This window comes from Bos taurus, chromosome 7 (assembly GCF_002263795.3).
Source record: "Bos taurus isolate L1 Dominette 01449 registration number 42190680 breed Hereford chromosome 7, ARS-UCD2.0, whole genome shotgun sequence".
NCBI classification, from domain to species: Eukaryota; Metazoa; Chordata; class Mammalia; order Artiodactyla; family Bovidae; genus Bos; species Bos taurus.
The window spans coordinates 12,398,028-12,950,181 of record NC_037334.1 but is presented as its reverse complement, the minus strand read 5'-3'; the positions used below and the strand labels follow the sequence as shown (position 1 = coordinate 12,950,181).

At 52.0% G+C, this 552,154-nt stretch overlaps 34 protein-coding genes and 6 non-coding genes across 102 annotated transcripts in view; 18 read left to right on the top strand and 22 right to left on the bottom strand.

Moving 5' to 3' along the window:
- The window catches only part of LOC784148 (zinc finger protein 709), a 67,167-nt gene extending 15,106 nt beyond the window's left edge, over positions 1-52,061 (top strand). The window contains exons 2-5 of the mRNA XM_024994882.2: positions 4,305-4,431; positions 4,634-4,694; positions 5,072-16,058; positions 51,814-52,061. Coding sequence (XP_024850650.1) covers positions 4,305-4,431; positions 4,634-4,694; positions 5,072-6,482 — 1,599 coding nt within the window. The 3' untranslated portion in view covers positions 6,483-16,058; positions 51,814-52,061. The remainder of the gene's footprint in view (positions 1-4,304; positions 4,432-4,633; positions 4,695-5,071; positions 16,059-51,813) is intronic.
- Positions 1-54,859, top strand: part of LOC783540 (zinc finger protein 791) — a 69,965-nt gene extending 15,106 nt beyond the window's left edge. Inside the window, exons 1-5 of one of the 5 annotated variants that reach the window (XM_015471970.3) lie at positions 15,973-16,058; positions 19,318-19,362; positions 51,814-51,940; positions 52,115-52,175; positions 52,558-54,859. In XM_015471970.3, the coding sequence (XP_015327456.1) occupies positions 19,345-19,362; positions 51,814-51,940; positions 52,115-52,175; positions 52,558-54,208 (1,857 nt within the window). In that variant the 5' untranslated portion in view covers positions 15,973-16,058; positions 19,318-19,344 and the 3' untranslated portion in view covers positions 54,209-54,859. Of the gene's footprint in view, positions 1-15,972; positions 16,059-19,317; positions 19,363-34,231; positions 34,413-51,813; positions 51,941-52,114; positions 52,176-52,557 lie in introns of those variants that run through there. The other 4 variants (XM_015471969.2, XM_002688775.7, XM_015471973.2 and 1 more) reach the window with 4 other exon arrangements.
- Positions 54,860-96,417: 41,558 nt separating this feature from the next.
- MAN2B1 (mannosidase alpha class 2B member 1) lies at positions 96,418-111,756 on the bottom strand. The gene is given in 24 exon segments (NM_174561.2): positions 96,418-96,646; positions 97,043-97,145; positions 97,237-97,392; positions 97,833-98,060; positions 98,483-98,563; positions 98,739-98,826; positions 98,999-99,100; positions 99,181-99,299; positions 100,874-100,991; positions 101,077-101,174; positions 102,248-102,394; positions 103,208-103,324; positions 103,617-103,724; positions 103,998-104,107; positions 104,282-104,360; positions 104,440-104,560; positions 104,644-104,729; positions 107,822-107,938; positions 108,729-108,874; positions 109,095-109,227; positions 109,876-110,069; positions 110,454-110,627; positions 110,805-110,907; positions 111,581-111,756. Coding segments are annotated over 24 exon segments (3,000 nt in total). The 5' UTR covers positions 111,743-111,756; the 3' UTR covers positions 96,418-96,536.
- Positions 111,757-112,640: 884 nt separating this feature from the next.
- Positions 112,641-125,749, bottom strand: WDR83OS (WD repeat domain 83 opposite strand). Its single transcript, NM_001046010.1, has 4 exons — positions 125,692-125,749; positions 113,598-113,703; positions 113,127-113,224; positions 112,641-113,032 (listed from the first exon to the last, which is right to left on the bottom strand). Exons 1-4 carry the CDS (start codon positions 125,739-125,741, stop codon positions 112,966-112,968), a joined length of 321 nt encoding a protein of 106 aa, NP_001039475.1. The 5' UTR covers positions 125,742-125,749; the 3' UTR covers positions 112,641-112,965.
- A 337-nt stretch (positions 125,750-126,086) lies between these two features.
- WDR83 (WD repeat domain 83) lies at positions 126,087-130,248 on the top strand. Its single transcript, NM_001079650.2, has 9 exons — positions 126,087-126,244; positions 126,324-126,444; positions 126,529-126,634; positions 126,898-126,946; positions 127,029-127,155; positions 128,493-128,560; positions 128,655-128,763; positions 128,848-128,962; positions 129,946-130,248. Exons 1-9 carry the CDS (start codon positions 126,142-126,144, stop codon positions 130,093-130,095), a joined length of 948 nt encoding a protein of 315 aa, NP_001073118.1. The 5' UTR covers positions 126,087-126,141; the 3' UTR covers positions 130,096-130,248.
- DHPS (deoxyhypusine synthase) lies at positions 130,159-134,069 on the bottom strand. The gene is given in 9 exon segments (NM_001003657.1): positions 130,159-130,355; positions 130,440-130,565; positions 131,403-131,506; positions 131,587-131,692; positions 132,122-132,208; positions 132,288-132,384; positions 132,472-132,593; positions 132,785-132,949; positions 133,525-134,069. Coding segments are annotated over 9 exon segments (1,110 nt in total). The 5' UTR covers positions 133,732-134,069; the 3' UTR covers positions 130,159-130,259.
- Positions 134,070-137,117: 3,048 nt separating this feature from the next.
- On the top strand, positions 137,118-137,424 carry GNG14 (G protein subunit gamma 14). Its single transcript, NM_001195624.1, has 2 exons — positions 137,118-137,210; positions 137,299-137,424. The coding sequence occupies exons 1-2, from the start codon at positions 137,118-137,120 to the stop codon at positions 137,422-137,424; spliced, it is 219 nt and encodes a 72-aa protein (NP_001182553.1).
- An 874-nt stretch (positions 137,425-138,298) lies between these two features.
- On the bottom strand, positions 138,299-144,202 carry FBXW9 (F-box and WD repeat domain containing 9). Of its 2 annotated transcripts, NM_001038151.2 has the most exon segments (10): positions 138,299-138,671; positions 138,745-138,810; positions 138,898-138,987; positions 139,118-139,231; positions 139,321-139,469; positions 139,802-139,893; positions 139,979-140,091; positions 141,274-141,402; positions 141,481-141,620; positions 142,741-143,215. In NM_001038151.2, coding segments are annotated over 10 exon segments (1,377 nt in total). In that variant the 5' UTR covers positions 143,150-143,215; the 3' UTR covers positions 138,299-138,596.
- Positions 144,203-144,303: 101 nt separating this feature from the next.
- Positions 144,304-162,596, bottom strand: TNPO2 (transportin 2). Of its 13 annotated transcripts, none has more exons than XM_005208656.5 (26): positions 162,456-162,596; positions 161,147-161,190; positions 159,742-159,853; positions 158,770-158,845; positions 158,538-158,687; positions 155,627-155,733; positions 155,405-155,538; positions 155,239-155,320; positions 155,044-155,166; positions 154,819-154,937; positions 153,434-153,494; positions 153,173-153,338; positions 152,811-152,963; positions 150,563-150,788; positions 150,192-150,363; positions 149,654-149,740; positions 149,468-149,575; positions 149,211-149,369; positions 148,654-148,741; positions 148,367-148,465; positions 147,501-147,596; positions 147,087-147,192; positions 146,733-146,832; positions 146,579-146,653; positions 146,332-146,459; positions 144,304-146,248 (listed from the first exon to the last, which is right to left on the bottom strand). In XM_005208656.5, the coding sequence occupies exons 3-25, from the start codon at positions 159,838-159,840 to the stop codon at positions 146,352-146,354; spliced, it is 2,694 nt and encodes an 897-aa protein (XP_005208713.1). In that variant the 5' UTR covers positions 159,841-159,853; positions 161,147-161,190; positions 162,456-162,596; the 3' UTR covers positions 144,304-146,248; positions 146,332-146,351. The 13 variants fall into 13 exon arrangements, 12 of the variants coding, with proteins under 12 accessions (XP_005208713.1, XP_024849680.1, XP_005208714.1 ...); XM_024993912.2 differs by having other exon boundaries at positions 147,087-147,162; XM_005208657.5 differs by lacking the exon at positions 161,147-161,190.
- Positions 148,537-148,612, bottom strand: LOC132345852 (small nucleolar RNA ZL2). Its single transcript, XR_009495429.1, has one exon. It is a non-coding gene; the product is annotated as a small nucleolar RNA ZL2 (small nucleolar RNA).
- Positions 150,434-150,504, bottom strand: LOC112447621 (small nucleolar RNA SNORD41). The gene has a single exon (XR_003035814.1). It is a non-coding gene; the product is annotated as a small nucleolar RNA SNORD41 (small nucleolar RNA).
- Positions 162,597-166,012: 3,416 nt separating the features above from the next.
- TRIR (telomerase RNA component interacting RNase) lies at positions 166,013-169,076 on the bottom strand. 2 transcript variants are annotated; one of them, NM_001083371.2, is given in 3 exon segments: positions 166,013-166,432; positions 166,719-166,796; positions 168,690-169,070. In NM_001083371.2, coding segments are annotated over 3 exon segments (543 nt in total). In that variant the 5' UTR covers positions 169,047-169,070; the 3' UTR covers positions 166,013-166,324.
- Positions 169,077-170,980: 1,904 nt separating this feature from the next.
- Positions 170,981-179,062, top strand: GET3 (guided entry of tail-anchored proteins factor 3, ATPase; the record flags this gene model as incomplete). Its single annotated transcript, NM_001098864.1, is given in 7 exon segments — positions 170,981-171,147; positions 172,007-172,154; positions 175,790-175,938; positions 176,026-176,176; positions 177,925-178,032; positions 178,127-178,324; positions 178,723-179,062. Coding segments are annotated over 7 exon segments (1,047 nt in total). The 3' UTR covers positions 178,855-179,062.
- A 126-nt stretch (positions 179,063-179,188) lies between these two features.
- On the top strand, positions 179,189-188,434 carry BEST2 (bestrophin 2). Its single transcript, XM_002688761.6, has 10 exons — positions 179,189-182,549; positions 183,227-183,479; positions 183,644-183,738; positions 185,179-185,412; positions 185,495-185,649; positions 185,937-186,014; positions 186,183-186,335; positions 186,423-186,503; positions 186,701-186,855; positions 187,459-188,434. Exons 2-10 carry the CDS (start codon positions 183,328-183,330, stop codon positions 187,892-187,894), a joined length of 1,539 nt encoding a protein of 512 aa, XP_002688807.1. The 5' UTR covers positions 179,189-182,549; positions 183,227-183,327; the 3' UTR covers positions 187,895-188,434.
- TRNAC-ACA (transfer RNA cysteine (anticodon ACA)) lies at positions 184,840-184,911 on the bottom strand. The gene has a single exon. It is a non-coding gene; the product is annotated as a tRNA-Cys (tRNA).
- Positions 188,435-190,612: 2,178 nt separating the features above from the next.
- HOOK2 (hook microtubule tethering protein 2) lies at positions 190,613-202,534 on the bottom strand. Of its 9 annotated transcripts, none has more exons than XM_059888214.1 (22): positions 202,419-202,534; positions 200,400-200,485; positions 200,258-200,330; positions 199,271-199,321; positions 199,040-199,172; positions 198,875-198,942; positions 198,328-198,390; positions 197,939-198,019; positions 197,677-197,837; positions 197,450-197,590; positions 196,197-196,398; positions 195,784-195,894; positions 195,587-195,674; positions 195,129-195,198; positions 193,851-193,988; positions 193,672-193,759; positions 193,431-193,465; positions 191,764-191,846; positions 191,577-191,680; positions 191,299-191,409; positions 191,159-191,233; positions 190,613-191,056 (listed from the first exon to the last, which is right to left on the bottom strand). In XM_059888214.1, exons 1-22 carry the CDS (start codon positions 202,422-202,424, stop codon positions 190,907-190,909), a joined length of 2,118 nt encoding a protein of 705 aa, XP_059744197.1. In that variant the 5' UTR covers positions 202,425-202,534; the 3' UTR covers positions 190,613-190,906. The 9 variants fall into 9 exon arrangements, 6 of the variants coding, with proteins under 6 accessions (XP_059744197.1, XP_015327446.1, NP_001421909.1 ...); XM_015471960.3 differs by lacking the exon at positions 202,419-202,534 and adding an exon at positions 200,989-201,149; NM_001434980.1 differs by lacking the exon at positions 202,419-202,534 and adding an exon at positions 200,989-201,149 and having other exon boundaries at positions 191,159-191,230.
- Positions 202,535-212,288: 9,754 nt separating this feature from the next.
- On the top strand, positions 212,289-214,108 carry JUNB (JunB proto-oncogene, AP-1 transcription factor subunit). The gene has a single exon (NM_001075656.1). The coding sequence runs from the start codon at positions 212,570-212,572 to the stop codon at positions 213,611-213,613; it is 1,044 nt and encodes a 347-aa protein (NP_001069124.1). The 5' UTR covers positions 212,289-212,569; the 3' UTR covers positions 213,614-214,108.
- Positions 214,109-216,739: 2,631 nt separating this feature from the next.
- PRDX2 (peroxiredoxin 2) lies at positions 216,740-219,778 on the bottom strand. Of its 2 annotated transcripts, XM_005208653.3 has the most exons (6): positions 219,718-219,778; positions 219,104-219,218; positions 218,856-219,009; positions 218,154-218,276; positions 217,882-218,012; positions 216,740-217,070 (listed from the first exon to the last, which is right to left on the bottom strand). In XM_005208653.3, the coding sequence occupies exons 2-6, from the start codon at positions 219,207-219,209 to the stop codon at positions 216,985-216,987; spliced, it is 600 nt and encodes a 199-aa protein (XP_005208710.1). In that variant the 5' UTR covers positions 219,210-219,218; positions 219,718-219,778; the 3' UTR covers positions 216,740-216,984.
- Positions 219,779-220,026: 248 nt separating this feature from the next.
- RNASEH2A (ribonuclease H2 subunit A) lies at positions 220,027-226,955 on the top strand. The gene is made up of 10 exons (NM_001038534.2): positions 220,027-220,187; positions 221,371-221,576; positions 222,631-223,055; positions 223,261-223,332; positions 223,458-223,584; positions 223,696-223,783; positions 225,275-225,412; positions 225,524-225,611; positions 226,527-226,650; positions 226,746-226,955. The coding sequence occupies exons 3-10, from the start codon at positions 222,929-222,931 to the stop codon at positions 226,879-226,881; spliced, it is 900 nt and encodes a 299-aa protein (NP_001033623.1). The 5' UTR covers positions 220,027-220,187; positions 221,371-221,576; positions 222,631-222,928; the 3' UTR covers positions 226,882-226,955.
- Positions 226,956-235,186: 8,231 nt separating this feature from the next.
- On the bottom strand, positions 235,187-238,894 carry RTBDN (retbindin). 2 transcript variants are annotated; one of them, XM_002688760.4, is made up of 6 exons: positions 238,825-238,894; positions 238,011-238,258; positions 237,420-237,486; positions 237,196-237,306; positions 236,577-236,673; positions 235,187-235,851 (listed from the first exon to the last, which is right to left on the bottom strand). In XM_002688760.4, exons 2-6 carry the CDS (start codon positions 238,177-238,179, stop codon positions 235,624-235,626), a joined length of 672 nt encoding a protein of 223 aa, XP_002688806.1. In that variant the 5' UTR covers positions 238,180-238,258; positions 238,825-238,894; the 3' UTR covers positions 235,187-235,623. The 2 variants fall into 2 exon arrangements, with proteins under 2 accessions (XP_002688806.1, XP_059744540.1); XM_059888557.1 differs by lacking the exon at positions 238,825-238,894 and having other exon boundaries at positions 238,011-238,767.
- A 2,939-nt stretch (positions 238,895-241,833) lies between these two features.
- Positions 241,834-270,783, top strand: MAST1 (microtubule associated serine/threonine kinase 1). 2 transcript variants are annotated; one of them, XM_024994513.2, is made up of 27 exons: positions 241,834-241,914; positions 245,905-245,936; positions 247,939-248,027; positions 248,501-248,576; positions 250,733-250,811; positions 252,880-253,040; positions 253,160-253,235; positions 253,409-253,618; positions 255,635-255,736; positions 255,836-255,968; positions 256,048-256,115; positions 259,308-259,387; positions 259,477-259,685; positions 262,671-262,809; positions 262,933-263,065; positions 263,207-263,372; positions 263,475-263,576; positions 263,995-264,117; positions 264,633-264,742; positions 265,852-266,030; positions 266,108-266,355; positions 266,698-266,898; positions 267,086-267,315; positions 267,641-267,763; positions 267,890-268,026; positions 269,136-269,323; positions 269,422-270,778. In XM_024994513.2, exons 1-27 carry the CDS (start codon positions 241,876-241,878, stop codon positions 270,693-270,695), a joined length of 4,707 nt encoding a protein of 1,568 aa, XP_024850281.1. In that variant the 5' UTR covers positions 241,834-241,875; the 3' UTR covers positions 270,696-270,778. The 2 variants fall into 2 exon arrangements, with proteins under 2 accessions (XP_024850281.1, NP_001178457.1); NM_001191528.1 differs by lacking the exons at positions 241,834-241,914; positions 245,905-245,936 and adding an exon at positions 246,081-246,271 and having other exon boundaries at positions 269,422-270,783.
- LOC112447341 (translation machinery-associated protein 7-like) lies at positions 258,134-258,567 on the bottom strand. The gene has a single exon (XM_059888556.1). It carries the CDS (start codon positions 258,548-258,550, stop codon positions 258,365-258,367), a length of 186 nt encoding a protein of 61 aa, XP_059744539.1. The 5' UTR covers positions 258,551-258,567; the 3' UTR covers positions 258,134-258,364.
- A 248-nt stretch (positions 270,784-271,031) lies between the features above and the next one.
- On the bottom strand, positions 271,032-273,475 carry DNASE2 (deoxyribonuclease 2, lysosomal). Of its 4 annotated transcripts, none has more exons than XM_010806718.4 (7): positions 273,423-273,475; positions 273,217-273,330; positions 272,922-273,102; positions 272,752-272,830; positions 272,256-272,438; positions 271,967-272,164; positions 271,032-271,543 (listed from the first exon to the last, which is right to left on the bottom strand). In XM_010806718.4, the coding sequence occupies exons 2-7, from the start codon at positions 273,309-273,311 to the stop codon at positions 271,164-271,166; spliced, it is 1,116 nt and encodes a 371-aa protein (XP_010805020.1). In that variant the 5' UTR covers positions 273,312-273,330; positions 273,423-273,475; the 3' UTR covers positions 271,032-271,163.
- A 1,167-nt stretch (positions 273,476-274,642) lies between these two features.
- Positions 274,643-278,945, bottom strand: KLF1 (KLF transcription factor 1). Its single transcript, NM_001080359.1, has 3 exons — positions 278,823-278,945; positions 277,310-278,165; positions 274,643-275,295 (listed from the first exon to the last, which is right to left on the bottom strand). The coding sequence occupies exons 1-3, from the start codon at positions 278,907-278,909 to the stop codon at positions 275,120-275,122; spliced, it is 1,119 nt and encodes a 372-aa protein (NP_001073828.1). The 5' UTR covers positions 278,910-278,945; the 3' UTR covers positions 274,643-275,119.
- Positions 278,946-286,074: 7,129 nt separating this feature from the next.
- Positions 286,075-292,876, top strand: GCDH (glutaryl-CoA dehydrogenase). 3 transcript variants are annotated; one of them, XM_005208660.5, is made up of 12 exons: positions 286,075-286,134; positions 286,221-286,350; positions 286,441-286,497; positions 286,786-286,929; positions 287,106-287,168; positions 287,489-287,659; positions 288,406-288,535; positions 288,621-288,837; positions 289,638-289,741; positions 290,021-290,146; positions 290,426-290,586; positions 292,333-292,876. In XM_005208660.5, exons 2-12 carry the CDS (start codon positions 286,260-286,262, stop codon positions 292,404-292,406), a joined length of 1,338 nt encoding a protein of 445 aa, XP_005208717.1. In that variant the 5' UTR covers positions 286,075-286,134; positions 286,221-286,259; the 3' UTR covers positions 292,407-292,876. The 3 variants fall into 3 exon arrangements, with proteins under 3 accessions (XP_005208717.1, NP_001039404.1, XP_010805023.1); NM_001045939.2 differs by having other exon boundaries at positions 286,082-286,134; positions 286,441-286,476; XM_010806721.4 differs by lacking the exons at positions 286,075-286,134; positions 286,221-286,350; positions 286,441-286,497 and adding an exon at positions 286,504-286,630.
- Positions 291,795-309,125, bottom strand: SYCE2 (synaptonemal complex central element protein 2). Of its 8 annotated transcripts, none has more exons than XM_059888554.1 (5): positions 308,702-309,125; positions 307,991-308,044; positions 294,853-295,063; positions 293,452-293,640; positions 291,795-292,092 (listed from the first exon to the last, which is right to left on the bottom strand). In XM_059888554.1, exons 1-5 carry the CDS (start codon positions 309,010-309,012, stop codon positions 292,045-292,047), a joined length of 813 nt encoding a protein of 270 aa, XP_059744537.1. In that variant the 5' UTR covers positions 309,013-309,125; the 3' UTR covers positions 291,795-292,044. The 8 variants fall into 8 exon arrangements, with proteins under 8 accessions (XP_059744537.1, XP_024850642.1, XP_059744536.1 ...); XM_024994874.2 differs by having other exon boundaries at positions 307,948-308,063; positions 308,162-308,773; XM_059888553.1 differs by having other exon boundaries at positions 308,162-308,773.
- A 523-nt stretch (positions 309,126-309,648) lies between these two features.
- Positions 309,649-309,719, bottom strand: MIR2881 (microRNA mir-2881). Its single transcript, NR_036346.1, has one exon. It is a non-coding gene; the product is annotated as a microRNA mir-2881 (primary transcript).
- A 2,466-nt stretch (positions 309,720-312,185) lies between these two features.
- Positions 312,186-322,286, bottom strand: FARSA (phenylalanyl-tRNA synthetase subunit alpha). Its single transcript, NM_001101107.2, has 13 exons — positions 322,094-322,286; positions 319,254-319,391; positions 319,060-319,158; positions 318,853-318,971; positions 317,197-317,289; positions 316,974-317,102; positions 316,782-316,897; positions 314,389-314,473; positions 314,205-314,304; positions 313,941-314,109; positions 313,758-313,835; positions 313,488-313,602; positions 312,186-312,579 (listed from the first exon to the last, which is right to left on the bottom strand). Exons 1-13 carry the CDS (start codon positions 322,238-322,240, stop codon positions 312,441-312,443), a joined length of 1,527 nt encoding a protein of 508 aa, NP_001094577.1. The 5' UTR covers positions 322,241-322,286; the 3' UTR covers positions 312,186-312,440.
- A 5,951-nt stretch (positions 322,287-328,237) lies between these two features.
- CALR (calreticulin) lies at positions 328,238-332,068 on the top strand. Its single transcript, NM_174000.2, is given in 9 exon segments — positions 328,238-328,398; positions 328,767-328,868; positions 329,029-329,232; positions 329,664-329,758; positions 329,849-330,058; positions 330,141-330,254; positions 330,335-330,478; positions 331,096-331,188; positions 331,278-332,068. Coding segments are annotated over 9 exon segments (1,254 nt in total). The 5' UTR covers positions 328,238-328,307; the 3' UTR covers positions 331,479-332,068.
- A 1,691-nt stretch (positions 332,069-333,759) lies between these two features.
- On the top strand, positions 333,760-339,835 carry RAD23A (RAD23 homolog A, nucleotide excision repair protein). 2 transcript variants are annotated; one of them, XM_005208675.3, is made up of 9 exons: positions 333,760-333,920; positions 335,384-335,545; positions 335,712-335,893; positions 336,033-336,088; positions 336,210-336,337; positions 336,602-336,680; positions 336,801-336,934; positions 338,790-338,954; positions 339,039-339,835. In XM_005208675.3, the coding sequence occupies exons 1-9, from the start codon at positions 333,849-333,851 to the stop codon at positions 339,150-339,152; spliced, it is 1,092 nt and encodes a 363-aa protein (XP_005208732.1). In that variant the 5' UTR covers positions 333,760-333,848; the 3' UTR covers positions 339,153-339,835. The 2 variants fall into 2 exon arrangements, with proteins under 2 accessions (XP_005208732.1, NP_001076083.1); NM_001082614.1 differs by having other exon boundaries at positions 333,800-333,920; positions 336,804-336,934.
- A 505-nt stretch (positions 339,836-340,340) lies between these two features.
- Positions 340,341-342,812, bottom strand: GADD45GIP1 (GADD45G interacting protein 1). The gene is made up of 2 exons (NM_001080224.2): positions 342,439-342,812; positions 340,341-340,698 (listed from the first exon to the last, which is right to left on the bottom strand). The coding sequence occupies exons 1-2, from the start codon at positions 342,786-342,788 to the stop codon at positions 340,380-340,382; spliced, it is 669 nt and encodes a 222-aa protein (NP_001073693.1). The 5' UTR covers positions 342,789-342,812; the 3' UTR covers positions 340,341-340,379.
- Positions 342,813-356,533: 13,721 nt separating this feature from the next.
- DAND5 (DAN domain BMP antagonist family member 5) lies at positions 356,534-362,468 on the top strand. The gene is given in 6 exon segments (XM_059888863.1): positions 356,534-356,573; positions 356,732-356,874; positions 360,492-360,605; positions 361,179-361,233; positions 361,236-361,304; positions 361,307-362,468. Coding segments are annotated over 6 exon segments (660 nt in total). The 3' UTR covers positions 361,546-362,468.
- Positions 357,539-357,611, top strand: TRNAG-CCC (transfer RNA glycine (anticodon CCC)). Its single transcript has one exon. It is a non-coding gene; the product is annotated as a tRNA-Gly (tRNA).
- An 11,611-nt stretch (positions 362,469-374,079) lies between the features above and the next one.
- NFIX (nuclear factor I X) lies at positions 374,080-471,947 on the top strand. 10 transcript variants are annotated; one of them, XM_024994872.2, is made up of 11 exons: positions 374,080-374,398; positions 402,137-402,668; positions 448,341-448,403; positions 448,757-448,831; positions 449,225-449,345; positions 450,420-450,556; positions 453,478-453,600; positions 455,862-456,037; positions 461,051-461,198; positions 463,261-463,352; positions 467,701-471,947. In XM_024994872.2, the coding sequence occupies exons 1-11, from the start codon at positions 374,372-374,374 to the stop codon at positions 467,713-467,715; spliced, it is 1,509 nt and encodes a 502-aa protein (XP_024850640.1). In that variant the 5' UTR covers positions 374,080-374,371; the 3' UTR covers positions 467,716-471,947. The 10 variants fall into 10 exon arrangements, with proteins under 10 accessions (XP_024850640.1, XP_059744530.1, XP_002688793.3 ...); XM_059888547.1 differs by lacking the exon at positions 374,080-374,398 and adding an exon at positions 400,421-400,481; XM_002688747.7 differs by lacking the exon at positions 374,080-374,398 and adding an exon at positions 400,421-401,124.
- Positions 470,473-477,940, bottom strand: LYL1 (LYL1 basic helix-loop-helix family member). 3 transcript variants are annotated; one of them, XM_010806698.4, is made up of 4 exons: positions 475,929-477,940; positions 474,145-474,500; positions 473,970-474,061; positions 470,473-472,890 (listed from the first exon to the last, which is right to left on the bottom strand). In XM_010806698.4, exons 2-4 carry the CDS (start codon positions 474,477-474,479, stop codon positions 472,472-472,474), a joined length of 846 nt encoding a protein of 281 aa, XP_010805000.2. In that variant the 5' UTR covers positions 474,480-474,500; positions 475,929-477,940; the 3' UTR covers positions 470,473-472,471. The 3 variants fall into 3 exon arrangements, with proteins under 3 accessions (XP_010805000.2, XP_005208681.2, NP_001180003.3); XM_005208624.5 differs by lacking the exon at positions 475,929-477,940 and adding an exon at positions 475,444-475,735; NM_001193074.3 differs by lacking the exon at positions 475,929-477,940 and having other exon boundaries at positions 472,342-472,890; positions 474,145-474,479.
- An 83-nt stretch (positions 477,941-478,023) lies between these two features.
- On the bottom strand, positions 478,024-487,136 carry TRMT1 (tRNA methyltransferase 1). 3 transcript variants are annotated; one of them, XM_015471951.3, is made up of 17 exons: positions 487,050-487,136; positions 486,543-486,746; positions 486,404-486,459; positions 485,791-485,933; positions 485,430-485,617; positions 483,605-483,720; positions 483,404-483,516; positions 481,335-481,483; positions 481,041-481,127; positions 480,884-480,953; positions 480,660-480,794; positions 480,491-480,576; positions 480,038-480,146; positions 479,877-479,953; positions 478,613-478,732; positions 478,393-478,522; positions 478,024-478,197 (listed from the first exon to the last, which is right to left on the bottom strand). In XM_015471951.3, exons 2-17 carry the CDS (start codon positions 486,725-486,727, stop codon positions 478,048-478,050), a joined length of 1,914 nt encoding a protein of 637 aa, XP_015327437.2. In that variant the 5' UTR covers positions 486,728-486,746; positions 487,050-487,136; the 3' UTR covers positions 478,024-478,047. The 3 variants fall into 3 exon arrangements, with proteins under 3 accessions (XP_015327437.2, XP_059744312.1, NP_001193303.1); NM_001206374.1 differs by having other exon boundaries at positions 478,025-478,197; positions 486,543-486,827; positions 487,050-487,111; XM_059888329.1 differs by lacking the exons at positions 480,884-480,953; positions 481,041-481,127; positions 481,335-481,483 and having other exon boundaries at positions 486,543-486,827.
- A 1,181-nt stretch (positions 487,137-488,317) lies between these two features.
- Positions 488,318-505,845, top strand: NACC1 (nucleus accumbens associated 1). Of its 2 annotated transcripts, XM_005208611.5 has the most exons (6): positions 488,318-488,485; positions 500,206-501,174; positions 501,267-501,440; positions 501,905-502,010; positions 502,093-502,190; positions 502,988-505,842. In XM_005208611.5, exons 2-6 carry the CDS (start codon positions 500,217-500,219, stop codon positions 503,248-503,250), a joined length of 1,599 nt encoding a protein of 532 aa, XP_005208668.1. In that variant the 5' UTR covers positions 488,318-488,485; positions 500,206-500,216; the 3' UTR covers positions 503,251-505,842. The 2 variants fall into 2 exon arrangements, with proteins under 2 accessions (XP_005208668.1, NP_001179541.1); NM_001192612.2 differs by lacking the exon at positions 488,318-488,485 and having other exon boundaries at positions 500,217-501,174; positions 502,988-505,845.
- Positions 502,189-511,746, bottom strand: STX10 (syntaxin 10). Of its 7 annotated transcripts, none has more exons than XM_010806691.4 (8): positions 511,620-511,742; positions 511,200-511,369; positions 510,923-511,017; positions 510,788-510,850; positions 509,123-509,230; positions 508,922-509,028; positions 508,730-508,824; positions 502,189-502,671 (listed from the first exon to the last, which is right to left on the bottom strand). In XM_010806691.4, exons 1-8 carry the CDS (start codon positions 511,652-511,654, stop codon positions 502,481-502,483), a joined length of 864 nt encoding a protein of 287 aa, XP_010804993.1. In that variant the 5' UTR covers positions 511,655-511,742; the 3' UTR covers positions 502,189-502,480. The 7 variants fall into 7 exon arrangements, 6 of the variants coding, with proteins under 6 accessions (XP_010804993.1, XP_010804992.1, XP_005208671.1 ...); XR_807615.4 differs by adding an exon at positions 506,686-506,774 and having other exon boundaries at positions 502,599-502,671; positions 511,200-511,742; NM_001193077.1 differs by lacking the exon at positions 502,189-502,671 and adding an exon at positions 508,280-508,655 and having other exon boundaries at positions 511,620-511,746.
- On the top strand, positions 507,293-507,365 carry TRNAG-UCC (transfer RNA glycine (anticodon UCC)). Its single transcript has one exon. It is a non-coding gene; the product is annotated as a tRNA-Gly (tRNA).
- Positions 511,747-514,551: 2,805 nt separating the features above from the next.
- IER2 (immediate early response 2) lies at positions 514,552-516,328 on the top strand. The gene is given in 1 exon segment (NM_001075871.1): positions 514,552-516,328. A coding segment is annotated over 1 exon segment (669 nt). The 5' UTR covers positions 514,552-514,682; the 3' UTR covers positions 515,352-516,328.
- The last annotated feature ends 35,826 nt before the right edge of the window (positions 516,329-552,154 follow it).

Genomic DNA, 552,154 nt, shown 5'->3' with positions numbered 1-552,154 from the left:
TTGGAGAAGACTCTTGAGAGTCCCTTGGACTGCAAGGAAATCCAGCCAGTCCATCCTAAAGGAGATCAGTCCTGGGTGTTCATTGGAAGGACTGATGTTGAAGCTGAAACTCCAATACTTTGGCCACGTGATGCGAAGAGCTGACTCATTGGAAAAAACCCTGATGCTGGGAAAGATTGAGGGCAGGAGGAGAAGGGGATGACAGAGGATGAGATGGTTGGATGGCATCATCGACTTGATGGACATGGGTTTGGGTGGGCTCTGGGAGTTGGTGATGGACAGGGAGGCCTGGCGTGCTGCGATTCATGGGATCGCAAAGAGTCGGACATGACTGAGCGACTGAACTGAACTGAACTGAAAGTAAGTCAGAAAGAAAAAAGACAAATATCGTATGATATCACTTATATGTGGAATCTAAAATATGACACAAATGAACTTATCTATGAAACAGAAACAGACTTATGGATACAGAGAACAGACTTGTGATGGCCACGGGGGAGAGAAAGTGGAGACAGATGAATTGGGAGTTAGGGATTAGCAGATGCAAGCTATTATATATAGAATGGGCAAACAGCAAGATCCTACTCTGTAACACAACGAACTGTATTCAGTATCCTGTAATCAACCATTGTGGCTCATCTGGTAAAGAATCCGCCTGCAATGTGGGAGACCTGGGTTTGGTCCCTGGGTTGGGAAGATCCCCTGGAGAGGGGAAAGGCTACCCACTCTAGTATTCTGGCCTAGAGGATTCCATGGACTCTATAGTCCATGAGGTTGCAAAGAGTTGGACATGACTGAGCAACTTTCACTTTCCAATCAACCAGAATGGAAAGGAATATACAAAGGAATGTATGTGTATAACTGATTCACTTTGCTATACAGCAGAAATTAACACAACATTGTAAATCAACTATACTTAAAGTAAATTTTTAAAAATCTGTGTAAACTAAGGTGTTTCTTCTACATCTTTTCAATATATTCTTTCTTCAGTTTCAATACGAAATACTTGGGTGTGCCTTTTCTTTTTTTATAATTTTATTTTTATTTATTTATTTTTGGCTGTGCTGGGTCTTTGTTGCTGTGCAGGCTTTCTCTAGTTGTGGCAAGCAGGGATTTCTCTTGTCACAGAGCACAGACTCCAGAGTGCCCGGACTTTAGTAGTTGTGGCTTGTAGGCTCAGTAGTTGCAGTTCTTGGGCTCTGGTACACAGGTTCAATAGTTGTGGTGCATGGGCTTAGTTGCTACAAGGCATGTGGGATCTTCCCAGATCAGGGATCAAACTGGTGTCTCCTGTACTGGCAGCCAGACTCTTTATAGAGTGTTTTCTGAACTTCCTGCATTTGTGGTTTGCCATCAATGACTTTTTTAAAATATTTGTTTGGTTTTGGCTCCATTGGGTCTTAGTTGGGATCCATTGCTTCAGCACACAAGTTCTCCAGGTGTGGCACACAGGCTAATTGTGGCCCTCAAGCTACATAGTGGGCAGGCTTCAGTAGCTGTGGCAAGTGGGCCCTCCAGCTGCTGTGCATGGCTTAGCTGCCCTGAAGCATGTAGGATCCCAACCAGGGATCCAGCTCTTGAACCCCTGCATTGCAAAGTGGATTCCCAACCACTGGACCACCAAGGAGGTCCCCAGGCCTTGTATCTTTATTTTCTCTTTCTCAATTTTGGAAACAGTGGTTTTCCTGTGACATCAATGCTCTGATGGATCTAAGAAGAGTTCTTGATTTCAAATGTTTTCAAGTTTTTTCTATGAGGTTGGGAATGGCATCCAAGTGCTTTAAAATATTTATTTATTTATTTAGGTTACCTCAGATCTTAGTCATGGCACACAGAATCTTTGTTGTGTCATGCAGGATCTTTTGTTGCAGTGCTTGGACTCTCTCTGGTTATGGCGCCTGGGCTCAGTAGTTGTGGCACACAGGCTTAGTTGCTCCAAAACATGTGGGATCTTAGACACTGACCAGTGATCCAGTCTGCGTCCCCTGCACTGCAAAGCGAATTCCTAACCACTGGACCACCAGAGTTCCTTAAATACCAGACCCAAAACCAGAGTTCTCTGACTCCCATTTTTGATGGTTGACTGCTTTTAACTTTAAAGCCTCATTCCCTCCACCCATTTCTCTCTTTTTTTCCATAGGTTTAATGGGTTTAATAAGTTTACCCCTTCAGTTCCTATTTGCAGCACCCAGTATTCCTTTGAAACACCAGACAGACCCAGCAGTGGCCAACAGTCAAGCTTAGACCTCCAGAGTTTAAAAGTTCAGGTTCTCTGAGCATTCCGTGTTGCAGTGGCACTTGTCCAAAACTGGTACCTCCCTATTGTTGGGGGAGCTTTAAATGTACCAGTGGAAAAGCTTTTTCCTCTTCATGGGGAAGAAAGAAAATCATTCCTCAAACCCAGCAGATCTAGCTGTGAGGTCTTTCCTCCTGTCCCCTCTCTTGTGTTTTTTTTGTTTTGGTTTTTTTTTTTGTCTTTTGTTTTTGTTTTTTTTGCAGTGGAGCAAGAGACCAAAATCTAACTTGAGTTACAAGAAACAAGACAGTGATCGCTGGCTATAAAGGGAGTGACCAGGAGCAGTGGAGTCTCATATACCTCCCACATCTAATATTTGTGCTTCACAGGAAAACAAAAATAACAGGTCCACAAAATACAACAGCTAGAATTACAAAACTCCGTTCATACAAGGGCAGTGGAAGGCAGGAAGTGGAAGTGGGAGGGGAAATGGCACAGGGAGAAAGAGTATTCAAATCATTTCAGGCACGGGGCTGGCAAATGCTAGAAAAAAAGCTGCAGAAAAACCTGTGGTCCTTTCAGACTCACCAGTGTTTAAAATCCATACTGGTGTCAGGAAGATTCTGCCTTACATGCACCAGAGAAAAACTCCAGATTCCTCAGAGAGAAGGGAATGTATGCAGGGCCCTTCCCCTCATTTCTCTTTGACCCACACCTCTACATAGTGATAAGAGTGCCTTGGTGCTCCTTTCTATTGGCAGTAACAAGATGTTAAGCCCTCATAAAATCCTGTTCTTGTGTGTGAACGCAAATCCACCCCCTAATTTTTTATAAAAGCCCAGGCTCCTTTCTCTCTTAAGGCATTTCCTGACTGCTGGAGAAGCAGGTCTTACTTTCCCCAGAGACCTCAATTATGGGAAGTAAACCCTTTCATATGCTATTGGCACTGTGTGCTGTCATCAACGAAGGGGTTCTTATGTTCAGTGGTCAAGCCATCATACTTCTGTAGACCAGATAGGAGTGTTTGGGAATTAGAGAACTTGGGAGGACAGCCTCTAGAATGGCTGGTTTTGAAACCACTTCTTCCTGAGGTTTGAAAACAGAGATTTTAGGGTTGTTTGGAGGAAAGCACTGCTGAATCCTTCATTAAATTACCATGAATCCATTGTGATTTTCAATGAACACACTTGCAGTCTTCAGCTCTTAACCTGTTACTCAAGGTCAGCAAAGCACAGGGCACAGTGTTCTGGTTCTGCCCTAAAGAGTGCTTCTGGCATATTATCCCACTTTGTGTGACTTTGTGTGCCTTTGAGCGGCCCCAAGGTGCATGAGTATAGGGAATTTGTGGTCTAAGTTGTGACATGTTCTTCCTGGTATCTGAGCTCTAAATACCAAATAACTTTCAAGTCCATAAAATCAGAGAGAGAAAGGGAGAGCTGAGCCTGTGGTAAATATTACTCAAGTTAAAAGGGATACATCCTGGCAGTCAGGATATTTTCATTCCACCAGCTACATCACTGTACTATTTCTAAAAGCCTGGAACTTAAGGACTAAAGAGCCAGTTGGATCTTATTAAAAGCTGGATTTCTACTTGTCCTGGACACTCATGTTTGGTGATAGGGATAGAAGTAAAAGCTTCTAGTTCTTCACTATGTTTTTACTTAGTAAAATATTATGCACATTTCACCCTCTGCCTCATGGAGTGCTGTAAACAGTGGGTGGTAAGGGAGAGGGAAGAGTTTTCCTCACAAGGAATCCATGACCTTAAAATGATAATATTTGTTTCATGTGTATAGCATTTCTGTCATTTCCCAACATGCATGGACCCTGCGATGAGACAGAAATAATATCTGATGAGATCACAATAAACTGTATAAATAATTTGCATGTTTTCATGATGCTGTTAAATTTATAAGGAATTAAGTGCGGACAGAGAGTAAGCTTCTCATAATCAAGTCAGAGAGGTGACAGACTCATACATAAAATGAGTCTTCATATAAATGGTGTATAGATGTCCAGGGCTGTTAGTCTCACACATCCTCCTATACACACATTTGGGATGCTTTAGGACTCAGTGACCTTTGAGGATGTGGCTGTGAACTTCACCCTGGAAGAATGGGCTTTCCTGGATCCTTCACAGAAGAAGCTCTATAGAGATGTGATGCGGGAAACCTTGAGGAACCTGGTCTCAATAGGTGAGGATGACAACTTGCCTTTATTTTGTTAATTAGTAACAACAGGTGTTTCTTGCTTATTGTTCCAAGATATTAAATGTGGAAATGCAGGATGTTGCTAAATAAAACTAGGCCAGGTCACAGCCAACAATGGATATAGAATCTAGTCATTTTTCTATAACTAATAATATTTTGGAATCATTTTCCTTGATCTGCAATTTAGGAGAAAAATGGGAAGATCATGACATTGAAGATCAGTACAAAAATCAGGGGAGAAAATTAAGGTAAGTCATACCCACAATATAATATAGTAGCTCATGTGAGTATTCTGTTATGTTATACAATTTTAAAAGGAGGAAATAACTAGTGCTCCAAATTTAGTTATTCTTGGAAATTTTTCACCAAAATTACTTATGTGACATAGATGTTCAGTGTTTGCAAAATAGTTCAACACTTTAAATAAATTCTCTTTGTGAATTGTCACTGTTTTGATGATTGCAAGAGCATTTTTTATGTTAAACTTGAAACCATTCAGACACATAAAACCTACACTATTGCTGTAAGTGATAAAAATGTACTTCAAATGTCCTACTAAATATAAAATTGTTAATAAAGAACTCATTAATAATGTACTCCTTGTTTGTTTGTTTGTTTTCCACAGAAGTCATGTAGTAGAAAGACTCTGTGAAAATAAAGAGGGTAGTCAGTGTGGAGAAAACTTCAGCATTATTCCAAACCTCAATATGAACAAGAAAACTAATAGAATGAAACGACGTGAATGCAGTGTATGTGGGAAAGTGTTTACACGTCATTCATCCCTTAAGAGACATATGAGTTATCACACTGAACGTAAACCACCTGAGTATCAGAAATATGGAGAGAAGCCATATAGATGTAAGGAATGTGGTAAAGCCTTTGCCTATCTCCAGTTTTTGGAGACCCATGAGAAAAATCACAATCGAGAGAAAAAATATAAATGTGAGGAATGTGGGAAAGCGTTCCATTCCCGTGCATCCTTTCAAGCACATGAAAGAATCCACACAGGAGAAAAACCCTATGAATGTAAGGAATGTGGGGAGGCCTTCATGTGGAGCACAGGGTTTCGAAGACACATGGTAACACACACTGGAAATGCCTCATATACATGTAAGAAATGTGGGAAAGCTTTTAATTGTTCTTCTTCATTGCGAACACATGAAACAACCCACAGTGACAAGAAACCCTATCAGTGTAAGCAATGTGGAAAATTCCTTAGATATTATCATACTTTTAGAACACATCAAAGGACCCACACAGGTGAGAAACCCTATGAATGTAAGCAGTGTGGTAAAGCCTTCAGTTGTCCTAGTTCTTTTCGGAAACATGAAAGAATTCATACTGGGGAAAAGCCTTATGAATGTAAGGAGTGTGGAAGAACCTTCAGAGGTCTCTCAAGCCTTCGAGCACACATGATCACTCACACTGGCGATGGACCTTATAAATGTCAGGAATGTGAGAGAGCCTTCATTTCTCCTAGTTCCTTTCGAATACATCAAAGGATTCACACTGGAGAGAAACCCTATAAATGTGAACAATGTGGTAAAGCTTTCAATTACTACAATTCCTTACAGTCACACAGAAGAACTCATACTGGAGAGAAGCCCTATGAATGCAAGGAATGTGGGAAAACCCTCTCCCATCAGCAAACCTTAAAAATACACATGCGGCTGCACACTGGAGAGAAACCCTATGAGTGTAAACAATGTGGTAAAGCCTTCAGATATTACCCTTCCTTTCACAAACACAAACGAAGTCATACTGGAGGGAAACCCTTCGAATGCAAACAGTGTGGTAAAGCCTTCAGTCATTACAATTCCTTACAGTCACATGGAAGAACTCACACTGGAGAGAAACCCTACAAATGCAAGGAATGTGGGAAAGCCCTCTCCCATCACCAAACCTTGAGAGTACACATGAGACTGCACACTGGAGAGAAACCCTATGAATGTTCACAGTGCAGTAGAGCTTTCAGATATTACACTTCCTTCCAAAAGCACAAACGAATTCACACTGAGAAGAAATTTTATGAATAAGGAATACAGAGAAGCCTTTAGTCAACCAACTTCACTTTGAAAATGTTAAAGAAGCCACACTGGAGAGAAAGCCTATCAGTGTAAACAAGGTGGGAAAACCTTAAGATATTTTCAAAGTTTGCAAACACATGAAAGGATTCCCATAGAAGAGAAACCTTGTAAACAATGTGGGAAGTCCTGCAAAAATTATACCTCCTTAGAAATGCATGAAAGAATTCATACTGAAGAGAAACCTGTGACTGTAAGGGATATGGGAAAGCCTTCAGATGTTACCAGAGGTTTTTATTTATTTTTGATGACTTGAAAAAGATCAGAGTGGAGGGAGTATGGTAAAGCCTTCGTTTGTCACAAACCATTTGAAGAGAGTGCACACTGGAGAGATACTATATAATGTAAAAAAAAAAAAAAAAAGGTCAGAAAACTGTCAGTCATTCCAAGTCCAAAATAATGAAAGGACTCACTGGACAAAAACTCCTGAGTTAAACAGTTTCAGAAAGATTTCAATGAAATCTTTACATGTGAAAATCTTTACAATGTCTTTACATGTGAAAACTCACATTGAAAAGAAATAAATATAAGTAATATGAGAAAGCTTGATGAAAATTAATCTATGTGTAATCTTTCAGAAAACAGGAAACAGTTGTTATTAAAGTTGGAAATACATTGTGTTTATCAATTCTCTTTCTTAAAGTGCACTATTGGACAGTGGATTTCTAGTAATTACTCTCAGAAATGAATATGAGGGGAGACGACTCTGTAAGTCATGTTTCCACAGTGGTACATAAAATTAATTGAGCTTTTTCTTTAAATCAGTTTTATTTTATCTTTTCTTTTTGAAGCCAGTTGGATCATAGGTGAATCAAAGTAAATTTCTAATAATGCAATTAGGTTAAAATTGTTTTATAATGTTTGATTTGCTCTGTGTTAAGGGGCCACTGAGAAATGACAGTTTGGTATTTGGATTTTCATAACAGCTGTGGCAGTTCTCGAATATCTCTAGTCCAGTATATCTATTTATCTTTCTTACCAAGCTCTTTTGTTGGAGTGAAGAGTACAAGAGCCTTTTAACATTTTCTATACTAATAAACTGTTCAGTAAATATTTGTGTATACCTCACTTATAAATGAATATAGTTTCTATGTGAACAATTATTTTCATATTTATATCTTGCTTTGTATCTTTCCTTCTGACTATAATTTGGTGAATAGACTTGGAATTAAGAAGAGTGGCCTAGGAACTTCCCTGGTGGTCCAGTGGTTAAGAATCTTCCTTGCAATGCACGGGACCTGGATTTGATCCCTTCTCAGGGAACTAAGAACCCACATGCCACGGAACAACTGAGCCTGTGTGCCTCAATGAAAGATCCCACATAATGCAGTGAAGATCCCCTATGCTCCAACTAAGACCCAATGCAGCCAAGTAAATAAATAAAAAAGAAGAGAGGCTTATGGTGGGGCAACAAAATCTAAAGCTAGAGCTATCCTCTCTGTAGGTAATGTTAGGGATTAGATTTTCCAGAACTCATCCTCTTTATGGTTCCCTGTTAGAGTCCACCAAGAGTGTGACTTGCCAGAGATTTGGAAGGCAGAAACAAGGAAGGTATTAGTCAGATTTCACAGTCACGATATTTAAAGAGAGCCAAATGCATAGGAGCTTCAGGTATACTATCTTCCAGCCCATTTTCTACATTTTTTCCTTCCAGTCAAGTATCCTCAAAACCACTACTAACTGTTTGACATCCATTTTCTGAGATATGTACATGCTGCAACTAAGACCTGATGCAGCCAAATAAATATTTAAATAAAACTTTTTTTAAAAAAAAGAAAAAAATACTAGAGCTATTTGTGTCCCCTTTCAAAGTGTCGTGTAAATAAGCAAGCAAGTGGATCTGATAAATATGCAGTGCCTGTGGTCTCTGTGGTCAATGGGATATGCCCATGACATGGGTTCTGCTGAATGTTTCTGTCACTCTCTGCCCCTGATGTTACCTCAGGTCAGTTTTTCAGAGTGGAATATGCATTGGTTTCTAAAGATGTTCATAGGCCTGATTTGGGAAACAATGACTTGGAAATGGTTTGTGGATGCCCATGGAGGGAACTGATGGTGATGAACTTGAATGAGGATGTCCCCAGCAAATTCCATTTGAGGTACACCTTTAGGTTTCAGAACCACAGTATGTCCAAAGATCTGTTCGAGGAAGCTGACTTAGACTCAAAGACAGACCTGGGAGCCCTCTCACTTCACTCCTAGTTAGGTGATGAAACAAGGAGAGGTGCAGCCCTAGTGGGTGTTCAGACAGGGTTGCAAAAAAGGCCTGTTGTGGCCTATGTCCTTCTTCCCCAGTCCTTCAGTTCTTCCTAGAAAGAATCTCAGAGTGGTGGGGGACAAAGTTGAACACTTGAAGTTCAGGAGAGTTTAATATTCTCCTAGCATACAAAGTCATTTGTGTTATTTTCTTTCTTCTTATCTATCTATAAATAAATATAAAAGCTTTATATGTATTTACAAAACTTCATAAAAACTCACAGCTATTACTTTTGTCTCCTACTCTTACACAACATATGCTGGAAGTCTAAGCATATGGAAATGAAACCTCGAATAGTAAAACAGGCCAATGAATCACTGATGCATAAGACTTCTAACCACTCCTGCAATAAAAAGACACAAAATTTCTCATTTCTCCTTTTATACTAAATTAGGATATTACCCAAAGTAATACCCTCTCCCTACAGCTCACCTCAATTATTCCTTGTATGATTGCCTCTAAACATCCACTATTTTTTTTTATCATGTTTCCACTGGAAAATCACAACAGACTTGAGTAGTCATCACTCTACTCATAGAATAAACTCAGGATGGGTTTGAACAGTGCAGATGAATGTATGTCCCTAAATAGGAGGAACTCCTAATTGGTGTGTTAAGCAGCAAAATGAAAGCACCAAATACTGTAACAATTTTTAAAAGTTAAAGGTAAATTAAAATCCCCTCAAATGAGGTGGTTAAAAATAAAACCACCACAAACAACACGGCCCAAATCACTAGGAAGTTCCAAGAGCCAATATCCAACAATGCCCAAACTCATGAGCACACATTCTATATACAAAATGTTTAACAATTGCAAAAATGAAGAGGAACCATGTCTGTATCTTTCTCTTTACAGGGAATCTTTACTTTTAATTACAAGAATGCAGAATTTCTATATTGATGCAACCTATTTACTGACACAGCTTCCCAGGTGGCTCAGTGGTAAAGAATCTGCCTGCCAATTAGGAGATGCAGATTCAATCCCTGGGTCAAGAAGTTCCCCTGGGGAAGGAGATGCAATCCACTCCAGTATTCTTGCCTGAAAAATCCCTTGGACAGAGGAGCCTGGTGGCCTACAGTCCATGGAGTTTTTGGTGACTAAACATTTATCTACACAGCCAAGGAGTTCCTGAAAAAGTTTTAAAGATGTATTACGTCATAGAAATTCAGTGATCAATAATGACATCACCATTTCACTGAGGCGCCTACCCTCAGTGAAAAGATATATATACACCCCAGTTTCCCTATTATCTCACATTATTATTTTACATTCCATCAAAGCCTTCATTTCCATCTATAAGCCAAAGCTTTATCATTTCCTAACCATGTGTTTTTTCCCACAAAAATATTATCATCAGGGCTGCAAGAACTTGTTTGTCTTATGCTGCTGTATCCAAGTCCTACAGTTCCTTGATTATTTGTGCTAATGGGGTACCTTGGCTCTAAAGTGCACAACAATGTGTGTGTGTGTGCTTAGTCGCTCAGTCGTGTCCAACTCTTTGCAACCCCATGGACTGTAGCCTACCAGGCTCCTCTGTCCATAGGGATTCTCCAGGCAAGAATACTGGAGTGTGTTGCATGCCCTCCTCCAGGAAATCTTCCCAACCCAGGGATCAAACCCAGGTCTCCCACATTGCAGGCAGATTCTTTACCATCTGAGCCACCAGGGAAGCCAAGGGATGTTGAAACATTAGCATCAAGAGTATGGTCTCTTGACTGGAACAGTGTCTTGTCTTTCTGTCTTGATAGGTCTGTGTTCTCTCATAACTTATTGAAACTTTGCCAAAATAAATGAAGCAAAAGAGAAATGAAGGGAAAAACAAGTAACAGTAATTGGAGATTCCAGTATCTCACTTCAATATTATATACACAAGTAGGCAAAATGTCGACATGAAAATAAAAGACATGTGAAACACTATAATTACACCTCAGGTGACTACAGAACACTGCCCCATGTGTCAAAGAAATCCATAGAGAAGTGCTGCTGCTGCTGCTAAGTCGCTTTGGTCATGTCTGACTCTGTGCAACCCCATAGACGGCAGCCCACGAGGCTCCCCCATTCCTGGGATTCTCCAGGCAAGAACACTGGAGTGGGTTACCATTTCCTTCTCCAATGCATGAAAGTGAAAAGTGAAAGTGAAGTCACTCAGTTGTGTCCGACTCTTAGGGACCCCATGGACTACAGCCCACCAGGCCCTCCGACCATGGGATTTTAAAAGATCTCAAATCAATAATCCTACCTTGTACCTTATCACACTTGAAAGGATGGGCAACCAACACCACCACTCCCAAGGAGATGAAGGAAATAAAAAAGATAGAGCAGAAAAGAGAGGATAGAAATAGCATACAGAAAATCAATAAAATCAGAAGTGGATTGATTGAAAAAAAAAATCAATAAAATTGACAAACCTTTAGCTAGACTGACAGACAGTGAGAAGACTCAATTCCTAAAATCAGACACAGACTATTTCACCAACCTTATAGCAATAAAAAGGATTATAAAGAAATTTAGGGGAATTCCAGTGGTTAGGACTCTGTACTTCCACTACAGGGGTCAGGGGCTTGATCCCTGGTCAGGGAACAAGGATCTCAGATGCCTTGCATTGCAGCCAAAAAAACAAAAACATTATAAAGGAATTCAATGAACAACAGTATCACAACAAATTAGATAACTTAGATGAAATGGACAAATCTCTAAAAAATAATACATTCTACAGAAAATAAGAAAAAAAAAAAGGATTTTCTAATTGTAACAAGTGACGTGATTGAATTACTAACAAAAAAACTACTCAAAAGGAAAACCCAGACCTAAGTGGCTTCACCATCAGATCAGATCAGATCAGTCGCTCAGTCATGTCCAACTCTTTGCGACCCCATGAATCGCAGCACGCCATGCCTCCCTGTCCATCACCAACTCTCGGAGTTCACCCAGACTCATGTCTATCGAGTCAGTGATGCCATCCAGCCATCTCATCCTGTGTCGTCCCCTTCTCCTCTTGCCCCCAATCCCTCCCAGCATCAGAGTCTTTTCCAATGAGTCAACTCTTCACATGAGGTGGCCAAAGTACTGGAGTTTCAGCTTTAGCATCATTCCTTCCAAAGAAATCCCAGGGCTGATCTCCTTCAGAATGGACTGGTTGAATGTCCTTGCAGTCCAAGGGACTCTCAAGAGTCTTCTCCAACACCACAGTTCAAAAGCATCAATTCTTCAGTGCTCAGCCTTCTTCACAGTCCAACTCTCACATCCGTACATGACCACAGGAAAAACCATAGCCTTGACTAGACGAACCTTTGTTGGCAAAGTAATGTCTCTGCTTTTGAATATGCTATCTAGGTTGGTCATAACTTTCCTTCCAAGGAGTAAGCATCTTTTAATTTCATGGCTGCAGTCACCATCTGTAGTGATTTTGGAGCCCCCCAAAATAAAGTCTGACACTGTTTCCACTGTTTCCCCATCTATTTCCCATGAAGTGATGGGACCAGATGCCATGATCTTAGTTTTCTGAATGTTGAGCTTTAAGCCAACTTTTTCACTTTCCACTTCATCAAGAGGCTTTTTAGTTCCTCTTCACTTTCTGCCATAAGGGTGGTGTCATCTACATATCTGAGGTTATTGATATTTCTCCCGTAAATCTTGATTCCAGCTTGTGTTTCTTCCAGTCCAGCGTTTCTTCCCCAAAACATTCAAAGTTTTAATGATTTTTCAGAAACCCTCCCCCCAGGTAGAATCAACACAGCACTTCAGACTCATTCTATAGGACCAGTATTACTCTGATTCTAAAACCAGACAAAGATATTGCCAAAAAAAATCAAGAAAGCAATTTTCCATGTGAAAATGGATACCACCCCAAAATCAACAATACTGAAAAATACAGTCCAGCATCTTTAACCACAACACGATTAAGTTGGATTTACTTCAGGGGTGCTGCTGCCCACCAGGCTCCTCTGTCCACGAAATTCTTCAGGCAAGAATACTGGAGTGGGTTGCCATGTCCTCCTCCAGGGGGCTTTCCCAACCCAGGGATCAAACCTGTGTCTCCTGTATTGGCAGGCAGATTCTCTACCACTGAGCCACCTAAGAAGCCCTTCAGGGATGCTGCCTCGATGCTGCTGCTGCTGCTGCTGCTGCTAAGTCGCTTCAGTCGTGTCTGACTCTGTGCGACCCCATGGACTGCAGCCTACCAGGCTTCTCCGTCCATGGGATTCTCCAGGCAAGAACACTTGAGTGGGTTGCCATTTCCTTCTCCAATGCATGAAAGTGGAAAGTGAAAGTGAAGTCACTCAGTCGTGTCCAACTCTTAGTGACCCCATGGACTGCAGCCTACCAGCCTCCTCCATCCATGGGATTTTTCCGGGCAACAGTACTGGAGTGGGGTGCCATTGCCTTCTCCGAATAAAATGTATTAATACAGTAGAAAGCAAAAATGGCATGATCCTCTCAGTAGACTTATAGAAAGTATAATTCACCCTCAAACAACATGGGTTTGAACTGCACATGTCGACTTGTATGCAGATTTTTTCCAAAGAATATACTGGAAAAAACTTTGGAGATTTACAACAATTTGAAAAAAAAACTTGCAGATAAACCTTGTAGCCCATTAATACTGAAAAAATTTAGGAAAAGCTAGCTATGTTGTGAATGTATTAAAAGTAGATACTAGTCTATTTTGTCATTTGCTTCCATGAAATATACATATATCTGTTATAAAAAGTTAAAATTTATCAAATCTCATATACATGTGGACCATATATGGCACCATTCACAGTTGAGAGAAGTGTAAGCATGTAGTATCAAATCATAACTACATAAAATTAACTATAGTATATACTCTAGTGTTGTAATAAATTTTTTTTGGCTGTGCTGGGTCTTCGTTGGTGCCTGCCAACTTTCTCTAGTTGTGGTGAGCAGAGGCTACTCTCTAGTTGCGGTGCACAGGTTTCTCTTTGTGGTAGCTTCTCTTGTTGCAGAACACAGGCCCTAGAGCACAGGCTTCAGTAGTTGTGGGACCAAGGATCGAATACATGACGCCTGCATTGTCAGGCAGACACTTAACCACTGGACCACCAGGGAAGTCTTACTGTAATAACTTTGTAGCCACTTCCTGTTGTTCTTGTGGTGAGCTCAAGAGGTGCGAGTATCCATAAAATATCATGTGATGCTAATCAGCACTTGAGCAGTTTATGTCTCTCCAGTAAATTTCGTATGGCAGTATAGTGTTCTCTGGTGGTCCTTGAGTCTTTTTCATTGTGCTCAGTGCAATACCCTGTAAACCTTGCTTAATACCACAGGATCCTTAGGAAGTGCCACTAGTGATGCTGGAAGTGCTCCCAAGAAGCGGAGAAAAGTCATTGTTATCAAATGCAAGCTTATACTGTTTGCTGCATGACAGGCCAAGAAATCAAGAGACAAGTTGTTGGAGCAAGGAATAGCAACTTTATTCAGAAAGCCAGATGACTGAGAAGATGGCAGATTAGTGTCCCAAAGAACTATCTTCTCTTACTTAGAATTCAACCTGCTTTTGAATTTTTGAAAGGGTTGGAGTCAAACATTTCCTGGTTCTGATCAGACTCTGAAGGGGATGTGTTAATTTCTTCCTTCCTGCAGCCATTCACAGGTGACCCTGATCAGAATGTTTTCTGTAAACTAAATAGATATTTTAGCTTAACGCTCATTACACAACCCAGGGTTCCCAGAGATGAGCCATTACGTATAATTTAAGCTTTATAGGCAACATCCCTTTAGTGATTAACTTGTTCTGATCAGGATGTTTTCTGTAGCTAAACAAAGGTATTTTAGTTTAATGCTCCTTACAGATGAAGGCAATGGCAAACCACTCCAGTACTCTTGCCTGGAAAATCCCATGGACGGAGGGGCCTGGGGTGCTGCAGTCCATGGGATCGCTAGGAGTCCGACACAACTGAGCGACTTCACTTTCACTTTCACTTCACAGGTGAAGGCAGAGTTCCCAAAGATGGGCCCTTATGTATATATTATATTTGTAGGCAACATCCTTTTAGTGGTTATTGTTATTTAGTCCCTCAGTGGTGTCTGATTCTTTGTGACCCCATGGATTCCAGGATGCATGGCTTCCCTGTCCTTCACTATGTCCCAGAGTTTGCTCAAACTCACATCCTTTGAGTCAGTGATGCCATCCATCTCATCCTCTGTCACCCTCTTATCCTTTTGTTCTCAATCTTTCCCAGCATCGGAGTCTTGCAGGAAATGTGTGTGTATTTTACCTCATAAAACTATTCAGATAAATTCATTAGAAGTTTTGAACCAGTATGTTAAGAATATCAAAAGTTTTCAAGTGTATGGTTCATTTCCAAAACTTTTTATTGTTTCTTGTTATATTGGTGACAATAGTAACAGAAATGCCTTTGGGATATCATAGCCGTTTACATTTCAAAATCTCTAGGCACATACTACGAAACTAAAATTTCCTTCTCACGTAACATGTATACTTGAGAGTATTATTGAACACATCGCACAACTTCTGGTTGATGGGACAAGAGTCCATATTCCCAGGCTAGGGCTGCAGGGTTCAAACTTCCCACCAGACAAGTGCTTGGGAGGCCATGGGATTCTTTAGCTAAAATACCACATGTATGGAGAGGGGGAAAGGGATGTGTGTACGCCTTGACGCTGTCAACAAAGATAAAAATGGAGCCAGAAGGTTTATTACACATGGTGAGGATATTTTTCAGTGTGTTTGAAATCGAGTGTCATAGTTATCATCAGTAGCTCCGCAGTCTGTGCGAACTATTTTCCCGATGGAGGACCCTCAGACCCTGTTTTTCCAGTTGGCCTGCTCTTGCTTTGGACAAGAACGTCGGCTCTTCTGGGATCTGACTCTGGAATTCCTTGTGCACACCTGTGTCCCCACGTTCTGAAGTATCTGAGGAAGTTGCCACTGTCCCTCTAGGACAAGTAACAAGAGTGGTTTAAAAACAAAAGTCCCTGGAGAGGGGTAGGTTTCTACCCACCGGCAGAAGCTGATTCTGCTCAGGCACGTGGCCTCTGGATCCATTATTACTCAGGATAAAGGGGGCGTTGCTTGCGAACTGTCCAATCAGGACCGCAGAAGGGGAAGGTGGGTGGGGCCACGTCCCGCAAACCGTGTGGTCGGCCTCTCCCGGCACGCTCTGCGTGGAGTGTCGCCGTGTTGAAGCAGCTCAGGTTAGTTCGCTGCAGCTTCATTACCGCTATGAGCTGCAGAGGCCGCGTGAGCCTAAGGAATAACGCCGGAGAACCCCGGAAGGCGTGAAGTGGTGAGTGTGCTGGGCCAGGTGTCTCGGTACAGGGAGGCGGGACAGGGATGATGAGAGACAGTCGGCCTCGGCGGGACCGCCTCCCTGTGCGGTCCACTCCAGGGTTTGTTGCCTCGAGTCCACCTGGGGGCGCCTCTCAACCTCCTTCCACTCCGGCTCCCAAAGTGGGGATGGGGCCGGCAGCCGGGACCTCGGGCTTCCCGTCCGGTCCCTGCAGGCGGTAACTTTAAGCCTGGAGCCTTTCTGGGCAGCTTTGCCTGCAAAGCCCCACGTCTCCTCCAGAATGTGTGGTGACCCCGGGGAGGGTCATCAGGGGACCATCGTTATCTGTTCTCCGTGGCTTGTGCGTGGGAGGAGTTTTGGTGTATGGGATTCTCCAGTCCCTTCTTTCTACCCAAGGGGGACCCGTTTTCTCCTGAGTTTTCCAAGTTTGGAGAGCAGGGTTTCAAATCCTGAACTCTATCTCCCCAGATTAACTCTTCCTACGACTGGCAGTAAATCCCTAAATTTCCGAGATCCCTCTCACATTCCTAAAGCCAACTCTCTCTCTTCAGTTCACAGCATCTTTATCAACTATTTGTCCTTCGTGGTGTGTTTCAAACAGACATCATATTTTAATTGTCTATTCTTTCTCTGCAGAGTTGCGGGTGGCTCTCTTTTAAACATTTATATTTGCTGTGTATATTTTCCATGAGAGGAAAGCTGAGGATAACCACCTGGAACCACGTTGTATGAAATCCTTGTGCTTCACTTCCCAGGATCTCTCCTGGGTGCAAACATCCTATGGGAAATCTTTTCGGTGTATTTTCCCCTTTGGAAATGTTCCTGGGTATTCTTACCTGTCAGCACTACCCCTCCCCTGGTCTGTCACCCTGGAAAGATTTATTCATTTATGTGAGCCTCAGTTATTAAAAAAAATTAAAATTTATGTAACCAGTGGAGATTGAAAGATAGTATAAAATATTTCCAGAGAGGCAAGGAATAGGTGAACTTCAGGGGAAAAAAAAAATGTTCTTCTGTTACATTGGTTGTATTAAAAATTCTTGTTTCTCTTTTTCTTCCTCCCGGAACAGGTGTAGTAATTTTCTGAAGTCTGTTTTTGTTTTGGGTTTTTTTTTTTTATCAGTTTTGGGGTTTTTTGAGGGGGTTCCAGTGCAATTCCAGGGCTTAGGCTTGAGGTGTTCAAGTACAATTTTTTATTGAAATGAGTCGAGGGATGAATTGGGAGATTGGGGTTGACATCTTTACACTACTATGTATAAAATAACTGATAAGAGTCTGCTGTATGGCATAGGGAACTCTCCTCAGTACTCTGTGGTACCCTAAATGGGAAGGAAATCTAAAAAAGGATATGTGTATTTGTATAACTGATTCACCTTGCTGTACAGTAGAAACTAACCCAATATTGCAAAGCAGTTATACTCCAATAAAAATTAATAAAAATAAGGTAAAATAAAATGTTCTAGAGAAATTAAACAAATAAGATTATTGAAATATAGTTGATTTACAATGTATTTCAGGTATACAGCAAAGTGATTCTGATATATATATACATGCGTATATGTATATATGCATGTATATATATTATTTTTTAGATCTTTTTCCATTATGGGTAATCAAAATTGAGTATAGTTCCCTATGTTCTACAGTAGGCCCTTGTTGATTATCTGTTTTATATATAGAAGTGTGTATATTTAATCCCAAACTCCTAATTTATCCTTTCCCCAATTACATGTTTATAAAACAATTTCTTGCCGTGGAAATAATAATTCACATTTTCCGAGAGTAGTAGATACTTATGGGTTTCTTGTTGACTTAGAAGAATATAATTTTCTTCCCTCCTTTCTACATAAACACCAGGTTTGTGTGATTTTGCTGGAATCACAGCTCACACCCACAATGGAAGGAGCCCTTAAGCTGAGAGAAACAACAGAGCCCTGGAAAGCTGGGGATACAAGTGCACATGGTGCAAGGGGTTTGTGGGGACAGAGGATGTGGTGACTCCCTTTTGAAGTTGTTAACATGGTCCCCCCAGAGCTGTTTCGAGTCATAGGTTGGAGTTTTGCATTCACAGCGTAGCTGTGCTCAGAGTGTAATTTGTCTACATTGAGAAAGTTTGTGACAGGAGTTCTGAGTCCTGGGTTGGGTTCCTGCATGCATGCTCAGTAACTCAGTCATGTCTGACTCTTTGCAACCCCATGGACTGTAGCCCGCCAGGCTCCTCTGTCCATGGGATTCTCCTGGCAAGAATACTGGAGTGGGTTGCCATTTTGTCCTCCAGGCGATCTTCCCAACCCAGGGATCGAACCCGAGTCTCCCACATCTTCCTGCATTAGCAGGCACCCTGAGCCACCTGGGAAGCCCCATGTCCTGGGTTAGGGGTCACAAATTTGGGAGTTCATTTGAGTCAGCACCTTAAATTGAATTCTGCTGAGTTTTCTCACTGGGGGGAACAGATGCCTGAGAAAGGGAGTGGTCCCTTTATTCCCTAAGGAGAGTAGGGCATGTGGCGCTCCCAGGGTTCATTCCTGTGGCTGCTCCAGTGCCCCCACCCTCCTTCACCAGGGACTGACCCGGTCAAGCAGTTCTGTCTTAATCAGGAGAACCTGCGTGCATGCTTGCTCAGTCGTTTCAATTGTGTCTGACTCTTTGCAACTCTGTGGCCTGTAGCCCGCCACGCTCCTCTGTCCATGCTCTAGGCAAGAATACTGGAGTGGATTGCCATGCCCTCCTTCAGGAGATCTTCCGGACCCAGGGATTGAACCTGAGTCTCTAATGTCGCCTGCACTGGCAGGCAGCTTCTTTACCACCAGTGCCACGTGGGAAGCCCCCCAGGAGAGCCTGCTGCTGCTGCTGCTAAGTCGCCTCAGTCATGTCCGACGCTTAGCGACCCCATGGACTGCAGCCTACCAGGCTCCTCCGTCCATGGAATTTGCCAGGCAAGAGTACTGGAATGGGTTGCCATTGCCTTCTCCGCCAGGAGAGCCTGGCATGTATTAAATTTTCTGAGTGTGGCTCTGTCTGTCCTGTAGGACTCAGGCTGCTTATCTGTGCTGATTCCAAAGTTTGTGGGTTTTTTCCTTTGGATTCTTCTATCCATTAAACAGTGCAGTCCTTTGGCTCTAACTTCCTTTAACACTTTGTAATTAATTCCCTGTGTGGGAAATAACATTTTTAGTTTCTGGGGCTTTAAAAAATCAGAGATGATGTCATAAGGCAAGACAATTGTGGAACTAAATAGAATCTTTGTTCCTTTTAGGGAAGAGAAGCTCAAGATGTGAGATGAATGTGCTTACATTTTCAGGTATGCGTTTTCTTTTATGTCAGTGTGCACATCTTTAGAGTATATTGCAGGATTTCCTGATGGCTCAGTCAGTAAAGAGTCTGCCTGCAATGCAGGAGACCTGGGTTCAATCCCTGGGTTGGGAAGATCCCCTAGAGAAGGAAATGGCAACCCACTCCAGTATTCTTGGCTGGAGAACTCCATGGACAGAGGAGCCTGGCGGGCTACAGTCTATGGGGTCACAAAGAGTTGGACTTGACTGAGTGACTAATACTTAGAATATATTAAAATTTAAAAGGCTATAGCAGGGGATTCCCTGGTAGTCCAGTGGTTAGGAGATTTCACTGCCCAGGCGGGAGTTCAGTCCCTGCTCAGGGAACTAAGATCCTACAAGCCATGCAGTGTAGCCAAAGGAAAAAAAAAAAGCTAAAGCAATGGAATTTCTATCTTCACTGATGTGAGGACAGCTAATCAAAGCTTACGTCAGGGAGAGACGTTAAAGAAGGAGAGGACATTTATATACCTAGGGTTGATTCATGTTGCTGTATGGCAGAAACCAATACAATATAGTAAAGCAATTGTCTTTCACTTAAAAATAAATTTTAAATAAAAGCTTACACCAATCTTTGAAAATTCTACTGTGTTTAAAGAACTAAACCCAAACCCTTGTTGCATTGTAATGTTGTATTTATTCCTGAAAATACTTCTCCCCCTCCTTGATGTGAGATACAGAGAAGGTGCAAACTGGGATGTACCTTAACCTTCTAGTTAGCAAGGATGTGGCAATTTTTATTCTGTATGGTTTATCCTTTTGTAGCCATTAGTGTTTAAAGGAGCGGCTGTGGTTTCCCACGTATTGTTGTTGTTTAGTCCCTAAGTTGTGTCTGACTTTTTCTGACCCCATGTACTGTAGCACACCAGGCTTCCCTCTCCTTCACCATCTCCCGGAGTTTGCTCATGTCTATTGAGTCAGTGAGGCTCTCTCACCATCTCATCCTCTGCTGCCCTCTTCTCCTTTTGCCCTCAGTCTTTCCCAGCATCAGGGTCTTTTCCAGTGAGTCAGCTCTTTGCATCAGGTAGCCAAAGTATCGGAAGTTCAGCTTCAGCAACACTCCTTCCAATGAATATTCAGGGTTGATTTCCTTTAGGATTGACTGGTTTGATACAAAAATTAAAGACAGGTTATGAAATAGTAAAACATGGTATATATCTTTTTCTCTGCTTATTTTCAATAAACCTGCAAGATACAAAGCCTAACTTAAGCAAAGTAACTGCCCACCTGTCCTGGCCCTGTCCATCTCTGTTACTCCAGCCACTGCAGATACACAGTTCTGATCATTTCTTGAGCTTCCTGTTAGTGTTTCCTCACATAAAAACAAGGCATTGTGAATGCATATTTTTCATACCCATTTTGTCCTTGTAAGGAGTGGTCAGACTCCATATTTTTAAATTTTTCTTGAAATATAGTTGATTTACAATGTTGTTAATTTCTGCTGTATAGCAAAGTGACTCAGTTATATGTGTGTATATGTATATATATATATATATATATATATTCATTTTCACTATGGTTTATCCCAGGATATTGAATATATTTCCCTGTGTTAATATAGTAGAACTTTATTGTTTAGCCATTCTATATATCAGGGGTCCCCAACCTCTGGGCCTGATGATCTGAGGTGAAGCTGATGTAGTAATAATAGAAAAGTGTCCAATAAGTGTAATGGGCTTGAGTCATCCCAAAACCATCCCCTGACCACCACCCCAGTGCATGGAAAAATTGTCTCCCACAAAATCAGTCTCGTGCCAAAAAGGTTGGGAACCACTGCTATGTATAATAGTTTGCATCTGCTAATCCCAGACTCCCAATCCCTCTCTCCCCCACAGCCCCTCCCTCTTGGCAAACACAGGTCTGTTCTCTGTGTCTCTTCAGACTCCACATTTCTTTGAGGTTTGCTGACAGCTTACGCCTTACCCCTCTCTCTTCCTGCTGTGTCCACCCCTGGACAAGCTGATGACAAAGTCTGTAGTCCTCTGGCATTAGCTTCATGCTTCAGCCACACAAGCCCCTGTCTGTATGCAAAACCCTTGTCCTGGCCCCACCCCAAGATTCTTTGCTTGACCAAAGAATATTCTGACCCTGAACCTTACCCTGGGCCTATCTGTGTAGTTCCTTGCGAAATCCAGTTTTAGCTAATAAGTAGTTCCTTAGCAAGTCCAGAAACCCCACTAATAAGTCAGTTAACCCAGAGCTCCCCAATTCCTCATATCTGATCATTTTCTGTGTCCAATTGGGTTCCTGTGCCCCACCACCACCCCTCAGGTGATGTGTGCTCACCCTGACCTAACTTCAGTAAGAATCCTGTGAGGTCAGTGTATCCAGACCCACTAAGCCCTGTTTTCCTTCAAGTAAGTTTCTATCCACTGACCCCGAACCTTGCTCTCTGGCCATGATTTCCCACTTCGATATGCTGTGTTCAGAGCTGAGCACAGTCTCATTTCCCATCTGCTGTGAAATCTCAGCCCATCGGTCTCCATACCTGTCCCAACGGTTCTGGATGAAATCCACTTTATCCTGTTTCTGTCATTGAATGATTTTTTCTCTAACACCCCCTAGCCATGATCAAAACCCAGGCCAGGCCCCCTTTCCTTGCTTGCTGAAGCCATTTCAGCGCTACTTGAAAGGCCAGCCCTACCTACCCCCTAAGACCTCAATTATGTGGGTTATAGGCTTTTAAATTTTTATTTATTTTCAGCTACACTGGGTCTTCATTGCTGCATGCAGGCTTTCTCTAGTTGTAGCAAGTGGGGGCTACTCTCTAGTTGCTGTGCACAGGCTTCTCATTGCGGTGGCTTCTCTTGTTGCAGAGCCCAGGCTCTAGGGGTCATGGGCTCAGTAGCTGTGTTCCTGTGGCATATGGAATCTTTCCAAATCAGGGATGGAACCCGTGTCCCCTGCATTGGCAGGAGGATTCTTAACCACTGGACCATCAGGAAAATCCGGCTTTCTTTACATGTGGTGTTTTTTTTTTTTTTGGCCTCACCGTGTGGCATGCAGGATCTTAGTTCCCTGACCACGGATCGAACCTGTGCCCCCTGCATTGGGAGCACAGGGTCTTAACCACTGGACCAGCAGGGAAGTCCCAGTCATAGACTTTTTCCTCCTTGAGTGTGTGTGTTTGCATGACACACCAGCATCAGTCTCAACGTGGGAACCAGACCACTGTAGGTGACGATGACAGTTGGCACCGTGAGCAGCATGGCCAGGCATGATGCACCCCTGGAGGTCTGTCTTCTCTTGCTCTGACTTGCTCACCTGCTCTGCGTTTGTTGGCGGCTGGTGCTGAGGGCTGCTCGGTGCTGGTGAGCTTGTGCTGGCTGCTGTGCTGCCCTGTGTTCCGTTGTTGACCCCACCAGGCCTCAGTCTTAGGTTCAGCAGATGAGAGTGGCAGTTTCAATTCCTTGGCTTTGGGGAGCAGTAGTATCGCATTGGGCTTCCCTGGTGGCTGCCAGAACCCACCTGCCCATGCAGGAGACTTGGGTTTGATCCTGGATTGGGAAGCTCCCCTGAAGAAGGAAATGGCAACCAAGTCCAGTATCCTTGCCTGGGAAATCCCATGGAAATGGCAGTTGCAAAAGAGTCGAACATGACTTAGCGACTAAACAACAAAGTATGGAATTGGGCTCTCATCGAATTAGTCCCGGGTCGATATCTTTGCCGGGATCTATCTGTGTGTTAGAGTGAAGCTGTGACAGAGGCAGGGTTGGCTGGCCCTGATATACCCCAGTGGGGGGGTGGGAGAGAGGGACTCTATGCTGTGCAGGAGGTGGTTTCAAGGAGTGTTGCTCCTGAAAGAACAGTCATTTGAAAAGAGAGAGGGACTTCCCAAGTGGTCCAGTGGTTAAGACTCCCAGCTTCCACTGCATCGGGTGCAGGATCAACCCCTGGTTGGGGAACTAAGATCCCACATGCTGTACATGCTACGTTGCTTCAGTCATGTCCAACTCTTTGGGACACTGTGGATTGTAGCCCACCAGGCTCCCCTGTCCATGGGATTCTCCAGGCAAGAATTCTGGAGTGGGTTGCCATGCCCTCCTCCAGGGGATCTTCCCAATCCAGGAATTGAACCCCATCTCCTGCATTGGCAGGGGGGTTCTTTACCACTAGCACCAGTGTGGCCAAAAATTTGAGAGAGAGAGAGAGAAGAGAGGGGAAAGGCAGCAGACAGTAGTTGGCAGGCTAAAACCGTACTCCCCTAACACAGAGGGCTCACTTGCACCCTAAAGTTCCTCTTAAGTTTCTCTGCCCCCGCCTCTACTGCAGCAAAGCTCCTGATCCTCAGAGGTACAGGGGCAACATGTAGCACAGCCAAGGGGTTAGTTCAGACTGACTTTAAACCTCAAGTTAGTTTAAACTTACTTTAAACCACACAGCAACAGTTGTCATGAATGAGACCCCTATTCCTGCTGGCACATACGTGAGGCCCTCAGTAGGGAAAATCTTATAAATACCACAGTGGAGAGGTCACTATCTCCCCTGGAATATGTTCAGTGACTAAAAAAACAACACAGGGATGGACAGGAGAGAGGAAACAAAGGAAAAATATAGAAACAAGGGTCCACAATTGGACCTAACTGGAAGTCTAAAATACACTAAAAGACTTTAAACAACCCAGATGATAAAGGGGTACTTTTTGGTTTCTGGGCCCCTACAGCAGAGTTTCTGAATTAATTTGGTCATCTGCTGTGTTGCGTTGATTCACAAACCTTCATGCAAATAATCAGTGCTGGGTTTCCAATTATATTAGAATCCCAGTAAACTTAAGCAGGGCTTTCCTTGGTGGCTCAGTGGTAAAGAATCCGCCTGCCAGTGCAGGAGATTGCGGGTTTGGTCCCTGTTGGGAAGATCCCTGGAGAAGGAAATGGCAAGCCACTCTAGTATTCTTGCCTGGAAAATTCCATGGACAGAGGAGCAGGCAGGCTACAGTCCATGGGGTCAAAAAAGAGACACAACTGAGCAACTAAACAACAACAAACTTAAGCAAGGAACTCCCCATAATCTTAGAGGAATTACTGAATAGGCATATCTTTAATGATTGTCAGCCAACTCTTCTCTTGCCCAAATTCTCCCATGGTCAGACAGGAAAGCTCTGGACCAGTGAGTCAAAATTAAAATTAAATACTTTTTGCTAATTGCAAATTGGCTTGACAAAGTAGGACCCCACAGTCTACCCCCCTAGGTAAATTGCATTATTGTGCTCATGCTCAGTTGTATCCGACTCTTTGTGACCCCATGGACTGTAGCCTGCGAGGCTCCTCTGTCCACGGGATTTTTCAGGCAAGAATACTGGAGTGGGTTGCCATTTCTTTTTGCAAGGGGTCTTCCCAGCCCAGGGATCAAACCTGAGTCTCCTTTATTCCTATACTGCAGGGAGAGTCTTTCCCCGCTGAGCCATCGAGGAAGCCTAAATTACATAATATGGGCCAATGAAAATTAAACAGGGCCTTGAAGGATGGAAGACCATTACAAAAAAAAATTTTTTTTGGCCGCACCACATAGCACACAGGATGTTAGTTCCTCGCCCAGGGATTGAACCTGTGCCCCCTGAAGTGGAAACACAGATTCTTAACCACTGGGCCGCCAGGGAAGTCCCCACAAAAATTATTTAGCAAAGAGGTGATTACTCCCTGTACTTCTCCTTTTCACAGCTGAGTTTGGCCTGTTCTTAAATCTAAAAAGACTGAATGACCCCTGACAGTGGATTACCGAACACGTGAGGTTGTGGTCACACCAAATGAACCTCTGTACTCAGTCCCCAACATTGTGGAAATTACCAACTCCATCTCGTCAACAGCTGGCAGGCACCCTGCTCTCACAGATTCGGATAAATTTGTTGTGTTTGGTGCCTATTTCAACAGCTGCTTTGCTGCCCTTGGCCCTCACCTCTGAAGGGACGTGACACACCTTGACCGGGTTAGCTTTGGGAACCTCAGCACCGTTGCCACTGCACACGGGCTCTGCAGGCAGGATGTGAGCTGCATCCTCTTGGCTCCAAGAGCACAGGTATGACATGACATTGATGACATTCTCCTCTGAGGACGTTCATTTGACATTCAGGACATTGCAGATACTGAAAAAAGTTGCTCATGGAAAGTGCATGGGTCATTAGCCCATCCATAAGTAAGGCCCTGACCCCTTGGTTAAATTCCTGAAAATTATGTGGTAAATAAAATAGGGGCTCCTTCCTCCCTGACTATGAAAAAAATAACAATGGTCCCTCTCTGCACCCACAGCAACTCGTAGGTTGTTTTGATGTTTGGAAGGCAACATATTCTTTTTTTTTTCTTAATGAAGTTTGTTTATTTGGGGCTGTGCTGGGTCTTTGTTGCCGGGCAGGCTTTTCTCTAGTTGCAGCGAGCAGGGGCTACTCTCTCTTATGATGCATGGGCTTCTCATTGTGGTGGCTTCTCTTGTTGCAGAGCACAGGCTCTAAAGCGCAGGCTCAGTATTGAGGAGCATGGACTTAGCTGCTCCGTGGCACATGGGATCTTCTAGGACCTGGGATCAAACCCATGTCCCCTGCATTAGCAGGCAGATTCTTCACCACTAAGCCTCCAGGGAAGCCCCTGATAATAAGACCCTCTTGAAATACAATGAAGCCAAACCTGAGCCTCTGGCTCAGCCTTCCTGTAGGAAAGGGCTCCCTCCCCTCCTCCAGTCCCTTTCTAGGTACCATAGTTTTGGAAGAGGTCACTTTTCACCATTCAGTTCAATGTTACTTGTAGGCTTGTCATGTGTGACTTTTATCATGTTGAAGTGTATTCATTCTGTGCCTAATTTGTTGAGTTTTTATCATGAAAGGATGTTAAATTTTGTCAAATTCTATTTCTGCATCTATTGAGGTGATCATATAATGCTTTTCATCTTTTAAAAAAAGATTTGTAATACTTTTTCTTTTGGCTGTGCTAGGTCCCAGTTGTGGTTGATGGGATCTTTAATTAGCATGTAAGCTCTTTAGCTTCAGCATGCAGGATCTAGTTACCTGACCAGCAATCGAACCAGGGCCCTTGTGTGGGGAGGTCAGAGTTCTTAAGTACTGGACCACCAAGGAAGTCCCAATTGTTATTTCTTTAAATAAGCTTTCTACTATTCTCCCTCTCTTCTCCTTATGGGATTTTCATGATGCGCATATTATGTCTTTTCTTGTGACCTCATGGACTGTAGCCTGCCAGGCTCCTCTGTCCATGGGATTCTCCAGGCAAGAATATTTGAGTGCGTTGCCATTTCCTTCTCCAACGGATCTTCCCAACCCAGGAATCGAACTGGGGTCTCCTGAATTGCAGGCAGATTCTTTACCGACTGAGCTACGAGGGAAGCCAGTGTCTTTTGTTGATGTTCCCTGCAGCTGTGAAAGTGCTGCACTCAATATGCCAGCAAATTTGGAAAACTCAGCAGTGGCCACAGGACTGGAAAAGGGTCAGTTTTCATTCCAATCCCAAAGAAAAGCAATGCCAAAGAATGCTCAAATCACCGCACAATTGCACTCATCTCACACGCTAGTAAAGTAATGCTCAAAATTCTCCAAGCCAGGCTTCAGCAATATGTGAACTGTGAACTTCCAGATGTTCAAGCTGGTTTTAGAAAAGGCAGAGGAACCAGAGATCAAATTGCCAACATCTGCTGGATCATCGAAAAAGCAAGAGAGTTCCAGAAAACCATCTATTTCTGCTTTATTGACTATGCCACAGCCTTTGACTGTGTGGATCACAATAAACTGTGGAAAATTGTTCAAGAAATGGGAATACCAGACCACCTGACCTGCCTCCTGAGAAACCTGTATGCAGGTCAAAAAACAACAGATAGAACCAGACATGGAACAATGGACTGGTTCCAAATTGGGAAAGGAGTATGTCAAGACTGTATTCAACTTATATACAGAGTACACCATGCGAAATACTGGACTGGATGAAGCACAAGCTGGAATCAAGATTGCCGGGAGAAATATCAATAACCTCAGATATGCAGATAACACCACCCTTATGGCAGAAAGCAAAGAAGAACTAAAGAGCTTCTGGATGAACGTGAAAGAGGAGGGTGAAAAAATTGGCCTAAAACTCAACATTCAAAAAACTGAGATCATGCATTCAGTCCCAGCACTTCATGGAAAATAGATGGGGACACAATGGAAACAGTGACAGACTTTATGTGGGGCGGGGGGGAGGCTCCAAAATCACTGCAGATGGTAACTGCAGCCATGAAATTAAAAGACACTTGTTTCTTGGAAGAAAAGCTATGACCAACCTAGACAGCATATTAAAAAGCAGAGACATTACTTTACCGACAAAGGTCTGTATAGTCAAAGCTATGGTTTTTCCAGTAGTCATGTATGGATGTGAGTTGGACCATAAAGAAAGCCAACTGCTGCAGAATTGATGCTTTTGAACTGTGGTGTTGGAGAAGACTCTTGAGAGTCCCTTGGACTGCAAGGAGAACCAACCTGTCCATCCTAAAGGAGATCAGTCCTGAGTGTTCATCAGAAGGACTGATGCTGAAGCAGAATCTCCAATACTTTGGCCACCTGATGCGAAGAGCTAACTCATTGGAAAAGACGCTGATGCTGGGAAGGGTTGAGAGCAGAAGGAGAAGGGCATGACAGAGGATGAGATGGTTGGATGGCATCACTGTCTCAATAGACATGAGTGTGAGCAAGCTCTGAGAGATGGTGAAAGACAGAGAACCCTAGCATGCTGCAGTCCATGGGGTTGCAAAGAGTCGGACACGACTGAGCGACTGAACAAGTCTTGCAAAACATCTCCAGGAAGGTCCAGCCTTTGGAAGGGGTGTGTTAATTTTTTCTTTTTGTTGCAGCCATTCACAGGTGGGCAGAGTGAGATTATATACCTGTTAGCTACACATAAGCACTATAGTTTAACAATCGGACTTCCTGGTAGCTCAGTTGGTAGAGAATCCTCCTACAATGTGGGAGACCTGGGTTCAGTCTCTGCGTCTGGAAGATCCCCTGGAGGAGGAAATAGCAGTCAACTCCAATATTCTTGCCTGGAGAATCTCATGGACAGAGGATTCTGGTGGGCTACAGTCCACTGGGTCACAAAGCATCAGCCATGACTGAGTGACTAATCCATGCATACAAAGTGTCAGGGTCCTTTGAAGCAGGCCATTATGTATGATTATAGTAACAACAGCAAGGAAAAGCAAGTCCAAGAAACCATTTCCATCACAGAGTCAGAGTTGGCTTTTCCTTGCAACAGCTGAGGATCAGAGTTGTCCCTTTTCACCACTACATGCTGTCTCATTGATTTGTGTTCTTCCTCTAGACGTAAATCACACAATTTGGCCACACAGTTTGTTTGTGAGGTTCCGGAAAGGGAATCTATGGATGATATATGGTCATCTGTTAACTTCTTATTCTATTTATTCATTTCTACTTTTTAAAAATTTGATTTTTAATTGGAGGATAATTGCTTTACAATGTTGTGTTGGTTTCTGCTAAGCAACATGAATCAGCTATAAGTATACATACATCTCCTCCCTCTTGACCTGCTTCTTTGATTTACAGAAAGAACTGACAAACTAGTCAAGGTTTTGTGTGATTAAATATTGGAAAGATGTGCTTGGGCGGGAGATGAGTAGGGCATGTAGGTGCCTCGTTTAAAAGTTAGTTCCATTATAGCTTTGCTGAAATGACAAGGAAAGGGACATCCTGCTGAGGGCATTTTCCTATAAAGAGACGTCTAAACTATCTCCTGAAGATGTGTTTTTTTAATCTTTTCTTGTGCCTTTGAATTTTTTTGGCCAATACTGGACAGGTTGTACTGTGAAAAGGAACTGAGGTAAATAGGCCTTTAATGTCAGGTTTGATGTTTATTTGCCTAAACTTAAGTTCTGTTGACTATTTGTTGTCACTGTCAGAGGTAAAATATCCTCAGTTGTCCTTGTTTTTGCCTCCCCTATCTACCTTGGGGGTACTGTGTTAGTCACTCAGTTGTGTCTGACTCTTTGCAACCCCATGACTGTAGCCCGCCAGGCTCCTCTGTCCATGGGTTCTCCAGGCAAGAATACTGGAGTGGGTTGCCATGCCCTCCTCCAGGGGATCTTCCCAACCAAGGGATTTAACCCAGGTCTCCTGCATTGCAGCCCTTTGCTATGCTATACTAAGTCACTTCAGTCATGTCCGACTCTGTGTGACCCCATAGATGGCAGCCCACCAGGCTCCCCCGTCCCTGGGATTCTCCAGCCAAGAATACTGGAGTCGGTTGCCATTTCCTTCTCCAAAGCATGAAAGTGAAAAGTGAACATGAAATCACTCAGTTGTGTCCGACTCTTAGCGACCCCATGGATTGCAGCCTACCAGGCTCCTCCGTCCATGGGATTTTCCAAGCAAGAGTACTGGAGTGGGGTGCCACAGCCCTTTAGAGACTTCTAAATAAGTTCTGGAACATACCATTGTTTCTGAGTTCCCTACCGTGATTAAACATATGTCTTCTGATGTAGTGGTTTGTTGTGGCTAAGAGGAAAGTTTTATCATCCCATGATCTGGTCTGAGTATTTTAATGAGCCTGTGTCCATGGGCTCTGCCCTTCTCTGGTGTGATAAGAAAAACGTTTGGTCTTTGTCCACAGTCCTTAGCAAAGATTTCCCAAGGCCCTTGGACTCTGAGTGATACCGGTGATGTTGTTTTTAGTCGCTAAGTCGTTTCTGACTCTTTGTGACCCCATGGACTGTAACACACCAGGCTCCAGTCCTCCGCTACCTATGGGAGTTTGCTCAAATCCATATACATTGAGTCAGTGAGGCTATCTAACCATACCTCCTCTATTGATAATAAGAGCATCTTATGTTGTAATAAGGCAACTGTTTCTAGGCCCCTTGATGGCTTCAGGGTAGGGGTTTGGTCACCAGTGACCAGGAAGAACTTTCAGCCCAGTTCCCAGCCTCAAGAGAGGAAGGAGGTGCTGAAGATTGAGTCCTTCTCCAGCGGTCGACATAAGAAAACTCTATGGAAACCCCTAAAGCTCGGGATTCAGAGAGATCTGACTTGGTGAACCCATCAGTGAGCCAGGAAGCTGTCATGTGTGGAGATAACATGGAAGCTCCCTGCCACCCCCACCCCCACCACTTTGCCCTGGGCACCCTTTCCACGTGGCTGTTCCTGATAAAAGAGTCAGAAATGATGGAGCACACACACACACTCAAACGTAAATACCCCAATAGAGGGGCTTCCCAGGTGGCTCCACTGAGAGCCCGCCTGCCAATGCAGGAGACACAGGTCTGATCCCTAGGTCAGGAAGATCCCCTGGAGAAGGAAATGGCAGCCCACTCCAGTATTCTAGCCTGGCAGGCTGCAGTCCATGGGGTCACAAAAGGGTCAGACACGATTTAGTGACTGAACAATAACCCCAATACAAAATAAAAAGTTTTAAAAAATCAAATAAACTGGTAATAATAAGCAGTGCTTGTCTTCATTCTGATAGCTGCTCTAGACAATTAACAAAGATGAGGTGTTGTCCAGGGAACCTCTAAATTTGTGGTGGGTCAGGCAGAAATGTGTTTAGCCCAGCCCCTGCCCACTTTGCAGCTGGCATCTGACAGTGGGTACTGTCATAGGATTCAGCCCATAAACTGTGGAATCTGATGTTAATTCTGGTTAGTTTGTGTCAGACTTGAATTGCACTGCAGGACACCCAGTTGGTGTTGGAGAATTGGAGTTGTTTTGGAAAACATACCATGTGTTTGGTGTTGGAGAATTGGAGTTGTTTTGGAAAACATACCATGTGTTTGCTGAGAGGTCCGCAGAAAGACTAGTGGGGAGTCCAGTTGACTCTTTGCCTCTCACCATAGCACTGCCCTCTGGCACTGGTAGGATCCCAGTTGGTTAGCCTCTAATGAAATAGATTTTTTTTTGGGGGGGGGGGGATATAACTGATTAACAATGTTGTGATAGTTTTAGGTGAACAGCAAAGGGACTCACCCATACATGTACATGTATCCATTATCACTCAAACTCCCCTCCGATCCAGGCTGCCACATAACACTGAGCAGAGTTCCTTGTGCTATACAGCAGGTCCTTGTTGGTTATCCATTTTAAATATAGAAGTGTGTATATATCCATTCTAAACTCCCTTCTCCCTGTTTTTCCCAAGAACTATAAATTCATTCTCTAAGTTGAAATACATTCTTTTGAGGACAAGACTTATTAAAAAGTGCAGAATATTGTAGGCATATTTCAAAATGGCTATTTTTCAGTCTCTTTCCAATTTTGGAGACAGTACTTCACCCTGTGACCTCAGTCCTTTGATAGATTTAAGAAGAGTCATTGATTTTTAAGTTTCTTTGCTTTTTATAAAAAGTCTGTTTGTTGAGGATGGGACTGTAACCTTTTAAGCTCCTTATCTGCTGATCAGAGGTCTCTAACTCCATTTTTTAATGTTTGACTGCTGATATCTTCTTCCTGAGTGGAGAAAACCCAGTTCTTCCTACCTAGGCATCTCCTTTACTTTTACCCAGAACTCTTCAGTCCTGATACTTCCAATCACCAAATATGTGAAGGTTTTACCCCCACAATAAGTAATTCTCTGTGACACCAGTGGGGTGTCCTACAACTTAACTCAATCCTAACACTATCTGCCCTGGGACAGCATCAGATTCTACAGGTTAAGAGCTAAGTCTCGCAAAACTGTCAGCACTGCCTCCCACACACAATTTCAGATGCCAATCACAAGGAGTAGGTCCCCAGATTACTCACAACTTCTGTCTGACATGGCTACAAATCAGAAGTTCTCACAGGCCCCTCCTTGGGTTCTGTTTGCAAGAGCAGCTCATAGAACTCAGAGACACACTGAAGTTATTAATACATTTACCAGTTTATTAAAGGATATGATAAGTGATACAGGTGAAGTGATACATAGGGTGAAGTCTGAGAGAGTCCCTTGGAGCTGGGGTGCATCACCCTCCCTGTACATGGACCACCAACCTGGAAGCCCTCTGAATCCCCCCTTACCACTGGGATTTTATGGAGGCTTCCTCATGTAGACATGATTAATTGTTAACTTCATTTTCAGCCCCCTCCCCTTTCTGGAGGATGAGAGAGGGTGTTGGGCTGAAAATTCCAAGTTCATGATCATGACTTGGTCTTTCCAGTGACTGGCCCCTCACCCAGCAGCCACCCAGGAGCCCAACCAGAGTCACTTCAATAGAATGAGAGATGGTCCTAGTGCTCTTATCCCTTAGGAATTTAAAAAAATTATTTATTTGGCTGTACTGGGTCTTAGTTGCAGTATTCAGGATCTAGTTCTCTGACCAGGGATCAAATCAGGCCCCCTGCATTGGGAGTGGGGAGTCTTAGCCACTGGACCACCAGGGAAATCCCTCCCTTAGGAATTTACAAGGGTTTTAGGAGCCCTGTGCCAGGAACGAGGGTCAGAGACTAGGATATATTTTTCCTATTATGTGACTGATGACAACTTTAAAGTCTTACCCCTTCTTCCCTTTGTGCCCCAAATCTGTACAAGGTGATAAGAAAGGCTGCATGTGATCTGCCACCATAGCCTATGCCCCTAAGCGCAGCCTTAAAAAAAAAAAAACAGGCCAGACTCCTCTCCACTATTCAACCAACCCTTAGGTGGAGGTCCACGTTCCACCTTTCTCTGCAGGTTATAGAAAGAGTAACTTGGTATTTATATATACTGCAATATTGTTGTTTAGTCCCTAAGTTGTATCTGACTCTTGCAACCCCATGGGCTGTAGCCCACCAGGCTCCTCTGTCATGGAATTCTCCAGGCAAGAATACTGGAGTGGGGTGCCATTTTCTTCTCCAATATATACTTTAATAAACCGTACTTATTTGCTCTATTGATAAATCCTCCAGATCTTTCCATAGCAATACCCTTTGTTTATAAAAACTGCATATGATGATGAACTCAGGGAACCCATCCTTTCTTAGTTGACGCTTGGCTTCTTACTGATTGTTGTTGCCAAAACCATGAGTGAAAACTCAGATTGCCACTTTATAGGACAAAGTAATATACAAATTTTGTTGCCAACCTTAATTACTGCTTAAAATTTCTATCAGCATGTAAAGCAATTATCCTTCAATTAAAAAAAAAATCAGCATATATATTTAGAAAAGAATATACAAAATGTTTCCTGGCTAGATTTAGTGATAATTGAAACATCCTTGGAATCTTCATGAAAATTCATAAATGACCTGTGGGCGTTGGTGAGAGAGTCCCCAACCTTCCCATGCCTCATTCATCACCAACCTGCCCCTTACATGATGGCGGTTGTGATTCTCTGTTTATTCTTCCATACCTTCACCATCTTTTATTTTTCACTCTGCAATTTCCTTTCAGTTTTGCCTCCTTTGACCTTTCAACGAGTAAGTATGAAAGAAATTACATTGAAAAGGTCTTCCGTGGTTTCTCGGTCTGTGTTTCACACATGCCCTGAAGCTTCATGGCTGGTCTAGGATTGTGGGGTTCACCCTCCCACTTGAGCCAAGTGCCCCCGAGGATGGGGTAGGATAAGGGGGCTTTTCAGTCTTCCAAACGAGGGAGAGTAGGTAGGGAAGAATGGGTCTCTCTCACAGCAAATGGTCAAAGATCAAAAGTGGGGCGAGACTCATTATTACACATGGTGAGGCCACATCTCAGTGTCCGTTCTGGGGAAGAAGTGTCACAGTTCCGTGAGGGCCTCGCGGCCATCGGATTCAATGCAGGGACCATGGAGGGGCCTCCCTGCCAGGTCAAGGTCCAAGCAAAGACGTGACCTCCGGCCTGCTGTCACTCAGGCACGGCAGGGCGGGGCCTTGCGAGCTGTCCAATCAGGGGAGTCGCCGGTTACGTACGTGTGAGCGCCTGTAGGCCACGCTCCAGTGTCGGGCGTGGGTGGCGTGGACTGCGTGCTGGTTCCCATTCGCTCCCGCAGCGCGGCAGATCCCCTTCTCTGTGTCCTTAAAAGGCTGCGGTGGCTCCGCGGCATCCTGTCAGTGTGACCTGTGCTTGCCGCGGCAGTCGGGGAGTGGATGACTGGGAAGCCAAGAAACCAAAAAATGGTGAGCTGGGAGAGCCGGGTGTTGGAAGAAGGGGGCTGAGGGACCTGCTGGAACTGGCCGTGGTGGGACCTGGGCCTCCCCGTGGTCAACTTCGGACCCGCGGACCCGAGTCCACCCACCCTGAGCGCGGCACGCAGTGCACGGACTCAGCGGGCAGTTGGGACCCGGGGCGGCCTCTCTGCTCACCGCTGCGGCTGTGTCTGCTCCAGGTTGTGTGGTGTCCACGGAGAGGGTTGTAACGGGACAATCGTGACTCAGTATTCGGGGTCCCTGCATTAGAGGAGCAGCGGTCTGTGGGGTCCCTCCTTTCTCCCCGGGGCGGAGGAACTCTCATTTCCCCTCACTTTTCAAATGTATGAAGAACAGTGTCACAAATCCACGACCCTGTCTCCCTACTCCAGCTCTTCCCAGGGCAGGAAACAAATGGCTAAATTTCCAGATCTTTCCTGATATTCCCAAACGCCATCTTCCCCTTTTCAGTTCATAGCTTCATTATTAACTACTTGCCCTCTGTGGTGCATTTCAAGCTACGCAGTATTTTAAATTGTTTATTATTAATCCACAAGGGCCATGAATGACTCTTTAAAGTTTAGTTTTTTGTCTGTGTATGTTTTCCATGAGAAGAAACCAGAAATTAACCACCGGGAACTACACTGTATTTAAGTCTTGTGCCGTCCCCTCCTTACTCCACCCCACAAGCTTTCCCAGCCACAGACATCCTATTTTGTTTAAGCCCTTTGGGTGGAGGTTCCTCTTGGGAGACTCCTGGGTGGTCGGTCTTTTCATCATAGTTCCAGGTCAGCCTTGTCCCTCCCTGAGTTTGTGACCTTATTCACTTTTAAGCCTTTTTTTAGCTGTATGGGTCCTAGTTGCGGCATGTAGGGTCTAGTTCCACGACCAAGGATTGAACCCTGGTCCCCTGCAGTGAGAGCGCAGTCCTAGCCACTGGACCACCAAGGAAGTCCTAAGTTTCCATCTTTAGTAACTGTAAATGTATTTAATCAATAGATCTTGAAAGAGAATATAAAATACTTCCAAAGGGGAAGAAAGAGGTGAATTTCAGAAAAAATATTCCATTATACCATTCCATTAGTTACATTTTTTCTTTTTTTTGTCACATAACTGACTGTAAGTAACATTCAAGATCTTTTTTTTTCTTTTCTTCAATTATTATTTACAGTTTCTTGCCATGGAAATGATAATTGGCTGACATTTACTTTCTGAAAGGAATAGATATTTGTGTTTTGTTCTTGAAATAGAAAAAAATGCCTTACAGTTTTCCTCCCTTCTTTGTACATAAATACTGGATTGAATGGTTCTGTTGGATTATTCAAACACTGGGTATGTGTCATTTAAAATATCAATGGAGTTCATGATAATGACAGTGGGGAGCCCAGACCTGTGGGCTCTTAGCTCTTAGCTAAGGCTCCCTTGAGCCTACAAAGGGAAGTACTCAGAGGACCAACTGTTCTATCTGGGGAGCCTTCCCCTGCAAGTGTCCTACCTGCTCTCACCAACCATGGAAGGAGCCTTTATAGTGCGAGAAGATACAGCCCTGGAAAGGTGGGGGTGCACTTTCGACGGTGGGGGATACAGAGTGATGCCCTGAGACCCTAACTGTTGATTACCAGGTTGAACTTTGTACTGTAACTGTACATACGAATTACTCATGATTTGAGTATGTTGAGAAAGTCTGTGAAGGTCAGGAATTGTGTCTTCTTGGACAAGAGTTTATGAATTGGCGAGTTCATTTATGTTAGAACTTTACATTGAATCTGGTGAAGAGTTTTCTCACTTGTAAGAATTGAAGTCTGGAAAGGGAGCATTTGTTGGAGCCTCCAGAGTTCATTTCTGTGGCTATTCATGTGGCTGACCCTCACCACTGACACGCTCTCCATTCAGTCGCTCAGTTGTGTCTGACTCTTTGCGACCCCATGAACTGCAGCATGCCAGGTTTCCCTCCTTCACCATCTCCGGGAGTTTGCTCAAACTCATGTCCATCAGATCCGTGATGCCATCTAACCATCTCATCCTCTGTCATCCCTTTCTCCTCCTGCCTTCAATCTTTCCCAGCATCACAGTCTTTCCTAATGAGTCAGCTCTGACACACTCCAGGGGTTGTATTCCCACAGTGGGAGATCTGAACCTCAAGCCTGGAAATCTCAGTTTCTTCTGAATTATAGGGAAATAGGCTGCTAATCTCACTGATTCAAATATTTACATTTCTTTCCTTGTATACATTTATATATTGAATGTTGCAGGTTTTTTTAAAGATTTTTTGATGTGGACCATTCTTAAAGACTTCATTGAATTTGACATTGCTTTTTTTATGTTTTGGGTTTTTGGCCCCAAGGCATGTGGGATCTCAGCTCCCAGACCAGGGATTGAACCTCTACCCCCTGCATTGGAAGGTGAACCCTGAACCATTGGATCACCCGGGAAGGCCCTGTTGCAATTCTTTAGTTTCCCTTCATAGTCTGTGACATTGTTTTAAGTGTTTATGATTCTCAAGCTTTCAGTGTATGTTGACAGAGAGACATTGGGAATAAGACAAAAAACTCTGGAACTAAACAGAATATTCTTTCCTTTTAGGCAAGAGATCCTCAAGATATGAGAGGAGTGTATTTGAGTTCTTAGGTGGCTTTTACATTTGTAGGTCAGTCTTTTGTATGTGCTTGTCCTTAGAGAACTTGGAAATTCTAAGTGTTACAGTACTGCTGAAGCAAATGAATTCATGAGGAAAACTATTTAAAATATACATAAAATCACTGAAAATCCTAGTATATTTAAAGGATTACATGCACATTCCTCATGCATTACGTGTTACTTATTTCTGAAAAAGCCCCCAGAGTGAGCTACAAGGAGCTGTGATGCCCCCTTGTTACTTTTGTTAAAAGGAGACTTGAAACTCCGATTTTTTATGGTTTCAACTTTTATAAGGGTTAGCATTTAAAGCAGTAAATCTTAGAAGGGTTTCCTCTGTAGATAAGTAAAAACTAAACTTAAAAAGTTCAAAGCAAAAATAAGTTAATTAAAGTAAAGGCTATTAAATATAAAGATATAGTATATGCATATTACTCAGTTAATTTTAAATCATCATGGAAGGTTAGCAAAAACCTGTAAGATAAGACTGTCAAAAGTAGACTCATGCCGGGGCGTCCTGGCCTCTCAAGTGGTCTTGCTTCAGCCGCTCCCAAATAACCAGTGTAGATCATTTTAAGGCTTTAGTGAAATTTTTTTTCTTTACAAATTTTTATTTCTGGCCACACTGTGTGGCATGTGGGATCTTAGTTCCCCCACTGATTGAACCCACACCCCTTGCGCTGGAAGGCAGAGTTTTAACCACTGGACCACCAGGGAAGTCCATTTCTTGAGCATCTTGATTTGGTGCTGCTTTATCAAAAAAGAAGCAATTGTAAATGCATATTTTTCTTTCCCACCTTTGTCTTTGTCATGAGTAGTCAGACATTTTTTTTGCTTTTTGTTTCAGTTTAAGCCCCACTGATCTGTTAAATAACAAAAATACAATTGAATAAATTTTAAAGGTTTAATTGGTTTTATTAAGTGATTGAATCAGACAGCATCACATCTAGGGAGTGGAGAGGTGTCCAAATGGAAGGCTTAGATGGGTAGAAGGCCAAAGGGGTATGGAAAGAGTGAATTATCTTGCTTTGAGGGATAATAAAAACCTATATGGCTGATTACCTCAGTGGTGCTGGCCAGCAAATTAAAAGCAAAAATAAGCTCAGACTGGTATAAGATGACATTCCTGGGGGAGATTCTTCAGCGCTCAGCCTTCTTTGTGGCCCAATTCTTACATCCATACTACGGGAAAAGCCATAGCTTTTGACTGTACAGACCTTTTTTGGCAAAGTGATGTCTCTGCTTTTTAATACACTGTCTGGGTTTGTCATAGCTTTCCTTTAGGGGTCTACTGTTTCTTTTTAACACCTTCTTTTTTCCTTTGTGCCCTAACCTGATGAGAAGTCTGGGTCCTCCACTCTAGAGATGACAGGAGGTTCCAGCCACACAAGCTCCTGGCTTTGGGCAAGAATTTTTGCCCCAGTCCCAGCCTCCAACTACAATGAACATCCAGACCAGGCTCCTTTCCGCTTGAGAGGAAGGAAGATCTGACCCAGTGAATCATAAATTAAATTTTAATTTAGTTTCTGCCACTGGAAAATTATATTGCTAAATGGAACTCCACTGACCTTTATTGCTAATTACTTAATATGGCCCAATGTAAATAGGGTTTTGAAGGATGGAAACCCATTATACAAACCTGTTTAGTGAGGAAGTGATTAACCCCTCCTTTTAATTGGAGAAGGAAATGGCAACCCACTCCAGTACTCTTGCTTCGAAAATTCCATGGACAGAGGAGCCTGGTAGGCTACAGTCCATGGGATCACAAAGAGTCGGACAGGACTGAGCAACTTCACTTCACTTCACTAATTGGCGTATTTGGTCTGTTCACAAACCTGGAAAGAATGAATGACATCTCACATTGGATTATGGCAACCTTGAGGCTGTTGTTTCACCAAATAAGCCCCAATTCCCAGCCCCCATCATTTTGGAAATGACTGACTTCATCCACTCAGCATCTGCTAAATATCCTGCCCTCACAGATTGGGCTAAGTCTTTTCTGTTCAGTGTCTCTTTCAGCAGCCTCTCAGCACACTTGGCCTTCACCTTTACCTGGTGGCCTCAGAGAACCTCAGCGCCATCGCCACTGCACACGGTCTCTGCAGGCAGGTCTGACCCGCAGCACCTTGTGCCTTGAGCATGAGTGGCGTGACATTAATGACATCTCTTCTGAGGACATCAGAACATAAAAAATGTTGAAATATATTTGAGCCCATTTAAGCTATTACTTGTAAAATGGCCCACCTGGAATAGTTCGCACAAAAAAACAAAAAGGCTGTGGACTCTGGTGAAAATGCCAGATGACAGGCATTCCCCTCTGCGCCGTCAAACCCTGAGTCACAGCAGAGGCTTCAGGGACCTCTGCTCCTGCCTCTGGAGTTTCCCATCAGGCCTGAAGCTGTCCACAGGCTTCTAACCAAGGTCCTGCCCTGGCCTTGCACTGTAGGCCACTCGAGCTGCAGTTACATCTCCTGACGGAGCTGTGCTGAAAACAGATAACCCTGAAAATGGGACCTCCCATCCAGATTCCCATTAGGATTTGAAACCCTGTAAACAGCACCCCAAGAGCTCAGCACAGCTGTGGGGACCCCCCCTGAGACAAGATAAAGCTGACCCTGGGACCCCCACCATAACCTACCTGCAGGAGGCGTGGAGGCCTTCCCCCTCCTGGGTCCCTTGCCAGATGCTAAAGGTCATCACCCCTTCTCAGACCCCTAGGCTCCCTGTGGGCTCCTTAGGATTCCCTGAGTGACGAGCAAGGGGAGTTCACAGACTTCAGAACGACATCTCCACATTCATACATGATCCAGGTTTTCACCCCTTAGTTGGACATCCTGCTAAAGGAGGGGACTCAATGGTCCACAACACACTCAACATCAGCCTGTCATCTTAGCCCTGACCAGCAGTTGCCTTGGAGAGCATGTGTTTACTGACCCCTGGGCAATCGTCTAAGAGTGTGTGATAAAAGAATTCTGGCAGTCTCTTGCCTAACAGGTATCCCCAATATACATCAAGGTAACACTTGTCTGTATATATACTGAGGCCTCCCTAGGACACTCTTAACCACATCAGAGCATATCCGTTGGAACACGGCATTCAGTGGGGTTTTAATTCTCTGTTTGCAGGATACAGGCCTTTATAAGAGTGCCATAGTGACTGAAGTAACTTCAAATCAACTGAACAAAGATGGCCTTTTTCAGTCATCTGAGATGAATATTAATGCCTTTTTTACTTCATCTTCTTTTTTTTCCCTGATAGATGTTACCTTTCTCTACAGCAGTTTTAGGTTTATAGAAAGCTTGGTTACAAAGTACAGAAAGGTCATACTTAACCCCTCTGCCATCATAGTTTTGCCCTGTTTTTTATATCCTGTATTATTGTGGTACATTTGTTAAATTCGTTGAACCAATGCTGATACGTTACAGTCCACATTTTAGGACAACGTTGACTCTTGTTTAGACAGTCTGTGGGCTTCGGCAACGTAAAATGAGCTTGTTTCTGTCATGTCCATGTCGTGTATTCTACTTTCATGCCCTGAAAGTCCCCTGTGCTCCCCCTATTCATTTATTCATTCCTCCCTCCCACCCCCAAATCCCTGCAGATGCAGATTTTCCATTGTCCCGTGGTTTTTTCCCTTTGCAGAACTGTGGTTGGAATAATACAGTATGTAGCCTTATCATGTTGGCTGCTTTCACTTAACAATGATTTTAAGGTTCTCTCTGTCTTTTTGGTTTGATACCTTGTTTCCTTTTAACAGTGAATAACATTTCATTATATTGATGTTCTAGTGATTATTTTTCCATTCACCTGTTGGAGAATTTCTTGTTTACCTGTAAGTCTTGGCAATCATGAGTAAACCTTTTATAAACAATTCACACACAGGTATTTTTATGAATGAAGATGTTCTGGGTGGGTTTTGTTTTTGGCTGTACTGGGGCTTCCTTGCTGCACCAGCTTTTCTCTAGTTGTGGAGAGCAGAGGCTACCTCTAGTTGCTGTGTGCAGGCTTCTTGTGGTGGTAGCAGCTCCTGTGGCGTAGCCTGGGCTCTAGGACACAGAGGCTGCGTGTGGTTCCCAGGTCCTAGAGCACAGGCTCAGTAGTTGTGGTGCATGGGACAGCTGCTCTGCGACATGTGGGATCCTCCCACACTGGGGATCAAACCTGTGTCTCCTGCATTGGCAGGCAGATTACCCCGGAGCCACCAGGGAAGCCCCTGTGACAGCAAGTTTTCAACTGATTTGGTAAACTACAAAGGAGCCTGGTTGCTGGATTATACGGTTAAGTATTGTAAGAAACTGCCCGTTTTCCCATGAAGGCGTACTGTTTTCCATTCCCACCAGCAGTGAGTGAGGGTTCCTGTCACTCCGCATCTTCTCCATCCTTTAATGCTTATTCTCAGTTGTTGTTTTTTTAATTTTAGGATTTTGTAACAAGTATCTAGAAATGATATTATTATTCTTTTATTTGCAATCCTAATGACATAAGACATGAGCATCTTTTCTTATGCTTGCTTACCATCCATGTGGCTTGGTGAGGGGTGTGTTCTGATATTTTGTCCATTTTTAATTGTGTGGTCTGTCTTATTGTTGAGTTTTAAGAGTTGTTTAGATATTTTGGATGCTGGTCTTTTATCAGATAAGTGGTTTGTAGAGATTTTCTCCCAGTCTGTAGCTTGTTTTCAGTCTCTTAACCCTGTCTTTCATAGAGAAAGCTGTCATTTTAATGACATCAGTTTACTGATTTTTTTTTTTTCCTTTCATCAATCCTGCTTTTGTTGTGTTGAATCAAAAAACTCATCACCAAACTCAAGGTCACCAAAAAACCCTCAAGGTCACCTAGATTTTCTCCTGTGTTTTTTTTTTCCCCCCAGTATTTTTTTTTTTTAATTGAAGTATGGAGTAACGGGCAAATTTGGCCTTGGAATACAGAATGAAGCAGGGCAAAGCCTAATAGAGTTTTGCCAAGAGAATGCACTGGTCATAGCAAACATCCTCTTCCAACAACACAAGAGAAGACTCTACACATGGACATCACCACATGCTCAACACTGAAATCAGATTGATTATATTCCTTGCAGCCAAAGATGGAGAAGCTCTATACGCAAAAACAAGACTGGGAGCTGACTGTGGCTCAGATCATGAACTCCTTATTACCAAATTCAGACTTAAATTGAAGAAAGTAGGGAAAACCACTAGACCGTTCAGGTATGACCTAAATCAAATCCCTTATGATTATACAGTGGAAGTGAGAAATAGATTTAAGGGACTAGATCTGATAGATAGAGTGCCTGATGAACTATGGGTGGAGGTTCATGACATTGTACAGGAGACAGGGATCAAGACCATCCCCATGGAAAAGAAATGCAAAAAACCAAATGGATATCTGGGGAGGCCTTACAAGTAGCTGTGAAAAGAAGAGAAGCGAAAAGCAAAGGAGAAAAGGAAAGATACAAGCATCTGAATGCAGAGTTCCAAAGAATAGTAAGAAGAGATAAGAAAGTCTTGCTCAGCGATCAATGCAAAGAAATAGAGGAAAACAACAGAATGAAAAAGACTAGAGATATGTTCAAGAAAATTAGAGATACCAAGGGAACATTTCATCCAAAGATGGGCTCAACAAAGGACAGAAATGGTATGGACCTAACAGAAGCAGAAGATATTAGGAAGAGGTGGCAAGAATACACAGAAGAACTGTCCAAAAAAGATCTTCACAACCCAGATAATCATGATAGTGTGATCACTCACCTAGAGCCAGACATCCTGGAATGTGAAGTCAAGTGGGCCTTAGAGAGCATCACTATGAACAAAGCTAGTGGAGGTGATGGAATTCCAGTTGAGCTATTTCAAATCCTAAAAGATGATGCTGTGAAAGAGCTGCACTCAATATGCCAGCAAATTTGGAAAACTCAGCAGTGGCCACAGGACTGGAAAAGGGTCAGTTTTCATTCCAATCCCAAAGAAAGGCAGTGCCAAAGAATGCTCAAACTACCGCACAATTGCACTCATCTCACATGCTAGTAAAGTAATGCTCAAAATTCTCCAAGCCAGGCTTCAGCAATACATGAACCGAGAACTTCCAGATGTGCAAGCTGGATTTAGAAAAGGCAGAGGAACCAGAGATCAAATTGCCAACATCCGCTGGATCATGGAAAAAGCAAGAGAGTTGCAGAAAAACATCTCTTTCTGCTTTATTGACTATGCCAAAGCCTTTGACTGTGTGGATCACAATAAACTGCGGAAAATTCTGGAAGAGATGGGAATACCAGACCACCTGACCTGCCTCTTGAGAAACCTACATGGAGGTCAGGAAGCAACAATTAGAACTGGACATGGAACAACAGAATGGTTCCAAATAGGAAAAGGAGTACGTCAAGGCTGTATATTGTCACCCTGCTTATTTAACTTATTTGCAGAGTACATCATGAGAAATGCTAGGGTGGAAGAAGCACAAGCTGGAATCAAGATTGCCGGGAGAAATATCAATAACCTCAGATATGCAGATGACACTACCCTTATGGCAGAAAGTGAAGAGGAACTAAAAAGCCTCTTAATGAAAGTGAAAGAGGAGAGTGAAAAAGTTGGCTTAAAGCTCAACATTCAGAAAATGAACATCATGGCATCTGGTCCCACCACTTCATGGCAAATAGATGGGGAAACAATGGAAACAATGTCAGACTTTATTTTGGAGGGCTCCAAAATCACTGCAGATGGTGATTGCAGCCATGAAATTAAAAGATACTCCTTGGAAGGAAAGTTATGACCAACCTAGATAGCATATTCAAAAGCAGAGACATTACTTTGCCAACAAAGGTCCATCTAGTCAAGGCTATGGTTTTTCCTGTGGTCATGTATGGATGTGAGAGGTGGACTGTGAAGAAGGCTGAGCGCCAAAGAATTGATGCTTTTGAACTGTGCTGTTGGAGAAAACTCTTGAGAGTCCCTTGGACTGCAAGGAGATCCAACCAGTCCATTCTGAAGGAGATCAGTCCTGGGTGTTCTTTGGAAGGAATGATGCTAAAGCTGAAACTCCAGTACTTTGGCCACCTCATGCGAAGAACTGACTCATTGGAAAAGACTCTGATGCTGGGAGGGATTGTGGGCAGGAGGAGAAGGGGATGAGAGGCTGAGATGGCTGGATGGCATCACCGACTCAATGGACATGAGTTTGAGTGAACTCTGAAAGTTGGTGATGGACAGGGAGGCCTGGCGTGCTGCTATTCATGGGGTCGCAAAGAGTCGGATACAACTGAGCTACTGAAATGAACTGAACTGAATTGATAGCTGATTTATAATGTTGTAGTTACTACTGCATAACAAAATGATTCACTTACATATTTTTTAATCTCTTCCATTATGGTTTATCATAGGGATATTGAATATAGTTGCCTGTGCTTTATAGTAGGAGCTGCTTGTTTATCCATTCTGTATATAAAAGCTTACATTCGCTAACCTTAACCTTGTAGCTTATTTATTTTATACATCTGTACCTCTTAACTTCCTACCCTTATCTCCCCTCCCCACTTCCCATCCCCACTGGTAACTGCTGGTTTCTTCTATCTGTGAGGCTGTTTCTGTTTTGTTATTTTCATTTGTTTCCTTTAGATTTCACCTGTAAGTGAAATCATACAGTATCTGTTTTTCTTAGTCTGACTGACTTAGTACCCTCCATCTATCCATATTGTTGTAAATAGCAGAATTTCATTCTTTTTTATTGCCAAGAAGTATTCCAGTGTATATATGTACCACATCTTTATCCATCAATGTGTTGATGGATGACGTTTGGGTTGCCGCCATATCTTGGCTATTTTAAATAATGCTGCTATGAACACTGGGGAGTGTGTATCTTTTTTAAAGTGCTTTCGTTTTCTTCAGACATATACCCAGGCATGGAATTGCTGGATCATATGGTAGTTCTTGGGCTTCCCTGGTGGCTCAGTGGTGAAGAATCCACCTGCCAATGCAGGAGATGCAGGTTCAATCCCTGGGTTGGGAAGATCCCCTGGAGAAGAAAATGGCAACCCATTCCAGTATTCTTGCCTGGGAAATGCCATGGCAGTGGAGCCTGGCAGGCTACAGTCCATGGGGTCGCAAAGAGTCGGACATGACTTAGTGACTAAACAACAACAGTTTTAAGTTTATTGAGAACCCTCAACACTGTTTTCCCTATTAGTTGGCACTAATTTACATTGCTGCCAAGAGTGTACAAGGGTTCCCTTTTCTCCACATCCTCACCAATGCTTGTTATTTTTGGCTTCTTAATGGTATCCATTCGGACAGGTATGATGGGATCGCTAATTGTCTTGATTTGCATTTCTCCAGTGATTAGTGATGTTGAGCATCTTTTCATATGCCAGTTTACTATCTGTGTGCCTTCTTTGGAAAAATATCTACTCGGGTATTTTGCTCATTTTTAAAAAGGTGGTTTTTTTTGGCTGCACCACACAGCAGATAGGATTTTAGTTCCCCAACTAGGGATTGAACCTGTGCCCCTGTGTTGGAAGTGCACAGTCTTAACCACTGGACCACATGGGAAGTCCCCCTTTTGCTAGTTTTTAATCAGTTTGTTTTTTTTTCTGGGAGTTGTATGAGTTGTTTCTGTATTTTGGATATTAACCCCTTATCAGTCATTAACATTTGCAGATATCTTTCTAATTCAATACACTGTCTTTTCATTTTCTCAATGGTTTCTTTGTCAATGGTAAGTTTGATTAGGCCCCATTAGTTAATACTTGCTTTTGTTTCCTTGACCCCACCCCCTCACCCTCTGTTCCACATTTTTCCCTATGCATCTCTTCCAAATTTGGCTGTTCCTGAGTTGTATCCTTTATCATAAACCAACCATAGTAAGTCAAGTGTCCTCCTGAGTTCTCAGAATTATTCCAGTAAATTAGCAAACCTGAGGGAGTGTCAAGGGGATCTATGAATGTACAGGCAGCTGAGTAGAAATGTCAGTAGCCCAGGCACCTTGTTTGTGGCCAGCAGCTTAAATGGGGGCAGTCTTGTGGCAGTGAGTGTTCAATCTGTGAAGTCTAACGCTAACTCCAGGGAGCGTTAGAATTGACCTGAATGGGTGGCCACATATTTTGATGACGTAGAGTTGGAGCAGTAATGTTAAGAGATGCCACACATATTTGATGTACGGAGCGGGGGAGACCTATCACTGTCACGGGCTCTTTTGTCCTCTACTCCGACATTTGGAGAGCAAGAATATCTTGGGCATATTTTTAAATGGCTGTTTTTTTGTCTCGCTGATTTTGGAGACAGCAGTGTCCCCATTACCTAAATTCTCTGATGGTTCTGGGTCAAAGAAGAGTTGTTGGTATTTAGTTAGTTGGTGATTATCTTGTGAGGATGCTAATGCTAGCTTCTAAACTCCATACATGACCGAACAGGAACTGGAAGTCTCTGACCTCAATTTTTTTTTAACTTTTTATTTTATATTGGAGTATAGCTGATTAACAAACACTCTTGTGATAGTTTCAGGTGAACAGCAAAGAGACTCAGCCATACACATATATGTATCTGTTCTCACCCAGACTCCCCTTCCCATCCAGGCTGCCACACACAGAACATCGAGCAGAGTTCCCTGTGCTATACAGTAGGTCCTTGTTGGTTTTCCATTTTAAATATAGCAGAGTGTACATGTCCATCCTCGTCTGCTGACAGCTTTGTACTTTTATTCCTCTTTATTCCACTTTGTGCCCCACATCTGTACAAAATGCTAAGAAAACCTAAGGGTTCCTGCCTTTGGTGCCGGCAAGCAAGTAAGGCCATAGTAGTTTCTTCCCAGGAGTATGCAAACTCTCACCCTAGCCTACCCTCTAATCTCAATTAAAAAAAAAAAAAAATCCAGGCCAGGCACCTTATCTTACTCTCTGAAGGCGTTTCCCATGCTTGAGAAGCCCACCCTCCCCTCCCCAGACGCTTGGATTATGAAAATGAAAAGCGTCACACACTCTTGACATTGAGTGCATGTTGTCATCAGTCTAGACATCTGAGCCAAATCTTAGATGTAGTCCACATGCTTGTGCAGGAGACTGTAAGACTTACAGAAGAGGGAATGTGGCTTTTCTACTGTAACACTACTTAATCATTCTATTGAAAAATCCTTCACATCCTCCTATACCAGTTCATGTCACCTTTTATATATGTTTATTAAATACACAGATAATCTATTTTTGGCTGCGCTGGCTCTTCCTTGCTGCCTGCAGGCGTTCTCTAGTTATGAGAGGGGAACCACTCTTCACTGGCAGCGCACACACCTCTCACTGTAGTGGCTTCTCTTGTGGAGTGTGGGCTCTGGGGCCCGTCGGCTTCAGGAGCTGCAGTGTGTGGGCTCTAGATCGTAGGCCCAGTAGTCGTGGCCCACAGGCTTAGTCGCTGTGCAGATGTGGGATCTCCCAGATCAGGGTCTGTGTCTCCTGCACTAGAGGGCAGACTCTTCACTGAGCCACAGGGAAGCCCCAGCCTTTATTTTTAAAAAATAAGTGCAGGGGTGAGGTTATGTAACCAATTCTTTCAAAATAGACCTCTGTCTTATTAGCAGTTTTTGCTGCCAGAATCTGAGTTAAAACTCAAGATTGCCCCATCACAGGGCAAACACAGTAAAATTATGTTCTTCTCCAAACTTCATTAATTCCTTTTTTTTAAATCATCACATATTTTCCAAAAAAGAATGTACAAAATGCTTTATTGGAGTGTGTAGCAATAATAAGAGTATAAACATCTTTGTAACCGTGAAGATTCATAAGTGGGCCTTCGGGCAGTTTTTAGAGTCTTTTGATGTTCTGCTCCCCAGCTCATCTCCATGCTGCCCATAGAGGATCTCTGTTGATTCTTTAGTCATACCTTTACCATCTGCTCTTTTCACTATTCAGTGTTGTTTTAGTTTTGTCTGCTTTAACCTTTCAATAAGTATTAAATTACATTCAAAATGTTTTTTGGTTGCTTTTAGCAGCAGACGTTTGATACACACCTAGTGTCTGAGACTGGGGGCCAGTCAAGGTTCATCCATTGCAGTGGTTATGGGGTTTGGGCTTTTTCCAGTTTACTTATTTATGTATTCTTTTTGGCCATGCTGAGTGGCTTGTGGGATCTTAGTTCCCAGGGCTCTTGGCAGTGAAAGTGTGGAGTCCTAACCACTAGACTACCAGGGAATTCCCCCTAGTTGAATTTTTAATCTCATTGAAAATATATTTTCTATATTCTTGTATCGGTCTCCAAGTACAAATATATGTAAATTCTCTGGACTCTGGAGGACAACTGATGGCGATCCAGTTCAGATTTACAGGAAATGGCAGTGGGGTGCATCAGTTGATGCTTCCTCTACTCATGCCTAATTTACATATTTGTCGTCTATGGTCATCAACACTTGGGATTATTTAGTTAACTGATTTTTGTCCTTAGAGTGAAATATAATCTGCTTGACATGTTGCCTCATTATTCCCTATTACTAAGCAAATGGACATTTTTTCATGTGTCGTCTCTCATCTTCTGTAAAACAGGTTTGGTTATTTTCCCATTATTTTAAAACTATGGTGTCCATCTTCACATACTAACCTTTTAACATCTGTATTGTCTTCTAATCTTTTGTCTTATAACTCCCTTAGTTTTAATATGTTTGCATTGGTCAGGTTCTTGCTTCAAGGCTGTTTTTTCTTTTTCTTAAATGAGAGAGTTCTCCCTATTTTTGGATCAAGGAAGCATTACCTGGGACTTGTAAAAGTGTCCCAGTTTAACTGTTCACATTTACATCTATAATGAATTGGCTATTGTCCATGCAGTACAAGGGGATGATACAGTGCATTTCCCAGTTAGATAACAGATTGTTTTAGATATATTTCTGTAGTGGGAACATCAAGAACATCTTTCATATTTTCATCTATCTCCTTTAATGTTATCCAACAAAAATAAAATTTTTCCATGAGGATTATTAAATACCTCATTCATTCTTTTTTAATACCTAATTAAATGTGTTCTTAAAGAAGCCAGATGCAAGCTTCTAGATATTCTTTCCTACTGTAATCACATAGGAGGGGCTCAGTCCTACAAGCAGCAGGTTGTGACAATACATGTAAAATACTAGCTCATTAGAAACAATACCCAAGAGTGATTGGAGGGGGTGGTGCGCAGATCATGTAAGTACTCTCTGCTGAGCATAACAAAATTCAGTCACTGAGAATGAAGAGAGTTTGTGATGTACTATAAACAATTGAGATACACCAAACCATTCTTACCAGTTAGGTTGGTGGAAAATGAAGTGAAAGTATTAGTCGCTCAGTTGTGTCTGACTCTTTGAGACCCCCATGGACTGTAGCCCGTCAGGCTCCTCTGTCCATGGAATTCTCCAGGCAAGAATACTGGAGTGGGTCATCTTTCCCTTCTCCAAGGGATCTTCCCGACTCTGGGATCAAACCCAGGTCTCCTGCATTGCAGGCAGATTCTTTACTGCCTGAGCCACCAAGGAAGCCCTAGATTGGTCGGGTCACTTATAAATCCCGGTTCCCAGATAACCAACCAAGGACAAACACTGTGAGCAGGCATTCCTAAGAATCAGCCCTCCCAGGCCTGCTAGTGTGACTCTCTTCTGCACACTTTGTAATAGGACACCATTAGGAGCAAGCACTCGGAGAAGGCAATGGCACCCCACTCCAGTACTCTTGCCTGGAAAATCCCATGGATGGAGGAGCCTGCAAGGCTGCATGCAGTCCATGGGGTTGCTGAGGGTTGGACACGACTGAGCGACTTCACTTTCACTTTTCACTTTCATGCATTGGAGAAAGAAATGGCAACCCACTCCAGTGTTCTTGCCTGGAGAATCCCAGGGACGGGGGATGGGCTGCCATCTATGGGGTCACACAGAGTGCGACATGACTGAAGCAACTTAGCAGCAGCAGCAGCAGGAACAAGCACTGTGGACCCACTATGGAAACAGTAATTAGAGTTGGCCAAAGCAGGAAGTGGTTACTTCCTCACAGGTTTAACTACAACATGAACATGTGAAAATTATTTCTGCATTTCTTCTGTGATCACTAAAAGTCTTACTGTTCTATAATGGTAGGGTCCAGGGCACCTTGAGAGAAATGCTACACAAATGAAAGAAGTGTTTCCATTTAAGACCATCAGTTTCTGTGAGAGAAACAAGAAATGGGGATTTCTGGTTCTGTGCCATAACTGAATGAAGAAATCCTACCATTGTAATGACTGTGAGGGAACCTTCGCTCTGTCCTGTCCATGTGGATATCAGTAGGTTAGTTAGTGATGACCTTTTACAGAGTCCAGTGTTTAGGGAAATTATGTGGCTGAGGGATTCCTCCGCCCAGAGGCTCAGCTGTTACTTTCCTGTGCCCCACAGAAGGTCATGGAAATGAGAGCAGTGGAGAGGCTGCCTCTTGAGTGAGTGGCTGGTTGAGAATCACTGCCTCCTATAACTGGAGAAGGGAAGCTTTATGTTCTTTTAGAGGAAAGAACTACTGAACCCTTGGTATTTTATAATGAAGGGCACATTCATCATCAGGCCATTGTGGTCTTCAGCAGACTCCCTTGCAAATTGCAGTTCTTACTCAGTTCCTCAAGGTCCAGGGTACACTGTTATGATTTTGCCAGAAAAGGCTCTTCTGGCATCTTATCTTTGCAGTGTATTCACATAGATGTGGTAAAGATGGTGTGAAGCTGCTCTGAGGCACATGAATATAGAGATTTTGTCTAAGTTGCCGTGCCTTCGCTCATGCCTGAGCACTAACTTCAGAATAGCTTCCTAGTCCCATGGAATAGGACTGAGAAATAAAAAGGAATAACTGAATCTCTGTCAAGTAAGTAAAAGTTAATACTTTCCCACAAGATTATTTTCATTCATTATCTGATCACTACTTTTTTTTTTTTTTAATTTAGCTGTGCTGGGTCTTTGTTGTAGCACATGGGATCTTTAGTTGTGGCATGTGGGATCTGGTTCCTTGACCAGTGACTGAACCCATCCCCTGCATCAGGAGTGTGAAGTCTTAGCCACTGGACCAACAGGGAAGTCCCCTGCATCTGACTGCTTCTAGTAGCCTGGATTACTTCAGGACAGTATGGTCAGCTGGGCCTAACAATAAGCTGGATTTACATAGGACTCTTGGCCTCTCATGTTTGATGATGGGAGTAGAAGAAAAAACTTCCAGTTCTTCACTGTTTTTTTCCATTAAAACCCCATGCATATGTGACCCTGTGCTTAATGGAGTACTGTGTGATGTGGTGGGTATTAAAGGAGATGAGTTTTTCTCAGGCAGAACTGACAGTCTTAAAATGGAAATATTTCTTTCATTTGGAGTTCATATTGCTCCAGCATGCTCTGGACCCTACCATTAGAGAATAGCAAGACTTAAGTGATCATAGTAAAAATTAGAAATAATTTTCATGATGCTGTTAAGTTTGTGAGGAAGTGGTAGAGAGTAAGAATTTTGATTATCCCCGGGCGGTGGCGGCGGCGCGGGGGAAGGGGCGGGCGGGGGCCGGCCCTCTCCTCCCACCGCGCTCCCGCCGCACCCGCTCCCTTCTCGCCACCGGTGCCGTTCTCGGCCGGGCGAGCGCGCGCCGCGATGGCCCGGGCGGAGCGGGGCTGAGCCCGCCGCAAAAGATTTAAAAAAAAAAGAATTTTGATTATCAGGTCACAGAATAAGTAAGTTTCATAACAGCAGCACATGTAAACTTACGGATGGACTACAGTTCCCAGTACTGTCCATCTCACCCATCTTCCTGTACACATATTTGTGATGTTTTAGGACCCAGTGGCCTTTGAGGATGTGGCTGTGAACTTCACCCTGGAGGAGTGGGCTCTGCTGGGGCCTTCGCAGAAGAAACTCTACAGAGATGTGATGCGGGAAACTTTGAGTAACCTGGCCTTAATAAGTAAGGATGATGACATTCCTTCACTTAGAGAACAAGTGCTTCCTGCCCATCAATGTTGTTCTCAGATTTGGAATGGGGAAAGGGAATTCTTTGGTAAATAAATCATACTTTGAGGTCATCATAGACGTGTGAAGTAATAATTAATTTACTGATCTTTTGGGGTCTGCATTTTAGGGGATAAATGGGAGGACCATAACACTGATGATCAGTACAAGAACCAGGAAAGAAATCTGAGGTGAGTTGTACTTAAAATGTGAAGCTGTGTCCCACATGGGAATCTCATGTCATGAAAATTTAAAAACAAGTGGAAACAAAAGGGCACAGTTTCAAATTTATTTGTCAGAAAATTTTAACCAAAAATGTTTTCTTATGTCATGGATGTTGTTTCCCAAATAGTTTACTTTGAAACATATTCAGAGACTGCATATATAAATATCACTATGATAATAGCAATGGTTGAACTTTCTTACAGAGCATTCAATATATTCACTTTTAAAAACTATATAGTGCATAAAACCCTACACTTTCCTTGTAAATGGTAAAAATGTAATACTACTATTTATTATAAAATCATTAAAAAATCATTAACAGTGTGTTTCTAATTTCTTTTTTAACAGAAGTCATATATTACAGAGACTCTGTGAAAGTAAAGAAGGTAGTCAAGGTGGAGAAAACAGCGGCCTTATTCCAAATCTTAATCTGAACACGAAAAATTCTACTAAACCATGGGAATGCAGTGTGTGTGGAAAGGTCTTCATGAGTCGTTCATCCCTTAATAGGCACCTGAGATCTCACACTGCACCCAAACCATCCAAGTATCATCAGGAATATGGAAGGAAGCCTTATAAATGTAGAGTGTGTGGGAAAGCCTTCAGTTATCTCCAGCCTTTCCAAAAACATGAAAGTAATCATGGTATAGAAAAATCCTATAAATGTAAGGAATGTGGGAAATCCTTTAGATATCGTCAATCTGTTCGAAAACATGAACGAACTCACACTGGAGAGAAACCCTATCAGTGTAAACAGTGTGGAAAAGCCTTTCGATACCATCAAACCTTTCAAACGCATGAAAGAACTCACACAGGAGAGAAACCTTATGAATGTAAGCAATGTGGTAAAGCCCTCAGTTGTCCCAGTTCCTTTCGAAGCCATGAAAGGACTCATACTGGAGAAAAACCCTATGAATGTAAAAAGTGTAGTAAAGCCTTCAGTTGTCCCAGTTCTCTTCGAAAACACGAGAGAACTCATACTGGAGAGAAACCTTATGATTGTAAGGAATGTGGAAAAGCTTTTATTTCTCTTGGAAGTTTTCAAAGACACATGATAACACATACTGGAGTTGGACCTTATAAATGTAAGGACTGTGGGAAAGCATTCAATTGTCCCAGTTCGTACAGAATACACGAAAGATCTCACACTGGAGAAAAACCCTATGAATGTAAACAATGTGGTAGAGCCTTCAGTTGTTCCAGTTCATTTCGAACACATGAAAGAACTCACACTGGAGAGAAACCTTATCAATGTAAGGAATGTGGAAAAGCCTTCCATTGGCTCACCACTTTTCAAGTCCACGTGAGAACTCACACTGGTGAGAAACCATATATATGTAAGCAGTGTGGTAAAGCCCTCAGTTGTCCCACTTCCTTTCGAAGACATGAGCGGACTCACACTGCAGAGAAACCCTATGAATGTAAGCAGTGTGGAAAAACTTTCAGTTCTCCTCTAGGTTTGCAAATACATGAAAGAACTCACACTGGGGAGAAACCCTATAAATGTGAGAAATGTGGGAAAGCATTTGTTTCTCTCACAAGCTTTCGAAGACACATGATGACGCACACTGGAGATGGACCTTATAAATGTACGGAATGTGGGAAAGCATTTAATTGTCCTAGTTCATTTCGAATACATGAAAGAACTCACACAGGAGAGAAACCCTATGATTGTAAAATATGTGGTAAAGCCTTCAGTTGTTCCAGTTATGTTCAAGTACATGAAAGAACTCACACTGGAGAGAAACCCTATGAATGTAAGGAATGTGGGAAGGCATTCATTTACCGCACAACCTTTCGAGGTCACTTGAGAGTGCACACTGGTGAGAAACCATATAAATGTAAAGACTGTGGGAAAGCCTTTAGTCGACCCAGTTCATACAGAAGTCATGAGAGAATTCACACTGGAGAGAAACTTCTTGAATGTAAGCACTGTGGGAAAGCCTTCAATTGGCCCACATCCTTACATAAACATGTCATGAGAATGCACACTAGATGAATTATAACTGATAAATACAGCAGAGTTTTCTAGCTTAACAAACACATTCAAAGTCATGTTAAAACTACTGGAGAGAAATGCTATAAAGTGTAAATAACATGGGAAAGCCTGATGTGGATTAATTAACATATAATAGTACTCCAGAAAATTCACATGAAATAAATGTTTTAAAAGTTAAAAATATATCCTCTTTATTAGTGGCTTATTCTGAAACTCAGCCGTTAGTTATGGATTCTACTTGTTAACTTTGCAAATGAAGACTGAGTTGAAACAATTCTGTAAGAACTCTTCAAGCAATAGTACTTAGCAAGTTTAGTGGGTAGTATTTTTCCTTAAACTAGCTCATAGAATTTTTGTCTTTCCATTTTGAAATTGGCACTGTGGGTGAACTGGAATATAATGTAATGTGCCAACATTATATAGTGTGCCAAAATAAATAATTTTTAAATTGTTCTGTAAGTAAAGGGGTCATGGAATAATGACACTGGTGGTTGTTGGGATTTTCCTATTGGCTTCCTGTGGCAGGTACTGGATATTTCTTACCCACTGTAAATATTCCTCTTTCATTAGAAAAACTTTTGTCAAAAGAGCCTTTTTCCATTTTCCTTGCTAATAAGTAGTTGGCATAAAGTTGTAAGTATGCAAAGTTTATCACAGAGTATAATCTTATTTGACTTAGTTACACCTTTTCTCTCAACTCTGTCATTCCATCTGACTGTGATTTGGGTAATAGGCTTTACATTAAGAAAAGAGACCCATGTTGACATCACCTTCATACTTAAATGAAGCACCTTTACATTGTGAGTTTGGTTATTTTAGATTTAAATTTATAACTACACCTTTGCACTGTAGTGACATTTTTTCCCCCAAGAGCACATTAAAAATCCTCCTACAGTATTCTGATATCACCATTTAGGGTCTCTTTCAGCCATAATGCAGTTAGAATAACTATAAGATATCTCTGAAGTCAACTAGTAGCATTACCATTCCTCCATTCATATTCAGCACCTACTATGTGCCTGTGCTGTGAACAAACAGTGAACATAACTGATGTGGTTCCTCCTGTCACAGGGCTTCAAGTCTGTGAGATTAAAAAGTAGCTAGAAATGTCATGCTATTAACATTTAAACTTTTATTTATTTTTGTAATAACACTAACAGACCAGTAAGTCTTTATATTTATGAAAAGAAGAGAGACCTGTGACAGGACCATAAAATGTAGATTGGAGATGGTCTCTTGGAGTGTGTTCTGTCAACATGAGTAATACACAGTGACCTACATTTTCTAGAACCTGTTCTTTTTAGGGTTCTATGTTAGAATTCACTAGCCTCCCTTGCATGACTTATATTTATGAAAAGAAGAGAGACCTGGGACAGGACCATAAAATGTAGATTGGAGATGGTCTCTTGGAGTGTGTTCTGTCAACATGAGTAATACGCAGTGACCTACATTTTCTAGAACCTGTTCTTTTTAGGGTTCTATGTTAGAATTCACTAGCCTCCCTTGCATGACATCTGGAAGGCAAAGTAAAAAGGCCTTAGTTTTTGAGCCACGTAGTAGTTTCACATATACCTGGTTCCAGCCCGTTTTCCTGATTCTGGCTCAGCCAGTCCAAAGTATCCTGGTTACCCCCACCAAATGACTTCCACTTCCTCAGACCTGTTCCACAACAAAGACCCAGCACAGTTTGGATTCTCCTTTAAGTGCTCATGTGTCCACTGGACAACAAATTTTAAGACTGTTGAGGCTGAAAAAGTTTGGTGACGCACTGACTCCCCTCCTCTATATTGTATTTGTATAAGGTCTAATTTGTGTAGTAAACACTTGGTTCTGTTGATCGTGCTAGTGACCAAGTGCTCCTGATTCCACAGCGATAGCTATGATGGTGCCATCAAAGGAACCGCATGATCTGCTGTGTGTTCCTCTGCTGCGCTGTTCAGTGTATCTGTGACCCAGTCCTTCCATGTGAGAATCGGCACCTTCCTCTTACCAGATAAACTGTGGCTATTTCCAATTACTCAGTTAGTTGAACATAATTCCTCAGTACATTTTCAGTTATGTTTAATTGTATGTGACTGAAAACGATGTTCGTTTTTTTAGGTCTAATGCTTCTGTAGATTTTTAAGAAGTGTTTCATTAATTCTTTCAAAAAACTTCTATAGTAACAAATTAGGATATATTGAAACATCCTATTGTAATTGTGGATTTTTATATCAACTTGGTGTTTTTTTCAGGTTAATCATTAAACATTTTCACTCAGTATTACCATGTATATTTTTCTTTAGGCAGATTTTATTTTTCCATAGTATAATTTTTGTCAAAATGGATTTCTCATTTATTCCTAATTAAAATTTTCAATCTTTTTTTGTTAGTGCCTTCTTGCCAAAAACTGCCAGGTTGGAGGGGATATATGTATACCTATAGCTGATTCATTTCACTGTACTGCAGCAGCTAACACAACACTGTAAAGCAACTATACTCCAATAAGAAAATAAAATTTAATTAAAAAAAAAAAAACTACCAGGTTCACACTTGTATTCAAACAGAAGGGCGGAACAAATCACAATAAGGATGGCCACAAACCATAAATGATAATAGGTTGTATCGGTAAAAGATTGTCCAAAAAGTCATCTTACAGGATTTGGACTTGTGTTAGATATTATCTCCTTTTCAAAATTTCAAATCAACTGAGGCTTTATGAGTTTCGATAAGTTGTCAAAAACACAAACCCAACAAGGGATAAAGACAGTTACTAGTCCAAGCAAGGCTTTCCTGCTCAGAAACCATGCTCTTGGTGCTCATTTTTCACCATCACTCTTCTACTAGGCACTATAGGCTCAAAACATACACAATTTAGCAGAGATAGGGTGCTGTGCACTCCAGACATACGGGCATGAAACATGCTGGTACTCATTTCTGGGGGGAAAGAGATGGTTAATAAACAGCACAGTCTGGGTTTATAAATGAAAATTAGGGCTGTGAAGAAAGTAAACAACTCAGACTTACATGGTGGTATAATGGATAAGAACCTGCCTGCCAATGAAGAGGATGTGGGTTCAGTCCCTGGTCTGGGAAGATCCCACACGTCTCAGAGTAACTAACCTGAAACCGGCACGTCTAGAGCCTGTGGCACCACGACGAATGGTAGTCACCACTCCGTGCAACTAGGGAAAGCCTGTGTGCAGCAACAAAGACCCAGCACAACCAAAAAAAAAATTTTTTTAACAATGCTATAGGATAATAAGGACACTGGGAATGTGTGTCTGTGGAGGGCTGGGGCCTCAAAAGTGAGGATGTCATCACAGATCATTTTTTTTTTCCCACCATCTTGTGTCTTAAACACTCTGAAGAACTGCTTGGTTGCAGATGTAAAAAGTGGGGGCAATATTGACAGTCCTGCATTCCTGGGATTAACAGCAATGGTTTCCCATAAAGATAAGAGACATGGTTCATCTCCATTTTTGCCATAGTTAAAATGTTTTTATTGCATACAGTAGTAACCATGAGTCTTTACTGCATGTGACAGTAATCATACTTAACAGAATGAAGAATTGAAGACCTGGAGAGAAAGGACTTAGCCCCCAACAGGCCTTTCTTGCAACCCCACCTTAATTAGGAAGTACCCTCTAAGGCTGCACCTGCCCTCTGCCTACACACGATTGGAGAGAAGTGAGAGGGCTCTCAGGATCTGTCTTTTAAGTCAAGCATATCTGCACCCTTTATTGCATATCATTAGGCCACTGCCAATGGTCTAGCTGTCTGGTCCCACCACCAAGAACAACTTATCCAAGGTCACCCCTTTAGGAATAAAGAAGTCATAACATCTTGCCTCACAATTACCCAAACATAAGTTCAGGTCACAAACATCCATGCACATAATAAAACCTCAAAGCTTCAGAGGCTTATTTCAGTACACAATAAACTGACTTGAGTTTCTGAGACCTATACCTACATCTCAGACCTGATGCTATATATGACCTTGGCCCAAATATGCCAGCAAATCTGGAAAACTCAGCAGTGGCCACAGGACTGGAAAAGGGCAGTTTTCATTCCAATCCCAAAGAAAGGCAATGCCAAACAATGCTCAAACTACCGCACAATTGCACTCATCTCACATGCTAGTAAAGTAATGCTCAAAATCCTTCAAGCCAGGCTTCAACAGTACATGAACTGTGAACTTCCAGATGTTCAAGCTGGTTTTAGAAAAGGCAGAGGAACTAGAGATCAAATTGCCAACATCCGTTGCACTATCAAAAACACAAAAAGAGTTCCAGAAAAACATCTATTTCTGCTTTATTGACTATGCCAAAGCCTTTGTGTGGATCACCACAAACTGTGGAAAATTCTGAAAGAGATGGGAATACCAGACCACCTGACCTGCCTCCTGAGACATCTGTATGCAAGTCAGGAAGCAACAGTTAGAACAACGTGGAACAACAGACTGGTTCCAAATTGGGAAAGGAGTATGCCAAGGCTGTATATTGTCACCCTGCTTATTTAACTTATAGGCATACATTATGAGAAACACTGGGCTGGATGAAGCACAAGCTGGAATCAAGATTGCCTGGAGAAATATCAATAATCTCAGATATGCAGATGACACCACCCTTACGGCAAACAGCAAAGAAGAACTAAAGAGTCTATTGATGAAAGTGAAAGAGGAGAGTGAAAAAGTTGGCTTAAAGCTCAACATTCAGAAAACGAAGATCATGGCATCCGGTCCCACCACTTCATGGCAAACAGATGTGGAAACAACAGAAACAGTGACAGACTTTATTTTTTGGGCTCCAAAATCACTGCAGATGGTGACTGCAGCCATGAAATTAAAAGATACTTGCTCCTTGGAAGAAAAGTTATGTCCAACCTAGACAGCATATTAAAAAGCAGAGACATTACTTTGCCAACAAGGTCCATGTAGTCAAAGCTATAGTTTTTCCAGTGGTCATGTGTGGATGTGAGAGTTGGACTGCGAAGAAAGCTGAGTGCCGAAGAATTGATGCTTTTGAACTGTGGTGTTGGAGAAGCCTCTCGAGAGTCCCTTGGACTGCAAGGAGATCCAACCAGGCCATCCTAAAGGAAATCAGTCTTGAATATTCATTGGAAGGACTGATGCTGAAGCTGAAACTCCAATACTTTGGCCACCTGATGCAAAGAACTGATTCATCTGAAAAGACCCTGGTGCTGGGAAAGATTGAAAGTGGGAGGAGAAGGGGATGAGATGGTTGGATGGCATCACTGACTCAATGGACTTGGGTTTGAGTAAATTCCGGGAGTTGGTAATGGACAGGGAAGGAGGCCTGGCGTGCTGCAGTCCATGGGGTCGCAAAGAGACACGATTAAGTGACTGAACTGAACTGAACAGGACATTCATAAAACAGAAAAAACATTGAGAGGCCTCTGCCCTAAGGGCCTAGATAGAATGCTGGGACATCCCCCCCCTTCCCCCTCTGTGTTGGAATGCACCTTATTCCACATTTGAAAACTCCACTGGCAATAAAATTGATGGGCTTACTTCCCAAACTAGGGGTGGGGGGTTCCTAGAGCTGATGGCAAATAGACTTTATAGGACCCCCTCAAACCTTTTGCAGGAGCTATTCATTATGCTCTGGTCATGGCAGACACTTGTATAGGCATATTACTCATCTGTGCCACCAGATTTCTGAAGCCAAAAGGCAAGAACTCACCAACATACTCCTACTGCCTTCAGTGTTCCAACATTTTTGTTGTGTTCAATAAATTTCTTAAAATATACAACACTGGGCTCTTCTAAAAAGGCATGGGTGGGGTGGTCTGGAAAAGATTACTACTATCTGCACCATTCTGAAAATTAATGGAAACTGCTGCTTCCCCAGGAGGTACCTGCCTCTTAACCAGTTAACCCCTGGAGCCCCTGGTAAGAGAACCACTCACTCCGCAGGGCTTTCTCCTACTGCTCTCCTCCAGCTTTCAACCATGACCCTGATAATCACCCCTTACCTTTAATTATATGCCAGTATCACTCACTGTAATATAAGTTACATGTACTCATCATTTCACACCCCCTGACGGAAGAAAGTTTCACATAATGAGGTATAGTGAAGTCATTAGGGCATACATGATTTAAGTTGAACTTTATGCTAACTAAAATACTCTGTCTTGGACTTCCCTGGTGGTCCAGTGGTTAAGAATCTTTATGCCAATGCAGGGGACACAGGTTCAATCCCTGATCCAGGAAGATCCCACATGCCACAGGACAACTCAGTGCATACACCTCAACTACTGAGCTGACTAGAGCCCGTGCTCTGCAGCAAGCAAAGCCACTGCCACAGAGCAGCCCCTGCTTGCCACAGCTAGAGAGAGCGCACGTGCAGCAACGAAGACCCAGCACAGCCAAAACTAATTTTAAAAACACTCTGTCTTAGAGCCTGTCAAACATACGTTGTACGTCTGCTTTAGCTATTATAGAAGCACGTCCCTCATCTTCCAGTCATACAGAGGATTAAGTCACAACCCACTGCAGTCACCCACTGAAGGGCACTGGGGATGGGGAAAACAGGGTGAACCATTCTATGCTTTGGATAAGGGGCTCCTAGATAGTTAAGATGCATATTTAAGAAAGAATTTCAAGGATCCCAGATTCCTGCATCTCCCCATAGATGAAAAATCACTAAAAGCATTAACTTGAGATGTCTGTACTTGGTGATTAGCAATAATCTTTTACCAAAACATATGCTTATCTACATGTATTTCCCAGCCAAAAAAAAAAAATGTACTGGTCCTCCACTACCTCTTAGTAGCTCTGAGGGGACTGCTCCAGAGAGTTGTTTCCCAGGCTACAGTCCTCAGTTTGCCTTGAATAAAACTCTTTTCTATCCTTATTATAGATTGTTTATTGATTACTTGCATCAACACCTCCAACAGCATAACCTGACCTGCCCATATGCCTAACACTTCACAACTCCACCAAGATAATGTTAGAGACCTCCACATTTCAGATAAATTTTAGCTAATGCTGTACAGTGGGGGAGGGAGGCTTCCCAGGCAATTCAGCGGTAAGGAATCCACCTGCCAATGCAAGGAGACACACGAGATACAGGTTCAATCCCTGGGTCAGAAAGATCCCCTGGAGAAGGAAATGGCAACCCACTCCAGTATGCTTGCCTTGGAGAATCCCATGGACAGAGGAGACTGGCAGGCTGTGATCCATAGGGTTGCAAAGGGTCGGACACGACTAGGCACACATGCACCATCACCCACCATACGATGGGGACCTCAGTTAAGGGCCGGCCTACAGTGACTCCTCGTACTTCTATTAGGGGAAACACACTGACTGATGCCACCCACCCTGGCCAGGTGCCACAGTAACCATTTTCATGAGTTATTTTATGACAGGAGGTCCTGGCAAGGAACATGGAACTAACAAGCCACCACCAGCCGCAAGAGTTCAGGAGAGGTCAAAATGAGATGCCACGTGTCACCACCTCCCAGAATCCTCCTTGCTGGCATCCATCTTGGCTGAGCAATACATACACCACCTGGAAAGACTCTGAGTCAGAATGATTGGCTGGAGACAACCCGGAAACTAATCCATCACCATAAAACCCGAGACTGTGAGCCATGTGGCAGAGCAGTTCTCCTAGGTTCCCCTTACCCTACTGCTCTCTGCCCAGGCGTCCCTTCCCAGTGAAGTCTCTTACTTTGTCAGCACATGTGTCTCCTTGGATGATTCATTTCCAAGTGTTAGATAAGAGGCGACTCTTAGGCCCTGGAAGGGGCCCCCCATCCTGCAACACTTCTGTTTGTATCTCTCCTTTACACATTGTAAAATACTCTATGCTGTTTAGGGCAACTTATGTCATACTCTCTAATCTCCACCTTTCTATCAACACCTCAAACTTTCTTTAATATGTCAAAACATCAAAGGGCTAATTGTAAGTATTTTTAAATTTTCTGTGTATTATGATATTTTGGTATCTTATAAAACCTTTCTGGCTGGGAAGAAACCATCCCTTCCAGGGCTGGACATTTTTTTTTTTTATTATTTTTAAACTTTACATAATTGTATTAGTTTTGCCAAATATCAAAATGAATCCATCACAGGTATACATGTGCTCCCCATCCTGAACCCTCCTCCCTCCTCCCTCCCCATACCATCCCTCTGGGTCATCCCAGTGCACTAGCCCCAAGCATCCAGTATTGTGCATTGAACCTGGACTGGCATCTCGTTTCATACATGATATTTTACATGTTTCAATGCCATTCTGGACATTTTAAGAGATAGCAAAGAGCCCAGCTAGAAGCATGCCTTTGATGTGCAAACTAACAAATTCAAAGCCAGACCTCCTCCATCTGGCCTGTACTCACCCTCTCCCTCCCTCCCCAGCAATATTTCCCATCTTAATCATCCCAGGGCCAGGGCCACACAGCTAGGGACCACCCCTGTAGTCCAAAGCCCACCAAAATTATTCAAGCTAGCCAATCCTAAACGGCTCGCTCTGCCGTGACTCGCGTCCCAGTAAAGGCTGCCCCCACCCCAGCCCCGAGTCTGTTGCCTCCTGACTGCCCCTGTATCATCCCCACGTGGCCCTGCATGGGATGTTGTGGCGTGTGTGCCTCCTGTCTCTAAGACATGTACAGCGTGAGTGCCCCACTACAAGGTACATTTTTACTGTAACATAAGCATGTGACTTTAAGCTTTTGACAGCCGAGGCACCCATTTCAAAGACATCAATTTTCATTTGAGCTATTTTTACTTTAGACTTGGGGCCTTAAGGGGCCCTGCTGTATTTTCCTAAGCAAGGACCAAGGTGGTGGTGTGGTCAGGGCAGGAGACATAGGTGGCTAGTTCTCATTAGTTTGGCTTCACTTGAAAAACGGTTTCAAGAAACTGCCAGTGAAATGAAAAACTGAATTACCCAACCGTGAAAAAAAGAAACTTGCTCTTTCTGGCCACAAGGTGTCCTCAGGCATCTGAAAACCTAGTGCAAGTGTCTGGAGGACTGACCCAGAGACATGCTACACAGGCTGATCGCCTAGTGCTCTAAGCACTGTGGTGGTTTTAGACTGTTGGAGGGAGAAATCGAGACATGTAAGAGTTGAGCTGAGTCAAGGGTAACTCCTTGGGGAGTGGGACTAAGAAGCTGAATGCATTTGATTCATCATACTGTCCTCAGAGTTGTTCAGGCGCTGCCCTGGTGATCCAGTGGCTAACCCTCTGCTCTCCCAATTCAGGGAGTCTGGGTTCCATGCCTGGTCTGGGAACTAGGTCCCACACACTACAACTAAGAGTCAGCATGCAACTCAAGAAGGAAATGGCCACACACTCCAGTATTCTTGCCTGGGAAATCCCATGAACAGAGGAGCCTGGTGGGCTACAATCCATGGGGTTGCAAGAGTCAGACACGACTTAGCAGCTAAACTACCACCAAAGATCCCATGTGCCTCAACTAAGACTTGGCGTGCTCAAAATAGATAGATAGAAATAAATTTTTTTTTAAGTTGGTTAGATCATATCTAAATTAGGCAGCCAAATCAAGAATGGGAAGTCATGCCTCAAAGGCCCAACAGCTCCTTGACAGATAATCACCTATTGGAACCTTAGCTGTGTTTATATGTAACACTTAAGGATCTGACACTTCCAAGTATTTAAATAAATGGCATGTCTGACTAACGATAACTTCTCCCTGAGATGGCCCAGGTGAAGCACTTTTGACTTACCTAAACTGGTTTATTTGGGCCCTCAATTAGAAAAAGCTAGCTAGGGACTTCCCTGGTGGTCCAGTGGTTAAGAATCTGCCTTGCAGTGCAGGGGACGTGAGTTTGATCCCTGGCTGGGGAACTAAGATCTCACATGCCTCGGAGCAACTAAACTCACTCCAACTACTGAGCCCTCACGCCACAACCAGAGAGTCTGTGCACCACAAGGGAAAATCCCACATTTTGCAATTACAACCTGATGCAGTCAAGTAAATATTTAAGTATTTTTTTAAAAAAGAAAGAAAACAGGTAGGCAAAATCTGTCAGTGCAAACAAAGGTCAAGAGACTATTTTTGATGATTTCAAAAGGTTTGAAAAGACACTGCAAACAACACTCTAGCATGGCTCCAGAGGGTTTTCTGGACCATCAGAAAGACCCAGTGCTGCACTTTTTTTTTTTTTTTCTTTAACACTGTTTCTTTTACAGAAGGATTAGATGAAAAATAGGCATGATTGTTTAAAAGATATGAGCTTGATTAGCCTACTCTGCTTTCTAATGTGTTTGTCACTACTGGCGGCCAACTCTCCAAAACCTTACAGAAAGGAGAAAAAGAAAGCTGCCACATTATAAACAACAGTTCAGTGGCCCATGAAAACCACCCAGCCCAAATTTCAGTCGTTTTGAAAAGAATCACATCTCAAAAACATTGAAATCATTCCAAGCATCTTTTCTGACCACAATGCAGTAAGATTAGATCTTAATTACAGGAGAAAAACTATTAAAATTTCCAACATATGGAGGCTGAACAACACGCTGCTGAATAACCAATAAATCACAGAAGAAACCAAAAAAGAAATCAAAATATGCATAGAAATGAATGAAAATGAAAACACAACAACCCAAAACCTATGGGACACTGTAAAAGCAGTGCTAAGGGGAAGGTTCATAGCAATACAGGCACACCTCAAGAAACAAGAAAAAAGTCAAATAAATAACCTAACTCTATACCTAAAGCAACTAGAAAAGGAAGAAATGAAGAACCCCAGGGTTAGTAGAAGGAAAGAAATCTTAAAAATTAGGGCAGAAATAAATGCAAAAGAAACAAAAGAGACCATAGCAAAAATCAACAAAGCCAAAAGCTGGTTCTTTGAGAAGATAAATAAAATTGACAAACTATTAGCCAGACTCATCAAGAAACAAAGGGAGAAGAATCAAATCAACAAAATTAGAAATGAAAATGGAGAAATCACAACAGACAACACAGAAATACAAAGGATCATGAGAGACTACTATCAGCAACTATATGCAAATAAAATGGACAACGTGGAAGAAATGGACAAATTCTTAGAAAAGTACAACTTTCCAAAACTGGACCAGGAAGAAATAGAAAATCTTAACAGACCCATCACAAGCACAGAAATTGAAACTGTAATCAGAAATCTTCCAGCAAACAAAGCCCAGGTCCAGATGGCTTCACAACTGAATTCTACCAAAAATTTAGAGAAGAGCTAACACCTATCCTGCTCAAACTCTTCCAGAAAATTGCAGAGGAAGGTAAACTTCCAAACTCATTCTATGAGGCCACACTCACCCTAATACCAAAACCAGACAAAGATGCCACACAAAAAAGAAAACTACAGGCCAATATCACTGATGAACATAGATGCAAAAATCCTTAACAAAATTCTAGCAAACAGAATCCAACAACATATTAAAAAGATCATACATCGTGACCAAGTGGGCTCTATCCCGGGGATGCAAAGATTCTTCAATATCCACAAATCAATCAATGTAATACACCACATTAACAAATTAAAAGATAAAAACAATATGATTATCTCAATTGATGCAGAGAAAGCCTTTGACAAAATTTAACATTCATTTATGATTAAAAAAAAAAAAAAAACCCTCCAGAAAGCAGGAATAGAAAGAACATATCTCAACATAATAAAAGCTATGTATCACAAACCCACAGCAAACATTATCCTCAATGGTGAAAAATTGAAAGCATTTCTCCTAAAGTCAGGAACAAGACAAGAGTGCCCACTCTCACCACTACTATTCAACATAGTTTTGGAAGTTTTGGCAACAGCAATCAGAGTAGAAAAAGAAATAAAAGGAATCCAGATTGGAAAAGAAGTAAAACTCTCCCTGTTTGCAGATGATATGATCCTCTACATAGAAAACCCTAAAGACTCCACCAGAAAATTATTAGAGCTAATCAATGAATATAGTAAAGTTGCAGGATAGAAAATTAACACACATAAATCCCTTGCATTCCTATACACTAACAATGAGAAAACAGAAAGAGAAATTAAGGAAACAATCCCATATACCATTGAAATGAAAAGAATAAAATACTTAGGAATATATCTACCTAAAGAAACAAAAGACCTATATATAGAAAACTATAAAATACTGATGAAAGAAATCAAAGAGGACACAAATAGATGGAGAAATATACCATGTTCATGGATTGGAAGAATCAATATAGTGAAAATGAATATACTACCCAAAGCAATCTATAGATTCAATGCAACCCCTATCAAGCTACCAATGGTATTTTTCACAGAACTAGAACAAATAATTTCACAATTTGTATGGAAATACAAAAAACCTCAAATAGCCAAAGCAATCTTGAGAAAGAAGAATGGAACTGGAGGAATCAACCTGCCTGACTTCAGGCTCTACTAAAAAGCCACAGTCATCAAGACAGTATGGTACTGGCACAAACACAGAAATATAGATCAATGGAACAAAATAGAAAGCCCAGAGATAAGTCCATGCACCTATGGACACCTTATCTTTGACAAAGGAGGCAAGAATATACAATGGAGAAAAGACAATCTCTTTAACAAGTGGTGCTGGGAAAACTGGTCAACCACTTGTAAAAGAATAAAACTAGAACACTTTCTAACACCATACACAAAAATAAACTCAAAATGGATTAAAGATCTAAATGTAAGACCAGAAACTATAAAACTCCTAGAGGAGAACATAGGCAAAACACTCTCCGACATAAATCACAGCAGGATCCTCTGTGACCCGCCTCCCAGAGTACTGGAAATAAAAGCAAAAATAAACAAATGGGACCTAATTAAACATAAAAGCTTTTGCACACCAAAGGAAACTATAAGCAAGGTGAAAAGACAGCCTTCAGAATGGGAGAAAATAACAGCAAACAAAGCAACCGACAAAGAATTGATCTCAAAAATATACAAGCAACTCCTGCAGCTCAATTCCAGAATAAACAACCCAATCAAAAAATGGGCCAAAGAACTAAACAGACATTTCTCCAAAGAAGACATACAGATGGCTAACAAACACATGAAAAGATGCTCAACATCATTCATTATCAGAGAAATGCAAATCAAAACCACAATGAAGTACCATTTCACACCAGTCAGAATGGCTGCTATCCAAAAGTCTACAAGCAATAAATGCTGGAGAGGGTGTGGAGAAAAGGGAACCCTCTTACACTGTTGGTGGGAATGCATACTAGTACAGCCACTATGGAGAACAGTATGGAGATTCCTTAAAAAACTGGAAATAGAACTGCCATACGACCCAGCAATCCCACTGCTGGGCATACACACTGAGGAAACCAGAATTGAAAGAGACAAGTGTACCCCAATGTTCATTGCAGCACTGTTTATAATAGCCAGGACATGGAAGCAACCTAGATGTCCATCAGCAGACAAATGGATAAGAAAGCTGTGGTACATATACATAATGGACTATTACTCAGCCATTAAAAAGAATGCATTTGAATCAGCTCTAATGAGGTGGATGAAACTGGAGCCTATTATAGAGTGAAGTAAGCCAGAAAGAAAAACATCAATACAGTATACTAATGCATATATATGGAATTTAGAAAGATGGTAATGATAACCCTATATGCAAGATAGCAAAAGAGACAGATGTATAGAACAGTCTTTTGGACTCTGTGGGAGAGGGCAAGGGTGGGATGATTTGGGAGAATGGCACCGAAACATGTATATTACCATATGTGAAACGGATTGCCAGTCCAGGTTCAACGCATGAGACAGGGTGCTCAGGGCTGGTGCATTGGGATGACCCAGAGGGATGAGATGGGGAGGGAGATGGGAGGGGGGTTCAGGATGGGCAACACACGTACACTCATGGTGGATCCATGTCAATGTATGGCAAAACCACTACAATATTGTAAAGTAATTAGCCCCCAATTAAAATAAATAAATTTATATTAAAAAAAAAAAGAAAACAAAAGAACCACATCTGTTTTTAATGCAAAAAAACCTGGACATTTTAAAAGAGACTGCCATGTGCAACTTCCCTGGCAGTCCAGTGGTTAAGACTCCAAGCTTCCAATGAAGGAGGCTCAGGGTTCAATTCTTGGTCAGGGAACTAAGATCCCACATACTGTGTGGCAAGGCCAAAAATAAAATTTAAAAAGGCTGCCACAGGTTTAAATTAGACTCAGGACATGATGATTTTAATAAGGAACAGGGGTGCTCCCAGGACTATGAGAAGGTATTCCCTCTCCTCACAAACACCTCAGATGAAACCAAAATAACATTCAGAAGGGCAACTTCTAAATTCTAAGGCCCTTGTAGACATGGAGGCAACCTTATCCATTCTCAGCCCTACCCTCATTCACTGCCCTCTCCCCCAGAGTAAACAGAAAATTCAAATTACAGGTGTTTCTAATTTACCTATGTTAGTTTTAAAATCAGAAACAATAATATTCCAGTTAGAACTATCTCAGGAAGACACGTGTTCCTTTTCGTGAAATGCACTCCAATTCATTTGATAGGATGAGCCCTCTTAGAGGCATGTAATGCCCATACTGCCTGAAGGGTGAAGTGATTTTAGAGTTAGAAAACTTCAATTCAGACCAGAACATAATGACCAAGAAACATGGCTGGGAAAACAAAAGCTCAGACAGATAAGGGGAAACGGATGACTCAGTTACAAGTGCCTGAGGAATTATGGTCATTGTCCTCCTCAGAATTTGGAAAAATCGAGTCAGCCACTTCAATTAGAATAACTACTGATGGCGCTTCCCCAGCGGCCCAGTGGTTAGGGCGCCTCACTTTCACTTCAGGGGGCACGAGTTCGATGCCTGGTGGGGCATCTAAGATCTCACATGCTGCTCAGCAGAGCCAAAAATAAATAAAAAGCAACTGAAAAATAACAACAACAATTATTGACAATCCCAAGCCTCTACCCAGTATTTGGCAATAACTATTTCGTTTTTTTCCTAAATATTTATTTACTTGCCTGTACTGGGTCTTCGTTTAGGCATACAGAAATCTAGTTCCCTGACCAGGGATGGAACCTGGGCCCCTTACACTGTGAGTGCAGGCTTAGCCACCAGGGAAGTCCCGACAAAACCTATTTAGACCAGAGGCATTCCTGTTATTCAGAAATTCCTTGAGAACAAACTTACAATTCCTCATACTAGTCCTTGCAGTACCCCCATTTTGCTGGCAAAAAAGTCAAATGCAACAGGACATGAGACCTATAAATAACACTGTGATTCCTCACCACCCTGTGGTTCCTAATCCTCACACCTTACTCTCAGGCATTCCAGCAGACACCTGTTATTTTGCAGTAAGAGACCTATGCAGTGTGTTCTTTAGTATTCTGGTGTAAGAGAAAAGCCAACGTCTTTTTGACTTTACATGGGAAGACCATCTGAACACCTAGATGCCACAAGGATACACTGAAAGCCCTACTTATTTTTCTCAAATACTTAAAGCTGATTGGGCTGATGGACACTTTCCTAATGACTGTTTTAACTGAATATGTAGACGATTTGCTTTTGTGGTGTAGAACTGAACAGAGAAACTGTGCATCTGTTACAAGAGTTAGCCTCTAAGGGACATAAGGTGTCCAAAGAAGAACTGTTAACTGACTCTCAAAAAATTAAGGAAATCTTGGCTTTCTTGCTTCCCAGAACAAAGCAGCAGCTAAGAGGGACTTCCCTGGTTGTTCAGTGGTTCAGAATCTGCCTGCCAGTGTAGGGGACACAGGTTTGATTCTTGGTGCCACAGTAAGAGCAACCATTGCAATGAGAAGCCCTAGCGCCAGTACTAGAGAGTAGCCCCCACTAACTGCAACTCGAGAAAGCCTGCACACAGCAGCAAAGACTCAGCATAGCCAAATATAACTTTTTTTTCAATTTAGGGGAAAAAAAAAGAAAAACAGATGAGGCAATTTCCAGGTCTGACTGCATACTGCAGGAACTGGATATCTAATTTGTCCCTCATGCCCCAATTCCTCTATGTGTTACTAAAGTCTAACGGACCAGTTAGACTTGAACCAACATCTAAAGTCTAACGGCTGCACGGTGCTGGGGCGGCGGTGAGGAGATACCACATGTCCAAGGACAAAGGAGAAGTCCCAGCAAGATGGTAGAAGGGGCGAATTCACGTCTAGAATCACACCCCATTCCCACCAGAGATGCTCAGAGGGCTCAAACAAACCTTGTGCACACCAGGACCCAGGGATCCCACAAAGACTGAGACAGAACTGTGTTTGAGCATCTCCTGTGGAGGTACGGGTCAGCAGTGGACTGCCACAGGGACAGGGGCTTTGGGTGCAGCAGACCTGGGTATGGCATAAGCCTCTTGAAGGAGGTCACCATTAACCCCACCAAAGAGCTGCCAGAGGAGAAGGCAAGGGCAACCCACTCCAGCACTCTTGCCTGGAAACTCCCATGGACAGGGGAGCCTGGTAGGCTGCAGTCCATGCAGTTGCTAAGAGTCGGACACGACTGAGCGACTTCACTTTCACTTTTTACTTTCATGCATTGGAGAAGGAAATGGCAACCCACTCCAGTGTTCTTGCCTGGAGAATCCCAGGGACGGGAGAGCCTGGTGGGCTGCCATCCTTGGGGTCGCACAGAGTCGGACACAACTGAAGCGACGCAGCAGCAGCAGCAGCAGAGCTACCAGAACTTACACAGGACTGGGAAATAGACTCTTGGAGGGCACAAACAGAACATTATGTGCACCAGGACCCAGGAGAAAGGAGCAGTGACCCCACAAGAGACTGACCCAGACCTGCCCGGGAGCATCCACATCTCCAGCGGAGGTGTGGGTCGGTGGTGGCCTGCTGCAGGGTTGGGGGAACTGAGTGTAGCAGTACTTGCATGGGATCTTTTGAAGGAAGTCACCATTATCTTCACTACCTCCACCAGTTTGCTGCTGCTACTGCTGCTAAGTCACTTCAGTCATGTCCGACTCTGCGACCCCATAGACGGCAGCCCACCAGGCTCCCCCGTCCCTGGGATTCTCCAGGCAAGAACACTGGAGTGGGTTGCCATTTCCTTCTTCAATGCATGAAACTGAAAAGTGAAAGTGAAGTCGCTCAGTCATGTCCGACCCTCAGCAACCCCATGGACTTTAGCCTTGCAGGCTCCTCCATCCATGGGATTTTCCAGGCAAGAGTACTGGAGTGGGGTGCCATTACCTTCTCCGTCCACCAGTTTGGCCCCAGGTAAATAGCAGGGAGGGAACACATCTCCACCCATCAACAGAAAATTGGATTAAAGATTTACTGATCACGGCCCCGCCCATCAGGAAGCTTCCATAAGCCTCTTATCCTTCTCCATCAGAGGGCAGACAGACTGAAAACCACAATCACAGAAAACTAACTGATCTGATCATATGGACCACAGCCTTGTCTAACTCAGTGAAACTATAAGCCATGCCATGTAGGGCCACCCAAGACAGACGGGTCATGGTGGAGAGGTCTGACAGAATGTGGTTCACTGGAGAAGGGAATGGCAAACCACCTCAGTATTCTTGCCTCGAGAATCCCATGAACAGTATGAAAAGGCAAAAAGATAGGATACTGAAAGATTAACTCCCCAAGTCGGTAGGTGTGCAATATGCTACTGGAGATCAGTGGAGAAATAACTCCAGAAAGAATGAAGAGAGGGAGCCAAAGCAAAAACAACACCCAAGTGTGGATGTGACTGGTGATGGAAGTAAAGTCTGATGCTGTAAAGAGCAATAACGCATAGGAACCTGGAATGTCAGGTCCATGAATCAAGGCAAACTGGAAGGGGTCAAACAGGAGATGGCAAGAGTGAACATTGACATTTTAGGAATCAGTGAACTAAGATGGACTGGAATGGGTGAATTAAACTCAGATGACCATTATATCTACTATTGTGGGCAAGAATCCCTTACAATAAATGGAGTAGCTAGCCATCATAGTCAACAGAAGAGTCTGAAATGCAGTACTTGGATGCAATCTCAAAAATGACAGAGTGATCTCTGTTCGTTTCCAAGGCAAGCCATTCAATATCACGGTAATTCAAGTCTATGCCCCGACCAGTAATGCTGAAGAAGCTGAAGTTGAACAGTTCTATGACAACCTACAAGACCTTCTAGAACTAACACCCTGAAAAGACATCCTTTTCATTATAGGGAACTGGGATGCAAAAGTAGGAAGTCAAGAAACACCTGGAGTAACAGGCAAATTTGGCCTTGGAATACAGAATGAAGCAGGGCAAAAGCTAATAGAATTTTGCCAAGAGAACACACTGGTCACAGCAAACACACTCTTCCAACAGCACAAGAGAAGACTCTACACATGGACATCACCAGATGGTCAATACTGAAATCAGACTGATTATATTCTTTGCAGCCAACTATGTAGAAGCTCTATACAGTCCACAAAAACAAGACTGGGAGCTGACTGTGGCTCAGATCATGAACTCCTTATTGCCAAATTCAGATTTCAATTGAAGAAAGTAGGGAAAATCACTAGACCATTCAGGTAGAACCTAAATCAAATCCCTTATGATTATACGGAAGTTAGAAATAGACCCAAGGGATTAGATCTGATAGACAGAATGCCTGATGAACTATGGATGGAGGTTTGTGACACTGTACAGGAGACAAGGATCAAGACCATCCCCAAGAAAAAGAAATGCAAAAAAGCAAAATGGCTGTCTGAGGAGACTTTACAAATAGCTGTGAAAAGAAGAGAAGCAGAAAACAAAGGATAAAAGGAAAGATATACCCATTTGAATGCAGAGTTCCAAAGACTAGCAAGGAGAAATAAGAACGCCTTCCTCAGTGATCAGTGCAAAGAAACAGAGGAAAACAATAGAGTGGGAAAGACCAGAGATCTCCTCAAGAAAATTAGAGATACCAAGGGAACATTTCATGCAAAGATGGGCTCAAAAAAGGACAGAAAAGGTATGGACCTAACAGAAGCAGAAATATTAAGAAGAGGTGGCAAGAATACACAGAAGAACTGTACAAAAAAGATCTTTATGACCCAGATGATCACAATTCTATGATCACTCACATAGAGCCAGACATCCTGGAACACGAAGTCAAGTAGGCCTTAGGAAGCATCACTATGAACAAAGCTAGTGGAAGTGATGGCATTCCAATTGAGCTATTTCAAGTCCTAAAAGATGATGCTGTGAAAGTGCTGCACTCAATATGCCAGCAAATTTGGAAAACTCAGCAGTAGCCACAGGACTGGAAAAGGTCAGCTTTCACTCCAATCCCAAAGAAAGGCAATGCCAAAGAATGCTCAAACTACGGCACAATTGCACTCATCTCACACGCTAGTAAAGTAATGCTCAAAATTCTCCAAGCCAGGCTTCAATCGTACCTGAACCCTGAACTTCCAGATGTGCAAGCTGGATTTAGAGAAGGCAGAGGAACCAGAGATCAAATTGCCAACATCCGCTGGATCATGAAAAAAGGAAGAGAATTCCAGAAAAACATCAATTTCTGCTTATTGACTATGCAAAGCCTATGACTGTGTGGATCACAGTAAACTGTGGAAAATTCTGAAGGAGATGGGAATACCAGACCACCTGACCTGCCTCTTGAGAAACCTATACGCAGATCAGGAAGCAACAGTTAGAACTGGACATGGAACTGGTTCCAAATTGGGAAAGGAGTACGTCAAGGCTGTATATTGTCACCCTGCTTATTTAACTTATATGCAGAGTACATCATAAGAAACGCTGGGCTGGGGGAAGCACAAGCTGGAATCAAGACTGCCTGGAGAAATATAAATAACCTGGAGAAATATCAGATATGCAGATGACACCACCTTTATGACAGAAAGTGAAGAAGAACTAAAAAGCCTCTTGATGAAAGTGAAAGAGGAGAGTAAAAAAGTTGGCTTAAAGCTCAACATTCAGAAAATTAAGATCATGGCATCCGGTCCCACCACTTCATGGCAAATAGATGGGGAAACAATGGAAACAGTGACAGACTTTATTTTTTTTGGTCTCCAAAATCACTGTAGATGGCAATGGCAGCCATGAAATTAAAAGACGCTTACTCCTTGGAAGGAAAGTTATGACCAACCTAGACAGCATATTAAGAAGCAGAGACATTACTTTGCCAACAAGGGTCCATCTAGTCAAGGCTACGGGTTTTCCTGTAGTCATGTATGGATGTGAGAGTTGGACTATAAAGAAAGCTGAGGGCCGAAGAATTGATTCTTTTGAACTGTGATGTTGGAGAAGACTCTTGAGAGTCGCTTGGACTGCAAGGAAATCCAACCAGTCCATCCTAAAGGAAATCAGTCCTGAATATTCACTGGAAGGACTGATGTTGAATTTTAATTTAAAATTTTCTAATTTTTGTTTGCTTTTATTTTTTGGCTGCACTGGAACTCCAATACTTTGGCAACCTCATGCGAAGAACTGACTCATTTGAAAAGACCCTGATGCTGGGAAAGATTGAAGGTGGGAGGAGAAGGGGACGACAGAGGATGAGATGGTTGGATGGCATCACTGACTCGATGGACTTGAGTTTGAGTAAATCCAGGAGTTGGTGATGGATAGGGAGGCCTGGCGTGCTGCAGTCCACAGAGTCACAAAGAGTCAGATATGACTGAGCAACTGAACTGAACTCAACAGGCCAGACCTAATTGAATGCACAACAGAAGAAAAGGCTACGTAGTAAAATCTGCATGGGCTCGAGAATAAGGCCATCCTGGAAGGACTGATGCTGAAGCTGAAACTCCAATACTTTGGCCATCTCATGCGAAGAGTTGACTCATTGGAAAAGACTCTGATGCTGGGAGGGATTAGGGGCAGGAGGAGAAGGGGACGACAGAGGATGAGATGGTTGGATGGCATCACCGACTTGATGGACTTGAGTTTGAGTAAATCCAGGAGTTGGTGATGGACAGGGAGGCCTGGCATGCTGTGATTCATGGGGTCACAATGAGTCAGACACGACTGAGCAACTGAACTATAAGTTACCATTTTTATCTTTTCTGGGCATGAAGATAAGAGAAACAGTCTACGGATGTTAACTCTGACCACAGTGACTAGCATCAACCCACAGGATATTATAGTCAGCAGCTAGCTTCAGTAGTAAAAGGCCTCCCACTCTTTAGGGAGGAGTCATTTCAATGACCGCTCTGTTGTGCAAAGCTAGTGAAGAACTTAGGATGGCGTCTCTTTTGACTATCTCCACTCAGTTGAACCTCTTGAATTCTCATCACACTTGGCATTATTCTGTGAGCCAACTCTCCTCTCACGAGGTATGGTTGCTTTCTTTACCTAATATTATTGTGGCTTGATGTAGTAATCTTGACCATGCAACTTTACTTTCAGCAACCCAGGATGATAATGACCATGACTGTACTATGCTAACTCATTACCTTCTTACAAGATGACTTAACAAGAAATTCCTATTGATACTGCTAACTTAATTTTCTTTAACAGATGGATTTCACTTAAAGGATGTACTGGGACATTACCTAGCTGGATATGCAATAATATCCATGGTGGACATAATTGAAAGCTCTTATTCACCAGGCTCAAAGTTGGCACAACAGGCTGCATTAATTGCTCTATACAGAGCTTGCCAGCTAGCTAAGGATTAAGTAGCAAGTATTTACATTGACAGCTACTCTGCTTTAGGAGTAGCTCTTGATTTTGGAATCCTCTGAAAGAGAAGGGTACTTCTTACTTCCTCAGGCCAACCCATAAAGAATAAGAAGCTAGTGTCAGAATTTTATTAGACTCTATACAATTACCTAAACAACTGGACATTATTAAACTACCTGGACATTTCAAATTTGATTCAATAGAGGCTAAAGGGAATTTACTGACACAGCTGCTAAAGGAGGTGCTTTAAGTTCTATTTCTGTCTAGTTGCAAGAATGTCTGCTGCTCAAACCTGACCCCCAGTGTAGCTGTTAGGAAACTTCTACAGGCTCACAACTCAGTACCGGGGACTTCCCTGGTGGCCCAGTGGTAAAGAATCCACCTGCCAATGCTGGGGACATGGGTTTGATCCCTAATCCCGGAAGATCCCACATGATGTGGGGCAACTAAGCCTGTGCACGTAACTCCTGAGCCCTCACACCAAGAGCCCATGCTCCACAGCTAGAGGAGCCACCACAAGGAGAAGCCTGTGCACTGCAATCAGAGAGTAGCCTCTGCCAGAGCAACTAGAGAAACTCCGAAGGCAGCGATGAAGACCCAGTGCAGCCAGAAAATAAAAGCAAACAAAAATTAGAAAATTTTAAATTAAAAAAACTTAGTACCAGAAGATGAAAAATATAGAAAAAGAAAGGTTGATCCTTTGATCCCACCTCACAAGTATGGCTTAGACCAAGTAAGAGACTTGTAGTGCCTATAGGAGCTCAGTTATCCTTACTCCAGCATGTATCTTCCCCGGCCCATTTGGCTCCTGAAAAAATAATTTCATGGGGGAAACAGGTCGGTTCTCCCTTGAGCTGGCCCGCTGTTCTACAGCATTTCCCACTCTAATAAACTTTATTTCCCTCTCAAAAAAAATAATAATAATTTTATGGGGGAAACAGTGTATGTGGAAGCCCATCCCTATGGTAGCCTGCAGGACACATACTCAATGCACTGGTTGCCCTAAGTATAATCTCAGAAAACCACTCCATGTGTCACAAGGTCACCTTCCCCTTCCTAAAGACCTCTTGAGTTACGGCAATTGGAAGGATACAAATATATTTTGGCAATGATTTGTGTCTTCACACTGATTGAAGCTCTTCCTGAACAAGAGCAACAGATTAAACAGACGATGAACTGCTCTCGGGGGCTTCCCTGGTGGCTCAGTGGTAAAGAATCCACCTGCAATGCAGGAGCTGTGAGTTCTATCCCTGGGCAACCCACTCCAGTATTCTTGCCTTGACAATCCCAAGGACAGAGGAGCCTGGCATGCTACAGTCCACAGGGTCACAAAGAGTTGGACACAACTGAGCAACTGAGCACACACAGAAACTGCTATTGGAAAAGGTATTTCCTGTTTGGGGGATCCCTTCTGAGTTGCATAGTGACTTAAGGACTCACTTCACCTAACAAATAATTAAATCCATTTCTAATATTTGGCCAATGATACAGCATGTTCAGTGTACTTATATTCCCCAAACTTCACGACTGGTGGAAAGAATTAACAATACCATCAAAACTCACTTGTCAAAACTCTCACAGACTTGCATGGCCAAAAGCTCTCCCTTTGGTTCCTCTCAAACTTAGATCCACTCTTTTGGGTAAAACATCACTTGTCTCCTTTTGAAATAATCACTGGGCAACCTATGTGCATAGATGAAGGCATGTATGAATTAGTATTACTTAAAGGTGATACATTACTGTCAAAAGGGCTCATTAAAGCACTTAAAAGAAAATGAAAAACTAGTAACTATTTTCACAGCGAGCACCTGGGAGACAAAGACCTTAAGGACCACAGGCTACTACCTGGAGATTCTGTCTACTGGAAAAGACACAAAATAAAGGACTCTTTGTGCTTCCCTGGCAGCCCAGTGGTAAAGAATTTGCCTGCTGATGCGGGAGACAATGGGTTCGATCCCTGGGTTGGGAAGATAGCCTGAAGAAGGCAATGACAACCCACTCCAGTATTCTTGCCTGGAGAATCCCATGGACAGAGAAGCCTGGCGGGCTACAGTCCCTGGGGTCACGAAAGAGTAAGACACAACTTAAGAGACTAAAACAACAACAAAGAACTCTTTACAGCCACACTGAAAGGGGCGATAACTTATGGTGGTCAGTGTCAAGTTCATGACCTCCAAAGGAGATTTCACTCCAGAACCAAAAATGCACTCAGTCACTCACAGCTTTGTGCAGCAGAGATTGTATTAAAGTGAAAGGACAGAGAAAGCTTCTGACATAGACATCAGAAGGGGGTATAAAGAGTACCCACCATGGTTGACTTAAGTAGAGCATTATATACGTCTTCAACGGGTTACTAGTAATAGATCAAAAGAATATCTCAAGGTCATAAAGGTCTCACCAGACCCTCTCCTGCAACACACATCTTGAGATAACATCAGTACAAGATTAGCCAGAAGGAACAGAGTTCATGTTCTCAAGATAGATACATTGCTGTTATTTAGTCATTAACATGGAGCCTACCTAAGACAAAGAATGTACATTACACCTCCTTCTTAAGGGGGCCTTGGACTCCTTATCAACCTGCCTAATGTTAACTGTATCCAGGGCCATATCAGGTATTACTAACAAATTCTGGTGCTCCAGATCTTAAAGGAGTAAGCTCTTGGATTCATATTTATCACCTTAAAAAGACTTCTCCCAGGACTTCCTGGTGGTCCAGTGGCTAAGAATCTGCCTTGCAATTCAGGTGATATGGGTCCAAACCCTGGTCAGGGAACTAAGATCCCACGTTCTGAGAGCAACTGAGCCCACGCTGCAGCTACTGAAGCCTATGTGCTGCAACAAAAGATCCCACAGGATGCAATGATAGACCTCTTGAGCCACAACCAAGACCTGACGCAGCCAAATAAAATGTTTTTAGTTTAAAAAAAATAAAAAGACCTCTCCTGAATGGATACAATTTAAATGTCCCCTCCTGACACCCAGCTTCTACTCACCAGCTCTAGCAGACCAGAATGAGAAGATGACACCTGAAGTAGACAGTTGACCCAAGATGCTAGACAAGGCCTGTATAATGGTCACCTTGATTTCTTACATTTCTGCTTATGAGCCAAATGTATTTTCCTTGGGTTCAATCAGATGTATGCATCAAAATCAATCCAACTGCTGGGTTTTTGGCCAGTTACTTACATCCAGCACTTCTAAATTACCCTGACGGATTTTACCTCTCTGGGGTTCAGACTGGCTAGTCTTCAGTGATTTTATTACCAGAACCTCTAGTACCAGGCAAGCTACAGCTGGTATTGACAGAGTCAATTCCTAGGAAGATTGATAAGAAGTCCAGGGTCCCGAGCAGGAGAAAGTGGTCCAAGGCTCTCAAGGAAGAGAAAAGGACAAACATTCTTTTTCTACATTGCTTTGTCTTAGTCAGTATAACAAGGTATCTTGCTTGAGAACATATTTCTCCTTAACAAGAACCTTCTGACTAATCCTGTTATCTTAACAGGTATGTGTGGGAGTGGGTCTGGTGAGACCTTTCCATTGTTAGTTCTAATCTTGTTAATTTAAGATGCATGCTGTGGGAGTGAGTCTGGTAAAAGTATCAGATCAGATCGGTCGCTCAGTCCTGTCCAACTCTTTGCGACCCCATGAATCGCAGCATGCCAGACCTCCCTGTCCATCACCAACTCCCAGAGTTCACTCAAACTCATGTCCATCGAGTCAGTGATGCCATACAGCCATCTCATCCTCTGTCGTCCCCTTCTCCTCTTGCCCCCAATCCCTCCCAGCATCAGAGTCTTTTCCAGTGAGTCAACTCTTCACATGAGGTGGCCAAAGTACTGGAGTTTCAGCTTTAGCATCATTCCTTCCAAAGAAATCCCAGGGCTGATCTCCTTCAGAATGGACTGGTTAGATCTCCTTGCAGTCCAAGGGACTCTCAAGAGTCTTCTCCAACACCACAGTTCAAAAGCATCAATTCTTCGGCGCTCAGCCTTCTTCACAGTCCAACTCTCACATCCATACATGACTACAGGAAAAACCATAGCCTTGACTAGATGGACCTTTGTTGGCAAAGTAATGTCTCTGCTTTTGAATGTGCTATCTAGGTTGGTCATAACTTTCCTTCCAAGGAGTAAGCGTCTTTTAATTTCATGGCTGCAGTCAGCATCTGTAGTGATTTTGGAGCCCACAAAAATAAAGTCTGACACTGTTTCCACTGTTTCCCCATCTATTTCCCATGAAGTGATGGGATCAGATGCCATGATCTTCGTTTTCTGAATGTTGAGCTTTAAGCCAACTTTTCCACTCTCCTCTTTCACTTTCATCAAGAGGCTTTTTAGTTCCTCTTCACTTTCTGCCATAAGGGTGGTGTCATCTGCATATCTGAGGTTATTGATATTTCTCCCGGCAATCTTGATTCCAGCTTGTGTTTCTTCCAGTCCAGAGTTTCTCATGATGTACTCTGCATAGAAGTTAAATAAGCAGGGTGACAATATACAGCCTTGACGAACTCCTTTTCCTATTTGGAACCAGTCTGTTGCTCCATGTCCAATTCTAACTGTTGCTTCCTGACCTGCATACAAATTTCTCAAGAGGCAGATCAGGTGGTCTGGTATTCCCATCTCTTTCAGAATTTTCCACAGTTTATTCTGATCCACACAGTCAAAGGCTTTGGCATAGTCAATAAAGCAGAAATAGATGTTTTTCTGCAACTCTCTTGCTTTTTCCATGATCCAGCGGATGTTGGCAATTTGATCTCTGGTTCCTCTGCCTTTTCTAAAACCAGCTTGAACACTAGGAAGTTCACGGTTCACATATTGCTGAAGCCTGGCTTGGAGAATTTTGAGCATTACTTTACTAGCGTGTTGAGATGAGTGCAATTGTGCAGTAGCTTGAGCATTCTTTGGCATTGCCTTTCTTTGGGATTGGAATGAAAACTGACCTTTTCCAGTCCTGTGGCCACTGCTGAGTTTTCCAAATTTGCTGGCATAAGGCATTAATAAGACTAGTGTGTGGGAGTGGGCACTCTCCATCCCTCTTCTGATGTCTGTGTCAGAAGCTTTCTCTGGCGCTTTTATACTTTAATAAAACTCTGTTATACAAAAGCTCTCAAGTGTCGAGTGATCAAGCCTGGTCCCTGGTCCCGAAGCTAAATCTTCCTTGGAGATCATGTAAGCTATCAGTATCACTCGGTAGGGCCCTCTTACGTGGCCAACTAGTGACACCTGTTCTGAAAGTGAAAGTGAAGTCACTCAGTCGTGTCCAACTCTTTGCGACCCCATGGACTGCAGCCTACCAGGCTCCTCCATCCAAGGGATTTTCCACGCAAGAATACTGGAGTGAGTTGCCATTTCCTTCTCCAGAGGATCTTCCCAACCCAGGGATCGAACCCAGGTCTCCTGCATCGTAGTCAGAGGCTTTACAGTCTGAGCCACCAGAGAAGTCACACCTGTTTTGAACCTGACCATAAATATTCCTTTTCACTAGATGTTACTCAGCCCCAGTCAGAACAACATGCTAGAGTTAAACCTAAAAATACAACCCATCTTTTTGGTGGTGTTATTCCCCAGTTAGGGGATGAATTTATTTGGAAATCCCAGGATAAGGCCACCTATATATGAAGGCCTCTCTTTGCTGGGAACAAACCAAGTATACCAAAGACAATCAACCCAACAATATGAATAAAACAGGGTGAATACTGCCTGAAAATTGTCAACATATATAACTTTAAGAACCAGTGGTTCTAGACTTCCCTGGTGGTCCAGTGGTTAAGACTCTGAGCTTCCAATGTAGGGATACAAGGTTTGATCCCTGGTCCAGGAACTAGATCCCATATGCCACAACTAAGAGCCCACATGCTGCAACTAAGACCCAGCACAGCCAATTAAATTTAAAAACAAAAAACAGTGATTCAAGACTGCCACAGCAGTTCACTAGTTGGGACTCCGTGCTTCCATCACAATGAAGTAAAAGTCACTCAGTCGTGTCCGACTCTTTGCAACCCCATAGACTATACAGTCTATGGAATTCTCCAGGCCAGAATACTGGAGTGGGTAGCCATTCCCTTCTCCAGAGGATCTTCCCAAACCAGGGATCAAACCCAGGTCTCCCATATGGCAGGTGGATTCTTTACCAGCTAAGCCACCAGGGAAGCCCAAGAATACTGGAGTGGGTAGCCTATCTCTTCTCCAGTGGGGATCTGACCCAGGAATCAAACCAGGGTCTCCTGCATTGCAGGTGGATTCTTTACAAGCTGAACTATCAGGGAAGCCCTATAGGCGGGATCTTACCATACCACAGGGGGCATGGTAAGATCCCACATATCATGTAGTGCAGCCAAAAAATTAAAAAAAAAAAATAGTGACTAGAACTGCCTGGTTGGGAGAGCCAGGAATACACTGGGTGGCTCCTAATAAGACCCAATGTATCAGTGGAACAAATTTAAGATCTTGATTTCCCTCAGGTTGGCTAGGAAAATGCATAGTTGACTTCCCTTGGGCCCAGGATCAACTATGGAAACACCTTGGAAATAACCCCTGCCAATCTACCTTTAATTGGGAGCACATTGGGTTCAATCAGTTTTCCATTAGTGTGATCATCTGGCCGAGATATTTGTTCCTTCACTTGGAGAAGGTGATATTACTCACATAAGTGAAAGTTGAAAGTCAAAGTCGCTCAGTCGTGCAGACTCTTTATGACCCCAAGGACTATACAGTCCATAGAATTCTCCAGGCTAGAATACTAGAGCCTTTCTCTTCTCCAGGGGATCTTCTGAACCCAGGGATCAAACCCAGGTCTCCCACATTGCTGCCAGATTCTTTACCAGCTGAGCCACAAGGGAAGCCTTTACTCACATAAAGGCTTTAACAAAATGTACCCAGAAAGCCTTGATTAACAGTAATCAAGCTATTGGTGTGCTCAACTTGGAAGTTTCCATGATGAAAAAAGCAGTCCTACAGAATCGTTCGTCTCCAGATATTCTAACTGCTTTCCAATGCGGAACTTCAACTATCAAACTATGTTTTGATACCTGATGAGTTTTCTAATATAACCTGTGTCACAACACACATGAAGAATCAGATTTCTGCTCTGAATGATCCTCTTCCCAATTTTAGGGAAACTACTAGGACAGTGGTTTGGTTCAGGAGGATCCTGGTTTAAATCTTTACTGGTGACATTGTTACTCCTACTCATGATTTTGATTATCATTTGTATGTTATAAAGTGGCTGTTTCTTGCCTTCTGTGCTATGTATTTCCTACTCCTACTAAGATAATGACATCTAAACAACGTGAAACTATTGACCGCATGATCGCATCTTTAGTTCTCTATGAAATCATGGACACGCACAATGCACATGAATGGTAAAACTAGCCTAAAAGTCCTGTTGGACAACTTTTCAGGTAACAAAGCCAGGGAGGGGCAGTGCTGACAGGACAGATCAGCCATGAAAGTTTACCAAGACAAACTTCCAACCAAAGGACTTCCCGTAGGAAAGACAACCGGAAAGGCACAAGGATTCCATGTGATGTAGTTCTAGCTGGTTGTTTTCGGCTTTCTCTCATGTAAAAATATCCACAGAGAAGACATAAATCCGTAAAATAAGCATACGTCCTTGGCTCTGTGGGAAAAATGATAATTAAAACCCTGCATCTGGGACTTCCCTGGTGGTCCAATGCTCCCAATGCAGGGGACCGGGGTTCCAGCCCCGGTCAGGGAACTAGATCCCACAAGCCGAAACTAAGAGTTCGCATGAAAAAAAATAATAATAATAAGAGTTCGCATGCTACAACTAAAGATTCCGCTTGCACAACAAAGGTGGAAAATTCCACGTGCTGCAATTAAGACCCAACGCGACCAAACAAATAAACATTAAAATAAAGTACTGCGTCCACTTGAGTGCACCCAGAGAACCACTATTGGATGATAATAACATCACGACCGGAGGACGAACGCTTGCGTTTGAAAAAGTGGGATGGGTTCTGGACATTCAGGCATTTATTGCCAGCCCTGGGAAGAGCTAGACCCAGGGGCCCCAGGGGTAGGTGGGTAGGGGCATGAATTTGAGCCCTGCTTCTCAAACATTTGGAAAACTCAGGAGAAAACGGGACTGTGGACCCCCCCCCCCACACCCGCCCCAGAGACCACAGCGCCTCCCACGCACGAACCCACGGTGACTGAGTCAAGACTGTCCTTTGTTGACCTTCCCCGTGCTCACCGCACGATACGGGGCAGACAACAGGCAGGCTGCGGGAACAGAGAGGCTCCAGTCCTGGAGGCAATGATGCCGGGGGCCGTGACTGGGCCAGACGCTCGGGGTACCAGCTGCCAGCCCAAGAACCACGCTGTGAATCAGACAGGACTGAGGTCCGAGCGGCGCCCCAGACGATTCGGCTCCGCAAACTCGAACTGAGAGCGGGAAGGGCCGGGCCCAGCCATGGCCAGTTACGTCCAGCTCTTGTCCCCCGTATTCACCATTTTGTGGCTTCCGGTGTCCCTCTAGAGTCGTCACTAGGGCCCCCACGTCCGGTCCCACGACTGGTGTAGGTCACAGCGAGACAAACGTAGCGACAGAGCCACTGGGGGCCCTCGCGGTCGAAGGCAACGCCAATCCACCCTGAGAATGGTGTGAGGGACGGCCACGCCGCTGTTTACGTTTACGTTAAGGGAGCGTCTGCCCACCCACCTTCCCCAGAGGCGCCCCTAATTGGACATTTCTTAAGGCTCCGCCCCTTTGCGCCTAAGCATTCAGATCAGATCAGATCAGATCAGTCGCTCAGTCGTGTCCGACTCTTTGAGACCCGATGAATCGCAGCACGCCAGGCCTCCCTGTCCATCACCAACTCCCGGAGTTCACTCAGACTCATGTCCATCGAGTCAGTGATGCCATCCAGCCATCTCATCCTCTGTCGTCCCCTTCTCCTCCTGCCCCCAATCCCTCCCAGCATCAGACTCTTTTCCAATGAGTCAACTCTTCACATGAGGTGGCCAAAGTACTGGAGTTTCAGCTTTAGCATCATTCCTTCCAAAGAAATCCCAGGGCTGATCTCCTTCAGAATGGACTGGTTGGATCTCCTTGCAATCCAAGGGACTCAAGAGTCTTCTCCAACACCACAGTTCAAAAGCATCAATTCTTCGGCGCTCAGCCTTCTTCACAGTCCAACTCTCACATCCATACATGTGGGCCCATATGTTCCCGCCAGTGCTGTTTGTAAATAGGTAACCTCACCGCCTGGTCGGTCACTGCAGCTTCTTCTGAAAGCAAGAAACGGGTGTGCACCAGGGAATTTCAGTGTCAATTTTCAGAAGGAGGAACACCCTTGTTCAGAAGGAGGAACACCCAATCCAAGTCAGGTTAGAACAGGACAGCGTGATGTCCTGCAAGAGTCAGGGTCTTGGGATAATGCTTTGAGACCACACGTGGAACTGTGACCCTTGTGAAGACTTTAAATGCGGCAGCTAAAGATACTGCGTGCCGCAAGGAAGATCGAAGAACCTGTGCAACAACTAAGACCAGGCACAGCCAAATAAAATATTTTTTAAAGGACCAAATGTAATATATTCTGGCTCTATTTGCATCTTTGACTGCTGACAGCGCTGAGGCTTCCACCCATTCCTTCCCCGCTCCCACATATTTGTTACTTTAGATAAAGATATCCATGGCCTTGAATGAAATTGGCTCTGGTGGAAAGTCTGAACACAGGCCTAGCCTGAGCATAGGCACTCTTCTAAGACCAACCACAAACTGAGATTTGTTCAATAAAGCTCTCACATTTTACACTGGAAGGACGTTTACCTCCGTGTTTTAGTGTTTCCCTAGAGAATTTTGAAATGCAAGTACCTATCATATCCCTAAGGCAATTGAATTTCTTATTTTTAATGATATAAAATAAAGGTTATGTAAATGTGGGGTGTATCTGAAAACTCGCAATATGTTTAACAGAGTGGATCAAAGCTAATGCATTTATTTGTTTGTTTAAACAACTTTATTGGGGACTTCCATGGTGGTCCAGTAGCTAAGATTCTGAGCTTCCAATCCAGGGGGCCTGGGTTCTATCTCTGGTCAAAGAACTAGATCCTATATGCCGTAACTAAGACCTGGAGCAGCCAAATAAATATTGTTAATTTTTTTAAAAAAGAACTTTATTGAGATAGTGTATGTATGTATGTGTATATATATATATACATATACACACTACACAATAGGCTCCTTTAAAGTTTACAATTCAGTGGTTTAGTATATTCACAGATATATGCAGTCATCACCACAGTCAATTTTAGAACAGTTTCAACACCTTTAAGAAAATCTTCTCTTTAGCTATCACTTTCCTAACTTTCCACCTTCCTCCTCTAAGTCCCAGCCCTCAGTTCAATTCAGTTCAGTCTCTCAGTCGTGTCTGACTCTCTGCGACCCCATGAACTGCAGCACGCCAGGCCTCTCTATCCATCACCAACTCCCGGAGTTCACTCAGACTCATGTCCATCGAGTTGGTGATGCCATCCAGCCATCTCATCCTCTGTCGTCCCCTTCTCCTCTTGCCCCCAATCCCTCCCAGTATCAGACTCTTTTCCAATGAGTCAACTCTTGGCATGAGTTGGCCAAAGTACTGGAGTTTCAGCTTTAGCATCATTCCTTCCAAAGAAATCCCAGGGCTGATCTCCTTCAGAATGGACTAGTTGGATCTCCTTGCAGTCCAAGGGCCTCTCAAGAGTCTTCTTCAACACCACAGTTCAAAAGCATCAATTCTTCAGCGCTCAGTCTTCTTCACAGTCCAACTCTCACATCCATACATGACCACAGGAAAAACCATAGCCTTGCTAGACGAACCTTTGTTGGCAAAGTAATGTCTCTACTTTTGAATATGCTATCTGGGTTGGTCATAACTCTCCTTCCAAGGAGTAAGCATCTTTTAATTTCATGGCTGCAGTCACCATCTGCAGTGATTTTGGAGCCCAGAAAAATAAAGTCTGACACTGTTTCCACTGTTTCATCTATTTCCCAGGAAGTGATGGAACCAGATGCCATGATCTTCGTTTTCTAAATGTTAAGCTTTAAGCCAACTTTTTCACTCTCCTCTTTCACTTTCATCAAGAGGCTTTTTAGTTCCGCTTCACTTTCTGCCATAAGGGTTGTGTCATCTGCATATCTGAGGTTATTGATATTTCTCCCGGCAATCTTGATTCCAGCTTGTGTTTCTTCCAGTCCAGCGTTTCTCATGATGTACTCTGCGTATAAGTTAAATAAGCAGGGTGACAATATACAGCCTTGACGGACTCCTTTTCCTATTTGGAACCAGTCTGTTGCTCCATGTCCAGTTCTAACTGTTGCTTCCTGACCTGAATACAGATTTCTCAAGAGGAAGGTCAGGTAGTCTGGTATTCCCATCTCTTTCAGAATTTTCCACAGTTTATTGTGATCCACACAGTCAAAGGCTTTGGCATAGTCAATAAAGCAGAAAGAGATGTTTTTCTGCAACTCTCTTGCTTTTTCCATGATCCAGCGGATGTTGGCAATTTGATCTCTGGTTCCTCTGCCCTTTCTAAAAGCAGCTGAACATCTGGAAGTTCACAGTTCATGTATTGCTGAAGCCTGGCTTGGAGAATTTTGAGCATTACTTTACTAGCATGTGAGATGAGTGCAATTGTGTGGTAGTTTGAGCATTCTTTGGCATTGCCTTTCTTTGGGATTGGAATGAAAACTGACCTTTTCCAGTCCTGTGGCCACTGCTGAGTTTTCCAAATTTGCTGGCATACTGAGTGCAGCACTTTCACAGCATCATCTTTCAGGATTTGAAATAGCTCAATTGAAATGCCATCACCTCCACTAGCTTTGTTCGTAGTGATGCTTTCTAAGGCCCACTTGACTTCACATTCCAGGATGTCTGGCTCTAGGTCAGTGATGACACCATCATGATTATCTGGGTCAGGAAGATCTTTTTTGGACAGTTCTTCTGTGTATTCTTGCCACCTCTTTTTAATATCTTCTGCTTCTGTTAGGTCCATACCATTTCTGTCCTTTATTGAGCCCATTTTTGCATGAAATGTTCCTTTGGTATCTCTAATTTTCTTGAAGAGATCTCCAGTCTTTCCCATTCTGTTGTTTTCCTCTATTTCTTTGCATTGATCACTGAGGAAGGCTTTCTTATCTCTTCTTGCTATTCTTTGGAACTCTGCATTCAGATGCTTATATCTTTCCTTTTCTCCTTTGCTTTTCGATTCTCTTCTTTTCACAGCTATTTGTAAGGCCTCCCCAGACAGCCATTTTGCTTTTTTGCATTTCTTTTTCTTGGGGATGGTCTTGATCTCTGTCTCCTGTACAATGTCACAAACCTCACTCAGTCCATAGTTCATCAGGCACTCTATCTATCAGATCTAGTCCCTTAAATCTATTTCTCACTTCCACTGTATAATCATAAGGGATTTGATTTAGGCAATTGCTAATACACTTTCTGTTTCTAAAGACTTCCCTATTCTGGACTTTTATGTGAATGGAATTATATAATGTTGTCTTTGTGATCAACAAGTCACTTAGCATCATATCTTCAGATGCAGTCATGCTGTGGCATGTATCAATAACTGATTCTTTAAAATAATTTTTTTATTGTGGTTAAGTAACATTTCAGTGCTTTTAAGTCTATTTACATTGTTGTAAAACCATCACCACCTATCTATGTACAGAACAGTTCATCTTGCAAAACTGAAATTCTGTATCCATTATAACCAGTAACTGCCCATTTCCCACTTCCTCCGCCTTTGGCAATACCCATTCTACCTTTTATCTGTATGATTCTGACTAGTCTAAGTACCTCATGGAAGTGAAATCATACAGGATTTGTCCTTTTGGTACTGGTTTATTTCACTTAGCATAATATCCTCAAGGTTGATCCACTGTGCAGCATGTATCAGAACCCCTTACTCTTTTACTAAGATGGGCCTTACCGTTGTCATTTTGCTATTTGCCTTCTGTATACCGTATAGGTGTCTTGGCCCACATTTACTGCATTACTGTCTTCCTGTGTGTTTAGTTTTTTGTTGTTGTTTGTAGTGAAATGTTTAAGTCCCTCTCTCATTGCCTTTTGTGTATATTCTGTAGTTATTTTTTGTAGTTACCATGGAGATTACATTTAAATCTTTATGTTATGGGGCTAATTTGAATTTACACCAGTTTAGTAACATGCAAAAACTCTTCCTTATATTTCTATCCCTAATTCTTTCAGTTGTCTGTGTCCCCAAATTACATCTTTATATACTTTGTGTTAAAAATTTAAACTAATAATTTTAAAAACTTATTAGTTTTTTAAATTATATAGAAAATACCACCAGGTGTTACAAGCCAAAGCTGCAATAACATTAGCTTCTACACTAACTTTTATTTTTATTTGTTTTTATTTATTTTTTTAATTGCAGGATAATTTCTTTATAGAATTTTGTTGTTTCCTGTCAAACCTACACTAATTTTTAATGTATTAGTCTCATAAATCATGTAGGAAATAAAAAGTGGACTTACAAAGTGTTGTTATAATAATACCAAGCTGGTTTTTTTTCTTTTTTTTTTTTTTTTTTGCCACACCATAGGACATCTGAGATCTTAGTTCCCCCACCAGGGAAAGAACTCACACTCCCTGGAGGGCAAGTGCAGACTCTTAACCACTGGACTGCCAGAGAAGTCCCGTGGTGACCCCTTCTTGAGGGGAACTTGGAAACATTTTCAAGGGACAAATATGACAACTGAAACTACATGAGCCCATAGCCAGGACAAGAATGGTCTCTCCGGCCTCCAGGGCCAGTCAGAGCTGATCACAGCCTGGGGAGGGGAAATTAGAAATGTTTGGAGGAATGTCCCCTAACTACCAGGCCTGACCTGAGCTGTGGACAAGATCCGGGCACCCTGCTTCAGCAGCTGGAGGACCTCTATGGCTCGAGGACTAGTTACTACAGACAGACTTTGAAAATGTTTCAGGTGGCGGATTCAACCAACAGGAAACACATCACTGTATTTCTGGTGTAGGAAGATGACCCAGCGCCTTCCTGCCCTCAGAAAACATTTTCAAGATGTTTGGGTCTCACTGAGGACAGTTGCCTGCCAGAAACCTGTACCACCACCCCCCCGTCCCCTCCCCACCCCATTCCTCTGTTGCAGCCCCCTAAAGATTCAGCCTTCTGAGGGAGACTTAAAAACATTGGTGGAACTTCTGAAAGAGTCAATTCTTAGGTAGGTTGATAAGAAGTCTGGGGTCCCAAGGAGGAGAAAGGGGTCCAGGGCTCTCAAGGAGGAGAAAAGGACAAACTTTTTTTTTTCTACATTGTTTTGTCTTAGTCAATATAAGATGTATCTTGCTGAAGACATGTATCTCCTTAACAAGACCCTTCTGACTAATCTTGTTATCTTAAGATAATAAGATTATCTTGTTGTGGGAGTGGGTCTGGTAAGACCTCTCTATTGTTAGCTCTAATCTTGTTAATTTAAGATGTTTATTGTGGGAGTAGAGCTTCCCTGGTGGCTCAGATGGTAAAGCGTCCACCCGCAATGTGGGAGACCTGGGTTCGATCCCTGGGTTGGGAAGATCCCCTGGAGAAGGAAATGGCAACCCACTCCAGTATTCTTGCCTGGAGAATCCCATGGACAGAGGACTGTGATAGGCTACAGTCCATGGGGTCGCAAAGAGTCGGACATGACGAGTGTGGTAAGGGTATATAAGGCCTTGATAAGACTAGCTAGCTAGCAGGGGCACTCTCCTTCCCCCTTCTGATGTCTGTATCAGAAGCTTTCCATCTCTGCCCCTTTTTATACTTTAATAAAACTCTGCTACACAAAAGCTCTTGACTGATCAAGCCTGGTCCCTAGTCCCAAAGCTAAATCTTCTTCTTCAGGGACCACGGATCTGACATTGTTCACCATATGCTGTCACTTCCCTGGTGGTTCAGTGGCTAAGATGCTACACTCCCAATGCTGGAGGCTGGGTTCAATCCCTGGTCAGGGAACTAGATTCCATATACCACAACTAAGAGTTTGCATGGCTCAATGAAATATTCTACATGCTACTGCAATAAAAATTAATTTTAAAAACAACATTTTGCATGCCACAACTAAGAAAGATCTGCCTCCCACAACTAAGACCCTGGTGTAGCCAAATAAATTAATTACTTTAAAAAGAACGTTTTTGGAAAGTTTACATGGACATGAAGTCCCCAGGAAAAGTTAATGGCACCTCCTTGACCTGCTGGGGGTCAGGGCTACACCCTCACCCCAGGACAAATTGGAAATTATTTCAACTGCTACTTCAGATGATCAAGCATCTCCTGGTGACCCTGTCCATGATACCTTCCCCTGCACCCTACTTACTGGTTGACCTGGAGTGGTCTCTGCTACTGGAAGGAGGCTTGCAAAGGTTTGGGGGAGTGTCCAAGAATAGGCAACCCACTCCAGTATTCTTGCCTGGAAAATCCCATGGACAGAGGACCCTGGCCGGCTGCAGTCCATGAGGTCGACTCCAGTTGGTCACTGGGTGCCCTATCTCCGCCTCCCAGTTCCCTCTTCAGGAGGGAAAATTTTCTGGACGCACATCCAGCAACAGTGCCCTGCGTGATCCTGGCGCCAAGAGGAGGACCTAGAAAATTCTCAGCAGGCGCTCCCAACAATCCAGCACCAGGTGGGAATGAGGCCAAGCCCAGGGCTCCCAAATCCTGGTCACCTGAAACGCCTCAAGTCGGTCCTCGCTGGTGATGGGGACAACCGTGCGCCAGGCACCCTGCCCATGCAGTTCCCAGGTGCCCCTCTCCTTTATACTGCAGTGACAGACTCAGAGGAGCCCTAGTTCGGAGGCAGAGAGGGCTCGTATACCGCGGGTGGCCTCATGGAACTCGCCCTTGGGCTAGGCAGTCATCCCACTTCAACCAAGCTCCCGGGACGATAAAAAAAAAAGTGGCCACCAGGTGGCGCCCGACAACCAGCGCAACCTGGACAAACCTGCACCCCAGATACCACCTCTCCTGGGTCTTACTGGAACAGTGTACTTTAGCTCAGCAGCCCGAGGGTGACCTGGTGGGACTGGGACACCATCCATGGAACTCCCTAGACGGCCGAGACTGATCACCACCAAAGGGGGGTTTAGTAATTTTTGAGGAGGCATCCCTGTATTAAAAAAACTAAGATCATGGCATGTGGTCTCACCACACGGGCAAATACAAAGGAAAAAAGTGAAAGCAGTGACAGATTTTATTTTCCTGGGCTCCAAAATCACTGCGGACAGTGACTGCAGCCATGAAATTCAAAGACGCTTGCCCCTTGGAAGGAAAGCTATGACAAACCTAGACAGCGTAATAGAAAGCAGAGACATCACTTTGCCAACAAAGGTCCATATAGTCAAAGCTATGGTTTTTCCAGTAGTCATATACGGATGTGAAAAATCTGAACACCGAAGCTCCAGTACTTTGAGCACCTGATGCAAAGAACCAATTCACTGGAAAAGACCCTGATACTGGGAAAGACGGAAGGCAAACCGAGGAGGCAGCAGAGGATGAAATGGTAGATAGCACCACTGACTCAATGGACACGAATCTGAGCAAACTATTGGGGAGATAGTGAAGGACAGGGGAGCCTGGTGTGCTGCAGTCCATGGGATCACAAAAAGGTGGTCACTAAATGACTGAATAACAACCCATGACCTGGGCCCACGTAGGGCTGTGACTCAGCTTTCTCCAGGGCCTCCCAGACCACCTCAGTTCTGTCTCCCCCTTTCAAGAGGGCTTAAAAATATTTAGGGGGGCACCCCTGGTAACCCAACCCCACAGAGGACTTCCCCCAAATCCTGGACACCCACCACGGTGGTCCCTAGCCCTCCTTGTCCCTGCCTATCTCCAGAGGAGGCGTTGGAAACACATGTGATGAACATGGCCCATCAGTGACCTTGGCTAGGCCCAGAATGTCCTCCTGGGGCCTCCCTGGATGGCTAGGATCAGCTGTCTCCTCCAGAGGAAGATTTAGAAAAATGGAGGGGGGCTGTGGAGAGTGCTTCCAGAAACTGAGCCACACAGGTATCTGCAAGTGAAGTGGGAGCCCTCAAAGCCAAAGCCAATGGCCTTCATTCAGGACTTCCCTGGTGGCTCAGACGGTAAAGTGTCTGCCTACAATGCAGGAGACCCGGGTTTAATCCCTGGGTCGGGAAGATCCCCTGGAAAAGGAAATGGCAATCCACTCCAATATTCTTGCCTGGGAAGTCTCATGGACAGAGGAGCCTGGTGGGCTACAGTCCACGGGGTCACAAAAGAGTCAGACACGACTGAGCATGCACACACTCCAGTGACCAGGCCTCAAGTGGGTCCTTAGGTGGACCTGGGGCACCCTCCCTGGTTGGTCCAGGCCCCAGACAGGCCGTGGGCATTCCTATACACCTGGGTTGGCCCCAGTCTAGTGAGGAGGACTTAGAGATCTTTTCAAAAGGCAATCTTACAGGTTGGCACCCACAGAGAACCACCACGGGCTGGTGTGCCCTCACCCAGCCTCTCTGGGTCCGTGCCCTTGCTCAGGATGGAAGGATGCAATGATCAGGGCACAATGGTCCCACTCCACAGAACACACTGGTCATCCAGTCCTGTCTACACCACCAGAGAGGACTAGACACGTTTTGGCTGGGCACCTCTTAAGATCAGGTCCCACACACAACCACTGGCATGCCAAGGCCCTCACCCAGAACTCCCTGACTAGCCTGGAGCCTGTTCACACTAGATCAGGACTTAGAAATGTTGCAGGGGTAGGTTTCTGCCAACAGGGACCCACACTGGACAGCAGCTGGGTTGCTGTGCCCTTGGGCCTCCCTCTCTGGCCCAGGCCAGAGCTCACCTCCACGAAAGGTCACATAAACTTTTCAGGAAGTGGTCTCAATGACCGAGACCAAAGAATGACAGCACCTGAGCCCATGACTATGGGCCAGAATGTTCAGCGCAGGCCACTGCCTCTACTTCTTCTTCTTTTTTTTTTTTTCATTTCTTTGGCTATGCTGGGTCTTCATTGCCTTGCAGGCTTTTCTCTAGTGTGGCAAGCAGGGGCTACTCTCTAGTTGCAGTGCACAGGCTTCTCCCTGCAGTGGCTTCTCTTGCTGCGGAGCACAGGCACTCGGGCTTCAGTAGTTGCAGCACACGGGCTCAGTAGTTGTGACTGCCCCTCGGCATGTGGGATCTTCCTAAATCAGGGATCAAACCCATGTCTCCTGAATTGGCAGGCAGGTTTTTTATCACTGACCCACCAGGGAAGCCCAGGTTGTTGCCTCTTTGAATGGGGACATGGATATGTTTTCAGGAGGCACCACCAGTTGCCATGGGTCCAATACCAGGACCCATGCAGAAGAACCACAGCCTGGCCCAGACGTCCATCCTGAGCCTCTCTGGCTAGCCTGTGCCTGTCCCCACCACCAAGGACACCTTGGAGAGGTTTACAGGAATGCATCAGTGATTGGGCTCCAGGCAGGACTGAGGAAGGACCCAGGGTGACCTCCATGGGTCTCCCTGGATCCAGGTCGCCCTGGATTTGGATACATTTTTAGAAGGCATATGGATAATCAGACACGAAATGCTATTCCTAGGGCAAACATCCTGGCCCAGATGGATCCCTGCCTCCAGCAGAATACTTACCAACAGTTTTGGTGGGCGCTTCCTATGATAGGGCCTGATGCAGGACAGCAGACTGCCCTGGGGCACATGCCCCCAGACTGTGCTGGCCAGCTCTTCCTCTCCCGGAAGGAAACTTTAAAAATTCTGAGGATGGCTATTCCCTGGTGGTCCAGTGATTAGGACTTGGCGCTTTCACTGTCATGGCCCTGGATTCAATCCAGGAGAATTCAAAAGTCTGAGAAACATGAACTTCCCTGGTGACCCAATGGCTAGGATTCTGTGCTCCCAACACAGGAGGCCCAGTTTTGATCCTTGGTCAGGGAACTGGATCCCACATACCTCAACTGGGAGTTCACATGCCACAACTAAAGATCCTACACAGACTTCCCTGGTGGCACAGTGGATAAGAATCCACCTGCCAGTACAGAGAACACGAGTTTGATCCCTAGTTCAGGAAGATATCACATGCCACGGGGCAACTAAACACATGTGCCACAACTACTGAGCCCGCTGCTGCAACTACTGCAGCCCACGCGCCGTAGAGCCCATGCTCCACAGCGTGAGACACCATCAGAGAAGCCCCTACACTGAAACGAACAGCAGTCCTCATGCCTCAGCTAGAGAAAGCCCACACAAAGCAATGAAGACCCAGCAGAGCCAAAAATAAATAATTTTTAAAATAATAATAATAAAGATCCTGCAAGTGGCAATTAAGACCTGGCAAAGCGAAATTAAAAAAAAAAAAAAAAGTCTGGAGAAGGCACATCCATCTGGAGAAGGTACATCCATCTGGAGAAGGTATATCCAGTGATTGGACCGCATGCAGTGTGGCAATTAGACTTGGATGCCCTCCTGGGGCCTCTCTGGTTTCTCTCTCTACAGGGAGACTTAGAAAACTTTTCAAGAAGTGCATCTGGCACCCAGATCCCATCTGTGATCTGCCCAGGGGCTCCAAGCTGGCCCAGGTCCATGCCTGTTACCCACCCAAGGAGGCTGTAGACATAGCTTCTGGAGGCACATCTGACAATCAGGGGCCTAAGCATCCAAACAATGGTCTCTACGTGGGCTGCAGGTGGGCGTGGCAATGCCGTCCCAGCCTCCAGACCGCCTTCAAGGGACCCACACAAAACTGTACTGACTTTCTTTCAATTCTAAGCCTCAGGTCTCCTTCCTCTGAGACAGATTCCAGAATATTCCAGAACACCAGAACCAGGGCATGCCAGGCTCTCTGCCTGTCTCCTGGGAGGCCCACATCTCCAGCCCACCTGTCCAAGGCCTAGCTTTGGAACCTGGTTCTGATTCTTCTTTCATACCCCGCCCCCCCAGGACCGCTGAGATTCCCCACCTTCAGGGCGCCAAGGTAGAGTTTGGGAGGCCTGCAGGGTATGTCTGGCTTTCTGGGCCCAGGACAAGCCAATACAAGTCTGTCCTCAGTGGCTTCTCAGAACAGCTGTGCCAGGGATCTCCTTGGCAGTCCAGTGGTTAGGATTCGGCGCTTTCACTGCCATGGCCCTGGGGTTCAATCCCTGATCTGGGAACTAAGACCCCACAAGGCACAATGGGCAGCAAAAATAAAAAATAAACAAAAACACAGATGTGTCACAGCCCTAGGGGATGGAAGAGTGAAGCAGGAGTGGAGGAGGGAGTGGTGGGTGGGGTGGGATATGAACTGTGTAGACTATGGTCTGAGGATTCAGGCCAGCAAGTGGCCTTCCTGAAAGAACTCGGGTCAAGGGTCAGCTAGGATTTGCTGACCTTGTGTTTTTGTGTTTAGTCACTCAGTCATGTCCAAATCTTCGCGACCCCATGGACTGTACCCAGCCGGGATCCTCTGTCCATGGAATTTTCCAGACAAGACTACTAGAGCAGGTTACCATTTCCTGCTCCAGGGATCTTCCGAACCCAGGATTGAACCCATGTCTCCTGCATTGGCAGACAGATTCTTACCACTGTGCCACCTGGGAAGCCCCTGCTGACCTTTCTAGGTCATAAATTCCACTGCCCTCAAAAAAAAAAAAGGAAACCCACACTCAGTCACACCTTGACCTGAGTCTCGGTAGTGACATTTTAATGGCTTTCATTGGTGGTAGTAAGAGCAACAAGGGGGAGAGTTGGCTCCGCCCCCGGAGAGAGAACTCAGGCTCGGAGCCGGTAGTCTTGTATCCAGTGGGTCTAGCCGTCCTCTTCCCATTGGACCGAAGCCAAGAAGGTACGGATTTCCATGGGCTGCAGCGTGATGGTGGCGGACACCGGACGGGAAGGAGAAGGATGGGGTGTGGGGCCTGGGGAGGTGGAGGGGAGAAGTGAGGGATGCAGACTTCCTCCGCCTTAACATCCTCTGTGCGCCCTCCCCTGAACACAGACATACCGCTTTAAATCTTTCCCCAGGCCCTCACTCCCAGACCCTTCAACTGTTTGCCAGAGCCTAGATACCACCCCCAGATGCTCAAATCTCTCCCCAGTGTCTGGGCACTGTCCTCACACCCACAAGTCCCACCCTCAAGGACTGTCAAGCCACATCACTCCCTTAAACCCCTAACCTAAATCTGAACACCGACTTACTCCGACCCTCCAAGCTCTATACCTGGACCGGGTCAACATTCCCGCACCTCCCACACTGACCCGCCGCCCCCCTCCCCGGACCCCCGGCCGCCACCCCGCTCCGGGCAGGCTCCTACCCGTGTCCGTCGTCCACTGGAGCCTGGAGGCGTAGGCCAGGAGCTGGTTGGCCGCCAGCGTGGTCTCCCGCAGGTTGGTGATGGTGAAGGCGGAAAACAAGTTCTGCGGGCAGTGAAGGGGCCCGGATGCGTTGGGACAAAGCGGGGTTTCCCCTCCCTCCTCTCCCCAGTCTCCTTTCCATCTCTATCCTCACCGTCAAGTCCAGGGTCACCGGGGAGCTCAAGTTCCGGCCCGAGTCCTCCCCTACGGCGAACTGGTGCTCTAAGCGCAGCAGCAGTGTCTCCGGGCCCCAGCGGGCCAATGTGAGCAGACGTACCGAGGGTGGCAGCTCGCGGCGGAGCCCAGAGAACTGAGGGAAAGAGCGGGGCGGGGCTGAGCCGGGAGGGGCGGGGCTGAGCCGGGAGGGGCGGGGCTGAGAGGCTTCAGGAGGCGGAGATTCAGCGCGGAGGGGCGGGCCTTGGCCGTGCTCAGGAGGCGGGGCTCAGCCAGGACTGGGAAGACTGAGCCAATGAGGGGACCCGGCGGTGCCAGGTTAGCGGCAGAACGGTTCTCATCCCCTGACAGAGTTAGGATTGGGATGAAGCCAGGAGAGAGACGCTGTTGGAGAAGTTGAGTGGGCGAGAGGGTTGAACCGAGACTACGCTGAGCTAAGCGAACGGGATTCGCTTACCCCAGGACGAGTAGGAACAGGCGAGGTGGGTCTCAGTTAAACCTAGGAAAACCCGCCCTCAACTCCGCCCCTCCCTCCGCAGGCGTTCTTAGGGTCCTCTTTCTGCCGCGCCTCCTCACCTGCGTGCGTGGGGCTTTCTCGAGGCGATACCGCGCGCCGCCACCTTGAGCCAGCACCACCTGCGGGGCCAGGACCTCCATCTCCGCCTGTAACCGGTGCCTGGCGGCCGCAGTCTCCTTCTTATCCAACAGCACGAGGTGACGTCCTCGCACCCAAAGCCCCGACCCCTCCTTGTTCAGCGGCTCCCCAACTCCGCGTGCATCGTCCTTCAGCAGCCTTCGGTGCACCTGCGGGGAGAGTGGCCAAGAGTGAGGGTTCCTGTAGCCAATTTCTGGGCCGGAAACTGGGTGAAAGTACGTGGGGATTTCAAGGGAAAAAAAAATATTGGGGGAAACGGGTGACGACGAAGGGAACGTAAGGGATCCCCAGTAAACGTGGGGATCCGACCTAACAACGGGCTAGGGCAGACGGCGGTAAGGATCTAATGCGGGCGTGCATAGGGTAAATCAGGGCCTGGAGCGGAAGTTTGGGTAGGGATTGGATAAAAGCACGGAGTGAATGTCTCACAGAGGAATGGAGGGTTCAGCTTAGCGGGGACCACAAACAAAGGGGTGCACCTAGCAAAAGAAACTGGCTTCAAGGTCCTGTAGAGGGCAGGAAGGGAACTGGTGGAAGGACCCTGACTTAGATGGGGGCTCAGACCACTAACCATGAGTTCCAAGGAGCCATCTCTCAGGCTACTGCCCCCCTGGGACCGGTCAGTGAGCACAGTCAGCTGCATGTTCCCATCCTGAGGGGTAAAGGGTGAGTGAGGGGCTGCACTGCTGGCCAGCCCCGGCTCCCAGGCAGGCCCCACAGGGATGGTGGAGACTGCTGAGGACAGTTGGGAGATGTCAAGAACAGGTGAAGTCCACTCTGTAAAGGGGTGTCAGGAAAAGGTGGGGAGCAGGGTGGGGGATGGGTACCGTGATGTAAATGCGGCTGTTGACTGGATAGTAATTTCCAGCCACGGGTTCAGTCTGGTTCAGCTTCCAGGTAGGTCTATAATTCCGCCTGGGGTGGGGTTAGGATTTGATCAGGCTTGGAGTCTGGCTCCCTTCCCCCCACTCACCCACTCCTCCTTCATCCTCTCCCTCCCACAGTCATTAGGATCAGCAGATGCCCCCTCACTGCCCTGGGCCCCAGCACACCACAGACCACCCCTCGGTGCCCCCAGTCTCTCCACCTCCTCTCCAGGATCTCCCGGCCATTGCTGTCAGTGTAGAAGAGTCCGCGTGTCGCCAATGCAGTGTCAAAGCGACTGATGACCTCCTTCCCCCAGCCGTCTCTATACCCAATGGGATGGCAAGGTGGTGAGCTTCACTTTAACCTCACTTTGCCCTTCCCCCAGCCCCCAGCCCCGCTCACCCCACAGGTATTGGCCCCACTGTCCACTCTAGCTCCAGGTGCCGTTGTCTGGGATACAGGCGAACCACCTGGGAACACCAGGCTGAGAAGTTCTGGTGTACTTCCTGCACCAAGGACGCCTGTGGGCACACGGGAGTGGGGGCAGGTGTAAGCGTGCACCTGAGCAAAGGTGAGCCCTGCAAATGTCCACCCCAGCTGTGAAGATCACAAAGGCCTACGTCAGGGTCAACCCCACTAATAGCTTCGGAGCCCAGCCCACCTTCCCTACCTGCCTAGGTTTGATGCCTAGTCATCAAACATCAAATGACTTTATACCTCAGTCATTGCCATGTAAGTTTTTTTGAGTGTGGCATACATTCTTGCTGCCCATGCATGTGTGCTAAGTCGTTTCAGTTGTATATAAACTCTCTGCAACCCTATGGCCTATAGCCCACTAGGCTCCTCTGTCCATGGGATTCTCTAGGCAAGAATACTTGGAGTGGGTAGCCATGCCCTCCTCCGGGGGATCTTCCCAACCCAGGGATCGAACCCACATCTCTTATGTTTCCGGCATTAGCAGGTGGGTTCTTTACCACTAGTGCCACCTGGGAAGCCCACCATTACCTATCTCCCCTCCTTAGAATAGGATTCTAGCTTTGCACATGGCTTCCTGGAATAGACTGTATTTTTCAGTCTTCCCTGAGGCTTGCAGTAGCTGTGTGACCATGTTTGCCTACTGGAAACTGATCAAAGTGTTATGAACAAAGTTCCTTGCCCCTTCCTCTCCTCCACTGGCTCAAATGTAAATGTGATGGTTGGAGCTTGAGCAGCCATCTTGGGCCATGAAGTGGAAGGTGAATGTACAGAAGGCAGAGCAATAAGTTAGAAAGGAGGACTTTGCTGGAAGTTCAGAGGTTAAGACTCTGCACTTCCACTGCAGGGGGCACAGGTTCAATCTCTGGTTGGGGAACTAATATCCCACATGCCATGTGCAACTCAGCCAAAATAATAAAAAATAAGATAGAAGGGACCTAGATGATTATTGGATCATTCCACCTGCCTAAACTTTCTATTAGATGAAAAGAAACTTCCATCTTGTTTTAGGCATGGTTATTTGAGTAACTCTGTTACAACAGGCGAAACTGTATCCTAACACAGTGACCCAGGTATGCAGGTATTCACTCATGTGAGACTTGCCATTACCTGCCCCACTCCCTCCCTAAGAGGAAACATCAGTGAGAGGCCTCAGGAAACCTGCAAGCATGAGCCCCTGATTCCAACCAGATGCACCCTCAGATATCCATTCTAGGTGAGAATCACCCAAACCTTATCCAAGTGTGAACCCTCAAATCACCCTAGATAAAATCCCTTCCTATCGCAGATCCCTAATGAAATTTTCAGGCAGTTACACCTGACTCTGTGCATTCAGGGGCCAAATGGGAACAGCCTACCACCAATTTCAAAGCTAAGTACACTCCTGATCCCCACGACAGATGTGAAATGCCTTTCTATGGGCCTCCATGTGTAACTGTCATACAACCAGCTGTGATTATCAACCCTGTGTGAAAATCCTCAAGTATTCCCCTCTGGTCTTAGCCTTCTTATCTATTGGAGATGTAAATTCTCCCCACCACCCCTCACAAGGCACATCACGCTCCACATGCACCCCAGCCTGCACGCCCTGTCCCCAAGTGCCCACTCTCAGCCCCCTGACCTTCACAAGGTGGGTCTGAGCCCAGTGGCTCACGAACAGTGGTTTGTTCTGGTTGGGTCTGAAGATGTAGGCACCGGAGGCCTGGGAGCTTAGGTTGTTACCTGTACTGGCGTTGTACCTAGGGCCAGGGCAGGTGAGAGTCAGACAAGGGACCTCAGCTCTGTTCACACACCCCACCCCCTGACCTGGTGGTCCTCTCTCACCAGTAGAAGGCTTGGCGAACAGGCAGCAAGAGATTCTGCTCCAGGTTCTCCAACTCCATCAAGAGCCCTGTGTTAGGGTCAAACCTAGCCCGGAGGTACTGGGGAGAAAAGGGTGGACAGACATTAATGACCATCACTTCAACCAATGGCTCTTCCCAGGGCTCAGGAGCAAACACTGGTGTTGGGCAGGAAGGATCGCATGTCTGAAATGCTGAATTAAAGACTGCAAAGTGGGAATTCCCTGGCAGACGGGTGATTTAGACTCACAGCTTGCATGGTAGAAGGAGAGTGTTCAATCCCTGGTGGGGAAAATAAGGTCCACCCACCCTTCCCTCCTCTCTCTCTCTCATTGTGCATCACTGGTAGCAAATCTAACAGCTCCATTTTCTACCTTATCCTCAATCTGACCACTTCTCCCCACTTCCATGGCCTTTCCTTCTCCATCTGCTTGGGACCCAGGCTGCTTGTGCAACTGAAAGAGGAACCACAAGGCCAGGACCCAAGATTTTTAGGGTCCATAGAAATGTATAAATCTCCATTTCTTTTAGGATCAGAAGAAAACTTGAATGAAGTAATAATGAATACATCAGGTCAAAGTCTGCATGGTTACTATTCATATTCATATCCATACTATCATGAAATATAATTTTTAGCATTTTTCTATGGAAGGAGGGACCCACAAAGGCTAATGCTAGGACCCACAACAGCCTTAATGCAACCGTTTCTCCTGTGATTCCTTCATAGTAAAAGAGTCCTCCCCTCTGCTGGCCCTTAAGGCCCACACGATCTGACTTGTCACCTGCCCCCATCCCCAATACCTGGCTTCCGACACAATGAGTGTTCTCTGAACACCCAACACCCTTCCACCTGAGGGTGCTCCCTGCCTGACTGGATCTCTCTTACCCCAAATGACCACACAGCTACCTCCTCCACGTCTCTGACACACCTCACTGAATTTGCAAACCCATACCTCCATCAGCTCTGACATTTCTATCAAGTGTCACCCAAGGGTGACATAAGAGCCCCAAGAGAGGACACTGAGAACATACAGTGGAGGACTGATGACACAAGACCATAAACTTCACGCCCACTCACCCACAGTCCATGTGGCTTACTGCCACATCTCAAAACTATCACCCAGAAATGGAAGGGGGTCTGAGTAGGGTCTCACCTCATTCTGGATGACCAAGTCACGGGACCAGGACTTCTGGGGTCTTTGGTTAGGCATCTGGGAGACTGAGTAGATGCTGAAGCCCACGGCAGGCACTAAGGCTGAGAAAAGCAGCTCCTGACTGTCTGAACTGGGAATGGTCACCACCTCAGGTAAGGGAGGAAGAAACCAAGTCAAGAAGCTGGGAGGACATGCATGAAGCCACACCACACAAACAGGAAGGGGTCAAACTTGAGGAGGGCAAGGAGTCACACCTGCCAGATGGGGAAAAGAAATTTAGGTGTTGGGCAGAGAGGGTGGGAGTGTCAGAAATGCTGAGTTAAAGATGGCAAAGAGGGAATTCCCTGGCAGTCCAGTGGTTAGACTCCACATCCACTGCAGGGGACACAAGTTTGACCCCTGGTGGGGGAACTAAGATCTTGCCAGCTGCATGGCCAAAAAAAGAGAAACAGATTCCAAGATTCAGAAGGTGGGAAATCTACCAGAAGGGTGGACGTACTGTAGGAAGTGGGAGAAGTGAGGGAGTTAAGCGTGGGAAGAGACTCTTGAGACAGGGGAAGGAGGGAAAAACAGATTCTGGGGGGAGGAAGTGGTTAGGAGGGAGAGGTCCTCAGGATGAGGAGAATATTCATAAACAGGAAATTTTTTCACAGGGAGATATTAACAAGGGGGAGATACTCATAGGCGAGGGGCAGGAATGTTCCCAAGGGGGTATGATTTAAAGGAGCAGAGGGGAAAAGTATTTAGAGGAAGAGACAGTAATGGGCAGATAATATTCATGAAGGAGGAGATATCCAAGAAAGGGAGGGGTCCATGGGAGAAGACATCCGTAGAGGAGATAATCTTAGGGGAAATGTCCATGGGGGTAAAGGAGAAATGCCCATGAGGGGAGGTTTCCAAGGGGGTAGGTATTCATCAAGTGTGCTATACAGGGAGGAATATTTGTGGAAATGGGCTCACATCGCTGGGCACAATTTTGCCACCGGGGTCCTTCACGAGGTAAACGTGTTTGCTGACAGGCAGCCGCACCATCCAGTCCACTTTCCGCCCCAGGGGGTTATAAACGATCACCTGGAACTGGGGTGGGATGGTCAGAGCCGACACAGGTCACAACAGGCCTTCTGCAAACCCACCCACGTATGCAGCAACGTCCCTGGGTGAGTCAAGCCTCCAAGTGGTGCATTGGTCCCCGTCCTGCCCCAGCTTCACTGAGCCCTCAAATATCTTGCCCCAGAGTGCTCAGTAACCAGCTGAGCCCATCAGCCCCTCCTCCTTTTCACTGGGCCCAGAGGTTTCTCTGGTTCTCGTTCCACCCACCACCCACGGGACCTGCCCCCAGCCCCGCCTCTCCCGCTCCAGGCCGGCTCACTCTCTCTGCTGTCTGCGTGAGTGGACAAATGCTGATGTTGAGCTTGCGACAAAAGGCGAAGTCCTCCTTTAAGCCGCTGAGATGCGCCAGCGCATTGCTCATGAGAACCTGGGGAGGCGTGTAAAGCAAAAGTTCCACTCTGGACGCCCCTGCCGGTCTCCTCGCGATCCCGCTCTCAGCCCCGCCCCTGCCTCTCTCCGTCCCTCCTTTCACAAGCCCCGCCCCACGAGCCCTTCTGGCGGCCTGTTTTTCGACCACGCCCCTTCCTAAGTCCGACCCCACCCCCGCCGCCCCCACCCCCCGCCCCCCCCCACCTCCCGGCCCCCGTGTCCAGGTCCAGTCCCTTCCTGTCTCCGCCTCCCCCAGGCCCCACCCTCACACCTCGCAAGGCCTCCAGCCTTCTGAAAGTTGGCGGGCATAGTCGTTAGCCACGTGCTGCCGGGAGGTACCACTGACTGCATCATGGTGCTGGAGCACGGCCATCGCCTCATCTGTAGCCAGACGGTGAGCCTAAGTGAGGTCTCCGCAGGACTCTCGGCCCAGACCCCAAGGACATGCGAAAAGTCTGGCAGGCTGGGTTCTTAAAGGCTTTAAGAAAGGGACAGTAGAAGTCTGGAGTCCAGCTTCAGTCCCACCCCGCTGTCCCCTCGCCCGCCGACACCTACTGAGGGGTGCACTGTCCCCGGAGCCATAGGGTCCCACGTTGGCTGCCGGACCCGCCAGCGCCTCCAGCTGGTTGCACACCTGTGGAGCAGGTGGTATGTTGGGGCACCAGTCCTGTCAGGACCCCTGGGCCAGCCCCTGGAGCCTGGCGTCCACCTACCTGCAGGAAATTGTAGCTGAGACGCTCGTAGCGTTTGAGGGCAGGCCGGCTGGAAAAGTAACCGGTCCAGAACATGTAGGGGCCATCAGCATAGGGGAAGAAGTCATCCTTTTTCACTGACCTGCAGCAGCAGAGACATTGGGGGCAGGGCCACGACCCACAGGGCATGCCAACCCCCCGAGGCTCCCCAGTCCCCCCAAATACCAGCTGAGGTTGGCCTTGTTCAGCTCCCAGAGGTAACAGGCCGGAGTAGAGTAGAGAACATTGACGCGGATCCCGTTGGCCCGTTGCTGAGGGGAGGTGTGCCTATGTGAGCCCTCGGGAGCCCTTCCCGGGCGGGCCCACAGGTGTGCACATGCACACAAACACAGGCACACACATTCATGCACCCGGTTGGTTCAAAGTTTCTCTCTTTTTTTAAATACACAGTTTAAGTACAAACCAACGGCTAAGTGTGAAAATGAACATTGGCCCAAGCTAATTACCAGCCTGGCCTGGAGAGAAATTGAGGGATGCAAGAATAAACCTGAGATTTTACTAAACTTTCAATATTCCAATTTTATTACTTAAAACTTGCATGGAGAAATGAAATATGACATTCTAGGGCAGGAATAATAATTTCTCAGCACTGTAAGATTATTGCCAAATGACACAACTGTTACAATGAATGAAGGCTCACTTTCAACTGAGGGAGGCAGAGGAACAAGGTGACCTCCATGAATTAAAGGATGTTTGTTCTGCTCAAGTTGTGTCCCCAGTGCCTTGTACCCAGTAGGTGCTCAGTAAACACTTGAATGACCTGGAGAACATTATACTTAGGTAAGTCAGAGAAAGACAGATACCATATGATATCACTTATATGTGGAATCTAAAAAATAATACAAGGGAATCTATGTAGAAAACAGCCTCACAGGTATAGAAAACAAATTTATGTTTACCTAACAGGAAAGGAAGGGGGGAAGGGATAAACTAGGAGTATGGGATTATCAGATACAAACTATACATACAATAGATAAGCAACAAGGATTTACTGTATTTAGTGTCTTATAATAACCTATAGTAGAAAATAATCTGAAATAATATATAGATATAACTGAATCATTTTGGTGTATACTTGAAGCTAACACAATATTAATATTGTAAATCAGCTACGTGCTTGCTAAGTCACTTCAGTCATGTCCAACTCTTTCTGATCCTATGGACTGTAGCCCACCAGGCTCCTCTGTCCATGGGATTCTCTGAGCAAGAATACTAGAGTGGGTTGCCATGCTCTCCTCCAAGGGATCTTCCTGACCCAGACATAGAACCTGTGTCCCTTATGTCTGCTGCATTGGCAGGTGGATTCTTTACCACTAGCATGCCACCTGGGAAGCCCTGTAAATCAACTACACTTCAATTTTAAAAATAAACATTTGAGTGAATGAGGGAAATGCATAGGACTTCATGACTTTATATGCAAACACATTTCTATTAATACATCGCTGAACAAATACTCACATACACATTTACACCCAATGTTCACTCAACAAACAATTCCTTAATATGCTCAGGATTGTGGACACAATCTATAACCAGCGGCCAGCCCTGCCTTCATGGAATTCATAGCCAAGTGCAGAGGAGAGAGATTGGTCAGTTGACTACATTCAGTCTAGATGTAACATCACAGATATTTGTGGGCACTCCTGTGAGCCCAGAGGAAAAAGCAAGCTTTCCACCTAGGGCCTAGTGAAGGCTTCCTGGAGAAAAAGACATCGCAACTGGTGTCTTAAAGAAGAAACAGAAGTTTTTCAGCCCCAAGTAATAATAATAAACAATACTAACATTTTTTATTTACCTGGAGCTGTTCTACTGGTCTATGCAAGCTCATTAAACTTTCATCAATAGGCTTATCATAACTACTATATGTAAATAGATAACTAATAAGGACCTACTGTATAGCACAGGGAACTCTACTCAATACTCTGTAATGACCTATATGGGAAAAGAATCTAAAACAGAGTGGATATACTGCTACTCCCTCTCTATTATGCCTTTGACTTTAGTTCCTTATTGCTTCTCTCTCTGACTCTATAAAAGAAACTGGCATCCAGCCCTCGACAAGAAGGTTATTTTGAGACATTAGTCTGCCATCTTCTTACTCAGATGGATTTCTGAATAAGGTTGTATTCCTTGCCTCAAAAATAAAAAAATTTTAAAATGTGGATATATGTATATGTAAAACTGATTCACTTTGCTGTACACATGAAATTAACACAACATTATAAATCAACTCTACTGCAATAAAAATTTTTAAAAAGAAAATAGCCCTATCAGGTGGGACCCACCACTGTGCCTATTTCCTAGATAAGAAAATTGAGGCACTGAGTGCTGAAAAACATTCCTCAAGGTCACAGAGTCAGTAAGTGGCAAAGCCAGGCTTTGAACTTCATCTCCAGTAAAATGTAGTGTGTGAACGAGAAAGCAGGAGAAAAACCAAGTGTGACAGTATGAATTCCTAGTAGCCCAGGAACATAGGTATTTGCAGGAGGAAGTGGTCACGGTGTTGAAAGCTCCTCAGAGACCAGGGGCTTGGGGACGACTGGGAAATATCATCTGGAAGGCCTTTGGTGACATAGCTGAGAACTGTTTTTGGTGAAATAGCAGTGCAGCAGGTGGTGAAAAGTGAGGACGTTAAAGATGGTGCCAGTAGACAATTCTGGGGATGGAAGTGATGGGAGAGGGGAGATGAGGTTCTGTGCTAATGGCAGAGGGACTGCCTGCTGACACTGCCACAGGCCATTTACAGGGGCCACGACAACACCTCCTTGGTAGGCAGAATAATGGCCACCCAAAGATGTCCATGTCCCGCTCCCCAGAACCTGTGACTGTTAGGTTACATGGTAAAAGGGAATTAAAACTGCAGAATTAAGGCTGTTAATCAGCTGACTTTAAAACATTATCCTGGATTATCTAGTGGGCCCAATGTAATCACAAAGTTATCTTCAAGTGGAAGAGGGAGGATAAAGAAGTGAGAGTGAGAAAAAAAGAGATATGATAACAGAGGCAGGGTCAGACAGCTGCTACCTTGCTGGCTTTGAAGATGGAGGATGCCATGAACCAAGGAATGTGGACGGCCTCTAGAAGCTGGATGAGGCAAGGAGACTTTCCCCTAGAGCTTCCAGAAGAACACAGCCCTGCTAACATCTTGATTTTAGCCCAGTGAGACCCATGTCAGACTTGTGACCTACAGAACTGTAAGGTAATATCCTTGCTATTGTTTTAAGCCACTAAGTTTGTGGTAGCTTATTAAAGTATAGAAAACTAAGGTAGCACCTATAGATAATGTATGTGACCCAAAGCCCTGGGATACAAATACAAGTGCCCACGGGGCAGGCACACTCACCTGGGCATTGACCAACTGGATGAGCTTGTCAAGATTTTTGAACCACGTGTTGGCATTCTCGTACTGGAAGTCTGAGCCCATGGTCATCACAGTGTGTTTGGTGCGGTAGAGCTTACCCTGCAGGCAAGATGGGGGTATCCTAAGGCTAGGGTGTCCTGGCCCACCCCTGTGGACAGCTGTGTCTTGGTATATATGTGGTCAAGAATGTGAGTGCACAGGGCTTCCCTGGTGGCTCAGTGGTAAAGACTCTGTCTGCCAATGCAGGAGACATGGGTTCGATCCCTGATCTGGGAAGATCCCACATGCCTCAGAGCAACTAAGCCCTGCACCACGCTCTCAAGCCTGTGCTCTACAGCCTGGGAGGTGCAACTACTGAAGCCCAAGAGCCTTAGAGCCCATGCTCCACAACAAAAGAAGCCACCGTAATGAGAAGCCCAAGTATCACAACTAGAGAGTAGCCCCCACTTGCCCAAACTAGAAAAATGTCCGCATAGCAACAAAGACCCAGTACAGCCAAAAACAAATGAATAAAATTATTTTTTTAAATAAAAAGAATGTGAGTGCACAGAGGCATGGGGGGTAGGGGTGGAAGTGTGTCACATGGGAGCAGAGGGACACACAGAAAAAGAGCCACAAGCGGTTGAGGAATTCTCTTGGGCCTACCACCCAGACATGGGTACTGAGGTCCTGTGCCATGCTGTCTAGCAAACACGGTGGGGATGTGCTCTGGCGAAGGGCTCCACCTTTCTAATCAGAAATGCACACAAATCCAGGAGCAGGGTATGGTGATGGTGAATGGAATTTTACCTTCCCCCAGTGAAGGTGAGGAAGTGCTAGGGATTGTCTGGGCCGATGGAAGGGCCCAGTGCGTGTACACTGGAGGCATAGGTTCTGGACACCCGGTTACCTGGTCAGTGGCCAACTTCAGGAAGTAACGGACCAGCTCCTTTGCGTTGTACTCTGGGCTGCGCGTGTCCTCCACAACCGGCTTGTCGGCACACAGCATGTCCCAGCACAGACCTTCCGGCGGGTTGTACATGTTGGGGAGCACACCTGCGGACCACATTAGGTTCAGGGGGTGGTCATGGCCCCTAGACCTGCCAGGCCTCACCGGGGATGGATTTCAGAATTTGCCAGGCCCAGTGCAAACTGCAAATGGTGGGCCCCTGTTCATAAACTACTAGGAATTTCAAGACAATGATAGCAGACCATAAACCAAGCCCAGGGCCCTTCTGAGCACGGGGGCGGCCCTCTTTCCACTCTACCACCTTACTGGTGAAGAGGTCGGCAGTGGGAGGTTTCAGGCTGGTGCTGGCCCGCCACACCTGCTCCATCTGCAGCGTCTTTTTCCGCACCTTCTTGTCTTGATAATCCAGGCGTCCAAAGAAGAAGCCGTCAAAACCCATCTGGAGATGGGGAGGGATGACGAGTGGGATGGGAGAACAAGAGAGGGCAGGATGCATAAGGGACCGGTCCTCTCATCACCAACCACCAAACTCTCACGCACAGGGAGAAAAACCAAGTCAAAGACCAGCGAGGCCCTCCAGTTCATTTCAAAGGCTGAGGAAGGTCAGAAGCCCTGCGGAAGCGCCAGGAGGGAGCAAGTCCAACGCTACAACCCACCTCCACCTTCCCCAGCTCTAGGAGGCCTTCCCCTTTCCGCAGCCTAGCAAGGGAAGGGGGATGGTCATGGCACAGGTAACGAAGCTGGCTGAAAAACCGCAGGCCCTAACCAGCCACCCAGCTTGGCCAAGAGCCAGGATCAGAGCAAACTGGATGGAATCAGGGGAGGGGGAAGACTCAGCTGGACAAGGGAGGCCGGGGTGTATGGGAATAGGTGATGAGGGTCAACCTAGGCTAGGACAGAGCAGAGCCAAGGCCAGAGCAAAAAGAATGGGATTCACAGGTCACCCAAGAGGCAGGGTCTTAAGTGGCGAGAGGGCCAGGGGTAGGGCCTGGTTCGGGTTCGGGTGAACTTGCAGAAAAGGGCGGGGCTTGGATGACAGAGGAGGAGTCAGAAGGAATGAAGGGGCGGGCCCAAGAGATCTGAAAACCTGCGCGAACAGTGAAGCTTGCTCCCGAGAGTGGCCGAATGGGTCGATGTGCCAGGCCACACGGGGGCGCCCGTCGCTGCCGAACGTCTCCTCCAGGAAGCGCAGTCCGAGTGTCATCTGGTCGATGATGGCTCCGTAGTGGGTGGTCGCCTCATCGTTCATCACCCAGCCACCGTTGGCAAACTCTAGGCGTCCTGTGCCGGGAGGGGCAAAGTCCAAGTCAGTTGTCAGGGCCAGGAGTGGCGCCAGGGTTGGTGATGCCAGGGACGAGAAGACCTGCCTAAACGACCAGGCCTGAGAGGAGAAGGGTCAGGGGTCACTCTCAGGCCAGTGTAAGAGAGCTATGGAACACAATCCACTCCAGTGTTCTTGCCTGGAGAATCCCAGGGATGGGGGAGCCTCGTGGGCTGCTGTCTATGGGGTCACACAGAGTCGGACACGATTGAAGCGACTTAGCAGAAGCAGCAACGGCAGCCACATAGAGGCTGCAAATGGCGTGATAAAATCTCAGAAGCCAGGGTGCTAGAGATAGAAGCTGGGCTTGGCTTCCTCTTTTCACTTCCTGAAGGGAGGCTCACCCTGGCGCACCAGTTCCCTCACGATTTTCTGTGTTGCATTTGTCTGCTGGCGCCACCAACGCGAGAAGAAGGCGATTTCCACATAGATGAAGCGGCGGGTGGGATTCGCCAGCAAGGAAGAGATGACGGAGTCTAGGATGTACTGTACACCCGCCGGCTGGATGTTATTGTAGACTGTGGGCACAGGGGTCAGGCAATCAGAAATCAGCAAGCCAAGGGAAACATTCTTAGACACAGGAGCCCAAGCTGGGTGTTGCCCCCACCCTGATTGTCCAGGCCCGAAAAGGAATTTTAAGGGCTCCGCAGGACCATGGGAGTCCCAGGGGTCACTCCCCACCCTCCTCTACTCACTGCCATAGAAGTACTGGTCCACCGTCTTGAGCCAGCCTACATCATCATGTGTGTGAGGCACCAGGTGTACATTCAGCATGTCCGGCTTCACCTTCGGGCATGTCTGCACAGGGACCCCAAACACACACTCACTCTGTCAGTAACTCCAAGGTTAAGAGGCAGGCTGCAGTGGGGGGTTGGGAGGATATAAGGTAAGTCTTGATCTAGAAGCAAGTGACAGGTGGGGATCGGCTCCCCTAAGAAGGACACACATAGTTGTGTCATAGATGTACTCCCCAACTGACAGAACTTCTCAGAGCACCTCTCGTTCATGCCCTCGGAAAACACTAGTAGTAGCTCATGTTTATTAAGCATTTGTTAATACCAAGCAGCCACCCTGGGACCTGAGGGCAACATTATCTCCAGTTTTCAGATGAGAATACAGAGGATCAGAGAAGTGAAGTGACTTGGCCAAGGTCACAAGTGGAGAAGTCAGGTTAAAACTTCAGGCAGCTGACTCCCAACTCTCAACCAGTCCCCACCACACAGCCCGCTCGTGTAAATGCTTGCCAAGTCCAGGTAAGCCAATCCACAGAAGCAAGAGACAGACACAGACAGCCCCATTCTCAGACTAACACAGCCAGTCTTCTCAGTAACACAAAGCATGAACCAGATCACACTGTCATATTAGCAACCATTCACTGGGCACCCACAAAACAGACCCACGCACACACCTCCGACTCTACTGGAGGCTTCACTATGGCTCTTGTACATTTCCGCTAGCGGGCCGCGCTCACCTTGTATCCCGCCGCCCAAGCGCAGGGCGCCGCTAGGAACAACACGAAGAGGGAGGAGAGAGGCGGGAGCGGTGGCCGCAGCGCGCGGGAGCTCGTCCGGGATCCTACCGCGCCCCGGCAGCCGCCAGCGCGAACCCCTGAAGGCCGCGCGTCACCAACCATGGCTCTGCAGCCGCCGCCGCCACCGCCTCCACCTACCGGGGTTCCCCGGCCAGGCTGAGGCCGAGTAAATGCTCCGCCTCCAGAACACGACTTGGCCAATGGGCACAGGCGGGGGCGTGCCCGAGGCGTGACCACGTCCATCACGAGACCAATGCCGTAGCTCTGGGTACAGCTGGGGGCTCTAGGAGTGAAAGAAGGCACTGGGGCGTCACACCCTCAGGGTGCTGCTTTGGCCAGTGGAGCCTTTAGCGTCTTGTGGCCTCTATGTGACCGGAGTGCCCTATAGTGTGCCCCCCCCCACCACCACCACCGGCGCATAAGTCTCAGATTTTCCCGCGGATGCTGTTTGCCTTGGAGGTAGAGTATTGCCTAGGATTCTAGGGTATTCCATCGACCTTCAGGGCTATGGTTTGCAAAGGACCTAGGTTGGCTAGGAGCTGAGGTTAATGGGGGCTCTGTTTTGTCCTATGGATTGAGACGTTAAATAAAGGAATTACCCTTACAGTGCTGGAGACGGGAGACCTCCAGCCTTGTTCAAGAGATATCAGTGTCCTCCTGTGAGCAGTGAGAACCTGACAGGTAGGGGAGAACTTCCTACCTTCCCCAGTCCCTACCAGTCCATCCGATGTGCTGACATTACCCTCACTCTTCTGAGAAAACCAAAGCCCAGATTCCTTAGATCAGCAGAGCTATCTTCTGAGTTGTCAGAGGGCAGAGATCACTGGTTAGCCTCTGGCAGCTGGCTTAAGGCATGAGTCTTGCGAAATAAGCAAATGAACTAACCAAAAGGCTCCAGACTGGGGCCCCACCCCAGACCTGACTGAGTGGGAAGGTGGAGCCCTTCCCTCTATTAGGACAAACAGCCCCCATGCACAGGAGAGAGGGGTCGCAGAGAACAGCCAGAATGCAAAACTTTATTAACGGGTTTCAACAAGAAAATGAGTGGGTACACCTAGAAACATGGATAGCGTCTCTCCTGGGAGCAGGCAGGGCAGGAAAAGGTGGGGGTCGGAGGTTAGGCCCAGGGGATTCCTCTCTCTGCTCCAGCAGCCGTGAGATCCCAGGGTCAGGGCCAGGTTCCCTCTGTCCAGCTGCAGACCCAGAGACTGCCTCGCCGAGGGAAGCCCAGCACCGCAGCTGACGGCAGGAGGCTGAGCAGCCACAGGTGAGGCCTAGGGCAAGGTGGCTAGAGAGGCCCAGGACGTGACCCCTCTAGGCTGACATCACCAGGGGGGCGTCATGGGCTGAGGGTTCTGCAGATATGACATCACCACGGCAGAGATGGACAGCCTGAGATGGGAGAGAGGTGTCAGTCCAGGATGGAGAGGCGGGGGGGCTCCCACCCCTCCCCCAGGAGTCCCTCCCTCCCCAGACCCAGCCTCACATGAAGCTACTCATCATCTGCTTCGTATCCTCAGAGCTCCGGGAGTTGGCAAAGCTGATGAAGGAGCAGTAGACAGCGACCCAAGCACACCACTTCAGCTGGAAGAGGTGGGTGGACAGATGCGTTAGGTCAGTGAGAGGCACCCCAATGAGCCATTCTCCCACCGGTTCCAATCCCAGTTTCACCTGTTGCAGCTCCAGCCTTGATCCCCAGGAGTCCCTCAGTCTCAGCCTCCCAAAGCTAACCTCAGGTACCCAAGTTCTGGTCCTACTCCCTGAACTGCATCTCTGACCCCACCATGTCCCCTCAGGCCTAAGAAGCCTAGCCCTTGACATCCCCCATCACCCTAAGGACCTCACCAAGTTGCCTTAAAGCCTCAGACCAACATCCAATGTGCCCATCCTGACCCGGACCTCTGGCTTCACGACAGCTCTGGCTTTCTCCACTTAGCATCACCCAAGCCCTGCCCACCTTGAGCATGAGGCCGCACATGCTGAAGATCATGCCGAGCAGGTTCATGTAGTCTGGTGTCGGATCATCCAGGGCTGGGTTACACTCGCTCGGTGGGGGCTTGTACCTGCGGCAGGCTCAGGGTCAGGGGCACTCGACTTCTACCCCTAGGGTGGGCAGATGCTTCCCTGGGCCTCCAACCCACAATCTGAGACCCATCCCCATTGTTAAAAATAAAACCACAGGTCCAAAATGGAGTCATTTATGCTAGGCCACGCCACTAAACTGGGGCTTACTACCTAGCCTGAATGGAGCGTCAGCCTCCTCCAGAAATGTAGTCTCTGACATTGTAATCATCCTTTTTTCTGTTTATGACTTCCTTGCCCTACCTTTAAAAACCTTTCCGTTTCTATAGGCCTTTAAGGCTCCCCTCTACTTGTTAGACAAGATGTTGCCAGATTCATGAATCCTTCAATAAAGCCAATTAGACCTTTAGAATTTACTCAGGTGAATTTTGTTTTTCAAGAGATTTGGTAGCAGCAACAGGATCCAAAGTGAACCTCTGACATTCAGGGATAACAAGGAACACAAGGAGGGGTACCATGAATCCCCTTCTGAGTTCACGGTCTTTCTCGCTGGATCTGGAGGCCATGGGTAAGTTCCTCTCAGTTCTGAGCTCTGCTCTCTTTGTGTCATGCTCCCGACCTAACTGGCTTTCCAGCCAGTTCCCCATTTGTCTGGAATCACTAGTTCCATGTTGGGAGCTGCTGGTGGTTCTGACTACAGTTCCTCATTTGGCTGGAAACCCTAGGCCCTTGGTTCTGTTCCCAGATTCCTTGTTGGGACGTGCTGGCGGTTTGGTCTGCAGTTCCCCATTTGTTTGGAATCAGCCCACAGTCCCCATGTAGGATCTACTCCTGGTTCAAGCCTTTCTCCAGCCCCAGGTTCCACGTAGGCAGTCAGTGATGGTGTGCACAGGGCCTTTTTCTTGGCCAGGCCACAGTAACTGGTTATGGCTGCAGTGTTACAGTATTCATGTCTGTCTGTCTTCCTTTGTGTAGATAAAGGCCAGCCAAGAGAGATGGGAGCATCTCTGACCCCACCATGTCCTTTAATGAGTCTACCCATTGGCACACCTGCTTATTTTTATGACCAAGAACTATAATCTCAGAAGCTGTAAATATCTACAAAAATGGCAAAGTATGACTAAAAACAACCTAGAATTACTATGGCTGTCATGGGGAAGGTTTCCCTGACACAAGACTGCCCTTGAAAGTGAGGGTTTCAGGACTTCCCTGGCGGTCCAGTGGTTTAAGTCTCCAAGCTTCCACTGCAGGGGTCTCAGGTTCTATCCCTGGTTGGAGAACTAAGAGCCTGCATTCCATGGGGCATAGCCAAAAAAAAAAAAATCCTCAACCAGACAAAGCTTGCAAAACAGCAACTGTACTTCCCTGATAGGGCAGTGGGTAAGAACCCACCCGTCAATGCAAAGAACACGGGTTCCATCTCTGGTCTGGGAAGATTCCACGTGCTGTGGAGCAACTAACCTGTGCACCACAACCTCTGAGCCCGAACTCTAGAGCCTACGAGCTGCAACTACCAAGCCTGCGTGCTGCGACTGCGGAAGCCCATATGCCTAGAGCCTGTGCTCCGCAACAAGGGAAGCCACTGCAATGAGAAGTCCGCATAGAGCAGCCCCTGCTCGCTGCAACTAGTGAAAGCCTGCACAAAGCAACGAAGACCCAACACAACCATAAATAAATAAAATTTTTTAAAAGCAACAGACCTTTTATAAACCGTTCCTAGAATCTTCCCTACCCCTACTGACTGGTCTGTTATTCAAACATGCAAAACAAAGAAAGGTGAATCCGACCGACTTTAAGACACTTGCTTGGAAGCCCTCCTCCTATGGTGCTTCGGTTCCATGTGATAGTCACCTAACCTGCTCTAGTGGCCCTGTTTGCTCACAGATTATCTCCTGAGATTAGTGGATTGATAAAAATACAGAAGAGAGGATAGGAGACCACCAGGCTGATGGAGCCAATGACCAGAGCTGAGCACTTTGAAATGACCTTAGAGTAAGACTACAAGCAAAAATTCTCCAAGTTGTTGGTCTACAGTTACAACAGCTCCAAGACCAGAGAGCTAAAATAATGCCCTCCTAGGGGTCCGCCAACAAAACGCTGGCCCAAGGACCAATGTCTCAAACGTAATCAACTTGCCCCCGTATCTGTCTCCTCAGGATTCCGAGGGATTCTCTGGTAAGCTGTTATCTGTAATCCCCTTAAACAGCCAAGGCGAAAATAAAATTACATCTAATGGGAAACCTTATCAAATTCTCGATGATACTTATTGTTGTTCAGTTCTGTGACTCTGTCAGACCTTCCCTCTGAATGCACCTGCCTCACACCGCTTGTTCCCTCTTCAGCAGGAATTCTCAAGATTGCAGGCCTTCCTTTGGTCCCTCACAGCCAAGCTATGTGCTGAGACTCTCACGTGTTTTCCTGAGATGTTGTTCAGTCACTAAGTCGTGTCTGACTCCTCGTGATCTCATGGACTACAGCATACCAGGCTCACCTGTCCTTCACTATCACCCAGTTTACTCAAATCCATGTCCATTGAGTTGGTGATGCTATCCAACCATCTCATCCTCTGCCACCCCCTTCTCCTTTTGCCTTCAATCTTTCCCAGCATCAGGGTCTTTTCCAATGAGCTGGCTCTTCGCATCAGGTGGCCAAAGGAATGGAGCTTCAGCAACAGTCCTTCCAATGAATATTCAGGGTTGATTTCCTTTAGGATTGACTGGTTTGATCTCCATGCAGTCTGGAGCTATGTTTTCACCCCATTCCCTTAGGATGACAACTCCCTCAGAGTGAAAAAGAGGTTTCCTAACTGGAAGAATCTAACAAAAGTTCAGAGAGAATTTCTACCTCAACCAGTACAAAGGACTGGCGGACTTCTGACTGAAAAACATTCTTTTTTCACTATGTGACGTAGCCCCAGTCGATCTATTTAGGTAGAGCTCTCCTTTCTAAGTTAAAAGGGCTAAGACATTTTGTTTCCAATGGGGACTTCACCTTAAAATTTCCTGACCAACGTGAACCAGATCTTTTATGTTCTTACAATCTGTCCTTGACGGAGAGGAAGAATTCCAACAAAAGTCCCTGAATTTAATTGAGGTGTCTCAAAATCTCTGGGTACTTTCTTTCTTTCTTTTGGGCTGCACCAAATCTACACTGCTGCGCACGGGCTTTCTCTAGTTGCGGCAAGCTGGGACTACTCTAGTGTCGGTGGCTTCTCTTGTTGCAGAGCGCAGGCTCTAGAGCTCCAGCTCAGTAGTTGCAGCGCACGGGTTTAGTTGCCCTGCGGCATTCGGGATCTTCCTGGACCAGGAATCGAAATCCTGGACCACCAGGGAAATCCTCTGTGCGTTATTTCTAATATTGACATTGCAAGAATAAAAAATACAGAGCTTATAAAGATTCAGAGACACATAACTAAACCTCCCCCTCAATTACATCAATATCCTCTGAAGCCTAAAGCCACACAAAGCCGCACACCCACAAGAGAAGACCTAATGTCCCAGGGCTAATTAGGCACGCCCTATAGAAGCCACCACAACATGCAGATCCTGCCAGTCTGGAAACCTAATGGGTGAGGATGGTGACTTGTCCATAACTTAAGAGCCTCCCCCCACTCCAGCCCCAGGGGAAAGTTTCTTTTGTTTTTTAATTTTTATAGGGAGTAGAGTTGATTTACAATGCTGTGTTATTTCAGGTGTCCAGCAAAGTGAATCAGTTATACATGTTCATAGAGCCACTCTTCTTTTTATTCTTTTCCCATATAGGTCTTTACAGAGCACTGAGTAGAATTTCCTGAGCTACACAGCAGGTCCTTCTTAGTTATCTATTTTATATATACCAGCGTGTATGTGTCAGTCCCAATCTCCTGATTTATCCCTTCCCTCAGGAGCTTCTGGTGGCTCAGCAGTAAAGAATTCACCTGCAAAGCAGGAGACACAGGTTCAATCCCTAGGTCAGGAAAGTCCCCTGGAGAAGGCAATGGCACCCCACTCCAGTACTCCTGCCTGGAAAATCCCATGGACGGAGGAGCCTGGTAGGCTGCAGCCCATGGGGTCGCTAAGAGTCGGACATGACTGAGCAACTTCACTTTCACTTTTCACTTTCAAGCATTGGAGAAGGAAATGGCAACCCACTCCAGTGTTCTTGCCTAGAGAATCCCAGGGACAGTGGAGCCTGGTGGGCCGCCGTCTATGGGGTTGCAGAGAGTCAGACATGATTGAAGCGACTTAGCAGCCAGTATGCTTGCCTGGGAAACCCCATGGACAGAGAAGTCTAGCAAGCTACAGTCCATGGGGTTACAAAGAGTTGGACCAGACTGAGCAACTAAACAACAAGCAGGACTCAAGGGTTATTAGCAAAGTTATTTCCCCCTTCCCAGTTGTCCCAAACCTGGAACACCATTTTGTCATAGATTCCAGCAGGCTCAAAACACTGTTGTGGATCTTTTTCAGCCTTTTGCAGTATCTCTATAGATTCCAACAGCTGATGTCCATCTGCCTTAACTTGGAACAATTAGCAGTAAGCCTGGACACTCGTGCCTCAAGGGTTCACTGAGGCCCCTTCAGATTTCTCCCAAGTGCTCCGTCAAGATGTAAGGACCCACCAGTCCCCAGGAAATGAGCTCTTTCACAACAGGTGGATGACTGCTTACTGTGCTCAGTAACCAAAGACACATCCATAAAAGATTCCATTTATCTGCTAAAAAGTGATGGAAGAACTTTTCATACTGTGGTATGGAGAAGTCATCCTAGCTAAGACATGACTGGGCTTAAACTTTATGCTCATTAGAACAGACAGTCTTGTGGCCTCTCAGACAGACATCTGCTTTAACCATTAGACCAAAAAAAAAAAAAAGTGCAGTTATCAGACTGTGCAGAATGTCCACTTTGAAGAGGGGATAAATGTTCTTTCACCGTATCCCCACAATACCAATGTACCAATTCCTTTGAATGTGAGGTTCCCTTCCCTGACCTAAGGTCATGCTGTCTTGCTGTGTATGTGCTAATCTGTCTCTTGAAACCCTGAAGCAATGTACCCATTGTGTCTGATGTTTGTTCTTTGTTCGGACAAGACAGAACTGTGCTTCAGGCATCCAAATGGAGCCGGGTAGCCATGTTAATGCATCAGTGAGGACTTGAGTTTTCTGAACTGTATCAAATTTAACCACACCACCAGCTATTCTTAAGACGGTATCTGCTAGCAGCTGCTAACTGCAACCTTATGGCCTCAACATCTTCAGACCCCAACGAATCCTTGCTTAACAAGCACCCGTATATCTTGCCGACTCTAATCATATTCCCCTTTTTTTTTTTGACCATACCTGCAGGCATGCAGAACTTCCCTGACCAGGGATAGAACCCATGCCCCTTGCAGTGGAAGCACAGTCTTAACCACTGGACCACCAGGGAAGTTCCAATTATAATTCTTGACAAACAAGTTCTGTAACTGCAGTTTTTGCCTGAATAAGCCTCTGCCATACTGTAGTCCGGCAAAACAATTCAAGTGCTTTTGAATCTATGTTTCCTGGGCCATAGGCCTCCGTTTGGCTCAGATAAAATTCTTATTATAGGTTGGTTATTATTTCAGTTGACAAAAGGAACATAAACTCTTCAAGGGAAAATTAACAATTATCTGTAGATAATGTTCATTACCTAGTGCTGAAGGAACCCAACAAGGATCAGGCTAATCCAAGAATTTCCTAGGCCTACAACTAAGTGACAGCTGTGTGGATTTCTAGACTTGATTGGCTACTGTAGACTACGGGCTCCTAATTTTTCCCTATTCATTTCCCCACCCAATGACCTTACTCAACTTCTAGTCCCTGAGCCCCTTTCTAGGGAAGATATACATAAGTAGGCTTTTCTGAAGAGTAAAAAAAGTGCTTTAAGAACCACCAGCCCTAGACCTACCTAATTATTCAAGACCTTTCACTTTATTTGTGCATGAAAGAAATAACCAAGCCCTGGGAATGCTCACACAAGAGCATAGCAATAAACACAGCCTCTTTCTTCTCACAGCATTTAACTGGATTCAGTTGCCAGTGCCTATACCAACTGTCTTGGGTTACAGCTGCAACTACAAAGTTAGTAGAAGCTTCAGTAGATCTAATCTGAAGTAACAGCATTTATTTATAGACTCCTCACGCTGTCCAAAATCTTCTTAACTCTTGGGACTTCTCTGGTGGTCCAGTACGACTCTGTGGGCCCACTGCAAGCAGCTTGGGTTCAATCCTTGTGGAAGGAACTAGATCCCACATGCCAAAACTAAAAGATCCTGTATGCTGCAACTAAGACTTGGAATAGCCAAATAAGTAAGTAAGTAAGTAAGTAAATAAATAAATAAATAAATATATATATGCAGAGGGGGCATCTCCTGATCTCCCAAATGTATTAAAAAGGCAAACAAACAAAAAACCGGTCTTCTTAACTCTGAATTGACTCAACATGTCTCTGCCAGCATATTAACCTTCTATGAGATCCTTTTGCTTCCTCCACTTACGCAACATCTTAAATGTTGCAACACCTTTAACTTGCTACATCACTACCCCTACTGACAAAGATAAGCCCCTTAACTGTCAGGTAAGAACATCCTGATATAATCTTGTTTGCTGATGGGCCATACTCTAAAATGAAAATGAAGAAGGGACACCTTGTTCCCAAACTGATTATGCTATTACTAACCATTATGAATTACTTGAAAAGGAAACTTCCCATAAATGAAAGTGGCCCAAAAAGCCCTTACCAGAGGGCTTGTTAATATTTTTACCAAGAATCAGTATGCCTTTAGGATTATCCATGATTTGGAGATGTTATGGAAACAAAGGGGTTTTCTGAAGTCCTCTCGGGCCCCCATCAAAAATGGGCAATAGGGACTTCCCTCATGATCCAGTGGTTAAGAATCCACCTGCCAATGCAGGGGACATGGGTTGGACCCCTGGTCCTGGAAGATCCCACATACTGTGGGGCAACTAAGCCCGTGCACCACAACTCTGAGCCCACGCTCTAGAGCCCGTGCTCCGCAACAAGAGAAGCCACCACAGTAAGAACCTGAGCACAGCAACCAGAGAGCAGCCTCTGCTCACCGCAGTAGAGAAAGCCTGCGCGCAGCAAGAAGAGCCAGGGCAGCCAAAAATATAAATTAAAAAAAAAAAATTTTTTTAAAGGCAACAAGTAAACTACTCTTACTTTCTGAAGGTAAGAAATTACCTGTCATTAAAATTGAGACTCACACTAAAAGGACTGAACCAGAGTTCAGGAAATGCCCTAGTTACGTTTCATGCAAAGACAGCAGCAACAGAATCTATAAATATCATGGCATTGAGAATTCCCTGGCGGCCCAGTGGTTAAGACTCGGCACTTTCCCTGTGGTGACCTGGGTTCAATCCCTGGTTGGGGAACTAAGATCTGGTTTACAGACCAGGAAAAATAAATAAATATTATGATACAGATGGATGAAGACCATTCTGCCTCAGCAAAACATGACCTCTCATTGCCAGACCCTGGCCATCTTGATGCCCTTGTAACATCAGTCTGTTCCTGAACAGAGAAATTAAGATGGGCAAACAATGGTTGTAAATTAGATAAACATTCACGGCTATGGGAAACCCAAGATGGCCACGTGGTTCTTCCCAGCTCCCTGACAAATCTCATTTTTCAGTTTTTGCATTCCTTCACCCATCACAGTGCATTTTAAGATGACTCAAATGACGAATAGACATGGGTGGGGAGACAAAATCACAAAAGCAGTTTACCACCAATGTTTGACCTGTCAGGCCTGCAATCCTGGAAGAACCATCTGTGTTCCCAGAGGCCTCAGACCTCCCCACCCGGGACCTTCTGAGCACCTATTGCTGGACTTTATCCAACCACCACCCAGTATGGGTTATCAGTACATTCTTGTTACTCTACACATGCTTTCCTAATGGGCTGAAGTCTTCCGTTGCCACAAGGCTAATGCCCTCACAATGGCAAGGAACCTGTTAGAAGATGTGGTTCCAACTTGGGGTCTACCTTCCATAGTCTTCAGGGACTGAGGCACCCACTTCACTGGGCAAATCGTACAAGCCTTAATGAAAACCTTGCAGACTCCTTGGAATTATCACTCTCCTTTTCACTTATCATCAGGCAAGGTAGAGAGAACTAATGGGATCCTCGAAAACCTCTAGACTGCTTAAACTACTGAACTCCCTTGGCCTAAGATATTGCCTCTGGCCATGCCAACTGTTGCCAGTACCCTCTATGAAAACATACACTCACTCCACATGGAACAGTCACCAGTAGACCAATGTCCATTGCTCTACAACTTTCTGCTGATCCCTTGCTATCTAACGTTAATAGGACCAGCTACTATAAGTCTTTCACGTCTTATGCTATCATTAACAGGTTTAAGAAGCCCTCCCAGATCCCAACTCAAAGGATCCTGTTGGTCACAGACTGGAGCCTGCTGACTGGGTATTCTGAAAACATCATCAGAGGAAAACAGCCCTCAAGCCCCATGGGAAGGGACCTTACCAAGTGCTCCTGACCACTGACAAAGATGCAAAATGAGAAGGCACTGGCCGTGAGTACACATCCCACAGCTAAGGAAAGCTCCGTCAGACATCCAGTCCTAAACAGACGCTGGAGACCTCTGAATCAAACTGATGAGGAAGAGAATAGCTGGCGTCAAGGTGGACTGCTTCTGTCCCAGACACCAGATCAAGACCATATGTTAACTAGACTGAAACCCTTCTTCTTTTTCTTTTTTTTTACTATGGTTTTCACCTGGAAAGATGATGTTCTCACCCTTATCTCCCAGCCATTGCTGAGGAAAGTAAGCTTTCAGACCGCTGGATTTGTCATTAAATATTCCAATCTGGGGGCTTCCCTGGTAGCTCAGTGGTAAAGAATCTACCTGCCAATGCAGGGCACACAGGTCCAATCCCTGATCCAGGAAGATCTCCACATGCCACAGAGCAGCTAAGCCCATGGACCACAATTAATGAGCCTGGGCTCTAGAGTCCAGGAACCCCAACTACTGAAGTCCGCATGCCTAGAGCCTGTGCTCCGCAACAGGAAAAAATCACTGCAATGAAAAGCCCTTGCACTGCAACCAAGAGGAGCCCCAACTTGCGGCAACTAGAGAAAAGCCCACACAGCAACAAAGACCCCCCAGCACAGCCAAAAATAAATAAATAAATAAAAATTCCAATCTGAGACTTCCCTGGCAGTCCAGTGGTTAAGACTCTGTACTACCAATGCAAGGAACAGTGGGTTTGATCCCTGACCAGGGAACTAAGATCTCGCATACCACACTGCACAGTCAAAAACAAAAACAAAAAAATTCCAATCTATTCATGATGCTAGAGACCTCCTGGTCCTCCTTGTGACCAGCTTTTCCTTCTATTCTCAAGGTCACAGGAAACTACAACCAAACCCCCTGAAAGTTTCTTATGCAATTCAACTTTCACAGCCAGAACAACCTATACCTTGTTTTTCCCTTTCTCCCATCATAACCGTACATACTCAATTAGACACAATTAACTGGTAAATCTCACTGCACTTGCACCCCACATTCTCATGATAATCTAGATCAGATCTGCCCCCACTCACTAAGAGACCTCACCAACTGCACCTATCTTGGCAAGGTGTTTGGAGCAACACTTCATATTTCAGGCTGGGAGAATCTATTCCCAAATGTGCTGAAAACCTGACTGACATCTGGCTTGAATGGTAACTGCAGTAATCCCTGTGAATGAATCCATTAACAGTACCCCCCTAATGGAAATGGTCTGTGCCCCGATAGGGTCTGTCTTTGTCCATAATGGTTATCATTCTCCTTTAGCCTCTGAATGCCTAGACAGCCAGTGCACAGAGGGCAATGCCTCTTAGGTTACTAAACTGGGCTCCTAACTTTCCACAAGGGAACTAAGACACCTCATTGGTCAAGTCCCCTGGATTTACATCATGAAGTTAAAAAGAATGATAAGGATTTCATGACTCAGGATTCGTGTCCTTTGGCAAGGCCATCAGCCCAAGAAAGATCCTTAGATTCTCTGGCCAGTTGTTCTTTTATAACAGAACAGCCCTTAATTAGGGGCTTACCTGGTAGCTCAGGCAGTAAAGAATTTGCCTGCAACGCAAGAGACCCAGTTCAATTCCTGGGTCAGGAAGATCCCCTGGAGAAGAGAATGGCAACCCATTCCAGTATTCTTGCCTCGAGAATTCCATGGACAGACCATGAGGTCGCAAAGAGTCAGACACGACTGAGCGACTAACACACAGTCTTTGTTTATCTTTTAGCTGAGCAAGGAGTGTCTATGCTGTGGTCAACACCACCTGCTACACTGGATTACTCCTCCTGGGGAAGCTGAAACTCAACTACATAAAGGTCACTGAGCAAGCCAGCTGGCGTAAGAAGGTAACTCCTTCAAGGGGAATTTTTTTTTCTTTTTTTTCCTAAACCAGGGATTAAACCCTTGCTCACTGCACTGGCAGCACCAAGTCCTAACCAGCGCCCCACCAGGGAAGTTCCAGTGGGAACTCTCTTTCATGTATTTGATTTTGCCTGGTTTTAATCCTGGAGAGCATGGCTCCAAAGTGCACTCCAAACATTGCTAATTATCCTGCTTCTTATAATCATAATAATCTCCTTAATGCACTGAATTAGGCAGCATATTAAAAAGCAGAGACATTACTTTGCCAACAGAGGTCTGGCAAAGTAATGGTTTGCTGCTGCTGCTGCTGCTAAGTCACTTCAGTTGTGTCGGACTCTGTGCGATCCCATAGATGGAAGCCCACCAGGCTCCCCTGTCCCTGGGATTCTCTAGGCAAGAACACTGGACTTCTACTCAAATACATCGTTTTTCCAGTAGTCATGTATGGATGTGAGAGTTGGACCATAAAGAAAGCTGAGGGCCAAAGAACTGATGCTTTTGAACTCCGGTGCTGGAGAAGATTCTTGAGAGCCCCTTGGACTGCAAGGAGATCCAACCAGTCCATCCTAAGGGAAATCAGTCCTGAATATTCATTGGAAGGACTGATGCTAAAGCTGAAACTCCAATATTTTGGCCACCTGATGCAGAGAACTGACTCATTGAACAAGACCCTGATGGTGAGAAAGATTGAAGGCAGGAGGAGAAGGGGACGACAGAGGATGAGATAGTTGGATGGCATCACCAACTGGATGGACATGAGTTTGAGCAAGCTCTGGGAGTTGGTGATGGACAGGGAAGCCTGGTGTGTTGCAATCCATGAGCTCACAAAGAGTTGGACACGACTGAGCAACTAAACTGAATGCACTGTATTCTCTCAAAAGCTTTAAATGCATAATCACAGCCACTAATCATCAAGCAAAAGATCTCCCTATGACTAGAACATCAGAAAAATAACAAGAGAATAACCAACTCAGAGACTGTGAACCTGAAGCCAGCAAGGACCTGTGACTATCACAGGGGTTAACTATGAATAGCCTGCAAAAGAACAAAACTGAGAGAACCTCAGAGTAGCAGCTGAGAGTGGCGCTCATGCCTTAAGTTTTGATCACGTCTCTCAGTTAGACAGACTCTGATTGGGAGCGGGGAGGAGGGAAGAGAGGGAAGATTTGTTAAAAAGAATACCACAGATCCAAAAATTTGTACTTGGCCAAGCTACCAAATCGGGGCTTAATATCTAACCTAATAGAAGCTTCAACTTCCTCCAGAAATGCAGTCTTAATCGGTCAGTCACGAATTTTCTGGTCAGCACCAATGAGGCAGTCTGTCACATGGGCTCTCTCCCCCCTCCATCCTTCAAAAGGAAAATGAGGTAACCCCCACCTAATAAGACCCTTTTCTCCCCAAAAGGAAACTAATATAATCTGAAATCATCCTGTTTATGACTTCCTTGTCCTGCCTTTAAATAACACTTTCCTTTCTATAGCTCTTTAGCGCTCCCCTCTACTTGCTAGATGGGATGTTGTCCAATTTATGATCATTTGGTAAAGCCAATTATATCGTTTAAATTTACAGCTGAACTTTTTTCTTTTTTTAACACCATGACAACTAGGAGCCTCACCTCAGCACTTTGTTGGGCCTCCGTGGGTCCGACATATTGTTCGCGGACATAGCGAGTCAGAAGTCGCGCCTCTTCCGCTGCGGGAATCGCAGCTTCCGGCAGCTTCCGGCAGCTTCCAGCTTGGAAACACAGGATAGTTTTTAGAGTAACACTCTCAGCCCTCGCGCTTCCGTTCCTATCGACGGTTACCGGAACTCCCCCCAGCCAGGGGACAGAGAATTCGGAGAAGCCAAAAATGCTCCTAGAAGATCGGAAGTGGGGAAGGAAACTAGGAAGCTGGAGACAAGTTTCAGTGTTTCCAACACTATTTCCAAAGAGCCTAAATGTAGAACCCGGAAGTGAGAAGTAGGAAGTAGACTATGGAGGACAATAATAAGGTTACACCCTCCCAGGGCAAGGAATGCTTCCGTGCCGGCGCGTGTAAGGTGGCGAGGAAGGGGAAGCCGAGGGATGGCTTTCCCTGAGCCAAAACCGCGGGGCCCCGAGCTGCCGCAGAAACGGTTGAAGACGTTGGACTGCGGGCAGGGGGCGGTTCGAGCTGTGCGATTTAATGGTGAGCGCCTTGATCTTTCCGAGTCCTCCTCCCGCCTCCTAAGGTCGACGGCCCAGTAACCCCCCCTGGTATTCCCCAGTGGATGGCAATTACTGTCTGACTTGCGGCAGCGACAAGACCCTGAAGCTGTGGAACCCGCTGCGGGGGACGTTACTGCGGACGTACAGCGGCCACGGCTACGAGGTGCTGGATGCGGCTGGGTGAGCCGGGGGGCCAAGGCGGGATCGGGGCGCTGAGGCCAGGAACAGAAGTAGATGCTAAATATTCCGTGCTCTGCCTTCTAGCTCCTTTGATAACAGCAGTCTTTGCTCTGGAGGTGGGGACAAGGCGGTGGTGCTGTGGGATGTGGCGTCAGGGCAAGTCGTGCGGAAATTCCGGGGCCACGCGGGGGTGAGTGCAAGCAAGAAGGGGTCTCATTAAAGCAAATCTGATTAGCATGTGGGTGGTAACAGGGATCCGCTCCGCACCCCCCCCACCCACGCAATTACAGCGCAAGGATCCTTCCCCATGGCCCCCACTTCATCAAGCCCCATCCTTGGAGTTCCCCCCAACTCTTTGATCTCCCTTACCCTTAACCTTTTTCCCTTGCTTTAACTTGCACTGGGAACCCTGCTTTTGTCCTCATCCTCTAAGCGGCAGTTCCTGTTTCACAGAAGGTGAACACAGTGCAGTTTAATGAAGAGGCCACAGTTATCCTGTCTGGTGAGTCCAGGGCCTTGGCAGGTGGGCCCAGGAGACTGCCTCCGCCCTCTAAACCTGATCCACCTTCATGCTGGCCTTACAGGCTCTATCGATTCCACCATCCGCTGCTGGGACTGTCGCTCTCGGAAACCTGAGCCAGTACAGACACTGGACGAAGCCAGAGATGGTATATCCAGCGTGAAGGTGTCAGACCATGAGGTCCTCGCAGGGTGAGTGGGACCAGGACCTTGTCGCTCACCAGGTGCCACCGAGGTTCACAGTTGTCTCTGTATTTAGATTAAAAAATCTACTCTCCTCATTGTGCTCATAAGGCCCTGCATGGTCTGGTCTCTGTTGTGCTCTCAGCTTTTATGTGGTTGTTGTTCAGACACTAAGTCGTGTCCAACTCTTTTTGACCCCATGCACTGTAGCACTCCAGGCTTCCCTGTCCTTCACTATCTTCTGGAGTTTGCTCAAACTCTTGTCCGTTGAGTCAGTGATGCCATCCAACTATCTCATTCTCTGTCGCACCCTTCTCTTGCCCTCAATCTTTCCCAGCATCAGTGTCTTTTCCAATGAGTCGGCTCTTGGCATCAGGTGGCCAAAGGATTGCAGCTAATTTCTGTTAAATATACCACACATGCTTCCACTCTGGGACCGACATGCAATTGCCCTTTCTCCACCTGGACTGTTCTATACTACTTGGAGTGTATCTGAGCACCTCCTACAGGTCCCATTTTTAGTCAGCATACAGCAGTGAACAAGATAGAAAAACAAGGAAAACCCCTGCCTACATAGATTTGACAGTCTAGCTGCAGGAGACAATTAAAAAAAAAAAAAATTCCCATGCAGGGCTGCCCAAGTGTTCCCACAACCTGAGGGAGTGCTGATCCCACCACTGGGGGTGTTTGGACTGCTTGGCCTGTCAGCCCACCCAGTTCCCACACATCCCCCCCTTGAACTGAACATGGTTGGCTCCTTTCTCAGCCTCAAGCCTCAATTCCAGTGTCACCTCCTGGGAGCTGATGCCCCTCAGTCCACGAGGTTCCACTTTGGCAGCAAGTGCTCCTGGCTTGGTAGCAGCTGTGTTCCAAGTCTCTGTACAGGGTCTGGCCCAGAGAGGGAGCTCAGTGGAAAGCAGAAACAGATGGAATGGGACTTGATTGGCCCTTGGGTCTGTGTCTTAAAGCCATTGCCTCAGAATTCCACTTTTTTTTTTTATATTTATTTTTAATTTACTTATTTGGCTGCATCGGGTCTTAGTTGCAGCATGTTGGATGTAGTTCTCTGACCAGGGATTGAACCCAGGCCCCCTGCATGGAGAACTCAGAGTCTTAGCCACTGGACCACCTGGGAAGACCCAGAATTCCACTCTTGAGTTCACGTCAGTGTGTTTTCCGTGGCCGATCCTAAGCATGACGTGACAGTGAAGGGTACTGGGAAGGATAGGTGCTAGCCTTGCCCTCGGGCCCCTGGCCAGGTGAAGAGGATACAGGGACACCAAAGCTGGCACCCTGGACCTACAGGCCCCTGCAAGTGCTTCAGCTGCAGCCGCCCTGTCTTGCAGTTCCGTAGATGGCCGGGTGAGGCGCTATGACCTGAGGATGGGGCAGCTCTTCTCAGACTACGTGGGCAGTGAGTGTGGCTGGTGCTGGGAGGCAGGCAGGGAAGGAAGGTGGGGACAGCCCAGGGGACCCAGCCTGACATGCCTGCCCTCCCCTGCCCCCAGGCCCCATCACCTGCATCTGCTTCAGCCGGGATGGCCAGTGCACCCTGGTGTCCAGCCTAGACTCTACCTTGCGGCTTCTGGACAAGGACACAGGGGAGCTGCTGGGCGAGTGAGTCCTCAGGAGCGTGGGGCCCCTCCCCCACCCCCAGTGAAGCCCGCCCCTAACACCCGCTCTGACTCCACTCACCCCCAGGTACACGGGCCATAAGAACAAGGAGTATAAGCTGGACTGCTGCCTGAGCGAGCGCGATACACATGTGGTCAGCTGTTCTGAGGACGGGAAGGTGTTCTTCTGGGACCTGGTGGAAGTGAGCCTCCCCACCCCCACTCCACGCTGGGGTGCCTGCCTTGTCCTTACCTGAGTCACTCTCAGGCCTGAAGGGGGGGTGGTGTTCTGTTAGAACTGGGGGCTAGAAGGAATGAGAGAATGAAGAAAGAAGGGCAGTCCTGGCAAAGAGCACAGCACATGCCAAAGCTTGGAGGTGTGGCGCCCATGTATCGGTCAGGAAATGGAAGTGCTGTGGATGGCAGTGGTGGCAGCAGGATCCAGGTCAGGTGGGGCCACTGGGACTGACCCTCGGGGAGGGAGGGTGGTGATGGCATCTCACCCCAGGTGAGATGGGGCTGTAGTTGTTCAGGAAATCGGAGCCACGTCTGAGCATCCCTGTGATTTCCCCCCGTGAGCCCTGTGAGCTCTGTCCTGATGTGTCTCAGCCTGGTGGGGACGTCAGAATGGGAACTGACCAGCTAGACTTCATGGGGTCAGGGCTGGGGCTTGGCTACAGAAGCCCCTTAGAGGATGAAGGAACTGGAGGGCCCTGGAGAGTTGAGGAGCCAGCTCTCCCTTTGGGAACTCAGAAGGCACCAAGGTTTTGCCTACGTCTCGAGGGTCCAGTAGACTGGCAGTCATCCTGCAAGGGAGGGCACGTGAAAGGACATTTTGCAGGTGGAGAGAAGAACCCAATATGTTGAGACTTGACTGCAGGGTAATAAAAGGAGGGAGCATTGAGGCTCTCAGGTGGGCTGGTGGAGCCCAGATGGCAATCTCTGGGCACAGTCTAAAGGCAGAGCCAAGAGGATTTACTGACAAAAGGACTTGAGATGTATGAGGAAGATCCAAGGTGTCTGACCTGAGCACCTGGAAGGACAACTGACTGATGGGCTCAGTTTGGGACTGATTAAGTTTGCAATGTCTGGGAAGCAATTAGAAGCATTATAATGGAAACCAGGGGAGAGGCGGCCAGGAGGAGGGAGACACACTGATGACCACTGCCCACCCCTCGCTCCACAGGGTGCCCTGGCGCTGGCCCTGCCTGTGGGTCCTGGTGTGGTGCAATCGCTGACCTACCACCCCACAGAGCCCTGCCTGCTGACTGCCATGGGGGGCAGCATCCAGTGCTGGCGGGAGGAGACCTACGAGGCTGAAGGTGCCCCAGGCTGAAGCCAGGGGACCCACTGCCAAGGACAGAGACACAGCCTAAGGAGGACTGCTGAGATCATTTATTCTAGACATGCTGCTGACCAAGAAGTGGGGAGGGGCTGGGTCTGCAAACTAATAAATAGAGGAGGGGGGTGAGGCCTCCCTGGGGCTGCACCGTCCAGTGTTCAGTCCTCATTCTTCTCGGGCATGAAGGCATCTACCTTCTGGGCAAAGGTTTCAGCCACAAGCAGCGGGAAGACCAAGGAGGCATCAGCATAGACCTATGGAGAGAACCCAGGTGAGCCAGAGGATCCACAGCTGCAGCCTAGGAGACCCTGTGCTCCAGCTGGCTGGCCGACCCTCACCTTGACAGGCTGTGCATCCATCCGGATCTTGCCCCATGAGACAGCTTCATCCGGCCGGGCGCCTGAGTCAGAGCCATCAAACTCCTGGGCAGTGTTGATGTAGACGGCATAGTCAGCGCCATTCCGCTGTGGGGAGGGACAGGATGGGCTGGTCAGCCAGACTCCAGGGCAGGACACTAGCTAAAGGCACAGGGATGTGTCCCAGATAAAGGAAGCCCTTGGTGGCCTTCACTCCAAGGGAAGGGCTCCATGTCAATAACTGGGCCAAGTGGGAGTGTCATGGGATGCTGGGCAGTGGGCGGCTTTGCTCCAGACTCACCTAGGTAGCAAGAGCCCACCCACATCTGCCACCAACTCTAGAGAAGACTTCCATACCTCTTCCCTCTCTATGGTCCCCACCCCAGTCCCACTGTTTGTTCCCCACACAGCAGCCAGAAGGTGCCTATGAGCACCTGAGTGGCCCTCAAAGCCTTGCACTTTGTGGCTGTCACCTCTGGCCTCACCTCCTCTCACTCTCCCCTTCACTGGCCTCCAAGATGTGCCTACATCAGGCACCTCAGAACCTTTGCACTGGCCAGTCCTGCCAGAAACTCATCTCACGCCCACTCCCTAAGTTAACCACATGGTTCGTGGGAGCAGCCCCTGAAAAACCTCTGCTCACAGGTCACACGTCCCAGGAAGCGTTCCCTTTTCTGAATAGCATGCCTTTCTCCTGCCCTCTCGTCGTCATCCCTGATTCTTCTTTGTAGCCAATACTGCCACCTGATGTACATGTCACCTTGTCACTGGTTTGCTGTTCATCTCCCCACTAGAACATCAGTTCCAGGAGGGCAGGTATCTTGGCTTGTCTAGTCCACAACTGTTTCCCAGCACATGGCATGGGCCTAGTACACAGACCTGTCTGCACAGCAGGCACGTGTACCACCCCCCACTAGGGGCCACACAGTCTGCATCCCTGCTCACCATGAGGTTGGCATTGGCAATGTGGTGCTTGACCATGCCACCACCCAGGATGATCATCCCCGTACGCTTGGCGAAGATGGCCTGTGTGTTGATGAGCTTGAGGTCTGGGGGAGAGGGCTGAGTCAGGCCACCGCAGGCCCAGGCAGCCCTCCTCCCTTGCTCCTCTGCGGCCCCAACATCTTACCCTCAACAATGTCCAGGACCAGACCTGGGTTCTTATAGGAGTGGAAGAAGATCATGTCACCCAGCGAGCCATCTGTGAGTGCCGGGCTCAACACAGGAATATGGTTCTAGGAAAGAGCAAGACAGGAGGGGGACCAGATCTAAGCCCTGTAGGTGCAGCCTGCAGGTGTTTCCTCTCTGCCTGATTCTGGGCAGAGAGCTTAACTTCACTTGGGCCTGGCACATGAAGAATGGTAGTTCTTGTTTTTCTGATTGCTGGACCCCAGAGCCTCTGAGGAGCATGGGGCCTTCCAAGAGTCCCCATGGGAGCTGCTAAGTATTGCCCAACTGCTTCCCAGCAGTCTAGGAGTAGAGCCAGAATGCCAGATCCACAGTCAATAGCTGTGGGACCTCAGACAAACTGCCTAACTTCTCTGTTTCTGAGGCTCCTTATGTAGGAGCAGGGATGAGGAGACTAGTACCAACTACCCAGGTGGCTGTGAAAATGAAACAACACATGCCAAAGCCTGGCATTTTTGCCCCCGCCGGTCCCTCACCTTCTGGGCCCAGTAATACACGGACTCTGGGTTGTTTATCTCCTTGCCAAGCCGGGCGATCATCTTGGAAGGTGTCCACTTCACACCCTAGGAGGAGACAGTGGCTTCAGGCAGCAGCGCCTCCCCTGACGCACCCTCCCCCAGCCCCAGGTTGCTCCAGCCTCACCTCTGTGTTCTGCTCCAGCACCATCTGGTCCAGAATGGGCATCAACCAGTCCTCAAACTTGCAGTAATTGTCATTGGGCACCAGCAAGTTCCCAATCCTGGGGACAGAAGGTGGATGGGCATCAGGGCCCAGGACCCTCAGCCTGCCTCCCTTACTCAGCACCGCTCAGCCCCCACCCACCCACCTGTTGATCCCGTTCTCACGTAGCTCCTTCCCCCTGAGGCTGAACTCGCCCAGGTATGTGGGCGCCAAGCACTTGATGAAATCCTCCTCCACACCCCCAGCTGTGGTCACCAAGACGTCCACCTGCAGCCACAAGGCAGTGAAGTTATCCCAAGCAGAACTCCTAACTCCCAACTCTTATCCATTGACCCCTGTGGGGAGCTCTGCTGCAAAACAAAACTGACCCATATCTTCCTGTCTCACTTAAATGACCAGTAACCTTATTGCCCATTAAGACCCAGAGAGCCCAAGGCCACACCCCCACCAGGTCCCACCATGTTGTGCTGCACGAGGTAACGGATAGTCTCACGGATGCCTGAACTGATGAGGTTGGATGTGTAGCCCAGAAAAATGGTGCAGCCGGTGAGTGGGCGTCGGCTCTGCGTCAAGTCTGCATGTTGGTCTTCATCCTCGGATAGCGGCTCGAGTTTCTTCTCTATCTAGGTAAGGGCAGAGTTGAATTAACCTCTGGCCCCAAATTCCACCCCAAGGACCCGCGGCGGGTTTTGGTGTCAGACTCCCCGCCCAGGCTCTGACCACTCAGGGACAGAGAAACACTTCTACCTGGTACAGGGGAAGGAACACCCCTGTGTAGGCTCCGCCCTGTTCACAGCCCAAGTCTCAGGTCACATGCTTAGGCTTTGCCCCTTTTCAGGAATCCGAGAGCATCACTTTTTCAGGCCCGACCCCTCTCCCCACCGGGAAAAGCAAACCCAAGCTCAGGTCCGGGCGGGTGTAAGGGTCCACCTCCAATTCCTGGCTCAAATGCACTCTCTAGCCCAGGCTCCGCCCCTTCCATAATACTTTCACCTGTTACCTATAACGCCCGCTCCCCGCCCCCGCCCCGCCCCAGAATCAGTCCCAACCACTCCCCAGCACAAAACTCCCGGGCCCCATACTCTCTCCCACTATTGGACGAAGAACACACCTCCCAGAGAAGTCCCGCCCCCAGCCACCGCAGGGTGCTACTGGAGGCCACGCCCCCTCAACCCAGGAAGCCTCACCCAGGCCTCACCATGGCGTTGACTTGCTGTACCGCGCGCCCGAAGTTGGTGGCTTGGAAACCAGTGGTGCTGAAAGCCTCTAGCAGTGCGCGATAGTCCACGCCACGGTTGAAGTCGTAGCCCCGGACCTGCGCGGTCTCGAACGGCAGTGCCGAACTGTGCTTCAGCACGGCGGCCAGTGCCGCCGCGGGCACCTCCCTCTCCTGGGGACCCTCCATTGTCCTGCAGCTGCACTCTCAAGTCAGAGCCGCCCCAGGCCAGCCCTCTGGCGGCCTCGAACTGCTCTAGGCCCCGGCACGCACTTCAGTAGGAGATTCAAGGCCTGGGGAAAACCTGGGGAGGGCCGGAAGATGTTTAATCACATGACCCGCCACGCCCGGAATCAAGGGTGCGGCCATCTTGTCTTGTACAGTCCGTAATACGGAAGCCGCGGGGAGCCATTATTTATATTCCGTATGTTCCCAGCCGCCGATGAATGATTTTTACTTTTACTGCCGCCTGCTGGAAACCCACCGCGTTGCGTGGAGCTTACCGGTTCGTGTCTACCCTCTCAGAGAGAGAATGGTTTCTCAGACGTTGCCGTTAGACGGAATTCGAATCACCAGGAGGTATCAGACAGTTTCTGCCTCGGAGAGTCTCTCGTCAAATTGGAACAGTGATCGCTGTTCGTGTCTTGCAAGTCTCCTGAGCCTCCATATGCAGCATAACCCCTGGTCTTCTGTCTCTGGCAGCTGAGCTGCCATATCCTCTTTGAAGTCTTCCTTGACTTTCCTCTGGGTCAGGGATCTCCTGTGGGACCCAGGGCTGATATCTCTTTCCCTCTAGCGAGCCTGTGAGATGCTAGAGGGTGGGGGTCTATGATCTTATGGGTCCTCCTAACCATGCATAGGGTTTAGTCCAGTGAGACCCCTGTAATCACTCACTCTACAATTTATGGAGTCTGCACTATATACTGTGTGCTTCCCTGGTGTCTCAGTGGTAAAGAATTCATCTGCCAATGCAGGAGACACGGGTTTGACACCTGGGTCGGAAAGATGCCACATGCCTCCGAGCAACTAAGCCCATGTGCCACAATATTGAGCCTGGGAGCCACAACTACTGAAACCCACGTGCCCTAGAGCCCATGCTTTGCAAGAAGCCACCAAAATGAGAAGCCTCCACACCACAATGAAGAGTACCCAGAGACCGGGTAGCAATGAGGTAGAAATATTCCAGCACTGCCAAAAATAATAAATAATTTTTTAAAGAAAAACCCTCTTATTGTGGCTTCCCAGTAAGAGTAATACTCGGGTTCTAACCTGTGGCCTAAGAAGGCACTGACTTGCCTACCCTCATCCCCTACCACTTGGCCACACTCACTTTTCTCCAGCTCCACTAACCTGACTGTTCTAGAGCCCAGTAAGCTCTTTGCTGACCAAGGGGCAATGCACTTGCTGCTCTCTCTGCCTGGAACACCTGCTTCCCCAGCTCCTCCTCCTCTGGGCCTCAATCCAAATGTCACCTCCTCCAAGAGGCCTGCCCTGACCACCTGCTCTTGCTCTTACCTTGCTTTTGTTTTTCACAGTGCAGGATATATTCTGTTTGCTGCTGTTCATCCCTCCCTGCCATCCAGCTCTGTGAAGGCAGGATCATGTCTGGTTTCACTGCTATTCTTTTCAGTCTGTGCAGTGCTGGGCACACACTGGGATCTCAGCAAAAATGGATGAAACACACACAAAGACGTCAAGGTGATCCATGAAGAATGAAGGAGGGATTGAAAAGGATTCAGAGAGGACAGTAGGTGCCAGACCAGGCAGGGCCCTGTGGGCTGTAGTAAGGAGGGTGGGTTTTATTCTCAGGGGCTGAGAAACCATAGGAGAGTTTTTAAAATGAAAAACTGATTTATTTTCTCCAATTTATAAAACTGTGGTAGAATACACATAACATGAAATTAACATTGTAACTTTTTTTTTTTTTTTTTTTAAGAAAGAAAGCTCTGTAGTCTGTCTCTTCTTTGAAAGATACTTATTTGACTGCACTGGGTCTTGCTTGCAACATGTTGTATCTTTAGTCATGGCAGGAAGGATCTAGTTCCCTGGGATTGAACCCAGGCCCCCTGCATTGGGAATGTGGAGTCTTAGCCACGACCACAGGGAAGTCCCCCACTGTAACCATGTTTAAGTCCACAGTTCAGAAGCATTAAGTACCTTTACATTGTTATACAACCATCACCTCCTTCATCTCAAGAACTCTTTCATCTTCCCAAACTGAAACTTTGTACCCATTAAACACAACTCCCCATCCCCCTTTTTCCTCAGCAACTGGCATTCTGCTTTCTGGGATTTGACTACTCCTACCTCACATAAGGGGAATCATGTATTAGCTGTCATTTTGTGACTGGCTTATCTCACTTAGCAGAATGTCCTCAAGTTTCATCCATGTTGTAATGTGATTTAACAGATCCCACTGACTTACTGGAGTAGAATGGGGTCAGGCTGTGCAGGGCAGGGGAGACCAGGCAACTGCACTGGTCCAGGCAAACTGAGATGGGGGGGCAGGACCCCAATGCTACCAACAGGGTGGGGAGAAGTGACCAGTCTGACAACCTAATTTGAAAGTTCATCTATAAACTGCACGGTGAGCTCTGTTCAATACTCTGTAATGACCTATATGGAAGAGAATATTAAAAAAAAAAAAACTGGATATATGTGTATGTATAACTGATTCACTTTGCTGCGCAGAAACTGACCCAGCATTGTAAATCAACTATTCCAATAAAAAATTATTAATTAAAAACAAAGAAAGTTGTTCTGACGGCTCTTGATGAAGGATTAAATGTAGGAATACTGGAAGAAAGGAATAAAGGAGTTAAAGATTGGAACCAGGGCAGTTGGGTGGATGGTGGTGAATTTGGGGGATGGAGGTTTGGGGTTGGGGGAGAGGATCCAGAGTCCAACTTTGGCCAGGTTAGGTGAGAGACAACTGAGAGGTGGGGGTGATGGACCGAGGAGGGAGGAGGGTCCTCATGCGGGTCAGAGGTCAGGGAAGGGCTTGGGACACAGGGGAAGCCATCAGTATAAGTGAGTGAATTGAGTCATCTGTGGATAAGGGCCCTGGGTCATGAGTATAGACAGACACAGGAGAGGCAGGGCTGCACCTGAACCAGGGTTCACGCTGTGCCTCCTCACGTCAGAGGAGGAGCCAGTTAGCAGGGGATCAAGCAGATCTGTGAGAGCCCGGGGCTCCTACACTCCCCCAGTAAAGGTGACACATGACAGAGCAGCCACTGGGCCTCCTGGGGCAGGGACCCCTTTGGCCTCAGCAGCTGCTGTTGCCACTGGTGACATTTCACTCCGTGAATGTCCTGGCTTCAAAGTCTCTGCAGGCATTGTGGGGGGTTGGGGGGGTGTTGGAGAGGCTGGGCTGGGGGAGGGCTCCAGAGTGGGGCCACAGGAGGAGGACCGAGCAGCCAGGAGTCAGCCGGAGTCTTCAGTTGAGGTACATGGTCCTGATGGGTTGGGGAGCAGCCACCCCCATGCCTCAGGCACCAGGGACATAGGAGGAGGCAGGAGCTTGGGGTTTGGGGTGCAGCCTGCTGCCTGTGGCTCTGCTCACCCTCCCTCAGATGTCCAGCAAAGTGACCATTGGCAGTGACATTGGGCAAGCCCGCCGGGCCGTGGAGCAGCTGCGGATGGAGGCAGGCATTGACCGCGTGAAGGTGAGGACCAGGGTGAGGCGGGCGCATCTGAGAGAGCAGGGCAGGTGGACGGCCCAGCCCAGGTCGGGCTAACCGGGCTGGTCTGCAGGTATCCAAGGCAGCTACCGACCTGCTGCAGTTCTGCACAGAGCAGGCCAAGAGCGACCCCTTTCTCATGGGCATCCCAGCCGCCACCAACCCCTTCAAGGAGAAGAAGCCCTGCGCCATCCTGTGAACCCTGCAGCCCGGACCGCCCAGGGGGCCTCAATAAAGATGAAGTGAGTGCTCCTCAGGGCATGGCTTGGCCAAGCTTCCGTGGTGGACTTTGGGTTTGTAGGGACCAGGTGTGGGGTGTGCCTGGCCCAGCCTCCCTCCTCGCCCACGCCAGGGTCACGGCCACAGAGGCACACCCTGGACCCTGAATAGAGGAGCATGCCCCTCCCTCACCTACCCCTTCCCTGACTGCCCCCCTCCCCACGGCCCAGGGGGTAGCATTAGCAGATGCCCGGTCCCTCTGCCCAAACACCCAGGGTTAGAGTCCCGATCTATGTATCAGTGCGTGTCACACACACACACACACACACACACACACACACAGTTCACACACGCAGGTACCATCATACAGACAAGTGCCACTTCTCAAGTGTCTCCCTCCCCCTCACAGAAAGCACAGGAGACGCAGTCTCGATCCCTGGGTTGGGAAGATCCCCTGAAGAAGGAAATGGCAACCCACTCCAGTATTCTTGCCTGGAAATCCCATAGACAGAGGAGCCTGGAGGGCTACAGTCCATGGGGTCACAAACAGTCGGACACGACTGAGCAACTAAACAACAACAGCAAACCGCATATACAGCCTGACTGGCCTCCCTGGGGACATTCAGGCACACAGGATCCCTGAAATGCACCCGGGCAGGCGCAGGCGCACCCAGAACCTGCCCCCCCCCCGCCCCCCCCACCCCCCCCCCCGCCACAAACGCACACACAGCAGTGGCTGTCGTCCAGGCTTTCAGGCCCCATCTCACAGACACACACCCACCCCTGGTACCCTGGCCCCAAGCAGGGAGGGACAGAGCCCTCAGGTGACACCAGGCTCACACTCCAGGCCGGAGCACCAGTACAGCAGGTTTATTTCTTTGCTCTCAAGGCAGAGCCTGCATCCAAATCATAACAAAAACAGGGCCCGAGGGTGGGGACCAGCCCCCTTGGGTGGGCCGGAACACAAAGCTCACCTCCCCTGGCGTGGGGCCCAGCCCAGGGACCCCACATGGCCATGGCCAGGACCCCTTGTGCCATAGGCTTGTGGGGCAGGGCAGAGGCAGCACCAGCATGGGGGAAGGTCCCCGCCCCCGAGAACAGAGGTCATGGCCCCACCTGCCGGTAGGCAGACCCACATCCACATCCACCTGCTCAGGCCTGCAGCCTCCAGACCTCCAGTGACAGGCCCCCAGAGGCAGCCACCACCAGGTTGCCCTCGGCACAAATCTGTGAGCACAGGGACAGGAGGAGTCAGGGGTGCTCTCGGTGGGCGGGGGCGGCGCGTGGGACAGGGCCTTACCCCATTCAGCACATTGTGATGGCTTCGAGTGCAGATGGTCCTTGGTGGGTCTGTGGGCACGTGTACCTGGTGAGGGGCAGTGGGCAAAGGTCATGGGACGTGTCCCCGACAGTTGAGGGTGGGTAGAGAAGAGGCACTGTCCTGGGCCCTCACCCGGATGGTCTTGTCGGTGGACGTGGTGTACAAGGCCCCCAGGGAGTGCTTGATCCCCGTGATCTGAGACCTGTGGCCCACATCAAAGGACTGGGGGAGGGAGGGACAGGTGACACTCAGGTGTGGCTCTCCCTAGGCCAGTGCCCCACTGCCCCCCAGGGGTTAAGAGGCGGGGAGGCAGCCCAGGGAGAGTCGGGCAGGGGCGAGGGCCTCGGCAGACCCGGACAAGCTGGAAGCAGCCACTGCGGTTGGCAAAGACGTGCAGTAGGCCCTGGTTATCGCCAGCCCAGAGCTGAGGTTCCTGGTAGGACATGCAGAGCAGGTAGGAGTCCAGCTGCAGGAGGGACGGAGATGGAGTGGCTCAGGCCAGTCCAGGCCACTCCACACAGCCCCGGCCCCCTGGGCCCCCGGGGGATGGCCCACCTGCAGCCGCTGCAGGACACTGTTGGCCCGGCGGTCAAACACCACGAGCGTGTGGTCCTCGCTGCCTGAGATGATGTGCCGGTCGTCTGCCAGCAGTGCCAGCACGGCGCTGGAGTGCAGCCGCCGGCTCTTCAGCAGGGCTGGGCCAACTTTGCAGGTGAGGGGCCAGGGAGGAAAGCAACATCAGAGCCCCCTTGGAGGCCCCCCTGGACCCCGGATCTCCATCCTCCGTGGCTTCCTCTGGGGGCCTTCCAGTCCATCACCCCATCCCACGTGGAGACAGGGCTTCCTCTGCCCCTAGTATCCGCACGCAGCAGTCACCCTGTGGCCCCCAGCACAACACAGGCCACTTGGAGTGGCCAGCCTCTGGTTGTGTGATTGTTACCCAAGTCAGACTGTGAGGACCAAGTGTTTCTTTTCCCAAAATGACCCTGGAGACCCCAGGCAGCCCTGCTCTCCCCACCTAGGCCCCAGGGCCCACCTCTGGGATCGTAGACGGTCACCTTCTTGTCATAGGTGCCGGTCACCAGGATATCTGGCCGGTAGGACAGGCACAGAACAGCTGCCTTGCCCCTGGGGACACACAGACCACAGAGCTGGGGAAGGGGCCGGACAGAGCACTGCCCACCCAGGCCCTCCTGCCCAGGTCCCCTCACACTTTATCTCGCCAAACTGCTGCCCGTCAGCCGCCATGTCCCAGAGCTTCACTGTGCTGTCCCAGGAACCGGAGCACACTCGGTGGTCCAGCGCTGCCAGTGACCACACCCAGCCCTGTGGGACCAGACCCATGTCCTGTGATCTTCCCCATTTCACAGAACCCAGAGTGAGTCAGCATGAGGAGAGATTAGAGCTCAGGTCTGCGGGTCTGACTTCAGAACCGAAAGACCTGCACGTTGTTGCTGTGGTTTACTTGCTAAATCATGTCCGACTCTTTGAAATCCCATGGACTGTAGCCTACCGGGCTTCTCTGTCCATGGAATTATCCAGGCAAGAATACTGAATGGATTGCCATTCTTTCTCCAGAGGAACTTCCAGACCCAGGGATCGAACTCATGGCTCCTGCATTGCAGGCAGATTCTTTACTGCTGAGCTACCAGGGAAGCCCAAAACATGTACACCCCCACCTAATAATGTTCCTAAATCAAGTACTGCAGAGCCTTAGCACCAGCACAGGTTGAGGCCACATGACAATGTGATTAAGAATAGGACCTCCACAGAAATTCTGTGGTGGTCCAATGTCTAAGGCTCCAATGCAGGAGGCCTGGGTTTGATCCCTGGTCAGGGAACTAGATTCCACGTATCTGTAAACCCGACATCTGAGCACCTACTCTATATGAGCCTGAGTGAAGCTCTTAATGCATAGTCACCTCATTCAACCTCATCCTAATTGACACTGGACAGAAGCAGTAAGTGAGGCCCAGAGAAGTCATATATGACTTTGACTTTACCCAAAGTCACACAAACAATAGCAGACCAAGATTGAAATCTATGAGGTCTGGAACTTTCCTGGGGGCACAGTGGATAGAAATCCACCTACGAATGCAAGGGACACAGGTTCAGTTCCTGGTCTGGGAAGATTCCACATGTCAAGAAGCAACTAAACCCATGCACCACAACTACTGAAGCCCATGCGCCCTAAAGTCTCACACTGCAACTACTGAGCCCATGTGCTGCAATTACTAAATAAACCTGCTCTCACCTAGAGCCTGTGCCTCGCAACAAGAGAAGCCACCGCAGTGAGAAGCCTGAGCACTTCAACAAAGAGTAGCCCCGGCTCGCCACAACTAGAAGAAGCCAGAGTGCAGCAATGAAGACCCAGCATAACCAAAAAAATTAATAAAAATTAAAAAAAAATAAATCAATGAGCTCTGGTGCCAAAACCCATGCCCTCAGCCACAGTAGCCTGCCCAGGCCTCCTAGCTCCTACCTTTGCCTGATCTCCTATCCCCTCACCTTGTGAGTGCTGTTCTTCTGGGTCCCCAGGGTCTTGACCAGAACCCTGCTGGGCTCCACCCCCAGCTGCTGCAGGTCCCACAGGTTGACATTGCGATCTCGGGAGCCAGACAGGCAGAGTGTCCCACCCTGGGAGAGGAGTGAGGTGGTGTGGTAGGGGTCACCCTGGCCCCCCACTGCCAGGCCCTCCACCAACCCCTGTCTCACCTGAAGCAGCAGCACCGAGTCAATGGAAGCAAAGTGCCCATCGGCTAGGCAGAAGTACTCAGCCCTGCGCCCATCATCTGCCCAACGCGACAGGTGCTGCTCCAACTCAATGCAGGCCGTCGGCCAGTCAAAGTCCTCCTCTGTGGGATGCAATACCAGGGTCCCCAGTGGGCAGGAACCCTGCCACCCACTACAGCTTTCCAAGCTCACCACTGGCTTCTGGGGAGCAGAAGACTTGGAGAGAATCCCACTTGGATCCCTTACCCCACCCAAGGAAGCCCAGGCTCTAGCTTTGGGACCACCAGCCCACCCACCTGCCATGCAGGTCTAAGGCTGCTCCTTACCGTTTCCAGATATTGGGTAACTGAAGCCCCAGGATCACCTTCCCAGGCCTCATTCTCCAACCTCAGGATGTTAAAGTCCTACCTCACCCCTGGCTGTGGTCCAACCTCAGCTTCACCCTCCCTACCCCTTTGGCTGGGCACAAGAGTTAGGACTACATAACTAACCCTTCTTGTTTTGGCCACCTGAACCAGACTCATGGAAGTGTTCCCCAAAATCAGTATCCCAAACCTGGGACCCTTGTCAAGGAGCAGAACCCAAGCCCTTGACCCAAACATCTATATTTTAATCAAGCTGTTCAGTAAAGTCCCATCAATTCAAGACCAGCAGGCTGCATTATCCTCTAGGGACCAAAGACTTTGGTGGCAGAAGGAATGACCACCAGCCCTTGTCTGAGATCACAGGTTAGACCCTGAACTTGAGGATCTGTGACTGCTGGTATCAGAGATCCCAACCTCTAAACCATAGCTTAGGTTCAAGGGTTGTAGGCTCTGGACCTGTGTCCATGTCTCACCCTCACCTAGGCCAAGACTCTAGGGGTAAGGGACTTTTACATTACCAGTTGCTGCCTTAGCATCTACACCCAGAACCTGGGGATTCTTGGTCTTACTTTGAGCACCGAGCAGCCTGACAGCCTGAGACTTTAAGTCGCTGTAGCAACCCCCGGCCTGAGAATCATTGGATCTTGAGTTCAGGGACCCCAGTTATCCAGGTAGATTTCTATAGCCTCAGGATCCCAAGTATCTGCCTCATGGTTCACCCAGAGGTCAGGAGCTTTGGTACTACCAGTAACTACCTCAGCCACCCTGAACCAGGACAGCCAGGGAGTTTTCTCCAGTGGGTGTGCTCATGACACCCTAGACCCCTTCCCCCTCGCCCCAGGCCTGACTTGGGCAGGCGACCCCCGGGCGCGCGCACCTTCCACCACTGGGTAGGGAGCCCGTACGCGGCGCTGCGCGCGTAGCCTCCAGGTGACACGGTCACGCACGAGGTCGCGCAGCGCGTGGCAAACGCGTGGCAGGACATGGAGCACGAGGCGCGCGTCGAGGTAGGCGCAGATCTCGAGCAGCAGCTCCGGGGGTAGGCTCAGCAGGCCCGGAACTGCCACAGTCGGGCCCTTGGACGCGGCCCGCGGTTCCAGAGAGCCAAAGGACACCGTGGGCGCGGGCAAAGGAGGGGCGCGCGGGGGTGCCAGCCCGAGTTTTGGAGGACTGAGCACGCGGGCCACGTAAGCCTCGGCCTGCGCGTCGGGGTCAGGCTCCAGCTCCGGGTCCGAGTCATCGTCCCAGGCGTGGGGATCGTCGCGCGGCCCTGGAGGCAGCTCCATGGCGACCGGGTGGGCGCGGCTGGCCCTGCTCTGTCAGACTCAGAGCCCGCGTCCTGTCTCCTAGGCAGCACGAGGGCACTTCCGGCGCTGCCTGATGACGTTAGGCGCCAGCCGGAACCAAGCAACCCGCGTGGAAACTGGCCGCGTGCTGGATGCGGGCTCCTCGGAAAGGTCTAGTTCTTAAGCTGCGTCGACCTTGGACTGGAAAAATCCCGATTTCTGGTTCCTGCGTTTATTAAACTAGAATGTCTGATGTTGCTGATGCAAAGGGCCATTGGACTCTGGTTTGAAAAACACGGCCCTAAAGCACTTCTCACAGACACGGAACCTAAGAAATAAATTTCTTTTCCTGGTTCGAAGTCTAGGCATGCCAGTGATTCCTGTCTTTTCTTAGCGACCCAGAAACACACTGCAGAGCCCTCGGTGAAAGTTAAACAAATTCTAAGCAGCACTAGCCCGTTCCCTCTTCTGATATCCACGTGGCTCTTTGCTCAATCACCTTAGCAGAGTACCCTAAGTACCCAGAGTACTGTAAGACTGGTCATTTTCCAAAACGTACTTTCTCCCCTCCCTCCACTGTATTTTTCTCTATGGGACATACCACTGTTTCACTGGTTAGCTTTATTTTTTCTCACTAAAATGCACACACTTAAATGAAAACTGGTTGTGTCAGCATTTAAAAATTTCTTCCAGGTTGATGCAGGTGATCGTTGGGTTGTACAGAGGTTGCAAGATTTTATCCTGAGGCCTCTGCATACCCAGATAAGAGATTTTTTATTTGCCTTTAACTGTTGTGCATGTTTTCCTGGGTCCCACGGCCTTGACGTTGGGCTGAGCATTATACAAATCCAGAGTTGTGAAACCAGCCCAAGAGTGCTGCAAGGTCTTGCTCTTTGCCACTCAGTTTAGTCTTTAGCCCATGGTGATTTTGAATCTGTGCTGTAGTGAGCTCCCAGACTGCAATTATGTCCCAGAGACGGTGTTGCATGTGCTATATTACCACATTTAATGTTTACTCTTACTTCCCCACTCCTCCAGTTATTTCCTGACCTGATTCCTGTACATCCCATTTCTAAAACTTTCCAGGCCCCCCTCTACATCTCTTCTCTACTGCCAAAACCCAAGGACACAAGAGGCCAGATGGAGACCAAGGGTTTCACAAGAAACTGATCTTTACTCAACAAAGTTCTACACAAGTGGAATCTCACGCCACCTTGGCGCCAGTCCCCAGCACAGCACAGTAACAAATGGACAGACCCTGGAGCCCGCAGGAAGAAAAGGATGAGGGGAAGGGGGGATGTGGGAACGAGAGGGACTGCAGATCGAGGCCAGTCAGGGTCTGCAGCCCTAGGCAAGGGAAAAAGGTTGAGAAGCTGAAACTTCATTGTGCAAAAATCAACCAAAATAAATTAAAAAATTAAATAGTCTTCTTAAAAAAAAAAAAAAAAAGAGAAGAACTAGAACCAGGCCCCCCATCTTGGATGGAGAAGGGGTTACCAATCCCATCAGGCAGCCAATCCACACACCCGAAGACCCAGCAGAGGATTCTCCAAAGCACTGGAATTACCAGAAAATTAAATGATTATTTTTTTTTTCTTTTCTTTTTCTACAAATGGCTTCCAGAGACCTGCTGGAGTTTCACAGCGGGGAACCAGCTGGGTTTATGGAATGTGCACCAGTGCCCCTCTGGCAGGGCCCCAGAGGGATGGATGGAGCAGGCCCCAGGACGCAGGAATCCAGTCAACCCCCACCCCAGCAAATCGCAAATTGCAAAGAGGCCCCCAAAGAAATAGAAAGCAGGGAAAAGAGAAAAGAAAACCCCAGTAAGGGGGCTGCAAGGCTTGGTTTCAGTTTCTAGGCCAAATGGGAAGTAACCACCCCTCCACCTTAGGGGAGTCTCTCCCACTGTGAAGGAATCCCCAAACAATCCCACAAGTTTCACTGTCCTAGTCTGGTGGGGTCTTAGGACTTGCTGGAACTGTGATCAGGAAGTCCCAGGGCCAGAGGTGGGTAAGGGAGTATACCGCCCTTCCCTTCCTCCAAGTTTTCAGTTTCTTTCTGGCTGGCAAAACCTAAACCTTTGTCTTCTGTCACCATCAATTAAATGCCCTAGCCTGGCCCTTGTGTTAAAAGTCAGGCCTGAAAGAGTGCTCTTGGAAGCAGAGAAATGAACTGCCTTTGAAACGGACTTGCTTATAGCAGCTCTGGCTGCTCCCAGCTCTCTTCAGTGGAAAAGGTTCCATCCAGCCCAGCATCTCCGTAAGTCACTGGGGCTCAGGGGAGGGAGAAAAAATGTGACCTCTGGCCAGCCCTGGCCACTTTGGTGGTCCCAACTTTTCTGGCTGGGATGGGAGAAGGAAGGGGGACACACTGGCTGAGGCTGCCACAGAGCTGGCAAGAAGTGTGCAGAGCAGGTCCAAAGCGTGCGCGTGCTGACTGAGTGGCCCCAAGGTGGCCATCCTCTTCCCCTCACCCCCACCCCAGGGTCCCAGTGGAGGTCCCCAACCCACCCAGCCCTCCCTAATCACTGCCAATTCCGGCAAAACAGCAGAAGCTTCTTAAACTCTAGATGCAGGTTACACGGAAGGCCTTACGAGTTAACTCAGGGGTTCACTAATTCTACTGTCTCCATGCAGTCGGGGAAATGGTGGGGCGGCTGGCCCAGCCTGGCTGGCGACAGCACCCGCACATGCGTGTAGCCATGTGTGTACATGTGAGTGTACGTGTCTCTACAAGGACCCCCCTCCCCGCCTGCTTTTCCCTTGCCTCATCCTCAGCCGGATTTGGTCGGCCGTGTTGATGCCTCCCTCCCACGTGGCTGGCCCAAGTAGGCTGCCTGAGGTGACCCCAATTAGAGCAAGGGGTCCTTGCTGCTAAGAAGTCCCACCCCCCTCCCGTTTCTAGGATGAGCGTGGAGGCCCCACCCACCTGCCCACCCTCTGACCAACCTCCGGCCAGCCATAGCAGGTAGATGGACAGGGAAGGCGTCTGGATTTGGGTCCCGCTAACTCCTCCCTAACCCCCCTCGACCAGGGCACAGCGACTTCTGGACGCAGCACGCTCCCCAGCAACCCCTCTGACAACGACGCAGACAGAAACCTGTGGGGAGAGGAGGGCGTTAGGGCCTGTGCCATCAGGGCTCCTGTGACAGCGCCAGCCCTCTGTGAACACAGGCCCCACACCTGGCAGTCGCGATGCTCGTCTAGACCCCGTAGAAGGCTGCTAGCCTCTCCTTCAGCAGTGGCGGGAACTGCTCCGAGAACTGCTGCCAGTTTTCCTCCCCGACTTGGTCTTTGAAGCCATGGAGGATCTGCAGTGAGGGAGGTGTGGTGAGGGGTGCCCCGGAGCAGGGCAAGAGGAGGGTGATCTCAGTCTCTCCCCACCCGCCACCTCCCAAGACTAGATTAGGGCCCAGCTGGGGGGCCTCACCTTATAAAACATGTCCCGAAGGTCATCCTTCGGGCTCACCCAGGAGGCTACAGCATCGCAGAAGAAAATAAAGTCCTGAAACGTGACGGATCCCGTGTGAGGGTCCGTCCAAGCCCAGTCCCAGCGCCTTCCCTCCGAGCCCAGCTGCCCCAACCTGCACGACGCCCCCAGGATTGACGCCTATCATCATGCAGATCCCACGGAAGGCCGAGTCCTTCTCCTCGTTGTCCCTGATGTTCCTGAGGGACGTGCACCTGGTTTGGTGGAGTGGGGGGGGGGGGAGGGGGGAGGTAAGCGGTGGGGAATCAGCCCCTGGGGCTGGGGCACCGTGGACATCTATGGGGGACACTGGGGAGCGGCGGCAGGTCAGTGGGTGGTGGGGCTGGGCTGGGGGAAACAGGAGGTCAGGGCTCAGTGGGGCTGGATTGTGTATCCATGGGTGGGCAGGGCAGGGCTGGATGGGTACTGGTGAGGGATGGGGTGGGGCCCCACCCGGGTGGGCACACACCAAGGCCGGATGAACTGCTGCAGCATGGGGGCCACCTCCTGCGGGCACACGTAGCCCAGGCGGCCGATGGTGATGGCTGGAATGGCAGAGGGACTCGTCAGGCGACCTGCAACCCCGAGCGGCCCGGGTACGTGGCGGGGCCTCCAGCACGAGGCGCCAGCCCCACCCCACGGGCCCCAAGGGAACAGCTCCTGCCAGCTGTTTGGGTCCCCAAGCTTGGCCCAGTCAGGGTCTCCTCCCCATCCAACTTGGGTCTCTCCCAGGTCTCCCCTTAGGCCAACATCCTTCCCAGGCCTCCACCCACTGCCCTATTCCCATTACCCTCCCTGGGTCTTTCCCAAGATCTCTTTGTCAGCTACTGACTGGGAAGCCCCACCCCCGGGAGGCTGCCAGTGGCTCAGGCCTGCTGCCCACCTGTGTTTTCCAGCAGTGTCTTGGGTGTGTTGGGCCGGTTGATGATCTCCACCAGATTGTTGAGGACCATCTGCACATAGGGCTGCATCTCTGCCCCTAGGGAACAGAAGAATCAGAGCCCTGCGTGGCCCACAGCACCCACACCGACCCTAGTCGCATCCAGACACTGGCTAACCAGTGAGTGAGCAAAAAGCCATCTCTAGATGTCTGCAGTCCAGGATCCGTGGCCAACCAGAGACAGACCTGCACCCACCCAACACCAGAAGCCTCCCTGGAGTCACTGCTGGACACCAGGGTGAGACTACACCACCCCATCTCCCTATGGGGTAGGCAGGGCCAGGGGAACCTTCAGAGAAAGTCTCCCAACGGATCCCAGTGGGGCTTTCAGTCAGTTGCTTGTAGAGGAAGGAGGTGATGATGAGTCCAATAAGAACAGGCCTCCTGTCCCTGTGCCTCTTTGGAGAAGCCAGTTACACATGGTCTTTCAGCCATCTGTCCCCATCTCAGATGAAAATGTTCAGAGGTGTCCCCTCATCCCTGGCCAATCAGCACCTGCCTCAAGGAGCACCAGGGCCCTCAAGAGCAGTGGTCCCCAGCCTTTTTGGAAACCAGGGACTGGTTTCGTGGAAGATAATTCTTCCACAGACTGGGGTGGGATGGTTTCAGGATGATTCAAGCACGTTACATTTACTGTGCACTTTACTTCTGTTATTATTACAGCAGCTCCACCTCGGGTCATCAGGCATTAGATGCCAGAAGCTGGGGACCCCTGCTCTAGAGGGAACCTGTTGATCAGGGTTCCCTGCCACCAGGCTGGGAACAAGCCAACGGGAAGGGAAAGGGCCTGCCCACCTATGGGCACTTACCCATCTGCATGCAGATCTCACCAATGGCCCAGGTGGCATTGTTGCAGACAGAGATGAACTCGGGGTTCAGGTTGGTGCCCAGGATGGGCATGAACTCAGCTGGTGGGGAGAAAGAGGGGTGCTAAGCAGAGGGGCCAGCCAGGGTGAAGCCTCCGGAAACCCGAGGGGCAGGCCCCATCAGACAGTACGAATACATCCCAGTTCGGTCACAGTACTCCCAGGTTGTCATCTCCATCACTTGAGGCCAGGGCTGGGGTCATAGGGTGGGGACGCAATGGGTGTCGTACCGATACAGGGCTTGACATGGATGAAGCAGGCTTTGGTGAGGTCTCCCAGGAGGGCGAAGGAGCTCTGCCGGACCTCAGGCATCGAGTCCTGGGGGTCAGAGGAGGGTCAGTGTGGCAGGGCTCCCCTTCCCCCAACCAGCTAGCGGCACAGTTCTTAGAGCATGAGCTGATCCTGCCTCTTCCTAGCACCAAGGCTGCAGGCCCATCTGAAGATCCAGGACTCAGGGGCACATGAATGAGTGCCCTGCGCAGGATACCACTTAGAACTGCCGCCCATACTGATATGCTGGGGGTGGGGAAGTGATGTTGGAGAAGCTTCTGCTTTCACATTTCCTATTTTCTACTTTTTAATTTCCTATTCTGTTGACTTTTTCAATGAGATTTTACTCATGTCTCATTTGAATCACTTTCTAAAATAATCACCAGCTCTTTTAACAAGTCCCTTCTCTTTAATATCCTCGGGGCATAACTAAGGCCCTAAGTCCACCCCAGGGAGCCCACAAAGGCTGCTGGGGGTCACCACTGTCCACTGAGAGGCCCGCGAGGGGTCCACCCACCTGCATGCACTGAAACAGCAGTGTCATGATGTTGCTACGGGCGACCAGCTGCTCCACGTGTCCACCCAGGCCCTCAGCCAGGCCACTAAGTAGGTCTAGTGCCACAATCATGAAGTCCTTGTCAGGGGCCTCATACTGCTCAGGGTGCTGGGTGTACATCTGGGCACAGAAGGGGGAGGACAGGGAGAGGGGAGTGAGCTCAGGCTGGGGCAGCAGCAGAGGGATGGATGGAGAGGTGATGGCGGTGGGCTGCTCACCATGGCCTGGGCCAGCGTCTTCTGCACCAGGGTGACGCAGCGCTGGTAGACCGGCTCGCAGTAGGGCAGGAAGCCGCTCTGCAGGGCAGTGGCCACTGATGACAGGCACTGGCAGAGAGAAGGGCAGGAGAGGTGAGCTTAGGAGAGTGGAACAGGGCCACGGGAGAGGGCCTGAAGCTGACTCACCTCCAGCAGGGGGAAGAGGTCCTTGTCTTCATCTTTGAGCTCGTTCCACTTCTGAATCAGTGGAGGCATCAGCTTCTGGATGTATTCCTGGAGAGGGAGCAGCAAGTTGGGGATCCCTGGATGCAGGTGGCAGCCTGGGAACCAACATGACTCCCTCTGACTCAAGAGGCGCTCATTGTTTGAACCATGAGGCCTAGGCGCTTTCCTTTGGCTCCTGGGGTCCTTGCCAAGTAGCCAGACCTCCAGGCCCTTCTAGTTCACTCCCTTCTCACCCATCCTGAGCCCCACCCGAGTTGATGCTTCCTGCTTCCCGTGGGCCCCTGAGCTCCCCCCGCCCAGCACTTACCACGCTGTCTCATAACTGTCTGTCTCCCCTACTAGACTGAGAGCAGGGCGAGGGCAGGGGCCGGGTCTGTCTGCCTGCCTGTCGAGGTCATGGCCACGTCCCTGGCGTGCGACAAGGGTCGCCACCAGGTCACTGGATGCCGGGGAGGGGGACAGGGGGGATCAGGAGGAGGGAGCTGCTGTGGGGTCTCACCGGCTGGTTGAGGTGGTGGCCCACAGAGTCAGCCAGGGTGCCGATGGCATCATAGAGGATGAGCAGATTCTTGTGCTGGTACTTGCCGAAGGCGAAGACGAGGGTGTCTAGGATGTAGCTGAGGTAAGGCACCAGCTCCGTGCAGGCCTCCTCCTCCAAGGTGGCAAAGGCACTGGAAGGGGCAGAAGTGTTCAGTGGGCCGCCACCGGTGGGCTCTGGGTGGGGTTCAGGAAGGGGACACTCGGGATCAGCCAGTACGAATACGGTGAGAAATCAGCGCACTGTCAGGAGTCATAAGTATCATCACTTCCCGGAGGGCAGCCAGTGGGGCAGGTGAGGTGAGGTCTGTGGGGCCAGGGGTCGAGGGTCACCTGCAGGCCGCCTCCTGTACCCTCTTGTTGCCATCCAGGATTCGCTTGAGCAGCTCCGTCATCAGAGGCTTCAGGTGCATGTCGGGGGGCTGGCTAACCACCCAGTGGGCATAGCGGCTCAGGGTCCAGCAGGCGATGGAACGGACCAGGGCCTTCTTGTCCGACAGGCACTGGATGAGGTGCGGGATCAGCTCAGGCAGGTAGGGCACCATGCCCTGCATGCAGCCTGAAAGGACCGGGCACAGACGCGAGGCTGAGCCAACTGGGCCAGGCCACATCCACCCTTATGGGCAGAGGAGAAAACTGAGGCATGGAGGTTAATAACTGTCTCAGAGGCACAGAGTCAGTGAAAGGCAAGGTGGGGATGGGAAATGGCATCAGACTTCCCTGGTGGTCCAGTGGATAAGAATCTGCTTGCCAATGCAGAAGATGCAGGTTTGATCCCTGGTCTGACAAGATCCCACATGTCTCGTGGAGCAACTAAGCCCAAGTGCCACAACTACTAAAGCCCACGCACCCTAGAGCCTGTTCAGTTCAGTTCAGTCGTTCAGTCGTGTCCAACTCTGCAACCCCATGAATCACAGCACGCCAGGCCTCCCTGTCCATCACCAACTCCCGGAGTTCACTCAGACTCACGTCCATCGAGTTGGTGATGCCATCCAGCCGTCTCATCCTCTGTCGTCCCCTTCTCCTCCTGCCCCCAATCCCTCCCAGCATCAGAGTCTTTTCCAATGAGTCAACTCTTCACGTGAGGTGGCCAAAGTACTGGAGCCCACAACAAAAGAAGCCACCTCAATGAGAGGCCCCTGCTTCAACGAGTAGACTCTGCTTGCAACAACTACAGAAAGCCTTCGCAGCAACAAAGACCCAGCAGCCAAAATACATAAATAAATACTTTCCTTTCCATCAGCTCTACCCCATCCCAGGGCTTGTGCTGTCATCTGGTTACTCTATGTGCTCAGTCGTGTTCAATTCCTAGCGACCCCATGGATTGTAGCCTACCAGGCTCCTCTGTCCATTGGATTCTCTAGGCAAGAATACTGTACTGGGTAGTCATTTCTTCCTTAAGAGGATCTTCCCAACCCAGGGATCAAACCCACGTCTCTTCCATCTCCTGCACTGGCAGGTGGATTCTCTACCACTGGGACACTTGGGAAGCTACCTGGTCACTAGTTCATAGATGGCTGGGCTGCAGAGTTAACTCAGCCTTTATGGGCAGCAGCAACCCAAGTGGACAGAAAGCACCTTTCTTTTGAAACCTTTCTTAGATGTCTGTGACTTTTTCCCCCTACTTTTCATCTTCCCTTTCTAAAAAAAAACTCTGAATGTGTCTGTCTCTTTTTTCACTGCAGATCACAAGTAACAGCATACCCCTTGATCATCCCAGCCCTGAGATCTATTTTTACCAGTTCAGGGTCAATTCCTTGAGATCTTTCCCATTAAAATGAAGAACACTTCACATGTTACAGCAGACCTGGGTGCTGAGGTAGTCGTGTGTGTCTCCTATCACAGATCTGGAAAGCCCTCTGGCAATTCACCCTGTGCACACCATCAGGACAAAGGGAGCCAGAAAAGTGAAGGAAACACCAACTCTGCACACTTCTGATCCTGGCAGGCCAGCCTCGCAGTCAGAGCAGGTTTGAGGCCTAGCTTCATCCCAGGTGACAAGAGAAGTGGTGTAATTCTCTTTGCAGCTGAGTTTCAAGAAACCTACCTCCTCAGGTGGTGCGAAGCCCACAGGACAGGGCTGCCTGTTATTACCGTTGCTGGAATTATGCTTAAGACCTCATGGAACTGCCTTTCTTTGAGAATTAAGGAGAGGACTTGCATTTGGGGGTCCCTTTCAGGCCTTTTGGCTGAGGTGGTTGTTGTTTAGTCACTAAGTCTTGTCCGACTCTTTGCGACCCCATGGACTATAGCCCGCCAGGCTCCTCTGTCCATAGCATTTCCCAGGCAAGAATACTGGAGTGAGTTGCCATTCCCCCCTCCAAGGGATCTTCCCAACCCATGGATCGTGCCTGCGTATCCAGCATTGACAGGTGGATTATTTACCACTGAGCCACCTAGGAAGCCTATTCTTGGGCTGAGGGAAAGATTCAAATCCCTGAGCTGCTTGGAGTGGGGTGAGCAGGCCGCTGGAGAGAACCTGGGGATAGCCTCGCCCCCACCAGCCCTCCCTGAGCCAGCCCCATCTCACACCAGCATGAGGCTCAGAGGTCACACGCAGTCAGGCTGGAGGGTCACTTACCCTCAGCAATGGCACCCAGCACCAGGATGCCTGACTCCTTGACCACCCACTCGGGGTGGAAGAGGAGGTCCTTGAGCAGGGGGAGCAAGTGGGGCAGCAGTTCCTCCCGGAAGACGTTGGCCAGGACATCCAGTGCAGCCGCCGAGCACTTCCCTGGGGCAGGAGAGGAAATCGGGGAGGGGGGTGGGGCTCAGGGAGGCACATGGGGCAGGCCACCAGCCCTCCTTTCTGTAACCCCTGGGATCCGAGGTCGTGATTTGAATCTTTGTGATTTGCTCTGCATAGGCTCCCTCCCTCTGAGAGGGAGCCCAGGGCCTGCTGTCCCCTACTCCCCACTTCATACCACAGGCCAGGCCACTCACTCAGATTCCAGTCGGACAAAGCGTCGTCGTCATCATCGTCCTCCGCGTCCTCTGAGCCATCAGGCCGCTCAGCCTCATGGGGCAGCGTCACCGTGCGAGACTTGTGGAAACGTGGCTTGATGTCCTGTTCACTGTCAGGGACAGCCTCATCCTCCTCAACATCCCCCTGTGGAATCAGGCAGATGGCTGAGACCCCCAGAGGCCCCCAGAACCCCAGCCTTCCTTCACCCTGCCCGTGACTGGTAGTCAGCCCTAGCTAACCTTCAGCAGGATGATGTCGATTTCTGAGTACTTCATCCCTTTTACCAGAATGGGGATCAGCCTGTTGGGAGAGAGGCTGTTAATCAGGATGCAGGGGCCCTAGAGACAGCTTACAGCCTGGGGAAGAGGAAGTGGAGAGGAGTTGCAAGCAGGAGCATCAAGGCGCCGATGGGTAGACCATACATGCTGATTCCATTTGTCCTGCATCCATTAACTTCCCTTAGTGGGCACTATTCCCAACAGAGTCTCAGCCACTGTGACTGAGTCAGAGCTGACACTACTCCTAGCTCCACAGGAATGTTCTTGATCCAGACCCCTGGCCACTCAGTGAATTCCAGGCCCCCACACATGCTGAGAAGCTTGGAATAGTGTCTGACCCCTTGATGTTTAGTTGCTAAATCCTGTCCAACTCTTTTGCAACCCCACAGATTGTAGCCCACCAGGCTCCTCTGTTCATGGGATTCTCCAGGGAAAAACACTAGACTGGGTTGCCATTTCCTTCTCCAGGGAATCTTCCTGACCCAGGGATCACACCTGTGTCTCCTGCATTGGTAGGCTTGTTCTTTACCACTGAGCCACCAGGGAAGCCTGATTCCTAACATGCCATAAAGCAGTGACACACGGCCCTGCCCTGTCACCAGGGACTTCCTGGCATGGGGCCAGGTTGGGGAGCTAACAGGCAGGGCAGCCTCCCCAACTCCACTGGAACCCATGCACCTCAGGATCAGAGATTTTGACTAGAGTCTTCACTGAGCTGGGGACAGACAAGTGATTCAAGTTGATCAAAGAGGATCAGCCCTAGAACTTTTACAGAGACACTGTAAAAGAGTAATGTAAAGAGAGACTGTCTTTACTCTGAGGTTCCCAAGCTAGAAGGCTGCAGAAAGTACTACCATGAGGGCAGGCTGTGCCTGAGAACAAAGTAGACACAGAGGAAGTAGATCTGAGCCCAGACGGGCTGCCGTTCACATCCTTTGAGCACCTGGATCCAGCTATGCCTGAAGCCTCTGTTGCCTTTTTTCCCCCTTTGGCTGTGCCAGGTTTTAGTTGGGGCACACAGGATCTTCACTGTGACATGAGGGGTTTTTAGCTGAGGCATGTGGGATCTAGTTCCCTGACTAGGGACCTAAACGTGGGCCTCCTGCATTGGGAGCAAGGAATTTTAACCACTGGACCACCAGGGAAGTCCCTCTCTGTTGATTTCATCTTTTCCACCTATAACTTAACATAATTTTTAATCCATTAAAGCTACATACCTACCATTTGCAAAATAAACGCACACAGGAATAAAAGCAAACCAAGACAGTTGATTGGGATGGGCTAGCACAGAAGGGAAGGCAGAGGGGTGGAGTCTGGGGTGGACAGAGGGCAGGAGCAGCACTCACTGGACCAAGTGGGAGGCCAAGACTTCCTTGCAGATGGGCTGCTCGGCCAGCGTCAGCCAGAACTCACAGGCCTCAAGGGCCACGTTCTCATCGTGGTCCTGGGTCCTCTGCAGCATGTACTGGGGTGGGGTAGGAGAAAGACTAAGGCCAGGCCTGGTGAAGGGTGGCTCCCCACGAGCCTCCCACCCCACAGCACTGCCATGGGCTGGCCCTGGCCAGGTGTACCTGGATGATGCTATGCATGTGGGGGATGAGCCTGTCAATCCGCACTTCCAGCAGCATCACTAGTGCACGGCACACATTCTTCCGCACCTCAGGGTCATCGTCCACAGCCAGGGCAAACAAATGCTGCAGGGGAGCCGGGGTCAGCTGCCGCTGGGCCCTCAGCCCTCTCCCTACACTCCCCAGCCCATGGCCTACCTCAATGAAGGTGTCAATGTTGTCCATCAGCGCCTGGGCCCGGTCCATGATGAACTGATTCACACAGGCGATGGCATGGGACCTGGCAGGGAGTGGGTCAGCACATGGGTCACCCCCAATCCCACCCATCCTTCCCCCTCCCAACCCCCTGAAGACCCCCACCCACCGGATCTTGGGGCTACAGTGCTTGAAGAACTGGAGGAACTTGGGGATCATGATGTTGAGGGGCCTGTTGAGGGCATCGCTGTCCAGCAGTTCAGACGAGTCCTCACAGATTTTCTGCAGGGCTCCGAAGGCTCCCTGAGTGGAGAGCAGCAGACACATGGGCAGTAGTCCCAGTCGGACCCCAGCTCCCGCTTAGGCAGGCAGGCCGTGGCTGGTCGCCTACCTCACAAGTATTGTAATCCTCCGAGTTGAGAAGGTTGCACAGCTGGGGCAGCAGCTCGGGCCACATCTGCAGCTCACCCTTGGAAGCGATGGTGGTGATGAGAATGCCTGGGGCAGCCGGGAAAGGAGGCTGCCTCAGGCTAGGTGCAGGCCTGCGTGGCACCCCGGCCCTCCCTGCTGTGCTATCATTCCACCAGCACACACGCTGTAAGCCCTGCTGCTGCTGCTGCTGCTGCTGCTAAGTCCTTCAGTCATGTCCGACTCTGTGGGACCCCATAGATGGCAGCCCACCAGGCTTCCCCGTCCCTGGGATTCTCCAGGCAAGAACACTGGAGTGGGTTGCCATTTCCTTCTCCAATGCATGAAAGTGAAAAGTGAAAGTGAAGTCACTCAGTTGTGTCCAACTCTTAGCGACCCCATGGACTGCAGCCTACCAGGCTCCTCCATCCGTGGGATTTTCCAGGCAAAAGTACTGGAGTGGGGTGCCATTGCCTTCTCCGCTGTAAGCCCTACACACACTTTATTCTTTTTTTCTTTTTTTTGGTCACGTGGCACGTAGGATCCTAGTTCCCAGACCAGGAATCAAACCCCTGCCCCCTGCACTGGAAGCACAGAGTCTTAACCACTGGACTGCCAGGGAAGTCCCCTACACACTTTTGAGATTCTCTTTGTCTTTCTGTATGCCAGGCCTGTCTCAGGCCCTGAGACACAGCACAGAACTAAACACAAAATCCCTGCCTTTAGGAGCGGATCTGTCTAGTGAGGGAGGCTGCCTGGGATAAAGATAAATCAGTAAAAGTCCTGGGAGGCGAGATGCCAAGAGCTGAGGGAGGAAATGGAACTGAGAAAATAGTTAGGAAGGACTCAGGGTGAAGGTAACAGTTTTTAATTTGGAGGCTCAAGAAGGCCTTATTGGGTGACACCTTGCTATCTGAGCAGAGACCTGAGGAGGTGGGGGAGAAACTGTCTAGGTCCCTGGGGAAAGAACATCTCAGGCAGAGGGATCAGCAGGTATAAGAAGTCCAGGGACATGCACAGAATTGGTGTGCTCCAAGACGGATGGTAAGGAGCCAGCGGGGCTGAGCAGAGGACGATAGGGAGAGTGGCAAGAGATGAGGGCTGGGACGGGGAGGAGGCACGTCGTGCAGGGCCACAGTGGCTTCAGGGAGGACCACATCCTGCTTATTAGAGACCCAAGTTGTGAAGTGCACGGACTCTGGAGCAGTCTGGCAGCTGAGCTGAATATGGGTGATGTCAGTGCAGATAGTATATTTAGAGCCAAGAAGTGGCAGTGTTTCCCAAAGGCGGGGGAAGCTACCATCGCCAACACTCCAGATGACCCTGGTTCACATGTCTGCTGGGAAAGGCATTCCCTGCAGTGGGCAGACTGGCAATGCAGTCCCCAGGCCCATCCCTGTCTGTGTGACCTTGGCCACATTACCTAAGGGCTCTATGACTCAATGGGAATAAGGATCCCCACCCGCCTGGGACTTCCCTGGCAGTCCAGTAGTTAGGATGCCACAATTTCACTGCCTGGGGTTCAACTCCTGGTTGGGGAACTAAGATCCTACAAGCTTAGGGTGATTGGGAGGCTTCAGTGATTTAACTCAAGTACTTAAGAGCAGAAACTGGTGCCGAAAATGAGTTTGCTAAGTCCAGTTCCTCTTGGTGGCCTCAGAGAAGGCTAAGGGTCACTTTGAACAAAGACAACAGGCCCCAAGATCAACACTTCCAGCAGGTCCAGTAGCTAGCTCAAATTTTTAATACCATCTTTTTGTCTTTATTGCATTTATGATTAAGGCTACCTTCCCTTTGAAAGTGAAAATGTCCAAGGCTCAGTCATCTCTGACTCTGTGTAGTTCATGACGCTCCTCTGTCCATGTAATTCTCCAGGAAAGAATACTGGAGTGGGTTGCCATTCCCTTCTCCAGGGGATCTTTCCAACCCAGGAATCAAACCTGCATCTCCCAAAACTATCTGAGCCACCAGGGAAGTCTACCCTGCTGTACAGAGCAAGCAAATCTGTCTCCCCTTCCCACATTTCTTTTGCCATGCTGCATGGTTTGCAGGATCGTAAGGCTCCTGACCAGGGATTGAACTCCAGAACCCTGCAGTAACAATCCTAACCACTGTCTTGTTTTAAATAGTTATATACAATTCCCACTTAAAAGTAATATTTAAAGTTGATATAGAATTAAATTTTAAAATTTTAAGTCAGTTATATGTCAGTTATATCTCAGGGGAATTCCCTGGCTATCCAGTGGTGGTTAGAATCACGTTTTCATTGCTAAGGGCATAGGTTCAATCACTGGTAGGGGAACTTATTAATTAATTAAAATTAATGAATTACTAATGAAATAAAAATTACATCTCAGTAAATCTGAGGGGGGGAAGTAAGTTGGGAACAATAGTAGGGCTGGTGTTTATCAGTAGTGAAAAGGCTGAAGGTAAAATTGCTTGAAAGTTCTTAGTCCTCCTCCTATAACTTCCTCAGGCAGTATTTTGGAGACAGGAAGGTTCCAACACAAACCTAACCCACATTTCTCCTAAGTTATCATTGGTCAGTTAGCAGAGAGCCCTCATATTTTAGTCTGCTATATCCTTGGAGCTAACAGAAAATTCTGGATGCTGAGTGACTGCCTAAGAAGTAAGAACAGCTGTTTTGGGAGGGAGTGGTTCAGAGCATGAACCTCATTTGGTCACTTCTGAGCTCTGTTACTGGCCAGACAAAGCCTCTTCACATCTATGTGCCTCAGTTTTCATATCTGTAAAATGGGAGCAGTAACAGTACCACCAACCAATGGTGCTGGAACATTCAGTGAATCAACATAATTAACATATTGAGAAGGTTCTTGGCCAAGAGTGCCAGCTCAGAGCATCATCAGAGGCCAACTGCCACTGCGCTCTCTCACCTATGGTGGCCCGGATGAGCGAGGAGGCGTCGCCAATGTTGTTGAGACATTCCTGTTTGATGAAGTCGGCCACAGGCGGTGGAAAGCTCTGGTAATGTGCCTTCACGTTGTTCTTGAGGATGAGGCCACTGAGAGAGCGAGTTGGCTCATCTGTGGGAAGAGGGCTGGGGCTCAGGAGACCACAGAGGAGAAAGTGGGGTCCGCCTTGGGTAGAGGGGCGCCAAGGGCATACCTTCCGATTTAAGTCTTGTCAGGACGAATATCAGGTAGTTGTTGAAGTCAGGAAACTGGTTCAGTTGTTTGAGTTTCTGCTAGGTTGTTAAGGGTCTTGGCAGACAGGGACCCCCACTCTTACTGCCATATAACCTCTGACTGCTGGGATTGGGCAGCCAGCTCCTGGGACCCCACATGTCAACCCCCATGCCCAGAGTAAGGAAGCATTTCAGACACATGAGATTCATACAGCAGACAGGGGAAGATGCCTCAGCTTCCCACCACTCCTGAAGATCTGGCCAGAGCAGGAGAGGGTGAACAAACTCTGCTGTATCTGAAAATTAGCAGAGGCTACTCAGCTCTGCTGCTGCTAAGTCGCTTCAGTCGTGTCCGACTCTGTGCGACCCCATAGACGGCAGCCCACGAGGCTCCCCCGTCCCAGGGATTCTCCAGGCTAGAACACTGGAGTGGGTTGCCATTTCCTTCTCCAATGCATGAAAAGTGAAAAGTGAAAGTGAAGTCGCTCAGTCCTGTCCGACTCTTAGCAACCCCGTGGACTGCAGCCCACCAGGCTCCTCCGTCCATGGGATTTTCCAGGCAAGAGTGCTGGAGTGGGGTGCCATTGCCTTCTCCGATACTCAGCTCTGCTCACTAGCAATTCAACACAGCATACTTTTTTTTCTTAAAGGGACCTCACACTTTCAAGTGAAATTTGCTTACAGTATATATAAATAGATTAAAAGTTTAACAGTATTTTAAACGACCAACTGAAAAAAGGAAATTTTACTCACGAACCTAAAGCCAAGCACCAGCAAAAAGTGTCTCCCTCTCTGCTGGGAAAGGGACCCAAGAATTCTAATCCTTAATTCTTTGCCGAAGTCCGCTCCTGCCTCAGCAGAAAGAGTCTGGGAACTTGGGATTCGACCCCTTCCTCTCCGGGAGATGCACTTGTCGGCCCGGTCCCCCCAGACCAAGAAGGAAGTAAGGATACATCCTGCACGATGCGCTGCGTGGCTGTGTTAGGCGACTGCGAGTCTTTGAGCAGCTGAAGGACCTGCTGGAGGCCTTGCTCGTCTGGCTGCCAGTCCATGGCGCAAGGCGAACTGCGGGGGTAGGGGCCGGGATCAGCACCGTACCTCGGAGGCTCTGTGGCAGTCCCAGGCTGAGCCCCTGCTGAGGTGATGGCGGCGGCGGCGGTAGCAGGACTGGAGCGTCCTCGGCGGACGGGCGGAGGCCTCCGATCCACGCCCGCCCAAGTGCGGGGTCCCCGCCAGCTGCGCCATCCACGGCCACGCAGTCGCGGGCTCGGGAGCGCGGGCGGGGGTATGTGGAAGCGGGCCATGCGAGGCGGCGGCGGGACCCGGAGAATCCTCATCCCACCCAACGCCGGGCCTTCGTCCCACCTCGGCCCATGCCGCCGCGCTTGGCTGCGGGCCCTAAGGCTTCCACTTCCCTTGAGGCTGCTCGGCGAGGACCCAGCCACCTCCCCATTCAGGGGCCCTGCCCCAGAACACGACAGCGCCCCAGCCCCCCTGGTCTTTCCCGTGCCGGCAGGCAGTCCAGCGATTCCCCTAATCAGACCCAGAGCAGTCGACAGACAGGTCCCCGATGCCTCTCCAAATGAGAGTCAGCAAAGGCCCGTCTATTCGACAACAGAAGCCCCCTGGACGAGTCCCTGTCGCTTCCCCAATCAGGTCTGGCCAAGCCTCCCCCCACACCGTTCCAACAACCCCACGCCCCAGTCAGCACTAACTCCCACTGATGGATCACTACTGCTTCCCCCAATCAAGTTGGACCAAGCCCCCCACCACCTCTAGCCGGCAAACGTCTTCGTCCGAGCCCTGCAGCTCCCCCGTTAGGCCTGGCCAAATACCCCCGAAGCATTTCCCCCAAATGCACCCAGCTACGCCTCGCAGTCAGAGCCAGCAAAGCCCTCTAGGCCGAAGTCTCACGCCCCTCCCTATCAAGGCCCAAAACCGCCGCCCCCAACTTTTCAACGCGGCCTCCCAGTCAGACCCAACCAAGCCCCGCCGAAACAGACCCACACACACACCCGATCCTCGCGACGTCCCCTAATCAGGCCCTAAGCAGTCCCCATACACTTCCCCAATCAGACCTCCTCCAGCCCGACCCCAGCCGCCCCAGTGGCCCAATTTTCGCGGCACCCGGACCTGGCCCGGCTCCGAGGCCCCACCCCCTAAGCCAGGCTCGGTTCCCCCATCCCCCGCCCCGGCCCATTCTCGCTGCCTCTCCAATTGGGCCCAACTAGGTTCTCGGCCTTTCTTGGTCAGGCGCGGCCCCGACGCCCGGGCCGCGCGCAGCGCAGGCCCGGAGCCCGGCGGGGGTCGACGAAAGCCAGGGCCAAGCCGGTCGGGGTCCGGGTGAGACTCACTTACCCGGCCTCGGGCGGCAGCAGCGAGGCCTTAAGCTGCGGCTTCTCCTGAGACTCGCGCGGAAGGAGGGAGCCAAAGAGAGGGAGTAAAAAAAAAAAAAAAAAAGAAAGAAAGAAAAAGAAAACGCGGCTGTAAATGAACCGCGGCGGCTTCCGTACGCCGTTCAAATAGGCCTAAATGACCCAATCGCGGGAAGCAGCGGTCGCACGTGGCCTGGCACCAGGGAGACCTAGGCCCCGCCGAGGTCGGGTCACGTGACCAAAGAGCCGGCGGCCCTCTAGGCCTCTCTGGCCAGCTGGTCCTCCCACCGTCTCGTTTTCTCAGCCTCGCTCGCTGGCTTGACAGGAGCTCTTTGCTGGAAACGAGTTTGGTGGCGCGCGGGACTTTTAGGTATAACTCCCCTCAGCCAGAACCATCTTCACTTTGTCACCAACCCCCCTACCCCTCCCCCAGAATTGAACTGTGCCTTCCTCCCCCATTCTGAGAGTACTTAGCAGGAGTACTGTGCGAGCAAAGAGTTGAGGGGACAGAGCCTAGGGTGGACTTTATACCCCATAGACAAAGGAGGGAGAGCCAGACAAAGGGAGTGCCTGAGACTGGCTGGGTTCCTAAAGAAGCCTCTGCCATATTTTGCGTTACCTATTTACAGTGCTGTTTGACAAATATATAAGGCACCCTACGAGGACATAAAATTTTAAACGAAGTGAAATAATAAACACTAGAGCAAAAGACCTAACTCTTTTCTCTACCTGACTCAGAATGAGGTGAAACAATTCAGGAAATTTAAGGACAGGAAGATGAAAAGAAAAAAGACATTCCGTGATTCTTGCACCTTCTGAGGACAAAGTAGGGCACCTCTTTTCCAGGAGCAGGAGAGTCCCGGTTCCTCCTCTCCCAGCCCACCCCCATCCACGTCTCCACCCTGCTGACAAAAAAGGTGGGCGACGTTCTGCCACTCCAACTTTAGTTTCTCCATTTGTCGAACAGATACAAGACTAGTTTGCTGGGTTAGAGATAATCCAAGTTAAGCATTACAAAACCTGAAGTAAATTGTTCCTCAAAAACGTGGTTTCTACTCCCCGAGGTTCAAGGTGGTCCTTTTACTGCATTTGGACCCTTCCTAAACCAACATTTACTGAATCAACTAGGGCTCTAATCCCAAAGGACATCCCAGTCCTGCCCTGAAGGCCGTTTTGGCCTGCGGGGAGGCACAGGTTAACTCTAGCCCCAGACTGGAAGGAGACAGATTTCTCAGTCCACTTGCCCTTGGCAATGTCAGTCCTGGCTCCGTTCATTCATGAAAAATAGATACCTAAGGCCTCTCTTGACGAAAACCGAGGCCGCCAGGATTTGGGGCGAGTCAGTTGAATCCACACTCCACTCTAAGAGTCAGGATCCCAAAGAAGCAGACGAGTCCCACCTCAGCCGGCTCCGCTGAACAGGAACTGGGTTTGAGAGACACGCGCCGAAAGCCGCCTACGCACGCGCAATGCTCTTCCCTCGTGCGACCTGAGGGCTTAGAACTACGAATCCCATCCTGCCTTGCGCAGGCGTCGCCGAGCTTACGAACTCTGGCTGCGACTCAAACCTGAGGGGTCTAGAGACTTTCTGGAGTTGTGGGTTGAGCAGGACGAACGAGGTTGAGGGGCGGTGACTAGATTTGGAGGTTGAGGGAGAGGGTGCAAATCAGTTTTCTGCTCAGGGTTAGGGGTTGCCTCAGAAAGGGTCGGGTAGGGAGCGAGTTGGAGATGCAGGAGAGAATTTGGTAATGCTCACCGCCCCCCCCCCCCTTTTTCTTTACTTTCTTTCCTTTTTTGCCCGCAGAGTGTGACATCCGGGGAGTCTTAGTTCTCTGACCAGGGATTCATTCTGTGCCCCCTGCAGTGGAAGTGCGGAGTGTTAACCACTGGATCTCCAAGAAAATGCCCCTCCCCCTACTTTTGATATGTCAAGTTTCCAGCGGCTCTGCGCAGGCTTTGTGGGGAGGAGTCGGGGAAGAAGAATGTGAGCGCTGCTGCCAGTATGATCCACAGTATCGGCCCTCATATGATCACGGGTCTTTTTCTCTTCCCCAGATGGTGGGTTTCAGTACTGAATCGAAAAATCGGAAAGAAAGAAAGAAAAAAAAAAAAAAAGCCCGCTGATTTCTTATGCACCTAGTGCCTGTCAGTGTATAAATGGTATTCTCACGACAGCCCTGTACACAGCAAACTTACTTCAACTAGAAGAGCTCAGTGCAAAAAAGAAATTCAAAAAATTGGAGCCAAAACAGGAATCTGAGATAAGAGACAAACACATCTCAGTTTACAACAGCCTCCCTGCCTGAGCACATCACATTGCACCCACATTTCAAGATATTTCTCAAACAAGGTCCCCAGACACAAAGCAACTGCTTCACCTTGAGAAACAACAACAGACCCTTTGAATGTCAGGGTTAATGTTGACTATATGAGCATTGTTCTTACTTTAGAACTTCATTCTAGATGTTTCAGTATTTCATCTATTTTATAGATGAATAACCTGAACCACAGAAAGGCTAAATAACTTACCCAAGATCACACAGCTAAACCGGGACTGTGTGACCCACCAAAACCTGAATTTGATTCTCTGCCCTCTTCTCTTTTCCCAGGTCAGGGCAGGTGAGCTCAGTGAAAAGAAGTGCTGACACTCCAGAATAGAGGCTGAGCTGCTGCAGGGGCGACCTACTTCTCCCACTTGTTTCTTTTTAAAGATCCAGCGGCTGTTGGTGGCTTTGAGGGAAGAGGAGGTAGAGATGGCTCCACTGGCTTCTTATATCCCTTCCCCCATACTACAACTCCAAGGCGAACATCACACCTGGGCCAGCTCAGCATCATCAAAGGAGGGAGACCTTTTGCCTCATGTGGGAAATAAACCAGACAAGCCTTACTGTGTGTTAGCAGGAAGTAAGGAGGAATGTCACCTGTTTCAGTCTATTTGCTCAGTCTTCAAGCTGGGCATGATTCAGCTCAGTCTTTGCACCTGCTGTTGCTCAAGCCTGCAACACTCTTCCAAGGACCATCCTCATTGCCTGTCCCACCTCCTTCAGGACTTGCAACAGATGGTGTGACCATTCTTGACCAGTTTACAGTTCCCCCTCTCATCACAGATCCCCTTTCATACTCCCCTCCCCACCCCCCAATCCCCTATAGAATGTATAATGGTGTTGTGTATTTTGTTTCTTGTTTCCCCCACAACCACAATGTTAGCTCCACTAGGACAGGGAATTTGGACTGTTGATATTTGCAATTCCCCACCCCGCACAGTCTGAATCTTGCAGTGTGAAGCTGTGGCGGGGGGTGGGCGGGGCTCAGTTGTGTCTCTTTGAACCCCATGGACTGTAGCCCACCAGGCTCTTCTATCCATGGGATTTCCCAGGCAAGCATACTGGATCGGGTTGCCATGTTCTCCTCCAAGGAATTTTCCCGACCTAGGGATGGAACCCACGTCTCCTGTGTCTGCCACATTGGCAGGCAGGTTCTTCACCACTGGGCCACCTGTGAGGCCCCATGGACAGGTGCTAACTCAGCCTTCATCGTTCTGCCTCTACAGGTCCCAGGCATGTGGTGACCACCATGGTCTTTGGAATCATGATGCTCCCCTAATAGAAGAGGGACTGGAGCCTGGCCATAGGATGGGCACAAGTGCCAAGAGGCTCAGCATTCATGCCTGGAAAGGCCTGGGAGATGGCCCCACAGCTGGGATGCTTCGATGTTGCTCCATAATAGATTTGAGTTAGGAGGCACAGTCATCTTAACACCTTGGTTGGCTCCACGGAGAGCAGGCAGCCAGGTAGCCTTCAGCTCCAAATAGGATGAGCAGTGGGGCCAGGAAGACACAGAATTACAAGGAACACTAGTAGGGGACGAGGGGCATCAGGCTTCCTTCAGGACATCTTGTCCCCTAGTATAGCAGCTGTCCTGTTCTGCAAGGTGGAAGAAACAAGCCCTTTTGCATTCTTTTTCCTGATCATATAAAAAACCACACCTTCCCTGGAAGGGCTACAAGTCGCTGGCAGGACAGACCAACCCCACTGGAACCCAGATCCTGGTCCTCTTTACTTCCTCCACTGCCAACACCCCATTAGCTCCTCTTGCCTGATCACAGCCTGGTCTCCTCCGTCTCCCAGGTTCTGCCCAGACCCTTTCAGCCAGAGGGATCCTGTTAAGATATAAAACATACCATGCCGCTCCTTACCACAGCCCCCCAAAGGTTTCTTCTTACGAATAAAGTCCCAAATTCTCAGCCTAGCACATGAGACTCTGCATACAACACATCCGGGCTTCTCACTCAGCTAGTTCCACTCACAGTGGCCTCCTCAAAGCTCCCCATGAAGGCCAGGCACCCTCCCTGTCTGTATACTGGCTGTTCACTACCCCACAGACAGGCTTCCTCACCTCCCTCAGGACTCTGATCCGACGTCTCCCTACAGCCTCTCTCCTGTACTTCTTTGCAGTCATCTCCCCAAATGGGTTCCCCTTTTTATCTGTGTCTGTTTCTTTCCACAAAGGCAGGAAGCACACGTGGTCTGTTTTGTTCACTGCAGTGGCCACAGGGCCTAGAAAAACCCAGGCACCCAGTAGGTGCTCCTTGTCTTTGGATCTGAACTGACAGCTTTGGCCCAGCCCAGATGGGACTGTGCAGACACTGAACAAGCACAACAGCAGGGCGTGGGGTGTGTGTCTCAGGCGTGAATCCTGAGGAGAGTTCAACCCCAGGAGGGGCTGCACCCCCGTTATCCCCGACACCCCCACATCACTGGGGCAGACCCAGCCTTTGGTGGGTGTGCAACCAGCCAAGAGGGAAGGGCTTAAGTTGTAGAGAGCAAAGAAGGCAAACCAAGCACACAACTCCGGCACTAAGTCATGTTCTTTACTTCCCAGAAGTGATGGCTAAAGGGTGGGAGGTGGGGGTGAGAAAAGGAAGACAGAAAGAGCCAGTGGGAGGGAGGAGAGGGGACAGTAAAACACTGTTCTATGAAGTCTCAGGAGGCAAGTGCTCAAGGTAAAAAAGAGTCCTGGAGAATCATCCGCAGCTGCGGGAAGCATCTCGGTTTCCTTCTGTGTATAAGTCCTTGGGGGGAAAGGCTGCCGCGCTGCCACTGCATTAAATAGTTATGTACATCGCAGAGAGTCCCAGGCCGTGGGCAGGCAGGGAGGGGGGTCATTTCACCAGGGGCCGCGTTTTATCATCATCACCGCACTGGTGGGCTTTGTACTTTTTCACCTCTGCCATGTACTTGGCCCATGCATCACCTTTACTTGTTAATACCTGTGGGGGGGGGAGGAGGGATACACAGGGGGTTGGGAAGGGGATGCCAGGAACCAGGGTCAGGACTGTCCTGAGACAGCTGACCTACCCACAGCATATTGGGTCTGAGATAAAGATAAGCAGAGGCAAGTTATCTAGGAGCTGGGTTGAAAGCCCTCCTCCCCCACCCAGTACATCCATCCAAGGGCCAGATACTGAAGAGGGAGGGATGGGGCACCTCAGCCAGGCGCTGAGGCTAGAAGGAAAAGGCAACAGAGGCAGTCCCTGCCACAACCGGTCTGCTCACCTCATCCTCCGTCTTCTGCTTCTTGGCTACTATTCCCGTCTTGAGGGCTAGTTTGTTCCCGCCTCTGCGCTTGCCCACCTGGGTGAAGGGACAGAAGACTGCAACGGTTACAGGAGCCGGGGCCCGCCCTTGGCGGCGCTGAGGCCCACTACACCTTCCTAGCCCGGCCCGGTGGCCCGTCCCGACGCCGCGCCCAGCTCCGCCAGCCGGCCGACCTGCGCAGCAATCAGAGAGGAGCACACGCGACTCAGCGCCTGCCCTGGGCCCATGATGCCCAGGCAGTCCTGGGCCCCCCAGCTGTCTTCCCAGGGAGAGAGAAGAATCCCCACAGGAGGGGGATGAGCTCTGTCCTCACTATCCCCTATTACAGACCACACAGGCAGCAACAGCTCCCTTTATTGAGCACTTACTGTATACTAAGCCCTGTGCCAAGTGGCTTTGGATGTATCATCTCCTTCCACTTTCACAGTCACCTTAAGATGAAGGTGACAACCGTCCCCATTGGACAGATGAGGAAACACCTTTGAAAAGGAGAAGGCTGTCCTCTGGATCATGCTGACAGCAGACAGTGGAGCTGGATTCAGGGTCAGGTGTGTTGAGTCCAGGGAGCAGCAGTCTTAGCCACCGCCTAATGCTGTTCCCTGACACCTAACCTGGCCTGGCCTCTTTGAGGGTGCTCCCACAAATGGCCCCTCGATGACCAAATGGAAAAGGCAGTGACAACTACTGCTACTCTCATTCACAGGGGGGCACTCGGCTGCCACCCAGTTCTCACACCAGCCCAGGCCCTGTCACTTCCCATTCTTCAAATCTAAGATTTAGCCTGAACTTTCCTCCCGGTCCTCTATTTTCTCCCACAAACTGAGGGCTTCTTGTGTACCAAGGGCCGTGACAGGCTTTACAGACATCCTGTCCCTAGCCCTCAACCAGGTGTAAAGTGACCTGAGCTGCTGAGACTATTCTCACACTCATTTTTGACAGATGAAGAAACTTGACGCACCCCCACCCAAGTCCATTACTCTTAAGTCAACACTTTTTTTCTCCACACCACAGGAACTTGCTCTCAACACCAGAGACAAAGCCAGCTCAGGGTTGACAATCAATACAGGTGCCCTCTTTTAGCCTAGAGTTTCTCAATCTTAGGCACTAATGACATTTTGAACTGGATCATGTTTGCTGGGGAGGAGGAGGAGAGAGTTGTTCTGTTTCAGGATGTTGAGCAGCAGCCCTGCCCTCTGCTCATGAATGTCCGTTCTGACGACCACGGATGTCCCCAGACTTCGTCAAGTGTGGAGATGGGGTAGGGGGAAATCGTCCCCAGTTGAGAACCACTGGTTTAGTCCTTCCTGTAAGGCTTGCCCAGTGGTAATCACATAAGAAGATGCCCACTTTTTCAAGCAGGGAAAATGAGGTTAGGCCATCTCAGACGCTCCAGGAGAGCAGTGATGCCTGTCATGTTCAGCACAGCATATCCATCACCTAGCACAGTGACCAGCACAAGGTAAGGTGCTCAATAAATGGACACCGGACGAATGAGAATCATGGAACTCAAGCAAATCTCCTAGGTCACACAGTAAGCAGTCTGAGTCTTTCATTCACACAGCTCAGACTCCAGACTTGAATATGACACCCATTCCCATAGTAGAAGATGGTCCCCAAATCCAAAGTTCGGGTGAGTACCACTCAAACAGGAATTCTAGTACCCTGGTCTCCCGATCCTCGGAACGCTGTTTCCAATGGAATCCCCCGCCCCCCCAGCTCCCAGTTCCTGCGGGCAGACTCCTGGGGTCCCCATCTCCGCCCCCAGACCTCTCTTGTCGGGAATCCAGGTTCTGAATCCTCAGCGGGTGACCCGGACGGCCCCCTGATCGGGGTCAGAGGGTGGACCTGGATCCCGATCCCCTTTCTCGGTCCCGATTCCCCAGGCCAAGGAAGACCCTGGCGCCCGCCCCCACCCCCGCGGCTCCTTACGAAGCTGAGCGTGGGGCCCGGACCGCCCTTCCTCTTCGGATCCCCGGGACCCGCGGCAGCAGCGGTGGCTGGCTGATCGGGTCGCTGCGGGCCCGGGGGCGGCTCCTCCTGCCGCTGCCGCTGCTCCTCCTCCATCTTCCGCTTGAACAGCTCCAGGAAGCTGCCGTCGTTGGCGAACAAGTTCACGCCGCCCGACACCGGGCTCGAACCCGCGCCCGACACTTCATCATCCCCGCTCTCGGGCGACGTCCCGGGCCCCGACTCAGCCCATCGGCTTCCGCCGCCGCCGCCGCCGCCACCCGCGGGGCCCGGCGCCTCCCGACCGGGAGGCTCCGCCCGTCTCCCTCGGGCAGCCATTTTGTCACCAGGTGCCGCGCAAAGGACTCCGGGAAGGCCGCTCCCGGCCCCGCGCTTGGCGCCCGACAAGCCTGGTCCCGGGCAATGCATGCCGGGAAGACCCGTCTTGGTGCTTAGGCGACCGCAGTGGGGGCGGGGCATGAGGGGCGGGGCAAATGAGGAATAAGGCCTGACGCGGCGCGCCCTCAAGCAGCTGCCCCGGCCCGCCCCGGCCCGCCCCGCCGGGTCCCGCGGAACATTATAACCCTGCTAGGCTCCTGCTGGCGTTATGCAGAGATGGTCTCTTCCGGAATGAGACTATTGTTTGGTTCTGGGTATTGTAGCTGGCTCTCGGAGTGAGGTTCCCGCTTGGGACTCGGTGGTGTACTGGCTTTTCGGGGCTAGAATCTCCTGACACCCGGGATAATCTCAATGAGGGGAGAGACGTTGCCTGGCTGTGTGCTCAGCTGATACCTCGGAACCTGGGTCCCTAACTAAAACTAGCTAGAGGGCATATCTAGCCTGGTCCCCGAGAACAGAAATGGGGGTATCTCTTGATTAGGTACCTATTTCTGGGATGCAGCTTTCATTTGGAAACAGACGCAGCTCACTCCAAGGAGCTGAGAGGTTCATATCTGCAAATCAGGGTATTACTTTATGTGCTGCTGCTGCTAAGTCGCTTCAGTCGTGTCCGATTCTGTGCGACCCCATAGACGGAAGCCCACCAGGCTCCCCCATCCCTGGGATTCTCCAAGCAAGAACACTGGAGTGGGTTGCCATTTCCTTCTCCAATGCATGAAAGTGAAAAGTGAAAGTGAAGTTCTTTATGTGCTAGAGTACTGAAATGAAGCCGCGGATATTTCTAGGTTGGAGTCTCCAACTAAGGTATTCTAAGTCACTTCAGTCGTGTCCGACTCTGTGCGACCCCATAGACGGCAGCCCACCAGGCTCCCCCATCCCTGGGATTCTCCAGGCAAGAACACTGGAGTGGGTTGCCATTTCCTTCTCCAATGCATGAAAGTGAAAAGTGAAAGTGAAGTCGCTCAGTCGTGTCCGACTCTTAGCGACCCCATGGACTGCAGCCTACCAGGCTCCTCCATCCATGGGATTTTCCAGGCAAGAGTACTGGAGTGGGTCCGCAAAAGGGCCTGGGACCAAGCATATATTCCTGCCCAGGGCAGAGTTTAAAACAGAATTGGCTGAATTGAAGTTTCCCCTCGAACCTGGGGTAAAGTGGAAGCAGGCTTTGGGGAATCGGGTGCCTTCTACGACAAGGATGCAAGCCCGCATAGGAGCTCAGGGCTCACTAGACAAGGATCTGCGGACCTCGCCCACAACTGGAGTAATTCTCTCTCTAACCCACTCGCAGCGCCGAAACTGTCTCCAGCCAAACTAATCGGTTCGTCTGTGATTGGTTTGCATCCGGAGCCCGATGGCTCCCAGCCAATTGAATGACAGAAGAGACGTACCTGAGGGGTGCTGGGACCCAGTTCGGAGAATAGGGGCGGGAAATGATCGACAAGAAGTTGAGCCTATGGAGTCAGGTCAGGGGGGGACCTCGGAACTAACTTCTTGAAAAGGGCATGGAATGGGTGTTTGGTCGGTTGCTAAGGGGAGGTTGGCGCTACCGGGACGTGAGAGTGTTTGGTGAAAGTAAGAAAAGATGTAGCCAATGAAAGGAGTGCTGCTAGACTTAGAGGCCAATCAGTAAAGGGGGTATCCTGGGATGTACCAATGCATTAATTAGACAGGGGGAGTCTTTGAAGAAAATGTAGACAAGAGGCTGACATGGTGAAGCTTGGAAGGGAAGACATTGGACATATAGCTTCTATTAGCTCCTAGAAGTTAAGCTATGAGGAAATTAGTTCACCCTTCTAGCCCTGATGGGGATATGATAGGAAAGTTCCCCTGCAGGTAATTTGCATGGTGCGCTCCGCTTGATCACGTGAGCCGGTTCCAAGATGGCGGCAGGGGTGGCCGGGTGGGGGGTTGAGGCAGAGGAGTTCGAGGATGCCCCTGATGTGGAGCCGCTGGAGCCCACGCTTAGCAACATCATCGAGCAGCGCAGCCTTAAGTGGATCTTCGTTGGGGGCAAAGGTGGAGTTGGCAAAACAACCTGCAGGTAAAAGGGCTGCGGTGGGGGCCGGGAAAACGGGTGGGATGTACCACAGGGTGAAGGGGAGGCGAAAGACCGGGTCTTACAGCACCCCAGCACCAGCCGGGCAAGAGGGCTGGGGCGGGGTCTTCTGGATTGTACTCTTCAGAAGTTATCTGGAGCAAATGGAAGATATCTCCTGAAAGCCGGCCGGGCACCCTCTGAGTTGGACCATCCCTTTTGGGGCACAAGGGCTGAACCACGTTGAATACAGCGCACGGGGTCCGGGAGAGCATTTAGATATCCCACCAGGTAGACTGTACCAGAGTGTGCCCAGAGAAGGGGAGGGGCACCTGAGCGAACTATCCTAATCTGGTGAACCTTGGCATTCTCTGCCCACGTGGGGGTGGAAGGCGGGAGGGAGGGCACATGATCAGGCTATCCCAATCAGCTGGGAGGAGAGGGAGGGATCCCCCGAGCAGATTACCCTGGACAAATGGACCGAACCACCGAGTTTAGCAAGAGGTGCAAAGGACCCCTTAGCTTAGCGTTGAGGGAGCGGACACAGGGTCAGGCTATGCTGGCTGGACAGCCAGATCGTGATGCCACTCTGTGCCAGCGAAGAAGCAGGCATCACACCAGACTGACACACTCAGCCGAATCTTACCAGTCTAGTCAGGTGAAAGGTTCAGTAGGTGAGATCTGAGAGGGTCCCACTGCAGAGATTGAGGCCTGATCCCACAGTCCTCCATACTCTTCTCTCAAGGCCCTTACTGATCCAGGTCCCCTGCTCCTGCGACCCTTCATCTCCCCTTGCAGACCTAGGGAGCAGAGCCTGACTCTTCACCACCACCCCCCCCCACCTTTTGACCTTTCTTTTGCCCAGCTGCAGCCTAGCAGTCCAGCTGTCCAAGGGGCGGGAGAGTGTTCTGATCATCTCCACCGACCCAGCCCACAACATCTCCGATGCATTTGACCAGAAGTTCTCCAAGGTGCCTACCAAGGTCAAAGGCTATGACAACCTCTTTGCCATGGTGAGTGCAATAGGGCTCAGGCCTACGCCACGCCCCACCCCCCAATTCTGTCAAAGGCACCTTCAGGCCTTTCCTGTGAACACCCATCATTAGCTACCATGTCCTGCCGGTTCTCCAGCCTCTTGTCTCTCCACTTTCCCCTCTTCAGCATACCCACAGGGGACTGGGTGAGAGACGTTTGTGGATCAGAAAGGAAACCAGAGTAGCTGGAGATTGTGAGCAAGGGGAGGGGAGGGAGACATCAATAAGAGTCACATGGTATAGGACCTAGCAGGCCACTGGGAGCACTTCAGCTTTGTTTCCAAGTTTATACATATTTTTATATTTATTTTTATTATGTATTTGGTTGCTCTGGACCTTAGTGCCAGGTCTTAGTTGCAGCACACAGAATCTTTAGTTGCAGCATGTGGGATCTAGTTTCCCAACCAGGTGTTGAACCCAGGTCCCCTGCATTGGGAGGGTGGAGTCTTAGGCACTGGACCACTAGGGAAGTCCCTGATTCCAAGTTTAATGGGAAGCTGTTTGTTTTAAGCCGAATAATGTCATGGGCCTTATCGTTTTTCGAAAAGTTCCCTGTAGCTTTCATGAAGAGATTGGACTCTAAAGTCAAGAATGAAAACAAAGAGAACTGGGACAGTGACCAGACTAGAAATGGTGGCAGCCAAAACTTGGTGGGGAGGGAGGTGAGAAGTGGCAAAATTTGGGATTTATTTTCATTTGTTTGGCTGCAGTGGGTCTTCATTGTCATATACAGGGGCTTCTGTTGCAGTATGTGGGTTTAGTTGCCCCATGGCATTGGGATCTTAGTTCCCTGACCGGGTATTGTGTCTGCATCCCCTGCATTGGAAGGCGGATTCTTAACCACTAGACCACCAGGGAAATCCCTGGGATGTATTTTGGAATTAAAGCAGTTTGACTGTTTGGTTATAATGCATGAGGAAAAGAAATGAATTCAGTACATGTCTTAGTTGACTCCCTGGGCAACTGAGATGGAGAAGACTGGGAGAGGAGCAGGTGTAGAAGGCAAAAATGGGGAATTTTATTTGGCTTAGTGAGACCAAGGTGCCCACTGGTCATCCAGATGGAGACATCAGGACAGTGGCTTAGTTATATGAGCCTAGAGGAAGAGGTTGGCATTGAGAGTCATTGTCCCAAGGGTGATATTTATTTAAAGCTGCATGAATAGAGGAAAGAGTGAGAGAATAGAGAGGCCTAGAAACAACTCTGGGGGCATATCAGCATTTAGGGTCCAGCAGAGAAAGAGGAAGAATCAGTGAAAGAGGCCAAGGAGGAGCCCCAGGTGAGGTGGGAGGGAAGCAAGATAGTCCCGGCTCCTAAACTTGAGGAGGACAAAGGGACTTGGGCAGAAAGATTGCTGGCTCTGACAGGCACATCTGTTTTAAGCAGATCACCCTGGGAATGGGCACAACAGCCTGCCTGGAGTGGGTGAACCAAAGTGGAGACAGTGATCACCATGATGGGAGCAGAGAAGTGAGCGTGGCCATCCCTGGAGGGAAATGGGAACGAGCGTTAAGGAAGGCTTTTCTGAGAAAGGAGATGCTAAGAGCACGTGTGTTTGCTGATACAAATGCTTCAGAGAATTCTCTGGCAGTCCAGTGGTTAGAGCTCTGGGCTCTCTCTCTTTACTGAGGACCAGGTTCAACCGCTGGTTCAGGAACTAAGGTCCCAGAAGCTGTTCAGTGTGGCCCAAAAAAAAAAAAAATGCTTCAGGAGGGAATAAGGATGCTAGCCGAGGAGGGGCCTCAAGTGGGCGTCTGCTTGCTCCAGTGCACAGACCCAGGACTTGGGCTCTGCCAGGACCAGGGGCTTGGAAGGAAGGACTGGGGCATTTTCTAGGGTGAAATGAGAGTGTTGGTGGCCAGTGGCTTCACTTTCTCACTGAGGCACAAGCCCCAGCAGAGACTGCGGGCCACTTGTGAAAGAAAGTGTTTGAGGAAGGAGAAGATGTGGCGTTAATACTCCCACCGGTGCATTGTCTGGCTCGTCAAATGCCCATTGGAGATTAGCGATCAGCAGTGGGGAGCAAGGTGAAGCTATTTGTCAGGCGTGTTCCTCGGATGTTTACCTTGGTGCAGCCATGCCAGCGAGCTGCAAATAATGAGAATGGTGCTTTTGCCAACTGCAGAGGGAAAAGAGAGTGTGTGTATGCAGAAGCATCCTTTGGAGACTCGGCTGGATAAGGGTGCTGGCCAAGAGGAACACCGACAGTGAACAAGGGGGCAGAGGGGTGGGGATGAGCTGGCCCAGAGAGATCTAGAAGTTGAGAGAGCTGGGGTCAAAGAGTGGGCCAGTAGCTAGGAATAACCCATCAAGGGTGTGACTTCCCCCACAGGGAAGTGGTCTCTGAGGCCAGGGAGTTGAGGGATTCACCACAGAAACCATGAACTCAGAAAGAAGAGGTACGGGCTTCCCTGGTGGCTCAGTGGTAAAGAATCCACCTACAATGCTGGAGACACGGGTTTGATCCCCGCGATGCAGGAGGATCCCACGTGCCGAAGAGCAACTAAGCCCATGTGCTGCAACCGTTGAACCTGTGCTCTAGAGCCTGGGTGCGGCAACTACTGAAGCCCGAGAGCCCTAGAGCTTGTGCTCCACAAAAAGAGAAGCCGCCGCGATGAGAAGCCTGCACACTACAATTAGAGAAAAGCCCTTGCAGCAAAGAAGAACTCAGCATTGCCAAAAATAAATAAAATAATTATTAAAAAAAAAAGAAGAAAAAGAGGTAACGCAGGCAGAGGATAGAGAGGCGTTGAGTGCAAGACAGGCCAGGGACCCCAGGCTGGTTATCCTTTCATGGATCCTACATCCAAGTTGAGGAGCTACTCTGTGCCACACACTTCCCAGGTATTGGGGACACCACAGTGAACAAGACAATCCAAACCTCTTCCCTCATGGGGCCGGCACTCTGGTGTGGAGATGGTGATAAATGTGATAAGTAGACACCATGTGCGTGTGTGCTTAGTTGCTAAGTTGTGTCTGACTCCATTATGGTCCCATGGACTGTAGCACACCAGGCTCCTCTCTCCATAGGATTTCCCAGGCAAGAATACTGGAGTGGGTTTCCGTTTCCTTCTCCAGGGGATCTTCAAGAGGCCAGATGTTAAGGAGAAAGGAAAAGAGGGCCGCGGGGGCTAGGGCTGCACTGTTAGGTTGGGCATTTAAGGAAGACTCATGTTACAGGACTGATCTGGAAGAGGTCCTGGGCTGGGTCGGGGAACAGCCAGTGAAAAGTCCCTGCAGGGACTTCCCCAGCAGTCCAGTGGTTAAGACCCGGTGCTTCCACTGCAGGCGGCACGGGTTCGATCCCTTTTCAGGGAACTCAGATCCCACACATTGCGTGATGTGGCCAGATAAAAAGAAAAGGCCTTGAAGTGGGCTCTGGGTTCCATCTGGGCACTGAGGACAGTTGACAATCTTCCATCTGCTTGTTTGACAATCTGTGGTCGCTGAATACCTGAAGTGCCTAAGGGAGGGGTCATGGCACCTCGGGGGTCTCCTCAGCTGTGACCAATGGTGGGCTGTGCTCAGGTGCACCCCAGGCTCCCTCAGGCTCTGTGCCTCGGTGCCAAGGCCCCAGCCACAGCAGCCTGAATCTTGACCCCTTCGGCCCGAAGGAGATTGACCCCAGCCTGGGCGTGGCGGAGCTGCCAGACGAGTTCTTTGAAGAGGACAACATGCTGAGCATGGGCAAAAAGATGATGCAAGAAGCTATGAGCGCATTCCCAGGCATCGACGAGGCCATGAGCTACGCAGAGGTGATGAGGTCAGGCGCGGCCAGGGGTACTGGGTGCTGCCTGGGGCTGGGGGCAGAAGAAAGGGCAGAGCGGGCCTGACCCTCTTCTCCCTGCAGGCTGGTGAAGGGCATGAACTTCTCCGTGGTGGTGTTCGACACTGCGCCCACAGGCCACACGCTGAGGCTGCTCAACTTCCCCACCATCGTCGAGCGGGGGCTTGGCCGCCTCATGCAGATCAAGAACCAGATCAGCCCCTTCATCTCACAGGCAGGCAGGGCCCCCGGGCAGCCAGGAATCCCCTGAGTCAGAGCAGGGCTCCCAGTCACACCGTGACAAAGGCCTTTACCACGTGCCCTCTCACTCAGCGCTTCCCAGTGGGTGGGTTGGGTCTTCACTGTGGAGGAACTGTCCGCCCCCCTCCACAGCCCTCGGTGTCCCTGCCTCCACCTCTTGAGTGCCCCAGACAGAGCTTGAAACCACATACAGTAAGTCCAGTACATATGAACGAGTCCCGTTCTGAGATCAAGTTTGTAAGTCCAGTTTGTCCGTAAGTTCAACACAGAAACCAGGTACCCAAAGAACACAGTTGTCTTTGTAGTTCTCTACTGTACTGTTGTTTAATTGCTCAGTCGCTTCTGACTTTGTTGTGACCCCATGAACTGTAGCCCACCAGGCTCCTCTGTCCATGGGATTTCCCAGGCAAGAATTCGGGAGTTGGTTGTCATTTCCTTCACCAGGGGATCTTCCCAACCCAGGGATCAAACCTGAGTCTCCTGCATCAGCAGGCGGGTTCTTTACTGCTGAGCCCCCAGGGAAGCCCATACCATACTGTAATGGGTTTATAATACTTCTTGCACAAATAATACATAAAAAATACAAAAAATAAAACATTTTTAAGTTCACAGGGCAGTACCTTAGAAAGTGCAGTAGTGCAGTACAACAGTTGGCATACAGATCAGGCAAGAAGAGTTACTGACTGGAGAAGGGAGAGGAGGTCGAAGGTGGTAGAGCTGAAGGATCGTCAGCAATAGGAGACAGAGGGCAAGCTGCAGTTTCAGTCGCGCCTGACATTAATAGCACAAGCTCTGGTTTCTGGCTGAAACCAGATGTATGTTTGTATCTTCAAAAGTTCACGACTTGAAGGTTCCTCTTTAGGGGACTTCCGTATCCAGAGCCAGGTGACCCAGGTTCAGATGCACTGCACTCTGGTGTGATACTGCTCTGTGACCTCAAGTCACGTCCCCTCTCTAGGCCATGTCTGTCAAATGGAGAGCATGCGAATCCCCCCACCATGGGTTATTGTTAGCACAAACATGACAACCCTACTGACCCCACGCTTCTGCACACCACTCCCACCTCCCTGGTTATGGGTGGTCCCCTAGTGGGAACTTGAATCTCAGGTAGTAACTTTTTTTTCTATTGGTGGTTGCTCTGGGTCTCCATTTCTGCGAGGGCTTTTCTCTAGTTACAGCAAGCGGAGATTACTCTCTAGTTGCAGTGCCTGGGCTTCTCACTGCAGTGGCTTCTCTTGTTTCAGAGCACAGTCTCTAGGTGCAGGGGCTTCCGTAGTTGGGGCATACAGGCTTAGTTGCTCCTCAGCATGTGGGATCTTCTGGGATCAGGGATCAAACTCATGTCTCCCGCTTTGGCAGGTGGATTCTTAACCACTGAGCCATCAGGGAAGCCCCCCTCAGATAGTAAAATTTGTGGAGCATTTCCTGTGTGCCAGGCACGCTTCTGAGTGTGTGACAGTGTGTTGTATAGGACAGCAGCTCTACACATGGGGAAACCGAGGCACTAACCTGGCCATGGCCCCACAAAAATGGCAGAGCTGGGGCTGGACCCGTATGATCTGCTCAAGGGCCCACATCTTAAACCACTGGGAGGTGTTGGGATTCGTTTCCTCCCATCTCCCCCCATCCGCCCTGCCCTCCCCAACCAAGTTGTCTAGTGAGCTGGACCCAGGGAGTGTAATGGGCACCAGGTAAACCATGAGCCCTCTCCCATCCCCATAGATGTGCAACATGCTGGGCCTCGGCGACATGAACGCAGACCAGCTGGCCTCCAAGCTAGAGGAGACGCTGCCTGTCATCCGCTCGGTCAGCGAGCAGTTCAAGGACCCTGTGAGTTCAGGTCCAGGTGGGCGGTGAGAGGCTCCGGGAACCACGGGGACAGGGCTGAGACCTGCCCTTCCCTGTCCTCTCTTGCCTCCTGCAGGAGCAAACAACCTTCATCTGTGTGTGCATCGCGGAGTTCCTGTCCCTGTATGAAACCGAACGGCTGATCCAGGAGCTGGCCAAGTGCAAGATTGACACGCACAACATCATCGTCAACCAGCTCGTCTTCCCTGATCCCGAGAAGCCCTGCAAGATGTGTGAGGCCCGCCACAAGATCCAAGCCAAGTACCTGGATCAGGTGTGCACACCCACCCTCCCGCCAGTCTCACACTTTGACCCCAGAAGCTGCGGTCTAGCCCAGCCCAGCCGGCCTAGCTGACCTTTTACTGTGTTCTCTGATCTTTTGCTCCATCTCACTCTCTGTTCATCTGCCTAATCCCCTGCCCTTCATCTCCTGCTTCAGACCTAATTCTGGCCTTTGTAGACTAGCTGGCCTGAGTATCTCTGATCCTGGGGAGTGGGAGGTCCAGGCCTGTGATCTCTGACCTCACTGGCGCCACTCCCACCCATGACCCTGTGAAGTCCTTGCTCATATTCTCTCCCTGACCTGAGACCCCCCAGCCTGACCCTTTACACCGATCACATCCTATCCCTGCCCCGGGGCCCCCTGACTGCTGCCTTCTGCCCCCGCCACAGATGGAGGACCTATATGAAGACTTCCACATTGTGAAGCTGCCGCTGCTGCCCCATGAGGTTCGGGGAGCAGACAAGGTCAACACCTTCTCCGCTCTCCTCCTGGAGCCCTACAAGCCCCCCAGCGCGCAGTAGCACCTCCACCAGCCCCAGCTGCCATTTCACACCCACCCGCCACCCACCGGGGCAGAGTTTGCACAAAGTTCCCCCCCTAATACAGGGGAACCACTTGGGGGATGGGAGGCGGGGAGGGGGTCTTTTCCCCCTGGTGGGGCTGGGGGAGCTATAGCTGCCCCCCACCTCTCCCCACTTCTCCTCCCTCAATAAAATGATCTTAAACTTCTGTGGATATTGATATGAGGTGGGAGCTGGGGCTTAATACCTTCATGTACAGTTGCACAGGTTGTACACTGCACAAAGATGTCACATCCAGAGAGGCATTGTCACAACAGAAATCTAATAGAGATGCATGTTTATTGTGGCAATTTTGGAAGGAGGGTTCTTTGGTAAAGGGGTGCTGTTTTCTTGGTCTTTATGGGTCAGGGTGTCCTTCAGGGCTGTAAAGCCTGGAGTAGAAGAAGTTCCATCTGCCCACGTCCTTCAGGGCTTAGAGCGTGGGAACCAAGAGGCCCCTTGGCCAGCCCCAGGCTGGCGGGGAGCGGATTAGGCCGGCAGCGGGCCCAGCACTGCCTGCTGTTTGGTTTGCGAATTAGTGGGCGCCCTGGGCAGAGGCTGGGCTTGCCAGACTGGGGATTAACAGTCTCCACCCACCTCTCCCCCACAACCAATTCCTGTTCTATGGAATGGCGTGGCATCAGCCTGTCCCAGCACAGGACTGCAACAGGGGGGCAGTTTAGGGGACAAGATGACAAAAAAACTCAGAGGCTAGAGGGGCCCTGAAGTCCCATCCTGCCCCCAGAACAGTCTTAGTGGCCTATAGCATGTTTCCTGCAGTTTGAGTACCAGTCCCCTGTTCTTAAAATGGAGACAGAAGTGTGGCCATTCATAGGGCCCTGGCACAAATTCACCTGACCTTGGAAGGGTCAGCACACCAGCCTGAAAGACACCTAACAGTCCACCTTCTCCCCTTCACGCTTCCCTCTGCCACTCCCTGGACAGTCATTGTCACACCCTGCTTGAGAGACCCAGGATTGACATGATCTTGGGCATTTGCAAGTTCCAAGCTGGCGCTAAATGTGGGTGGGGGAAGAAGGGGTGCTTGGGGACACACATGAGTCAGGAAGCAGTGTTGAGATAGCACACATCCAGGATCTAGGTGGGCTAGGGTGTGCATATGTAAGGGGAACCCAGCCACGAGCCTAGACGTGTCCCCCCCAAATCCGTCGGGTTGCATACAAGCCAGTATAGGCAGGTCCATGTCAGGGAAGTGCTTATAACCTAACCAAACTGCTCAGGGTTCAAATCCCAGGTGTGTCATGAAAGGGCTGTGTGTCATCTGGGCCTCAGTTTAGCGGGAATAATAGCGGGAATAACAAAGTCACCAAGTTCACATTACCTGCTTGTAAAGACACAATGAGATGAAATAGGTAACGCCTTTACAACAGCCCCAGGCATGTACCTGCCAAGGAGTGTTTGTTAATATTCACTGTTACAATTAGTAAGCATGTGAACTAGCCTGGGCAACCTGCCTCCGCCCCAGCAGGGGTCCAGCAGTCAAAAGTGTGTGGGGATACTGGGAGCTGGAGGATGGGAGATGAGCACGGGGGTGGGGGAGTGAGGGGAGGGCTGGTAGCTGTGTGTAAGGATACATCCAAAGAAATAGGGGCCTCAGGTCGGGTATGAAATGAAGTGAAAGTTGCTCAGTCATGTCTGACTCTGCGATCCCATGGACTATACAGTCCATGGAATTCTCTAGGCCAGAATCCTGGAGTGGGTAGCCTTTCTCTTCTTCAGGGGATCTTCCCAACCCAGAGATTGAACCCAGGTCTCTGCATTGCAGGTGGATTCTTAACCAGCTGAGCTACAAGGGAAGCCAGGATGAGTATGGAGCCCATCAAGCTGAAGCCTGTCCCCTCCCCAGTTGCCTTAGCTACCAGCATCACTCCTCACCCTCTTTTATGAGCTGTCCAGCAGCTGGACAGCGGAGGCATGGGTCCGAGGACAGACAGTCCCGGCTGGTTCCTAATTACCCCGGGTGGGGCAGACACCTGCTGGGTTAGGAACACAGCGTCCTGGCTGGCCGGACCTCAGGGTGGGGTCGAGTGGAGCCATATGCACTTCTGGAGCTAGGGTGGACTGGAGAGTCTGAGGGACACTCCCGGACGCCCCTCTTGGGGCTAGAGCCCTGAGCCTCTGCCCCTCCCACACTGGACTATGCATTCAAAGTTGAGGATGGAGGGTTGTCTGTGCCAGGCTAGAGTGCCCCCTGTGTAGGTGTGCCTCTGAAAGGAGAACATGTGTCCTGTATCCGTGCCAAGTGTGGGGACAAAGTTTTGTGTCCCTAAGCTTGTGTGTTCATGACAATGACGAAAGTGACTGCAACCCAGGGTGTGTGTACGCACCTGCCCGCCACCACCCAAAGTGAGGGGGTGTTGGGGAGGGTGTGTCTTATGGATTGACGTACAAATAAATGCAGGTGAATTTCATGAGGGATTATGGCCTGACTCCTGGATGTGACCCTCTGGGTCTGTGGGACTGTTGGGAGGGGTCAGTGTTGCACAAATACGTCTTTGCAACATGGGCAAATCTAAGGGGCCACCAGACCTGGATCTGATCCCAGGACTGTGGGCTGCTGGGTTGAGGGGTGGTGCTCCTGCATCTAATGTGTGGTCAATTCAGTTCAGTCCCTCAGTCATGCCCGATTCTTTGTGACCCCATGGACTGCCACACGCCAGACTTCCCTGTCCATCACCAACTCCCAGAGCGTGCTCAAACTCATGTGATCACAGGTGTGTTTTTGTATGGGGGAGATCAGGAATAAATGTAGGCTACTTCCCTCTGTGTGATGGTCGCCTGTGTGATGGTGTTCTGGGGTTGGGCTGTGGTCTGCACTTGGCTGGTTGTGTGACCTTGTGTGTGTCTTTATTACCTAGTACAATTATGAAGGAATTCAGTGCTTGGGTCCCTGCCCTTGTGTTCCTGGATGGCTGTTTGGAGCACTGTGTGGGTGCCTGAGAGCTGAGAACCTGGTGGGTTTGGTTTAGGGTCCATTGGCTTTATATCTGCATGTTAGTGGGGGTGGGGTATGGCTAAGTGTCTCTTGTGTGACTCTGGAAATCTTTGTGACTGTGTAACTTCTTTCTGGGTCACGGTGATTGTGGGAGGCTGTGTTGAGGAAAGTTGAATTTGTGTCTGGATCTATGGTATGTTTCCATGTGCATCTTTATGGTTAATTTACAGGTGAGTTTCGAGTGACCCAGCCTCACTGAGCAGTGTGTGTACAACTGGGTTGGGTAAAGACAGGGTTCCTGCCCCCTCCCTGAGCTCTAGGGCTAAAGTTTCTGGGACCTGCCAGTGACTGACTGACTGGGAGACAGGACAGGGAGGAGCTAGGGAGGTCAGGGTGAATTCTCCACCCTCCGCCCCAGGTAACAAACTGAGGAGACTTCAAACAAAGTTCTTAGGCTGTAACTGTGCAACTGACTGGGGGGAGGGCCAGGGAAGGGCCACCCAAGTCCACTCCCCAGCCCCCTCCCTCACAGAATCTGGCTTAAGCCCCACCCAACACTGAAGCCACCCACCCAGTCCATCCTGTCCTTGTCCCAAGTGTCCCTGAACCAGCCATCAGGTGAGAAGGACCCAGGCCTGGGGGAACCGGGAACCCTGAGGACAAGTCTGTCTGCGAGGGAGAATCCATCTGAATCCTCAGGGTAGGGTGTGGAAGGCGAGCAAGGAACGGACACAGGAAATGTCCAGGTGGATCCAGGGCCAGGGGGAGGGGGCAGAGGCAGGGCGATTAAGTGGGAGGGGGATAGACTGGGGCTGCTGTGCAGCAGAGGGAGCCAGTCTGAGGCCTGGGGAACTATGGGAAGGGACCTGGGGGCCAGGAGGCTTGGAGGCCAGGCTTTGGAGGACTTCAATAGAAAGCGCAGGGCAGATAATGGGCCCAGACTGGGTTAGGGGAGGAGGAGAGGAAAGGTCGAAGTGGAACTTGAGGAAAGAGAACTGGGGACGAAACTCAGTTGGAGGCCTGGGAACTTAGAAACTAAAGAGTTCAGGACTCAGGGAGCAGAGGAAAGTGTAGATGGCGTCCAGGTAAGGGGTATGGGATCTGAGAGGGATAAAACCTAAGGGTCTTGAGGGTGGGAGATAGACGGAGAGGGCCAGGGAAGGTCTGTACAAGACGCTGGGACCGGGAGTCCAAGGAAGGGAGTGACCTGGAAGAGGGGGCCTTGGAGAGGAGGGCTGGGGGCTAGGGTAGGGCAGAGCAGGTGGGAGGAGAGGGGAACCCGAGCAAGAGCCGGAACCCAGGAGCTGGTAAGGTGGTCGGGCTCGGAACAACGCGCAGAGTCGAGCCGGGTCCGCATCTCTCCACCCCCGCCCATAGCCTGCAGCCCGGCTCCGTCCCGGCCCCCTACTCCTCGGCCCCCAAGCCTAAGTCCGATCCAGCGCCCCCTCTCCTTTGGCGCGACCGGCCCGGGCGCCGCGATGACCGTCACGTACACGGCGCGCGTGGCGAAGGCGCGCTTCGGCGGCTTCTCGAAGCTGCTGCTGCTGTGGCGCGGGAGCATCTATAAACTTCTGTGGCGCGAGCTGCTCTGTTTCCTCGGACTCTTCATGGCGCTGAGTGCCGCCTATCGGTGAGGCGGCCCCGGGGGTGGGTAGGGTGGGGAGGGGATGGAGAATGCCGTGCCTGAGGGAGGTCTCAGGAGGGGCTCCGAGGCGGCCCCGGAGTGGGTGCGGGAAGAGACCGGCTGCTGGGGACAGGGGCTCGCCGGTGACCCGGTGCCCCTCTCCCTCGCAGCTTCGTACTGACCGAAGAGCAGAAACGCTACTTCGAGAAGCTCGTCCTTTACTGCGACCGGTACGCCAGTCTCATCCCGGTCTCCTTCGTGCTGGGTGGGTTCGCGCTCCGGAGTTTCCCATTCTTTTCATCCCGAGACACCCATAGCCATTCCTGCTTTCTGAGACCCTTCCTCAAAGCCATCCCCGCACATCCCCATTTCTGCATCCTTTACGCCAGGTATGGCATCCATTCCCAGGACCTTGGAGGTCACCTAGTCAGTGTATCCCCTGAAGTTCCCCCATGAGAGAGCTCCGTGTCATCCACAGGCTTATCCCTGGTCACCTCAGGGACTCCCATCTGTGTCTGCATGGGCTTACCAGTGCCTCCCCTCACATGTTTTGATCCCCAGTGTGTGTTAGTCACTCAGTCATGTCTGACACTTTGAGACCCCGTGAACTATAGCCTGCCAGGCTTCTCTGACCACGGAATTCTCCAGGCAAGAATACTGGAGTGGGTTGCTATTCTCTTCTCTGAGGGATCTTCCAGACCCAGGGATCAAACCCAGGTCTCTTGCACTTCGGGCAGATTCTTTATCATCCGAGCCATCCCAGGGACCCCCTCCAAAGATCCCATAGAACTCCCTCATTTCAAGTCCATCCTGAGGGGCATCTCTCTGACAAGTCCCCCAGCTCCCTGTCCTCAATGATTTCACATAATATCAGCCTTCCTCCCACCATTCTGGGCCCATAGGGATGCGGTGACCAGCTTGCCCTAGGTTTCCTAACTTAGACCGTGTGCCCAACCCCTTCACACACCCCTGGCTCAGGGGCTCCCTATGGCCTTGGTGACAACTTACCTGTGGGCTCCATGTCTTCACCTCGATGTGTGTGCTCAGTCGTGTCTGACTCTTGAGATCCCTCGGACAGTACCCCACCAGGCTCCTCTGTCCATGGGATTTTCCAGGCGAGAATACTGAAATGGATAGCCATTTCCTACTCCAGATCTTCCCCACCCAGGGATCCAATTGGCGGGAGGATTCTTTACCAGTAACGCCACCTGGGAAGCCCTCCTTCACCTCTTTGAGTGAGTGAAATCGCTCAGTCGTGTGTGACTCTTTGCAATCTCATGGACTGTAGCCTACCAGGCTCCTCCGTCCATGAGATTTTCCAGGCAGGAATACTGGAGTGGGTTGCCATTTCTTTCTCCAGGAGATCTTCCCGACCCGGGGATTGAACCCGGGTCTCCTGCATTGTAGGCAGACGCTTTACCTTCTGAGCCACCAGGGAAGTCCTTCACCTCTATATGGAGATCCTAATCTCCCATCTCAGATGACATCCAAGCAGCCAGGGTGATTCAGCCTGCACCAACCTCTGACCTCAGGGCTAGATCCTAAGGTTCCCAGCCCACGTGGTCCCACATGGTCTGGGTGTCCAGTTACCCCGTGCTCCTGATGCAAGACCCAGGTCGGCTCCTCTTCCCTTGATCTGGGCTCCCAACTCCCTGACCCTAGTTTCCCAACTGAGCCCTCTCCCCCATCCCCGGCTCTCCCGCAGGCTTCTACGTGACGCTGGTAGTGCACCGTTGGTGGAACCAGTACCTATCCATGCCCCTGACCGACGCGCTCATGTGTGTCGTGGTCGGCACAGTGCACGGACACGATGAGCGCGGCCGCCTCTACCGACGCACGCTCATGCGCTACGCAGGGCTCTCCGGGGTGCTTATCCTGCGCTCGGTCAGCACCGCGGTCTTCAAGCGCTTCCCCACCATAGATCATGTGGTGGAAGCAGGTGAGGCTCCGGCCAAAACAGGACGCAGGCGGCGGGGGCAAGGTAGGGGCGGGGTAAATAACTCCCGACCTCGCCCGCGCAGGGTTTATGACCCGCGAGGAGCGCAAGAAGTTCGAGAACCTAAACTCATCCTACAACAAGTACTGGGTGCCTTGCGTCTGGTTCTGCAACCTGGCGGCGCAGGCTCGGCGCGAGGGCCGCATCCGCGACAACGGCGCCTTTAAGCTGCTACTAGAGGTGGGTTATCCGGATGGTCATTCTTAAAAAAAAAAATGTACCCCACCCACCCTGAGGTGTGTCATATCCTGACTTGCCGAGGTGTACACGTATCTCTATGGGACGGTTTCTAGGTGAATAATGCCCCTAGGTATACACACTCACCACTGAAGACTCTCTAGTCCCTGGAAGCACATGCCCGCCTCCCACTAGGTGACCACTCACCTCCATCCCAGGTAACCCCCTACTTAATCCCCATGTGTGAGCTCACATTTCAGCCCCCTCATGACCTATATCCGCCCCACCAGGAGCTGAATGTGTTTCGGAGCAAATGTGGGATGCTCTTTCACTATGACTGGATTAGCGTGCCCCTTGTCTACACCCAGGTAACCTGGTTCTGCCTTTTTATATCCTGTGTCAGAGGCTTTGGAGCATTGGTCTCAAGGAAAAACTAAGGACTAGCTGAGACCCTGTCACAGTGACTAGTGGTCCTAGCTCTGGTCTCTCCATGACTTTCAAGACCTGACTGGCACCCCGTCCTGTCCCTCCCCCAGGTGGTGACCATTGCTGTGTACAGCTACTTCCTGGCTTGCCTCATTGGCCGCCAGTTCCTGGACCCAGCACAGGGCTACAAAGACCATGACCTGGACCTGTGCGTGCCAATCTTCACCCTGCTGCAGTTCTTCTTCTATGCTGGTTGGCTCAAGGTGGGTGGGGGTCCCAAGGCCAGGACTACAGGGGCGAAGTGGGCAGGGGTTCTCAGGGCTCTGCTTACCTCCCCTCTCCCCACTCAGGTAGCTGAGCAGCTCATCAACCCCTTTGGAGAGGACGACGATGACTTTGAGACCAACTTTTTGATCGACCGATGCTTCCAGGTGAGATTCTCTCAGTTGAGACCATCCCTAGGCTCCTAAAGGGACCCTGGCCCCAGCCCTGCCAAGACTCTTCCACACATCATTCCTGAACCATCCTCTCTCTTTGATAGCCACCTTCCTACCCATCCTGAGGGGTCCACCCTGTGGTGCCAGCGCTTTTCCATGCCCCACTCTTGCTTGCATATCCTCTCCCGCAGGTGTCAATGCTGGCTGTGGACGAGATGTATGATGACCTGGCCATGCTGGAGAAGGACCTGTACTGGGACGCGGCTGAGGCTCGAGCTCCCTACACCGCAGCCACTGCCTTCCTGATGCAGCAGCCCTCCTTCCAGGGCTCTACCTTCGACATCACGTGAGCCAGTGGGGGTGGACAGGGCCTCTTGGGTGGGGTCTCATGACTGTGTCGTCATTCAGTCTCTCAGTTGTGTCCAACTCTTAGGGACCCCATGAACTGCAGCACAACAGGCTTCCTTGTCCTTCACCATCTCCTGGAGTTTGCTCAAACTCATTGAGTTGGTGATGCCATCCAACCATCTCATCCTCTGGATGCATGACTGCAGGTTGTGTCTAATTGAAGGGGCAGTGGGTGACCAGAACGGGGCTAAAGGCTACACCCTGGAGATTCGGAGCTAAAAGCTACAGTCAATAGAACTAGGATGAGGTGTCAGGGATCCGGGTCAAGGTCTGGGGCCGGGACACGAAAGGCTACAGTCTATGAGGATTGGGCAGAACAGAAGCAACACGAGGCAGAGCCCCAACTAAGCCTTTTAAGGCCTAAGTTTGCTCATAGCCAGAGCCAGAGGATAAGGCCAGGCTCTGGAAGGGGCAAGCCAAGACTTCTGGGAGAAGTGGAACAATGAGATGGGTGGAGGCAGGAAAAGTACCGTGCCTCGGTCTCAGCTCTGTTGATGAAGACGGGAGAGGCGCAAGTGCTGACCCTCTGTCTCTCCTGCAGGCTGGCCAAGGAGGACATGCAGTTCCAGCGTCAGGACGGCTTGGAGGCGCCGCTGAATGAAGCACACGGCGACTTCCTGCAGCGCCTCCTGCCAGTGGGCACGGGCATGGGCACAGGTGGCCTGCTGGGCCGGCGCGTGCCCTTGCTGCGCCGCAAGAACAGCCACGTGTCGGAGGAATCCATGGCTGCTAGCTGCGCGTGCGCAGGCGCTCCCGACGGCGCGGTCCCGGAGTGTGGCTGCGAAGGCCCGCTGGTCGACTTAGGCCAGCCGGAGCCGGAGTCTGAGCCCATCACCGGCCCCGAGTCGCCTGCCCTCGTCCCCGCTCCCAGGGCGCCCTCTGAGCCCTTAACCGTGGTGCCGTTGTCTGGGACCCGGGGGCCGGCTCCGCCCTGGCTGCCCAGCCCCATTGGCGAGGAGGAGGAGAGTCTAGCCTGAGACCTTTGGACCCTGAATTCCCAAGGACAGGGAAACAAGCCTGCCTGCAGCAGTTTGGGTCTGCATAAGCTGCGTGTGGACTCGGCCAGCCCCCTTCTTACCTGCCTGCGCCCCAACTTTACGTTTGGCACAGAGCGTTGGAGCGCCTCCTGTGGGCCGAGGGCTGCACCAAGGGCGGGGTATCCTTCCAGCTAGCTGGGCCTTACCACCAGCTCTACTTCCTGCCACTGCGTGAGAGGCTTTTATCCCTGTGACCTGCCTTTCTTCTTTCTTTAGACTGGACATATAAGTGAGTGCCCATCTCCTGAGCTGTGTGGATGAAATGAAAGTGGCTTTAAAAAATGTTTGATACATAATAGGTGCTCAATAAAATTGTTTTGTTTTTTTTTTCTAAAAACCCAACTCCTGCCAGGCGAGTTATGCTAGGTAAGCTTTAAGGATTATTTGATGATGTCCTGTCCACTTCCAAATTCTACTCTCTGAAATGGCCCCATTCAGTGCCCATGGTTTTACGCATTCATCAATATAGGATTCACAGGTCCCAGGACCATGCTTTCTCCCCCCAACCTTTTGTTTATTTTTGGCCACGCCCTGCAGCTTAGTTGCAGGGATCCTAGTTCCCGATCAAGGATTAAATCTGGACCCGTTGCAATGGAGTGAGAAGTCCTAACCACGGAACCGCCAGGGAATTCTCCTGCCAGCCTTGCTTCTGCAAGTGACCCCTCTGCCTCTACAATGCTCTAGGTCTTACATCAATCGTATGTAGATGACTCCTGAATTTAGAAGTCCAGCCAGGGTCCCTTCCCACACTCTAGATGCAGAGAGCCACCTGTCTACTCAACATCTCTATGTATAGATCTCATGGGCACCTTGAACATAACATGCTCCCCCAAACCAGTTCCCTGTTGACTCCCTACTTGTTTATCTTCCATCAGCTTTGTTCTTCCTGAGGACAAAACCTGGGAGTCACCTTCAACTTCTTTTTTTTTTAAGTTCATTTATTTGTTTAAAAACCATTTTATTTATGTGGCTGCATTGGATCTTAGTTGTAGCACACGAGATCTTTGTTGGGTCATGCAGGATCTTTTGGTTTGGTGCAGGCTTAGTTCCTCTACAGCATGTGACATCTTAGTACCCTGACTAGGGATCCAACCTGTGTTTCATGATTGCAAGGTGGATTCTTACCACTGGACCACTAGAGAAGTCCCTTAAAAAAAAATACATATATATATATATATACACACACATATATATGTGTGTGTATATATATATATATATATATACACACACACACACATATATGTGTATGTTTTGGCCACGCAGAGCTGCAAGTGGTGTCTTGGTTCCCTGACCAGGGATCAAACGCAGGCCCCCAGTAGTGGAAGCACAGTGTTAACCGCTGGACTGGCAGGGGAGTCCCCAGGTTCTCTCTCTCTCTGTCATCGCTTCTCCTTATCAGTTCAGTTCAGTTCAGTCACTCAGTCGTGTCCGACTATTTGCGACCCCATGAATGGGGTCCCTGTCCATGCCAGGCCTCCCTGTCCATCACCAACTCCCGGAGTTCACTCAGACTCATGTCCATCAAGTCAGTGATGCCATCCAGCCATCTCATCCTCTGTCGTCCCCTTCTCTTCCTGCCCCCAATCCCTCCCAGCATCAGTCTTTTCCAATGAGTCAACTCTGCATGAGGTGGCCAAAGTACTGGAGTTTCAGCTTTAGCATTATTCCTTCCAAAGAAATCCCAGGGCTGATCTCCTTCAGAATGGACTGGTTGGATCTCCTTGCAGTCCAAGGGACTCTCAAGAGTCTTCTCCAACACCACAGTTCAAAAGCATCAATTCTTCAGTGCTCAGCTTTCTTCACAGTCCAACTCTCACATCCATACATGACCACTGGAAAAACCATAGCCTTGACTAGACGAACCTTTGTTGGCAAAGTAATGTCTCTGCTTTTCAATATGCTATCTAGGTTGGTCATAACTTTCCTTCCAAGGAGTAAGTGTCTTTTAATTTCATGGGTGCAGTCACCATCTTCAGTGATTTTGGAGCCCAAAAAAATAAAGTCTGACACTGTTTCCACTGTTTCCCCATTTATTTCCCATGAAGTGATGGGACAGCAAATCCCATCAGCTTAATCTTCCAATTGTATCCAGAATCCAACCATTTCCCATTCCTCTAGGATTCCCACTCTGGCCAGAGCCCTCACTATCATCCAACCACCCATGTGGATAGTGACTTGGTCTCTCAGCTCTGACCCTAACATCTCCACAGTCTGTTCCTCCCACAGGACCAAAAGGAGCCTATGAACACTTGAATCAGGTCACATTCCTCCTTTGCTCAGAACCATCTGTGTTTCCCACTTCACTTAGAATAAAAGCTAAGGGGGACTTCCCTGGTGGTCCAGTGGTTAAGAATCTGCCTTGCAATTCAGGAGACTTGGGTTTGATCCCTGGCTGAGGAACTAAGATCTCATACTTCAGAACAACTAAGCCCCTGGGCCACAACTACTGAGCCCACACACTCTAGAGCCCGTGCTCCACAACAAAAATAGCTCCCACTCGCCACAACTAAAGAAATCCTGCGCCAAAATGAAGACCCAGCTCAGCCAAAAAAAAAAAAAAAAAAAAACCAACAAAGAACATAAGCCAGTCTTTTCTTAAAAGCAATGATCCCTTGCCCACCATCTCCCCCTGCCCTCAGTGCCCAGAGTCCAGCCAGGTCAGATTAAAAGTCTTTATTATTTTTCTTCTCAAATATAAAATCACTCTATCCCCTGGCAGCTCACTAACCCCAGGGAGAAAATCAAGAATAAGAATCACATTGCTAAAAAGAGTAGGCCCATTCTTGCCTCCCACCTGCCTCCTACATTCTTGTCCCAGCTGAGAGAGAAAGGGGCAGAGACTGTGACTTCAAGGCTCTCAAGCAACCAGCTGAGGCATAATTCTGGGCCCCCTGTGAGTTGGGGGAATCCAGGGTGGATTAAGCTGGGCAGGTAGCAGGATCCTGCGATCCATCAGTGCTTGTCGGCAGGGCGCATGTTCAGGGTTGCTAGGCGTCCCAGGGGTCCACGGCGAGCGTTGGTGGCCAGCCGCTGCTGTGCCAGGAATGACTGAGCATGGGCAGGGGCCCGCTCCTCCCCAGCTCGCTGCTGTAGAGCCATGCCCTGGAGGGAGGGAGGGAGGGGCACAGCTGGAGTCAGATGAGCCTCCAGGACACCAGCACCCTCCATGCTCCCAGTACTTCAGGCAGGTGATGGTGAACTCACCATATTATACCAGGCACTGATGAGCAGCTTTTCTTCCTGCTCCCGCTGACTTCGACTCTTGTCAAAGTCCATCTGCTAAGGAGGGAACAGTCAAGGGACTGGATATACTGGTGGCAGTGAGAAGGGGTTAGGACACCAACCTCCAGGTGCCGAATTCGGACGTCCCGCTCCCGGAGCTGTGTCCTCAGGGCGTGGAGATCTAGGGGAGCCCCGCCAGGTGGCTGCTGCTTGGGTTCCAGGGTCTGTATGACCTAGGGGTGGGGAAAGACACAGTCAAGGTGACCTTGGCCCCACCGGCCATGATGCAGAAGTCTGTGACATGATGCGGCAGGACAGGCATGGGGCCAGGAGGCAGAGAGTTGCCAGGTGGGCAGCAGTGGTCTGGGCAGGAGGCCACTGGGGCACCCAGCATCCTCACCGCACGCGCCCTGTCCACATAGCGGCGGTACCGCTCCTCCACGGCCCGTAAGTCCTCGTCCTTCTTTTGAAGGCTGTGCTGAAGCTCCTCGATACGCCGGGCTGCTGGGGGTCAAGGTGGCCCCTAAGCTCTGTGCTGAGCTTGGGGGCTCCCCCCACCCATCCAGGCCACTGAGCGCCCCCCTCACTGCTGCTGTCGTTGGGGGGCTCCAGTTCCTCGATGTACTCGCGCTTCCGCTGCAGCTCCAGATCTGCTTCATGCAGCTTCTGCCTGCAGGTGGGGAGCCAGAGGCAGTCTCAGTTCCAGGCCCATTTCTCTGCTTCCCAGAAGTGTTCCTGCAGACCTCTCCACCTGACTCCAAGCCTGGGGGCTATGACCCTCCATGACCCTCACCAGGTGGCCCCTGCACCAGCCCTCCCTCCCCCATCTGTCCACTTCTCTCTATTCCACAGCCCACATGCTGGTCCAGGCACCATCATCCCTTGCCAGCCTTCTATTCTCAGCTCTTTAGTTCCATTCCCCACCCAGCAGCCAGGGATCTCTCTAGAATGCAAATCTCTTCTAAAGAAAGGAAATACAAGCTAATAGTTTGCATTCTGCCACCTGGGGCAAAACCCCAAAGTCCCTATAAGTGAGACTAATATCATGTATTATGGACTTGGAACATGGTATAACATCTAATAGTGAACCTTCGGCTATATCTACTAAAATTACAAACCCATATGCCCTGGGAGCCACCCATTCCTTTGTGTGTGTGTGTGATATATTTGCACACAAACAAAATGATACATATATAAGATTTTACTTTGTTGCACACATTGAAATCGCAAATGCCTAGAAAGAATGAATTAAATCAATTACGATATTACCAAAAAAATGCTATATGCCAGCCCTTCTAGACCAGAATTCTACAGAATTAAGCCCTAATGCCTCCAGGTATTCATCCTCTATAAGGAAATAGCTTTCTGTGCTCTAGGTTGGCATTAGGTACATTCCAGTCTTGGCAGAACTGAGAGAATAGTCATGAAAATCATTTTCTGTAAGGTCCAGTTTCCCCATGGAACCCCAGCTGACAAAAACTGCTATATCAAGAAATTAATAATAAGGTCTCCCTTTATTTATTCATACGAAGAAATTTCCCCAGTTAACTGGTTAAGTAGGGAAAGCAAAGTGTACATATTATACTACCTTTTGTGTAAATTAGGAATGAGAGTAAAAAGCTATATTCACATTCATTTGAATTTGCTTTAAAAATTCTAGAAAATTTTCCATAATGAACTAATAGAAATGGGGCTGGAATGGGGCAGAAACTGAGTTAATGAGGGAAGACTGAGATGTTTACCCTTTATTTCTATATAACTTGGTATACCTTTTGGTTTTTAAATTATAATTGTGATAGCTATCTAAAATAGTTTATTTATTTAAGAAAGTTCTTTTAATAAAGAACTTTATTTTTTGGGAATTCCCTAGCAGTCCAGTGGTTAGGACGTGGAGCTTTCACAGCTGTGGGCCCAGGTTTTATCCCTGGTTGGGGAACTAAGATCCCACAAGCTGAGCTGTGTTTTCAAAAATGAAAAAAAAAAAAAAAAAAAAAGTTGTTTTTTTTTTTGCAATGCAAAAAAGTAATAAAAGCTGACTATCACTTTGTCACACAACCTTGCTGAAATTCCCTGAGTGACTCCCAATTGTTCCCCCAAAATACTCCACACACCTTCCTCTGGTCTATAAGACCCCAGGGGAGCTGACACTTTAGTCTGTGTGTCAGCTGACCCCCTGGCCTCATAAACAACTCCCCATGGACACCAGATCCATCCCCTACATCTTTGCCCCAATCTTTCCCCCCACCCGACTCACAGATGTTCCTCCAACTTCTTCTTCAGCAGGATTGACTGGAGGAGAGAAGAGGCGCTGGGTGAGTGTGGGGATGAGGTGTCCAGAGGTCCCAACCTTCTTGGCGGGTGAGGGTCGGGAGTGGTACTCTGAGCCCAAGGTACTTACTATGGACTTCACGGGGCATCAGGCAGCAGTGGGGAGAGAGAAGAGGGTTAGTGGTGGGCACAGGGGAGGGCCAGGCAGGGAGGAGGTGAGCACTCACGTCCTCAGTCTTGCCCCCCTGCTCCTGTAGGGCCTTCTGAAGGTCCTCCACCTGGGCCCTCAGCTCCGACAGCTGCTGCTGGTTCAGCCTGCGGAGGTGGGGGCCCCGCTCAGTGCCTGCGCCCTCCCTCACTCCGCCTCCAAGCTTAAGGGGGAGGCCCTCCTCTGCAGGGTCCTCACCGGTGCTGCGTCTCCAGGCCGTGGCGCGCACGGTTGGCCTCCTCCAGGTGGCGCTGCAGCTCCTCCTGCCGTTCCCTGTCGGCCGCCTCCTGCTGGCACAGGCGCTTGTTCTCCAATTGAAGTCGCAGGAGTGTTTCCCTGGGGATGGGGAAGGAGTGAGCAGGGCTGGGGATGGGTCACCACTCAGGCCTACAGGGCTCCAGGAGGGAAACTGGGTGGACGGGGCCGGGAGAGGGACAAAGCCCAGGGGAAGGGCCCAGTCAGACCCTAGAGTAGGGTTAGAGTACCTGGGACTGAGCCTAGGAGTGGGTGGGCGGAGCGCTGGTGGGGTGGCACAAAGTGGACGGAGCCATGAGCACTGAGATGGGGCTCCAGGATAGGAAAACACTGCAAAGAGGAAAGCTGGACTGGGAGTTCATGTGGGCAGGATATAGGACACTGATCCCAGTAGGGAATACACTGAGAACAGGGCTGTGTCCTGGGGGCAGAACCTGATGTGGGCGGTGCCCGGCAAAGGATTTTTGCCTGGGCAGTGGAGACAGATAAGTTGGATCTAATTGGTGCACTGAGGGTCGATCCCAAAGAGGTGAGGGGAGCCACCAACAGGGCTAGAGTCCCAGACAGGTAAAAGCAGAATTAGAAGTGGGTGAGCATAAAGGACTCCCCTGGTGGCTCAGATGGTTAAGAATCTGCTTGCAATGTAGGAGACCTGGGTTGGATCCCTGGGTCAGGAAGATTCCCCTGGAGAAGGGAATGGCAACCAATTCCAGTATTCTTGCCTGGAGAATTCCATGGATGGAGAAGCCTGGTGGACTACAGTCCATGCTATGCTATGCTAAGTCACTTCAGTCGTGTCCGACTATGTGTGACCCCATAGACGGCAGCCCACCAGGCTCCCCCGTCCCTGGGATTCTCCAGGCAAGAACACTGGAGTAGGTTGCCATTTCCTTCTCCAATGCATGAAAGTGAAAAGTGAAAGTGAAGTCACTCAGTCGTATCCGACTCCCAGCGACCCCATGGACTGGAGCCTACCAGGCTCCTCCGTCCATGGGATTTTCCAGGCAAGAGTACTGGAGTGGGGTGTCATTGCCTTCTCTGACTACAGTCCATAGGGTGGAGGAAAAAAAGCTCAGCTAGGACTTGGGAACCAAGCTGAGCAGGTCTGGCAAGTGGTAAGTACCTGCTTTGGGGATGGGGTTGAGGGTGGGAACGGGGTTCAGGGTGGGAACTGGTAGGCTCCAGTGGGACCAGAGCTCTGAGTGACTGACCCCTGGATACCTGAGCTCTGCAGGAAGGATCTCAGCTGCTAAGTTTCCCACAGCCGGTGAGGTGGGATCCAGTGAGGGGTCTGGAGAATGTGAGAAAAGTCTTCAGGTGGTGCCACAGTTCTTGTCCCCGTCCCTAGGATCCTTGGATGAAGCATCTTTGGGGACTCAAGTTTGGCCAATGCCTGACTTGACACAAACCCCACACCCAGCTTGAAAGGGAGCCATGATATTTGGCCTGAGTTTGCCTTTGCTCACCCCCTTAGAGCCCCGAAGGACAGCTCTTGCTGCTTTCCATTGGGCCACATCACCTCTTTCCACTTGAGACTCCCTCCAGCATGGCCTCGCTCTGCGACCCCAAACTAGACAAGCCCTGGGCACTGCCTTTTCTGTTTGCCCTAACAGCGCATGTGGCCAGGTAAGGCTCCAGGCCAGCGTTCTCCCAGGCCCTGGGATGAACCTCCAACTCACCGGCCTGGGCCAGCCCCCGAGGCTGCATCTGGGCGCAGCGCAGCTCCTCATTGGCCTCCCGCAGGGAGTCCCGCTCTGCCAACAGCCGCTGGAGGGACAGGGTGCAACAGGCCACTTGAGGCAGGATCGGCCTCCTGGGAAATGGGCTTTGCCTTGATGGGCAGGGTGAGGCTTGGGCAGTAGGACCTCAGTCTCACCTCCTTCTCCTTTGTCACCGACTCATACTTTTCCTCCAGATTGCGGCACTCGAATAGCCATTTCTCAGCCTTCATGGCCTCCTCTTGCCGTTTGCCCTGCAGTTCCTGAACCTGAACAGAGGCGAGGGGAGAAGACTACAGGGTGAGAGGGAGGGACAGGGACTGAGTACAAGGTGAAAGGGCGGGGCCAGAGGGACCAGCAGAAAGAGACTTGGAAGAGGCGGGGCTTAAGTGAAGAGGCGGGGCTTGCAAAGCTAGAGCAGAGCTGTCCAGTCTAGAGGGTGTGGCCTCTACGTAAACGAGGGGGCGGGCTCTGGGTGGACTGGCTCAGCACTCTGCTGAGGGTAGGCCAAAGTCAGTAGCCAGCCGAGAGGAGACCCCACCCCAGTCCGGGTCCAGGCTCCCACCCACACCTGTCGCCGCTGCGCCTCTAGCTGGGCACGCAGGGATCCGGCCCGGCGTAGTTCTTCCTCCAGCTGTCGTGTGCGCTCCGCGTGGCTGGCGTTGCACTCCTCCAGCTGCCGCACCTGCCGCCGAAGCTCCCGCAGCTCGCCCAGGCGGCGCCTGCAGCTGTTCAGCGTGGCTTCCAGCTGCCCGGCACGCTCGGAGGACTGCCTGGGGGGCCGGGGCAAGTGGGAAGAGGAGGTGGGGGTCTGCTTGGGTCTGCTAGGGTTCAGCTTGGATGCGAGGCCCTCAGGGCAGGGGAAGGTGTCAGGTCAGCCTTGGGCATTTGGTTCACGAAGGTCAGGGGTCAGCGGGGCCTGGTGATGTTGGGGGATCATTAGGGAGCATAAAGGAAGACCTAAACATAAATGGTTGTGTTCGTGCTCGGTGGCTCAGTCATGTCTGACTCTTTGGGACCCCACGGCTCCTCTGTCCATGCGATTTTTCTAGGCAAGAATACTGGAGTGGGTTGCCATTTCCTTCTCCAGGGGATCTCCCCGACCTAGGGATGGAACCCACATCTCATGTGTCTCCCACACTGGCAGGCAGATTCTTTACCAGTGAGCCACCTGGGAAGCCCCAAACATCAATGGTTACCCCAAGATTAAAATCAGGGGTTTTCTGGAAGACACAAAACGACTGGGGTTACAAGAGGAATGATGGGGCCCAGAGGATCTGAGGAGCCTCCTTGGACACTCTGGGGTCATGAGATGGCTGTGGGGCCAATAAGGGCATTGTGGGTGCAGGGGCCATGGAGGGGTCATGGGAGATCTCTGAGGCACAGCAATATGGGGTTCTTGAAGATATGGTAGGGGCTCACTAGGAACTTTTAACATTACAGAGGTGTCATAGGGATCACAAGGGAGCTCTTTGAGGCTACAGAAGGCACATTGAGGTTCAGGGGTGGGTACTATGGGGGCCCACAATGCACTTTGCGGTTTCAGGGATGCTGTGGCATCATAAGAAGGGATAGTCATGAGATGGGGGGCCAGAGGTGTCACCAAGGGCAAAGTTATTGCATCGTGGGGTCCTGGGGGGCCACCATGGATCCAGGGACTTTGGTGTTCTCCAGAGGACATGATGGGTTCCAGGATAGTGTTGCAGTGTTCAGGGCAGTACTTTAGAGTCTATGGGGCATTGTGAGGGCTCACTAGGAATTTGGGGGTTACAGAGGTACAGTGACGTCAGAGAGGCAATCTGGCAGTGGGGACCTGCCACTCACCGAAGCTCATCCATCTCATCCTTCAGAGCCTGTGCCTCCTGGGCCAGGCTGGTCAGCGCTTGGTTCCGCTGCTGCAGCTCGGCAACCTCCCGCTCCAGCTCCACACAGCGCATGCGCTCGTCCTCCCTGCCACTCTCCAGCCTGGGGGATGGCGGAAGCGTCACATATAGGGACTGTACCTGCCCCAGGCCCCTGGTCTGCTGGCCCTGTCCCCCGCCTGGCCATACCTGAAGTTCTCTTCCTGCAGCTGCTCCAACTGGGTCTGCAGGAGCAGCAGCTTCTTGGCAGTGAGGCCGCTGGCGCCCTCATCCTCGGGCCTGCCCACCCGCTCCCTTAGAACCGAATTTTCCTGAGCCAGGCTCTGCTTCTCCTCTGACAGGAGAACCAGCTGCGGGCAGGCAGGGCATACAGATAAGCTGGAGCTGGGAGGGGAGGCTGTGCGGGCAACCCTACCCTGGGAGCACCTGAGAACTCCCATCTCGGCCCCACCTGCCGCTCCAGATCCAAACAGCGCTGCCGCAGCTCGTCCCCCTCATCAGCCTCCTCACTCAGGAAGTAGTACCTGCGGGACTGATGAGAGGAGTGGAGGGACGGGGAGAAGAAAAAAATTCAGGGATCCAGGGGAGGAGGATGCAGAAAGGGAGGCTGGGATCTCCAGGGACAGAGCAGAGGGAGCTGACAAACCCTCAGATCTAAGAGAGAGCTTGGACCTGAGGGGACTGGAGGAAAGGCAACTCGGGAGCCCTGGGGACCTGGCAAGAGACTAGGATCCTGGGGGATGGGAGTGGTTTACAGGCTTAAGGTCAAGCCCCTCCTCCTTAGGCAGCCCTGGAAAATCAGTAATAGGGGTGGACTTTAACAAGGTCCCCACCCTTTACCTGGCTATCAAAGTTCCCATATGTTTCTGGTGACAGGGAGTCAGAGGTGTCTTTGGTCATGAGCTGGAGGGAGGGGAGAGGGCAGTGGGAGAACACTGAGATGAGCTGGGGCCTCTGAGGGCAGACTCCAAAGTTCCTACAATCCAGCCTAAGAATCCTTGTCCTTCAAAAACAACCCCAGTCCAGAGGCTGCCCCATATGTCCAACAAACAGGGAGTCCTGGTCCTTCCCCCCAGCTCCCAGCTGCACTGTAAAGTATTTGAGATCCTAGATCCAGAGAAGGAACTGAACCCAGGCCATGGCAGTGGAAGCATTCATTCCTAACCACTGGACCATCTGAGAATTCCTGAGGCCTGGCCCTTTTAGCATGGTAGGTTGTGACTTCGAGCTGGGAGAGGCTGGCAGACACATGAGACAGAGAAATCTGGCCAACTGAGTTCCACACAGAGCCCAGGCCTTACCAGGGCAGAGCCTGTGCCCAGCTGCCTCTGCCCTGGAAATGTCCCCTCCCCTGAAGCTCCTTCCCACAGTGGGCACCCCCACCTACCTCCTGGATGGCTTCCATCACCACATGCTGAACGGATTCCTCTAGTGTCATGATTCTCTGGATGTGTTCTGAGGGTCAAGGTGGGGGAGACTGAGGCGAGGGTCGGAGGGGCAAGGAGGGTTTTCTCGGGTCTTCCCATTAGGGACCACCCCTAACCTCCCATACCCTGCTTTTTCTCGCAACTGATGGCACAACCCAGAACCAGCTGAAGCAGCTTGCCAAGCTCTTCTGGGTCTGAGAACTCGCCAATGAGGCTCACATCTGGAAGGTGCTGCTCCAAAATGGGATGCCCCAGGACCTGAGGATGGGGGGATGAAGGGGTATCAGGGGCTCAAGGATTCCCCCCCGCCCCGCTCCTCCCAACCTAACCCACTAAATCCCTTTACAGTTACTCACATCCTGAGAGTACTCCACTAGGCTCTGTAAGATCGCCTTCAGATTGCTGACCTGGGGAAGGGCAAGGAGTTGTGTCCAGGGTCTGAAAGCCCCCCAGAAGGGGCCAGGCAGACCCCACCCTGAACCTGTCTAGCTCATCCTCTTCTTCTCTGCCTCACCTCCTAATCCCTGGTCGTCTCATCCTGTTTGGTCCCATTCTCTGTCTCAATGTCCGCCCTCCTAGGACTGACCTGTCTGACTGCCGGCTCTTCTTCTCCACCTGCCCATATTATTTACGTGTCCCACAGATCCAGTCACTTCTCACCACCTGCCTCACTACCCTTTGACCCTAACCATCATCTTCTTTCACGTGAATGGTTACAACAGCTTCCAGTCTTGCTGCTTGCCCTCCATTCCTCTACAAACAGCCAGGGGGAGCTTTTCAAAGCCCCAGCCAGGTTTGTGTCTTTCCTCTACTAAAATCCTTTCTTGACTTTACACAGCTTAAAATAGAATCTACCTCCCTGCTCCAGCCTGCCAGGTCCCTGATGACCTCATCTACCATGCCTACACTCCTGCTTTCTGTTCTAACCTCCCTGCCATTCATTTCTCGATCACACCAAGCTTATTCCCAACTGAAGGCCTTTCCAGTTTTTCCTGGAGTCTGGAATCCCATTCCTCCAAATCTCACATTGGAAATCAGCCCATCTAGAGTAACCACCCACCCATTCTCAGTTGGCTGTCTCTCACGACCCAGCTTTTATTTCTTCATAGAGCTAACTGCTATTACAAGTCAATGTTAATGCTTGTGTATGCAGTTTTTTGTCTGTGTTACTCCTTGCTGCACACCCAGGCCTGCTTAATACAAGAATGAATGAACAAATACATAGTTAGCTGGTCCCCATACAACTGTCTCTCTTCCTGTCCATCACCCAGGATATATCTAACTGACCGGTCCCTGATCAACTCTTCACCAGTCTGTCCCCTATTCCTGAGTCCACCTGTCACCTTCAGCCTCCGGTTGGGACCTGGGTCCTCTGAAATGCCCTGGAGCCACGCTTCGTTGAACCAGGAAGGGTCTCTGGGGGTGAGAAGGTGGGATGAGCTGCTGGAGGATTCCTTTGGGACCCTCCCCCTCAGCCCCACTCACATCTGGTTCAGCACAAAGGCTACTGCCAGGCCACTGCTCAGGTCCTGGGGGCTGGTACAGGGGGGCGGGACATTGAACGTCTGCAGCTGAGGGAGGAGAGGAAAGTACAACAACCAGAATCAGGGGCCGGGACCAAGGAACCACGCCCCTTTCGCAGACTTATCCTTTCAGCAGGACCTTCACAAGGTTGGGCGGAAGTTGCTGGCCAGTTGCTCCAGCAAGCCAGCTCCGTGGGGGTGTGGCCTCTGCTCACCTGGACCGACCAGAGGGGGCGTGGCCTTACTCTACCGCTGCCGAACAAACTCCGCGCAACCAAGCGAGGGCAGAATCACAAGTCACCTGGTCCCCATAGGCACCACGTGACCAGGCCACCTCACCTGGGCCCTCCCCTTCTACAAGACCCAGCCACAAAGGGGCGTGGCCTCACCTGTGCTTTCCAGCAAAACTGCCACGTGACGGGGCAGGTGCTCAGGCCAGAGTTCAACTACCTAGCAGGCTGACGACCCCCTCCTCCTCCCAGCCCCAGGACGGAGTGAGTGGACAGAGCCAAGTTGGCGTACACCTGTCCCTGGCCCCGCCCCCGACCTACCCAGGTGAGCAGAGACCCGCATAGTTCTTCCTTGTCCATGCTCATGGCTCCCGATCGGATTCGACCCCGGCCGTGCAGCCCCGCCACCGCAGCGGCTTCCAGATCAGCCAAAAGCGAGCGCCAGCAGCCCCGACCTCCCGCTCGGCCTAGAGCGCCGCCCCGCCCCCTAGGCGCAGGCCCCGCCCTAGACACGTGATCTCCTCCAGGCTCCAGCTCAGGCCTTCAGACCCGCCATGTTGGATCCGGGAAGCCGTTTGAGCGCCTGTAGTGCCGCTAGGGGTCAGTCTGGGCCAACCTTGCGCATCCCAAGGGTGGCCTCGCCTCTTTTCCTCCCCGAGCTCTTTTTGAGGTAGTGAAGACCTCGCCGTCTTTCCTCAACCGAGGTGGAGTTGCCCCACCCTGTTATACAGGCGCATTCACGTCCTTTCCCTTCAGCTGAAAGAAATTCTGCTGTCTAACCACATTATGATCGGAGCCTTTGCGCGGGAGAAGGGCAGGCCATAACATATTCTATGGACTTAGGGAACACTAAAGTTTCTTCCCAGCGGCAAGAATTTGATAGTCTTGCCCAAGGGTAGACAAGGGGATTCGGGTCCTAAGTCAAGGGCAGGATAGTTAGTCCTGGGTAGTGAACAGACATACTTGCCTACCCTGAATCCGTCCTTCACTAAGCTTTCCCAGCCCTTTCCCCTCTCTGAGCCCTGCGCCTCAGAACCCATTACCGGGCCGGCCTGGTCGCCTCGGCCCACCAGGGGGCGCCCGGACCGCAGGAGCGCAGCCTAGAGGGGAAACGACGGGCCTACTCTGAGACCCCTGGGCAGTGAAGAAGGCTTAAAAGGAAAATGCTAACAGTACTACGTAACAATAAACTCGCAGTCACTATTTATAGAGTGCCTACAGAATGCAGCTCTGCGCTAAGCGATTTAACTATATAGTTGGTTGGAATCTCCACGACTGTAGGTAGCAAGGGCTCTCATAATTCCCGGTGCGCAAGAGAGGAAAGAGGTTCTGGGTGGATCCGGCTTGGGGGCCTGGGAGGCGGGTAAAGCCCTGGCCGGCGTCCTCTGACGCCTGAGTTCCCTTGCAGTCCCTCCCCCGCGGGGCGGGCGAGGTAATGAGTAGTAATTAGAGGTTATTAGCTGTACCCAGAGGGAGGGGCGGGCTCTGCTTTGGGGGTGGGTCTAGGTCTGAAAGAAGGAGAGCTGCTCCCTGCAACCTAGAGTCTGGTTCTGGCGACTCCTACCCGCGCCCCCCCTTACCCCAGCAATTTGGGCAGGATGATAATAGCTCCCCTCTTAACACCCCCTCCCTGCATTCCCTCTTCCCGCAGTATCGCGGGAACACAATCACTCTAGCACAGACTCCAGCTTACAGCCCACTCAAACGTGCGACCGCACACACGCAGGGACCTTGGAGGCTCGTCTACACACCCACATCCCCTTCCCGAGTCGTTTTCAGTCTCCATCCTCTGGGAGCAGAGCCGAGGGAAGGAATAGGGAGGAAGGGGACAAGGGCCGGCAGTGCGGGCTTCCGGACTGGGCTTCTTCCGGCGGGCGTGAGAACAACTGCCCTTTATTCGCTACCCGCACCCGTCAAGGGAGAGGGTGCTGCCAATAGGGTGAAACGGGGGGGGGGGGGGGGGGCTGCCACCTGGCAGAAATGGAAGGTGAGCCGAAACTACGGCTGTGGCAAGGCTGGGAGGCTGGGAATATTTGTGAGAGGATGTAGTCACCCAATGTCGGGGGACGTGCTGGGACCGCCAAATATTGGGAGTGGGGTCCCCAATATTTGCAAGACCCGCAGGGATCTTGATGTTTAGGAGGGATCTAAATATCTGGAGCATGGACTTGAATTGTTTTAACGTTGCCGTGATATTATAGGCGTTATAGATATTCAGGGACCCCAAAGTCCCCAGATTTAAAGGAAGGTCTGGGTACCCTCACTTTGAAGGAGTCACAACCCTCCATTTGGGGTGGCAAGGAATCTTATGTTGGAGGGGAAAGGGAGTTCCCTATTGTGGTGAAGAGCAGCAATCCCTAATAATGGGACACAGGGAACCCCGCTGTTGAAGGCATCCGTGCGCCCTCCAAGGAGACCGGTTACAAACCTTCATTCTGAAGCAGGGATCTTTTATTTGGGGAAAAGATTCAAAGCCCCATTTTGATGGAGAGAGCCCCAAAGTTTGGGGAATGATCTGAAGGCCTCCATTAAGGACAGAGATGCTGGTCTGGGCCAGCAGCCCCCAGCTGGTTTGGGGACCCCACCCCCTCCTTTCCCCTCTGTTTCCAGGAACAGCTGGGCCCAGCCTGGGCTGTACTGCTGGGAAGCGGGTGAGTCAACCCCTCCCTGTGGCCACAGCTGGACCCCCGCCCGCCCCCTCTGGCCTTCACATCTGGGCAGAGACCCAGTCATGAGAGCTGGGATGGGGACCCTTAAATTCACACTGTTGGAGATGGTGCCGCTCCCCTCGGAAAGTGATCACAGCCTCGGGGTGGACACCATGCCCCACCCCATATCATGAGGGACTCTGGCAGGTTTTCTACACTCCAGACACTGACATTCTGCCTGGACTCCCATCCTGACCCCCTCCCCTCCTCGTGTCTGTATATGTATCTCTGAGTCCATGTGAAATGTGTTCACGGCTATGTAGATGAGAAATGGTGGGTCTGTGATTGTGTGTGCACAGGCCTGTGTCTGCATCGACCTGTGTCTTGGTGAGTCTTGAGGCCCTGGGAATTTACACAACAGGCTATGCGTGTGTGATTTGGTGGGGTTTTTTTGGAGGAGGGGTGTGCTGTCAGGGACTAGGGCACGTGTTTTTCTTTATGGGACCTTGGTGCTGGTTTAGTCGCTAAGTCGTGTGGGGCTCTTGGGACCCCCATGGACTGTAGCCTGCCAAGCTCCTCTGTCCATAGGATTTTCCAGGCAAAAACACGAGTGGGTTGCCATTTCCTTCGCTAGGGGATCTTCCTGACCCAAGGATCAAACTGGGGTCTCCTGCACTGCAGGCAGATTCTTTACCGACTGAGCCACCAGGGAAAACCTTTGTGTCTATATCCCTGTGTCATTCTTTGTGTAAGTAGTGAATGACTGATAATCAGTACTTCAGTATGCCTTTATTTCTGTGACCGTGTCCTACTTTATGTCATGTGTTTTTCTGCGATAGCATGAGGCTGTCATGGGTGGCCTTGGTTTGCCCATGTCCCCGAGACAATCTGGTGTCCCTGTATGCAGCCTTGTGGGTTTGACTTACTTTCTGTGCCCTGTGATGTACGCGGACAGTATGACCATCGAGTCTGTCCCCACAATGTGTCTGTGACTCTACAGTCTCCATGTGAGGGGAGTGGCTGCATGACAACTGGATTCCTGAGGTCCGAGACTTTATCTGTTTGCATCTTTGTGTTGTTGGTGTGGCTTTATAGGAGTGTATATGTCACCTGTGTATGAAGATGGCCCTGTCTGTGTCCCTACCACAAACGGCGTGTGACAATGTGACCCTGCCCGCAGTCGCTGCGGGACTGGCTGGATTAGTGAAGGTTTGTGCCAACGTGTGGCAGGTTTGTATCCGTGTGACACTGTAGATCGAGAGTTTGTGACCTTGTGGGGGGGTGTCAAAGTCACACAAGACAGCGTACTTAGCGGAGGCAGAGGCAGTGACATGCTCCGGGGGTGTCAAAAACCCCCGAGCTCTGCTGCTCTGGGCCCCGCTCCCTGCGCTGCGGGGGCGCGTGCGTCGTGCGTGACGTGAGGCACGACGGGGGTCGCTGCCTGCGTGGAGCCCGACGCGGTCGTGCCTTCGAGCGCGGGGAGAGAGTGGAAATAGGCTAGCTGCGTGCGTGCGTGCGTGTGTGCGTGCGTGCGTGCGTGGGCAGCCGCGGGGGTTGGGCGCGCGGGGGAGCGCTGGGCGCAGCCCCACCCTGCCGGGACAGTTGGGCGCGGGTGAAACCCTGGCGGGGGGGGGGGGGGGGGGGGCGGGACGCAGCGCCGTTAACCCCTTCCTGCCCGACCTGAAACTTGTGGCCCCTCGACAGAGCGCGCGGGGGCTTCCCCAGTGCTCGGGGACCGTCCCTGACGAGGGAGGAACCCCGCCACCGAGCTGACAGACCCCCCCCCCCCAGTTACCATGGGAACCGGAGCTTCCCGCCCGCCTGGGCGCGTGCTTCCTCCCCCGTCCCGGCTCTTCCTTTAACTCCACAGTCCACCGATAATGGGCTTCCCGTTCCTAATCTCCGGGGAAGGGGCTGGGGTCAGCGAGGCCGGGACGTGTGTGACTCAGGCCAGCCTGAGGGTCCCCTGGCCACAGCAGACCTCGCTCCCCCTTCTCCACCCCGTGACTCACCCCTCGCGGCTTTTCCCCGTGGGTGACTCAAGCCCCTGGGGAGGGGGCTGTGGACTCTGAGACCCCCTTCCAGGCAGTGGGGGCTGAGAACCCAGTACTGGGGACCTGGAGCTTGAAGGGTGGGGCTCTCCCTCCAGCGAGGGTCGGTGTGTAGTGTTTTCCCTTAGCCACCTCTCACCAAGGTCACTAGAGGCGTTTTCCCCCACCCCTGAATTGGCAGTATCTACCCCCCCAAAACCCTCCGGGAACCAAGTCCCCAACCCCTCCCCCTCAAGCCCACAGGAAGTTTTGGCAGAGCCCGTTGGCGATGAAACGGTTAAAGCCGTTTTCTTATTCATTTCATCCAGGGGCCCCTTTTGACTCAGAGCGAGCCAGGCGCCCCCTTGAGCCGGGCCTCGTGGGGGCCTGGGTTCGTACTCCCCACACGTACCATTTTTAGAGAGGGGAGGGAAGGCTGTTGGTGAGCTGACTGGGGGACTCTTGGGTGGCATGTACAGAGTTGGGTTCAAATCCTGCCTCTGCCCTCATTGCTCTCTGGTTCTCAAGGTTCCCCATCTGAAAATGGGGGATAATTTTGAGCAGTTTATTGCGGCATTGTGAGATTAGGTGAATAATAGATGGGAAACTTTGTTTCCAGAGCTGGGCACAGGAGCAGAGAAGGGGGCTTGGTCGGTAAAAGGACCCAGGCTCCTCCTGTCTCCCAGGCCTGGGTGCCGGGTGCCCAGCAGAAGTGAGTCCTTGTGGGGCAGTCCATGCCCCACCCAGGCGCTCTGAGGCCATAGGGTTCATCCCGTCCGTCCACCCCCTGCCCGGGACAGGCACCCAGGAAGTGAGAGGCGGGGCAGGAATGAGGCGGAACCTGTTGGGCCCGTCGCCTCCCCACCCCCCCCACCCTCATTCCGGGGCCCTGACATGCCCCCCCCACATAAGCTGTGGCCCCACCCCCACCGTCCTGGACGCCTGGGTCCTGACCCGAGGGTGGCCCAAGGGAGGGGATGTCGGCGGAGACAGCGTCTCGGGAACATCCTGTGGACTCCTGGCTGGACAGACGGGAGAGTCAGCCCCTCCCCGGGCAGGACAGCAGTCGGCTGGGGGCAGAGTAAACACGGCCCAGAGCAGCCAGACTCGGAGGGGCGGCAAGGAGCATACACATACACAGTCACCCCGAGAGAAAGCCAGTCTACACACACAAAACTCCTGTCACCCTGGCCACAGACAGATTGCCAAATGGGGACACACTGACAGGGTCAGACACAAATCTGGGTAAAGACGGCTGTCAAATGCAGACGCGGTGACAGGGTAGGCCAAAGAGGAAGACCGAAATGCTGCCAAACGAAGATACTGACAGGCCAGAAGCATAAAGGTAACACAGATAAGTGAACTCAGCGTACAGGCAAAATGGACACACTGACAAGCACAAACACAAGGATATTGACATTCAGGTGAGAAGTGCACAGCCTGGCAGACAGTTGCATGTCCTGAGACAAATGTGACAGGCCAGAAACAGGCAGGACAGACACACAGACACAAGTGGGCAATACAGGCATGTGGATAGACTCAGAGATAAGGGACGGTCACTTTCAATGCAAGTGCCCCAAGAGGTGCACAAGAGATGTTCAGACACAGTGTTAGATCCTGACACACCGGAGAAGGCCACAAAGGCATACACACGTGCACACACTAGCAAGATCAATTCAAAAAGACAACTCAGAGGTGAAAGAGACAATCATAAACGTATGGAGAGGACAGGAAGGACACATACAGTCCATGACAGAGAGCCCCAGCCGCCACCCCCCCACAGCACACACACAGTTGCTTGCATCCATACTCAGACAAGCTCTGAGGACACCAGAAATCAGCCTTATAGATACACACTAAGTCCTCACTGATAACACACACGTCAGACCCCCTGACAGACTGGGCATATGAAAGCGGACAGACTGACATATTCACAGACACGGTCTGGCCAGATAGTCACATCCAACCCAGAGAAGCATGGACAGGCCCCAGTCGGATATTCATTAACACGCTGGCACAAGGACACCCTGACAGAACCTGTTGACTAACACATGCACACATACACACCAGCCACAGAGCCCACATGGACACACACACACGGTCACAGACACACACCAGCCACAGACCTCACACACAGACCTCACACAGGCAAGCCATGGACCTCACACACAGACACACATACACGTACAGACCAGACACGAATAGATTAGCAGTAAGAACTCCAGAACACCCTAGACTCCTGTATACAGGCCAGCTACAATACAACATATCATATAGACCATACACACGCACACAGACACACTCACCCGCCTCCCCCCTCTACCCCTGACCCAAAGCAGACAGGCCCTACACACCCCTGCAGGGTTGGGCCAGCACACAGACACATGCCTTGAGAAGACAGGCTTCACACACACTCTCACACGCCCTGACAGGCCAGCCACACACAAACCCATAGCCAGCCAGACACACGCGCGCCCTTGGACCATGATGAGGTACTGTGGGGTTCTGGGCTGGCCAGCCCTTCTCTACCCCCACCCAGAGATCCTGGTGCTTACTCTCTCCAAACACCTCCCCCCACCTCCCTCCCAGACTGCTCTTTGTCACTTCCCCTAGGAGGCCCAGCTCAGCAGCCTAGGTCCCTGGTGGGGTGTGGGCCTGTTTTCTCAGCACATCCGCTATAAATGGGGCACCCGGGATCTCAGCCATGCTCAGGCCCCCCAAGACCTCACCAGCAGTGTGTGTGTGGGGGGGGACCAGAAACAGTCTTGTGGGAAACTCCCCTCATGCCCAGCTTAGTCAGCCTGAGGACAGACTCTCCTTCCTGCTTCCAAGAAAACTGAGCTGCTTCCTCCCCAGGAGAGGGATAGGGACCCCCCAAACCACAGAGGTGAAGGAGGGATACGGCTGACAAGCTAGGGGTTCCTGGGGGAGGGCCTCCGTGATTCTCAGCCTCTTCCTGCCAGCTGCCTGTCCACACCCAGGGGCAGGGACAAGGGAGCCTGGGTGCTATGACTTGCGGGTTCTCGCCCTGGCCTGCCCACTGGCTGACTCACAGGCAGCCCCCAGCCCAGTTTCCTGGTGAGGGCCCTGCTGGCCAGTGGGGCCAGGGTGGAGGGGGGTCACCAGGCTATTTATAAGAAGGAGAAGTCCCTCCTGCCAAGGCCAAAAGCCCCAGAGAGACCCATGGGTGGGGGTGGGTAAACTTCCTCCTTATCCAGTCCCCCAGGTCCTGGGCCCCTGGGCATGAGGAAAGCCTGGGCACAGTCTCCTTAGCCGGATGCTTGTTTGAAACCCATGGCCTGGGCAGTACCCAGCTGCTAGTCCGGGCACTCAGCACAGTCAGAGGAGGGGGCTTTCCTCACACCCTCCTCACGGGGTTGGCCTTGGCGCCAGTGGGGCGGCATGAGGGGGTGGTGCCCAGGCCACAAGGGTGAGACTGGCAGGGGCCTGGAACCGGCTGTACCAGCTCAGCTGGGCCCCTGCCCTCCCTCCTGGCCTAATCCCCACCCCCTGCTCAAACACTCGTGCAGACAGCATGCTGGTCTTGCCCCCAAACACACCAGCACCCCTCTGTCCTGTGCCCAACCCCCATAAAGGAGACCCTTTATGAAAGGACCTGCAGAGCTTAGCATACAGTTGGTACTGCATACATGCCTCTGTGATTGTGATTACACAAAAGTGGCTAACACTCTAGAGCCAGACAGCTCAGGTTTTAGGTCAACCCCAGGACTTTGAGCTATGGGACACGAGGCAAGTTCCTTACCTTGCTGTGCCTAGTCCCTTAAAGAGGGCTAATAGCAAATAGCATATATTTCGCTGGGTTGTTGGAAGCAGGCAATGAGTTATTCTATGTAAACCACTTAGAAGAGTGCCTGGCCTATGGTAAGAGCCATATGTGTGTGTGTGTTAGTCACTCAGTGGTGTCTAATTCTTTGGGCCAGGCTCCTCTGTCCATGGAATTCTCCAGGCAAGAATACTGCAGTGGGTTGCCATTTCCTTCTCCTGGAAAGAGCCATATAAGTGTTAGCTATTAAAATAATTATTTCTCTGTCTGCTTGTCTTAAGTGTCTCTGAGTCGTGCTGTCTGTCTGCATGACTCCAACCCTGCAGCTCTCCCTACCCTAACCCCCACCCCCATACACCCATTTTTCCTTGCTGGGTGCTTGGCCTCCATCTCTACCCTCATTGGGACAGTCTCACCTCTCTCCAGGACTCCTCTGTCATGGCCAGCCTCAGCACTGGTCAGGGCTGACTCACTGTGGCCTCTTGGCCCGTGGGACCTGCAGGTTGGCTTCCTGAGATGCTGCCCTCTGGTCAGACCTGCCCAGCCCCCCAACGCTGCCCGCTGCACCCCCGCAGGGCCCAGCCAGATGTCAGCTGCAGTTATTAGCATGGGCGGGAGACACAGACCTGGCAGCGTGCCTGCCAGACTCAGCGGCCACTGGAATCTCCCTTGAGCCTAGGGCGGGGGAGGGGAGCAGTTCAAGCAAGGGAGGAGGGGAGGGGGTACCCAGGGGTCACAAGGACCCTCCAAAAATGGGGACACCCCCAGCTTCTCATGGGACCTTCCTCCCCAACGCGCCACTGCTCTGCTGGACTTCCCCAGCCCCCGCAAAGCTCAGTTTCTTTTTGCCTTCTTTCATTTTGCTTCTCTCCTCCACACTTCGTGAATTCTGTGCTTGACCTGTTGGCTAGCTTCTCTCCCCCAGCGTCTCTCTGCCCTAAAGACACTTCCATCTTTCTCCCCAAAGATAGAGGCTTCACTTTCTGAGAGACTTTGGTTCTAGTGGCTGGTATCCTATCTGCTTGGAAGTTCCACTTTAAGTCTAAATCGAAGCCTCGCCATCTAAAGCTTCACTTATTCCTGGGGAAGGGGCTCTGGAGGGGTTCTCTCAGATGAGGGAGACACCTAGGGTGAGGGAATGGATCCCCCTTTAGGTATTCTGGATGGTGAGGAGCCCCCATACTAAAACAGGAGTAGGACCTCTCACCCACATGAGTGAAGGAGGGGGCACCGCAGCCCCTACGGACGTATGTGCCAGACCTCCTGGCAGAAAGTAAGGGCACCCAGCTCGAGGTCAGAGGCGGCCGTGTCAGCCCGCCCAGGCGCCTGGGTCGCCTGGAGGCATTGGCCCGCCCCCTCTTCGCCCGTCGGGCTGGGGGCGAAGTCCGACCCAGGCCCGCGGGCAGGCGGGGACCTGCCAGGCTGGGTCGGGCCAGGCAGGGCCTGGCAGGACGCGGCCTCAGAGCGGCTGGGTGGGGCCGGGCCAGGCGGCCGTGGGGGCCCCGGGGGCGGCGGCCGGGGCTGGTCGGGACTAGCCGTCCGGGGGCCCGGGCGTGCCCTGGGACCTGGCAGATACCGGGGCCCTGGGCCCCGGGACAGCGCTAGACCCACCCCTTCCTGTGCCCTTATATGGGCGTCGGGGCGAGACTCCGGGGGCCGCCCCGCCCCCAGTCCGGCCAGCGGACTCCCGCCTGTTGCCATGGCGACCAGGCCCCGCTCCCCGGTGGGTCCCCCTCCCTCGGGCCAATGGAATCGTCCGGGACTGCCAGCCTCCTCCATTGCCTGCGGGCTCCGAGGACTGAACCATTACTAGGGTGGGGATCGGTGACTGGAGACCTCGGCAGCTGGGCTTATTCAGCGCCCCTGGCTTCCTCGGGGGTCGCCTGCTCAGGTTCCTCTTCCGAGGCCCTGAACCCCGCCGGACACAGGGCGGGGCGCCTGGTCCCGTAGGATTCGAGTGACGGAGGCAGGGCCGGGCTCTGTCCCCCGGGGCTGTTGCCACACTTCCTGCCGCGGCGCTCGTTCCCCAGCCTGTTTCTAAGGAAGGAGTGGGGTTGGGCGACCGCGCCCCAGCCGTCGGGCTGGGTCTAGGCACCAGGAGCCGACACGCTGTCGGTCAACCTCAGGGTCATTAGGGGAGGGCTTTGGGGTGGGGAGTATACAGGCACCCACGAGAGGGGAGCCGATCATGGAAGGTCCCCAGGATCCTCAAAGACCCCTCCTTCTCTCAGGTCTCAACCGGGGACCCTCTCAAATGTTATCTCAATTCTGAAAGGGTGCCTCGACCCTTCTAATTCTCTCCTTCACTGGGGCTTCGCAGATGACCCCAGTGACCCCCAACCTCTGACAGTATCCCAATCTTCTACCCCACGTATTTTCCTTGCCTCAGTGTACCCCAGGACCCTCACTCACTTCATGCATTTCTAGTTTCTCTCAATGTCTTCCCCTTCCCGCTTGTGGGGGACTCTGTCTCTCTCCGGTGGGCTCCAGGACCCTGACTCATTTTTTGCATAGTGGACCCTCCAGCCTCTCCCGGGTACACTTTTGATCTCTCCTCCTTATTTTACCTGGGTTCAGCTCCTCCCGGGAAAATTCCAGTTCCTCAACCCTTCTGTACCCAGGACCCCCACTCAGTTTCTGAGTCAGATGTCTCCTCCCCCGCTTCCCCATCTACCTTGCTTAACCCTCCTGTCTCTCCTTTGCAAGGTCCCTCAGTGTATTCTCAGCTCTTCAGCACCTCTGAAAGACTCCAGATCACTCAGGCCTTTCCGTGTGCATCCCGGGACCACCCCCTACCCCCACCACGCACACACTTGCTCAGTACGAATTCCTCGTATCCCTTATCGCGTACTCCAGGGAAATCATCACCCTCCCCGAAACCTCTCCCGGTGTGCCTCGGATCGCCCCAGCACCCCCTTCCTCACGCACCCTAGGGTCCTATGGCCCCTCCCCCTGCAGGCGCTCCGAGCCACCCAGCCCGTGGCCGCTGTTTACAAGGACACGCGCTTCCTGACAATGACGCGAGCCGCCTCCTCCCCTTCCCCACGCTCCAGAAGGGGGGGGGCGGGGGCCTGGCTCCGGCGACAGCCAATCAGAGCACACTTCCGCGGCTGACAACCGCGGTATAAAGGCTTGTGGCTCTGGCGGAGCGGCCGGGACCTTGAGCACGGCCAGGCCAGCACCGGAGCCAGCAGGGAGCGGGGAGCAAGGGGGAAGCGACACCAAGAAAACGAGCGCGCCGGAGAGGGGCAAAGGGGCTCGAGAAGCCGCACAGAGCTTCCTCGCAAAGCCTCCGACCGGCCTCTTCCGACCAGTGCCAGCCCTCAGGAACGTTCGTCCAGACACCCGATACAGGCACAGCCGCGGACTGCGCGCGGCTCGCTGCAGCGAGGCCCGGGGCGGCCCCGCAGGGACCCCCTCAGACCTCCCGGGCCGCCCGGATGTGCACTAAAATGGAACAGCCCTTCTACCACGACGACTCATACGCAGCAGCGGGATACGGCCGGACCCCAGGCGGCCTCTCTCTACACGACTACAAACTCCTGAAACCCAGCCTGGCGCTCAACCTGTCAGACCCCTACCGAAATCTCAAAGCACCCGGTGCGCGGGGTCCCGGCCCAGAGGGCAACGGCGGAGGCAGCTACTTTTCCAGCCAGGGTTCGGACACAGGCGCGTCGCTCAAGCTCGCCTCATCGGAGCTGGAGCGCCTAATCGTCCCCAACAGCAACGGCGTGATCACGACGACGCCCACGCCCCCGGGACAGTACTTTTACCCCCGCGGGGGTGGCAGCGGTGGAGGTGCGGGGGGCGCAGGGGGCGGCGTCACTGAGGAGCAGGAAGGCTTCGCCGACGGCTTTGTAAAAGCGCTGGACGACCTGCACAAGATGAACCACGTGACGCCCCCCAACGTGTCCCTGGGCGCCAGCGGGGGCCCCCCAGCCGGGCCCGGGGGCGTCTACGCCGGCCCGGAGCCGCCTCCAGTCTACACCAACCTCAGCAGCTATTCTCCGGCCTCTGCGCCCTCCGGAGGAGCCGGGGCCGCCGTTGGGACAGGGAGCTCGTACCCGACGGCCACCATCAGCTACCTCCCACACGCGCCGCCCTTCGCCGGCGGCCACCCGGCGCAGCTAGGCCTGGGCCGTGGCGCCTCCGCCTTCAAGGAGGAACCGCAGACCGTGCCTGAGGCGCGCAGCCGCGATGCCACGCCGCCGGTGTCCCCCATCAACATGGAAGACCAGGAGCGCATCAAAGTAGAGCGCAAGCGGCTGCGAAACCGGCTGGCGGCCACCAAGTGCCGGAAGCGGAAGCTGGAGCGCATCGCGCGCCTGGAGGACAAGGTGAAGACACTCAAGGCCGAGAACGCGGGGCTGTCCAGCACTGCCGGCCTCCTCCGGGAGCAGGTGGCCCAGCTCAAACAGAAGGTCATGACCCACGTCAGCAACGGCTGCCAACTGCTGCTTGGGGTCAAGGGACACGCCTTCTGAGCGCCCCCTTATCCCCCGTACGGACATTTCCCCAACCTGGACGGCTGGGCGCACGCCTCCCATGGGGCGAGGGGGCAGGCGGTGGGCACTGGCCCCGGGGCCTGAGGGCGCTACAAACCACACTGGACTCCTGCCCTCCCGCTCTGCGCCCAGTCCTTCCACCTCAACGTTTACAAGCCCCTCTTCCACTATTTTTTTTTTAATTTTTTTTCCTGCAGAACTCAATTCATATTGAATATAATATATTTGTGTATTTAACAGGGAGGGGAGGAGGGGGCGATTGCGGCGGAGCTGGCCCCGCCGACCGGTACTCTAGCCCTCGGGGATACTGGGGAGGGGACCCCCGCCCCCTGCCCTCCCCCCTCTGCACCGTACTGTGGAGAAGAAACACGCAGTCGGTTTCTAAAGGATTTATTTTAATTTGTGTTTATGTGTTAGTTCGTTTATTGTCCTTACTTTTTATTGAATCTATTTAAGTAAAAAAAAAAAAAAGTTCTTTATTAATTTCTGTTGTCTTTTTTTCAAGCCGGGCGGGCGGAGGGAGGGGAGTACTGGGCAGTCCCCACCCCACGGCTGTTTGTGGCTTGCTCCTGTAACTGTGTCAACCTCGCCAGTTCTGTTCAGGCATCTTGCGCCCTCAGCCCGGGTGTCCAACCCTTCTCGCGTCTCCTAATCTCCCGGATTGGAAGGTCCAGGGCGTGTACACAGTCCAGCCACCCCCCCCCTCCCCCGCCCCCAGCGCCAGGGGACAGGATGCCTGGAGCGAAACGCTCAGCGCGCAGGCGCGGCACCGCCCAGCCGCGCGCGCCGGGGCTTTCCCCGCTGACGCTGCGGAAGCGCTGTCCAAACATGGGCTGATTCTGCCCAGTGACGCGACAGCGGTCTCCGGGCAGATTCCGGGAATCCCCTCCCCCGCTCTGCCCGGCAGGGCTGCGGCGCCGGGAAGGGGGCCGGGATTTTCCCAGGCTGGCGGCTACCGAGGCCCGGAAAGCCCCAGGCCTGGGTCCAGAGCGTCCGCTGTGGGCGGGCCGCGCTCCAGAGCCCCAGGAGCCACCCCAGAGTTTCCCCCATCGGGCTGGCCCCTGGGTCCTGCCCAGCCCACGCCCGCTGCGTTTGACCTGACCCGGGCGGGGGGATGCAGTTGCCTGCGCGTCGTTGCCACCGCGATCCCCTCCCCACCCCCGCCAGGAAGGGCGGTGCCCGCCTGCCAGTTTCCCCTCCCTGGTGCCAGGCCGGGAGCGGGGCGACTGCCAGGTCTGGTCCTGCCGGGGCGGCTGCTCCGGCCGCCGGGCGACGCCGCCGCCCTCGCACGGGGCTGCCTCCCCCGCAGCTAGGACGGGTAGGAGGGCGGCTGGCGAGCCCCGATGACGATCTGGCCGGCTTCGGAGCTGGAAGCCCCCAGAACAGCAGAGAAGAACACAGACTGAGAAACCAGGCCACAGGGCCTAGGTGCGGTAGAACAGACGCTTCATTAATTTGTTTATAAAATACTGAACGACCCGGTCCTGGAGTCACTAGCTGGACCAGGGCAGACAGACAATAAACAAGCAAACATGATTTGGAGATGGTTCTTAGTGCCAGGAAGAGAAAAAAAAACTGGTCGTGATGGAGCAGGGGAGGTGAGCTGCTTTGGAGAATGAATTGGGAACACGGAACTTTAATGAGGCGATTTTTCAGCTGACCCCTGAGAAAATCCTGAGTTAACAGAGTTCTGCCAGAAAAAATAGTATATGCATCTGTGGCCAGAACAAGATCAGCCTGTTAAAAGAACACCAAGAAGCCACTGTGCTTCAATGGAGTGAACCCACGGAGGTGGAGATGAGGTCAGGGAAGACCACGTAGGGCCTTGTGGAGGAGTATAAAATTCCAAGGCCGAGGACTTCCCTTGTGGTCCAGTGGCCAAGAATCCGCCTGGTGGTGCAGGGGACTCGAGTTTGATTCCTGGTTTGGGAAGATTCCACATGCTGTGGAGCAACTAAGCCAGTGAGGTATGCCACAACTACTGAAGCCAGTGCTCTAGGGCCTGCTTCAGAAGAGAAGCCCATGCACTGCAGCTAGGGCAGCCCCCACTCACTGTGACTAGAGAAAGCCAATTCTCAGCAATGAAGGCCTAGTGCAGTCAAAATAATTTTAAAAATTTAAAAACAAAAAAACTCCAAGGCTGAGATGAGTGACTTTGGAGGGCATTAGGCTGGAGTACTACTAATGGTGATTTAGTCACTAAGTTGTGTCTGACTCTTAAGTGACCCCATGGACTGTAGCCTGCCAGGCTCCTCCATCCATGGATTTTCCAGGCCAAGAATACTGGAGTGGGGTGCCATTTCCTCCTCCAGGGGATCTTCTTGACTCAGGGATTGAACCTGCGACTCCTGCATTGTAGGGAAATTCTTTACTAAGCCACTAGGGAAGCTTAATTTAATAATGGGCCTATGGATTAAATGAGCATGTCAGTCCTGTGGAAGGAAATGAGGGCTAAGAATGGAAACACCACTTGACTGAAAAAGTACAGCATCAAACTTTGCACCTTAGAACACTGTGTTGCTCCTAACACCTGCCTTCTTGTCTAACCCTCACCCTTCCATTTCAGGGGCAGGACATAGACTTTCCAAGCTCTGGTGGTACAAAACTTGCAGCAGGAACTATGCATGTACCTCAAGCTCCCACTCTTGGTTCTACTTTCAGGATTGGGTCCCCACCCTCTTCCAGTCCCAGGAACCTGGTCCTATTAACCATTAATAGAGTCCTGATCTTCACATACTTACCTCTTTTAACATGCATTGTCTTCATTCCCACTGGTCATCTTTATATTCCCGTTTTGCTATTGAAAAGACCCAGGTTAGACCACAGCTCCTAAGCGGCTTTTTAACTCAGGCTGGCTGCTGTTCAGGTGTGGGCGCTGCCCTGCCTGGCCAGGTTTCAGGTAGTAAGGCAGCCTGGGACTCGCTCCCTGCAAGGGGCAACAGCGCCAACCACCTCCCCATTCAGGCCACGGAGAAGCAGTGAGCATGAGGCAAGGCTGCCACCTTGTGGTGGAGATTGGTAACCAGACTGTCAGTTTCCCAGGCCACAGCCTGGAGAATGCGGCCGCGGGTGGTACACCAGGACAAACCACACAAAACACAAGACTTAGATCTGTCCCTAATACTTTATTAGTCACCTATAGGCCTGTTCCCAGTTATGTGGGCTCCAAGGAGGGGGTCACCATTCACCAGCTCGCAGCTGGGAGCTTGAGAAGGACTTGGCCTAACCCTCTGTGGTCATGGACTGTGGAGTCTGAAGGAGCAGGTCTGGCATTTCCTGGGTCAGTACAGGACACATAGGTAGGGGCACAGAGGTGGGCCAAGAGCCCAAGCTTGCCACCATCTGCCAGCCTAGTTGTGTTTGGAGAAATATTCCTTGCTGTCGTCCACATTGGGCTTGATTGTGTCACTGCCTGGTGTCCAGCCGGCGGGGCAGACTGTGGAAAACAGGGATGCACAGGTGAGGCTAGAGTGCATGTTCAAGGGAGAGTGGTAGTGAAGGGACAAAAAGAGGCGCGAGAGCATGAGTCGCAGAAGAAAAAGCCTAGAGCCAAGTGCTCCAGGCCTAAGACCATGCCACATGATGAAAGAAGCCCTCCACGCTCAGCTGCAGGATTGTCTGACATTTGGGCGGGGGGGGGGGGGGGGGGGGGCTGTGTCTCAAGGTATGTGGGATCTTAGTTTTCCGACCAGGGATTGAATCTGTATCCCTTGTAGTGGAAGTTTCAACCACTGGACTGCCAGGGAAGTCCCTATTTTATTTTTTGGCCATGCCGTGTGGCTTATGGAATCTTAGTTCCCTGATCAGGGACTGAACTTGGGCCCTTAGCAGTAAAAGTTTGGAAACCAGTGGACAGCCAGCGAATTCCCTGGATGACATTTTAATTTCTTTCCGACTCCTTTAATCACATCTTTCTCTCTTAGCCCCCGTCCCAGTGGACTTCAAGAGCCAGTGGCCTTCACAGAAGATAACTCTCATCCAATTAACATTCAAGCCTGCCTTGGTACAGGCCTTCTCAAATATCTTTTATGGAGTTCTATTACCTCCCCAGTTGTCTGCCCTTATATTGGGGTAGTATCTCCCCCACCGGACTAGAAATTTCTTGCAGACCTTGAGCTGAATCTTCTCTGGGGCCTCACATCCACTCCACACAAGCGATAGAGCAGGCCATGAACATACGTGTGCATGACACAGGGGCTGCGTATGTACCCACGTGTGGACACATGTGACTGGGTGTGTGTGCTCACCTTCCCCGTGCTCATCTGTGTACTGGAAAGCCTGGACCAGCCTCAGAGCCTCATCCACAGAGCGTCCCACAGGCAAGTCATTGATGGTGACCTGGCGAAGGACACCCTTGCCGTCGATGACAAAGAGGCCCCTGAGATATTGGAGTTCACAGTGAGGAGCTGGGGCTCCCACTGTCAGGACCCGGGGAGGGAGCACAGACTCCCTGCTAACCGCAGGGTGAGAGTGGTCCCCTCACCCTGAGGATGGTGGCTTCCCGAGGTTCCCACAGTACCTGTAGGCGATCCCCTCATCTTCCTTCAGCACGCCATAATCACTGGACAACTTTCTGGTTACATCAGCCAGCAGGGGAATGTTCAGCGGGCCCAAGCCTCCCTCTTTCCTGGGAGTGTTGATCCTGGGGGTGGGGGAGAGAAGGTTGGGACCTCAGGATGGCTGGTGCAGCAGGGTCCTTACTCTGTGATAAGGGCCTGGGTGTGATAAGGGCTGGAGAAGGGGGTGCTGGAGGTGAGAGATAAGCGGCCTGAAAGCAAGTCCCAGGGAGCCCCGCCCACCCCACCCTGAAGTGGGTGCAGGGACTGCTTCCCACAGCTGGGAAGACTAAGCTAATACTCTAGCAAAGTGACTTCACGTGTGCAGCAGCAACGGGAGGCAGAGAACCTGCCCTGAAGTCCTCATCCTCCTCTTTCGAACTCTTAAACTGCAGTTTCCACCTGGCTCAAATAGTCCTTGGGAGGCAGACTGCATTGCCCTGAGATAAAACATTTATCAACCCCCTATGCCACAGAAACTACTTTTCAAAGGCTAATTACTGTCATCATCGTGAAGGACTTGGGACTCACTCTCTCCATTATTTTCTTGCTGGGAAAGGGATACGCAGAGGTTGCCCATTGACCAGGAGAACACACAGCTGGGGCCTTAGAGAGGTGTAGGTTTAGCTGTACCCTCCCTCCTTGCTGGTGATCTCCATTCCTACCAAGCCAGGTGGGTGAACTGAGAGTCGACCGAGACGCCCAGCACCTCGCAGTTCAGCTTGTGGAACTCCGCAGCACGGTCGCTGAAAGCTACGATCTCCGTGGGGCACACAAAGGTAAAGTCCAGCGGGTAGAAAAAGAGGACCACGTACTTCCCTGGGGAAAGGGGTGGGAAGAGACGAGGAGTTGGGGCTCGGGCCCTCTAAGGCCTGTGCCCCGCCCCCACCGCGGCCCCCATCTAGGCCCTCACCTTTGTAGTCGGAAAGTTTCACCTCCTTGAAGGCACCATCCACCACCGCGGTGGCCTGGAATTCCGGGGCGGGCTTTCCGACGTGCGCCTTGCAGACGCAGGCCATGACTGAAAGCTGAGAGCCCCCACCCCGCCCCACCCACGCCGGGTCAGTGCGCCCAGGACGACCCTTTGTCTTCACTTCCCAAGGTCAAGCTGCATATCCGGCCGAGTTACCGAGTCAGGGCGGCGGAGACACTTGCAGCCCTGCCCCGCACCCTCTCCGGGACCAGGTCGGCGCGGCCGGGAGACTTTTAGGAGATCCACCCACCTGGACAGCCAGGGCGGCCGGGCTGCTGCCGCCGGGTCCCCAGTTAGCGTGTCGGCCGTAGCGCGATCGCGCAAGCCCACCCGCCCAGGAGATGTCAAGAGTTGGGGAGGGGACGCATGGGATGCGGCAGCTACTCCAAGGTTCTGGCCTCGGTTTCCCGCCCCCCCACCCCCACCCCCACAAGGACAAAGGCTGCCGCTACGGCGGGCGGAAAACAAAGGCGGCTGGCCCTGAGGTCTGGATTGGGCCTGAGCTGCTCCAAGGGGACCCACCCCGCAGCCCGATGCACTCCCGGTGTCCATACCTGCGTGGGTAAGGGCGAGACGCAGGGACTCTAGGATGCACGGACTTGATTTCGCAGGGCCAAGAGCCCAGGCCAGCGGCGCCTTTTATAGTCGGCCCGAACCATGACGCCTAGGGCGCGGGGAGGTGGGCGGACTTACGGAGCGGTCGGGTCCACTATAAGAAGCGCAGGGGAGGGGAAGCGGAGCCGGCCGCGACCACGCGCCCGCGAGTGGCGGGGGGAGACGCGCAGTCTCCGGCCCAGACCACTGCACCCGACCGCGGGGGGTGATGCGCGGGGCCTCCTCTTTGGAGCGCGCCGGGGTCGGTTGGAGTCCGGCATGGCCCGGAGCCGGGCGGCACTGCTACTGCCGTCTCTGATGCTCCTGCTGCTGGTGACCCCTGCCCAGGTCTCCCCCGACTACCAGTACTTCGGCCAGCAGGGCGAAGGGGACACCTGGGAGCAGCTGCGGTTGCAGCATCAGGAAAAAGGTAACTGCAGGCCGCGGATATGACAGTGCAGAAAGGGGCCTCATTTGCCCCCACCTCACCATCTGGCTGCAGATAGACCCTCTCCAGGGACTTCAAATTTCTGCCTTGCTGAGCCCTGGGGGTACCTCTTGGGCTGGTTACTTTGGCTTAGTTTTCTCATCTGTAAATTAAGATAATGTCTTTAAGCAGTATACATGGGGAGAGGGGAGTGGACAGGCAATAAATACCAACGCAGACGTGTCCATAAATTCATGGATAAGTGCTGAGAAAGGCGGAGATAGAGAAGGCAGGGCGCATGTAAACTTCTAAAGTCAGAGAAGGCCTCCTGGCTGAAAATAGGTAACCAATGCAGCCGGAATAACAAGCAAAAAGCTCCAAATGCGAAGATTTAAGGGGAGGAGCGCGCCAGCGAGTCGGAACAGCAAGTGCCAAGATGGAAAGACAAATGGAAAGAGGCCAGTGTTGTCTGGCAGAGGCTTGATGAGGGCATGAGGTGTCAGGACTTTCTGAGCCCCAGACTTGAGCTAAGACTTGTCAACTAGGGCCGAAGGGAAGTCTGTAAAAGAACAGTTGTAAAGGGCGCGTCTGATAAATGTAGCTGCTTTAAAAGTGGTCAAGATAATTGTTTTTGTATTCCGTGCATAGCCAGGGGCTTTAAGTACCTTCATTATGCTAATTATGTCCTTTAATTTACCACCTGGTAACACCGCTGGTCAGGTGACACTGGACTTGTTGGACCGGCTTGTGATCACACCCTTGTAGAGAGGAGTCACCTTCAGACGGTGGCCACCAAGTGTGTTGTACCACACCCCCAAATGGACAGGCAGGCACAGATGGGAAGTGTCATTTTGCAGCCCCTCTGGGCCACTCACCAGATGTGTGAGCTTGGAAAGGTGGATTGCTCTTCTTAGGTCTCAGTTTCCCCACCTGGGACTAATGGGAAGATTAGAGATCATCTGTGTCGGGATAGGTGGCAGAGAAACACAGCTGAGCATATATACTGTTGTTCAGTCGCTCCGTCGTGTCCGACTCCTTGCGAACCCATGGGCTGCAGTACGCCAGGCTTCCCTGTTCTTCACCATCTCCCAGAGTCTGGAACTGTTATTTGTTAGTATCTTTCTCCTCCGCCCTCCTTAGAATGGGGGGATATAGGTTCCCCCTCTACCTGGCCCTCCATCCCTAGAATTGGAAGACTCTGTCCTTGGCCCTTGGGGAAAGTGGCGCTGTTTCTGCGACCTGGGCAAGCAGGAGCGCAGCCGCGAGGTTGTGGGCACGTCTCCGGGCCCGGTGTTCATGGACCGCGAGAATCTGGTGCAGGTGCGACCCTGCCGGCAACGAGATTGTTCATCCTGCGAGCCGAACGACTGCGACTGGAGGCTCTGAGGCCGGGTGAGCAGCGGACGTGGAGGAGGCGCCCCCCTCACCCCCGCACCCCACCCCCTGCGGGCTGGCTTGTCCGGGGCCCTGAGTCCCCAGGGTGGGAGGGGAGAGAGGAAGGGCTGGACGTGGGGACGCGGGTACGAGGCGGGCATCGGGAAAAGGAACACTAAATCTGGGGCTTAAGCAGAGCGTGTGAAAGGAGAGCTGAGTTAGGAGATGTGAGCCCCGCTGATAACCGAGGAGAAAGGAAGATAGACGGTGGGGGTGGGGAGGGGGAAACGGAGATGGAGGAACAGAAACCCACAAGCTGAGGGCGTGAGCCCTGATGAAAGCAGAAAATAGAAAGAGATGCGTTCGTTGGAACAAATCTAGGAGGCGTGCTCCTCGCTAAGACGTGAGAAAAAGAGGGGAAAGAGCAGAGGAGGGGGCGGGGGCTTGAACCCTGAGTTTGGCAGGGTGAGGGAGCCTGCGTGATGGACGAAGACTCCAAGGCGGATTCTGGAGAAGTCTGGGATCTCTGTTCAGGGGTAGAGGAGGCTTAGCCCGAAAGAGAGAATACGAACCGGGCGGGGGTAAGGGGGAGGCGCTTCCGGTGAGCTACGAGGGAGTTGGGGGTTCCAAGTCCGAAGCTTTGAGTCCAGTGGGAGCCAGAATACCTAGTATAGGGGGCTTAGACTGTGGGGCGCTCCAGGGACCTCGAACACAGGAGGGCCTGAAACCAGATGGAGGCTGGGAACTCAGTGATGCAGACACCGAATTCTCGGAGTCTAGTGGTATTTGACCTTCTAGGCTTTGACGGGGCTTCCCAGGTGGCTCAGACGGTAAAGAATCCTCCCGCAATGCGGGAGACCTGGGTTCGATCCCTGGGTTGGGAAGATTCCCTGGAGGAGGGCGTGGCAACCCACTCCAGTATTCTTGCCTGGAGAATCCCATGGACAGAAGAGCCTACAGTCCAAGGGGTCGCAAAGAGTCGGATACGACTGAGAGACTAAGTACAGCACAAGCTTTGATGAGGTCGAGTCCTTCAAGGCTCCCCCTCAATTTCCCCTTGTCTGCCCACTAGCCGCGGCGGGAGGAGCTCCAGAGACACGGGGGCGGAGCTTGGAAAGCGACACCGCCCACTCGGTTCCCCAATTGCGGAGCTCGCTTGTCAGCCTCGGAAACTACAATTCCCAGGAAGCCGCACTGCAGCGGCGTCGGCAAAGGCTGCGCAAACGTCAACGGCGGCTGGCGCGTTGGGGGCGTGTCCTGCGTGCCGATAGGTCGAGAGCTGGCACTGTTGCGGAGCCCGCGGAAAACGCGCGGGGAGACCTTTCCTTGCAGACTTCGCTACTACGGCTGGTGGCGGCGGCCGAGGCGGCATGGATCTCAGCGAGCTGGAAAGAGACAATACGGGCCGCTGTCGCCTGAGTTCGCCTGTGCCTCCTGTGTGCCTCAAAGAGCCCTGCGTCCTGGGCGTCGATGAAGCAGGCCGGGGCCCGGTGCTGGGTGCGCCCCCAGGGCCGGGTGGGGGAGGGGCATGATAAGGGCGATGCAAGTTGCAGTGGAACCGGAGCTGGGGTTGCACCAGACTCGAGGAGGGGGGGTGATAGTGGTGATGGGGATGGCATTGGTGATGGCACCGAAAAAAAAAGGGTGATGATGGAATAGAGGTGGTGGCTTTCAAGGGCTCACTGGACTCCCTCTTCCCCAGGCCCCATGGTCTATGCTATCTGCTATTGTCCCCTGTCCCGCCTGGAGGATCTGGAGGCTCTGAAAGTGGCAGGTGAGCACTGGGGTGCGTCTAGGGAGGGGGTTCCTGGGCATGGGCACGGGTGGGTGCAGACTGGAGGGGGAAAGCAGGAACTGGGGGAACCAGCCCCTCCCCTTCTCTCCCAACCCTCCTCCCAGACTCAAAGACCCTGTCGGAGAGCGAGCGGGACAGGCTCTTTGCGAAAATGGAGGAGGACGGGGACTTTGTGGGCTGGGCACTGGACGTGCTGTCTCCAAACCTCATCTCTACCAGCATGCTTGGGCGGTGAGGGGTCCCGGAGGGTGGGGGAGCGGGTCGGGAGGAGGGGCAACCAGAGTGGGTTGGAAGGGATGGGTGGCTGGAACGAAGTTGACTGGGTTCTGTCCACCACCACAGGGTGAAATACAACCTGAACGCCCTCTCTCATGATACAGCCACTGGGCTAGTGCAGTTTGCGTTGGACCAGGGTGTGAACGTGGCCCAGGTGAGCTAACTTGGATTGCCCCCATCTGATCATCTCAGGATAAAATAGGAGTGTCGAAGTGCAGTGGATGACTCTGCATCAGACATACCTAGAATATCTCAGAAACGTGTGTTACTGCTGCTGATGTTCTACTGTTTTTATTTTATTGTATTGTCTTTTTTTTTGGCCACACTGCATGGCATGTAGGATCTTAGTTCCCCCACCAGGGATTGAACCCACACCCACCCCTGCATTGGAAGCATGGAGTCTTAACCACTGGACTACCAGGGAAGTTCCCCCAACTGTTTCTTCTACCCCATATGTGTGCTCCACTGAGGACCATTGTGGAGCCCCCAGCCTCACCCCCATCTAATCTGTGTCTCTATCCTAACAGTTCAGTGTCTAGAACGAAACCCACATGTTTGCCTCCATCCTCCCCCAGCCCCCTCCCCTACTGCGTGCTCCCCACACAGCAGACAGTCATTTATATTTTTGGAATGTAAATCTTGGCATTTAATTTTCTGAGCACCGTTGGAATTAAGAAAACTCACAGGCAAGTGAAGAAATGAGATTAAATCACCAGAGAGAAATAGAAGTTGGCATTGCAGCCAGTGCTCTGAGGCAAAGAACAGACTGTTTTGAGAGAATCAGAAGGGCAAGTACACTTGAGATAGGGAATGTAACAAGAGAGGCCTTGCTGAGGAGGTGGCTCAGGTCCAGGACTCTGTGCAGTGCCTTGGAGACAAACAAGGACCTTTGCCTATGCAAAGAATGTGGAGCTGCCTATGCAGTGCTGAAACAGACAGACAAGGACCCTACCCTCAGGGGTTCATGATCAAGTCAGGGGAGACGGATGGGCAACTGGTAAGCAAATAATAAAGGTGGTTTTGAGAATAATAACAGCCATGGAGATCCCTTGTCCTGTTACTTTTCTGACCCCATTTCTGTTCCAGCCATGTATTCTCTACTGCTGTCCAGAGTTCTTGGCATGGTCCAGCCTCAGGACCTTTGCACTGGCTGTTCCCTCTGCCTAGAACACTCTTTCTCAGATCTCCCCATGGCTCATTCCCTCATTTCCTTCAGACCTTTATTCAGATGTCACCACCTCAGAGTGACTTTTCCTAAAATACCCCCGAACTATTGAAGATTATAACCTCTTCTCAATCTCCCCTATCCTTTATTATTTATCTTCTTTCCTGTCTGTGGTCCTCCAGAGTATCTACTCTGGCATGTTCGCTGCTGTGTCTCCAACACCTAGAGCAGCCCGTGGCATGCAGGAGGTGCTCAGTAAACGTAGAATGGATATAGTGTGATCAGGGAAAGCCTCTTTGGGAGGTGATGTTTGAGCTGAGACCCCTGAGAGAAGGATGCAGCCTGGGCCTGGTCATGAGCTGAGAGAAGAATATTTCAGGCAGTGGGAGCAGCAAATGCCAGGACCATGAAGCTGGGCCATTGGCACAGTTGTTTTTTCTGGGTGTTTGTTGACTGAGTACATTTCTCTCACCACGGCAGGTGTTTGTGGACACCGTGGGGCTCCCAGAGACATACCAGGAACGATTGCAGCAGCGTTTCCCTGGCATTGAGGTGACAGTCAAGGCCAAGGCAGATGCCCTCTACCCTGTGGTCAGTGCTGCCAGTATCTGTGCCAAGGTTAGGCCCCCACTGGCCATGGCCAGCTCTCAGCATCCCCCTGGGCAAGGAGGCAGGCGTGGCTGCTTCACAGTGCCTGTGGGAGATCCCAAGCACCTGTTTTGCCCACAGGTGGCCCGAGACCAGGCTGTGAAGAACTGGAAGTTTGTGGAGAAACTGCAGGACCTGGACACTGATTATGGCTCGGGCTACCCTAATGGTGAGCAGATGGCAGCCACAGTAAACTAACAAGGCGGGCTTGGCGTGCTTCTGAGGTTTTCTAAGTTGTTCCTCTCAGCCTGCTCTGCAGCAGAAGAGGCTGAGGTAGCGCTGTATTCCAGCTGGCAGGCCCCTCTTCCCTTCTCCCTCCCTCCCTCCCTCCCTGCTGTCTCTCTGGAGCGCCAATGAAACACAGAGGCTCGTGGTGGACCTAAGGGGCGGAGTGAGGGGTACCAGCTCCTGTCCAGTGATCCCAGCTTGAATTCATTGTTTCTCTTCATTAGGAGGCTCAGTCTCCCTGTTTGTAAGGTGGAAATGACTGTGCCCTTCCCCAGTAAACTCTGCTGAAGACACATAAGGGCAGAGGCGATGATTCAGTGGCTGGGTACCAGGAACCCTTTGGCAGTTGGGTGGGGCAACCTAGCAAGTCTGGGATTGGACTTAGGTGAGGCCAAAGGGAGGAAAACCAAGTCTAGGCCAAACACAGTTTGGGTGGTGTTCATTGCTTACTGGGCACCTCGTATGTGCCTTGCAGAGCCAAGCCCTGGGGATTTAGCCATGAGCAAGACAAGCAGGGACCTCCCTGTGCCCACTGAGTTGGTGGTTGCATGGGAAATGGGTGTTAACCTAGTGGCCCACAAAGGCTGGTTCAGTGCCTGTTGTCTTTGGGGAGGTAAGCGAGATGGCCCAGAGGCAGTCTCCCTGCACTTCACCTTGAGCACCTCCTCTCAGGCAGAGGGTCAGTGGGAACAGCCTGTGCAAGGGTCCCTAGACAGGAAGATGTCTCAGACAGTGATGGGTTCCTTGGGTACTCAAGAAGAGGCCTGAGATGAGGTGGTGGGCCCTCAGATGCCAAGCTGAGAAGCTGGGACATCACGGCAGGGCTCTCCCACTGTCCACCCTACCCTGCCCCCAGATCCCAAGACGAAAGCCTGGTTGAGGAAGCACGTGGACCCTGTGTTCGGCTTCCCCCAGTTTGTCCGCTTCAGCTGGCGCACAGCCCAGAGCATCCTGGAGAGTGAGGCGGAAGACGTGAAGTGGTAGGTGTCTGGAAGCAAGGGTGAGAGGCCAGGGCGCCGCCCTGCCTGGGAGGACCAATCCCCCAGAAGTTGGAGTCACCACCTCTCTCCCACAGGGAGGACTCAGAGACTGGGGATCCGAAGGGACCTGGGAAGATCAAGTCCTACTTCAGTGAAAGCCCCCAAACCTGCCTCCGCCTCCCCCATCGGTACTTCCAGGAGCGGGGCCTGGAGTCAGCCACTGTCCTCTAGGATCCAGCCTGGACCCTGTTTACCTGCTCCCCAACACCCACCCCCCCCCCAGTTCGTGATTAAAATTCTTGAAGGAAAGCTAAGTGTGGGGATTCTACTTTGGGATAGAACTGTGTTCCATGTGCATCTGGACCCAGTCACTAACTTCTGGAACCTAAACAGGATGGGTATTGGTTGATTTAATTTGATTTTTTAAATGCCTAGTAGATTTGTTTGATGCAGAATTAGGAACCAGTATGCTGAGCAGCTAAGGGCTTCACAGGTGGCACTAGTGGTAAAGAACCCACCGGCCGATGAAGACGACATAAGAGACATGGATTGATTCCTGGGTTGGGAAGATCCCCTGGAAGAGGGTATGGCAACCCATTCCAGGGTTCTTGCCTGGAGAATCCCATAGACAGAGGAGCCTGGTGGGCTACAGTCTATAAGGTCACAAGGAGTTGGACACACCTGAAGTGACCGAGGGTCCCACCACATACCACACTGAGAAGCTCCCCTTCCATACTACCCCCCAGCACCCTAGTCGACTTAATGGGGTGTCTCAGTCCTTTGTGGCCTGTTGTAACAAAATACCACAGGCTGGGCGCTCTATAAACAATAGCTACTTATATTTAACAGTTCTGGAGGCCGGAAGTCCAAGATCAGGGTACCAAGCCAGGTGGCTTTGGGGAAGGCCCTCATCCAGATCACAGACTGCCATCTCCCTGGGTTCTCACGTGAAGGGGTGAGGAATCTCTGCAGGGTCCCTTTTATGAGGGCACTAATCCCACCCATGAGAGAGCTCCACCCATGTGACCTTGTCCCCTCCCAAGGTGTAAGGTGTCCTCCTTACACCTAAGACCATCTTTGGGGGTTAGGATTTAAGCCTGAGTTTTTTGGGGGCTGTACAAACATTCGGACCATAGCAGGTGCCTCTTAGGCCCTTCTGGAGATACCCTGGCATGATACAGGTATATACACAGATACATTGTAACTGAGGTTCTGTTTTTTAAACAAATGAAAACAAAGTATACCTTAGATAGTCTGCATAGCTGTTTTTAAAATAAATTGTCTATTATTTATGTTTTGGCTGCAGCTGGGTCTTCCTTACTATGCTTTTCTCTAGTTGGGGCAATCAGAGGGTGCTCTCTAGTTGCGGCGCTTGGGCTTCTCACTGCAGTGACTTCTTCTGCTGTGGAGCGCGGACTCTAGGACACATAGACTTCAGTAGTTGCAGCTCTCGGGCCCAGTTGCCCTGTGGCATGTGGAATCTTCACACACCAGGGATTGACCCATGTCCCCCACATTGGCAGCTGAATCCTTAACCAGTGGACGACCAGGGAAGTTCAGACATAGCTCTTTTTACCACATATATCTTAGGATAGTTCAAATACGTGTCCAGAAGCCTTCCTTGTTCTGATAACGGCTGCAGATTCCTCTGTGGCGTGACTGTCCTGTTTAACACCTTGACTAGAGCTTGAGCTGTGCCCCAGCTTTCTGTTTAATTGTACAGCAGGGAATGACAGGTTTGCCATCATTTTCTCACACTGTTGTGTCTGTAAAAACAAATTTCTAGGGGTAGGTTTCCTGGGTTAAAGGGACTATTTAATTTGAAGAGATATATCCAGATTCCCTCTATGAAGGCTTGTGCTCAGTGGCACTCCCACAAACAATGTAAGTGAGCATTAGTTTCCTTCACAGCCGAGCCAGCACCAGGACAAGTTTATCTCACTCCATGAGAAATTTGGAAGTCAGGAGCTCAACATTAAATCCTATCTTTGTTTTTTCTGTTTTTTTTTTTTTAAATATCTTGTTGCATCAGGTCCTAGTTGTGACACGTGGGGTCTTTCATTGAGGCCCATAGGCTTCTCCCACTGTGGCACAAGGGCTCAGTAGCTGCAGTGTGCAGGCCTAGAGTGCAGTATGTGGGATCCTAGTTCCTGACCAGGAATCGAACCCATGTGCTTTGCATTTGAAGGCAGGTTTCTGACCAGTGGACCACCAGGGAAGTTGCAAAGATATTGTTCTTTTAGTCCATCTTCTATTTTGCCAATTTAGGCAGGTTTTGCCTCTCATGATCCCAGGATGGCTGCCACAGCTCAAGATACCACATCCCAACCTTCAAAGGCCTCATCTACAAGCAGCCACCTTTTCTCTTCCTGGCTGAAAGTAGGACACGTCTGTGCCTGAAGCAATCTGTTGCAAGGGGAATGGAATATCTGGGGTAAAGGATTAAATACTGATACCTTATCTGCCCCTTCCCCCAACTCTTGATCACCAGACACACACCTTGACTCGAACAGTAGGATTTTATTTCATCCTCTTTTTTCTTTTTTAATTTTGCCTTTTTGGGTTTGTTTGGTTTTTTTTTTTTTAGCTGCATGGCTTGTGGGATCTCAGTCCCCTGACCAGCGATTGAACCCAAGCCACAGCAGTGCAGGCACCGAGTCCCAACCACTAGACCACCAGGGAACTCCTGAACAGTGAGATTTTAGCAGAAAAGGAGAGAATATTTGGCTGTGCCAATTCTGTGTTTCGGCGTGTGGGATCTTTTTTTGGGAGGGCTGTGCTGGATCTGACAGCACATGGACTTCTCTAGTTGTCCATGGGCTTAGTTACCCCATGGCCTGTGGAATCTTAGTTCCCCCTGGTCGGGGAACTGAGACCCCACAAGCCATGACCAGGCATCGAACTCACATTCCCTGCATTGGAAGGTGGATTCTTAACCACTAGACCTCCAGGGAAGTCCCAGCATGTGGGATCTTTAGTCCCAGCATGAGAACTCTTGATTGTGACATGTGGGATCTAGTTCCCTGACCAGGGATCATACCCGGACCTCCTGCATTGGGAGTGTGGAGTCTTAGCCAGTGGACCACCAGCCAAGTCCCAGCTCTTCACTTTTTAGTAAATGCTCTAATGGCAAAAAAAAAAAAAAAAAAATTCAGGGCATTGTGGGAGTATTATTCATGGAGTGTTTATTATTAGTCAGCCAAGGCTGCCATAGGAAAGTATCTTACACTGGGACACTTAACCAACAGAAATTAATTTTCTCACAGTCCTGGAGGCAGAATCCAGGATGAAAGTATCGGCAGGGTTGATTTCTTCTGAGGTCTCTCTCCTTGAGTTGTAGATGGCCATCTTCTTCCCTGTCATCCCCTCCCTCTGTATGTGTCCTAATCTCTACTTATAAGGATTCCAGTCATATGAGATTAGGGCCCACTCATAGGGCTTCAGTTTACCTTAACTGTCTCTTTTTTTAAAAAAATTTATTGGTTTATTTTATTTTTGGCTGCACTGTGTCTGCCGCTGCACAGGAGAGCTAGTGTGCAGATTCTCTTGGTGCAGAGCGCGGGCTCTGGGACATGCGAGCTTCAGCAGTTGTGGCTTGAGGGTGCTGGAGCACTGGCTCAGTAGTTATGTTGCAGGGGCTTAGTTGCCTCATGGTGTGTGGGATCTTCCCAAAGCAGGGATTGAACCTGTGTCCCCTGCATTGGCAGGTGGACTCTTAACCACTGGACCACCTTAACCACTGGACCCTTCCACTGGCAGGGAAGCCCCTTAACTGCCTCTTTTAAGGTTTATCTATAAACATATTTACATTCTGAGGTACCAAGTCTTAGGGCTTCAGCATGACTTTTGGGGGTAGATGGGTGCAATTCAGCTCTTCAGAGAACACCCCTGCACTCTGTGAGTCCTGTGCTGGACATGGGGAAGCCAGGGCTGACCAGTCACGGTCAGAAGCCTCCACTGAGGATCTGAGAGCTCCCGGAGTGCACATGGGGAGGCCAGCTCCTGCCTAGAGCCTGAAGACCCAACTGGCTGAGATCTGAAGTGTGAGAGGGATGAAACAGATAACAGAAGGGTAAAAGTGGTTCTGGGCTTCTCTGGTGGCGCAGGTGGTAAAGAATCCACCCGCAATGCAGGAGACCTGGATTCGATCCCTGGGTCGGGAAGATCCCCTGGAGAAGGGAGTGGCAACCCACTCCAGTATTCTTGCCTGGAGAATCCTATGAACAGAGGAGCCTGGTTGGCTACAGTCACGGGGTCGCAAAGAGTCGGACCCAACTGAATGACTAAGCACACATGCGTGCAAAGGTTGTTCAGGGCGGTGGGAATGGCAAGTGCAGAGACCTGAGATGAGAGAACAAGAAGACCCCAGAGTAGAGGTGATGAGGCCAGACCTTGGGAAGAGCCGTGACCACCCTGTTTTTCTGCCTAAAGACATCTTTCTATTTACTCCTCTGCCTGTGGCTATCACTATTGTTGCAAAATATAAAACCTGATTCCATTTGTGTGTGTGTGTGTGTGTGTTTTAATTCACCTGCAAGGCTTGTGGGATTTTAGTTCCCTGACCAAGGATCAAACCCACACCCTCTGCAGTGGAAGCGCAGGATCTTAACCACTGGACCACCAGGGAAGTCCCAACCTGATTCCATTTGTAATTCTGCCCTTTTCTATGCCATGAATGTTGAGTATCTCAGACTTGCCTCCTTCCCTCTCAGAATTATTAGAAGTACAGTTCATCTTGAAATCATTGGACCTCTGACGGCTTCCCTGATAGCTCAATTGGTAAAGAATCCGCCTGCAATGCAGGAGCCCACGGTTCAATTCCTGGATCGGGAAGATCCCCTGGAGAAGGGATAGGCTACCCACTCCAGTATTCTTGGGCTTCTCTTGTGGCTCAGCTGGTGAAGAATCCACCTGCAATGAGGGAGACCTGGGTTCGATCCCTGGGTTGGGAAGATCCCCTGGAGAAGGGAATGGCTACCCAACTCCAGTATTCTGGCCTGGAGAATTCCATGGACTCGCAAAGACTTCCCTGGTGGCTCAGATGGTAAAGCATCTGTCTACAATGTGGGAGACCCGGGTTCGATCCCTGGGTCGGGAAGATCCACTGGAGAAGGAAATGACAATCCATTCCAATACTATTGCCTGGAAAACCCATGGATGGAGGAGCCTGGTAGGCTAGAGTCCATGGGATCACAAAGAGTCGGACACGACTGAGCGACTTCACTTAAGAAGGAGAAACTGGTACCCTTTTTCCTCCCAGCTGGTGACAAGCAGAAACTAGGGGTTACTGTCAAGCTGTAACTCACAAATATTTCTTCTACAAAAGTCTAGTAGGACTTCCCTGGTGATCCAGGGGATAAGACTCCACGCTACCAATGCAGGGAGCTTGGGTTTGATCCCTGATCACGGGAACTAAGATCCCACATGCTGCAAGTGAGACCCTTGCATCACAACTGAGTCCGTGAGTTCCAGAGCCCATGCACCATAACTTAAGAAGCCTGTGTCCCACGAGGAAGGCCAGCAGCATCAAGTTCACCAGGCAGTTATTAATGTGGAGTCCAGCTGTTTGGAACTGAGGCAACCTTCCTAAGACCGTGATAGAGAACCAGGAGAATCACAAAGAAGATGGAATTGGGTGGAAAATAAAGAATAAATATGTGAGTGAAAAAAAAAAAAAGAAATGTGGAGTTCAGGTTCCCACATCAGACCTGCCTAAGATCCCCAAGGTTTTATTTAAACTGAAGTTGACAACAACATTTGGTTCTTGAAAGTTTCAGATGGTCGCTCCCACACTCCTCAGTACAGCCTTGTGGGTTTTTCCTCTGATTCCCTCTCATTCATCCCCTTCTGCCCATTTTTCAGTTCCTGTCCCAAGGTCCTCCAATCTCACCCTCCCCCTGGCTTGCTTGCTGGTGGCCTGCAAGAGTGTCAGTCAGATGGATCATCCCCCCACACACACACCCCCACTTAAACCTTCTGCGGCTCTCACACCCCTCATTAACTCATCCAAGTGCCTTTGCCTAGCATTTGGGGCCTTCCATGTTCTGACCCCAATGTCCATGCTCTGTTCCAGGCTTTCTGAGCAGCTGGGAGTTCCCAGAACCTGAAACCCTCAGGCCTCCTTGAAATGCTCTTCCCCATGGCCTGGCTGGCATTCCTTCAAAGGTTTACCTCATTCCTCTTCCTTAAATGCCTGTTTCTTTTCTTTGTCACAATAGCATTATATATAAAACATCAGCAACAACAGTGATTATGGATGATGTCTACATTTATTGAGTGTTAATGACATGCCAGGCATTTTCTAAGCATTTTATTTAACATCCCACCATTAGGAGTGTAGAACACCTCCCTTTTAAATAAGAGCTGTCTTTAGTGACTCAGTGAATAGAAAGCAGAGGTGACACTGTGTGACTTTTTTTTTTTTTTGTCACACTGCATGGCTTCTGGGATCTTAGTTCCCTGACCAGGGGTCAAACCCAGGCCCTGGCAGTAAAAGTGCTGAGTCCTAACCACTGGACAGCCAGGGAATTCCAACACTGACTTCTACAACTTGCTAATCAAAAGTGAGACAACTTCCACATTCCACCTGACTCTCTTTCTTGGGACACGTATCTGTAGAACCCAATGGCTTGTTATGAGGAAGCCCAAGCCACTGGGATGGACCGTGTGTAGTTATTCTGGCTAACAGCCCCAGCTGAGGTTCAAGGCAAGGGTCAGTACCAACCACCAGATGTGTGAATGTGATTCCAGTCCCATCCACGATCTGAAGTTGAAAAGAAAGCCACCCAGCTGAGCCCAGGGAAAGTCCAGAACCATGAAAGATAATAATGGTTGTTTTACACCACTAAGTTTGGAATTACTTGTTACACAGTATTGCATACCATAACAACTTGTATTAACTCATTCAGTTCTCCCAGTAACCCTATTAGAGGAACAATTATGATCCCCGTTTTACAGATGAAGAAACTGAAGCTCATAAATAATGCTCAATAGCCCAAAGTTACAGAATGAGTAAATGGTAGAACTGAGGTTTGAACCCAGGTGGATATACTACAGAGTCAAGGTCATAGCCACCATTCTTTGTGGTCAATATACTCCCTGACCAGCACTCCTTCCCCTTCTCCTGGTTCCAGCCCATAAATTTCTTTTGAGGGGAGGCAACCCATCCATCAGTTCATGTGGTTCAGATGGAACTCATCTCACCATGGACTTTAGGTACAAACAAAACCTAGGTCAGGCCAGTGAGAGCACAGCATCTCTCCTGACACAATTATTGACTTTAGTGATGGGCTTATGAGGAGATTGGACCAATGAGAGCCAGCCCTGGAACCTTTGTTGGTTTTACAGAGAAATAGGCCCATTTTTTTTTACTAAAATCACGGAGTTGCTTGTCCGTCTTTGCTAATGTGAGGAGATCCTGTCTCAGAGGACAGCCAAGAGAAAAAAAAAACAACAGATTCCTAACATCATTTAAGAACCCAGATACAGCCATTCCTGAAACTTATCACTGTCTTGGCTAAAGGCTTTGATTTTTGTTTTGTTTTTGGCCGTGCCTCAGGATCTTAGTTCCCCAATCGGATCAAACCTGTGCCTTCAATACAGCAGAGGTGCAGAGTCTTAACCACTGGATGGCTAGGGAAGTCCCTAAAGGCACTTTGAACTGAGTTTGTCTCTGGCATCTGAAAGATGCTAATCTGCTACTCTCTCAGTAGGACACTTTGCTTCTTATGCTATTTCATCTTCCTTGAGGGCGAGGAATGGGCCTGATATATCTTAGCACAGGGCCTGGACACACGAGGCATCCACCAATCTGTGCTATTGAACACAAATAAAAGAGATATCCTAAAGGGATATCAATCCTAAAGGAAATCAACCCTGAATATTCATTGGAAGAACTGAAACTGAAGCTCCAATACTTTGTTCACCTGATGCAAAGACTCAGTGGAGAAGACGCTGATAGTGGGAAAGACAAGACAAAAGGAGAAGGGGGCGGCAGAGGATGAGATGGTTACATAGCATCACTCACTCCATGGACATGAATCTGAGCAAACTCTGGGAGATAGAACCGTGGAGCCTGGCAACCTACAGTCCACAGGGTCGAAAAGTGTCGGATCTGAACAGGATCCTGGTGACTGAACAGCAACAAAAGGGATATTGCCCCTATTTTCCAGGTGAGGAAACTATCTCTCCTGTGGATAACGAGGAGGATTAAAGACTAATGCTTACAACCCAAATCCCGAGTCTTGAGTCCAGTCCTTTGCTTTAGGTCCAGGAATTGCATTTATTTTGGCTGAACCTCGAAGTGTGCAGTTCCCGGACCAGGGGTGGAGCCCTGCAATGGAAACTCAAGAGTCTTAACGACTGGACCACCAGAGAAGTCCCCAGGAAGGGCATTTGGGAGAAATGGAGGAAGGAAAGAAGACACCTCTTGGGCTTCTTAATCAGAGGTGAATGCCATAAAAGGGTGTCTGGAGCTCTGTACAAATCAAGAAGCTTGGTGGAACTGGTGGCGCCCTGTGGGTGAGCACACCTCTTCTTGTCAGTCCTTCTTCTGGACCCCTCCCCATTTCTGGCATCCGAGATATTCCAAGTTGTGCGATGCTCTAGGGTATAGACCAGCCCTCATTTACATGCTCGCACGAATCAGTCGCTCTAGCTTTAGGACCTGCGGATTCAAGAGACGCTTTCTGGCAACTATCCTTTCCACCCATTTCCCCCAAGAAGCAGCCACATCACGTGCTCTAACTGCAAAGTTTATTTAGGGGGTAGTGGGAAAAAATGAGCTATTAATACACGTGGGTTATTTCTCAAATAATCTGGGGAGGGGCGAGTCTTTGGGGACCTAGGGAGGAAGGATGGGACTCTGGAAACTAGAAGGCAGAGAGGGACAAGAATGGGACGCTGGCTGTCTTGAGGGGCGGGGTCGGGGGTGGAGGAGAGGAAGCGTATCTTCCATTTAGGGCCGGGCGCCCCCTAGGGGCCGCTGCCACTTCCACTGCCACTCCCGCTGCTCGCGGAGTCCAGGATCCCGGTGCGAGAGCGGCGGGAGCGCGGGAAAACGGTTCCCCGGGACCTTCGTGCACGTCTGGGACGCGGCAACATCGAGACGGAAATGTTGAGGCAGTGACCAGAGCCGGGATCCGCCACTGGTAGCGCGTCGCCCAGAAGCGAGCGGCAAAGCTCCGCTCCGTCTGCAAAAGTCTGGGGCGAAGGAGTGGACTCAGGACCTGAGTGGGTGGAGTCTAGAGACCCAGGGGGCTGTGGCGAGATCTTAGGGCAGGCTATTCTCACTTCTGGGTCCTCCCGAGAGTCTAGGGGGCAGGACCATAGTGGGGGTGAGGCCATGGGGAGGGCGAGCTCGTAACGGGGGTCTCAGGGGGCTCCGGCGCGGGGAGAACCAGATTAAGACTGAGGCCTTGGGGAAGGAGACTCCGATTTCTGGGCCTTCCCCTGGACTGTGGATGGGCCTAGAGCAGAGACCATCCTTTGTGTGTTTGTGTGTGTGTGCGTTAGTCGCTTAGTCGTGTCCGACTCTTTGTGACCCCTCGGACTGTGATCTGCCAGGCTCCTGTATCTCATGGAATACTCCAGGCAAGAATACTAGAGTGGGTTGCCATTCCCTTCTTCAGGGGATCTTCCCAACCCAGGGATCGAACCCAGGTATCCGATATTGACAGGCAGATTCTTTACCATCTGAGCCACAAGATAAGCAGAGGTTAGGGAGAGGGCAAATCTGTACTCAGTGGACCTTAGGAATGCTATAGATATATCCTGCTATGGAGATTGGGCTGTGGGAGGGGAAAGGGTGGGAGTAGGGGGTTTCGGTGTGCCATGCCAGTCCAGACTCTGGGACCTAGACGTGTTAACCCTGGACACAGTAAAGGTAGGTGTCAGTCTCTTCCCTGGTTCCTCTGCCCCATGCTCACCTGCCTGTAAGTAGTGCAGCCAGGCTCGCAGCCCCTCTTTTCTAGGAGTGGGAGCCAAGTCGGGCTGCAGATGACATCACTTTCGCAAGTGGCAAACCTGGGAATGGTGTGTGTAGAGAAGAAGGTGGAGAAAAGCTAGTAGGATTCCTGCTCTCCAAGGCTTTGCCCCATATGTCTTTTACCAGATCCAGGCCCCGCCTCTTAGAACCACGCTCCTACAAAAACCATTCCCTAGATTTCAACCCGCCCCATATTCTCTGCATTTACCCAGGACTCTGTCACTTGAGAACTCATTCTTGCCGGCCTCAGACTATCTGTTCCAGGCCAGTCACCCTTTTAGCTCCTCTTCTCAATCAAGAGACCCTACCCTTAAAAAAAAAAAAAAAAAAAAGCCAGCTCCACGGAAGGCTACTCCTCCGTACTGCCAATCATAGAAGCCAGGGTTTCCACAAGCTCTGCCGCTTTCTACCTAGCCTCAAACACAATGCCTCGTCCTTTAGATTTAGAGGCTTGGGACTCAGGCCACGCCCCTTCAGGTGCCCGAAGGATCAAGGGGCAGATACCTCGTTTGGCCCCGCCCAAACTATAGGCCACGCCCCTCAGACACCGCCTCTCCTACCAGGCATCGCAGAGCTCAGAGCACAGCGGCTGCGTCTGGCGTACCCCCAAGAGCACCAGGTGGAAACGACTGCGAAGGGCAGCCTGGAGGTGTACCAGGAAGGATTCGCACCTGGACATCGAGAGAGACAGGACGGATAGGTCAGGATGCTCAAGGGCTTTGGCCCCTAGTTGGGGCAACTGGAGCAAAGAACCCAGAGACACGCCCGAGGTGGGTGTACTCACCTGGGGCTCAGCTCCCCACAGCGCACTGGGACGAGCCCAGAGTCCGATGCCTCTGGTGGGTTCATCTCTGAGGGAAAAGAGGGCCACAGAGAAAGGGACTCCAGTGAGTTCCAGTCTTGTGTCCTCAGGTAGAGCTGAGGAACCAAGGCTTGGGGTCCCTCTGAACTGGGAAATCCTAACTATGTAAGTCCTCCCAAACATAAAAATTAAAGACACTTCACTTGGGATGTAAATGTAGCTTCAATTAGTAATAACCACAAATCAAAATCAACTTGTCATTTATTACATTCCTGGCAGCGATGTAAGTTCTCATATGGTTACATATACTCCTTTACAGCAGCCCTATGAGGTAGATCTGTTATTTCTCCTCCTTTCCTAATGGTCCATATGAGGCTCAGAAAGGTTGAGTGACTCGCCCAGGGTCACACAGCTATGAAGAGGCAGTTGGGATTTGAATCTAGGCAATTTGTGCTCTTTAATCACCACTAGACCCAGTCACCCTAAATCCCTCTGGTAAGGAAATTCTGGCATTGTTGTGGTTGAGTTGAGGTTTCTAGATGTTAGAGCTTAGGCATAATCTGGAATGCTTACCTTCCAGGTGCAGTTGGTCTGTGCCCAGATTGGTCGCCAGCCTATAGTGTCTCTGTGATCTAGCTGGGAGTGGGTGGCTCCCTCCACAAGCCCCCAACAGCATCCATGCCAGGGTCAGCTGCAGGGCCCAGGCCAAGGCCCTGGGTCGAGTGCGACCCCTGCAGGCCATGTCCTCCTGAGATGAGAGGTAGCTGGGATGCAGGGTGAGGTTCAGTTGTCCCTTTCTGGTAGCTCAGGGTGGCACTGTCCTGATGCATAGCCAGGAGACAATGCCAGGCAGACAAAAGAATGGGCAGCTGATGAGGAAGCAATAGCCAAACACTCTCAATTCCCCCGGGGCCACCAAGGCCTGCCTCTGACCCAGGAGCCCCCCATGGGGGGCTCATGTCCCGTCCATCCCTTCAGGTGCAAATGACCTCACTCCTGTTTGACCATGGTTCCCCATCTCCCTCCCCTGAGACAATCTCCCACAGGACCCCAGGCAACCTCCTCCATCCTCTAAGGGGACCTCCCGGATTTTCCAGTCCCCTCTTCTGTCCAGTAATTCCATCCTGTCCTCTGCCCAGTCTCCTCCCTCCTTCCCGCTTGATCCCTGCTGGCCCCTTTCATGGTCACCTTCTCTCTCTCGGCCTACAATCGGCTTAGGAACTGACACCCAGGGCTAGACCTTTGGAGCCAACCTTGACTGTGGCAGGACTCGGGTCCTGCCCCTAGGATCCAAAGTCCCCAGGGCAGGGGAAACTGGGGGTCTGTGAAGTCAAGGCAATTCTTTCCCCCTCTCTTCTTCCTCTGGCCACTTCTGGCCACCTCTCACCTGTTAGTTGAACTGCAGTCTAGGCGGCTGCTGAGACACCTCAGGCTCAAATCCAGAAACACCGACAGCTGAAAGGGGCGTGGTTTGATGCAGGGGAGTGGTTTTCCCTAGCCCCTCCCTCTGCTCCAGGTGACCAAAGACCAAAGGATCAGGGGCTGGTGTGTATATATCCTTGTGTTTGTCTTTATGTAGAGCTTGTGACTTAAACTCTGTATGTGTGAAGAGTGTGTGTGTTTTGGATGAGGGTGTGTGTGTGTGTGTATGTACTGAGGGTTTATATGTGTTTGTTGTGTGAGGGTATGTTTATGCAAATCTCTTGGATTTGTGTGCATATGTGTGTGTGTATGTTCAAAATCTGGGTAAGGAGGTCTGTAAATGTTCCAAGCCTAGTGTGTCCAGTTGAGTAAGAGTCAGATAATAAATGCTGGGGAGAGGGATGTAGGATGAGGGTAGGTATCCTGCAGAAATACTGTGAATAGGTTGGTGGATAAAATTGTTGACTATGAATGTTGACAATGAGTGAATATGGAGGTACCATGTGTGGAGACAGTGTTTGTCTTTCTCTAAAATGTGTGTGTGCATGCCCCCTCTGAAGTTTCTGTGAATTTTTGTCCCCTGCAAACATCCCCTCAATTCATTCAACAAACATTTATTGAGCACTTATGGCATACCAGCTTCTGGGGATGCAATGTTTTGACTAAGACATGAAAATCTCAATCCTCGTAGAGCTGACAGTTTACTGGCAGTGTCCAATAAGTAAAACAGCCCTCCAAAATAAACTAAAACTAAAAGAAAGAAAGAAAAACAACCTTCCAGTGAGTGTATGAGTATGTGGATGTGTGTCCATGTTTTGTACTGGGAGGATAATGTGTCTGTATTTTGCATACTGTATTTTGTGTGCAGCTGAGCTTCCCTTGGTTTGGATTATGGTTGTGTGTATGCCTGCATATGCTTGTGTTTGTATGTGTTGTGTGTGCCTGCATTGCTGAGTGTGTGTATGTCTGTGTTTTCTAAGTATGTGTTTGGATGTATGTTTGCAGAATGTCAGTTTGTGTGTATATGTGTTTCTGTGTTTGCTTCGTATGTGTTTGTATGTGTGTGTATTTGCAGAATGTATGTTTTTGTGGAGTGTTTCCAGAATGTGTTAATAGGTGTATGCGAGTCTGTTTGTTGAGCATGTGTTCATATGTTTATGTTCATGTGTAAGTTTGCAGTGTGTGTGTGTGTGTGTGTGTGTGCCTGTGCTCGTAGAGTGTGCATGTGTTTTCGAGACCAATGACCACTACCACAATCTCTTTCCCTCTCGTCTCAGACTAGTGCAGAGTTATTGTCTGTATCTTTTATGGATGTACTCCCAAAATCCAAACCACTTCTTTGCACACAGTAGGTGCTCAATACCTGTTGAATAAATGAATCAAGAGGCACTGTCTCCTGGCCGCTGCATGGGTACACGCTGTTGGCTTCAGCAACCAGTATCCGGTGGACCTAGCCCTCACCCGCTCCATCTTGGGGTAGTCCAGGGTGTTCGTGGGTCATATCTGTCCATTTTCTAGGCTGTGACTCCCGATAACCCTTCCTTTCCCCTGACCTTCGCCCCCAACCCTGCACTCATATTTCAGCACGACGGACAGAAGTGCTTCAGATCAGCACCACGGAGAGTTCCCTAGGCTGCAGGCTGAATCGGGGGCAAGAGAAATGTCCCGACCTAGGACAGAGAAGTGCGAGGAACAGACTCGACGGGATGGCAACACAAACATGCCGACAGAGACAGAGAGAAACAGATCAAGACAACTCAGGCAAAGGCGCAGAGATGAGTAGAAAAGCGCCTGGGGAACACCAAGAAGTAGACTTCGAAATAGCTCACTTTGACTGTCAGAGGTCGCTCCGGCCCAGTGACCGCGCCCTCCAGGGCCTTCGAGAAAGTTATGGGCTGAGACCCTTGGGAAGCCGCCACCCCGCCATGCCCCCCCAATGTCAACGTTGGGGTGGGGGCTTCCACTCCAACTCTGGGAAGCATTGTTGGCTTGGCCTCAGCAGTAGTAACACTGCGGGGGAGTGGTGAAAATCGCTCCCGCTGCCCCCTCTCCCCATCCACCAGCTAATCGTTCCTATAAATACAGCCCAGCCTAGCTTGGCTTCTTAATCCTAACGATGAGGGAGGGGATCGCTGGGGGAGGGGGTGGCAGGGTTCCCCGTGGAGTCTCTGCTTGGGAAGGGGGTTCATATATGTCTGTAAGTGTTTTTCTGAGGGGGGATCTCCTGTGAGGACGGGTCTCCTCAGTGCAGATACACTCTGTAAGAGACTGTCCTTGGGATATAAAGTCTCGTGGATGGGGGCAATTTCTCATAGAGACTATGGCTTTTATGGGGTCATTCATTGAGGGTACCCTCACCAGGCTCCCCAAGTGAAATAACTTGGCGTGGGTCCTTCTCTATGGAAATGTCTCTTCTTTGGAGGGTGGGCTTTTGAAAGGAAGTGTCACCTCTCAGAGACCATCTGTTTCAGAAATGATTGTCAGGGTGAAAGGAGTTCCTGATTGGAGAGGACCTCCCTGCGGGGACTACCTCCCCGTGGGAATGTCTCTCTGAGGGGATCACTGCAGGGAGGGAGTTGTCTGCATAGGGAATGTATCTTAGTGAGCTTGTCTCCCTTGGGGTGTTTCTTGCTTTGGGCGCCTACCCACGAGCACGTCTCTCCCCTGGCATGTCTTTCCTTACGGGGGTCTCACGGTAGCTTGACTTCACTGGGGGCATCTGGAGGCTCCTCCCCCACGCTTACCCCCTTTCCCCCATCGCGGGCAGCCTCGGCCAAGGCCGGGCTCGGGCGCCCAGACGCAGTGACGGTGCCGGGTCCGCCCCACTTTGCTCCGCCCCCGCCACCTCCCTCCGGTTCTCCCCCCCACCATACCCCCGCCCCCCCCCCCCCCCCCCCGCCCCAGCCGCCGCCGCCGCGGTCCCCGCGGCTTCTCACTCCCTCCCGCCTCCCTCCTCCCGCCGCTGCCGCCGCCTCCCACCTCCCTCCCGGGGGCCGAAGCCGCTGCCGCCGCCGCCATGGACGATTCCGGCCTGATTCGTCGCCGGAGGCTGCAGGTATGCGGCGGCCCCGGGTGGATGGGAAGGGGTCGGCGCCCTGGGGCGGAGCCCGGCAGCAGGCGGGAGAACTTAACGCCGGGGTGGGCCCAGGCACCCCCTCCCACGGCCTCGGGAAGCTACCCGGGGGGAACGCGGTGGCTGCGCGTCCCGCCGCGCTGGGGACCCCGCCCCTCAGGCTCTGCCCGGGAACCCAGGGATCTAACGGAGGGGCATGCAGCCTAGCGCTCCCTCGAGGATAGCCCAGGGGCGCCTGACCCTTCAGAGGAGATAGGGGGCTGGGATTGAGATCTTTGCCCTGGTGCTCGGCCAGGCTCGGGTTGAGGGGGTGCAGGGCAAAGTTATTGCCCCAGGGCTCGCGCCCCCCGGGGCTGCAGGTGCCGCAGCAGCGGTAAACATGTTTGTGTTGCAGCCTCGCCCCTCATTACCCCAGGAGTCCCTTTCTGAGTCATGGGGACCCCCTACGACCTCCACGGACCTGCTTGGCCACCGAGATTCTTCCTACTGCCCTAATTGGACAGGGATCTAGACAGTCTTCCTCCTCACCCTTCATTCCACCCCTCTTCACTACAACACTACCCTACCCCCGCCCCCACTCCGCGATCCTCAAGTCCAGCCCAGCTTGTGGGTGGGCGGGAGCGATTTTTAGCTCCTTGCAGCCTTAGAAGATGTTGGTCTCCAGGCTGCGCAGGCGCAGGAAATGTGGGTCCACTGCACGGAGTGGGATACTGAGGTTTGCTGTGGAGTGCGGGGAACTCCCACCTCCTAGATGGGTGAGGATTCTGAAGTTGAGAAGGGTTCTATTTGGTCCGCAGCATGCACTTTTAAGGGTTAATATGGGGGTTCGGTGTTGCCTCCAAACTAACTCCAGAGCGAAAATTGATCAAAACTTCACCCTAAGGCCTGCCTGGCATCTGGTTCTTCTGAGTCTCCTTGACGCACAGCCCCAAGCTAGGTAATCTGGAGGAATTTATGTAAAGCCTAGAATGCGCCCAGTCTCAGGTTGCATCCCTAGTCTGGAGCTTGAGATGAGGAGAGAATTCAAACCCTCACCCAGGGCCCTCTTCCATTTTTGGAAGGGGTCATTTCAGAGGGTAAGGACTTTTCAGGCGTCTGGATGATGCTGGAACCAGTCCTGGGTTTTAACCACAGCCCAGATGGACTCTTCAGGTCTTCCTCTGATTCCCTTCTTATCCCTGGGTTGGGTTAGGAGAATGGGTTCTAATAAAAGGAAGGGAGATGCCGCGAAGACCGAAGAAGTACTGAAGTAGCCAGATAGGGTCCGCGCCGTCGGGTCCTGGAATAAAGGGGGAAAGGGGAGGAGCCTTCCTAGGGTTTCCCTCCCCCTGGGTCGGCGCCGACTCCCATTGGCTCAGTGCCACGCGGGATTTCGTTCTCCCCGCAAGACCACGCCCCTATCCCAGGATCCTCCCATTCACCCACCTATCCTTCCCAAAGCTTGTCTTGGCCGAGCTACTCCGCCGAGATCCTGCCCCAACCTCCTCCCTTCTGGCACGGTTAACCACTTTGCAGCCTGACTACACTCTCACACATTGGTGCAACCCCTTAGGAGCTGTCCCACAACTGTAGAGCGCCTAAGTTTTCTGCGTGTGAATTCGGATCGTATAGCAATCTAAGTTCAAATGCCCTGTCGGCAGGGCCCTCCTTTAATCCCAAGGAGATGCAGAATCCTCTGGGCAAAGCAGTTTTGTAACTGGCGATGGAAGTGGCCTCTATTCACACTGACACAGAGGTCCAAATCCTCTGCCTCTCCACATTTTCCCTTTCCTCGATGCTAAAATGTTTAGTTATGCTTAGCAGATGGGGCTAGAGTCGAAACTTTTCTGGGTAGCACTTAGAGCACCTAGAGCCCTGGGGCTCAGCCTTATAGGCCACAGTGTCTCTGAGTTTTGAGTACCGGACTCCATGGCCAGAAAATCCAGATCTTGGTTTTGACTGGGCCATTGCAGTCGCCTGGCAAGGCTGGTCCAAGGGGCGGCTCATTCAAGCTAATTCTGCAAAGACAGAAGGAAAATCTGGTACAGATTTTTGGTCACCCCTGGCTCGGGATGGCAGAGCTACTAATCTGGACAGTGTGCCCTTTGACCCCAACCATCCATCTGTCCTCTGTACTTGGGACTGCGAGGTCCCTCTGGCTCATCTTCTGCCATGCAGCATATACATCCACAATGTTCCTATGATCTAATATTTACTGAGCAATTACTATGTGTGCTAGGCAGCATACTAAGGTGCTAGGCACCTGCATCATCTGCAGAATCCTCTAGAAGGCATGAACTATTGGAAGGTCATTTGCCAAGGTTTTAAGTGGTAAAGCTGGGATTCTAACTCAGGACTTTCTAATATCAGAGATCCTAGAAAGATCCTAGAACATTCCTCAATTCTCCCTGGTTGGTGGGCTTCAGTTGCGTCTGACTCTTTGCGACCCTATGGAGCCTGCCAGGCTCCTCTGTCCATGGGATTCTCCAGGCAGGAATACTGGAGTGGGTTGCTGTGCCCTTCTCCAGGGGATCTTCCCGACCCAGGGATCGAAACCAGGTCTCCCACACTGTGGGCAGATTCTTTACTGTCTGTGCCACCAGACAGATGACTGGCTGGAGTCCCCACTAAAGAGGTTTTGAAACCCTCATCTGAATCTTTCTACTTGCAGCCCTACCCAGTCCCTTCTATTCACCTTAGCCTGTGGACACAGAACTGGCTGGAAGACGATGTTGCTTCTCCCTTCTGTTCTTCAGTGCTCTCAGAAAAGTGTCCAGATCTCTAATTTCTGGTCCCAGTGGTGGCTTCCTGTGTGCTTGACAAACAGAATGCAAACGTCTTCTAATGTGGACAGAACTAAAACCTACCCATGGTTATCATGTTTATCACTGCCATTACTGAAAAGACTACCCAGCCATCACCCGATTCCCCCCTCCCTTTTTTTGGTCCACCACATGGCATGTAGGATCTTAGTTCCCCAACCAGGGATTAAACCCGCATCCCCTGCAGTGGAAGCCTGGAGCCTTAACCACCTGACCACCAGGGAAGTCCCCCGATTTCCATTTCAGATCTCAGTTTTGAGCCCCGCTAATGACCCCCACCCCAATTCTGTGAATCTGGTTGAGTGTGGAGTAGAGCTACTGAGATGTGGAGGGCTTATTCATTCATTCATCCAGTCATTCAACCTTTCCTGCTTGAGCATGCCAAGTTTATTCCTGCCTCCAGGGCTTTGCAACTGCCTCTACCTGGAATGCTCTCTCCACAGATCCTCCCATGACTGACTTATTTTTCAGCAACCAACTTAAAAGTCACCTCTACAGAGCAGCCCTCTAGCCCTCATGTTCCCCTCCTAGCCATTTCCCATTACGTCACCTTGCTTAACTAAAAAAATAAAATAAAAATTATTTTATTTGGCTGCACCGGGTCTTAGTTGTGGAACATGGGATCTAGTTCTCTCTGGCCCCCTGCTTTGGGAGGGTGGAGTCTTAGCCACTGGAACACCAGGGAAATTCCACCTTGCTTAATTTTATTCATAACATTTATTTCTGTCTAAAATTATTTCATTCACTTCTACATTAATGTTGTCTGCTTCTGTCCTTTAAATACTGGTCCCAAAAGGGCAGAAATTTTTATTTGTCTCATGTACTGCTGTGTCCCCAGTGCCTAGCACCAGGGTCTGCCATACAGTACGTGCTCAAGAAATGTTTTTCAGATAACGACTCCTGTTTCATTTGCAAAAACACACATTGAGACGCCAACTCAGGAGTCCTATATGGGGCTCCTGTGCTGGTCTCTCGGGGTCAGGAGAGGAATCACCCTGGCACTTTTTGCCCAGGATCCCATCCCTCAACCCAAGGCCGAGGCGCTGGTGACGATGCTGATGAAGGACTTGTCCCACCCGACTTCTATCCCTCCAAGGGGCTGACACAGGGCTTTTGGGCAGTGGCTGTCGGTCCTCGCTGACCTCTATCCTTTTGCTCCTTTGCCTTCCAGAAAGATTTGCCCCTGCCCCGGAAAAGCAGCAGGTGAGCCCTGGGGGAGAGATGCGCGGGGCTGATGGCCCTTTCTCCAGCTCGGGTAGGGGCGCCAGGCGCGCGCGCGGGCGGGGCCAGGCGCGCTGGTGCCCAGCAGCGCCCCCTCCTGGCGGGCGGTAGCCGCAGGCCTTTCCCCTCCCCCGCCCTCCCCTGCCCGCTGCGGCTCCAGCCTCCGCCCCGCGCTCGCTCCCCGCGCCGCCGCTGCCGCTGCCGCACCTGCCACCATGTCGCCGCCGCCGGGTCATGTCTGACTCTCTCTGGATCGCGCTTTCCAATTTTTCGATGCCCTCCTTCCCTGGCGGCAGTATGTTCCGCCGGACCAAGAGGTAGACCCCCGATCCCTCAGACCCTGACCCGGCCCTTCCCCCAAAGCCGCCCTCCTGCTGCTGCTGCAGGGCGGGGCCCGGGATGCTGCACCAGGTCCAGCTGCGCCAGAGGTGCCCGCGCTGAGCCTTCCTGCCGGGGTTGGGGCTAAATGGGGGGCAGTGTGGGCCGAGACTCGGGGGGACTGCACGCTAGAAAGGATCGCCGCGGGGGGAGGGGGCTGCGCCTGGTGGGGGATTGCGGCGCCTTTGTCTGCTGGTGCTGCGGGTTCCCGAAGCCGGAGGGCGAAAGTAGGGGAAGAAGGGGAGGGTGGGGGGCTTAGCACCCTCAGAACAATAGCCCCAGCCTGGCCTCCCCTCACCGCCATGCCGCGTGCTCTGGCCGCGCAAATATGCTCAGTCACTGCTCTGGGCGGGGGGTGAAGGGAGTGGAGGGGCTGAAGGGTCCCTCTTTGGAAGCTGGGATTCTGAGGTGCAGAATGAAAGGGGGGGGCTTTTATTATAGCCCAGCCGCCCCTCCCAAAGAACACAGCCTCATATGAAAAATAGTGACACACAGAGTCACGCAGGACATGATGTCACACACACATACACACACAACAGCCCTAGTGTCCCAGATACACCCGGGAGTCGCCGCGAGTTCCCAGCCATACAGTGGCCATAGGTCAGAGGCACGCACAGACACGCAGGGACACTTCCAGAATCACACAGACAAGTAAGTCTGCAGGCACAGTGCAGCGTACACCCAGGAAGATGTCACTTGTGTGGTGATACACACACACACAACTGTGCCATCTGAGATGCACAGAGACACATATGTGGCAATGACATCTGTGCAATGTCACAGTATACAATATCACCTAAGCATGTCACATGCTGTGTCACACAGATGACAGAATGACCCAGAGAGTCAGAGACACACACACAGTACCACAGGTTTTCACACATTTTCATCTGTGTCACACACGGTGGCATGCTCAGATGTGCCCAGTGTCACAGGGTGTTAAACTCACACACATAGAGAGGTGTAGATCATCTATATGCTGTATCACACATATACAGATGCCATACGTGGACACACATGGTGAATATCACACTCGGACACAAGGACAGTGTCTCATACAGACTCCAACTGCTACACAAAAGTATAGACACAGCAGAAATCATGCATGAGGTACACTTTACAGCCCACAGTGGCACATCTAGTCATGGACAAGTGGCTAGACAGACTGTGTCAGACAGACACACAAAGCCACAGGTCACATCACACAAGATAAACTCAAGGGCTGTCACACATGATGTCACACTCGAGTGGTCCCAGTGCTGAACTCACACACCTGGTGCCACGCCTGGATCCACACAGCAAATGTCATGCAAAGACCCAAAGACACATAGACACGAGAATCTCCATTGGTATCACGTGGACATGACTATCACCCCATACATGGTCACATGTGAACCATCCACACCAGGAGGCTTGCACCAACACATCACATATGCATCCTCTCCCATATACAGTCCTCCTCTGAGCAGTCCTTTGGGGGCACATTTGAGCACCCACTCGGTTGGGAGACAGGTAGGAGGGATCTGAGATGGGAAGGTGATGGGTCGAACCCTCAAACTCACTGGGTTACGGCCGGGTCCGGCTCCCTGCCTCGCCTTCCCCGCAGCTGCCGCACCAGTAACCGGAAAAGCCTCATCCTGACCAGCACTTCGCCCACGCTGCCGCGACCCCACTCCCCCCTGCCAGGACACCTGGGTAAGACAGGTGATGGGTTTGCGGGCCAGACTAGTGAAGGCGGGGCCATAGGAAAGGAGTGTGTCCATGCCACAGGAGGGGTGGTCCAGAGTTTGGACACAGAGGACCTGGATTGGACAAGGGGCGGGGCCCTCCTTGTGTGGGCTCGGCGGTTCCGCAAAGGGACGGGCATTTGTGTGCGGAGGCCCAGGAGGAGCTTGTTTGGAAAGGGGATGGGGCAGAAAGGAGGAGCCATCCTTAAGGGGCGGGGCTCCCCAGAAAAAGGCGGGATCGACCCGAGGAGGGGCTGGGCTGACTTGGTAGCCAAAACATGTTTTGGGGAGGGGCCACAGCTAAGGTAAATGGCCCATTCATACACGGGTGAGATTAGACTAAGGAGACAAGCTGCTGTTTGGAACCCGCTTTGAGGATCAGGAGGTCTGATGGGATTGCCTCCCACGCCTGGCCTGAAGATCCCCCTCTTTCTGCCACAGGTAGCAGCCCCCTGGACAGCCCCCGCAACTTCTCCCCCAACACCCCAGCCCATTTCTCCTTTGCCTCTTCCCGAAGGTGAGTCCCTCTCCCCAGGGCCCCCAAACCCTGGCCATACCCTCCCCAGCCACCGTCTGGGCCACCATCTGTTCCCCTCATCACTGCATCTGAGTCAGAGCCTGAGGGACCGGCAGAGTGCCCCCAAAGTCCTGGCGGGAACAGGCGCCCAGCATTAGGGGCGGGACCACAAGAAGGCGAGGCCAGTCGCCTGTTCAGAATGGGGAAGGGGCGGGGCTTCCATTGCCGCGGAGCGAAAGCGCTTGCGCTTTGGTCCCGGGGTCTTCGTCTCCCAAGCCTGGCTCTCCAGGCCAGGCGTTCCCATAGTAACAGGACAGGGTAGCAGGGATGAAGTGCGCAAGCTCAGACTGCTTGCTACCCATCGAAGGACTAGGTCCATGATGTGGGGGAGGGCGCCTAGGGCTATTTCCCCAGAAGACCCAAGAGGAGGAATCTCAGATTTCCCTCCGGAGGTTCTGTGGGTTTCTGGAGTGTCCCTGAGATGAATTTTCTGAGGAGCTTTGGCAAAATCGGGGGAGGAAGAGAGAATCTTTGATTTTGAGGGGGAAACGTCTAGGATTCACCAGGGTGTTTTGCGGATCTCTTTTTCATCGAAATTTATTCATTCTAAAAACGTCTGAACAGCTACTGTGTTCTGAGAACTGGGGTATGGGGTGAACCGCATCCCTTCTGTAACCTTGGAGTTGAGTTTGGGCAAGCAACACAGATCACTGCAAAGGCTGGTGACAGTTTTGGTGGGGGGGAGTCACAGGAGACTGTGGGGACAGAGGATGGCTCCTCTGGGAGGGTGGGGGTTTCCCCTCGACCATGGAATTCAGCTGAGGGCAATGGGGAGTCAGAAAATATTGGACTGGATGTGGTCACCTACATGGAGGGTGAGCTGAGCCAGGACACTGCCTGAGGAGAGGAGTCCAGTGCATGGGAATGTGTGTCCCTGTGAAAGTGCAATCTGTGTGCTGATGTGGATGTGTGTGTGTGTGTGAGGTCATGAATACGTGAGGCAGCCCACGCCTGCACATGGATCCATGGGTGTGAGAGTGAACGTGTGTGACTGTGTGCTGGTAGGGTTGTAAATGTGTGTGTGAATAGCTGAGGAAACATGTACCTCCATGCGTGACTGCATGTGAATGTGTAATTTGTGTGGGAGTGTGAATGGGTGTGTAGCCCTGTGAGAATTTGAATGTGTGACTGAGTGCGAGAGGGTGTCTTCAGTGTGTGTCATGTTAATGTGACAGACTAGAGTGTGTGGGGGAGTGTGTCTGTATATGTCAGAGTGTGAGTACCAGGTCTCTCTGTTTGTGTCTTTGTAAGTGTAGGTCTTATTTTGCATGTGTGATTGTGTGTTAGCCTGGAAACGTGATATTTGGGTCCACAAATGGGACAGTGAGGGGCTGCCCTGGTGGTTCAGATGGTAAAAAATCTGCCTGCGATGCAGGAGACCCAGATTCAATCCCTGGGTCAGGAATATCCCCTGGAGAAGAGAATGGCAACCCACTCCAGTGTTCTTGCTCAGAGAACCCCATGGACAGAGGAGCCTGGCGGGCTACAGCCCATGGGGCTGCAAACAGTTGGACACGACTGAAGCGACTTAGAGCACACACACACACATACACAAGCTAATGAATGCCTGTGAGTATCTATGCTGAAGAGTCACGTGGTGTGAATGTGTCTGACTTTCAGTGTGTGAACTCAACCATACTAGTAACAGGATTGGATATGGCCAGAAGAGTGATTGTGTCTATGGGATCTCGTGTCAGTGTGTACGTGCTTATGAGGAAGGGAAGTTTCTTCTCTGAAAAGACTCAAATGATCTTCCTCTGAGAATTTTCTCAGAGGGAATCCTCTAGGGGTCATCTTTTGGGGTCCCTCTGGGATGACTTCCTTGAGTGGACTTTTTACTCTGGGGGCTTGTTTGGCTTGAGGATGAGGGTCATGGGAAGGAGCAGAGGAGACTGATCTTTGCTCTGGGTCCCGGGTGCCTGGCTGGTAGATTTCTTCTTCACCTCCTTAACCCTGAGGGCCTTCAGGGATCTCAGAGCATAAATGTATCCTCCCACCCCCCAACCCTGGCCATGGTCAGAGGCTTCTCTCACACCTTGAGGAGTGGGGGGACTGATGGGGCCTGGCAGCCTCTGAGAAAGTTGGCTGGTTTCCAGGGCGGATGGACGCCGTTGGTCTCTGGCTTCACTCCCTTCATCTGGCTATGGCACCAACACACCCAGCTCCACTGTCTCGGTGAGTGTGGCAGGCGGGGCCAGTGGGTGGGAGCCGCAGGGGGCCTACTGGACTGGCTTTAGTAAGAGCTTTGGGTTTCTCTAGTTCTCCAAAGGTGTCACCTGTCCATCTCTTCATGTTCCAAGTCTCTTCCAAGGTCCTGTTCTCCACCTTCAATATATCTTTTTGGGGTTCCTACTCACTGTGGACTCAGTTTACAGATAAATGACATTAAGGCTCACGTGTTAAGCCACTTGCCCAAGTGTTTGCAGCTGGCCAGGGCCAGGCCACATCCTTCACCTGGAACCATTTGCTCACCCACCGCAATACGCAAAGTCTGTCTCTCCGTCTGCCTCCTTTCAGACCTCTCTGGTTCGCTTGTCCATACATTGGTATGATGCTCAGTAGACATTTATCACGTGACTTTCATGTGGCAGGTGGGGCTCTACAAGCTGGACCAGGGCCCAAGGATTCACAGAGCCCTCATGGGAGGAGTCAGATATGTAAGAAGGCATTTACAACTTGGGGTGCCGGAGTGGTCAGAGCTGTGATGAGGGTAGCATAAGGCAAGGTGATGACAGCAGAGGGGAGGCACCTGACTAAGCTGGAGGGAGGGTCAAGGAAGCTTTCCTGGAAGAGGTGGCATTGAAGCCAAGACAAAGGATCAGCAGGGGGTTGGCAGATGGAAGAAGGGAGGGAAGAGTGTTCCAGGAAGAGGGAACAGCATGTGCAAACTCTTAGCGGCAACAGAGAACTTCACACATTGGGAAAGTTGAAAATAGCCTGTGTGGCTGGAGCTTTGGGTTGGAAGTGGCAGAATGGAGGTGATGCAGGCAGCAACACTCACGCTGTGGCTTCTTGGCCAGGGTGGCAAGGTGGATTTTATTCTAAATGTGGTGGGAAGCCAGAGAAAGGTTTTTTTGTTTTAGATGAAGATTTTAGTCTGAACTATTAATATTTGAAATTATGATTCTGAGTGTCAAATATTGGGCTTCCCCGGTGGCTTGGCAATAAAGAATCTGCCTGCAATGTTGGAGATGCAGGCTCCATCTCTGGGACAGGAAGATCCCCTGGAGGAGGGCACAGCAACCCACTCCAGTATTCTTGCCTGAGAATCCCAAGGACAGAGGAGCCAGGTGGGCTACAGTCCATAGGGTCCCAAAGAGTCAGACATGACTGAAGTGACCTAGCACACAGGCACACATGTCATAGATTATGTACACTGAGGAGATTATTTTAATAGGTAATGACGGGGTGGGGAGTTTTAAGCAGGAAAGTGAGTGATGTCATGTGGAAAAAGATTATTCTGCCAGCAGAATCAGGTGGCTGTCCTTGTGTTTCTCCACTGATGTCTGGGTCTGTCATTGCCCCAACTGCATACCATGCCCGGACCAGGGACTAAGCAGAACCAAGTTCCTGCTCTGGAGGAGCAGAAAGTAATAACAAATAAGTCATAAGATGTACAGTAATAAGCCAGGAGACAAGAAGTCAGCAAGAAGCGAGTTGGGGAAACGAAAGAGAACGATGGGTGTGGTCAGAGGAGGATGCCTAAAATGTGGCTTTAAAGCAAAGACTTGGAGGAGTGATCCATAGTAGATGTGGGAGAAACAGAGGGAACAGTCAGTGAAAAGGCCTGGAAGCAGGACTGTGCCTGGCTTGTTCAAAGACCATCAAGGAGGCCTGTGCAGTTGGAGCAGAGAAGGTTGGGTGTGGGGGCGGGGGGGGGGGGCGAGAGTGGGAGGAGGTGGTGGCAGACAGGGTTAGATCTTGAAAAGACCTTGTGGGCTATGGAGAGGACTTAGGCATTCACCAGGAGTAAGGTGGGAGCCCTGGAGAGTTCTGAACAGAAGAGGCGTCTGTGACTTGACTTGGGTTTTCACAGGCTCTCTCGGGCCACACTCATGTCTGTGTCCCTGCTCCCCTGTCTATCGCCAGGAATCCCAAGCTGGGCCTTGGGATCCAAGGATCATAAGTCAGGTCCAGATTCTGGCCTTGCTCAGTGGCCCGCCAGCCGCGGGAGCCCCAGGCCAGGGTCCCGAGCTGTGGGGGGACCGTGGTGACCTGACCCCGGCCCTGCCCCTCCCCCCAGTCTTCCTGCTCCTCCCAGGAGCGTCTGCACCAGCTGCCCTACCAGCCCACCGTGGATGAGCTCCATTTCCTCTCCAAACACTTCGGCAGCACCGAGAGCATCACAGACGAGGATGGCGGCCGCCGCTCCCCTGCCGTGCGGCCTCGCTCGCGGAGCCTCAGGTGGGTCTGCCTCCCCCTCCATGAACAACCTGGTGGGTCTGGGGGCTGGTGCCTTGCGAGACCCTCGTCTGCAGTTTGGGAGGGAAGGGGCTGGACGCAATGGGCTTCTCTCTCCGCAGTCCCGGGCGATCCCCCTCCTCCTACGACAACGAAATCGTGATGATGAACCATGTCTACAAGGAGAGGTTCCCGAAGGTGAGGCGGGGCCGGGGGCGGCCGCAGGGAAGCGGGGCGGCCGGAGCCCTCGCTCACCTTAGCTCCGCGCGCCCCCTGGTGGCCGGCGTCGCGGCGTGCAGGCTCCTGGCAGAAACAACCTCCGGGCCGAGCCCCGCGCGGGCATCCCCGCCTTGCCTCCCTCCCTCCCGCAGGCCACCGCGCAGATGGAAGAGAAGCTGCGCGACTTCGCCCGCGCCTACGAACCGGACAGCGTGCTGCCGCTGGCCGACGGCGTTCTCAGCTTCATCCACCACCAGATCATCGAGCTGGCTCGAGACTGCTTGACCAAGTCCCGCGACGGCCTCATTACCACCGTCTACTTCTACGAACTGCAGGAAAACCTGGAGAAGCTGCTGCAGGACGTGAGTACCCCGAGGGGCCAACCCCACCTCGGGCTCTGAACCCCCAAAACTGGCCCAATGTCCCTATCCTTTCCTTCACGCCACATCCATTCAGGGGGCGCCTAACATGTGCCAAGTGGCTGGTGTGGAGCCGAAGACTGAAGAGTGGAGGAGAAAGACTAGATCCCAACTCTAGATCTGATGGAGGAAGTAGGAATCATTTTTTTCCCCACAAAATGCACCTTTTGCCTTTATCAAAATCACTATATTGTTATACCAAGATTTTCACAATATTACATGGTGATGCTGACAGTACTATTAATAATTTAAGTTTCTTGAAACTTCTCTGGCGGTCCAGTGGTTAAGACTCCGCTTCCAATGCAGGGGACACAGGTTCGATCCCTGGTCGGGGAATTAAGATCTCACAGGCAGCGTGGCTTGGCCAAAGTTTCTTTCATTTTTTTCCCCACTGTTTTAATTAATGTTTATTGATTTATAGTTGATTTACAATGCTGTGTTAGTTTCAGGTGTACAGCAAGTTGAATCTGTTATACATAGACATATATACACTCTTAGATTCTTTTCCCATATAGGTCATTACAGAGTATTGAGTAGAGTTCCCTGTGCAATACAGTAGGTTCTTATTAGTTATCTGTTTTATATACGGGGTTTCCCTGGTGGCACTGGTGGTAAAGAACCTGCTTGCCAATGCAACAGACATAGAAACTTGAGTTCTGTCCCTGGGTTGGGAGGATCCCGTGGAGAAGGGCATGGCAACCCATTCCAACATTCTTGGTTGGAAAATCCCATGGACAGAGGATCCTGGTGGGCTACAGTTCACAGGGTTGCAGAGAGTTGGACACGACTGAAGTGACTTAGCGTACAGAAAGCACATCAGTACCAGTCTCCCAGTTTATCCCTACCCCACCCCCAGGAAGCAGGAATTTAACTTCGCTCACCTCTGCAGGTCTCTACTCAAATGCTGCCTTCTTGGGTGACATTACGACTGAGAGTAGGATGAAGCAGGTGATTCCCCCCCCCTTTAGAACATTAATGATTGAACAAATTGAAAAGAAAATATGTTAAAACTTAATGTTAATGTATGGCAAAACCAATACAATATTGTAAAGTAATTAGCCTCCAATTAAAATAAATAAATTTATATTTAAAAAAAACTTAATGTTAAGTTAAAATATTTTATAATTAAACCAAAATTTTCTATAATTTTACTTTCCTGGTTTTAATGGAAACAAACTAATCAATTGTATTTTTATTAAAACCATTAATCATTTGAAAAACAAAAACACATAAAGATTGCCCCACTTGTTTTTTTTTTTTTTGCTGTACCACACAGCTTGGGAGATCTTAGTTCCCCAACTAGGGATTGAACCTGGGCCCACCGGGGAAGTCCCTACACTTTTTCTTTTGAATCAGTTTCCAGTAGGGCTTGGCTTAGCCCTCTGGGATCCTGTCCTTATTTAAATTTCACTGAGACTTCCCTGGCAGTCCAGGGGTTAGAACTCGGCGCTTTCAGTGCTAGAACCCAGCTGGTTTCAATCGTTGGTTGTAGTATTGACTTTGATGGGCATGATAGAGAAATTAATATATGGCCTGTTCGATAGAAGACAAGAACATGCGAGCAGAGTAATGGCGATTGAGGGTCTTAGCAGTAGGTAGGGCGCAATTTTGAATTGGAGGGGGTCAGGGCAAGCCTCCATGAGGAGTTGATAGCTGAGCAGAGACTTAAAATAGGAGAAGTAGGGAGCCATGGAGAGATCCGAGGAGAGAGGATGCTAGGCAGAGGGATTTTTAACTTGGCCTGGACTGTAGAATTGCTTTGAAGATAGATTGAATGACTGAACATTTTAGGACCATGTTTGCTATAACAATAATGATGATTTCTACCATGTGGCCTGAGTTTTCTCACCTGTACAATGGGACAGTAGCAGCAGTATTGTCCTTTCCTGTGGGGATGGAAGAGGAGCCTGGCCAGGAAAGGCTCCTGTGAACCCCACTCGCACTGTGCCCACATCCCAGGCCTATGAGCGTTCCGAGAGCTTAGAGGTGGCCTTCGTCACTCAGCTGGTGAAGAAGCTGCTTATTATCATCTCACGTCCAGCCAGGCTGCTGGAATGCCTGGTGAGGGGGCTGGGCATGGGCATGGGAGGAGGTGCTGGAGGTGGGGGGCTGGCTAGTGCCCCTTGGAGGTCACCCCAAACTCACCCTGCCTTGCCTTAGGAATTCAATCCCGAGGAGTTCTACCACTTGCTGGAGGCGGCTGAGGGCCATGCTAAGGAGGGCCACCTTGTCAAAACAGACATCCCCCGATACATCATCCGCCAGCTAGGCCTCACCCGTGACCCCTTTCCAGGTGCTGACTGCTCGGTGCTGGGGACTCTGGGTGGGCTGACTGGGACCCAGGCCTTGACTCACTCCCATTCCCCTCCTAGATGTGGTGCACCTGGAGGAGCAAGACAGTGGCGGCTCTAACACACCCGAGCAGGACGACCTTTCTGAGGTGAGGCCCGGAGGCGTGGGCAACGTGCTGGTCCGGCCCTACTGGTCGGGGCTCACCGCCTGGCTCTTGGTCCTCAGGCTGAGCAAATGTCTCGGTCCCCGCTCTGAGCCTCAGTTTCCCCACCTGTAAAATGGGTTAATAATAGCTCTTCCTCCACAGGCAGTTTTCTTTTTATGATTAAATACACAAAACATAAAATTTGTGTTTAATTTTTTTAAACGTACACTTAAACAAGTTTAAAATGAACAATTTGTTGTTATTTACTGCGTTGTGAGGCCATTTCCACCATCTAGCCCCTAAACATTTTCATCATACCAAAAGGAAACCTTGTACCCATGAAGTAGTTTCTCTCCGTCCCCTCCCTCCCCCACAGCCCCTGGCAACCACTGATCTGCTTTCCAGATCTTTCCGTCTCTATGGAGACTGGGTCTGGATATTTGCTGGGTCTGGAGATTTCATATAAATGGAATTATTCACTCTGTGGCCTTTGGTGGCTGGCATAATGTTTTCAAGGCTTCCCCATGCTATGGCATGAATCTGTGCTTCGTTCCTTTTCGTGGCTGAATAGTATATGCCACGTTTTGTTTATCCATTGCTCACTGATGGGCCTTTAGGCTGTTCACATCTTTTAGCTGTTGCGTGAATAGTGCTGCTGTGAGTATTTGTGTACAAGTATCTGTTTGAACAACTGTCTCAGTTCTTTTAGGTATTTACCTGGGAGTGGAACTTCTGGGTCACATGGTAACTCTATATTTAATTTCTTGAAGAAATCTGTATGGACTTTTGAATGGGTTGACTGTCTCTATGTGCTAACAACTCACACAAAAATTACTTAATTCCACCCACAGGCCAACCACACTTTGGTAGATGTTCCCCATGTCTGGTGGAGGTTACCCACCATAATGGCCATACATGTGTTTTCTCTGAGCTGCCTAGTGTTTTCAAAAGTGTGAAACAAAATATAGAAATCAGAAGATTAAAGGTAAAATCTGGGTTTGTGCCTTTTTAAAAAGAATCAAAAGTTCTAACAAGACTGTGATGGAACCAGCTGGCGTTGAATGAGGGCTGGCCTATGACACGGGGTTACCTACACCCCCGTCACCCGTGACTCTCACCGGTATGCCTGGTCCCTGAAGGCATTTGGGTTTGTGTCCTTTGTTTCAGATTATGTCTATGAATTCACATACACTCACACACACACATCTGTCCTGTATTTTAAAAAATCTCATTATACCATTATATGCCATTTAATTTTTTGAATAGGTAATGGAATGACATCACTCACAAGTCTAAAACTCTAAAAAGGTATTTATCTTTAATTGTTGTTTGTAGATCCGTTGTAATTCCGTTCAATCAAACTTGTTAATTGAGTGATTCAAATCTTCCATCTTCCTATTCATTTTTCTTTTTTTGCCAGATTGATTTGATAGTTTCTGAGAGAGATGTGTTAAGTTTGTCTTGAGTAATTTCTCTTTGTAGTTCTGCCAACGTTTCTGTCAAACTTTTTTGGGCTACGTTCTAAGGAACATAGAAGTTCAATATTTTTAAACTTCATAGATCTTTTTGTGAACTGTTAATGTAATAAATCTCTTGTCCCTATGAAAAATAAAAATTATTTTCAAAAATGGTATACAGCAAAAAATCTTATACCCACTCTTGTCCCCCGTACCCATATTACCTCAAATATAATTATATTTTGTCCCTCTTTTTACATAAAATCATACAGTACACATTGTTCCTTGTTTTTCCCCCCATTTAATAAAGTACTTCAGAGAACTTTCTGAATAAGTGTACAGAAATATTTTTCATTTAAAAAAAAAGAAAAAAAAACAAACAGTGGAAAAGGACTTCCCTGGCAGTCCAGTGGTTAAGACTCTGCTTCCACTGCAGGGAGCATGGGTTCAATCCCTGGTTCAGGAACTAAGATCATGTGTGCCACACGGTATGGCCAAAAACAAACAAACAACAACAACAAAATAGTAACACAATATTCCTTTATATTATATCCCTTCGTATTTTATTTAACCAATTTCCTATGTATGGGTTATTTCCAATCTTGCAATGAGTAAGAAAATATGTGTCTGTCATTTTTTTTTTTTTTTACAAAAGTTTATTCTTAAATGTACAATAGGCTCCAAGACAACACTTCATTCTAGCTATAGGTGGCAATAGATATTATGGCAGGGAATCCAGATGTTTAAACAGGAATGGCGCTAAGGGTCATCGTTGCCTCAGGCACAAGGAACAGCTTACTTTTTGCCAGATTTCTTAGTTCCACCGGTGGCCAGGGGGCCTTTCCTTGTGGCCTTTGCTTTTAGCTCCTCAAGTTTCTTCTGCTCCTCCTTCTGCTTCTGCCTGAATACCTTATCTTCCTCGTCCATCTCCTTGGCTTGCTTCTTGGGCTGCTTTTTCTTGCCAGTTTTGCGGCCTGACATGGCACCTGCCGCCCCTACCCCAGACCCTGCCGCCCCTTCCCCAGACCCTGCCGCCGGAAGCGGAGCTCCCCGTTCCAGCCCCTGTGCCTCTCTGTGTCATTTTTCACACGTGAAAGCATATCTATAGCATGAATTCAAAAGTGTAAAAAAACTTTTTTAAGGTGAAAATTGCTGGATTAAAGGAAGCATACATTTGTAATTCTGATATACACCAAGTACCTTTAATGAGACTGTACCAATTTATACTCCCAACAGCAAGGTATAGAAGTATCTGTTTCTGCACAGCTTTGCCCACAGAATGTGCCAGGCTTTTGGATTTTTTTTTTCCTGCCAATCTACTGTGTGAAAAATGGTATCTTAGAGTAGTTTTAGCTTGCCTATCTGTCATTATTTGTGACGTTCAACATTTTTTTCACATGGTTAACAGCTCTAAGTCTAGTTTACATATCTTGTGTATTTTTTCTCTTCAGTTGTTAATGTTATTGTTGATTTCTGGGAGCTTTTTATATATTAGGATGATCAGCCATTTTGTAGGTTTCTTTCCTAATTAAGAGAAGTTTGTTATATGACTTCACTGTCAGCCAGTCTTGGGTTTAAGTTCTGACTTTGTTACTCCCTCACTGTGGCACTTGGATGAAGGACTCATTCACTGACTTTGTGCCTCAACTTCCCCATGTGTTAAGTGGAATACCAAGAGTCTCAGTCTCATGATGATGATGATGATGATGGTGCCGTGGTCTCCATCTTTCCTCCGCAGGGCCGCAGCACCAAGGCTAAGAAACCGCCTGGAGAGAATGACTTTGAGACCATAAAGCTCATAAGCAATGGTGCCTACGGGTGAGCCACCCGGGGCTCTGGCGGGGGGAGGGTGGCGGAGGCCGGGTGTCTCGGAGGTGACGGCCGGTCCTCGCTCTCTCCCCCTGCAGCGCCGTCTACCTGGTGCGGCACCGGGAAACAAGGCAGCGCTTCGCGATGAAGAAGATCAACAAGCAGAACCTGATCCTGCGCAACCAAATCCAGCAGGCCTTCGTGGAGCGCGACATCCTCACGTTTGCCGAGAACCCCTTTGTGGTCGGGATGTTCTGCTCGTTCGAGACCCGGCGCCACCTCTGCATGGTCATGGAATATGTGGAAGGTGTGGGCGCCTGCAGGGCTGTGGGGAAGATGAGGGGATGGCCGCTAGGGGTAGCCTGCCCAAACCCCAGTCACCATGTTGACTATCCACCTGTGTGTTTAGTTTATCCACTCATTTATTCATCCAGCCATTGTTCAAACATTCCATCTGTTTATTTCTACCCAGTCATCTGTTGATTTATGTTTTCTTTTTTTTTTAATTTATTTATTTGTGGCAGGGCTGCTTCTGCATTGCTGAGTGTGGGTTTTCTCTAGTTGTAGCAAGCAGGGGACTACTCTAGTTGCAGTGCATGGGCTTCTCACTGGGGTGGCTTCTCTTGTTGGGGGGTACAGACTCTAGAGCACTTAGGCTCAGTAGTTATGGCACACCAGCTTAGTTGCTCTGCGGCATGTGGGATCTTCCCTGCAGGGATCAAACATGCATCCCCTGCGTTGGCAGGCGAATTTTTAACCACTGGACCTCGAGGGAAGCCTGATTTATCTGTTTTAATTTCTCTCAGTATGGGTACATCCATTCCATTATCCATCCATCTATCCTCCTTCCTTTCATCTGTTCATTTGCTAATCCTTCCACTTTTCTATCCATATATCTACATGCCATCTCTCCATCTATCCATCCGATTACCCATCTATTTGTCCATCCATGTATCTGTTTATCCATTACATCTTTATTTATTTTATTCAAGTGTAGTTGATGTACAATATTATATTACATTTATTTTTAAAGATTTATCTATTTTTTACTGTGCTGGTCTTTGTTGCTATGGGCTTTCTCTGGTTGGGGCAAGTGGGGACTACTCTTCATTGCAGTGCTTTGGCTCTTCATTGCAGGGCCTCTTCTCTGGAGCATGGGCTGTAGGCACTAGGGCTTCAGTACTGGCATTCCGGCTTCAGTAGTTTCAGCTTGAGGTCTCTAGAGTGCTGACTCAGCAGTTGTGGACCACCAGCTTAGTTGCCCCACGGCATGTGGGATTTTCCCAGACCAGGGGTTGAACCCGTGTCCCCTGCATTGGCAGGCAGACTCCTAATCACTGGACTACCAGGGAAGCTCCCACATCTATTAAAAAAAAGTAATAGACTTCCTTTTTTAGAGCAGTTTTAGGTTTATAGAAAAACTGACTGGAAAGCTCAGAGAGTTCCCAGGTATTCACTCCACTCCTGCTCTATTTCCTCTGCTGTTCACATCTTGTGATACCTTGGCTACAATTGATGAACACATACTGTACATTATTATTAACTAAATTATATTAGGGTTCACTGTGTTGTGCATCTGTTTTGCATCCATCCCTCTTTTTCTATATCTAGGCATTCATTCATCCATCTGTTTATTCACCTGCCTATTTAACATCCATCTATCTACCACCATCTATTTACCTATTTATTAATCTGTCATCCATCCATCCCTCTTTCCATCCATCTATTTACTATTCTTATTTGTATTCATTCATCCAAACCTCCACACTAGCAGCTATCTCATTTTATCTAGTTAGCAGTCTAACTCCATCTGCTTATTCACAATTAATCCCTTTACCATCCCTTTACCATCCATCCAAGCATCCAATCACCACTATATATGTTTTTCATCTGTTTATCTAACCATCCCAAATATTAATCCATCCATCTTCCAAACACAGAAGGACTACGATTACACACATGATCTCACAGGGCTACAGCTGTGCCACCTCCAAGTCTTAATTGACCGTTAAGTCACTCAACAGATGTCCCTTCATCATCTCCTTCATGTCACATGCTTTGCTGGTGACACAGTGGAGACCTGGACAGATACACCTTTCCCTCACAGAGGGAATAGACCTACAATAAAACATACAATAAAACTGTATACAATAAACAAGGAAAAGAAGCTAAAAAAGAAAAAGGTTGTTTCATATAGTGAGGATGGCAACAAGGGACATAGAGCTCAAGGAGGCCATGGACACTCTGTTTTCTGCATAATGTTTGTAGGGATTATCTGGGGTTATGGCCAGATTCAGATTCCTGGGCCCACCCTGAGAAAGTCTGATTAGTTACTTTCTGACACTGAGATAAATCTAGCTTTAGGGAAAATTAGGAAAGAGAGAAATTTATCAACTTGTGGTTAAAAAAAAGAAAACTTTAGGAATGGCTTTATCTAGGTGCTCAAATTATGTTATTAGTACTCTCTCCATCTCTTGGGTCTATTTTCCCACGTGTGGACGTCCCAGTAAACAGGGCTTGATAGGGAATTCCCTGATCGTCCATGGTTAGGACTCCACACTTCTACTGCAAGCGGCATGGGCTCTGTCCCTGCTGGGGGAACTAAGATCTCACAAGCCACATGGCATGGCCAAAAATAAATAAAATGAAACAGGTCTTGATATAGTGAGGTTACCATCCAACAGATCCCAGCTTACATCCTATGAGCTTAGCAATGTTTGTGAAAAAAGAAGGAAAAGTCATTGACCGAACTTGGGTTACATGCTGACCCAGCAGCTAAACCTGGAAGGAAATCTGACCCTTGTGAGAAAAAGGAGAAATGGAAGCTGAGGGAGACTAAAATATGAATGCTGCTGACAGTAAATCTGGTGGGGCAAAGTAATTTATATTTTAAAACCTCAGACCCTCAAGGTTCAGACTCCAGACCAGGGTCCATTCTCCCAGACTCAGTTCATAAGCGGGCAGCCTCAGTCCCAACCAAACTTTACCTCCACCATCAACTCCCTGCCTGACCCAACCTCTCTCTGAGGTTGGGTGTAAACCAATCCCTTCCTGTGTAAAATCAACTGATTGTGCTGACTTTGGAGCATGGCTAAGAAAACAAGAGAAGCCTGGCAGAGGGCACTCCCAGTGGAAGCTGGGAGAGGAAGGCCCCTCTCTGAGCCTCAGTTTTCCTTAGCTGTAAAATTGGGGCCATGTGAGAAGAGAACTTGGTGCTATGCTGCCTGCTGAATGCTCAGCTCTGGCCCAGGGTTGCCTCCCTCTTCACATGCGTCCATTCCTTCACCCCCAGGGGGGGACTGCGCCACCCTGCTGAAGAACATTGGGGCACTGCCTGTGGAGATGGCCCGCATGTACTTTGCTGAGACAGTGCTGGCGCTGGAGTACTTGCATAACTACGGCATCGTGCACCGCGACCTCAAGCCTGACAAGTGAGCCTTGACCTTCGCCATCATTCCTTCCCTGTCCCTCAGGGGTTGGGGGAGCCCTGGCACAGAAGGGCCAGGAGTGAGAAGGACCGTCCTCACCTCTAAGACCCCAGTTTGCTTCTGCAGCCTCCTTATCACCTCCATGGGGCACATCAAACTCACGGATTTTGGCCTCTCAAAGATGGGGCTCATGAGCCTCACCACCAACCTCTATGAAGGCCACATCGAGAAGGACGCCCGGGAGTTCCTGGACAAACAGGTGTGTGTGCGGGAGTGGGGGTCACCACGGGTGGAGTGACCCGGCAGGACTGTGTGGGCCCTGAGCCTGGCATGGGAGGGGCACTGCTCCCCCAGGAGGCCCCTCCTGTGGCCAGGGCATGGGCTGACCACCTGCCCCCAGGTGTGTGGGACCCCAGAGTACATCGCACCCGAGGTCATCCTGCGTCAGGGATACGGCAAGCCGGTGGACTGGTGGGCCATGGGCATCATTCTCTACGAGTTCCTGGTGGGCTGTGTGCCCTTCTTTGGAGACACTCCCGAAGAGCTCTTTGGACAGGTCATCAGTGGTGCGTGCCTCTGCGGTGGGCAGGCAGGGGGCATGGAAACGAGGGAGGGCCCAAGGCCTCATGGACCTAAAAGCGAACCCCACCCTACACCTTGCTCTGCAGACGACATCCTGTGGCCTGAAGGGGAGGAGGCCCTACCCACGGATGCCCAGCACCTGATATCCAGCCTCCTGCAGACTAATCCCTTGATCCGTCTAGGTGCAGGTAGGGGAGGGTCTGCTGTGCAGAGAATATGATTTGAGGCAGGGGTGGGTGGGTAGTGGTGTCTGTTGTCCGTAGCAGGGCTTCCAGCGCTGTGTCCCTGGGCGGGAAAATGGGTGAGCTGGGCTGCTGGGCTACTGGGCTAGCCTGAAGTGTTAGCTGTGCAGTCGTGTCCGACTCTTTGCGACCCCATGGACTGTAGCCCATAAGGCTCCTCTTCCTCTGTTCATGGAATTCTCCGGGCAAGAATACTGGAGTGGGCAGCCATGCCCTTCTCCAGGAGATCTCGATCCAGGGATTGAACCTGGGTCTCCTGCATTGCAGGCAGATTCTTTACAGTCTGAGTCACCAGTGAAGCCTCGGCTAGCCATAGCTGTCGCTTAAATTCCTTCCCTGATCCAGCCCACTCCTTCCTCCCCAGGCGGTGCCTTTGAGGTGAAGCAGCACAGTTTCTTTCGAGACCTGGATTGGACAGGATTGCTGAGGCAGAAGGCCGAGTTCATCCCCCATCTGGAGTCTGAAGATGATACCAGCTACTTCGACAGTGAGCGGGGACAGCGGGTGGAATCCTTTGAGGGGGCCCTTGGGTATGGCCTGGGCTGGAACCCGGTTGGGTAGGAGACTAGCCCGCTAGAACAGAGAAGTGGGCTGAGGTCGTGCCGGGGGCGTGGCTTGGCAGAGGGGCGGGGCTCAGAGAAGAAAGGAGGTTGGGGTAGGGGTGGAGCCTGGACCGGAGTAAATTCTAAAATTGGGAATGAGCCTGGATTGCCGGGCGGTGCTAGGACCCAGAACAGCCAAGGGCCTGGGCTGGCAGAGGCGGAGCCAGGGTGGAGAGCACCATAGGTGGAGTCTAGGGGGTGTGGCTTTATGGAGGCGGGGCTACATGTAGCCTTGGAGAAAGTGGGACTGGGACTCAGCGTGGGGGCGGGGTCTGAATCAGTTACTAGTAAGGAGAAGGGGCGTGCGTGGCCAGGCTTGTAGGACCTAGACCTGACTTTCGTGGGAGTGTGATTTGAGGAGTGGACGTGCCCGCGGTCACTATCCACACCTCCACCCCAGCCCGCTCAGACAGGTATCACCACGTGAACTCCTACGATGAGGATGACACCACCGAGGAAGAGCCTGTGGAGATCCGTCAGTTCTCCTCCTGCTCCCCGCGCTTCAGCAAGGTGGGCCAAATTGGGGGGTAGGGATGGGATGAGTCCGGGGGAGGGCGGGGCAGGTGTTGAGGGAGGGAATGGAGGTGGGCTTGAAGTGGGCAGGGGCTCAGGAGGCTGTGGGGAGCAGGCACACAGACCTAAGGTCTCAGACTAGAGAATTTACAGAGGGAGTGAGGATCTGCGTGATGAGGCTAGTGGCAGAGGGGGTGGAGTGGGGGGAAGCAGCATAGTCTTGGAAGTGGCCTTTGGCATTAAAGTGAGTGAAGTCGCTCAGTCGTGTCCAACTCTTTGCGACCCCATGGACTCTAGCCTTCCAGGTTCCTCCACCCATGGGATTTTCCAGGCAAGAATACTGGAGTGGGTTCCTTCTCCAGGAGATCTTCCCGATCTCCTGGTCTCCCGCATTGTAGGCAGACGCTTTACTGTCTGAGCTACCAGGGAAGATGCCTTCGGCATTGAGTGGAATCTAATGAGAACCTGAACAGTATGGAAATGACCAACAGGAGGAGCGGCTAATCTGGACCGGGCGGGGTCAGGACCTGGGAATGGAGAGACTGAGCAGTGAGGGCGGAGCTAGGCCGTGGCGAGGCTGGGCACTATTTTATTTTGAGGAACAGCATGTAGCGGGGGTCACAAAGAATCGGACACGACTGAGCACACATACAATGTAGGGGGGTGCACGACCTAGCTTGGGAGAGGGTACGCATAACTGGATGAGACTTGGAGAGGTGAGATTCTTTACGGCTTGGGCAGGGCAGGATCTAGAATATGTCAGAGCCTCATTTCGTGGGGTGGGGCCAGAACTGAAGAATTGTGGGTGGTCGGGCTCGGTCCAGGAATGGGCAGGACCCAGCTTTACTAGGATGGAGCTTAGTTTGGCAGGCTCCAGTAGCGAGGTAGAGAATGAGATGGTTGGTTGGCATCATCGACTCAATGAACATGAGTCTGAGCAAACTCCAGGAGACAGTGAAGGACAGGGAAGCCTAGCGTGCTGCAGTCCCTGGGGTCGCAAATACTTGGACACGACTGAGCGACTGAACAACAGTAGCGGGAAGTTTACTGGTTCAGGAGGGAAGGCAGAACCTGGGGGTTGGACTTCCTTCCACTACCACTTGCAGGTGTATAGCAGTATGGAGCAGCTGTCGCAGCACGAGCCCAAGACCCCCGTGGCGGCAGCGGGGACCAGCAAGAGGGAGCCGACCGCCAAGGGCCCAGAGGAGAAGGTGACCAGCAAGCGGGAGGGCCTGGGTGGCCTGACCCTGCGCGAGAAGACCTGGAGAGGGGGCTCCCCGGAGATGTGAGCAAGGGCAGAGCTGGGTTTGGGGGCAGGGCCCAAAGGGGAGTAACTCCTCTGACGACGCCCCCTTTGCGCAGCAAGCGCTTCTCGGCATCTGAGGCCAGCTTCTTGGAGGGGGAGGCCAGTCCCCCGTTGGGCGCCCGCCGCCGTTTCTCTGCGCTGCTGGAGCCCAGCCGCTTCAGCACCCCGCAAGAGGAAGAGGATGAGGCTCGGCTGCGCAGGCCTCCCCGGCCCAGCTCCGACCCCCCAGGCTCACTGGATGCGCGGGCCGCCAAAGAGATACCTCCAGGGGATGGCGCCCCCAGCACTGGGGACTCGGAGGCTAGTAAGTGCCCCCTCCTGCTGCCTTCCCTAATTCCCCAGGGGCCATACATGATTGTTCAATAAGCCTGGTTACTGCTTATGCAAGTTCTCCTGTACTCTTCACACTCCAACCTGGGATTCTCATCAACATGAGAAAGACCCCTATTCCATGCTCAGTCAGTCAACAAATGTGTTTAAGCACTTCTCTGTGTCAGGAGCTGTTCCAGATGTATAGGGTACCTGCTCTTATGAAATTCACAATCCAGAAGGGAGAGAGGTAGGAAGAGCATTGCATGTAGAGGGAATACCATTTAAGAGAACTATGCCCTTGGACTGACCCCCTAACCCACCTGCTCTGTTGCAGCTGACCACCCAGGCGACCTCTGCCCACCCTCTAAGGATGGGGACCCATCAGGCCCCAGAGCCACCAATGACCTGGTTCTGCGCCGAGCGCGGCACCAGCAGCTATCAGGAGATCCCGCGGTAGAGAAGCGGCCTTCTCGAACCGGGGGCAAAGTCATCAAGTCAGCCTCGGCCACTGCCTTGTCTGTCATGATCCCTGCAGGTGATGCTGGGTCCAACCTGGCAGGGGATGGGCTGCCCCCATTGGTGCGTTTTCCCGGTCCACCATGATTTGCTCTGGGATGGGCCAATGAGAGCCCTGGGACTTTCACTTGGGAGGAGGGAGGAGCAGACACAGGGAGAGCTGTGTCTGTCCGCCCTGATCTCTGACCATGGGTCTGTGTCTGCAGTGGACCCACATGGGAGCTCACCTTTGGCTAGCCCCATGTCCCCGCGATCTCTCTCCTCCAACCCATCCTCACGGGACTCCTCACCCAGCCGGGACTACTCTCCGGCTGTCAGTGGACTTCGCTCCCCCATCACCATCCAACGCTCGGGCAAGAAGTATGGCTTCACACTGCGTGCCATCCGCGTCTACATGGGTGACTCAGATGTCTACAGTGTACACCACATTGTCTGGGTGAGCAGTCATGGATGAGCCTGTATTCTAGGTGGGGAGAGAGAGTTCCACACCTCCCCGCCCCGCTCCAAGGGATGAGGGACAGCTCAAACTCTGGAACTAGGCAGCCTGAATGAGACTCCTCTGTGACACCCCCTCACCCCGTCACTTTCCTCTCTGACTCTCAGTTTCTTCATTTGTAAACTGGCAAGAATGACTGTTGTTTCGCTTGGTGTTATGATTAATTACTGTGCCTACAGAGTTAGGTGTCTGGAACAGAAGCTTAGGGAGACTTCCTTGTTACCAATCCTGTTAATCCTGCCCCTGTGGGGTGCCCTGTCCCCAGCACGTGGAGGAGGGGGGCCCAGCCCAGGAGGCAGGACTCTGTGCCGGGGACCTCATCACTCACGTGAACGGGGAGCCGGTGCATGGCATGGTACATCCTGAGGTCGTTGAGCTGATCCTTAAGGTGAGTCTATGGGGAAAAAGCGAACTGTTGGGGGAGTGGAAGGGAGTGAAGGGTGAGGGAGGTCCCGGGGAGCTGGAGTTGCCAGAACAGCCTCCAGCAGAGAACTTTCCCCCTTTCTAACTCCAGAGTGGCAATAAAGTGGCCGTTACCACAACGCCCTTCGAAAATACCTCCATCCGTATCGGCCCTGCACGGCGCAGCAGCTACAAGGCCAAAATGGCTCGGAGGAACAAGAGGCCCTCTGCCAAGGAGGGTCAGGAGAGGTAGGTGGGGCCAAGTGCAGTGGGCGGGGCTATAAACAGCAGGCCCTCTGGAGCATTCCAGTTTTTGAGAAAATGGGCTTTTGTGGGATAGGTATAGGAGAGGACAGGAGAAGGCATATTCACAGGAATGGAAGTTGTGCACAGGAAAGGTGGCCAGGGCCACTGTACGTGTGTGCTAAGTCGCTTCAGTCGTGTCTGATTATTTGGGACCCTATGGACTGTAGCCCGCCAGGCTCCTCTGTCCATGGGATTCTCTAGGCAAGAATACTGGAGTTGGTTGCCATGCCCTTCTCCAAGGGATCTTCCCGACCCAGGGATCGGGAAGACATAAGAGAACTCCAGTCTCACGTCTCCTGCATTGGCAGGCGGGTTCTTTACCTGGCTACCCCCAGGGTGGTCACCTGGGGGCCACCGAGTGAAGAGCAATAATGAAAGGACAGAGAAGGAGGGGCTGAGAAAGTGGGAGGAGCTGGGAAAAGAAGATGTACCAAGCTCCAAAACTCTGGGAGTAGAGCAGAGCCAGCGGATACGGACCAAGAGGGCACCATCCAAGAGATGACCCTGCTTTGCTGGATGCATTTAAGAGACTGGGAGGGGCCAGGAGAAGAGACTTCTACCTGGGAGGAGCATACCAGGCCAGTAGAAATAATTTCTTCCCTTACAAATAATGCAGAGTTAGGAGAGGTGGGTGCAGCCAGAAGAGTTTTCTGTTTTGATCAGCGGGATTTGGCCTGGACAAAGAGTGAGTGGGGATTGGAGTGAGATGCCTCAGGCTGAGGCCAGTGAAATTCTTCCTGCCCTGATAGGTGGGTTTAGCTGTAGAGGGAGGGGCTAGAAAGGTGGACGGGGCCAGAATAGGTTGGTTCTGTTTGGAAGAATGTTTCTAGCTTGGACTGTGAGTGGTCAAAAAGCAATGGGTAGGCCAGGTGGGAGGAGCCAAGTGGGACAGAGATAAGGGAAGTTCTCCAGCCTCCAACAGTGTTGTTTTTGAAGAGGGAGGGTCCAGATTGGGTGGGTGGTTCCAGGAGGTTCCTTGAGGCCCTGAAGTGGGAAGAGCCGGCAGCTCTAGAGTCTGGTCCAGGGAAACTGGTTCCCTCCTTGTCCTCCAGCAAGAAGCGCAGCTCCCTCTTCCGCAAGATCACGAAGCAGTCGAACCTGCTGCACACTAGTCGCTCGCTGTCATCGTTGAACCGCTCGCTGTCGTCCAGCGACAGCTTGCCCGGCTCTCCCACGCACGGCCTGCCGGCGCGCTCGCCCACCCACAGCTACCGCTCCACGCCCGACTCCGCCTACCTAGGTAGACCCTGCGCCTGCGCGGGGCGGGCGGCATGTGCGGGCGGGGCAGTGCCCTGGCGGCGCCCACCCAGTTCTTTGCCCTCTCTCGCCCGCCCGCAGGCGCCTCGTCCCAGAGTAGCTCGCCAGCCTCGAGCACGCCCAACTCGCCGGCGTCGTCAGCGTCGCACCACATCCGGCCCAGCACGCTTCACGGCCTGTCGCCGAAGCTGCACCGCCAGTACCGCTCTGCGCGCTGCAAGTCGGCAGGCAACATCCCGCTGTCGCCGCTGGCGCACACGCCGTCCCCGACACAGGCGTCGCCGCCGCCGCTGCCGGGCCACACGGTGGGCAGCTCGCACACCACGCAGAGCTTCCCGGCCAAGTTGCACTCGTCGCCGCCGGTGGTGCGCCCGCGCCCGAAGAGTGCCGAGCCCCCACGCTCGCCGCTCCTCAAACGGGTGCAGTCGGCGGAGAAGTTGGGAGCCTCGCTGGGCGCCGACAAGAAGGGCGCACTGCGCAAACACAGCCTCGAGGTGGGCCACCCGGATTTCCGCAAGGACTTCCACGGCGAGCTAGCGCTGCATAGCCTCGCAGAGTCGGACGGCGAGACGCCCCCTATCGAGGGTCCCGGCGCGCCCCGGCAGGTCGCCGTCCGCCGCCTGGGCCGCCAGGAGTCGCCCCTGAGCCTGGGCGCGGACCCGCTGCTGCCCGAGGGCGCCCCCAGGCCGCTGGCATCAAGTAAGGAGAAAGAGTCCCCGGGTGGCGCCGAGGCCTGCACCCCGCCCCGCGCGACGACCCCTGGGGGTCGGACCCTGGAGCGGGACGCCAGCGGCGCGAGACACCAGAGCGTGCAGACCGAGGACGGTACGGGCGGGACGGCCAGGGCCGTGGCCAAGTCCGCGCTGAGCCCGGTGCAGGAACACGAGACCGGCCGGCGCAGCAGCTCGGGCGAAGCAGGCACGCCCCCCGTGCCCATTGTCGTAGAGCCCCTACGGCCTGGGGCGAAAGCCGAGGTGTCTCAGCCCCCGAGTGTGCATACCCCGAGTGCGGACTCCAAGGCATTGCCCGAATCTGCACCCCTGGCGCCTCCCCAACCTGATGCCCTCCGGGGCCGGGAGCGCTGGGTGCTGGAGGTGGTGGAGGAGCGGACCACGCTGAGCGGGCCTCGTTCCAAACCTGCCTCTCCCAAGCTCTCCCCAGACCCCCAGACCCCCTCCCAAGCCCCAACAAAAAATGTGCCCAGCAGTGCCGGGCCCCCAGCCCCACCTGCTTCGCTGCCGGGCCCGACCACCAAGCCTGAGGTGGGGCCAACCTCTCGGTGCCCTGCTGAAGCTGTGCCCTCAGTAGGCCCGACCAAAAAAGGGGCGCCCTGCCCCATGCCCCCAGGCCCATAGCAGTGGGAGCCACTGGCCCCGTGCTGTACAGCCGCCTGTATACATATGTACACATATAAATAAAGTGCGCCCCTGCTGTGTGAGCTTTCTGGAGCTCGCCCCTCCTCCCCTAGCAAGGCAGGACATCCTGTTTCCACCCCCTTGCCTGTGTGCTTGTTAAGGGGTGAAACTTCCTCCAGTCCTAGTTACCATAAAGAGGGGAGGTAGGTCTTGGGTGGACCCTTACTTGGGGTCCTATTCTGCGTCCCACCTATGTGGGTCAGCTGCCCCCAGACCCTGAGCAAGCTGCAATGCTGTTCAGAGTCCCAGTGCCCAGCTGAAGAAAGATTAACAGTCTCATTTACCAGTTTCTTTTTATTACTCAGCAATTCTAAGTAAGGTGTTATGATTCCCATTGTACAGATGAGTCAGAGATTAAGGCACATGATTAAGGCCAAACAAATAGGAAGGGACAAAATAGATTCAAATTCAAGTCCACAGTCCTGCTGGGCTTCCTAGAGAGTAGGCCCTGCTCTTCTTTTCACAGGGCTCCCAGGCCTTCACCAGAGGCTTGAAGGCCTTCCAGAGCATCTGGGCACACAGAGTGCCCCCACCCCGGTGCTCCTCTCTTTGGTTCCGATTCATGTCACCCACACAGGCCCAGGGCCCTTTTGGGGTTACACACCACTTGGAATGGTCTTCTGTGGCATTGAAGGCTGGCCCAGCTGGCCCAGGGAAAGCTGTCTGAGTCACGTCAAATACATGCTGGGCCCCAGAGCAGTTGGAGGGCAGGATACCAGAAGATCGTTGCCAGAATTGGACCTGCAGGGTACTGCCAAGGGCTTCCGCCAGCCAGCCAGAGTACAGGTCTGCAGAAGATGGAAAGAGGGCATGGACAGGGTCAGGATCAATCCTAGGGATTCCCTAGGCCACTTCTCCTCTCTGAGCTGTTTCCTCAGTTGTCAATTCCTGGCGATCTGGAGGATTATAACATTAAGAGTAATAGCCCTTACTAAATGCTTTATATGTATCACTTTGCACACAGCAGCCCTTTCAAGCAGATACCATTACTATTCCCATTTTTCAGATAGGTAAGTTGAGACCCTGATTAAATCATGTATCACACAGCCAAAAACCAATACTTAAACACAGGTATGTTGGTTGTTTACCTCGCATGTGGTTATGACTCTGATGTGTCCCAATCCCTACGCATGACCTGCCCATAGCCATGGACACACCAGACAGTCCCTCTGCAGAGAAAGAGTTCTCCAAACATCAACCTCAGGCCTCACCATCTCCAAAGTTTCCAAATTTGGCAAAGCTCTGGAATGTGGCTCCTTTCTTTGATGTGAGTGTTACACTGCTGTTCCACGGTCCCTGGCGAACGTGATGGCCCTTGACTACCTCCTCCAGGTAGGGGAATTTCTGGGCAAAGTCCCCTTCCAGCCTGTGGTCATATACCAGTGGATAGGTATAGGTCAGCTGTTTGCCTGGAGGGCAAGGAGAGAAGAAAATGAGGGACTGTTCTAAGATTCTGATCTAGGAATCAGGGACTCACCCTGTCTCCCTGTCTTTACTCACTGATATCCAGGAACTGGGTGAGAGGAAAAGATACACAGATCAGGGTCTGCCCATATTTTTGGGCACCAGGAGGCCAGCTGTACACAGCAGAGGAGGCACGTGGAGGGAAGTTTGGAACGCTGTGGATCAACCAGAAGCCCCCTTCTTGGTCCAGGAGCAGCACACCTGAACCAGAAATTGGAGCTGATGGGGGGGAGGGGACTGCTTGAGATGTCGCAACAAGCACATGTGCAACCAGGAACACTCAGTCTGTAGGGGGCCCGGACTGCAGGACCAGCGGGCAGTGGGCAATGAGTGTCAGGACCACTGCTGAGCTCAGCTTCCACAGCCATCAGTTCTTAGAGTTCAGAGAAGGACCACGTTGATTTAAGATAGGGAAACAGATATCCAGGGCCTGCCAGAGCAGCTCACCCTCAGCCACAGGCAGGTCAGGAATCAGCTGAAGAAGACGCATAGGGAAACCAGAACCCTCCCCCAGCCCCCAATGTGGCCTCACCCTTCGTGTGCCCACGACTGGAAGAGTCCTTAGACTCGCTGGATTTAGGCGGTTGGTCATTGTAGAGCACAAAGGCGAGCTGGGGAAGATGGACAGGGGCAACGTGAAGGTTCCCTCAGGTCAGGCCCACCCTAGAGTCCCACCCCAGGTTCGGCCGGAGGCGTCATCACCTGGCTGTTGTTGTTTCGGTACAGCGGCAGCAGGCTGCGGCCCACGGCACCGGTGGTGCTATTGATGAACCCCACGCCGTCGCTCCAGTCTTCTGAGTGTTCGTCAAAGTACTTGTACCGCAGGCCGTTCTGCGTCGCATCTCCCGACCCTGTGTGGGCCGGCAGCTTGTAAACGACGAACCTATAGGTTGGGGGACAGACAGAATGGAGGAAGACAGGAAGGAACCTGTTTTCTCCTAGGAGTGCAGCAAGCCCCAGTGCGGCTCTGAGGAACAGTGGGCGCCCGCGCACTCACCAGTCCACAGGCTGCCCCGAGTCCCCGTAGCAGGTCAGGGTTCCTACAGGGACCCAGAGCAGCGCGGTCAACAGCAGCGAGCTCAGCGTGGCCATAGAGCTGGGGTCTAGAAATCTGTGTCAAGAGGGCGAGGCGCGGGGTCACGAGCTGGGACAGGCCCGGCCCCTGGTGACTTTCACTTCCCCAAATCCGCCTGGGAACCCTACCCCAGACATCAAGAGGTTAGAGACCCCGCCCGCGAGGTGAGAAGCAGAGATTTAAAAAGGCAGTCCAGGATCCTCCCAGGGGCTGGACTTTCTTTCCGGCCGTCACACCCATCTGAGTCCGACCCCGCCCCACCTGAGTCCGCCCCGGATCCGGCTACCCTGGGACCTCCTCCTGCTTCCGGCCGTCTAGTCCCTGATAGGCTCCACCCTCTGGCTCGGCCCAGACGCGCCCTCTCAAGGCTAAGCAGTTTCCAGTGCCCGCCTCCGACTCTGCTCCTGGCCAACCACAGCTCACGTCCTTCTGCTAGGCCCTGCCTCCGTCTCTTTCAAATTCAGGCTGGGTGTGGTTAGTCACTCGGTCGTGTCCGATTGTTTGAGACTCCGTGGACTGTAGTCCGCCAGGCTCCTCTGTCCATGGGGATTCTCCAGGCAAGAATACTGGAGTGGGTTGCCATGTCTTCCTCCAGGGATGGAACCCAAGGATTGAACCCAGGTTTCCCGCATTGCAGGCGAATTCTTTACCATCTGAGCCACCAGGGAAGCCCCATTACCGCCTAATCCCAATGAACACTCTTACTTAACGGTGCTCTTTCCCCGGTTTATCCGTCAGAGGCAATTTTGGACTTTATCCTTTCCTGCCTTACAGGCTGAGGTCCACCTCGTGTGACTTTTGCTCCTTTAGAGGGAGCTTGTGCTGTTGGTCCCCCCCAGCCCCACTCCGCCACCGTACACGATCTAGCCAAGGGGTCACTTTGGATCATGGTAGGGTGAAGGATGCTGGGGCTCTGGGACCGAGCTGAAGATTCCTTTAAAAAAATTTTTTTTTCTCATTTATTTTGGCCACTCCACATGGCATATAGGATCTTAGCTCCCCAGAGCTCGAACCCGTGCCCCCTGCAGTGGAAGCCCAGAGTCCTAACCACTGGACCACCAGGGAATTCCCTTAGGATTCTTAGTGGAGGAAGAAGATTCTTAAGTAGAAAAGAAGGCCCCTGTGAATGTCCCTGGGCTTCAAGGCAGGAAGCAAGGACAATGTAGCCTGACCTTGGGGTTGGGGAAGGAGGGGCGGCAAGGCAGTCAGTGCCCAAGAAAGGTTGTCGGATTTTAGGAGATGAGTGTGTAAATGTGTGTTGTTCAATCACTAAGTCGTGGGTATGGCTCCCCAATATCAGTTCTGGAGTTATGGCTTCTTCCCAACTACCACAGCCAAAATCCACAAATTCAGGCCAACACAAGTTTTATCTGGGAGGGGCATTTTTACAGGACCCATAACCATTCACAGCAATACCAGCCTCTATGTGGAGTTTCAGGTGTCACAGTGTGAAGCCTTCTAGAATCAGGATCTCTGGGATGCCTCACCCACTCACTGCCTAGGGTCACCTGTGAGCAAGTTTGATGGTCCAGCTCTCTGAGAGTCTGTCTCTTTGTCAGAAGTATCTGAGTATCCATTTGAGTCCGTTTATTTGGAGGTCTGTCTTGCTGGGTCTACATGATCTTGGCTGTCTGTTGCCGAGGACCTGTGGGAACTTATGTTGGAGGCTCTCCCAGGTGCGTCTATGGGCCAGTCCTTGATATTTTGCTGGATCTGTGGGGCCTAGAGTCCAGATGAGGATTCATCCGAGGGAAAACCACCCTGCGTGGATCCGCTCTTGTTCCAACCCCAGTCCCCAGGAAGGTCCAAGTGCCAGAGGCGGGGCTCAAAGATGACGCTTCATGTGCAAGGCCAGATGATCAGAGCGCGAAAATGCACGTGAACAGAGCTGGCAGCGGAAGGGGCGCTGTCCTGTGTGTTTTCGGTAGTGACGGGTCAGCTCATCGGAGCGCGCGAACCGCCAGCCACAGCCGTCCCACGTGCAGGCGTATGGCTTCTCCCCTGCGGAGATGAGGAAGCCTTGAACGCCACTGTCCACCATACTTGGTCCCAAGGTCTTCCCTCCTAGCCTAGGCCGGGACTGCGTGGATGCTAGATCGCTTCAGTTGTTTCGGACTCTTTGCGACCCCATGGAGCCCGCCAGGTTCCTCTGTCCATGGGATACTCCAGGCAAGAATACTGGAGTGGGTTGCCATGCCCTCCTCCAGGGAATGTTCCCCACCCAGGGACTGAACCCGAGTCTCTTATGTCTCCTGTATTGGCAGGCGAGTTCTTTACCACTAGCGCCTAGTGTGAGGCCAGTGAGGCACCAAGATCGAAATTTAAGGAGGCTTTCAGTCTCGGGGACGGCCTGAATCTACACCCAGAACCGATATCTGCGACCTCTGTACCTCTTCTGTACCTGCTGGCGCCAGGCTCCTTTTCGTTTCCGGGGCAGAAGTCGCGCTGTCTATGCTGCTGGCCCTGCTTCCTGTGTCCTCACGTCCTGCCCCAGCGTACTAATGCCCTCCCAGTTTTTGTCCTTTGGCACTGCTCCCTGTGTTCCAGGCTCTTTACTGTACCAGGGGACCCTCCAGCTGCTGTTCAATCCAGTTGTTGGCCTTGATCCTTGAGCCCCGAAATCCAATTCGTGTTCCACGCCCTGTCCCGGGTGATTACTTTTTCCCTCAGCTAGACTTGGACCCTCCTCCCTACGTTCCTGGACAGGTCTGTACACGTGACCCCATCCCCCTAGGCACAGGTCTCCTTCCTCCTCCTCCTGGGCCTCTAGTCCATGTCCCCGCCCTTCTTTGGCTCCTTGGGTCCCCGCTTTTCCTCCTGTGCCCACCCTCCTCTGTTTCCCAGCTATTTATCTTCAAACTCCAGGAACTGCCTCTGCATCTGGGCCCCTCAAACTAAACCTCCTGAGCTCCAGCACGCCCCCTACAGTCTGGCTAAGCCACTCCCTCTTTATATTCCTGGCTACGGCAATGGCACCCCACTCCAGTACTCTTGCCTGGAAAATCCCATGGACGGAGGAGCCTGGTAGGCTGCAGTCCATGGGGTCGCTAGAGTCGGACACGACTGAAGGACTTCACTTTCACTTTTCACTTTCATGCATTGAAGAAGGAAATGGCAACCCGCTCCAGTGTTCTTGCCTGGAGAATCCCAGGGACGGTGGAGCCTGGTGGGCTGCCGTCATGGGGTCGCACAGAGTCGGACACAACTGAAGCGACTTAGCAGCAGCAGCACGGCCCCTGAATGGCTTCCCAGGTGAAAAGTGAGTTAGTCGCACACTTTCTGTCTTTGCGGTCCCCTGGACTGTAGCTTGCCCAGCTCCTCTGTCCATGGAATTCTCCAGGCAGGAGTATTGGAGTGGGTTGCCATTTCCTTCTCCAGGGGATCTTCCCGAGCCAGGGATCGAATCCGGGTCTCCTGCATTGCAGGCAGATTCTTTACCAACCGAGCCCCAGGTGGCGCAGTGGTAAAGAATCCGCCTGTGGATGGAGGACACGCAGGAAAGGAGAGTTCGATCCCTGGATCCGGGAGACACCCCTCCGTCCCCCCCGCCCCCGCCCCGCCCCACACAGAGTACAGTCCATGGGGTGGCAAAGAATTGGACAAGTCTGAGCACGGCGGCCCCTGAAGCCCTTACTCCCACTTGCCCCAAACTTGAACCCTGCGTCTTTGGCCCCGCCCTTGGTATTCCGGCTTTCTCTCCAGCGGTCCCTCCTCTAGCCCCGCCCCTACACAGCTTGCCCGGCTCTCTGCTTTTCGGCACTTCCTTGGTCCAGGTCTTTGCCGTTGGTTTCCTGAAATGTTTTCCGGGTTCTCTCTCTGTCCCCACCCGCCTTCCCCTCTGCTCTTTGGCCGACTCCTGATGTTCCAAGCACCCCAGCTCCTTCGGCGTAGCCCTTTGCTCAGAGACTTTGTTTTAGCCCCTCCCCTTGCTCCAGTTTCCAGCTCCTCGACAGCTCCCAGCTCCCAAGGCCCCGCCCAGCCCGCCCAGCCCCTGCACCGGGGCCCGCCCCCTCACCTGTGTGCGTGCGTAGATGCGCCTTCAGGTGTGAGCTCTTGGTGTAGCTCTTGCCGCACCCCGGGTGCGTGCACGTGTGCGCAGCCTGCCTCTTGCGTGCCCACGATCGCCGGCTGCGCTTGGATGGCGCGGCCTCCGTGGTCCCTCCTGGGTCTCCTGTAGTCCCACCGAGTCCTGCACCCGTCGTCCCGGGCCCTAGACAACTCAGGAAGGAGTGGGGCGAGGGGGGGCCGGGGGCCGGCGCCTGGAGCCCGCGGAAGAGCTGGAAATGCCCTTGGTACTGTGGCATCGGGTACAGCGCGGGGTACCCGGACAGCAGCCCGTAGGGGGCGCCCGGCGCTGCAGGCACTGAAAGCCCGGTCCTCGGGAAGTAGCTGCCGGAGGAACCCGACCCCGGTCCCGGGTACAACGGCTGCAACGGCAGCGCTTTGGGCTCGGGGGTCGGGATCAGGGATGGGCCCACGAAGGTATCGGGAGCCGGGGTTCGTGGGGCCGGGCGCGCCCAGCCCAGGTGCTCCTCAGGGCCCAAGAGCCCAGCCACCAGCCCCGGGCCGCCCGCATACGCGCCCAGAGTCTCGGGCGGCGGTGGGAATTGCGCTCCGGAGCCCTCGCTGGGCGCCAGAGCGCAAGCCTGAGGCGCGCAGGTCTGAGGCGCGCAGGTCTGGGGCGCGCCGCCAGGCTCTGGGCATGGGAAGTTGGTGAAAAGGAGATCCAGGTCCCAGGGGGTAGCTGCATCCCTGTCATCATCTTCGTCCTCCCCAGGCGCGTCCTCTAGCTCAGGCCTCACGTGGAGGGGTGGTCCAGTATGGTCGGGGGGGCCCGGGCCCAAGTCCTGCACGTCTTCAGAGCGCCACCACTGGGGGAAGGAGCCGGTAACATGGAGCTTCAGCGGACACCAAGGTATCCTGCCCATAGACGGTGGGGACCGGATGCCCTGATGGGGGCAGGCTGGCCAGGGGCTCAGTAAAGGGGTCTTGTTTGCTTGTCTGTCATGTCAGTCTGTCCCACTCCCTCACACTTGTCCGTCTCCCCCCTCAGCCCCCCCAGCTCCAGAGACGGTCTATCGGGTCAGGCTGGAGACAGGAGATAAGGCTTATATTATCTAGAGTCTCCTGCCACGCTCAGGCATGGGGGAAGGGTTGGCAGAACCAAGAATGGAAGGCTAGGGGAGGCTCAGCCTTGCCTCAGTTTCCCTCAAGAATCTTCCTCCCCTTCCAGGTCCCCTAACAAGATTAATTCCTGGGTGTCACCTAGCCACAGCTGTCATTTCCCTCTTTTATCTGGGGGTGTCTCACTGAGCCTAGATCCCTGTGTTGTTCTGTTCCCAGCCTCAGTCTTTCATGACAGAAATAGGACCTTAGACCAAGTTCAGACCCCTGGCCTGCACTGAGGACTCCCGGTCCTGAGCAGGGCAAGATGTGAATTCCAGGGCAAGATGTAGACCCGGTCCCCCAATTCTGTGGCCAGGGCCCAGAACCCCTGCCGGCCCACCTAGACCCCCACCTGACCCCACCTTGAGGATGTCTTCTTGTGTGTCCGAGAAGGGGCCCAGGGCGGTCAGCGTGCTGATGGAGGGCAAGGCGGTCTCCGCTGCAGCCATGGCTGGCTGGTGCCCACCCTGGGGCTCAGGCCTCCTCTCCCTTGGCGGCCTCGTGGGCTCTGAGGCTCTGATGGCCCCTTGGAGGGCTCCTCTCTGCCCTCAGCTGATTGGCTGCAGCCCCTGATAAGGGCCAGGCGAAGGCGGGGGTCACCGTTTCTGGGGAACAGACTTCACCCAGGCCTGTTCAGGGCTGAGTCTTGAAGACTGACCGTGTATCTGAAGCCAATCAGATGTTCGGGGTCTGAGGGTTCAGGGGATAGGGGTTCAGGAGATGGGGGTTCAGGGGTTGGGCAGAGTGAGGCCATGTGTTTCCAAAGAAGGAGAAACTTGGGGGCCTGTTCTCAGCTACCTTCCTGAAGAAGAGGTGATAGGCACAATGGGAATTCTGGGAAGGAGCTTCAAGACCCCCTTGCCCCTGACCGAGGCCTTGCAGCTCTCCCCTTCCCCATAAACAGCAGCTACCATGCTGATGGCGGGACTTGGCATGAACTCTCTGCCAAGCCAAGCATTATCAGACTCCCCAGACGTTGGAAGCTGCTATCAGGTGGGGGCCCGGAACAGCCAAGGCTCTGTCCCCAGTGAGTGGGAGGGCCGGGGGCTGGGGATTAACTTGGTTTTCAATTTCCTGGGTTGTGAGCTCCCCAGGTCTGAGCCCAGTGGCAGGAGAGGCCCCTGCCAATCAGTGGTCACTGTCTACCATGGACAGCCCCACCCCCCACCCCAGGCGACGTGCAGGGGGTATGGGGAGGCTGAGGCTGGTGCAAATACAACTGCTCTAGATGGGGGGGCCTTGGGATGAGGAGGCCACCTACTCGCCTGGGTGGGATGGGACTGTTGCATCAGGCCATAGGAAGTACTTGATCGGGAGGTGACCCGATTACTGCTTCCCTTGTGGCTCAGCTGGTGAAAAATCTGCCTGCAATGTGGGAGACCTGGGTTTGATCCCTGGGTTGGGAAGATCCCCTGGAGAAGGGAAAGGCTACCCACTGCAGTATTCTGGCCTGGAGAAGTCCATGGACTGTATAGTCCATGGGGTTGCAAAGAGTCAGACTTGACTGAGCAACTTTCACTTTCTACCTCACAGTGGGGAAAGATCTAGGTTCTGCACCAGAGACCTCCACCATGGTGCCCAGGGATTCCAGGTGATGACACAGACATATAGTTCATAGTCACACACAGACATTATGCAATTGTATAATGACACAAATTCCTGGTCTCTAAGTCACACACCCCATATAAGTTCCTACTCAGATAATTGTATGTCTGTGCATCACAGAGACCATGCATAAACATACAATTCCCAGATGCAAAAACAGCCATCTACTACATCATTACACAATGTTATAGTCATACACTGCCTCAGACATAGAATTCATGATCAGGTGCTGACAATGACACACAGTTACTCAGATCACACACAACCACACCCTCGGTTTTGCTGCAACCAAACAGATCCATGGAGATCACCGGATACACTGTCACAGAACTAGAGAAGATGCTGCCACACAACCCCTTTCAAACACAGATGAAGCCTCAGATGCAAAAGTGTAAAGCACATCTACAAGGGTTTCCCTGGCGGCTCAGCGGTAAAGAATCCATCTGCCAAAGCAGGAGACACAGGTGAGATCCCACATGCTGTGGAGCAGCTAAACCCGTGCGCCACAACTATTGACCTTGTGCTCTAGAGCCCAAGAGCCACAACTACTGATGCCCGAGCACCCTAGAGCCCGTGCACAACAGGAGATGCCATCGCAACGAGAAGCCCGCGCACGGCAACTAGAGAGTAGCCCCTGCTCCCTGCATCTAGAGAAAAGCCCGCACAGCAACAAAGACACACTACAGACTAAATAAATAAAAGTACTAAACCACAACTAGAGAGTCCATACACTGCAACAAAAAATCCCACATTATGCAATGAAGATTCTGTGTGTAGCAACTAAGACGGAACCAGCCAAATAAATAAATAAAAAGATTTTAAAATCCCAAGAGTGGTGGGCAGACATAAAAATAATGTAAGAGCTGGGCAAACCCACTAGGATGGCTATTTAATATTTATTTGTATTTATTTATTTATTTGGCTACACCAGGTCTTCAGTTGCGGCATGCGAGATCTTTAGTTATGGCATGTGGGATCTAGTTCCCCGACCAGATATCCAACTCCAGCCCTCTGCCTTGGGAGTGCAGAGTCTTAGTCACAGGAGCAGTAGGGAAGTCCCTATGGCTATTTTTTAAAAAGGAAAAATAAGTATTGGTGGGGATGCAGGAAAACTGGAACCATTGTATACTGCTGGCGGAAATGCAAAATGATGCAGCTACTGTAGAAAACAGTTTTATGAGTCTTGAAAAAGTTCAACATGTTACCATGCTGCTGCTGCTGAGTCACTCAGTCGTGTCTGACTCTGTGAGACCGCAGTGCATTGCAGCGCGCCAGGCTCCTCTGTTTGTGGGATTCTCCAGGCAAGAATACTTCAGTGGGTTGCCATGCCCTCCTCCAGGAGAGTTACCATATGAGGCAGAAATTTAACTCCAAGGTATACACCTAAAAAAATTGAGAACAGAAAAAAAAAATGAGAACAGGTACTGAAACAAGTATATTGTCACCCTGCTTATTTAACTTATATGCAGAGTACATCATGAGAAACGCTGGACTGGAAGAAGCACAAGCTGGAATCAAGATTGTCGAGAGAAATATCAATAACCTCAGATATGCAGATGACACCACCCTTATGGCAGAAAGTGAAGAGGAACTAAAAAGCCTCTTGATGAAAGTGAAAGAGGAGAGTGAAAAAGTTGGCTTAAAGCTCAACATTCAAAAAACTAAGATCATGGCATCCGGTCCCATCACTTCATAGCAAATAGATGGGGAAACTGTGGAAACAGTGTCAAACTTTATTTTTTGGGGCTCCAAAATCTCTGCAGATGGTGACTGCAGCCATGAAATTAAAAGACGCTTACTCCTTGGAAGGAAAGTTATGACCAACCTAGATAGCATATTCAAAAGCAGAGACATTACTTTGCCAACAAAGGTTCGTCTAATCAAGGCTATGATTTTTCCACTGGTCATGTATGGATGTGAGAATTGGACTGTGAAGAAAGCTGAGCGCCGAAGAATTGATGCTTTTGAACTGTGGTGTTGGAGAAGACTCTTGAGAGTCGCTTGGACTGCAAGGAGATCCAACCAGTCCATCCTAAAGGAAATCAGTCCTGGGTGTTCATTGGAAGGACTGATGCTGAAGCTGAAACTCCAATACTTTGGCCACCTCATGTGAAGAGCTGACTCATTGGAAAAGACCCTGATGCTGGGAGGGATTGGGGGCAGGAGGAGAAGGGGACGACAGAGGATGAGATGGCTGGATGGCATCACCGACTCGATGGACATGAGTTTGAGTGAACTCCAGGAGTTGGTGATGGACAGGGAGGCCTGGCGTGCTGCGATTCATGGGGTCGCAAAGAGTCGGACACGACTGAGCGCCTGAACTGAATTGAACTGAAACAAGTGGGCTTCCCACGTGGTGCTAGTGGATAAGAACTCACCTGCCAATATAGGAGACATAAGAGATGCAGGTTCGATCCCTGAGTTGGGAAGACCCCCTGGAGGACTCCATGGCAACCCATTCCAGTATTCTGGAGAACCCCATGGACAGAGACGCCTTGCAGGTTATAGTTCTCAGGATCACACAGAGTCAGACACGACTGAAGCAACGTCCCACGCATGAACAAATAATTGTAAAGTAGTGTTCACAGTAGCATTAGTTACAACCACCAAAAGGTGGAAACAACCCAAATGTCCATTAATGAGTAGATGGATAAACAGAAAGTGGCCCATCTGTGCGATGGAATATTATTCAGCCAGAAAAGTAATAAAGAGCTAATACATGTTACAAGATGGATAATCCTCAAAATCATACTATGTTAAATAAGCCAGTTAAGAGAACTCACATTATATGATTCCACTTATATGAAATATCCAGAGAAAGCATATCCATAGAGACAGATTATTGGTTGCCAAGGGCTGCGGGGAGGAGGAAGTGGGGAGTGACTGCTTAATGGGTACAAGGTCTCCTTTTTGGGGTGATGGAAGGGACCTGGAACTATATAAAGGTGGTGGTTGCACAACACAATGAACACACTAAAAGCCACTGAATTGTGCACTTTATTTTGACTGCTCTGGGTCTTCCTTGCTGCACTCAGGCTTTTGCTAGTTTCAGCAAGTGGGGGCTACTCTCTACTTTTGGTGTGTGGGTTTCTCATCGCAGTGGCTTCTCTTGTTGCAGAGCACAGGCTGTAAAGCATGCAGGCTCAGTATTTGCGGTACACGGGCTTAATTGCTCTATGGCATGTAGGATCTTCCCAGACCAGGAATTGAACCCTTGTCCCCTACATTGACAGGTGGCTTCTTAACCACTGGACCACCAGGGAAGTCTGAATTGTATACTTTAAATGGTTCATTTTAGAGAAACTCCCTGGCTCCAGTGGTTAGGACTTGGCACTTTCAATGCTGTGGCCCAGGTTCAATTCCTGGTCAGGGAACAAAGATTCTGCAAGCTATGTGGCACAGGCGCAAAAAAAAAAAAAAAAAATTCATTTTATGTTATGTGAATTTCATTTTATTCAAACAAAATGGTTGAAATTAGAGAGGTTTCCTGGAGCAGTTTCCTGGAGAGGAGAGCAATCTCTCTTGAGGAGACATCTCCTTGATTTAGGATAAGGCACTAACAGGCATGTTTGGCTCTGGAAGGTGGGGCAAAAGGCTGAGGGTCCAGGGTGGGAGTTGGGGGGTGTCTGGCTGGGAGGCCAGGCCTCTGGGAGCATGTGGCCAGTACAGTTGACAGACTTCCCAGGGTGACAAGGCCTAAGTGTACATTTGGGCTTCCTACTGTGCATGCTGTCATCACCCTCTACCTCCTCTGTGCGTCAGAGAATTCCTGTGCTCACAATGACTCCAGGGCAGGGAGCATTGGTGAAAGGGCAGGATAAAAGGAGGGAGGCCACTGGCTCCAGGTGGAGGGGGGGGTGTCCAAAAGAATAAGAATTATGCAGAATCCCAGACATTTCAGGGTGGTGATTTTCTCTGAGTGGGGAGGAGGGTTCAAATCATGGATATTAGAGGCCAGAAGGGCCCAGATACACCCAAGCCCCTTGGGGATATACAGGCTAGTGATCAGATTCAGACACAGTCTCAGTTACTCCCATCAGAGTCAGAGAAAATGTGTGAGACACAGCATTCTACACACAGACATGTGGGAAGGGGTGTTCCTGGGTGGGCAGGGAAGGGCCTGTCCTGGGAAGCAGGAAGACCGGATCCCGGGCCTGGTCCTTGTTCTGCACCTGGTCCATTTTTTTAAAATATAATTTTATGGAATAGGAAATAGCAACCCACTCCAGTATTCTTGCCTGGAAAATTCCATGGACAGAGGAGCCTGGTGGGCTACCGTCCATAGGGATCACAAAGAGTCAGACACAACTGGGCTCTTCCTTCTCCTCTCTATCCCCCTCTGCCTTTCTCGTCACTGCTGCTTTGAAAATTAAAAGATAAAAGAAAAATATGGTTTTATGTATTTAATTTTGGCTGTGCTGGGTTTTCATTGCCGTGTGGGCTTTTCTCCAGTTGCGGCGAGTGGGGCTCTTCTTTGTTGTGGTGGGTAGGCTTCTCACCGTGGCGGGTTCTAGAGTGTGCTGGCTTCAGCAGTTGCAGCGTACGTGCTTGGTGGTTGTGGTTCCCTGGACTCCAGAGCACAAGCTCAGTAGTTGCGGAGCGTGTGGGGCCTAGTTGCTCTGCGCCACGTGGGGTCTTCCTGGACCAGAGATGGAACCTGTGTCTCCTGCATTGGCAGGTGGACTCTTTACCAGTAAGCCATCAGGGAAGCCCCTGCACTTGGGCTATTTTTATCTTAAGCAAGACCATTCTGCTTTCCCGACCTCACTTTCCACAGCTGGAAAATGGACAGGTCATAGTAGATGAGTGGCTTTCAGTCAGAGATGGTCACGCACGATGCATCCAGATGCAAAAGCACACCACATGTATGCTCATAAAAGTGATCTCGGTAAGCATAGCCATTCACTCAGGCAGATACTCACGCTCACAAGCACACACAACACATAGACAAAGTCACACCGACACATATACATATAGACAATCCCACATGCACACACACAAATAGCTAGTCACATTCTCACGAAGATAACAGCCACATTTACAAAGAAAGCCATCAGAACAGTCATGCACATAGTACCACACAGACACGTGATTACACAGAATACTATTACACAAGCTTACAATTAGACAAGAAACCACAAAGACATTCAGCCACACAGAAACAGTCACAGACAGTTAGACACACAACTGCCCATAGTCAACAGCCCCACAATGTCACAGAAACAGTCAGCTCCACTCACATACAGATACATAGTCACATAGGCTCAGTCAACCACACAGAATCACAAAGCATAGGAAATCCCATATAGTAGGGCTTCCCAGGTGGCGCTAGTGGTAAAGAACCAAGCTGCCAATGCAGGAGTCAAAGAGACGCGGATTCGATCCCTGTGTTGAGAAGATTCCCTGGAGGAGGGCATAGCAACCCACTCCAATATTCTTGCCTGGAGAATCCCCATGGACAAAGAAGCCTGGCGGGCTACAGTCCATAGGGTCTTATAGCTATAGTCGGATACAACTGAAGCGACTTAGCACGCACGCACATACAGTAACTTGGTTAGCAAGCTTCCTGGGACAAACTGGCAGACAATTTGGGCTGAGATCTTCCACCTGAACCCACCTCCTCTCACAGAACCCCATTAAAGGAGACCTCGAGATCTGGGCTCGTGATTTCTAGTACTCATTTTCTCGAGCCTCAGAGGCCTGTTTTAACTCCAGAATCTCTCTGCACTCGCCCCCTACAACTGACCAACCAAGAGCGGGCCGAGCCCCTCATAGGGCCAATCAGAGCAGAAATACAGCGGGCCAATCGGATTGACCGGCTCGCCTTCAGCACCCCCCCCTTACCGGTGCTTCCGCTCCTTAAAGGGGGTTAAGGTATCTCTGCTAGGCGCGCCGCTTCCACCTGCAAGGCTGCCGTAGCCCCTTTAAAAGGCAGAGCCGTGAAAGAGCGGGGTCCTAGGACGAACCAATGACAAGCCCCATTTAGCCTCTGCCCCGCCCATCCCCACCGGAGGTCAAAAGTCTCGTTCTATGGCGCTGTGGCCTGTGCAGTGAACCCGGGGGCTCCAGGTGAGGATTCGCGAGAGGGGCGAAGGGTGCAAAGGGCCAGGGCACTTGGTGGGAGCCGCTCTGCTCAGACGCCTCCAATTCTCCAGGTCGGCTGTAATTGTTCTGTTTGCCCGCTCGCTGCCCACATGGCCCTGAGAGGCGTCTACGCGCAACTACTGAACCGCGGACCCGGCCTACGAGTCTTTCGTTCATGGAGCTCGGCGACAGCGCAGACCGGTCAGTGCTGGACCTGGGATGGAATGGGGAGGGAGAAACTTGAGGCTTGGGAGCTTTTTCGGGGTAATTTTTCCCGTCCTATGTTTGCAGAGAAAGGCGAGAAGACCCAGAGTCGATCGGCCAAGCGTAAGGACCCCTGGTTGCGCCGTGCGTCTGCGCCCCTCGTCCAACAGTCCCCTCGTCCAACTGTCTGTCTGTCCCCGATGGGTTCTGTCCCAGAATCCGGGGTCTGCCCAGGCGGGGAGGCAGGGCCGTGGCCAGGGCCAGAGGCGCTGAGGCAGTGAGTTTCCCCAGAAAGACCACTTTGCCAGTCCTGTCTGCAGCCGACATTAGTTGAGGGTTGAGGGGTGGGGCTGAGGATTCTGGGGGAGAGGAGGGCGTGGTGGTCGGGTGGACAGGGCTGAGTAGAGTCCCACTTCCTCCAACCCCGCCCAGCTTCGCGGCCTGAGTTTGACTGGAGGGATCCACTGTTGCTGGAGGAGCAGCTGACAGCAGATGAGATCCTCATCAGGGACACCTTCCGCACCTACTGCCAGGAGCGCCTCATGCCCCGCATCCTGCTGGCCAATCGCAACGAAGGTGCTCAGGCAGGCGGTTGGGCACTCTGGAGCTCCCACTGCCACCTGAACCTGCACCCTCCATCATGCACACCAGCTCTGCCTGCTCTGGCTGGGCTTTAGAGCACCTCTGGCTCTGGGCTAGTGCTCCAGAGGGCCAAGGCTGGGCCTGAAGTTGGGGCATCTATCCCTTTGCAGTTTTTCACCGGGAGATCATCTCAGAGATGGGGGAGCTCGGTATGCTGGGCCCCACCATCCAAGGTAAGGACACATTTCTCTCCATACTCTGCAGCCCTCCACTGTGTCTTGAAAAGCCCCTTTCTTTCCCTGAGCCTAGTTTCCCAGTCTGCAAAGAGAGGCTGTTATGTCTCTGAAGCGGCTGTGGGGATGAAATTAATAAACCCTCAAGCTAGAGCCAGCTTGGTGCCCTCTCCTTGGGTGCTCCTATGGGACTCTGTCTCTTGGGCAACAGGAATCACTGGTCTCAAGTGGGCAGGGCTTTGTTCCACATTGTTCTATTTCTCTCCCCTCCCCACCCAACCCTGGCCCATTCCACGGCCCCCCCCCCCCCCCCACCCCAGGGTATAGTTGTGCTGGAGTCTCATCGGTGGCCTACGGGCTCCTAGCCCGAGAGCTGGAGCGAGTGGACAGCGGCTACAGGTCAGCAATGAGTGTCCAGTCTTCCCTTGTCATGTACCCTATCTATGCGTATGGCAGCGAGGAGCAGAAGCAGAAGTACCTGCCCCGGCTGGGTGAGTAGCCGCCTGGGGAGCCTGGTGGACAGAAGATAGTCCCAGTGATCTGAAACTCAGGACCAGGGCTGTCCCTCAGGCCTGCCTTGTGTTCTCACCTCTAAGGGTATTGCCAATGGCCCCTCAGGCCCCCTGCCAGTCCGTGGACCCCACCCCACATCTGATTCTCCTAGGTCTTTCTTGACTCTGCCCCTTTCTCACCACCATTATATCCCCTGTGATTTGCTTTTCTCTGCTCCCCATTGCAGCCCAAAGTTTAAAGTCTAACTTTAAACTTTAAAAGTTTAGAGTTTAAAAGTTTAAAGTCTTAACTTCCCAACGGAATCCACAAGACCCCATGTGGGCAGACCTCTGCTGACCTTTCCAGCTCATCTCTGACTACTCGCTTGACTGCTCCTTTGCAGTTGGACTCAGCAGCTTGGAATTCTCAGTTGTGCCCCTGGACTTTTGCACATCCTGGTCTCACTGCCAGGACTGCTCTTCTGCATACCTCTTCCTGCTTAACTCCTTTTCAGTGCCCTTCAAGACAGTTTAGCCAACCCCTTCCCGACTCCTGTTTGGACCTCCCCCCATTATGGCATTGTGACTATGACCTGGGTGAAATATCTGTTCCCCCCACCACCTGGGAGTGCCGTGAGGGCAGGGCCAGGTCTGTCTTGGCCTGGCTCAGTGGAAAGGCCCGCAGTTTTCAGTAGAGGGATTGGATGGGTGACCGGCAGCCTCATGATCTCATCTCATGTCTGCAGCCAAGGGGGAGCTGCTGGGCTGCTTTGGGCTCACGGAGCCCAACCACGGGAGTGACCCTAGTGGCATGGAGACCAGAGCCCGCCACAACCCATCCAGCAGGAGCTACATCCTCAGTGGGTCCAAGACCTGGTGAGGCGGGAGCCTGGGGTCCTCAGGCAGGTGGGCAGGGGCAGTGGGTGATGGCCAGAGCCCTCACTGCCTGTCCCGCCTCCAGGATCACCAACTCGCCTGTGGCCGACTTGCTGATAGTATGGGCTCGGTGTGAGGATAGCTGCATTCGGGGCTTCCTGCTGGAGAAGGGGATGCGGGGCCTCTCAACCCCCAGGATTGAGGGCAAGTTCTCTCTGCGGGCATCATCCACAGGGATGATTATTATGGATGATGTGGAGGTGCCAGAGGAGAATGTGCTGCCCGGGGTGTCTGGTCTGGCGGTAAGCAGCAGCCACCTTGGGAACTGATAGCAAGTCACCTGCTGCTTCTCTTTTCTTGGGCAGGCCCCTTGCTAGGGACCCAGCTGGGGAAGAGATACCCATGGAGCCAAACAGTAGTGACTTGGAGAGGCTCTGCCTGGCTCACTGATGTGTGCTGAAACTGCCCCCCTCTCCTTTTTAATTTTTAGCTGTGCTGGATGTTCCTTGCTGCATGGACTTTTGTCTAATTGCAGTGAGCAGGGGCTACTCTCTAGTTGTGGTGTGTAGGCTTCTGTAGTTGAGGTGCCCAGGTTCTAGAGCACAGGTTCAATAGTTGCACACTGGCTTGTTGCTCTGTGGCATGTGGGATCTTCCTGGACCAGAGAGCAAACCTGTATCTCCTGCATTGGCAGGTGGATTCTCTACCACTGAGCCACAAGGGAAACCCAAAACCGCCCCATTTTGGTGACCATCTCACTCAAGCTGGCTTGGCCTGGGACACATAGAGGCCTGAACCAACTTAATTCTGCTTGCATGTGCATCTTCCTGTCTCCTTACCTCAGACCCTAGATCTGAGCCTCCCGTCCAGATCTTGGACTGGGGAGAACTCTATGAAAACCAAGAGTGAGTAGGCAAGAAGCAAAACCCTATGTGCATTGTTGGCTCTGATGCCAAAGCCATGTGTGACTTCAACAGTTGTCCTGAGTCTCCCTGGTTTACACTGACTGCATATCAGGGGTGTCTGGGGAGGGGGCACTTAATAGTTCTCTACAGGTTCTCTCATCTCTTGGTGGGGCTGAGGCCCTGTCTCAACCCTACAGGGTCCCTTCGGCTGCCTAAACAATGCCCGCTATGGCATCACATGGGGTGTGCTTGGAGCTGCTGAATTCTGTTTGCACACGGCCCGGCAGTACACTCTGGACAGGTGTGTGGGGGCTACATGCCAACTCCCAGGGGTATGGGGCGGGAGGCTTGGTCTCCATCACTTACCCCTCCACCCTTGGCACCCAGCCACCAGACCTAAGTTCCCTGCTCTGTGAATTGGCTGAGGAAGTCCTTCTGAGCAGTGAGGGGCTCAGTCAGCAGCAGGGCCAGAGTGAGCTGAGTGGGGACACAGCTCACTCTGGGGCAGCCTGGAAAGGCCCTGGGATAGGTCTGGGGAGTGCCCTCCTCTGTAAGATTTGCCTTGACCTTGCCTGCATAGGATCCAGTTTGGTGTCCCACTGGCCAAGAACCAACTGATTCAGAAAAAGCTGGCAGACATGCTCACCGAGATCACGTTGGGCCTCCATGCCTGCCTGCAGCTCGGCCGCTTGAAGGATCAAGACAAGTAGGGGCTCTGTGTGTGGGAAGGGGCAGGCAGCTATGGCAGGAGGACCCGGTGCCCCTTCCAGGCATGGTGGTGGTTGGGCCTTGGAGAGAGGACCTTCCTGCCTGGTGGCCCCTGGGGACCCTGCCCTGCCTACCTCTCTCTCACCGGGAGCCATGTCTGCTGCTGTGATGTAACCCTCCTCCCGGCTGGCTTTGCCTGGGGGTAGGGATGCCTGGGTGCCCAGAGCAGGGTCAGCTCTTTGTAACCCAGTGTTTGTGACGTCTGTGCTGTTTCCAGGGCCGCCCCGGAAATGGTCTCTTTGCTGAAGAGGAATAACTGTGGGAAGGCCCTGGACATTGCTCGCCAGGCCCGAGACATGCTTGGGGGGAATGGGATTTCTGATGAGTATCACGTGATCCGGCATGTCATGAACCTGGAGTCTGTGAACACCTATGAAGGTGGGGGCTGGACTCCTGGGGTGTGTGGGGGGGTTCACAGTGGCCTCACATCTGGGGAAGGGGACAGCAAGGAGGGGCAGGGGCAGCAGGCTCAGCTCCTGCTGTCAGCTGTCTGGCACCAGTTGGCAGCATGATGTGGGCAAGTCCCCCCCTCGGTCCTGCATCTGGAGTGGCCCACAGGGGGACCATGGAAGTACACACTCCCAGTCCTTTCCCCCGTCATGCTCGAGGAGGGATGTTCCCAAGCCCTCTTATGGCTTCCTCGGGCATCCCCAGATGGGGGCACAACACCCAGTGGGCTGGCGAATTCAAGGAGGTGAGTGTGCAGCTACACACAGGAATCAGCACTCCATTTTACGTGAGAAAAAGAAAAACGGTAAATCACTGGCAGGCTGTGGTGTCTGCACCTGGTAACTGGTTGTGACTCCCGTGGGCCCAGAACCCCTTGCCTCGTAGGAAGACAGACATAGAAAAAGATAATTAAAAAGAAAAAAGGTGCAGGGACTTCGCTGATGGCCCTGTGGTTAGGACTTGGCACGTCCACTGCAGTGGCCTGAATTTAGTCCTTGGTTGGGGAACAAAGATCCCACAAGCCAAGGTGTGGATGAAAAAAAGGAGAGAGATATGTACTTCTAGTGTGAGCCATGCAGACTAGAGGGAGCTTTAACAGGACTCAGTCTCTGAGGGAGAAAGTGGAACCATAAGAAGCCTCGAGGGAGGTGTAGTTCCCTGGGCAGAGATGGAAGTAGCGTCCAGTGCTGTCTGGGTGGGGCATTCCAGATGGCAAAGGGGAGGGGGCGGGGATTCTACAGGCATGACAGGGACTCTGAGGACAAGCTGAGGGGACCTCCAGGTGGTTTTATGCAGGGGAGGGGCGGGATCAGATTTGCACTTTAGGAAGAAAAGAGAATTATTTTGCTCCATAAAAGGGAGGGCATAATCTCTGGTTTCTGCCTTGGGAAGCTAAGGAAGAACAGATGAGAACAGGAGGGCTGTAGAGTGTTCCCTTTGTGGATGTGGGGTGGGATGTGGGATGTGTGGCTTGGGGCAGTGGCTCCAGGATGAGGGGGGCAGGGATCAGCTGGGACAGGCAATTAATTGTCTGATGTTTGCTTTCCTGTCCCTCCTGCGGGTAAGAAAGGGCCTGATCCATTTCCCGCAGAGCTCATTAGCTCTTTCCACCTCTGCGGGAAGAAAGCATGGCTGGGTTGAAAATCAAACATTTAATCAACTGTGGGGTTGGGGTGGGGTGAATCTGGGAGAGTACCAAAGCTGGGCCCATGGTGGGGGCTGGACTTGCTGTGCTTTGAGGCCTGGCACAAAGAGCATCGGTTGGGTTTTGTTTGCTTGTTTTTGCCAAAGAAGCATTGCAGAACTCTGAAAAACAATTTTCTCAGCATGGCCCAAACAGTGGCCTTCCTTGGTGGCTGTCACTAAGAGTGACTCTCCTGGTAGCTGTCAGCATTCGCCATCTTTGTGAATCTGTTCTTCTTCCAGGGTAGTAGCCTGTGGGGGGACATGAAGATTGACTTTAAAAGCAATTTGTGGGGGATTTCCCTGGTGGGCCAGTGGTTAGGACTCTGCACTTCCACTGCAAGGGACACAGTCAGGGAATTAAGATCCCTGGTTGGGGAACTAAGATCCCACATGCCATGTGGCACATCCAAAATAAATAAGCAAAATTTTAAAAAAAGGGAAATCGTGAGCTGTTAAGACTGCAAACTGACTCTGCATTTATTTGTCCAGGTACTCATGACATCCATGCTCTGATCCTTGGAAGGGCTATCACAGGGATCCAGGCGTTCGTGGCCGGCAAGTGAACCCACTTCACCTGGGAGCCCAGATGGCACCAAACCCCTCTCCAGGGAGACACAGGGCTTGGAGCTTAGTTGGAGAGGTGGCAGATGGAGCCAGTTCTTCTGGTGGGAAGTGAGAGACACTGATTTTTAAATATCAAAATTTCCCTTTTGAAGTCATTCACATGTGTTCCTTAAAGAGAAGATGGGACTTTCTGTACTGAGTGTCTCAATCCAGTTTTGACCGTGAACAGGCATGGACTCTACCTGCCTTGGAACAGAGGCTCCTCGACAGGGGAGCAGGGAGTGCGGAGGAGAGTGACATGGAAGCAACTTGTGAGACCCACCAGTGTCTAAGTGAACTGCTCCATCCACACGGCAACATTCACTCTGCACCCTCTGACCCTCCCATCTGGGGGCAAGTGCCTTATGCTGGACGCTGGAGCAGAATGAGGGGTAAAGAGAGAGAATAATAAAAGAGTGTGCATGTCTGACCCCACCGTGTTGGATCACATTTTCTGGTAACCAGTAACAGGAAAAAGGAACACGTGAAAGGGCTGTGAAGCACGCTGGGACCCAGCAGGGATTTCCCCAGCCCAGAAGTGATCTGGGCCATGTTGGAGTCTTGGGCTTGGCTGTAATAAATAAACCCAGGTGGGCACTGCCAGGGCTCAGGGCTGAGGGCAAAGGGGACTTTGTCCTTTTTGTCACCCACCACAGAGCGGACACACAGTGTAGGAAATAACAGTCCGGCTTCTTAGTTCGGACACACCACATACAGGCGCATGGGGCCATGCGTAGGGTGGCCAGAGCACCGGGGCCTTTGCAGACAGTGGCTCCTGTGGGGTTTAGAGCCTGGTGATGCTAAAATCCTCGCGCTCTGTTGATATTTACTTTAAAAAAAAATTTTTTTTTCTGGTCATACCTCATGGCATGTGGGATCTTAGTTCCCCCACCAGGGACTGAACCCGTGCCCCCTGCATTGGGATCATGGAGTCTTAACCATTGGACAGCCAGGGGAAGTCCCTGCTGACATTTACTTTCATCTTAGCCCCTACAACTCTCATACCTCAGGCTGGACACAAAGGTCTTTGTACACAGTCTCCACGGTGTGGCATACTTGTTTGAGCTCTGTTTCCAGGTGACTGATCTTTGCCATCTTTTGGGTGAACTCTTGGAGCTTTTCCTGGATGATCTTGTTGTGGTGATTATAAATCTGATACATCCTCTCCTCGAGCTTCTCTGTCAGGTCTGAAACCTTTGAAGGAATAAGAGGTGCTCTTAGAAAATCAAACAAGAGGTGTCAAGAGACATTTTTTCTGACTGGCTTTTTAAGATTTCTGCAGTTTATCTTATAAAAGTGGTAAAAACAACTCTGGTGACTGGCAGTGAAAAGGCCTATGTTAAATTTTTCTTTTTTTTATGAGAAATAATTTCAACTTGATTCATCTTCAAAGAGTGATTAAAAACATGATTCAAGAGACAGTAAAAGTTTAGGTCAAACAAAGTAGAAGAATGTGACTTTACATATATGTATTATATTATTATATATTACATATATAATTATATATTATATAATCTATATATATTTGTGATTATAACTATATAATTATATAATTTATATATAATTATATAGTTATATTACATTATACATATATAATTATGTAATATATAATTATATATTACTTATATATATGTATTAGTGTAACCTTATCCCAGATCATTTTTCTTTTTAAAAAGAAAGGTGCAAAATTATGTATATAAGCTCAGTCAGGTTAGGAGGAAAGTATCTAGAACAGAGACTAGAGGAAAACATGCAACAAAGTGGCCTCTGGGTTATGGTATCATCTGAATATTTTTATCTTTTTTTTTCTGCTATGTTATATTTTTCTCTAAATTTGCTATGTGCCAGGTAGGTAGGAATGCGGCTGAGGGAGGAAGTCAGCCTGTCATTGAGAGATGATGTGTGGAATTCACAAGTTGTCTGACTTATAGGACACATTCTGAAGAAGCATCGGGGACAACTATTAATAACAGACCTGAACATAATATTAGGTTTTGTTAGACATAAGCCCCAGGCATGTTCAGGGACTTTTACTCTCCCAAATCATGTGACTTCGGGAGGACATGTGGGTGTGATAACTCAGGTTATGCCTCAGTCCCCTCCTGCCACAGCCATTAGCCCAGCATGAAGGTAAGGGGCTAGTCTGTGATACAGGTGTATCTTGGCTTCTCATCCTGGCTCTCTCACTCAGGCAAATCATTTCCAAACCTTACTTTGCCCATCTGCAATATGGTCCAAGCTCTTCTCTGCAGGATTGCTCTAAGGGTGAAATCAGGTGCCATACGCAGACTGTCTAGAACATGTGGGGAACGTAACAGCAGTTCATTGCCTCCCCCTTTATGTTTCACATAAGGAACACCTCCTCCCTTTCCCTGGGCTTCTGCAGTATGTGGGGGTATCAGTCACCTTGATCTTGAGGCTGTCTCTGAAGTTGGTCATGAGGGCATGGTCCTTCTGTCTGCTCTCGTTGATGTTTTCGATCAGCTCCTGGGCCCTCTTCTTCAGCATGTCGATGCTCGAGTCCAGAGAGGAAAAGTAGGGTCCTGACTTTCCTTCCAGCATCATCAGCTGGCGGTTGGCACTGGAGGTGGCGACAGAGGGGCTAGAAACCTGACTTCTGAAAGTATAGGAAACTTGAGATCAGCACCAAACTTTCCTGAGAGTGGCTGATCTGAATTAGCTCTGTGGTGGGAGGAGAACCTGTGCCTGGTGTTTTCTGTTGTTGACACTTGTTTATTTCATTCACACCCCTCCCCCACCCTGCCCCTGAGGGGAAGGGACAGCTTAAGAGTCAGCCTGCCAATGCAGGGGGGACACGGGTTCAATCCCTGCTCTGAGAGGATTCCACATTCTGTGGAGCAACTAAGTCTGTGCACCACAACTACTGAGCCTGGGCTCTAGAGCTCATGCACACGATGACTGAAGCCCACACACACTAGAGCCTGAGCTCTGCAACAGAAGAAGCTACCATGATAAGAAGTCCTTGAACCACAGCTAGAAAGTAGCCCTCCCTCTCCACAATTAGAGAAAGCCTGTGCACAGCAACCAAGACCCAGTGTAGCCAAAAATAATTTAATAAAAACATTAAAAAAAAATACCCCCAGAAGAGTTTGTTCCACACTGTGTGTGCTAAGTCACTTCAGTCATGTCTGACTCTTTGCGACCCATGGACTGTAGCCTGCCAGGCTCCTCTGTCAATGGGATTCTCCAGGCAAGAATACTGGGGTGGGTTGCCATGCCCTCCTCTAGAGGATCTCCCTGACCCAGGGATCCAACTCATGTCTCTATGTCTCTTGCATTGGCAGGCGGGTTCTTCACCACTAGTGCTGCTTAGGAAGTAGTACTAGTACTGTACATGTGACTAATATTATGCAATTTGACTAAATGCATAGTTAGTGAAATGGTGAAAAAAAGCTAAATAGAATGAACAAAGGTGAACCTGATAAAATACAACTATTAAATCAAGTGTGGGCAAACAACGATGTATCAGGGCCAAGAGCAGAAAAATTTAGAAGTATTTTGCATACAGACCGCTTTGTCAAGGCCTGTAAGTTTTTGCTCTGCTTTAGAAAAACAAAAGTGGGGGACTTTCCTGGTGGCCCAGTGTTTAAGACTCGGTGCTCCCAATGCGCATTGCTGGGTTTGATACCTGGTCAGGGAACTATTGATAGATCCCACATGCTGCAACGAAAGATCCTGAGAGCCACAACTAAGACCTGGCACAGTTAAAAGAAAAGACGGTAAAAGAAATAAAAACACAAAAGTGGAAATTGTGGGTAATGCATATGAATGAGGTTTATGCAAAAAAAAAAAGTTGTGATCTGATCAACAGATCCATTGGTGTTTTAAATTAAGATAAAATGTTTAAAGGGCTTCCCTGGTGGCCCAGTAATTAAGAATCAGTTTGGCAATGCTGGGGAACACCAGTTTGATTACATATGTTGTCAAACTAAGCCTGAGGGCCACAACTATTGAGCCTGTGCTCTAGAGTCCAAGAGCTGCAACTATGGAGGCCCGTGCACCCTAGAGCCGGTGCTCTGCTACAAAAGAAGCCACTGCAATGGGAAACCCACACACCACAACTAGAGAGTAGCCCCTACTCACTGCAACTAGAGAAAGCCTTCATGCAGCAATGAAGACCCACCACGGCCAAAAAATAAATAAATCTTTTTTTTAAAGAAAGATAAAGGGTTTAAGATGATTTTTTTGTGTGTGTGTGGCTATTTTTTTTGTTTTATCTGCCCTGCACCATGCTAAGGTACCCGCTTCATCTTGCTGCACCTTCACAACCACACTCTGGGGTCTGTCCCCATTGTCTTTACCTCATAGCTGAGGACACAGGCTCAGCATGACTGTGTCACTTTCTCAGGATCCCTAGTCTGTGCAGAGCTGGGTGTGGCACCCAGCTGGCCTGACCCCCAGCCTGGGCCATTTCCTCCGAAGTTCTCGTCTTCCTCCTCACCCTGAGGTGCTTCCAGCTCTGAATGGCTGAGACTCGGAGGTGCCAACACAGCAGCTCTTCCACACACCAGTTCACACACAACCATAAAGCCATGACTGCAAGCCAGGCACAGCTACTGAGAAAAACACATCGTCATTTTTGGATGCTTCCTCCACACAAATATTTTTCTTGGCTTTTCTCCAACTGCTTGAGCTCTTTCTTCTGGCTCAGGATACAACCACAGGGAAACTTGAGTGCATGACAGCCAGGGTGGCCAGGCTCTCACTGACACAGAAGTCCTCAGGCCTGAGACTGTGTCCCCTGGCTGTGTCCTGGATCTCATGTTCTCCTTACCAGATGGGCTTTTTGTCCTTGGGCCTTTGCACTTGCTCTCTGACAGTGAGACCTAGCCTAGGCTACTACCTCGTTTGTTTTTAAAATTTTTTATTTTTGACTGTGCTCTTTGCTGCTGCACGTACTTTCTCTAGTTGCAATGAGCAGGGGCTACTCTCTAGTTGTGGTGTGTGGGTTTCCCATTGTGGTGGCTTCTCTTATTGCAGAACACAAGCTCTAGGCACTCGGGCTTCAACACTTTCGGTATGTGGGCTCAGTAGTTGTGGCACATGGGCTGAGTTGTTCCCTGACATGTGGGATCTTCCTGGACCAGGGATTGAACCCGTGTCCCCTGCACTGGCAGGCAGATTCTTAACCACTGAGGTACCAGGGAAGCCCCTGATGCCTCTTTTGAAGCGCCGCCTGTGACCCCGTGCCTATCTCTACCACTGTGCGCTTATCTCTGATGCCGCTCTTATCTCCCCATTTATCTCTGCATTCCCAGGATCCAGCACATTTTGAGTCCTCCACTGTTAACAAACGAGTGAATGAAGGACACTGATCTAGTCCTCCCTGTTCTGGCATTACACAGCGCATGCAAGTTCATCTGCCTGCAGAGCCAGACGCTTGGTTTCAGAGCATCTGTCACAGATGCTCTGTGTTCAGGCACACCCGAGAAGGTGTGCCTCTGATCAAGGCAGATATTTTATAGCAAAACCTTATTGATAGAAAACAAAGACCAACTAAAGGCTCCCTGGGCATTCCTGTAAAAAAAGGTTGTGCTGTCCTCTTGACCTGCCTCTCATGGGAAGAACAGTAATAGTGCATCGAATAAATGAATGAGTGATTAGGAAAGGCTTTCATTACCATCCACGCTCCCATGTTTCCCAAACTTACCCCCAACCCACGCCTCTCCTCTGAGCTCCCAGTAAGGTACCTGACTACCCCTAGGCCCTCTCCACTTGGCTGTTCCAGAGGCATTTCAAACTTCTCTAAATTTGCACACCAACTCAAAGTTGTCCACCCTCCTCCTGTCATTGAAGAACACCAAAAGTCACCTGGTACCCAAGCCAGAAACTTGGCAGCCACCCTGGAGCCTGGCTTCTCTCTGTCCTTCCAAATCCCCTCACAAAATCAGACTTCTCTGGCGGTCAGATGGTTAAGAATCTGCCAATGCAGGGGACATGAACTCGACCCCTGGTTCTGGAAGATCTCACATGCCGGGGGGGCAACTAAGCTCCTGCGCCTCGACTACTGAAGCCCACATACCCTAGAGCCTGTGATTCACAACAAGAGAAGCCACAGCTCCACACCAACAGTAGCCCTTGCTCACTGCAACTAGAGAAAGCCTGCATGAAGCACCGAAGACCCAGTGCAGCCATAAATAAATACATAAAATTTCTTAAAAATGAAAAAATTAAAAAAAAAAACAAACCCAACAGAAACAAATCCCATCACAATATCAGACTAGCCTGGTGCTCCAGTGCCTAAGAATCTGCCTGCCAATGCAGGGGACAAGGGTTTGATCCCTGAAAGATCCCTCCTGCCCTGGGGCAACAAAGCCCCAAGGGCCACAACTACTGAATCCGCTCACCTAAAGCCCAAGCTCCAACACAGGAGAAGGCCAAGCACATGAAGAGTAGCCTCTGCTCTCCACAACTAGAGAAAGCCTGCGTGAAGCAACAAAGACCCAACACAACCTAAAATAAACTAATTTAAAAAGAATCCTGTCACAAAAACCTTTCATTTCATACCTACTGTTCCTACCTGGGCCTTAGGGCCCTTTGAACCACAATCAGAAATCCCACTTCTGCTCCACAGCCTACAAGACACCCCCCGCCCCCCCACACCAGCTGCAGGATCAAGTAAATTCCCTAGTACAGCACACAAGGCTTTCCAGGGCTGTGGAAAGGCCTCCATCTTCTCTTTTCACCCTCCACTCCCAGCAATTTGGAACCTTCCACAATTTCACCAAATCCTTTAGCCTTTGCCTGAAATGACTTTTCTTTTCTGTCAACTTCATGATACAGCATTCAGAGCACCCCTCTCACCATCGCTTACTAATCACAACACTGCCAGTTTGTATGCTCAATTCCCTCCAGGCGCCCTATGCACTCTGGGCAGAGAGTGCATTGTATTCATTCCAGAGGCATCACCACTGTTTCCTGAACACCAAAAGGAAAGAATTACCATCTGAGATGGACCTAACATTCTTGCTCGTAAGGCACTTTGTACCCGCAGTTGCTTTGTTGTCCCCACTGTATAAGGGCTCTGAAATTAAAATCAATGAGAGAACCAGGTGTTTCTTTTTTGTGTCATTGCTCACAACCTGCTTGAGCTGCTAACTGTTCAAAGTCGCTCCTTTCTCAGGCTCAAGGGATGAAGCTGGAACCCATCTCCGTGGCAGCTACACAAATGGTGAAAAATCACTTGAAATCGGCTCATTCAAATTTCGTGGTGGGACAAAGGCCTGCATCAGATGTCTGCAGAGAGCATCTTGATTTTCCCCAACCTCCCCTTTGGGGTTTTATTCCTTTCCATTTCATCTTTCTTAATACTCAGCAGCTGCATATTAATCAGGACACTAATGAATCATAGGCTTCTCTGGGCCTGCATTCACCAATTAACTTTAATAAACAAAACACACCGTGTCCTCTCCACTGGCTTCCCTGGTTCAGGCCTGCTTCTGTTGCCCAACCCTGGATGGAGGCCAGGGACTGGAAGTGGGCCCAACAGAGCAGGCTGCCTGCGCTCAGGGTGGGGCAGTGGGGGGCAGGGGTGGGGGTTGTGAACACATCCCTACGCTCATCTATGATGGTCTGTCCTAAGGAGTTCCTAATTCAGCTTTGAGGATTAGGACCTAGTTTCCGAGCAGGGCCCACGCTGGCAGGAGGCCCAGGAACGGCGGAGGAAATGGGTCTAAGCAGAGAGACCATCTGTTCGCTCCAGGTAAAGCTGTGATTGGCAGGCGTGAGAGCCAGAGCCCCCCGCTGGTGGGGGCCCTCCCTCCTCGGGCCTCTAACAGATACACAAGTAAACAATTCGCCAGCCACTTACGACCACCACAGGCGGTGGTCCCAGGAGGGGAGGTGAGCTAATCAAACATTCAAGGAGGAACACAACAGCATCTCTGGCGCCTTGGCAAAATGATGTTTTGCTGAAGTACAGCCAGGAAAGGGGAAGGTTTGATTGAAGCTGCAGAGCCCACTCCTTTCACCCTCTGCTCATCTCTCGTGAAATGTGTTCACATTTTAATCATGTCACTGACAGTCTGCTGAGGGATCTGTTAACTGGCCCTTACATTGGTTCTAATCCATGTTTCTCAACCCAAAGCTCTTTCAGAACTCCTCAAAGTCTCAATGATTTGCAATTGTCTGTGTCTCCTCACCACTTAGATCACCGTCTAAACATACTATTTGCAGGAAGGTGTTATCAAACAAACTACTTTAGTTCTCTTTTTTTCTGGTCTCCAATAAATAGCACACACTTGGAAACCGTTCCACACTGTGCTCTGTTTTACAACTGAGGCCTCTGGGAGGCAAGAGGAAGCTGGCTTTCTGCCTACAGTCCTCAGCGGCCCTGTCCTGAGCCTCATTCTATTCCCAGGTGAGCTCCTTCACGGAAACAGTGACTCCCACAGCGCCATCTCTCTGGCCCCCGGCCCCACCCATCCTGAGTGCTCGGCCAGAAAGTCCAACCCTGTCCTGGACTTATTCATGCGTGTGTCTCTCAGTTCAGTTCAGTCGCTCAGTCGTGTCGGACTCTGTGACCCTACGGACTGCAGCGCACCAGGCCTCCCTGTCCATCACCAACTCCCGGAGCTTGCTCAAACTCATGTCCATCCAGTCGGTGATGCCATCCAACCATCTCATCCTCTGTCGTCCCCTTCTCCTCCCCCTTTCAATCTTTTCCAGCATCAGGGTCTTTTCAAATGAGTCAGTTCTTCGCATCAGGTGGCCAAAGTATTGGAGTTTCAGCTTCAGCATCAGTCTTTCCAATGAATGTTCAGGACTGATTTCCTTTAGGATGGACTGGTTGGATCTCCTTGCAGTCCAAGGGACTCTCAAGAATCTTCTCCAACACCACAGTTCAAAAGCATCAATTCTTCTATGCTCAGCTTTCTTTATAGTTCAATTCTCACGTCCACACATGACTACTTGTAAAACCATTAACTTTGACTAGATGGACCTTTGTTGGCAAAGTAATGTCTCTGCTTTTTAATATGCTGTCTAGGTTGGTCATAGCTTTTCTTCCAAGGAGCAGTGTCTTAATTTCATGGCTGCAGTCACCATCAACAATGATCTTGGAGCCCAAAAAGATAAAGTCTCTCACTGTTTCTATTGATTCTCCATCTATTTGTCATGAACTGATGGGACTGGATACCATGACCTTAGTTTTCTGAATGTTGAGTTTTAAACCAACTTTTTGACTCTCCTCTTTCACTTTCATCAAGAGGGTCTTTAGTTCTTCTTTGCCTTCTGCCACAAGGGTGGTATCATCTGCATATCTGAGGTTATTGATATTTCTCCCAGCAATCCTGATTCTAAGATTGTGTATGTCTCTGGCCACCTCAAACTCAGCAAGGGCAGAATGCAACTCATGCCTCTGCCAGTTGGAAACCAAACCACCTCGAGCCAGAAAGCGGGCAGCCCTTTCTGTGCTGGTAAGCATTTAGCAACTGGCTCTCTAGGGAGTAGAGGAGGAGGTGGCAGGGGAAACCTTGATTTGTAGTATTCAACTTTCATGGTGCACAGACTCCCACTATAGCCAATTTCAAGCTACCAACATGAAGTCACTAAATGCCAGGCTGGGAAGAGATGTGTAGAACTGGCTCCTGCTGGTAGGAGCGAGCTCCAGGCTCTAGCACACCGCAGCTGGGAGACCTCGTCAGCTCATCCCTTTTCTCATGCCTCAATAAATGAATCGCCCCCCCCACCCCGCCAATCTTCTCTCCATCTGCCCCGCTAGACATCCTGCAGAAGCCTCCCACCTATCTCCCAGGTCCACTCCCACCCCCTCCCACCCATTCTTCACAGAACAGCTGGTGTCTTTTTATAACAGGAACCTGAGCATGTCACTTCTCTGATTTCAGCCATTCCCCGCCTTGGTATCTACCTAACAGAAACAACAACTTATACACGGATGTTCACAGCAGCCTTATTCACAAGAACCAAAGAACAGAAACAATCTAAATTTCCAACAGCTGATGAGTGGATAAATAAAATGTGGTACATCCATAGTTTAGAATATTATTCAGCTATATAGAGGAATGAAGTTCTGATACATGTTACAACATGGATGAATCCTGAAGACATTATGCTCGGTGAAAGAAGCCAGTCACAAAGGATCACACAATTGTATGATTTCATTTATATCAAATATCCAGCAGAGGCAAATTGTAGAGACAGAAAGTAGAATTGTTGCCAGGGACTAAGAAGGACATGGGCTTGCCAGGTGGCACTAGTGGTAAAGAACCCGCCTGCCAATACAGGAGACATAAGAGATGCAGGTTCAATCCATGTTTCAGGAAGATCTCTTGGAGGAGAACATGGCAACCCACTCCAGTATAACTGCCTGGAGAATCCCATGGACAGAGGAGCCTGTCTACAGGCTACAGTCCATGGGGTCGCAGAGTCAGACATGACTGAATGAGCACACACATGCATGATTACAGAGGATACATTTTCCCAGCAACCTGACCTCTTTCGTGTCAGTGCTTGTTCAATAAATGCCTTTTTCATCAGATGGAAGCACTGAGAATGTATGAGCCTGTCTGTCCAATGTAACCAGGGTATCACTACCACCAATCACGAAGCCTGACACACTGGCCTTCCCTGTCCCTACCTCAGAGACTTGCAGCTCCCTCTGCTTGGAATGTATGGGTCTCTGGACACCTCCTGGCTGGCTCCTCCTTATGTGACCTCCTTAGAGATCAACTATTCCAAACTCCCTGTCACTCTAGTTGCTCCTCGGTTTTGTTTCTTTACAGCACTTGCCACCAATTGAAATGACATTAAAAAAAATTATCTTTTAGAAAGTTCAGTTCAGTTGCTCAGTCGTGTCCAACTCTGCAACCTCATGGACTGCAGCATGCCAGGCTTCCCTGTTCATCACCAACTCCCTGAGCTTGCTCAAGCTCATGTTCATTGAGTTGGTGATGCCATCCAACCATCTCATCCTCTGTTATCCCCTTCTCCTCTTGCCTTCAATCTTTCCCAGCATCAGGGTCTTTTCCAATGAGTCAGTTCTTCACATCAGGTGGCCAAAGTACTGGAGCTTCAGCTCCAGCATCAGTCCTTCCAATAAATATTCAGGGTTGATTTCCTTTAGGACTGACTAGTTTGATCTCCTTTCCGTCCAAGGGACTCTCAAGAGTCTTCTCCAGCACCACAGTTTGAAAGCATCAATTCTTCGGTGTTCAGCCTTCTTTATGGTCCAACTCTCACATCCATACGTGACTACAGGAAAAACTATAGCTCTGACTACACAGATCTTTGTCAGCAAGGTGATGTCTCTTTTTAATATGCTGTCTAGGTTGGTCATAGTTTTGCTTCTTTTAATATGCTGTCTAGGTTGGTCATGACTTTTAGAAGGTCAGCTTGGCAACAGACCCAACATAGTCAACACAATATTGAAGAAGAATGAAATTGGGAGGACTGATGCTACTTGATGTGATACCAGTGAAAGAATATAAAATAGACCAGTGGAACAGACTAGAGCCCAGAAATAGACCCACACACATGTAGTCAACTTATCTTTGACAAAGGAACAAACAAAATTCAGCAGAGAGAGGAGCATCTTTTCAACAAATGGAGTTGTAACAATTAGACATCCACATGCAAAAAAAGTGAAGTTAGACACAGATCTTGCACCTTTAACAAAAATTTTCTCAAAACAGATATAGCCCTAAATGTAAAACTATGGCAGAAAGTGAAGAAGAACTAAAGAGTCTCTTGATGAAAGTGAAAGAGGAGAGTGAAAAAGTTGACTTAAAACTCAACATTCAGGAAACTAAGATCATGGCATCTGGTCCCATCACTTCATGGCAAATGGGGAAACAATGGAAACAGTGACAGACTTTATTTTCTTGGGGCTCCAAAATCACTGCAGATGGTGATTGCAGCCATGAAATTAAAAGACACTTGCTCCTTGGAAGAAAAGCTATGACCAACCTAGACAGCACATTCAAAAGCAGAGATATTACTTTGCCAACGAAGTTCCATCTAGTCAAAGTTATGGTTTTTCCAGTAGTCATGTATGGATGTGAGAGTTGGGCTATAAAGAAAGCTGAACACAGAAGAATTGATGCTTTTGAACTGTGGTGTTGGAGAAGACTCTTGAGGGTCCCTTGGACTGCAAGGAGATCCAACCAATCCATCCTAAAGGAAATCAGTCCTGAATATTCATTGGAAGGACTGATGTTGAAGCTGAAACTCCAATACTTTGGCCACCTGATGCGAAGAACTGACTCATTTGAAAAGACCCTGATGCTGGGAACGACTGGAGGTGGGAGGAGAAGGGGACGACAGAGGATGAGATGGTTGGATGGCATCACCGACTGGATGGACATGAGTTTGAGCAAGCTCCAGGAGTTGGTGATGGACAGGAAAGCCTGGCATGCTGCAGTCCATGGGGTCACAAAGAGTCAGACACTACTGAGTGACTGAACTGAACTGAAATGTAAAACACAAAACTATAAAACTCCTATAAGACATCATAGGGGAAAATATAAGTGACTTTGGGGTTGGTGGTGACTTCTTAGACACAATATCAAAACAAAGAATTGGTAAATTGGACTTCATTAAAATTTAATACTTCTACTCTGTAAAAGTCACCATTAAGAGAATGAAAAGACCCGTCACAGACTGGGGCAAATCTTTAAAGAACACAAACCTGGTGCTTCCCTGGTGGCTCCGTGGTAAAGAATTGCCTGCCAGTGCAGGAGACATAGGTTTGATCTCTGGTCTGGGAAGATTCCACATGCCTTGGGGCAACTAAGCCTGTACACCACAACTACTGAGCCCACATGCTGCAACTACTGAAGTCTGCGTGCCCTCAAGCCATGCTCCACAACAAGAGAAGTCACCGCAATGAGAAGCCTGGGCACCACAACTAGAGAAAAGCCCGCAGAGCAAATATGACCCAGCATAACCTAAATAAATAAATAATTAATAATTTTTTAAAGACAAAACAAAAGACTTAAAAAAAAAAAAAAACCTGCAAATCTGATAAAGGCCTGACATCCAAAATATTCAAAGAACTCATGAAACTCAGCAATAAACAAATAATCCAAAAAAAAAAAAGAAAAGAAACATCCAATTTAAAAACAGTCAAAGATCTGGACACCATACCAAAAGTTGTGCAGATGTCAAATAAGCATATGGAAAGATGTTTAACTTCATACTTCATAATGAAGTTTCAAATCAACATAACAATGATACCACCATTAGAATGGGGGAAACCTAAAACACCGACAACACCAAATGCTGGTGAGGACCTAGAACAACAGGAACACTCATTCATTGAAAACAGGAATGCAAAATGGTTCAGCCACTTTGGAAGACATTTTGGCAGTTTCTTTCAAAACTAAAAATATTCTTACCGTATGATCTAGCAATTGTGCTCCTTGGTATTTACCCAAAGGAGTTGAAAATTTACATCTACACAAAACCTGCACACAAATGTTTACTGTAACTACATAAACAACTAAATTGATAAAACTTGGAAGCATAATTGCTGAAACTTAAAAGCAACCAAGATGTCGTTCAATAGGTGAAAAGAAGTCAGCTCCAAGAGAGTAGGAATTCTGATTTGTTCACTATTGTATCCTCAGCATCTAAAACAGGGTTTGGGTAAAGGAGACCCTTGATAAATATCTGGTGAATAAATGTGCAAGACAAGAATGTCTTTTTAAAGTAATCTGCAACACTGCTCTTTTTCTTGCTCCAACATCACAATTTCTGTTAGTTTTATCTTCTTAAATCTAGCCAAAATTTGACTACTTCTCATCACCTCCATGGATCTACCCTAGGTCAAGTCACACTCATTTTGCACCTAAATTATTCCAGTTGCCTTATCACTGGCCTCCCTGCTTTCAATCCAGCCTTTGATAATCTATTCTCTACTCAGCAGCCAGAGGAAGCCTTTTAAAACTTTAGTCCAATGGACTATGGTGGTTTAGTCACTATGTCCAACTCTGGTGATCCCATGGACTGTAGCCTGCCAGGCTCCTCTATCCATGGGATTCTCCAAGCAAAAATGGAGTGGGTTGCCATTTCCTTCTCCAGGGATCTTCCTGACCCAGGAATCGAACCCCAGGCCCCAGGTCTCCTGGACTGCAGGCAGATTCTTTACTGATTGAGCTACAAGAGAAGCCCAGTGGACTACACTTCAAAAAAGGGCCAGACAGGAACACTTCCACTTTGCAGGCCATATGGTCTGGGTTGCTTCTGGAGAAGCAGCCCTGTCCTAATAAAACTTTATTAACAATAATCCTGGAACTTCCCTGGTGGTCCAGTGGTTAAGACTCCATGCTTCCATTGTAGGGGGCACAGGTCCCATCCCTGGTCAGGGAACTAAGATCCCACATGCCACAGCCCATTCCCCCTCGCCAAAAAAAAAACGCCTCACCCTGCAGTAGTCAATTCCTGTCGCTCCTCTAATTCCATGTCTTTTCATGGGTAACTATCACCCAAAGTCCCATCACCTGTTTAACTATCTCTTATTATTTCCCTCTTACCCATGCTTGCTGCAGCACAATCCTCCCTTGGGGCCTTTGCAGCTGCTGTTTCTTGGCCTGGAATGTAGTCCTCCCTACCCTCATGGTTCTCGTATCATCTCCCCATGAAGCCTTCCCTGAGCCTCTAATCTAAACTGGCCATCTGCCACACTCTCCCTATTTTTTCCCCCAGAACACTCAGCATCCCCTGACTGCCATATATTCCTGAGTTTATAGACTTTATCCTAAAATGTCAGCTCAATGCTATTGATACCCTGCATGGCCCTGTGGGGCTCCTGGGCTTAAGACCTTTCTGTGGCCCCTGTTTCTTTGATTACAGGAAACAACATTCACTCAGCCTCCATGCTTCCCTGAGTTCCAATGGGCTGATTCAAACAGTTGTTAGGGAAAGGAAGGGATGGGAGACCTGGGAGAAACAGTCAAAAGTAGCCTTGGGGCAAAGTCCTATTTCCCCACCAGGGGATATACACAATATCTTTGAGCTATTTCTGCAGATACTGACACCCCTTCCAGGTAGAAGAAGCTGATGATTAATGATGGTAGGCTGCCCACAAACTGGTAGACCCCAGACCAGCTGGACTTGAAGGTTGATGCTGACTCTACTTCCCTCACCATCACCCCCTCAGAACAATGCAAGCCTGTCATTACATTGATCCTTATTACCTACCCTGACCATGAACCCTGTCTATAAGACCTTCCCCCAGGAGGGGGCGGGGCAGAGTTCTTGAGGTGCTAATCTACTGTGTTTCCTCTTTGGCAAAGAAATTTCTCCTCCATAACTCTTTGTATTTCTGTTCAGCATCAGTGCACAGAGAGCCAAGATTTTGGCATCACTGTGTCTCCAGTGTTTCCATCCCAGGCGAGTATTGTGGACGAGTATGTGCAACAAATGCACCAAGAGCAGACAATGGTAGGGTCTGGAAGAAGAAAAAGGTAAATGAGGGACTCAAGGGTCTGTTTGGGTCCGATGGATCGGGTTCTTCCTCACCTAGCTGGCCCTTGACAAGCCTCCTCATCGCGGGTCTCCTCACCCTGTTGCTGTTCCTGGTTCTCCCCCAGCAGCTGTGGCTCCTGGTCCTTGAACTCTACGTGGGGCATGTCCACCTGTGAGCACAGCTAGCGCTTGAGAGGTCAAAGGAGGGAGGGAGGGAGGGCAGGAAGTGGTCAGGTCCCCCTCCTCCCTCCCCTTCAACCCTGAGCACCTCTGGGTGCTGCTGCGGCATGCTGTGGACCTGCAGGAGAGATGGGCGGGGCTGGGATGGGCACCACGAGGACGGGGGCGTGGACGGGGGGGGGACCCTGTGCCTGGAGCACAGGAGGACTGAGGTGGGGAGACCTGGAGGGGACGGGGTGAGGCCTGGGTCTCCTGCTGGGGTGCTAGGGTGCCTGGGCTCCTAATTGGTGTGTAAGTCGGCTCGAGTCCTTCGAGGAGAGAGAAGTAGGAGAAAAAGAAGAGAAACGGGTGCGGTGCGTGGGTGTCTGAGTCTTTCTCTACCCTACTCCTGCCACGCGCCATGGGTGGAAGTAGGTCCTTCTGGCCAGGGCTGTCAGCGAGTCAGTCATACAGTCGGTTAGTCAGAGCCCGGGAGGTCAGTCAGGAAATCGGGGCCCAGCCGGGCGAGGAGCGGCCTGGATGGCAGGAGACAAGCGGCCGGTCTCGGGTTCGTCGGGGAAGCCCAAGATCGCTGCCGTTCCCTGCCTGTCAGCCCGCCGCCCGCGCGAAGGAAACAAGTGCAGCGTACTCCCTGTCGCTCCATTCCGTCTTTTCCCGCCTTCTCGTTCGTGCCCTCTGCGCACACGCTGGCTCCGCCCCCGGAACGCTCCGCCCCCACGCATGCGTAGCGGCGCGAACCTTGGGCCTGCCTCTTTTAGCAAACTTGCGCGCGCAGCGCGGCAGGAGCGGCCGTTGAGTGTCGGTTGGGCTGTCCAGGCGCTGCGCGCGCAGCCCGCATAGCCGGGAGGATCCGGTGGTTTCTGTGCTCGCGTGTGCGCATGCGTGAGGAGGCACCAGGGCACAAGGTGAGCGGCGGAATACCTTGCACCATGTGTTCATTCGTATGTTTCAGTTCATTTTTCATCTGCTCAGGCCAAAGAAATCTTGCCAATAAAAAATTCTGACTTTTGCTGTCATTTGATTACGACCTACTGCCCTTACTGAAAAAAGCTGATGTAATTACCACCTTGAATCAGTTATCTGCGCTCCAAAACCAGAAGCTCCTTGAAATGGCGTCGCTGGCCCTTACAGAGTTGAGCCCATACCCTTCAATGATAGTAATAACAATAATGAATAGTGACAACAGTAGTCATAATTGGCACACGAGGAGAAAATATTTAAGAACTTGTATCCAGTATCTACAAAGACCTCTTGGAACTCAGTAAGGCAGAAAAAATAAAGGGGGCGGCGGGAGGGGGACAGACGATTTGAAACGGTGTGTGCAAAGGCCCGGAGGTCTGAGCAAGCTCAGTGTGTTTGAGGAGCAGTCGGGTCTGGTGGGGAGAGCAGGGATTGGCGGAAGCAGTGGGTGAAGGATGAAGAGTTTGGTAGGGGCTGGGCTGAGTCAAGGTCAAGGTTTGGGACTTTGTCCTGATTGGAGAGATGGGTGTTTCTTATGCTTTGTATCATATATGCTTCACCCTCACTTGTTTTTACTTTTTACATGGCTTCTACCCCTCCCTCCATTTCTGTATTTATGTCACAGTGTCCACGAGGGGAAGACAGCTGGAATCCACCCGCCCCCCCGCCCCCAACTCCCAAACACACACACATACTCAGCCCTTCTGTTCAGGGCTCTGTCCCTGGCCACACACTAGAGCACACCCCCTTTACACCTGTGTTCTGGAAAGCCCTAGGGGTTTGAATCTGGGCTGTCTCTTACCAATAACAGGGGTGATCATTAAACTGCCACTCATTCACAGAACTCATCTTTGTCTATTACCAAGGTGAAAAAATCTAAAACATGAGACTATTTGTAAGGGTTTCAGGGGTAAGCTTCTGGAACACATTCAGAGTTTAATGAACAGTAGCTAACATTAGTATCTTGTAGCAGAGCTACAAGATGTTGTATCTTCCTGCAGCATCAGATTTGAAGATTGCAGGATTATCTAAGGAGAAAAATCTCAGACTTAACTTCTAAACATGCACACACATGTGCACACAAACACAAGGACCAAATCAAGACAAAGGCAACACAGGGACTTCCCTGGTGGTCTGGTGGCTGAGATTCCGAGCTTCCACTTCAGGGGACATGGGTTTGACCCCTGGTTGGGGAACTAACATCCTGCATGCGGCCAAAAATTAAGAAAACAAAACAAAGGCAACACAGAAGGTGCAGGATGATTTTTATGGTGCAGTTTGTGTAACTTTTTTGAAAACATGCAAAATGAAACCATGTCTTGTTAAAGTAACATGTAAATAGCAAAAGTTTAAAAGCACAAGAGACTGATAAATACCAGATTCAGGAGGGGGCAATCTTAGTGGGGCGGGGGGCAAAAGAAACTAGAACAAGCTCCTAAGGGTCTTCAAAACATTAGTCACAGAGATCTAAGTGAAAGATCCAGTGCAAATATCTGTTCAGATTCAAAAGAACTAGGGGTGGATTCTTGGGTGTTTATTATGCTTTGTATTATAAATGTTTCATCCTCACTAACCTTTACTTTTTACATGGCTTCTACTCTTCCCTCCGTTTCGGTATTTATCTCTTCATCCACAGATAACACAGTGTCAGCTCTTAAAAGGCAGGGACCTGGAACAACTTTACCCACTGCTGGCACTTAAAAGAGATGCACCTTTATTGAATGAAGAAGTATTTTTCTGTATGACTGGATTATTTTCTTTGAAATAAAAGATGTGAGTGAGGAGCCCTTGTAAGATTGGTACCCACAGGCCCTGAGACCAAAAAGAACCCAGCTGACTGCTAACTGCACTGGGCATAAAAGTGACCTCATGGTTACATAAAAGCTGTCCATGTTTCCCAAAGTGCGCTGCTCTGGGGTGGGTGACAAGATTGCTGGGATTTCCAGGCCTAGTGGCACATCGGGTCTTAGTTCCCTAACTAGGGATCTAACCTGCACCCCCTGCACTGGAAGCTTGAAGTCTTAACCACTGCACCACCAGGGAATTCCTGGGGTTTGCTTTGAAATATTTTCACAGAAACAGGTGTGCTCACTAGTCAGTGTGAGCGGTAGGCTCATGGAACTTTATCCTATTCACTCATGTTTCTATTCTGGGCTCATGTGAAATCCTTATGAGATTTTTTTTTTTAAGAGTAGCTTTTTAGGGGGAGGACAAAGGGATGAATTCGTGTAACACAGGGGACTTTTAGGGAAGTGAAATTTATGAAACATTAGGATATCATAATACAGGTCATCATGCGTTTGTGCTCAGTCGCTATCATGTCTGACTGTGACCCTTTGGACTGTAGCCCACAAGGCTCCTCTGGAGGAGATTTCTCCAGGCAAGAATACTGGAGTGGGTTGCCATTTCCTCCTCCAGGGGCTCTTCCTGACCCAAGGATCGAACCTGCATTCCTGCATTGGCAAGAAAATGGATTCTTTACCAATAAGCCACCAGGGAAGCCCACATGTCAGCATACATTTATCCAAAGCCACATACAACATGGGGAGTCAACCGAAATGTAAACTATGGACCGTGGGTGATTACGATGCCATCAACGCAGGGGGTTTGAGAAATCTCTGTACCTGTCACTTAATTTTGCTATGAACCTGAAACTAAACTGCTCTTTAACAACAACAACAACAAGCAGTTTTAAAGGCTCAGCTTGGGACTTCCCTTGTGGTCTAGTGGTTAAGAACCTGCCTTCCAATGCAGGGGACCTAGGTTCAATCCCTGGTCAGGGATCCTACATGCCCTGGGACAACTAAACCCTCAGGCCACAATAAAGACCCAGCACAGCCAAAAGTAAATAAATAAGGCTATCCACCCCATCCCACCAATGCTTGACTCCCAATCAGTGGGAATCCTGGTTCCCAGGGCCCCACCACCACCCTGGACTCACCCCTTCCACAGGGGTAAGGGTTTCTATCCCCTTCACCTAGAAGAGACCTGGCACCAGGAAGTAAACTGATGAATGCTTGACGGAGCCAGTCTTCCCTGGTGGGGATATGACTCAGGCTGGCCAAGGAGGTCCCCAGGATCCAAGACCTCCAACCCATCATGTCTTACACCCAGGGCTCCAGCACCTTTTACCCCTAAGGAAAGGCACCAGATGAGGGCACATGCCCACTTTATTAGCCAACAGCTGGCCTGCAGGGCTCCCCAAGGCCCACCCTCACGGGTGGACAACAGAATGAACCTGCTACCCGCTCCCCTGTTCCCAGGACCCTGGGGCTGATCAGGAAGAGGAGACACCGGGGCAGGGGGATGGGCCTCACAGAGGCCTCATAAATACAAGGGGGTCACTGGCAGGGATGCAAGGGGGTAGCAGGGCCTTGGGGAAGGTGGCCTATGGGGGGCAGCTCATGTCACGCAGCCTCTTGTGTCGAAGGGGGCCCCCGTTCAGCGTCCAGGCGGCACAGGGGACTGTCGTACACCATCTGAAGGTTCACCTTGTGGCCCACCAGCTCCCGGATATTGTTGATGCCATATTTGATCATCGTCGGGCTTGGAGGGGGGAGGGGACAGGGTTTAACACAAGGTCAGGTCATGCTCTCTTCTGATCAGAACCTCTCTTGCTACCTTCCCAGAAGTAAAAGCCCCAGCCTTCCCTGGGGCTCAAAAGGCCCCACACCATCTGCCCTGTCACCTCCCTCACCCCTCTCTTCCCACTCTCCCCCTTCACTCACTCACTCCTCCCACCAGTCACACTGGCCTCCTCAGTGTCCTCCATATACAGCAGGCCTGCTCCAGCCTCAGGGCCCTTGCACTGGCTATTCCCTCTGCCTGGACCACCCTTCCCCAGATATCGTCACAGCTTACCAACTCAGCCACCTTCATTCGTTGCTCAGATGTCACCTCCTCTGAGAGGCCTTCCCTGACATCTCCTTAGCTCTCCCTGCTGTGTTTCTGCTCTAACATTACTTCTGAGGTTGTGGTTGTTTTGGTTGCTCAATCAGGTTCGACCCTTTTGTGACCCCATGGACTGTAGCCTGCCAGGCTCCTCTACCTGTGAGACTTCCCAGGCTAGAATACTGGAGTGGGTTGCCACTTCCTTCTCCAGGGGATCGTCTCGACCCAGGGATTGAATCTGAGTCTCCCATGTCTCTTGCACTGGCAGGCGGATTTTACCACTGAGCCACCAGGGAATCCCCATAACACTGCTTTTGGGTATACTCTAAGCTTTATTTGTTGAATTTACTTAATTCTCATCCTCCTTGGTCCACTAGCACCCCAGCTTCATAGAGCAGAGATGTGTGTTGTAATCACAGCACAGAATGGGCATACAGCAGGTGCTCACTAAGGATTTCTCAAATGAATGAATCAATGGAGGGGGCTGCCAAGTCTACAGGCCCCCATGCCTGACAAGTCACCCAAGTGAGGCAGCCAACACCCTGAGTGGTTTGGGTACTCACCGCTCCAAGGAGAGACCCCATGCAATGACTGACACATTCTCAGGGAGCCCCATGGGCAGCAGCATCTCAGGGCGGAAGATCCCAGAGTTTCCAACCTCCACCCACTTCTTTAGACCTGTGGAGGCAGGAACACAATGGGGTGGCTCGCGTGGGTGATACTGGGCATGGCAATGAGCTCAGGAGGTGGGGTCCTCAGGAACAGGAAGCTGGGCTGAGCTGTGGGCAGCCCAAGACCTCCCTCCCTGCCCCAGTACCGGGTTCCAGCCTGACCTTGGTGGTAACTGAATATTTCCATGCTGGGCTCAGTGTAGGGGTTGTAGGCTGGCTTGAAACGTAGCTGGGTGATACCTGGGTGGGGAGGCAGGCAAACAGAGTTGGAGGGACGATCGGGCTGATGACCAAGGTGTCTTCCTGTTACCCACCAACACCACCCACTCTGGCCCGCCTGCTCACCCAGCTTGGTGAAGAACTCCCGCAGGACACCCATGAGGTGGCCCAGCGTGAGGCCGTGGTCAGCCACGACACCCTCGATCTGGTGGAACTCCGCCAGGTGAGTGGCATCCAGGGTCTCATTCCGGAACACTCGATCGATGGAGAAGTATTTGGCCGGAGTGAAGGGCTTCTGGGGGTGACAGGCAGGCCAGGCCCAGGCATGGGTGAGGAGGTCAGTATGACAGCCCAGCCCCTCCCTCCAATGCTGCCAGAGCCCGGCCACACCTTTTGGGCCAGGCGGTAGAGGGCGCGGGCACTGGCTGCCGTGGTGTGTGTGCGCAGCAGGTTTTTCCGAGCCTCGTCCAATTTCCAGGTGTATTTGTACCTTCAGGGGGACATGCAAGGAAGTCTATGATGCAGCTCTCGGTCCCCAGCCTCTTCCCCACCCAAAGTCCTGGTCCTCCCTTACCCCTGTGAGCCATAGCCGCCCTGAGAGTGGGTCCGCTTCACGCGGTGGACATAGTCCATTGGGAGTTGCTGGGCCTGGGCTGGATCTGGGCAGGACAGAGCAACATCTGGTCAGTCAAGGAGCATTTCTTGGGACTTCCTTGGTGGTCCAGTGGTTAAGAGTCCAAGCTCCCAATGCACGAGGGGCCTGGGTTCGATCCCTGGTCAGGGAACTAAATCCCACCTGCTGCAACTAAAAATCCTACATGGTGCAGTTAAGACCTGGCGTAGCCAAATAAATAAATAATGAGCATTACTCAAATAGCCACCACAAGGAAAACAGTGACTTAGGCAGCTCCCTCGCTTGCCCTCTGTAACTGCTGGAGGGCACCTGGGAACACCTGAGGCAGTCACTCATACCCCTCCTCTGCCAGAACCTTCCCTGGTCCTGCCTCCCCTTTTTTTTCCTGGCTATGCTGCAGGGCTTGCAGGACTTAGTTCTCCAACTCGGGTATTGAACCCATGCCCATGGCAGTGAAAGCATGGAGTGCAAACCACTGAACCACCAGAGAATTCCCTCCTCCCACTCCTAACTGATCACTTCTTCGAGCCACAGGGCTTCCCTGCCAATCTGTAAGCACACCAGGCATGTGCCAGCCTCAGGGCCTTTGCATTGGCCATTCCCTTTGCCTGGAACTTTCCTTCCCCAGATGTAGCTCCCTCCCTCACCTTCTCCTATCTTTGCTTAAGCAGCCTTTTAAAAAATTTTTTTGGTCATGCTGTACAGCATGTGAGATCTTAGTTCCTCTACCAGGGATTGAACTCACGCCCCCTGCATAGTGTACAAAGTCTTAACCAATAGACTTCCAAAGAAGTCCAAATCCTAGCAGCCTTTATTTTAAATTGACCGTGTACACCCCCCAACACAATGTCAGTTCCTCCATCTCATTTACTGCCATCTTGCATCGCCACGTTTACAGCTTGTTGTTGTTTAGTCACTAAGTCACGTCTGATTCTTTTCTTGACCCCACAGGCTGTCCATGGGATTTTCCCGGCAAGAATACTGGAGTAGGTTGCCATTTCCTTACTCAGGATTTAAGGCACATCTTGCCCAACGAGGACATGAGGGTCTCAGGGCAAGGACTTCTGTCTCATTTGTGGCTGTGACCCAGAGGTTTAACAGAGAAGTCAATGCACAGGAGCTCAGTGACCCTATGCCACATGAATATGCAAGTTCTTATGATTCCCGTCCTGAAATACAATTTTACTGTACCCAAAAAGCTACACATCCATTCCTAGCTCCACCTCTTACAAGCTGTGACCCTGGGCAAGTGATGTCTCCTCTCTGGGCCCCAGTTTCCTTATCCGCAAAATGGGGCTGACCGTCTACTTCCTGTAGTTGGTAGGAAGACTAGGAGAGTGGCAGCCCAGTAAGTTTTGTTTAGAATACTTTTTCTGGCTGTTGCAACTTCCCTGACCAGGGATCGAACCCACACCCCCTGCAGTGGAAGTCTGGAAAATTTAACCACTGGACCACTATGGATGGCCCTGGTTAAGTTCTGGATGCCGTGATGATGACAATGACATTTTGCTCCTGGCTAGATAACAGGCACACAACAGCCTTGTCTGCTCTCCTGGTGGTGAGGAGACAATGACTATTTTGAAAAGTCAAGCAATTTAAGAGAGCACTGAGGACTGTGGAAAAAAGAAATGGGAACCAAAGTTGAAGACTAGCAGTGAGAAGCTTTTTAGAGCTTGGTTGGAGAGGGGAACTTCCCTGGTGGTCCAGTAGTTAGGACTCCACATGCCTAATGTAGGAGGCCCGGGTTCGATCCCTGGTCAGGGAACTATATCCAGCATGCCATAATGAAGATCCCATGTGCTGCAACTAAGACCTGATACAGGGATTTCCCAGGTGGTCCAGCGGCTAAGACTTTGTGCTTCCAATGCAGGGGGCCTGGGTTCAATCCCAGGTCAGGGAACTAGATCCAACATACTGCAAAAAGACTGAAGATCCCACGCGTCACAACCAAGACCTAGCACAGCCAAATGAATAATGAAAAAAAAAAAAAAAAAAGACCTGGTGCAGCCCAAAAAAAGAAAAAAAAAAGGAACCTGGGGGGACAAGGGCATGTCGTCAGGGGCCTCTCTGAGCTGACATGTGAGCAGAGATTTGATTCCAGAGGCGGTCATGAAGACCTGGGAGAAGACACTTCTCGGCAGAACACACAGCAAAGACCCTGAGGTGAGAGGAGGGGAGGCGGAAGATCACAGAAGTTGATGACAGTAGCTCACACAGGCTTTGCTGGCTACCCTGAGAAGGATGGAGTTTATCCTGTAAGATGGTAGGCTGCCCCGAAAGGCTCTGCCCAGGCCCGGCCCCTCGGGTGGCATGGGGCAGCAGGGCGCACCCACCTCGCAGGAAGAAGGTGTCATGCTGGTCACGTGCCGGGTGCTGCTGGGGCTGGAAGAGTGCGTCGAAGTTCCAGAAGGAGCTCTCAATGTAGTTGTCGGTCGGCATCTCGGTGAACCTAGTGGGAGACGCAGCCTGACTGCCCTGCCTGTGCCCCTGGCCTGGGCTGGCCCCGCCCCCGGGCCCGTGCTCACCCCATCTCCAGGAAGATCTGCCGGAACTGGGAGCGGACCTTGAGCAGCGGGTGCAGGTGGCCGCTGTCAGGGAGGACGCCATGGGCCGAGAAATTGTAGGGCTTGAAGGGCCGATCCCGCCAGGAGCCGCTATGGGAGGGGCACGGTGCAGGGTATGTGGGCATGGTGGGGGCTGCCTACCACCCTCCCGCAACCAGTCCCCAACCCTGGGGCCACCCCCTACCTGGAGATCATCTCTGGGCTCAGCTCTGTTTCCTGCTTGGAGATACTGGTGCTGAAGGCACTACCTTTGCTCACCCAGTAGGTCTTCAGGGTCCTGAGGCCAGGGTACATCACTGTTACCTCCTTCAAGTGGTTTCCCTTGACCCCCCAACTGATGCTAACCCCACTTCACCCGCCAAGTAACTCTGCTGCCATTTTCTCCCCGACACTTACTGTCTACTGAAACCCTTATTTAGCCCCACCTACATCCCTATGTTCATGCACGTACTCATTCAACCAACATTTATTGAGAACCTCCTATGTGCTAGGGCCTGTTCAAGGCACTAACCATAGAGCTATGAGAGATAATAACAGGTCAAATTAGCCTATTTATTAATTTTCTGGCCGTACCGTGGGGCATGGGGGATCTTAGTTATCTGATGGGAATGGAATTCATGCCCCCTACAGTGGAAGCATGGATTCTTAAGCAAAGACCACCAGGGAAGGTGAAGTGGCTCAGTCATGTCCGACTCTTTGCAACCCCATGGACTGTACCCTTCCAGGCTCCTCAGTCCATGGGATTTTCCACACAAGAGTACTGGAGTGGGTTGCCATTTCCTTCTCCAGGGGATCTTCCTATAACCCTGGGATCGAACCCAGGTCTCCCACACTGCAGGCAGATTCTTTACCAGCTGAGCCACCAGGGAAGCCCTTTTTAAAAATGAAAAATTAAAACAAAAACTTTTTTGCCTTGCTGCATGGCATCAGAATCCAAGTTCCCTGACCAAGGATCAAACCCATGCCTCCTGCACTGGAAGCTTGGGAATCTTAAGCCTGCACAGTCAGGTATGTCCCCCCATAGGTCAAGTTTAGAGAGCTTATTCTACACTAGGCTCTGTTCTATCAAGTCACCCCATAACTATGTGTGAAAAGGGGCCATTTCACATACGCGTAAACAGAGGCCTGGAAAGATCAGGTAACTCAGTCAAGGTTACACAGCTAACCCATGGCAGAGCTGGGAGGTGAACTGGGCAGCCCTACTCCAGTCTGCATTCTTGTAACTGCTGCATCTGCTCGAGGAGACATCGGCCCCGTGACAGCAGAGCCCTGAGCCCTATCAAGTCCAGACAGTGCTGGCCATCCAGATGGCCTTCCCTGGCCATCCAGTGGTTATGACTCCACTTTTCCAACGCAGGGGGCATGGCTCTGGTTCCTGGTTGGGGAAGTGAGATCCCACATGCCGTGCGGCACAGCCAAAAACCAGTAAATAAGCAAATATTTAATTTAAATTCTAGGCAGTGCTTTGGACTGTAGAGGAAGTAAACAGGGAGGGCAAAAGGGCTGGAGACCAGGAGTGTGGAACTTTTATGGAAGTCGAAGAGAGGAAAGGGTGTTAGGGTGGTGGCCTCGCTAAGCTGACATGTGAACAGAGATATGATGTCAGAACTTGCCTTGAAGAACAGTGAGAGGGTCTTTCTGGGCAGAAGCACAGCACAAGTAAAGGGCCTGTCGGGGCATGAGTGTGGCAAGTGCATTTGACCACCCCAGTGTAAAGCGGGGCGGGGAGGAGCCCGATAGCACACCGGCCCGGTATGGGCAGAACGCCTCCCTGTCCCCTCCCCAACTCCAGGGCCAGGCAAGTGACCCAGGTGTGAGCCTGGGGGTGGCACCCACTCACGCTTCAGTCAGCAGCTTCCGCTTCCGGAGCTCACTCCGCTCCTTTTCTCCCAGCTTCTCAGCCTGCCCACCCCGGACCAGCTGGAGCCGGCGCTGCACCTCATCCTCCACACTGTCCACCTGCCACAGGGGTGGGTGTGAGAGACCCTGAGGGCCAGGGGCCCACCTGCCCGACCACCTGGCCCACCGCCCTCCAGCAGGGACTCACCACTCGGAACACCCGGGGCCCGTCAGCAGCACTCTTGTCCACCCGGATCCACTTGTTGGACATCGCCTTGCTGAAGCCCACCTTGCCACTGGGCAGTCGCTGGGGGAACAAGGCTGCAGTGAGGGGGGCACGGGCACGAGGGCTGCCGTCACCCCAACACACCTCCTGAGGCCCCGGCCCCCTCAGGCTCCTACCATGAGCTCGCTCTGGGGCAGGCCCTCTGGGGGGATGCTGCGAAACACCCGGGCCTCGTGGCTGCCCTCCTGGGCAATCTCCTCACCCTCAGCAGTAAGTTCCCAGCGCTTGGTGGAGCGCAGCTCAGTCTCAATGATCTGTAGAATAACAGGGGGGCACAGCGGGGACAGGGGTCAGATCCAGGTACCCCCTCGCCACAGCACTGGGGGTGCACAGCCTCTGAAGCCAGCTTCGCATCCCAGCTGTACCACTCCAGAGCAAAGTGATCTGCCCTTGCTGAGTCTCGGTTGATCTTTTGTGACATGAGAATAATGACAAAAATCATTCACACCTCTGAGAGCAGGGTAGAGTACTAAGGATTATTACCTGCCTGAAAAAGAACAAATTCCATCACTTACAAAAAAAAAAAAGTACTTATTTATTCAACTGTGCTGGGTCTTACTTAGTTGCAGCATGCAGCATTTTCGTGTGTGTGTGCCAACTCTTTGTGACCCCATAGACAGTAACCTGCCAGGCTCCTCTGTCAATGGGATTCTCCAGGCAAGAATACTGAAGTGGGTTGTCATTTCCTCCTCTAGGGGATCTTCCCAACCCAGGGATCAAACCTGCCTCTCCTGCGTCTCCTGCATTGGCAGGTGGGTTCTGTACCACCAGTACCACCTGGGAAGTCCTTCCTTGTGGTATGTGGCATCTTTTAGTTTCAGCATGTGGGACCTAGGTCCTTGACCAGGGATTGAACCCAGGTGCCCTGAATTGGGAGCATGGAGTCTTAGCCACTGGACCACCACTTTTGAACCTTGGAAAGATTTTTAAAGTCTCAGATGAAATGATTTACGTGTTTGCATCTCAGTACTCAGGTGTCGGAGAAAAACCCCAGGGATCCACATTGCACCCAGAAAGCCTAGGCTCCCATGCCATTCTAATTTCTAGGTCTGCTCCTCACCTACTGTGTGACCTTGCTGAAAACGGCTTAACCTCCCTGAGCAAAATTTCTTATGTGTGAGAAAAAGGTGTGGTGGGCTTTAGCTCAGAGAGTTGTTTTGAGGTGTAACTAAACAGAAAAGATGCAGAGGACTTCCCTGGCAGTCCAGTGGTTAAGAGTTTAAGCTCCCAGCGAAGGGGGCACAAGTTCAATCCCTAATCCAGGAACTAAGATCCCGCATGCCGCCCACTGGTGCCAAACAAACAAAAACAAAGAAAGGATGCAGAACACTTAGTATGCATCAAGTGCCGTATAAACCTAACTAGTACTATCGATTAATATCATCATCATTCTTACAATGAACCACATTAAACTGCCACTACTTAACCCTCTGTAGCCTACACAAATGTTAGTTTCACATCAATCAAGGTACTGTCATCCCACACACCATAGCTTCACTCCCTCTTTGCGCTGACAACCTCAGGCTCTGCAGCCTGGGTGCCTAATTTCTAATTCAGGTTTGCCTGTTCCTTCTGGTGACACTGATGATTCTGACCAATGCTTAGAAGCTGTCCCATATCTTCAACCTGGGAATAAATAAGAGTTACATCTTATGTATCGCCTTGTTTGTTCAGTCACTAAACTGTGTCCGACTCTTTTGCGACCACATGGACTTAGCCCGCCAGGCTCCTCTGTCCATGGGATTTCCAGGCAAGAATAGTGGATGGGTTACTATTTCTGTCTCCATATATCCCCTTGCTCTTATGTAAATCTAAGGTTCCGTCAAAGATTGAATGAAAAATAAAGCTGAGGTCAGGGACTTCCCTGGTGGTCCAGTGGTTAAGAATCTGCCTTGCAGTGCAGGGACCACAAACTCAATCCCTGAAATTCAATCCCTGGTCGGAGAACTAAGATCCCATATGTCTCAAAACAAGTAAGCTCAAGGGCTACAACCGGAGAGTCCGGAGGCCACAAGGAAAGATCCCAGCAACTAAGACCCGACTCAGTCAAAAAAAAGCTGAGGCCAGAAAGAGCACATCATATGATTTTGATGAAAAAACAGTCCAGCTATGTTTTCTGAGTCCTAGCTTCATGGATCCAGGCTGCTGGGTGGCCCAGGGGTCCATCAGCATCCTCTCCTTCTGGATCTACCACCCTTCACTTGTCCAAGTTAGAAGGCCGGGCTTCATTCTGGCTCTCCCTACCTTGCCATGAACTCAATTTCATTCCTTCACCCGAACCCGTTCTCCAGTCCAGCTACGCTCTAGTTTGGAGATATGCCAGTTTCTGCCGTTGTCCCTTTGCCTCCTGTCCTGCCCCTGCCAAGATGGATGTAGGCAGTAAGCACGTCTGACAGGTTCCAGCTCCTGCCATGGCCCCCTAGTACCCCTGTGAGATAAAGACCTAGAAGGCCTTGCAAAATCTGGCTCTGCAGTGTCTCTCTCACTACCTGTCCTCCACTCCCACCCCATTGATCGCTGAAGTGCCATGGCTTTTGTACTCAGTGCAGAAACCGGATTCAGGTGTCATCTCCTTTGGGATGCTCTCCCTGATCCTCAAGGCTGTGGCAGTTAACACCTCTGAATTCCCTTTGCTTCCTCCATTACTCCGGTCACTTGAGTACATCCATCACACCGCAACCTGCACGAAGGCAGCGATTGCGTCTTTCTCGTCCCCCATCCTCCTCCCCACCCCCTCAAAATTAATCAATGCCTCAATGGACATTTACTGCACGGGAGCGTCCGCGTGCCTGGGTCTTCACTCTTTCCTGACTCCCCGCCTGCGCACTCTGGGCTGGACACGGATACAATCACCTCTAACCAGGACTGAGAGAATCTGGTCTGGAGGCAGAGCCCTCCTGGCGAAAGAACTGCAGATGCAAAAGCGAGGAAGCCCAGTATCACCCGCCCGGCTCACCTGACCCAGCGCCTGCAGGCTCTTCACGGCGCCCACCACAGTCTGGTGCTCCACGCCCAGCTCGGTCGCCAGTTCCGCGCTGTCCAGGCCGCCATCGGCCGCCTCCAGCCGCCGCAGGAGCACCTCCGCCACCGGACCGTCCGCCATGGTTGCTCCCAGTGCGCTCCGCGTGTCCCTGCCGGCTACCAGAACCACCGGAACCGGAAACGGCCCCTAGGATTGGGGGGTGGGGCGCGCTTGCGTCGCCATCTTGAATGTGGCGGACAATGTTGCAGGGCTCGGGGTGCCGCCATTTTGAGTGTGTCACAAGCACTTCAGAGGGGTTAGGGACCCCCTAGTGGTGCCTGGAACTCCAGTACTCTTGCCTGGAAAATCCCATGGACGGAGGAGCCTGGAAGGCTGCAGACCATGGGGTCGCGAAGAGTTGGACACGACTGAGCGACTTCACTTTCACTTTTCACTTTCATGCATTGGAGAAGGAAATGCAACCCACTCCAGTGTTCTTGCCTGGAGAATCCCAGGGACGGGGGAGCTTAGTGGGCTGCCATCTGTGGGGTCGCACAGAGTCGGACATGACTGAAGCGACTTAGCAACAGCAGCAGCAGTGGTGCCTGGAAGGTCCCATGGGCGGAGGAGCCTGGTGGGCTGCAGTCCATGGGGTCGCGGAGAGTCGGACACGACTGAGCGACTTGGCTTTCACTTTTCGCTTTCGTGCACTGGAGAGGGAAATGGCAACCCACTCCAGTGTTCTTGCCTGGAGAGTCCCAGGGACGGGGGAGCCTGGTGGGCTGCCGTCTATGGGGTCGCACGGAGTTGTACACGACTGGAGCGACTTGGCAGCAGCAGCAGTGGTGTCTGGTTTACCAGAGAGGTCAAAGTAATGCCCTCAAAAGCAGACTCACAGCATTGTTTTAAACTTCACACAGCTCCACCTGCTGTGGGCTGTGTGACCTTGGACTTCTCTCTCTGGGCCTGAAACAGTCAGCCCTTGGAGGAATTCTTTCTTACCCCACAGGAGGGCTCTGGGTGGTGGACTCCAGACATAGTCAAACCGCTGATGTAAACTACTTTCAAATTTTCAAAGGGAGACTGGGTAGGGACCAGCCCTATAAAAATCAGAAGACTAGCTATTTTCAAAGTAGCTGCTAACTTGCATGGTCATTCTCACTTGTCCCCAGGCCAGTGCTAAGTGCTTCAGGGGTCTTTATTTCACTTTCCTCCAAACTGTGTGCTGTACATACCGATATAATCTACATTTCACTGATGAAAACTGAAGCTGGGTGATACGCTTTGCGCAAGGGTTCTGCAAGGAATTGGTGGAGATAGTGTCAGAAATCATAAACACTCCAGAGCCTGCCGTCCCTCCCCCACACCACTACTCTGAGAAGATCAATGTCAGGGAAATCATTTGTAGTGCATATCAGCAATTCAAGATACTGGGAATTCCCTGGTGGTCCAGTGGTTAGGGGGTCTGACCTGGTGGCTCAGACAGTAAAAAATCTGTCTGCAATGCAGGAAATCTGGGTTCAATTCCTGGATCAGAAAGAGCCCCTGGAGCAGGAAATGGCAACCACTCCAGTATTCTTGCCTGGAGAATTCTATGGACAGGAGCCTGGCGGGGTACAGTCCACATGGTCGCAGAGAGTCAGACCCTACTGAGGGAATACTGGAAATTTCACTTTCCAGTGGTTGATGCTGCTGCTGCTGCTAAGTTGCTTCAGTTGTGTCTGAGTCTGTGTAACCCCATAGACGGCAGCCCACCAGGCTCTGCCGTCCTTGGGATTCTCCAGGCAAGAACACTGGAGTGAGTTGCCATTTCCTTCTCCAATGCATGAAAGTGAAAAGTGAAAGTGAAGTCCCTTAGTTGTGTCCAACTCTTAGTGAACCCATGGACTGCAGCCTACAAGGCTTCTCCGTCCATGGGATTTTCCAGGCAAGAGGACTGGAGTGGGTTGCCATTGCCTTTTCCTTTCCAGTGGTTAGAACTCCACAATTAAACTGCAGAATGAATGGGTTTGATCCCTGGTTGGCATGCCTCAGGCCTGGCCAAAACAAAGAAATGTAATTTGAGATACAAATATAATTTTACCCTTTCTAACTGTCGATGTTTAAAACAAAAGGGGTCAGGACTTCCCTGGTAGTCCAGTGGTTAGGAATATCCCACATGCTGAAGAGCAGCTAAATCCTTTGCCCTGCAACTACGAAGCTCATGTGCTCTGGAGCCAGTGTACCACAACTCCGGAGCCAGAGAAGCCACTGCAACAAGAAGCCCAGGTGCTGTAACCAGACAGTAGCCCCTGCTCGTTGAAACCAGAGAAAGCCTGTGTGCCACAAGGTAGACCCAGCACAGCCAAAAATAAATAAAAAATTTTAAATACAAAATTAAAGGGGGTGGTATTAATTTGAGGAATTTATAGAACTTGAGCTGTCCAAACTTTCATTTCATTATTTAATATTAGTGACATATTTTATTCTTTTTTTTTCATATTGTCTTTAAATTCTGATGTATATTTTACACTTACAGCTCATCTCAGTTAACAGCTACATTTCAAAAGGCAATAGCCACACGTGGCTATAGTCAATAGTGGAGACTACATTAGGCAGCACAAGTAGAGTCTAATCCCAGATCTGCCATTTTTGTCACCCAGCAAAATCACTTCATCTTTCTGTGCCTGTTTCCTCCCTTGGATGGAAATGATATGAGCCCAGGTAACTGAGAATTAGGTACAATAGTACTTAATGTAGTATTTGCTGGGACACACATGTATGCAGTATTTGCTGGTATTGAGTATGAACTCTGAGTCAGGTGCTAGTCTAAGCAGCATGCATTTATTCATTTGTTGTTGTTTAGTGGCTCAGTTGTGTCCGACTTTTTGTGACCACCCCCTCTTCCCCGGCCATGGAGCCCACCCGCCTCCTCTATCAATGGAATTTTCCAGGTAAGAATACTGGACTGGGTTGCCATTTCCTTCTGCAGGAGATCTTCCCATCTCCAGCACTGACAGGTGGATTCTTCACCACTGGGCCACCTGGGAAGCCCTATTTACTCATTCAGCTATCACAATCGTTACTTGAGTCTGGAAAATGGGGTTACTAATATCCCCCGATTCTGGACTTATAGTGAGGTCCCGACAAAAATTCAGAATGCATTCCTCAAAGTCTCGTCTTAGTTTTAAAGCACTTCCCCCAGGACTTCCCTGGTGGTCCAGTGGTTAAGAATTCTCCTGCCAACTCAATACCAGAAAAACAAATGACCCAATCAAAAACTGGGGAAAAGACCTAAATAGACATTTCTCCAAAGAAGACATACTAACAATCACTTGAAAAGATGCTCAATATCGCTCATTATTAGAGAAATGCAAATCAAAACTATCAAAACTACACAATATCACCTCATACCAGTCAGAATGGTCATCATCAAAAACTCTACAATAAATGTTGGAGAGGATGTGGAAAAAAGGGAATGCTCTGTACTGTTGGTGGGAATGTAAGTAAATTGATACAGCCACAATGGAAGACAGTATGGAGTTTCCTTAAAAAATTAGAAATAAAACCACCATATGACCCAGCAATCCCATTCCTAAGGCATATAACCTGAAGAAACGAGGGTTGAAAAAGACACATGTATCCCATTGTTCATTGCAGCATTATTTACAATACTTAGAACATGGAAACAACCGAGATGTCCATCGACAGATGAATGGATAAAGAAGTGGTACATATACCCAATGGAATATTACTCAGCCATATAAAGGAATGCATTTGAGTCAGTTGTGATGAGGTAGATGAACCTAGAACCTATTATACAGAGTGAAGTTAGTCAGAAAGAGAAAGATAAATATCGTATTCTAACACACATATACAGAATATAGAAAAATGGTACTGAAGAATTTATTTACAGGGCAGCAATGGAGAAACAGACATAGAGAATAGACTTATGGACATGGGGAGAGGGGAGGAGAGGGTGAGATGCATGGAAAGAGTAACATGGAAACTTACATTACCACCTTTAATAGATAGCCAACAGGAATTTGCTGTATGGCTTAGGAATTTGATAAAGAGGGACTCTGTATCAACCTAGAGGGGTGGGATGGGGAGGGAGATGGGAGGGAGGTTCAAAAGGGAGGGGATATATGTATACCTATGGCTGATTCATGTTGAGGTTTGACAGACAACAAAATTCTGCAAAGCAATTATCCTTCAATAAAAAAAATAAAAAGAATTTAACTGTCAATGTTGAGGGACCAGGGTTCAACTCCTGGTTTGGGAAGATTCCAATACTGCAGAGTAACTAAGCCCTTGCACCCTAGAGCCCCTGCTCTGCAACAAGAGAAGCCAGCACAAGAAGCCTGCCCACCACAACTAGAGAGTAGCCCCTGCTCACAACTTGAGAAGCCTCCCCCAAGCCCCCGCACACATATGGAGACTCTGTACTGCCCCCCAAAAAAGCATTTTCTCCATTTTTGCTTAATTCTAGCAAGAGTTCTTTGTCCCTTTCTTCTGTCACGTATCAGGTACGTTTTTTTATATATATATCAAGTAGGTTTTAAGCCTGTTCTGTGCCTCGTGCTATAGGAGACATTGTGGAATGGTCAGGTGAACAGGACAGGCACAGATTCTACTGTCCAGAAGGAAGCACCAAGCCCCTGTGTCCATGACACATGGTGGGTGAGAGGGAAGGTGGGAGGAACGTCAGTGCAAAGCCTAGCATGGTCATCCCAGATTTGGTGGGTGTGGGCTTCATCAGCGAGGAACAATTTGGGTTATACGCCGTACTGTTTGGGGGCAGGAGTAGAACCCCAACTTCTTCAAAACTCGTCATACCTCCCTTTCGAGTCCCCACCACTGGAGGGGAAGAGCCCCCTCCCCACTCTTTTGCCAGAATCCCCCCCTCTCTTCGCCAGTTTATTCCTACTTCCCAAGTCCAGAGCCTATTTGCTCAGTTTGGGAAAGTCCCAGTTCTCCTTCCTCCTTCCTGCAGCCTAGGGGTATGGAGCTGGTGTCAGTCACTGTCTGTCCTGTGCCGGCGGCCTCAGAAGAACGCTCTAGTCTCAGGGGTCCTGCCCACCTCTCTTGGACCTTATCTTCCTCACCATCTGTCTTTTTTTTTCTCCTCCCCAACGGAACCCCCTGCCCGCTCATATTCAGCCGTTTAATTGCAAAAGCAGGCCGTTTGCGGGAGACCACAAGGCGGCGACCCCTTTCATTTACCGGCTGGGGGGCGGGGATGGGAGGGAGGTAAAGGACAGGCTGCAACGAGAGGAACCACAGCCTATCGTCACATCTTTTGAGCCGTCAGGGTCCTTCCCTCTGTTCCAGAAAATCCCTAAAAGCTTGGAAAGCATTTCTGCCGGGCAGCAGCTGGCCGGGGTCGCTCCTCCTGGCCTTTCAAGAGATCCTGTGATTTCAAAGAGGTTGAATGACTTGCCCCAGCTCACACAGAAGCGGTCTGACAGGCTGCCAGGTCACTACGGGGACCGTACGGAGAAGAGAACAGGCACTCTTCCCCCAGGCCTGCACAGCTCCGGCGCTGGAAGGAAGTGAAGCCCCAGGGCTCGGTGCCCTCTGGGGGGCGGGGTGGGGGGGGTAGAAGGGGTGGGGAGGGAGGCGGGTGGAGGACGGGAAGAGGAGTGGGAAGGAAGAGAAAGAGAAGATGGGAATGGTGGGGTTCTCCAAACTCAGAATAGAAAGACGCTAGGAAAACCTTGCCCACTCATCCTTGTAGAAGGGTTGAGCGGAGTCTAGAATGGAGCCGGACCCTAGCTTCACGGAACATCACAGCTCGCGCGTGTTCTTTAAACGCCTAGATTCCGAACGCCGCGCGCAGGGGAGGGCGGGGCTGGGCCGAGGTCTGGTCATATGACCTAGCCTGAGGGGCTCGAGGCCCCCCACTTCACCGGTGGGCGTCCCCCACAACGCGTGGTCGACCTTCATTGGCCAGTGGTGCGGCCAATAGAAATCGGCCATCTGGGAACCCAGCGTTCCGAGGCACAGCCTAACCTGCTGAGCCCAGAAGGGTCCAATGGAAAGGCAGGGCTATGGCCACAGACCAATGATAAAGTGAGGGAGGCGGGCCAAGAGGCCGGACCAGGCTGGTTTGAGAGCGGGCGGGGTATAAAAGGGCACGGCCGGCGGCGGCGTCCGTCCCCACTGCAGAGCTGCTGCCGGACGAGCAACTTAAAGGGCCCGCGCGCCACCGCCCCCTCGGCCCGCCATGCTGCTACCCGTGCCGCTGCTGCTCGGCCTTCTCGGCCTGGCCGCCGCTGATCGCACCGTTTACTTTAAGGAGCAGTTTCTGGACGGAGGTAACGACTAGTCCCGCTCGAGATCGTCCTAACGACGCGGCTGGCCCCCTGGCCCATATCTGCGTGTCGCTTGTAATTACTGCTCAGAGGGCCAACACGGTTTCCTTCAGGGACTGGAGCCGAAGGCGAGCCTTCCTTCGGCGTCCCTGGGGAGCGTGGAGGGAGCAGCGGCTTTCCGAGGCGGGAGTTAGGGTTTGCCCGAAGATCTTCAAAGTCACCAGAGATGTCAAACTAGAGGTTGGGGTGGGGACAGTCTGGGGGGAGGGGGGAGTCTCCTTCCTTGCTCCCAGCAGTTTGTGGTTCCTGGTAGATGTTTGGTGGGGGGTTGATCAGCACCGCCGCGCTTACCTGCCTTTTTGGTCCTCTAGACGGGTGGACCGAGCGCTGGATCGAATCCAAGCACAAACCGGATTTTGGCAAATTCGTTCTCAGTTCCGGCAAGTTCTATGGTGACCAAGAGAAAGATAAAGGTAAGAACTTAGGAGTGGGTGCTCAGATCCAGGAGGACAGAGTTTGGGTATCCCTAGGAGTAGGGCAGGTGGAGGAAGGAGGACTGGCCTGTATTTTACATCCTTAGGGTTCCCCGGGGGGTTGCTGCTGAGCCCTGATCTGACTATAGTCTCTCGGTAGGCCTGCAGACTAGCCAGGATGCCCGGTTCTACGCTCTGTCGGCCAGATTTGAGCCCTTCAGCAACAAGGGTCAGACGCTGGTGGTGCAGTTCACAGTGAAACACGAGCAGAACATCGACTGTGGGGGCGGCTATGTGAAGCTGTTTCCAGCTGGTTTGGATCAGACAGACATGCACGGAGACTCCGAATACAACATAATGTTTGGTGAGGGGACCCCACCCTGGTGCTAATTTTTGGTCACTTAGAGGGAGTTTAAAACCCCGGGAGAGCCCATGAACGGTGGTCTTGAGAGCACAGAAAGCACTTAAATGCTTTAGACATATTTTCGATAGGGAAGGTGAGGGAATAGTTACGAATGACTTACTGCATTTTGATCATCGACTTAAGACTCGTGCAATTTTACTATATAGGCATTTCCTCGTTCCTAGTTGTGCAAGTGAAGATACTGAGTTCTGGAGCACTGATTTTTTTTTTGAAGTGTCCTCCCCCAGTTCCTTAGAGAGAAGGTCTGAAGTGTGTTTTTTCAGCTTGACAGTCCTGAGTTAAAGAACCAAGTTGTCTTTTTTTAATGGGGTGGGCAGGGGCTTGTAATGGTGGACAGACTGTAGTTGTGACCAGATCTGCTTTTCATCAAGGCCCGGACATCTGTGGCCCTGGCACCAAGAAGGTTCATGTCATCTTCAACTACAAGGGCAAGAATGTGCTGATCAACAAGGATATCCGCTGCAAGGTGTGCCTTGGGGGTGGTGGCAAATGGCTGTGAGGGGAGGCTTTGAGCCCAGGCTGGTGGGCGGGGCCACTCATCTTCCATTCTCTTTAGGACGATGAATTCACCCACCTGTACACGCTGATTGTGCGGCCTAATAATACCTATGAGGTGAAGATTGACAACAGCCAGGTGGAGTCAGGCTCCTTGGAGGACGATTGGGATTTCTTGCCACCCAAGAAGATAAAGGATCCTGATGCCGCTAAGCCTGAAGACTGGGACGATCGCGCCAAGATCGATGACCCTACAGACTCCAAGCCTGAGGTTGGTGCTTGGGCAGGGGCTCCCCACCATGGAGAGTGTGGAGGACAGCTGGGCCTACTCTGACTTCCTAATGTATCCTCAGGATTGGGACAAGCCTGAGCACATTCCTGACCCTGATGCTAAGAAACCTGAGGACTGGGATGAAGAGATGGACGGAGAGTGGGAACCACCTGTTATTCAGAACCCAGAGTACAAGGTGAGTCTGGCACTCTGAGGAGGGTGGTGCACAATGGGGAAGGCAATGATCATCGCTCACCCATCGGTTTACTTCTGCAGGGGGAGTGGAAACCCAGGCAGATCGACAACCCAGAGTACAAGGGCATTTGGATCCATCCAGAGATTGACAACCCTGAGTATTCCCCTGACAGCAACATCTATGCCTATGAAAACTTCGCTGTTCTAGGCTTGGATCTTTGGCAGGTGAGACATGGAGGGAAAAGGCGGCTCCCTAGGGGACCTCAGGTGCTCAGGGCAACCCAGGAGAAAAGGGGACAAGGGCGGGCAGACTCCAGAATGGTGCCCCCCCTTTTCTTTTAAGAATTTCCTGGTTTGTCATTACGGGGTTCTTACAGCACCTGCTTTGGCTTGTACTTAATATGTTCCAGGTACTACTTCTAAGTATCTCTGTGGGAACTTACTCACTTAATTGCACCCAACAGCCTAGACAGGCAGGTAGATAACCCCATTAGAACTTAGCTTCACAGGGACCGAATTTTTGTCCTGTTTGCCAGCGTACTTTCTGCATCTGGTATGCTGCTTGGCACATAGAATGTACTAGAAAGATAGTTTGAAGAAGAGAATGAGACCCCATTTTATAGATGAAGATACTGAGGTGCAAAGAGATGAAGTCACCAGCTCAAGATCATATATAGTAAATGGCAGAGCTGAGGTTTGAATCCAGGCAGCCTATTTTTCAACTGCAATGTTAGACTGTAGTATTGTGTAGTGGTTATGTGAGCATGGGCAGGAGACCTTTTCAAGGCCAAGGCCAAGGCCAACAGGTATCCCTTCTGACCACCCATTCTGGCCCTATACAGGTCAAGTCTGGCACCATCTTTGACAACTTCCTCATCACCAACGATGAAGCGTATGCTGAGGAGTTTGGCAACGAGACGTGGGGTGTTACAAAGGTGAAACCAAGGTCCAGCCTGGGTTTGGGGGTGGGAAGGGTTGGCAGGGGAGTCCAGGCCTGAGGGATGTGTGTGTGGTTTGTACACAGGCAGCAGAAAAGCAAATGAAGGACAAGCAGGATGAAGAGCAGAGGCTACATGAGGAGGAGGAGGAGAAGAAAGGCAAGGAGGAGGAAGAGGCAGACAAAGATGATGACGAAGACAAGGATGAGGATGAGGAGGATGAAGATGAGAAGGAAGAGGAGGAGGAAGAAGATGCTGCCGCTGGCCAGGCCAAGGATGAGCTGTAGGGGCCACCTCTGCTTCCAGGGCTGGACTGAGGCCTGAGCGCTCCTGCCGCAGAGCCGGCTGCGCCAAATAATGTCTCTATGAGACTGGAGAACTTTGATTTTTTTCCAGGCGGGTTCCAATTTGGGGTGGATTTTGTTTTTGGCTCCCCCCTCCCCCACTTTTTTTAACTTTTTTTTTTTTTTTTAACTGGCATTTTTGTCTCTGATTCTCTTCAGCCCTCACCCCTGGCCTTCATCTGTCTTGATTGACATCTTTGCTTTCTTCTGTCCCCTTCACTCCAGATCCCTAAGTTCCCTTCCAGCTTGGGGACTCAGGGTGGGATGTGGTGTGGAGGAGAAGCCCCAGGCCCAAAATTCCATCTATTCTTCCTGGATCCCAGAGGGTGGGGTAGGAGAAGAGGGTGGCATCCCCAGCCCCCCAGCACTGAGGAAGAATGGGGCTCTTAAGGCCTTAGCTCTGATCCCTTCCCCTTTCTCCCTGCCCCCAGGACTGGGCCACTTCTGAGTTGGGGCAGCGGGTTCTAGCTCAGCTCATGCTGAGAATGTAAGAACTACAAACAAAATTTCTATTAAATTAAGTTTTGTGTCTTCCTCCTGTGTCTTCTGGGAGAGGTAATTGTTCAGTGAGATTTGTTTTTTAGCCACTAGAATTGTTGGCTGAATGTCCCCATAAGGTTACAGGAGCCCTTGTTTATCTCCAGAACCTCAGGTGAATGAGAAAGAGTAACCATTTCCAGTGTCATTACAAATACACTCCATTTATTAGCTCGTGGAGTCCTTTCATCAAACTGGTGAGTTTTCGTTCTAGTATCAGTTGAGTTTGAAACAGATTTAGGAAGAGGTGGGTTTTGAACCCACACCTTAGCCATCAATTCATGTGAACTCTTTCACATTGAACCGCATACACATCTCTTGCTGGTGAAGGAGCAAGACTACACAGATATTAGCTTTAAACACATTTTTTGACTACTAGCCAGTGTTAAAAGCTACTAATTCCTTTTGTAGTCAAAGAAATAGATTCAGAGATGTTATCTACCCCAGTAGCCTTAAGTGGCCAAGTCAGGGTTTGAACCTCTTGAAGGGAAAGAGGTGGCCCCAAGGGAGGGAGTGAAAGTGTCAGAAGAGCCTGTGGGCCTGTAGGTTGGCATAGGCCCACTTTGTTGCGCCCCACAAGGCTGCCATTAATGTCCAGTGGGTGGTTGGGAACTGATGTCTCTTAACTGCAGGAGAAGGAAGAAAGAATTCCTCACCCCTGTCTGACCTAGGCTTGTGAAAGCTTACTAGCACAGGATATGCTGTGAAGGGAGAAGCTACAGGACCTGGTAATAGTTGGGTAAGGAGTGAGGTGGCAGGCCACCGCCTGGTGTTTTCTCAGATGTGAATGGTAAGAAGAGCTGGTTAGGTGGCAGATAATGGTCCGTTCAGGATGGGAGTAGGGTGGAAAGTTCACCCACTAAATGGAAGACAAGTACATCACCTCCATCCTGTCTGCCAAAGCACCTTCAGCTTTGGCTAACCAACCCTTCACTCCTTGTTCCATGGGTAGGACTCCTTCCGAGTGTCTTGGGGCCTAGCCCCACCCTTCTGGGAGGCCTCCAGAATTGGCATATCCGGGGAAAGTTAAGGAGAGAATTTTGTGTTCAGTGTAGGGAAATCTTCCTCAAGTACTATGGAGTACTTGATGGAGTCAGATGGAGATAGTTGGGTGAACAAAGTGATCAGGGGAGGGGCAGCAGAGAGGGAGATCCAGAAGCTGTTAAGATTCATTCCAAAAATCCAGCTCTTCCGTTAGGGATTAATGAGGCCACAGAATGGCATTGTGTCCCCACGTCCGTGGTCGATTTCCGTGTTTAACTGTTGGTGACCTTTCAAGTATACTTTCTAGTTCTTTCAGGGCTTGATAGGCTTCCTGTCAGGTGGCCAGACCAGAGTAAGGCTCATTTGGAACGAGCAAAAAGACATTAAGATTTTGTGGAAGAAATGAAAATTTAGCAAGTACATTGCTTGTTAAACGTCAACAAACTCATAGGCGTGAAACTGGGGGTCTCGGAGCCATTTTGTGGCCTATGACGTCACCGCTAACGGGCATGGCGTCACTCGCAGGAAGCCACTTCATGGTAGAGCAAGAAGTCCCCCTCCCCTCTCACGGAATAGAATTTAGTCTGCGCATGCTTTACTCGAGGCCGCGCTCGTGCGCATGCTCGCGATGGCTAAGGGGGCGCGCTCATGTCACGTGTTGTGGTGGTCGGAGCGCGCACTGCCTGCCCCGGAAGCTGTCGGCGTGCGGCGCGGCTGGGCGCTAAGATGGCGGCGGCGTGAGTTGCATGTCGTGTGAGGATTCCGGGGCCGCTGTGTCGCTCGGGTCCCACCATGGCCGTCACGATCACGCTCAAAACACTGCAGCAGCAGACCTTCAAGATCCGCATGGAGCCTGATGAGACGGTGCGAGCCAGGCCGGAGCTCCGGAGCGGGAGCGACGGGTGCAGCGGGTGGGGTGGGGGCGGGGAGGCCGGGATCCCGACGACAGAGGCGGGGAAGACGGCTCAGGGTCGCGCCCTGCCCATTCTCCCTACGGGCCTGACTTTCCCAGATATCCTGATGGTCCCTGGCTCTGCCCCTGGTGGCTCGGGCGGCGCTCTTGGGTCGATCTCGAGGCGAGGCCCCACCTCCGGGGCGCCCGCCAGGTCCCGGCTCCAATGTCAGCGCCCTCGCGGGGCGCGGGATCCGCAGGCTCAGATTGCCGGCTGGGCAGCTTTCTCTGGAATGGGTCCTCCGAGTTCCCACTTTTGTAGGCTTTGCCTCGGAACCTTGGTGGCCAAATCTGGGAGTAGTGATCAGGAGATGCCGGGTGATGACAGCAACTATGATGATAATAAACGGTCTGAGTTTCAGTGGTCCGTGTTTGTTTTTCACCAGTCGCTGAGCGTTTTCATGATGTTTTACTAACTTTGCAAAGTAGGCTTGTCATCTGGGCACTCTTGCGTGTCCTCACTTAACAGATGTGGAAACTTTGAGCTTGAAGAACTTTGCTATAGTCGCAAATGCATACAGCAAGGCGTGGCGGAGCTGATTTCAATTCGGATTTGCCTCAAGTCTCTAGAGCCCACGGTCTAAAGATGATGCTGTGCTTTTGGCCGGAAAGAGACTTTGGACCTAAAAAACGTATATTTCGCACTTTTTGCACAATTTCCCCCATGAGGGAGATATTGAAGTTCATTTTTTGTAAAAAGGAAACAAACTCAGATTTTTTTGACCAACCCAGCTGTTTGGGAAAGTTAGGTAATGTCTGTGCCTCTATTTTTCTCAAATATAAAAAAAGGATATGGAACTTGCTTCCTGGTGCAGTGGTTGATACTGCACTTTCAGTGCAGGGGGCCTGGGTTCAATCCTTGGTCAGGGAACTAGATCCCATATGCCAAAACTAAGATCCTATGCAGCCAAATAAATAGCTTTTAAAAAATACAAAATGAGGCTCATGGTACCTATTCCACTCAGTTGTTACAAGGCTTTAAAGCTGTGACGTATACATTTATAATAGCACTATCAACTTAGGATTCTCTCAGTAAACACCACTGTCAGCAACCTTAGGTCTCCCCTTTATTTTGAATTGCATTTCATCGTGTTTACATCATTTGAAATACGTATTAGTTTTTTTATTCTCCCACGTGAGTGTCCTCTATGAAAACAGGGACATGTGTTGAGTCTTTGTGCTCTGTCACCTGTACCTAAAACTTCACCTGACACATATTCAGTGTTCAGTAAATATATCATTGAATGGAGAATGGTCTACTATGCTTGATTATAAAGCTTAGCTATTCAGCCATCAGGGCCTGCAGCCTGCCCCCAAACTACCAGGGAAGAGAGAATCTGGGAAGTTTGCAATGATCATCTACCCCTTCCTCCAGGTGAAGGTGCTAAAGGAGAAGATAGAAGCTGAGAAGGGTCGTGATGCTTTCCCCGTGGCCGGACAGAAACTCATCTATGCTGGCAAGATCCTGAGTGACGATGTCCCCATCAGGGACTATCGCATTGACGAGAAGAACTTCGTGGTTGTCATGGTGACCAAGGTGGGTGATGTCTGCTGGTTGGGAGGGTGGGTGGATTGGCTGGGGAGCTGGCAAACAGCCTGTGCCCAAGAGAGATTAGCCATGAACAGGGTGGGGCGGAGCTGTGGAGGGATGTCGGGGCTAGATAGGGGTACTGATGCCTGCTCCCTTTTTCTGGGTGTCACAGGCCAAAACCAGCCCAGGCACCTCAGTACCCTCAGAGGCCTCACCCACTGCCACCCCGGAGTCTTCCACATCCTTCCCGTCAGCCCCTGCCTCAGGCATGTCCCACCCCCCACCTACTGCCAGAGAAGACAAAAGCCCATCGGAGGAATCTGCCCCCACGACGTCCCCGGAGTCTGTGTCAGGGTAAGGCAAGGAGCCGCAGCCCCAGTTTGGGCCCTGTCTTCCCTGCCCCTTTCAGCGCCCACGGTCATGGTTCCACACACCTGGGGGGAGGGCAAGCCTCCAGAAGCCAGGGTCCGATTTCTCTCTCTTGAATTTGCAGCTCTGTTCCCTCTTCAGGTAGCGGCGGGCGAGAGGAAGACGCAGCCTCCACGCTAGGTGGGTGGGTGGTCCCCCAGTTGAAAATGGCTGGATGCCCCAGGGGCATCCTGTGGGCATGGGAGGGCCGGGAAGCTGCCCTTCCTTCTTGGTGACCCAGCCTTTGTTGCTCCCTCCACAGTGACGGGCTCTGAGTATGAGACAATGCTGACGGAGATCATGTCCATGGGCTACGAGCGAGAGCGAGTTGTGGCTGCCCTGAGAGCCAGCTACAACAACCCCCACCGAGCTGTGGAATATCTACTCACGGTGAGGTGGGGCTGCTGCCTCCCGGGGAGTTCTCAAGGGAGCATGCGGACTTCAGTGCTCTGAAGGGTAGTCAGAATCTGTCCCCCAAAACGTTTGGGTTAGGGTTCTAGCCAGGAAAGAACTCCTGCAGGAGCCGGGAGGAGAGCAGTGGGGTGGGCCTGGGAGGGCAGAGCGGAGGCCTCCTGTGTCTCCCGCCAGGGCTGAGTATGCAGGAGGGGCGGCAGTGGGCAGTCTGTGCTTGGAACTTAAAAGGACGCCTGACAGGGAATTCCTGGGAGCCCCGAGCCAGAACACGGTTCTGTCCAGGAGAGCCAAGTTTCAGAGCAGCCATCCACAGAAGCAGGTAAGTGATTGGGAGGTGTGCGCATGGGGTGCCTGCTGTTGCGGCACCTGACTCATCCCACCCACCCCGTACTTCTGGGAGCCCAGGGTGGTGTCTGACCACACCCCTTCCCCCTGCCAGCAGGAGAGAACCCCTTGGAATTTCTGCGAGACCAGCCTCAGTTCCAGAACATGCGGCAGGTGATTCAGCAGAACCCTGCGCTGCTGCCAGCCCTGCTCCAGCAGCTGGGCCAGGAGAACCCCCAGCTCTTACAGGTACAGGCCTGGGGGCAGAGGGAGTTGGTGCAGGCCCCATCTCCCCTACCTGTGGGTACCACAGTCCCCAGAGAGAGAGAGCCCAGCCCAGCATGGTGGGTAGGGGAGTCTCAGCTTGGAAGGCACTACTGACACGATAGTCTCCTGCTGTTCCCTGTGACTTGATGGCCTCCGTGGTTTCACCTGATGCTCCAGCCACCTGTGAGGTGTAGGTGCTGTTGTCACACTCCCGCAGAGGAAGGCACCAGAGGTTTGGAGCAGCCTGGCAACTGGTGGAGTATGTCTGCCGCCAGCCTCTGGGGCCTGCACTCTGACTTGGCTCCACATTTAGCTGTTGCTTCATAAACACCCCTAGGGTTGTGGGACTGCTGTGCCCTGGTTGGTTCTGAGACCACCGAGCTCAGCAAAGCTCCATCCTGCCCTTGAAGGTTCCAAGGCAGAGGAGCAGTGACCCCTGAGTGTGACAGGGTCCTCTGGGTTCTCTGTGAAGCCTGCCTTTCCTGATTCAGGCATCTGCTGCTTCTACCCCAGACGTTTCAGTCTCCTGTCCTGCCTCCTGCTCCCCTCCTCCAGGTGCTGGAGGGCCCGAGCTGCACATCTTCATTCTTTATCTGCTGTCAATCCTGGGGCCTTTAATTTCTGTGTGTGTGTGTGAGTCACTCAGTTATGTCTGACTTTGCAGTCCTATGGACTGTAGCCCGCCAGCCTCCTCCGTCCATGGAATTCTCAGCAAGAATACTGGAGTGGGTTACCATGCCCTTCTCCAGGGGATCTTCCCGATCCAGGGATTGAACCTGGGTTTCCTGTATTGCAGGCAGATTCTTTACTATCTGAGCCACCAGGGAACCCCCTCCCTGCCTTAAATTTGTATGATCAGCCTGGACCCTCTGGATGCCATGTTCTCCATGACTGACTGGGTGCCTCCATGAAAATGCTTTCTACATATCCAAGACCAGAGCAGATTCTCCCAGCCTTCCCTAACCCTGCCAGGACCAACCTGGGCTTGCTGGAGCCCCAGGCACCTGGGGGCCTGCTGGGGCTGTTTGCTCTGTCCTGCATAACACTCAGCCCAGCCCTGCACTCCACCTCTGTGGCTGCCACCTCATCTTCTACTGGGTCCCCAGGCGGCCACTATCCAGGCCTCTGCTTCTGCACTTTTCCTGTGGTTATTCTCCACCAGAATCCAGATTCCTGAAAAAGTGCTTTTTCTTTTGATGTGGAAATTGTCAAATGTACATAAAAATAGGGGCATATCAAAACCCCCCAGATGTGCAACACCCAGATGAATTCATCTTTTTAAAAAGTACACAGATGTCTTTTCCTAGTTGATTCTCACCACTGTGGTGTCCCGTTATGCTAGAAGGCACTAGAAGAAAGCGGTTTAGACCTTGCCTCCCTCTCTGATCTCATCTTTTGCTTCCTCCTTTCCTTTCTTGTTTATAGTTTTGCCATATGGATTTTTTTGTTTATGGAGTTTTCCAAATATACTCCCATCCCTGGGCCTTTACACTTGCTGTTGGCTCTATGTGGAAGGAAACTTTCTTCTCCATCCTATGAATCACAGGCCCCTCCCTCCTGGCTTAAAGTGTCTTTCCCAGACCAAGGTCTACTCTGATGTATGGCAGGGTCAGTATTTACATTGTAAATAATAGCCAATTTACTTGCGTGTGTAAAGCTTATCTCCTCATCCTGGACATTAGCTCCTCTAGGACAGGGCCCGTGTCCACCACTGTGTGGCTGGCCAGAGTAGGTGCCCTGTAAATGTTTGCTGAGTGAGTGCAAAGGGCTGTGATAGGGACCTGGGGGAGCGGGGACAAAGGCCGTGGGTCACCCTTCCCTCCTCTGTCTCCCACAGCAAATCAGCCGGCATCAGGAGCAGTTCATCCAGATGTTGAATGAGCCCCCCGGGGAGCTGGTGGACATCTCAGACGTGGAGGGCGAGGTGGGCGCCATAGGTGAGGAGGCCCCGCAGATGAACTACATCCAGGTGACACCACAGGAGAAAGAAGCTATAGAGAGGGTAAGAGGCCTGTCCAAGAGGGTTGTGACCTCGTGGGTGGGCAGGGCCCTCACCTCTTGCTTATACCTGCCCGTCTTCCCACAGTTGAAGGCCCTGGGCTTCCCAGAGAGCCTGGTGATCCAGGCCTACTTCGCTTGTGAAAAAAACGAGAACTTGGCTGCCAACTTCCTCCTGAGTCAGAACTTTGATGACGAGTGATGCTGGGAGGCCAGGCTGCCCACCGCCCCCTCCTCCCCACCCTCCCATCCCCTCTCCACAAAAGTTTTATAAAAGAAAAAAATATATATATATATTCATGTTTATTTAAGAAGTGGAAAAAAAAAAATCAAAAACTAAAAAAAAGAAACTCCGACCCAACTTCCCACTCTCCTAAAGTGGTCCCTCATTCCCATCTTGGCCTGAAAAGACCTGGGCCAGACAGCTGTCCCCCTCTCCCCATCCCCCACCCCAGCCCAGCCTGCTCTAAGGAGCTGGCAGAACTGGAGGTGACAGATGGGCCCCTCTTGGCCTGTGTCCCAGCTCCCTGCAGCCAGATGGAGAGGCGGCTGCTTGCTTCCCCACCCCCCCCAGAGAGCCCCCGAGACCTCCCCCGCCCTCTTCCAGGGTGAGGGGAAGCTGGAGCTCCAAACTTTTGATCCTCCATTGGAGTGTCTCACATCTTTCCATCTGGGGTGAACGCTCAAGAGGCCCAAGGACTCCTCTGTGGTCTGGCCTAGGCTTCCATCCTGCATCCCTTTGCTGGCGGGGGGAAGGTCTGGTTTGTCCTGCTTGGGGAAGGGGAAACATCAGAGTTGCTCTGGAGTTTGAGGCTAGTCCCCCACCCCAGAAGAGAACTGTTGTCTCTGATAAAGGTTTTGAAGTGAATAAAGTTTTAAAAGCCAGTCCTGTGGTTCATCCCTACTGGGGCTTCCCACTCCAGCTGGTCTGGGTCTAGGGGCTAGTTGGGCACAGGAGATGGGGGAATGCCATGAAAGGGGCAGAGGGGTCTGTCTGCCTCTATAGATTGTGGCTCCTAGTGTACCCCGCCCCCACCACCAAGCTGTGTTATTCCCAGGCAGTGGGCCCCAGCCTTGGAAGGGCTGCTGCTCTTTCCACCCCCCCATCATCACCACAGTCTGTTTTGGCTACACTTCCCCCCTGGTAATTGGCTAATTACTGGAGATTAATGTTGGTAAACAGAAGCCTTCTTCTCCTCTGCCATCTGCTCCTCCATTATTTCCCCATTGTGCCCCGCCCCCTTTTCCCCCTGAAGCCCGAGTTGGTCAGCATGGTCTTGAGTCCCCTGAGTGAGCAGAGCCAGGGAAGGGTGGGGGATTCCCTGGCTCCAGGTGTTGGAGAAGGAACCAATGTGCCCAGGGAGGGGTGTGATAAGAGAGGACATAGCTCTTCAGGGGTGGGGCAAGTTTTATTGGGAAAGAACCCAGCTCAGGAGTCGGGTGTTTCAGAGTCTGCTGGATCCTGGGCCGCAGCAGCGGCCATCGCAGCAGCTCGTGCCTCCTTCTTCTTTCTTTGTTTCTCCTCCTTGAGGCGCTTGCGATGCTGCTTCTCCAAGTCCTGCAGCAGCTCCTGGAAGCGGGCACTCCTCGGGTCCACGTGGTATCCCAGGCGCTCCTGGGCCTCCGCCTGCAGCCGGGCCCTCCGCTCCTTGTCTGCTTGCGCCTTCTCCCTGCGTGCCTGCTGCTGCCGCCGCCAGTTCTCAATCATCTGTGGCATCTTGGCCATGCACTCTTCAATGAGCTGTTCCCTGCCGGTGAAGGAGGGTGGTTGGTGAGGGCAGCCCCACCCAGCCAGAGCAGTACCCATCCACCCACCTCCCACCCCCAAGCCTTTGCCCACATCCTGCCTCTTCCAGCTCCCCTATATTTCAAGATGAAAGATTGGGAAGGCTTATGGTAGTCATTAAAACTGTCAAGAAAAGTCCTTGACAAGTGAAGCAAGAGGCAGGAGAGAGGAACTAGTGTGAAAGTGACAGTGTTAGTCACTCAGTTGTGTCTGACTCTCTGAGACTCCATGGACTATAGCTGCCAGCTCCTCTGTCCATGGAATTCTCCAGGCAAGAATGCTGGAGTGAGTAACTATTTTCTTCTCCAGGGGATCTTCCCAACCCAGGGATCAAACCCCGGTCTCCTGCATTGCAGATTCTTTACCATCTGAACCACCAAGGAAATAAATATGTATTTAACCTTGAGCAAGCCCCAGTCACTCTAGGAGCAGACCCCAAGTCAACCCAGCATTTCCCTGAGCTGTCTCCTGAGCCATCCAAGTGCCACGTGTTATTCCCATAGCACATTCCTTCATCCTACAGACATCAATGAGTACCCACTCTATGCCAGGCCCACTTCTAGATACAGGAGTGGAGGCAAGAAATGAATCGGACCTTTCCCTCCAATAGGTGGTAGGTGTGAGTCACTGTTCCATTTTAAGGATTAGCAACATGAAACTGAAAGCCCCATGGTAGGGTCAGCCAGCTGGGATAACTGGGTTTATTTGACATAGGTTCACATCCCAGCTCTGTTCGTTCACTGGGCGACTGGACACGTGACTTCACCCTCCTTGGCCTCAGTTTCCTATCTCTCAAATAAGGGTGATTCCCTCTTCCTCTTAGAGCTGCTGTGAGGACAAGAACAGTAAACACCAGGAACACACTCGCCTGCCTTCGCTGCCCCCTCTCTTCAGTAAGTGGCACAATCAATATCTTCGCTTTTGCTTCCATTCTTCCCTCTAAGTCCTTCAGACCTGCCTCCCAAGTCCGATCTGTACCCTTGATCCCATGCTCCATTACCTCTCACACCTTCCCCAGCCACACTAATGTCCAGGCTGTTTCTTAAAGCACATACCTACCTCAGGGCGTTTGCACCAGCTGTTCCCTTTACCAAGAACATTCTCCCTAAGATCTTTCCATGGCTACCGCTGATCATTCATCTCTCTCTTAAGTTGCTCAGTCATGTCCGACTCTTTGTGACTCCATGGACTATACAGTCCATGGAATTCTCCAGGCCTGAATATGGGAGTGGGTAGCCTTTCCCTTCTCCAGGGGATCTTCCCAACCCAGGGACCGAACCTAGGTCTCCCGCATTGCAGGTGGATTCTTTACCAGCTGAGCCACAAGGGAAGCCCAACAGGTCTCTGCTTAAACATTTTAAATGTCAAGTTTTCAGAGAAGCCTGAGGCCTACCAGGGCGAAGTCACCCTCAGGCCTGCAGGCTCCACCCAATTTTATCTTCCTAATGACTCTGGGTCACCATTTGAAATTCATTTTGTTCCCCACTATGCCCTCAGCACCCGGGACATGGCCTTGCTCAGAGTAGGCGCTATGTAAAGATTTGTTGACCGATGACTAAATGAACTTAGCCAGAAGTCTTTTCGCATCTAGGTGAGCGTGCACGTAAATACTGCATGCAAACCGCCCGATGGAGTAAGCACTGTTGATGCACAGTTCACCGTCGGCCCGCAGTCCCGCTCCCGCCCGACTGCACGCACGCACCTGGCTTGTCGCTTCTGCTCTTCGGCCAGCTGCTGCACCCGCAGCGATTCCTGCATGACCGCCAGGCTCGGGTACCATTCTCGCTCCTCAGCCTCCAGCTCGAGCAGCTGTTCCCGCGACGGCCACAGAGAACCGGGGTCAACACCGGAGGCGGCGCCATGCCGCGCGAACTGCTTAGCTGCGTAGCGCGGCCCCAGCTGCCAGCGCGGGGTCAGTGGGTCATCCGGGTCGGGCCACCAGGGCTCCCGTGAGCGGCGCGGAGGCGGCGGCGCTCGGTAGCCGCGGGAGCCCGGGCCCAGGGTCGTCACCCACCCGAGCAGGCTGCGAGTCTGCCGCACGGGCGCAGCCATCTTGGCCGTGCGAGGTCCTCGCGAGCAGGCCGGGCTGGCCAAGGCGCTGCCTGCGCGTGAGGTCCGCTGGGGGCCGGGAGGAGGCATTCCCTGGCCGCCTCAGTTCTGCGCAGGGAGAAGAGGGGGTAGTCTTATTTTTTACACATCTTCAAGTATAATTATAAAATTTCCTGTAGCAGTTAATTTATTAAAATCGTATTTAAATTTTTCTTAGTTTTTTGCTCATATTTAAAATTTAATTTTATGTTAAAAATAGCATTTATTTTAAATATTAACATTTAAATGTTTTAAATTTAAACGATCATTTAAATATTTATTTAAAACACTGAAATATTTTCGTTTTAAGTTAAATCTACGTATTATTTTATATTTTAACTTTTAAATCTATGCAACATATTTAATTTTTTTAAATCCAGGCAAGAATATTGGAGTGGATTGCCATTTCCCCCTCCAGGGGATGGATCTTCCTGACCAGGGATCGAACCAGTGTCTTCTACGTCTTATGCGTTACAGGAGGATTCTTTACCCGCTGAACCAAGGGGAAAGCAACCCGTGGCTATTTTCTAGGGCCATGGGCTTCTGTAGTTGCCGCACGCTGGCTCGGTACTTGTGGCACAGGGATTCAGTTGCCCTTCAGCATGTGGAATCTTCGGGACCAAGGAACAAACCGTGTCCCATGTCGGCAGACGATTTCTTAAACACAGCACCACTACTGAAGTCCTAAATATTTAAATTTTATATAAATACTTATTTAAACATTGTTCATGGGAGAAGGCAATGGCACCCCACTCCAGTACTGTTGCCCGGAAAATCCCATGGATGGAGGAGCCTGGTAGGCTGCAGTCCATGGGGTCGCACAGAGTAGGACACGACTGAAGCGACTTGGCAGCAAACATTGTTCATAACATTAACTATTCATATTATGCTTTTTCATTTGATTTTAATATATTTATTTAAATTTTAATTTTGAATAATTACTTAAAACTTTCCTTAACATTTATTTAAATGTTTACATTTTGTGGGCCTTCCCTGGTGGCTCAGATGGTAAACAATCTGCCTGCAATGCAGGAGACCTGGGTTTGATCCCTGGGTGGGGAAGATACCCTGGAGAGGAGAATGGCTACCCATTCTAGTATTATTCTTGCCTGGAGAATTCCATGGACAGAGGAGCCTGGTGGGCTACAGTCTATGGAGTTGCAAAGAGTTGGACATGACTGAGGGGCTAACACTAACAATTCTGTCTATAACACTTGAATTTGAATGTCAATATTATTTATGATATTTATATAGAAATTTTACTTTACATCATATTGTAAATAGTTACTATATGCCTTTTAAGTTTTTGTATGTTAAAATGTTTAAAACATTCAATCCTGGTGTAGAAACTAAATACTATTTTTGAAAAAGGATTTCCACCTTAAAAAGGAAGGAAATTCTGACCCATGGTACAGCATGGATGAAATTGAAAGCCATTATAGTGAGTGAAATAAGGCAGTCAGAAAAGGACATAAGTTATATGATTTCACTTACACGAGGTCCCTAAAGGAGTCAGATTCATAGAGTCAGCAAGTCGGAGCTTGCCTGGGAGGGGCAGGGGACTGGGGAATGGGAGTTACTGCTCAATAGGTACAGTGGATATATATTGTATTGAGTATAGGTGCTCAATAGGTATAGAATTTCTGTTTGGGATGATGAGAAAGTTCTGGAGATGGGTGGTGATGGTGGTTTCACCACGTTGTGAATGTGCTTAATGCCACTGAGCAGTACACTTGAAAATGGTTACAATGTAAATTTTATGTATATTTTAGTATTTTAAAAAATGCCATTTGCCCAGTGAGCCAGGGAGCCTGGACAAAAAAGTTCATAGTTCATATCAGTACTATTTCATACATATTAATCTCAAGCTGAAAACAGTTCGCACCTGAGTCCGTCTGCAGTCGAGTGGATCCCTGAATGTTGATGTTTCAGCCAACAGAATACCACAAGCATTCACAGCTGCTCACTGCCTTGTGGATAATTCTCATCAACATCTTATGCACCAAAGGAAGTGGGAGCCAAATGATTCTTTTCCAGAAAGGAATGTTTTTGGTCATGGAAGGGCTTCCCTGGTGGCTCAGTGGTAAAGAATTCACCTGGCAAGGCAGGAGACTCAGGTTCAATCCCTGGGTCAGGAAGCTCCCCGGGAGGAGGAACTGGCAACCCACTCCAGTATTCTTGCCTGGAGAACCCCATGGACAGAGGGGCCTGGCAGGCTACAGTCCAAGGGCTCTTTTAGTCTGACATGACTTAGCAACTCAACAACAGAAACAAAGTTTACACAAATTGTCCTTTTCATATAAAGTTGAAAAATCTTAGTGTTATTATGGATGCAGTCTTTAAGAGGTAAAAGATAAAGAAAAGCCAAACAGTGACCATTCTGGAAGTCAGGATGGTACACCTCTGGTGGGGATAAGGAGGCAGCTGGGTGGTGGTCATGTGGCAGATGTGGGAGGGGTTTGCTTTGTAGCAGATTACTGAGCTGGGCATTCCCATTCTGTTAGCTTTTCTCTAAGTGGACTGTATTCAGTGTTATTTCTTGATCTAGGCTTTAGTGATGCCTGAGTTATAATTATTCTTTCAGTTGGATATAATTGTATATGTGTGGGTTGCACACTTTCCTGTAGCTTTATTATATTTTGCAATTTAGAAAAATGAAAATACACGCAACAAAAAGGATTTCAGCGAGAAGTCCTACTCCCACCTGTCTCTCATCCTCTGCTTCCTTGGAGCCCCTCCTCCATCACTTGTTTTAGTTTCTTATGTATCCTACCGTTGGTTTATACATTCTTTTTTTGAATTTTTATTGAATTTGTTAACAATATTGCTTCTTTCTGTATTTTTGTTTTTTGGCCCCCAAGGCATGTGGGATCTTAACCCCCTGACTGATGAGGGATCAAACCCACAACGCCTGCATTGGAAGGCAAGGTCTTAACCACTGGACCACCAGGGAGGTCCCTATAGTGTCTTATTTACAGTGCTAATGGATTATTTATTTCACAAGGACAGAAGACCACAGTCATTGTGTCATCACCCAGGTTTAACAAATACTCATGCTTTGGCTCCCTTGCTTCAGGGGGTGTGTGTGTGTGTGTTTAATTTCTTTAAATAAAACGAGCCCTATTACAAAAGTTTCTAGTGACAGTAAGGCCTCTGCCTACAGATGCCAGTCTTCCCTCCACCCTTTACCCCCTGCACCCATCACCCTACTCAGGACTAACAGTTACTTTGAAATCAGCTTATTCTTCCAAGACCAGTCTTTATGCATTCATTACTTATCTAGAGTGTGAGAACAATATTAATGCATTAATATATTTTAAAGTTTGCATAAATGGTATCCTGAATATATTAGTTTGCAACTTTTTTCCCTCAGCCTCTTGGTTTCCAGATATCTCCAAGTGGATTCAGGTAGATTTCTACAGTGTAGCTGTGCTTTTCTGGAGAAGGCAATGGCACCCCACTCCAGTACTCTTCTTGCCTGTAAAAACCCCATGGATGGAGGAGCCTGGTAGGCTGCAGTCCATGGGGTCTCTACGAGTTGGACACGACTGAGCGACTTCACTTACACGCATTGGAGAAGGAAATGGCAACCCACTCCAGTGTTCTTGCCTGGAGAATCCCAGGGATGGGGGAGCCTGGTGGGCTGCCATCTATGGAATCGCACAGAGTTGGACACGACTGAAACGACTTAGCAGCAGCAGCAGCAGCTGTGTTTTTCACAGTGTGGGTCACAGGGCCCATTATTGATTCAGGAAGTCAGGGAACTGGGTTCCAACCAGCATTTATCTCTAGGTTTACAGTTAAGGGAAGAATGATTCATAGAAAACTTCTTTTAATTTTTAAAAATTATTTATTTTTTAAAATGATGTAACACACATAAAACTTACTGTTGTAACTTTTTTTGGCTATGCTGCTTTGCTGCTGCTTGAGGGCTTTCTCTAGTTGTGGCTAGCTGGGGCTGCTCTCTAGCTGTGGTGCTTGGGCTTCTCATTGTGGTGGCTTCTCTTGTTGCAGAGCACCAGTTCTAGGGCATGTGGGCTCAGTAGCTGTAGCACAAGGGCTCGGTTGCCTTACGGCGTGTGGAATCTTCCCAGACTAGGCATTGAACCTGTGTCCCCTGCATTGGCAGGTGGACTCTTAACCATTGGATCATTAAGGAAATTCTCGTAACCATTTTAAGGTCCACTACTATTCAGTGGCATTAAGCACATTCACACTGTTGTACAACCATTACCACCATCCATTTCCAGGAATTTGTCATCTTGTAAAACTGAAACTCTTTCCCCATTAAGCAACTAACTCTCCATTCTCCACTTCCCTCAGCTCCTGGTAATCCCCATTCTAATTTCTGTCTCTGTGAATGTGACTACTCTTGGGACTTCATGTAAGTGGAATCATACGGTATTTGTCCTTTTGTGACTGGCTTATTTCACTGAGCATAATGTCCTCAAGGGTCAGAATTTACTTCTTTTTTAAGGCTGAGTAATATTTCATTGCAGATATTCACCACTGTGTGTTTTTCTGTTTATCCACTGACGGGCATTTGGGCTGCTTCTACCTTTTGGCTATTGTGAATAATGCTCCTGTGGACATGGGTAAAATAGCAGCTATTATTAATGAAAAATACAGAATATTAAAATGTCAGGTTGTATCACATGTACTAACGGTAAGTATTATTTGGTAAAACATTTATTTCTGTCACATATGCATGTATGTATGTATACTGGTGATGCAGTTGTCATCAATGGTAACATACCTTCCCGAAACAACTATTTTGTTATGCTTATTGATTGTGTAGATCAGGAGTTTGCCCGGCCCTAGTGGGGATGGTTGTCTCTGTTCCATGCTGTCTGCAGCCCCCAATGGGAATAACTGAAAGTTGAGTGACTTAACACTTGGCAGCTAGGATCATCAGACAGCATCTTTATTCATTCATGACTTACAGTGGCTTCTGGCTGGATATTCAGCTAAGGTATTGGCTGGAACAGCCACCAGTGGTCTCTCTGTTGGTCCCACCAGTCACCAACATTATCTAGGTTCAAGGGTAGGGGTCAGAGACCTCTTCACTCAAAGGAGTCTCAGGGTCACATTGTCACAATTGCATACAAAGGATTGTATGTAGAACATGTAGGATAGGATTATATTTTTTCAAGTATTTATTTATTTATAGTATTTGGCTGCATCTGGCCTTCATTGTACCATGTGGGATATTCATTGTGTCATTCAGCGTTGTCCATTGTGGCACTCAAACTCAGAAGTTGTGGTCCTCAGGCTTAGTTGGTTCATGGCATATGGGATCTTACTGCCCTGATCAGGGATCACATTCCCTGCATTGCAAGGCGGATTCTTAACCACTGGGCTACCAGGGAAGTCCCAGGGCATATTATTGAGGCCTTTTTGGAAACTACAGTCTGCTACCTCTAGTTCATAATATAAAATGTATTTCTTACTGTGTTTAGTGATTTTTAAAAAAATTGGAAAAAAAAAAGTCTGCTCAGGAACTTCCCCGGTGGCCCAGTGATTAGGAAGTCCTATGCTTTCACTGCAGGATGCACAAGTTCAGTCCCTGGCCAGGGAACTAAGAATGCATGCCACAGGGAGAAAATAATCTAAAAAATGAAATAAAGTACCTGTTTGATATTGTCCATAGTATGAATAAACTATCATTATTCTGTCATGCTGTTGTGATGGACATTTGTTTCCAATTTTTCTTGACTGGCGAAATGGTGCTTCAGTAAACTGCCCTTACTGTGTCCCCATGTACACCCCCAAACTTTCTTTGAGGTGCTCAAACAAGTCTGTCCCCAAGGTTTGCTGAGGGACAGATAACCAGCGTGGCTGAAGTCCTGTGAATGAAGTGGATTGAAGGAGGAAGTGAAGTGAATAGTGTTAGGTAGTGGCCAGCCATGCAGGAAATATAAGCCAGGGCAAGAGTTTCTGGTTTTATTCCAAGGACAATGGGGAGCCATGGGAGGTCTCTGAGCAGAGCAGTAATGAATATGACTTATGATTCTCCTCTGGCTTCTGAAGAGAAAAAACATTGATGGAGCAAAATGTAGAGAAGCAGGAAGACCCATTCGGAGGTAGAAGGGGCATTAGGAGGTAGAAGTACCCATTGGGGTACCAGGGTGGCCTCTGACCTGCACTGGCCTCAGGGCATTTGCATTACTTTTCCTGCTGCCAAGCTTAGAACTGTCTCCCAGGATCTATACCTGGTGGACTCTTTTTTTTTTCTTCTTCTGTTTTTCTGGCCATGCCTCGAGGCATGCAGGATCTTAGTTCCCTGATGATTGAACCTGAGTCCCCTGCAGGGGAAGTGTGGTGTCTTAACCACTGGACCACCAGGGAAGTCCCATGGTGTGTGTGTGTTAGTCGCTCAGTCATATCTGACTCTTTGAGACCGCATGGACTGTAGCCCGCCAGCCTCCTTTCTCCATGAAATTCTCCATGCAAGAATACTGGAGTGGGTTGCCATTTCCTTCTCCAGGAAATCTTCCCAACCCAGGGATCAAACCTGGGTCTCCTGCATTGCAGGCAAATACTTTACCATCTGAGCTACTAGGGAAGCCCCCATGGTAGGCTATTCCTTGTCATTCAGGTTTGACTCAGCGGACACCTCCCTGGCTTCTTGGAACTTTGTTCATGCTAAGTCACTTGTATCTGGCTCTCTGACCCCATGGACTGCCTGCCAGGTTCCTGTGTCCATGGAATTTTCCAGGCAAGAATAGTGGAGTGGGTAGCCATTTCCTCCTCCAGGAGATCTTCCCAACCCAAGGATGGAACCCGTGTCTCCTGCATTGGCAGGTGGGTTCTTTACCACTAGCGCTGCCTGGGAAGCCCTTGGAACTTTGAAGACATACAAAATGAAGTCCCTGACCTCAAACACCTTTAAAGAGTCGGTCCCTGACCTCAAACACCTCAGTCTTGTGGGTGAGACATACAAATAATTACAGTGGAGATGAAGCAGGAAGAAAGTGCCTGGAATGGGGCTGATAGGCAGACAGATGTGGATTTCTGAGCTGATTTGCTACCAGACTAGGAAATTTGGGGACCAGGGGCTTCCCAGGTGGTGCTAGTGGTAAAGAATCTATCTGCCAATGCAGGAGATGCAAGAGACACGGGAGTTGATCCCTAGTTTGGGAAGATCCCCTGAAGTAGGAAATGGCAACCCACTCCAGTATCCTTGCCTGGAAAATTCCAAGGACAGAGGAGCCTGGCAGGCTACAGTCCATGGGGTCTCAAAGAGTCAGACACGACTGAGTAGACACATGCATGCTGAGTTGTAAGCTGGGAATCCAATGTAGTGATTGATTTGCAGCACAGTCTGGACAAGTGTCTCTAACGTGCAGCCAGGAACTTGAACCATGATAAGGAGCAAACTTACAGATAGAGTAAGTGCAAAAAGCCAGGTGCAGAAGAACCACTTTTGAGAATATTCTTTGCAAGATGGTTTGTGACGGTTAAAAAAATGGATAATGGAGAAAAAAATTGGGGAGTAGGTATGTGCAGTGAAATACTCTTAAGCAGTGAAAATGAAGGAACATGAAGGGGAGGACAGATGAAGGTTAAAAGGATACATTAAGATACCATATGTATTGTTTTATACAAAACGATCTTTTGTATCTTTTCTGAATGGACGGGTACATAGTAAAACTGTGACTACCAGTCTCCAGGATTAAAATTGGCAAATTCAAGGTTTAAGGACAAGTATAAAGCCAGTTTCTCTCATATTTGTAACCTTTTATTTCTCAATTGGGGTAATGAGTTGTTGTTCAGTCACTAAGTCACTGTTTGTGACTCCATGAACTGCAGCATGCCAGCTTTCCCTGTCCTTCACTATCTCCTGGAGTTTGCTCAAATTCATGTTCATTGAGTTGGTGATGCCATCCAACCATCTTATCCTCTGTCTCCCCCTTCTCCTCCTGCCTTCAACCTTCCCCAACATCAGGATCTTTTCCAATAAGTGAGCTCTTCAAAACAGGTGGCCAAAGTATTGGAGCTTCAGCTTCAGCATCAGTCCTGAATATTCAGGGTTGATTTCCTTTACGACTGACTGGTTTGATCTGCTTTCTGTCCAAGGGACTCTCAAGAGTCTTCCCCAGCACCACAGTTTGCAAGCATCAATTCTTTGGTGCTCAGTCTTCTTTACGGTCCAGCTCACATCCATCCATGACTACTGGAGAAACCATAGCCCAGACTACACGGATCTTTGTCAGCAAGGTGATGTGTCTGCTTTTTAATATGCTGTCTAGGTTTGTCATAGCTTTTCTTCCAAGAAGCAAGTGTTTTTTAATTTTGTGGCTGTAGTCACCATCTGCAGTGCTTTTGGAGCCCAAGAAAATAAAATCTGTCATTGTTTCCACTTTTCCCCCATCTATTTGCAATGAAGTGATGGGACTGAATGCCATGATCTTAGTTTTTTGAATGTTGAGTTTTAAGCCAGCTTTTTCACTCTTCTCTTTCACCCTCATCAAGAGGCTCTTTAGTTCCTCTTCAGTTTCTGCCACTAGGGTGTCATCTGCATATCTGAGGTTATTGATACTTCTCCCAACAATCTTGATTCCAGGTTGTGAGTCATCCAGCCCAGCATTTTGCATTTTGCATGATGTACTCTGCATATAAGTTAAATAAGCAGGGTGACAATATACAGCCTTGACATATTCCTTTCCCGATTTTGAGCTAGTCAGTTGTTCCGTGTAAGGTTCTGACTGTTGCTTCTTGACCTGCATACAGATTTCTCAGGAGATAGGTAAGGTCATCTGGTATTCCCATCTCTTTAAGAATTTTCCAGTTTTGTTGTGATCCACACAGTCAAAGGTTAGTGTAGTGAATGAGGCAGAAATAGATTTTTAAAGAAAATTCCCTAGCTTTTTCTATGATCCAACGAATGAGTACAGGGTAATGAGTACAGTGGTGGTGTATTTTTATCTTTCTCTCCCCTCCCCCCATATATAATGTATTTACTTGACTATGCTGGATCTTCCTTGAGGCATGAGGGATTTTTCAGTAGCGGCTGCTGGGATTTAGTTCCCTGATCAGGGATCGAACTCAGCCCCCCTGTACTGGAAACTAGGAGTCTTAGCCACTGGACCACCAATTGTTGTTGTTTAGTCGATAAGTCACGTCTGACTCTTTGTGACCCCATGGACTGTAACCCAGCAAGGCACCTCTGTCCATGGGATTTCCCAGGCAAGAGTACTGGAGTAGGTGGCCATTTCCTTCTCCAGGGGATTTTCCCAACCCAGGGCCTGAGCCAAAGTCTCCTGCATTGACAGGTAGGTTGTTTACCGCGGAGCCACTAGGGAAACCCCTGGACTACCAGGGGCATCCCTATATATTCTATTTGTATATACCTATATTATATGCATATTACCATATATTTATCTATATCTATAATGTGTTTTATCTATTTTTATCTATACTTGTTTGAATGCCCAAAATATCAATACTTCACTTAAAAAACAAGGGGGCAGGACTACCTGGCTGTCCAGTGGTTAAGACTCTGAGCTTCCACTGCAGGGACACGGGGTCAATCCCTGGCTGGGGAGCTGAGATTACTCATGGGGCACTGTGCAACCAGGAAAAAAAAAAGCAAAGCAAAACAAAAACACAGGGGGCAGAACAAAGGTATTCATTGTTTTCGGGTATGTATTTCTCTATCTTTGTCTTTGTATTTTTTTGTATTGAATTTTTAAACTCTAAAATGAAGCCCCCCATCTCATCATGCCTATTTACATGCCCCTCCCCAACAGGAAAATCCTGCTGCTCTTTTCACTGTGCAAATATCTGTAAATTAATGTCCTTCCCCAAAAGGTCAGCACCTTGTGAAATTTTCTTAACTTCATATTTTTTTTTTAATGCTCTCTTTCCATGTTGAAACTTTGAAGAGTGTTGCAGCCCTGTATAGCTGTGTGGGATTATGGGATTATGCCTGGTGAGTCTGCTGCTGCTGCTAAATTGCTTCAGTCATGTCCGACTCTGTGTGACCACATAGACGGCCTCCTACCAGGCTCCTCTGTCCCTGGGATTCTCCAGGCAAGAACACTGGAGTGGGTTGCCATTTCCTTCTCCAATGCATGAAAGTGAAAAGTGAAAGTAAAGTCTCTCAGTCGCGTCCGACTCTTAGCGACCTCATGGACTGCAGCCTACCAGGCTCCTCTGTCCATGGGATTTTCCAGGCAAGAGTTCTGGAGTGGGGTGCCATCGCCTTTTTCTGGCCTGGTGAGTCTAGAGAATAGTAAAGAGGTCCGGAGTGCCGTAAACAATCCACCTGCACTGCAGCAGACTCCAGAGACAAGATTCTGTTCCTAGGTCGGGAAGATCCCCTGGAGGAGGGCATGGCAACCCACTCCAGTATCCTTGCCTGGAGAGTCCCATGGACAAAAGAGCCTGGCAGGTTGCAAAGAGGAGTCCATGGGGTTGCAAAGAGTCAGACATGATTGAGCGACTGAGCACAGCACCGCGTGACTGGAGGCAGTGAGGAAACGGGGGAGAGAGTGTGGAGAGATGAGTGTGGGGGATGGGGTGAGGGTAAGGGATGGGGGGTGGGGAGGGGGGTTGCGGGTGTGTGGGGAGGTGATGGGAGCAGATAGGGCGAGGTCTGGAGGGCTGCAGGGAGAATTCTTTGCTGTTCCTGAGTGAGATGGGATCCCTGAACGCGGAGGAGCAGAGGAAGGGCGTGCCCCGCCTCAAGTCCTCACAGGCACTCTCTGGGGGCTGCACGGGGAACAGATTTTGGGGAGGAAGGAGGCAGGAGCTGGGGTCCCAGGGCGGAGGGGGCTCAAGTTCAGGTGGGAGATGATGGAGACCATGTCCAGGTGCGAGACAGAGGAGGCAGTGAGAAGTGGGCGAATTCTGGACATATTCTGAAGTGGATGGGACCTGCCGTCATACCAAACTGGGGAAGGGGTGGAGTCAGAGAGAGGTTAAAGATGCTCCCAAGTTTGGAGCCTTAGTATCTGGCAGGTTGTAGCTGCCATCAGCTCGGTCTAGAGGACAGCGGAAGGGAAGATCGCAGAGGGGGGCACGTTCAGGGAATCGGATGTAGATGGGTGAGTGGGAGGTACCCGTGCACCTTCACGTGGGGAGCTATGAGGCTGGTGTCCATTGCACGGACGGCATACAATGCCGAGAGTTACCGCCAGAGGGCAAGCGCACCCCATCACAGTCGCGGGGAGGCGCGGGGAGGACCGGCTCGGCCGCTTCCCATAGCCCCCTGGCTGCAACTCCTCACCTGGGTGCGAGACGGGGACCTCGCAGATGCCAGGGCCAGGCGACCCCGAGGTCCCAAAGACTAACACGACGCGGCCGACCGTTTATCTGCCTCGAGCACTCCAACCACCATTCCCCACTGTGCCGTTCCCACCTAGCGTCTCTGCAAAAATCCACCTCCACAGGGGGACCTTCCCTGGCCACCCTGGGGGCCCCGACCCCTCGAAGGCACATTCCATTTTAGTCTCTTCCTAACAGTTAAGGGTCTTCCCTTGGGGCTCAGCTGGTAAAATCCGCCTGCAATGTGGGAGACCTGGGTTCGATCCCTGGGTTGGGAAGATCCCCTGGAGAAGGGAACAGCTACCCACTCCAGTATTTTGGCCTGGAGAATTCCATGGACTGTTACAGTCATTCAGGACTGAGCAACTTTCACTTTCAACAGTTAAGACTCTGAAATCATCTTATAAATTATCTTATAAATCATTTTATAAATCATCTTATAAATTATCCTGTGTTGCCTGTTTTCTGCAGTTCAATTTAAAGTCTGTGCCAGGAACTTCCCTGGTGGTCCAGTGATTAAGTTTCTGAGCTCCCAGTGCAGAGGGCCTGAGTTTGATCCCTTGTCAGGGAACTAGATCCCAAATGCTGCAACTAGAACCTGGAGCAGCCAAATAAATAAATGTTAAAAAAAAAAAAAAAAAAAAGCCTGTGCCAGTGAAGACCCATTTTCTGTGGTGTCCATCTGTAACCCCAGGGCCTAGAATCATTCCTGGCTTCTAATTTGTGCTAAAGGGAAAAAAAAAAACAAAACGAACCAACAACGCGTTCATCATAGCTTACTCATAGTGCTACCGTGTACCAACCTCTGCTTGAAGCTCCTTACATAAATTATCTCCTGCCTTCAGAACAAGCCTGCTAAGTAGAGATTGACTTTTTCTTTTGTCTTGTGTTTTGGCCACACCACCCAGCTTGCAGGATCTTAGTTCCCCAAAAAGGATTTGAACCCCCGCGATGGTAGTGAGAACACAAGAGTCCTAACCTCTGGACTTCCAGGGAATTCCCCAGGTAGGGACTGTTGTTATCCCCATATTACAGAAGAGGAAACTGAGGCCCAGAGAGATTCAGGGACTTGAGATTGCACAGTCAGAAGTTTCAATGTCAAGAGTGAAGTCCAAGTTCTTCCTTGGTGGCCCAGTGGTAAAGAATCTGCCGATGTAGGAGACACGGGTTTGGTCCCTGATCTTGGAAGATCCCACATGTCTCAGAGCAACTAAGCCCATGTGCCACCACTACTGAGCCTGTGTTCCAGAGCCCATGCTCCGCAACAAGAGAAGCCACGGCGAAGAGAAGCCTGTGCACCGCAACTAGAGCCACCCCTGCTCCCCACAGCTAGAGAAAAGCCTGCACAGCAACAAAGACCCAGCACAGCCAAAAATAAATTTTTTTTAAGTTAAAAAAACTAAAAAGCTTAAAAAAAACCAACACAGTGGTACTACCAAGAGTGTGTTCCATGGTCTAGCTCAGCACAGGTAGGAGATAGCAAACCACTTTACTGGTCATCCGTCTGCTTAGATTCAGTACATTGTCTCTTTTTTTTTCTTTTTATTTATTAAAAAAATTTTTTTTAACACCAAAAACATTTTGTCTTGGGGTACAGCCAATTAACAATGTTAGGCACGTTGTGTTTGGTACAGTGTTTGATAGAATATCACTGACCAGAAAACATGGATGTCACATCTCTAGAAAGAAAACCTGTAGTTGTTCAGTTCCCAATATGTACCTTAGTTTTTTGTTTGTTTTTATTTTTCGAGTAAAACTAAGAATCTCGACCAACTTTTCACTCGGCTGTTCTGGTTTTAAAGGATGAGCTACAGCTGTGTGTTTTTCTATACCAACATAGCACTTATTAAATGCTTTTGTACCATGAGTAAAATTTGAGGTGTTTTGCAAAAAAAGAAGTGAAGCCCAAGAAGCCCAACTGCAAAGTCTGAGTTTGCTAAAGGATGAATGGGGCCCCAATGGTAAAAGGGCCCCTTAGGGAGTTCAGCATTGTGTCTTGAACCCCTGTTTCTACACCGACCCTTCTTGGTCTGCACAGCCTACACACTCACAGCCCAGTCCCCAGATACCCTGCCAGGCTAGGGGGAGGCGTGAGAACCCAGCAGGTAGGGGTTTTACTCTTCTCCCCATTGTAGGTTTGTAGAGGTGCCTCCCAGGCTGCCCAGCTCAGGGGCAAATTATTCAAAGTGGATCTGGAAGGAGTCTCCTGGTGGTTTGGTGGTTAGGACTTGGTGCTTTCACTGCTGTGCCTGTTTGATCCCTGCAGATCAAACTCAGGTTTGATCACAGATCCTTGCACAGATCCTGCAAGTCTTGAAAAACAGCCAGAAAAAGGAAAAAGTGGATCTGGAGACCCCAGATTCCAATTACCAGACAGCAGGGATGGCTGCCTAAGGCCCTGAACCCGGTCCCAGACTGACCAACAGACAGATAGACCCATGATCCTCAGCCAGCTCAGCGGGGCCTGGCTGCCCATAAGTTTGGGGAAGCCTGGACCCCAAGATCTTCCAGCTCAGTCCAGGGCTGCTGCCAATCAGACCGGGTCTCTGGGTCAAGGGGCCTCAGCCTTCCCAGTGCCCCCCTTTGCCCTTGGCAGCCAGAAGACCTTCTTGGACTGCACCTAACTGGGTAACTAGGGATAGGCAGGCTGCAGCATGGGCAGGATGTGGATGCCACTGTGTCTTCTTCTCCACTGGATCCACGGGAAGTGACCTCAGAGCTATGCAAGGCTTGGCCCCTCACGCAAGGAAGTATACAGGTAGGAGGAGGAGAGGGCTGGGTCTCAGTCCTGATAGAGCACAGCCTGTGGCACCAGACAGATTAGGGTCAGCCTTGCATGCTTCAGCTGAATGTCTCTAATCTTTAGTTTTCTCTCCCACCCAGGCCAGTGCAATTGCCACCATCTTGGCCCCAGCTTCTGCTTATGGCCAGCCTGTCCCCTGAGTCTGTTTTTCCATCTCGTGGCCAGAGGGCATGAAGGATTTTTTTAGTTGTGGCATGTGGGGTCTAGTTCTCTGACCAGGGATCAATCCCAGGCCCCCCTGCATTGGCAGCATGGAGTCTTAGCCACTGAACCATCACGGAAGTCCTGCCTTAATCACTTCTGTAGCCCGATCCCTGCTGTAGCACAGCAGAGCCAGGCACACAATGTTTGTTGAAGAAATGAGTAAGTAATAGTAGTACTTGCCTTCTAAGGGCTATTGCACAGCCTGAACGAGAGGGGGACAGGGAGCACTGTCATCTGCATTCAGTTGGTGCTCCATAAAGATTCTGGTAATTCCTACCAAGTGTCGTTTATGGTCCAAGCTTTGAAGCTAGGCATACTTCAGCTTAACTTCTGCCTTAGCTGCTGATTTCTGTGTGACCCGGAGCAAGTGGCTTCCCTTTGTGCCTCAATTCCCACCTTTGCAAAAGACAGTTAATGATAATTGAGAACTGAGACTTCCTTGGTGGTCCAGTGGCTAGGACTCTGCACTCCCAGTGCAGAGGGCCCAGGTTTGATCCCTGGTCAGGGAACTAGATCCCACATACCACAACTAAGAGTTTGTGGGCTGCAACTAAAAAAAGATCCTACATTCCGCAGTGAAGATCTGGCCCAGCCAAATAAATAAATATTTAAAAAAAGATAGTTGAGAACTCATGCAAACTGTCTGGAACCATGCCTGGTGGTGGTTTAGTCGTTAAGTGATGCCCAACTCTTGCAACCCTACGGACTGTATGTAGCCTGCCAGGCTTCTGTCTAGGCAATGGGATTTTCCAGGCAAGAATACTGGAGTGGGTTGCCATTTCCTTCTTTAGTTTGGGGGCACCATGCCTACCAGCGTGTCAGTTCCCAAGACCCTTTGGCTTGCTATCCATTCAGCGAAACTTCACTGAATCCAGGCAACTCAGTGGTGATCCCCCAGCTCTGGACCAGCCACCTCCATTGTCCCATCTGGCACCCAGTGGAGGGGACTCTTGGCCTGGGATCCAGCTGTGTACCCTCTTCCAGAGCTGCTGCTCTCCCAAGGGGCACACAAGGATGCTCTAAGGGCTAGCAGGCCCCTCAGCAGCTATGTAGACTCTGGCAAGTAAAGCAGTCCCCTCAGCAGCTGTATAGACTCAGACAAGCAAGGGACTTCTTTGAGCCTCAGTGTCCTCATCTGTAAACAGGGATAATAATGCTTCCAGCCTCGCAGCATGGTGGGAAGGAGTGAGTTCCTTGAAGGTGAGTAGCATGGGCTGGGCAGAGTGTTAGGGTTTGGTGTTTGATTTTGTTACGATGCACTGCCTGGGGCTATAGATGTAAACAAGAGGGAGAGACTCCCTGTCTTCAGGGAGTAGATATGCTGGGAGAGAGAGGAACATTAGCAATCCCCTAAAGAGACATAACAATAAATCTTTAGGAAAGAGATGAGAGTGCTGAGAGAGAGACCACCAGGAGGGTGAATTTGTCTTGGATGTGCTTCTGAAGGGGGAAGGGTGGGTTGCAATGAGCTCTGGGAGGATGGATGGGAGACAGATCCAGGTGGAGATCGTGGTAGAGGCAATGGTTTGGAGGCAGGCCTAAGTTTGGTGTGGGGTTGCCAGGTGGTGCTTGTAAAGAATCTGCCTGCCAAGATGTAAGAGTCAGGTTTGGTCCCTGGGTTGGGAAGGTCCCCTGGAGGAGGGCATGGCAACCCATTCCAGTATTCTTGCCTGGAGAATCCTATGAACAGAGAAACCCGGTGGGCTGCAGTCCGTAGGGCCACAAAGAGTTGGACATGACTGAAGCAACGTAGCACGCACACATGCACAAGTTAGGTGCACTGAAAGAACAGCAAGGAACAGAACTACCGTGCAATCCAGCGGTCCCACACCTGGGGCTAGACCCAAACCAAACTGTAATTCAAAAAGATAGGTGCACCCCTATGCCCATGGCAGCACCATTCACAATAGCCAAGACCTGGAAACAGCCTAAGTGTCCATCAACAGATAAGCGGATAAAGAAGATGTGGTACATCTATACAATGGAGTATTGCTCAGCTGTAAAAAGGAATGAAATAACGCAATTGGCAGCAACATGGATGCAGCTAGAGATTATCATTCTAAGTGAGTGAAGTCAGAAAGAGAAAGCGTGGAATCTAAAATACAGCACAAATGAACCTACCTACAAAACAGAAACAGAGTCACAGGCACAGAGAACCAAACTGGGCTGCCAGTGGGGAAAGGGGTTGGGGAGGGGCAGAGTGGGAGTTTGGGATTACTAGATGCAAACTATTACATTTAGAATGGATAGACAACAAGGTCCTACTGTAGAGCACAGGGAACTGTATCCAATCTCCTGGGATAAACCATAAAAGAAAAGAACATTAAAAAGAGTGTATATATATGTATAACTGAGTCACTTTGCTGTACAGCAGAAATTAGCACAACACTGTAAATCAACTCTACTTCAATGAGGGGCTTCCCGGGTGGCACCAGTGCTTAAGAACCTGCCTGCAACACAGGAGACAGAGAGACTTGGGTTTGATCTCTGGGTCAGGAAGATCTCCTGGAGGACTGCGTGGCAACCCACTCCAGTATTCTTGCCTGGAGAATCCCATGAACAAAGGAGCCTGGCAGGCTACAGTCTGTGGGGCTGCAAACAGTCAGACACAAATGAAGGGACTGAGCACACACATACACATACTTCAGTTAAAATAACAGAAAAGAGGGGATTCCCTGGTGGTCCAGTGGCTGAGTCTCTGTGCTCCCAGTGCAGGGGGCCCAGGTTTGATCCCTGGTCAGGGGACTGCTGCTGCTGCTGCTAAGTCGCTTCAGTCGTGTCCGACTGTGCGACCCCATAGACGGCAGCCCACCAGGCTCCCCCGTCCCTGGGATTCTCCAGGCAAGAACACTGGAGTGGGTTGCCGTTTCCTCCTCCAATGCATGAAGGTGAAAAGTGAAAAGTGAAAATGAAGTCCCTCAGTCGTGTCCAACTCTGTGCGACCCCATAGACAGCAGCCCACCAGGCTCCTCCGTCCATGGGATTTTCCAGGCAAGAGTACTGGAGTGGGGTGCCATTGCCTTCTCCAGTCAGGGGACTAGATCCTGTTAATACATGCCTGTTAATACATAACAATGAGATCCACATGCTGCAACTAAGATCTGGTGCAGCCAAATAAATAAATATTAAAAAAAAAAAAAAAAAAAGAACAGTGAGGAGGCCAGGGTGGCTGGGGCAGAGAGAGCAGGGAAGGGTTGCAGAAATATAGAGGTGGGCAGAGGGGATGGTGGGGTGCAAGGTTTAAGCAGAGAAGGACCATGTTCTGGAAGCAAGTTCTGGATCCACTCAGTTGGAAGGGCTCACAGGAAGAACTAGCATTTTTTTAGTACGGACTATGTACCAGGCAGTGAGCTAAGGGTTTTCTGTTTAATCCACCCCGCCTACCCAAGGATCCTGGAATACCACCCTTCCCATTGTCCCTCACCCCAGAGGTGGCAGCAGCTTCCTACAAGTGCCAGTCCTCAGGCTACCTCATCGTCTCCTGCTTTCGAAAAGCAGCCCTGGTCTGCGTTAATTCTCTGTTTTGAAAGGCCTAGAGCAGTTTTCTTTTTTTTTTTCCCCTGGTTGAACGTTGATGATTTTGCAGGTGAGGAAACTGCAGCCCAGAGAGGCTGAGTAAGTTGCCCCAACTCACACAGCCAGCAGATGCCAGAGTCAGTATTGAACCCAGGCAAGGTAGGATGGAGTCCCTGGCTCCAGACTCCACTGCTCGCTCTCTCTTAAAATTTTATCTATTTGTTTATTATTTAACTTTGGCTATACTGGGTCTTCATTGCTATGCGAGGGCTTTCTCTAGCTGCAGTGAGTGAAGGCTATTCTCTAGTTGTGGTGCGTGGCTTCTCATCACCGTGACTTCTCTTGTTGCAGGGCATGGGCTCTAGGCTGTGGGGTTTTAGTAGTTGCGGCACTCGGGGTCAGTAGTTTTGGCATGTGGGCTTAGTTGCCCCTCAGCCTGTGAGATCTTCCCAGACCAGGGAGCAAAGCTGTGTCCCCTGCATTGGCAGGCAGATCCTTAACCACTGGACCACCAGGGAAGTCCAGACTCCACTGCTCTTGACTCATCTCTCTGCTCCCAGCCCCCGGTGCTCTCTGAGCTGGGCTGCGTGGCTGTCCACCTTCGAAATCACCTCTGTTTGGCTAATGTTGCTCCTTCTACATCTCTGCCTTGGAATCTGCCCTGCTTCTTCTCTCCAACAGCTGTGTGCTTCTCGCAAGCACTTGGCACCCGTGGTTCTCTGGTGTTGAGTCGGTAGCCCATCCTCCAGTCAGCAGGGGTGTTGTGCGTGTGTGCTAAGTTGCATCAGTCGTGTCCAACTCTCTGCAGCTCCATGGACTGTAGTCTGCCAGGCTCCTCTGTCCATGGGATTTCCCAGGCAAGAATACTGCAGTGGGTTGCCATTTCTTCCTCCAGGGGATCTTCCCGACATAGGGATCGAACTCTAGTCTCTTATGTCTCTTGCATTGGCAGGCAGGTTCTTTATTACTAGCGACATCTGGGATGAGAAGTGTCAGTGCAGCCCAAAGGCATGAGCTGAGCATCACAGATAGACACACGGATGCACGCACCTTGGAGAGATGCAGGAAGACAGGCTGAGAGAGGCGCTGACCTGGACCATGCACACTGGGTCCAGCAACCAGGGATGCAGGGACAGCCAGTCGGATGTCCAGAGTCCTCCCTGCTCTTGGGGACGCCAGGCCCAGCCCCAGCTGTGGGGGTCAAAGCACACAATTATTGAGCATTTACTGTTTGCCAGGCCCTGCTCTTAAGTATTTGATAGGCACTAACTCGTGGCTCAGATGATAAAGAATCTGCCTGTAATGCGGGAGACCTGGGTCCGATCCTTGGGTCGGGAAGATCCCCTGGAGAAGGGAATGGCTACTCACTCCAGTATTCTTGCCTGGAGAATTCTATGAACAGAGAAGGCTGGCGGGCTACAGTACACGGAGTCGCAAAGAGTTGGACACGACTGAGCAGCTAACGTTTTCACTACTTTCACAACTCATGTCATCCTCAGAGTAGCCCCATGATATAGAGGTCAGTAGCATCCTTTCATTTCTTTTTTTTTACTTTTTGGCTATTCCACTCAGCATGTGGGACATTAGTTCTCTGACCAGGTATTGAACTCACCCTCCCTGCAGTGGAAATGCCGTGTCTTAACTGCTGGACCACCAGAGAAGTCCCAGTAGCATCCCATTTTATGGAAAAGGAAACTGAGGCCCCAAGAGACAAAATCACTTCCTCAGAGTCACACAGCAGTATGTGGCAGAGGCAGCATTCAAACCCAAGGCCTGGTGGTTCCTGTTTTAAACCACTGAGCTGGACCTCCTCTCATAGAATGAGTCAAAGATACTTCCAGCTGCAGGGAGGACAGATGGCCTAGCCCAGACTGGGAGGCACAGTGCTGACCTGGTCCTAGGGTTCCCGAGAAACCAAGGCCAGGAGACAGATGGAGCTGCTGGGGGAAACCTGGGCTTCCTGAGTCAGAGACAGGACCCATCTGCCCCCAGCTGCCCCTCCTGTCATCCCCACCCCCAACCCTGAGTCTCCATGCAGCTTCATGCTCAGTGTGGCATCTACAGGAACTCCATAAATCTTGATCAAATCTAGTTGTGTGTGTGTATATACATGTGTGGGGGCTTCCCTGGTAGCTTAGTGGTGAAGAATCCGCCTGCCAGTGCAGGGAATGCGGGTTTAATCCCTGAGGGGGAAAGATTCCCCTGGAGAAGGAAACGGCAACACACTCTAATATTATTGCCTGGAAAATCCCATGGACAGAGGAGCCTGGTGGGTTACAGTCTATGGGGTTGCAAAAGAGTTGGACGTGACTTAGCAATTAAACACACACATGTGTGTGTGTAGATCTGTGTAAATATTTGTGTGTATAGATGTGTGTAGATGGTGTGTGTACATGTGTGTAGATGTGTGTAGATATTTGTGTGTACATGTGTGTAGTGTGTGTAGATGTATGTGTGTAGATGTATGTTTGTGTGTAGATGGTATGTGTGTGTAGATATGCGTGCATGTGTGTTTGTGTGTATCCCTCCAGTCAGGTTTCCTGGGAATGGGTGGCCCCGGACTAGAGCGTGGGCATCTGGGGTGCCCTTTCCTCAGCTGGGCGCAGGCTCTGCAGTGGATGAGGGCAGCCCGGCTTTGGGCGGCTGGAACCAGGGCCCTAGCAGATGGACCCGTCTGGCACAGACGCAGGGACATGTGGCGCTGTCGGGGTTCCCTCCAAATGCCCCCTGGAGCGCGGGGTGGGGGGCTGGCCAGGCCCCTCTCAGCCCTCTTCCTGCCTCAGGAAGGAAGGCCCCAGGTGAGGGGAGCAGGAGGAGGGGACCTGAGGAAACAGATGGGCCTGCGGGGCGTGGGAGCCTGTGACCTCTGACCCCACAGGCCTGCACAGGGGGGTGGGAACAGGCCAGGCGGGCAGCTCCCAAGGCCCTGCTCCAAGGGCCCTGAGTGGGGGAGGGTCACCCGAGGCCCACAGAGAGGGGCATGCTCTCCCTCCTCCCTCCAGGGTTCTGTGCCAACCCCAAGCAGGGTCCGAGTGGGCAGCTTGGCCCTGGCACTGTGAGCACCCCTCTATCTGGCAGGCACGAGGTGGCTGTTTCCCCCTCCCTGCCCTGCTTCAGCTGTGCCCACCTCCTGCCAGCCGGGGAGCCAGCTGGGAACCTTGGTGCCAGGGGGGGCCCCTGGAGTCCCTGCCCCCTCCTGGGCAATGCCAGCCGGCCCCCACCCCCACCCCCCAGGCCCAGTAATGGGTGGGTAATGAGTGCTGGGGGAGCGGGGAGGGGCGGGGGATGCAGGTGCCACAGGCGCTGGCACGGGGGCCGATAATCAGGTTTGCCAACGCCATCTGTCACCGCGCGAGCATCTGGGGCTCAAGGTGACCCTGTCACCCTCAGTTACAATTATGAGTTTGGCATCTGTATTAAAGCCCGCCAGCCGGCCAGGCAGGGGAGGGCTGGGGTGGGCATGGGGGTGCACGGTGAGCCCTGTCCCGGGGGTCCCGTTCCCAGGGGCTGCATGGCTGCCAAGGCACGGGCTTCTCTGTGCCTGGGAGAGTTCATGTGTGTGTGTGTGTGTGTGCATGCCAGCCTCCACAATTCTGTGAGTGTATCTGTGTGCAGGGCTGGGAGTCCTGGCTTTTTGTGTGTCTCTGGGTGTGGTGGTTGTGTGTCTGAGCTTAGGAGGTTGGCCAGGGCTGGGGGGCAGCACTAAGATCATGTAGGTACACAGATGGGTGTGTGTTCAGGTGCTGGGAGGAGTGTATGGCAGTTCTGGGTGTCTCTGGATGATGGTGTGTGTCAGGGTGAATGTGTGATGTAATGTGTGTGATGGTGTGTGTGATGGTGTATGTGTGTGTGTGTGGTTGTGCATGTGTAGCTGAGGGTGTGTGGCGCTGTACACCTGATGGTCAGAGGCTGTATGTCTGGGCATGTGGGTCTGTGTAGAAGATCCTATTGAAGTGGTGTGTGTGCATGTTTGAAAATGAGCATGGGCGGCAGCTGGGAGAGGCTCTCTGTGTGGCCGGCGCAGGGCTCCTCTCCTGCCCCTTCAGTGTGTTCCTTTCCTCAAAGCCCCTGCTGCCAAAGCTCTAATGTGGGGGATTGAAGAAGTCAGGGAGCTGGCTCCGAGGGACACCCTCTGTTCTTGGATCCGGATTCTGGGTCCTCGATTATTCTTTCTTTTTGTTTGTTTTTGGTGGATTATGTGATTTTAGTTCCCCAACCAGGGATTGAACCCAGGGCTCTGGCAGGGAGATCACCACATCCTAACCACTGGTCTGCCAGGTAATTTCCCACTGGGCCCTTGATTCTAGATTCTGGAGGACAGGATCTAGATTTTTGGATTCTAGATTGTGGACACTTGTGCCTGGACTTTTATTTTTTAATTTTAAAAGTGATTTTATTTATGTATTATTTTTAGCTGTGCTGAGTCTTCGTTGCTGCACAGGCTTTTCTCTAGTTGCGGAGAGTGGAGCTACCCTCTAGCTGCGGTTTGCAGGCTTCTCACAGAAGTGGCTTCTCTTGTTGTGGAGCATGGGCTCGAGGGCATGTGGCCTCAGTAGTTGTAGCTCCTGGGCTCCAGAGCCCAGGCTCAGTAGTTGTGGCACACGCGTGTAGTTGCCCTGTGGTATAGGGGATCTTCCCGGATCAGGGATCAAACCTGTGTCTCCTGCACTGGCAGGCGGATTCTTTACCACTGAGCCACCAGGGAAGTCCCATGGACCTGGACTTTAGATTCTGGGTCCTGAGTTCTTGGATCTGGATTCTAGATCTTGGTATCTGGGAATCTAGATTCAGGTTTGATTCTGAGATCTGGTTTTGAATTCCGGAGTTTGGATTCCACGCTATGAATTCTGGATCTGAGTTCTTGCTTCTGGAGCCTGATTTCCCATCTCTGAGTTCTGTGTGATGAGTCTGGCCTGTCCTCTCTGCCCTTCTATTCGGACAGGGCCAGTGGGCTCCCTTTACTCCACACCACCTCCCACCCCAACCTGATGGGTGCAGAGAATATACATGGCCACCAGGGGACACCCTTGGCTCAGACTTGGGCCAAGCTGACCCAGACAGAGGAGTTAGGGGACCACCCTGGCCCAGATGGACCCAGCCCTTGGGGGTGTACAGGGACAGGCTTCACCTCCTTCCCCACCCCTCTCAATCTCACCTGGTGACTGATGTCTCTCAAGCATGGAGATCTGGACCCAGCATTCCCACTGCTGGCAGTCTGGACCAGGGGACAGGGCACCCAGTCCATGGGTCAGATTGAGAAGAGATGTGTGCCTTGAGAAGGCCTGTGTGTGTCTGTGAAGGCGTCAATGAGTGCATATGTGAGGGTGCACTGTGTGTCTGGTGTGGGCGCACCCCAGACAGTGATCCCGTGGCATGTGAGCCTGTGTGGTGGTGTGTGGTCATGTGTTACTGAGACTGGCAGGGTCCTCATGTGATGTACATTGATGGGGCTACATCTGTAACTCTGAGGGTCACTCTGGCGGTGTGGGGGTACTATCCCCTGTCATATGGGTGTGTCTGGCTGGGACCATGATTGAGTCACTGGGAGTCTGTGTGTATATCTGTGGGTGTCACTGTGCCCATGAGGGTGTCTCGGGGTGTCTGGGGCAGTGTCCCTGACTTGGTCCCTGTGGCAATGATGTCTTCTCAGTTGGAGTGTGAAGACATGTAGAACAGAGGTGTGCCTTCTGAGAGGGTCTGACCAGGGAAGGCCTGTGGTCCAAAGGGGAGTGGAGAGGGGACCCAGGTGGGTGGGACCAGACACACTCAAAGTATTTCCTTCATTCCTTCCCTATCTCTGACCCTCGTCCTCCCTGGATCTCTGTATAGCAGTGTCTCTTCTCACCTCTTAGCATCTCTGACTTTGTCTACGTGTCCTGGTTGCCAGGCAGAATGGGCTCCATGGGTACCAGCTGACTGGTCCTGTCTCCCACTCAAGCCCTTCATCTTCCATCTAGGTCTCCGGCTCTGCCTTCCTTTGGCTCCTTCCCTCTGTCCTTCCTTATTTGTGAGTTTCTCTTGCAGGTCTCTCCCATCTCTTTCTCCCTCTCTGCCTCTGACTCGGCTTCTAAGTGTCTTTCCCCATCTACAGCTCTGTCTGTCTCTCCCCATCTCTGTCTCTCCCCGTCTCTGCCGGCTCGAGTGGGTCCGGGTGGGTCCGGGACAGCCGGGCCTGGGCGCCGGGGCGAACAATGCCCCATTCACGCGGCCCGCCGGCGCCATGGCAACGCGCCCGCCCCGCCCTCCCTGCGCGCGGGCCGCTCGTGCCAAGAGGATGCCATGGTTACGTCAGGCGCGTGCCCGTACCGCGCGCTCGTGAAGGGGCCGGGCCAGCAGGGGGCGCCCGGAGGTAGCCTCTGCCTGGAGTCAGGAGGGGCCATCCTGCTTTAAGGGGACTTCAGCCACTCAGTGCCTCAGTTTCCCCTTCTGTAAAACGTCAGGGGTGGGCAGAGTGAGATCCTGTGTATCTGTGTGTGTGTTTTCATGCCTATGTGTGATGGTGTCTGCGTAGTTTGGGTGTAATAGCAGTCTTGTGACAGTGTGCCCCTGTGTTTGCATGCCTGGAGTGTGTGTGTGTGAGTGTGTGTGGTGGGTGTCTGTGGGTTGGATGTGAATGTGTGCTTGTGAATTCATGTGACAGTGTGTGTCCATGTCTGTATGCCTGGTGTGTGTGTGTGTGGTGCAAGTGTCTGGTGTGGGCGTGATTATGTGTTTGTGCATTCATGTGATAGTCTGTGTGCCTGTGTTTGCATGCCGAGTGTGTGTGTGTGTGTGTGTGCGTGCATGCGTGCACATGTGTGTGTGATGGCGGATGACCCTGTTGTGGGGTGTAGTTGTGAGTTTGTGTGATGCTTGTTTGTGTGTCTAGGGGTCCAGCTTCACAAACATATGTGCTCACGGGTGTAACTGGGTGTGGGTTCCAAGAACCGCTGGGGCTCGACTGAGCCCCCCTCACCTAAGAGCCTCCTGGCATGGAAGGGGGTGCCCAGCTGCCTGGGACCTCCGACTCCTCACAGGTTTCAGGAGAGCCCCAGCTGATGAATATTCATAAGGTGGGGGGCTGGCACCCACCGCCTACAGCTGCGTGTCCATTAGACCCCCTGCTCTCCAGGCTCCAACTGCAGTGGGTAGAGGAGAGTAGCTGTAAGAATACCTGTAAGCAATTCCAGAGTGGCCTGTACCTTCTGGTGACCTGCTCTGTGACAATCAGGGTGTGCTGTGGAGTTATTGGAGTAACTGGTTGAGTTCAAACATTGCTCCAGGGGCAGCTGCATGCCACACCCTGGGGCTGAAGTGATCAGATTGGCTTCCCCTTCTTGTGACTGTGTGGCCACGTGGCTAGCACAGCTGCAGGGGCACCGGGACCGAGTATGCAAGTGCGCCCCTGCTGGTCAACGTGATGCTGACACAGGGTGGGGGTCAATGTGTCAGGGTCAGTGTGAGGAGGTGTGAGACGGTGTGGTTGAAGGCATGTGTGACCAGCATCATTGAGGCTGTGACGGTATTTCTGTGGGTGACAGCGTGGGCTGAGAGTGTGACAGGCAGTGTTGCTGGCTGAAGGTGTGACAGTGCAGTGCTGTGTGTGGTTGAAGGTGTGACAGTGTGGTTGTGTGTGCCAGCATGTGCGACGGTGTGGTTGTGTGTGACAGTGTGGCTGACGATGAGACAGTGGCGGCTGTGTGTGGCTGGGTGATAGAAGGTGTGACGGTGACACTCTGTGTGTGATGACATGAGACAAGGGCCTATGATGGCCCCACCCCCACCCCTAGGCAGCACAGGGAGCCCAGTTGCAGTGTCACACACAGAGAGATACGGTCACATCCTGTGGCATCTCACCTTGGTGCCTCAGTGAGTGGCCCTGTGGCATGGGACTGGCAGCTGCCCGGCTTGGGGACATATGTGGACCTGAGGCAGGGGACACTTGGAGATCCAGGGCCAGCTGGGGCCCTGCCTGGTTCCTCTGACTTCCCTCTGCAGGCTGGCTTTGGGAAATGGCCTCTAAATGTGGAGGGGATGAGGGTGAAGAGGGCTCCTCCAGTCTGAAGGACTCCAGCCTGGGCCCTGGCATGGCCCAGGGACTGGGTGGCTGAGTGGCCCCTGACGCTTGGCCAGGGACATGGTGTGGCTGGCCTCACCACCCCCCCCCGTCCCGGTACCCACACCCTGGTCGGCTGGGCGGTGGCGGCATACAGAGGCCCCATTCAGGAGCCAGGGCCAGGTTTCCAGGACGGGTGGGGTGGGTCTCCAGCCGGCTGCAAATGAAATGTTTCCCCAGCTCTTTCCTTGCCTCCAGATGAGCGCTTGCCACCGGAAGCCCTGCCGCCTGCTTGTCCTCGGCCTGGTAGGGGCTGCACTGCTGGGGCACGTGTGAGTGTGTGTCTACGGGACCTTGTATGCAGCTGAGGGCCAGCCTGAGCGTCCCCATGTGTGATCTGGGGGTGCCTATGTATGTCTCTGGGTGTCAGTGTGTGATCTAACTGTGTGTGACCAGGGCTGCTCTTGTGTATGTGTGTCCCTGTGTATGCCATCTGTATGTCTCTGTGTGACTTTGTGTGTGCCACATCTATGGATGATTTTGAGAGCATCAGTGTATGCTCAAAAGGTCTGTAAGACTGTGTGTCATTGTGTGACTTTGTGTGGCCTTGTGTATGCATAACCAGGCTCAGCAGGTGATGCTGGGAGTTTGTATAACCCTGTCTGATTGTGTCTCTGTGGGTCAGTGTATGTCTGCATCTCTAGGGAGGGTGTCGATGTGAGGGTGAGGGTCTTTGTGTGTGACTGGAGTGTTACTGGTGTCACTCTGTGGGATGGCTCTGGGGAGGTCTGTGTGGGGTTCTCTCTGGGGCTGTGTGTGTGCTTGTGTGTCTGTGGACTAAGGGTGTGCGCCAGCATCTCTGGTGTGATCCTGTGTCTGTGTGATTATAGCATTTATATGACCCCTTCAGAAGAGGAGGAGGGTTGGTATCTTAGTGTGTCTGGGTATGCCTGTATATGTCTTTGTGATTTTGTGCCTGTGGACTGTAGGAATCTGGTGTGTGTGTGTGTGTGTGTGACATGGATGCAGGTGCCTGGCCAGGGGCACCTTGGCAGCAGGACCTGTGATTCTGCAGTCCCCAACAGGGGTTCCCAGACCACAGAGGGGGCAGCGAGCACAAGGCTGGGACCCCAGGCCTGGGCACAGACCATGCCCTCCAGGCTGGGCAAGGAAGACATAAAGCCCTCTTAAAGAGTGGGGATCCCCAGTCCTGACGGGAGGGCCTAGAGCACCACCCCCGCCCCCCGACCCTAGCAGCATCTGCAGCCTGGCTCTTTACTGATCCTATTGCCAGATGTTCGTCGTCCTCTCTGGAGGGCCTGCCCACCTGCCCACCGAGCCCAGCCACGCCTAAGCCCACCTTTGGTGGCCCAGGACCTGGCTGCTGGAGGCTAGATGTTTCAGCCCCCAGCATCCTGGCCAGGGAGTGCCATAGGCCTAGCGCCTGCTCCTCCCCCCTCCTCCTCTCCCCACACACCTGCATTTCAAGAACACACCTGCTGCCAGCTGCAGCCAGGTGGGCAGCCCCGGCAGGGAGGAATGTGGGGGATTCCAGCTGTGGCATTCCAGCTGTGCCCAGCCCCCTGGCAGCACCCTCCTCCCCTGCGAGTTCTTGAAAGCCAGGTGTGGTCCTAAGACCTGGGCTCTGCAGGGGAGAGGGGTAGGGGGAAGGGAGGCTCCCCCACCACTGTGTCCTTCAGCCTCTCTGCAAAAATCCTCCCAGCTGACAGCTGTGGAGGGGGGAGCAGAGTGGATGTGTGTGTGCACAGAGGGGGGGCGTGTTGTGTGTATGGGAGTAAATGTGTGGAGAGAATTCTGAGCGTGGATCTGTGCATGAATATGGGGACGAATGTTCTGTTTGTGTGAACATGTGTGAGTGTGAAAGGAAGAGTGTGTATGTGTGCTCATGGGAAAGGTGTTGTGCTGTGAGGGGGTGTGTGAATAGAAGAATGGCTGTTGTGTGTGTGTATGGACGTTGTGTGTGTGTACACATGGCATACATGTATGAAGTGGGTATGAGATGCTGGTTGCAGCAGAGCCCAGATGTAGGACCAGGAGGGTGAGGAGGGAGTGGGCACAGCTTTTAGAACAGGGCTGGGAGGATGGGCCGCCAGGTAGGGAGAGGCCTGAGCCAAAGGTGCCTGAACTTCTGAGGGGTTACCGTTTCACGGCTATTTGCAGAGGAGCAAGGAGGGTCCCTGGTGGCTCAGACGGTAAAGAATCTGCTTGCAATGTGGGAGACCTGGGTTCCATACCTGGGTAGGGAAGATCCCCTGGAGGAGGGAAAGGCTATACACTCCAGTATCCTTGCCTGGAGAATCCCGTGGACAGAGGAACCTGGCAGGCTACAGCCCATGGGGTGGCAAAGAGTCAGACATGACTGAGTGACTAACACTTTTGCACTACAAGGAGGCCCCCCTAGCTGTGTGTGGGGGGTCTCCCCAAGCTTCGAGTTATATTAAATATCCCAGACACTCCCAAACCCTTCAACCATTTCTCCCCCCCTCCCCAAAACCTTCCCGCCCCCTCCACCAGCCCAGAGGCCCACACTGCTCTGGTGTCCCCTTCACTCAGGCCCCGTTATCCCCAAAATCTATTCTCTGCTCCTCCCCTAAGTCATCTAAGTCCCACCTTGGTCCCCCCAAACCCCTCCTGGACCTACAGATCCCTAGCTCCTTCTCCTAGCCAGTCCCAGCCTCTCTTGGGCCTCCTCAAAGGCCCCCAGACCCGTCCCGCCCCCACCATTTCCTGCTCTCCTCCCCTCCCCCTCTCTCCACCCCTTAGCCTATCCCCCACATCCTTTCCTGAGCCATCCAGGCCCCCGGCCTCCATGATCCCCAAATCCCCTTTCTGCCCCTCCCCTCAGCCTCGCAGAGCCCCCAGGCCCTCCCGCAACTTCTCTTCCATCCCCCATGTGGCCCCGCCCCTTCTCCTTGGCTCCCGACCCCGCCTCCGGTGCCTCCTCCCCCACGCCCTCCTGCTGCAGCGGTGGCGGCGGCGGCGAGGCAGCAGCGGCAGCCCTGAAACTTTAAACGGTGTTAAAAGTTTCTGTTTACGAGAAGCCCTTGAATTTTTAAGGACGTATCGATTCCCTTTGCCGCGGCCTTGCATCGGCTGCGGCTGCGATGCTGAGCGGGAAGGCCGGGTCAGATGGGTGGGACCCTGGGATATAGCCCCCCCAAGAACGGCAGTGACAGACACACGTAACCAGGCACATCCTCAGGCACACAGAGACCTCCCCCGCCCCACGCGTCGCGCGCACACACACCTAGTCATACTCACCAACACAGCCTGATACACACAGCCCCACTCTCTGAAAAGACCCAGAGCCCTGGCTGTGTGACACACACAGGCACCTGTGTACACACACTGGTACACACAGATCTTCATCACGGCCCCAGATCCACAGGGACCCCGCAGAGAGAAACACATTTCTAGGGACACCCATTTATTCTTTCTGCCACACAGCTCCTTATACAGACAGACTAACTGGGTACACAAGCTCTGGGACACACAGAGAGACCCATGTCCATACCACACAGACACAAGCTTGTTACGTTCACTGACACTTTCTGATAGAGGCTCAGAGTTGGTGCACATACTGGGGTCAGCTCAAAACACACACACGGTGGCACCCTCACCACCAGCATTTCCCGTCAAAGAGCAGACCCTCCATATACCTGACTCCAACTAGACTGTCAGCGCACCCAAGGCAGGATCTTTTGTCTTGCTCCTTACTATGTCCCCAGCGCTAGGCACAGAGCCTGGCAGACACTCGCCTCTGACTCATAGACACCCCCAGGACACAGCCAGACCTGCATTGCTACTTCACCACACTGGTCCATTCAGAGACTCCTGGATAGACATACGCTGACCTGCCATCTCCTTTTCCCCCAGAGGACAACCAGACCCACCCAGACTCCTGAGAGGCAACGCTGGCCACCTTGCCTCAATGATGCAATGTGACCGGAAACATATGCCCTCAGGTATATGTTCACCCCACACGGACACACACACACACACACACACACACACACACCTGGGCATCGACATGCTTCCAGCAGACAATGCATAGCTGAGAATTGCCACAGCTTCTTGGCCCAGGAGGGTGAGAAGGTGCTGGCAGCAGGAGGGAGCTTTGTTTGGGCAGGAGCTGCCTGGGGGCTGCAGGCACTGCCTTCCCACCCACCCTGGGGGTCATTCAAGGGCTCCCCCTGCCCCCATGCCAGGATCCCCAGCACCAACCTTCCCCCCATTCCTTTCTGATCCGGATATGGGGGATCACGGGCCTGCACGAGGGGATGGAGCCTCACTAGGGAGTGTGAGTACTGTACCTGAGGCCTCCATGTCCATTTCTGTCCCTGATGGTTGGGACATGTGACCCTTGGAAGATTTGTGTATGTACATGAGCAGGTTCAAGGACAAGTGTGTGTGTGTGAGGGGAGGGGTCTGGGTGTTTGTGTGTGATACTTGTGTGCATCTGGGCATCAGGGGTGTGGTGTGTGTGCCTGTGTGTCGCTGTGACTGCCGCTGTCACTTTGTAGCAGTGCTTTCCCTGTGTTTGGCATGTATGTCCTGGTGTCTGATGGTGTGTCTTTGTGTGACAATGTGTTAGTATATCTTCATAACTGCCAAGATGGTTTTCTCGTGCAACTTTGTGTGTGTGTGTTGCAGGTGCATTCTGGGTGTCTGTGTATAGCAGTTGTGTGTCTGGAGTGTGTGAAGATGTGGTTGTATGATCATGCCAGTGTCAGTGTACCAGGATGAACCTATATGCATCAACCTGCACTGATGTGTGTCTTGGTGGTATCAGTGTGTGTCCATTGAGGTCGTATTGGAGTGTGTCCACCTGTACTGGGGAGTCTAAACATGATTTGTTGTTGAAATGCATGTGTGTGGGCATCATCGTGTGATGGTGGGCCCGGTGTGCATGTCAGTGCGTGCATCGTAGGTTGCTTTCCTAGTCTTGTGTATGTGTGTGCCTGTGTGTCAGTGCATGTGTGTGGATTGTGTGTCCATGCTGCGTGTGTAGGTGTCTGCGTGTGCTTTGTCGGAATGTGGAACGTGTGGCAATGAGTTCTGTACGTGACATGTATGGAGAGGTCCGAGCCTCACTGCGTGTCAGCGTGTGTCTGCTTTGGAACGCCGGCCAGCACGTGTCGGGGTGGCCGCGTCGGTGTGCGCCCCCGCGCGCGCGTGTCTGCGTGTGTGTGTGTGCATGTGTGCGTGCATGTGTGTGTGTATGTGTGTGCGCGCCGGCCGTCGCTCCCCCGCTCTGCCCGCCCCTCCCCGCGCCCCTCCTCCCGCCCGCGCCGCCCGCCCGCTCCCTCTCCCCGGAGTGCGCCGCTTCCAAACTTTGTCTAAACTTTCACTTTCACAGCGCGGCGGCGGCGGCGGCGGCGGCGGCGGCGGCGGCGGGCGAGGGTGACCGGCCGAGCGGCGGCGGCATGGAGTAGACGCGCGGCGGCGGCGGCGGCGGCGGACGCGAGAGGCAGCGGCGAGCGCGGCGGCGGCGGCGGCCCCGGAGCCGGCGGGGCCGAGCCTGCGAGCGGCGAGCGCGGAGCGGCGCCGGGCCGAGCGCGGGGCCGCGGGCCGGGCGGGCGCAGCGCGGCGGAGGCCGGAGGAGCCGAGCCGGAGCCGGAGCCCGAGCGCGGCCGCCGCCTGCCGGGCCTCCCCTCGCCGCGGCCGGCCGCCGCGCTCCCGCCCGGGCGTCCAGCTATGTACTCCCCGTACTGCCTCACCCAGGTACCGGCCGCCGCCCCCGCGCGACCCGGGAGGGGAGCGGGCGCAGGAGGCCGGCCGGCGGCGCGGGCGGGAGGGCGGAGGGGGAGCTCGGCGGCTGGGGGGAGTGAGCCCGCGGGTGGCCGAGGGGTGCAAGCCGGGCGATGGGGAGTCCGGGCACGCGTCTGGACGCCCCGGTGCGCGTGCGACCCTGGCCCAGGGGCAGACTCCTATTGGGGTTCCGGGGGTGGCTGGCTGCGTGCGTGGCGCTGCCCCTGGAGCGCGGAGCCGGAGTGCGTGTGTGTGAGTGTGTGTGTGTATGTGTGTGTGCGCGCGCGCGCGCTCGACTGGGGTGCAGTGGGCAGCGGGACTCCCGCCGACCTGTGGGCGACTGTGGCGTGCACCCGGACAGCGTGGCCGCTGGCAGTGTTTGCGGGGTGACAGAGTAGCAGGGGGTGGTCCGCAGGGCGCCTTGCGGGGACTGGGGCTGGCGGCGTTCCCTAGGGCGGGCGCAGCGGTTCCGGAGGGTGGCAGCGGCCGGCGTGCGTGGCGATGGCCCCTGCATGCTGCCGGGGTGCCCGGGGCGGGCCAAGCGGCCCGGGCGTCTCCCCAAAGTCTTTGTTCAGGCCTCACATGGGAGCGGGGCTAAGAAAATGGCGGGGCTCCCAAATTTCTGTGGGGCAGGGGAGGGGAGGGAGGGACGGGCCGGCTGCCAGCCCAGGCCGCGCCTCTTCGCCGACCCTGGACGCCGCAGTCGCGCCCCCCCACCCCAAAAAAAAAAAAAAACTTTCCTTAGCGCAAACTTTCCGGCCCCGGCGACCCCGGCTGGCTGCCGCGCCGCGGACCAGGCGGGTCTGGGGAATCCCGTCCCGCTGCCTGGAGGCGGGAGGGGCGGGAAGGAGTCGCGGACAACTGCCGATCGTGCTGCGGCCACGCCGTCGAGTCAGCCGCCGGCGCTGTGCCGACCTTGGCGCGCTGCGAGAGCGCGTCCCGCCTCCAGCGAAGTTCCCAGCACCGTGCTCGGTGCAGGGCGAAGGAGGCCGGGGGGGATGTCTGCCCTGCCAGCCCACCTTCCCTGGAGGTGGCTTCAGGCTGTGAGAGGGCACAGAAGATACCCAGAGCCCCACAGAGGCCCTGGTAGCACTGTCTCCTGGGCCATGCTAAGGCTGGCAACCCAGACTCCGCAGAGGGACACCTCGGGGCCGCCTAGCTCTGCCTACCAGCAGAGCCTACGTTTGTGGGGAGGGGGCATCTCTAGGCCAAGTCTGGGGTACTAATTGTCCCCTCTGCCGATCTGAACCTTGCCAGCTGTGTGCCAAGTGTGCCCACGCTGGGGAATGGGAGTCCACGTGAATATGGCTGCAATGCGGGTGTGGTTTGTGGCAAGGGGCTAGAGGGTATGTCAGGGGTTTGTGCCGGCCCCCCTCCCAACAAACAGACTGCTTGTATCCACAGATGTGTGTGTGTGTGTGTGTGTGTGGTATGTAAGTGTCAGTCTCAGGGTCTGCATGTGGCCTTGTGGGTCAGGCATGGGCAGCCCTGCGTGGTATGGACATGTGTGTGGCCAGGAGCGAGGGTTTTCCTGTACAGAAGCAGGTGTGAGTACATGTTAGTGAGGTGCATATGCACACATGTGTGTCATAGTATGTATGCAGGTGTGAGCAAGCACTCTGGCCTTGATGACACTGTGGGGGGCCCCCACACCCACCATCAGTCAGGGTGGCCTCTCTGACTGGCCGGCCACCCCATCTTAGGCCCCCCACACAACGACCCCTATACACCTAGCTGGGTGTGAGCTATGGCTGGCCAGTGTGGCTGGTATTTGGGGCCTAGTGGAATCAAGACCTCATGCTTGAGCGGCCCTTGGCCCACCAGCCCCCTGCTTAGCTCCCAGGCCTGCCCTCCTCCTTGGCCTGGGTGAGAAATTGGCTCCTCAGACATCACAGCACCCTGAGAAAGAAAACACCAGCTGGTCCACTGGTGAAAAGATGAGGGAGGGCTGGGGTAGCCCCCAGACTCAGGGCGATGGCCAGGCCTTGGCTCTCTGACACCCCAGAAAGGAGCAAGGGGTCAGCTCTGTGTGGCAGGCCTGAGTGTGGCAGGGCATCTGGGGAGAGAAAGGGGCATGGGCTCGCTGGATTGCGCTCCTCAGCTCTGGGCAGGCAGCTGCTGTTGACTGGTCAGCGGAGTCCAGCCTGCCCCTCCTGCCAGTCACATTTCTGGGAGCTAGTCTCTGTTTTTATAAATTGTTCTGCTTCCCTAGTTTGCTCTGCCAGTCTCGTCTTTCCCTGTATCTCTGTCTTTCTCTGCCCCTTTTCCGTCTGTCTCGCTGTCCTATATCTGTGACTGTTCCTGTCTTTCCCTGTCCCTCTCTGACTGGCCCCATCTCTGCTCTATCCTCCCCTCGAGTCTCAGACTCTGTCTCTCCCTGGCCTCGTTGTGTGTGTGTGTGTGTCTTTTTTTTTTTTTTTCAAACTAGAATTGGCTTCGATTTTAAAGTCAATAAATGATTGAGCAGGAACGAGCTTGGAGCAGCGGGGCCCTGGCGGGGAAAGGCACTGTGGGCGAGGGGGAAGGGCGGGTGTGATGGTGCGGGGGGAAAAATCTCCTGGTGGAAAAAGCGTCGAAATCCAGGGTGGCTGGGTGGGGTGCTTGCTGGGGCTGTTTGAGCCCACTGCAGCCATGGGCCTGAGTCCTTTGCTGAGGGGAATGGGGTAGATGGTAGGCCCCTCCACTCCTAACAAACAGAGCTGCACACCGGATGTGCACACACAGATACACCGCTGCTGCCGCCAAGATGAGGACACGAACGACGCATTTGTGCTGACGTCCAGACACACGGCCATGGACGGACGAACTTATGGACACAGAAAAAGGTGGACCTGTGTTCTCTCCCCACCAGCACACACACACACACATATCAACACACACAGACCCGTTGATATAGGACATGTGTCTCTACATAAACTCACGGAGACACAGCGATACTGGCCAGACACCTTTGGATACAGGCTGACTCAAGTGTGTGTTCACCCCCACACTTGCTTACACAGACCTGATACAAGACACACACCTTGACACAGACATGAGGCTGTTGGCTTACCCGGGTGGGTACACAGACACGCATGTTCACCAATATTGTGTGCCACGCAGCCACAGGAGCAGTGAAATGTTCACATACCCTTATTTCCACACAACCACATACATACTCCCTCAAGAGAGGGTGATGGGCTGGGGCCCTCCTGATGTCCCCCTGCTCTCTCCCTGGGTCTCTGTGGCTACCTCTCTGTCCCTGTGAAGCTTCTCCTCCCCATCCTGATGCCAACACGAGACCCCCTTGTTATGGCAAATTTTCTCCCTGGCTCTGGCCCTGCCTGCTCAGCGCCCATTGCTGGGGTCGGGGGTGGGGGCGGGAGGCAAGTGTGGCGACTAGCTGGGACAGAGTATACCATGCTTGGGGCTAGGTTGAACTCAGATAGACAGAGTTCAGAGCTGAGGGCTCTGCTGGGTTAACACAGGGGGGACTGGAGCCAGGGGTCCCTGGCCCAGTCCAGAAGGTCTTATGTGAACTCAAGGGCTCCCAGGTGGAGCTGTAGGCGCAGAGGTTGAGTGTGAGACTTCGCCAGAGATAGCTCAGGGTTTGAGCTCAGGCTCTGCATCTTGTAATTCCACGACTGGAAGCACAGGATTTTCTTGGTCTGTGAAATGGGCAGTAAAAAAATAATTAAAAATATTTCAATGGGCAATGATGATATTGACTTCTCATGCTGAGATTAGGCTCAGGGCTGTGTCTGGCATGTACCGTGTGCTCAAGGAAAGGAATGATGGTCGTTTTGGTTATCACTGTTAGGCCAGCCGCAGGCCCTCCTAGCTGAGGGCAGGCCACTCCAGAGTGATGGAGGGCAGGGTCAAGCACCTCTCAATCATAGAAATCCAAGTGGACTGCCTGGAGGAAGGAGGAAGCAAGAGAAGAGCTGGGAAGGAAAGAGGCCAGCTCATGGCCCAGCTGTTTTTCCTCAGATGGGCTACTGGAGGCCAAGTAGGCGGCAGAGGGTGGGAGGTGAGTGGGCAGGGCAGTGGGGGCGCGGGAGGGATGGATGGCAGGAGTTCAAGACAGGGAGAGGTGATAGTGGGGGTGAGGGAGGGGACAGAGAGAGAGCCAAGACCTGGGCTGCCCTGTGGGAACCAGATGGCATTCGTGGGGGGCTTCAGTTGCCCCTGGTCCTTTCCCTGACTTCGACCAAGCTGGCTTTGAGGCCAGGCTCTGAGGCCTTGGGCCAGAGTGTGCAAGGGTGTATACACGTGAGTCTTCAGATGTGAGTGGGTCAAAAAAACCTAGGAATCTGGGTGGGTCCTGGTGTTGACATCCTCGTGGCTCCAGAGTCATTTCTGTGTCTGCATCAGGGCATATCGTCACCTGGGCCCATCGTGGGGATGGGATGCCTGTGCGGGACCCTACGAGGGCACTTGACAGGGTCCAGTGGGCATTGTGGGGATGGGCAGGGGGCGGGCGTGCAGCTGTGGCTGGCAGCAAAGGCTCCCTGGTGGTCAGTGTCGGACCACTGGCTTCCATTTCCAGCCCCCTGGGAGCCTGGCCTTTCTGGTCCCCTTGATTCCTGTCCTCTGCTCTTGAAGTGCAGGCACAGGGGGCGGGGGGGGGGTGTCTCACAATTTCCTCCAGCTGGACTGAGAGGCTGAGGAGGCCTGGACTCCCGTGCTTCCCTCCAGCACAGCGCTGAGGAGGGGGGTCCTGTCCCTCCTAGTGGCGGGGGGAGGGGAGAGAATGTAGTCTGTGCTTTCCTACCCCCAAACCCCTGGATGTAGAGGTGAAGGGACCAGGTAGGGGGACACCCCTGAGCAGCTCCCCAGAGTCTTCCGGATTCGCGTGTGTGTTCATCGGCATGGCGAGCCGCGGAGGACCGTTTCCCAGAAGGTGGCTGTGCGTGTCTGTGTGGCTCCCTTTTCGAGGGTCCCTGTGTCTCCGAGGGTGTGCCAGTGGATGCTGCCTGCTGTCTCTGAGAGTTATCCCCAGCTCCATCTCTGTGTATTGAGGTGACACCGAGGTAGGGGTGTCACCATGGGTGTCAGGATGCCGGATGTGGTCTTTGTGTCATAGTGCCACTACGGTACGTCACTAAACAAATCATCGATCGAAGCCTCCCGTGTCTGGCCATCACAACAAGTGTGTATCAGTGTGTCTTACTGTGTGGGGCGGCCTGTCTGTGTCCACCTGTGTGGGCGTACCCATTTCCCTGTGTGAGCCGACAGGTATCACCCCCATGGCACTGTGTGTCCTGGGCTTGTCCCGGTGACAATCGATTGGTGTTTCTCCACTGGGACCCTTCTCCGTGGCCTCCCCTGGCCTCTCGGCACCTTGCGAAGGGCCCACTATGGCGACCAAACTAGCGGCTGGGAGTGGGCCGGCCTCTCCAAGGCTTCCCCTGAGGTCTGGCGGCCGTGGTGGCCCTGCTGTGGGCCCCACCCTTGCCCCTGGCCCAGCATGGACAGAAGCCCGTTGTGTGGTGAGGTGCGGGTGTATGTTTGGGCCGCCCACAGGCCTCGCTCTGTCTGCCCGGCGCACATTGATCTTGGCTTCTGCCTGTGTCCGTCTTGGCCTGGCCAGCTGGGGTGTCCGGCTGTCTCCATGGGCCTGAGCCCACTGCCCCCAGGGCCAAGTCGGCCCCGGGTCCCCCGCCCCTGCACCGCCCTGCTGACCCTCGGAGGCTCTGAGAGCATGGTTTGGAAACTGAAGCCCCCTCCCTGATTTCCCCTGCCCCCTCTCTTTCCTCCCTCTCTCGTCCCCTCCTCCCGCTCCCTCTCTCCCTCTCTCTCCTCCTGCCAAACGCATCTTGGCTCTGTCTGAATATCTCTCCTCCTCGATTTTTGGCTCCAGCTCTGGGCGCGTTCACTAAAAGAAGGGCTAGCTCCCCCCTTCCCCGCCCCCCTTCCTTGCCGCCTCCCCCCCACTCCGGAGGAGCCCCTCTGAGGGCGGGAGTGGCCTCGTGCAGGGGCCTGGGCCCCCAAGCGGGCTGGGCCAAAGGGAGCACAGGCCCGGTGGGCGAGGGGGCTGGGTGGACTGGGCCTGGCAGCCTGAGCGAGCAGTGGCTGGGGTGACTTTGCTGCCGGGTTGGGTGGGCGGGCGGGTGGGGAGGGGTCGGGGGCACGGAGCTGGGGTGTCTGGCTTCTGGTGGGGCTGGCAGGCCTCTGCGAGGCGCAGCTGTGCCCAGAACTCCGAGCTGCGTTTGCCATCACTACCGATGTGGCTGCGCCAGCCGGGGAGGGGGAGGCGGGTGGCGGGCACTGCGGCGCTCCATAGCCAATCGGAAGCCGGGGTTGCACTGGGGAGCTCTCCCCCCACTGGGCCCCACCCTGAGCAGAGACTGGGGGTGGTGGCCAGCAGCAGGCAGGGGGCAGTGCCACCACCATTGCCCAGAACCCTGCCCCCTCGGTTGGAAGCTCCGTGCCAGCCTTCCTGGCACATATCAGGCAAAGGCGGGGGTCTGTCCCCACCTGAATCTGCAGGAGCAGAGCTGGAGGAAGGGGCAACTTGGAGGAGCACCCCACCCTTTTGGCCCGAGGAAGCAGCTTTCTGTCCGGGGCAGCCAGGAGCTGGGGGGGTGGGGTGAGGGCCTAATCATCCGAGATGATCCATCCAAATATCGGCTTCAGTTGAATCATCTTGGGGGTTTATTCTGGGTCCATCTCCCACAAAGTTGCACATGGTCACTGGCATACACAGGCACAAAGAATCACGTCGTCACACAGGCATGGCACACAGGAGCACACACACACTGGGGTTCCCACACAGAGGGGCTCTCTTCACACACAGACACTTAGAGATGCCCCCACCACACCAAACACAGCAACTCGGGCTCCATGCACGGGGTCACGCGCATGGGTGCCGACTCTGGGGCACGCACGGTCACACAATGAGACACCATGAGACACAGGCACCGCCACCACCCAACAGCACACAGCCCCGCAGACATGTGGCGAAAAGTGCACGGCACACGCACGCAGTGATACTCTCAGACACACGGTGATACACACACACCTTGCGATGCTTGAAAACATCTGGTCATCACACTTGGAGGAGAGTTTGCCGCTGGCATCTAGTGGGTAGGAGCCAGGGAGGCGCCCAGCACCCGCAGTACACAGAAGTGACCCCAACCGCAAACAATGATCCAGCCCTCATGTCAACCGTTGGGCTGAAGTGGAAAAACTCGGCTCTAGTATATTGTTAGATACACACAGTCACACACACCTGAGCCCGGGTAGCCCCTGACACCCACAGAGCGCGTGCGTGCACACACACAAATACACCCGGACAAGTCTGGCTAGCACAGTGTCTCACACTCTCGCTCACCAGGACCCAGGTGTTGTCAACAAATGCACGCCTCCCCCCACCTCACAGACACACAAGCCTGGGCACAAATGGTGGGGCACGTACACAATCCCGTGTTGCTCCAGCACACAGAGATGAGGGTCACACCCACATACCCATTCGCACCTGGGCCACTTGGCCCTGCTTGGAAATGGAGCCTCAGAGGTGAGACCTGCCCTCCTTGTACCTTCCCTTCTACCTGCCTGCCCTGCTCCCAGCTGTCTTTAAGCGGCAGATCCAACCACCCCTGCCTCTCCTGATGGAACTGAGAGCTCTGAGTCCCAGTGCTGGTTCGTTGACGCCTGGGGGATACTCCTACGAGGCCACATGCCCACCTCTGCCCACAACACCCCTGCCTCTGGGCCCCCGTTTCACAGTCTTGCTTCTGGCAGCCACTGAGACAGTCCAGGATGGAGGCGAGGCTGACCCCTGAGGCTCTGGTTCTCCGTGCGGCTGTCTCATTAATCCTCTGGCCGTTGACTCCTCATTTCTGACTCTGGAGAAAGAGTAGAAGAAAGGTGGCTGATGGAGTCCTACAGGAAGAAAACCTTTCAGAGGATAATAAGTGCATGAGTGTTGGTCCTCAGAATCGCAGCAATGGCCAAAGTGTGCTGAATGCGCGCTGTGTCTTGACCTGAGCTATGTGCCTCCCGAGCTTGTCTCCGTGAATCCTTCCACATGAGGTGGATATGGTGAGGGTTAGCTGTGCCCATGTATGTGTCTGACAGTATGTTAGACCAGGTTGCTCCACTTCGGCACTGTTGGCGTTTGGGACATTTGGACATTATTAGGAGAGTGGGACTTCTGAGCCAATTTCCTGGGTGTGAATCCTGGCTTTGTTACTCAGTAGCTGTGTGACCTTGGGCAAGTCGTTCAACTTCTCTGGGCCTCAGTTTCCTCTCCTAGGGTTGTGGAAAGGATCAGAGGAGTTGGTTTATCCCAAGTGCTTTAAACAGTACTTGATGTGAAGGAAGTGCTTGATTCGATAGATGAAAAACAGATTCAGAGAAGACGTGTCCTGTATCAGGGCCAAGGGCTAGAAGGTGGTAGAGTCTTGCTCTCTTCTCTGATCACCACTATCCTAAATCTTACTGATGGGAGAAAAATCTAGCTAATTTTCTGGCCTTTATGAAATTTCAGAGTGGCTCTCTCGGCCCCCATTCAAAGCGTGTCCTAGCTGTTGGCCCTTGAACCCTCGTTACAGCTCTGACCTTCAGCTCTTCTTCTGTCCCAGGGCTCAGAATGAGAGTGGATGGTCATCCCACCCTCTTTGCACACCCACCGGCCAGGCTTGTCCTCACCTTCCTGGCAGGGCCCAACGCCCTCTCCCACACCTTGCCAGGCACCTTGCCGGGCACCTTGCCGGGCACCTCGCCGGAGCCCGCGTACTGGGGGTGCAGCCGGGGGCCTGTGCATTCCTTCCACAAATATTTGCTAAGCACCTCCTGGGTGCCAGCCCTGTTCTAGGCCCTGGGGGCTCGGCAAGGAGCAAAATCAGTGAAGGTGCCAGCCCCGGTGGGAGGGTAGACTGTGAACCCGATAAACAAGGGAGTGTCCAGTATTGAGACTGCGATAGGTGTTATGGGGGAACGAGAACAGGTAGGGCCCTCGGAAGTGCTGGGCAGCCATGGTTTTTAGTGGAGGTGGTCTGGCGGCCTCGTGGCTCAGTGTTGACTTTCAACTTGGTTGTTCTGCCATGGCTCAAGTGCGGCCTACCAGGTCCTCTGCCCTCTCCACGGGGCGGTGCAGAGGTCAGGGGTACGTGACTTAGCCTGGTTGCCTGCACCATCCGCCTGGAACGCACAGCCTCTTGTTGCTGCTGTCTGAGGTCATCCGTTATCCGTACTTGTGGCTGCCGGCCTAAGATCCGGGGACAAGATGGCCGGGGCCTCTTCTCTATAAAAACCGGGACTCGATGGACACTGGGTGCTCTCAACTGGGCTGCTCTGAGCTGGGGGGTGGGGCTGGGGCAGCTGGTGGCCCGGAGTGGCACTTCCACCTGGGCCCCTCGATTTAGCTCCCTCGGGGCGGGTCCAGTTTATTTTTACCCAGCCTGTCTCCCTGGCAGTGCCAGGCTGCGCCATCTTTGTAGGGTCTTGGGGACCTGCCCATGGCTTGAGGGGACCCAGCTTTGTCTGCTGGACCCCCAATTCCCACCGCTGGACCCCCATTTCCCTCCACCCCCAAAGCTCCAGGTGTGAGGGCTCTGGACCAGAGCTGGTGGGGTCGGCACTGCTGGCTGGCAACCCTTGTGCCCAGCCTGGTGGCATTTGGTTTGGCGTCCTGCCTGTCCGCCACCCCCACCCCATGCCCGGGCAGAGCCAAGCGGCTGCTGCTGCCAGTCTCCATTTCGAAGCTTGAGGTGGGGGTGGGGGAACGCTGGGCACCTCCTGGGCCCCCTGCCCACCGCGTGCCACCTGGGGCTTGTCCCCCATGCCCGCTCCGTGGAAGGGCCCAGCCTGCTTTTTCCGCTGCCCCTTTGCATCCCGGAGCTCAGAGAGGATGCCCGCCTGGCTTCCATCTTCCCTGCTTGCTTCCTCCCTCTCTCGCCTGCTTGCCTGTAATGGCTCACCATTTTTGGCATCTCCTTCCCCTCCCCCTCCCATAGGCGCCAACCTCACTTCCAAACCTGCCATTGCTGGCTCTCTGGCCTCTGCTGCCTGGGGCTGGGGACCTTGGAAGAGAGGGTTTGGGGGGCCGAGCATATGGGCTCAAAGGGGGCTTTCTGGGTGCTTGTGTGTGTGCATCTGGAGGAGGAAACATGCTTCAAGCCAGCTCGTGCAACCAGCCTCGAGGTTGGCAGAGCTGGGCTGCAGAAAGTGGGTGACGGAGAAGTGCAGACACTCCCACTTCTGAACTGACCCTAGGGCCTGGTGTCAGCCTCTGGGCCCCAGGGAGACCAGGCGGGCATTTCTCTCCAAGCCCAGGGTCTGGACAGAAATGGGAAAAGCTAGGCTTCATTTGGAGGGTGCTCCCACCCCTGCTCCGACAAGCCTACCCCCTCCCACCCTGGGCTTGAAGATTTCTGTTCCCCTTCACCAGAGATGGGGTTGGGGGAACCAAGCCCCATGCTAGGCACTTGTGCCCACAGAGGGACAAGGGCCTTAGGAGGAACCGGTTTACTGCCCGCCCCCCCCCACCCCAGCCTGGTGCCCGCCTCTCTCGGCACTAAACAAAGTTTGCTAAGTAACTTCAAATGTTATTTGAGGACGGCCTGGCCTCAGCCCAAGGCGGCCCTGTGGAAACTTGTTTTTCGCTGCCGAGGCTGCAAGTATCAAAGACACACTTTCGGGGGGGTGGGGTGGGGGGGTGCTTCGACACTTCTCCCCTCTCTCTGGCAGGGGCTGGTCCTGAACGGACACACAGACACACAGAGGCCTACACTAGCAGAGGGACATACACATCATGCCGTGGCTTGTGACACCAGACACGTGACAGCCGAGGATCATAGCACTCCCCAGAACATACACCCAGCGCACACATAATGACACACCGAGGGGGGCAGGGTGGGGTTTGGAGGGTACTGCCCCCAACCCACAGGCCCTGGGGTTTTTCCAGCTGGTGAGGTTTTTCCACACTGGGGAAGTGCATGACACAAAGCTTGGAGTCCTGATTTCTCAGGTCTCCTGGCCATGAGTGGGTACTCAGATGGGTCCCCTCCCCTTTCTCAGCCTCAGTTTCTCCAAGTGTAGAAGGAGGCGCTTGGCCCCAGGAAGGGGTGTAAGAAGCAGAATCCCACACTGATTAGAAGAGTGACTGGGTTGAAATCAGTGAAGGGAGCAGTGAGTCCCTTAAAAGTGGGGTCTGAGCACAAGGCCTGGGGCACAAGCAATGCTTGTAGGTGTCAGCTGGCATTTCCAAAAACCTGATGGGTGTCCACCCTGACTGGAGGCCCAGACCTCAAGCAACTCTAGGTTCGCCAGTTCCTAGGAAGTCTCTGTTTTTCTCATCTTCTTCCTCCATTTCTCTCTTGGCTTTTCTTGGTCTTTCCCTAAATCCCTCCTTCTCTGGGTCTCCACCAGCCCTCCCCAGGCCTGGAGCTCAGGGAAATTGTGGAAAACAGGCTCAGGGTGTGTGTCCCTCACCAAAGCCAGCCGGGCCTAGGATCCTCCATGCCCTGAGGATCCTGATGACCTTCCTGGGGTGGAGATGGGTATCTGAGCTGACATAGTGCGTCCCCCTGGGGAGGGGTAGGCTCCATCATAGGGTCACCTCCCAAGGTTTGTAAGCAGGTGGGATCCCGCTGCACAATAGAAAGGGCAAGGTGGACAGGACACTGGACTGACCTACCCCCAGGTCCCGAGAATCTCCCGAGGTCTGTCAGCCAGACCCTCACTGAGGTAGGTTTATGGGGGTCCCCTGGTCCCAGCCCCACACACCACTTCATCTCCACTCACAGTCGGTACGCGCAACACCCCACCACCCGCAGTCTGTCGCGCAGTGACAGCCTGTCACAGGCACTGCCGCACACCGGCACAATCTGTCGTCCACGCACAGTCTCACACACAACCTGTCACACACACGCACACACACACAGCGGCACAGTCACACACACAGCCAGCCTCACGCGATCACACCAAGCGTCACAGCTTGTCACAGCCATAGACTTCACAATAAAAATAACAGCTAGCAACTCCAGAGCAATTATGCCTGGGCAGCGGGTGGGCGGGTGCACGTGACCTCCTGTAACCTCCCCAGCGGGAGGCAGGTATGAGTAACCTGTTTTACAGATGAGGAAACAGAGGCCAGAAGGTTAAGTGCCAAGGTCATGAGGCTAGAAGTGGGATGGCAGGAAGTACTCAGCAAGGCCCCCAGGGGCAAGCAAGACTGAAACAGATCACCCTGCTTTTCAACCCAGTCCTATGCAACTGACATTCCTCCTTCTGACCCTCCCCATGGGAGTTCCCTTCCCATTCCCCAGATGGGGAAAACTGAGGTCCTAAGCAACCCAGGCAAAAAAACAGGGGAAGGGGCCTCCCGGTTCCTTGCTTAAAAAGGCTCAAACGGTCTGCCCTCCACTGAGGAAACGCGAACCATGCCCTCCAGCCCAAATGTCACTTTGCTGCTGTGGCCCGTGGTGGCTGCAGCCTGCAGAGCCTTTGGCTGGGGCCAGGGTTCTGGAAGGCAGAGAGGTGTCGGCAAAACTAATGTCTCCATCTACAGTGAGGGGTGGGAGTGGCAGCCTTAGGCTTCCAGGCAAGTCCCTCGGCCCCAGCCATGCCCAGGGGACCTGGGCTGCCCTGCACCCTTACTCCCCAGGGATCTCCGCATTCCAGTGCGCTTCCTCCTCCTCCTCTGCAGCCCTCTTTCCCTTGCTTTCCCCTTCTTTGTTCCACCCCCGTCCGCTCCCCGGGGCTTCCCCCATTAGAGCAGCCACGGCCAAAACCAACACCGCTCCAACGACATCCCGCTGAGACCCGCCGGGCGGCGGCGGGCCCTGCCCCCTGGCCCGCTCAGGGGCCAAATCCTGGCTCAGCGTGGCGGCGACGGCGGCCCCGGCGCACGTGGCGGCTCTTAGGGCAAGCACATGCGCACACCCGGCGCAGCGGCCCCGACGGGGCGCCTGGGTGGGCGCACTCCCGGGTCTGCGGACACTCGGGCGCGCGCACGCACGTAAGCAAGCTCTAGCACAGAGGCTCAGACCCGAGTGGCCAACGTTCCCTAGCCTGGCGCCGGCGACCGGGATCCCAGGCACTGCCTGCTCTGCGCATACGCAGGCCCCACACCCCATTGGGACTGCTGGAAGCACACCTTCCATAAATATATACCCTTGCCCAACATCAGATGGGGGACTGGCACACATACATATACACAGACGCGCGCGCGCACACACACACACACACACACACATCACACACTTGCACTCCTGCTTGCATCCTGAACGGTGTTCAGAGCGCGAGTACTGCCCTGCGCCGGCACTGGGGGTCCCGAGCTTAGGTGGGTAGATGAGCCTGCAGGAACTGCCGGTGCCCACGCACATGGCAACAGGCCCACGCGGGCACGCACCTCCCCAGTCTGCACACGCGTGTATTTCACGTGAGCTGCACACCTGCCAGGCCGCCCAGGGCACCTGGCGGCAAAGCCGCATTCAGGCTTGGAGGGGAGGGGACTGGGACCCGGAGGCCTAGTTCCCACCGCTTCCATTTCTCTTGGAACACCCGCCTCCCCAAATGTCCCTGGGGCTCAGGTGAGACGCCCCAGAACGGGTGCCCAGTGGCGCCCCTGCATGTGCTATATTTATATTGGAAATTTGTACCTTTATATATATATTTCTTACAAGTAAGAACCTCCCCCCCATTCCGCTCCACGTTTGTACTTGGGTTTTACCATCCCTATTCGGCTTCTTCCCAAACATGCAAAAAACACACGCGCACACACACATTTCTCCTTGCAGGGGCCGTGGGGCGAGGCGGGAGTTGCCCCCCCCAACTGTGGACGCCCGTCGTTCTTAAAGGCTAGGGACCCCCCTTCCCGCGAAAGGCCGAGCTACATCACTGAATCCCTCAGCCCTACCCGAAACACAATTGCGGGGGTGGGTGCTGGCGGCGAGACATTGCTTTTTGGTGTGTTTGCTGTTGCTGCTTAAATTAATCCTGAGTGACGGCCCGCAATTCCTCTCCACAAAGAGGCCATTTAACGCCCCCCCACCCCGCCCCGCGCCCGGCATCTCGGGCGAAACTTCCATGTGCCCCCCCTGAGTCCAGCTTGGCAGCTCAGGCCGCGCGCTACCAGCCCTCCTGGACTTTCCCTCAGGTGCGCCCGGGGGCTTGGAGGCGGGTTCCCTGTGCGCACTTTGGACCTCAGGAGCGAGTGTGGGTGGGTTTTGGAGGGATGGGAGATGTCTTAAAATAGAAGCGCAGGGCTGAACGGAGGTGGGGGAGGGTGTCCCAGGACTCCTTAGACAGCCCCACTGCTCAACCAAAGCGCTCCGGATGCTCCGGGCCCGGCGGAAGAAAGATCGCCTTCCGTGCCTTCTCCCAAGCGCCCGGAAGAGAGGATCCAGGAGGTCCCTCACGTCGCCCTGAAGCCCCCTAGTCCGCTTGTATATCTGTGGAAACTCCGGCGGAGACGCGCCGCCGGTGCCTGTGTGCTAGCCCCAGGGTATGCCCCTAGCCAGGTTCCTGCCGCCAACAGCTTCTTTCATTGTCGCCTCCCGGGTATTCTTTTCGCGTGTGACAGGTCCCCGACCCGTTTCAAATGGCTCACGCTTGGATAGGGGGAACATAGGTGGGTGTGGGTGGTGGAGAGGCCTGCCCTGAGCTCAGGCAAGGGGAGGGCTGGGTGTTTTCCATGCACGGAACTTGGGTGCTGACTATCGTCACTTGCGTGGGCCGCACACCATAGGGTAGAGGGGCGCGCACAGCCCTCGATGGTGCGGACGGCCGGGATACTTGGAGGGCCCTGAGCAAAGTCGGGTGTGCGCGTGCGCCGGGCGAAAAGGCGGGAAGCGGGGTCCTAAAGCCCCGGATTCGGAAAGCGCCTGTGGCACAAGATTGGGTCGCTCCCGTGGCGGAACCGCTCGGAACGAGCGCCGAGTGAGGAGTGAGAGGGCCGCTGCCATCGCGGGCAGGCGAGGGGAGCCTGGGAACGGGTGTGAAGGGAAAGTGGCAACAGGCGAGGCTTTGGGCGTTTGCCTCGCAGCCGAAGTCCCAGAATGACGCTGACTAGACTCGGAGGGGGGCTGTGGCATCCTTCGGACCCTGCACTGCGCAGGCGCGACACCCTCTCGCCCGGAGCGCTGCCCAACCTTCCCCGCGGCCCAGCAGAAAGGGACCCGGCGCGGGCGTCGAGGGCCGGCCTGGTTCTCATGCTGGGACTTTAGCCATTTGCAGCACCGGAGGCCTGCGCCAGAGGGGCTCAGATGGCGGCGTTTTGGCCTCGAGGCTGGTTGGGTCCCTTCCCCGGACGCGCGGGGTGGGGCTCGGGGCCGCAGTGGCCTCTGCCCTTCCTCCGGTGGCCTCTCGACATCCAACGGGCGATAATGCGAGATAGGGCTTTGCAAAGAATGCGAAATTCATGATTCCTGCTCTTTGGCCGCTCGAAGGACGTTTAGAGCTTAAGTGCCCCAGAATACGAGGGCAACTTTGGGGCGTCAGTATGGAGAGAATCCCTCGTGCTCGCCTCAGCCGCCAGACCCTAAGCCTCGGGACGAGCCTCCCCATCTCTCCTCAAGTCGCCTCTTTTTGTGTGTGAATAAGGGCGGGGGAAATTTAGCAGGGGAGCATTTTTGTTTGTTTCAAGGGTTGGCTGGGTTTGGGGGCGTTTGGCCTCCGGCGAACACAGGGAAGAAATGTGACTAAGTGGCAGAAAATGCGCTTTCCCTTTCCCTCTTTTCCGCCCTCAGGCCGCGGGAGTTGCGCAGCTTCTAAGAACCTTTACACAAAATTTCCCCTCCAGATCTACTCTGATCGACACCACCTTCCCTGGGCCCTGACTTCTTGAATTTGGGGCGCTAAGGCCTCTCTACCCATTGCTACCAGCCATTTTGCAGCACTTCTGGGCAGGCCAGGGGGGAGAAGAGGAAAAGTGGAAAAAGAACATGTGCGCCGAGTGGGCCCCGACTTAACCTGTTGGAGGGGAGGCTAATGTCTGGTAGGCATCTCCCTAGTGAAAGCCTCCCCCCGCCTCCTCCACCCCACCCCCACCCCGCCAAGCTCTAGCAGCCCCCGGCATTCAGAGAAAGCGCTCCGATCCGCCTCTCGGAAGCCAGTCATAAACCCGACTTCTCGTCACCCGAATTACTTCAGGGCGCTTTGATGGTGTTAGGTCCTTTTCTTTTTCCACGTGCAGATGACTCAGCCCTCTCCAGCTGCGACTGGGGAGGTGACCCGGGGCAGCGGTTGACACTGTGCTCCGTACTCTTGACCCAGAGGTGCCCCATCCCCGCCGCATCCACTCCCCCCAAGCTTCCAGACCACACTTAGCTCTCCTTTCCTCTCTTTTTATTCTTCGGGTCATATTTCCCCTCTTCTCTAAAAAAATTATTTTCAAAATTGTAAAGGAGTTTTTGTACTTTTTTTTTTTTTTCTTAACGTGAGACAGAGGCTGGATAATGGAAACGCATTTAAAAAAAAAAAAAAAAGGCGGGGGGGATATATATGCCGGCAGTCGGTGGAGCTCAAGCCTCGCCAGGCGACTGAGCTTTTCGGTCGCCGGTTCCCTGGTAGAACCGGCGTGGGGCACATGGGATATCTGCCGCTGAAAAGGCGCTAGAGAAATGCGAGGAATGATTATGATTTTAATAAAATTGTCTCTCATTTAGGAGCGCGCTTCTGCACTGCCTCTGTCGTCGGAGCCCGGGTTTGCCACGGCAAAGTCTGTAATCAGAGAAAAATACCAGCTTTGTTGAGGGTTAGAATATATCATTGGCTAATGTGTGTGGTTTTTTTTTTTTTTTAATAATGCTAAGCATTGGAATAATTAAAGAGTGAGAAATAACTCGTCTCTCCTCTCCCCTCAGCATTGTCTTATTTAAAGGGTGGAAGGCGCACTTTTAGGCAAAGCTGGTTAGTTTTAATGCAGGCTTTTTTTTTTTTTCCTCAACTGCCTTCCCTCCGCTCTGGTCTGATTCGCAAATCCCCAAACTGGCACAAGCCGGGAAACTTGCCTCTGCCGCCGTTCTTCTCCCGGAGTTGGAGCCTCCCTTTCCTTTTTCCCCCCTCTTCAGAGACAACCCTCTCCTCGTCCCTCCCCCGCCTCTGGGCCCTGACCCACTGCCTGGTTTTCGCTAGAGCGATTTAAAAAAGAAGGGAAGAAAGGAGCCGGGCTCTGGTACCCCCGTGCCAGCCGAGGGCGTGTTTCCCTGGCCGCTGGCTGGTGGGAGAGTCAAACCCGGTGGCTGTTGGGTGTAGAGTCTCAGATGCAGAATCTTGCCCTGCAACTCTCCCCCCCGCCCCCCCAAAAAAACAAGTAATCAAATATTTCTAAAGATTGTAGGCTCATAGAGCTCAGATCCCTTGTCATATTTTAAATGAAGCAGAACAGTTCTTTCTTTCCAACCTCATATGCAATAGGAAGAGAAAATTCAGTCCTCGAGAGCTTGCCTTGGCAGCCCTGTGCCCTTAGTAGAGGGGAGAGCTGCCTACTTGGGCTGAGCCTGGCGTCCAGCCCCACCATGGTGCCGCTAACCACAGGGCCTAGATTTGGGGCAGGACTGCAGGGTCCAGGGCAGTGGTGGGAACAGCCTGGGGAGATATGAGAATAGAAAGAAGAAGCTCTTCATAAGGATTGCAGAGGTTTGCTCCAGGCTCCTCAGAGAGGAAGCTGCTGCCTTGGTCATTCCCCCAGGTGTAGGGGGTGGGCGGGCTTGAAAGGAAGAGAGGCTTCTGCCGAGCTCTGGGAAGACACAGCTGCCAGGAGAAAGGAAAGGTGAAAGTGGGCAAGAAATTGGGGGTAAGGGGCTTGTACAGTGGCTTTGAGTTGCAGAGGGAGTTATTTATTTATTTACCTCAGGTGTTTTCAATTAAATGTGTTCCTCTTTTATTTTCCTTGTTATTCGGTGCTTAGACTTTTCAGCAATCCCTTGCATTCTTTTTTTTTTTTTTTTTTTACATAAGCAGAAACTTTTTTCCTCCTCGAAGAGATATTGTGGGAGGTATTTTGCCTTCAGTGCTTTCTCTTTCCTGCTTTTTTTAAAATTTAATTTTAAAATTATAAAGTAAATTTAGTGCGAGTGAAAGTGATGGGGGAGCCAGCTGGGGCTGGATTCAGGGAAGGTGGAGGCAGCTGCAGCAGAGCTGGGCCTCCCAGCCCCACCTCAGGACCCCCTCACAATGTAGGCCCCCTTCTGCCGACACCACCCCCTTTCTCTCCCTGGGAGGCTCTTCTGGACAGGGATGAGGAGAGTCTCTCCTGATAGATGCTCATTCACTCTTCAGGAACCCCTGACTCTGCAGAGCCACGTTTCTTTTACAACCCACGCATACCAGGGCCCCCCAGTTCCTGCCTGCTTACTCCCCCTCAGTCACTGTGGCTATTCTGTTGAATTGAGCTTGGTGGGCCCTGTATGTCTCCCACATTTGCCCTGCTAGTCTGCTAACCCCACTGCGCAGTTGGTTGCCCTGTTGAAGGGATCAGAGTAGGGCAGGCACAGAAAGAGACAGACAGAGGTGTAGATACCCCTCTGCAGCAGTGAGGATTCAAGAGGCTTCTTTACACTATGAATTTTTATGGTCACATGAGTAGTGCACTCATCTCTGTAACACACGTGTATACTTAGGTGCTCAAATTTGAGGCTACCGGTGTGGGCAGGATCTATTTCTAAGACATATGAATTATGAGAACACTGGAGTTGAAAAACTGAAGGCCCCTTGAGTGGTGCTGAAAATGTTCTATTTCTTAATCTGGGTGGGGGTATACAGGTGTGTTCACTTTGTGAAAACATATTGAGTGGAAGCCTTAGAACCATGTGCTTTCTTTCTGTGTGTCACACTTAAGTTTAAAAGTTTGTTGTATTTTTTTAAAGGAAGGCACAGCCTCAAAAGTAAAGGCCGAGGGTTACAAAATAATAATAACTATTATATAAATAACAATGCTCTCCACCCTGTTTTGCTCTGGTCTCCCCACTGAGGAATGGTGGGAGGGCTTGTAAAAGTTAGTGGGCTGATAAAAAAAAACTCGCAGGCATGTGGCCCACGGAGACTTCCTGACCCATCCACGTGTGCACCGCGCCTGGAAACTCTGCAGACTTAGGTTTAGCTGTGGGATTTTAACATCTCAGGACCAAAGGATAAAAAGTGGTAAGGAAGATGTTCCATGCCAATTACATTTTGCTGTCAACATCTGGAAAACAAAATTGCAGCTGTTCTCCCCTCCCCATTACCACCTCGTCTTTTTTTTTTTTTTTTTCTGCACACTTAAAGTTTTTGTTCTTATGCCATCCGTACTTCAGTTTTCTGCACTGTTAAAACATTTTCACGGCTCTGATGAAATCAAGTTGCTGGGTTTGGGCTTTAAAAAGTATATATGTATGTGTCTGTGTCTTGCAGTCTGACAGTGTAATTTTTCTTGAGCGATTTATTTGAACAAGCTGGCAATCAGTGGATAATCCCCTCCCCTATCCAACCCTTTCTCGCCTTCCCAGCACCGTTCAGGCCCAGAGCTCGGGGGAGAGCGCTTGGCTACCCTTGCCTCGGCTCCCTTGGGCAGGTACTGACAGCTTCGCCCTCCACGGCCCTTCTGCGGTGTTTTTGTTTTCCCTTCGCCCCCCAAAAATATTTGAACCAAAAAGCCTCTTTTTTTTTTTCCTCCACCCACAGCAAACTGAAAGGGCTAGTGAACCGTGATTCAACAGAGCGAGGGCGCCTCTTTTCTTCCTTAGCATTAATTAACTCAAGTTCGTTAGGACGTCGGGTCTGTCGCCCACAGTTTTCTCTTGTGTGTGCTGAATCGGGTCATAGAGGGAGACTTCCCATGCAAACAGTTTGTGTTGGAGCTGGAGGACACAAGAGGGGGAGAGAGGGTAAGAAAGAAAGGGAGCCAGTGAGGGATGGATTGTGGCCGAGGGGTGGGCACAGTCCTAAGCTCTGAGCACCCTGGTGCCAGCCTCCGAAGGGGCTCCACACCAGGGGAATGAGGATTCTCGGATTTCCTTGGCAGTGATCCTGATAATAAAATAGTTGGGCGGCGGGGGACAATGCATTTTGAGGGATTGAAAAATGTCTTCCTTCCAACTCCTAAAATTGTGCATTTGGGGGAAGCCGCTTCCCTGAACAGGGCCCGCCCAGCTCCCCGAGCCCTCGGAGCAGTGAAAACCTCGGGCTCTTCCCATCCTGGCCACCGGCTCTCTGCCCCAGGCTCTGGGCACTGCCTGTTGCCACAGCAACTGCAAGAAAGAGGTTCTCTTTGGGCCGAGGGGAGTGCAGACCAGGCAGAGGGCACCCGGAGCTCAGAGAAACTCCCCTCTTGCCCTGGCCCTTTTCTCCTGTGGCAGAGGCAATAGACCCGGCAAACAAGGGGGTGTCAGGACAGGAGCCCACCAAGAGGACCTGTGAAGGCCGCAGGAGTTGCCTCCAAAGCGCAGGGGCGAGCGGTGGGGGAAGGGAAAGGACTGTCCTCCCTGGAGGATCCCTAGGCTTTTTCTGGGGTCGGTAGTTGGTGGCCGGGCTTTGGGTTTTCAATATTTTGCTGTTTGTTCTGGCCTCCTCTCTTGCCCTCCAGATATTTTCACAATGAGCTGGGCACAGACCTCATCTTCACGTGCTTGTCTCCCCTTCCCGTGCCTCTTGTCAGTTTTTCAGTTCTCCTTTAGTGAAAGTTGTAAAGTTGGCTTGTGGGGTTCTTCCTTCTTCCCCGGGCCCTTGGTCACCAGGAGTGACACTTTGCAGACCAACGTGGTGGGTGGGTGAGGCTCAGGCTTCGCATTGCCCTCGCCCTGTGAAGCCCTCGGCTGTCATCTGTCCTGGGCGTTCTTATCTTCGGAGGCTCCCATCCCCAAGTAGACCCCTGGATGGACGACTGGGCTCCGACCTGCCCGGCTTTTGCATCTATTTGGTAATACAAGAAAGTTTCAGTCTAGGTAGTGAATTAAAGACGAGGGTTTTGCTTCTTCGACTCTGTAAACAATGAAAGTAAACAATTTCCAGTTGCACTAGAGAGAATAGACTGTCTTCCCCAACACCTCCCTTCCCACCCGATTTTATTCAGGGCCAGGAGGGAGAAGGGAGATGTGCCTGGAGCAGGGTGGTGTTCGGAGCCAGAACGGCGCTGCCTGTTGGCCTGATCCCAGGCCACCGCTCGGGTTTGTAGTCCTGAGGAGAAAAGGAAGGGAAGGAGTGGGGGTCAGTTCATAGGAGAGGAGAGCACAGCCTGATTCTGAGGCAGGCCTGGTCCTAGACTCAGCCCAGGGTGTGGGGCAAGTCCACTCAGCCAGCTGAGGGTGCCAGAAAACCCTGTCCGGGCCCGCCATTCCTGAGCAGAGGGAAACAGGCCCAAGTCAGCCAAAAACCCGCTTTGTCCAAATTCTTCGAGCCTCCTCGCAATGTGCATTTTCTGGTTTCCATGCTTGGCGATTCCAGAGGCTTGGATGACTTTACACTGGCTGCAGAGCCCCTTCCTGCCTGCCCCCCCAGCAAGGGGAGGCCCCACCCACCTCTCAGATAAGCAGTCAGCCCCTTCCTTTTGCTGCCTACGGTGGTTCTCTTTCCATTTCTGTCGGGGAGTCGGGCCACTGCTTTCTTGTACCCCTTCTGTGGAACAAGATGGGAGGGCTCAGAGATATGTAGTTAGCTTCTTTTCAGTTCAGACCCAGGCTGACTTATAAAATCCCAGGAATTAAACTGGCTCATCAGGTCTCTATCTGTGGCCTTTTAAAATTTCTTGCGTCTTTTTTCACTAGGCTGCAGATATACAGTAGTACAATGGATCCTGATATGTCTGGTAAATCCTAAGTAGGTTTTGTGAGTCATTTGCTCTCTTTGCGTATAGTTCTCCAAATTAACACAGACAGATATAAAATTAGTATGTGTCCAGAGTCTGAAAGAATAAATCTGAGCCTTAAAGAAGGCAGGATGTAGACAAAAAGAATTTTTTTTTTTTTAAGATAAGATGACCTCCAAACAGGGACCCTGTTTTTAAAGATATCAGTTTTTTGCACTTCTAGATGTTTCACTATTGGCAGGTATAAGTCAATTGCAAAACCTGTCTCAGGCTGGGAAAATTATTTTGTTTCCTTGAAGATTTTGAATACTGTCTATATGAGTGAGATTCTGTACACATGTCCCTGTTTTCCCTCAAATAATCCACAAGGCCTCTTTGGTTCTGTCGATTTTTGGAAAAACCACACATTTAACTTTCTCAAGCTAGCAGCAGTCACTTTAGCTAGTTTTCCTTCTTCCTCATCCTCTTCTTTTTCTCTTTTTTCGCCCCTGTCCTAGAGTCCTTATCTTTTCTCCTTGCTCATTTTTCCTTTTCAGCTGTGTCCTCTTTCCTTCCTTCTCTGTCCTCTCTTTTTGCAGTTTTGGGCCCAGCTTGTTTTTCTCAGGATTGGTCTTCCTTCTCTCTTTCTTTCTCCCTCTCCCTAGTCCTCTTTTTTTTCCCCTCCTGCGGCCTGTTCATTCTTTTTCTTTTGAAGGCACATTTTTCCTAGTGATGGCTAAAACCAGCACGGGTATTTCAGAAATGTTTCCGTGAAAACTGTTGCTTTAAAAAAAAAAATCAAATTCTATATACGTGACAGTAATGAGAGAGGCCTTTCTCGAGCAAAGGCAGAAAAATTCCTTTCCACAAACTAAAAGCTCATGTGAATTTTAAAAGTCTAATCTCTGACTTCTCAGATTTTTGTTTTAAATGAGGGAAAATACCTTCCCCTCCAAATTTTGCCTAAGTTTTTTCCTTTGTTGTCTTCAATTTTCTTTTTTTGCTCACTGCTCTCTCACCAACATCACTGGCTTCCTTACCCCTTCGTTGCTTTTTCTCTCATTCCCTTTCTTCCCTCCCCTCTCCTCCTCCAAGGCCTGCCTGTCCCCTTGCTCCCTCCAGCCCCTGAGCCCTTGCATTTGTGGGTGACTCAGCCCTGGAGAAGCCTTGACTCCTCAGAGGGTTTTTTTGGTGTGAGTGTGTCTTGGCTGTCTTCGGGGTGCAGGGTGCAGAGTATCTGAGCTCCCAGCGAGACCTGAGACCAAGGGGAGAAGAGAAGGAGGCTGGGTCTGGGACAGGTAATCTTCTAGAAGGAGCCTCTCTGCTCTTGTAACAAAAGGGGGACAGTCCCCTTTTGTCTGGGGCTTCTGAGGGGCGTGTCCAGGACCCAGAGCTGCCACCAGTGGCATTCAGGAGGAGGGGGCTATAGGGGTGGGGCACACCCCTATAGCAATTCTTCTCAGTGTGCCCCGCAGGAGGGAGAGAGATCTTCTCAACACCCTCCCCTGGCTGCTCACCCAGGAAGGCCTCCCTCTGAAGGAGCAGGGTGAGGGGAGAGTGCTGCCTGGGAGTCCCTCAGCCCACCTTCAAGGTTGCTGGCCACCCCACCAGCAGGGCAGGTGAAGAACAAATGGTGATTGTTCTCCTTCCCCGTTCCTCCCCTGGGAAGGGCCACCTTGCTCCTACTGTTAAGGGAGAGTTGAGGGGGCACAGTGGGTCCCCAGGCTCCACTGAGACACTCCACTGGTTGTCCGGGGCCACTTTTCTGTCCAGTCTCTCCACCATTCCATTGACCTTTGACCTCTCCCTTCATCCAAGATCTTGTCCTGTTTCCCTAACTTCCAGTGGAATCCTTCTACCCATCATCTCCCCTGCCACCTGCCCAACTGTACCACTGGGATTCAGAGTTGACCCATGTTGAGCACCTGGCAGGGTGGTCTGTGAGGGGAGCATGATAGAATTTTTCAGGAGGCTCACTCTGGCCATTTTCTGTTCGGTGTCCAGCATTTAGTATGAATCAAAATACCAGAGAAACATACCATGCCAAATATAAACTCACTTGTAGTTTCTACCATCTCATCTTGACTTCATTTACTTATTTTTTGTTTCATCTCATCTTGAGATGGAGAAGCAAGGTTTGGTATCTTATGTTACTCAGTTAACATCTTTGGCTAATTGGACCGAAGGTGGTTATTAACGTGATGTTAGTTATTGAATGCCACCCTAAGAGGCCTGTCTTGCAGTGACACCTGCCTCTTGCTCTCTCCCCTCTTAACTGTTTCTCTCGGGCAGCCCATGACCTCACTCAGGCCAGTCAGGGCCTGGCCTGGGGTACCAGGTGCTGGGTGGCGCCTTCCCCATTGTCTGGGTCCAGCAATGGCTCAGGGCTGCATGTTCTGTTGGGGCACACCCCTGGCCCTCTTCCTCGAATCTTTCCGCTGGGCTTAAAGGCCACTGAGGGTTTCAGATGGGGAAGAAAGGGGCGAGAGTGAGCAGTGACCTTTCTGTTGCCAGCTGAGGGCTGAGCCTCACCTGGGGAGAGGACAGCTGTAGGAACTGGTTTCTGAGTAGGGTCAGCCTCCCTCAGTCGGTGTTAACCTCCTCCTCCGCTCTTCCATTTTTTAAATAACTGTCTCCTCCTTAACTGCTTTACAAAGGCCTAAAGCTTGGCTGCTCCGGAGCCCCTACCAGAAAGGACCCCGCAGAGACTTCCACACTCCTGGCTGCCCTGCCCCACGCTCCCCTTCCCACCGGGGAGGAAGGCCCAGAGCAGGGGCCCCCGGGGAGCGCATTCGGGTGACTCGGTTTCCCCAAGGCTGTCTCACATTTCCTGACAGGGCTCTCTTCTGCCTTGTTTCCTTTCTTAGCTGCCTCCCTTCCGTTAGGTTTCTTATTTTATGCTCTTATACCTTGCTCCGTATGGTTTGGGCCCTTTAATCTGAATTGAACAGGGCATAGGTGAGTGTTCACCCTCCTCCAGCCAAGGAACTCTAAACACAGAGCAAGGGGAGCAGGCAGAGCTGGAGAGCGCAAAGAACTAAGAGTTTAGGAGGCGCTGGTGGTTCGGGGGTGGCGGTGGCGAGGCTCAGGGTCTGGAAGTCGTGTCCACCTTCCTGACTTTGTCACTTCCCCCTGGGGTTGGCTGCTGTGTTTGTGGCTGAGTGTAGTGCTTGTCAGCGGAGTGCTGTGACAGGAGGCTATTTTAATAAACTGTTGCAGTTTCTCCATCGGAGCTGCACTGCGTTGGCATCCCTCTTCACCGCTAATGGAGCGTGTGTGGCTGGGTGTGGGCCGAGGGAGGCACCGAGCTGGATGGGGGCTGGGGAGAGGGAGGCCGGGCAGTGCTGGGGGCCTGCCTCCCAGTCTGGGAGCGCTCCGGGGAGCGCCGCCAGCCTGGGGGAAGGGGTGGCCGCACCCTGGGCGCCGGGTCCCTGCCCTGGAAGTGCTGCTGGCATGGGCACTTTCCAAGCTCTCTTTCTTCTTCTCTTTCTATTCATAGCACGGCAGGCAGGCTCGTGTGTATGGCCGGGGAGGAAAACTTCCACTCGCCCCTGTGCGTCCCATAAATAAAAAAAGAAATAGAACCAGAAAAAGAGTGTGCGGGTCTTAGAGAAAGAGACTGAAACCAAAACACAGAGAGAAGGCGCAGCTGCTTTCCCCAAGGCCTTCTGGGGCTCCCTCCCGCCCGCCAGCCCGCCCGGAGTCAGGCCTTTATTTATTTATTTTTCTGGCTTAAAAAAAAATTCTATGTCTTTCTCAGTCCCAGTCCCCCTCAACCCCCTTCAGATTTGCTGGGTGGCCACTGCCAAATAGACCCGAGTAGGAGCCTGGAATGAAAAATTCATAACTGCTGGACTTTGCTTGTTCATTAGACGTGAACTTGTCGATTGGGCAAATTGTTTTTGGTCTCCAACTGCCGGGGGCTCTCCCCACCCTCTCGGCTCGCCCGGTTCCCTCCTCCCCTTGGACGCAGCCATTGGCTGCTCGAGGATGTCTCTTTGCCAAATAGGTGGATCCTTCTCTGTCTCCCTCCCCCCTTTCTCCCCCCCACCCTTTTTACTGGCTTTGGCACCAGCGAATGGATGGGGATTGAGCATGAAAGGGGAGAGAGAGAGGGAGTTTGAGAGAGAGAAAAGAAGCAAAAAAAAAAAAAAAACCCAAACCCAACCAGCGCACACACATACACACAAACACGCACACACTCACACAACACACACACACACACACAGCCCCATCCACGTCCTCCCTCTCTCCCTCTCTCTCTCTCCTTCCCTCCCTTCTTCCCTCCCTCGCTCCCTCCCTCTTTTGCACGCTTCTGCCAGCGACGGTCTGCAGCCGGTCCGAACTCGTCCTCTTCCCCGGGAATCTGTGAGCTCCCCCTCTGCCTGCGATCAGGCTCAGAGGCGGAGGGAGGCAGCCCGAAGTTTACACCCCTGTGCCGCTGCCAAAGCCGAAAGCCTTTTTCTTCAGCTGCCGATCCCCCCCACCCCCGTTTTTGTTTTTGTTTTTGTTTTGCACAGGGGTGGGGTAGGGCGTGTTGTGTGTTGGGGGTGGGGTGGGGTGGGAGGTAGGTTTTTGACTTTTAAATTTTGTATATTTTTCTTTTATTTATTTATTTTTTAAAAAAGCTGGAAGCGGATGCACAGGGGGTGAAACTGAAAAAAGAAAAAAAATTTTGTTGGCTTTTGTTTACCTGGCGTGTGTGGTAATCGACTCGCTCCCTCTCTCTGCTTGCTATCCCTGACCTTTCTTTTTGCTCCTTTAAAAAAAATATTAATTTCCCCCTTCTGTGCAGTGGAGCATGGGGGGGGGGGAGGGGGAAGGGTTTGAGAATCCACCCAAGCCCGGCCCCTAGTCCCCAGAACACCAATAATAACCCCCTTTAAAACATTTACCTTCCTCCCCTGCTCCTCCCCCGCCCCCTCCCCCCACCCGCCCCCAACTCACAACTCTGTTGAGTCCAGAAGCTCAGAATCGGGCGTTGGGCTTTGCCGGGTGCTTCAGATCAATGGTAATTATTTATTTTCTTCCAGTTTTATTTTTGTAAACAGAAATCAATTATTATTTAAACTTCAAACAAGCAAACAAGCAAAAAAGAAAAAGAAAAAAAGGAAAAAAAAAAAAAAAACAAAAACAAAACAAAAAGCGAGAGCCCGGCCCTCTGTCACCTGACTGAGTGGGAAAGAGGGTGAAGGGGTCAGTGGGGACGGGGCACAGGATGCCCCCCGTAGCTTTTAACCCTACTGTGGCTGAGACCACCACCTTATTTGTGCTAACAAGCGTTTTGTTCCTTATGACTGTGGTTAACATTAGTATTGGTGTCGATAACAAAGCTGAAATCACATATTTAGGATTTAGATCTGATTTAAAAAATGCTGGGGTGGATGTTCCAATCGGAGCAGAAGAGAGAATGAAAACAGCCTGGGGAGGGGGAAGCCAAATCCGTTTCCTGGCTCGCTGACTCGTGGATGTCATGTTCGCTCTTCTGGGGGTGGCCAAAAACCTACCGGTGTCGGGGCGTGAAGCGGCCCTCGCCTGCCCCGCGTGTGCGTCCACGGGCATTCGTGCAGACTGGACTTCGTGCCGGGGCGAGCTGACACGAGTTCGAGACTGCATAGAACATGGAGATGTCATGGGCGCGACAGAGCCTGGCGGGGATACCAGCAGCGTGTGTGTGTGTGGACGGCAACGTTGTCTGTGCGCGCGTGTGTGTGAGTGAGTGAGGGAGAGAGAGAGAGAGAATAGGTGTGTGCTCAGGCTCTGGGTGTCTCTGTCTGGCTGCTGAGGCTGAGATGGGAGCGAGCGGCAGGCTAGGCTGGTGGCGGCTCCAGACCACACTTTCCTAGAACAATTGCAAGAGAAAATTGTCGTGGGGTGGGGGGGGAGGAGGAGGAGGAGAAGGCGATTTTCCTTGTGCCCCCTTTCTAACGCTTCTTTTCTCCTTTTCTCTTTCCCCCCCTCACCCCGTCTTCCCCTCCTCCCGTCTCCCCTCGCCCCGCATGCTCCCGGCTTGCCGCCTGCAGGATGAGTTCCACCCGTTCATCGAGGCGCTGCTGCCTCACGTCCGCGCCTTCTCCTACACCTGGTTCAACCTGCAGGCGCGGAAGCGCAAGTACTTCAAGAAGCACGAGAAGCGGATGTCGAAGGACGAGGAGCGGGCGGTGAAGGACGAGCTGCTGGGCGAGAAGCCCGAGATCAAGCAGAAGTGGGCATCCCGGCTGCTGGCCAAGCTGCGCAAAGACATCCGGCCCGAGTTCCGGGAGGACTTTGTGCTGACCATCACGGGCAAGAAGCCCCCCTGCTGTGTGCTCTCCAACCCCGACCAGAAGGGCAAGATCCGGCGGATTGACTGCCTTCGCCAGGCCGACAAGGTGTGGAGGCTGGACCTGGTCATGGTGATTTTGTTTAAGGGGATCCCCCTGGAAAGTACTGACGGGGAGCGGCTCTACAAGTCGCCCCAGTGCTCGAACCCCGGCCTGTGCGTGCAGCCACATCACATTGGAGTCACAATCAAAGAACTGGATCTTTATCTGGCTTACTTTGTCCACACTCCGGGTAGGTCGCTCTCAATGCCCCCTTCTCCCTCCGCCCCATTTTATTTTACTTGCTGGCATTTGTTCTGTTTATTGTACCTCTTCCTTCCAAGGGATCCTTGCATGTACACACCAGGGGCCTAACTGGTGCACCCGTTCTGCTGAGGCCTGCAGCTCCTTTGATGTTCCCCTTTCCCTTCTGTTTCCCTCCACTTGCTCCATTCTTCCTCTGCTCATTTGCCATGTTACCGATTTGATTTTCGTGCTTCTCCATCTTTGGAGGACTCAAAAGACGCTGCAGGTCCTAGGACTGGGGCCAGGACGCCCGCGATGGTGAGAGTTTGTGAGGAACACCACCACCATCACCAAAAAAAAAAAAAAAACACCTCTCCTTGCTCTGATTTTAAATGAGTCAGAAAAAGTATTGGGAGGCAGGTACCGGCTTTCCTGCAGCTTCGCTTCAAGTCCTGGGGAGAAGCCAGATTTGGCACAAGCGGGGTGGGCAGTGGTTCGGTGGAGAGAGGGGCGTGTAAAACCCTGGGATCTGAAACAGAATGAATAGAAAAGAGGAAAGAAGGCAGAGGCGGGCAGATTCTGGGGCCCAGATGCCCAGGGGGGAGCTGTTTTGGCTGACAGAGAGGAGAAAAGTCATTCGATTTCGTAGAGAGTGAAAATGAGCAGAGCTCCCTTTCGTTCTTCCCCTTTACCGCCCCTTCCCCTGCGGGTCTCAGCTGAAGTAGTGAGACCCTCCGGGAGTGGATGCCCCAAGCCCCAACACCTCTGCTGGGGGTTGGGGGAGCAGGTATTGCAGTGGAAGAGGTCTTAAAGAAACAAACAATCAAAACTCTGCAAAATCTCCTTTTCCTTTTGTGTTCTCTCTCCTCTTTGCTTTTCCAATTTCACCCTGCATTTTGGGTTGCGGTGGTTCAGTTCTCCTCTGTTCCTTTTTTTTTTCCCCTCCCTACCCTTTCCCTTTTTATAATTTCTTTCCGCTTTTGTTTTCTTACAAATTGAAACAGAGATGGCTGGTTAATTTTTAGCCTCCACTCAGCTACGCCCAATTTACTGCCGCCTTTGAAACCTAAACGGCGGCACTCTGTGATTAAGCAAGGCAGAAGTGTGTTTACATTATGCCCAACCAACTTGTAATGAGAGGGCTACCAAACCTTTCTCTTTCTGTGTTTTTTTTTTTTTTTCCTTTCCACCATTCCAACGTTTCCCCCTCCTTTTCCCCCCTTCTTTCTCTCTTCATGCGAATGTAAGAGAATGTGGCTTAACTTCAACTCTAGTGAATGTTCTTTCCCCGCAAATATGTGTGTGTGTGTGTGTATCTTCCTTCCTGTTCATTCACAAAAAAGAAAAGCAACTCACTTTTCTGCTGTGGTTACCCCCTTGCCTGTTTGGGATGTTGGGAGGAGAGAGATGACTTAATCCAAAAAGGAAATTTTGGGGCACTTTCAGTATTGCGTCAGGGTTGAGGACTCGATTCGGATTAGCACTGAGAGTTTATATATTGGGAAACTCAGGAGGAGGAAAAGGTGATATTTTAGGCCTCTCTTCTTGCTCATTCTCTCTTCTGAGAAGTGGCTTTGGTGGTTGGATGGAGGCAGTGAACACCACCCCCCTCCCCCCTCCCCCACTGTATTTCCCTCTGTGGATCTTTCTAGGCCTGTACCTGGCCCTGTATGACTATCATAGCCCCCTCACAAAGAATGACCAACTGCTGGTCCTCTTCCTTGTTCATCTTTTTTCTTTCTGGAAAGGAGACCAAAGCAAAAATTAAAAGTTATTCCCTGCTTCTCTGTCTGTGCAGCAAATCAGAATGGGAGGTAGTGGTATTGGAAGTGGATTGGGGCAGACTTGAAGACCTGAGCTTGCGTCTATCAGATAGCTCCTCTTAGAGGGGCTGCTGTACCTTCCAATTTTGGACCTAGGGCCCCTAAGGTGAAACCAATACCCATCTTCCTCCTGAGCCAGCTTCCTCTACCTTGCTCTGTAGCTGGATCCTGTAGCTGAGCTGTTTCCCTGACTTCTTTTATTTTAGGTCATATTTTTTACTGCTGCTAGCAGGGGGCCGAGGTAGGGTGAAGTATGTGTGATGGAGACCGTTTCCTGACCAGCCAGCTGGCTCCTGAACTGACCAGGCAGGTGTAAGGAGAAGGGTGGCACCCCTACTTGCCCGCTAGACATAATGAGAAGACTTTCCCAGGAATATGAGTAAATCCATGCCCATCACATGTAGTCTTGGCCCCCTCTGTCCCAGCTGAGGCTGAGTTCCTTGACAAAAGCTGAGTGGAGAAATGAGGATGTTTTCTTATAATTTGTCAACAGTTCAGGTCCCTGGACTCCAGATAGTTTCCAGGAAGGTAGGAATTTTGTTGCTGAAATTGCTTTAACTCAAGGGCACCTTTCTGAGGGAGTGGGGGTAAGTGGATATGGTGTGGCCTACCCATGGGCCTTGGGTAGATGGCTCGAGATTGCATGGAATGGTGGTCATGGCTTTCTCTCCAAACCACTCCAATTTACCCGCAAATGTCTTCTCCTGGCTGAGCCCCCCAACAGTGCCAGTCCAATAGTAAAACCTTCTTCTTCCATGTCCATGCAAAGATCTACTCAGTAAGGTGCCACTTGTTCCTTCCTTCCAGTATAAACCAGGGTTGGTGGCTGGGGCAGCAAGGGCTCAGACAAGGGTTACTTTAGATTCTAAAAGAAATGCTGTCCTTCCCTTCAAATGGCTGAAGAACCTGATCTGGGCTGAACTGGTGTGCCAGGTTTGATGACAAGCAGACTTGTGATCGTAAGCTTGGGGGTGTGGCCTCCCCTGCAGGCGCCATTGTCATCCGTCATCCCTGGCCCTTGTGGGCCCTTGTTTTGTCTCACATGAAGCTTTAAGAAGTGGCATGGTTGAGAGGGACTAAAGGACGAGTGTATGTGACGTCAAGAGCCCCATTCCCGGAACACAGGGCCCTAAAAGGCCACTCAGAGTGTTTTGCACCCTTCATGAGGGTGGCCTTCCTGCTGGGTACCTTTCCCATTCAGGAGGGTATGTTGAAGCAGAACCGGGTCGGAGAGCACTGCCATGGGAAGGAGGCTGTACATTTTTGACGTTGTCCTTCCATTCAAAGGGGGTGTCCCAGGGCAGTGGCTGGAGACAGAGGAGAACCTGGGGCCAGGCGGAAAGATGCTTGTGTAAGGAAGGGTGGCTGAACTGATCTGGAAGCATGGCTGTACTCTCCCCAAAGCTTCTGCCAGGATCTGAAGGTAAACGGGCATCTTCAGACCATCCTTAATCTAGGCCTCCATCCTAGAAGAGAAAAAAAAAATCTGAAAGTAATAAAATGCTTTACTGAATGAAAACGTCAGCTTCTCCCCGTCAGATCCCTCCAACAGGCCCACAGTGGAGGCCCATTAAGTCCAGGTGTTCAGGGGGTGGCTCTTTTCTTTATCTCTGCTTTTTCACTACAGAGAAATTTACACATAGAAGGAACCCCCATTACCAGTGCCAACTTATGGTTAGTTTCGATCCAGCCACAGCCCCTGATGGCCACCTACTCTGAGTTGTTTAGAAGAAAATCCAGGCCTTATAGCTTCTCCTGTGTTTAATATTTCTGCATGTTTCTAAAGATAAAGATTCTTGAAAAATGGAAACATAGTGTCACTATCACACTGAAAATGGTTTCTTTAGCTGGGCAGTGTTCACATTTCCCTAATAGTCTCCGAATTTTGTTTGTGTAGGTCAGGATTCTGATCAAGTTCATGCGCTAAAGTGGCTTGCTCCGTCTTGGAAGTCTCATGATCTCTAGGCGATCCTCCCCTTCTTCCTCCTTCTTCATATTGGTTTCTTTCCTGGAAGTTTTTGGGTTGTTGTTGTGGAAGGGACCTGATGGTTTCTCCTGTAGAGTTTCCCTGTCTGGGCTCAGCAGGCTGTGTTCCCTTGCGTCGGTCAATGTGCTGCTCCAAAAGGAGCTTCTGCCTCCCTCCTTATCTCCAGGTCTGAGGACAGGTGGGCCTTACCTGTCACAGGAAATGGATTAGCACCCAAGGATCTGTCCAAGTGAATTTTCTCAAGTGCAGAGTTGCCCTTCTCAGTATAAGAGCTCCCTGGTTTTCACTGTCTGTTTCAGAGCTTGGGGCTTTTCAGTGAGCGCCGGTTTTCTGGTCCAAGCGAGGGCTTCCTCGGCAGCGGAGGGCATTGGCCCGCCATGTCAGCCCTGCTAAGATGTGGTCGGTGCCAGTGGTGTCCCCCAGGCTTCTGCTGGATGCCTGGCCCCATCTGGTGGCTCTGGTGTGAGTGCATGGGAGTGGCCAAGGGCACACCAGCTGCCCTCTCCAGAGGCCTTGCTCCTCCTGAGGCCCCAGTGCCTCTTCACCCATGCCTCTTGTTTCCAGGCCCAGAAAGGGCGCTGGTCTGTTTTTGAGGCAGCACCATCTGGTGCCAGGGCTGTTGAAGACTGTGGAGCCCAGTTACCAGATTCCTAAAACCAGCAAGATACACCCGTGTAGGGTTAGGTGCCTTTGAGAGTGTCCCAGAAGAGATGTCACTGTGGTTCAAGGATCAGCTTCCGTCATTGTAAAAGTCTGCTGTTCAGCTAATTCAGAACATGGTTAAAGGGACTGAACAGCTAACATGTAAAGGTACTGGCACATAGCAAGCAAGCAGTGGATGACGGCTGCTGCGATTCTGATGTTACAACTCCCTGAGCCCTAGGACATCTCCCTGTCACCTTTACCTATTGGTTTTATTTCTGCCTTAAGGGTCGAACGAGGTGAAAGCTTATTTTTCTGTAACACAGAAGGGTTTCAAGTGCTGGAGACAGGGCTCACAGTTCCTCTCCACCCCTCTTCCCAGGAAGCTGTCGCTTCTCCAGGGCAAACACTGCCAGTCTCTCACGCCTCCCACATTTGACACAGCTCCTTGCGCCCTTGCCATTTGGTCATCACCCCCTTGGAGGCCCTCTTAAACTGGAGCATTCTATACCGGACACGGAAACTCCAAGTTTGAGCAGATCCCAAGGTAGCCACACGATTTGCTAGGCCTTCCAGCTACATATTTTGCAAAATGAAAATGAGGGATTCCTGGTTCGAAATGATTAGGAGCTACAAAGAGACGATAGTTAGATCATTAAACCAAGCACGGGGTCTGCGTGACGGCCTAGGCTGCACACCTGAGAAGCCTGCCCAGGCCGTCTTTACTCTGTTACTGTGACACGGGTCACACACGGGGTGATGTGAAGGGGTAATACAGTTCAGGCTGACTTCTGAGGGGGTGACCCCAAAGAAGAGATCAGAGATGCCCAGACCTCCCAGGCTGGTCTCATTCTAGGACTCCGTTAACCATCTGCTCATAACCCCTTTGTCCATAGTGTGTCCCTCCAGCCAGTCAGGGGTCCCCGCTGGCTGCAATGTGCAGGCGGTCCTGGTGGAGTGCTCACTGTCATGGCTGAGTTGGAAGCTGTAGCTCAAGGGGGAAAAAAAGAACTACCTTTGTCTGAGTTTGAGCTGGCAGAGTTTGGCCCATGAATAAGCCAGAGGGGACCTGGGAGCCCGAGCATGGTGACCAGCTGTGCTCCACCGCCCACCCAGAGGAAACGGGGCCGCTCTGTAGCAGGAGGGCTGGGGGCCAGACGTGTGGAAGGACTTCCTGAGGCTTCGGCTTACTTTTTGGCACTGCAGGAAGATGGTTGAATTTTCTTTATTCATGAAATACATGCGCACTTGGTGAACCTACTGTGAGCAAGGCCCTTCTAAGAATGAGAGACTCTTGCATGCGGTCTGCAAGCTTTGAGCAAAGGTCCCCTGATAATTTCTAGAAGGCACTGACCTATAGATGTGAACAGTGATCCATGCCAGAGGTGAAGGGAGACCCCTCAGGGCTTCACAGGACAGCTCCAGGTGGGCTGTGAAGGAGGAGGCAGGGCCCATCTCAGCGCCTTCTAGAGTTGCAGGGACCTGGGATGCTGAGGAAGGTAGGCCAAAGGGGTAGAAGGTTGTGCCCTGGTCCCCCTCTGTCCTGGAGTCCTGCAGCCGCTGAGCAGAGAAGGTACAGCTACACAGCCCCCTTTCTGTCCTGGGAAGAAGGTGTCTCCCTCCCCACCCCTCTTTCTCTGTGCCCCGTCAGTCCCACCCCTACCCCACCCCCTGTCTCAGGAGCTGCCACGCTTCAGTTATTTTATCCTTCAGTGTCCGATTCAGAAGTCCTTTCAAAGGCCCCAGCAGTGTCAGCGCGGTGCTCACACAAAAGACCTCTTTGATTTCTTGTTTGTTTTCATTTGCCAGTAGAGGGGGAGGGGGCAGGAGAGAAAGAGCTTCTGGGTTTTAAAATTTTTATTTGGGTTGCTTCATTCTCAGAGGAGTTGGCTCCCAGGAACTCTTTTCTGAGTGAGGGGCTCAGAGGCGGGAGGCAGCCTTCTGGGGAGAAGCCTGGGACGGGGTGTGGGCACTGCCTTCTGAAGCAAGGGGGCTTAGGATACAGTCGCCAATTCACCTTCACATGTTCTGTGTTAGGCCTGAAGGTGGAAAGGATCAGCTAGGAGCCCTGCTGCTTGTGTAAGGAAAGGTCGGAAGTGCCTGGCATGGAAGGACATTCCCCCTGTGAGCCGCATCCCCAGCAGCTGTAGGATTTGAAAGGTCCTGAACCTTGACTTTGCCGTTTTCCCTTTATCATCCCCGATTCTGCCGTGGCCTTCTTGGTTGGATGGATGGGAAGGGGATGGGGGGAGTCCTTTTAACATGTAGACTCCTTGGAAACTCTTAGCACTCTGGAATACAGGCGGGGGCTCCCCACTCTCTATCTGGGAACTGGGGGGCTGAGAGGTCTGCCCTCCAGCCGAGCATCCTGCCGACAATGGTACACAGGCCCAGGAGGAGCCCCTGTCCTCCCAGGCTCACATGTTCACCCCACGCCTCTTGTCTCCACATGACGAGTGGCCTCTGAGATGGTGCGGCATGGGTTCCCCTTCCAGAGGATCCGGCCCACGGCTCACAGAGGGCAGACTGGTTCTGGCTGACGAGAAGGGAGCCGAGACTGAAAGGGGACGGAGGACCACCAGTGCCCATGGTTTGGGGCCACAGACGTGGTGATCAGCACCTATGTGGGTGCATGACCTTAAGCTCATGTGGGCACACCTGATGTACCAGTGAGAAGCCGTGCAGCTTGTTGGTTGCTGTGTCTGTATGGAGCCTGGTTGCCGGGGCTGGGGAAGAGAGAGCCGGAAAGCGAGGCTTGGGCAGGTGGTCACGGGCGTCAGCAACAGGGAAGTGTGCCCACTGGGTGAGGGGGGCTCCGCAGGCCTGCTTGGCAGACGGAAGGAGGAGGCTGGGGGGCTGAGAGATAGATAAATATAGCTGATGGCATTTCTCATGATAGGTTTTTCTTGGCACTGAGGGCACAGTGGCAAACAGTACGACAAACGCCTGGCCCTGCAGGCCGCCGTCGCCATTTTAAGCATGTTTGAGCTGAAGAGTTGTTGGCATTAGAAAAGGGTCCCAGCAGGCAGAGGGGCGGCGGCAGGGGGGTTTGGCTGGACTGGGCTTCACCCCCTTCCCACCCGGGTACCTGGGTTCCTTACATTGTTTGTATGCATGTCTAATATCTGATTTTCTAGGGGTTTAAGAAAATATTCTAGGATTGCCCTTTGTGGGCCTGTCTTCCAAGTGACTTGTGCCCCCAGCAGCCACCGTGGCTGGTTGGCTATCAGTGGTGGGGGGTGTTCTGACTCTTTTCCTCACTTTTGATGTCTTAATGACAACCTGGCATGCCACTGCGCCAGGGTCAGGGCCATCATTTTTTTTTTTTTTTAATTTTTACCGGAGCATAGTTGATTTACAATATTGTGTTAGTTTCAGTTGTATAGTAAAGCGTATCAGTTATACTTACATAAATGTCCACTCTTTTTTAGCTTCTTTTCCCATATAGATGAATACAGAGTATTGAGAAGAGATCTCTGTGCATCGCTTGTTATTAATTTGGAGGACACTTGATAACTTAAGGGACACTGCTTTGCTCAGGTGCCCTGTTGGTGGAGGAGAGGGCACACCTGTGGTCTCCATGCTCTGCTTTAATTCCATTTTTCCGCTGAAGGTCCATTATGGTCGAGGCACCGTGTTGAGTCCTGTTCGCGTGTTAACCACCCAAATTCTTAACATCGATTCTGGTTTTAAGCCCGCATACCCAGCGGTGAGCGTGTGCACTCAGGTGACACACACAGGGTCTTTGTGTGTAGTGAGGACCTGGGGAACCAGACTCAAGGACCTGGGAGGCTTCCTGGAAGGTGACCTGCTTGAACTTCACCTTGAAAGACAGTGAGGAATTAGCTCGTTTTTGTCAGCTGGCTGAGCCTTTTCAGCTTGTCTGGGGCTGATTGCATCCTCACAATGGTTGAGTGATATAGGCAGGGCAGGTATCATTATCCCCACCGTACAGAGAAGGGAACCCAGTACAGCGATGTCAGGGCGCTTGGGTTGCACAGTTTCCTGCAGAAGGACCCAGGTTTCTGGTCAGCGAGCACCCTGGCTCCCCTCTGTGGGCCTCGCTGCTCCTTGAACGTCATGGGGATTGCTGGCCTTGGTGGGGTCTCAGAGGAGAAAGCTGCACAGGTCCCTATGGTCTCCCTTGCTCTCCAGGAGCTGAGACGGAGGGGCTGGAGCCCAGCCTGTGGCTCAGCTCAAGGGCTCCCCCAGCTGCTGAGCACGTAGGGTGGAAACAGACCGCGGGGACCTGGCCCGTCCTTGACGGTGGCCTCTGCTCCTGCCAGGCAGCCCCCTGCCCCTGAGCTGAGAGGCCGCACGCTAGCGCGGACCAGGCGGGGAGGCCGGCTGCTCACCCCCGTCGGGCTTTGGCCAGCTCGGCTTCTTGGCGCCCCGTCCTGGGGAAGGTAGACTGTGCAGGAGGTCCAGGTGTGCGGCCAGGCAGGCTTGGCTGGATCTTGGGAATCCCTGATCCTTGCTCGGTCACGCCCTTTTTCCTGGGAGTCTTTGGAATTGCAGCTTGAAATAAAAGTGAATATAATTATCCTAATTAACCAGATGATCGCTGGAAGTTTTGCAATAATCTGCTGTCTATTGCCTTTTATGCTGCTGAATTTACGTAGACTCTCCCTCTTATCCTTTTTTGAAAGTTTGAAAACTTCAGGGTTATGTATATAAAAACTCTTCCAACATGCTGAAGGGGGCTGGGTGTGAGAGAGGATAGCTCACTGCTGAAGATTTTCCTGTTTCCCTGGCAAAGAAGATAGAGACTTCACCTCTTAACCATTGAAATCAGGTCCCATAGAACAGGGTTTCCTAATCATGATGCTGTTGACTTTGGGGCTGGATCCTTCTGTGTCATGGAGACAGTCCTGTGCATCATAGGGTGGTTAACAACACCTCTGGCCTTGATCCACTAGATACACCCTTCACCCCTAGGTGCGACAACCAAAATACACGCTTGCCAAGTCGTTTCAGTCGTGTCTGACTCTTTGTGACCTTATGGACCGTAGCCCTCCAGGCTCCTCCGTCCATGGGATTCTCCAGGCAAGAATACTGGAATGGGTTGCCGTACGCTCCTCCAGGAGATCTTCCAGACCCAGGGATTGAACCCACGTCTCTTGCATTGGCAGGCGGGTTCTTTATCACTGGTGCCATCTGGGAAGTCCGACAACTGAAACACTTTCATACGTTTCCAAGTATTCCTGAGGGCAGAGTTGCCCCAGCTGAGATCCTCTGGCCTATAAGAAATGGAGAGATTCGGACAAAACGTTCCCCAGATTCACCTCTTGCCTCTCTTCCAGTTTAGGACCCATTTATGTTTTCTCGAGTGGTGGCAGAACCTCTGAGCCCTGGCTGTTCCCCTCCTGTCTGGTTCCATTTGCCCCTTTCTGGGCAGAAAGACCCTGGACTAAAACCATGCGGGGGCTCCTCTCCCCTTGGGAACCACGAGTACCGCTCTGAGTCTCCTGCTGAACGTCCCTCCTGACGTTTTGCATCGTAGTCTGTCTGGTGCCCGGGCTGCTGTTCTGGGGACGGGAACTGGGATCTATGGCTCAGCTGACCCGGGCCTGTGGGGAGAGCCAGTGCCCACATGAGGCCCACCCCAGAGCCCAGAGAGCGGCATTTTGTTTCTACAGCATGGGATGCGGAGACTGGAAGTGTCGCCTGCGCCTTGGCACTACTCTTTTTAAAAGATGTATTTGATTTTTCTTATTATGGTAGTAAGACACACTCTTTATTAGAACTTCAAACAACAGGGAAATGTAAGGGACAGGCTCTCCAAACCACCCTCCTGTGCCAGAAAGAAACTTACTTCCCAGATCTGTGTAGGTTCTTCTAGTTTTTCATCAGTTAACTTCTCATCAAACCACTTTTAAATACAGAGTTATCTATTTTAAGAGTGGATGGTATGTTTAGGCTAATTGAATTGACTCCATCATGTGTTATCGCGGTCTTAAATTTTCCTGTCCCCTGCCCATTCCACCCGTGTCCCCCGTCACCCCAGGTGCAGAGTCCCTGTCCTCTTTTCCCCTGAGATGACAGTTTCTATTTGCCCTTCCTGGGAGCAGGGTGACCATAGAGCATGTGTTGTCATCCGACCGGCCAGGCTTCTGCTCTGGGGTATTCCTGCCAGTGGTGTAACGCCAACGGTGATGGCGGCAGTCAGGGCCCCCGGAAAGCCTGGCCCCTGCGGGGTGACTAGGGAAGGAGGAGCCACTGGGAAGTGGCCTGCCTGACCGGGCCTGGCTTGGCCCCAGTCCTTGCCTCTTTCCAGCTCTTTCCTGGAGGGCCAGGGTGCTCCTCTGCATGGGGCCAACCCTCTGCCAACTGGCCTGGCATGCTGGAGGCTTTTCTAGACCCTACAGGCTCCTTCCAGGGGTGACTGCTGCTGGTTTTTTCCTTTCTTGAAATGGAGAGTGAAGTGTCTCTCAGCCTTCTAGGAATTACCCCTTCATAATTCTTTGTGTTGGGCTCAAAGATACAGCAGACAGAAGTGTTCTCTGCAGGCCAGGGGCAGGGACAAGACAGGAAGAAGTAGCCTGGATAGAGCTTTGCGGCTGGGTCTGATGGCCTTGGGGAGGCTGTGGATGACAGCCGGGAGCAGGGTGACACCTGCTGACTCCTGGACGGGGTGGAGCGTGCGGAGAGACCCAGAGATCCCTGGAGGCGGCCTGCGGGAGGCCTACCGAGTGCAGCCTTGGGGAGTGTGTCCTTATTACGCCTGCAGATTATATCCCCATTAGTGTATAATTATTATGTAATGGGTGTTATTGCATAATGGCAGTTATATAACACGTGGCCCAGAATACAGGGGGGGGGGCATGTAATAAGTGTATATCCTCTGGCTATAAATAGTCACCAGCCCAGCTCTGAATCTGTGGTCACACCAGAGCCACCTTATAAATACCCAGCGCTGGGCTATAAATTTCTGAGCCGTGATGTAGGCAGGCGTGATACCTAGCTAGGGAGGGGTGGGAGGGACCTGCAGCCCCACCCCCCACATGACATCATTGTTTCTGTAGTAACAGACGGCTCCCTGGGGGACCAAATGAAGAGAGGCCTTTAAAGGGAGGAGGCAAACGGATAGAAAGCTTTGGGGGCGGGGGGAGGGGGGATGCTAATCCTGAGGCCTACCAGGTGGGATCCCCGGCGCAATGGACTCTCAGGTGTTCAACCAGCACCAGGGAGAAAATTCCATGTCCTTTCACGTCCTCTCTAGAGGGTCTCAGGTCCCGTCCCTGTGTCTAGCAGCTCGTGTGAGACTCAGCTGAGTGCTGGGGAGAACAGGAGAGCCAAATGGTCTCTCTCCATCCTCCTGCCTCCTAGGGGGTCTCTCCACAGTTCCGGGCCACTTGCTGAAGGGGAGTTGAAATGTGCGCCCACCAGGGCTCTGCACCCCAGTTCTGTCCTCACCAAGGTGGGGCCGTTGCTCCTAGCGGAGGTTTTAGGTCAGTTTCGGCCTTAGTAATATAAAAAATATGTGAGCAATTCGGTGCATGTCTCAGAGAGCCTGTGGAAGTCATGGCCGTGGGAGATGGTTCTCAGAAAGGAAGAGGAGGCAAGGATGATGTTTTGGCCCCAGAAGGATCTGTGGGGTGGGATGTCATTTCTTCAGGTGTATGAGAAGTGGTTTCATACACAGTGATGAAGAGCTGAGGCTTGCATCCCTGAAGATGGAGGAGGAAATGCGTTTTGATGGCAGGTGGAGCGATTGAAGTTAGTTGGGAGGAAGGGTGAGTGACCTACTTGTCCTCATTTGCCCAGGAGTTTCCTGGTTTCAGCGCTGAAAGTCCCTTTTCCCAGGAAAGCCCTTTGTCCCCTGAAAACCAGGATGGTTGGCCATCTGAGAACAGTGGTTTTCCACCAGGGCTGATTTTGCCCCTCAGGAACATTTAGCAACTGCTGTGGACGCTTTTGGTTGTCACAGCCAGGGGGGGGTGCTGTTGGCATCTCGTGAGTCAGGGCGAGTGCACAGGACAGTCTCTCAACAAGGAACCACCTGGCCCCAAACGTCACTGTAGATCTTCCTCAACCGACAGTCGGGCTACATCCTGATAAACCCGTCATAAACTGAAAATCCTGTAAGTCAAAAATGCTTTTAATACACTTAACCTACCGAACATCATAGCTGAGCCTAGCCCACCTTAAACGTGCTCAGGACACTTCCACTAGTTTACAACTGGGCAAAATCATCGAACACAAAGCCTATTTTATAATAAACTGATGAATACCTTACATAATTTATGGAATACTATACCATAAAAAAAGTGTGAAAAACAGAGGGATTATGTGGGTTGTTATTATTGTTTAGTCGCTAAGTCCTGTCTGACTCTTTGCGACGCCATGGATTATATGTAGCCCACCAGACTCCTCTGTCCATGGGATTTCCCAGGCAAGAATACTGGAGTGGGTTGCCATTTCCTTCTCCAGAGGATCTTCCTGACCCAGGCATCAAAGCCATGTCTCCTTTAACTCCTGCATTGGCTGGCGAGTTCTTTACCACTGAGCCACCTGGGATGCCCGATTACATGGGTACAGAAAGGTTATAAGTGTAATGGTTGTTTACCCTCCTGACTGGTTGACTGGGAGCTGTGGCTCACTGCCACTGCCCAGAATCACAAGAGTTCCAGTATATGCAGTATATTATATTATACTGCATATCGCTAGCCCAGGAAATGGCAACCAACTCCAGTACTCTTGCCTGGAAACTCCCATGGACGGAGGAGCCTGGTAGGCTGCAGTCCATGGGGTCGCAAAGAGTCAGACACGACTGAGCGACTTCACTTTCACTTTTCACTTTCACGCATTGGAGAAGGAAATGGCAACCCACTCCAGCATTCTTGCCTGGAGAATCCCAAGGACGGAGGAGGCTGCCGTCTACGAGGTCACACAGAGTCGGACACGACTGAAGCGACTTAGCAGTAGCAGTAGCCCAGGAAAAGATTAAAATAAATTTTAAAACTTCTTATTTTATATTGGAGTATAGCCAGTTAACCATGTTGTGATAATTTCAGGTGGACAGCAAAGGGACTCAGCCATACCTATACATGTAAGATCAAAATTTAAAATTTGAAGTATGATTTCTACTGCGTATTGCTTTGCACCACGTAAAGTAAAAAATCGAGTCAAACCATCAGAAATCATGGACTGTCTGTAGTGGTGAGACCGAGCAGCCCTGCCTTGGAGGTGGGTGAGCAGAGCCTGTGTGTCTCTCCTTTCGACAGCCCTCCCTAGCCTGTGTTAGCAGAGACCCCAAACCCTGCTGAGCCTCCCCTCTGAATTTCTTGCAGCTCTGTATTCTGTGTTTTGATTGGTTGTGTGTAGAGTTGTGGAGCTGGGAGACCTTTTAGGGGAATCACGGGGCTTCTAAGAGGGTCTTTCTGCCTTCTCAAGGCTCAGAGTCCCTTTGCAGTCAAGATGGAGATGATGCTGAGAGTAAGCCCCACCTGGCAGTGTGGATCTTTTGCCTGTTATTAAAAAAAAACAATAGTAATGAAAGATTACTTATTGCCTCATTGCCTATCAAAGAGTTTCCAAGAGGCAAGACGTGCTTGCTTCCCACATAGACCTGAACAGGCCACTGCAGCCTCCAGGCCACGGGCCCCACCACGAGTGCACTCGTCCCAGGAAGAGAACTTGTCTCCACAAAAGCCCATTTCCCAGACCCAGCAACCAGGGCCAGCCCGCCACCCAAAGAGACCTCACAAATGGAACAGATGAAGGAGCGTGTGAGGTTTACCGAAATTTGGATTCGAAGCTACCTGATGTCCTTTGGAGCAGATTACATTTTGCACGGCGTACGTGAATTGTACTCACAGGGTATAGCAAACTCTTTCTTTCTCACCTGTGTTTAGTGCCAGTTTAGTTTGCTACCTGGCTGCAGTGCACTTGGTCCCCGCTGGCCCTGACCACATGTAAAGCATGGCCAACTAGGTCATCATTTTTGCTGGCCTGGGACAGGGCCCACAGATGGCGGCCAGGATGGCAGTGCAGTGGTCTAGTCTGTACCGGGTTGGCGGGAGCAGGAGGATCAGCTGCCCCTTGTGTGTGTTGAGCCCAGCTTTTGAGTGTGGACTTGGAATTGGGCAGCTAATGAGCACGGGTGGGACAGAAGGGCCCATGGGTTTGCAGGCAAGTCTGGCCTGCTGTGCCAAGGGGAGCTCTGTGGGGAGCAGTGCTGGCTTTGAACACAAAGGCCATTGCTCCACAAGAGTAGTAATTCTCGGGGCACTGCCAGCCCGAGACGTATGGCCAAATGAGAGGCCCCTGCCCCAAGGATGGTCCAGAGTTCTCTGACTTATTCATGGGCAGAGTTTCAAATACATGCATTAAAAAAAAAAATTTAAACCACACACACACACAGTCTGTTGTAGCCATGCTGCTGCCCAGGAGTGTCCCTGGCCACATGGGACAGTAACTGAGGATGATGGTCCTGAAGCCACCGTCTAATACTAGATTTTGAAACTTGGAGACTCATTAATATAATTACTCAAATGCCAGCCTGGCTTGGCAGGGCCTCCCGAGTTGTATTTCTCTCCAACCAAGCACTCCGGCTGCAGGGCCGTCCCTGGTGAGCCAAAGCCCTGCTCCCCGGTTTGTGGATGGTGGTTGCAGGCATGTGTTGGCTTCCCCAGTGAACCCTTCCTGGGAGAGGCCGGGCATTCCCACAGTGCCAAATCCTGCCTTTATGTGTCTTGTCACGAGACAGCACCTCTGGAGAGTCTTCTGCAGGAGTGAGCAGTCAGCTGGGCGAGGCCTTGTTTGAATGCAAGCTGGACCCAGGTTTGGCGGAGGGCCGGGTAATTTTGCTCCTCTGTGACACTTTGCACTTAATTTTGTAGCTTTCTCTTGCTAGGCTGGAATCTTGTGCTGGGACTATGTTTTATCTGCCTTGGCATCTGGCTTTCACCCAGAGTATAGTTTTATACAACCCCATAAACCCATTTTGAATATTGAATTACCTTCAGATGGGAAGCAGCTGACAGCCCATCCCATCCTTGAGATGATGCAAAGGCATGAAATGGCATAAAAATCAGAGATGGGGCTGATAAAGGACGGGAGTGGGGCCAGGGAGAGTGGTGGTGTGCTTTCTGTGTGGGCATCATGAGGAGAGAATGCAGGCAGGTGAGGAGTGATTGAAGCTTCTGAAAGGCTGGAATGAATGTGGCAGGCAAGTGGGAAGCTGTGGGTTAATGGATTGAAAAGGACTTGGTTTCTCAAAATATGTTTGTTATTTCCCTTTTTGAGAATGAGAATAAGGTGTCAGGAAAATGGGGAAGGAGCTGCCCTCTCCCTGGACCCCTTGTTAGAGGGGCCACTGCTGGGGGGTCATAGGCTCCAGCTTGACCTATCTCACCCTCATCCCGGCCTTCCTGGTGTCTCCGTGGCTAGTCCTGATAGAAGGGGCAAGGCCTGTGTGCCCCCCAGCTCACCACCGCTGCCAACTCCCAGCCCACACGCGAAGGGAACTTCTCCCAGGCCAGGCCCTCCCTACCCGGCCAGCCTGCCTGTCAGGTGCCCTGCAGCACAGGGTGGCAGGGAGCAGCCTCAGGGCATGGGGATTGTTTGCCTTTTGCTCAGGGGTCTCCTCACCCCCGCCCCTCTCCCCGGAAGCCCCAGCCTCCAGGCTTCTTGTGCGGCTGTGGGTGCAGACACAGGGCTGGCTCTTCCTGCCACTCCCTCCTGGGGACCCCTCAGGACCAGGCCTCCTGGGTTGGAGATGGCTGCCGCTCCCCAGCTGGTGCTTTGCTCCCAGCTCTGGTGGCTAGATTTGGTTCTTAACAATGAATTATTAAAGCAACATGAACAGCGCGTGTCTCATGTACTCACACACACAGAGCCACTTCTCTGGGCCGATTCTGAAGTTGATTCTGCCGTTGCTGCCCCTCCACTGGCTTCAGACCTTAGAGTCAGTTCTGTTGGTTTCCGAGTGAATCCCCAGCTCTCCTCGCTCTGCCTTAAGAATCTCCAGTCTGCTTCCTCCCTGGTTGTAAGCCTCTTTTCCTCTGGCCCCCTGTGACTGTCCTTGACTTTCTCAAAGATTTGCTTTCCCTTCCAAAGGACCCCTTGCCAGTGGAGGGGTGGCCTGGTGCCCCGTTGTCTCAGGAGTGTAGTTTGCAGGTGTGATGGTAGGTTGGGGGTGTCGCCTTCTTTCCTTCTCTGTGTCCTTTGGCCTGGGACACAGGAATGCAAGTTCCTGAGGTGGAGGCCTGCCTGGCTCAAGGAACATGAATGCGGCTGCACCCATAGGGCTGTGGTTTGCTATCACCTCATTGCTGTCTGCTGTGATTTGGGGAGAGAGTCAGGTACATATAGCCTCTCGTACATCTACTGTTTTTGAAAAGGCATTTTTCTGGTTATAAGACTAGTGCGCATTCCATCATTAAAGTACCAAAGAAGCACAAAATCTAAAGGAGTAAATAAAAATTATCAAAATTCTACCTCTCAACCATGAATAGCCTTTTGTTGCATTTTTTATACCTATTCATGCACAACATTGTATTTTTTTAAATTTAGGTTTTAAAATTTTAAAAAGTGATAGAAACACTTTGGCGTGCTACTTATAAAAATTTAATGCCACTGCATATTCCAACATGTCACAATTTTTCAAAAATACTCTGTGGTTGTTTAGCATCTCATTATTAGCTGCACTGTTCCTAATTACCAACATTTCTAGTGACTTCTCTTTTCATTTTGGAAATAGGAAATTACCTTTTATTATAAATGTAACATATGATTATTTTTAAAAATACAGACATGCTTTTTGAGCGACTCATGATGCTTGAGTGTTCCAGAGTTGATGCGGTCCCTCATGTGTGGAGGCCTTTGAGCTGTAAATTCTGCTGGGATGGACATCTGGGCGCACTGAGCACTGTGGCTCTGTTTATGAACTTCAGACAAGGCTTCCCAGTGGTTGAATTACCAGGCATAGGGTAGAGACTCTCGTCTATAAGACTTGTCACATATGTTGTGAAATTGCTGTCTGGAAATTTGATGCCCACAGATGGCATGTGAGGGTCCATCTCACCACATCCCCAGCTGTACCCCGTTCTCACTACAAGAGCCACAGAAAGACACTGCCGTCGTTCGCACACACCACACGCGGACATGCTTCTCACGCACCCACGCTCCCATCCCTGTCACAGGTGTGCGTTGGTTACATCCGCTCACACGTCCCCTGGTGGACGCGTGCTGTCGACCAACGAAAGAACTCCTGGACGTCACCCGACACACTCTCGTCCTCCAACCTGCGTCTCCTTGTGAGTCTGAGGCCCCCTCTTCCAGGCCTCTCTCTGTTGGCACTGCTAGAAGGGGACTGTTCCTGAGGGCCTCAGGCACGGCGGTGCCAGTTCTCTCAGGCTGGGAGTGGGCAGGGGAGCCCGGGGACTGCTTGGCAGTGAGCAGGTGCTGGCCATGGCGCCTTAATGGCAGCAGCCCCCCAGCACCACTGCCGAATCGCAGGCCCGTGGTGGCCGCCAGCACGGGCACCAGGAGTTCTCGAGGAAGCAGCTGTTGCCCATCCCTGAGGCCAGCGCCACAGTCTGTACCCAGGACCCTGAGACTGTCTGGTGAAGTGTGTGTCCCCCTGTGACTGGAGGGGAGGCTCGGGGATGGTGAGCTCTGCCCTCCAAGCTGTGGACTTGGTCTTCACTCACGTGCGCACACACACACACACACACACAGTGCCCTAGAGATGGCGTCCCCCAGGGCCACACAGCCGGGACACACACAGACAGCCCCAGGCCAAGGCCATCTCCTCTGCCAGGGTCCCCAGGCATACGCACGCAAGCCTGCCCTGGTCGGGCTCGGTCCCCACTGGCTCTGCTCACAGGCTGTCGCGCCTGCGTGCACACACGTGTATTCATTCACTTTGAACCTCTCCACATCACCGTCTACATTTCTTTGGTCCATCAAGCTGGCAGTGTCTTGGCATCTGACACCTACCGCTTCTACCTGATGCCCTGTCTTGCCCAGAACTTAACTATCCTTGGGCCTTGTGAGGTGGGAGCTTCGCTAGGACTCCTGAGGCCTGGTGGGAAGCCCGTGATCTGCAGCAGAGGAGGGGCTGGTGCAGGACAGGGAGGGGCAACAGAAGCCTTTCCCCTCCTCCCTTGTGGCCACGATGCGGGCGTCCAGCTCCCAGAGGGCCCATAGCCATCCCATGGTGGGTGGGGCTCCTGTGTTCGTGAAGCTCAGTTTGTTCCTTAACTCTGCGTGTTTGGCATGTGTGACCCTGTCAAGTGTCTGTGCGTGTGTGGCCGAGTGTCAGGAGGTGGGTATCTGTGTCCTGGTGTGGGTTGGAGTGTGTGAATAAAGGTCAGTGCAAGTCACACCTCAAGGATGTGAGAGTAAATGCTGAGGACTATGAAGTTCAAACTCTTTGTTGCTCCCATGAGGACACTGAAGCCTAGGGAGAGCACCTGCCTCCAGTCACCCAGTGAGTTCCCCGGTCACCCAGGGGCACGACCAACCCAGACTGCAGGCCCCGAGCTCCTCGCGCCTGGAGCGAACGTCTGAGTCAGTGGTGTGCGTCCTTGCTGCGAGGTGTCAGGCCTTTCCAGCCCGCTCGGCAGCTGAGCAGCTCCTGTCTGGGGCTCTTTGTGAACCTGCCTCGCTATTAATCTACCTGTTAGTAAAAGAGATTACAATTGCTGTAATTACAGGGCGCTGTGGCTCCCCCGTCAGGAGCTGGGCTGAGTGAGAGGCGAAGGTTGGGGGAGCCCAGCCCCAGAGGAAGCTGCTATTAAAAGCCCGGTGTCTGGACACAGTGCGGGCATAACAGCCCTGGCCGGGGGTATGGGCAGGCGGGCTGGGGTACCACTAAGGCTCTGGCATGAAACAAGGAGCTCATCAGGGCTGAGGAGGGGGAGGACAGAGGAGCGCCCCCCGCCCAGCACCCAGACCTCACAGGCCACCTAGGGAACGGATGGGCCTCTGCAGGCACAGAATGAAGGGGACATGGTGGCAGTCAGGGTGGGACAGTAGCCCTCTTCTCAGGGGCTCCACAGCCGCCACTTGTCTCCTGGATAGACACGTACCTGGTCCCTGCTGGCGTGGGTCCAAAGCTGCGTGTGACGCAGTCCTGGGAGAACGGGACAAGGGTGATCATAAAGCGTGGGGGAAGCTCTGCCCCCAGGGAACTGCTGGCGATGTCTGGAGGCCTTTCTGGTTGTCACTGCGTGGTTGTGGTGGGGTCACTACTGGCAGTTAGCAGGTTAGGGCCAGGACTGCTGCTACCTGTCTTACAAGGAATGGGACAGCCCCGCAGCGGAGAGCGGTCCTGCCCCGATGTCCGGGCGTCACAGTGGGAAAACCCTGACCACAGCAGAGGGAGTGAATGGCAACGGGCAAGTCAGCACAAAAGAGAGCCCCCAGGACTCCCTGGGGCTGCCTCTCGAGACCTCGGCCCAGGGTGCTCAGCAGCTCTGCTCCTGGGGAGGCAGGGGCAAGCAGGGGCCCCAGGCTGACAACCCTAGTGTGCTTCATCCCGTGGTGGGTGTCAGGACCCGAGGCCACGCACTCTTCTATCCACCCCCCTCCCTTTTGTGGCAGGCCTTTCCCTCCTTTTCCACAAGCAAGCACTGGACCCAGACTGGGGTTCTTGCCCTTGGTTCCCCTCTTTCGTGTCCTCATTGCCCACCGAGGCACCTGGGAGTGAAGGGCTCAGACCCTGCCCCTCAGCTCCAGCCTGTAGGCCTCTCTGAGTGACAGGACTGGAAGAAGGTGTGCAGGGATGGGAAGGGCTTGAGCCCTCAGGGTTCCTCCGACCCTGCCAGGATACCGGCCACACTCTGGCTTCTCCAGAAAGCACCTCCAGCCCAGCTTCTCCTCTGAGGCGTGGAGCTGAGCAGGACTGAGTGACCCCAAGTCTGCTCATTTCTGGATGGGCTTCTCCACCATTCATTCCTGCCACCGAAAGGGCAGTACTGCCCCCTTTGCACTTTTGTTTCCAACTCGGGTCCCTCCCAGGGTGCCCCTGGGGAGAGAGGGCAGGGTGGTGACTAGCAGGCAGAGTGGGGAGCGGCTTGTGGGGCTGGGGGAGGCGACTGTGGGCTCAGTCCTGTATCTCAGGGTAAGTGCACTGCTTACACGCAGGCTGTGTGCAGAGTGGCTGCAAGGCCCTACCAGCCCTTAGGCCGCTGTGTCTCTGTTTTCCACAGACAAAGCACGAAGATTTTCGGCTGTTGTGAATTTCATGTTTCACACCGAGTCCCTAATAGTGGAGTCGCTTTGCCTTTTTCCCCTGTTTTTTTGCCTTGACAGCTCCAACCTTATAATTTTACCTTCTCCCGCCCTGTGCGTTCCTTTTCTTCCCCCTCTCCCCTTCCTGGGGTTTTTGCTGCTCATCGCTGGGAACCCCCTTCAGGAGGCATCGCTCCTGACAAGAGGGGAGGGGCTTCCTGTCAAACATTGGGGGTTGATGTTTTGTTTGGTAAAACGTCTGTAAATAGGCTGCGAGGCGATGATTCTACGTGGACCCCAGCGCACGGGAGCGCCTTTTTGTGTCTGTGCACATCTCCGTGTGTGAATGGCAGGATCGGAGAGAAAGGGAAGAGAAGGAGAGGAAGGAGAAGGGAGGAGAGAGGAGACAGATGGCTTCTGGGGGCCCTGGGATGGGTCTCTGCCTTCCAGGACATTGTCTTGGTCTAAATCACAGGCCCTTATCAGGAGAGGGCCCAAGACCCAGACTGTTGAGGGGCCAATGGGAACATCGGAAAGGAAGCCACTGTCAGCCTCCGGGCTGGCTGTTCAGAGGGCTGGGGTGGGACAGGGGACCTGCCTTCCCCTTTCAGGCCATAGGTTTGGAACCTGAACTGGACGTCCAGGTATCCAGGACTCAGAGACCCTGAGAGGTGGATACCAGAGGGAACTATTCTCTGCATCACTTTAGATTCTTGGGAGCGGAGCGATGTCAGTCTTCCACCCATGAATCAGAGCCATTCTCCCCTGGACATGAGGCTGTCTCTTAGGTACAGTCTGCAAGGCCACTCTTGTTTTTTTTTTTAGTAAAACTTCTTGTTGCCTTAGATCAGCCCCATCTTAAGCTTCAGGTGTCTTATCTATCCCCAGAGTTGACTTACAGCAAGCTCACTAAAAACCCTGCTTGACTGGACTTTATAAACGTGACCACATCCTTTCCCCCCGTTGGCCTTCAGCCTTGCAGACCACGGAAGGCAGCATTTCAGCTGCTCCTCAGCCGACACCCTCCCTGAATCCATTTTGAGTTGTTCTTCCCCAGCCCAGCTAGAAAATGTCGGCTCCGACTGCACCGTGCTCGCGAACAAAGGTGCAGAACGATTTTGGCTGCTTCGTCCAGGAAATAAATCCCTCTCCGGTGCCAGAAACCATTGAGTGGTGCCATGTGCTGAGCTCCAGGGCCCAGCACCGTGGGCAAGGCTGTCGCGTGGGGTGAGGAGGGTAGAAGCAGGGGATCGGAGGCTTGGGGGACGAGCGGCTTGCTTCCCACACTTCCCACAGGACTTGGTCAAGGACCCCGATCGGTTACCACTCGGCTTCCTCTCCCAGGCCCGGCTTTCCACAGGCAGTTGCCTGTGGTCTAGTTGGTCCCTGGACCCAGGACGATAGGGCCCTCTCTCTGCCCTGAGGCATCCCAGGCCCTTTCTTTCCGTGCGCCTCGCCCAGGCCAGCTTGCTGCGTCTGCCCTGTGGAGGCTGGTCAGGTCCGCTTGCTGCGTCTGCCCTGTGGAGGCTGGTCAGGTCCGCCTGCTGCGTCTGCCCTGTGGAGGCTGGTCAGGTCCACCTGCTGCGTCTGCCCTGTGGAGGCTGGTCAGGCCCGCTTTTGCTGCGTCTTCCCTGTAGAGGCTGGTCAGGTCCGCTTGCTGCGTCTGCCCTGTGGAGGCTGGTCAGGTCCGCCTGCTGCGTCTTCCCTGTAGAGGCTGGTCAGGTCCGCTTGCTGCGTCTGCCCTGTGGAGGCTGGTCAGGTCCACCTGCTGCGTCTGCCCTGTGGAGGCTGGTCAGGCCCGCTTTTGCTGCGTCTGCCCTGTAGAGGCTGGTCAGGTCCGCTTGCTGCGTCTGCCCTGTGGAGGCTGGTTTCCCCTGGGTCTGCTCCTTCTCCTCTTCTCCTCCTGCGCTCTCTCCTGTAATCGCTGATGCTACTGGTCAGCATCACCGAGCCCCATCTAAGTCCACAGTAGTCTGATGCACTAGGCGCTAATCCTTGGGTTATGCCTGGAAGGCCAGTGTCTGTAAGAACTTTGCTGTCGGCCTTGAACCAGGGAGTGGCAGCTTGGGGCCCATCCCCTCTGGGCACCTCTCCCTGTCACCGCTGCCCACCCCCGGGCCCCTGGTGTCTCTTAGATCTAAACTCTCCGAACTCTTCTTTCCAGCTCCTGGGCCGACATCAGCTGATTCCCCACCCTGTGTCCATCAGTGACTTCACCGCACTCCCAGCTCCCCTCTTTTCTCCCTGTCCCACGCCTAGTCCTGGTTGGGGGTGTCACCAGCTCACGAGCCCTCTAAAGCAAACTGTTGTGGCCCTGCAGTGGCTCCAGAGTGTCCCTGCCTCTTCACCACTGTGATTTTCGGAATTCAGCTTCTTCTCCTCTCTTCTGGATTTGTTTTTTATTGGGTTATAATTCACATAATAAAGTTCACTATTTTACAGTATATTAGTTAATGGCATTTCCTGCATTCATAATGGAGTGCAACTATCATCACTATCTAATTTCAGAACAGCTCCATCACAGCTCCAGACAAAAACCCCCATATCTGTTAGCTGCTGCTGCTGCTAAGTCGCTTCAGTCATGTCTGACTCTATGCAACTCCATAGATGGCAGCCCACCAGGCTCCCCCGTCCCTGGGATTCTCCAGGCAAGAGTACTGGAGTGGGTTGCCATTGCCTTCTCCAATGCATGAAAGTGAAAAGTGAAAGTGAAGTCGCTCAGTCGTGTCTGACTCTTAGAGACCTCATGGACTGCAGCCTACCAGGCTCCCCTGTCCCTGGGATTTTCCAGGCAAGAGTACTGGAGTGGGGTGCCATTGCCTTCTCCGTATCTGTTAGCACTCTGTCCCAATTCCTCCTTCCTGCCAGCTCCTGGAGGCTACTAGTCTGAATGTGCGCCTCTATGAATTTGCCCGATCCGGACATTCCGTATCAATGGGATCATGCTGTGTGGTCTTCTGTGATTGGCTTCTCTCACTGAGCAGCGTCACTGCAGCGAGTGTCAGAACTTCGTTCCTTTTCATAGCTAAGTAGTATTCCACAGTATGACTATACCACATTTTATGTATCCATTCTTCTATTGATGGACATGTAGATTATTTCCACTTCGGGTCAATGGTGAATAATGGCACTATACACATTTGTGTATGAGTCTTTGTGTGGACACATATTTTTTATTCTCTTTAGTATATACCTAGCAGGGGAATTGCTGTCTCTTAGCATTTCGTAACCACCTTCAAATGGGTAGCTGGTCACACTCTTTCCCAGCGGTGCTGTCCCCTCAGGCAGGCACCCAGGGTCTCTGACAGGCCTTTACTGACCATTTCAGCGTTGTCTCCCTTCACTCTCCAGGCACGGTGTGCTCCAGCAAACGGAGCTCTCTGCAGATTCTGCATTTGCCATGCTGTCCTCTTCCCTGGGCTTCTGCTCATGTTCCACTCAGTCTGCCTTTCTCTTTTCCCCTTTGTCCAAACGCCTCTATCTTTCACACCCCAACTCAGCTGTCAGCCCTCTTGGTACAGTTTCCCCCGCGTTGCTTCCTGCCCCCAGAGCTTATCCCCCTGTCCAGGGTGGGGTGGGCTTGTAGCGTGTTCCCTGTGCACCCAGATTCCAACTGCAGGGAGAGTTACTCAAGTCAGCTTCTCCAGCCCCTCATGCAGCAGCATCTAGTAGGTAGTAGATGCTTAACAACCTTGTCAAACTGACCTTAAGGCACTGTACTGCTTCTCCTGCACGTCACAGATCTGCGTGTGGCCCACCCCCGTGCCCTTGCAGACATGCACTCCTAGTTTGCCTCCCACCTCCCCCTGTACCCTGGGGTGTCGGTGTCCTCCCATTCGCCCCTCCACCTCCATGGCCTCACATTGTCCACTCCTCCCACCCAGACCAGCCCCTCCGGAGGTGGCCCTGGGGTGGCCTTTGGGGCCCAGCGTTGCTGGCCATGAGCGGAGGCGGGCTCGGGGCCCTGTGGCCCTCTGGGGGCCTCCGAGGCCGGGGCAGGGGCGAGCAGAGGCATTGGGCAGTGCCTGCTCCAGACTTGGGTGGGGGCCATGGATCTTGGATCCCGACTCCTGTCACAGAAGGTGGGGCAGAGGCGGTCCCGCCAGGGCCCACGCACCAGCCGCACTCGAGCTCCAAATGAGTCACCCGGCTCAGGCTCCACCAGGTGGCCCAGGGTGGGTGGACGGCTCAGGTGGGCGCAGCGCCACCCCAGCCACCCTACCACAGACTCAGGGGGAGCAGGGTCATGCCCACTCAGGGTACAGAAGGTCATCGGAGGGGAGAGGGGTGCTGTCTGCACCTGAGGGGTCTGCCGCAGGGGGTGGTCAGGTGAGGCCCCCCTTGGTCTCCCATCTCCCCTCGCACGGAGCACCCCCCCACCGTCCCTCCCTGGCTGCAGGTCCAGCTCTGGGCAGCCCGCGGTGTGTCTCTCCTCTGCCTGAATCACGAGTCTGATCTCCTTCCCGCCCCAAGTGCAGGGGGGTTCCCCAGGGCCCCCTCCTGGAGCCCGGCTGCTGCCTTCCTAGGCACAGCTCAGCCCTCCTCCTCCTCCCCCTCGGCCCTCTCCTCTGCCTGGGCCTCTTCCCCACGTGGCTCATTACAACTCCAGTTGTTCAGGTCTTGACCTCAAGAGCCTTCCCTATTGACCCCTGACCGGCGATACTAATCTGTGTCAACAGGCCCCAGGGGTTAAAGAAACACAACCCGCCACTGCTGTGCTGCCGCCTTAGCAGGTGCCTGGAGGGGGCGGGGTGGCTCCTGGGAGCTCTGGCCGTGGTGGGAAGGCGCATCTACAGTGCCACTGGCTCCCCGCTGTGCGTCTGCCCTCCGCCCCCCTCTTCCTGCTCTTCCTAGGCAGACCCCCTGCTGCCCACTGCCCCCCTCCTCCCAGCCACCCCTCCTTCTGTCTTTCCTCCGCCCTCCACTTTGCCTGGAGGACTTAGGACCCAGTGCCCCCTTGCATTCAGGTGGTGCTGCCTTTGTGCCCCATGCCCCCCCAACCCCCACTGCCCTCCTTTCCTCCCTTTCTCTCTCTCCTCCCCCCACTTGCCATCCCAGTCAGATCCTCCCCCTCGGCCAGTGATTCTCACCCCAGAGCCTGCATCAGAGTCCCCTGGATGGCGTATTAGCACACAGATTCCTGGGCCTGCCCCAAACAGCATCTGCATTCCCAGCTGGTCTCCTGGTGCCACAGGCCCTCCAGGCAGTCTGGAAGCTGAGAGGCGCACACTGCTGGCCCCCCGGGCAGGGGGTTCAAAGGGGAGCTGTCCTGATGGGGGCGACCCCCCGAGTGACCACTGTATTCTGAGGGCACAGGGCGGGTCACCTGAGGATGGGCGGTCAGGAGGGGCCCACCGTGCATCCCTGGGGTCAGGAAAAGCTTCCTGCCTTCCCCAGCCCTGACCCAGGTGGGGACCATGTCAGGGTGAGGGGGGCACCCTTCTGACGTGATGATCTGGGTCCTCGTAGAGAAAGAGTCGCGTGTCACACGTGCCCCCTTTCTTGGGATGAACCTAGAGTTCTGCTTATAACACGCCCTCCATCCTGCCCTTTGTGTGAACCCCAGACCACCTCAGCACTGCCTCAGCTGCTCTGTGCTGCTGCCCGTCCACACACTCCTCAGAGGAGGGAGACTGCTGGGCCCTGGGGGTCTCTGCCAACTCCCATGTTGCCCTCCTCCTGCTCACAGGGAGTTGGAAACCTAGATAGAAACCCTACCAATAGAAAAGCCCACCCACTTTCTCCTCAGGCCCCCTTTCCAGCTGCTGTTACTGCCTCTAGCTGCCCATCCTAAGATGCCTTCTCCTTTCCTGGGGGTCACAGACACAGCTTGCCCCTCCACCTGGGTGCACACATGTCTGGCAGTGGGTGTCCTGGGGAGGATGCTGAGCAGTGCGCTGGGTGGGACTTCAGCAGGAGGTGGCATCTCAGGCCTGGGGTGCTTGACAGTCTTGTGGGGACCCTTCTTGCCGGCTGTGGAGAGGCTGGTAGGCCAAAGGGTCAGGCCATGCAGGGGCCGGACTGGCTAGTGGGGTCTCCCTGGTCTCCCTGCCTTCCTTGCTTGCTCTGTTTCTCTTGTTGAGTTTCTGTTCTGCCCCCTATTCCCCTTTCCGTTCTTCTTGGCTGTGGCTCCCTAAGGCTGGGGAACCATAGACAAACTCCAGAAAAAAATTTTTTTAAAGTTTCCCAAACTTTTCCAGATGCCAAGAAGAGGTTGGCTGGAGCAGCCCTGCAACTGCAGAGAGGGAAGGAGGAGGGAACATGTTCCGGGGCTTTCCCCCTCTCCCATGGTGGAAAAGAGGGACCGCTGGGGGGCATGGGTTCTCCAGTACTTCACACGGCCACCTGGAGGTCAGAGGCCCCATTTCTTGCCCCGACCCCCTCACCCTCACCCCGAGGATCCTCACTTCTTGCAGCCAGTGCTGGGAAGCCTGGAGGTGGAGCAGAACGTGTGTGGGGCTCCAGGGAACCGCAGCATCACATTGCAGGGGAAGTGACTTCTGGGGCTCAGAGGGTGGATCGGGATAGAGCATGGAGCACCCCTCAAGCCAAGGTGGCGGCTGCTGAGAATGGGGGAACCTGGCCCCAGGGGCTCTCTCCCCTGGAGTCTGCGGCCGGGTAGGAGAACCCAGCCCTGCAGGGGCCAGAAGCAGGGGAGACAGGAGCGGGCGGTGTGTGGGGACAGTGCAGGCATGGCTGCCCTTCCCCAGGCAAACCCCCAAGGGGTGCTGCCCCCACCTCTGCTGTTCTGTCCATCCACTCCCTGGACACCTCCGAAAACAAAGGCCTCTTTGTGGTCCTGGCCCACTGGCCCCTTGCCAGCCGCATTCTTTGCGTGTTTCCTGAGCACGATCCGGCACCAGCTCTGTGGTCAGCTCCTCCCCCACCGGCCCAACTCCTGGGGCTCAGAGCAGTCTTCTCTCTGCTGCCCTGCCTGGGGTCCCCTCACGGCTCCCAGCCCTCCAGTTTACAGATCGGGCCGAGAAGGAGGAGCCCTGGGATCTCTGCCACCAGACCTGTGGAGATGCCGTCCATCCGGGCTCTGGCTGATCTGGAACTGGACCTTGATATTCTCATCTTTTAAAACTGGGGGAAATAACAGCCACTTCATGGGGTGTCAAACAGATTAAATGTCTCCCAAACACCCAGGTCCTGCCCACCACATAGCGGAGGCACTGTGTAACTTGAGCTCCCCACTTCTGCGTTGCTCCCTCAGGGGCCTGGGGGGCTGTCAGTGACCTCAGTGAATGGCTGAACAGCCTCGAGAACCTCAAGGGCCTTGTTGTTTAGTCGCTAAGTTGCTGTCTGACTCTTTTGCGACCCCATGGACTATAGTCCACCAGACTCCTCTGTCCATGGGATTTCCCAGGCAAGAATACTGGAGTGGGTTGCCATTTCCTTCTCCAGGGGATGTTCCCCACCCAGGGATAGAATCTGGGTCCCCTGCATTGGCAGGTGGATTCCTCACCACTGGGCCACCAGGGAAGCCACCTCAGGAGCCTTGGGTGGGAGCCTCTCACTAGAGTCCTGTGGAGGACCCAGAGCCACCCCTGGGATTTCTCCTTCAGGGATGGAGCTGGATCTTTAGCAAGTGACTGGCCAATCCCAGGCCTGGTTCCACTCCGTGTCCCTTGCCCCTCTTGACAACCACTTGCGGTGTCAGCCTTCTCTGGGTTAGGCGTGGGGCAAGGAGAGTTAGGTCTCTGAAAGTAAGGGGACCGAGGAGGGAGTGGGGCAGGGGGCCCCAGGTCGTGTTGGCTGGGCTTCTGGAGTAGAAATCTTAGACACCCAGCACATATGCATCCGTCACCTTCAGTCACCAGTCAGGCACGGTCACACACGGTCCTAATGAAGTCCTAGATTGCCGCTCTGAGTTTTCTACCCCGTCCCCCCGCCCCGTTGTTAAAAAATGTTCATAATTTGGAAAGAAAAGAAGCTTTTTACAAGCTGGCAGCTCTAGGGAACTTTCCGTCGGTCCTTTCTGGCCTCGTGATGGGTGGGGCTCACTTTTCCCTTCCCGCTCTCCTAATAATCACCCCTCCCCAGCCCTGCCAAGCACACAGGAGACCTCTAGCCCACTGTCACCCCAAGAAAGCCGAAGTCAGGCTGAGAACCTGTGTGTACCCTCCTGGGGCCTGCCGAGCCATGGAACAACTCCGGGGCCTGTCCCCCTGCCCCCAGAGGTTGCCAAGGCCGGCCTAGAGCCCTCGGATAGCAGCAGCTCCTGGAATCTGTGCCCGGCCCCTGCCCGGCAGCCTGCCTGCCCTCCCCCGAGAGCTCGTCCCCTTCTCCTGCTGAGTGAGGGTCCCCGAGTTCTCCTGGAGTCCAGGGGCCCTGCTGGGGAGGGAGCAGGAGGTGCTGAGCTCACCGCCTCGGCATCTGCCTTCCCCTCCCCACTGCTGGTGTGAGGGCCGGCCACACTCCCGCCAGCGCCTCGCTCCCTAATAGCTTTTTAAGTCCAACCACATGTGTCTGCGGAGCGAGAGCGCAGAGCCGCCCCTCACAGGGCCTCGGTCCCCCTCCTTCCTTGCCTGAGACCACCCTTTACTCTGAGCAGTCTTGGGGCTGGGGGAGGGGGTCTGCTTCCCCAGAGCCCATCTGCTCGCCCCCAGCCCCGCTGAGCAAGGGGATGGGCTGGTGAGGTGGCTGAGCAGTCAGGAGTGTGGTGTGAAGCCAGCCTTCAGGCTCTCGGTCCTGGGGGCTGGGATCCTCACTCCTTGCGGTGAGCAAGGAGGGGCCGGCTATCTGTGCGTCTGTGCTGGGGAGCCCTAAACAGGCAGCAGCGGGTGGCCAACTGCCGGGTGGGGAGCCCTGATCTCTCCACTGGCCTCCCCTGCAGGGGTTTTGGGCCAATACTTCTCTCCTGCACCCCCACCGCACTGACCCCACTGTCGTCCCCCTGAGTCATACACATGGGTTCCCTGTGCGTGTGAGTGGTCTGTGGGGAGGCCTGTGGGGTGTGGTTTTGCAGGAGGGGAGTGAGGGCTGAGAACCAACGTGCAGGCAGCCCGGGGTCCTAATGAGAAAATTGCTTCCAGCCAGGGAGCCCTGCTCCGCGGCTGAAATTGCATCCAGCCCCAGCCAGCTCCACTGCCGTAGTCCCTCCCTTCCCTTTGGAAGGAGGTGGGGGAGCAGTGAGGGGGGCAGGGGGAGGAGCGGGGCTTGCACACAACTCCCCAACCCCCAACACCTTGGAGGAGTCTTCTGCCTCTCAGGGAGGAGGGGACAGGAATGAGCTCCAGGCCGGGCTGGGCTCAAGACCTGCTGGCTCCATCGGAGGAGAGGAGGGAGGGGGACAAGGAGCTTCCCATCCCCTGCCTCCACTGAGCCCTGGAGAGGTGGGTCCATTTACAGTCTTCCTGAGAAAGGATGTGCGAAGCATTTTGTTTCCACATAAGTGCCCTGTGCCTGTCTGCCTGCCCACGTGGAGTCACTGGAGATTCAGCCTCTCACAGAGACTCAGGGTTCAGCCCCTTTGGCTTGCCTCTTCACTCAGGGGAGCCCAGCGCCTGCCCCCAACCTGCCCTAGCCCAGGCCAGGGGACCCAGTTGGGGAAAGACCAAGACTGGCTTAGCTTCATTTCTTCTTCCCATTCCTCACTCACTTGGGCCTCTGAGCAGAACCACCTATAGAATCTGTAAGGCCCCGAGCAGAATGAAAACGCACGGCCCCTTGTTCAAAAGTTAAGAATTTCACCATAAGGAAGAGCACTAACCAAGGCCATGGAGCCAGCCCTGCTTCGAGGAAAAGCTGGTACCCACCGCCTAGCATCCAGTTGGCTCAGTGAGCTCTGGCCCCCGAGGCTGACCAGCCTCAGGCCTGACCCCGTTCTGCCTGAGCAGACCAGAAGGTCCCGCCTGGCGGCTACTTGTAAGGGAGACCCATCTGACTTTGGAGATGTCTCCTGCTCACCTCGTTTTGGCCTCTGCTTCTGCTTCCACCAGAGACTCTGGATCGCCCGTTTTTTGGATTTGAGAGATAGTGGTCAGGGAGGAGGCCTGTGGGGGGAGGGAGCAGAGAGAAGGCTACAGCTTACACGCCGAGAGATTCCCGGGGCAAGGCTCCCCTTGTCACCCTCCAGAGACCCTGCCAGTGGAACCGTGCCCTCTAAGCTAGTACCTGCCACCTCGGGACCCCGCAGGCAGTGGGTCAGCCTGGACCTTCCTCCCCGCTCCCCACCGAGTGGGGCCTCAGCTCTAGCGAGTTCCAGTGGCTGCTATATAAGAGCAGGGAGAGAGCAGGAGTGCTTGGAGGGAGGGAAGAAGTCAGGAGGAAGGAAACAACCCCATTGTCATCCCCCAAATTACTGGCTGGGATGGCAGGGGAGGAGGCGGAAAGCCGACATTGTTTACTTAATTAAAAGTAAACAACAATTTGCCACTGCCAGCCTCCCATTAGTTGTGTGCCGAGCCCTGTGAGCTCGGGACTCGGCTTTCGCTCCCACCAAGCCAGGCTCCTGTCACCACACCCCAGCCCCCATCCGCAGGGCCCTGACCCTTCCCTGGTTCTGCCCTGCCCAGGCTGAGCAGTGTGTGTTGGGGCCGGGGTTGGGGTGGGGGTGGGGCATAAGCTAGAAGCAGTAGCGTCTTAGAGTCCTGTGGGTTAGGGTAAGAGTGTCAAGAAGCCGTCATTTGGCAGCCCACTGTGGGGTATTTCCAGGTGGCGCTAGTGGTAAAGAACCTGCCTGCCAATGCGGGAGACCTGGGTTTGATCCCTGGGTCAGGAAGGTCCCCTAGAAGAGGGCAGAGCAACCCCCTCCAGTATTCTTGCCTGGAGAATCCCATGGACAGAGGAACCTGGTGGGCCTCAGTTCATAGGGTCGCGCAGAGTTGGACACGGCTGAACCAACTCAGCATGCGTGCGCTCTGGGTGAGAGACTCCTGCGTGTGCATGCTGTTAGGCCTGCCTGGTTGTAGCCCAGCTAGGGGCAGGGGGCGCCATCTCACCAGTTAGAAGGTCATCTGGGCCGCAGGGTTCCTGGGGAGGGTGGCCTCGCACCCTCCCCACCGAGGCCCCATCCACACTACCTGGAAGCCTGGGCCTCTCTGCCCCACCTCCCACTTTTTTCCTTTTTCCCTTTTAGCAGCTTATAAACATCCTTCTTCCATCTTTTTGGCTCTGCTCCCAGAAGGGGGCTGTTCAGGGTTCCTGGAGGGCCAGGGAGAGAGGCAGGGTTCCTGGGCCAGAGGGAAGAAGGGCTGCTGGAACTGGGTCCCCCCACCCCAACCAGGACAGCTACAGGTGACCCCAGGAACAGGGGAGGGGTTTGACCTGGGCTGGGGTTTAGCTAGGGACACCTAAACTCTTGCTTCTCTGGCGCCCCCAAACAGGAGGGTGGTCTGATGGCTAGAGCTGTGCAGGACTTTTGCTGGCCTCTGGGGGCTGAGCAGGGCATCTTCCCAGGGGTCTGCACCCAGGCAAGTCCCCATCTCTCCTGTGGGCTTCACCTCCAGCGATGTAGAACTCAGCCTTCTTTCAGGACCTGGGTATGACCTCTGGCTCCTGACTTTTAAGGAATGAAAGCTCTGAGCTTTCACTTTACCTGTCCATGGGCTCCCCCCACTGCTATACTTCCTAACACCCCAAAGCTTTATTAAACCATTGCTGAGCCCGAGTAGCTCTAGACCTCCTCTGGCCAGATAGGTAAGATAGGGAGACTATCTCAGGAGAAAGAACCAGACCCGAGACACTTGGGAAGCCAAGCACTCTGGGACTTAAGCCCCAAGGGAGAGAGGTAAGGCGAAGTCCTGGTAGTAAATACACAGACTGTGGTTATCAACAGATGCCCAAGAACAGTGGGTTCCACCACTGCCCTTGGGGGCGCTTGGCCATGGGGAGGCATTTGGGGCTGTTCCAGCTGAGGGAGCATGATGCTCCTGGCACCTAGGAGGCGGAGGCCAGAGACACCTCCTGCTGTTGCACAGGATGGCTCCACCCAAGAAGGGTCCATGGGGTGGGGGTTGAGAACCCTGGTCTGGAGTTTGGCTCTCTAAAAAGATGTAGGTACTCACTCTTCCTGAGCCGTTCTGCCCCACCCCTGTCCTGCCCCTCACCATTTGCATCCGCTCATCTCCCTCCTCCACCGTCAGGATTCACACATCCACATGTGTGCATACAGGCACACACGCTCGCACTCCCGGGATTCAACACATTCGGCTTTTCACATGCTCTCGAACACGCAGAAAAATCTGGGAAGTCTGTCCCACGCTTAATTGAATTAAAGGACTGGGGTTTGGCAGGACACTGTGTATCTGAGCTGCAGCGTCTTCTAGCCGATTCGGTGCCATACAGGACAGTCCAGGGTCCCTGCGATTCCAGCTGCTGCTGCTCCTCTCCCCTCTCCTTCCCCCACTTCCTCGCCTGGGGAGGGCGAGGTCAGCAACACCTTACTCCTCTTCCCATCTGTCACTGCCTTGCCTTCCACTGCTGTTGGTGGGGGGCTGGGGCCTCCAGTAGAACAGGTACCCCCTCAGCATGAAGCCAGGGCACTGTCTGGAGCACCAGGATCTAGCCAGTCCCTCCTTCCAGGATTTCTGCTGCCGGGGGCCTGGGGTGGGAGCTGGAAAGGGCTGCTGGGTGGAAACTTCTTGGCCAAGTGTAAAGCCGCCAAGTTCTGCCTGAAAAGTCTGAGGCTTGCATCCCTGCTGAGCGGCTTGGAGCCTGCGTGGGCAGGGTCAGGGTGCCCATGGTGGGCACACCCTGAGTGACACACAGGACAGCCACCCCTCAGGTCCCCTGTCCAACTTGGGCTGTTAGAGGGGCTGGGGGCGGCAGGTGTGCTGCGGAGCAAAGAGATGCTCTTTACTTTCTCTCCCTCCCCACCCCTCTGCTGTCTCTCCATTGGCAGCCCCCCTTCATGAGCCCACTCTGGCCCCTCCGTGCGGATCAAATGGAGTGACTTCAGGCGCTGCCTCTCCTCTGAGGGCAACCCCAGCACCAGAGCCCAGCCTTTGCTTTGAGGAAGACCTGCAGGAGCCACCCTTTCCTAGAGCCCAAGGGCATTGGAAAGCGCCCATATCTGGAATGGGCACACAGGACACCCTGGGGCCTCGCTGTGGGCAAGAGGCACCTGGTCAGTCAGCCTGTACCTCCTGGGGCACCATCTTCTAGCACGAATCACCTCCTTTGCTCATCCCTTGGTGGAGGTCCGGCTGTGTGCAGAATCTGTCCCCCGGACCCCACAGTTAAAGAGCAGCCTGGACAAGATGCTAATGTCTGGCATCAGGGTCATCCAGGGGCCCATTGGAGGAGCCCAGCCTTGCCCCACATGTGTGACCCTTGGTGCTTGGGCAAGGCAGAGGGTAGGGAGCAGCCCTTCCCCATCTGCTGGGCTGTTGCGCTGGCTGGGAGGAGGACTGGGGGGACAGGGAAGTAGCTGGGCCCAGTACGGGGGCCCTGAGAAGCGATCTGCGCTGCCCAGGGTCAGGGGGGAGGGGGCGGGCGGGCCTCACCTCGGCTAACCTCCCTGCGGAACAAAGGGGCCTTTCTCCACGCCTGCCCGGGAGGGTGTGCCTGCCCGACTGCTGCCACCGCTGCCGAGAGTGCTGAGTTTTTTTTTTTTTTTTTCTTCCCGACTTTTCTCCATTTCTATCCCTCTTTTTGGTTTCTGATCTCTGACTTCTAGTCTCCATTTTTAACTTCTTGAGAGAGCTGGAAAGAAAAAAAAAAAAAGGAAGGAACCTTCCTCTCCAAACGTTTATCAGGCGCAGAGGCAGGTCTGTGTTGCCAAAAGGTGGGGGCGTCGTGGGCGTGTTGGGAACACTCCAGGGGTCACGCAGCCGCAGACTAGCCCACATCCAGGGCAGCCCCACGCTGGGGGAGGCAGGCCGGGGCTCTGAGCGGCGTCGGCGGCTCAGAGGGGGCCTGAGCTCACTGGATTACCCCTCCCGGCCGTGCACCTGGTAGGCCCCCCTCCACCTCCTGCTTCTCCTCACTAGCCCATTCCCCGGCCCCCTTGCATCCGGCCCCCGCACTGCAAGCTGTTCCTAATCAATGAGCACGGGAAGTTCGGCCCTCCTATCTCATCACGGGATGTGCTTGGCAGCGGCCGCAACCAGAGCTGCCTCCTCGGGCCGCACAACACGGGGTCCGAGGGGCCCGAGTGCGGCCGCGTCCTCCTGGTGCCAGCTCGGACCTTGCAGTTGTGCAAGGGGTTCCCCGGCCCCTGCGGCCCGGGGCAGACCGGGCGCAAGTTCGCCGCCGCCTCCGCGCCGGCCGCAGCCTGCAGAGGGCAGCTAGCGTTAACTCGCTGTGCCACCTAGCTGCCGAGTCGGGGAGTGCAGTACACCGCTCTCCGGGGGTGCAGATCGCTGAGCCCCAAAGCCCTGGGAAGTCCCTTTCGGTACTTCAGAGCCTTGTGAGTGGGGAATTTGGCACCTGCCAGGCTTGTAGGAAATGGCAACCCATTCCAGTGTTCTTGGATGGAGAATCCTAGGGATGGTGGAGCCTGGTGGGCTGCCGTCTATGGGGTCGCACAGAGTCGGACACGACTGAAGTGACTTAGTAGCAGCAGCAGCAGGCTTGTAGGATCGGTATCATTTTGTCCCCTTAGCGGCTTGAATTGTCCCAGCCCTGAGTCTGGGGAGCTGCCTCTCACACCAGCCTCCATACTCGGTGCAGAAAATGCCCCTCCGCTGTTCTTTAGTATCCCCGCCGTCCCTAAAATATAGTCCCAGAAGCTGGCCCCTTTACCCCATCAGTAGCTCCCTACGTGTGCTTGGCGCTCTATAGTGCATAAAACCTTCCCGCTTCCTTCACTGTAAAAATTCCTGCCCACGTCTCCCCGTGCCCTCTGAGGCAAGCCTGGGATAGTGTTGCACAGAGGAGAGGAGGCCCAGGAGACACACTGGGGGCCTAATAACAGCAGGTCTAGAATTTGGACCCCAGGCTCCTGATTCCAAGCCCAGGGCTCCTTCCAGCAGCCAGAGAGGTCTCAGCCTTCAGGGAGGTCACCCACCTGCCCATCCATTCAACCCTGCCTGGGACCTCAGGGCTCCGAGTTGGAGGTTGGCAAATTCACAAATTCCTCATGTTTTGCCTGGGCAGCTCTGGACGGTGGCTGCCTTTAAAGGCCTCCAGGGTGGGGAGGCCTGTGAGAGCACTCCTCTGCCCTTCCCTTCTCAGGGAAACTCTTGTTCCTTCCTGTGGTCAGTCCAGAACTCGGGCATGGAGGCCAGTGTGTCCAGCCCTGCATCCAGACCCAGTTGGGTTTTACAGGAGTATTAGCTGTTTTAGGTGTTCTCAATCAGTTCCTTGGGTATGTGTGTCGAGGTTTGGGTCTTCAGGAAAGATGTGCTCTCAGGAGAGGCGAGGGGCCAGCTAGTTGTCTCCTGGATGGTCCGTGTGCTCCTCTGTCCATGGGATTCTCCAGGCAAGCATACTGGCGTGGCTGGCCAACCCCTCCTCCAGGGATCTTCCCAACCCAGGGATTGAACCCACGTATCCTGCACTAGCAGGCGGGTTCCTTACGCTGAGCCACCTGGAAAACCCAGACGGTCTATGTAGTTGGAACGATTAGAGGGTTTCTTTGAGTCTTCCACTCAAATTACACTTTCAGGTGTGGGGGAGAGTGTAATGAGCAAAACACTGAGAGACCTTGGACTTGAGGGCCTGATGGTCTGGTGGGGCACTCCTAATCAGAAATCCCTAACCTGGAAGACCCGGTGGTCAGTTTCTTAGGTCTCTCATGCTGTCCAAAATCAGAGTCCAAGTCTGACTCCCCCACACAAGGCAAGCCCCTGCAAGAGGAGCCTCCTCCAGGGTTGCCAGCCTGGGTACTGGGTGCTCTTAGGAGGCTGAGGAAGCTAGAGAACCTGAGGGTGGGAAACAGGTGGCCTCTGTCTGCTTCTGCTTCCCAGAGGAGAACAGAAGTAGGTGGGCTCTTCTCCAGGCCCCCAAGGTCCCCGGATGGATTCTCCCAATGAAAGGGGCAGTGAGAGGCAGGGCGGGACAGGATTCTGCTCACAGTTAGAGAGAGAGGGAACACGGAGGGCAGGGAGGCCAGGGGCACTGATGCTCCCCGATTTCCACCATCCTCTGGCCTACCCAGCTGCCTCTCCAACACTCGAAAAGGCTCCAAGTGCGGAGGCCTCCCCTGCCCAGGTCTGAAAGTGGGTTTCCTAGTCCTGGGGAGTTGATCTTCCCATTTTCTTTTCCTGGTCAGGTATTCCTTCTCTTCATCTCCTCCTTTACCCAGAACATTGTGAGGGTGGGTGGGTAGGGCTTCTGGGCCTGGAGTCTCCCCAGCCCCTCACTTTGTCCAGCACCCTAAGACAGATGCCGGTAGCTAGTGCAGACCAGGCTGTTGTGTTCATGAAGCCACTCCTGAGTAATTCTAGGAAAATGTTCTCCCCTTTTGTTTTTGTTTTTTAATGTATCATTTCCTCCTTTGCTTCCTCTTTCTCTCTCTGCTTTTCCCTCTTTTCCCTGCCTCTTCTCTAACCTTCTATTTCTCTGATTTTTTTTTGGGAGGGGGCCACATTTCATGCAGAATCTTAGTTCCCCAACCAGGGATTGAACCTGTGCCCCCTGAAGTGGAAGCGCAGAGTCTTAACCACTGGATTGCCAGAGAATCCCCTCTGATTCTTTCTATAGCAGACTTCTTTCTTTGAACTACTTGGCTTTGACTGATATTCTGTCTTGGTCCCTCCCTCTCTGTCTGTTAGTTTTAATTTTGTCTTTTTGTCTGTTTCTTGCTCTTGGCTCCACTGCCTCCTTCCCTTACATTCCTGCTTGTCTCAGAAATGTCCCTCAGGTGACCTCCAGAGCCTTTGCCTCCCCTTTCTCATCCCTAGTTGGCATTAGCAGCCAGAGTACTCTGTCCCTTTACAAATAATTAGACCAAGGGCAAGTGTATTGGGGGGTTGGGGGAGAAGGTGACGCCTGGCCCTGGGAGGTAGGGACACTATTAATAGTCCTAAGAGCAGCTGGGGGTGGGGGTGGCTGTCTGGCCGGGCCGGGCCGGGGCAGCTCGAAGGGCCAGAAAGGGCAGCACTGGAAATAGAGTGGCCGGGGCGGGGGAGCCGCTCTGCGGGCCCCTGACCTGGACACGGCCCCTCTGCTGCGGCCCTGCCTTCTCTTGGTGTGGAGGGCATTCTCCACTATCAGTTTTTATCCATCAGGTTGGTGAGGGAGGAGAAGCCTCAGGGCCGGGGGGCCACTTTTCTGGGCCCCCAGCATCACATGACGCCTGGCCCCAGGCCCTCTCAGAAATGTTGGCTCCTGCTGCCGGCTGAGTCGTGGCACCAGCCTGTGCTGCCAGGAGAGGCACCCGGCCGCTTGTGTGGCCACGCCTGTGCCCCGGTGTCCTCAGCTCCCCGTATGCCCAGCGCCCAGCTAGTGTGGGCAGGGCTTTGCGCTCAGCATCCTCAGCATCCTGGGGCACAAGTCTCTCTCTGCCTCCCTGTTAGCCTTGCCGTCTCCTGGCAATCCCTGGCCCTGCCTCTCCCTGACTGTTTCCAATGTGGTATCTGCCCTGGGACTGTGGCCATTGTATTCGGGGAGAGATGTACGCGTAGAAGACATTCTGCTCTGCCCTTTATTTCCCAAGAAGGCTCCCTGCCCCTCTTTGCAGAGGGTAATGGGCCAAGTCTTGAGGGAGCTCCTCTGCTCACTGGCCAGTGGTCTCTAGGGTGAGATACCAAGAACCATCATGTCGAGTGCACGCAATGTATCATAAAGAGTACGAACTCCAGTGGGAGGGGAGCTGTGGGTTAGCCACAGCGTCCCCACCGAGTTGGCATTTGAGCTGAGCCCAGACAGAGTAGGGTTTTAGCTGAGGGAGGTGAAGGGAATCGGTGATCGCACTGGAAAGACAGCTGACGTTCAGGGAACACCTACTGTGAGCCAGGCCCCGGACCGAGCACCTTGTACCCATTTTCTCACTTATTCCTCAGGCAGGAAACCCAGGGGGCAGGCGGCATCTCCATTTTACAGATGAGGAGACAGTTCAGAACTTGGCCAGGACCACTGGGCCCGTAGGTTCCAGAGCATGGATGTGAATTCGGGGGAGCCCCGCTCCACCTGGTGGGCTGCCCTCCTCCTCCCTCCATTTCCCCTTGCCCTTGGTGTGCCCCCCTTTCCCCTCTGTCCTGCAGAAGGATACCTCCCTGGATGGGAGTGGGGTGCCCTCAGGGTGGCCTGAGGTGGAGGGCTCAGGGTGGAGGCAGAGGCAGGCCTGGGACCAAGGGCTCCTGCCTGCCTTTGTCTCACCCCAGGTCTCTCCCTTTGCGGTAGGGGCTGTCTCATTTTCATTCCCTCCATCAACCTACTGGGTGCTTCGCTCTGCACTGGGGTGTCCCTCCTCTCTCCTTTGCTGCACATTCTCTGTCATGCCTGGGGGAGGAGCAGCTGGGCACCCAGGCCCCCCATGCTCCAGTGCCCAGGCCCGATCTCTAGCTCTCCCTGGGCTGGGCGCAGAGCTGACAGTTTCCCCTGGCAGGTGCAGGGCAGAGAACGCTGTGCAGCTCACGCCAGGGAGCAGCCTCACAGGCTTGGAGCCGCCTGCCTGAGCCCAGCCTTCAGATCCACTCTGCTACTCCTCTGGGCACCACATAAGCCCCTGGACTTGCCTTCTCCTCCCTTCCCCCAGTTCCCCTGCCAGGCCATGAGCCCTGCTGTAGCCAGACTCAGCCCTTGCTCCCTAGGGGACCCCCGATAGCAGCTGTGGAGGCAGGGTGGGTTGAGGGGGAAAAGCAGTGCCATCGGGGTCAGAGATGAGAGCCGAGTGTCCCGTTTTGAGTCTACTGGTCCCGGCCTGCCAGATCCCTGTGGCCTGACCTGCTGTCCCCACCCCCACCCCCAATGGCCTTCCTTGAACCTAGGCCCAAGGGGCAGCTGGGGCGGATCTAGACCACGTGTGTGTCGAGGCTGTAACTTGGTCTCTTTCTCTTTCTTGTCTCTTGTCTCTTCCTCCCCGCAACAGGTGACCCGAGTCAAAAGCTTGAGCCCCTTTGGCTCCATGAGGGAAGGAGAAATGAGAGAAGAGAGCAGGGTGATGGGGCAGGGGGTAGGGACATGTCTCCCTGCCTTGCCCCTGCCCACACCCCCACCCACAGCTGCAGAGCTGTGCTTCCTGCTCAGGCTTTTTTGTCCAACCATGTGGGGTCTAGGATGACAGAGGAGAGGAAACCCCAGGATGGCCCCAGGTCCTGTGAGCATACACGCTGGCTCATGGAGGTGGTGGAGGGAAATGGGGGGAAGATTGAAAAGCTCCCGGGCCCGGCCTGGTCGAGCCCAGCCTCCTCTGTCCTCTGGCTGCCCTGCATTCCCAAGGACTTCCTCGGTCTCAAGTCTTCTGTTTGCAGAGACAGGGAGAACCCCTCTGTGACCCGTTCCCCTAGCCCCCCATCCATCTGCTTCTCCCCTCCTCAGGGTGTCTCAGATTCTCGGACTTGGGTTTCAGGAGACACAATAGTTACATTCTCCAGCTCTGATTGCTGCAGGCCAGGCCTCGGCTCCCCTTGAGATTGGGTTTCTCCTGCCCTGGATGCTCCTCAGTTGCAAAGAGAGGGTGTGTGTGTGTGTGTGTGTGTGTGTGTGTGTGTGTGCAGGAGGGCGGGGGGAGGAGGTGTGCCACACTGGGCAGGGCCAGGGATCAGCTCCAGAATTGGTCCTTGAGATGGCACCCCCAGAACAGAGCATACTCTTGCCTGCTTCTCCAACCTCAGGCCTGGGAAGAGCTGGGGGAGGGGAAGGGCAGGCATGCCCAGAGGGCTGGCCTCTCCCTGCCCACCCTCAAAGGCCAGTGGTCTGGATAAAGCCAAAGGAGGTTCCTCTTAGCAGTGAGCGTCCTGACCACCGCTCTTAATACACCAACTCACCCCATCCCTGCTGGACAGCATCAAGTGGTTGGTGGCATCTCTGGGTGTGTGTGTGTGTGTGTGTCTGGATGTAGAGCAAATGTGCGCCCTAGTACATACATGTGCCTGGGTACGCATGTGTCAGTGCAGTTGTGCCTGCATGCCCCTCTCAGCCCCCCCAAAAAATGCACTCAGTCTGTGATGTGCGTGGGGGCAGCCAACCGGTGAATTACATGTGGCCTGTTTCTCGGAGAGAAGTTGTTTGGGGCGGGCGCCGAGGCGGAGCGTGTGCTGCAGTGAGCAGGAATCCCTCCCTCACCTAGTGGGAGCCATAAATATCTCCCTGTCTATGGCTGGGAGTATATATATTAAAAACATGCTGTCAGTTGGAGTTTATGTGTGATTCTGGGCTCCTTCTGGCTGCTGGAGCTTCCCCTCTTACAGCTCTGATGAAGAGGCAGAGGCCTCTCCGAAGCACACACGTGTGCACACGCACACACTTGTGCAAACAGGCAGGACGGGGAGAGGAAAGGGGCCCAAAGAGAGGGAAAGCGAAGGAGAAGGAAGGACAGAGAGAGGGGCATGGAGCCAAGACAGAGCAAAATGAGACCAGAAATAGGATTCCAGAGGGAAAGGCGAGGAGCTGAAGAAAGGAAGTCGAGGGCTTTAATAACTAAGCAGAGGTAGAGGATGAACAGAGCTGCGGGTGAGAAGAACGGTATTTCAGGGCTTAGGGCTGTTCCAGGAGACACAGAAGAACCCTGAGGAAGAGAGGGTCCCATGCTGCCAACCTCTGGCTGAGCCTGGCCTAGGTCGGGGTGCTGCACGAGGCCTCCAGGCTACAAGCGCCGACCGGGGATTGGGGGTGACTGAAGCCGTAAGGGGATGAAGGCAGAGCAGCCTGGGACCTGAGCACCAATCCCATTTCAGAGCCTTGCTCTGCAGAGCCCACTTGGTCCCACATCTAGGAAGAGCCCAGATTCGTCACCTACCCCCACGCAATCCTGCCTTCTGCCCCAGGGTGTGGACTGCATGAGTACCCCGGTCCCTAGGGGAAGACAGGAAGCAGAGCCTGCGCTCACACACATGCAACGTGAGCCAGCCTGAACACACCCCTCGCCACCCTGGTGGCTTCAAGGACAAGCGGCAGCCTCCAAAATTCTCTTCATCCCCTAAGCCTGGACCAGGCAGAGGCCTGACGCCTGCACGCCCAGGCAGCCATCCTCAGACACAGTGGCTGGACTTGGTTTTGAGGAAGCTGTGTGTGATGGTTGAGTGGAAAGAAGCTTAGAGCCCAGGAGGCACTGTCTGGCCCTGGGCACCAGGATGCGGGAACATGTCACCTCAGGACTGAACGGAGCTTGCGGTGCCTCTGGCCCCTCCATCCCCTCTCCAGTCTCTCCAGAAAGTCAAGGCAGCCTTTGTCCCTGAAGAGAGTTGTAGGCCTGGGGGGCTGGGGTTCAGTCAGGGTGGCCCCAAGCTGGGAGTGGGTGGTTAGGGTCCCTACTGCTTCGGTCTACCAGGCTGGAGAGAAAGCCAAGGCCGGAAATGTTGCCAGGGGACGTGGCCCTGGAAGGCTGGGGAAGCCGAGTGACAGCCTCGGGGGCGTGGGCCGGGCGGGAGAGGATAAAGGATGGAGCCGGGCACCTGCCCGCCTGGTGCCAGCCAACATTTTCTCTGCCCGTCCACCGGCCCACAGGCCACCAGCTGGCCCATTGTCCCCAGTGAGAAAGCAGACACTGGAGGGGGGCTCCCGTGTGGCAGGAGCTTACTCATGCACGCCCGCCTCGTAGGGACTGCCAGGGGACAGCCACCACGCGCTGGGTTGGGGCGAGGGGAGAAGGGGGGTGGCCAGGGGAGGCGCCCTCATGGCGCAGCAGTCAGGGCTCCTCCTGTGCTCTTGGCAGGGGGCAGTGCTCGGGGCCTGCGAACAGGAGATAAAGAGTTCAGGCAGAGGGTTTTCTCTCACTAACCGTGGATTTGTGTGTTTGTTCAGCTGGTGGCTCTGATAAGCCCCATTCTGTGAGATAAAAGCCAAGCAACCATGAGGCGGGGCCTGGGGAGGGGTGTCATAAAGGGGCCTGCCTTTCTGTGTCCCAAGGCCTGGGGTTATTCCCTCCCTTCCCCAGGGAGCCTCGACAGGGAAGGGGGTCAGGCACTGGGGTGTCATGCTCCTTGGGGTGCCAGCCTGGGGTCGAGCTCCTGGTCCCTAGGGGCTGTCCAGAGCAGGCCCGAGCCCCAGGGCACAGCTCCCCAGAGTGCCCATGGCTACAGGAAGCTGGCCTGGTGGGCTCTTGCCTCTGGGTTGGGGGGGCATCTCCTCGCCCTCCCCAGGAGCCTGTCCACCACCGGCCCAGTGCCCCCCCCCAACCCCCGTGTGCCCACGGTGTGCCTCCAAGCTGACTGAGTGGACAAGGGCCTGCCCCCGTCTCTCCCCTTACTGTCCTCGGAGGCCCCTGTCACCTCATGGGGGCAGGGGTCTACGCGGTAAAATAACTGAGGCTCTGGGTCTGGGTCTGGCCTGAGGAGGGGCCTCAGCAACACTGCGTGGCTCACGGGCGGGCCGCAGCCTCGTGCCTCTCGGCCCTTTTCGCTCTGCACGGGCCAGGAGGGGTAAGGGGGCCGCCTGAGCAGGACAGCGGAGCCCCAGCCCCAGCTGCCCCGCTGGCCGGGCCAGCGCCCCTGCCCTCGAGCCCGGGTCCAGGTTTCCAGCGTCTCTGCCTTTTGTCCCGGAGCCGGGCCGCGCTCGCCGGGGGCGGGCGGCAGTGCGGGGCGCCGGCGGGGCCGCCAGCCGTAAGATGGCTGCCAAGGGCTAAGATGGCTGCCAGCAGCGCCCGGAGCACCGCCTGCAGGCGCGTGGCAGCGGGCCTCGCGCGCCGGTCCCCGCTCCTGCCTGCTCCCTTACATGGCGCTAATGGTAATAACAGCAGTAACGTTTCAGGGCAGCGTCCTGGTTCAGAAGGATTTCCTGTCTGTCGCGCTCTCCTGGAGCCCCATTTGTCTCTGCCTCTATCGCTGGCCCACCTCCATCTCTTTGTCGGGTTCTCTCGTCTTTCTGTCCCCGGGCCGGGTGTGCGCATGCGCGTGGCTTTCTGCCTCCACCTGGCCACGTTTGAAGGGCTGAGACCACTCTTAATTGGATGGCCTCCTACCATCCCCCCTACTCCACTGTCCCTGGCCTGGAGGGCTCTGTGCGGACCGAGTTGGTCCTGGGGAACAAGTAGGGCAAAGCCTTTGCAGCAAAGCCTTGACCGTGTGCCCCTCGCTGGGCTCCACACGCGGGTCTTGCAGCTGTGCTTTCTGAGCTGTGAATCTGGGAAAGGACGGCCCTGAGAGACATTAGGCTCGGGGCACTGGTCCACGGAGGCCCTAAGGTGGGCCACCTACTGCCTCAGCCCCTTGCCTGCTCCCTCCTGGACCAGCTGGGGCTTGAATCAGACCCAGAGAGTCAGAAACGGGCTGAGAAGAGAGCAACAAGAAAATTCACATGCAGAGAAAGGCTGCCCTTCCCTGGGGCGTGGGAGGAAGTCCCTCGGGCTCTCTCCAGAGCAGAGTGCCACCACGACAAAGAAGTGGCCTAGGATGGAATTTGCCATCCCTGAAAACGCTGCTAGGGTGGGTGCAAAGGAAGTTGTGGAAGGACACGCCCCAAACACAAGGGGGTGAGGGGTCCTGTTAGCTTATAAACTTCCATTTTCTTGATTTGTGACAGGATTCATTATTATTATCATTTGGAATTTTTAAAAAGTAGAGGCTGGCTAAAAAGGTACTTCCCTGATGGTCCAGTGGTTGAGTCCGCCTTCTAATGCAGGGGATGCGGGTTGGATCCCCGGCTGGGGAACTAAGATCCCACATGATGCCAGGAAACTAACTTCATATGCTGCAACAAAGGTTCCACGTGCCACAACCAAGACCCAACACAGCAAAATAAATGCATAAAAAAAAAAAAAAATTAAGTGAAACAAGATAAAGGATGGGGGAAATGGGGCCTGAAACCATCCTGGGGGCAGCCTGTCTTTTTCCCACTGGCCACATGGATGCAAGAGGCCAGGAACTTGGCTGAGGCATCATAGGGCCTTAGCTCTGAGAAGGCCCCAACACCTGGAGCTCTTCCTTCTTTCCCAAGTGGCTGCAGGATCCCCCCACTTCTATTTCTTGGGCCCACATCACTCTTCAGGAACCTCCTTGCTATTCACTCCCCAATGTGAGCGGTTTGACCGCAAGGTTGGTAGAGGATGGCCTCCGTGGCGAGCGGGCCGGTTGTGGGGTGGCGGGTGAGACCCGGGAGGCAGGGTTGCTCCAAAGAGTGGAGCGAAGCCCTGGCCAATGGGCCCAGTTTTCCGAGGCCACCCCATGTGGTCCCCCCGTGAGCAGCTGATCCTTTGCTGAATGCCTGCCTTTCTCCTGCCCCACAACCTGCCCTGGCCCCCCTCCGCCACCCTCTCGCCAGCTGTCGTGCCCAGGCAAGCATTCTGGAGGTCCCCGTTGTGCCCCTGGCACACAAAGCTTCGAGGACCTGGGGGGCAGGGGCGGGGGGCTTTCCCAAGCTCAGCAAAATATTCACACACACACTCCACCCTGCCCCCAGTCCTCTGTGAGCTCCCACCGCACAATGGGCCCTTGTCTCAGGGCTCCCTCCGAGCAGCTGTGGCACTGGGGCATGAGACAGCCCAGACAGGCTGGCACAGAGCGGGCGACAGCATCAAGGCAGATCTCCCCCCTCCGTGTTGCCAGGCACTGCCTGTATGCATAAAGGTGAGGTGGGGGTGGCGCAGGCAGGCAGCATTGGCTCTAATTAATGAAGGGAGGGAAAGGGCTGCTCCCTCTGGAGCTTGAGTGGGGTAGAAAACGGGGGACCCCTTGGGTCCAACCCAGCTGTGCAAAGGGACAGTCAGGGCTTCTCTCCTGGGCGCCTTCTTGCCCTGACTCTCGGCCAGGGCTGTTCACTCATGGGCTACTCACCCCCAGGGAACTTCAGGCAGTGTTTGGAAACTGGTTTTTGGTTGTCACAACTGGGGTGCTACTGGCATCTAGTGGGAGGGGGCCAGAGATGCTGCCCAGCACCCTGCAGTCTGCAGGGTGGCCTCACCACAGCAGCAGCTATTCTTTTTCTCCTGGCCTCCCTGGGCTGCTCAGGAAGGGAGGGGGAGAGAAGGTGTCCATAGGGCTGGAGGGCAGCTGCTTGCCTGGTGAGCGTAGGGCACTTGGTCTTGACCCATCCCCACCCTTTCTGTCTCCTGCAGAATCCGGACAATCAGATAGTTCAAACCAGCAAGGAGATGCGGACATCAAACCACTGCCCAACGGTCAGTGCCCCCTGCCCTCCTGCCTGAACCCAGCCTCCCTGGCCTGCTGTGTCCACCACATCCCCCAACCTGTACCCTTCTCTGCCCTTCCGGGCCAGGGTGGGCCTGCCCCTGCCAGCCCCTTCACTCAGCTGTCCCTTGACTGAACAGAGGCTGCTGTTCCATGGGGGAGGGCACTCATGGGGGCATACTTCACATCCATGGAGATCTGAGGACCCCTGAAGGCCAGCCTGGGGCTGGAACACGGGTCATGGGATGGAACAAGCTGAGGGTGGGGAGGGATCGGGAGAGATAGGCAGACAGCCCCTCCTGGCCGTGCCTCGACTTGCTCACCTGCCCTTTTTCCTCCTCAGGGCATTTAAGTTTCCAGGACTGTTTTGTGACTTCCGGGGTCTGGAATGTGACGGAGCTGGTGAGAGTATCACAGAGTGAGTCCTTCCTTCTTCTGGGCCAGGGTTGGGTCCGCAGGGATGGGGGTGAGGAGGTGGGACTTGGACCCCATGGAGCCCTGCCATTGATGGGGTCTCAGGTGGGGACGGGCAGGCAGACTTCCTGGGACACTCTTGGCCTCATTGGCACCGGGCTGGGTGGGATGGAGGCATTGGAGAGCCAGAGTGGAGAGCCCCACCTCTGACCTCCACTGCTTTGGAGGAAAAAAAAAAATCATAACCAAGGAATCTTCCCAACAAGCTTCAGCCAGGAGGAGGTTTCCTCAGCAGCCTTCACAGTGAACTCACCCCAGGGCTTCCAGGGAGCTGCTCCCGGCAATGAAACAGCTGCCCATGCTTTCCAGACCTCATCCCACTCTCCCTTCTTACCAGCTCCTGTTGCAACAGCATCAGGGCCCAACTTCTCGCTGGCAGACCTGGAGAGTCCCAGCTACTACAATATCAACCAGGTGGCCCTGGGGCGGCGGTCCATCACCTCCCCTCCCTCCACCAGGTGAGTCCCACGCCCCAGCCTCCCCTCAGCCCCCGAGATGCCTCAGGTGCTCTGGGCAGCATGCTTCAGCACACCACCCCCTGTTGAGGGCATTGGCTCCAGAGCCAGGGCCTGCTCTGCTGCCCACCCCCTGAGCTTTGCACTGGCCTCAGGGACACAAGCTCAAGCGAGGCCATGGCTCTGCCAGGAAGGTGCTCCCTGTGGGGACTGGGGAAGGCCTCTCTCTGGGGGGTGTGACCTTTGAACCCAGACAAAGGGGGGCTGGTACAGGCCTGGGGTGGGCGCTCCAGGCAGAGAGCACCCTCCATCCCAACTGAGGCTGGGCAGGCCGGCAGGACTATCCCACAGTGGGCTTCACAGGTCAGAGGGGTCAAGCAACAGATGCTGGGGATGTGTGTTCTAGAAAGACTTCTAGAAGCAGTGTTCGTGGGCAGGACAGTCAGTTCAAGGCTCTCCCACTCAGGCTGGAAGGCCTGAGTCAGGTGGGGGATCGGCCTGAGAGGAAGGAGTGGAGTTGAGAGCCATTTGGGAGGTAGGCACAGTGGACCCTGGTCAGGGCCAGTCATGCAGGACAGGGTGCGATCCTGTCCCTTTAAAAAAAAAATGAGCATTTTGGTTCATTGTGAGGTTCAAGTATTCATTTTGATATGTTAGAATATTACATTAAAATGTTATGATATTTCTGTGGTTAATCGTATTTTAATATCAAATAACACAGTATCACAATGACTGAGTTTTGCATCACCCCCTGGTGTTTTGCCCCTGGCCAGCGCCTCACTCACCTCCTCTGGCCGTAGGAGCTGATGGGAAGTAGAAGGCGGCTGAGGAGGCAGCTGAGGGCTTGGCCCGCTTCTTGCGCTTGGGTAGCTGGGTAGATGACGGCGGATGGTCCTGTGGGCTGAGAAGGGGCTGTCAGTCTGACCTGGGTGGAGAGCACACAGCGAGTGCCCTGAGATGCTGCTGACAGCGGGCGCCCACTCACCACACGGAGGCCATCAGTGCAGGCTTCCTGGGTCCGGGTCCCAGTCCGGCCACTCGCCTGAGGCCCACCTGACCCCTGTCCTCCTTCCCCAGCACCACCAAGCGCCCTAAGTCCATCGATGACAGTGAGATGGAGAGCCCTGTCGACGACGTCTTCTATCCTGGCACAGGCCGCTCCCCGGCAGCTGGCAGCAGCCAGTCCAGCGGTTGGCCCAACGATGTGGATGCAGGTATGGGCGCCGCCGCGAGGCCCGACCTGGAGCGCAGGTGGCGTGCAGCCTCGTCTCCCCCTCAGTTTCCCTGGCGAGCCTCCCGTGGTGCTTCCTGCTGCCGGTGGCACCGCCTGTCCTCCCCCAGCCCGCTCTTCCAGCGGGCACAGGCCTGGAGAGCAGAGGCGAGCGGGCAGGTTGTCACACGTGGGCAGTAGGGCCCACCGGTGTTGTGGAAGGAAAGCCCTGGCCCTGAGCCTCTGGTGCCCTGCAAGGCGGGCATGGCTTCCCCTTCAGAGCCTCCTCATCCTCCTCCTCCTCTTGGTTTTTCTTCAGGGAGGTTGCCCCCACTCTACCATCTTCATGGTTTAAGGTAGTTTCTCAGACTGGGCGTTCTTGAACATTCCACCATTGTCTGTGGTGGGGCCATCTTGTGCCCTGTGGGGTGTTGGAGCGGCAGCCCTGGCCTCTGCCCACTAGATGCCAGTAGCAAACCTCCTTACTAGGTGTGATGGCCAGAAAGGTCTCTGGACATGGCTGTGTCCTCGTGGGGGCAGAATCTTCCTGAGTTGAGAACCCCTGGTCTAAGGAGGGGCCCAGCTTCACAGAGAGGAGCAGAGCCTAGAAGCAAGTGAGCAGAACTGTTGTCAGGCCTCTCGATCCTCTCACCAGCCCCTTCCTGGTGAGAGGAGGGGCTCACCAGGGGGGCTCTCCTGTTTTGACAGGTGGTGTGGGCACGCCTGGAGAGCCCAAGTGGAGTAGAGGGAGAGAGGGAGGGGTATGTGTGTGTTTGTGTGTGTGTGGTGCACAGGCGTGTGTCAGGAGGCTGCCTGCAGAATGCTTCTGCCTGACACGTTGTTGGTGCAGCCTATGTGTAGCTTCCAGGTACAGGGGTCTTGGGGCCAGCTAGCGCAGACCTCTGTATGGGATGTGTCCATTGTGGTTAGGCCTGGGGATGGAGGCCTTGCTGTGTGGTGCAGGAAGATGAGTGCCGACCTGATAGTCTTTTCCTTGGTATCTTCCAGATGTTGCCAGGCCAGGAAGGGCCAAGCAGATGGGCAGGGGCCAGGGCTGGGGGGAAGGCGAGACCGAAGGGCCAGGAGGAGCATCCTCTCCCCTGCTGCCCTGGCTGCAGCCTCTGGCCTTCGCTCTCTGCACCCTGGGAGGAGGAGGCCTCAGCTCCAGGCCCCGGGCTGAGCCCCGCCCCTGCCGACCTTGCTCTGGGGGCCCCTCTCCGGGCGCCCTTGTGGCCAGCAGGGACCTGAGCCGGCAGGGCACAGACGTGGCCCTGGGGGAGCCTCTGGAGGGGCAGAGACAAGGGGTGGAGAGGCCCTGAAGAATCCCCAGCTGAAGTGCAGTCTTTCCTCAGGGACTGGTGTGCCTAGAGGGCCGTGTCCACTGCTGGCTCCTGAGGCGTGGGCCCCCGGGTTGCTCCACCCAGACCTGGCTCCCAGGAGCCTCCCCTCCCCAGCTCCGGCTCCCTCCTTTCCTGGCTGTCTGCCGCTGAGCCTGCCATTTCCGCTCCCGCCAGCAGTCCCTCCACGCATGGCCCCACGTCCTCCTGTGGCACCCCCGGCTCCCTTGCTTTTTCCCCTCTTTTCTTCCATACTCACCCCCTCCTCCCACCAACACTGCGTTGTTTCCCTGTTCTGGGACAAATCGCCAATTAAGCAGCCCAGCTGCAGGACTGGGAACAGCTGGGGAGGTGCTGTGCGGCCAGGGGGACAGCTGTGCACAGCTGGTGGGGGCGCTCCCCGCCCCCCCCCCAGCATCGTGCCAGCTATCAGGTGGCACACAGCTGCTGCCAGATAACACCTCTGCTGGCGGCTAGGAGTGCGCCCTTCCCCCGCCTCTTCCCTCTGTGGTTAAGACAGCTCTTATTTCTCTCTTCTGCAGCACCCCCCACCCACCCCCAATACACACACCCCACCCAAACTGATTCGATTCGTGTTCCAAAGATGGCAGCTCTGGACACCTGCCCCGACCACACCTTGTCCTTCCAGGACAGGAGACTGGTTCCCCTGGGGGCCCTGGCCTGGGGGCCCTGCTTTGTCTTAGCGTGTTGGATGTCGAGCCCACTGGGTGCAGACATGATCTTGGTTGGCATCATCAGGCTGTTAGAGGTGAGCTCAAATGGGGCGCTCTCTGTGTCCCTGTCTCTTGGCAAATGCCACCTCCCTCTCCAGTCCTGGGAGTAGAACAAAGCCCAGGAATGACCCACCCTGACAGTCCGACCTCTGGGTGCCTGACCAAGGGCATCCTTTCCTGGCTCCTTCTCCCCCAGCTCCCACCCAGGCCCTCCAGCTTCCTCCCTGCTCCCTTGTCGGATTTCATTTCTCCACAGTGGTCCGAAGGGCCCATGGCTGTGCTTTCCCTTCCAGTAAGGAGTCCTGGCTTCTTCCTGGCAGAATGGGACCTGTAGCTCAGGACCCCATGGAGTAGACCCCAGCCTGCCCCCTCCTCAGGGGCCTCCTCACTCTTTTCTTTTTTTTCCTTTGGCTGAGATCTTAGTTTCCCCAGTGGAAGCACAGAGTCTTAGTCACTGGACCCCCAGGGAAGTTCCTGGTCCCTGACTCTGAAGCTGCTCTCCAGGGCTCCTCCCGCACACCTTCCCTGCCCTCTGGTCCTGCCTCCGCGCTTTGATTCTGTGCATCTTGGAGCTCACAATCTGTTTGTTGTGGGGCAAGATGGCCCCGCTTGCTCACGCCCTGCCCAGCGCACCAAAGGGGCTGATTTCCCTCACCTGTCAGCAGCGGATGGTCTGCACTCAGGGCCTGAGAAACAGGGCCTCGATCAGGCAGAGGAGGCTGGGGAGCCCTGAAGGGAAGGGGGCAGCCAGGAGGGGGCTGAGGAGAGAAGGAGTGAGCTGCTGGCTTCCCGCCTCCCCCGCTCCCTTCCTGGCCCAGCTAAACCTGCCCCGTGTTGCTGATTCCTCCCCTCAGGCCCGGCTTCTCTAAAGAAGTCAGGAAAGCTGGACTTCTGCAGTGCCCTCTCCTCTCAGGGCAGCTCCCCGCGCATGGCTTTCACTCACCACCCGCTGCCTGTGCTTGCTGGAGTCAGACCAGGTGAGAAATGGAGGGCCCGGAGGGGGGCAGTGGGGGTGGCAGAGGAGCCCTGCCTGAGGGGTAGCTGGCCAGGGAACCCTGAGTGACAGCCCAGCTCTCTGAACTGGCCTTGGTGTGGCATTGGGTGGGCGTGGGGACGGGCCCTCCCTCCACAGCAGCAGGCTGGCCTTTGGGCCTTCTCACTGTGTTCCCCCACACTCTCCCACTTGCCTCTCACACCCCATGTGCCAGGGTGCACACCTGCTTGTGCGCTGTGTATGCATGTGAGGATGTGTGTCTGCTTATGTTTGTGTGAGGATGCTATGTGCACACATTCGATGTATATGTGTTCGTGTGTTTGCGTGGACGTGTGCACACGTGTGTGCTGTGCATGTGTGCACGCGTGTGTGCTGTGTGCACGTGTGTGCCATGTGCACACATGTGCCGAGTGTGCACACGTGTGCTGTGCGTGCACACGCGACATGTGCACATGTATGTGCTGTGTGTGCTCACGTGCCATGTGCACATTTGTGTGCTGTGTGGCACAGGCCTGTCCTGAGGCCTTGGGCCCACTCCTCCCAGCTCTCCTTGCCTCCCGCCAGCTGTGGATGGGAGAGCACAGGCTTCTGTGTCTGCCCTCCTTCCAGTTCCTCTCTCTCAGTGCCCCAAAGTGCCCAGGGTCTGTTTTCCCTGGCACCAGCCCAGGTTACTCCAAGGGACCCTCACAAGGGCCCAAGCTCCCTGCTCGAGGCCTCCCCGCTCTTTTCCAGAAGTGAAGGACTAGGCCAAGGGGAAAGGAAAGGAGCCGGCGGCTGCCTGCCGGGGGTGGGGGGGGGGGGGCACTCTCTGCTCCAGTCTGGCAGAGAGAGAGCTTGAGGGGAGGGTGCCGCCCAGTTCTGCAGGGGATGGAACCAGGTGGGGAACTGTGGGAGCCTCTTCCCTCTTAAGAGAGGTCTGGACTCTTTCTGAACACTGCCCTGTGTCTGCCCGCCACCTCCCGGGCCCTTGCGTAGGACACGGAGAACATGGAGGGTTACCCTCCTGGCTTCCTCCTCAGGGCCTCCTGGCTGGGAGCCAGCAGAGGGGCAGGGCGTGGTGGCTGTGGGGTGGGGGTGGGGAGCCCAGGCCCTCCGCACAGGCAGGGGAGGGCGGCAGGCCCCGCTCCACTCAGCTTTTATGAACTCCAGAGAGAAGCCAAGTTTCTTTAGGCCCCTAATGAAACCGAGAGCAAGAGCGAGCTGATTGGAAACAGACAGGATAGGGAGGACTTGGCTGGGGAAGGACTGGGGCCTGCTCCGGGGTGGGAGCCGTGCGTCCGAGGCAGTGTGTACGAGCCATGGGGCCCGAGCACAGAAGAATGTGACCTGGGGACCTGCAGCGAGGTGCACACCCAGCCTCATGCAGGACGTGTGTGTGCCCTGTGGAGCCCCCTCTCGCACTGGCACAGGGCCGGGTGTCTGTCCGGAGCCCCACCAAATGGTCTGCCTGCTCCCCAAGGCTCCTGCCCAGGCCCTGTGCCAGGGAGGGGTGTGTGAGGCACTGACCTTGGCGCAGAATGTCAGGGAGCACCTGAAATTTCAGTCACCGAAGTTTATAAATAATATTAAATGCAATGTTCTAAAAATTAAAACAATTGCAAAAGATACATGATGAGAGAATATCAGTATTTTAAATAAAAGGACTGACCTTGTAATTGCATACCCCTGCCTCACCTCACGGGGCTTCCCAGGTGGCGCTAGCGGTAAAGAACCCACCTGCCAATGCAGGACGTAAGAGATGTGGGTTCAGTCCCTGAGTTGGGAAGATCCTGAGGAGGAGGACTTGGCAACCCACTCCAGTATTCTTGCCTGCAGAATCCCATGGACAGAGGAGCCTGGTGGGTTACAGTCCATGGGGTTGCAAAGATTCAGACACAGCTGAGCGACTCAGCACGCACACACGTCTCACCTCACCCTAACTCTGGCCCTGATTCCAATCAAACTTTATTTATAAAGAAAAGCAGCTTGTCTCTGGGCCATCCCTAGTTTTGCCAATTCAACTTTTTAAAATATCACATGCAAATATTATTTACTTTGATTTTACTGAGTGTTTTTGGCACCATCTTACACAGTTTTACACTAGCAGTCAGCGCCTCACTCTCCCTACCCTGGTCCCTGCCCTGCTCCTGCCCCGTTCTCTGGACCCAAAGGGCTCTGACCTGCAGGTCTCCTCGTCTTCAGTGTCCCTCGCCACGGCCTTCTAGGCCCTGACGATGCCCTTTCCTTCCTGCCGCGTGCACGCAGGGAGCCCCCGGGCCACGGCGTCAGCGCTGCACTTCCCCTCCACATCCATCATCCAGCAGTCGAGCCCGTACTTCACGCACCCGACCATCCGCTACCACCACCACCACGGGCAGGACTCGCTGAAGGAGTTTGTGCAGTTTGTGTGCTCGGATGGCTCGGGCCAGGCCACCGGACAGGTGAGTCCAGAGGACCCTACGAGCCCCCCTACAGCTCATCTTTGCGTCTGTCTGTCTGTCTCAGGGCTCACGGGGAGAGGGCCCCAAAGCCGGGAGCCCACCTGGGGCTGGAGCAGCCAAGAGCTGGGACTACCGAACACCTCAGTCTTCTGGATCCGGGAGCAGGGCTCCATGTGTCCGCCTGGGGCCTCTTCATCCTGGTCCAGACAGGACGGGGCAGTGTCTGGGCCCGCCTTGCTTGGGCTCTTTACCCTCCTCTGGTCTTTCCCCGTAGCAGGGGTGAACCAATGATCTGTCCAATCCGGGCCCAGACCCCTTAGCTCCTGACACCCCTCTTAAACCTCAGGGGTGCAAGGATTTGATAGGTTCTAGACCAAGGATTCCCACTGCTGACACCTGGGACTGTTCGTTCTCTGTGGTGTGGGAATGTCCTGTGCGCTCTGGGTGCTCAGCAGCATGCCTGGCCCCCACCCACTTGATGCCAGCGACAGCGCCCTCTGTCCAGCTGTGTTGGTCGTGACGTCTCCAGATTCAGTGTGCTCGGGGGCACCTTCCTCATCCCCAGTGAGAAGCCCTTGGGAGAGGGCAGGCTTCCTTCCACAGGCTGTGTCACGAGACTCCTGTTGGCGGGACTCTTAATGAGGGGCTCTCAGGTCAGTCACAGTTCTGGAATAGTCTTTCTGCTCCTCAGCCTGGGTGAGAGACGGCTCCCCATGGAGCTCTGAGGCCCACTGTCCTTCTCCATCAGCGAGCCCTAGAACAGAGACACAGATCCACTGAGCAGAGAACTATTCCCGATGGCAATGAGCCAACCGTGACCCTTCAGTGGGACAGTGGTCCTTGTGTAGTTCCTGGGAGACCATTCCAGGTTGGGGCATGGTGATCTCTAGAGCTCCGGGAATGTTCTGGAACTCCAGCAGCATGCTATAAGAAGGCCCAGCTGCTTGCCTCCCAGTTGGTCCAGCCTGGAACTGCACCGTGAGAGGTCAGGTGTGGTGGACACTCAAAGTGCCCTGGCAGGGAAAGGCATCCGGAACCCCGTGCCAGAAGCCGCCCCGGGAGAGGGGCGGCCCTCAGCTGTTCAGCCTGATGCTGCCGCAGGGCGCTTGCGTAGTGCTGGTGGCTCGATGTGGGACAGGGCTGCAGCTTGGCCCCCTTGTTCTTGCTGTCCAGGGCAGAGGCCAGTCTTCTTCCCTCCCTCCTGCTCTTCTCCCCTTTTCTGCTTTTCTCATCTTTTTTTCCCCTTTTTTTCCCCTCTGCCCTGCGAGGGTTTCTTTTGCTGGCTCTGTAGCTCCTTGGTATATGCAGAGTTTTGCCCACCTCTCTGGACAAGCTCTGTCCACTTGTAGGGGCATTGAGGGAAAAGTGGACACGATTCGCAACAGCTTCTGTGCTTCCTTCAGAGATGCCAGTGGAGTCTATGGGAGCTGCCAGCCTGTATCCCAGCCCCAGGAATCGTGGATTCTGGAATCTGGATCAGAGAGGCTAGGAATCTTGCTGTTCCTGCTTCTCAGCTATGGGGGCATCTGGGGTTTCAATTGAAATATGACCCACCTGGGGAACTGACTTAGCCCAGAGAACCAAAGCTAACCCACAGGACCCTCAAGGGTGTGGGTCAGTCCATCCCTGGGCATCCTGACAGCCCCTTGACTTGAGCACTCAAGATCAAGGGCTCAGGAAGTCCATGGCCATCCAGTGGTTATGACTCCGCGCTTTCATGGCCAAAGGCCTGGGTTCAGTACCTGGTCAAGGAACTAAGATCCTGCAAGCTGTGTGGCATGGCAAACAAAGAAAAGATCAAGGGCTCCTTGGCCTCCAAAGTTCTCTTCTCAAGGCAGGTGCTTGCTCTGAGTAGACCGTTGACAAAAAGCTATTTATTGACAGGGGAGCAAACAGCCCCTCTGATTAAAGAGAAAGTCTAGTTTGGCTGGAGAGCAGTCTCTATAGGTTTCCTCTGTGGCCTGTTGTGCCCGAGAGTTGGGTCTGGGGTGGAAGTCTGCAGTGAGCCTGCTCCTTGAGGTCTGGTTTCTGAGAGGAGACTAGAGATGGCACTGTGGAGTGGAGGAGGAGCCAGAGGCCCTGGGCTCTGCAGCTGACCTGGTGGCAGAGGGTGGGGGTACTGGACTGTGCTTGCACCACAGCCACCCCAGAGAGGTAGTTCTTAGTCACAGAGTGTGTGAGAGTGACTTGGAGGTGACACACACGTGGCTGGGCCTCATCTAAGTTTGACTCAGCAGCTCTGGTGTGGGGTGTAGAATCTGCATTTCTCCCCAAGTTCCCAGGCGACGCTGCTGCTTCTGGTCAGGGGACCCACTTCGAGAACCACTGATGTAGAGACTAGAGGAGTAAATTATAACTTCCTGAGAATCTGAAGTTATGAACCATCTTTGCAGAACATTACATGCATACAAAATTTTACAGTGTGCAGAATGGTTCCCAGGTACCTCTGAGACCCCAGTATAAGTCCCTGACTGAGAAAATCAGATCAGTAAAGACCAAGGCCAAGTGGAGATCCACTTAGGGCAGGGATCCCCAGCCTCTGGGCTATGAACCAGTACCTCCTGTCAGATCAGCAGTGGCATTAGGTTAGAAATAAAGTGCACAATACATGTAATGCACTTGAATCATCCCGAAACCATCCCCTTCTCCCCCAAGTCCGTGGACAATTTGTCTCCCACGAATCCAATCCTGGTGCCAAAAAGGTTGGGAACTGCTGATTATAAGACACGCCAAGGGCAGAAAGAGGGTGCCCAGTTAGCTGTATTTCTGGCATAGAGAAGAGACCGCCAAGTGAGCACGATAGAGAAGATCCAGGGACTGATGGGAGGCCATGGCTCTGAGAGGCACAAAGCCTGGTTCCAGCTCGGCCTCGCTCTCCAGTTGCAGAGTGGCCAGGCCCGCATCTTCATCTGTCAGATGAAAGGGAGGTGCTATCCCAGCTTCTAGTTTACTTCTAAGCTCTTAACTCACAATGTCTTAAGGCACCACAAAGTCCCAAGATCTTGAGATTTTTTAAAACTTCAACTCGTACCCCAACCAGAGCGGAGACAGCCTAGCCTGGTTGGGACTTGCTTCTAGAATCTGAATGTTGTAAATCAGCAGCTTTCCATGTCTGGCCGTATCGGGCTAGGATTTGTTTTATCAGATGAGATTAGTGATTCAGATCCTCCTCGGGGGAGACAGGCTCTTGGGGAAGCAGAGGCCACCCTGTGGGAGCAGCAGCTGCCCAGAAAGCTGCCATGTCCCGGCCACCCCTGGAGCCCAAGCTCAGGACAGCCTGGAGAGGAGTAAGACTGTGATGGGTTGGGGCCATTCTACTTCCTGTCCTGATGGAAGAGCAAGATAGGAACCAGATAGGCTGTGGAAATGAGGGAACGCAGTTGCCACTTCTGTGTCAGCCTCACCCTGCAGAGCTGGTGGCATGCTCTTGCTTGGAACCAACAGCCTGACCGGGGAGACAATGTTTTATGTCAGATGTCATCGTAGCTATGGAAGGTTTTGGGGCACTGGGGTGTCTGAACTCCTTTGGATTTGGGAAGAAGGTTGATAAGTCTCTGGGTCCATGGAATCAGACAGACGTGGCCATGAACTTCAGGCCTTTCCCATCGCAGCGTGGCTAGAACGTTTAACCATGAGGAGCCTCAGTTTCCTCTGTTGTGAACGGGGGAGAGTGGCGCTTCCCTTCTCCTAAGGGTTCGGGACCATCAGCCTGTGGACCACTGGGCCTTGGTCCTGGGGGTCCATAGGGTGGGTGTCAGGCAGCATCTTCAGCCTCCACACCCTCAAGTTGTGTCAACCAGAATGTCTCCAGATACCGTCAGTACCCCTGGGGGACAGGCAGGAACAAGAACCACTACCTTAGAGGTGGTTAGAGGACTGGACAGCCTGGGTGAGGTGCCTGGTTCAGTGACAGGTGCTGAGCTGAAGAGCACTCTCTGCAGAGGGGAGGCCCCTTGGAGTCTCATGTTCATAGTCTAGGAGACATCAGTCAGGATCGAAGGATGACAGAGCTGGAGACAGAGTAGGGCTGGATTCTACAGGGTTTGCTAACAGGAGGAAGAGCTTGTGAACTTCCCATGGTCTTAAACCTGGGGGTGCTAGGAGGACAGAGGTTTGAGCCACAGGAGAGAGGCCAGTTTAGGAGGAAGAGTTTTGGCCTGGCCCCCGTGAGCCCAGGCTGCAGGTGGTCATAGTGAGCACTGCCTGGAGCAGCAGGAGGTACAAAGTCCAGGAAAGCTGTGTCTGCCAGGAGCCAGGGACCTCTGCCCCTCTCTGTGGGGCCGTCATGCCCTGAACCCCAGAGGCTGATGAACACAAGGCCACACGTGGGGCCTGGAGGAGGAAACTCAAGTTTAAGGCACAAGAGGGAGTAATGGACAATTTGTGGCTTTGGTAGCTGGTCCCGGCTTCTGGGGGAACTGGGGCTGCCAGCAATGGGATTTCCTCTTGGGCTGCTCTGTAGCAGATAGGCTAGCATCCACTGTCCTCAGGCACATGCCCTGGCTTCCCCCTGAGGCCATGACACGGGGCACGCGCTGGTGGGCCCATGGTCCTTGGTTGGGTCAGCTGATCCTACCCCAGGAGCCCACCCAGGGGAGGCACGTGTGTGTTTTGGGGGAGCACAGGGAGTAAGCTGGTGCATCTTTGCTGCCATAGGAGAAAGTCTTCAGAGTGTGACAGTTCAGAGCGCAGCTGCTTGTATAGTTAAATGGCAAGTTTTGGTACCTGAAACCTGTTCCCTGAGAAATAACAAACCACCCGTCGGACATCCCCCTTCCTCCCTCCCACCACTTCGAAAGAGGACTGCGGAAAAAAAAAAAAAGAGAAACACTTGAGAGACCAAATAGAGGCCTCATGCCCTCACCAACCTGGCGCCCTGGAGGAGAACCCCACCCCGCATCTTCCGCCGGGAGCGCCACCGGCTCTCAGGAGCGAGCTGGCGTGTCCGCGCAGGGGAGCGTGTGTCTGTGTGTGATGTGCCTTCATGCGTCACTCTATTTATGTTGTTCGCAGCCCAACGGTAGCGGCCAGGGCAAAGTCCCGGGGTCATTTTTGCTACCACCGCCGCCTCCAGTGGCCAGACCTGTGCCCCTTCCTATGCCTGATTCCAAATCCACCAGCACTGCCCCAGACGGCGCCGCCTTGACTCCTCCGTCACCTTGTAAGTGGACGATGAAACCGAAACCACAACGCCCAGCATCCCCGGCCCGTCCAAACAGTCTCCACTGCAAAAAGAAGAGTCCCCTCCCTCACTGCCAAAGCCCCCCAACCCAGAGTGCCTCCCACCCAGATGAGGACAGAGCTGAGCCCCCCGACCTTGGCCTCTGGGGCCTTAGTTGCACCAGCCAGCACCCCACGAGCCCCGCTGCCCGCCCACTGCTCCCAGCTGGGGCCCCTGGCCCAGGCCCCTCCGGGGGGCGGGAGAGGGGGCACAGTGGGGGCACCCAGGCCAGGGGTGCTGGCCAGGGTGGGCGGGGGGAGGGGAGGCACAGCCATGCCATCTTCATGCCTAACTGCTGTTTTTTTTCATTTTTCGTTTTTTCGTTTTTTGATTTTTTGTTGTTTCGTTGTGCCCCTCCCCCCACACCAAGAAAATTGAATGTGACCACAAGGCGACGCCACCATCCCCTTTTTGCCTTGCCCCCTCACCTTCATTCTGGGCCCCTCAGGCCTCTAAAGTTGCAGCAGGCCAGCCCCTGATCCCCTCCCCTCCAGCCTTCAGTCTCACATTTGGTTTCTCGTTGTTCCTCTTTTTTTTTTTACCCTCCCTCCCATCCCTCCCTTTCCCTCAATTTCTTCCCAGGTTGGATGTTCCAAGAACAAGGAAGGGCTCTGGACCTTGGCTTACTTCATCTCTTTCTTTCTCTCTCTCTCTTTTTTTTTAAACCGATGACAAATTTTGTCAAAGGGAAGAGAAAAATCTGAGTTGAGAGGCCCCAGCTAGACCCGACGACGCATGAAGGACAGGAGAGGCGGAGGGTGGGCGGTGTGCCGTCTGGGGGACAGTGGGCGGGGGTGGGCAGCGCTCGGGGCTGGCAGGCTGTGGGCCAGGACTCGGGGATGGCGGCGGAAGGGGCGGCCCATCTCACCACTCTTCTCGGCCTCGCGCTCTCTGCCTCACCTTCTTTTTTCATGGTTTGAGTTCTTTTCCCCTCTTCATCCTCTTCACGTCATCTTCTCATCTGCATTTGCCACAAGACACGAAGTCATGGTCATGGTCATTGGAGGTGGGCAGGGTGGGAGGGGGGCCAGGCTGCAGGGTGGCTGGGGGCCGCTTATGGACAGAATCTGGTGAGCACGGGGTCCCTGGGGTGTATCCTGTGCTGGGAGGGATGGGAGGGGGACTCCCAGTTAGCCTGTGACACTCCTCATCCCTTCTGGGGGCTTCCTTCCTCCCAGGGTACAGGGCCGGCTCCTTCCCGTAGGGCTCCAGCCAGACAACCCAGAAGAGCTCCAGAATGTTTGGCCCGTTTGCCCCCTCAGGCCTCAGAACAACTGCCTCTGCTGCCCACACCCTGGGGCTTTGCCAGGCCCTCCGGCCTCCTCCTTCTCTGCACGTGGGCCCATCTTGGTCCCTGGGAACCGCAGGACCATAGGAGCTGGCTCATCCATCAGAGGAGGAGAATGCCTGCCAGGCCTGAGCCCTGCCACCCCTGCGCCTGAGCCAGCAGCCAGCTCCCAGACCCTCTCTGACCTGTCCCACCCAGCTTAGCCCTCTACTGGGACCCTTCAAGTTCCCCAAGCCACGGGCCCAGACCTTGGGCCCAGGGTGGTAAGCGGTGCAGCACCCAACTAGGCGCCCCTGTTGGAGGCGTAGCCCGGCTGAGATGGCCTTCTCCCAGCAGGTTGGGGCCAGTCCCCAGAGCTCCCAGCCTCCTGGGCTCCCTTCTCTCCAAAAGCAAGAGGCCCAGCAGGAAAGCAAGTGTTCTTACTTCAGGGAGGAGGGGACAGAACTGGGTCCACTGAGCCACAGCTAGAGCCTCCAGGGCCACAAAGGAGCTTCCCTGGCTGCAGCAGATGGAGTGCCGGGGCTGGGGGACCGCGAGCTCCTGGTCAGTGAGAGGATAAGGGGGCCCCTCCGGCCTGGCCTTCCCGCCGCCAGCCTCAGCCCAGGCAGCATGGTCTAACCCAGTCTCTCCCTCTCTCAGCAGCCCTGTGGGGCAGTGCCCGGGTGGGCCCCCAGTCCTCACGGGGTCTCTCCCTCTCTCCCCTGCTCCCCACAGCATTCGCAACGACAGGCGCCTCCTCTGCCAACCGGTTTGTCAGCATCGGACCCCGGGACGGCAACTTTCTGAACATCCCACAGCAGTCTCAGGTAGGAGGCCCTGCCCACTGAGTGGACACAGGGGTGGGGGCCTTCCGGTGTTCTGGAGGAGGCCAGGGTCCTCGGGGCAGTTGGGAGAAGAGGCCGGGGCAGGGCTGGAGGGCTCAGGCTTTGCACGCCCAGCTGAGCCTGCCTCCCCAGGCAGCCCCCAGGCCCCCTGGCTAATCAGCTAATTGGATAATTAGCTCTGACAGCCCTGGCCCTGGGGAAGGCAGCCAAGGACCCAAGGCTAGAGGCGCTCTGGGCCAGGCCTGGTGGAAGGGAAGGTGGAAGTGGGAGGCTCCATCAGGAGGACAAGGTCTGCCCGGTTGCTTTCCTGCCGCTCTGGGGCATGTGCTTGCCCCTGGCCCTCCCCTCTCCTTGGATTTGGGTGGGCCACGTGCCCAGAGACTCTGGCACTGGGGGTGAGGCAGGGCCCAAAGCTGCCCTGGAGGTACCTCCCCCATGTCCTGTGAATCCTGTCAGAGGGGTGGCCAGGCTGTTGGAGCCGCTAGTCCTGCTCCCATCTGCCCCTGGTTCTCACGAGGAAATGTACCCCCAGCCCCGCTGCTGGAGGCTCCTGGACCCGGCTTTGCGCAGGCGTCTTTGCACCCTGGTGCTCGCAGGCCTTCTGCCCTATTCCAGTCCCTGGGAGGCTGGCGCCCACCTGTAGAACCCAGGGCCCTCAGGGCACAGGCGGGACCAGCCCCAGGAGCAGGGCCCAGGCAGCGTTTACAGTGTGGGCTTCTGGGGAGTGGAGGGAGAACAGGCAAAGATCTTTTTCTTTTGCACATTCGACAAAAACATCGCCCTGTGAGCCCAGAGCCTTGGAGGCTTCCTTAGCCCCCGGGCCACCTCTTTCAGCCTCCGCTCTCTCTTTGCTCTGAGGCCCAGGTCCAAAGAAAGTTGGTGGATGGAAGTTTTGTGTGTGTGGTTTAAGGTTTTGTTTTTTTCCCTTTTCCTTTCCCTCCCTAAAAAAAAAAAGCCAAAAACTTTGTCAGACTTCAAACTTCAGAGCTCCCTAGTGGCAAGGAGGGGAGGGGAGGAGAACTTCAGCCCCCTCCAGCTTCCCACCCCCTTTCCCCAGAGTCACGTCTGACCCGTCTGGTTTCCAGGAGCAACCAGACATGATGTAACACCCAGATGAACTTGAACTTGGGGGTGTTGAGAAGAAAAACAATGGCTTCGAGCAGGGGCTGGAGCCAGCCCCCTCCGCTCTGTGCCAGGGAGGCTGCGAGAGCCCTGCTGGTAGAGGGCAGGAGGGGGTGCCAGAGGAAGGGACAGCAGGCGGGCCTCCCCTCCTGGCTCGGGGCTGGCACCAGGCGGCAGGGCTCCAGCGTGCCGGCCTGCCCACCCTCCCTCCTCCTACTGCCCGCCCTGTAGCTCTGACTGTATAGTATGTTCGTGCTTGCTCACTCTCGGGGACCACAGCCACGAGCCCTCCCTCCCCGTTCACCCCATTTCCGCCTCCTCATGCTCTCCCTGCTTCACTTTCTCTGCTCACTTTGGTTGGATAGTGGGGCCAACTCAGAATCTGAGACAAGTTTGGGAAACATTTTTTCTTCCCCTGGTTCCTACAAGGAGCTTTGGGGCCCAGGGCCTTGAGCAGGCAGGTGTGTCTGGGGATGGGGGTTGGGGGCCAGAGGAGTCGGACAAGCTGATCAGGGAGCCCTTAGGCCTGGGGGCAGGCAGGCTGCTGCAGCGGGTGCAGGGGGTACAGTGGGGGGTGGTTTCCACAGTAACCAGTGACTTTAGCCGATCTCTGGAGCACCAGATGGAGAGAGAACAATAGAATGAGGGAAGAAAAGAGAATTTTAGCAATTTTGTCATTCCCTGGGCAGCGCTTTTTACTTAGTTTTAATCAATTTTGGACCTGGCTCAGGAAACAGGGAGGGGTGAGCAGAAAAAGCCACTCCGGGCTTGGCAGCAGACCTCCCGTTCCCGGGACCCGCGGGGCAGCACCAGGGAGTCCCACTGGAGTTGTTTTTGTCCCTAACTCTAGGCCTGGAACTGGAACTGGAGTCTTCCTCCACTGAGGGGGCCCTCAACCTGAGCACTGGTGGTTGTCCCCCCCACCCCCCACTGCCACCGTGCAGCTCAGGAGACCCCCACAGGGGACAGCCTGGGGCCTTGGTCTGGCCTGCCGTGGGCAGAGGGGCCAAACAGGCCCTCCCTGCCCCGTTGTCCCAGCCTCTTCCCGCTCAGGAAGCGGGGAGGGGTGGGCTCACAGCCAGGGAGGTGGTGTAAGGGTGCCAGTGTAGTCCCTCCTTGGCGTCCCAGGGAACACTCAGCACTCGAGCTTGCAGGGCCCAGGGCCTCACCCAGGAAGCTCCCCTCTCCCTCGGGCCAGAAGCCTGCTGCTGCAGCCGCCCTCCCCCAGGCACTCTGGGAAGGCCTCAGCCCTGGCTTCTGCCCACACCTTACCAGGCCCCCCTGCGCCTCCTTCTGGCCTCAAATCAGTTGATGGGGTTGGATTCTGGGTAGGGGCTCCAGGGGCTCCCCCGCAGGAAGGCAGGTCTCTGTGCGTGTTGTCCACACATGGCAGGAAGCGTGGTGTCTTCACCTGCCCAGGAAATGCTAGCAGTGCCCCCAGTCACCATGGCAACCCCAAACCCCCACATGGCCAAGTGCTCCCCCATCTGCACTGTCTAGTGTGGTAGCCACTGGCCACATATGGCTGTTCAAATAACTAGAGAGAAATTGAGACCCTCGGGCACACTAGACGCATTTCAACTGCTTAGAAGCCATGTGTTACTGGTGGTTACTGCGTTGGACGGCACAACTAGAGAATATTTCCATCATCCCAGAAAGTTCTAGATGATCTCCGAGGCCCTTTCTTTCTTCTTTTTTCCAGTTTTACTGAGATATAATTGACAGATGGTCTTGTATAAGTTTAAGGTGTACAACAGAACAATTTGACTCACATACCTCAGGAAGTGACTCCCACAACATGTCTAGCAAACGTCCATTCGCTCATAGAATCAGGGCCCTTTCTAACTCTAAAACTTGAAGTCTCCACCTCACAGTGGACGATGGCCTGCAGTTCCAAACCAGAGCCTGACCAGGAGGCAGAATCTGTGTGACTGAAACACATCTTTTAAATATTGGAAATTTTCACATGAAATTGTCTGGACTTTCAGCTTCTTTTGAAAAATTGGCTGACCTAGCCACCCTAGGCCCTCACCCCAACGTGGCCGCCTTGGCTGCAGCCTTGGCAAAGTGCGGGTGTCCTGGTCACCATAGACCCTGCCTCCCTGGGAACGCGCCACACAGCAGTGAGGAGCATGGACTCGAAGCTGCCCCCTGCATCGAGTCCCTGCTCGGCAGTGTGGGCTGTGTGGCCTTGGGCAGGACAGCCGCCCTCCCTTCACCTGGCTTCTGTGCAGGGTTGGAGTGGGGATGCATACAGAATGCGTCTGTACCTGTGCGTGCTCTGTAGTTAGCTGTGCTTGGCCTCTGCTGACCTGAGTCTGTGACCCAGTGCCTGGGAGACCCCAGGATGCATTTTGTTCAAGGACTCCTTCAATTTTGTCCCAAGGGTACCACCAGGCACTGTAGACCATAGAGGAGCCCCGCCCCCCACCACCCCATCCTTCTGGCCATGAGGTGGGGCCAGCGCCTTTTGTGCAGGGTACTGCCAGGCAGCCCAGTCCCGGGGGTCCACCCTGGGTGTGTTTTGTGCTTAGTGGCTGCCAGAGCGTTTGTGGGAAGGCGGCGCCCCCTGCTGGCATCCTGAGGGAAGCAGCTGCCCCCTGGAGGAGCCTCAGGTTGTTCCCCAGGGCGTGGTGCCCACTGGGCTACTGATCCCTTCCCCTGGGCCTGGTACTGTGAGGGACAAAAGTCATGTGGTACCCACTCCTCCCCAGCCTTTCAGCCTGTGGGACCTTAGCTGAGGTATACAGATGGGAATTTCTGCTTTTAATCCAAAGAGACAGAAAGAAAACTCAGCAAGAAGCTGGGCTTGCCCCACCCCACTCCCCAAACCCCTCTGGGGACAAAAGCTGTAGCTTGGCATACTCCCCCCTGCTCCAGGACCCACACAAAAACCTAACAATTGGAAACATGGCCAGATCCCAGGTCTGTGCCCATGCCAGCGCCAGCCATGGGGGTCCCACCCGCTGGGCACTGTGCCCACGGGAAGGCCAGCTGGACTCTAGCACTGCAGGCGGGTCTCTTGGGGGAGTAGGATTCCCATAGGAGGGACCCTTGCGGGAGGTGTTGGTGTCCTTGACTCGACTGGAGCTGGAACCCCCCTGGGGCTTTAAGAACCAATCTGGAGTCCCAGGACCAGGTAGGGGCAAGAAGGCACCGACCCCTGCTCATCTCAATATCACCTCTTTTTTTGTTTGTCCTATTTCAGTCCTGGTTCCTCTGATAAGATCGACAAAAGAAATGACAAAATGAAAAGAAGAGGTTCCTCAAACGGGGGGAGAAGAAATTTTGAGACGTGGAAAAAAATCCCCCAGCCCAGCCCAGCCCCACCGAAAAGCAAAAATTAGACGTCGTCAGCCACTCAGCCCTTCTCTCCTCCAGCCCGGGGACCCCTGCAGGCCCCCAGAAGCAGCTCAGTTCTCAGAGAGCCTCGGAAGAGGTCTCGGTGGAGCTGTGCGCCAGCAGCCAAGCAGAAAGAAACATGCAAAACGGACTCTGTCAAATAGAGGACAGAAAGAAAGGATGCAGAACTGCCTTCCTCCCCCCACATCCCGTCCCGGCCTTCTGGGGAAGGAGCAAAATCCCCAAACAAAGCAACCAGCACAATTCTGAAGGGGCCTGTCCCCTACCCTCACCCTTCCCAGGGGAACCCCACCCTTGACTCCAGCCGGAGCTTCACTTGGGAGCTCAGAGGACCAGCTTGTAAAGATGATGGGGTGCAGATCCCCAGGGCTCTCCCCTGCAGACTCCACCCCCTCTCTCCCTCCCTCCCCGCCTTTCCTCTGGCTTCTTGGCCTGGACTGGGTGAGGCAGGGTAGCCTTGAGATCCCACTGCCCCTCCTTTGGGCTAGAAGTGTCCCCCCCAACCCTGGCTAGGAAAGGGGCATCTCCTGGAGCTAGTTTCATGCTTCCAGAAAGGAGGGTGTTCTGCCACCCCACCCTGAGCTGCAGGGCCAGTTCCCCAGGCCCCAAGCCCCTCTGTACAGTCCATAGGAGAAAAATTGGAATGCTTTTCCAGAGGGCCCCTCCCAGCCCGGGACAGGTGCCCTCTCCCCTCTCTCCTGAGGCAGGCCAGGAAGGTCGCTGTCCTGGCCGGCCACGAGTGAGGGGAGCCGGGCCCCCAGGTGGCGCCCACACCCCAGCCCCGCATGCGGGTGCCCATGCTCGGCCCCATCGGTCCCCGCCCCTGCCCCTCCCGCAGACAGCCCTGCCGCGGCGGGGCCGGAGAGTGGAGCAGAAAGGGGACCCCGGAGTCGAGCGAGAGTGAGGCAGCCGCCGCCGCTGCCGTCGGCTAAACCTCCACCTGCGCTAGGTAGGCGTCCTGCTCGCCGACTTTCAGTTCCTTTGGAGGGTGTTGGGTGTCGTCCTTTTTCAAAAAGTGTTTTGGAGCTTTCTCTGCCCTACCCCCCCTTTCCCCACCACACCACCCCCATGGCCACTTCTCTCTGGATTTCAGCTGTAATGTCTTTACTCTTTATTTAGGGGTGGGGCATTCATTGTTTCGGTTTTTGCTGTTGCAATTGGGAACCCCTCCATTTGAGCAACTTGGGAACAATTTGATAACACACCGCAAGAAGTAGCTCTTCCCCCCCCCTCCCCACCGCAGCCCCCTCCTCCTCCAAGGGATGGTTGGGGGCATGTCCAGAGGGTCTTCAGAAGCCCCCCGGGAGGGATGGGAGCAAGAGCACGCCCAGCCCCCTCCAGGGTGTGGCTTGGCCCCGCTGGCTTGTCTTTCTGTGCCTTACTCCCTCCTCCCTGCATCTCCCTCCTGCGCCCCTTTCTGGAGTCCTTGTGCCTCTCTCTTTCTCTCTCCTTAACTGTATGAAAACACAAAGCACAGGTCAGGATCCTCTGAAAGTCAAGCAACCCAACATTGCACCACATAGGGGTGGGTTTTGGGCTTTATTTATTGTGAATCTAGTTTGTGAGGCTGTGGCCCCAAGCGAAGGGAGGGAAGGAGGGGAGGGAGGAGGCTGGGGAGGAGCGGAGGGCCCTCACCTAGGGCTAAAGGGGCCGGCGAGCGGTCGCCTCCTCCCCAGCTGGAACCAAGGAGGTGGCTGGCCCCAGGGGTGGCTTTTGTTGGAAGTCGAGCGAAGCCCCTCCCCCATCCGCGTGCAGCCCTCGGGGAGGACTGGGTCTGAGAAGCAGGGGACGGGGGAACCCGCGGGAGCCTGGGGGTCGTGGGGAGTAGGGCGGGGGGTGGTGGGGGGCCGGGTGGGCCGGGCGTGACGCGCGGTCAAAGTGCAATGATTTTTCAGTTTGGTTGGCTAAACAGGGTCAGAGCTGAGAGGGGAGCAGAAGGGACCCCGTCCCCCTGCCCGGCCGCGCGCGCCCCTTCCCTCGAAGACAATCGGGGCGGCGGGCGCGGTGGGCCCTCGGGGGCAGGGGGTCTGCGGGGCGCCCGCCCAGGCGAGGTCGGAAGCTGCAGGCCAGCTGGGCCGGGGCGGGAGCGCGCCCTGTAGGGCTGCCCGGGTGGGCACGGGGGTGGGGGGCCGCTCCTTTCCTAAGTGTCGTTGTGAGGGGCAGACGAGGGCGACAGGAGATGTGGGGACGTGTTAGAAGAGAAAAAAAAAAAAAACCCACAAAAATATATATGGGGGAAATGAACTTTTTTTTTTTTCATTGAACCAAGTGCAATGCATCAGAGAGTTTTCCTATCTTTGTATGTTAAGAGATTAAGAAAAAAATTCTATTTTTGTTGTAATGTCCTCGCGGCTCTGGGGACGCTAAAAGAACCGGGCCTGCCCCGCCCTGTGCGGGGATAACGAAAGCTGAGTGTTTTTTCCTTTTTTTTCGTTCGTTTTCAGTTTTTTTTTTTTTTTTTAAGTCGTTTTCCTGCGTTGACGAGGATGATCTGGGGTTTTTATTTGCTTCGTCGTTCGTTCTCGGTTTCGGTGGGAGGGCTGAAGGAAACGTTCACATTTTAGAATTAAAAAAAAAAAAAAACCTCGACATTAAAAATCAACACAAGATCAAAAAGGAAAAGGACGAGAGAAAATTATTTTAAAGATAATTCAACATAAAAACCCTGGTGCTTCTTACATTATAAAGTACGTTTTAAAAAACCCACAAACTATTATACATAAGTTTATGAATCAATTAAATATCCTGCACTTGTTAGGAACACGCATATCCCTTCTTTGTTGAGTTTAACGGAACGGGACAGCGGCGTGCGCCCGGCGGCGGGCTGCTCTGGCCGCGGGTCTCCCCGGGCGTCCCTTCCCTGGGGCCCAGCGCCCCCTCCTCGCCCGATCCACGGTCCGGGCCCGGGGGCGCGGCGGCGGGTCCCCAGCCCCTCCCCCGCAGAGGTCAATGCCAACGAACAAAGGTCCCCTCCCTCCCTCAGAGGTCCCCAAAGCGTCCTTCTTTGAGCCAGACGCCAACTTGACCCTCACCAGCATTATCAGGAGCGCGCTCGGCAAGTTGGTAGTTTCTTCCCCACCCCACCCTCCCCGTTCCCCGGCGCCCGCGACTCGACATCACTTCTCCCACCCCCGCCCCCCACCACCGTCACCCTCCGGGGAGCACGGGGAAGGCTCGACGCTCCAGGATAGGACCAGCCAAGCTGACAGGTCGATTCGCCCAGGCCCGCGCACGCACGCACGCACGCACACGGCCCCGCACACAGCCCCATCTTACCCACCCTGCAACCAACCCCCGTCGACTGCCTTACACACCCGCCCCCGCGCTGGCCGGCCGACCTAGTGCCTTGTTCTCACCCCCGTGCTGGCGGAGCGGACGCCGCGCTCTGGGTCCCAGAGGGGCCGGGTGGCTCAGACGACCCACCACCTCCCCACCCCGACCGTGCTGAACGGACCCTCCCCCACACACGAGAGAAAATAAAGGAGCAATAAAGTCACGAGAATTTTCGTCCCCCAATCGAGAGCCCGAGGGGCACCCCAGCCCCGCCTCTGCTCCCCCCACCCACCCTTGGGGCGCCCCCCACCCCGTCCCCCCGCCAGCCAGCCTGGGCCAGCCCCGCTTCGGCCCGGGAGATCCGTGCGCCCGACCAGCACCAGCATCGCGGACCGCAAAGGCCGCCCGTCCCGTCAAACAAGTTTCTTCTTAGGCTAAGAAACGCAGTATATACGAGTATCTCTATATATAGTACTAATGGATTTGGTGTGCTTCCCCCTTAGCGTCCCCGTCCCTCCGCTCCTCTTCCTTCAGCCTGGTCTCCCCCTCTCTCTGCCCTCCACCCCCGTCTCTGCACTGAGATACATAAGAAACAAGGGTAGTTTACTGTCTGTTTTGTTTTCTGGGTTTTCAGTGTCCTAGCGGAATGCAAGTAGGCAGCCAGCCCGTACGTTCCCTCTCCGCCCCGCCCCACCCCACCCCACCCCGCCCCCGTCACTGCGCTTCTGTTATACCATCTTTGCCTGACTCTCTCCGGCTTCTCCATTGAATGGCTAATGTGTATGTGAAATAAAGAAATAAAGAAAAACAAAAGCAAGAGCGCCCGAGCCTTCGCTAACGCAATCGTGCGGGGCAGGTTCGGGATCGGTGGGATGGGGTCGCCGCGTGGATTCCGCGCCTCACAGCCTCGAGCCAGGCCAGCCACCGCCACCGTCGAGGAGTGCGGATCTCTCAGTCTCCGGGAGGGGGCGCCAGTGAGAAAGGAGCGTGTTCTCAGGCCCCTGCTTAACTCCCTCGGTGACCCCAGCTCGGGAAAATTAGGCCCCCTTTGGGTCCAATGGCCACTCTGATGTGTTGGTTCCCGGACCTCACCCCGCGGAAGGGGTACGCGGACAAGGCCACTTCCAGCGGGCCGTGGGCGATAAAAGGGTCTTCAAGCCCCTGGGGGAGACGGTCGCCCTTCGGGACCGCCGGGCCCTTTCCCCTGTAGGGGACTCCTCACTGGTCCTTCTTCGGGAGAATTCGGTCCAGATCAGGCCCTGCGAGCACGTCGTCCGCCCCTTCCTAGATGGCCCTGGGCTGGCTTTCCAGTGCCCTTCGGCTCAGAGGCGACATCGTGGAGGTCATCGCACCTCTGGGCTCACAGCCGCTTGTTCTGTCTTGATGGGTCGGCCCGTCCCACCGCGGCTGCTGTCGGGGCCGCCGGAAGGCGCGGGCTGGGGGCGCGCCACTACCTCGGCCCTGCGACACGGCCCACGACGGGCCCCGCCGTCGTCCAGGCCTCGGTGCGCCGGCCGCTTGCGGGGCCCCGGAGGGGCGGAGCCTGCTGCCAGAGCCGCCGCCTGGTCGCGCAGCAGCCGCACCAGGAAGCCAATGTATTTCATGGCCAGGCGGAGCACCTCGTTCTTGCTCAGCTTCCGGTCGGGCGGGTGCGTTGGCAGCAGCTTCCTGAGCTCAGCGAAAGCGCCGTTCACGTTCTGCTGCCGCCAGCGCTCCCGACTGTTGGTGAACACGCGCCGGGCCACCTTCTGGGGCTGATGCCCTGAGGATAGGAGTGGCAGGATTGGCGCCATGGCCCAAGAGAGGCAGGCACCCCCACCTACCCTTACTTGAGACTCCCAACACCCTCTCGGGGGACTTCAACACTGGCAGTGGACTGAGGCTTTCTCCATCCAAGGGGTTCACGTGTAGGATCCACGTGTAGCTCAGTTAGCAACCCCCGCACCCCCACCCCCAAGCTGCCTGGTGGTGGTGGTGGTTTAGTCGCTCAGTCGTGTCCGACTCTTGCGACTCCGTGGACTGTAGCCCGCCAGGGTCCTGCGTCCATAGGATTCTTTAGGCAAGAATACTGGAGTGGATCTCCATTTCCTTTTCCAGGGGATCTTCCCGACAGAGGGATCAAACCCGGGTTTCCTGCACTGCAGGCAGATTCTTTACCCACTGAGCTAAGAGGGAAGCCCCCAAGCTGCCTAGACAAGGACTATCACAGGCCCAGGTTGCAGATAACCGAAGCCTCCTGTACCTCTGTCCACTCCTTTATGTCAACAGCTGGGGTTCCCTTGGGAATGTGGCTGGGGAGCTGTCCTTGTGATTCCCATTCTGTGTGGTCCCTCTGTGCGGCTGGGTGTGCTCGTGGGTCTGAGTTTCCTTCATCGTGATTGGTCCTATCCTTTCTCAGGTGGTCATGTAAACTCCTGCATATCCACATGGCTGTGGTGTGTGATCACTGCCATGTGGCTGTGGTTGTGTGGCTAATTCCTGTGTGGCTGTGGACCTCAGTGGCTGTGGTTGTGTATCTGCCTCCTGTGTGGTTGTGGTCCTGTGGCTGTCTCTTGAGTGGATGTTGCCCTGTGGCTGTTTCCTGTGTGGCTGTGCATGCGAATGGAGCCCCCATGCTGTGCTGTTTTGCCATGAATCGCTGTGGCTTGTTGGGTGACAGGGGTTGTTGTAGAACTGGCCATGAGTCTGTGGTTTTGCTGCATGAGTGTAACCTGAGTACTGAGCCCCTGTGTGTGTCTGTGTGCAGGGGCATCACTTTTCCCAGTGTTTTCCCAGTGGAAGGTTGTAGGGCAGACGTGGGCCCCAGGAGAGACAGTTGGGTGGACATAAACCCATACTCACCCTCAGCCAGCTCCAGCTCACAGTGGCTTGGTCTCCGCTTTAGCCGGCTGCTAGGGAAGATGCTGAAAGGTCCTGCTGGCCCAATGTAGAGGCTGTAAGGGGTCGTGGGTCACTAATGCCTTGTGGGTAAGGACCCTGCCCCTGGATTCCCCCCAGGCCCCGGTCCCCCACTGACCTGTTGAGGAACGGGTGAGGGTGGTAATGCAGGGCCAGGGGGGGTGGGGCGGTTCCCAAGGCAGAGAGTTGCAGCAGCGGGGGACGGAGGGTGCTGAGTTCTGTGGTGGCCATGGCTGCCCCTGGGGGCCTGGTGTGGCCCAGGCTGATCACTGGCACGCCAGGGGGCAGCCTGGGTGGCGAGACGGAGCCTCCGTGGCCCACCTCCTCCACCTTTGGGGGCCCAGGCGAGGCAGGCTTTGGGGGCAGGGCAGGCACCGGGCTGGGAGCACACACCATCTTGGCCTTCTCGGTCATGGTGGGGCCCACCTCCGCCTGGGCCTCGGGCGGGCACATGGACCCCGAGGGGGTGCTCACCTGTGGGAGGAATGAAGCCAGTGGGGAGGGAGGAGGCAAATGCCACCCCCTACCCTTAACCCAACAGAGCAAGCCCTCACCTGGAGGGAGACTGGGGTGGGGGTGGGGTGGCAGTCCGACGGGCAAAGGCAGATGGGAAGTGGGCCCAGAAACTCCCAGGACATGGGAGGGGGTCCAACACAAGGACAGGGGGTGCCCACTGAGGTGCAGTGCAGCACTGAGCTCAGCAGTGATGCTTCTGAGCTGTCTGTGACCCATGAGGCCTTAGTTGCGGAGCCCCTGAGCAAATTTCCCTTCTTCCAGAACCCTCTCTGGCCTGGAGCCTGGAGGGAGGGGTAAGGCAGGGAACCATGACAGACCCATTGACCACAGGATACCCCCATAACCCTCAGATCCAAGACCCTTCATTGACACTATGGACCTTGCCAACTCTACATGGCTGGCTGACCTTCACTTACCACTGCCCCCAGGTTGACCATGGGGTCCTTGGCTCTAACCCTGAGGCTCTTTCATTGTCTCCATGTCAGACCCTGAAAGTCCTCCATAATCACTCCAGTGACCCCCTCCTCCCAAATCTCCCCCTTACAAGCCCCATGACTCCACTGCTGACACTATGACTCCGGATGCTAACCCTATTCCCCGGCACACAGTCATGCACAAGTCCTCTCTCTGGCTCTGGCATCCTCTCACCCACGCTACCCATAAGCAGTAACCACCCCTTTGCACCCTGCTTCCACAGCCCTGCTCACTGCTGGCCTCGCGGCCCGGAGTGTCCCGGCAACATCGGGGATTGCTAGCCCCTCTGCCCTGTCTTCCCTAGCTAGACCCTGGGGAAGCTGCTCGGCCTCTTACTTAGTGGGCCCACCAGATGCATGAAGGCAGAAAAGAATGAATGACTGCAGGTGGGTCTGGGATCCCGTTTTCAGGCCCACTCCACTCTTACCCCAGCACTGCTACGGCTGCCTGCAGATGGCCCTGACTCTGTCCTCCAGGGCTAGGATGCGGTTCCAGGTTCAGGCGAGACACCAGCACCCTGCTCCAGCCTCTGTGCTCCGTGGCCCTGGTAGTTAGTCGACCGCCCCCTCCGGGCTGTGGCGTCGGGCCACCCCTCTTCCTTGGCTCCCAAGGGCCACCGCGGCAGAAGCAGCGGCAGCAACAGGCCAGGTCCCTCCAGGGAAAGTGAGCAGCTCCAGGCCGCCCACCCTCTCCCCGCCCCTGGCGGCCCGGTTTCCTCCCTCTCACCCCTGGCGCAGTGGCTGGAGGATGCTGGGCCAGTGCAGATAAGGGCCTGGCTGCCTGGCCGCGCCTGATAAGGAGCCGGGCTGACCCCGGAGGAAACCCGGCGGGCGGGGATCCCCCGAGCGCGGGCCTCCGGGCCCCGCCCCCCGCCAGTGCAGGCAGGACCGCCTGTCACCCTCAAGGCCTCACCTTCTGTCCCCCAGGCGCTGCAGGATCCCTGCTCCAGCATACACCCTTGAGAGTGAGGTGCCCGGTTGCATGCAGAGGGGAAACTGAGGCGGAAACGCAGCAGTCCCTATGTTACTTGGGCCTGTCCTCCAGCTTTGAATACCCCTTGTCCTGTGCTGATGGGGGTGGAGAGTCCTTTCCGGCTCTGCTGGGGCCTCGTGACCCAGGGGCCCCCTTCTCCTCCTCAGCCTGCCCGGTTCCTCTTTCTACAAGAGTGCCTCCTCGCTCTTCTGCCAACCCCACCCTGCACTGACTGCAGGGCAGTGTTGACAGTTTGGCCCTGGGTGTCCAGGCTGGGCCAGTGTCTTGGGCCCCTGGTGCACCCTCCACACCACCACGCCAGGTCCAGGAGGGTTAAAGAAAAATACCACAGCTGGGGAGGTGCGGCCAGTGCCAGTGGCAGAACCTTCTGATAGGTGTGCCCACCAGGTCCCCGCCATCCGGGGCCTCTCCCCGCAGGCTCACATGGCCCCAGCTCAGAGACCCCGAGCCTTTGTCCCGCTGTGTGGGCCACTTCAGGGTGGACAGTGATAAAGAGGCATTGGGTCAATATCTTGGAATGGTGATGAAGCTCAAGGTATGACCCTGTTCCCACCCCTGGTGTGCTCCCACCTGGGTCAGTCATGCTTTGCCCCGTGTGACTGCAGGAGTGCCCAGGCAGGCCCCTGGGTTCAATCCCTGGGTCAGGAAGATCCTCTGGAGAAGGAAACAGCAACCCCCTCTAGTCTTCTTGCCCCGGAAATCCCATGGACAGAGGAGCCTGGCAGGCTGCAAGTCCATGGGGTGGCAAAGAGTCAGACACGAGTGAGTCACCGAGCAGGCTCACACTCAGGAATCAAGTGAAACCCAGAACCCCACAGACAACCATCCTACTGTCCAGGGAAGCCAGAGTACAGTTCTGAATGTTTGAGTTAACTCTGGGATGCCTACTAGTTGGGCTCTGGAATTAGGTTTAGGGTCATTGTACAGATGATACGATGCCAGTAAGGGCTGCCTCCACGGTCCCATGGCTACCACGTGGCAGGGTGGGGATTCTGCCCCAGTCCTCTCGTTAATGCTGCTACCTTCCCCGGCTCTGGCGGGGAAAGGGTTGCCACAGGCTGCTGGGTGCCTCAGTGTACCAGCCCAAGGGGCCGCAGGGCAGGAAGCACCTGGTCTGGAGCGGATGCAGGAGGCGCCTGGTTCCGGTCCAGTTTCCGCCACTGGGGCCCTCAGGGGCAGCTGGGCCAGAGAAACCAGGCGGCGAGGAGGAGGAGGAGACACTGGGGCGCGAGCCCATATGCGGGCGCAGTGCCTAGAGGACAGGTCTGAGTACTGGGGGTGCGCCCACGCTTGGAGGATGGGAAGAAGGGGAAGAAGGTAAAGGCCCCCGCGGGCGTGAGCGCACGGCTGCCGCCCCGTGGCCACCTTGGGAATGGCAGGCACCAGCAAATGTGTGGCTCAGCGGTAAAGAAGCTGCCTGCGGTGCAGGAGACGCAGGTTCCATCCCTGGGTCAGGAAGATCCGCTAGAGAAGGAAATGGCAACCCACTCCACTATTCTTGCCTGGAGAATCCCATGGACTGAGGAGCCCGGTGGGCTATAGTCCAAGGGGTTGCAGAAGAGTTGGACCCAATTTAGGGACTACACAAACAAAAGCGCCTTGCAGGCAACCGTTAACTCCCTACCTCCCTAATACAGACAGAACACTCCAGTCAGAAACACTTGACAATACCTCATCAGGCAGGGACCAACATACCAGATGCACAGAGCTCACCAAGGGGGTTAAAACAGATGGACAGAGGGACTTCCCTGGTGATCCAGTGGCTAAGGCTCTGAGCTCCCAGTGCAGGGCGCCCCAGTTTGAGATCCCTGGTCAAGGAACTAGATCTTGCATGCCACAACTAAGACCCAGTGCAGCCAAATAAATAAAACATTTAAACTAAATAAAATCAATAAAACAGATGGGCAGAGAAACAGCCCTCAGACAAGGAGCTAAAGAGACGAACAGAGCCCCTTAGGTAGATGGACAGAGAAACCCCAGGCAGCCTCCCCATTCAGACAAATGACAGTCAGAGGAAAGTGAAAAGGTCTTTATTAGCTCACTCTGTGCCTGGACCAGTAGCAGCCCCAGGCTCAGCGGGGTTCTGACTGGGGGCCTCTGGACAGTCAGTGGGGGTGGCTTCAGCAGTGGCCTTAGGTGAGGGGGGGCTATGCGAGTAGCAGCACTGGCCCCCCTGTTGACAGGTGCCCTGGTAGGAAGACAATGGGTGTGAATGAACCCCATTCTGGAGCACAGCAGCCTCCTCTGGGTTCCTTCCCTGGATAGGGAGCTCACTCCCACCCACTTGACTGGTCCCACCTCCCCCAGCCCTGCTGGCCCATTGGCCCAGTCCTGTAGCTGGGAGAACCCATGGGTACTTCGGTTGGGGGGTGGTTTGGTTCACCTCCTTGAACCTCTTGCAGGGAAATGTTTTGAGCCAGGCAGCCCGCTCAGCTGGGTCCTCCACCGGCTCTTTTCGCTTATTTTGGAGCAGCCTACGTCTCTCTTCCACAGTTTCTCCTGCTGCCTTGCCTCTGTGTAGGGAGACGAGGGGAGGCTCCATCGGCCTTTGTGCCCACTCCCCCCAGCTAAGCCCCACCTTCATTCACCCAACTCTCGCTCACCCTGGCCGGGCACGGGGCCGGGGACCCCAGTTGGCCTCAGGGTTGGCCTGGAAGCGCTTGAGTCCTCGCTGGCGGGAGCTGGGGTTGGCATCATCCCGGATGGTGAAGTTGGCCTGCAGCCTGGGGAAATGGGAGTGGGGGTTGAAAGGCATCTGCCAGGCGGCTGGGCACACACCACCTAGGCTGCCTGCCCACGTCGGTGCAGCTCGATGGACCTTGGGAAAACTGTGTCTGCAGGTGCAGGGCTTCTATCATTTATTTAATAAACATTTATTGAGTGCCTACAGTGGGCCTCAAATCTGCTGCCAGTAAAGCTGACATTCTAATGCCTAAGACAGACGAGCAAGGAGGCAAGTCAGAAATCAGACAGCTGGCCTTCCTTGGTGCTCCAGGGGTTAAGAACTCGCCTGCCCATGCAGGGGACAGGGTTCAATCCCTGGTCTGGGAAGATCCCACATGCCATGAAGCAACTAAGCCTGTATGCTGCAACTGCTGAGCCCACACGCTACAACTACGAAGCCTGTGCGCCTAGAGCCGCAACAGGAAAGGCCACCACGAGAAGAAGCCCGAGCAGCGCGACTAGGGAGTAGCCCCCACTCACTCCAACTAGAAAATGCCCATGCACAGCAATGAAGACCCCACACAGCCAAAAATAATAAAGGAAGAAACTAGCAAATTATATTGTGTGAGGACATAAGGGAGCAGGGTAGAGCAACGGGGAGTCTGGGAAGGAGTGCGGTGAGAACAGGGCAACAGGGACACAGGAAGAAAATTTGGGAAGAGCCGTGGGGGAACCTAAGGACAGCACTCTAGGCAGAAGGAACTGCCATGCAGAGGTTGCGCCTGCCAAGTTTGAGTGAGGAGGCCAGGGTGCAGGAGCGGAGGTAGGAGGGCCAAATGAGAGCAGGGAAGTGATGGGAAGACAGTACAGGGCCTGCAGACAGAACTGTTTCCACTGGGTCAGGTGGGAGCCACAGAGGGTTCTGAGGAGAGGAGGGCCGGGATCTGACTTGTGCTCACAGGTGCCCTCTGGCTGCTGTCCAGGGAACAGCTCATGATGGGGAGGAGCTGGGGGACCAGGGGGATGGGGACTGCATTGGTTCAGATGAGCAGAACTGGGGCCAGAAGAGGGAGAGGACAGAAGGGGGTGGGAGAGAGTAGATGGACTCCAGATCTCACTTGAAAAATGAGCATGTGTCTATGAGGGGAAGTGTCCGGGTCGTCTACTCCCCGAGCCCGTAGGCAGCCGTAACCATGCCCGTACCTGGGCTCCACGCTGAGAATGCGGAAGGCTGGGCTGCTCTCTGACAGGCGCTCCCGTTTCACTGGACACTCCTTCTCCTGGGAGGCAAAGGTCAGAGGTCAGGGCACTGGCACTGACCACCCCCTGCCTCCCCGATCCCACCTGGTCAGGCCGGGCCTCACCCAGCACCGCATGATGTCCCAGAGGGTCGAGGAGGGAGCGTCTGTCTTCACAGCATTCTTACAGGCATGGGAGAGGGAGACCCGGAAGCCAGCGTGGAGGAGGGCCGACCTGGGGACCAGGAGGGATGGTGAGGGGGAAGGCTGGACCCCGAAGTCAGTGCTGACCCATGTGTTGGGGTGTGAGCCTAGTTTCATGGCCTCGTATGGCTGTATATCTACCGGTGACTGCAATGCCTGCATGATGCCAGCCATCCTAACAGCAAGATCCTAACATCCCCCCTGGCCAGGGCTCATGGCTTCTAAGAACTGGTCTAAGCCCTCGTGCATGAGAAGCCCTAGACCTGCATTATGTTTGATCTCTACTTTCCAGGGGACTCTGGCCCAAGAGGGGCCCAACTCGCCCAAGGGCACCCAGGGGTTCCGGCACAGGCTCCAGCCCAGGCCCAGCCTCACCGCAGCTGCAGGAGGCTGGGTGTGTTGCAGTGGATGGTGCTGCTCAGCTGGTCCAGCGTATAGTAGAGAGGCACGTCCGGGAGCTCCTGTAGCAGGACCATGGGATAGGTGTGGGGCCCATCAAGGATGGATGGCTGCCCCACTTCTGGTCACAGGCCCCGGTCCCCACCTCCGTGATGACACTCAGCACTCCTCGGATCCGCTCTGCGGTGTGGAAGCGGCCAGGGTTGGCGCTCACAGCCTCGAGGACACGGCCCACGAATTCCAGGTCATGGAGGGGCTCTGCCCACATGGGGCCACCAAGCTGCGAACACACAGGGACCAGATGAGCAGGGACCAAGAATGCCAGGCCCTCCGCCTTCAAATGCTCCCCCCAGACCTGCCTCGCCCCACCTGGTGTCGCTGCCCACAGTGCTCGCACTCAGGGGCCACGGGGGGGCCGCAGGCTGCAGAGAACTTGAGCCTGCTCAAAGAGGGGTAAGGTTGGGCGGGGTGGCAACCTTGGCTGGGTTGTCCCCTTCCCCTTCCTCCCCAGCTCACCCTTGCTCACCGGCCACCGGAGGCTGCTGATGCTTTGCCAAGACGCTGCAGGTGGAAGGCCCCGCAGCCCACGCACTGGAACACCAGCGCCTGCTTGCTGTGGGGGACAAGGGCAGCCGCCAGTTCCTAGCATGGTCACCATATCCCAGCTCCTCCTTCAGCCTGACTGGACTCCCTTTGGGACACCCCCCCCCCAACATTTCCCCAAGGCAGGACCATGTCCCCCAACTCCTGCCCACCAACCAACCCTGGGAAAGATCCTCTTGCCTCTTTCCATCCATCACCCTTCTTTGCCCCAGACTACCTGGCTGAGGCCTTGACCTTGGCCTGACCAGTGAAGACACGAACAAAAACCCGTACATAGAAGTCAGCGCTGATGCTGAGCAGTGGCACCACAAAGCGCTGGTAGCAGTTGGCACGGAGATCCAGGCTGTGCAGGACAGTCCTCAGGGCCTGGTGTGGGGGATGGGTGCCAGCCATCAGCCCTGCCCCTGCCGCCACCTTCCCTACACGGAGCCACACCAGGGGCTCACAGGTACAGAGGCAGGACCGGCTTGTCGGGTTCTGAGCCCAGCGCTGAGTGACCCTTGGCAAGGGAGAGCCTCAGCTTCCCCATCTGTAAAATCACACCAGTCTGTCTCTTTCTGGCCCTACTGGGGACACTAAACGATTAAGGAAAGAAAGCGTGTGTACGTGCCAAGTTGCTTCAGTCATTCTTGACTCTTTTTGTTACCCTATTACCCTGTTACACCAGGCTCCTCTGTCCATGGGACTCTCCAGGCAAGAATACTGGAGTGGGTTGCCATGCCTTTCTCTAGGGGATCTTCCGGACCCAGGGATCAAACCCAAGCCTCCTGTGGCTCCTGTATGGCAGGTAGATTCTTTACCACTGAGTCACCAGAGAAGCCCAAGGAAACAAAGCACAGACCGGTTAACCAAATGGCTTCCAGTTAACACTGCATGTATGCCCCATGCTGGGTGATGTGGCCCAAGGCTGCAGTGAGGCTCTGACTCAGCAAGGAGGTAGCACTTCCCTGAGCTGACTAGCAGGGCTCCTAAAGACCAAGGACAAGAGCCCTCCTTTTCCAGCCCCCTGACATAGCCAGCCTTGCCTTCTTGAATCTCCACAGCAACTCCATGGGCTCTGGGCCAACATCACACCCATTTCACAGATGCAAAAATGGAGGCCCGGAAAAGGTGAAGTCACTTGTCCAAAGCCACCAGCAAAACTAGGACCTGAATTCAGAGCCAAACACAAAACTGGAAAAACTGCCTTTAAAAAAGAACGCTAGACCACTGGAGTTCCCCAGTGGTCTAACGTTTAGGGCTTTCACTGCTGTGGCCGAAGTTTCAATCCCTGGTCTGGGAAACAAGATCCTGCAAGGCACAAGGCATGGCCAAAAAAAAAACAAAACTGCAGTTGTTGAAATAGAGAATACTAGAAAGAATAATGTGGAAGTTTCCTGGTGGTCCAGTGGCTAAGACTCCACACGCCCAATGCAGGGGGACCAGGTTCCATCCCTGGTCAAGGAACTAGATCCCACATGCCGAAACTAAGACCAGTGCAGCCAAATTAATTAAAAAAAAAATTTTTTTTTTTTTTAAAAGGAGAAAAAGAAGAATGTAATCACCCACTCTTATCCTAGGAAAAACTCCCCCCCCCCCCAACCAATTTGCAGCCATGCATGCTCTCAGGAATTATGCTGGTTAAAAAACATGCATGTCAGGACTTCCCTAGTGTCCTAAAGCTAAGACTAAGGCTAAGACTCCACGTTTCCAGTGCAGGGGGCCTGGGTTCAATCCCTGGTGGGGGAACTAGATCCCACATGCAGCAACTAAGAATTCACATGCCTCAAGTAAGCAACTAAGACCTGGCACAGCTAAATACATAAATAAAAATAATTTTTTTTAAAGATAATAATAAAAGAAATAACGTGCTTGTCGGGATTCCCAGGTGGCTCAGTGGTAAAGGATCCAACTGCCAAGGCAAGAGACATGGATTCCATCCCCAATTCAGGAAGATCCCACATGCCTTGGAGCAAACAAACCTGTGCGCAACAACTAGCGAGCCTGTGCTCTAGAGCCTGGCAGCTACAACTACTGAGCCCACGAGCTCTAGAGCCCATGCTCCGCTGTAAGAGAAGACGGTGCACCGCAACTAGGGAGTAGCTGCCGGCTTGCTGCCACTAGAGAAAAGCCTGTGCAGCAATGAAACCCCAACACAGCCAATAAATAAATAAAAATAAATAAACTTCATATATATAAAAAAAGAACACGTTTGTGGTCAACGTCTGGGGATGGATCTGGCTCTGGCTGCCTGGAGGAAGCTGAGCAGGTCTGGGGGGCGGGGAGGCGAGCCCGGAGGCCTCTCACCATCTCGTGGCAGGCCCGGCTCTTGAGGGCCATGGCCCCGTATTTGCTGTAGCAGGTCTCCCCGCTGTTCCCCGCCAGGACCGCCATATCTGTGCAGGTGACGCACAGCAGCCCTGTGGGGAGGGAGGGAGCAGTGAAAACTCGGTAACGCCCCAAGCCCTACTCCGTTTGTTCGGACCCCCCGCAGCAGGGGGGCCTCACCTCCTTCACTCACAGCCTGCACGGCTGCATCCAGGAAAGAGGCGGGGCTGCCGTAAGGGTCGAGGTCGATGACGTCAAACCTCTCCGACGCCTTCTGGTGCTGGTACATCAGCATCCTGGGAGCAAGGAGGCAGATCTTCAGCCCGCTGCCCCAGGGACCCCTCCACAGCCTCACACTCACGCCATGTGATGGTTTGGGCCTGGACTTGGGGGCCAGCTGCCCAGGTTTAGATTCTGGCTCAGCCACTTGCTAACTGTATTAACTTTTCCTCCTTGGATCTGCTACTCATCTAACAATGGCAATAATAATAGCCAATACTGAGACTCCCCTCGTGGTCCAGTGGTTTGGACTCCATGCTTTCACTGCAGGGCCCAAGGGTTTGATGCCTGGTCAGGGAACTAAGATCCCACCTGCGGAATGGTGTGGCCAAAAAAAAAAAAAAAAAACTAGTCAATACTGATGTAGAACATATATGTGTGTGCATGCTCAGTTGTATCCAACTCCTGGTGACCCCATGGACTGTAGCCCACCAGACTCCTCTGTCCGTGGGATTCTCCAGGCAAGAATACTGGAGTGGGTTGCCATTTCCTCCTCCAGGGGATCTTCCCAACCCAGGGATCACACCCAAGTCTCCTGCATTGGCAGGCAGGTTCTTTACCCCTGAGCCACCTGGGAAGCCCGTAGCACATATATAATTGACACCATTTCAGGCAGTTTATAGATGTATTAATTCAAGAATCTTCCACAGATTTGAAACTATTGTTGTTCTCTGCAGGTGAGAAAATGCAAATCCTATTGACCAAGTTATTTGTAACAGGAACCCTCCCTCCCTTCCTCCACCCTTTATACCCTGGATTTCCCCGCTCCCTCCAGCATTTCTCACCGCTACACAGTTTACTTATTTGTCATCATCTGTGCTTCCTATCAGATTCTAATATGGTCAGAAAACCATGTAGGATCTTAGTTCCCCAACCAAAGATGGAACCTGAGCCCCTGCAGTGGAAGCAAAAAGTCTTAACCACTGGACGGCCCAGGAAGTCCCCAGCAAATATTTTTAATTCATTTATTTTGTGTAAGGGGTCAGGTAGTAAATATTTTAGGACCACATGTGGTCCGTCACATATTCTTCTTTTTCTAAACCTTTAAAAATGGAAGAGACATTCTTAGATAGCAGGCCATTAAGAAAAATACACACACACAAAAACAGGCTGTGGGCCTGGCAGGCTGTAGTTTGCTGATCCCTGCATTATCAACTCCACAAGGTCAGGGGTTTTATCTGTATTGTTTACCGACGCAGTCCTGACAGTAAGAATGGTGACGAGCACTGGATATACACTGGTTCACTTGACTGAATAAAAGTGCAAGAAGATGGGACTTCCCTGGTGGTCCAGTGGCTAAGACTCCACGCTCACAAACGCAGGGGGCCCGGTTTCCATCCCGACTGATCGGGGAACTAGATTCTACATGCCACAACTAAGAGTTCGCATGTCACAACGGAGATGGAGAATCCTGGGTGCCACAACTATGACCCAGGGCAGCCAAACAAATAAATAAAAATAAATAAATAGTTTTTTAAAGTGCAGGAAGTTAAGTCTGAAATGGAGTCCATAATGGTATTTATATCCACCTGTGAGCACAAACTATACAAGTATAATCAATACACCAACCCCTATAAAACTACTGTCCTTGTTTCACAGACAAGGAAACAGGCTCAGAGAGGCTACAGCCACTCTCTCAAGATCACGAAGCAAGAATATGACACAGCCAGGATGTGACCCCAGGTGACTTTGTTCCAGTGGCCAGCACTCTATGCCCAGCACCTACCGGGCATCTGCCTGGCTGGGCTGTACCAGGTGGGCCACTTCGTTGAGCTGCACATTACGGCGCATAAGATCCACAGCTCGGGCAGAGGCGTCATTGGCAACCACGGATCGGAGACCAGGCACCTCTCGAGCAAAGCGAATGGAACGTAAGCCGGAGGCTGCCAGGCCTTCCAGCACTCGCAGGCCTTCCTGTTGGAGTAAGCAGAGCCCCATTCACATCCACACCGCCATCCTCTGCTGGATCCCCCACCCCTCAAGGAGCCCCCACCGCCCCCGACCTCCTCTAGCCCGCCCCCTCCAGGATTCTTCCTTCCTTCATCACCCACTAGACTCCAGGGTTGCTGCCTATGTTCAGGCCCCACCTCACAGATCTCCCCCACGGCGGCTGTTCGAGGCTGGTCTTCCAGGGCCAGGTTTGCACCCTCTTTCAGTTCAGCCTTGTCCTCCGTTGGCTCTGACAAGTCCACGACCACCTTTTGCACATCCTTCTCACCTGGCACCTTGACTGCAGCCACCCAGAAGCACAAGTCAGGGGATATCAAAGTGCCCTCTGAGAAACCTCCCCCGACTCTTCAGTATGTGCTTCCCAGGTGGCTCAGCAGCAAAGAATCCACCTGCAATGCAGGAGACGCAAGGGATAAAGGTTCAATCCCTGGGTGGGGAAGATCCCCTGGAGGAGGAAATGGCAACCTACTCCAGTATTCTTGCCTGGGAAATCCCATGGACAGAGGAGCCTGGACAGTCCATGGGGTGGCAAAGAGTTGGACAGGACTGAGCAACTGAGCATGCACGAACTCTTCGGTATACAGAAGATGCAGGGAAGAAAATCGTCCCTGGAGACAGGCTAAGGAGCTGAGCCCAGGACCTGCTATATAAGGCTGGAGCCTTTCTGCAAGGTCAGGGACAGAAGGGGCGGGGCACCGAGAGAGCTGTGTGTGATACCCCGGCCCATCAGGAGCCTGGACCTTCACTCACTCTGGATTCCTTTGGCCGCAAGCTGAATACGAGCAAATTCCGTGATCACAGCGCATCTGCGGGAGACGGAGAGTCAGCTCACACCCCTCTATCTCAGACCCATTGCCCTCTGCCAAGCTGACCCCGGATCCCTGCTCACGTTAGGTCCCGGTTGAACTCTTGCACTGGGTTGTAGAAAACTTCGTTGGCGTTGGGAAAGACGATCCTGGCGGCCCCCTCGGTGATCGTCGTCTCCTGGAACCCAGGTGGGCGCTCTTCTCCGTCCGGCTCGGTGCCATTCTCCATGGCTGCTGAATTTGGCGGCCCTTGGGGCTGCCCCTCCATAAACCGGGCTCTATAGAGACTGAGAACGGAGCGGAGAGTCGGGCTTAGCCACAGAACGGTCCTCGCACGGGACATCCGCGCGCGCCTCTGCCCGCCAGTCCTGGTTGGGAGGGTAGAAGAGGGAATAGCCAAAGCATCAGATAGCTGCGTTTCTGGGCCGGGTGGCCTAGACAGCTGTAAAGTAGGGACTAAAGAGACCCCGGGACCTCGGTAAAGTGACACCACCCCCCATCTTTGGAGAATACGCTTGAGAAGCCGGAAGCTCTCGAGCGGGTCCACCCATGGTCCGGATCCCTCCTCGCGTCTCCCAGGCCCTTCTCACCGTCTCTCGAGACACCGAAAATCGAACTGGTCTCGGTGCACGCTTGCCGGATTAGGACCTGGGCGCCGACATGTTGGCACAGAGGGCGGGCAGATCATGTGACAGAATTCAGTCAATCAGTGATGGTTGACTACAGTGGACGATTGGGATCAAAATGCATGGCGAAAAGCGCTGAACATGTTGTGCGGTGGACTTAATCACTGCGGCTTCCCTTGGGGCGGGGGGCGAGGGGAGACACGTCACTAGCCCCATTTCACGGATGAGGAAGGTGAGGCTCAGAAGAGGGGCGGTAAGCGGAGAAACCCAATACCTACTGATCGTCTCCTGTGTGTTGGCTTCTGTAAAACACATCATTTCAGGGGACCCTGCAGAAATCACTCAGGCTGTGAAATCAGATTTACTGCGTTTGAATCCCCGTAGTACCACATGCTCTTGACAAGTTGCTTAAACTCTCTGGGCTTCACCATCTTTACCTGTTAAAAAAGACTCCTAACTTCCAAGACAGAGCAAAGATTAAAGGGCAGAATGCCTTGAAAATGTGCAAAGTAGGCTCTCACATAGTAAACCCTCAGTAAGTTGTTCTTAACTCCCTCTGCTTGTATTTCCTCGTTGGCAAAATGGGCAAATTTTTTTTAAACGTTCGTTTTTGAGTTGTGATGAAAATTAAATGAGTTAAATGCTTAGAATGGAATCTGGCGTCGCATAAACGTCATACACATACTAAGTTCTACTGTTGTTTATTGGGCCTGAGTTTGAATCTAGCCCCCGTCTTCACTTCCTTGCTGTGTGATCTTGAGCACGTTTCTTCACCTCTATGTGCCTCTTTTTTTTTTTTTTCTATAGCGTGTGTGTGTTGATAAAATAATTCCTACCTAAAGATATTACCGTGAAGTTTAAACGAGATAATCCCATAAAGAACCTATAAAACAGTGCCTGGCCCAATAAACAGCAGGCATTACTCTTTGCTTTTTTCCAGGAAACTAAAGTTCCGAAAGATAGAGCCACTTGCTTAAGATCGCGGGACTAAAAAGTGGCGAGATCGGGACTCGAACTCTCCAGCATAGCTTAGGTTGCGACCGTGATTCCGAGGGGTAGAGGGAGGAGACTGAGGAGGGACGAAGGGCCGCACTCGGCGCTCGGCTGGCCTAGCCTCGGGGGCGGGAACCGGGGGCGGTACACGGGCGGGGCCACGGCCGCTTCTCCCCGGCCTGGCTGCCGCGGCGGCGCGCCTAGCGCTCGCTCGGCGCTCGGCTGGGGCGGCCTGGCCCACAATGAATGGCCGCCGCGGCTACCGCTGCTGCTGAGGCGGAGGCCGCGGAGGCCGCGGAGGCGGAGGCCGAGGCCCCGGCGCAGGGGGGCGCGCCCCGGGCCCAGGCCCGGCCTCAGCTGCCGCTGCGGAGCCCGCCGGGAGCCCCCGGAGCGCGGCCACGGCGCAGGTGAGGCGGCCTGCCCCAGGCCCGGTTCCGGCCTCCTTCTAGCCAGGGCGGCCCGAGGGCATCCGAGGTCCGGCTAAGGGCTGAGAGGGGAGGACATGGGGGCCTCCTCCGACAGGAGAGGAACCTGGCCAGTAATCTACACTGTGGCCGGGCCGGCGAGTGCGGGGAGTCCCGGCCCCCGCCGAGCGGCCTTGAGCGTTCAGCTCCGGGCCGGGCCGCGGAGCTTGGGGGCGTCGGGATCTGGCCCAGAGCTCCTCCTCTCATTCCCCGCGAGAGGGGCGCGAGGCCATGCCGGGGCAGGTGCCGGGGGGCCCGGGAAGTTGGAGGGAGGCTGGTGGAGGAAAAGTGAGGAGGCGCCGGGGGAGACCGGAGGGGGAGGGGGAGGCGGAGTCAGGCTTCGGGCCGGCGGAATGGGGGAGGAGGAGAGAGCGGCGTGGCCGGAGGGAAACGGCCCTGAGGCGGGGGAGGGGGGCGGGGAGGGGCCCGGGCTTGCAGGTACCGTCGGGGCGCTGGAGGAGGTGGGTCAGGTTACAAGCTTGGGGGCGGCTGAGGAGAAGCCCAGGAAGTGGGGCAGGGTGGGTGTGGGCGGAGTTAGTTCGAGTGGGGGCGGTTAGGAGATCCCTCGGACGTTTGCGGGGGTCACTTGGGGTTAGGATTCGAAGAGAGGGGTTGCAGGTGGCGAGAGCCAGATACAGGGGCGATCAGGTAGGTTGAGGAACTTCGGTAGGAGCTTTGCGAGTGGGAGGGGGAGGCAAGCTTTTGGACTAAGTAGGCTGGAGGGGGTGTGGGAGCAGGTCCGGAGAAACTTGTATGATCAAAAGACACGTGCCAAGGTGCGCCCCCCTCTTTTCTTGGCCAGGTGTTAGCTTGGGGCCAAACCTGAGGGGTTTCTTCTTCCTCACACCTCATCCCTGCCAGGTTCTGGGCCCCTACCTACCCTTTGGGCAAGCCTCTGTGGGCTGCTCCAAGAGGCTTGGTGGCCAGGTGGGTGTTTGTGTGGACAGCTTGGGAAATAGTTTGGAACACCTAGCTCCGGCATCTTGTCTACCACCCTCTGGCCCACCCCCACCCCAGATATATGCAGGGAGGTAGACACACACACACACACACACACACACACCCTGTTACCTGAGTAGTTTAGGGTCCTGAGATTCTATGTGCACTTTTTGTGACCAGACCTTTGAGGCCGAAGCCTAGAGGTTGGGACCTCCCAGCATTTCAGGCACCAGCTCTCTGCAGGTGAGTTACTGGAAGGTGAGCTTATAAAGCTCTGTTCATTGTGTCTTGGAGGCTCTGGTGAGGTGAATGCGGGTCACCAAGAAGGGGCTCAAATCAGGTACCCAGACCTTTGGTGCTACCCGTCCCAGCGCTTGGCCTCTAGGGTGCATCTCCTGGGCCAAGCCCTGTGCTGAGCTTGCTGGTTAGATGAGCTCATTGATGGCTCACCATCACCACCAAATCGGCTTAGATCTTCTCCGTGGTACAGGGTGGGAAACTGAGGCTCCACATGGAGCCCAGCTAGACATCAATGGGCTGGGATTGATTGACCCTCAGCCCCAACCCTCGGTCCCCTGGAGCTGGCCTTTGAGGGGCGTGACGGGACGAGGTCACACTATTTTGGATTCCCTGGTGGTATTTCCCTGTCCAGGACTTTTCTCTTACCCATCCCGAGGGATGGGTCCGTACCCTTGTGGACCGAGTTTTCCTGGTGTCCCAGGGAACCAGATCAGTGGAAGCTTCTCTCTCAGAGGCTAGGTCATCCCCTACCCCCGTTCTCCTAATGGGAGCCGGAGGTCAGGGATCACAGAGCTGTGGGCTGGCAGAAGGAGGTGGTTATAAGGATGGAGCCTGGCTGGATTGTCTTTTCCTCACTTTGGTCCCCAGTCAGACCACCCCTACTTTTTGTTCCTTCTCTCAGGGAGTCTAACTGCAAGGCTATTACCGATGGGTCCTGGGAACGCTGACTTGAGATCCTCAGCACGTGAGGCAGGAACCACAAACGGCTGGGTTGAGTGGTATCAGGCAGATCTAGGTTTAATGATCACCTCCCTTCCCCCGATCTCCCCAGAGTTCCTAGAACTGCCCCCACCTGGGCTGGGCCCTCCTCCCCGCTTTGGCTGGCCTCCTGGTTCTGGGAGGGGTAGAAACTGGGCCAGCAGCCCCACGTAATGAAGCCTTCTCCCTGCCTGGTTGGGCTGAGGCTGGCTGCAGACTGGGGCCTCAGCAGGGCTCTAGGCTGGGTACTGAAGGGTTGGAGGGGGGGGCTGCCCCCAGTCACAGAGCTAGCTGGAAGCGGGGCAGAGACTGGAAGGAGCAGGCCACGGCGCATGGATGGCCAAGAAGGGAGCAGTGAGTCCGTGTGCCTAGAGCTGGAGAAAGCACTCTTCATAATTACTTCGCCAGAGGAGAGCCACAATAGCCTGGCGGGTGAGAGCCACAAAGTAAAGGGACCCTGGGGACAGTTTGATGTCGCATGGGTGCCAACTCCCTGCTGGGGCCCAGGGAATGGCTCTCGGCAACTTCTAGTGAAGGTGATCGACCCCAGACAAATGATCAAGAGTGTTTCTGATAGCCCTATGTTCAGGAATATAGTAAAATGGAGTGAAGTGATGGTGTTGGGGTGGGGGGCAAAGCATTAGATTCAGGGGGTCAGTGAAGGCTTTCAGGTGAGCTGAGCTCTGAATAATAAGTCAGCCTGCTGGGGGCAGGGTGGGTGGGGGTTGTGGGGAGCTGGGGCAGGGAGGGGTGGATGTTCTAGGCAGACAGGACAGCACATTGAAAGCCTTCATAAAGCATGTGCCAGGCTCCGGCTCAGAGCCCTAAACATCTTATCTTCATGAGGAAAAGAAGTGAAGGGAGAGCAACCCTGGTGTGGAGGTGGAGACCCTTAGTGCCATTCCCAGAAAAGAAGCACCTGATCTTGGGGTCTCCTGGATCCCCGCCTCACCCCCAGAGGCAAAGTCCAGACCCCTTGGCCTGCATCCAAAGCCTTTTAAAATGTGCCCCAGTGGATTCTTGAGCCGGGCTGTGAGATGAGTTTTGGTCAGTCTGGCAGGCCCTGTCGTGGAGGTCAGCCTGAAGTCACGGGGTTTGGAGAGGCTTTCAGGTTGGTCTAGCAAGGTCTGACCTGGCTCCTCAATGTCACCGCCAGAGCCTTTGTTGGAGGACGGCCTGCCAGGTTCTGGTGGGGCTTGCAACATTTGAGGCGACAGTGAGCTGGCCTCGAAGACAGAGGTGGTGTTTGTACCGGCCTCAGCTCCTTCTCTTAGGTCCTCCCCGCCTCTCATCACTCCCATCCCTTTCCTGGGTGCCAAGCTGCTCTGAGCACTTTTACCCACTTTTAACTCACTTTGGCCTTTGCCTAGCATGAGCATGTGGGCCCGCCTCCCTGCCTCTGCTCCTGGGTCCCCTTGGCCAAGAGTGTCATCCATCTGTCTCCCCAGGAGAGCTCTCAGCCACAGAAGCCGTGAGGTGGGACTGACTGGGTGGCTGTCACTTTGTGTGCAATGTCTGGTGGTGGTCATTGCCCCTGTCTCCTCTGGACAGACAGGGTGCAAAGGTCCCAGCATCCTTAGAGACCCTGAGCGGGGTGTGTGTGCTCATTCGTGTCTGACTTTGCGACCCCATGGACTGTAGCCCGCCATCCCTCTTGCCTGGGATTTCTCAGGCAAGAATACTGGAGTGGGTTGCCCTTTCCTCCTCCAGGGGATCTTCCCAACCCAGGGGTTGAACCTGTGTCTCCTGCATTGGCAGGAAGCAGATTTCTTTACCACTGCACCACCTGTGAGGACTGTGACTGAATTAAGCGGAAGGTGGGTAAAGGTGGGTATACATGCTGTAGTGGAGAGTCAGATTCGACCATTAGCACCACCTTGCTTAGCCCGGAGAGCCTGAGCAAAGGTCGTGACCTCACCTGCCATCTCAGTTTCTGCATCTGATAAGTGGGAACAAGCAGGCATTCCCGCACTGCAGGGGTTCTTAATCAGAGGTGATTCTGCCCTGCCCAGGGGACACTTAGAAGATCGTCTCATGACATTTTTGGTTGTCACAGCTGAGGCTGGGGAGTAGAGACTGGCAGTGCTCCTCATAGAATGTACGGGGCAGCCACCACCACAGACTGATCTGGGCCCCACGGCAGCAGGGCTGGGGGTGGTCTCCTTGCTGCCTGGTTATCATGAGAGTTACATGAGAGGCTACTGTCTGGGATGCGATCTCATGATGCTGGGAAGGCAGTGGGGGAGCCCTCAGTAAATACCCGTGACTGATGAAATGGCCTAAGGTTCTGGGGGCTGGTGAGCAGTAGAAGATGCCTCCTCTGCTGTCAGGGAGTTTGCAGTCCTGTGAGGGGTCACGGGGACAGAAGGGGACATCACTAATAACAGCAGCTGGACACCGGCTGCAAATCTCCCTGCATTACTCTAAGGTGGTTTAAGCCTTAAAACAACCTTATGAGGTGGCTGCTCCTTTTATAGTTGGGAAAGACTGACATGGGGCTAGAGGGAGGGATAATGTTTTCTAGGCGTTAAGAGGAAGGGAAACATAATTCTAAACTGGAAACTTTGTAAGGGATATTTGATCCTAGAAAAACAAGATTCTAATTCTTCTACCCTGCCAAGGCCCTGCAGGGTCTCCAAGCACCTCTCAGCAGCCCCACCCCAGTAACCACCCGAATCCATTGTGCTAGCCGCCCAATGTGACCTCAGGACCTTTGCAGCTGCTGCCCCGCCCGCTGCCCTCCGGGTCTGAAGGCACGCTGGGGAGCGTGAGGTAACTCGGAAAGGTGGGCTTGTGGCCCTGGTGGGAGGCGGGTGGGGCCTGGCTGGGTTCTCCTAGGAGCTGCTGCAGGCACGGGGAGGCCAGATTGCCGAGTCCTGCAAGAGGAGAGCGGAGGAGGGAGGCAGGAGAGGCAGCAGGCTAGACTGCTCATTCCCGGAGGTGGCAGTGAGAGGAGGAAGCACAGAGAATAGCTGGGGGAGGCAGGGTGGAGGAAGAAGCCTCCTGAGGGCGAGCGGGAAGCGGCACCCGGAACCCTTGGGTGGGGGCTCCACGTGGGCCACAGACCCCAGCTCTGGAGCTCCCCACTGGGCTTGTCGTCTTGGCTCCAGCTTCTCAGTCTGCCCAGTCAAGAAATGGGTCTAGCTGTGGTGGCCACCTGCCCCCAGGGAGCGGCAGCATCAGGTGGAGGACAGGGAAGCCCAGGCCAGCCTTGAACTGGAGCCATGGGGCCTGGGTGCCATCCTGGGCCTCCCTTGTCCTCTAAATGGCAAGAGGACTCGTTTCTTCCTCAGAAACTGGCGAGAGGAGTAACAGCCTCACCAGGTGCTGGTGCACAGTAGGGGCAATGTCCAGGCCACCTAGGGTTGCTCATCCTGTTCCCTGCTGTGGAGTTAATGGGAGCTTTTCAGGGGAAAAGAATAGGAATTAAATGTGAATGTCCATGAAAAAGGCCTGTGTGGTTGACTGCCTGGTTCTTCACTAGGTGGTGTTTGCCTAAGCTGCCTCTCAGAGGGTCCCCTGGCTTTGGGCCAAGAATGCACCCCCAAGCAGCCCGGGGCTGTGTGGCTTTCCTGCACCCCACCCGCCAGCCGTCACTCTGACTTCATGCTGAGCTGAGTGAAGGATTCTGGAGGTTTCCAAGGGATCGTCAGTCCTTACACTTGGGCTTGGCAGTTTCCCTTAATGGGCTTCCATGTCCACGGGCAGCTCACCGCTTCCCTGGAAGGTCAGCTGAAAGAGACAGTGCCTGGTGAAACAGTCCCAGCCTCTGGGGACTTCAGAGCGCCCTCCTCAAAAAGCTGGCACTTTCCACCCCCAGGAATTGCACTGCCACACAAGCACTTCCATTTCAAGCCTGCAGCACCCCAGCGGGATCTGGTGGTGGGGCAGCTGGAGCCATCAGTGGGAATCCCAAGTTTGCTGAGCCCTGGGTGGGACTCTGGCTGCAGGTCAGCTACCTGGCGGGGCTGCCAGAGGACATCACCACCCCCACCCACCCCCGTCGGCCCCAGCGGCCTCCACCGCAGTGTGGGTGGCACCCCTGCCCGGCCTCAGAGACCTTTTCTAGTCCTGCTCTCTTTTAGTCATAACGCAACTAAAAGAGGAGTCTGGTTGAAAGCAGGGCTTCCTAGGTGGCACTGGTGGTAAAGAATCTTTCTGCCAAGGCAGGAGACAGACATCGGTTAGATCCCTGGGTCAGGAAGATCCCCTGGAGGAGGGCATGGCAACCCACTCCAGTATTCTTGCCTGTATCTCTTGTCCTGGAGAATCCCATGGACAGAGCCTACAGTTCAATGAGGTCGAAAAGAGTCAGACACAACTGAAGTGACTTAGCACGCGTGCCAGTTGGAAGTAACAGAAGTAATTCTTCATTCATTCTATGAGCAACGATCGTGCCCCCGCTGTGTGCTTGCCTGGTTATTGGGGTAGGTGGGCAGATGCCCTGCCCTGGTGGAACTGACACAGAGACAGGAACTTGTCAGAGATGGTGAGAAGCGCCAAGAAGGGAAACTCAAGCAGGAGAAGCGGCCGGAGGAATCCGGGGTTGGGAAAGGCTCTGACTTCCGAAATTTGACACAGGTGATCAGGAGAGTTTGAAGGGCCGTGACCATCTTGGGTCCTGCGTTTTAGGTCAGAGTGGGTGAACCTTACCATGCAGGGGCCCCGTACACATCACAGGGGCCCAGGTGGTGAGACTGCTTTTGAAGGAGTCAGGGGTGTGAATCTGGGGTTTGTTTTTTTTTGGCTGTGCTGGGTCTTTGTGGTTGCACAAGGGCTTTCTCTAGTTGCCGTGTGAGGGCTGCTCATCGTGATGTCTTCCCTTGTTATGGAGCACAGGCTCTAGTGCGCTCGAGCTTAGTAGCCCTGGGGCGTGTGGAATCTTCCCAGACCGGGGATCAAACCCGTGTTCCCTGCACTAGTAGGTGGATTCTTCTTTTTTTTAAACACTAAGTCTCTTACGACCCCATGGACTGTAGCCCACCAGGCTCCTCTGTCCATGGGATTCTCCAGGCAAGAATACTGGAGTGGGTTGCCATTTCCTTCTTGGAGTAGGTGGGTTGTTAACCACTGGACCCCTAGGGAAGTCCGATCTGGGAGTCTTGACCCAAGCAAGGAGGGCTGGAGCCCACGTACACTGTGACCCACGCAGGCTTGAGGCGGCGAGAGCTCTACCGAGGACGCATTGTGTTGGCATCTGGGGTACATGTCAGTCTCCTGTCCATGGCGGGAGGTCCAGGCGAGTGGCCCCATGAGGGAGCTCTGGGGTGAATAGATGCTGGTCTGCTTGGATGCCATGACAAGATACCATATAGACTGGCTGACTTGACAGCCATTTATTTTCTCATAGTTATGGAGGCTGGAAGTCTTAAGAGGCCAGCGCAGTCAGGTTCTGGTTGGGATCTATCTAGTGTGTTCACATGGCCCTTCCTCAGTGTGTGCTTGGAGACAGAGAAATCTCTCGACCTCCTCTTCTAAGAACAGAGTTCTGTTGGATGAGGGCCCCAATTTTTTTGACCTCATTTAATCTTAATGACCTTCAAATAGGACCCTGTCTCCAAATACAGCCACACTGGAGATTAGGACTTCAGCTTATGAATTGGGGTGGGGGACATCGGTTCGATCCCTGGGTCGGGAAGATCCCCTGGAGGAGGGCACAGCAACCCATGCCAGTGTTCTTGCCTGGAGAATCCCATAGATGGAGGAGCCTGGCGGGCTACAGTCCATGGGGTCGCAAAGAGGCGGACACGACTGAAACAGCTTAGCATGCATGCACACACAACTTAGTTCACAGCAGAGCCCAGAGTCCACTTTCTGGAAGGATCATGCCTGCCTCTTCCTCAAGGCTCTGCATGCCTTCCTTGTGCCTTGAGGGCCACCCTCCCAGCCTGCCACTGCCCGTTAGATCATCCCACGTCTACCCCCTGGTGTTTGGCTCTGGGGCTGCATGGGGTTCATGAGGCCTGGAGATGCCAGCCTGAATATCAGGTTGGCTTTTGCCCTCAGGAGCCCCCTCCTTGTGTGTCTGTTCCCGCCCGTTATCTTGAGGATATTCGCACTCCCAAGCTAAGTGCTCCCCACAAAGCCACCTGCACCAGTTCTCACTGCGGGGACAGGCCCTGAAGTCCAGCACCTTGGGACCCATGCAGACCCATGAAGTGGGGCACCGCTCACCTTCACTGCGGGGTGCTCTGAGCACATTGGGACATGCGTGCAGCCTTGTCCAGCACACCGAGTGCAGTTAGGAGTGGAATGCCCTTCGTAGCCCCAAAAGCATCCACATCCATATCTCTACAGCCTCAGCCCTCTACCCTCCTCACCCAAGCTCCCCCCTTTCCCCCGATGCCAGGAGTCAGTCACCTATTCCCTTGGTGCTCTCTCTGCAGTGCTTTTAAAATTTATTTACTTACTAATGATGTGGCTGTGCTGGGTCTTCATTGCTGCATGAGTGTTTTTCTCTAGTTGCACCAGGTGGGGCTACTCTCTACTGTGCACAGGCTACTCATTGCGATGGCTTCTCTTGTTGCAGAGCACAGGCTCTAGGGCACACAGACTTCAGTAGTTGTGATGCACGGGCTTAGTTGCTCCTTGGCATGTGGGATCTTCCCAGACCAGGGATCAAACCCGTGTCTCCTGCATTGCAAGACAGATTCTTAACCGTTGGACCACCAGGGAAGTCCCCTGATGGCCTTTTTGTTTTTCGTGGTAGTGACATTGATTTTGATGAGGAAAGGTGAAAAGAGTATGTGCAAGGGCCCTGGGGCAGCAACTAGCCAGCGCCCCATCAGCTGTTCGTCTCTCACTCCCACCTTAGCTCATGCACCTTTCAGGGTTTTGTTCGTTAAGTCTGTCTTAAGCTGCCTCTGGGTTGAGCACTGGGGATGCAGTGCAGACTTGGGCCCTCTCCGGATTCATTGAGAAAGGGCTCCGTGGAGGAAGAGAAGGAGCCATGTGCCCATAGGCTCAGGGCTGTACTTTGGGGCCAGCGTGAGTCCTGGCTCCAGAACTGACTTGCTTCTGGGACCAGGAACTCCGTATCTGTGCTTCTTCATTTGGAAATGAACCCTGATAAGGCCAACCTGATTCTGCACACTCAAACCTGTACACACTGAGCTGCTCCATTTGGGAGACCCTGAGGGTGACACTGGCCCTGCCCTCCCAGCACCCAGGCTACCAGAGCAGTCGACATGTGACTGCATGAGCGCCCTGAATCCTCTTAGCAGCCTATGGGGCTGATTTCACACCCCTAGCTCTTGGCTGGGGAAGCTTAAGACCGTTCCTTCCCCAGGGCCTTTGCACACTTTTCTACTGTTGCTTCTCACCAGCCTGACTCTGCTCAGGCCTCTCTTCTCTCCCCTACTTGCCCTTTCAGGACCACCGCCCTCCACACCAATAGAATGGCAGGGGATTCACCGTTACCAGTGGGGTGGGAGGGGGTCATGATTGCCCCCAGAGTATCAGCTGTGCCGTCCTCGCCTGATCAGTTTTTCCTCCTGGATTGGAACATGCACTGATGGAATAGACTGTGATGCAGAAGTTTATACATTTGAGAGGTGCCAGAGCCCCCCCCCCCCGGTGGTACCTTCTGGGTCAGGATTGGGGTGGGCTCCTCGAGCAGGGTCTTATTAGGCAGTTCCTTAAATTCACATTTCTTTCTCCACCCACCCCCTAAAGCCCTTTAGATGTTTGCAGTGTGATTTCATACACTTTATTTTTAAATATTCACTTTGGTAAGTAGTACATACACCAGGTTCAAAATTTAGAAAGGACTGTGCCCACTCCAGTATTCTTGCCTGGAGAATTCCCATGGACAGAGGAGTCTGGCGGGCTACAGTCACATAGAGCTGGACACGACTTAGCGACTAAACAACAAAATAGAGACTGTACGTGGCAAGTCTCATCCTCAGTTCTGCACAGGGGACATTAGTCTTAAAATTTCTTTGTTCATTAAACAGCGTCAGATGCACATACCAAGCAGTTGACTCGTTTTTAAAGTGTGCTGGTTCAGAGCTTTTCGGTACCTTCATAGTTGTGCATATGTCACCACAATCACTGGACGTTTCTTGCGAGGACAACAAGAAACCCCGTTCCTGTTTGCTTACGCTTCCCCAGTCCTCAGCCCCTACCCTCACCCACTGCCCAGCCCCAGGCAACCACAACTCTGCTTTCTGTCCCTATGGATTTGCCCATTCTGGACATTTCGTATTTGTGGTGTATGAAATACGTATAACGCGTGGTCTTCTTGTCTGGCTTCCTGCATTTAGCATATTTTGGGGTATCCTAGTTGTAGCGTGTATCAGTTGTTTGCTCCTTTTTATGACTGAGCAGTGTTCCACTGTGGGTGGATCACATTTTGTTTATCTATTTGCCTTTGAGGTTATTGGCTCCACCTTTTGCCTGTTGTGAACAGTGCTGCTCTAAACATTCACATGGGACTTCCCAGGCTCTTTACTTAGCAGTGAAGAACCCACCTGCCAATGCAGGAGACATGGGTTTGATCCCTGGATCAGGAAGATCCCCTGGAGAAGGAAATGGCAACCCACTCCAGTGTTCTTGCCTGGGAAACCCCCTGGATAAAGGAGCCTGGCGGGCTGCAGTCCATGGGGAAGCAAGAGAGTCAGAAGTGACCGAGTGACTAAACAACAACAAACATTCTCTGCCTTAACTGCTGGTGGATGTTATGTTTTCACTTCTCAAGTACACTTCCCAGAGGTGGGATTGCTGTGTCATCCGGTAACTTCAGCTTTAACCATTTGAAGAGCGGTTTTCTACAGCAACTGCATGACTTCACATTCCCAGCAGCAATATAGGAGGGTCCCGAGTCATTTCTCATCTTCCCTGAGAGTATTTATCTTTTTTATGCTAGCCAGCCTGTGTGTTATTTGCTCAGTTGTGACTGAGTCTTTGCAACCCCATGGACTGTAGCCCACCAGGCTCCTCTGTCCTTGGATTCTCTAGCCAGCCTGGTGGGTGTGAAATGGTGTCTCACGGTGGTTTGGATTTGCATTGCCCTGGTGACTGTTAATGTTCTCGTGCAGTTTCAGGGTTTCTTGAGTGGTCATTCAGTCATTCAACAAATGGTGGTTCTGGGTCACGTGCTCAGCCCTGCGAAGGCAGTGTGAAAAATCAGATGACTCTGCCTTCTTGGTGTTTGTATGCCAGTTACCTGTGTGTGTAGTCCTAGTGCTGGTTAGTGCTCATGGGGTGCTCGACGTGTTATCTCATTTAATGCTGAAGCACAGATGCGTAAGAATGCCTTTGCCCTCCTTTGTTTGTTTTTTAACACTTATTTGCCTGCACCAGGTCTTAGTTGGGGCATGCAGAATCTTTATTATTAATAATTTTTATTGTAGTAGCATGCAGGATCTTTAGTTGAGGTATGGGGACTCTTAGTTGTGGCATGTCGGATCTAGTTCCCTGACTAGGGGGTCGAAACTGGGTCCCCTGCATTGGGAATATGGAGTCCTAGCCACTGGACCACCCAGGGAGTCCCTGCCCTTCTTTGTGCAGAAAGAAGCCCAGCATGGGCCACCCCAACTTAGCTGACTAGACAGCCTGTCACAAAGGCCAGGCCATGCTGGGACAGGAGTGGGCGGCCCCTGTGATTCTTACAGTCCTGGCAGATTCCACCACGTGGCTGCTGTCCACACTCCTGCCTGTATCCCGGCATCGGGCTGGGTCGACCACCTGACCCCGCCCCCCATCTCTCCCTGTCGCCCGCGCAGCTGCTGCCGCCATGGCCCAGACCCTGCAGATGGAGATCCCGAACTTTGGCAACAGCATCCTGGAGTGCCTCAACGAGCAGCGGCTGCAGGGCCTGTACTGTGACGTCTCGGTAGTGGTCAAGGGCCACGCCTTCAAGGCCCACAGGGCCGTGCTGGCCGCCAGCAGCTCCTACTTCCGGGACCTGTTCAACAGCAGCCGGAGCGCCGTGGTGGAGCTGCCGGCAGCCGTGCAGCCCCAGTCCTTCCAGCAGATCCTCAGCTTCTGCTACACGGGCCGCCTGAGCATGAACATGGGTGACCAGTTCCTGCTCATGTACACGGCCGGCTTTCTGCAGATCCAGGAGATCATGGAGAAGGGGACCGAATTCTTCCTCAAGGTGAGCTCCCCCAGCTGCGACTCCCAGGGCCTGCACTCTGAGGAAGCCCCCTCGTCCGAGCCCCAGAGCCCCGTGGCGCAGACGTCAAGCTGGCCGGCCTGTGGCACTCCGCTGCCCCTGGTGTCGCGCGTCAAGACGGAGCAGCAGGAGTCGGACTCTGTGCAGTGCACGCCCGTGGCCAAGCGGCTGTGGGACAGCGGCCAGAAGGAGGCTGGGGGCAGCGGCGGGAGCAACGGCAGCCGCAAAATGGCCAAGTTCTCCACGCCAGACCTGGCTGTCAACCGGCCGGCCCAGCAGGCCCCCGTGGTGGCGGCGGCACAGCCCACCGGGGTGGCGGCGGGGGCGGGGGCCGGTCCGCCGACTGGGGGTGCGGCGGCAGCGGCGGCAGCAGCAGGCGGTGTGGTGAGTGGGCCCAGCACATCAGAGCGGACCAGCCCCGGCACCTCAAGCGCCTACACCAGCGACAGCCCCGGCTCCTACCACAACGAGGAGGACGAGGAGGAGGACGCGGGCGAGGAGGGCACGGACGAGCAGTACCGGCAGATCTGCAACATGTACACCATGTACAGCATGATGAACGTCGGCCAGACTGGTGAGGTGCCCCCGCAGCCCCCAGCCTGGCCCCACTGCCCTCCCCACCACTTCCACCCCCGACCCCAGCACACCTCTCTCCCCCCCGCACAGCTGAGAAGGTGGAGGCCCTCCCTGAGCAGGTGGCCCCCGAGTCTCGGAATCGCATCCGAGTGCGGCAGGACCTCGCATCTCTCCCCGCCGAGCTCATCAACCAGATTGGCAACCGCTGCCACCCCAAGCTCTACGATGAGGGTGACCCCTCAGAGAAGCTGGAGCTGGTGACAGGTGGGCTGGCCTTACCTCCTCCCTGAGCTCCCCCTGCCCCCTCATTTGGGTTGGGTCCTGGGGCCCCTGATGCCCCTTCATAATGATACAAATCAAAGGCTGGCCTGTAGGTTTCCACCCCAGAGGCGGGTATAAGCATTGGCTGGCATTTTCAGCCACATTGGCATAGATCAGTGATTTCGTGGGGGTGGTTCCAGGGTTGACCAACACAGCGGTTAAGAATTTGGCCCCAGGACTCAAGGTGCCAGGGTTCCATGCTCTCTGCCTGTTCTTCTATGACACTGGTGGCTGGGTGGGCACCTGGGTGCCCCGTGGATGGTGGTGCCACAGTCTCTCTCCTTTCCTGAGTGTCGAGAAGGCAGCTCTGGGTTGAGTTATCAAGGGGGGTCTTGGTCGGCCCTGGACGAGTAGGGAATGTGGCAGTTTGGGCCCTGGCTATCCTCTCGCCCCCCCTCCCCCTCCAGGCACCAACGTGTACATCACGAGGGCGCAGCTCATGAACTGCCACGTCAGCGCGGGCACCCGGCACAAGGTCCTGCTGCGGCGCCTCCTGGCCTCCTTCTTTGACCGGTGAGGCCCCCACCAGAGCCCCCAGGGTTGGAGGGCTCACCACCAGCGGGGGCCTGACTCCCCTCCCCTGTGCCCTCACCAGGAACACGCTGGCCAACAGCTGTGGCACCGGCATCCGCTCTTCCAGTAACAACCCCAGCCGCAAACCGCTGGACAGTCGCGTACTCCACGCCGTCAAGTGTGAGTGCCTGCCATTCTGGAGTCAGGGTTGGGGGCCCAGGACAGGCGGGCAGGGGGTCCTTTTCTCTGGTGTTGGCCCTGATGGATCAGTAGGTAGGCTTTGATGTTAAGAAGGATTCTGAAGTTCAGTCTAGGCTTCTTGGGAAGAGGGCTGTGATTGGTTAGAGATTTCTTGATGGGGAGGACACTGAAGGAAAGCCACAGAGCCGACAGGAGAGGGTCTCCAACGTAGGCTGGTCGTGGAGTGATAGATCTCCCCGCAGGCCTCAGCCAGTTGTCAAGAGGGAAGTCTAGTGGAAATCCCGGTTTCTAAATTCTGGCAAATGACGCCTAGTTTTCAAGAGCACCCAGGTGTCCCGCATCAGCTCCACATAGCCCACACACATGGCCCAGCTGGGTCCAGCCTGGGCCACTGATGTAGTGTAGCATGCTGTCTGCAAGGTCTCGGGCTCCCCAAGTGGCTCAGTGGTCAAGAATCTGCCTGGCAAGCAGGAAACGCAGGTTCAATCCCTGGGTTGGGCAGAGCCCTTAGAGAAGGAAATGGCAACCCACTCCAGTATTCTTGCCTGGAGAATCCCAGGGACAGAGGAGCCTGGTGGGCTACAGTCCGTGGCGTCACAAAGAGTCAGACACGACTGAGCAGCTAAACAACAGCAGCAACCATCTGCAAGGCCTCAGTCCCCTCAGCTCTGAGGGGGTGGGCAGAGGTGCCCTGAGGTGGGGAGGATGCCAGCTCCGCGGCAGCTGAGGGCCTGTTGGGAGGGGAGCTTACCCAGGGTGGCTCATTCCACCTGCAGACTACTGCCAGAACTTCGCCCCCAACTTCAAGGAGAGCGAGATGAACGCCATTGCGGCCGACATGTGCACCAACGCCCGCCGCGTTGTGCGCAAGAGCTGGATCCCCAAGGTCAAGCCGCTCATGGCCGAGGGCGACGCCTACACCACCTTCATCAGCTACACGGGCAAGATAGAGCCGGACATGATGGGTGTGGAGCACGGCTTCGAGACGGCCAGCCACGATGGCGAGGCCGGCCCCTCGGCCGAGGAGGCCCTCCAGTAACCCCCACCAGACCCTCCCGCGGGGCCGTCACACTCCCCCTCCTGTCACACCCACCCGCCATCTTGGTCACGAGCTACTACTGTCTGTCCCTCCCCAGGACCCGCGGGGGGTGCTGCATGCTCCCGGCTCCTCTGCCTCCCCTGTCCCATCCCCTGACCCCAAGCCGATCGGGGATCCGGGCTGGGAGAGGATGGCAGGTGGTGCGAGGTCTGCGTGGCCTTCTCTAGCACACACTCATGCACAGTCGGGGGGCTCTTGCTCCCCGTCTCCTAACCCCTAGTGACTCTCTCCCCACTCACCAGGCCAGGCACAGGGAGGGGCCAGCCTGGCGGAGCTTGGGAAGACCCCCTTCCCACGCCCTGGGCCACCAAGCGGGAGCATTCCTCAGGCTCCGCCCCCCCACTGCAGCCCCTCGGGACTTGCAGGGGCCCCCGGGTTCTCAGGACCCCTCCCACCACCACCTCCCAGTGCTTCCACGTTTCCAAAAGCGCCTTCCTGTTTCCCTCGTCTGTCCCTGCACCTGGGGGCTGGGGTAGGCGAGGCCATGAGGACTGCCCATTTTACAGCTGAGGAAACTGAGGCTCAGAGAAACTGACCGACCCAAGGTGGTGGGCGGTGGCAGGCCCAGCGCCCTTCTCTTCCCCTCCCTGTGCTCAGCCTCTCTTGCCATCAGCAGTCCCCTGGGGCCTGAGAGGGGCAGGTCCTGAGTGAGGGGGGCCTTTGGGGGCAGACCGTGGGTCTCTGAGGACAGGAGGAGAGGTTTCCGGGGCGTGCAGAAGCGTGTGGGTGTGCATGTGTGTGTGTGCGCGCGTGCGTGTGTAGAAGTTTTGCTCTTAAACAAATGAAGACATAAGAGGCAGTAGGACCAGGGGTGGAACCCAGGGGAGCCGGCTAGGGGGAGGGGGCTGCTGCCTTTCCCTCCCTTCCTCACCCCTACCCCGCCCCCACGGCAGGGCTCCCAGCCCCCACCCCCTGTACATACTTTTTAAAACATTTTTTTAGCTAATGAAATACTGAAGTATAAGATTCCTTTTATTTTTCAAACCAATGGGACTGGGTCTGATGTCCCCTTTGGTCCCCGGAGCTGTGGAGCTGTGGAAGGCAGGACGGGGTGGGGGCCAGGGGGCAGGCTGAATGTGCTGCGCATGTGTGTGGAGTGTGGGTGCGCGTTTCCAAGGTGGGGCCCCCCCAAGCCCCACTCTGCCTGGGTTCCTTGGGTCCGGCCAGCTCCCACTCACCCCTCAATGCCTCCCCCATGGGGCTCCATTGCAAGGGTGTCCCAGGTTTTTGAGTTCTACATGTAAACTCAGAGGGTTCTTTTTTTTTCTTTAACTCTACTCCCCTTCCCCCATACACACACCCACTGGGTGTCATTTCTTTGCAATTTCACATTTTTGTCTCGAGCCCTTGTTCTCATGCCTCTGTCTTCTCCCCAGTCTGACTCGCCCATTGCTCCCAGCAGCCTCTCCCCAAAGGCAAGGGGACTACAGGAGGCGGTGGGCCCACTGGACCCTTGAAACCTGACTTGGAGGCCTCCCCCCCCAACCCCAGGAGCCCCCACCAGCCTGTGGGGCCGGGGTGGGGGGTCCTTCCTGACATCTGCTTGTTGCAGGGGTGGGGGGATCGGTCCAGCTGGGGTCCTGGGACTCTGCTTTCCTGGCCTCAGCTGGCTCAAGTGTGTAGGGGGGTCAACACCCCCAACTAAAGCACAAGCACCTTAGTCACATCTATCCTGCCCCCCCCACCCCAATCCTGGTCTCAGCACCCACCCCAGCATAGATCCCAAAGCACAATATCCTGGTCACTTGGCAAGCTGCCGGGCCGACCAAGGCCGAGAGGTGGGCTGGGGCTCCAGCCAGACCCCACAAAGAAGCCGGAGTCCCCAGGCGCTCCCCTCCTTCCAGGCCTTAGTGGGGGCCAGCTCTCTGGGACTGGGGTCTTCTCCCTCCCCACCCCCTTGTCCTGGGCAGGCCTCTGTCCAGCCCCTCCTCACCTTTATTCTTGAGCCCCTGCAGCACTGGGCTGGGTAGCAGAGCCCTCTTGTTTCAGGGACCCCAGGAGGCGCCCCCCTGGCGGTCTGGGGAGGGGTGGGGAGTGGGGCTGGGCAGGGGTGCAGGGGAGGAAACTCCTCACCAGGAGAGCCAAAGACAGGGTTGTGCCTTACCCCGGGAGCCACCCCTGCGCCCTCCCGCCCTGCTTCCTGCTCCTGGGTGGCCTGCTGCTTTTCCTTCTTGCCTTCCCTGCCCCCTCCACCCGAGCCCACCCTGCCCTGCGCTGCGCTGCATGGACCCCCAAGCCCGGGCAGCCAGAAAGGAACATGGAGAACCACCGACCAACGCAAAAAAGACTGGGGGGGCCACCTTCCTTCCCGCTGCCGGCCGCCCACTCACCCTCGCCTCTTTCACGCAGGACAGTCTGTCTGCGTGGAGTGCCAACGCCCTCCCCGCCCTGGGCCGAGCCCCTCCCCACCCCCGGGCCCGTAAGTGAGATTGCACATTAACTACTGTAAGAAGAGGAGCCGCACTGGGAAATGTGAACCGTGAGAATATCAGTGATACTGATGAGGAGAATAAACTAAACGCCTTTGTAACAGCCCTGCTGCCAGCTGCTCACTGGGGGCATGGGGTGGTGGGTCCCACCCTCCGTCCACACCCCCATACCCCAGGGTGTCACACTGACAAACGCAGTGGGGGTAGGGGGCCCTCAGGATGGCCATGCCAAACATTATGCCTTAACGTCACTTGAGTTTAGTTGCTCAGTTGTGTCCAACCCTGAAACCCCATGAACTGTAACCCTCCAGGCTCCTCCATCCAAGGCATTTACAAATTGGCACTTCCCATGGGTGCTTGCCATCTACCTCTACAAGGCAGGAATACTGGAGTGGGGTGCCATTTCCTTCTTCAGTCAGCTTGAGGGGGACCCCATTTTAGATGGGGAAACAGCTTCAGACTCAGGCAGCCAATAGGTTACCCCAGGTTGTTGCCTCACAGGTGTAAGCCCTAAATCCTGCTCTGGGGTCCCCCAGGATCCCCTCCAAAGCTGAAAGGGCAGCAGCTCCATCAATTGATTACTGACACCCTCACCTGCTGCCCTCCCATGGTATTTGACACCCCCAGCCCCAGACACAAGTCCTGACCTGCATCCACACCCCTCACCCCATCCTGAACCAGTGCATTCAGAGGAACACTGGGGGACTTGCCTGGTGTCCCGAAGTGAAGACTGCTCCCAGTGCAGAGGGGCATAGGTTCTATGATCCCTGATCAAGGGGAACTAAGATCCCACATGCTGCACTGTGCAGCAAATTATATATATATATATATATATATATATATATATATAAAAGTCAGGATGGCTTTAAAGAGGATATGAATCTTCATATCCTGAGGATATGAACAGAAGAAAATTCTATCAACTGAAACAAAAGACAAAACATACCTTAGGAGCCTGTGGATTCAGAGATGTCTCAAGCAGTGAGGGAGAACTTGACTGATCTTAAGAGAATCCATCAAATCAAGATATCCATGCTGGGGACGTAGACAGAGAGGTTTCATCTCCGCCCAGCCCAGGTCCCACCACCCCATGAGGACTGGAGGGAGCCTCAGACTTCGATAGGGAAGATCACTGAGGGTGACAATTCACAGGGTCACTTGGGCATGTTTCAGTAAGGCCAGCCCCCTCTGGAGTCCTGAAGCCTCACTTCAGCCAACAGAAAGCAGGGTTTGGGGGAGCCAACAGCGTCACCAACAAAAATCCTGAGGTGATTCTGGTCCAAAGTCACCTCAAGGAACAGAAAGCCCTGTCTGAACATGTAAGCAATCCCAGCAAGGTGGTGTCAGACCCCCAGAAGCACGTCTCTTAAGCCCAGGAAGACTGAGAACCAAGTATAGAATGGATCGAGACAACCTGAACCATAACATCAGTGGTAGTGGTTTTGCACTAAAAACAACAATAAAAAAGGGAAAAACAAATCAACTATACTTCAATAAAATACATATATTAAGAAAAATAAAAATTAAAAAAAAGAGAGGGGGACTTCCCTGTTTCCCTGGTGGTCCAGTGGTTAAGACTCTGCACTTCCACTGCAGGGGGCCTGGGTTTGATCCCTAGTCGGGGAACTAAGATCCTGCAAGCTGCTTGGCACAGCCCCCGCCCCCCCCAAAAAAAGGGAATCTGTACGTATTTGGTTCTTCTTGACAAATCAGCCTTTGGGGCTGAATGGGATGACAGACAGCCTTGTAACACATAACACATAACAATGTGTCAAAGATACAAGGTGGTTCTGATGTCAGATTACATACTGCTCAGGATGGAAACATCCAGGACATTAAGTGAATATTCACTTACAAGTTTAGCCAGCTTACAGGGATCATTTCCGACTCGGGTAGGCTCTACAACAAAGTCCTTAAATCTACAAACGCCCCCTTGTAGCGGGCTTCCCAGGTAGCTCAGCAGTAAAGAATCTGCCTGCAATGCAGGAGACACAGGTTTGACCCCTGAGTCGGGAAGATCCCCTGGAGAATGAAATGGCAATGCAACCCACTCCAGTATTCTTGCCTGGGAAATCCCATGGACAGAGGAGCCTGAAGGGCTACAGTCCATGGAGTCGCAAACAGACACGACTGAGCACACGCTCACACCTTATTAGAACACTGCATCACAAAAGGATGGAAGTGACCTGGTGTACAAGAGAGCCTCGTGGTACTGAGAGGCCCCTCAGAAGTCATAGCTGAGCTCCCCAGCTAAAGGGATTCACCTACTGGCGACACAGAACAAGCAAAAGATGTTCAGGCTGAAGTTCAAAAACTCAAGGAAAAATCAGTGGTTGGATTTTTTTGATGGTAATAAAAGAAATCTGAGAAATACACCAGAATAGTCTTTTCTGCACTGAATGTCAACCGTTGAAATCCCTAACACACATGGGCACGCATGCACAGTTGGCCCCAGGGTGTGCAAGCAGGCGTCTTAGAACAGGAGTTCCCATTCAGGGGCAGCCACCAGTTCAGATCACCATATCGTATGATACAAACATATATAATAAAGGCTGGGATTTTATTTCCAAGTTGGCACATGTAGAAGGCACAGGGGCAAAGCAATGGCTTTGGGGAGTAGAGATGGGGAGGGGTGTGTCTGAGGTTCCCTTCCTCCACCACCCCCTAAGTGCACTTAAGACCAGACTGGTGGTAGGGGCTCCAGCCCGGGGCCCTGAGGGTCCTCTCTAGATGAGAGCCTTGGGACAGCTCCCCTGGCATGACCTCCCCATCCTCCCAGGGGGCAGGGCCCTGCCAGCTCCCCGCAGCTGGAGGGGCTGCCCCCTGGGGAGGACCGGAATCAGAGAGAGAAGAAGAGGACGAGGACCAGGAGAAGCACCCCCAGCAGCACCACAATGGCACACCACTGTCGGCGGTCTGGGGGCAAGAGGGTCAGAGTTCACAGAGGGGAGGCAGCACCCCTCCCCACTCTCCCACCCCAGGGGACTCACCACTGGTCATGTGGGATATTTTGGCCATCTTCCTAAGGACCCCATCCATCCGGGACTGGGTGTGGTCCATCTCCTGAGCAAAGGCGTCCAGCATACTGCCAAGACCAGGAAGGCATCAGCCCCTGGAGGCTCTGTGCACACCAGAGCAGCTGGCCATGGGCTCCTGGCCCACCCCCGGGGTCCCAGTCTCACATGCCCTGCTCGTCCAGCTCCTCCCCAACTCGGCCGGACATGTGTTTCAGAACTGAGATGCTCCCAGACACCATTTCCAGCTGTTGATCCTGCTGGTCCAGGATCAGCTGCAGGGTAGAAGGGTGGGAACCGAGGTTGGCAAGGAGCCCTGAGCTGTCCGCAGTCTCCTCCAGCCTGGGGCTGCCAGCTGCCTGCACGCACCTGCTGTGTGGCCTGCTGCTCTTCAATGTAGCGAGAGGTGGTCGAGACCACACTGGCATCCAGCAAGTCACTGGAGGACTTCAGGATGGCCGGCTTGCCTGTCAGCATCTGTAGGGACCCATACAGCAGGCTCAAGGAGGGTCGCCCACTCCCGGCAGAGACTGACAAGGTTTGTGGCAAATCTAGATGGTGCCTACTCAGGAAGGCAGTCTCAGGAGTAGAATGGCCTGGGTCCTCAGGGCCATTATTAACTAGCAAGGTGACCCCAAGGCCATACCACTTGACTTTCCTGTGCCTCAGTTTCCTCATCTGTAAAATGGGGAGGGCTATAAACCCTGTTTTCTGAGGATGGAACAAGGATTTAATAAATTAATCCTGGCATGTTTATAAACCTATAAACACAGGTATTTAAGAATCTGAACTTAAGGGACTTCCCTGGTGGTCCAGTGGTTAAGAATCTGCCTTCCAATGTGGGGGGCATGGGTTCCATCCCTGGTTGGAGAACTAAAATCCCACATGCCAGAGCTTCCTTGATGGCTCAGTGGTAGAGAATCCGCCTGCCAATGCAGGAGACATGAGTTCAATCTCTGGTCTGGGAAGATTCCCACATGCCACGGAGCAAGCAAGCCTATGTGCCACAACTACTGGGCCTGTGCTCTAGAGCCCTTGAACCTCGACTACTGAGCCCACATGTTGCAACTACTGAAGCCCTCAAGGTCTGGGCCCATCACAACCAGAGAGGAGTCACTGCAACTAGAGAAAAGCCTGTGCAGTGACAAAGACACAGCACAGTCAAAAACTAATTAATTAAAAAAGTATCCCACATGCAGTGGGGGAACTAAGACCTGATGCAGCCAAATAAATAAATACAAAGGATTTGAACATTAATCCCCAAAACAGCACACCTGGAAGGCACGTGGATCCTGCCATAGGACCCCAAGCTGCTGCAGGCTTCAGCCCCCCACCCTTCCAGACCCCATGTAGGTGTATTGAGTGAGGCTGCTGTTACACAACATGCAAAGAATGAACATCAACACAGAGGCAGCAGAGAGAGTGCGCAGAAAAGGCAGGAGTGGGTACACACACAGGGCAACTACACCCAAAAAAGGGAAATAGTGGATCTACCCAAGGCCGACAGGGATCCACTCAGGGGCCAAGTTCAGAGGTCAAGTGCCTACACAGATTAAAAAAAAAAAAAAAGCACAGGGGCTTTCCTGGTGGTCCAGTGGTTAAGGCTCCAAGCTCCCAATGCAGGGGCCACAAGCGCAAGGGTTCGACCCCTGGTTGGGCAAACTAAGATCCCAGGTGCTGCTGGGCACAGCCCAAAAAAAGGAGAAAAAAAAAAGGTAAACACATATCCTGGAAACAATAACAGAGAGCAAGAAAAGGAGACAGGCTGCCACACACACAGAAAACCTGTAGAGTATAGACCCACAGGAGATGGTAGAAGGGATTACACACACAGAGAGAAATCAGTTGGGCTCATCCAGAAAGAGCAGGCAGGTAGAGAGCATGGACACAACTGTGCATGAAGATGAGGACCCAAGCACAGGGACAGACGCACGGGTCCCCAGGAGACAGGCGAATGCACAGAGGGGCCAGGCGTGCACTCAGAGGACCACACTGAGACACGGGGGGTGAGGGCACTGGGTTGGAATGCCTTACCTCCCTGTTATTCCTCTCCATGAAGGCTATGGCTGCCGGGCTGACCATATGGTCCTTCATTTCCTACAGATAAGGACAGCATCAGAGAGTGAAAGACGCCCTAACCTTCCTCACCCCATCGGAAACTCTCTTCACCTGCACGGATTCCCGCATCCTTTGCACAAACACCTTTCTCTCCTGCAGGTCTCCGGCTGGAAGCTTGAACTTGCCGGGGTTGGCTTCCACTATGCGTATGCGGCGAGTCGAGTCAAGGCCAGAGCCCAACAGAACGTGCGCCCTGCTACGCCTCAAAGTCCTCAACACCTCTTAGGTGTGCAGCCTCCCCCAAATGTTGGCTCTCAGCGCCCCCTGCCCCTGCAATGGACTCTCCCATGCCACCCCCCTTTTCCCCCCCCCCCCCCCCCCAGGATATCAATGGTTTCCTCCAGGTCTTCGAGGTCCCACTCGATGCTGCGCAGGCCATTCCGCAGCTCGTTGGTCGTCCAGTCCAGCTCCTCGCGTCCGACCACCGCGCTCTCCTGCAGGAGCTCGCACCACCGTTGGTACAGCCCGCGGGCCGTGTTCACCGCCTTCTGCACCTCGCTGCGGGCAGGGGCACAGCGGGCGCGGCTGGCGGGGGCGGGGAGCAGGCGGTCCTTCCGCCCACCATTACGCCCCCAAACAGGTTGGGAGCTCAGGAGACCCTTATATCCCCCTGCGGACCCCTCCCACATGGCCACGGGGCGATCCCGACGGCGGTGCCCAGAATGCCTGACATGCACCGGCTGGCACGCGGGCACTGGTTGGCAAGGGGACACAATACCCCGTGTCCTCCCGCATCGCTGTCACTCACCCTCGGACTACAAAAAATGGATCTTCGAGAGACATATCACGCCCCCCACCCGCCCGAGGCCGAATCCCCTCCCTTCTCGGCCTCAGAAGCTAATTCCCTCCAAGAGGTGCGGGACGCACCGTCACCCCGCCCCCCGTCACGTGACCCATGCCACCACCGAGAGCCGGGCCGCCAGGGGAGAAAGAGTGGCCCTCGGCCCGAAGTGCGGAAACATCCGCTCTCTCTTCAGTCATCTTGGTTGTGGGCAGAGACGATTTCCTGTCTGCACGGACCGCCCCTTCGCTCCCGGTCCCCAGCAGTGTCCTAGTTCTATCTAACTGGGTTCGACTCAAGAGCTCCGAATCCATCGGTTCGAGACCCAGCCCCTCGGATTGTTGCTGCGCAACCTCAGTTTTCCCTTCCGAGCAATGTACATAATGTCTCCTTCAAAACAGGCGAGATGATGGCTGGGGAAGGGGCTCATTCATTTGTGGGCCATCGTTATGGACTCCTTGAGCCTGCACCCAGATCCTGTCCTAGGAGATGCGAGATGGTCCCAGGCCAGGGTCGGAGTGGCAGGTTTGGGGGCAGGTGAAGTGCGGGCATTCTATGTGAGGTTCTGGGGGAGACTTCCCCTCCTCTTTTTTCCTGCGGAGGAGGGAAGCCTCGAGGTCGCCCTGGAGCGGGTTGGCCCTGAGTAGGGGCCCTAGAGAAGCTTCAGGGGATGGGGGTGGGGGTCGGGGTGGTGAGGTCTTTCTGGGTGCGACCCTTGGGGTCGCCGGAATGGGTGTGGTGGTGGCTCTGAGAATGGTCTGCGGGGAAGTCCTCTGCGTGTGAGGCGGGACCGGGAAGGTCTGGAGAGGGACTCATAGGATTGCCACCTATGTGACAGAGCCCTTCTGTGTGGCGTCGCCGGGAAAATCAGTTTTTTATAGGAGGGAAGCAGCTGTCCCCTGTGTAGGGTCCGGATTTCTGGAGCGGGACGTCTGAAGAAGTCCTTGGAGGGTTGCCTCTGTTGTGCGTCAGAGAGAGCTTCTGAGCTGGAGATGTCGTTGTGACGTTTCGTGGAGGGAAGGGACAAGAAATGGGGGCGTCCTCAGCAGGTTGCCATAATATGTGGAAGGATCGCTGAATGGAGACAGTTTGGGGAGAAGTCTTCTAGAGGAGAGAATACTTGCTGAGTTTCCCTGTGCCGGGGTTGGGTGTGGAGGATATGAGCATGCTCCAAAGGTGCAGAAGATCAGTGTTTGGTGGAGGTGCAGAAATACATGAATGGGGGTCTGGGAGAGTTTTCATGGGAGGGGTGGCGAGGACAGGAATGTAGTGATCCTTAGGTCCTTAGGGAGTAGCTGCTTGTGTTGGCAAGGTCTTTGTGTAGGTCTCTGGGAGGTGGCTTCAATGCGAGCCCGCCGGCAGGGGGCTTTCCCGGAAAGCTGTCACACCTTTCTGGCCTCCGGAGGGAAGGAAGCGAAACTTTCTTCTTACTCTCCGCCGACCCCGCTGGACGCGGCTCCGGAAGCCGGGGGCTCCAGCCAGCTCGAGCTGCCGGTAGAGGGAGAGCGGGCGGCGGGGGTGGGGGTGGCGGGTGGGCGGCGGGGTGCGGGGCGTGCAGGGAGGCTAAGGCACCACCCCCGCTCATCCGGAAGAGGCCGGCTAAAGTCTTGTACTGCGATCCCGGCCCTTGTCCTTATTAGGGCATCCGGAAGCGGCTGGAGCTGGCCCTACGTCACTACTTCCAAATTTAGTTGTGGAAGTATGGCTGATAGAGTGGCGGGAAGGTTCGCGCACCGGTGTGGAGGGGGCGGGGGAGCTTGCCCTTAAAGGGCCCACACCACGAATGAAGAGAGCTGTTCGAACAATTCCGCGGTTTTTGAGCAACTGGAAATAGTATTTCTTGGAATGTTAGTGCGTAGCAGAAGGTGGGGCCGATGTGTTCTGTCTGCTGTATCTCTGCGTTGCTGAGTTTCCAAGTCCTAATCCAACTCCGCCTCCCCGGGAGCAGAGGCGGAGCTCGGCTGCGTCGTTTGGGGGGCCACAGCCACGTGTTCACTCGGCCTGTGTTGCTGCCGGGTCCTCCGCCTTAGGGCATGGACGCCCACGGTGGATTTCGTGCCGAGGGAAACTGAGGGGGATGTTCGATGCGGAACACAGAGACTGTAGCTTGGGCTGCGCTCCTGTCTGCAGATCCACCTCCCTTGGAGTGGCAACTTTGCCCTAGAGCCAGCCAGTGTGTCCCGCCTTCTTACCGCCTCCAAACAAGGGGAGTGAGGAGGGTGGGCGGAGGCTGGCAAGACAGGAATGCTGGAGACTCCACTGGTCCCCTTTCACCGCAGTGGCTCAAGTATTCGTTTAGCAAATATTGGACGAGTCACTGTCCCTGGATGTCCCCGCCTAAAGAAATAAGATACAACTACCCTCCACGGATGGAAGTGAGAGATCAATGAGATGTTTATGATAGGAAAGCCTTTAGCGCCTGGCACTTAGCAAGTGCATAATGTTAGCACCATTATTGATTTAAAAAAACCAAAACAGACATTAATTAGGCTCCTGGTAGATGGTAGATACAGTTTCCACCGGGGATCTACCGTTTGGAACTCAAGTTTTCTCGGGTGCGAAGGGAAACGTGCAGCCTACGACCCGCTGGGGTCTCCAGACACAACCGGTGGGTGGGCCCTGAGCACCACCCACGGCCCCCCTCCACCGGGCCTGCGCGCGGGTTCAGTGAGGGGCCCTGAGAAAGCAGACCACCCCGAGAGTTCAGTTTGGATTGGGGGACGCTTCTCTTCACAGGAGTTCGGGTCCCTTTTCTTCTCTCAGTAAATTCCACTCTGTCGCTTTAAGGAGTCTCTCGCCCAGGCGTCGCGGAAAGCCCGGATGCGACTCTCTGATTGGGCGGGGCGTCTCGGTGACTTCACTCCTGGTACAAAAGGGCCCGGGTGGCGGGCGCCCGGGCAGAGCGTCCTGGCAGTGTCTCCGCGTGGCTTGTCCTGCTGAGGGTTGCGTGAAGGAGCGCGTTGTCCGAAGTGCACCTGCCACCTGCCGTGCCCAGCCGGGAGTCTCTGCCGCCCTTGCCGTCCAGCAGCTATGGAAGTGCAGAAGGAGGCGCAACGGATCATGACCCTGTCGGTGTGGAAGATGTACCATTCACGCATGCAGCGCGGTGGCTTGCGGCTGCACCGGAGCCTGCAGCTGTCGCTGGTCATGCGCAGCGCCCGGGAGCTCTACCTCTCAGCCAAGGTGGAAGCCCAGGAACCCGAGGTGCCCTTGCCGCCCGTCCGCTCCCCTGACCCTCGCCTGCACCCGCCTCGGGAAGCCGCAGCCAAGGCAGCGACCGGCAACAGTGAGCAGCCCTCTCCGGAACCCATGGACACGCAGGAGGCACCGAGAGCCGAGGAGACCCCTCCCCGCTGTGTCCAGCGCCCCGCCAAAATCAGCCGCAAGCGGCGGAGCAGCAGCCTTAGCGATGGTGCGGACGCCGCTCTGGTTCCGAGCAAGAAAGCCCGCTTAGAAGAAGAGAAGGAGGAGGAAGGGGCCTCTTCGGAGGTCCTTGATCGCCTGCAGCCCCCTCCGGCGCAAGCGGAGGGCGCCTTCCCCAACTTGGCGCGCGTCCTGCAGAGGCGCTTCTCCGGTCTCCTGAACTGCAGTCCTGCTGCCAGCTCTCCGACGGCGTCCCCGGCGTGCGAGGCGAAGCCAGCTTGCCGCCCGGCGGACAACATGCTCAACGTGCTGGTGCGGGCCGTGGTGGCCTTCTGAGGGTTCCTGAGCGGCTATACCGGAGCCCAGATCGCGGGCCGACCCGTCGGCCAGAGTACGCAGACCCGAAGCGAGGCCCACCCCCGGGGGAGCGCTCGCGGAAGCCGTGGAGAGGAGCCGTCTCCCGGGCTGCCCAGAGGCCCCGAGAGGGACTCTGCCGCCGGGGAACCGTCGCTACCTGTGTGCAGCGGCGACGCCGAGGAGCCTGAGCCGGGGGCGCGGGCGCCTTCCCCCCCAGACCTGCTGCTCCCATCGGTGCTGTTTTAACGGACTGGGAGGTGAACCTCACCGACTCCTTCTGGAACTGGGAGAAGGGCTTGGTTCTTGAAACTCCTCAGGGTCGGACTTTTTTTTTTTTTTTTAAACTGGGGGCTATGCTGCCCTTTCAATAAGGTTTTTCAATCGTTGGTGTTTGCGTTTCCAACTTAAGAGAATTCCAGGCACTCCCCTTCCCCCTCCAGTGACATACTTGTGCAAGCGGTCATCGTTGCGTCATGGGGCAGACGTGGGGAGCTTCCTGCTGCCGTGCGTGGGTGGGGGCCGGGAGGAGGACCTGGGGTGTGGACCGCCCTGGGGAATGGGAGGAGGGCGGCCTGAGTCACTGCGCCTTGCTGCGGGTTATTGCCCGAAGCCCCTACGCCTCCGGTGGTAGAGGGCCGATCTAATTTCATTTAAAAATTTTTTCTCATGTGGTGCGTTAGAGGTGGGGATGTTCACCGTCTCAAGCTTGACCCTCAGACCCACAGAAACGATCAACCCGGACGTTCCTGGTCGGAATCACAAAAATGGGGGGAGCAATGTAAGGCTGAGCTGGGATCAGTGGCTGGCGAGACTGGCCAGTATGGGGGAGGCGGGAGATTCTCGCCAGGGCGTTTTGGGGTTCTGTTTGCCTTTACTGGTGGATTCTGGTAACTCCCTCTATCTGGACGTTTTGCTAGAATCGCCAGATAGGAAAATAAAGACCAATTGTATACAAAGTCTGTGCAGCCCGTCTGGTTTTCTTCCCTGGTGGGGGAGGGGCAGGGTTAAAGGGTCAAGAGCTGGCGGCGGCTTGCTGGGGCCCCAGAAACCGGTCTGACCGCTACCACGTGGGCAGAGTGGGCGGGAAGGGGCCGACCCCTTTTTGCCAGAGCACTTTCGTACTGGGCTCCTGGTGCTCCGATCTTTCCTTAAACGTCGCACGTTTGGCGGGATCTTGGACACACACCCCCTCCCTACACCTCTGGGTGAGAAGGCTTTCCGAGTTCAGATGTTTGGGGGATACTGCTGGGAACAGTGCCCCTAGCCGACTTGGGTATCGGGCCTCCTTTGGAGAATGGAAGGATAGCTACCCTCCCCCCACTTGATTAACTGAATCGGCAGGGTTCCCAGGATTGGGGTGGGGCTGGACAGGTGAGCTTTGGAGCGCCCTTTACGCCCAGTTCCAGTCTCAAGCAGTTTAACTGTGTGGCTCAGGCAAGGACCTGAGCTTCCAGCCTCAGTTTCCTCATACGCGAAATGGGCCCCAGCAACTTCCCTTCGAGACTGTTGGTTTAGAAATACCCGCGGGAGCACTCGTTGGCTTTGGCCCCACCCCGTCCCTAGATTCGCCACCTCCAGAGAAAACCCTGACAATTTCCCCAACGCCAGTTCGGGAGAGTGACAGTCGGGGTTGCCCCAGGGGGTGGGCGTGGGGGCTGTGGGGAGGACAAAGGAGCCGCAGGTGCGGGGAGTGAGGGCGGCGGGAGGCGCTGGGAAAGCTCCCGCCCCGCCTCCAGACGGCCGGCCCCGCCACTGCGGGCTTCCCGAGACCCGGGGGACCTGACCCCGAGGCCGGAGGGGAGGAGGAGGAGGGCGCGGTGGAGGGGCGGCCCCGCCCCAGAACGCCCGCCCCTGGCTCCCCTCCAGGCTCGTTCACCCACCGCACCCCCGCCTCCCTGTGTCCCTCAGCCTCCTCCCTCCTAACCCCACCTCCCACCCCTCACCTCAAGGGAACCTCGCCTCCTCCGCAGCCTTCCCCCCCGGGAAATATGAGACTTCAGTTGCCGCCCTCTCGGGGGATCGACCCACAACTCCCCAAAGGGATGTAGTGGGGGGACTGGAACCCCACACTACTGGCGGTAGCTCAGTGCGTCCGCGTGGGAGCAACTCCCTCGCAAACCTGGCCCGGCCCGGGAAGTCCCCGGCGACTGGGGAGGGGGCATCACCGCGCATCCTGTCTCAGGAACCGCCTGGCGCTTCCTTCCGCGGGAAGCTGCTAGGCCGACCCCCGCCCCCGCCCGGGCCGCCTGGGGGTTTCCGGCGCCCGGTCGCGGGGGCTGAGGGCTGGAGACGCTGCCGTGGGAGATAGGACGAATACCCCCCTACACACATACATACCCTTAATACGTTCCCCTCCCTAAGACCCCATTTCACCCATTTGTTGTTTAGACTAAGTCGTGTCTTTTCGACCCCATGGACTGTAACCCGCCAGGCTCCTCTGTCCATGGGATTTCCCAGGCAAGGATACTGGAGTGGATTGCCATTTCCTCCTCCAAGGGGTCTTCCCCCACCCAGGGATCTGCTGGAACCTAGGTCTCTTGCTTGGCAGGACGATTCGTCACCACTGAACCATCTGGAAAGCCCCCTTTCACCATAAGAATTGTTGTTGTGTCCGATTCCTTGCGACCCCAAGGACTGCAGCCGGCCAGGCCTCCCTGTAAGGAATGTGTATTCATGCCCCATAAGAATAGACAAAGTTGAAAATTTTGTCACAACAATCGACTTTGGTGTCCACGCCATTACATGGCCTTGGGTTATTGGGACAAACCCTCTGGGCAGTGATCGACTGGACCACAGCTGTGAAAATTGAAAGTATCACCGGTCTTATGACCAGCGGATACCCCAGGGAACTTCAGACCTGCAGAAAGAGGCTCCAGAAGAGTATTCACTACAGTGTTGTCCAAAGTGGGCACAAATTGAAAAAACAACCTACGTGCTCATCCGACTGGACTGCTCTGGTAGAATGTGGACTGTCCACCACTCCCTCCCTAAAAGATGAAAGGCCTCAGCCTGAGAGATCTCCTGGGGAGTGAGGGGTGGGGTGGAGATAACTCAGAACCAACATGCTGAGTGACAGAGCCCAGGTGTGGAAGTTGCCGGATGAGGACAGATTCCAGGGCCAGATGACCAGTTGTACTTGCTGTGCAGCTTTGGGCAAGTCACTTAATCTCTCTGGGCCTCAGTTTCCCTGACTTTATTATGGACAATAATAGTCCCTATCTCTTGGGTTTATTCTGACAGTTAAGTGAGATAATATACTTAAAGTGCTTAGTAAAGTGCCTGACATGCAAGGTATGCCACTTTATGATTTATTATTGTTAGAGGCTAATAATTATTATTATTATTGTTTATTGTTAGTACTTTATTATTGTTAGAGGCTGGAATGGCAACAGTTCATTTCAAAGCACATACAAGGGGACTTCCCTGGTGGTCCCGTGATTGAGAGTCTGTCTTCCAATGCAGGAGACGTGGGTTCAATTGCTGGCCGGAGAACCAGGATCCCACGTGCCTCAGACCAACTGAGCTTGCGCTCTTCAACTAGACAAAAGCCTGCGTTCCGCAACTAAGACCCATTGCAGTCATAAATAAATAAAAATTTAAAATAAAAGCACATTAAAGGACTTCCTTGATGGTTCAGTGGTTAAGAATCTGCCTTGCAATGCAGAGGACATGGGTTCCATCCCTTGTTGGGGAACTAAGATCCCACATGCCACAGAGCAACTAAGCCCAAAAGCCACAACTAGAGAGTCCCTGTGCCACAACGAAAGATCACACATGAAGCAGTGAGGATCCGGCATGCCACAGCTAAGACCTGACACAGCCAAATAAATACATAAAATAAATTTTAAAAATAAATAAAAGCACATATGACATATACTACTGTATATAAAATAGAGAAACAAGGACCCACTGTATAGCACAGGAAACTATAATATCTGTAATAACCTATAATGGAAAATAATCTGAAAAATAGTATTTATCTGTATATCTGCATTATTTTGCTGTACACCTGAACTAACGTAACGTGGTAAATCAATTATGCTTCAATAAAAAGTTTGTTTTGAAAAAAAAAAGCACGTGCAGCAATACAAGTATGATGTATGGGAGAGTGGGTACAGACGCTGTGCTAAGCCCAGGGAGCTGGAGGAATGGCTCCCTCTGCCAATGTGAATAAGAACTCCCCTCCCAGCTCCAGAGTTTGTTCTAATCCTAATGGTCTGACAGGGTTAATTCTTTCTTCCTCCTAAGCCCCACATTCACACTCCGGGTTTACTCCCCACCTCACCAACAGTTCCCACCTCAGGCCCTGCACTGGTCTCTATTTATAGTCAACCTTAGATAGACTCCTTCAGTCTTTTTTCTTGTTAAAAAATATTCATTTGGTTGTGCTGGGTCTTAATTGTGGTATGCGGGATCTTTCAGTTGTGGCATGTGGGATCTAGGTTCCCTGACCTGGGCAGAACCCTGGCCCCCGGCACTGGAAGCTGGACTCTTAGCCACTGAACCACCAGGGAAGCCTCAGCCTCATTCAGTCTTCAGGCCCTAACTGCCAACTCTGTGTGTGTGTGTGTCTGTGTGTGCGTGTGCATATGTCTGTGTGTGTGTGTGTGTGTGTTAGTCGCTCAGTCGTGTTTGACTCTGCAATCCCATGGACTGTAGCCCACCAGGCTCCTCTGTCCAGGGAATTGTCCAGACAAGAATACTGGAGCCTGACCCATCTAGGGGTTGAACCTGGGTCTCCTACATTGCAGGCGTATTGTTTACCGTCTGAGCCACCAGGGAAGCCCACCTCTGTACTGAATCCCATATGTCACTCTCCTTCTTGGACTTCCCCTCCCAGCCTCCAGACTTGTCTGGCCAAACCCTCTCTCTCTGTCTCCCCTTGAGGGCCTAAGGTATTCCAAACCTAGCAGGAACTAAAGAAGATTCTTGCTGCTTACTGCCAGCAGTTCAACTGAGGTGGAATCTTTCTTGACTTCCTTTTTCTCCTTCTTCAGGTGCTGTCAACTAGACTTCCCATCCCACTCCAAGTTTTTCCCAACCCCATGGCTCCCACCCTTCTTGAGCTGGGATCCCACCTCTCACTTGGGATCGGGCAGTTGCTTCCACCCTGCCCTTGACCCCCACAATCTGTTTTATGCAGCAGCTGCACTGACCTTATAAAATGCAAACTGGATCATATGACTCCCCCAGCTTTCCTCTGCTTCAAGTACTCTGACATCCTTTCTGCTTGGAGAACAGGACAGGTGTATTCCAGCCCCAGGGCCTTTGCACTTGCTGTTCCTTATTCCTACAATGCTCTTCTCCCAGATATGCACAAGTCCATCCTCACTTTCTTTAGGTTTCTGCTGGAATGTCACCTCCCTGGGGAAGCCTCCTTTGGCTACTTGATCCAAAATAACAATAACACCCCACTGTGCTACTCTGCTCCTGTATCCCGCTGCTCAGCCTTCCTTAAAGCACTGCTCATCTACTGATGTTTATGTTGGGGTTAGCATCCGTGCCCCCATTCAAATGTCAGTTCCACAAATGCCTAGTCCAGGCCTGAATGAGTGAATATGGTTGTCTGGGGTGCTAAGGGCTTAATACTTTTTATCCCATTACTCACTGGCTTCCCATGGCCCTTATAATTGAATTTCCCAAATTTCAGGGTCAGGGTTTTTGTCACATCTGCTTAACAAATGTATCGTTATTTAAGTAATATGTATTTTTCTAACTTTTAACTCACTTGTTAATCACTCACTAGAGTCAGACATGAGTTAAGGACTGTCGACTTAAAAAAAAAGAAAGCAAAACATGAGAGTTTCAAGTTAAGTTTTATTTGGGGGCAAAATGAGAACTGCAGCCCAGGAGACAGCATCTCAGATAGCTCTGAGAAACAATTCCAAAGATGTAGGTGGAAAGGACAGTATGGATGTGATTTTGGTAAAGGGGGAGTACATGCAATCAAGCAAACAATTTTTTGTAGATTTTTCCTGATCTTCTGAAGCTTCCACTAGTCATCACCATGAAGCATTTTAGTGCTTTTCTCTATATGAGGAGACTCAAGAGTTAGGCTCAGAAAATCAGCTCCTGAGAATATCTAACTGTCTGAAGACCTGTCCTGCCAGCCCCCACCACAACCCCCAGCACAGAATGCCTCATTTCTGCTCTCCACCCTGAACTCCTTCAGGGGGTGTTGGACCTCAGCAGCTGTAGCAGTACACAACTTAATCCTTGTAGAGGTAGATGGCAAGCACCCATGGAAAGTGCCAATTTGTAATTGACGACTAAACAACACCATGATGCAGGAAAGGTAACAGTTTAAAAAGTTACAATGAAAATGAAACAATATCACAAGACCCTGCTGAAACAGTAGCTAGTGTGAGGTTCCAGACAGCTTTCTTTGTTACAAAGGAAGATTAAGGTTAAAGACATTGTTGCCAAAGGAAGACTATCCTCAGGCTACTGCTTGGCCGGTGGCAGTGGTAAGAATCCGCCTGTCAATGCAGGAGATGTAAGAGATGAGAGGTCCGATCTCTGGATCAGGAAGATCCCCTGGAGAAGGAAATGGCAACCCACTCCAGTATTCTTGCCTGGAAAATTCCATGGACAGAAGAGCCTCACAGGCTACAGTCCATGGGGGTTGCAAAGAGTCTGACACAACTGAGCATGCATGCAGGTCCTTAGACTAGCTGAAAAGGGAGAGACTCTGAGGGATTCCTTAAGTTATTTAAATAACATTGAATCACTTTGCCCCCTGTCCCAGAAATAGGAAAATTCTGCTTTGCGAAGAAGGACAAAACTCCTATGACTGAAAGATGCTGCTCGATTTCCGCCCATCCCTGGCTAATCTTGTGTCATTCTCTGGCTACACTGACCTACTTTTTGTTTCTTGTGTTTCCACAACCTTCCCAGCCACAGGACCTTTGTATATGTTGTTATCGCCTAAGATTCTTTTCTCTTCCCTATGGTGGTTTATAGTCACTCAGTTGTGTCTGACTCTTTGCCACCCTGTGGACTGTAGCCTGCCCGCGGGGCTCCTCTGTCCATGGGATTCTCCAGGCAATACTGGAGTGGCTTGCCATTTCCTTGTCCAGAAGAACTTCCCCATGCAGCCATCGAACCCAGGTCTCCTGTATTACAGGCAGTCTCCTGCATTGCAAGCAGATTCTTTACCCACTAAGCCACCAGGCCAACTTCTCCTCCTTGTTCACCTAGTTAACTCATTTTAGCCCAAGAGCAAATCATCACCGAATTTCCCCTTCTGCCCTCCATTTTGGTCTAAGACCCCTATGTTAATTTCCATTCTGATCACGAGCTACTTTGTAGTAGTATTGGTGATGACGGTCGTAGTATTTGTCACAGTTTCAGTGTTACATTTTCTTTTGGTTTTGTCTCCTCTTCTAGCTTGCGGTCTCCATGAGGGCAGAGATGAACCCAGTAGGCGCTTACTAAGTGGTTGTTGTGAATGAATGATGCATTTGCTACTTTGCTTTAAGGCCAGTCCTTTTAATGCCCACTTTTCACATACTGGGAAACTGACGTCCAGAGAGGATTGCCCCGAGGGAGAGCAAGTAGGGGATAGCTCTAGTGGTGCCCCAACCCCCATTTACAGATTCGCTATCACCCCCACCCACCCCTACTTCCTCCACTGTGTGGGACCCAAGGAACACAAGCCCCAGCTCTGGACTCCGCTGAGCTGGGAAAGGGCCTGTCCACAGGTCAAGACTAGAGCCAGAAGCGGCTCCCAGACCGGTTTAGCCGGTTCCTGGAGCGCGGGCGAGGTCCAGCCGCCTTAGGCGGTTAAGACGCAGACCTTGACCAGATTGCCAGCGGCTCGGGGCGGGCGCTCGATCTACCCTTGGAACTTTGAGTCCTAGGCTGGGCCCTGGGGGTGAGTGGTTTAGCCAAGGTAGAGGGCGGGGTTATCCGGGTGTCGATCACGTACGTGGGCGGAACATGCAAATTAAGCAGCTTTCCATTTCTCTCTGAGCCCCGCCCCTCCGCGCTGCACCGAGCTACTTCCTAGAACTCCCGGAGTCGGTCGGTGGCTCAGGCGGCTCCGCCCCTCCCCCAAGCTCGTCCCTCCCGGATTCCGCCCACATGGTCGGAGCTTAGCCACCCCCTTATCCCAGTGCCCCGCGGATGTAGGGGTGGGGTTTAGGAGCCGAGCGGGAAGGCGGAGGCCGTGCTGTGGGCTCCTGGGGCTGGGGGTCGGCTCGGAATCAGGTAAATGCCACCGAAAGCTGAAGGGGGACGGGATTGCCAGAGTTTGAGGCTCGAGCTACTCGCCCTCGGCGTAGGGGCTACTGAAACCCTCCCCCACCATGTTTGCCTAGAGGAGCCCAGACCCCCACAGTGGTGACCAGGGGAGGCCAGGACACACACACCTCCACCAGTAATGTCTAGTGGAGTTCAGATGCACACACTTGTGTTCAGGGGGGCTCAGGCCTTCCCCATCCGTGTCCGGGGTTACTCACTAGGTCATTTCATATCTGTTTGCTTTGAGGCGCAGCCTAGAGGGGTGTTCGGCCCACCTGTGTTGGGGGAACTTCAGGTCTCCCCAAATTTGTGTTCAGGGGAGTTCAGCCTAGGGACTAAGGCCCTCCACTTGCACGTCCAGGCCTAATAGCATCTCTCGGCCTGCCCCTTTCTTGCAGTCCCTCCCAGCAGAAATTCCCCCTGGGTCCCCATTCCGCCTCGCCTCTCTGCCCTTTTCTTTCTCCCTTCCAGCCTCCTGGCCCCACTGGCTTCAGATCATCACCCCCTCCCCAGGACATTGTTGACTCACAGTTAAGAGGCTATCTCAGGCTTCACAGTCTGGCCACCCTCCTTTTTATACCTAGGCAGCTCTCCGGAGGCCCCCTGGGGTCCTGTCTTCTCCGCCCACCACCTGACTGGCACCATTTAATTTCCCCCTCAGCCTGTCCACCCACATCTGGTTGTCAGCTGCTGGCCCTCACCCTGCATGCCCCCCAGGGTCTCCTAGGGAATTGCTCACAGCTCTCTGCCTCCTTCTGTGCCCCCAAATCCAGACTGCCCCCCCAAAGCAGAACCTTCCCCTCCTCCCTGGCCCCCCATCCAAATCTGCTAATCAGAAAAAGTCCTAGCCTAGTGCCTGGAAGAGAGATCTGAAATCAGAGAAGGGGTGGGGTGTGAAACTTTCCAACACAGAGATGCTGGGGGTGGGGGAAATGGGTGGAGGGAGACAGGAGCTTAAGTTGTACCTAAAAGCTTGAGATCAAAGCCGTCTGCCTTCCAGATGAGGGCTGTGGGGGAGGGTTGTCCCCCCTGGGGGCGCGGGTAAGCCTGAGCCCCCCCTTCCTCGGAAACCCCCCAAGACTCTGCGGTGACAGCTGTGCCCCAGCCCGCGCCCCGTGGGTTTCCTTTTCCGGTGCTTGCTCTCCCGACAGGCTGGCCTGCAGTCTGGAGACACTGCGCCTGGCCCTTTTGAAGGGGCTCCCTAGAGGGTCTTCCTGGACAAGAGGGAGGGGACCAGCTGGAGAACAATGGTCTTCTGTGGCTCCCGGACGCCAGGCGCTTCCTGTTAAACCCTTCCCTGGAGACCCGGCTGCAGGGGGGAGCGAGGCAAGGGGATTGACAAAGTCAGCAAATGCACTGCATTTTCTCTTGTTCCTCGTCTTGTTTGTGAAAGTATCAGGAAGCGGTGAGGCGAATGCAGACCTTGCCCTCCTCAGTGGAGTCACTCTGGGCGTTTCTTTTCCCCTCTGTGGCTGGGAGTTGTGCCCCCCAGGGGATGTGGCATGGTTAGAAATCCTGAGATCTCTGGGGCTGGACTTGGCCCCGCGGGGGACCCAGGCATCCCAGGTGATCCCGAAGTGCAGCTGTATTTGCCAACCGTGGTTCTAACTGCCTTGTTGGTGAGCTGGAGGTTGCAGCCCCTGAGCCATTCCCGAAGTGGGCTGGGCCTTGATTTCCCTCAGTTTAGGATTTCTCCCAAGCATTGGACCAGAGCACCAGGCGGTCCTGAGGGGCCAGAGTGGCAGTGAGCTAAGCCGAGGGTCTTGGAAACACGCTGCTGTTCCTAGGAGCCCTGGGAAGATATGTTGGGGAATTAGCCACTGTGTTAATTGAGGCTTCCTGCAAAGTCCACTGTGTTTACAGAGCTAACCTGAGATGCATCCTCAGAAGATTCTGTGAGCCTCTGAAGGGCCCCCAGAGACTCTGCATCCAACCCCAGGGGCTTCTGGTTAGAGACCAGATAATATGCCCTGGTTTACGAAGAGACAGTGTATGTTGATACTTAACTGCCAGCCAGGTGCTTTGCTGGGTATACATATTCACTTAGTTAAACTATGCCACCTGAATATTCGTTGGAAGGACTGATGCTGAAGCTTCAATACTTTGGCCACCTGATGTGAAGAGCCGACTCAGTGGAAAAGACTGATGCTGGGAAGGATTGGCGGGAGGAGGAGGGTCCGACAGAGGATGAGATGGTTGGATGGCATCACTGACTCAATGGACAAGAGTTTGGACAAACTCCGGGAGATAGTGAAGGACAGGGAAGTCTGGTATGCTACAGTCCTTGGGTCACAGAGCTGGATGCGAATGAACAACCACAAAACCCTGCCCCAAATTTGGGTCAGAATTAAAGTCGGCACTTTCACTAACCCCATTTTATGGATGAGGGAGTTGAGGCACGGAGCAAACATGTCTAGTAATACAAAGCCATTTGTTCTTTCTCTCCTGGATTTGGGGCTGGAGGATGGAGTGGATGGTTAGGTGGGCTTTTCTTGTATATATCCAGCAACTTATCTCTGGTTCACAGATAAGGAAGAGAGCTCAGGGTGGTGAGATCTGCCGTCCAGGTCTCTCGCCCACCACCAGGCAGTGTTTCCTCTCCTGGCCTCCTGTGCTTGCCGCCCACTGGCTTCACCCACCAGCTTCCTTCTTCAGCTTTTTCACACCCACTTGCTGGGTAATTCTGTACCATCTTTTCTCCTGCTTCTTCTGGTGAAAACATCCCTGGGGGCCAATTTGTGCATGCTTGGCCCAGGGGTTTGATGAGGATGAAGTTGTATTTGGGTGTTTTGTGTGTGTGTGTGTGTGTTTTTGCTGTATTTTGCAGCTTAGAGAATCTTAATTCCCTGACCTGGGTTCAGGCATGGAACCCGTGCCCCCTGCAATGGAAGCATGTAGCCCTAATCACTGGGCCACCAGGGAATTCCCTGGGTTTGAGTTTGGGTGTTTGTTGTTTCATGTTTTCGATGATTATTACTAACTGAGCAAATCCAAACCACTGCTAGACTAGAAAGACTGCTTCGGGCTGGGGGTGGGGGCCCTTGCTGGTGTCTGGGACAGGAAATGGCTCACCGCTTCACCGTTTAGACCCGAGGGTGAGGGCGGACAAGGAGGGGCCATCAAAGGCTGCCAGCCCTGTTAGCTGCGTGTCGGAGGCCACAGGAGATTGGCCCTCAGCCCCAGCATCTCGAACTCCAGCCAGTGCCCCCCACCTCCCCCACCCACCCCCAACCCCCTCCCCCACTCCCACCCCACCCCCCAGCCAACCAGCTTCTACCTGAGCTCCCTTCCCCTCTCTTACCCGCTCCTCTTCCCCTCCTACCCTCCCCCCTCCCCTGCTGTGGCCCGCCCTTCCGGAATGAACCTTGTTCTGGCTTCAGGCCACCAGGAAGGCCAAAACAAGCCTGCAGTTACTCACTGCTGGGACCCTGCTGGCAGCCGCTCCTCTCGGAAGCTCAACGTGGGGCAGGGAGTGGAGCTCTTCCCCCCCAGGGCTGTGTGCAGCTTCCACCTTCAGATAATCCCCTGCTGCCTTCTGGCTCCTCTTTATGAAGTGTTAGTCGCTCAGTCGTGTCTGGCTCTTTACTAGGATTCCATGGACTATATAGCCCACCAGGCTCTTCTGTCCATGAAATTTTCCAGGCAGGAATACTGGAGTAGGTTGCCATTTTCTCCTCCAGGGGATCTTCCTGACCCAGGGATCAAACCTGGATCTGCATTGCAGGCAGATTCTTTTACCTTCTGAGCCACCAGGGAAGCCCCGTGGACATCACCTTATAAACAGATGTTGGATTTTAGAAGTACTCTCCTGTTGTTTGGGACTAGGTGTTACCTTCTGAGAAGGGAGGGGATGAAACCAGTTCTCTTTTTTTTTTTTTTTTTTGGTTTCCGGGATTCTAGTTCCCTGACCAGGAAAGGAATCTTTGCCTCCTGCAGTGGGAGCATGGAGCCCTAACCACTGGACTGCCAGGAAAGTCCCTCTGAGGGAGAAACTGAGGTTGTGAGATGGGGCTTGCCCCAAAATCTCCAAAGCCTTACTTTTAGCCAGGGAGGGTACTTCCCCTCCCTTGCTCTGCTATGCATCTCAGGGCTGCTGCTTGGGAGATGGGGCCACGGAGGAGGGAGTGTGCAAGAGGGGGCCCCTGGGGACTCTGCAGTCAGCAGGCACTAACGCATTTGTCTTCAGCCTGAGCGTTCTTCTGTCTCCCCAGCCACCCTCCCTTGTCCCGGTTCTCATGACTCTCTGGACATCTGTGGGTGGGACATACTTGTTGCCCAATCTCCCAGTGGTTATACTGTGACTAAAGCCAGCCCTGTCCCTGGAGGCTGGGAGGCTGGAGCCAGGGTGCACCCGCAGGGCCACATGTCCCAAGCTTGACCTGGGTTTCTGGTCAGACCGGGTGGACAGGCGGGCAGGCTGGGTCTTTTCAACACCCTGAGTTGAGGCTGAGTCTGGGCCCAGCAGGTTACACACACACACACACACACACACACACACACACACACCCCTCTGTGAAAGTTTCTGCCCACCCTCTGAATGGCCCAGGTTCCCTCTGATTGTCCTGAATTACCCTAGTATCCCTCCTCCTTGCAGCTACCAATACATTCTAGAAAGCTGGGGAAAGATCCTCAGTGAGACCCACCCTCTTGCCAGCCACCCATCATATGGGCCGGGTTCTCAGGCATGCTCCCTGCTTTGTGCTCAAGGCCAGCGCAGTTCTTCCCCCAAACCTTCCCTCCTGTTGGAGCAGAGCCCATCCTGCCCCGTTGCCATGGCATCTGTTGTACCCAGAAGCCAGGTGGTCTTTTGTTCCCTGATGTCCCTTCTAGGCTCAGACACTTCTGAGCTCAGCGAGAGTCACTCGGTCCCCCTGTGTCCCCCACATTCACTGAGGCTGTGTGCCCCAGCAGTTCACCTGTCTCTCCTCCCATGACTCTGAGATGGGCAGTGATAGCACTTATACAAATTTCAGATTTGAACTCGGACCTATGAGAGACTTTGGAGAGTAAGGTTGTTTTTTTTTTAAATAGTCATTTGCCTTTTTTTTAAAAAAAAGTATTTATTTATTTGGCTGCATTGGGTCTTAGTTGCAGCATGGGAGATCTTCATTGCAGCATGTGGGATTGCTCGCTGCAGTGCACAGGTGTCTTTAGTTGTGGCCTGTGGTCTTCTCTTTAGTTGTGCACAGGCTTGGTTGCCCCGATGTATGTGGGGTCTTAGTGCCCTGACCAGGGATCGAACCTGAGTCCCCTGCATTGGAACGTGAATTCTTAACCGCTGAACCACCAGGGAAATCCCAGATCTGTAGGTCTTAAGAACGACAGTCATCACAACAGCTGTTGCTTCCTAGTTTAGGCACTTCACCTCTGGAGTCGTCATCACAAAGATTTATTGCCTTATCCTCATTTCACATTGTGGAAACTGAGGCATAGTGAGTTTGGATAGCTTGCCAGCTAATATGTAGTCTGCTGCTGCTGCTGCTGCTGCTAAGTCACTTCAGTCGTGTCCGAGTCTGTGCAACCCCATAGACGGCAGCCCACCAGGCTCTGCCATCCCTGGGATTCTCCAGGCAAGAACACTGGAGTGGGTTGCCATTTCCTTCTCCAGTGCATGAAAGTGAAAAGTGAAAGTGAAGTCGCTCAGTCATATCCGACTGTTAGCGACCCCATGGACTGCAGCCTGCCAGGCTCCTCTGTCCCTGGGAGTTTCCAGGCAAGAGTACTGGAGTGGGGTGCCATTGCCTTCTCCAATATGTAGTCTACTAGATAGCAAAAAAGTGCCAATTTCTTGACTCTCGACTTTTGAGGCTGGATCGTTCCCTGTTGGGAATGATGGGGGCGCTGCCTGGTGCATCTTAGAATGCTGAGTTGCAGTCCTGGCTTCCATCCACTAGTGTTACCTGGAAACTGGGTTCACTTCTTGGTTGGGTATCAAGCCAGACACCACCAAGGAATTTCCCTGGTGGTCCAGTGGTTAAGAATCTGCCTTCCAATGCAGGAGATTCAGGTTCCATCTCTGAGGGGTGGGGGGGATAAGATCCCACATACCGCAGGACAACTAAGTCTGAATCACAACCCATAACAATCCCCACCCCCACCACCCACCCCCGCTCTGGAGCCCATGCACCACAACTAGAGAGAAGTTGCAACTAGAGAAGTGTACGCAGCAATGAAAGACCTCACATGTGCAGCAAGGGTCCTAAGACGTGAGGCAACCAAATATTTAGAAAAAAGAAAGACACAACCAAGTCAAAGATCAGGGGGAGGAGCGGCTTAATACTTGGCAGCAAGTAAGAACACCAGGCTTTTGAACTATGGTGTTGGAGAAGACTCTTGAGTGTCCCTTGGACTGCAAGGAGATCCAACCAGTCCATCCTAAAAGAGATCAGTCCTGGGTGTTCATTGGAAGGACTGATGTTGAAGCTGAAATTCCAATACTTTGGCCACCTGATGCAGAGAGCTGACTCATTTGAAAAGACTTTGATGCTGGGAAAGATTGAGGGCAGGAGGAGAAGGGACGACAGAGGATGAGATGGTTGGATGGCATCACCAACTCAGTGGACATGAGTTTGGGTAAACTCCAGGAGTTGGTGATGGATAGGGAGGCCTGGCATGCTGAGGTTCATGGGGTCGCAGAGAGTCAGACAGGACTGAGTGACTGAACTGAACTGAAGAACACCAGCGAGCTTTCCCAAAGCCGTGTCTCCAAGACCAGCAAAATTGGGGAAGTTTTAAGCTAAGGATACATGCTTATTCAGGAGCTGGCTTGAGCAGAGGAGAACGCAGCATAGAATTCAGCCAAAGCTTCCCAGATGGCTCAGTTTTAAAGAACCTGCCTGCTAATGCAGGAGAATTGGGTGGGGAAGATCCCTGGAGAAGAAAATGGCACCCCACTCCAGTATTCTTGCCTGAAAACCCCATGGACAGAGGAGCCTGGTGAGCTACATACAATCCATGGGGTGACAAGGAGTCGGACAGGAATGAGGGACTAAACAAAATAGAGTCCAAGCTCTATTTGGTTCAAGTCAGGAGGGTCAACAAAATCATTGTATCCTCCACCTTGGCGGAGGGGGGCTTAGTTCCTGCAGAACTCAAAGACCTGTATCAGATTGTTCAGGAGGAACCAGGACTGCGTTTTATGGCTGAACAATTGTTTCCTGACTGCTTTTCCTAGGTTATTCCATTCCCTCACTTCCCTTGAGATCATTGATTACTGAGACCTGTTCAAGGACAAGCCTTATGGCCAGGCTAAAATCCCCAAATGGCTTAAGCTAAAAATGACTTCACGTTTGTCAAGGAAGTCTGGTTCTCTTTCTTCAGGCTCCCCCCTCCCCCGCCCCCCGCCCCAATCCTATCTGTCTATACTGGGTACCGGAGCACTACCTCCTACAGTCATGGCAACAAATAATGTCCCCAGATGTGGCTTCCTGTTGGTGTGGGGTGGAGGGCAGGCTCACCACCCACTTTTGACTGCCCTGCCTCTTTACATAGATGCCTGCCTGCAAAGTATCACTGTGTGTGTGTGTCTTTTCCCCCAAACAGGTATAGAGTTCTGAGGATGGAGGTGATTGGCAGGTTCTGGCATCTTGGGGAGAGATTGAGTGGGACTGTCATCCTAGGCCATGGGGTGCCGGTTCCCCAGGTCCTGGTGGGTGGAGACAGGCCAGCTTTTCTTCCTTCCTGGTTCCCAGAGGTGGGCGATGGCCCAGACACAGCCCAGGAGCCAGAAGGCGTGGGGAGCCCTGACCTGGCATCAGAATTTACTGGGTGTTGCCCAGGTGTGTGTTCTGAGATCCAAGGGCCCTCGTGGGTGTGGAGAAGAAACCAGAAGCTAAAGTAGGCCTCCCTGCCTGCCTGCCTGCCGCCCTCACATCCCACCCAGCCCTGGCTCCCGGCCAGCAACTGCCAGAGTGGTGACTCAGAGCGGCAGAGCCCAGGAGAGAAACAGGGTGCAGGGTGGGGTGTCCCCCTCATCCAGCTTTCCCAGCACCCCATTAAGACCAGGACCCTTGAGGCTGCATTTCACAGTCCCCTGCACACCACCAACATCTTCCCTCCCTGCTCCCTACCGGTGGGATTTTTTTCTTTTCCTTGGCACTAGGCTATGGCAGGAAAACAGAAATGTGTGTGGGGCATGAGATATCTCTAAGGTTGGAATATATTTAGGCCAGAATGAGAGAGTGTGTGTGGTGGGGCACAGTCTCAGGCCCTGGCCTGGTGGCAGTGAGGAGTGAGCCAGTGTAGACAGCGAGCTCCCTCTTATAGACCTCCCGGGTTTCCCAGGGGCAGAGGCGGGGAGGACGGGGGAGGTCCTAGAAGTGGAGGCATGTCCTGCATAGCACCATGCTGGATCATCTACAGTTGAAAACACAGAGGCCCAGACAGGTTAAGTGGTTTTCCTAAGGCTGCTCAGGAAAGAAGAGAAGGCACCACCAGGGTTTGCCTGTAGTCTGGCTGGCTGCAAAGCAGGAGTGTGCTCTTGCCATATTCATGCACACATGTGTTCATCGATGCAGCTTTCTGTACAGCCTCGTCTGTTCCCAGTCAGACGTGAGATGTGCAGGAAAGCAAGAGGTGAACTAGACCTGAGTCCCCAAACCACAACCCAGCTCAGGGTGGGGAGTGGCAGGGTGGGGGACGGAGGGGGGATGGGGAGAACATCCGCTTCTCTTCTCTGCACAGCCCTCAGGCTCAGAATGGTTTTGACACTTTTTTCTGTTTTTCTTTCTTTTTTATTTTTGGTTGTAGGGCAATGCCTGGGGCATCGTTCGGTCATAGTTCCCCCACCAGGAATCAAATCATTGAGCTCCCTGCAATGGAAGCTCAGAGTCTTAACCACAGGACCACCAAGGAAATCTAGTTTTGATATTTTTTAAGCAGTTGAAAACAAAAGATGATTCCTTGAAACATAAAAATCTTACGAATTATGATTTCAGCCCTTGTAAATTACGTTTATACAGTCATGTCCATTCCTGTCTGGCTGCTTTGCTGCTGTTGTTCAGTCGCTCAGTTGTGTCCCCATGGACTGCGACCCCATGGACTGCAGCATGCCAGGCTTCCCTGTCCTTCACTATCTCCTGGACTTTGTTCAGACTCATGTGCCATTTTTTTTTAAAATTGAGTTAAAATACACATGACAAAAATGTACCATCTTAGCTATTTTTTAAGCATACAGATGAGTGGCATTAAATACATTTATATTGCTCTGCAACCTTTATATCATCTATCCCCACAACTCTTCCCCACCCCCCCACCCCCATTTTTTCCCTACTTTTTGGCTGTTCTGTGCAGTATGCAGGATCTTAGTTCCCTGACCAAGGTTTGAACTACCCCCTCCAGTGGCAGCCCGGAGTCCTAACCACTGGACCACCAGGGAAGTCCCACCCCCACAACTCTTGTAAATCTGAAGCTCTATACCTATTAACTCTCCCGTTCACCTCCCCTCAGCCCCTGGAAACCATCATTCTACTTTCTGTCTCTATGATTTTGACTAATCTAAGTACTTGATATAAGTGCTTATAAGAATTATACAGTACTTGTCTTTTTGTGAGTGGTTTATTTCCCTTAGCAGAATGTCCTCAAGGTTCATCCAAGTTGTAACATGTATCAGAATTTCCTTTCATTTTATGTATCTATTATTACTATTTTTAAATTTTTTTTGCCACACTTTGCCCCATGCAGGATCTTATTAATAATTCCCCGACCAAGGAACCCACTCCCTCTGCAGAAGAAGCGTGGAGTCTTAACCACTGGACTGCCAGGTGAGTCCCTAGACAATAGCTTCTTTTTAATTACTTTTTACATTTTTGGCTGTGCAGGGTCTTCCTTGCTTTGCACAGGCTTTCTTTAGTTGTGGTGAGTGGGGATGACTCTTCATTATGGCGCTCGGGGTTCTCATTGCTGTGGCTTCTCTTGCTGTGGAGAACAGGCTGTGGGGCACACAGGCACAGTGGTTGTGGCGCATGGGCTTAGCTGCTGGAATCTAACGTGGAATCTTCCTGGACCGTGGATCGAATTCGTGTTTGCTGCATTGGCAGGTGAATTCTTATGCAGCGCACCACTAGGGAACTCCTTCCTTCCTTTTATTTATTTATTTAATTTTATCCTTCCTTCCTTTTAAAGGCTGAATAATATTCCACGGTGGGGATATAACACATTTTGGTAATTCCAAGCCTTGGTTTGTTCCTTGTGTTAGCTATTGTGAACGATACTGCTGTGAACATGGATGCACAAATATTTCTTGGAGACCTTGCTTTCAGTTCTTTTGGCTGGAATTGCTAGGTTGTGTGGTAATTCCATTTTTAAGTTTTTGAGAAACCTCCGTAGAGTTTTCCACAGTGGCTATACTCTTCACGTTCCTGTCAACAATGCACAGGAGCTCCAGTTTCTCCATGTCCTCATCAACACTTGTTTCTGTTTTGTTTCCTGATAGCAGTCATCCTCATATCTGCGGCTGCTTTTGTTCTATTGAGACAGGAGGGAAGGGGGCGGGGCACAACCTTTAAAAGTGTGACATAGGATTTCCCTGCTCGTCCAGTTTTTAAGACTGCCTGCCAATGCAAGGGACACAGATTTGATCCCTGGTCTGGGAAGATCCCATGTATCTTGGGGCAGCTAAGTCCACATGCCCCAACTCCCAAGCCTGTGTGCCCTGGAGCCCATACTCTGCAGTGTGTGTGTGGAGGGGCACTGCAGTGAGAAGCCGCGAATAAGAAGCCCGTGCACTGCAACTAGAGAAAGCCTGCATGCAGCGGCCAGAGCATAAATTAATGAATTAAATACAATTATAATATAAATAAAAGAGTGATGTTGTCATTGAGGATACAACATAAACTTTTCAGAAGTGATTAGATATAACATGGTGGAAGATGAGATTTCCCGTGGACCTCGAGCCTCATTACGTGCTCACTGTAATAGATTTGCTGTTCTTGTTCAGTCATTCAGTCATGTCCGACTTTTTGCGGCCCCGTGGGCTGCAGCACGCCAGGCTTCCCTCTCCTTCACCATCTCCCATGAGTTTGCTCCAACTCATGTCCGTTGAGTTGGTGATACCATCCAACCATCATCTCCTTCTGCCTTCAGTCTTTCCCAGCATCAGGGTCTTTTCTGATGAGTTGGCGCTTCACATCAGGTGGCCAAAGCTTCAGCTTCAACTTCAGTCCTTCCAATGAATATTCAGGGTTGATTTCCTTTAGGATTGACTGGTTTGGTCTCCTTATGACAGTGGGGTGGACTTCCTTGGTGGTTTAGTGGCTGAGACTCTGTGCTCCCAGTGCAAGGGCCTGGTTTGATCCCTGGCCAGGGAACTAGATCCCACCTGCCGAAACAAAAATCCCACATGCCTCAATGAAGATTGAAGATCCCGTGTGCTGCAACTAAGACCTAGTACAGCCAAATAAATAAAAATAATATTAAAAAAAGACAGCCAAGGACTTTCCTCATTGTTCAGTGGTCAAGATTTCACCTTCTGGTGCAGGGGATGTGGGTTTGATCCCTGGTAGGGAAGCTAAGACCCCACATGCTTATCAGCAAAACAAAACAAAACAAAATAGAAGCAATATTGTAACAAATTCAAGAAATACTTTGAAAAACGATCCATATGTTTTTAAAAAATGGGTTCTAGTCCCGATCTGAGGTGTGTGTTTTCACTACACAGGCAGAGTGAAATTGTTATGACCACCCAGCCCAGAAGAATTGATGCTTTTGAACTGTGGTGTTGGAGAAGACTTTTGAGAGTCCCTTGGGCTGCAAGGAGATCAAACCAGTCCATCCTAAAGAAAATCAGTCCTGAATACTCATTGGAAGGACTGATGCTGAAGTTGAAGCTCCAGTACTTTGACCACCTGATGCAAAGAGCCGACTCATTGGTAAAGACTTTGATGCTGGGAAACATTGAGGGTAGGAGGAGTAGGGGGCAGAAGAAGATGAGATAGCTGGATGGCATCACTGACTCAATAGACATGAGTTTGGGCAAACTCTGGGAGATGGTGAAGAATAGGGAAGCCTGGCATGCTGCAGTTCATGGGGTAGCAAAGAGTCAGATATGACTGAGCCACTGAACAACAACAACAACCCCAACCGAGACTTATTCCTAACTGATCTCTGGACTGTACAAATGGTTGTCCTTCCATTGAGGAGGTGGGGACAGGCAATATTTGATGCTTAAATACACTAATAAGCTCTGAAAAACATAAACACCTTTAAGAAAATACACTGGGGTTATGAGAGGAGAGAGTGCTGGGGGAAAGCAGAGTGATGGCTAATTGAGAAAGATAGTCAGGGACATGTTTGAATATTCTTCCTAGTGGAGGCGTGGAAGGGAGGTCTGTGTTTGTCACTGGAAAGCCCCTCATCTGGCCTCTGCCAACCTGTTCTTCCTGGGCAGCTGGGGACCCTGGGAGTGCTTAGGAGTTTTCTGTTTTCTGACTGTGGCCGTGATGACGAGACCTGGTATCCCAGGTGTCAAGGCAGTGTCTCAGAGCAGTTGTTTTTTTTTTAATTTATTTGGCTGCAGTGGGTCTTAGTTGTGGCACATGGGATCTAGTACCCTGACAAGGAATTGAACCGGGCCCCTGTATTGGGATCTTAGCCAATGGACCACCAGAGAATTGCCAATAATACTAATTTAAAAAAAACCCTGGATACTCACAACTGTGGTCTGAATGTTTGTGTCTCCACCCCCTCACTCTGTATTGAAATTCTAACCACCACGGTGATAATATTAGGAGGTACAGCCTTTGGAAGGGAATGAGGTCATGAGGGTGGGTCTCTTGTGAATGGGATTAGTGCCCTTATAAAGATACCCAAGACTCCCTGATATACACTATTATAAGGGGCAAATGTGGGCAAGAGATAGTTTGGAGTTATCCACAGCCTTGGTTGCTAAATGCAGCCTATTGCCTGTTCCTGTACAGCCAGTGAGTTAAGAATGGCCTTTTCATTTTCAAATGGCTGGAAAAAACAATTCACAATTTGAAAATGATCTACAATTCAAATTTCAGTGACCAAGGAGCTGGGGGGGATAGAACAGACTTTGCTGAAGGGTATAAACTTGGACTGAGTAGTAAATAAATCCTAGAATTCCACAGATGCACAGAAGAGTAAATACAAGTTAAAATGTTGTATTATAATCATCAGACTTGCTAAGAGACTAGCAACTTAACTATTTCCACCACTAAAAAGAAATGTTGATTATATAACATCTGGGCTTCCCTGGTGGCTCGGACGTTAAAGAATCTGTCTGCAATGCAGGAAACCCAGGTTTGATCCCTGGATTGGGAAGATCCCCTGAAAATGGGAATGGCTAGCCACTCCATTATTCTTGCCTGGAGAATTCCAAGGACAGAGGAGCCTAGTGGGCTACAGTCCATGGGATCACAAAGAGTTGGACATGACTGAGAGACCAACACTTTCACAGAGGTGCTAATTATGGATACAATCGCAACCATATTACAATATATGTCAGTTATACTATATAAATGTATCAAATGTTGGACACCTTAAATTTATACAATGTTACATGTCAAATATATTTCAATTAAAAAGTCCATGGGACTTTCTTGGTGGTCCATTTGCTAAGACTCTGTGCTCCCACGGCAGGGGGCCTGAGTTCAATCCCTGGTCAGGGAACTAGGTCCCACATGCCCCAACTAAGAGTTTATATGCTGTAACTAAGAGTTTGGATGTAGCCACTAAAAATACTGCATACCACAACTAAAAGAGCCTTCATGCTGCAATGGAGATGGAAAGCCCAGGTGCTGCAACTGAGACCTGGCACAGTCAAATAAATAAAAAATAAAACAATTATCTGAAAAGTCAGAGTCCATAAATAAAGTTGTTTTTAAAATTTAATTTATGTTTTGGCTTTGGTAGGCCTTCATTGCTGTGCATGGGCTTTCTCTAGTTGCAGCGAGCAGGGGCATTGTGGTGGCTTCTCTCATTATAGAGCACAGGTTCTAGGTACCTCGGCTTCATAGTTGTGGAGCTTGGGCTTAGTCGTTCAGTGGCTCGCGGCAGGGATCGAACTGGCAGAGTCTTAATCACTGGGCCACCACGGAAGTCCCATAAATAAAGTTTTATTGACACACAGTTGTGCTCATTTGTTTACCTATTATCCCGGGCTGCTTTTATGCTACAAAGCAGAATTGAGTCATTGCAACAGAGACAGCCTGGCCCTTGAAGCAGAAAATATTTCCAGTCCAGCCCTTTCCAGATCTTTGTAGACCCCTGCTCTAAAGGAGCCTGAGGTCTGAATGTCAGCTGATGCTGACTTGGGGCTTTTGGGGGTGTCTACTGGTTGGCACAGCAAAGAGGTCAGAAGGAGTCGGTGTTGGAGGGGCATGGGGACGCGCAGAAGGTTCTGATGATTAACACTAGGGAGAGGGTGATGGGGATACCCCCCGGGGAGGGGACGTTCGTGTCTTCAAGGTGATATGGGGTTGAGCGCTGAGACTGGCAGGCTGATGGAGGCACAGCAGGGTCACAGACAGGAAGCCTAGATCTGCCTCGAGTAATCCCCACCCCTGGCCACCCACCAGAGCTGACAGATGAGACAGAAGCATCCCATGAACCACCACCACCCTGTCATCTAACCAGTCATGGGACCCTACCTCCTGTTTCTCCCTTTCCTCTGCTTTTCCCTGTCCCTCCCTGGTGCCATCATCTGTCACTGTCTGGGTCTGGAGATGTGCCCCAACTTCATACCTCAGTGTCCCTGACCCCTCATCTCTTTTCTCAGTGTAGCCTGCACACTTAACTTTCCTATCTTTCTTTCTTTTTTCTTCTTTCCTTTTAAAAAAAATGGAGACAAAATATATGAACATAAAGTTAACCATTTTAAAGTGTACAAGGCCCTGGCATTTAGGAGAAACACAAGGTTGGGCAACCGTCACCAACTACCCATCTGCAGGAAGCTTCCGTCACACCAAGAAACCCTGTACCTGTGAGCTGTCGCTCCCACCCCCTTCCTTTAGTCTCTGGCAACCAGTAATCTGTTTTCTGTCTCTGTGGGTTTCCCTCTTCTGGACATTTCATATCAATGGAATCGTACACCAGGTAGTCTTTCATTAGCTTGGTGGGGTTTTTGTTTGTTTATTTTGTTTTTGGCCATGCTCATGTCTTGTGGGATCTTAGTTCTATGATCAAGGATCGAACCCAGGCCCTCGGCAATGAACATGTGCAGAGTCCTAACAACTGGAACACCAGGGAATTCCTGTTAGCTTGTTTTTGAAACTCATTCACTTTGTAGCAGGTATCTAAAGCTCAATCCTTTTCTGAATGAATACTCCATTGCATGGATGTACCACAATTTTTTAAATCCATTCATTTGTGGAGGGGCATGTGGGTTACTTCCACCTTAACTTATGACATAAATATACCTAAATTAAATTTTTCCTTTTTAAACTTTTATAAGTTGTGGTAAGATATGTATAAGATTTATCATTTTTAAACCATTTTTAAGTGAAAGTTCATGGCTTTACATACATTTACACTGTCACCCAACCATCACCATCATCCAGCTCCTAAACTTTTTCATCATTCCAAACTGAAACTGTCCCTGGGAACTCCCTGGTGGTTAGGACTCTGAGCTTTCTGTGCAGGAGGCATGATCCCGGGTCTAGGAACCGAGATCCCACAAGCCATGCAGCATAGCCAAAACACAATGAAACAACTCTGTCCTCATTAAGCAATGACTGCTCATTCCCCTCACCCCAATCCCTGGTAATCACTGTCCTTTCTGTCTCGAAGTCAGTGAGCTTGCACAAATTGAAGTCTGAGCATGCCGGCTCTCCTGAACCCTCAGTAGGCCCCTACTGTTCTCAGGATAGAGACCAAATAGTCCCAAGGGGGATGCACATGGCATCTTGATCTCAATTTCCTCCTTCTCCAAGCTTATTTAGGGCCTTCCCAGTGGCTCAGTGGTAAAGAATCCACCTGCCAAGCAAGAGACTCAGGTTCAATCCCTGTGTCTGGAAGATTCCTTGGAGGAGGAAATGGCAACCCACTCCAGTATTCTTGCCTGGGAAATCCCATGGACAGAGGGGCCTGGTGGGCTACAGCCTATGCGTTGCAAAGAGTCTGACTCGACTTATGGACTAAACAACATCAACAGCAGAGCTTCTTTCCCTGTATAAAAAGTCCCCACTCTTCCCTCTTCTTCTATGGGATCCTTGTGTGCACGTTCCTTTCCCCTCCTGAGGAAGGTCCACCTCTCTACAGTGCTCCCCGCTGTTCCCTCATAGGACACATCTCAGCTGTAATTCATTCTTTCCCTGCCTTTTCTTTTTGGTTTGTTAGTGTAGGTTTGTTGATGTGCCCTCTGCCTCCTCCATCTGACTGGGAGTCCATGAGGGTGTGACAGCGCCTGTCTTACTGCTGTGCGTTCCCAGCTCCTGACCTTTGCCTGGCACCCTGCCCTATGTATAGTGGAAAGTGTGTGTTAGTCAGTCGTGTCCAACTCTTTGCGACCCCATAGACTGTAGCCCGCCAGGCTCCTCTGTCAATGGGATTCTTTAGGCAAGAATAATGGAGTGGGTTGCATGCCCTCCTCCAGGGGATCTTCCCCACCCAGGTGTTGAACCCAGATCTCCTGCACTGCAGGCAGATTCTTTACCATGTGAGCCACCTGGCAAGCCTGTCTATGTATAGTGAAAGGATCAGCACAAAGTCCTGGCAAGGAAGGGAGAGATGGGCCAAGGTAGGTGGTGGACATCTTGAGCTCCTAGTGGTGTGGGGAGCTTAGGCTGCAGCTGGGGTGGGCTGCATGAGCAGAGAGCCCAGGGGTTGGGAGCAGGGGCGGCTGGTTGGGGGCTGCAGTTACCCCGGAGCAAGGGTCTCTGGAAGTTGAGCAGTGGGCATGAAGAGCTGGACCAGGGGGCAGAAGTGAGGACCGGAAGCGTGATTGGGAGGAGGTGGGGCTGACGGGGCACATAGATGATGCTGTTGACAGGTGGTCATTTCTGAATGCACTGTTCAGAGCCTGGGGAGGCCAGGCTGGGCCCGGCAGCCAGAGGTCCGCAGTGTCGAGGTGCCTCCTCACCCCCACACTGAGAGGTAAGCTCCTGGGGCAGGCTTGACTTGCTTCAACTGGGAGCATCTGCATAAATTACAATGGCCAGTGCCCAGTTCTGGCCCAGGAGAGAGACCTTTATAAAGTCAGACTTGGCTTCCCCCCAACTGGCTGGCCTCCTTATCCCTGATTCCAAATGCTGGCTTGTCACAATGCGTCTGCACACAAGCACGAGCCTGCATCTCTAAGGGTGGTGGTTGGGGAGAGCGGGATGCTTGCTGCACTAGGGGCAGCCTGGGGGTGGTAGCTTTTAGCAAGCTGGTGGCCATTCCCCACCCTTCCATCCGCCCCATGGTTCTTTTTATATCCTGCATTTTCATAAAGCCAAAACATCTGAGGCTGGGTTTCGTGGCAGTGGGCTGTTAGAGGCTGCAAGGGGAGCGAGGAGAAGGCAGAGAGGTGGGGTTATCAGAGCCCAGCCTCTCCAGGCCTGTGGCTGGGCCAGGGGTGGCCTCTGGCTTCCTTCCATCAGCCCACAGTCTCAGATGGTTCAGAGCTCTATTTAAAGGCTGCTTTCTCTGCCTCCACTGTGGGGTTCCCACCAGGATTCATGAGTCAGAGGGAAGGCTGGTGTGGCCCCCAATGCTTGGCTGGGTCCACCCTGAGAAGCTGGGAGCAAACTCTTCAGGAAGTAATTCTGTAGCAGCCCCAGCTGCTTGGCCCCTACTGTTCTGATATCTCCTTGCTCAGGTCTCCCTCCCAACCCCTACCCCAGCTCTGTGCCACGTGAGAAGCCCAATGAATGACCGCCTGATTGCGGGGTACCCACAGGCAGCTGAAGGCCAGTGATGCTCCCTGGGCTTGTTCAGTGGCCTCTATAGCCATATAGGGCTTCCCAGGTGGTGCTAGTGGTAAAGAACTCGCCTGCCAGTGCAGGACATATAAGAGACTAGAGTTCAGTCCCTGAGTCGGGAAGATCCCCTGGAGGAAGGCACGGCAACCCACTCCAGTATTCTTGCCTGGAGAATCCCATGGACAGAGGGGCCTGGCGGGCTACAGTCCATGGGGTCACAAAGAGTCAGATATGATTAAGTGACTTAGCATACATGTAGCTGCATAATACCTGCAGAATTCCAGAGGCATCCACATCTTCCTGAGGATGTGCGGTAATCTTTTCTTGCTTTTACAGCATCACCATGTGCTGCCCTGGTTGGGACCATATGCACATGTGGTGCCGGGCAGCTCCCAGGGGCCTGCACACACTGTTCTTACCACACTCCTATTTTATTGATCAGAAGGCTGAGTCCAGGGTGGGAAATGTATCTTTAGGTTGTTATAACAGAATACCATAGACTGAAAGGCTTATAAACACCAGACACTTATTCCTCACATTGTGGAGGCTGGATTGTCCAAGATCAAGGTGCCAGCAGGTCTGGTATCCAGTGAGGGCTGTGTGGCTCACCGAGTCATGGTGTCTTTTCACTGAGTCCTCACATGGGAGAAAAGACAAGCCAGTGCTCTGGTGTTCCTTTTTTTAAAAGGTATGAAAAAAATTATTTATTTAGACACATCTTGAGGCTTGTGGGATCTAAGTTCCTGGACCAGGGATTGAACTTGGGCCCTTGGCAGTGAGATCTCAGAGTCTTAACCACCAGGATTCCTTTTATAAGGGCACTAATACCATTCACATGGGCTTCCCTTGTGACTCAGTGGTAAAGAATCCGCCTGCCAACGCAGGAGACATGAGTTCGATCCCTGGGTGGAGAAGATTCCCTGGAGGAGGAAATGGCAACCCATTCCAGTATTTTTGCCTGAAGAATCCCATGGATGGAGAAGCCTGGAGGGCTACAGTCTATGGGGTTGCAAAGAGTTGGACACGACTGATCAACTAAACCACAGCAACAATACCATTCACGAGGACTCCACCCTCATGACCCGATCACCCCAAAAGCCTCACCTCCTAATACCATCACACTGAAGGTTATGGCTTCAGCATGTGAATTTTGTGGGGCACAAATGTCCAGATCATAGCAGGATGCATATGTGTGTGTGGCAGAGCAGGGATTGTCCAACCTGACTGGGTAGGTGTCACCCTCTTACCCCAGTGCTGAGGCCCACAGATGAGTGGGGTCTTGCATCTGGACACTAGTGGGCAGTAATAGGGGTGACCCCCAGGGACAACAGAGCTCGAGAATGACGCCAGGTGTGTGAGGTCGACCAGTGCTGTCTAGGACAGTTGTCATGAGCCACACAGGGCTATTGGGTGCTTAAAAGGTGCTGATCTGAATGGAGATGTGATCTGAGTGAAAAGCATCCCCTGGGTTTCAAAAACTCAGTATAAAAAATGATCATGAAAGATTACTATGAGAATCATATCTATCACATGTTGAAATGATTGTATTTTGGCTATGTTGCACTAGGAAATAAATATATCTTTCAAAATAATCTCCCGTTAGGACTTCCCTGGTGTTCCAGTGGTTAAGATTCTGTGCTTCCAATGCAGGGGGCCTGGGTTTGATCCTGGGTCAGGGAACCAGGTCTCCCCTGCTGCAACTAAAGATCCCACATGCCCCAATGAAGATCAAAGATCCCGAATGCTGCAACTGAGACCTAACACAGCCAAACAAACAAATAAATATTAAAAAAACTTCCTTTCCTCAAAAAGCTAAACATAGAGTTTTCATAAGACCCAGAAATTCCACCCCTGTATCTATCCCAAAGAATTGAAAACAGGTGTAAAAACAAAAACTTGTATGTGCAAGTGTAGCGTAGCACCATTGACAGTCATCAAAAGGTAGAAACAAGCCACATGTCCAGCAACACAGTGGAATAGTATCCAGCCATGAAAAGGAATGGGGTTGTGACTCATGCTACAACCTGGATGAACCTTGAAAACATGCTGAGTGAAAGAAGATGGGCTAAGTCACCTATTGTGTGATCCCGTTTATATGAAATATCCAGAAGAGGCAAGTCCACAGAAACTGAAAGTAGATTCGTGGTGACCAGGGGCTGAGAGAGGGAGAAATGGAGAATGGCTCTTAGTGGGGATGGGGTTTATCTTGGAGTGATGATAAAATATTTTGAAATTATCTTGAGGTGGTAGTTGCCCAGCCTTCCCAGGTGGTGTTCGTGGTAAAGAACCTGCCTGCCTGCACTGCAGGAGCTGCAGGAGACCTGGGTTTGATCCCTGGGTTGGGAAGATCCCTGGAGGAGGGCATGGCAACCCACTCCAGTATTCTTGCCTGGGAAATCCCATGGACAGAGGAGCCTGGAGGGCTGCAGTCCATGGGGTCACAAAGAGTCGGACACGACTGAAGCGACTAAGCACGCATGCACGGTAGTTGTACGACATTGTGAAGGTACTAAATGAATTGTACACCACAAATGGTTAATTTTATGTTATGTGAATTTCACCACAATTAAAAAAAAATACAACAAAACTAAAAAACACTTGTTCTTTTTTTTTACTTTCTTTAATGTGGCAACTAGAAAACACAAATGTGACTCACTTCAAGTTGCCCTGGGTCGTGGCTGGGCTAGATCACTGTGCCTCCAGGGGAGTCAAATAACACCTGTATCCTCTGCATGGCAGGTGAAAAATCCCTGGACCACTGCTGACCCAGAGCAGGGCAGGAAGGAGCTGCAGCCCTGGGGGCTGAGGAGGAGCGGAGGGGAGCTATGGCTGTCCCTCACTGTCCACCAGGGGAGTTGTGATACATCTTTCAGATAGTGAGGGAACATGAGCTTGCTGGCTGGCCAGAGGATTGGAGATAATACTTCAGTGCAGTACTTTGAACCACCTTGAACTTTTGACCATCTGACGTCCCCAAGACCTGCAGACTGTTCCTGTCGATTGGTGGTTTGCACCCGCAGCAGTCCTGGTGGGTAAGGAGGCGCCATCTAGGAGTGGTTTCGGATGTGTGTGTCTGTGCTCAATTGCTTCAGTCCTATCTGGCTCTTTGCAACTCCATGACCTGTAGGCCTCCAGGCTCCTCCGTCCATGGGATTCTCCAGGCAAGACTACTGGAGTGGGTTGCCATTTCCTTCTCCAGCAGATCTTCCCGACCCAGTGATTGAACCAACATTTCCTGTGTCTCCGGCATTGCAGGTGGATTCTTTACCACTGAGCCACTGGGGAAGCCCGAGTTTAAGATGAGATAAGAGAAGAACCAGAAAAGGGGACACAGCATGGAGGAGATGGTGGGGGGTGGGTTGGGGAGGGAGTAGCTCAGTTCCAGCCAGGAGCGGCATGTCCTTACCCTGCAGAGAGCACCACGGCTGACTGGAGGGAACCCAACTGCATCGGATTCAAGGTCTACCCTTTCTGCCTTCCATGTGAGCTCTGACAATATATCAAAACTTTCTGACTCTTAGTTTTTGATCTGAAGATGCCTCCCGCATCTCTTATCCAGCCCCTCCTCTCACGATGCTCCCCAGAGCCTCTCTGCTGGCCTCCCTCTCCAGTGCGCTCTTCTTCAGAAAAGTGGAGGCAGAAACTTAGAGGCTCTCGAGACCTCCAGCTTCAACCAGCCTCTGCAGGCTTGGATGGTGGGCCTCCCTGGACCATCTGCTCTGTTCTGAGGAGTTGTTAGAAAGTCCTTTCCATACAGCATCCAGGGATTTACTTGCCTGATGTCCCGCTGTCCTGCTTCTGACCTTGGAGAGGGTGGTAGGGGTGGTCTCACGCCCTCTCTTCTGGCTCCACCCCCACGATCCCTGTTGCTGTTGCTCAGTTGCCAAGTCTCGGCTGACTCTTTGTGAACCCAGGGACTGCAGCGTGCCAGGCTTCCCTGTCCTTCACTATTGCCCAAAGTTTGCTCAAACTCATGTTCATGGTCTTCCCTGGTGGCTCAGTCGGTAAAGAGTCTGCCTGCAATGCAGGAGACCTGGGTTCAATCCCTGGGTCGGGAAGATCCCCTGGATAAGGAAATGGCAACCCACTCTAGTATTCTTGCCTGGAACATTCCATGGTCAGAGGAGCCTGGTGAGCTATAGTCCATGGGGTCACAAAGAGTTGGACGTGACTAAGTGACTAACACACACACACACATGTTCATTGAGTCCATGATGCTATCTAACCATCCCATCCTCTCTTGTCCCCTTCTCTTGCCCTTGATCTTTCCCAGAATCAGGGTCTTTTCCAAAGAGCCAGTTCTTAACATCAGGTGGCCAAAGTATTGGAGCTTCAGCTTCAGCATCAGCCCTTCCAATGAATATTCAGAGTTGATTTCCTTTAAGATTGACTGGTTTGATCTCCTTGCTGTCCAAGAAGACTGTCAAAAGTCTTCTCCAGCACCACAGTTCGAAAGCATCAGTTCTTCCGCGCTCAGCCTGGTCCAACTCTCACATCTGTACCTAACTACTGGAAAAACCCAAAGCTTTGACTGAAAGACCCGTTAGGTACACAGCAGTCACGCGCTCGGCCATTCACCATCTGGCCTCTAGGTGGCGCTGCCTGCCTGGTGCACCAGGCCTTGGTTTTGGGGAGACATTGAGTCTCATTTGCTTGTCCATGGGATTGGTTATTATCATGTGGTCCTTGATTGGCCTGGGCGATCTGGAGATCAGACAAAGCCCTTTTTGCATAAGGCATCTGGATGCCGTTAAAAACTGTTTCTGATTACAAAAGTGAGCATGAGTATTTGTGAAATAATTTCAGTACAACACCAAGTCTACACCCCCGTCCATTGAGGGCCTTCCCCACCCTATTCAGAGGTAAACATCACAGGTCCATGGCTAGCTGTACATATCTCCAGATTTTCTATTGAACAAATGGAGTCTTGGAAGATACTGCCTGGATGGTGAAGCCTTTTTCCTGTTTAAGAGCTGCAGCCAGGTGGGTGAGGGCGAAAGTGGTGGGGAGTGGCTGGGTCTGGGTGGAACTGTGGGGGAGGTGGGGAGGAAGGCCCATCTCTGAGCAGCTTGCAGGGTCCTAGGTCCAGGGACTTAATGGGGAATTGCAGAAGGGCACGGGCCACCGTTCTGGGCAGAGACCAGAAGTCCAGTGAAAAGTGGGTGTCATGTTTAGCAGATGGGACTAACAGGGCAGATGGAGAGCAGGGTGGAATGATGCTAGTTCTATGTCCATTCTTTCTGCAGACTCTACTCCAGCCAGCAGCAACGCCCTCTTCTTTTTTTTTTTCTTAGACATAAGTTTTTTAAAATATTTATTTTTGGCTGTGCTAGGTTGGCAGTTTTTCTCTAGTTGCAGCGAGTGGAGGCCACTCTCTCGTTGTACTGTGTGGGCTTCTCTTGTTGCTGAGCATGGGCTCTAGAGTGTGCTCGCCTCAGTAGTTGAGGCTTCTGGGCTCTCGAGCACAGGCTCAGTAGTTGTGGCTCATGGGCTTAGTTGCTCCATGGCATGTGGGATCTTCCCGGACCAGGGAGTGAAACAGTATCTCCAGCATTGGCAGGTAGATTTTTTACCAGAGTCACCTGGGAGGTCCAGCCTCTACTTTTTAAAATTAGTTTTTGGAGTATAGTTGATTTATAATGTTGTGTTCATTTCTGCTGTATATAGCAAAGCGAATCAGTTATACACATACATAGATCCACTCGTCTCTAACTGCTATTCCCATATAGGTCATTACAGAGTTCCCTATGCTATACAGTAGATTTTTATTAGTTATCTATTGTAAACTAGGTAGTAATGTATATGTCAACCCCAATCTCAAAATTTATCCCTCTCCCTCTTTCCCCCTTTCCCTTTGTAAACCAGAAGTTTGTTTTCTTTTCTTTGTTTTCTGGCCATGCTGGGTGGCATGCAGGATCTCAGTTCCCTGACCAGGGATTGAGTCCATGCCCCCCTGCAGTGGAAGTGCAGAATCTTAACCCCTGGACTACTGAGGAAATCTAGAACATTTGTTTTGTACATCTGTGACTCAATTTATGTTTTGCAAATAGGTTCATTTATGCCTTTTTTTTTTTTAAAGATTCCACATATAAGCAATATCATGTATTTGTCTTTCTCTGTCTGACTTACTTCACTCAGGATGACAATCTCTAGGTTGATTCGATTCCTGGGCAGGGAATTAGAAGCCTGCATGCCGTGCGGCATGGCCGAAAAAACAAAAACCAGCTCTCCTGAGTGTATATATATGACTGATTCACTTTGCTGTACACTTGAAACTAACACAACATTGTTCATCAACTATGTTGTTGTTCAATCGTCCACTCATGTCTGACTCTTTGCGACCCCTTGGACGGCAGCACGCCAGGACTCTCTGTCCCTCACCATCTCCTGAAGTTTGCCCAAGTTCATGTCCATTGCATTGGTGATGCCATCCAGCCATCTCATTCTCATCCTCTGATGCCCTCTTCTCCTCCTGCCCTCAATCCTTCCCAGCATCAGGAACTTTTCCAATGAATCAACTGTTCTCATCAGATGACCGAAATACTGGAGTTTCAACTTAAGCATCAGTCCTTCCAATGAGTATTCAGGATTGATTTCCCTTACGATTGACTGGTTTGATCTCCTTGCTGTCTGAGGGACTCTAAGGAGTCTTCTCCAGGACCATAGTTTGAAGGCATCGATTCTTTGGCGCTCTGCCTTTTTTATGGTCCAGCTCTCACAACCGTACGTGACCACTGGGAAGACCATAGCCTTGACCATACAGACTTTGTCGGCAGAGTAATGTCTCAGCGTTTCAGCTCACTGTCTAGGTTTGCCATAGCTTTCCTGACAAGAGGCAAACATCTTCTGATTTCATGGCTGCAGTCACCATCTGCAGTGATTTTAGAGCCCAAGGAGAGGAAATCTGTCATTACTTCCACCTTTTCCCTCTCTATTTGCCATCAAGTAATGATGAAAGTGAAAGAGGAGAGTGAAAAAGTTGGCTTAAAGCTCAACATTCAGAAAACTAAGATCATGGCATCTGGTCCCATCACTTCATGGCAAATAGATGGGGAAACAGTGGAAACAGTGTCAGACTTTATTTTTTGGGGCTCCAAAATCACTACAGATGGTGATTGCAGCCATGAAATTAAAAGACGCTTACTCCTTGGGAGGAAAGTTATGATCAACCTAGATAGCATATTCAAAAGCAGAGACATTACTTTGTCAACAAAGGTCCAAATAGTTGAGAGGGTAACAGGCAGGAAGGCCAGGGGTCTCCAAACGGAGGAAATAGCCTGCAAGTGTCAGACATTTTTATCTCTCTTAACTGGCAGGAGGAAGCAAACTAGTGATATTTTTTCCTTCTCTATACAAATTTAAAAAGAGGTTTCTCTTAAAATACTGTGTTGCCATAATGACACCTGGTTTCACCTGAAGTTAACTATTCTCAAACCTAGAGATAACCAATGCATTTCTCTTATGGAAATGTTTGTCTTAAGCTATGCTAATGTGCTATGCATTTACCCCAGACTCTGTCTTCAAGTTGGTTCCGCCTCTTGGCTCAGAACCTACTTGACAAGCCAGTATGTTATACTCAGATATTGTTTCCCTAATCTCTGTAAATGAAACTATTTGTATGGTGATCTGCCCTTCTTCAAGATTCAAGTTAATCATTTTATGGTCCAAGATGAACCATTTGGTGCCAACATTATCCCAAAATGCATCTTATGGGTGAGGGGCCTGGTGCCATTCTGAGTTTTAAGACATTCCTTTCTTTTATTAACAGACTGCTAGTGACTATATAACATCCAGCTGAAGACTAGCAGGGGGGTACTCTTTCTGCCCCCTTCTGATGCCTATGTCAGAAGCTTTCTCTATCCCCTTTATACTTTAATAAAACTTTATTACACAAAAGCTCTGAGCAATCAAGCCTCGTCTCTGGCCCCAGATTGAATTCTTCTCCTCCAGGGGTCACGAATCCCGGCGTCTTTGCGTGATTCAACAACAACCTTTCATAGTCAAGGCTATGGTTTTTCCAGTGGTCATGTGTGGATGTGAGAGTTGGACTGTGAAGAAAGCTGAGCACCGAAGAATTGATGCTTTTGAACTGTGGTGTTGGAGAAGACTCTTGAGAGTCCCTTGGACTGCAAGGAGATCCAACCAGTCCATTCTAATGGAGATCAATCCTGGGTGTTCATTGGAAGGATTGATACTAAAGCTGAAACTCCAGTACTTTGGCCACCTCATGCAAAGAGTTGACTCATTGGAAAAGACTCTAATGCTGGGAGGGATTGAGGGCAGGAGGAGAAGGGGATGACAGAGGATGAGATGGCTGGATGGCATCACTGACTCGATGGACGTAAGTTTGAGTAAACTCTGGAAGTTGGTGATGGACAGGGAGGCCTGGTATACTGCGATTCATGGGGTTGCAAAGAATTGGACACGACTGAGCAACTGAACTGAACTGAATGAGACTGAATGCCACGATCTTAGTATTTTTAATATTGAATTTTAAGCCGACTCTTTCACTCTCCTCCCTCACCCTCATCAAGAGGTTCTTCACTTCCTTTTGCTTTCTGCCATTAGAGCAGTATCAACTATACTTAATAATAATAATTAAAAAAACCCTTTATTTTCTTATTCCTCTGTTCTCTTCTTAGGTGCTATTATTACAGAGGGAGCGCAGCCCACCCTGAGTTAGTAGTCCCTCAGCCTCCTCTACCCGAGGCAGCCTGAAGGCTTGGGGGCTGGAGCAAGACCTCTCGGAACCCTCAGTTGCTATGGTAATAACAGCCATAGTAAAAAATCACTTACTATGGGCCAGGTACCCTTTGTTCTGAGAACAGCAGTTCTCAAAGGGGTTCAGAAACTTGGGGGCCACTGAGACCCTTCCAGGGGGGTCCATCAGACTGAACTGTTTCATTTTTTTAAATAAATATTTGATACTACTTTAAAACATTATTTTTAGCCTGTGGGAATCTTTGTTCCTTGACCAGGGATAGAAGCCATACCCCCTGCATCGGAAGTAGAGCATCTTAACCACTGGACCACTGGGGAAGTCCCTGAACTATTTAAAAATATTTTTTCTTTGAACTATTTTTAATATTAATGTTAAGATGTCCTTTGCCTCTGTCACTTTTTTTCTCTCACATGTGTGTGGTGGAGTTTCCAGGGGAGAGTCCCTGTTGCAACAGGTGGGATGCAGAATCAGATGTGAGAATCCAGTTGTCTTCTGTTCACTGGACATGGAAGAGATGCAAAATTGGAAAACAATGTCTCTCTTTTTATGGAATATTTTTGTTTTGGAAAAGGTGGTTATTTTTCATTAAAAATGTTATTTGTTATCGTGAGTAGATGGATTGTGATTTAAAAACTAACAGTTTTTAAAATTAGCAGTTTTATTTTTTTTGTTTTAATCTACAAATGGCAAATATCAGTAGCTATAACCCATATAAACAGATGTATATATATATATATAGGTTTTTTTTTTGCCATGTTGCACATTATATATAGGTATATATAATTTATTTTTTCTTTTGGTGTTGTGGCATGTGGGATCTTAATTCCCTGAATAAGTTCTATGGCCCCTGCATTGGAAGCTTGGAATCTTAACCACTTGACCACCAGGGAAGTCCCCTCAAGTATATTTTTTAAAGAATGGAAAGAGGTACTGAGACCAAAGTGTTTGAAAACTGGATGTAGAAGAATGGTCCAACCCAGCCCGCTGCCTGTTTTTATAAATAAAGTTTTATTGGAACATAGGCACACCCACTCCTTTGCATAAGGCTGCTTTCCTGGTGCAATGACAGAGCCAAAGAGATAGAGAGACCATCTGGGCTACAAAGCTGAAAATACTTACTCTTTGATCCTTTAAGAGAAAGTTTGCTGGACTGATGTAGAATAATGCATTTAATCTTCATGAACAGCTCTATTACTGTTTCCCTTTTGCAGATGGGAAAATAGAGGTACAGAGAGGTAAAGTCATTTTCCTTAGATCACACAGTCAGTGAGGCTGGGGCTGAGCTAAGCCCCTCAGGGTCAAATGACTGACTCCAAAGTTGGGGTGTGGTAGATGTCTTTGGTTAGTGTCCCCCTTCTTGGCCTCTGATTCCCCTTCATATGGTACTCCGTTGTTCCTTGAAGACCATCTACCTCTCCATGATTCTCTGAAGCCCTTTCTTGGGAGAACCAGGAGTTGCATTTTCAGATCAAAGGCCTTTCATGTCAGCCTAAACAAGGGATGTGTGGGTCACTATGTCATTTCCGACTCTTTTGAGACCCTATGGACTACAGCCCACCAGACTCCTCTGTCTATGGGATTTTCTAGGCAAGAATACTGGTGTGGGTTGCCATTTCCACCGCCAGGGGATCTTCCTGACTCAGGGATTGAACCTGCATCTCCTGCCTTGGCAGGTGGATTCTTTACTACTGAATTACCTGGGAAGCCCCTGAACAACAGGTATAACTGGCCTTTTGCTCACCTAAATCAACATAGCTTTCTGACCTCCTGATGTTATTAACAATGGTTTTTGGCTGTTGACTATATTCACAGAAGCATTCACAGAATAGGCAGGGAGGTAAGACCCTGGGGGTGGAAGGTGCTCTACCCCCTTCATCATGCAGCCAGCTTCTAGAAGCCTGGAGTGGGAGGATGCCGGCAGGTGCACTGCGGGCTGATGGGCAGATGGACAGATG

What these genes read in the sequence shown, in the direction of transcription:
- WDR83OS (NM_001046010.1), bottom strand. Translation starts at nt 125,741, where the DNA reads ATGTCCGCGAACAATATGTCGGACCCACGGAGGCCCAACAAAGTGCTG. An exon ending in TGTGCGGCCTCATGCTCAAG is followed by an intron (nt 113,225 to 113,597) that starts GTGGGCAGGGCT and finishes CACCTCTTCCAG; the next exon opens with CTGAAGTGGTGTGCTTGGGT. An exon ending in CAGATGATGAGTAGCTTCAT is followed by an intron (nt 113,033 to 113,126) that starts GTGAGGCTGGGT and finishes CTCCCATCTCAG; the next exon opens with GCTGTCCATCTCTGCCGTGG.
- WDR83 (NM_001079650.2), top strand. Translation starts at nt 126,142, where the DNA reads ATGGCTTTCCCTGAGCCAAAACCGCGGGGCCCCGAGCTGCCGCAGAAA. An exon ending in GGCCACAGTTATCCTGTCTG is followed by an intron (nt 126,947 to 127,028) that starts GTGAGTCCAGGG and finishes CTGGCCTTACAG; the next exon opens with GCTCTATCGATTCCACCATC. An exon ending in ACAGGGGAGCTGCTGGGCGA is followed by an intron (nt 128,764 to 128,847) that starts GTGAGTCCTCAG and finishes ACTCACCCCCAG; the next exon opens with GTACACGGGCCATAAGAACA.
- GNG14 (NM_001195624.1), top strand. Translation starts at nt 137,118, where the DNA reads ATGTCCAGCAAAGTGACCATTGGCAGTGACATTGGGCAAGCCCGCCGG. An exon ending in CAGGCATTGACCGCGTGAAG is followed by an intron (nt 137,211 to 137,298) that starts GTGAGGACCAGG and finishes GCTGGTCTGCAG; the next exon opens with GTATCCAAGGCAGCTACCGA.
- FBXW9 (XM_005208674.5), bottom strand. Translation starts at nt 143,149, where the DNA reads ATGGAGCTGCCTCCAGGGCCGCGCGACGATCCCCACGCCTGGGACGAT. An exon ending in TCCCTACCCAGTGGTGGAAG is followed by an intron (nt 141,621 to 142,740) that starts GTGCGCGCGCCC and finishes TGCATCCCACAG; the next exon opens with AGGAGGACTTTGACTGGCCG. An exon ending in ACTCGGTGCTGCTGCTTCAG is followed by an intron (nt 141,403 to 141,480) that starts GTGAGACAGGGG and finishes CTCCTCTCCCAG; the next exon opens with GGTGGGACACTCTGCCTGTC.
- TNPO2 (XM_005208659.5), bottom strand. Translation starts at nt 160,125, where the DNA reads ATGAGGATTCTCCGGGTCCCGCCGCCGCCTCGCATGGCCCGCTTCCAC. An exon ending in TTGGCCTCCCACTTGGTCCA is followed by an intron (nt 153,495 to 154,818) that starts GTGAGTGCTGCT and finishes CTCTCCCAACAG; the next exon opens with GCTGATCCCCATTCTGGTAA. An exon ending in TGCTGTTTCAGTGCATGCAG is followed by an intron (nt 148,742 to 149,210) that starts GTGGGTGGACCC and finishes TCTGACCCCCAG; the next exon opens with GACTCGATGCCTGAGGTCCG.
- TRIR (XM_024993908.2), bottom strand. Translation starts at nt 169,046, where the DNA reads ATGGCTGCCCGAGGGAGACGGGCGGAGCCTCCCGGTCGGGAGGCGCCG. An exon ending in GGATCCGAAGAGGAAGGGCG is followed by an intron (nt 166,797 to 168,712) that starts GTCCGGGCCCCA and finishes CCCTTCACCCAG; the next exon opens with GTGGGCAAGCGCAGAGGCGG.
- BEST2 (XM_002688761.6), top strand. Translation starts at nt 183,328, where the DNA reads ATGACCGTCACGTACACGGCGCGCGTGGCGAAGGCGCGCTTCGGCGGC. An exon ending in AGATCATGTGGTGGAAGCAG is followed by an intron (nt 185,413 to 185,494) that starts GTGAGGCTCCGG and finishes TCGCCCGCGCAG; the next exon opens with GGTTTATGACCCGCGAGGAG. An exon ending in GGCTCTACCTTCGACATCAC is followed by an intron (nt 186,856 to 187,458) that starts GTGAGCCAGTGG and finishes TCTCTCCTGCAG; the next exon opens with GCTGGCCAAGGAGGACATGC.
- HOOK2 (XM_015471960.3), bottom strand. Translation starts at nt 201,033, where the DNA reads ATGAGCATGGACAAGGAAGAACTATGCGGGTCTCTGCTCACCTGG. An exon ending in ATGGGAACTTTGATAGCCAG is followed by an intron (nt 198,020 to 198,327) that starts GTAAAGGGTGGG and finishes TCCTCTCATCAG; the next exon opens with TCCCGCAGGTACTACTTCCT. An exon ending in GTTTGGATCTGGAGCGGCAG is followed by an intron (nt 197,838 to 197,938) that starts GTGGGGCCGAGA and finishes GCCTGCCCGCAG; the next exon opens with CTGGTTCTCCTGTCAGAGGA.
- JUNB (NM_001075656.1), top strand. Translation starts at nt 212,570, where the DNA reads ATGTGCACTAAAATGGAACAGCCCTTCTACCACGACGACTCATACGCA.
- PRDX2 (XM_005208653.3), bottom strand. Translation starts at nt 219,209, where the DNA reads ATGGCCTGCGTCTGCAAGGCGCACGTCGGAAAGCCCGCCCCGGAATTC. An exon ending in GAAACTTTCCGACTACAAAG is followed by an intron (nt 219,010 to 219,103) that starts GTGAGGGCCTAG and finishes CCCTTTCCCCAG; the next exon opens with GGAAGTACGTGGTCCTCTTT. An exon ending in GATGAGGGGATCGCCTACAG is followed by an intron (nt 218,013 to 218,153) that starts GTACTGTGGGAA and finishes CCAATATCTCAG; the next exon opens with GGGCCTCTTTGTCATCGACG.
- RNASEH2A (NM_001038534.2), top strand. Translation starts at nt 222,929, where the DNA reads ATGGATCTCAGCGAGCTGGAAAGAGACAATACGGGCCGCTGTCGCCTG. An exon ending in AGGCCGGGGCCCGGTGCTGG is followed by an intron (nt 223,056 to 223,260) that starts GTGCGCCCCCAG and finishes CCTCTTCCCCAG; the next exon opens with GCCCCATGGTCTATGCTATC. An exon ending in TCTACCAGCATGCTTGGGCG is followed by an intron (nt 223,585 to 223,695) that starts GTGAGGGGTCCC and finishes CCACCACCACAG; the next exon opens with GGTGAAATACAACCTGAACG.
- RTBDN (XM_002688760.4), bottom strand. Translation starts at nt 238,179, where the DNA reads ATGGCCTGCAGGGGTCGCACTCGACCCAGGGCCTTGGCCTGGGCCCTG. An exon ending in AGACCAACTGCACCTGGAAG is followed by an intron (nt 237,487 to 238,010) that starts GTAAGCATTCCA and finishes CTTTTCCCTCAG; the next exon opens with AGATGAACCCACCAGAGGCA. An exon ending in TGTGGGGAGCTGAGCCCCAG is followed by an intron (nt 237,307 to 237,419) that starts GTGAGTACACCC and finishes CTCGATGTCCAG; the next exon opens with GTGCGAATCCTTCCTGGTAC.
- MAST1 (NM_001191528.1), top strand. Translation starts at nt 246,189, where the DNA reads ATGTCTGACTCTCTCTGGATCGCGCTTTCCAATTTTTCGATGCCCTCC. An exon ending in CCTCGCTCGCGGAGCCTCAG is followed by an intron (nt 253,041 to 253,159) that starts GTGGGTCTGCCT and finishes CTCTCTCCGCAG; the next exon opens with TCCCGGGCGATCCCCCTCCT. An exon ending in CACCCGTGACCCCTTTCCAG is followed by an intron (nt 255,969 to 256,047) that starts GTGCTGACTGCT and finishes TTCCCCTCCTAG; the next exon opens with ATGTGGTGCACCTGGAGGAG.
- LOC112447341 (XM_059888556.1), bottom strand. Translation starts at nt 258,550, where the DNA reads ATGTCAGGCCGCAAAACTGGCAAGAAAAAGCAGCCCAAGAAGCAAGCC.
- DNASE2 (XM_010806718.4), bottom strand. Translation starts at nt 273,311, where the DNA reads ATGGCCACGCTGAGCTCGCTGCTGTTGACCGCGCTGCTCTGGGTCCCT. An exon ending in TCGGGGCAGCCTGTGGACTG is followed by an intron (nt 273,103 to 273,216) that starts GTGAGTGCGCGG and finishes CCCAACCTATAG; the next exon opens with GTTCGTCGTTTACAAGCTGC. An exon ending in CACCCAGTTCCTGGATATCA is followed by an intron (nt 272,165 to 272,255) that starts GTGAGTAAAGAC and finishes CTTGCCCTCCAG; the next exon opens with GCAAACAGCTGACCTATACC.
- KLF1 (NM_001080359.1), bottom strand. Translation starts at nt 278,909, where the DNA reads ATGGCTGCAGCGGAGACCGCCTTGCCCTCCATCAGCACGCTGACCGCC. An exon ending in CACAAGAAGACATCCTCAAG is followed by an intron (nt 278,166 to 278,822) that starts GTGGGGTCAGGT and finishes TCCTTCCCCCAG; the next exon opens with TGGTGGCGCTCTGAAGACGT. An exon ending in GCATCTACGCACGCACACAG is followed by an intron (nt 275,296 to 277,309) that starts GTGAGGGGGCGG and finishes TCATCTCCGCAG; the next exon opens with GGGAGAAGCCATACGCCTGC.
- GCDH (XM_005208660.5), top strand. Translation starts at nt 286,260, where the DNA reads ATGGCCCTGAGAGGCGTCTACGCGCAACTACTGAACCGCGGACCCGGC. An exon ending in GCTGGCCAATCGCAACGAAG is followed by an intron (nt 286,930 to 287,105) that starts GTGCTCAGGCAG and finishes ATCCCTTTGCAG; the next exon opens with TTTTTCACCGGGAGATCATC. An exon ending in GCTGGGCCCCACCATCCAAG is followed by an intron (nt 287,169 to 287,488) that starts GTAAGGACACAT and finishes CCCCCACCCCAG; the next exon opens with GGTATAGTTGTGCTGGAGTC.
- SYCE2 (XM_059888553.1), bottom strand. Translation starts at nt 308,475, where the DNA reads ATGGCGCGTGGCAGGAGTAGGGTAGAGAAAGACTCAGACACCCACGCA. An exon ending in TGCCGCAGCAGCACCCAGAG is followed by an intron (nt 308,045 to 308,161) that starts GTGCTCAGGGTT and finishes TGCCCCACGTAG; the next exon opens with AGTTCAAGGACCAGGAGCCA. An exon ending in ACCTTTGTGTCCAGCCTGAG is followed by an intron (nt 292,093 to 293,451) that starts GTATGAGAGTTG and finishes GTCCCCCCACAG; the next exon opens with GCTACTACCCTGGAAGAAGA.
- FARSA (NM_001101107.2), bottom strand. Translation starts at nt 322,240, where the DNA reads ATGGCGGACGGTCCGGTGGCGGAGGTGCTCCTGCGGCGGCTGGAGGCG. An exon ending in TGCCCCAGAGCGAGCTCATG is followed by an intron (nt 319,159 to 319,253) that starts GTAGGAGCCTGA and finishes TTGTTCCCCCAG; the next exon opens with CGACTGCCCAGTGGCAAGGT. An exon ending in GGCGGCTATGGCTCACAGGG is followed by an intron (nt 314,305 to 314,388) that starts GTAAGGGAGGAC and finishes GTCCCCCTGAAG; the next exon opens with GTACAAATACACCTGGAAAT.
- RAD23A (XM_005208675.3), top strand. Translation starts at nt 333,849, where the DNA reads ATGGCCGTCACGATCACGCTCAAAACACTGCAGCAGCAGACCTTCAAG. An exon ending in GCATGGAGCCTGATGAGACG is followed by an intron (nt 333,921 to 335,383) that starts GTGCGAGCCAGG and finishes CCCTTCCTCCAG; the next exon opens with GTGAAGGTGCTAAAGGAGAA. An exon ending in AGACGCAGCCTCCACGCTAG is followed by an intron (nt 336,089 to 336,209) that starts GTGGGTGGGTGG and finishes CTCCCTCCACAG; the next exon opens with TGACGGGCTCTGAGTATGAG.
- GADD45GIP1 (NM_001080224.2), bottom strand. Translation starts at nt 342,788, where the DNA reads ATGGCTGCGCCCGTGCGGCAGACTCGCAGCCTGCTCGGGTGGGTGACG. An exon ending in GAGCAGAAGCGACAAGCCAG is followed by an intron (nt 340,699 to 342,438) that starts GTGCGTGCGTGC and finishes CTTCACCGGCAG; the next exon opens with GGAACAGCTCATTGAAGAGT.
- NFIX (XM_010806710.4), top strand. Translation starts at nt 401,582, where the DNA reads ATGTCATGTTCGCTCTTCTGGGGGTGGCCAAAAACCTACCGGTGTCGG. An exon ending in ACCTCCCCTCCCTCCACCAG is followed by an intron (nt 449,346 to 450,419) that starts GTGAGTCCCACG and finishes CTCCTTCCCCAG; the next exon opens with CACCACCAAGCGCCCTAAGT. An exon ending in CGGGCCAGGCCACCGGACAG is followed by an intron (nt 456,038 to 461,050) that starts GTGAGTCCAGAG and finishes TGTTGTTCGCAG; the next exon opens with CCCAACGGTAGCGGCCAGGG.
- LYL1 (XM_010806698.4), bottom strand. Translation starts at nt 474,479, where the DNA reads ATGTGCCCGCCCGAGGCCCAGGCGGAGGTGGGCCCCACCATGACCGAG. An exon ending in CCTCACCCGTTCCTCAACAG is followed by an intron (nt 474,062 to 474,144) that starts GTCAGTGGGGGA and finishes GACCCCTTACAG; the next exon opens with CCTCTACATTGGGCCAGCAG. An exon ending in TGAGCTGGAGCTGGCTGAGG is followed by an intron (nt 472,891 to 473,969) that starts GTGAGTATGGGT and finishes TCCTATCCTCAG; the next exon opens with GGCATCAGCCCCAGAAGGTG.
- TRMT1 (NM_001206374.1), bottom strand. Translation starts at nt 486,802, where the DNA reads ATGTCCCGTGCGAGGACCGTTCTGTGGCTAAGCCCGACTCTCCGCTCC. An exon ending in TGCTGAGTGTCATCACGGAG is followed by an intron (nt 480,577 to 480,659) that starts GTGGGGACCGGG and finishes GTCCTGCTACAG; the next exon opens with GAGCTCCCGGACGTGCCTCT. An exon ending in ATTCTCAGCGTGGAGCCCAG is followed by an intron (nt 478,733 to 479,876) that starts GTACGGGCATGG and finishes CCATTTCCCCAG; the next exon opens with GCTGCAGGCCAACTTCACCA.
- NACC1 (NM_001192612.2), top strand. Translation starts at nt 500,217, where the DNA reads ATGGCCCAGACCCTGCAGATGGAGATCCCGAACTTTGGCAACAGCATC. An exon ending in CTGGCCTCCTTCTTTGACCG is followed by an intron (nt 502,011 to 502,092) that starts GTGAGGCCCCCA and finishes TGCCCTCACCAG; the next exon opens with GAACACGCTGGCCAACAGCT. An exon ending in CGTACTCCACGCCGTCAAGT is followed by an intron (nt 502,191 to 502,987) that starts GTGAGTGCCTGC and finishes TTCCACCTGCAG; the next exon opens with ACTACTGCCAGAACTTCGCC.
- STX10 (XM_010806690.4), bottom strand. Translation starts at nt 511,500, where the DNA reads ATGTGGGAGGGGTCCGCAGGGGGATATAAGGGTCTCCTGAGCTCCCAA. An exon ending in AGACCTGGAGGAAACCATTG is followed by an intron (nt 511,018 to 511,199) that starts ATATCCTGGGGG and finishes CTCGCCGCATAC; the next exon opens with GCATAGTGGAAGCCAACCCC. An exon ending in GGATGCGGGAATCCGTGCAG is followed by an intron (nt 510,851 to 510,922) that starts GTGAAGAGAGTT and finishes CCTTATCTGTAG; the next exon opens with GAAATGAAGGACCATATGGT.